Consider the following 485,769-nt stretch of genomic DNA (forward strand, 5'->3'; position numbering starts at 1 on the left):
CGAACAAGAAACGCCAGCGTCGCTTCAGAGCGACCCTGGTGAAGAGGTAAACGCCATCGACCGCATCATGTCTCCACCTGTGGAGTCCAGGTCCTCTGAAAATTTGCCTGATGGAATGGGACATTGCAGAGAGGGCCCTTCTGCTGTGCACAGAACCCCGCTGTCTCCAGAAAAAGCCCTTCTCACGAGCTGAATGGCTGCATTTCGAATGGAGCTGTTTTTACTTAAAAGATTGATATTGAACCACGGCTCTTCCGACTGCACGTCTGGCACATTTTTACAAAACCAAATAACATGAATTGCCACTCACTTCCAGGAAAACCACGGAGAGTACTTGTTGTTCAGTGACGACACGGGCCTTCGTGTGAAGCAGAATTTGACAAGACCCTGTATCTGCTTCCCGTTCTTACAGCTGTTCCCATGAGACTGTGTACGTGGTAGTTTGATGCTGTGCAATAAAACGTATCCACATTTACGAGATCTGATCCAGGCATGATGTCACAAAACACGCCCAGATAGGCCGGCGCCGCAGCTCACTAGGCTAATCCTCCGCCTAGCGGCGCCGGCACACCGGGTTCTAGTCCCGGTTGGGGCGCCGGATTCTGTCCCGGTTGCCCCTCTTCCAGGCCAGCCCTCTGCTGTGGCCAGGGAGTGCAGTGGAGGATGGCCCAGGTGCTTGGGCCCTGCACCCCATGGGAGACCAGGAAAAGCACCTGGCTCCTGGCTCCTGCCATCGGATCAGCGCGGTGCGCCGGCCGCAGCGCGCCGGCCGCGGCGGCCATTGGAGGGTGAACCAACGGCAAAGGAAGACCTTTCTCTCTGTCTCTCTCTCTCACTGTCCACTCTGCCTGTCAAAAAAAAAAAAAAAAAAAAAAAACACGCCCAGATAAAGGATCTATTCAGAGTGTAAGAAAAACCTCTGGGTTTTAACATAACAGGGGACAGAAAGGTCATTGATGTGACCATGTGTCATGATACATGGTTGTGCCACATGGTGACCTCACTTAGCAAGCAGATAAACAGAAAAATTGTTGATATCCTATGAACAAGCCACACTGTCACTGATGCTTTGGGGGCATCTGCTGTACTTTCAATTGTTGCCATTATTATAACATCTTTACATCCAACAGTGGTGTCATCCAAGCGTGCAGTGTGTGGTGGAACAGAGTGAAATTCTGTGGGGTGTGTGTTTAGCTGTTAAGGCACCCGTGTCCCTAATCAGAGTGTCTGGGTTCTGATTCCAGTTTCCTGAGGCTGCAGAGGGCGGCTCCTGGGCTCCGGCCCCAGCCACTCCTGTGGGAGCTCTGTTCTGAGTTCCCGCCTCCTGCCTTCAGTCCGCTGCACTGGGGGCATTTGTAGAGTGAACCAGCAGATGGGACTCTCGGAGTCATTCCCTCTCTCTCAAATACACTTACCAAAGAAGGGTGGGACACTGCAGCATGCTATGAAGGCCGTTAACCCACCGCTAGGATGGCAGGAGTTGAATGAGAAGCGAGCACTGTGACAGTGGAAAGTCAAAGAGAAGGAAAAGCAGCGTTTAAATTACAATATACATTGTTTTTTCCAAAAATATCTTCCTTTATTTCTAAAGGGAAATTAGGAGAAACGAATGTGACTCTAAATTTTACAAGGCCTTCAGAAAGCAAAGCCCACTCACAAAGAACTTGCTCCGTGTTGCTGTGCATGAGGTGGTGAGGGGAAATTATCCTGTGTCTGTGTGTGTGTGAGTGAAACAGAGAGCGAGAGAGGGAGAGAGAGAAGTGTTGGTGGGGGTTGGGTGTTTTCCCTCCGTCTTAGTGCTGGGTCTAGGATCACACACTGTACATTCTTGTGCGCTGTGCAGTTTTTCATTTCTCAGAGGATTAGACAGCTCCCATGTGGTTACGGGTTCTCATTTTCAGCATGTCTTCGAATTCTATTTGCATATCACAAGTTTATTTTGCTTAGACTTATTGAAAGATTTTTAGGTCATTTCCAATGCTTTGCAAATATAATCTGTGTCAGATTAAATGTTAGGATCATTTATCATTTTAAATTTTGATATAATGAAGCCTTTGGAAAGATTTTGTGTTTTATGGTCCCATCAGAATTGTATAAAAATATCTTACAAATAACTCCCAAGCTGGGCATTGTTTCTCTTTAAATATTGGCCAAGTATAAAAAGTGATATCATAATAGTTTTTTCCTATTTTTTAAAATCAAGTTTGAATTTTATTTATATAAACTTTTATTTTATTTTTTTAAAGATTGTTTTATTTATTTGAAAGTAGAGTTGCAGAGAGAGGCAGAGAGAGAGAGAGAGAGAGAGAGGTCTTCCATCTGTTGGTTCATTCCCCAATTGGATGCAACAGCTGGAGCTGCACCGATCAGGAGCCAGGAGCTTCTTCTGGGTCTCCCACACAGGTGCAGGGGCCCAAGAACTTGGGCCAACTTCTACTGCTTTCCCAGGCCATAGCAGAGAGCTGGATTGGAAGTGGAGCAGCTGGGACTCAAACCAGCACCCATATGGGATGCAGGCACTGCAGGAGGTGGCTTTACCCGCTATGCCACAGTGCTGGCCCCGGGTCGGATATTTTGAAGGTTGTCCTTTGGTGGGATTTGTCTCATGGTTTGTCAGATTAAACATGGATTACAGGTTATGGGGAGGGCTCTCCCAGTGCAGAAGTGCCCGTTACATTGCACCGTGTTACAGACACACACCAATGTGACTTATCCCTGTTTAGTAAAGAGAAACATTTCTGACAAGTATTTCCTCTCATTGTTTATTCACACCTCTAGCCTATTTTTCTAATGGAAGGGTTTGTTTTTATTTATTTTTTTCATTAGATCGCAATCTTACAGCCAGTGCTTCACTCCCAAAATGCTCACAACTGCCAGGCTGGGTCAGGCTAAATCCAGGAGCCAGGAACTCCACCCTTGTCTCCCATGTGGGTGGCAGGGACCCAAGTACTTTGGCTGTCACCTGCTGCCTCCGGGTACACATCAGCAGGGAGCTGGGTCGGAAGTGGAGGAGCCAGGACTTGAACCAGGCACTCAGATGTGGGTTGCTGGTGTCCCAAGCAGTGTCTTAACCACTGAGCCAAACACTCACTCCATGCATTGTTTTAATTCAAAGCTAGTTGCCGCTGCCACACACCGATTAGAAAGGCCAGATCCAGAGCACCGACACCACCAAATTCCGGTGAGGATACGCAGAGGCAGGAATTTTCATTCATTGATGCCGGGAGTGTGACGTGGTACAGCTATTTTGAAAGACAGTTTGGCCGGCTATTATTAAACTAAACTTTCTCATAGCACACCATCCGGCAACCATTCTATTTATCCAGAGTGGTTGGAAACTTTACGCACCCAACAGCCTGCAGACAGCTGTTTATAACCGCTTTATTTAGAAGAGCCAACGCTTGGTATAACCTGGGTATCCTGCAGCAGAATGGAAAGATAAACTGTAGTATGCCCAGGCAGTCGAATATTATGCAGCACTAAAAGGAAACGAACTGTCAAGCCATGAAGACATGCAGGAAACTTAAATGCACATTAACCTATCAAATCCCCGGTTTTCATTCTGTGACTATTTCAGCAACTTCTCTCAGAGTTACCATAAGCGGTGTATTTGTTGACCAGTCTAAGTCGTTATCGGGGACCTATATATAGGATGATAGTACAAATGGGTTCATCTGTGAAAGACACCAACCCGCACAGGCTACACACTGTATGACTCCAACCATATGAAGCAATGGAAAAGGCAGGACTATGGAGACGGCCTGGGTCTGGGAAGAAGGAGGGACAAGTAGATTGAGCACAGCGGATTTTTAGGGCAATGAGAGTGTTCTGGATGATACTGTAATGGTAGACACGCATCACTGTACATTTGTCAAAACCCATAGAATGCGCCACATGAAGAGTGAACTGTGATGTAAGCTCTGGGCTCTGGGTGCTGATAACGCACGGGGGTAGATGCTTGAGTTGTAACTCAGTTCTGCTCCAGGGTGGGTGTTGGAGGCAGGGAGGAGGGCTGTGGCCTTGTTATGGCAGAGGATATACGGGAATTCCCTGTGCTTGCTTTCTGCTTGGGTTCTACTGTGAACTTGGAATTGGTCTAAAAATTTTATGTATTTGAAAGGCAGAGAGAGAGAGAGATCTTCTATCTGTTGGTTCACACCTTAAATGGCCTCAGTGGTTGTGGTTGGGCCAGGCTGAAGCCAGTAGCCAGCAGCTTATTCTGGGTCTCCCACGTGGGTGCAGGGGCCCAAGCACTTGAGCCATCTTCTGCTGATTTCCCAGGTGCATTAGCAGGGAGCTGGATTGGAAGTGGAGCAGCCAGGACTTGAACTGGCACCTATAAGGGACAGCACTGGGCCCCTGCTCTAAAAATTTAAAAAGGGATTGGAGGGTGGGGGAAGGTGGAAATGTTGGCAACGGGATACAAACTCTCCGCTATGCGAGCTGAATATGCTCTGGAGCAGTAATGTCCAATGGGGTGGCCGTGGTTAGCAGCATGTGTGGCACACTCGACATGTGCTGAGGTTTTATGTGTTCTCGGCAGGCACACACACAAAACGGCGACTCTGTGAGGTGATGGATGGCTATGTTAACCAGCCTGTGGTGAATATTCCAAAGGCTTTTTCAATTTGTCAAACTGTACACCTTAAACAGGGACACAATTTTCATACCTGGTCACAGTCACATGCACGTTTTCCAACCTAAATCATTGTTGTCTACATGCAACTTGTCTACTAGCCGTTAATAAAACCGGGGGGTTGGGAGGTTGTGATTTAAGGTCAGGAAGCCAGTTGGAGCACATGATATTCTTATGGCCAATTTTGTAAAAAAATACCTAAGTCTGTGAACTTAGTGTTACCCAGAGCCTTTGGAAGGCGCAATCATGGGCGATAACTTGCTTGTACATATTTTCACATTTAAGTGCAGTTATCATAGATTAAAAGTTAGGTTTTTGCATTTTGGGTGAGGGTAGTGGATTCTAACTGCCAACCCGCTCTGAGAGAAACAGGCCAGGCCAAGGGGTTACACTCGGCAGCCTTCATCCCACTCTCCACACACGGCGTAGACTTTCCTGAGAGTCCCTAACGGCACAGCCCCGGAGGCTTATGGGAAATGTAGGCCGGCGGCCCGCCAGACCGCTCCCCCGGAGGAGCCTGGGAACCGCGAGCAGGCCCCGATTCTGCGCATGTGTGGCGCTGCGAGCGCGCCGGGGGCCGCCCTTCCCCCACCGCCAGCCGCGAGTGGGTGACAGGGCCCCGGTCTCTGCGCGTCTTGGCCGCTCCCCGCCGTGACCCGGCCTGGCACCGAGCCACGAGTGGAAGCCGTGCCCTTGCAGGTACGAGGGGGGCCGCCCGGCAGCACTGCGCGGCCTGGGGCTGAGGGATGGGGTCGTGCCCGGGCAGGGTGGGAACGCAAACTTGGGCGACTCGCGGGCGGGAGTGACCCTCGGGGCGGCGTCCGCGGCTGCCCGGCGCCCTCCTACGAGCGGGGTCCGCGGGGCCGGACGCCCGGGGGCGGGAGCCGCGCAGCGGGCCGCGGCTGCGACGACTCCGGTCGCTCCCTTTGTCAGCAGACGCGCCTCCGACGGGCGGCAACGGGCAGCCGGGCTCTGGGGCAGCGCCGGCGCGGGTCCGGAAGCCCCGGCGAGCGGGGGCGCGCGCGCGCACGCGTCACCGTGCCCGGCCGGCGGGGGCGGGGCCGCCGCGCCTGGCCACGCCCCGGAAGTATCCGGCGTCCCTGGGCGGCGCGCGCGGCGAGGGTGGACAGAGTGGCCGCGGGTGGCCAGTGCCCACGAGGTGCCCGGTGCTCCGGCGTGCCCTGTGACTTCCGGGGTTGCCGTCTCAGAAAGGGCGGGTGATTTACCCGAGGTCGCGCAGCCAGCTGGTACTTGACGTCTGTAGGCCCTAGATACTTTAAATTTTTTCTGGGAGAGAGACCTTCCATCAGCTGGTTCACTCCTCAGATGTCCGGGGCTGGCCAGGAGCTCCTTGCGGGTCTCTCTCGTGGATGTCAGGGGCCCCAGCACCGGCGCCACCTTTCGCTGCCTTCCAAGGGAGCGGGATGGGGAGTGGAGGAGCCAGGACTCGAACCGGCGGCCTCTTAGCCCAGGCACTGAGCCACAGTGCCGGCCCCTCCGTCTGTTATTTTGCTTTTCTCCCTGGTGGGTTGTGCACTGTGCAGGTTTTGCGTTTCTCTGTGGACGAATTTAATGAGGGCACACAGAGGCCATCCCCACTTTGGGGTCATGCAAGATTTCCCTTGGTTCTCCTACTTTACAGTCATTTTTATCTTAAAACAAAAACACTTGGTACTTATATTGTGATCCCAGTAATGGTTACATTAGGGGTAGTGGGCGTGTTTGTTATGTTGGGTGTTTCTTTTTCTTTTTTTCTGTACTCATTACCCTTTATTCCTCTCCTGTTTTGTCATCCTCAGCACTTTATAAACTTCTTTTTAGGATTTATTTGGAAGGTAGAGTTAAACAGAGGGAGAGAGAGGGAGATCTATCCACTGGTTCACTCCCCAAATGGCTGTAGTGGCCAGGGCTGGGCCAGGCCAAAGTTAGGAACCTGGAGCTGTTTCTGAGTCTCCCACATGGCTGCAGGGGCCCAAGGACTTGGGCCATCTGCTGATTTCCCAGTGCATTAGCAGGGAGCTGGGTCGGAAGTGGAGCAGCTGGGACTTGAACCAGTGCACATATGGGATGCCAGCACTGCAGGTGGTGGCTTAACTGCAGTGCCCAACGCCCAGCATCTATAATCTTTGTAAAATATTTTTTAGCAAGTTTGCTTGCTTGCCCGCCCTCCCTCCCTCCCTCCCTTCCTCCCTTCCTCCCTTCCTCCCTCCCTCCCTCCCTTCCTTCCTTCCTTCCTCCCTCCCTCCCTCCCTCCCTTCCTCCCTTCCTCCCTCCCTCCCTCCCAAGATTTATTTATTTGAAAGGCAGAGTAACAGGCAGAGAGAGAGGTCTTCCATCTGCTGGTTCACTCCCCAGATGGCTGCAATGGCTGGAGCTGTGCTGATCCCAAAGTCAGGAGCTTCTTCCGGTCTCCCATGTGGGTGCAGGGGGTCAAGCACTTGAGCCATCTTCTGCTTTCTCTGGCCATAGCAGAGAGCTGGATTGGAAGTGGAGCAGCCAGGACTCCAGTCGTTGCCCCTAAGGGGTGCCAGCACTGCAGGCGGTGGCTTTACCCACTTCACCACAGCACCAGCCCCATAAAATAATTTTATTATTGTGTAGCCTTTTACTACCCTTGAGATGTAATCATTTTTCTGTTAATTTTTCCTTGACTGATATTTTCACCTCTATATATTAGGCCTTTCTTTCCTGTTTTCTTCATTGATGTGGCTGATTGTTTTTATTGTTGAAGAATGCCTCCTTACTATCTGTAGCATCTGTAGTAATGTCTCCTGGACTGTTCTAGATATTGGTAATTTGTGTCCTCCTTTTTTCCTTGCCCAATTTTACTAGAAATTTATTAGTAGTATTGATCTCTCCAATAACCAGATTTTGGTTTCATTGTGTTTAATGTCCTTTTTTTTTTCCTGGTTTTATAGGGTGGTAGCTGAGGTCATTCATTAAAACCTTTTTTTCCCCAATGTAAATAATTTTTTTAAGATTGATTGATTTATTTGAAAGAGTAACACAGAGAAGGAAAGGCAAAGAGAGAGAGGTCTTCCATCCGCTGGTTCACTCCCCAATTGGCCGCAGTGGCTGGAGCTGCACTGATCCGAAACCAGGAGCCAGGAGCTTCTTCCAGGTCTCCCACGCGGGTGCAGGGACCCAAGAACTTGGGCCATCTTCTACTGCTTTCCCAGGCCATAGCAGAGAGCTGGATTGGAAATGGAGCAGCCAGGACTCGAACCTGTGCCTATATGGGAGGTAGTTCTAATGTTAAAAATTTCTCTCTAAATCTGTTTTAGCTGTTTCTCAATTTTTTTCAAAGCCCTTAAGACTTAAAAGTTTGTTTAAAAGGTTTTATTTTTTTTTATTTGAGAGGTAAGGTGACAGAGAGGGAGACAGAGAAAGGTCTTCCATCTGCTGGTTCGCTTCCCAAATGGTCGCAATGGCCCAAAGCTAGGCCTATCCAAAGCCAGGAGCTTCTTCCAGGTCTCCCACATGGGTGAAGGGGCCCAAGCACTTGCGCCTTCTTCTAGTGCTTTCCCAGGCCATAACAGAGAGATCAGATAGCTGGATCAGAAGAGGAGCAGCCGGGACTAGAGCTGCCACCCATATGGGATGCCGGCGCCACAGACAGAGGCTTAGTCCACTATGCTACAGTGCCAGGCCCTCAATTTTTTTCTGTAGTGTTTTCATTACAATTCAGTTCCATTTTTTAAAACTCCCTCTGTGACTTCATTTTCACTCATTACTACTTAGAAGTGTATGCAGATCTCTATTATTGATTTATACCTTAATTCTGATTTGGCCAAAGAATATTATAAATTTCTGTCTTTTAAATTTATTGTGGTCTGTTTTATAACTAAGAAGAGGGTACATCTTGGTGAATGTTTTCTGTATACTTGAATATTGTGCTGCTGATGGCAGAGTCTCTGTTAAATATTGAATGGGCCGGGGTAGTAGCTGGGGTCGCTCAGCATCTGTGGTTTTCTATCTGCCTGTTCTGTCGGATACTGAGAGAAAGTGTTCAAGGGCCCAATTATAGTTGTGCTTTTAGCTACTTTTTTTCAGTTCTACAATTTTTGATACTTGTATTTTAGAGTGATTTTGTTAGGAGCATATACCTTTAGGATTGTTATGTCTTCTTGATGATTTGACACATTGATTCATAAGTGATATTACTGGTTTTCCCCCAGAAACCTTTTGTGATGTTATTTTTTTAATCCTTGGAAATAGCCCTTCTGAAGTCAATTTTGATGTTAATCTTTCCAGCTTTCCTTCGAGGAGTATTTGCAAAATGTACCTTTTTTCATTCTTTTACTTTTAATTTAGTTATGTTTTTGTTTTTAGAACAAGCTGATTATACACAGCAGCTATTGTGGTCTTGCTTTTGTATCTAATGTGACCTCTTGTTCAATTGCTATGTTTATGCCAGTTACTGATATGATTGGATTACAATCTATCATCTTACTAGTAGTTTCCTATATGTCCTGTCTGGTCTTTGTTCCTATTTTCCTTCCTATTTTTGATGTAAGTGGATACTTTTTATGATTCCATTTTATCTCCAGTATTGACTTACTGATCATTGTGAAAATTTTTATAAAAATTTTATCAATTGTGCTAGTGTTTACAGTAAGCATCATGGATATTTATTTATATATACTTAATAACATTCTTTCAATCTCATTATTATGCTATTGTTGTCATACATATTACTTTTAAGTGTGCTGTAAACCCACAAATTGTTATTATTTTTGCTTTAGATAGTTGTTTTTTATTTTTTAGAGTGATTAGAAAGACATCTTTTTTTTTTTTTTTTTTTTTTTTTTTTTGACAGGCAGAGTGGACAGTGAGAGAGACAGAGAGAAAGGTCTTCCTTTGCCGTTGGTTCACTCTCCAATGGCCGCAGCGGCCAGCGTGCTGTGGCTGGCACACCGCGCTGATCCGAAGCCAGGAGCCAGGTGCCTCTCCTGGTCTCCCATGGGGGTACAGGGCCCAAGGACCTGAGCCATTCTCCACTGCCTTCCAGGGCCACAGCAGAGAGCTGGACTGGAAGAGGAGCAACCGGGACAGAATCTGGCGCCCCGACCGGGACTAGAACCCGGTGTGCTGGCGCCACAGGCAGAGGATTAGCCTAGTGAGCCGCGGTGCCGGCCAAAAGACATCTTTTTTACTTACCTTAATTTGACCATCCCCATAGGTCATTTTTTTAAATGTAGATCCGTGCTTCTCTCAGATTTCTTGTGGCTTTGGTCTGATAATGAATTCTGGTTTTGTTTGAAAAGGCTTTTATGTCATTTTATTGTTTTAGAAAACTCGATTGACACGTAAAATTTTACATATTTTCACATTGTGTGTGTGTGTGTGTGTGTGTGTGTGTGGAATTCTGGGTTCATGGCTTTTTGCTTTAGTTGTTTGTTTTCCTTACAGCACTTTAAATATGCCACCACCCTGTCTTCTGGCTGGCGCAGTTTGTGATGAGAAAGGGCTGCGATGCTGTATCTTGACTCCTCTTGGCTGCTTGTGGGAATTCAGCCTTGGTTTTCAGAGCTTTGGATAAGATGTGTCTATGTGTGTTTTGGTGTTTAATCCATTTGTGCAGATTTTCTGAGCTACTCTGGATGGATATCATTTTTAGAAAATTCTAGGTCTTTGTGTCTTCAAATACTACTTCTTTTGGAATTCTGATTACCTGTTTGTTGGACCATTTGATACTGTGCCACAGCCCCTTTGGTTTAGACTTTTTCCCCCTTCCATTTCTTTTTGTTCTAGTTTTAGAATTTCTTTTGACCTATATCAGATTTACTGACACTTTGCTTAGTTCTGTTGAATTTACTAATGGCCTGTTGAAGGTATTCCTTCATCTCTGTTATTATGCTTTTCTTAGAATCTCCATCTCTGCTGAAATTCCATGTGTTCATTGATGTTGCCTACCTTTTCCATTAAAATTTTTAGCATATGAATTATAGTTGCTTTAAATTCACTGTCTGATCTTTTCAGCAGGGAGGGTTCGGTTGATTGTTTTGTTCACTTGGTGGCTTTAGTCTGCCTTTTTGGGGTTCTCCTGTTTGATTGAAGGTGGATGCGGACTGTGTGATGCTTTCTCTCCTTCTGCAGAGGCCAGGGGACTCCTAGGAGGTGGGGATTCCCCAAGTGCTGTGTAGGGATTCTAAACAGGTTACTGCCGCGGTGTGAGGCAGGTCAGATCTTTAATAACAGTTCCTTCCTTTTTCCTCTATTCCAGTTCTGCCTTCCTAGTTCTCTGCCTTTACTCAAAAACTGCAGAAAATGAACAAATCCCAGGTGAGTTGTTTGTTTATTCCCCATTTTGTTTTTCAGTGCATTCCAGGATGTTTATAATGAGCTGGAAAATAAAATAAGGAAGGTATATGTGAGTTAACCTGAAGACGTAGCAAGAATAACTGGTCGGTACCAGCAGTTGGAAAGCAAACGGAGTTAAATGTCTTGCATTGATTATGAATACCAGTTCTCTGGTTCTCTACTTTAGATATGAACAGATTTTATGGATTTCACATGGATGATGTTTTGGGCTGTTGAGGACAGTATCAACAGAAACAAAAACCCAAATTAAGCAGGTTTTCTGTGGATAGTTCATGTAGAATGGGTGGGTATTTAAATTTTGTCTCTACTTTCTGTGGGTTTCATTGTCATTGCTTTCCTGAGTAGGTTTTTTTTTTGTTATTATCGGTACATATTTACACAAATATATAACAGTGTATGAGTCGTACTGCTCTATTTATTTGTGTTTTGTTTTTAATTAATAGGCTTCATTGTTTAGGGCACTTTTGGATTTACAGAAAATTGGGAAGCCAGAGAGTTCACATATGCCCCATCTCTCACCACGGCACTCAACAGGTTCCCCGATTGTTGTTTTGAACTAATCTGTCATATTTGTCACACTTGATGAGCCAATATTGATACTTTATAGGGTCCATAGTTTCCATTAGGAGTCAGTCTGTGTTGTACATTCTGTGGGCTTTGACAGAGGTATTTTGACATGTATCGTCCATTGTAGTATGTTATAGAATAGTTTCTCTGCCCCCCAAAATCCTGTGTTCCACCTGTTCTCTCCTTCTACCTAAGCCCCTGTCAACCACGAGTCTTTTTACTATCTCATGTCCCTAGTCTTGTCTTTTCTAGAATCATATGGTTAGAGACATGCAGTGGGTCACCTTGTCAAATTAGTGGTCTTAAGATAGAGGTACATGGCTTGAGAGCTAGTTTCTTTTTAAGCACTGAGTACTGTTTCATTGGGTGGATGAATGTGGTTTATCCACTCACTGTTGAAGAACGTCTTGGTTGCTTCCAAGTTTTGGCAGTTAGTAAGGCTGTCATAAATATCTGTGTGCAGGTTTTTGTGTGGCATTAATTTTCAACTCATTTGGGTAAATACCCAGGACCATGATTGCTGGATCATAGAATAAGGACATGTCTTATTCCGTAAGAGACTGCCGAGCCGTCTTCCAGGTGGCTGTGCCATCTTACATTCCTGCTGGAGCGAGTGAGCGTTCCTGACGCTCCACATCTTCCTCAGCAGTTGGTGTTGTCGTGTTCTGGGTTTTACGTCTAGCAAGTGCCTTTTAATATCGTTTTACTTGATGGTTCTCTGATGCCATGATGTTGATTGAGCATCTTTTTTCATATATTTATTTTTAAATGTTTATTTGCCATCTATCTTCTTTGGTGACATGTCTATTCACATCTTTTGCCCATTTTTAATTAGGTTAGTTTTTAATTATTTTTAAGAAAGATTGATTTATTTGAGAGGTAAAGTTATAGACAAAGACAGAGAGAAAACTCTTCGATCTGCTGGTTCACTCCCTGTATGGCTGCAACGGCCAGAGCTAGGCCAATCCGAAGCCAGGAGCCAGGAGCTTCTTCTGGGCGTCCATGTGAGTACAGGGGCCCAAGGACTTGGGCCATCTTCCACTGCTTTCCTAGGCCATTATCAGAGAGCTGGATTGGAAGAGGATTAGCCGGAACACAAACCAGTCATCCATATGGGATGCCTGGGCCACAGGCTGAGGCGTAACCTACTACACCACAGTGGTGGCCTCTCTGTAACATTCTTGAAGCCATCACAGCATAGACAATGTCCTTATTCATTTAATCTAATTTTTAAAATTAGTTTTATTTCCTTATCTAATTTTTTAAAGATTTATTTATTTATTTGAAAGAGTTAGAGAGAGAGAGAGAGAGAGAGAGGTCTTCCATCTGCTGGTTCACTCCTCAAATGGCCACAGTAGCCAGAGCTGAGCTGATCTGGAGCCAGGAGCTTCTTCAGGGTCTCTCACGTAGGTGCAGGGGTGTTGCAGTTGATTTCTCAACAATGTTGCAGTGGATTCGTTTCTGAGAGGAGGAGCATGGTGGGGGCAAGAGGCGCGGAGTCACCACACAGACCCCAGGAGTCGGGTGAAAGTGGGCTTGAGGCAAGCAGCCCACAGACTCATTTATTTCAGTTAGTACAACAGCTTATATAGCCAGGACCAGCCAATCCGGTCAAGGGGCAGTCTATGCCCCAACCAATCACAGCCTGTTGCCAGGCAGTTTCCAAAGCCATCCAATCACAGCCTGTTGCCAGGCAGGCTCCATTGCCAGGTGGGTTTCAAAGCCATTCTTGAGTAACTGACACTCGCTTGCCAGCGGCCACCTTGACATGGCCTTCTCATTCCACCACACAGGGGCCCAAGGACTTGGGCCATCTTCTACTGCTTTCCCAGGCCACAGCAGAGAGCTGGATCGGAAGTGGAGGAGCCGGGACTCAAACTGGCACCAATATGGGATGCCGGCACTACAGGTGGCGATTTTACCCGCTACAGCACTGGCCCTTCATCTATTTTTAAAGATTTATTTCTTTGAACGAGTTACAGAAGGAGAGAGATCTTCAGTCTGCTGATTTAATCCCCAGGTGGCTGCAATGACTAGAGCTGGGCAAGGCCAAAGCCATGAGCCACAAGTGTTATGTGGTTCTCCCATATGGGTGGCAGGGGCCCAAACACTTGGGCCATCTTTCATTGCTGTTCCCAGGCCATTAGCAGGGAGCTGGATGGGAAGTGGAACAGCTGGGACACTAACCGGTACCCATATGGGATGTGGTGTTGCAGGTGGCAGTTTTACCCACTAGGCTACAATGCTGGCCCCTTATTTATTTTATTTTTTAAAAGTATTTATTTATTTGAGAGGTAAAGTTACAGAGAGAGGGAGAGACAGAGAGAAAGAACATCCATCTGCTGGTCACTCTCCAAATGGCCACAATGACTGGAGCTGGGCTGATCAGAAGCCAAGAGCCAGAAGCTACCCCCAGGTCTCCTATGTGGGTGCAGGAGCTCAGGCACCTGGGTGGGCCATGTTCTGCTGCTTTACCAGGTGCATTAGCAGGGAGCTGAATCAGAAGTGGAGCAGTCGGGACTTGAACTGGTGGCTATGTGGAATGCCAGTGTTGCAGATGGTGGTTTAACTCACTATGTCTACAGATATAGTGTCTTAATGCTGTGTCCTCTTGGGGCATGGTGGAGAGGAATGCTGTGTTAAAGCAGAAGGGTGAAGAAGGGAATGAGTTTCCTCCTCCAAACCCCTTTGTGAGAGTGCCTAATGCCACTTAGGAGGGAGAGGAAACCTCACGACCCAGCCCTCTCTCAAAGGCAGCATCTCCCATTGTGTTACACTGGGGATTAGATTCCAATGTGAATTTTTGGAGAGTACAGTCATACTACCTTGCCTCCAAATCCCAGTTGTTCTGCAGACACAAATACCAATTTTTATTTATAACCTATACAGCAACGTTCATTTCTGCTTGAACGCTATTCTTTTGTGTCAGGGTAGAAAGTACTTTGGAGAGCATTATACTGGCTGTAAAATTCAAGATTGTTATTTTTTGTGGTTCTTTCAGCATCAGTGTGAATGTGGGGGCTTCCCTCATATATGAAGGTCTTCAGAAAGTTCATGGAAATGCATATATGGAAAAAATTGTACACAGATTTCAAAATTTTTATACCAAAATTTTTTTTTTTTTTTTTTTTTTTTGACAGGCAGAGTGGACAGTGAGAGAGAGAGACAGAGAGAAAGGTCTTCCTTTGCCGTTGGTTCACCCTCCAATGGCCGCCACAGCCAGCGCACTGCGGCCGGCGCACCACGCTGATCCGATGGCAGGAGCCAGGAGCCAGGTGCTTTTCCTGGTCTCCCATGGGGTGCAGGGCCCAAGCACCTGGGCCATCCTCCACTGCACTCCCTGGCCACAGCAGAGAGCTGGCCTGGAAGAGGGGCAACCGGGACAGAATCCGGCGCCCCAACCGGGACTAGAACCCGGTGTGCCGGCGCCACTAGGCGGAGGATTAGCCTAGTGAGCCGCGGCGCCGGCCTATACCAAAATTTAATTCCATTTTCCACAAACTTCTGGAGGTACCCTCATTATGTACTCCTTTTAGGAGTTTTGACCATGCACTGGTTGCTCCTAAATGCTTGTACGTGGTTGTTTTATGCATTTTATTGAGCTTTTCTAGTTTGCCCATCAGTACTTTGAAGTCAGTGCTTTTTAGTGTTGCATTCAAGAAGTTTAAGACACTCTGTCTGCTTATCGAGGTGTGACCTGTTTTGTCCTCTCTCAAAACTCGGACTTTCTTCTCTATACCTGCTGTTCTGAAACTTCTCTGATCATAGACCTTATCTTTTCCTTTTTTACAGTTGTGTGAAGTGTGCACAGAAATACAAAGGAAAGCATATCAGGATGTGCCATATGAAATTACCGTTTTTGTATGTTGAGCCAACTGAATGTCTACAAATTGAATATGGTTTGATCTAATAGTTATCAACCTCTTAAATCATCCAGTGGTCAGTAGTTAACATTTTGGCATATTACATATATTGAAGTTTTTCTTTATATTACACAGTTCATACATGAATTCTGTCTACTTCTCTTAACTCTGGCATGGTTCTGCCCCCCATAGCATGTCCTCTTTTCGGTGTTTTTTTTTTTTTTTTTTTTTTAAAGATTGATTGATTGATTGATTGATTTGAAAGACAGAGTTACAGAGGCAGGGAGGTCTTCCATCTGCTGGTTCACTCCCCAAATGGCTGCACAGGCTGGAGCTGGGCAGTCTGAAGCGAGGAGCCAGGAGCTTCTTCAGGGTCTTTCACATGGGTGCAGAGGCCCAAGGACTGGGCCATATTCCATTGCTTTCCCAGGCACATTATCAGGGAGCAGGATCGAAGTGAAAGGACTCAAACCTGTGCCCACATCTCTGTTTTATGTTATCTCACTTAATGCTAGAATTCTCCCCACCATTAAAAGAGTCTCCTAATTGTAGAGGTAACCAATATTATAAGTGTTATGTGGGTGTATTCAGTCCTCTGTTTAAAAATACACAGTATTTTTAAATTGTATAGAATTTTTGGAATTCTGTTTAAGTATTGATGCTTGTGACCAGCTTTCTATGTCATTTAAGATTTATTTATTTGAAAGGCAGAGTGACAGAGAGGTGAAGACAGAGACGTTCCATCCCTAAATGGCCACAATAGCTGGGGCTGGGCCAGGCTGAGGCCAGGAGCCTGGTACTCCATTCTGGATCTCCCACATGGATGGCTGGTGGTTGAGCCAACTTCTTTGTTTGCCAGGTCCCTTTGCAGGGAGCTGGATTGGAAGCAGAGCAGCTGGGGCTCTAAGTGGCATCCGATATGGGATGCTGGCATCTCAGGGGTTGTAGGCAGAGGGTTAACCCACTGCACCACATTGCTGGCCCCAGTCTTCGTGTGATTTGAAGTTTGCCTCTTATAAAAGTGCTGCAGTCCAGCCTTGGCAGGTCCAGGGGGTCCCGAAGGAGGGGAGGCGTTGACGAAGAAAGGAGATGGAGACGAGGAGACGAGGTTTAGGTAGCAAGGGAAGGCCTCACTCTGCCGTTCCTCCTCATCGCTGTTTTATACTCTGCTTACACATATTTTTCATTAAGCCTTCTTCCTCCTAAGCTTCTGTTCTTTCTGAGAAAGGACACATCACAAGTGATCGTCTGTGCATAACCTTTCTCTATTAATCTTGTTTTGTTTCATTTTCCTTTCATGGCCTCATTGTAGCCTTCCCATTAATTTTTCTTTATTCATAGTGGATGTGTCAGCTATATGAAACTTGCTTAACTTATCTAAAGGTGCTAGACAAAAAGTCAAAGGTTTGAAAGATTAATCGATTTATTTTATAAGGTTATAACTGTATAGAGAAAGTTCTAATGATTATATCCTATTTTTCTAAAAGTAAATCACAGCCCTAACAGCCATGTTTTTTATAGGAGCTATTCCATTGCCTAAGGTAGGAATTCCTTGTTCCTTTGTTCTACATTTCCAAGCGGGGATAACGTCCTAAGCTTTGTAAGAATGGCTGGGCTGTACTTGCACGTCAGGCCACTTGCCGTAGTATTAACCTCGTCCCACCATTCTCCTCACACTCCGTGCGAGGCAGGGGGCTCGGTGGGGCAAGCGCCGCATGTTCTTGCTGTCCGTTTTCTCATAGAGCTCCTCATTGCTCGTGGTCCTAGTAATATTTTTGGAGATTCCCCTCTTATTTCTCCAGTCACCTCCTTAAACTCATTTTTTTTTTTACAAGGAACAACAATTTCACTTAGCATTAATATGCATGATTTCCACTCCCAAACCCAATGATTACATCCTTGTTAAGCCTAATAAAAGCAACAGAGAAGATGGTTTCAATTCAGTCAGGGGCTTACTGCTTTGTGGAGTTCCCCCTCCTCCTGCTGTGGCTTTGTCATACAGCATAGAGGACATCGCCTCCACCATAAAATCATGTAATTTTTTATATTTTTTAAAAAGATTTATTTATTTATTTGAAAGTCAGAGTTACACAGAGAGAAGGAGAGGCAGAGAGAGTGAAGTCTTCCATCTGCTGGTTCACTCCCCAGTTGGCCACAATGGCTGGAGCTGTGCCGATCCAAAGCCAGGAGCCAGGAGCTTCCTCCAGGTCTCCCACGTGGGTGCAGGGGCCCAGAACTTGGGCCATCTTCTACTGCTTTCCCAGGCCATAGCAGAGCGCTGGATTGGAAATGGAGCAGCCAGGTCTCGAGCTGGTGCCCATAAGGGATGCTCCTGGCACTACAGGTGACAGCTTTACCAGCTATGACACAGCGCCGGCCCCATAATTTTTTTTTATTTTAATTATTTATTTATTTTATTTGACAGGTAGAGTTACAGACAGAGACAGAGAGAAAGGCCTTCCTTCTGTTGGTTCACTCCCCAAATGGCCACTACGGCCAGTGCTGCGCTGGCCTGAAGCCAGGTGCTTCCTCCTGGTCTCCCATGTGGTTGCAGGGCCCAAGCACTTGGGCCATCCTCCACTGCCTTCCCGGGCCACAGCAGAGAGCTGGACTGGAAGAGGAGTAACTGGGACTAGAACCCAGTGCCCATATGGGATGCTGGTGCCGCAGGCGGAGGATTAGCCTATTGAGCCACAGCACCGGCCCCAATTTTTTTTTTTTTTTTTTGACAGGCAGAGTGGACAGTGAGAGAGAGAGGCAGAGAGAAAGGTCTTCCTTTGCCGTTGGTTCACCCTCCAATGGCCGCCGCGGCCGGCACGCTGCGGCCGGCGCACCGGGCTGATCCGATGGCAGGAGCCAGGTGCTTTTCCTGGTCTCCCATGGGGTGCAGGGCCCAAGCACCTGGGCCATCCTCCACTGCACTCCCTGGCCACAGCAGAGAGCTGGCCTGGAAGAGGGGCAACCGGGACAGAATCCGGCGCCCCAACCAGGACTAGAACCCCGTGTGCCGGCACCGCTAGGCGGAGGATTAGCCTAGTGAGCCGCGGCGCCGGCCCAATTTTTTTTTAATTAATTAATTAATTAGAGAGGCAGAGAGGAAGAGGTCAGTCTTCCATCCACTGGTTTACTCCCCAGATGGCTGCAATGGCCAGAGCTATGCCATTCTGAAGCCAGGAGCTTCTTCCGGGTCTCCCACATGGATGCAGGGGCCCAAGGACTTGGGCCATCCTTTACTGCTTTCCCAGACCATAGCAGAGAGCTGGGTCGGAAGCGGAGCAGCCAGTACTTTAACTGCCACCCAAATTGGATGTTGGTACTGCAGGCGCCGGCCCCAAAAGCATGTATTTCTGAAAACTCTGAAAGTCTTAGTTTTAGCAAACATGCATCATTTATTTGCAAAACCTTTGTCTGATGAACAGTTTGCATTATTGATTTTTTACATTTGGTTTTAAATTGAAACATACTATTTATGGATAACATCTCAATGTATGTATACAACTTGGAATGATCAGGTCACATCACCTCAATCATTTCTTATTTGTGTTGGGAATAATTTAGATCCTCTTGACTAGCCATTTTTATTGTGCTGTAGAATACTAGAATTTGTTCCTCCTGTCCAACTATTCCCTGTTCCGGTTAACCATCCTCCTCTCCTGTGCACCCTTTCCAGCCTCTCACGACTATTCTGCTCTCTACTTCTATGAAACAAACTTTTCGGCTTCTACACGTTGAGTGTGAACTTGTGCTGTTTGTCTTTCTGTGCCTGCTGTATGTCAGTGCTGCGAACGACAGGTTCTTTTTTGTGACTGAATAATATTCCTTTGTGTATACCACTTTTTTGTACACGTATTCATAGATGGATGCCTATGTTGGTTTCGTATCTTGGGAAGTGATGCTATCTGTTCAGCACACTGACTTGTTTCCTTTGGGTTAATATATCTGGTAGTAGAACTGCTAAATGGTATGATAGTTTCATTTCTAGTTTTTTGAAGAACCTCTGTGTCATTTTTACAAAATAGCTGTCTGATTTACATTTCTACCAAGAGCGTACAAGAATTTTCCTTTCTCCATGTCTTTGCCACCGGTGATTTCTTTTTGATAATAGCCATTCTAGCTGGGTTGAGGTGATTTCTCTTTGTGGTTTTAATGTGCATTCCCTTTATGACTAATGTTGAGCATTTTTTCATATACTTGTTGGCTGTGTGTCTTTTTTATTTATTTATTTGAAAGAGTTGCACAGAGAGGAGAGGCAGAGAGAGAGAGAGACAAAGATCGATCTTCCATCCACTGGTTCACTCCCCAATTGGCTGCAATGGCCAGAACCGTGCCTGTTTGGAGCCAGGAGCCCAAGCAGTTGGGCCGTCTTCTGCGGCTTCCCCAGGCTGTAGAGAGCCAGATTTGAAGTGGAACAGCTGGAATAGGAACCAGCGCCCATGTGGGTGCTGGCACTGAGGGCAGGCGGTTTTACCTGCTGGGCCACAACGCCAGCCCCTGTATGTCTTTTTTTGAGACGTGTCTAATGAGATTATTGCCCATTTTAAATTTTATTAACCCTTTGTCTGATGAACAGTTTGCAGATATTTTCTCCCCTTCTGTGGGCTGCGTCTTTGTTGACTGTTTTCCTTTGCTGTGCAGAAGCTTTTTGGGTTCATGTAACAGCATCTGTCGAGTTGTGCTTTCCTTGTCCATCCTTTTTAAAAAAAAAATCCACGTCCAAACCATTATGTCATGAAGTGCTTCCATCACATTTATTGTGGTAGTTTCATAATTTTGAGTCTCCCATTTAGCTCTTTGATTCATTTTGAATTGATTTTTGGGTATGGTGAGAGAGGGGGTAGTTTCTCTTTTGTGTATATGGATACCGCATTTTCCCACTACCATTTATTCAAGAGACTGTCCTTTATCCAGTGCACATCCTTGGTGCCTTTGTTGGAAATCAGTTGGCTGTCAATGTGTGGATTTGCTTCTGTTGTGTTCCATTGGTCCATGTGTCTGGTATTATACCATTACCATGTTGTATTGGTATGAAGTACCAAACGTGTGGTTCACTGCATATTTTAGGAATATTTTTTCCAATTCTGTGAAGAACATCATTGGTATTTGATATGGATTACATTGAATGTGTAGATTTCTTTAGGTAGATTACTGATGGGTTTTTGTTTTGTTTTTTTGTTTTTTTGTTTTTTTGACAGGCAGAGTGGACAGTGAGAGAGAGAGACAGAGAGAAAGGTCTTCCTTTGCCATTGGTTCACCCTCCAATGGCCGCCGCGGCCGGCACGCTGCGGCCAGCGCACCGCGCTGATCCGATGGCAGGAGCCAGGAGCCAGGTGCTTTTCCTGGTCTCCCATGGGGTGCAGGGCCCAAGCACCTGGGCCATCCTCCACTGCACTCCCTGGCCACAGCAGAGGGCTGGCCTGGAAGAGGGGCAACCGGGACAGAATCCGGCGCCCCGACCAGGACTAGAACCCGGTGTGCCGGCGCCGCTAGGCGGAGGATTAGCCTAGTGAGCCGCGGCGCCGGCTCTGATGGTTTTTTAATTCCTATTTCCCTTCTGCTGGCCTGTCAGAATACTTGTATATTCCTATCCTAGTTTTATCTTTTTTGTTATTTACTTAAGTGTATATTTTAAATAAAGTTTAGTTGGAGTATGTTTGCCTCCTTTCTCCCTGATAGAACTCTTAAGTTGCTGGCATCCAGAAATGAGTTACAGCTTATTAATAACCATCTCAATTCATATTTGCTCATTTTAAAATGTTTTGCTTTATTTGCTACATTTTTTTTTTTTTTGCATCCCACTGAGTCTTTCTAGCTTTAATTCTATATGGAATTTTTTTTTAAAAAAGATATTTAGTTATTTGAAAGGCAGTTTCACATGGAGAGTGTCTCTGCATCTGCTGGCTCACGCCCTGTACGGCCACAGTGGTTGGAGTTGGGCCTGTCTGAAGCCAGGAACTTCTTCCAGGTCTCCCACATGGATGCACGGGCCCAAGGACTTGGGCCATTAGCAGCCAGGACTCAAAAAGGTGACCATGTAGGATGCCTGTTCTACAGGTGGCAGCTTTAACTGCTGTGCCACAGTGCTGGTCCCTGGAATTTATTTATTTATTTTTTTTGACTTCTAGTTAATAATACCTAAGTTATGACACTTAATCATAAACAAATCATTCTGGATCAGGCATTGTCAAACTGTGGCCCATTGTCCAAATAGTCTGCTGCCTTTTTTATATATGGCCGTGACCTAAGATTATGTTTTACTTTATAAAAAAAAATAGGGACCAGAGCTGTGGTATAGCGGGTAAAGCTACCACTTGCCGTGCCAGCATCCCATATGGGTGCTGGTTCGAGTCCTGGCTGCTGCACTTTAGATCCAGTTCCCTGCTGATCACCCAATTCCTTGGGCCTCTGCACACACATATGAGGCCTGGAGGAAGCTCTTGGCTCCTGGCTTCAGGTCTGCCTAGCTCCATTGCAGCCATTTGGGGAGCAAACCAATATATGGAAGATCTATCTTTCTCTAACTCTGCCTTTCAAATAAATAAGAATTTTAATATTTATTTCAAAATCAGAGTTAGGAGAGACAGATGAGCTAGGTTGAAACCAAGGGCTTCACGCAGGTCTCCCACCTGGGTGGCAGGAGCCATCGTCATTGCTTTTCCCAGGCCATTAGCAGGGAGCTGGAACACAAGCAGAACTGCAGGGACACCAGCCAGTGCCCACAGGGGATGCTGGGATCCCAAGCAGCGGCTTTACACACTGTGCCACAGCATCAGCCCTGGGTTCTACATATTTTAATGACTGGAAAAACAGTATTATGTTCTGTGAAAATTGTATGGAATTACTCAGATTTCAGTGTTAATAAATCAAGTTTTACTGTTTTTATAGATTGGCTGTGCCTGCTCTTGTGGTATGATAGCTGAATTGGTTCATTTTTTTGCCTTGAGATCTTTAGATCTTTAGATTTATTATGATGTACCTAAGTGTGGGGACTGTTTTGTATTTATTTTACTTGGAGTAAGTGGTACTTCTTGAAACTGTGGTGTGAGCTGTTTTGGAGAATTCTCATTCTCTTTAAATATCGTTATACTGCATTTTGCCATTCTTACAGCTGCAAATACATTAGACCTCTTCAGCTTGTCTCATGTGGTTTTTATGCCCTTTGATTATTTGTCCTTCGTACCTTGAGTATCTCAGCTTGCATATTTTTTTTTAGAATAACAAAAAATATTTTACTAAAACATAAGATTTACGGAAGTTTCCAGACAAGCCATACAAAATGGTCACAAGCTGTTTTGAAGGGGGGATCTACACTTGACAGCAAAGTCACAGTGTTATTAGTGAGGGCTGTGATGTTTGTTTAACGTTCCCATTTTGGCTCAAACAATCAAGCTTGTCCATCTACAGAGTCTAAATTGTTAGACTTGGCTAGAGAGCATATTCTAAAGAATTGGTTAGCTACTTTTAACCAATGCAATTAGATCACCATAAAAAGGGGGGGGGAGCCCATAAAATTAAAATAAAACGTACCTCCCCCCTCAAAAAAAATAAAATAAAATAAAAACACCCACACCCCTGCAGCTAACCCTGACAACTACCTTCTTTCACAGTGCCTTATACTTAAACCATGATAGGGGAAATGAATAAAAGCAGAGGGGCCACTGCTTTTAAACGTTTCCACAACAATCCAGATGATACTTCTAGCCTCTGTTCATGCTTTACAACAGCGAATCAGGACAAGACATAGATTTGCTAATGTGCATTTAATCACCAAAGGACTGAAGATGTCTGGGCTTTTATTCTGTAATATTTCTAAGACTGTGTCCATTAAATGCAAACAAAAAGGAAGAAGTCTTGGCAGAACAGGAGAAGTGATGCGTACTTGATGATCAGATCGACTTAAATATTATTCACGGCACATAGCCTAGTCCGTGCTCTAGCTGTTTCTATGGCTTGGGCTTCGTTGGTCTTCCACTGCTCCGCTACGTCATTTGCTAATGGATCATCTGGTTTGGGAGCACTTAACAAAGCTGGATCGATGGCAGAACTGCGGATCTGCAGTGCTGGGGACCACTTATCTTTCAAAATATCTAAACATATTCTTCCCAACTTGTCTACATTAGGATGATAAATTTTGGTCATGAAACGTACTTTAGGGGCTGCCATTGGGTATTCTTCTGGAAGGAATAGTTCAAGTTTAAAAGTCCCTCCCTCAAAGGGGGAATCCTGGGGGCCAGCAATGACCACATGAAAACAGCGGGCGTTGCTCTCATCTGGTTCTGCTTTAATGCCAGGAACTGGTTCTGCCAGCAAACGCTGGGTTTCCTTGATGATCCTGCGGGGCAGCCCGGCCATCTTGTCAGATCCCGAGTTCGGCCTCTAGTCTCGTCTCTGGCTCCACTCGCCTCACGCACGAGTGGAAGTCCCGGGCTCCACCAGCTTGCATATTTTCTGACATCTTCTAGTTCACTAATCATCTTTTCCACTGTGTCTAATTTGCTATTGAATCTTTTAAAAATATTTTCTGCTTTTATGGCTTAGATGCAGGGAGATCTGTAGTTGATGTCTTGTTTTATTGTTGGAAGTCTATTGTGTCCCTTATTTCAAAGCTTTAATGAATTCTTTATTCTTGTTTGGCTTCACAGAAATAGTGCCTCTAAGAGCTTCAGTACTACATTGTTCACATCAGGTTACCAGTCCTTATGATCCTGTCTCCCTGTACACATCTTGAGAGCAGAAACCTATCAAAAATGTAGAAGAATCTAAATAAATGTGGTAACCAGTTACATGTCGAGAGGCATGATAGTGAACAAAACGTACAGTTGGTGTAAATGTTTATGATGAATGACCATAACAACATGGTAGTAAATTTTCTATGTCAAACTGCTGATCGTTGCAGAGTAACGATGTACCATTTTAGGGATCAGTTTCATTCACGGATGTGACTGTGGACTTCACCCAGGAGGAGTGGGAACAACTGGACCCCGCTCAGAGGATCCTGTACATGGATGTGATGCTGGAGAACTACAGCAACTTGCTGTCAGTAGGTGAGAACCCCGTTCCAGTGTGCTTCCCTGTGAGGTTCTTGGCCTCGGTCTTCATGAGTTACAGCGTGCCTCCCAAGTCTGCTTCCTTTAGTTTCAGGCTTTCTGAAGGCTGAGCAGTTAGAATTATTATCGAATGAGGTGTGACCTTCAAATTGGAGAAGAAGAGTTACAGATAACACAGAATTGCAAGTTTGTCCATCTCTCCTTTCCTCTTAGAAGCCCCTAGAAATATTCCAGGGATTATAAACAGATTGGTACCTTCGAAATGCTTTTCAGGAAGTTATTTTTTTAATATTTATCTTATTTATTTGAAAAACAGAGTTAGAGAGGCAGGGATAGAGAGGTCTTCCATCTGCTGGTTCACTCCCCAGATGGCAGCAACGGCTGGAGCTGCGCCAATCTGAAGCCAGGAGCTTCCTCCGGGTCTCCCACGTGGGTACAGGGGCCCAAGGACTTAGACCATCTTCCACTGCTTTTCCCAGGCCACAGCAGAGAGCTGGATCAGAAGAGCAGCCAGGACTAGAACCGGCGGCCGTATGAGATGCCGGCGCTTCAGGCCAGGGCTTTAACCAGCTGTGCCACACACCAGCCCCCAAGAAGTTATTTTTGAAGTCTATTATTGGAGATAGTTGAGGTCAGATGACCTCAGATCTGTGAATCACACCTTGAAATATCAGTCTCTCCTTAACTTTTTTTTTTTTTTTTTTACTGTATCGGTAGGTTGCCTCTGATACTTACCTACCACATCCTACTACTCTTGCAGTAGTGTTCTTAGTTTTCCAGAATGGTGATGTTTGTATTTTAGCTCGTGAGAATTGGTACAGTGGCCTCAAGAAGGACAGATACTTGAATACCAAGCTGGTAGTGTTCTGGATCTCAAGAGTAAGGTGTAAGCAGTACTGTCTTAAGTGATTAAAGGCCTGGCTTGGTAAGTACTCGAGCCTTAAGATCCAAATAAAAGCAGGGACAGTACTGGTTTGGGAAAGAAGCTAAATGTTAAAAGAAAAAATGTTTGTGCTATGATTGGTGTTTGACAAAGCTATTAAGCTGCCACATGAGATGCCCGCTTTCCCCGTCCAAGAACTTGAGTTCGAGTCCCAGTTTCTATTTCAGCTTCCTGTTAATGTGCACATTGGGAGGCAGCAGATGGTTCAAGAAGTTGTGTTGCTGGTACTCCCATGGGAGACCCTGGATTGCTTTCCAGGCTTTGAACTGGCCTCACCCTGGTGGTTGCAGGCATTTGGGGAGTGAACCAGTGGATAGGAGCACTGTCTCGCTACCTTTCAAGTAAGTTAAATTTTTAAAGAAAATGAAGATGGGGGGACTGGCGTCATGGCTCAGTTAATTCTTGGCCTGCAGCGCTGGTATCCCATATGAGCACCGGATTCTAGTCCCGGCTGCTCCTCTTCCAGTCCAGCTCTCTGCTGTGGCCCGGGAGGGCAGTGGAGGATGGCCCAAGTGCTTGGGCCCTGCACCCGCACGGGAGACCAGGAGGAAGCACCTGGCTCCTGGCTTTGGATCGGCGCAGCGCGCTGGTGGTAGCAGCCATTTGGTAGGTGAACCAACGGAAGGAAGACCTCTCTCTCTCTCACTGTCTATAACTCTACCTGTCAAATAAACAATAAAAAAAGGAAAGAAAATGAAGATAGGATATGATGGTGAAAATATTCACTATCCAGCAACTTCAACAGGAAAGCGGTGTAACTGGAGTGGTTCTCCTGTGATGGTCTTGGATTTATTTTATGAACTGTGCCATCCTTGGCAAAAGATTCTTTGAGATTTAGAGCTGTGTGGAAGAATTGGCTCTGCAGCCCTGTGAGAAACGCTGCGTTGTAGATAGCTGTTCCATGCAGGTGAGCAGAGTAATAGAGGCAAAGGGGCTGGGAGCAAATGCTGGCCCCGCCCCAGGGATCTGGAGTCAGGGCGTCGTCCGCCAGACTTAGGTCTGCCTCGGCGCTTCCCCTGAACTTGCTCGCTTGGCCTTTGTGCTCCGTCCTCCCTGGAATTGCCAGCCTTCGTGTCTGATGCCCTTGGATTTCTTTTCTTTTTTTTTTTAAATAAAGATTTAATTACTTGAAAGACTTACACAGAGAGAGGAGAGGCGGGGCGTGGGGGTGGTTGTCCATCTGCTGGTTCACTCCCCAATTGGCTGCAGTGGCCGGAGCTGTGCCAGTCCAAAGCCAGGAGCTTCCTCTGGGTCTCCCACACGTGTGCAGGGGCCAAGGACCTGAGCCATCCTCTATACTGCCTTCCCAGGCCATAGCAGAGAGCTGGATCGGAAGTGGAGCAGCCAGGCTTCGAACCGGCGCCCACATGGGATGCTAGCACTGCAGGTGGCGGCCTGCCCTTGGTTTTTATCTCACTTTCTCCACCTACTTTAGGTCATTTTATCATGTCTGTTGTCATTTTCTGTCACAAGTTTTTACAGTTTTGTCTTTTTCTTTCAAACTTTGAGTTAAATCCCCAATGCAAATGTTTCCCATTGGAAAGGCAGGGGTACAGACAGACAGATTTTCAGTCCATTCCATTACGTTCCCCAAATGCCAACAACAGCTGGGACTGGGTCAGGCCAAAGCTGCAAACTGGCAACGCAAACTGTTGGGTTATTGCCTGCTGCCTACCAAGGTGCACGTTAGCCAGAGGCTTGGATTCAGAAGTGGAGGAAGTAGAGCTGGGACTCAAACCCCAGTCCTCTGCCATGGGAGGCTGGCATCCTAAGCAGATCTTGGCCCCTATACCAAACAGCTGCAGCCATGGAGATTTTTTGAGACTGGGTCCCAGACCGAAAAGCCCCGTCATAGAACATTTGTGGCGACTTCCCATTCAGTAACATTATAGTGAAAGAATTAACAAAGTGAATTTCATTTCCTCTACCCTAGAAGTCTGGAAGGCTGATGACCAGATGGAGGGCCACCCCCGCAGCCCCGAGGAGCAGGCAAGGCAGTTCATCATCCATAAGAGCCCAGTGGAGGAAAGAGGTAATCCCTTTGGAAAAACATTGAATCTGAGCACAGAGTTTGTTTCCTTAAGACAAGTGCCCTATAAATACGACTTATATGAGAAGACTTTGAAATATAATGCAGACTTACTTACTACTAATAAAAGCTATGCAAGAAAGAAAGCTGATGGCTACAATGGATTTGGAAAACCGCTGCTGTGTCTGAAGCAAGACAGAGCACACCCTGGCGTCGAGTGCTCTGAATTTCATCAAAGTGGAAAAGCTGTTGCTCATAAAGAAGGCCTTTTTAAACATCAAAAAATTAAAAATTTGGTCCAACCTTTTATTTGTAACTACTGTGACAAGGCTTTCTCCTTTAAGTCACTCCTTATCAGTCATAAGAGAATACATACTGGAGAAAAACCGTACGAGTGCAACGTGTGTAAGAAGACTTTCTCCCATAAGGCCAACCTCATCAAACATCAGAGGATTCATACTGGGGAGAAGCCCTTTGAATGCCCGGAGTGTGGAAAAGCCTTCACTCACCAGTCCAACCTCATTGTGCACCAGAGAGCACACATGGAGAAGAAGCCCTACGAGTGCAGTGACTGTGGGAAGACATTTGCCCAGAAATTTGAACTCACTACACACCAGAGAATCCACACAGGGGAGCGGCCCTATGAGTGCAATGAATGCGCGAAGACCTTCTTCAAGAAATCAAACCTCATTATACATCAGAAAATCCACACAGGGGAGAAGCGCTATGAGTGCAGTGAGTGCGGCAAGTCCTTCATCCAGAACTCGCAGCTCATCATCCACATGAGAACTCACACAGGGGAGAAGCCCTACGAATGTTCTGAGTGCGGCAAAACCTTCAGCCAAAGGTCGACGCTGAGGTTGCACCTGAGAATCCACACGGGCGAGAAGCCCTACGAGTGCTCCGAGTGTGGGAAGGCTTTCAGCAGGAAGTCCCGACTCAGCGTCCATCAGAGAGTTCATGGAACAGAGAAGCCCTAGCCTGCCACCAGGACGCTGCCGGTGGCGGCGACACCTCACGGAGGTATGAAGGAGCAAGGGAGCTCATGCTGACGCAGTCGACACGTGGGAACGTGCCAGAAGTCATCATACTGCGAGTTAGCGACGGCCCGCGGCTAAGTAAGCTTACCAGAAAATTTCCATTTGTAAATAGATGTACCCAGATGAATTGTGAATGAGTTTAATATTCTGGGCAGCATAAACAGTACCCTTGAAATTTAGTGGCTATATGTGGACTGTGTCACAATACAAAAATTATGTTTTAAATATTCACATCTGAATCTGTCACAAGAAGTTTAAAACTCTTGTCCTCTGGAAGAATTGGACACATCAGACAGGATTTTCCATGTAAATATCAGTTTAGTACCTTTCCAACCCAGTGTGCATTCCAAATGAGACGTCTGACGGGTGTTACCGCAGCACGTGGCCGGTGTTTTCTCCTAGTGCTTGCCAGTACATGCAGGTTGCACGGACACTGTTTTCAGTGGCCTCTTCACTGCAGACAGTACTAACCTCTGCCTGGGTCTGCTGAGGCGTCCAGAGTATTCTTACGCGCTGTGTAGAGGTGAGGTAGCGAAAGGAGGCAGCTGGGAACCGTGTCGCGTGTCGCTCAGCGCTCACCACAGAAAGCAGTGCCGTGTGCGCAGTGCCCTGCCCGGGGTGTTCACACAAGTGCATGTCTTTTACCAAAATACTGTCTAACCTGGATAGCGCCTGTGTTTCTGTGTGTTTCCCTGTTTCTCAGTATTTTATGAATTGTCTTGCAAAAAAGATTGTAGGGTGCTTATGTAGCTGACAAATGTTACGCTTCAGAGAGTTTAGAGGAAAAATAAAGAATTGTTTTATTGCTTTTTAAAATTTGTACTGCAAAATCCACTTTAGAAGTGAGTTTTTGGAGTATTGTTTGACATTTCTACTTGAGTTTCACTGCTGTCAACCTAAAACATTTTTTTACTACCTTTAACTCTTTATAATTGGGCTTCAATAGTCTCTCCATCTATTATTTGATTTTTAATGAAAAAATTGTCTTTATGTAACTCAAAGATAATGCCGTTTTAAACTGGATTTCAAGTTCACAGGTTCAGCCTTTTCCTATCAGTTATAAATCATGTATTAGCATTACAAATGGCAACGAAAATTGGGCTTATTTTTGAGGTTCACAGGTGGGCGGTGACTACATAGGAATGTTATTGACTGAATAATTTACAGTAATGTCCACAACGCAGTAAGTCTTTGTAAGTTGTGATTTACCCACTGACAACAAGGAAGCCAGGAAAAAAGCTAATTTAGCACACTGCTGTTGGAAGTGCACATTGTGACAGCCTCCGTGGGAAACATCCTGTCTTAACTTTAAAGAATACATACACTTTAACCCAGGAATCTGCTGGGAATCTAGTGAAGAAAAAAGTAAAGTGCCAGTACTTAATACTATATATTTATCAGTGTATAATGTAATATATTTTGAATAAGGGCCAGGGAAAAAGGGGGAAATCACCATCAATAAGAACATGAGTGAATAAATTATGATAAAAAATGTGCCATGGTTGAATGGCGTTCCATTGAAGAGACTGTGGAAGAGCGAACTCTTGCAGACCAAACAAAGAAATGAGTAAGGGAGAACTGATTTTTGTAAAATAAAGATCTAGAAACTTTAAATGTGTGTATATTTGCCTATGATTTTATGGGCTTGGGGAATGGAATTCCTTCAGTTACAACCTCTAACTTCATCAACTCTGTCAGTGAAGACCCCCATAAGAAACAACTAATTCTGTATTCTTCATTTGAAAGGACTGTTCACAGAGATGAGGGAATGAAGGGTTAAGGAACCAACAAGGCAAGGTGAGGCATACAAGAGGCCCATAGCGTTAAGATGTTTTTCCTCCCCCAGGGCCAAAGAACCAAAGTGGAAATTGAGCCTAGTGAGAGCGAAGGTCTTCCAAGAGCCCGCTAGGTGGGTGTTGCAGCTAGTGAGGTGGAGCTACTATGAGGCCAAGAACAGAAGCAGAGAAGGGAGCGGCCAAGAAAAGCCTTGCTTTTCTCTGCTGCTGTTTGGGCTCCTGGAGGTTTCAGTTGACTGAATTCACCGGAAACCCCAGCCATGCAGTCCTGCTGGGATACAGTGGAGAAGCGTGGAGAGCGCACTCAGGGCGCACAGCACACCCAGCAGATCCCGTGGCCTCAGCTCCTCTGGTCCAGCTGTAGTGAGGCCTTCCCAGGCGGCCTCTGCCCCACCTTTGCTCACCTCCAGTGGCAGCTCATCTCATTCCTCCAGATTTGCATTTGGAGGTAGGATGCCCCCACAAAACCCAGTTTCAAACAAAATATGAATATGGGAGTTACTGCATAGATAGCAGTTTAGGTCATAAAACTAGATGATACTGCCTAGAAAAGAGAATTTAAACAGTGAGCCCCAAGCATTCACCAAAATGTTTAGGAAAAATGGAGGAAACTGGCAGAGGGGACTGAGAAGGAGCAGCCAGGGTCAGGATGAAAACCAAGCAGGGTGGTTTCCTGGGAGCCAGGAGAAAAGGGTCTTCTCAGGTGGACAGTGACCACAGCAGCAGATACTGACGTGTGAGGCTGGGTGTGCACTGAGACTGACCAGCACTCAGGCCTCTGGTAGGAATCGTTTCAAGGAAATGGGGCAGATCTGGAAGAATTCAAGATCACATTGGAAGCAGGAAGTATGGATTATGGACAAGGGGCAAAGTTTCCAGAACTGGAGGGCCTAAGACTTTGCCCTGTGTGCAGACTAACAAGTCCACCTGCCCACCCCCAGGCTGGCGGCAGGAGACACATCGGGTGGACCTGGGAGGATGCCGGCGGTGCTTATTCCTCAGTAGCAGTGGTTAGACCACCATAGCAACATTTGCTCAGACCACTTCCCACAGGATCACGTGGTAACGCTACATGATGTAGGCTGCTATGTTTACAGGAGAGGACCTCTCAATGTAGGGAGAAACCAAGTCTCATCATGGGCTGCAAGTAGACCTACGAAGCCTTGTCCCAAAGAAAGCTCTCTCTGTTATGCTGGATGCTAAACAAACCTGCTTTCTGCTCTGGAGAGAGAGCTCTTTCCTAAGGCTGGTCACTATTCAGACATTTGAAAGGGTAGTCTGGAGCAAAGGCAATGAGTTAGCATGGGCAGAGACATGAAAAACCTATCGAGAAATTGTCTTCCAACAGAAATGGATGGGTAGCTTAAGATTAAGGGCTTTTTTCTTTTTATTAAAGATTCCTGTTTTTGAAAGGCAGAGACAAAGAAAAGAGAGCTCTTCCATCCACTGATTGACTCCCCAGATAGCATCTGGGTTTCCTAGATGGGTGGCCAGGACCTGAGTACTTGGGCTTTGCGGCTGCTTTCAGGTGCATTAGCAGGGAGCTGGATTAGAAGTGGAGCAGCCGGGACTCAGACGGCACCCATACGAGATGCAGGCATTGCAGGTGTTGGCTTAACTTGCTATGCCACAAGGCCAACCCCTTGTTTGCTTGGTTAAACACAAAACGTTACAAGCAAGAGACACTAGGGGAGGTGATGTGAGAGGTTTGGAGGGTTGGGGGTTTGTAAGTGGACTAAGGGAACGCATGGATGTATTAAAGGCTCACATGAGGTTAGTGGTCATCCATTTAACAGAATGGGGCTGGCGCCGTGGCATAGCAGGTTAAGCCTCCAGCTGTGGCATGAACATCCCATATGGGTGCCAGTTCGAGTCCCCGCTGCTCCACTTCTGCTCCAGCTCCCTACTAATGTGCCTGAGAAAGCAGTCGAAGATGGCCCAAGTGCTTGGGCCCCTGAACCCATGTGAAACACCCTGAAGAATATCCTGGCTTCAGATTGGCCCGGTTCTGGCCATTGTAGCCATCTGGGGAGTGAGCCGGTAGATCAAAGATCTCTGTATCTCCCTCTCTGTAGCTCCGCCTCTCAAATCTTTAAAACATATATATATATATATATATATTTAACAATATCAGCCTTAAAATTAGTTCTGTCTCCAGCGCAGAGGACAGGTTTGTTTATGCTCAGCATAATCAAGAGGACATCTTCAGAGCATGTGGTAAAAATACAAAATACTCCACCACATTCAACAGTTAGAGCTAGCCTGGATTGGTTGGTGTGAAGGCTGTAATAACGATGTTGATGAACCATGGAATTTAAACTGGTTGTAAGAGGCAGGACTTGAGGAGGGGAATTACCCGAGGAACACTGCAAGAGGGTGGAGTAAGACTTTGCGCCTTCAGTGTTCTACAGGAACAAGGTGAACAATTGCACATGCATGAAGACACCTTCCCGAGCTAAAACCAAGTAAGCAATCGCAGCACTTGCATACAGCACAGAGACCAGACACTGGAGTGGGACTGCAGTTCTGCAGTACTCGCCTCCCTCTAACCCCAGGCACCACAACGTGGAGGTACCCTGTACAAGGAGCAAGGAGATGGGAACGGAGCACCAGACTTGCCCACTAAAACCCATTACTGGACAGACCTTCAAAGCCCCGATTCCAGGCTGGTAACCTCGGACAGCTCCTGGGCTCACCCTGGCACCAGGCTAGGTCTCAACAGGGCCAGGGCCAGGCCAGCCCGTGGCTTGCCCCACACCCACCCGAGTCAAGACCTCCCCTGAGAAAGGTTAGCTCCCTTGGCTTTAGGCTCTAGGCCTGGGTAGTGCCAGGCCAGCCCGTGTCACAGCACATGCCAGTCCAGTCCCAGCACGCCAGCCCGTGACAGCAGACCCTGGCACTGCACCAGTCCTCCCAAACCCAGGCCCTAGCACTGCTAAGACTGGAATAAATGCCTACTTTTTCCAACTCTTCAGGCGCCAATACACATCTACAAGGATTCAAAACAGTGATGAGGATGCCACCAACACAGAACAAAATAAAGCACCAGTAACTGACCCTAAAGAAGTGGAGACTGATGATTGGCCTTAAAAAAAGATCAAGAATAATGGTTTTGGAGTTGACACTGTGGTATAGTAGGCTAAGCATCAGCCTATTGTGCTGGAATCCCATACGGGTGCCAGAGTCCCGCTGCTTAATCTGATCCCACACCCTGCTGTGGCCCGGGAAGGCAGTGGAGGATGGCCCAAGTGCTTGGGGCCTGCACCCGCATGGGAGACCAGGAGGAAGCTCCTGACTCCTGGCTTTGGATCGGCCCAACTGTGGACACCGTGACCATTTGGGGAGTGAGTTACAGGTGGAGAACCTGTCTTGCCTTCTCTATGTAATATATGCAACTCTGCCTCTCAAGTAGATACGTCTTTTTTAAAAAAAAATTAATAATGGTTTTAAGGAAGCTCAGTGAACTTCAAGAAACATTTCAATGAAAGGAGGAAAACAAAATAAATTCATAATTGACACTGAAAAAAAGTTCTTGAGTTGAAAAATAGAATGCTTCAGTAGCAGAGCTGATGAGGCAGAATAGACGCTGAATTCAAAGACGTGAAAAAGACACGATCGGGAGAAAAATGAGCAAAAAGGGATGAAGAAAATGTATGGGCTTCGGGACATCGAACGAGCAAAATGCAAGCCACGGGAGTTAGGTGAGGCAAGATAGAAACTAACCCAAGGGGCTGGCGCTGGGGTTTGGTGGGGTAAGCCGCCATCTGCCGCACTGACATCCCAAATGGGCTCCACTTCCGATCCAGCTCCCTGCTGTGGTCTGGGAAAGCAGTGGAAGATGACCCAAGTGCTTGGGCCCCTGCACCCACGAGGGAGACCTGGATAATGCTGTCTTCAGCCTGGCCAATCCCTGGCCATTTGGGAAGTGAGCAGTGGATAGCAGATCTTTCTCTCCCTCTGTCTTCTCTATCAGATAATAAATAACATAAAAAAAAAAACACTAAATATCAAAATGAAAATTTCCCAATCTGAGAAAAGTTAAGTATCCAAGTACAGGGATGTCAGAGTTCTCTAGTCAGATGCAGGCTTCACAGGAACACAGCATAACCAGCCCGAGAGGGGATCCTAGCAGCGGGAAGAGAAGCGACACGAGTTCCAGTGAGGCTGCGGCGCGTTTCTCAGTGGGGATCCTAAGGCCGCCGGGGAGTGCGATGATTTGTTCCAAGTGAAGGAAACAAACAGCCATTCAGCATACTGTCCTGCAGAAACGGAGAGGTGGAGGAGTTCTTCACCACGCCTGTCTTTTTAGAAATGCTAAAGGAAAAGAAAAATAATATTTAATAACCCTAAAACATATCAGTGGGGCAGTCACTGTGGCACAGTGGGTTAAGCTGACACAGGAGATGCCCGTATCCATATCGGAGTGCCAGTCCTGGCTACTCCACACTTCCTGCCCCCCTGCAAATCCACCTGGGAGGCAGAAGATAATGGTTTTAAGTACTTAGTATCTCTAGCCGCCGCCGTGGCCCAATAGGCTAATCCTCCACCTAGTGGCGCCGGCACACCAGGTTCTAGCCCTGGTTGGGGCGCCAGATTCTGTCCCAGTTGCTCCTCTTCGAGGCCAGCTCTCTGCTGTGGCCAGAGAGTGCAGTGGGAGACTGGGAGAAGCACCTGGCTCCTGGCTTCAGATCAGCGCCGTGTGCCAGCCGCAGCGGCCATTGGGGGGTGAACCAACGGAAAAGGAAGACCTTTCTCTCTGTCTGTCTCACTGTCCACTCTGCCTGTTTAAAAAAAAAAAAAAAAAAAAGTACTTGGTATCTTGCCACCCATGTGGGAGACCTGGGAGGAGTTCCTGCCCTGTGGCTTCAGGCTGGCCCAGCCCTAGCCATTGCAGCCATTTAGGGAGTGAACTAGTGAATGGAAGATTCTCTGTCACTGCCCTTTCAAGTAAATAAATCATTTTTTTAAATTCAAAAACATAAAATATAAAAACTCAATGGTAAAAATAAGACCAAATCTTTTCAGCTTTATTTCTGGGGCTGGCGCTGTGGCTTAACAGGTAAAGCCGCTGCCTGCAGTGCCAGCATCCCATATGGGCGCCGGTTCCTGGCTGGGCTGCTCCACGTCCGATCCAGCTCTCTGCAATGGCTTGGGAAAGCAGTAGAAGATGGCCCAAGTGCTTGGGCCCCTGCACCCAGTGGAACACCCAGAAGAAGCTCCTGGCTTCTGATTGGTGCAGCTCCGGCCATTGTGGCCATTTGGGGAATGAACAAGCGGATGGAAGACACCCCCCACCCCCGACCCCGCGCCTCTCCTTCTGTTTAACTGTAACTTTCAAGTAAAATAAATCTTAAAAAAAAAAAAAAAAAGATTTATTTATTTATTATTTGAAAGGCAAAGCTACAGACAGGCAGAGGTGGGGACAGAGAGAGAGGTCTTCCATATACTGGTTCACTCCCCAAATGGCCACAGTGGCCGAAGGTGTGCCGATACGAAGCTTCTTCCAGGTCTCCCACGTGGGTGCAGGGGCCCAAACACTTGGGCCACCTTCTACTGCTTTTCCAGGCCATAGCAGAGCTGGATCGGAAATGAGGCAGCCGGGACTCGAACCAGCACCCATATGGGATAGCAGCATTGCAGGCACCAGCTTTACCCACTACGCCAAGGTGTGGACCCCTAAGAGTGATTTGAGGGGCCCTTGCACCCACATGGGAGACTTGGAGGAAGCTCCTGGCTTCTGCCTTTGGAGCCGCTCAGCTCCGCTGTTGTGGCCATTTAGGGAGTGAACCAGTGGATCAAACGCTTCTCTCTCTCTGCCTCTGCCTCTCTGTAACTCTGCCTTTCAAATAAATAAATCCTTAATTTTTTTTTAGGAAAAGTTCATAAAAAAAAAAAAGATTTATTTGAAAGGCAGAGTTACAGATAGAGCGAGCAAGCTTCCGTTGCTGGTTCGCTCCCCAAATGCCTGCAGTAGCCAGAGCTGGGCAGTTCGAAGCCAGGAGCTTCTTCTGGGTCTCCCATGTGAGTGGCAGGAGCCCAAGGACTTGTCCATTTTTTGCTGCTTTCCCAAGCACATTATTAGGGAGCTGGATCAGAAGTGGTGCAGCCAGTACACAAACTGGCGCCCATATGGGGTTCCGGCATTGCAGGCAGCGGCTTCCCGTGCTACACTATAGCCTTCAAACTTAAAAACAGTAATAGCTACAACTGTTTGCTAAAGGATATTCAATATAAAAAGATAGAAATTATGACATTGGGGCCAAAGCGGTGGCATAGCAGGTAAAGCCGCTGCCTGCAGTGCCGGCATCCCATATGGGTGCTGGTTCGAGACCTGGCTGCTCCATTTCCAATCCAGCTCTCTGCTATGGCCTGGGAAGGCAGGGGAAGATGGTCCAAGTGCTTGGGCCCCTGCACCCGCGTGGGAGACTCGAAAGAATCTCCTGGCTCCTGGCTTCAGATCAGCTCAGCTCCGGCCATTGCAGCCAATTGGGGAGTGAACCAGCAGATTGAGGACCTCTCTCTCTCTGCCTCTCCTCCCTCTCTGTAACTCTGACTTTCAAGTAAATAAATAAATCCTTAAAAAAACTTGACATCAAAAATGAAATGTTTTACTACACTTCATCAAAGTGTAGTTTTTATACACAAAGTTAAATTGTTATCAACTTAAAATACCATGTAATAACTAGGTTTTTTTTTTTTAAGACATTTACTTGATAACACTCTGACGTCAGAATCAACCCATAAGGCTTCCTGGTTGGGCTGAAAGGCCTGCAAGAGCATCTCGGGCCTGGAAAGACAAGACTGTGGGTGGGGCGGGCGACCCTACAGGGAGGAGCTCTGCGAGACCGCAGAGGAAAGGAAGGGTCAGAGGAGGAGACACTCTGCTCTGCAGGGAGAGAACATCCTCTGTGTTTATGGCCGTGTCCGAATACTGACGGAGTCCATGGTCACGAAAGGCCTCCATAGCCCTGGCAGCCCATGACAAGAGCCTCGGATGATCACTGGCGTCATAAAAAAGGTGTTAAGTGTTAAAGGAACAGTAGTCACTGTGCACTTGCTCCCCATGTACGACCTCTGTCCCTGTTGAACTGCAATATGAGAGTCGACTGCACATTCTCTCCCCAAACTGTACTCTATATGTTGTGTGTGGGCATAGGGGCAAATTGTTGAAGTCTATGATTAGCATAGAGTTGGTCCTCTGTATATAAAGTCATATTAAAAATGATCCATGGCCGGCGCCGCGGCTCACTAGGCTAATCCTCCACCTAGCGGCACCGGCACACCGGGTTCTAGTCCCGGTCGGGGCGCCGGATTCTGTCCCGGTTGCCCCTCTTCCAGGCCAGCTCTCTGCTGTGGCCAGGGAGTGCAGTGGAGGATGGCCCAAGTGCTTGGGCCCTGCACCCCATGGGAGACCAGGAGAAGTACCTGGCTCCTGCCATCAGATCAGCGTGGTGCGCCGGCCGCGGCGGCCATTGGAGGGTAAACCAACGGCAAAAGGAAGACCTTTCTCTCCGTCTCTCTCTCTCACTGTCCACTCTGCCTGAAAAAAAAAAAAATCCATAATGAAGAAGGAGATGAGAGAGGGAATGGGAGGTGGGATGGGAGCGGGGTGGGGGGAATGGGGAAAGAACCACTGTATTCCTAAAGTTGTATCTATGTAAAAATGCATTCATTAAATAAATTTAAAAAATAGACATTTACTTGAGAGGCAGTTACAGACACAGGGAGGGACAGAGAGGTCTTCCATCCACTGGTTCACTCCCCAAATGGCTGCCTTGGGTGGAGCTGGGCCAATCTGAAGCCAGAAGCTTCTGGGTCCCCCATGCGGGTGCAAGGGCTAAGCACCTGGCCATCCTCTGCTGCCCTCCCAGGCCGTTGGCAGGGAGCTAGATAGGAAGTGGAGCAGCCAGGACTTGAACCTGCGCTCATATGGGATGCCAGCGCTGCAGACAGATGCTTAATCCACTACGCCACAGCACTGGCTCCTAGAAGATGTTTTATATAAGCCTCCTGGCAACCACAAAGGAAAAACTTATGGTAGATACGTGAAGGCTTAAAAATAAGAATTCAAAGCATACCACTAAATAAAATAATCAAGTCTCAAAGGAAGAAAGGATCAATAAAACATCCAATAAAAAGAAGAAACAATATAGCAATAGTAAGTCCTTACATATCAGTAATTACCTTGAATGTAAATGTATTAAGTTCTCCAATCCACAGATAGTGTTGGGAGGCTTTGGGGCATGGTGTGTTAAGATGCCTCTGGGGACACTCACATGTCATACTGGAGTGCCAGTTTCAAGTCCTAGCTGCTCCACTTCGGATCCAGCCCCTTGCTAATGCATCCTGAGAGGCAGTGGGTGATGGGCATACATGGGAGATTTTTTTTTTTAAGATTTATTTATTTCACTTGCAAGTCCGAGTTACACAGAGAGAGGAGAGGCAGAGAGAGAGAGAGATTTTCCATCTGCTAGTTTACTCCTCAGGTGGCTGCTGCAACTGGAGCTATGCCGAACTGAAGCCAGGAGCTTCTTCCAGATCTCCCACGTGGGTGCAGGGGCCCAAGGACCAGGGCCATCTTCTACTGCTTTCCCAGCCATAGCAGAGAGCTGGATCAGAAGAGGAGCAGCCAGGACTAGAACCAGTGCCTGGGCTTTAACCCACTATGCCACAGCACTGATTCTGTACATGGGAGATTTTGATGGAGTTTTGAGCTCCTGACTTCAGTGTGACCAAGACCCAGCTGTTGTGGACATTTAGGGAGTGAATTGGCAGATGAAAGATATCCTTTTTCTTAAAAAAAAAAAAAAATGCAGAGAGGCAGAGAGACAAAGAGAAAGTCTTCCATCAACTGGCTCACTTCCCAGATGGCTGCAATAGCCAGAGCTGAGTTGATCCAAAGCCAGGAGCTCTCCCAGGTCTCCCACGTGGGTTCAGGGGCCCAAGGACTTGGGCCATCTTCTGCTGCTTTCCCAGGCCATAGCAGAGAGCTGGATTGGAAGTGGAGCAGCCTATGTGGGTTGCCGGCACTGCAGGCAGTGGCTTTTAACGTGCTGTGCCGAGGTGCCAGAAGATACCTCTCTGTCACACTGGTCTACTAGCAGATGACATACACAAACACAAGAGTGGAGGCTGGTGATGTGGCACAGATTTAAGATGTCACTTGGCACTTAGGTCCCGTCTCAGAGTCCTGCCTCTGCTTCCCTGTCACCCGTGTGGGAGACCTGGTCAAGTTCCCAGTTCCTTGTTCTGGCCTGACCCAGGCCCTGCTACTGTAAGCAGTTAGGGAGTGAGCCAGTAGATGGATGGAACATTTTCTGCCTCTCCATTTCAAATGTGTAACAGCAACAAAAAGATTTTTAAAAAAATAAAAACTTTGTACAATAGAGTGGCTGAATGTATTTAAAAACAAAAGACATGGCCCAGTTATATGCTACCTACAGTACCACTGTCTTCACCTTCAAGCACACACACATAGATGGACCTAGGTGGACCGTCAGAGGATGGACAAAGACAACCGAGGCCAATGGAAACCAGCAGAGCAAGAGCAGGGTAGCTGTACGTGGACCAGATGCAGGAGACCGGAGCTCAACACCTGTCAAACAAAACAGCGTCCGTGTGGTGATAAAGGTGTTCGCCCATCAAGGAGATATAACAGTTGTGAACATAAATGCACCCAACATTAGGGAACCTGGACATACAGAACGGGTTTGATGGCTTTGAAGGGGACAGACTTAGATAACAGGAAGAGGCTTCAGTACCTCGCGCTCAGCAGTGGATGGGTTATCAGACAGAGAAGCAACACTGAGCTGCTGACCTGAACTACAGCTCAGGCCAGGGGGGGGCTGCAGGCTAAGGAGAACGTTGTACCCAGCCGCACAGTGCGCGCTCTTCCAGTCGCGGGCAACAGGGCGTTTGTCAGACAGAACATCTCCACCGAAAAACTGAAATCCTGGATCTTTTCCCACCATGATACAAAACAAGAAGTCAGTAACAGGAATTCTGGAAAATTCATAGGTATGTGGAAATTAAACAACATCCTTCTGAAAAATCAATGGTTCGAAGAAGAAATTAAAAGGAGAATTTTAAATTATCTTCAAACAAATGAAAATGGACAGACCCAAACTTATAGGGTACAGCAAAAGCAGTTTTAAGAGGGAAGTTTATAACAATAAACACACGTCAAAAGAAACAACAGGGGCTGGCACTGTGGCGTAGCAGGTAAACCCACTGCCTGTAGTGCCAGCACCCATATCCCCAGCTGCCCCTCTTCCCATCCAGCTCTGTGCTGTGGCCTGGGAAAGCAGTGGAGGATGGCCCAGTCCTTGGGCCCTGCACCTGCGTAGGAGACCCGGAAGAAGCTCCTGGCTTCTGATTGGCACAGCTCCAGCTGTTGTAGCCATTTGGGGAGTGAACCAGGGAATGGAAGCCCGCTCCTCTCTCTGTGTAACTCTTTCAAATAAATAAATCTTTAAAACAAACAAAAATAGTTATACCTCAAGGAACTAGGAAAAGAACAAATTAAGCCCAAAGTTAGTGGAAGGGAATAATGAGGATCAAAATGGAGACCGAGCCCAGGAAGAACCACAGAGATGATGGAGTGGGGAGTCGGCTTCTTGAAAACAAAATCATCAGAACTTAAAAAAAAAAAAAAAAAAAAAAAAAACCAAAATCAGGAATGAGAGAATTACAACTAATACCATACAAATTCAGAGGATATGAGACTATGAACAATTATACACCAAAATATAACCTAAAAGGATAAATTCTTAAATACATACAGGAAGGATTTTAAAACTTCATGGAAAGGGCTGGTGCTGCGGCTCACTAGGCTAATCCTCCGCCTGCGGTGCCAGCACACCGGGTTCTAGTCCTGGTCGGGGCGCCGGATTCTGTCCCAGTTGCCCCTCTTCCAGGCCAGCTCTCTGCTGTGGCCCGGGAGTGCAGTGGAGGATGGCCCAAGTGCTTGGGCCCTGCACCCACATGGGAGACCAGGAGAAGCACCTGGCTCCTGCCATCGGGTCAGCGTGGTGCGCTGGCCACAGTGTGCTGGCTGCAGCGGCCATTGGAGGGTGAACCAACAGCAAAACAAAGGAAGACCTTTCTCTCTCTCTCTCTCACTGTCCACTCTGCCTGTCAAAAAAAAAAAAAAAAAAAAAAAAAAAAAGAGAGAGAGAGTCCATGTTGTTGAAAACTTCATGGAAAAATGGTATTAAAAGACAAAGCAGTAGGATAATCCTCCGCCTGCGGCACTGGCATCCCATATGGGCACCAGTTGTAGTCCTGGCTGCTCCTCTTCAGATCCAGCTCTCTGCTGTGGCCCGGGAGTGCAGTGGAGGATGGCCCAAGTGCTTGGCTCCCTGTACCCACACGGGAGACCCAGAGGAAGCTCCTGGCTCCAGGTCGGTGCAGTTCCTGCCGTAGTGGCATTTGGGGAGTGAACCAACGGATGGAAGACCTTTCTCTCTGTCTCTCTCACTGTCTAACTTTACCTGTCAAATAAATAAAATCTTTAAAAAAAAAAAAAAAAGAAAGACAAAGCAATTTTTCCGTGTACTATTTTGAGAGGCAGAGATTCTTGGGGACAGAGAACTCTCTTCGGCTGGTTCTCTCTCCAAACATCTGCAACACCCGTTGCAAGGTGAAACCCGTGGGTTCAGTCCAGGGCTCCTACACGGGCAGCAGCGGCTTAGCCACTCGAGCCATCACTGCCACCTCTAAAGGGCCACATTCGCAGCAAACTGGAGCCACAGCCGGGTGCTGACCCCAAGTCATCCCTGGGGGGACACGGGTATCCTGGCCCCAACAACCGCTAGGTGAAGCACCTGCTCCCGCTACCCCCATCAGCTCTTCGAAGCACCATCGTAAACCAACACTGAATTATAAAGGAGTAGAAAGTCTAAATAAACCAATAACAAATGAGACTGTTAGTTATTAAGTTTCCCATCAAAGACAAACCCAGACTCGATAGCTTCCTGCTACATTCTAGCCGACATTTTAGAAAAAAAAACCACCAATCCTCCCCAGATTCTTCCAACAGTTTGAACAAGAGCACTTGTGAACTTTCCCAGCCAGCATCACCCTGGTACCGAAGCTAGACGAGAGAATACATTACAGCCAGTATCCCTGATGCACACAGATGTCCAAGTCCCCCACAAGACACCAGCAAACCCAATCCAACTGCACGCTGAACGGGTCGCTGACCACGCCTAAGTGGCATTTCCCCCGGGACGGGGGGTGGTTCAGCCTAACACTCGTCTATACACGAACTCCACAACTTAACAGGAGCAAGGGCCCCGCTCTGCCGTCATCTCAGCGGAGGCAGAACAAGGACTTGACAAACTTAACACCTTTTCATGATAAAACAGTCTCAGAATAGCTAGGGAAGCAGTGTACCTCCGTACACGAAGGCCACGACTAACCCAAGCTGACATACTCAGTGGTGAGAAGCTAGAAGGTTCTCGTGAGTGCAGGAACAAGATGAGACTGTCCATTCTCAGCACTGCTGTTCCACACAGCACTGGAACTCCTGCCTAGAGCACTTGGCCCAGAGAAAGAATCAAAGGACATTTAAATTGGAAAGAAGTTAAAATTGCCCATATTTGCAAGCAACATTACCTTACATATAAGAAACCCTCAAGAAGCCATGCAGAACCCATGAGAACAAATTTACTAAGTTCCAGGGTATAGAATCAACGTAACAAAGTCCAGCAGCATTTCTATGTACCGCCAGTGAGCTACCGTAAAAGGAAACACGGGCAGGCGTTTAGCATGGTGGTTAGGGCATCACTTAGGAGGCCTGCATACTCGTCCTGGGACCAGCTCCCCCCCAGTTCCAGCTGCACACCCTAGGGGGCAGCAGGTGATGGCTCAAGTGCTTGGGTCTGTGCCATCCGGGTGGCAGACGTGGACTGAGCTGCTAGCTCCTGGCTTCTGAGGGGTGAACCTGTGGATGGGAGATTGAGATCTGTCTCCCCACCCTCCCCCTCAAGCACACTCTCCCCGTTTCAAATTAATAAAAAAATAACATTTACAAGAGGAAATGAGAGCCGGCGCTGCGGCTCACTAGGCTAATCCTCCGCCTTGCGGCGCCGGCACACCGGGTTCTAGTCCCGGTCGGGGCGCCGGATTCTGTCCCGGTTGCCCCTTTTCCAGGCCAGCTCTCTGCTGTGGCCCGGGAGTGCAGTGGAGGATGGCCCAAGTGCTTGGGCCCTGCACCCCATGGGAGACCAGGAGAAGCACCTGGCTCCTGGCTTCGGATCAGCGCGGTGTGTCAGTCGCAGCACACCGGCCGCGGAGGCCATTGGAGGGTGAACCATTGGCAAAGGAAGACCTTTCTCTCTGTCTCTCTCTCTCTCTCACTGTCCACTCTGCCTGTCAAAAAAAAAAAAAAAAAGGAAATGAGGGGCCGGCACTGTGGCCTAGCGGGAAAAGCTGCCGCCTGCAGTGCCAGCATCCCCTATGGGTGCCGGTTTGGGACTCAGCCGCTCCACTTCTGATCAGCTCTCTGCTGTGGCCTGGGATAGCAGTAGAAAATGGCCCAAGTGCTTGGGCCCCTGCACCCACACGAGTGACCCAGAGGAAGCTCCTGGTTCCTGGCTTCACAATGGCGCAGCTCCAGCCATTGTGGCCAACTGGGGAGTGAACCGGTGGATGGAAGACCTCTCTCTCTCTCTCTGCCTCTCCTTCTCTGTGTAACTCTTTCAAATAAATAAAATTTTAAAAGTAATTAAAAAATAAAAAGGCAATGAGTAGCTGGTAGTATGGGACGGCTAGTTAAGCTGCTGCCTCCAACCCCGGAATCCCGTGTGGGCACTGGTTCAAATGCCAGGAGCTCCGCTTCCGACCCAGCTCCCTGCTAACGCACCTGGGAAAGCAGTGCAAGATGGCCTGGGCCCCTGGACCCATGTGGCAGACCTGGGTGAAGCCGTAGTCACTGCAGCCATTTGGGTAGTGGGTAATGAACCACCAGATGGAAGATCTCCCAATCCCCCTCTAACTCCTGGCTTCAGCCTGACCCAGCCCACACGCTGCTGGCTTTCAGGAAGTGAACCAGCAAATAAGAGCTCTCTCTGCAACTGCCCATCCGTCTTTCTCTCCACCTACTTGTGTCCCTCTGTCCATCCCCGTATCTCTCCACCTATCTGTCCTCGTGTCTCTGACCATATGTCCCTGTCCCTCGCTCCCTCCATCTGTCTGCCTTTCAAACAGATCAACTTTTTTTTTTTTTTTTTTGACAGGCAGAGTGGACATTGAGAGAGAGAGAGACAGAGAAAGGTCTTCCTTTACCGTTGGTTCACCCTCCAATGGCTGCCGTGGCTGGCGCACCGCGCCGATCCAAAGCCAGGAGCCAGTGCTTCTCCTGGTCTCCCATGGGGTGCAGGGCCCAAGCACTTGGACCATCCTCCACTGTACTCCCGGCCACAGCAGGGAGCTGGACTGGAAGAGGGGCAACCGGGACTAGAACCTGGTGTGCTGGCGCCGCAGGCGGAGGATTAGCCTAGTGAGCCATGGCGCCGGCCACAGATCAACTTTTTTTAATGGTCAAAGGACCTGAATAGACATATCACAAGTCAGCATCCAAATGGTCACATGAAAAAGAAGTGCTCCGCATCAGTAAAGATCAGGAATATGCAAATCAGAAGCCCTGTGTACCTTGGGAAAATAAACCGCTCTCTTCTGCTCTCAGCCAAATCAACACAAACGACGTCTCTGACTGCACAGCTGCCGGCGGCTTGCTTCACGCGAGGCTCCCTCCCAACGCCCGCGGCATCCACATTGGAGCTCGTCTTGTCTCCCCAGAAGTGCTCATGATCCTCATGAAAGCCAGGTCCCTTCTGGGGATTTGGCCGTCCCTCCCATCGTCCTCGGCAAGCCAGGGCCAGGGGTGCTTACCGTTGAGCAGGGCTCTAGGCCCCTAGGCCTTGTGGTTGAGCGTGGTTTGCTGCCAGCCGGCGCCTCCAGGCTCCGAGGCCACGCCCACCTGCCCTTAGCTCGTTCTATCGGTGTGTTTTCAGGCATTGCATAGTTTCACTTGTTCACCGTGGTTTATGTCTTTGAACTTCAACTCGAGCATCCGCAGGTGTGGATCTGACAGCCATCTGTGGTTGCCAAAAAGGACAACTCGGATGGGGGCTGTGGAGGGCGTCGTGGGCAGGAGGCACAGCACTGGCACAGACAGGGCAGTGAGACATTGGGGGCCCCCTCAGCGGGGGAGCCTGGGGGGCCCGCGGAGGTCTGGGCCCAGGGGTCCCTGCCTTCTCCCAGTCACACTCACCACCCTGAGCCTCAGTCCAGCCGTGACTCACAGAGCCCTGTTCTCCACCAAGCGGCAGTCAGGGCAGTCCGGGGCCTGCACCAGCCTGAGGCCTTGCTCTGCCTCGGTTTCCTGGGCTCAGCTGCCTGCTGCCTGTCCTGCCGGCAAAGCAGGATGAGACCCTCGGTGCTGGTCTCCAGCTACCGGACACGCGATCTACACCCCGGAAAGGCTCCCAGGAGCCCACCCTCCCGAGCAGCAGCCCGCAGACCCCACCGGGAGCTCTGCTCCGTCTCCGGCACCTGCCCATGCTCGCATCTCCGCCCTCCTGCCTCCCGCACACAGCCTGTCATGGCCTGTGTCGCACGCATCTGGGTACCACAGCCTCCCCCTCAGCGGCCGGCTTCCTGGGGCCGGTCGGATGCTGATACACAAAGCACAGCGCGCCTACCGAGGTCGGCAGGACTCCGGGGAGAGAAGGCGGAGCCGGGGACGCCCAGTGCAGTTACCCGAGATGAACGGGAACATCAAGGCCCCCGAGAGGGCCTGACCATGGCTGTGCTCTCATTCATTAGTTCATTCATTCATTCATTCATTCCAAAAAAGCCATCTGGGCACTGACACAGCAGTGGGCTGCCGGGCACTGTGGCGAGCGTGGTAGGAGGGTGCGAGGGCCCCATGCACGACCCGGCGGAGGCTGCGCTGTGCCGTCAGCCCGGCAGCCGTCAGGGCCTGGGCTGGGCCTGCATGAGGACCGAGTTGCAGGTAGCGCTGCACGGAGGGCGGGCGCCACCGACGCAAGGAGCGAGCAGGCTCCACGCTTGCCAGGGAGAGACCGTGGGAGAGTTGCCGGCCACAGCAAGAGGAGACCAAGGCCCGTGCGCCCGCGGGCCCCCGACTCCAGGCTTTGCGCGGAGCGTTGACAGGGGCCCGGCCTCCCCTCTGCCTCAGTGGATCAGCAGCCTCCTGTGGGAGGGGACCCCCGCCCCCGGCTTCCTCCTGCCTGCCCACAGCTGTTACCATTCCCCCTTTCCTCTCGCCTCCAATCTCCTAAGGAGACCCCTCTGCACCCCAAACCCACGCAGGCAAACCCCATTCCCTGAAACAGTTTGGTGCCCGTGCAGGTTGCCTGCGGGCGGGGCCGGTGTCGCAGCAGTCTGGTCGATGCGGCTAGGACAGAGTTCGAGGGTGGCCAGGGGAGGGCAGCGCCGAGAGTTTGGCCAGGTTACTGCACTCAGGGAAATGGGGTTTGGCATGAAGGGAGGAGGGCCAGGGCGCAGCAGAGAGCAGCAGCTGCCCCGGCACTGCAAGGGTAGGGAGCAGGGGGCCTGGGGGTCACTCTGCGCAGGACGACAGACCCTGTCCTGGGGACAATCAGCCCAGGCTTGGCCTGAGCTGCGGAGCCCAGACTGGCTGGAGGCTGCTGGCCCGGCTGTCCTGGAGTGGGCACAGGGCGGCCAGGCCTGGGTAGGATAAGGGGAGGTGGCAGGGCGCCTTGGTGAGACACTCGCCGATGGGGTAGCCACGCCGGGGCAGACAGCAGGAGGTGGAAGAACATGACCCGGACCTGGCAGGATGCTAGGGACACTCCCTGCGGTCAGCCACAGGACCAAGGGGAATCACTACGGGTGACGTCACAGCGGCCGACTGCTTGCATGATGCGCGTTATTCTACCCCAAAGCCAGAGGTCCCTGCCCCCAAGTTCCCAGACCCTGCTGTCTACACGCAGCCCCCAGGCTGCAGGTGCCCTCTTCCCCTCTTCCCCCAGAGCCGCCACTGAGAAGGAGCGGGCAGAGGTGTCCAAGAAGCCAGGCATGCATTAAAATGGAATTCGGAAGTATCTTTCATCCAAAAAACAGAGAAGGACCAAAAAGACAGACAGAAGAGTCCAGGGGTAGCGCTGAAATTCAGCCCTCTAAGTGAACGGCAGAAACTGTCAAACGATGGAGCACGAGGGAGCCACAGGCGCCGCGAGCATCGTGGTTTAAATGAGGACACAGGCCGGCGCCGCGGCTCAGTAGGCTAATCCTCCGCCTTGCGGCGCCGGCACACCGGGTTCTAGTCCCGGTCGGGGCGCCGGATTCTGTCCCGGTTGCCCCTCTTCCAGGCCAGCTCTCTGCTGTGGCCCGGGAGTGCAGTGGAGGATGGCCCAAGTGCTTGGGCCCTGCACCCCATGGGAGACCAGGAAAAGCACCTGGCTCCTGGCTCCTGCCATCGGATCAGCGCGGTGCGCCGGCCGCAGGGCGCCGGCTGCAGCGGCCATTGGAGGGTGAACCAACGGCAAAAGGAAGACCTTTCTCTCTGTCTCTCTCTCTCACTGTCCACTCTGCCTGTCAAAAAAAAAAAAAAAAAAAAAAAAAAAAAAAAAAAAGAGGACACAGACGAGCGCAGAGTAAGCGGATGGCAGAGGCCCACGCAAGCAGCCGCAGTGGTCCAGTCCGTGTCGGGGCAGGTACGGCATGGGGGGGGGGGTCAGCGCCGGAAGACAGACGCCTCTGCGTGGGAACGAAGCTCCAATACAGATGAAGCAAGCGGGCTGCACGGCCCACAGACGCAGGCGTGGCTGGAGACTTTAACACCCTCTGGGCACGGACTGGGCGAGGGGGACATCTGGTAAGGACAGAAGGTACGCAGCCCACTGCTGACCACCAGGAAGTCGACACTTGGGGAACACGCCCCCCGCATGCTCGCCTCCCGCGTGCTGCACTCCACGGCAGGCATCCACTAACTTAAGACATCTTCATGCATTCAGAAGGATGGGGGCGGATGGGGGGCTGGCGTTTGACTCGGCAGTCAAGTTGCGGCTTAGGTCACCAGCAGGCCGTGTCACAGGACCTCACCTGAGGCCCAGCAACGCCGTTTCCTATCCACCTTCCTGCCCAGGCGCACCCCTGGGAAGCAGCAGATCATGATGGGCCCCTGCCGTCTACCTGGAAGACCTGCATTGAGTTTCTGGCTCTCGGCTTCGACTCGGCCAGCCCTGGCTGTTTTGGGGCACTTGGATAGTGAACCAGTGGATTCTTTCTCTCTCTCCCTTTAAAATAAAGAAAAAAAATTCTTTAAAGAATTCAAACCGAGCCAGTGTTGGGGTGTAGTGTTTTAAGCCACTGCCTGCCACACCAGCATGCCTATGGGTGCCGGTTTGAGTCCCGGCTGCTCCACTTTCCCAATCAGCTCTCTGCTAATTCACCTGGGACAGCAGAGGAAGATGGCCGCAGTGCTTGGGCCTCTGCACCCACATGGGAGACCCGGATGAAGCTCCTGGCTTTGGCTTGACCCAGCCCCTGGCCACTGCTGCCATTTGGAGAATAAACCAGTGGATGGAAGCTCGCTCTCCCCACCCTTCTTTAACTCTGCCTTTCAAATAAGTAATTAAAAAAAAAAAAAAAAAAAAAAGACATCCAGGGTGTTTTGTGACCACCAAGGCAAAAGAACTAAATTAGACATCTTTAACAAAAATTATGTAGAAAAACAGTTTGTAAATTAAGACAATGAAGTAGCGATTCGAACGGAAATCAGAAGTGATGTTGAACTGGATGATAGTCAGTAGTCACAACACAGTCGGGGTTGGGGGGTGGCCCGGCTGTCCTGGGTGGAGAGAAGTTTATCACCTTAAACGCTTCCCTCACAAGAGTATAAAATCCATGGCCTGAGTTTCCACCTTAAGAAACCGGATAAAGAGCAGCAAAGAAATCCCCAAATATAAAATGGAATAAACAACAAGGTCAGTGCACCTGTCGGATGACAGGTGTGAGGGGCTGCGACACCCAAACGGTGGAGGTGCGCACCCAGCCCTGCCTGCCCTGACACCCAAGTCCTGTAACAAACACTGCCCTGCCCTCCACTGTGTTCCATCCTAGCGCCCCAAGTCCCACCTGCGAGCCACGGCCGGTGCACAACACTGGGGTGATTCTGCCCCCTGCTGACCACCAGGGAGATGACAGTCCTCAGCCTTTCTGTGTTTAAACATTTATTTGCAAGGCAGAGAAACAGCACGCTCGCTAGCTCTTCCATCTGCTGGTTTGCTCCAAAAGCTCGCAAAACCCGGAGCTGGGCCAGGCAGGAGCCAGAGCCAGGGAATCCATCTGGTCTCCCGCATGGAGGCAGGGACCCAATCGCTAGAGCCATCGCCTGCTGCCTCCCGTGGTGTGCATCAGCAGGAAACCGGAACTGGGCCTGGAACCAGGACTCGAACCCAGGCCCTCCGGCACGGGATGCAGGTGTCGTAACTGCAGTGCCAAACACGCAGCCTTTGCTCCTTCCCCTGACGCCCCCATCTCCTCCCCCCATCCCCCTGTCTAGGGGACTCCTTCAGTCCCAGTTCTTCATCCGTGGTTCTCAAACTTGAGCAAGCGTTAGGATCACCAGCACTGCTGCTGCGGCACCGCACTGGGCCCTGCCCCCTGCCCCTCCGGCCGCAGGTCTGCGGCCGACTCTGCTGCGCTCAAGTTCCCGGGGGCTCCTGCCAGGCTGCGAGCTCCTGCAGCTGAGACCCACAGTGCCTCCCCGCGAGGCCCACTCTGAGTTAGTGGTCAGCTAAGCGGGTGAGGCCTGCCGAGTGTGGTTAGTGTGGGGAGCGGAGAGGCGGGAGGCAGGGCGGCAGGGAGACAGGCCGGTGTGTGGCGTCACAGGGTAAGCCACTGCCTTAGTCGCCAGCAGCCCATGTGAGCGCCAGTTCGAGTCTCGGCTGCTTCACTTCCAATCCAGCTCCCTGCAAACGCGCCTGGGAAAGCAGCAGAGGAAGATGGCCGAGGTGCTTGGGCCCCTGCCACCCACCTGGGAGACCCCGAAGCAGCTCCTGGCTCTGGCCTGGCCCTGTACCAGCCATTGCGGCCAACCAGTGGGTGGAAGATTCTAACTCTGCCTGTCACATGAACTACATAGATCCTGCTCGACTTCCCCCCCTCTCTGCGCCCCAGGAGGCACCTCCGTTTCACACCTGGCTTCCTGCAGCCCATTGGTCACACTCAGCTGCTTGCTGTCTCCGAAGCCCCCCACACAGGACACCAGCTCCCTCTCGCAACCCCAGAGTTACTCTCCCCCTGTGTTTCCCACATCCCGGGGCCCGCAACACACTAGGGAATTCTCTTGTGCCAGAACACCACCCACGGGGGAGTCTCCTGTGATGCCGCTGTGACCTGGCGCCGGAGCCGTCGGTGCTGCCGTACCTGCCACACAGGGCCCCGGTGCAGCTGTGCCGCCACCAACCCAAGCCCAGAACCGCATCTGCTTTCAGGATCCAGGGCTGCGGGAAGAGCAGTGGAGGGACTTCTGGGTGCTGTGGGTGCCCCCCGAGACTGCGCCTCCCCAACCCAGGGACCCACCACTGAGGCCCTTCCGCTGAGCAACTTCCCCCAGGGGACTCAGGGTGCGGGTAGGGGGCCCGGCAGCAGCTGCAGGGGACGCCTTGTCCCCTGGTCCTGGGGCGGGTGGGCAGCGGGGTGCACACGGGCAGGCTCCTCCCTGGCCGGCTTCTTCCCCAGCGGCTTCGGCTGTTGGAGAGAAGAACCGAAGATCACCCGGGAGGGGAAGCCACACGTTGCCTCGACTGTGATTTAACCCAGAGCAAGGAAGGGGCTGGGGCTGGGCACGGACTGAGACGCACCTGGGGCTGAAGCAGGTGCGAGCCCTGACGAAGCCCACGGCTCTTCGCTTCAGGGCACTTTCCAGCACAACGCCCCGCTGCAAAGCCTGTGAGTGCACTTGGAACAGCGTGGGAACCTGACTGCCCCTGTTCCTCTGTAAATTTAAGTACAAATCCGCTCCTCTCCACGGGCACATTACACACTGGACTTCAGGCACAAAAGGACTGGAAACTATATTAACTTAAAAGCAGTGACTGGGTCTGTTTGTCTGTTTGTTTAAGGAAAATATTAAAAGTAACCTACCTGCAGCAGTCATGGGATAGCCGGTGAAGCTGCAGCGTAAGGTGCCCGTAGCCCGTATCAGTGATGGTTCAAATCCTGGCTGCACCGCTTCTGATCCAGCTCCCTGCTAATGCCCCTGGGGAGCAGCAGAGGATGGTGCCAGGGCTCGCGTCCCTGCCACCCTCGTGGGAAACCCAAGTGGAGTACCAGGCTCCCGGTTTGGCCTGGAACAGCCCAGCCACAGCCGGTGCAGGCATTGAGCCAACGGGTAGAAACTCTCCCTTTCCCTCCCTCTCTCTCTCTCCCTTTGAAATAAAATTTTTTTAAGCTTTTATTTAATGAATATAAATTTCCAAAGTACAGCTTATGGATTACAATGGCTTCTCCCCCATAACGTCCCTCCCACCCGCAACCCTCCCCTTTCCCACTCCCTCTCCCCTTCCATTCACATCAAGATTCATTTTCGTTTCTCTTTATATACAGAAGATCAGTTTAGCATACATTAAGTAAAGATTTCAACAGTTTGCTCCCACACAGAAACATAAAGTGAAAAATACTGTTTGAGTACTAGTTATAGCATTAAATCACAATGTACAGCACACTAAGGCCAAAGATCCTACATGAGGAGTAAGTGCACAGTGACTCCTGTTGTTGACTTAACAAATTGACACTCTTGTTTATGGCATCAGTAATCACCCTAGGCTCTTGTCATGAGCTGCCAAGGCTATGGAAGCCCCCTGAGTTCACTGACTCTGATAATTTTTAGACAAGGCCATGGTCAAAGTGGAAGTTCTCTCCTCCCTTCAGAGAAAGGTACCTCCTTCTTTGATGACCCATTCTTTCCACCGGGATCTCACTCGCGGAGATCTTTCATTTAGGTTTTTTTTCCCCCAGAGTATCTTGGCTTTCCATGCCTGAAATACTCTCATGGGCTTTTCAGCCGGATCCACATGCCTTAAATAAAATTTTTTAAAGAAAACCCTGGGCACCGCTAGGCAGTTCTCACAGTGGCCACCAGGCGGCAGCCTTACCCTGGGGCGGGCTGTGGGTCGAGGGGTTGACAGGTGTCTTGCTGTAAGCGAAGTGGCCACGTGTGTCTCACTGCCGCTCGGTTTTGTGTTAATCAGACCTCGCGCTCATTTGCCTGTAAACACTCGTGGGCACCATCAATGCCGGTCCCTGGCGTTCTGTGATTGAGTAGCTGAGTTGTCTTAAATGGCTGGGCTCCTAGGGACATTTGCGGTCACTTATTTCGGGTCCCCCTCCTCTGCCCAGCACCTGCCCTCCCCTCTCCCCCCACCCTGTTTCGCTCTTCCCCCTTCACATATGCAGTGGCCACCCGGAGTTGCACGGTCTGGGCTTGTTCCCTGTCCTCGCTGTGCCCCGCAGTCTGAGCATGGGCGGTCCCTGGGCTGGGGGAGTGGTGAGGGGACGCGGGGAGCCGCCCCGGGAGGGGACGCGGGAGGGCAGCACGGGGAGGGCTGGTGTGACCCGAGAGTGTGTGTTGGCGGCGGCAGGGGAAGAAGGGCGCTCACCGCTGGCCTCAGCCAGGGGTGGGGGTTCCCAGGGTGCCCCTAGCGGTGGGCTGAGCTCCAGAGGAGGCTTGGGGGGTTCGGGGTTCAATGGCGTGGGAAGAGGTCACTGCGGGTTGCTAGAGCCTGCGGCTCTCCCCCGCATCCCACTGCTGGAGCCCAAGGGACACACGGGCCAGGGGCGCCGGCCTCTCTGCCTGGGCAGGGCAGGACCAGCACACAAGCCCTGGGGGAACGTGCACTCAAGGCCAAGAGAGAGATCCAAGGCCTGGGCTGCTTCCGAAGAACTCAGGGCAGGAAGCTGCAGCATGGGAAGCCGGCGACCCGTGGGGGAGTGCCTGGTTCAGGTCTTCCCATCCAGCTTCCTGCTAATGCACAGCCCGGGGGACGGCAGCTGATGGCTCCCGCGCGGGGGTCCCAGCCACCCGCGGGAGACCCGCATAGAATTCCCAGCTCCTGGCTTCAGGTCGGCCCAGCTCTGGCTGCTAAGACATTCCAGGAGTGAACCAGGGGATGGAAGACCTCTGTCACCCTGCATTTCAATCAATAAATCAACCCAAAAATTCCACACACAGGGACTAAAGAGTCTACTGGCAAAATTATCAGGAAAAAATGTTATAGTAAGCACGCTGAACATGTTAGCAAGATTGGGGCTGGTCACTGTGGCCCAGCAGTTAAGCTACCAGATGGGGTACCTGCATTCCACATTACAGTGTTGGCTCAAGTCCCAGCTGCTCTGCTTCTGATCCAGCTCCCTGCTAACGCACCTGGGAAGACAGCAGATGATGGCCCAAGTGCCTGGGTCCCAGGCACCACATGGGAGACCCGGATGGAGATTCTGGATGCACACTGTCCCAGCCCGGGACAAACGCCCAGCAGACGGCTGGCTGCCCAGGTCACGGCGGCGGGGCGTGGGCTTCCAAAGGGCCTCGCTGAGCAGATTTAAGGAAAAGAAAGGAAAGTAGAGAACCAGAGAACCAGCAACTTTTTCTTACAGGATTAAGAGGAAATTCAGTAACAAAAAACTGTAATAACTAAAATTAACAACTTGGGGCTGGCACTGGGGCACAGCGGGTTAAGCCACTACCTGCAGCACTGGCGTCCCATATATATGGTTGCCGGTTTGAGTCCCGGCTGCTCCACTTCCAATCTCGCTCCTTGCTAATGAGCTTGGGAAAGCATCGGAAGATGGCCCTAGTGCAGGGCCCCTGCACCCATGTGGGAGACCCAGACAGAGTTCCAGACCCCTGGCTTCCTCCTGGGCCAGCCCCACCTGTTGCAGCCATCTGGAGGGTGAACCAGAGAATGCAAGATCTCGCGCGCTCTCTGCCTCTCCCTCTCTGTGTGCCTAGGAGCCGACGAGGAGGAGCTCCCGTGGTCACGGGTGGGACGACCTGAGCATCACTAAGGACCAGCACACGGCTCCAAACCCCGGATGTGTGTACAGCTGTGAGTTCAGGAGGAGTCTAAGTCAGGGAGCTGGTTGGGTCACTTTTGTGGGATGACAGGGCACAAACTCATTACCTTAAAAACAGGTCAAAGAAACAGAGCAGTTCCCATACACATTACACGCATTCCCCGGAAGCAGTGCCGCTGGGGACCTGGACAGCCTGCGGAGGCCCGCTGTGCGAGCATTCTGGGTGACACGCGGGAAGGAGCCGGCAGATGCGAGACGCCACCGTCCCACTTCCCAGAGTGCTGTCAGGTGTGGGCCCTGAGCATCCCCTGGACCAACCTCACGCAAAGAGGTCCCGCCATCCCCACCCCCCCCCACCCCGGGGACGCCCAGCTGCGACCTGGCAGGAGGAAGGAGAGTCCGCACCCCTACAGAGACCAGGAGTGGGGCAGGAACGTGGGGGGGGGGGAGAAAGGAGTGTGGTGCCAGCGTCCAGGGCCACATCGGTGAGGTGTGAGTGGGAAGGGTGGTGCTGGCGCACACATGGGGGCCCTGGGCGTGGGGGCTGGATGCATGCGGGGGCCCTGGGCGTGGGGGCTGGATGCATGCAGGGGCCCTGGGTGTGGGGGCTTCCTCAAGGTGTGGCAGGGAGAAGCCCTCGAGGCTGCCGTGGCCCCACTGCTGAGCCACCCTGCAGAGTCAGGTGGAGTCCCGGGCAGAGAGGAGGTACCGAGAGGGAGGGGTTGCTCGGCTACCTGCCCCCTGGGGACTGACAAGGACGACTCCAGGCTCCTGTCCCCTGGGCCACACAGAGAGACAAAGGCAGTGAGGGCTTCCAAACAGATGCATTTATTGGGGACTGGGGGTGGGGAGGCGGGGAGCACAGGCTCAGTTGGCCGCCAGGATCTCCTGCACCCAGGGGATGAGCTCAGTGACGCGGGTGTACACCGCGGGCGTGGAGGTGGAGCAGGTGTTGCTGCCCCAGGACACGATGCCCACCAGGGTCCAGGCTCCGTTCTTTTGGCAGACCAGGGGGCCGCCAGAGTCGCCCTGTGGGATGGAGAAGGCACTTGTCTCCAGGCCTGGAGAGGGTGCCAGGGCCCCAGGGCCCTGACCTGGCGGGGTGCACAGAAGGAGCCAGTGGCGCCTGCCTGTGCCGCCCCCCCGGCCCAGTTCTGCCATCTGCTCCCGGAGGACCCCAGGCAGGTGTCTGCCCCTCTCCGAGCTTCACTGCTGTCCAAATCGGGCGGACACATCCAGCTCAACGGCTGGTGAGGATTGAGTCCCTGTGGGCAGCACCGCACCCCCTTGGGGCATCTGTCAGCCTCAGACCCGGTGTTCCTGGGAGCACTGGACAGGGAGCAAGGTGAAGCTTAGGGGGCAGAGGAGCAGGGTCCCTGCCTGGACCCTGTCCACAAGCGCATGCGCGGCCGCACTACCTACATTGCAGGAGGACACTCCATTGGCGCCGGCGCAGATCATCACGCTGGTGATCTTGGTGCCCCAGTACTTCTGGCAGTCGGCATTGGACAGGAGCGGCAGGGCCGCCTGCTGCAGCTTCTCAGGGGTCGTGTTGGCTGTGGGGACAGAAAAGGAGCAGTGAGGGCCCCTCAGCGCCCCCTGGAGGGAGAGCCCAGAGGTTGCCCGGCCGCGCATGCCCGGTGGGGCACGGCGGGTGGCTTTGCTCCTGCTGGACACACTGGGCGTCCCGCGCCTCCCTGGGCCTCCCCCTTCTGGACTGAGAGGGTGGACGGGGAGCCCAGCAGGTGAGTCCAGGCCCAGGTGCTCTGGACGAAGATCAGGCAGAGCAGCGGGAAGCGAGCTCTTGGGCGCTGACCCAGGCCCAGCGGGCAGACCCCCTGCGAGCGGGGCCCCCAGCCTGTTCTGGCCTGGACGCCCCCCGGCCTGGTTCTCCCGCCTTTGTGCAGCAGCTACTGTCCACGCCTTTGCTAGCTCTCAGTCTCCAGTCGTGTAGACTAGGTGAAAGCATTTAAAATGCAGAAATGGCCGGCCCCGCGGCTCACTAGGCGAATCCTCCGCCTGCGGAGCCGGCACCCTGGGTTCTAGTCCCAGTTGGGGTGCCGGTTCTGTCCCGGTTGCTCCTCTTCCAGGCCAGCTCTCTGCTGTGGCCCGGGAGTGCAGTGGAGGATGGCCCAAGTGCTTGGGCCCTGCACCCCATGGGAGACCAGGATAAGCACCTGGCTCCTGCCATCGGATCAGCACAGCGCACCAGCTGCAGCGGCCATTTGGAGAGTGAACCAACGGAAGGAAGACCTTTCTCTCTCTCTCTCTCACTGTCTAACTCTGCCTGTCCAAAAAAAAAAAAAATGCAGAAATGGAAAGATCTGTGACAGTGTTGGAATTTAGGTCGGAGAGATGGGGGGAGGGGGAACCAGCGCCCGAGGCGTCCCACCTGCCACGCCGGGGTGCCCGGCCACCTCTGGCTCCCGCGGGCCTCGTCTTACCGTTGTACCGGATCTTGCCCCAGCCTGTGGTGGCGCACAGCGTCCCCGCTGGGAAGTCGTCGTCGGCGCTGGGCAGGCACACGGCCGACACGGTCTGTGAGAAGCTGGCAGGCGTGGCCAGCTTCAGCAGGGTGATGTCGTTGCGGATGGTGAAAATGTTGAACTTGGGGTTCTTGAACACCTGTGCGCGACACCAGAGCCCCAGGTGAGGATCTGCAGGCCTGGGGGCCGCCCAGGAGCGGGAGACCACGGGCCTGGGGTGAGCGCTCTGCGCCTGCCCGCCCCCGCCCCAGGCTCCAGCAGCAAGGGGCTTCCTCCTTCCGCGCGCCTCCACGCCCACCCCGCGAGACCGGGGCGTACCTTTGCGATCTTCAGCACCTGCACCTTCTCCTGGCTGGAGCCCTGGTCAAACTCCCCGGCCACGACCAAGTGGGAGGTACTGGAGAGGCCAGAGAGGGGACGGGATTCCCGCCGTGAGGAGGCGGCCAGGCGCTGGGGGCGGCGGGTGTGTGCCCGAGTAAGGGGAGTACGGCCCCCTGCCCGCCATGCACTCATGCGCGTGCGCGCTGCTGATCCTATCATTCTGGCAGGACGCATGGGCAGCTGCAACCATGAACAAGGCCGCTCACTGCCTTGTCTCCAAGGGGACCCTGGGCAGAGTGAACTTTGTATGCATTTCCCACAGGGTCTCTGAGGAGTGGAGGGGATAAAGGACTCGTCCTCAACCATGACAGCTTCCCTACCGCACCCCAAGGGCTTTCCTGGGGACCCACGGCCCTCACCTGACCCCGCAGTGGGCGGCGGTGACCACCCAGTTCTCGCTGATGAGGGAGCCCCCGCAGAAGTGGAAGCCGGTCTTGTCCTGGGGAAGGGGAGGGGGGGTCAGCAGTTCCCACCAGGCGGAGCCCCCAGCCTGACCAACGCCCCCCACCACCCGGTGCCTCCAGGCGCCCAGAGTCCCGCTCTCACCTGCAGGGACACCTGCCAGGGCCAGGACCCGGGGACGGCGTCCTCGCCATTGACGATCCTGGCCAGGCCAGTCAGCACGGGTTGGATGGCGGGGACCCCGCAGCCTGCGGGCAGGGTGCAGAAGGGCTGGACGGGAGCCACCGGGGCCGCACCTGTTTCTACCTCAGCCTGTCCAGGCCACCTCCTCTGCACATGGCCCCTGGACCCCCACCCAGCCTGCTGACCCCAGCTGGGGCCACCCAGGCTGCCCGAGGAGCAGAAATGAGGTCCGCCGTCAGGCCCCAGGCCCACGTCTGCTCTCTGCAACCCTGACCAGGCACAGCACTACTCTGAGCCTCAGTTTGCCCGTCTGTGAAACGGGGAGAACACCACTGACTTCACAGGGCCACGCTCCTCTGCTGGACTTGGGGAAGGCTGGGGCTCAGGCTCGGTGACCCCGAGTCGCGGGGAATCCTGGGTGCCGCCTCTGCACTGGGGGCTCGTGGGGAATTCTTTCCGTGACGTGTGGCAATCTCAGGAAATACTCACTCTGTGCAGTTTGGGCTTCTTGACTGTTTAATAAAATAAGACTTTGACTCCGTGCCACAAACGGACCCAGTGGAGAATAAGAAACGAATAAAATTGCGAGAAGGCAGGTGTACTCCCCATGTCCCAGGCGCGTTGCGGCGTTGGGACTGAGTGAATTCCTGCGCCTGTGCCGGGTTCCTCAGCTGGGCGCTGCGCGTGAGCAGGTGCCCGATGTAGCCCCACAGACCGGCTGTGCCAGCCGGCGCCTGCCTCTCCTGCCCTCAGCACCAGGCGCTGGACAGGCCCCTCACTGAGATTGGTGTGCGTGGAAATGCTGTGAGAATCATCTGTCTCTCTAGCAGGAAGGGATTAAATGGTGTCGGAGGGCACTGGGCGATGTGCCTGGGTTCCAGTCCCAGCTCCACCGGTTCCAGTGTCCTACGGATGTGCACCTGGAGGGAGGCAGAGCAGGTGACGACTCAACCGCCGGCTTCTGCCACCCACGTGGGAGACCTCGATGGACGCCTCCTGGAGTTGGCCCTGTCCATTTTGGACAATTGGAAATTGTAGATGTCCCCGCAGATGGTGGTACACTTCTGTGCCTTTGCCTCTCAAATAACTAAGACTTTAAAAAGAACTATCTGGGGCTGGCACTGTAGCGCAGTGGGTAAAGCCACCGCCTGCAGTGCCAGCAGCCCATATGGGTGCCGGCTGGAGTCCTGGCTGCTCCTCTTCCAGTCCAGCTCTCTGCTACGGCCTGGGGAAGTGGTGAAGATGGCCCAAGCGCTTGGGCCCCTGCACTTCCCCTCTGGGAAGACTCAGAGGAAGCTCCTGGCTTCAGATTGGCCCAGCTCCAGCCATTGCAGACATCAGGAGAGTGAACCAGTGGATGGAAGATTTTCTCTCTCTCCCTCTCTCCCTCTGCCTTTCAAATAAATTAAAAATAAATAAATAAATAAAAGGAGCTATCTCGGGACTGGCACTGTGGCAGGTGAAGCTGTCACCTGTGACGCTTCTAATCCAGCTCCCTGCTAATGGCCTGGGAAAAGCAGTGGAAGATGGCCCGAGTGCTCGGGTCCCTGCCACCCTTAGGGAAAACCCAGATGAAGCTCCCGGCTCCTGGCTTCAGCCAGGCCCAGCCCTAGCTGTTGCAGCCATCTGGGGAATGAACCAGCGGAGGGAAGACCTCTCTCTCTCTCTTCCTCTCTAACTCTGGCTTTCAAATAAATAATTATCCTTTAAAAAACATCTGAAGCAAATCTGCAAAAAGGTAAGATTCGCTCAATCTCAGCATTAGACCCAGGATGTCACATTAGTCTTTCTTTCTTCCTTACCATTCCTTTCTTTTTGAAAGAAAACACAATGCTGAGCAAGTGCCTGGTGGACCCCTAGGGAAGATTCCTGTGGCCACGCCCTGTTGCCCCCCACCCCCAGCACCTGCACTTCCGGAGCTTCAGGTCACGGCTGAGCACTCCTGGGCATGGGCAGGAGGCTCAGACAGCCCCAGCAGCCCCAGCTGTGTGTGCGAGTGCTCTAGAGCCCGGGGCAGGGAGGGGCTCAGAGCTCCTCCCAGCCAGGCCACAGGGTCCTCCCAAAACGCGGCGGCCTCCACGGGACCCTGACCGCAGGGCCCACCAGGAGCTCAGAGACTCCCCCCACCCCCACCCCCCAGGCCTGGCCAGCCGCTGAGCCCAGCACTTACTGAAGGCAGTCCCCAGGAGGGCGAAGCAGGAGAGGAGCCCAAGGAAAGCCATGGTGCCGCAGGCGGAGAGGTGTACAGCTTACCTGCCCTGGCCGCCTTTATATCCCCAAGGGTTCCCCGAGCCCCACCCAGCACCCATGGCCCTGCCCAGCCAGGGAGGCCCGAGAGCCACCCTTCGTTATCCAAGGACCTTGGGCGATAAGTGGGGCCAAGACCCCCTCGCAGCCCAGCCTGGCTCAGGTGTCTCTGGGAAAGAGTGCACCTGCTTGTCCCAGGGCCCCACCCCACAGGCCTTGGCCATGCCCATATCCCCAGGGCACTTCGAGCAAGGCCAGGGCATGGCCCAGGAGCTCAGGACGCAGGGCCGGGGGACCTGCAGGGCCCAGTGCACCAGGAGGCTTTGCAGCTCCTAATTAAGGCAATCCCACTTCAGGATTCGAGAGGCCCAGCTGGTGGGGCCGGCACCATGGTGTAGTGGGTTAAGTTGCCACCTGCAGTGTCGGCATCCCATGTGGACACCAGTTCGAGTCCTGGCTGTTCCACTTCTGATGCAGATTCCTGATAAAGTGCCTGGGAAAGCAGCAGAAGATGGCCCAAGTGCTTGGGCCTCTGCAATCGCGTGGGAGACCCGGATGACCCTCCTGGCTTCAGCCTGGCTCAGCCCTGGCCATTGCAGCCATCTGGAGAGTGATCCTGTGGATGGAGGGTCTCCGTCTCTCCCTCTCTGTGTAACTCTGACTTGCAAATAAATCTTTTAAAAAATCAGCAGAATTTCCCCAGTGCTGGGGCCCCGGGACGTGAACCTGGACTCTCGGCAGATGGCGCTGATGAAACCGACATCCAAAAGCAGAGCGCGGCCGTGGGCATCAGGCGGGGGCCACTGGTCGCCAGCCCAGCCAGGCAGCCTTCGGGTGACAAGAAGTCTCCCTGGCTGGTGACGTCCACCCCGCCACCCGATGACTCGCCACCTAGGGAACCAGTTGTGGGGTCGGCTGTTGGTTTTCCATAAAATGGAGCTTTGATTCCACGCGGCAAAATGACCCAGGAAGCGGGGGGGGGGGGGGGGGGCTTGGCAACCCGACACCACCATGGAACTTGATGCTGGTTCAAGTTTTGCTGGTGTTTCCTTTATAAATTTGGTTTTGCTTCCAGCTGTGTGTGGATCAAGGGCTCTGACTGGGGGCCCTGCCAGCGGAGAAGCTGCCTGTGGCCGCCCAGGGCTGTCCCCTCCCTGATCCGGCGCAGGCAGGCTCTGCCGAGCACACACACGTGGGTGTCCCGGCCCAGGCAGTCTGCCGAGAGCGCCGCTCCCCACCGCCCAGTCCGAGCGAGCAGCCTCGCCCCTGGTATTTTCCTCGCTTCAGGGAATTTTCCAGAACAGGAAACAGAAGCAGGCTGAAGTCCCTTCGTCTGCTGTGGGTCACAGGGGCGGGGCGGGGGCCAGGCTGGGGAGGGTTTCCCGGCCTGCGAGAGGTGATCCCGGGGAGGCCCAGGATGACCCATTCCTCTGGGTCCCCAGCCCACTGCCCCCATCCCAGCCAGGGAACAGGGGACCACTCTGTGAGGAGGAACCGCCCCGCCCTCTCGTCCACACGGTCAGCCTGGTTCTCAGGGGCAGCTCTTGAGGACAATCTAACTTCCCGCTTTCTGTGCCCTGGCACATTCTTGTGGGGGTGCAATGCTCAATACCCAGAGCTTCGGCTGCCACTTTGACACCATGAGACCCGCAAAAGCTGCAGCTCTCTCCCCCAGATCTGTTCTCAAAGAGCAGGTGCCAGTCAGCCACCAGCAGCCTCCCATTTGACCACAGAACCCTTGTGGTGGCTTCGGCCTCTGTCCCCCACAGCCACACTCCATTTCTGGCCTCCCGGAAGCTGACCGCCAGGGGCGGGACTGCACCCACAGGTCCCCTGCCCTCTCTCCCTTCCCAATGGCTTCAGCCCACGGGAGGCACCTGCAGGAGCAGCCCTGGAGTGGGGGAGGCACAGCTGTCCCCTAGTACCCACAGGGCCCAGCTCCAGGGCTCCTGGATCCCAAAACCCGCAGGTGCTCACTCCCCTCACGTGGACTGGCGTGGCCCTGCGTGGAAGCCACACACCCTCATGTGCACTTCAGGTCACCCGTGAAGGCCGTGGACATGGCTGTCGCAAGGCTGTTCCTCGGGACGAGGACTGGACATCAGCCAGTGCGCCCAGGGCAGAGGCAAATGTTTCCTTCTGTATTTGCCACCTGAGGGTGGCCGAATCCATGGGCGTAGGAGGCTCGGCTCCGGGAGCTCCGGATGCTCCCTAGGGCTGCGGTGGGCGGGCTGCATGCCTTACAGAGACCACAGGCCCTGTCCGCGGCGCCCGCCCCACAGCCCCCCTGAGTCCCTGCAGCTCCAGTGCAGCCCTGGGTGTCTCACTAGCCCTCCGCTGGCTCCCCCTAAACCCTGCCACACTGTGCACAAATTCCTGGTGTGGAAACTCACCTCAAACCCTGCCCTTGGCAGTGAACTCAGGACCCCCGGCAGTGGTGCGCAGCACCCGGCGCTCATGCGGGGAAGTCCCCGAGCACCTCATGGCGGGGATGGTGAGAGCCTGGTGTCCCACGCCGGAGAGCGGGAGGAGCCCCCACAGCCACGGCACTGAGCCCTCCACACCGAAGGGGCGGTGATCAGCGTGCCCGGGGCTTAGGAACAGCCACGCCAGCCACGGCTTCACTCCTGCCAGGAGGGCGACACAGAACACAGGGGCAGGCCTGGGGTATGCGGGGGAGCTGCTGCTTAGAGTGCATGACCCCTCGTCAAGTGTCTAAGCTCAAATCCCCGCCCACTTCTCACCCAGCTTCCTGCCAACACACACACGGGGAAGCAGCAGGCGGCGGCTCGAGGACTCGGGTTCCTGCCACTACATGGGAGAGCGGATGGAGTTCCAGGCTCCTGGCTGTTGCAGCCATGGGAAGTGAACCGACAGATGGAAGATCTCTCCTCATGCATCTGTCTCTCTGCCTTTTAAATAAAATGAAAATAAAGAAAAAATTTAAAGAAAAAAAAAACAACAACAACAACAGAAAGTGTCAGGTGTTGGTGAACCTATGAAGACCCTGGGCTCCTCCTCCACGGCTTGTGGCCTCTGGGAGAGAGAGGAAAGAGGTGGCAGGGCCAGGCAGGGCCTCAGAAAGCTAAGCACGGTGCCCCGGGACCCAGCGAGCCCACTGCGAAGGATGCAGCCCCGAAGGCAGACAGCGCCGGAACACGTACCTGCACGCCAGTGCTCACAGCAGCACCACTGCCAAAAGGTGGCAACCACACTTGGTTCACAAACACAACAACCAATTGTAGCTCCTCCATACAAGGAGATACTATTCAGCCAGGAAAGGAAGGAAGAAGTGACCCGTGCTCCAACATGGAAGAATCCTGAACACACACTAAGCGAAATGAAGCAGACACAGAAGAACAAGTATCATCTGATTCCACTTGTATAAAACACCAGTGTCGGCCGGCGCCGCAGCTCACTAGGCTAATCCTCCGCCTTGCGGTGCCGGCACACCAGGTTCTAGTCCTGGTTGGGGCGCTGGATTCTGTCCCGGTTGCCCCTCTTCCAGGCCAGCTCTCTGCTGTGGCCAGGGAGTGCAGTGGAGGATGGCCCAAGTACTTGGGCCCTGCACCCCATGGGAGACCAGGAGAAGCACCTGGCTCCTGCCATCGGATCAGCGCGGTGCGCTGGCCGCGCCGGCCATTGGAGGGTAAACCAACGGCAAAGGCAAAGGAGGACCTTTCTCTCTGTCTCTCTCTCTCTCTCACTGTCCACTCTGCCTGTCCAAAAAAAAAAAAAAAACCACACCAGTGTCACATACCAAAATCCAGGGAATCAGGGACCTTATTGTTTTAATGTTTACATATTTATTTCTACTTACTTGAAAGGCAGAGTGAGAAAGCAACACCTTCCAACTACTGGTTCTCTCCCCGAATGCCCCCAACAGCTGGGGCTAGGCAGAGGAAAGCCAGGAGCTTGGAGCTCCATCAGGTCTCCCATGTGGGCAGCAGGGACCCAAATACTCGAGCTGTTGCCTGCGCCTCCCCGGATGTATTAGCAGGAAACTGGATCAGAAGCAGACGTGAGACTTGAACCAGGGACTCTGGATAAGAGATGCAGGCAACTCAGGTGGCGTCTAACCCACTGTCCCACAATGCCAGCCCACAGCACCCACCTTCGATGGCTGGCACATGCGGTATAGAAAGTACACCCATAAAGCTGGAAAAGACTCGGCTTGTGATGCCAGCATCCCACATGGGTGCCAGTCCCAGTCCTGGCTGCTTCTCTTCCGATCCAGCTCTCTGCTATGGCCTGGGAAAGCAGTGAAGATGGCCCAAGTCCTTGGGCCCCTGCACCCACGTGGGAGACTGGAAGAAGCTCCTGGCCCCTGGCTTCGGATCAACTCAGCTCTGGCCTGTGTGGCCAATTGGGGAGTAAACCAATGGATGAAAGACCTATCCTCTCTCTACGTAACTCTGACTTTCAAATCAATCAAAAAAAAAATTTTTTTTTTTTGACAGGCAGAGTGGACAGTGAGAGAGAGAGACAGAGAGAAAGGTCTTCTTTTGCCGTTGGTTCACCCTCCAATGGCCGCCGCGGCCCGAGCGCTGCAGCCGGCGCACCGCGCTGATCCGATGGCAGGAGCCAGGAGCCAGGTGCTTTTCCTGGTCTCCCATGGGGTGCAGGGCCCAAGCACCTGGGCCATCCTCCACTGCACTCCCTGGCCACAGCAGAGAGCTGGCCTGGAAGAGGGGCAACCGGGACAGAATCCGGCGCCCCGACCGGGACTAGAACCCGGTGTGCCGGCGCCGCTAGGCGGAGGATTAGCCTAGTGAGCCGCAGCGCCGGCCCAAATCAATCAATTTTAAAAATAAAAAAAAACCTCTGCATTTGCCATGTGTACCAGCATTGTGGTACAGAGTACCACTTGGGACAGCGGCATCCCCTATTGGTGCTGGTTCAAGTCCCGGCTGCTCCACTTCCCATCCAGCTCCCTGCTGCTGCACCCGGGAAGGCAGCAGCAGATGGCCTGAGTACTGGGGCCTCTGCCACCCACGTCGGAGATGCGGATGGAGCTCCTGGCTTCAGCCTGGCCCAGCCCTAGGTGCTGCAGGCAGCACTGGATAGAAGATCTCTCTCTCTCTTTCTTCCTGTAACTCTACCTTTCAAATAAATAAACCTATTTCTCTCTCTCTCTCTCTCTCTCTCCCTGTAACTCTGCCTTTCAAATAAATAAACCTATTTTTTAAAAAAAGGTAAAAAGAAATTATACTTTGATATATTTGTTTTTAACTAAAAAAAGGGGGGCTGGGATTTGACGCCAGGGCAGGCCGTGAGGGAGCGGGCTGGCCTGTACCCCACAGGTTCTCATCTCTCGGAAGGTGCCAGGCATGGAGGTGCCCGTTCCAGAGGAACCCAGGTCTGAGGCCCCACTGGGCCCCCGAGGTGGGCAGCTGCTTGGCCGGCACAAGCCTCCCCCAAGGAGGCAGACGGCATGGACGTGGCAGGGTGGGGGCTCTCTGTCCCCAGCCACACTCTGCCCCCAAACCCAAGCTGCCCAGGACAGCCCTGGCTTCGGGACGCCCTTCTGGTACACACAGGCAGGCAGTGGGGGAGGCAGTGCGGGGTGGAGGATTCCTGAAACGGCTGCGGCCCCGCATGCTCTTGAGCTGACACCGTCCCTCGGGGAAGCGGCAGGAGCAGAGGGCATGGCGTGGCCTCCCACACGTGCACCGGTCCGCGTCCTGGCTGCTGCACTTCTCATCCGGACCCTGCTACTGGCAGGGGAAAGGCAGCAGAGGATGGCCGGGGTGTTTGGGCCCCTGCCACGCACGTGGGAGACCTGGATGAAGCTCCTGGCTCCTGGCATCAGCCTGACCCCGAGCTGACTGTTGTGGCCATCTGGGGAGTGAACCAGCAGATGCAAGCTCTCTCTGTCTCTCCTTCTCTCCTTCTCTCTCTGTCACTCTTTCAAAATCAATCTCTCTCTCTCTCTTTTTTTTTTTTTTTTTTGAAAGACAGTGACAGAGAGAGAGGCAGAGACACAGAGAGAAAGAGATACTGATGAAGGTCTTTCCATCCACTGTTCACTCCACACAAGACCACAATAGCTGGGGCTGGGCCAGGCTGAAGCCAGAGCCTGGAATTCCATCCAGGTCTCCCACATGGGTGCAGGGACCCAAGCACTCAGGCCATCTTCCACTGCTTTCCCAGGCACATTAGGGAACTGGATCAGAAATAGCATAGCCAGGACTGGAACTGGCTCTCTGGCATTTCAAGTAGAATCTACGACACCACAACACCAGCCCCTCTCTTTTTTTAAATAAAATAATAATAATAAAAAGCAACAAGTTTTAAAAAGACAGAGGGAATTTTTAAAAAAGATTTATTTATTTATTTGAAAGTTGGAGTTACAAGGAGAGGTAGAGGCAGAGAGAGAGAGAGAGAGGTCTTCCATCCAATGGTTCACTCCCCAACTGACCTCAATGGCCAGAGCTACGCCGATCTGATGCCAGGAGCCAGGAGCTTCTTTCAGTCTCCCTCGTGGGTGCAGGGGCCCAAGGACTTGGGCCATCTTCCACTGCTTTCCCAGGCCACAGCAGATATGGATCGGAAGTGGAGAAGCCAGAACTTGAACCAGCGCCCATATGGGATGCCGGCACTACAGGTGGCGGCTTTACCCGCTATGCCACAGCGACGGCCCCAGGGAGAATTTTTAAAAACCAGTGATGCTCTCTGCGATTAACTCCCAAACAGGCAAGCTCTGCACATGTGGATGCACGTAGGGATGTGTGGCAAGCTGTGGGCAGCCGAGTCCCATAGCCGGCGTGTGGGTGATCACGGGCCTGTTTGTGATTACTGTTATGAGGGTTTGGGATTTTTCAAAAATGAGTTGACACCCATTGGGAGGTGTGGGTTTTGCGGTCGCCTAAGCTGCAGGGGCATGTGGTCGGCTAAGGGCAGATATTCCCACCAGCCCCCCAGCCAGGGAAAAATCCGGGGTGGAAGAGGTTAGCCAAAGAAGCATGTGTCACACGGCTCTATCTGGGAAGCCTGGGATGGCGTCCTGGCGCTGTAGACCCAGTTGCCACGCCCTTCGGGAAATCTGATGAGGGTGATGCAGGGTGGGGGACACCCAGAATGGGGGTGGGCGCCGACTCCTTCAGTTCTGCTGTTTAAAGGTGGGCACCCGAACACCAAGACTCGGCCTCATGTGTTCACAACAGCTGTCCCCCTAACAGCCCCAGGCTAGAGAACGGGTGATGGCCAAACAGTGACAAGACACACGGCGTGATTCTGTTGCCACGCAACTCCGGAAGCCAAAGGAATCCACACGCAAGGGTGCGCACTAGTGTCAGTTGTGCAAGATGGAAAGCCAGCCTATGCAGAAAGCAATCAGAACAGCAGCTGCTTCAGGAGGTGGGACTGGGCCCAGGGCGCGAGGGGCTCTGGGGAGTGGGAGATGTCCGGCTTCTCGCTGTGGGGGACCGGGGGCGGGGCCCCAAGGCCCATGCCCTCATCGGAGGCCACCGACCCATCGGCGCTACAGTCAGCGGCGTTCAAGCAAGAGCAAAGGACCCGTGCACCTCATTTCGGAAATGAACACAGATAGCAGGTGGCACCCACGTCCCATGTGAGGGCCTGAGCTTCAGATCCCGACTTCCTGCTGGGAGGCAGCGGGTGGCTGGGGTAGTGGGGATCCCTGCCACCCACGTGGGAGATGTGGATGGAGTCCCCACATCAGATCTGCCTGTCTCTGTCTCTTTGCCTTTCAAATAAATTAAAAATAACTAAGTAAAAATATAAAAAGAACCCATGAAAGAAGAGAGCCCAGGAGGCCAGAGTCCATGGGGACCGGGACACAGGCTGCTCCCCCTCTCTGTCCCCACCCGGCTGCCCGACAGAGCCACTCAAAGCCGCCCTGGGCTCAGGCTCCCCACGGCCCCCGCAGCTGCGCCTATTCCCATGCGCTAGGCCCCCGGTGCCAGCTGCACATTTCCATGCCGGCCAAGGCCGCGTTCACAGCCACGTGTCGGCCCTCCTATCTGGCCCCTCCCCCTCCCCACGCCGGCTCCTGCCTCTGTGGCTCCTGGCTCCTCTGGACCACATGGGTTCCCTGCGACCCCCAGGCCCTGGCCCTGACCGTTCCGTGTGCCTGGACCCGGTCCCCTCCGGAGACCCGGGGTTACTCCTGCACACACAGCTGTTGCCCGTCCTAAGCGATGATGTTGATATGATGATGATGGTGACACTGCTCTCAGCGGGGCCTGATGCGCAAGAGTGTTCTACTTCTTTCACTCTTTTGCCTAAACTCTCCGACCCAGGTAAGCTTGCTAAAGGGAAGGCAGGGGTCTGTGTGCACTCCGGGAGGGGGCTGCTGTCTCTGCTGGTTGCTGGGATAAGCTGCAGGCACTCAGCACCTCTGCCAACACACGGCCTCTCGGGTGCGGAAGGGGCCTGCCAGGCCATTAGCTGAAGAGATACCGAGAAGGGGACCACAGCGTACACCTCCTGCCGACTCACGGAGAGACGGCATCAGAGAAGGTGAGGGACTCGCCCTAGGAGCCACAGCTGGCTGACGCCAAAATCCGAGCCGTGGACGCACACGTCACCGCCATCCATTCAGCGGATGTGACGACAGCCCCGAGCCACGTTGCCTGCACTCGGGGAAGCTTGCCCTGTGTCTGGCAGCCTCAAGCCCAGACTTCTCCCTCCCAGAGTCCCAGGTCCACCTCCCCTGTGCCTCCCACACGTTGAGGTCCAGCCCCGTTAGCCCTCATCGTGGGGATGAGGGATCCCCGGGGGACACAGGCCCTGTCTTGCCCCCGACCTGCCCCAGGATGCCACACACTCAATTCCAGGGTCTGGGCTGCTGGCCCCTGTGTGCGGGGGCTGGCTCAGGTGACCGGGCAGTGGGCAGCTGTGCCCTGCCCAGGCACTCTGCAGACAGGCTGGCGCTGAGACCCTGTGGCCCTGGCCTCCAAGCCTCACCCAAGCCTCTGACCTGACCCAAGCCTTCCTGAACCTCGCCCTGCTTGTGCAGGGCCCAGGGACGTTTGAACACATGTATTGTCCGAGATCCTCCAAGCCACAGGGACTCGGCTGGGACTTAAACCCCGGCCTTCCAGATTCAAGCCATGGAGGCCCGCACAAGAGGCAGAGGCCCGGAGGAGGAAGGCTCTGGCCCAGTGACCGCTTGTCCGGCCTTGTTCTGCCCTTGGCTCTGGCCCCAAGCTCGGCGGTGGGCCACAGCTGCTGCCCTCCCAGGCTCCTGCCCGGCCAGGCACACACCCAGGGAAGGGATTATCACCTCAAGGTCTGCAGATAACAGCTGGGCGGGGGCCCTGGGCTATAACAGGGAGCTGCGGGCAGGCGCCCTGGATCCGTGCACGTGGCACCATGGCCTTCCTCTGGCTGCTCTCCTGCTGGGCCCTCTTGGGCACCACCTACGGTAGGTGTCAGCAAGGCCGGGCGAGGGCAGCAAGGCCTCCTCCTTTACCCCAGGCTACAGGGTCCCTGCTCCCTGCACACAGCATGCTGAGCCCGTGCCAGCCCCTCCCACTCTGCGTGCCATCGGCCACATCTCCAGCTCGGGGACGCTGGGAGGAGCCGCCCAGATCCCCAGCTCCCTCGCAGTCTCAGTCTCAGGGCTGTTCCCTCTCCTTACGCCCATCCAGTCCGAAGCCCCCAGGGAAGGCAGCGAGCATTCCTGGGGCTGCCTTCAGGCCTCGAACCCTGGGCAGGGGTCAGGAAGACAGGTCTAGAAGGAAAGACAGTTGGGGCTGCCACACAGGCTCGGATGGTGACAGGTGAGCACTTGCAGCTTCGTCCCTTCCATTCCTGCTCTTAAAAGCTCCTGTTCACTGTGCACCTACTATGCGCCAGGCACAGAGCCAGCACTTTGCAGGCTAACTTGTCTTGCATCCTTACTCCAACCATGTAAGCCCGGCAACTGTGTGATGCCCACGTCACTGGTGTGGAGACAGAGTGGGCAGTGCTGGGCCGGGAGCAAAGGCATGGAGCCCACCTTGTACCCCGCCTGTCAGTCTGGCCAGGGTAGAGGTGGGCACCAGTCGGATTCCTCTGCTCCTGATGCCCAGTGCACGTCAGCCTGAGTGGCCCTATGGGGATTTCAGGGCCAGAGCGCAGTCAAGGCCACCTTCTCAGGGAGGGGAGGTGGGAGCCAGGCCTGGTCCCAGAGGCTGGGACAGGGGTGGAGGTGAGGAGGCGGGGCCCTGGGACCTGGGTCCAGGGTCAACCTTGCCATCCACCCTCACCCTTCCCTGCCCGCAGGCTGCGGGGTCCCCGCCATCCAACCCGTGCTGACCGGCCTGGCCAGGATCGTCAATGGTGAGAATGCCGTCCCCGGGTCCTGGCCCTGGCAGGTGTCCCTGCAGGTGAGAGCGGGACTCTGGGCGCCTGGAGGCACCGGGTGGTGGGGGGCGTTGGTCAGACTGGGGGCTCCGCCTGGTGGGAACTGCTGACCCCCCCTCCCCTTCCCCAGGACAAGACCGGCTTCCACTTCTGCGGGGGCTCCCTCATCAGCGAGAACTGGGTGGTCACCGCCGCCCACTGCGGGGTCAGGTGAGGGCCGTGGGTCCCCAGGAAAGCCCTTGGGGTGCGGTAGGGAAGCTGTCATGGTTGAGGACGAGTCCTTTATCCCCTCCACTCCTCAGAGACCTTGTCGGAAATGCGTACAAAGTTCCAGTGCTGCCTGGGCCCCCGGGAAGGGTGTGCCACTGTTTGCAATCACAGCTGTGTGAGCTGCCCTGTGGTCACGAGCACGGATACACGCACGCTGTGCACACACGCCTGCACACGGCTCCTGAGAGGCCGCCCGCCCCCTGCAGCTGGCGCCCTCCTCATGGCGGGAACCCGCTGCTCTCTGACCCTCTCCAGTACCTCCCACTTGGTCGTGGCCGGGGAGTTTGACCGGGGCTCCAGCCAGGAGAAGGTGCAGGTGCTGAAGATCGCCAAGGTATGAGGGCTACCGGGGTCCAGGTGCCACCCTGGCGGCGAGGGCCTGGGGACCCCATGGCTACTGAGGCTGGACCAAGAGCACGGAAAGACCTCCAGCCCCGGCCCTTCCTGATCACCCCAATAACCCCCGATGGCAGAGGCAGACGGGAGCAGAGCTTACAGACCGCGTCAGGGGCAGGCCTGTGACTGCTCCGTCCAGGCCCGGGCCTCGGGCTCCTGGGGGCACAGAGGATGAGGCCAACTGAGGCCACTGTCCAGGGAGGAGCACTGGGGTGTCGAGGGGAGCCACGCACCCCTCACTGTCCTTCCGGCCCCGCATCTTCTCCCTGGACTGCGGCTGGATCTTTTTGGTCCCAAACCACAGGTGTTCAAGAACCCCAAGTACAACGCGGCCACCATCAACAACGACATCACCCTGCTGAAGCTGGCCTCATCCGCCCGCTTCTCCACCACCGTGTCGGCCGTGTGCCTGCCCAGCGCCAGCGACAACTTCCCCGCGGGGACACTGTGTGCCACCACGGGCTGGGGCCTGACCAAGCACACCAGTGAGAGACCAGCCAGGCGGGCGGCGGGGGGGCAGAGGTGGCACTGTGGGCGGGGCAGGCCGCGGCTGCTGACCACCCCTTGCCCTTCTAGACGCCAACACGCCCAACAAGCTGCAGCAGGCGACCCTGCCACTCTTGTCCAACACCCAGTGCAGGAAGTACTGGGGCACCCAGATCACCGACCTGATGGTCTGCGCCGGCGCCAGCGGTGTCTCCTCCTGCATGGTACAGCCCACACCCTGGGGGGCTCTTGCTGCACCCCCTGCCCCCTGCCACCTGGGGGCAGAGAATGCCACTCCCAGCCCTGCCTCTCGCCAGGGCCCGTCCCTTTCTCCCTGTACTCATTTGCCCAAGTCGTTGGGGAGACGCACCCAGTGGACCACGGATGGCCTCAGCAGAGGGGAAGAGGGTTAGGGGCTCCGGGCTCGGAGGCGCACTGCTGTAAAATGCCACGGATGCCATGTGAGCGGAAGGCACTGGCTGGAGCGGGGCAGTGCGCAGCCTGGGCAGTGGGATACATTGGGCCGAGGACTCCAGATCAGGCAGCCCCTCCTCCCTTACAGTGGCCACATGGCCAGCCCCACCCGTGCTCTTCCTCCTCTTGGGCAAATCAGCTTTACGGAGCCCTGGGCCGGCCCAGACTTGCAGGGGCACAAACCACACAAGGAGCTCCCGATGCCTTTCCCAGCCCAGCACTAACCTCGCCGAGCACCTGCATGGAGGGCTCTGGGAACAACACCGCGGCCCCTGGACCCGGCTGCCAGAGTCACGGCCTCTGCTCTCCCCCCACTCCTGCAGGGCGACTCTGGAGGCCCCCTGGTCTGCCAGAAGAACGGAGCCTGGACCCTGGTGGGCATCGTGTCCTGGGGCAGCGACACCTGCTCCACCTCCAGCCCCGGCGTGTACGCCCGCGTCACCAAGCTTGTCTCCTGGGTGCAGGAGATCCTGGCGGCCAACTGAGCCCGCAGCCGCACCTCACCCCGGACACCACACGAGGTAAAATAAACATTGGACCCCATGCCAGCGCTGTCTGCTGCCTGTCTGGGAGCTGCCAAGGCCTCTCTCTGCCTCCAAACAGGACCCTCCTTGGTGGGACCAGGCTGCTGGTGTCCTGAGAGACCCTCCTTCGTCCCCTCCCCCACCACATGGGTCCCTACTCTCCAGACCCAAGAAGAGCACACGCAGGGAGAATGAGGGTCCCAGGTGGGCCCTGCCCACTCCAGTCTCATGCACCTGTGGTATCAGGGGGTCCAGGTCCCTTGGACCCCTGAGCCCCAGCCCAGGTGACCCAATGCATTTTCCCCTCTTCTCATCCCCTACTGCCCCTCGGCCGGCCTCCTGCCTGCCCCCAGCCCCTCTGGGCTTCCACTTGGCCCCCAGCTGTGCATGGGGCACCTGTCACCAGTAAGCACCTCCAACTCAGATGGACACGTGCAGTCCTCTCTCCCCTCCGCCTTTTCCATCTACTCGGATGGGAACCCCCAATCACTGGCCGAAGCTGGGGGAGGCCCCAGCTCTACCTGCACGCCTCCCAAGCACGTCCCCCCAGCACTCCAGGTATGGAGCAGGCTGTGACATCCCAGGCCCCTGTCCTACAACCCTGAGCTCAGAGGGGGTTGGGCACGCCCCTCAGGGTGCACAGCAGCCAGGGGCCCTGCCCTCCTCCCTTGGGGCCCCAGCTGCAAATGCCTGCATGTTGCTTCCCTCCATGGGCACCTGGGGCAGCCGAGCTCTCAGTGTCTCGGAGGCGTGGCACTGCTGTCTCAGGCCATCATCAACCCAGTGTTCCCCACAATAGAATAGTGCACCCCACCCTCCCAGAGCCAAGAGCCAGCGCCCAGGATTCCCCAGGACTCAGGGTTACTAAACCTAATCCCACAGCCACCCACCCGTGAACTTAGCACTGTTCTCCCCATTTCACAGACACGGAACTCATGGCAGACCTCATTTCTGCTCCTTCAGGCAGCCTGGGTGGCCCTGGCTGGGGTCAGCAGGCTGGGTGGGGGACCCTTCAGCCTAGAGATTTGGGGCTCAGGGGCCATCTGCAGAGGAGGTGGCCTGGACAGGCTGAGGTAGAAACAGGTGCAGCCCCGGTGGCTCCCGTCCAGCCCTTCTGCACCCTGCCCGCAGGCTGTGGGGTCCCTGCCTCCCACCCTGTGCTGACCAGCCTTCCAGGGTCATCAATGGTGTCCCTGCGGGTGAGAGCAGGATTCTGGGCGCCTGGGGACACTGTGGGGGCTGCTGACACCCAGGGCAGCACCAGCTTCCACTTCTGAGGAGGCTCCTCCATCAGCAGGACTGGGTGGTTGCCGCCGCCCACTCGGGGCTCAGGAGAGGACGCTCGTCCCCTCCCACCTGGGTCAGCAGGGCAACCCGAAGGGAGAGCAGCAGGCCAGGACGTACCCCATCCTCTGCTGGAGACCCAAGGCCGCGTCCTCAGGCCCTCCAGCCACTAGAGTTGCAGCTTGGGAGCCTGGGGCGGTGCTGTGCCTCCACTGCACCCCAGCAGGCCCCTCCCAGGTGCCCCCTGGGGCCTGAGCACCTTTGCCACCTCCCCTCTCCAGGAGGAGCCACCTGGCTCGTTGGGGCAGGGGGACCCTGTCGCTCCCCCTTTTCGTGGAGGAACGACACTAAGCCCTGCCTAGGCTTCATATCCGAGTCACGGCACCATTATGTCACTCCCCCTCTTCGTGGAGGAATGACACAGGACCCTGCGTTGTTCCTTCGTCTGCTCGGCCCTTCCCGGGTTTGCTGCTGGTTCCTCCCGGGTTGGCCACCGTCCCTTCCACCTCCGTGGAAGGGCGGCTCCCCCTAGCCGCCTTCCCCACTTCCGCGGGGGAGCGGCACACCGCCGGCCGGCTCTCTCGGGGGCTGCTCAGGTGTTCCTTCAGATAGATGTTCCCCTTAGATGTTCCTGGTGCATGTTGTCTCTCTCCTCCTTTATAGTCCTCTTCTGCCAATCCCAACTCTGCTACCCACACACCGAGCACGCTGCTCTCCTCCAATCAGGAGCAGGTCCTGCTGTTTATTGGTTGAACTGGAGGCAGCTGTGTAGAAGCTGCTTCTCCCTTCTCAGCGCCATATTGTGGGAGAGCAGATGCATAGAATAAGTCCTAATTCCAGTAACTTAGTCTAGTCCGGGTTGCTCCCCACAGGACCCGGCTGTGTGACCCCTCCTGGAGCTACTCCAGGCCTTCCGGGCCTCAGCCAGTGTCTCTCCCTACCCCAGCCCCAGGAGCCACTGGGGCCTGTGCGCAGGCCTGGGGTTCTGTGTGGGGCTGGCGGCCTCAAGCCCTTTGTACTCGGTGGCCTTCTGACCGACCATGGCCTGACTCGGGCAGCTGCTTTTCATTTTTACATTTTTATTTAAATGTAGATTATTAGTCAAATGATTGGAAAATCAATAACGAAAAATAGTTGCTTAGGGTCTTCCCCTGGTGTGGAGAGCCCGGCAAGGCTGCACCAGCCCTGTCGGGGCAGGGTCCCCGCACGCAGTGGGATCCAGCCTCGGGGTGGCCCCCCAGCTGCCCTGGGCTCCAGTCCTGAGGCAGTGCCGTCCACGGCCTGCCCTGTCATAAATACGAACACGCCCTGGACAGTCGGGGCTGCTGGACCGAGGCAGAGTGGGGAGGCCTGTCCCCATGCCTGCCGCGTGCCCCAGCCCGCTGCCCCGCCCCCGCCCCCCACTGGTCTCAGGCAGCCGCCAGCTGGCCCAGGACCCGGCGGAACTGCTGCGTGCTGTGGCCCAGCTCCTTGACCCTGTCTACCATGTCCTGGGCAGCGGAGGGGGACGGGTACTGCAGGGCGGCAGCCTTCGTGGTGGCCACGATGCCGCGCAGGAGGTCGCAGAGCAGGTTGCTGTAGTGGGTCACCTGGCTGCGCACGTCGGCGGCCTTGGCCTGCCGTGACAGCGTGTCCCCTATGAACACCAGCTTGTGGGCGCTGAGGATGACGAACTTGCTGTGGGCCACGAAGATCTTGGGTGGCTGGTTGGTGGCCACGGCAGTGAAGAACGCGTCCACGGCGTTGGTCAGAGTGGTCAGGTTGGCCTCGCACTGCTCCAGGTAGAAGAGCAGCAGCTGTCGGTCTGAGGGCCCGAGGCCGCCCGTGCGCCCTGGCGCCAGGGGCTGCGCCGGCGTCCAGCTGCTCAGGTCGTGGTCGATGGGCCGCGACACCTCCTGCTCCAGTCGCTCAAACTGCTTCAGCTGGACGGCAGGGGAAACACGAGCAAGGTTAGAGTCCTGGACGAGAACCAGAGGCTGCCCCGTCCCCGGCTGGCTGGCGAGGGCCCTCCTGGCATGGCCAGGGTCATGGGGCAGGCTCTTGTCCTAGCAGGGGTCTCAGACCCTCACTGGCCTTGCACAGTTCTCCCAATTCCTCTCCTGCTTATCTAACACTGGGAAACAAAGACAAGCAACATGGAGCACAGGTCAGTAGCATGACCCCAGGGGTGGGGAGGCCGGCGTCTGGGACTGGGGCCCACACCAGAACTTCTTAAATGGAGCCATGGGGGCAGGCACTGTGACACAGTGGGGTAAGCCATCACCTGTGACACTGGCATCCCATATGGGCACCGGTTCAAGTCCTGGCTACTCCATTTCCAATCCAGTTCCCTGCTAATGGGAAAGCAGCAGAGGGCGGCATAACTGCTTGGGCCCCTGCACCCACGTGGGAAACCTGGATAAAGCTCCTGGCTTCAGCTTGGCCCAGCCCTGGTGGCTATGGCCATTTGGGGAGTGAACCAGCTGTCTGTCTCCCTCCCTCTCTCTCTGTAACTCTGCCTTCCTAATAAATAAATAAATCTTAAAAATAACAACAAAAAGAACCACATATTAGGAAAAAGAGGGGCCGACACCATGGTGCACCAGGTTAATCCTCTGCCTGTGGCGCCGGCATCCCATATGAGCGCCGGATTCTGTCCCGGCTGCTCCTCTTCCAGGCCAGCTCTCTGCTGTGGCCCGGGAAGGCAGTGGAGGATGGCTCAGCTCCTTGGGCCCTGCACCCCATGGGAGACCAGGAGGAAGCACCTGGCTCCTGGCTTTGGATGGGCGCAGCATGCTGGCTGTAGCAGCCATTTGAGGGGTGAACCAACGGAAGAAAGACCTTTCTCTCTGTCTCTCTCACTGTCTAACTACCTGTCAAATAAATAAAATCTTAAAAAAAAAAAAAAAGAAAGAAAAAGAAAAAAGAAAAAAAAAAGAATGGTGCACTAAAGCGCTTGCAGAAGAACCGGCCTGAGGGTCTCAGCACCACCTGGGGGCGGGGCCGGGGCCACACCAGATGGGACTGGCTGTGCGCCGGGCGGCTGGAGACAGACCTGGGTGACTATTTTCTCTAATTTTAGAAATTATGAAGTTTTCCACAATAAAGATTTTAAGCAAACGAAAAGGGCATATGGCACTTGCAAAATATTCAGAAAGGAAAAAATTTACATATGCACAAAAATTGGTGGATATTAAGACATTTTCTTTCAATTAGAAAAATGGCAGCGCAGCAAATGCTTCTGTAACGGACTTTTCTCTCCTAACACCGCATGACCCATGTTCTCACGGCAGTGAGCACGCGGGAAGGAGTCTGCCCTCGGGTCCTCTCGAAGCTGCAGCCTTCATGCCCAAAACCCACCAAAGCCGCGCCCTCCCGACACCAGCGTGGGCTCGGTAAAAGCCCTCACCTCCCCACTCTCGCCCCCCGGGGAGAACACACTTGGCTTCGTTCTGTTTTAAAGTAACCTGGCGGGTGCCTCTTCTCTTCACCACTCCCCAGTGCCGTGCTGACAGTCTGCGGCGTGAACGCTCCGCTCCCCCCATTCCTGCCTCAGCTGCACGCAGACTCGTGCTCACGACAGCCCACCCCACGGCAGCAAAGGCCGCGAATAACCTAACTGCCCGGTTACAGGGGACTAGTTAAATGCTGGGACAGCACATGTCCATTTCTCCAAACAGCGGAGCGTCTACGTATGTGTGTAAACGTGCATGTGCATGTACACGTATGTGTGAACTGCTTTGTTTCTTGATTACTGACACTTGCTCCTTTCCCGAGGGTTTTCCACGTGCTGGGCACTTGCTAAGCATCTCAGCCGTGGACCTCACAGCAGCTCGGTGACACGGCCCCGCCAACCGCCCCCACCGCGTGTGGGGAGACGCCACGGCTGGGCCTCAGGGCGGTCCCAGGGGACGGGGCAGGCTCTCTCCTCCCAGCCAGGGGGAAGGTGGGGTGAGGGAACCTTAACGCGGGATACTTTTGCGTTGATTTTATACTATTTTATCAAAATAAAAGTCCCTTGCTGTTTTTGATACCCCTTTCCTGCTCTCCGAAAATAAAAGAAAGTAGGAAGAGCATTGTCTGTAGATGAACACGGCACCGCACTTGTACCGGGGGATGGGGCACAGCGAGAAGACTCAGTGTCACCTGTGACCTTCAGAAGAACCGTGCAGTGCCAAGGAAAGTGCCCGAGAGGGCCACAGTGGCTCCTGAGTGTCCCCGTGAAGAGCGCAGCCCAGCAGCCCAGCAGGCGGCCGGTGGGGAAGCCACCTGGCATCTGCTCCTGCTCTCCTGCCCGCCCTGCCTACAGCACAAACCAAACAAGGAGGTGGGGATGGTCTCGCGGGCGGGGCTAGCTGGCTGGGCCAGCTGGGGCCTGGGCGGCAGAGGCGGGGCCTGGGCGGCAGAGGCGGGGCCTTACCTGCTGGGGCTCCAGCTGGCCCTTGCCCTGCCGCACGATGCTGCCCCTTTCCAGAAGCTCCTTCTGTGTCTTCTCAAACTCCTCCTTGCCCTGGGAAAGACAAGGAGCCGGCTGAGGCACCTGCTCTGGCCCAGAAGCCCACGGGGCCCTGTGGGACTCAGCAGGAGCTCAGCGGCCACCAGGTGGCGCCGCAAGCACACGCAGGCCCGGGGAGAGGCGGCTTCCAGAGGAGGGTGCTCCTAGGCCTCTCGACAGCTCAGGAGGGTGCTGAGCACCCGCTTGACACCCACTCAAGAGGATGCAACTCCACGTGGCCATGGCCTTCTGCCCCACCCAGCTCTCACACGAACAATCAAATTCCAACTCTCCTGGTCAACCTACGAGCTTGGGGCCTGCATCCCTGGCCACTGTGCACCTCCCGGGCCGGGCTGCTGGGTACTGGCAGCTGCTGGCTCTCAGTATGGGATGTTCCTCACCTCACTAGGATTTCCTTCCGTCTGAACCCATGACCACGAAAGGGTCCTACCTCAGAGACCCCGCCCCGACCTTCCCACTACCCTGCTGTATGTCCCCCTGGCCTCAAACAATCTTGCTCCTGTTTCTTCTCTCCAAACAGAACCCTGTCGTGTCTGCTGGGGTCACTGCAGTAGCTAAGCTTGGGAGCCATTCCTGGTGGGCACTGCTAGACCCCAGGACACAGCCACACTGGCCACAGGGATGAGCAGGGGGCTTCCAGGGAGCCATCTGGCCCAGAAGGCCGAAGCGAGAGGAGGGTGCGGGGTGCGGGGTCTCCCCAGTGCCTGGGCCTCAGCTGGGGTTCATGTCTCCCTCCGACCACAAGAGCCCTGTGTGTGTGTCAGGGGCAGAGCATGGTCCCCAGGACAGGGGGGCCCGGGCAGGGCAGCACCCACCTGCAGGTGAACGTAGTCATAATCCTCCATCCAGCCCCCCTCGCTGTTCTCGTACTGCCCATCTGGTGAGTCCTGGGAAGTGAACTTGGGCGGGGAGGGCAGGGGCCGCGACTGAATGCTGCTGGCCTTGTCAGTGTGGTTGGGGTGCAGGGGGCCACCCCCATCGGGCCCTGGGGCGGGGGCCTTGGTCCGTCTGAAGAGCAGTGAGGCGTTGCCATGTAAGAAGGAAGCCAGCTGCTTAGCATCCTCGGGCACAGCCCGGGAGCAGGCCACTAGACGGTCCAGGTCTTCGGGGGTGGCGCCCAGGCCTCCCCGGCTGCTGTCGAGGGCCTGACCGTGTGCCACCAGCGTCTGGTACACATCCTCCATCTTTTGCAGTTGCCGGCTGAGCTTGGCATGCAGGGTGCGGTCAGAGGTGTGGGCGGCGTTGCCCACAGCGCTGCGGGCAAACTCCAGCAGCTCATGCACAGCCCCCTGGACGGCGGCCACCGCAGCCCGCAGGTCCTGCACTGGCGGCTCCTGGGGCTCCGGGGTGCTGCGCCAGCCCCCAGCCCCGACAGCACTGCCCGCTAGGTCCAGAAGGTGGCCCACGGTGGCGCTCACGCTGTGCTGCAGCCGAGCCAGGGCCTCCACGGCAACTTCTAGCTCCAGGGGTTCCCGGCCTGGCACCGCTGCCTCCAGGGAGGAAGCCGACTGGCTGCTGCGTGTGCTGCCCGTGCTGGAGGCCGACAGGCGCTTGGCATCCGCCGGGGCGTCTCGCTCAGCTGGGGGGGGAACGGCGTACACCCCGTCGTCAGCCACGCTGCTGTCGGCCACCTCGGGAGGTGCCCGCTCGCGGGGCAGGTCGTACAGCGTCCCAGGGCCTGGCCGCCGCAAGCCAGGGGGCACATCGTAGAGGTCAGGAGCTGGGGGCGGCACGTCATACACGTCCTCGGGGGGTGGGGAGTCCGGAGGCGGCGCGGCAAGGACCAGTGGATGGCGGGCTGGGTCAAAGGGCTTGGCCTTGGCAAAGGCAGGGGGCACATCGTAGGTCTCCTCGCGGAGCAGCGGGCCGGCAGGCACATCCTTACTCACCGAGGGAGGAACGTCGTACACCTGGAAGCCAAGAGGGGGTCAGGACTGGGCACGGCCCAGGCACACGCACTTGTGTGGTGCTCGTGTGCAGTGGTGATGGCTAAGGGCTGTCTGGAGCGGGGCCTCGGCCTCCCTCTGGCTGTCTGCTCACCTAGGAGGCAGGAGCCACACAGCACAGGGGGATCACACGTGTGTTAACACACATACCCGTGGGACACGCAGGGAAAGGCTGGCTAGCACACTGCCGCTGCCACCGCCACCACTGGGACTCTTCGCTCTGGCACGTTCCATTCCAGTCTGCCCAGGACAGGCCTAGGTTGCGCCTGAAGCCCCACATAATTACTGCCCCTCCGCTCGGTGGCGGCCTTGCCACTATCCTCTCCAGGAGGCCCAGAACAGGCCACTCCACAGGCTCAGAAGAGAGCCTGGTTCCCACATCTGCCCCACACAAATGAGGGCAGAGCTGGACGGGACCGGTTCCCACCCACAGCCGCCCACAGGTACGGCCTTGGCCTCTGCAGTCCGGGTCCTGCTGGCGGCTCACCGCGTGGTGGCTGGAAGGTGGCAGGCCCTTCTCCACACTGGGAGGCACATCGTACACGTCCAGCAACGGGTCTCGGCCGTTCGGACCCTTGACGGCCATAGGAGGGGTGTCATATACCTGGGAGCAGAAAAACACAGTCAAACAGGTGTCAGGGCCGCCTGGGTGAGATGGGAAGAGCAGAAACCCCACAGGTCCCTGGGCTGCAGACGTACAGACTCACCGCCCCTGCCTCTCCCAACCGCCCCAGCCCTCAGCACCTACCTCCTGGCCATACTGGTTGGGAAGCAGCCCCCGAACAGGAGGCACATCGTAGATGTCCTGGGGCCCAGGGGCCAGCAGGTGGCGCGGGATGTCGTACTCGTCCTGCTCCGGCTGTGAGGCCTCGTACACGTAGCCCTGCCCGGCTCGGGTGGGCACCACCACCTGGGGGCGGACAGCCCACTTCACCACTGGCTCTGGCACTGAGTCCTCAGACGGCCACCCCCGCTGTGAGGGAGCCAGGCGCACAATGGAGCTGAGGGAGGGCCCCACCAGTGGGCTTGCAGGTGCTGGTCCTCACTCCTTCTGTGACAGCCACGTGGGCTGTGAGCCCTAGGCTTCGTCTGCCGCTGCCTGGCTCGGGGACAGGGACAGAGAGCTGGGCACACGAGGAGGCTCCGCAGTGCGGGGCACATGGGCTGCTGAGGGGGCAGACAGGCAGGGCAAGAGGCCCTCGACCCTGCAGGACGACAGGCCTCAGCCGAGGTCTCCTGAGCGCTGTCTGTCCAGCACCAGCAGGGACTTACCCAATCCTGGCACCCAGCAGCCACCTCCAGACACAGAGGTGCCAAGAGCCACAGTGGCCAAGCCTGGCACTGTACAGCAGGCAGACAGAGGCCTGGGGGCGCCACCCTGGGCTGCTCACAGCCCCCACGAGGGCCATGCTGCCCTCACATGAGTCCGCAGCCTCCTCCCAGACAGGAGGCCCAGCAGGGTTCTCCCACCCGGCCTGGGTCAGCCGTCCCCGCTGAGCCTCCCCCACGGGGCTCCCTGCTCAGCTCTTTCCACAGAAAGGCCTTTGTTCCCTAATCAAAGGGGATGTCTGGGCCAGGGTTGACTCAGGCCCTCCCCACACGTCTCTCTCTCCGCAGGCTCAAGGCCCCCAGAACAACGCCAAGGCCCCATTCGAGGCCACGTGCCGGCTCTCCCAGGGGCAGCAGATGGGTCTGGTGCCCCCAGGAAGCACGGGCACCAGCAGCCCCAGGCTGGCAGAGGCTCCCCTGCCCACTTCCCGGGCAGGGCCCCGGGCTGCTGGGCTGCCGGCCTGGTGCGGTGTTCCCTGACCGGCAGTGTCTGGGACTGGAGTCAGGGCTGCCTCTCCACACTCATCTCCGTCCTGGAGCCCCAGACTTGAGTCGCCTCCAAAGCTATTTTTAGATGTTAGAACCTGCCAACACAGGGGCAGGCGGGGCAGGCGGGGCAGGCGGGGCAGGCGGGGGCTGGAGGGACGTGGCAGGTTGGCCAGTCCATGAGGCGGAGCCTGGGGCTTCTCCGGCCTCCACAGCAGCCCTAGGGGCAGGCAGGACACACCTCTCCAGGTGGAGGTGAGCCAGAGCCCAGGGCTGGGACGAGTGGGGAGCAGCCCCGCACGCAGGCCCCATCTGTGCTCATGTAGCCCTCATGCAGAGCAGGGCTGGACCCCCAGCAGCTGGGGAGGGCGAGAGTGAGCGGTAGGAGGGGCCAGCAAAGGCTTTCTGTTAGAAAAACTGAGTAAGCCGCCACCAGCAGCAAAGCTCATTAGGGAAATGGATTCCCCAGAGAAGGGAGCGCGCTAATCACAGGCCACCCTGCACGGCACCTGAGCCCCATTAGCAGGACCTGGAGGCCCCTGGGGGTTGGGGAGCAGGGCCAGAGTCTAGAAGGAGACAGACACAGAGACACTGACATGAGGCCCACCTGCTGCCTCCAGCCTTGCACACACAGAGGACCCATGCAGCGCAAGGTCCCGCCAGGGTCAGGGATGCTGACCCTTCCAACCCTCCTCCCCCACAACAGGGTCCAGGGAAGGAGTGGGTGACCTAGAAACGTGTGTCCGAACCCAGGTCAGTCCTGGGCGGCAGAGTCAACCTCCAGAGCAGAGATCAGGGCCCCTCCCTGCCCCTCGGCAGCTCGGGCTGAAGCCTCTCACTAAAACGGCCCTCACCCCTGACCTGGGCCAACTCCTAGCTACGGAGCATCCCGCCCCTCCCATCGACGACTCCCACTTTGTCCCTCTCACAGCCACAGAAGTGTCTCTGCCAAACCAGGACACATCCTACTGCCAGGGAGCACCTGACCGGGGTCACAGGCATGGTGGCCTGGGGGCCCAGCGCGGTAGCACACTTCCCCTCCCCCACTCCAAGCTCCTGGTACCTTATGGCTCAGGCAGTACAGCTGTCCCTTTAGGCGCAGCTGCAGCTCCTGACCCAGAACACGTCCACGCCCCCTCCCCACACCTCCCCTACTTCCAGAGCTCCCCTACTTCACAGATGCCTTCCCCTCTGCCGGTCCCAACTGCACACAGAGAGCCTGAAGCCCCCAAGTCCCGGGGCCCAGGCACTGGCCCTAAGCACCCAGGCCCTGCTGGCCACCCAGCCCTCCCCTCACACCAGATGGAACCTGCTCTGGAGTCTGACCCTCCTGGCCCCAGCCTTGCCGCCTGCCCTCGTGGCTTCTTGGGGCCAGGCCCTCCCACCCACCTACAGTCCTCGCCAGGGCTGACCTTAGCCCACATCCTACCCTGGGCCCAGGAGCTATCTGAGGGGAGGACCTCAGGCTCATGAAGCAGGACTTTGAAGCGCAGGCACAGATGTGCAACCCAAGATGCTTACTGCATCAAGACAAAAGCAATCAGACTGCACAGTGCCCACCTCCCACTGGGAGCCGCCACCCCAATCAGGCTTAGAGAAGTCTTACCACCAAGAAAATGGCTTTGTACCTCATGTTGATTTTACAACTTTAAAATGCAAAAGTATGTATATAAGCCTGCAAAGAGAGAGTATGTGACAAACAGGCTGAAATTCCCCAGCAATTACCTCTTGATTGGGGAATTTCTCTCTAGACTTGTGCATGCATTATGCATGTTCCAGGGTAAACAAGCATCGCAGAAACATTCCAAGCTGCCCAGGGCAAGAGCGATGGGGCTTCCTGGGGAGAGCAACCAGGTGCTGGTCCACCAGGCAGGGTAGGGCCCTCAGGACACAGGCCCAGGCAGCTCCGCAGTGGGCGCCTCCCAGTCCAGAAGCACACCCATGCCTGGGAGGGAAAGAGCAACTGACAATCAACAGCCTGCGTCCAAGGCCTGGCTGAGGTCCTTGCACTGCCGGCCCCGGCTTCCCCACTGTACCAGGACGAGCTGCGCTGCAAAGTCGGGGCAAGGGATGCCTCACTCGGGTACGTGTGGAGCATGGACATGTATGAGTGTGTGCGTATGTGTTCAAGCACATGGTATGTGCACACATGACCATACACATGGGCATGTCTGTGGACATATGGCTGTGCATGTGCATTTGTACGGGAGGTGTGCTGTGTGTGGAGAGGACAGACCATGGCCTGTCTCGAGGCTCACCAGGGTCAGGGTCCATGGACTCCTACCTGCTTCCGGCTGACTTTGTCCAGTATTGGCAACAGCAAGATCCCTAACTCAGCCAAGGCCATCTCTGAAGACAAGGCTCAGGGCCATGGGCTCCATGTCTACTTGGCCACTGACTCTCCAGACAACGGAAGCTCCAGATTGGACATGGAAACAGCACAAGACCGGGCAGCAGCTCACGGAGGCTGACTGGGCTGGCCTGGGCTGCTCCTCCTCAGGGCCAGCTGTGCCCCCTCCAGGGGGCCTCTATCCAGCACAGCCTCCCTGAGGAGCAGTGAGTGGTGGCGGGGCACTCCTTGGTGTAGGCTCGGTCTTTCGGGCCCCCTTGGGTGAGCTACACGGCAGGGCAGGCCAGGCCCGTAACGGTGGAGGGCTAGAACAGGGGACAACTCTACTTCTGGGCCCAGACACAGGCAACCAGAGGGGAAAAAGCTGTTCCCCACTGCCAGAAGCAGGGGAGGTGCTTGTTCCCTCTCCACAGACGGATCTGGGAGTGGCATGGGAGTGCACAGGGCGGCACATGGAGCTGAGGGTGCCTGGGTTCAAGGCTGCGGCCCAGAGGCCTCGTCCCCCAGGGATAGCCTGCAGGGGACTGAAGGCTGAGTCTCGCAGGGCAATCCTGCTCTAGGGACCCAGGAGCAGCACCCTCCCCACGGTCACTGCCCCAGAAGAGCCAACAGCTGGCCTTTGGGGCCAGGGCACAAACGTGCTCCACCCACACGCAGACGCTGACACACAAGCCGAGAGCAGGTGAGCCCCTGAGCACACGGCCGCTGCGCCTTTCTCAACCGAGCCCCAAGGAGCCCTCCATCCCTTCTGCCTTAGAACCCGGCCCCTGAGTGAGACGGAGCACGTGGCCACCGGGGAGAGGCGCCGTTTTCCACCTCCCTGGCAGCCGGGTGGACCACAGGCTGCAGCTCCGGCCGACAGGAAGGGCACACACAAGGTCCATCTTCCCTGCTGGGCACACCATATGCACAACAGCCACAGCCCATGCACAATCGCAAACCAGGAGACACAAGCGCACACTGAGGATGACAGAGGAGCAGGACACAGGGCAGAGCGGCTCCGGCAGTGAGGGAGGGCCCTGGCAGTCCCAGCCCGCTCACCGCCAGACCTGGCTTACGTGACAAAGAAGCAAGTGTCTCTGTTGTACCGACGCTCATGCAGATGACCACTGATCTCTACCCACAATTCTCCTAAGTGCCACCCCGAAGCTCAAGTCCTCCTCTTCTAGCATCCCCGCCCCAGTCTTGCCGCTCCAAGCTCCAGGGCGCTTGGAGGACGTCACTCTGTGGTCAGAATGACTTCAGCAAGGCTTGGAGGGGGGCACATCACTCTCACATGAAACCCCCCACCCATAGGACAGCATCCAGCTCTTCAGTGGGCACCAGGCCCCTAAAAACCGTGCCTAGCTTGCAGCTCTGGCCTCCCGTGCCACTGCAGGCACTTCCCCACATCTCAAGGCCATGCCCTCCCAGCGACACCCTGCTGAAGGCCTCCACACTCTCCGAGGCCAGCCTGCTGTGTCCCCTCTGGTGCCACAGCCTGTTCAGGACCATCTTCGCCCAACAGGAGCACAGTCTCCAAACGGTCACCTCCCACCTGGCCCCCAGACCAAATGCACAGCTACTGTGGGAGCGTGGGGACCAAGAGTGGCAGTGCCCAGTCGCCGGGTGGACTTACCTTTGCCGGTGGCTTCGTCCCCTCCCAGGGGCGGGAGTCCATGGATGGGGGGACCTGGTAGATGTCATGGCCCGTCCCAGCGGAAGGTGGCACCTGGTAAATGTCCTGAGCGGGACTTCCTGGCCCTGGCGGCACCTGGTAGAGGTCTGCGGCTGGGCTGGGAAACGGGTGATGGGATGCCTGCTTTGAGAAGGCGGACGTCTGCTTGGCTGGGGGTGACTGGAACTGCGGGCTAGGCCCAGGGGCTTGGTAGAGGCTTTGCTGAGCCTTGCTGGGAGTGGGCACCAGGTAGACACTGTCGGGCTGAGGCTGGTACGTGGCAGGGAGCATGGGGGTGTACTGGGAGGTTGGGGGCACTGTGGTGTGGACGCCCTGCGGGAGGCCGGGCTGGGGCTGGGGCTGGGGTGGGGTGGCAGGAGGGCCAGGCCCAGGCCCGGCTGGTTTCTTGTCGTACATGCCCACCAGGATCTTGAGGCGGTTCCCAGGCACGATGCCTTGGCGCCCGTGCAGCGAGCAGAGCCACCAGCCATCCAGACCCTGCGTGTCCCGCTCCAGCACCGTCATGATGTCACCCTTGCGGAAGGAGAGCTCATCTGGGGACTCAGCCACATTGTCGTAGAGGGCTTTGGCCAGCACGTTCTGGAGAAAGAGGGTGCAGATGGGCGTGAGGGCAGGAGGACACGCACAGGGACTCCCAGGCTGGCCTGCTTCCCACCCAGGCCTCCGGCTTCAGTGCCAGGAAAGGAACTCCGCTGAGTGTGGTGAGACTGCGGCACCTTTGCCCCCTGGCAGGAAGCCCCTGCTGATCCTGGCATTTTTTTCAACTGAGCCTGGACAGCACCTCAGATTCCTCTTGACGGCAGCCACCCCCAGGGTCATGACAACAGTGGCCACCAGGTTAAACAGGACAGCAAATGATTATCTATCTCACCAGATGCAAGAAAGTAATTTGACAAAATTCAGAACTCAAGATAAAAAATACTGAAAAAAAAAAAAAAGGAAATTTCCTTAACTTAATGAAGTCTATTTACTAAAAAAAAATCTATCAGAATACCAATAATTACTGGAGAAACTCCCAACACCTTCCCTTAGGGCAGGGAGAAAACAGGAACTCTCCCTGCTCAAGTCCTGCAGCCCTGGCCAGCACAGTTCAGTAAGAGGAAAGAAGGGGCAGAGTGAGAAGCGCACAGTGCGCAGGGAAGCCAGCGAGCCGCGCGGTCGCCGACATCAGTAACCGGGAGGCAGTTCGGTGCAGACGCTTAAGCCGCTGCTCGGAACGCCCTCATCCTGTATCGGAGACCCTCGTCTGAGTCCTTGCCACTCTGCTTCTGACCCAGCTTCCTGCCAACGCGACCCTGACGGGCAGCAAATGCTGGCATGAGTCCCTGGGTCCCTGCCACCATGTAGGAGACCCAGATTGAGTTCTGGGCTCCCGGCTTTGGCCTGGCCCAGCCCTGGTCACTGTGGGCATTTGGGTGACTAAGTAGCAGATGGCAGATCTCTTTTCATCTGTCTCCCTGCCTTCCAAATAAAACCAAAAGCTAAAAGTTACCCAGGAATTAATCACAGAACAACAACTGCATAGACCTCCGAGAAGAAAATGTTTAAGCTCTGTAAGGCACCTGAGGAAAAATCTGAAGAAGAAAAATCTACCAAGTTCACGGCCACATTTAACACTGTAAGACTGTAAGTTCACACGCTCAAGCTCTCTTAGCACAGTAGCTCCCCTCCCCTGCCCACTCATGGTTTCGCGTTGACCCACAGTCAACTGCAGTCGGAAAATATGAAATGGAGAATTCCACAGACAACTCATAACTCTGAACTGTGTGTGTTTCTCAGTGTCACAATGAAATCTCACACCGTTCCACTCCCTTCTAGCCTGGACACGAATCTCCCCTGTCCAGCGTATCTACGCTGGATATGCTACTCACACATTACGTCACTCAGGAGTCAGGTCAGTCACCAGATGGACTGTCCTGTCACCCTACTTCACATTAAAAAAATTATTTATCTAAAACAGTTACAGGGAGAAAGAGAGAGAGACAGAGAGAGCTATCTTCCACCTGCTGGTTCACTCCCCAAATAACTACAACAGCAGGACTGTTGCAGGGCTGGATCAGGCGGAAGCCAGGAGCCTCTTCTGGGTCTCCTACACAAGTACAAGGGCCCAAGCACTCCAGCCATCTTCCACTGCTTTCTGAGGTGCATTAGTAGAGAGCTGGATTGGAAGTGGAACAACCGGGACTCCAACTGGCACCCATATGGCATGGTGGTGTTGCAGGTGGCAGCTCTATTTGCTACACTGCAGCATGGGACCTACCCTATTGCATTTAATAACGGCCCTAAAGTGCAGGAGTAGTGACCCTGACAACTGGAATGTCAACGGGAAGCTATAAATGACTCCTTTAGGTGACACGGTCAAAGTAAAATAAGACACTGTGGGAGGAACAGAGAGACCACATGCACATAACTTTCATTATATTGATAGAATTGCTTTATTATTTTTAGGTTGTTGATTTTTTACTATGCCTAACTTATACATTAAATTTTATCACAAGGCCGGCACCATGGCTCAATAGGCTAATCCTCCGGCTTGTGGTGCTGGCACACCGGGTTCTAGTCCCGGTCGGGGCACCAGATTCTGTCCCGGTTGCCCCTCTTCCAGGCCAGCTCTCTGCTGTGGCCAGGGAAGTGCAGTGGAGGATGGCCCAAGTGCTTGGGCCCTGTACCCCATGGGAGACCAGGAGAAGCACCTGGCTCCTGCCATCGGATCAGCGCGGTGCGCCGGCCGCAGTGGCCATTGGAAGGTGAACCAACGGCAAAGGAAGACCTTTCTCTCTGTCTCTCTCTCTCACTGTCCACTCTGCCTGTCAAAAAAAAAAAATTATCACAGGTATGCATACTACATATAGTATATATGGGAAATCTTGGAATACATCTCCTGCAGTTTACATCAGACTACTGTAAACAAATTACAATTACAGTAAAAAGGCCAGCAGGATTTTATTTTTTAAAGGAATTTGAGCAAAGGGGAGAAAATCTTTCTAGAACTACATGGAGGAACAAAGGCTCATGGATTAGAAGGTTAATCTCGAAGATGAAAAGGCATCGGGGCCCTGCCCCACAAGGCAGCACATGCCACAACTCCAGGCACAGGGACCAGCGGACTGCGGCGGAACTCAAGAGAGCCCCACGCACAGACGGTGCTGCACACACCGCCCCGTGGAGACAGCTCAATTGGGACATATTTCAAACAAAGGGCAACCATAGGTCTAAATGCAAAAGGTACAACTCTAGTACAAATAACAGTGACTGCCCTAGGATTCGGAGGGATGCCTACAAATCAACAAGGAAAAGACAAGAACAAGACAGGAACACCATCAGGGAAACTCACAAAGATGAAGAGTTCACGAGAGGGGAAGGTAAATGGTCAGGGCCTACATGAAGGAGGCTGAGAGCTCGGGGAAGCCCCTCGACAGCCCCTCTGCTATGTGGCCCAGCGGCCCCACCTGACCTCGACAGCACCGAGCTCAAAGGTGCCTGTGCTTGTCCGTCACTCCCTGCACCCTGCGCGGCCCGGGACAGGCGAAGGACTCCTGAGTCAGAGCATCAGACCGGAGATCGCCGGTCTTCTTGTCAATGTTATGATCGTCTACAAAACAAGCTGATGTATTTCAAAGGCATTTATCCAGGGACAGATTCCAGACACACTGCACGAGCACAGCGGGTGCTTCTGAGAGAGGGAACCGAGGCAGAGAAGCACAGACGAGAAGCGCTGGGCAGGCAGCAGGTATTCCCAGTCCCAGGAGCTGCCACCTGCGTGCCCCAGGAGTCCTGGGCCAGGGCTCACTTTACCAGAGCTGCTCAGAAAGACCCTAGAAAGGGCCAGAGGCAGAGAGGTGGCAGTCGAGGGCGCAAGGTCCAAGGGAGGAGCCAGGCCAAGCACAGCCCAGGCAGACTCAGCGCAGCCCCAGAATGAACACCACCACGCACGAGGTGGGAACTGCTAGTTCCTACACCACCACCCACACGACCGCAACACAAGAAGGCACAGAAGTATCAATGAGGCCTCAAAAACACTGCCTGACGGGGCTGGTGCTGTGGTGTAGTGGGTAAAGCCACATCTGCAGTGCCGGCATCCCATATGGATGCTGGTTTGAGTCCTGGCTGCTTCACTTCAGATCCAGCTCCCTGCTAATGGCCTGGGAAAAGCAGTGGAAGATGGTCTAAGCGCTTGGGCCCCTGCCACCCATATGGGAGACCTGGAAGAGGTTCCTGGCTCCTGGCTTTGGCCTGGCCATCTGGGGAGTGAACCAGTGTATGGAAGATACCTCTCTCCCTCCCTTCCTCCCTCTCTCCCCTCCCAACTCTGTGTAACTCTAACTTGGAAATAAGTAAATAAATTTTAAAACAACAAAAAGCACCTGAAATTTTTAAGTGGGGAGAGGGTCTGAACAGCACTGTTCATATCTGAGACAATGGGAGATAATTTCTCTTCCTGTTTTGCCGAATTTTTCCATTTGTAGTTAATGAATATTTCTTGCTTTAAGGCTGAAAAAACTCACATCCTGAAAAAGAATAGAGTGGCCCGCCTCCTAAGCTTCGAGGGAGCACGGACAACAGTGGCTGTGCTGCGGCGACCCAGAGCAGAGCCCTGAGGAGGACCAGGCAGGGGGCTGCTGCCCTGCAGCCCACCAGGGCGCACGACGCCCGTCCCCAGGCTGCCAGCAAGGAAAGCAAATTTCCCAAATATGGTCCGCAGCCTGTCTCGGGGAATCACATCCCGTCCAGGGGCGGGACACCCGGCCCGTCCTCCCCTAGTGACCCTAGAACACAGCACAGTCTGCTGGGTCCCCCCAGCCCCTGCCCCAGTGACCACAGGAAGTGCCAGCAGAGTGAGTCACAGGAAAATCCCCTCCAGCGCGTCAGAGGGGGTGGGGTGCAGAAAGGGGACCTGCCTTTCGGAGGCCCCTCACCACTTGGGAGGGCAACTCAGGAAAGGCAGAGAGGCCCCTGCAGCAAGGCTGGCCCCCAGGGAGGCTGGAGGACTCCTGAGGCAAGGTCAGCGGGGGGGCTGGCCCAGGTGAACTACCAGGACCTCTCAGGGCAACCAGCCCCGACCCCGTCAGTCATGGTGTGAGCTCAGGACATGAGCTCACAGAGCTGAAGCCGTCCAAGGCGGCCAGCAGACTGCAACTGTATAGTCTGGGGCAGCTGGAGCCAGGCTGGGAAGCACCTCGGGGCTGGGCACGTGGCACCAGGCGCCTGGCACCAGGAGCTCCGCGCTTGCGTCAGCTGGCATGTCCCCACCCAGGGCCTCAGGCAGCCTCCCCCCGCCACCAGCTCAAGTCCCGCGCACTGTTGGTGTCCAGCCAACCAAACAGCTCCAGCTGACCGAGCATCCGCCCCTTTGGCCACTCTGCCTCCCCAGCTGCTCCCCCTGGGTCAAGCTAATCCTTTCTTCTCTCTCAAGTCATTAAGTAGCAGCCAATATCTGCACCAGGGCCCATTGCTCTGTGCCCCTGGGCAAACCCCTGCACCTCTCTGGTAAGGGGACAGTCCTAGTTTCATAGGATGGTCCCCCTGTTTAACAAAAGATTCACCTGACTCCTGATCCTGGCCAGGATCCTCCAGAGAGCAAAAGCCTAGCTCAACAAGGGCCTTGTCAGCATGCGGCTTACACTGCAGTAGGGCAGACACACCAAAGCAATAATTCGCTATGATAAGAAAAAAGTGAGCTTTCAAAAATAACATGGGACAAGGTTCTGCACTTGCACGCACACACTGCACATACAGCCATGAGCTTCTTTTTTTTTTTTTTTTTTTTTTTTGACAGGCAGAGTGGACAGTGAGAGAGAGAGACAGAGAGAAAGGTCTTCCTTTTGCCGTTGGTTCACCCTCCAATGGCCGCTGCGGCCGGCGCTGATCTGATGGCAGGAGCCAGGAGCCAGGTGCTTTTCCTGGTCTCCCATGGGGTGCAGGGCCCAAGCACCTGGGCCATCCTCCACTGCACTCCCTGGCCACAGCAGAGGGCTGGCCTGGAAGAGGGGCAACCGGGACAGAATCCAGCGCCCCGACCGGGACTAGAACCCGGTGTGCCGGCGCCGCTAGGCGGAGGATTAGCCTAGTGAGCCGCGGCGCCGGCCCAGCCATGAGCTTCTAAGAGCTCGCCGGGGCCGGCGCCGTAGCATAGAAAGTCAAGCTTCTGCCTGCAGTGCTAGCATCCCATATGGGTCTGGTTCAAGTCCTGGCTGTTCCCCTTCCGATCCACTCCCTGCTAATGCACCTAGGAAAGCAGTGGAAGGTGACCCAAGTACTTGGGTCCCCATACCCATGTGAGAGACCCGGAAGTAGCTCCTCGCTTCTGGCTTCAGCCTGGCCCAGCCCCGACTACTGTGGCCATATGGCGAATGAACCAGCAGATGGAAGATCTGTCCCTCTCTTTCTCTATATATATCTCTGCCTTTCAAATAAATAAATAAATCTTAAAAAAAAAAAAGAGCTTGCCAAAAATTCTCATTTTTCCAAATACTTAAAGCCTCCTTACAGATATGTGTTTTCTTCAAAAAGTTCATGGAAATGCATATTATGAAAATATTATACATGGATTTCAAAAATTTTTCACACCAAAATAAACTTATCTTTTTTTTTTTTTATTTGACAGACAGAGTTAGACAGTGAGAGAGAGAGAAAGAGAGAAAGGTCTTCCTTCCCTTCCTTCCGTTGTTTCACCCCCCAAATGGCTGCTACCACCAGCGCGCTGTGCCGATCCGAAGCCAGGAGCCAGGTGCTTCCTCCTGGTCTCCCATGCAGGTGCAGGGTACAAGCACTTGGGCCATCCTCCACTGCCTTCCGGGGCCACAGCAGGGAGCTGGACTGGAAGAGGGGCAACTGGGACTAGAACCTGGCGCCCGATAAACTTATCTTTTAATTCAATTTTGCATGAACTTTCCAAAGCACTCTCAGCTACAGGAGAGTCTTTCAAAAATCTATGGCTGGGGGACCAGCGCTGTGGTACAGTGGTTTAAAGCCCCAGCCTGCAGTGCCAGCATCCCATATGGGCACCAGTTTGAGTCTTGGCTGCTCTACTTCCAGCCCAGCTCTCTGCTATGACCTAGGATAGCAGTAGAAGGGGGCCCAACTCCTTGGGCCCCTGCACTCACATGGGAGACCTGGAAGAAGCTCCTGGCTCCTGGCTTTGGAGGAGCTCCACTCTGGCCGTTGTGGTCATTTGAAGAGTGAACCAGTGGATGGCAGACCTCCCTCTCCCTCTCCCTCTCTCTCTCTCTCTGCCTCTCTGTAACTCTACCTTTCAAAAAAATAATTGTTTTTTTTTTTTTTTTTAAATCTATGGCTGAGGCTGGCACAGTGGCGCAGTGGGTTAAAGCCCCAGCCTGCAGTGCCGGCATTCCATATGGGCGCCAGTTCAAGTCTTGGCTGCTTCACTTCTGATCCAGCTCTCTGCTATGGCCTGGGATAGCAGAGGAAAATGGCCCAAGTCCTTGGGCCCCTGTATTCATGGGGGAGACCTGGAAGAAGCTCCTGGCTCCTGGCTCGGATTGGCGCAGCTGTGGCAGTTGTAGTCATTTGGGGAGTGAACCAGCGGATGGAAGACCTCCCTCTCTCTCTGGCTCTACATCTCTCTGTAACTCTTTCAAATAAATTAAAAAAAAAAATCTATGGCAAAACAGAATTACAGGATAACTTGAAGAGCCAGCATTGTGGCACAGTAGGTTAAGCTACTGCCTGCAACGCCGGCATCACGTGTGAATGCTGGTTCAAGTACCAGCTACTTACTTCCAATCTGGCTCCCTGCTAACGGGCCTGGGAAAGCAGCTCAAGATGGCCCGAGTGCTTGGGCCTCTGCCACTCATGTGGGAGACCCAGATGGAATTCCAGGCTCCTGGCTTTGCCTAGTCCCAGCCATTCGGGGAATCCACCTGGGGATGGAAGATGCCTCTTCCCCCTCTCCCCCACCGCCTCCCCCAGGTTTTTCTCCCTCTCTCTGTAACCCTGCTTTTATAATACATTTTTTTTTTTTAAAAGGATAACTTGAGGGTTGGGTGTTTAGTGGTTAAGATTCTGGTTAAGCCTCCCACTTTGGAGGGTTCAGCAGCCGGCTCTGGTTCCTGACTCCAGCTTCCTCCAGACCCTGGGAGGCTACAATGATGACTGAAGTCACTGGGTTGCCGCCACCCATGCGGGAGACCTGTACCCAGTTTCAGGCTCCAGGCTTTGCTCTAGCTCAGCCTCAGCCATTCCCCACTCGGGAATTCAACCAGTGGATGTGAGCTCTCCGTGTCTCCGTCTCAACCTCTGCTTCTCAAATAACACATCTTTAATCTACCAATTCACTCCCCCAAACACCTGCATTAGCCAGGGGTAGGCCAGGCCAAAATGAGGAGCAGGGAACTCTTCCAGGTCTCCCCACATGTGTGGCAGGGGCCCCAGTACTTGGGCTACCATCCGCAGCCTTCCTAGGCACACACTGGACTGGAAGCGTGGAGTAGCCAGCACACAAACCAGGCACCCTGAGTGGGGTGCCTTCATCAGTCGCACCACAACATCCGTCTCCACTGACTTCTGGAAGCCTCCCCAAGGAGGTGACACTTTGGGTAACTCACACCAGGGAGGAGTGGAAGGGCAGAGGAAGGGCAGGAACCCGGGCGTCGGAGCAGCAGACAGGATGGAGGGGAGCCGGGCTACGAGCAGGGGCCAGCCACGCAGCTCCATGGAACGATGCGTGTGTGGCTCAATACACGCCATCACAATGGCGACTCCCCCTGACCAGACAAGGGCGAAGCCCACACCACTCCAAGCATTCCTGCTCTGGACATGGAATTCCCCCAGAACCCTGTATGTGGACGCTCACTGGACTCCCTCACAGCTGGGCAAGCCGAGCTGGGCCAATCAGTACTCATGTCCCAAGCTCACAGGGCACAACTGAGATCCTGTAGGGGTGCACTGCTAAGGAACAATTAATTGCCGGTCCAAGTGGACGCCACTGACCGCCCGTGTCCAGAGCACCAAAGGCTGCTGACTGACCTGACTAGTCTCTGGGCACCTTACACATTGTGGCCCTCTAGGAAGGCGTCTGTGTCCCTCGCAGGGTATACCTGCTGCCCCTTGCCCTCATCTCACAGTACTGACCACTGTGTGTTGTTGCCGCCCAATTCATGCCTCCTGATGCCACCGGCCTGGGGCCCTTGGGCACCCACACACCAGGGCTGGCACAGGGCACATCAGCAGCAGGTGTCTTCTCACTCATCCCAGAGGGCGGGAACAGAGAACTCCCAGCCTGATGCCAGCACTCCTCCACCAGCCCCAGCCAACAGGACTGCCCTGGGCTCTGCCCGGCCCTGAGGCTGCTCCTCACTGTGTCTCCAGGACCTGCCAGCGGGCCAGACTCCAGGCCTCAGACGTGAGCAGCAGAGGGAGACTGCACTCAGCCATTCAGTGTTCAGGTCTCCTCCTCGGCCCCACCAGCTCTTCTGGAAGTCCTGGGCAATCTGTGGGCGTCTCTAAACTTCAGCTCTGGGGGACAGTGCAAGCTGGTCGCCGGGAGTGCTAAGAGAAGGGAGGACACGCTGCGAGGCCTCCTCTCCAACCAGCCTCCCTGGCTGCCTGAGGGGAAGGCCCCCAGCAGTTCCCTAAGAGCAGGGTCATCCCAGGCCACACTGACCACAGCCCCCTCGGCCAGGCCTGGCTCTGTGTCTGTCCTACATTTATGCACTGGACAAATGTGTTCTCAGTACCCACAACCCAGCCCAAGGTGGGAGCTGGGGACGGACTGTGGAAGATCACAGGGACCCTGTGTCGTGCCCAGCTTGGAGAGAGGAGTCAGCTTCTCAGGGCCGAGAGAGAGCGTGACACAGTGGGGCCCATCAGCTCGCCCAGTCCAAGCTGGCAGGGAGGGATCCCGGGCCCCTTCAGGTCTCTTCCCTGGCTGGGGGGAGGGGAACAAGGAATGACAAAAGTGACACAACTGACAGGTTCACAAGAAACCAGAAAAGCACACAGACTGCACGCCAGAGGCAGAGCTCCCTCACGCGCGGTGATCACCTTGTTTAACCCCCAAAATGACCCTGTGATGAGCTAACTAGGATTACCTCCAACTCACGGTAGGGAACCCAGAGCATAAAACAGGTACTTTACTAGGTCAGAGGAGGATCTGGGGCCATGAGATAAAACGGAGCTGAACGTAGTGGAAATTTCGAAGACCTTGCCGAGCCCTCCACTGCCCCCCCCCCCCCCAGCCCAAGTGCAGAGCCGCAGGCAACAGGAACTCAGGAAACACTGGCTCCCTTCATACCCCAAACGATGGCAAATGTGGGCCAAGTTTACTTCTGGGGAATTCTGTTTGCTTGTCCCAAAGAGCCCCTGGTAGCCAATGAACAGAGGCCCAGGGAGCGTGCTGTATCCCCAACCCCCCCCCCCCCTTCCTGCCCCAGCCTATACCTGGAGGGGCCAGCAGCCACACACCTGCCGCTCAGGGTCCTAAGCGTCTACCTCACCCTGCCCCAAGGCTGGGTGCGGCTGGAGGAATGGCGCCTGCTCCCTGCTCTGCCCAATGTCCTGGGTGGAACACTGGGAACAGCCCACCAGGCTCAGCTGGCAGGGAACAAGGGCCTACATGAGCCACGTGGCCAGAGCCAGTTCCTACCTGCTCTCTCAGGAGTGTGAGGCTGGGGGAGAAGCAGGGACAGGGTGCGGGTCTTCCGCACTGGGCGGGGGGAAAGCCACCTGCACAAGCACAGAGCCAGAGCCTGGCCTTGGCTGCTGCAGCTACAGAGACGCCTCTGTGTCCAGGGCCAGCCACAGGCTCCCCTCCTGTCCAGGAGTCCCAGGCACTGTCCCCAAGAGGCTGGGCAGAGAAATGGCTTGGGGGGGGGGCTTCTGCTGCAAACACGGCAACGGCAGCCCCAGCACCACTCTGGACAGGGGCACAGGTGGCAGCCCCCCGCCCGGCCTGCACCCCTGCTCCCCTTCCCTGGCCTTCGGGCCCTGCTGGGAGGAATCACAAGACTCTCTTGAGCAGGCTGGCTCAAGTCCACACAGTGAGGCTGATGCTCAGGGACAGCCCCAGCCCCTAGCTTAGTTACGGAGGGGTCCTGGGCCAGAGGAAGAGGGGTCAGTGGGAACCTCACTCCCTACAACTCCATCCTGACACCTGAAGTCCCTGAAACTCTGTCACTCTCCAGAGCTAAATGATGACTCTCCACAGCCCGTAACAAAGCACCACCCACCTTACTGGAACAGAGGGGGACAAAATGCCACAAGAAGTGAGCTTTTCTAGCCTAAAAAGAAGTACCAAAATCCCAATTTTTAAAAGATTTATTAATTTCAGAGGCAGAGTTAGAGAGGGAAAGATACAGAGAGAGAGGTCTTCCATCTCTGGTTCACTCCCCAAATAGCTGCAACAGCCAGAGCTGGGCTGATCTGAAGCTAGGAGCTTCTTCTGGGTCTCCCAGGTGGGTGCAGGGGCCCAAGGACTTGGGCCACTTCTGTTCTGTTCCCAGGCCACAGCAGAGAGCTGGATCGTTAGAGGAGCAGCTGGGACAGGAACTGGTGCCCATGTGGTACACCAGCACCATGGGCAGAGGCTTAACCTACTACCTACAGCACCAGTTCCCAAATCGTAATTTTGCAACGCACTAGTACATGGAGCCCTGCCCCTCTGCCCCTGAAACTCCTTCCACCCAGGTGAAGACACCTGGGCCCACTCCTCACCTGGAGGTGGGAGGGAGTGAAGAGCTCTCCCCAGGGATCATACACCAACAAGTGCCTGACGGAGGGCGGGGCTCGGGGGGGGGGGGGACCACCTGCTGTCCACCTGGACACCGTGTCCTCTGAGGACAAGGCACTGTCCACCCGGGAGGGGACCACCTGCTGTCCACCTGGACACCGTGTCCTCTGAGGACAAGGCCCTGTTGCTCTGCGTGCCTCTGCTCCTATCCATGCCAGCCACAGATCAGGAGCGGCCACCTCCGGGGCCCTTCCTGACAGAGAGGACCCGCTAGTGGCGCTGTCCTTGTGCAGGCCTGGTGGGACGGTGCCAGCCCACAGCACTCACACTCCTGTCCAACACAAACAGCAGTGGCCAGAGGCTCCCGCCCTCCTTCACCCAACAGGAGGTGGTTTTCCTGGCATAACCTGGGGCTGCCCTGCCCGGCTCGGCTTCTCTGGGCTCCTTCCCTGGCCAGGGCAAGCAGGAGGTGGGTGCCGGTGCGGCAGCTCCTCTCCCTACAGGCCCCACCTGTGCTGCGGCCTCGGGTCTCCAGTCCCCACACCGGCTCTCCCCCGTGTGCCAGCCCTCTGCCCGCCCACCTAGCAGCGCGGGTGGGGACCCATCCCAGCAAGATGGTCACGTCCCAGGGCTGTTCTGCAAAGGTGATCAAAGCCACAGCCACGCCAGGCCCCGACCCCCACCTGTCCTCAGGTAAGGGTGCGGGGAGAGGAAATCAAGGGCTCTTCAAAGCGACACGGGGGCCTCGCGGCGGGGACAGGGACTGCCGCTGCCAGACCTACACTCGCGCCCCGCCCCTTCTCCGAATCGGCGTGGACCGTGGAGCCCGGGCTGCCCAAGCCAAAACCGACTACCCAGCTCTGAGAGCTGTCGGGCCGGCGGATCCCCAACAGGGACCCCAAGGCTCCCACGTCAGTGCTGCAACGGGACCGCTTCTGCGGGCCTGCGGGCCGGCCCGGGCGCCCGTCCCCAGCTCTTACACCCGTCTGGCAACCAGGGGAGGGAAAGGCCGAGGAGCACCCGCCCGCTCCCGGAATCCAGCGCCGGCGGGCCGGAGTGAATCATTAACCGACCCGGACGGCGCTCCAGCAGCGCCCACTTCCCGCCGACGCCGCGCACTTGCTCGCCCGGCCATCAACCCCTCGCCGGGGGCGGTGGGCAGCCCCACTCCCACAAGGGCGGACGGGCCACCACCCGGCCTGGAAGCACGGTCACCTCCAGGGACCTCGACCCCTCCTCGCAGCCGAGGACGGCGAGGCTCCAAGGCCGGCTCAGAGGCCCAAGGTCACCAGGCAGGCGGCGGCCGGCAGGGGGACAGCGGGCCTCCAGCCAGCAACTCTCCCAGAGGCAGGAACGGTCCTGCCGGCTCCCGCCGCCCGCCCGGTCCCGCCGCGGGCGCGCCCCCGCCCTCGGTTCCCAGGACCCGCAGGTCCGGCAGGAAATGCCACTTGTTTAACCCCTTCCCGCCCGCCGCGAGCGGACTCACCAGGTAGTTCATGGTGCCCCGCTGGCCGGGGGCCCGGCTCTCCGCGGGGGCGCACGCCGACCGCCGGGGCAGCGCGCTCTCCGGGCTTCGAGCGCGCCACAGCCACCCCCGCTCCGGCCCCGGCCCCGGTCCCGCCTCAGCCGCCCAGCGCCGGTCGCACCTCGCTCCGCCCGCCGCCGCGGCCCAGCCCGGCTCCCGGCATGCCCAGCCGCGCGCGCCCATTGGCCGCCGAGGCTCTCCATGCAAATGAGCCGCCGGCCCCGGGGCGCGGGAGCGCGCGGACACGCGCCCGCCCAGTGGGACTGCCTCCCACCCCGGTCCCCCCGGCTCCGGGATCCAGCGCGGTGCCGGCTTCAAGCCTACTGCGTGGGATACCCCTTTTCCTCCAAGAGCGCGGCGCCGCCGCCTTCGCCGGCAAGGCTCGCGCAAACGCCTCCTCTTCTGGGAAGACTGCCCAGATTGCTCTCTCCGCCGGCACACCGAAAGCCCTACAAACCCCCTTTCCTCTCCAGAGACCGAACTCAGGTAGACTTCCGCCTTCCACGCCCACCAGCACTGGGCATTCGCGTTTCCACTGGGTCATCCACTCAGATCTGAATCTGTAGGGAAACGGGGAGGGGGCGTGCCCCAGTCTGTAGGGAGCGTGGACTAGCCTACAGGCTAAGGTCCCCAAGGAGGCTTTTCACATACCACATCTCCACCCCCGCATTGTCCCGTGAGGCAGAAGTGTCAGGGCTCATCTGGTTCTCGCCAAAGGCCCTGGCACCAAAGAACAGGAGCTCAGAGCCTCGGCTCTCCTGAGTCCTGTCTGGCAGCTTGGCTGCAGGCTGCTGACAGTCACTCCATGCAGCAGAACCAGGGTGCTGCAGTCCCTGCACACAGTCCGGGGATGCACGGTGCTCTGCAGGGAGATCTAGGGGAACTGCTCCAGACCCGACAGCATCCCAACAGTCAACACTCCAGTGCAGCTTGGGACACCTGCGTCTCATACTGGAGTCCTGGCTGCTCTACTTCTGTTCCAGCTGGAGTTCCCAGCTCCTGGCTCCTGCCTGGCCTCGCCTGGGCTGTTGTAGCTCTTTCCAGAGTGAACCAGCAGACAGGAGCCCTCTGCCTTCCCCAAAAATAAGTACACATTTTATTTAAAAAAAAAAAAAAAGCCAACAGTCCTGGGCTCCTCCCAGTGCAGGTGAGGCAGCTGCAGCCTGCAGAGAATTCTCACACATGGCTTCTCACAAGCACACGAGCCCAGGTGCACCTACAGTGTCCACCAGGCACCTGGCGCCCAGGCTGGATGGACCAGGCCCCTGCCGGACGCCACCAACTGTAAAATGAAGACTCTGGGCCGGGGAGCCCAGATCCAGCTACTCACAGCCCCTCCAGTGCGCTTCCTAGAAATATTCCTGGGTCCCGCCCCTCTAGAAAACCCACCCATCTGCATCTCCCCAGAGCCAGGACCCCGTGGGACAAGCAGCTGGCGCCTGGCAGCCTCAGAGCAGCCCACTCCCCACTGCAGAGGCGCCAGCTCTCTGGGAGCACTGCCTGGAACACCCCTCCTGCTTGTCCCCATGGCTGTGCCCCGTCCAGTCCCTAACCCCTCAGGTCTCAGAGAGCAGGTCTGAGCCTGCAGGACCAACCCCAGGCAGAAGGCAGTCCTCCGGGCTTCTTCGGGGAGGGGTGAAACCAGGCCACTGGCAGCAGCAGGCCTGCGCAGGGAGGGGCAGGGCCACAAGATGCCTGGCCCACAGGGGGCTGGTCCCCACGGAGCCCTAGCTGGGGGCGGGAGAGGGGAGGGAGCAGAGCAGAGGCGGCGGCTGGCAGGGAATGGGAGACCCCCCTCTCCCTCCCTCTCTCTGGAGCTAGATTAAAGTGGCATCTGGGGGTGGGGCTGCTGGTGTGGGCGTGGCGGCGGGGGAGGGGAACCGGCTCAGGCAGAGGCATTTCAAAAATTTGCTGCTTTTCCACTTAAACTCCCTCCCCCCCACCCCAGCCTGTGCCTCCCAGAATGGCATTTCCGCTTTGGAAACAAGGCCCCAGGACCTACATCCCACTTTGTTGGAGGGGCTAAATGGGGGGAGATGCAGCGCACCCCACCCGCCGCGTGCTCTGCAGCCACTTGCTCATTTCACGCCCAAGCAACCCTGCAAAGTGAGTTCCAGCAGCAGCCCCATCTGACCAGCCCTTGCCTCACCACACACACTCCCCGGCACAGAACTGGCAGGGCTGGCAGCCAGGCAGGGGAGGCGCGGCTGCCAGACGGGAGCCCACCATGACTACCCTGCAGCGGGAAGGCACACTGGGGACAGCGGCACTCCCCGCTCCCGGCCAAGTCAAACACCCCATCACACTTGGGACTCAGCAAGGACGGGCAGCTGACCAGCGCTGGGGGCAGCAACACCTGCACCCACCGAAGTTACCCTGGTGATGAGGAGTGCGTACAGTAACTATTTAGAAATTGGGTGGGGTCTCCGAGGTGGCTGTGGTGGGCAGGGCTGTCCTGGGTAAGGCACTGAGGCTGCCCTCGCTTGGGGAAAGGTACACACACACACACACACACACACACACAGCAGGCCCTGCAGGAGGAGCTGGGAGGGGGATTGGGGATGGAGGGAGAAGACGGGAGCATGGCCTGGCATCAGCCCTGTCCTTGACAGCTGTCAGTCATCCCTGTTAGGCCTGGCACCTCCAGACTAAAGATGAGCTCATGGGCTACAGGGAGATGTCACCAACCCGGGGCCTGGAAGAGCCGTTAGTGCAGGGGACAGCACCCGGTGGAGCAGCACCCAGGACACTGGCTCTCCTTTGTCCACTCCAGTGTCCACTGGGCAAGAGGCTGCTGAGTGGAGAGAAGAGCCTGGGCCAGGGCCTGGCTTCAACACAGACACTGCACACAGCAGCTGCTCTCCCTGGGTGCCCAAGCACGTCCACTGTGGCGTTCAGAACAGCCAGGCACGGGGAGACACAGGCAAGTGCCCGGCTCCAGGAGACTGGCTGGACGAACCAGCCACCCAGTGGAATGCCTCGCAGCAAGGAAGACGGCCACTTCCAAAGACCAATTCAGAATCACGCGGGAAAATGCTTAGTGAGAGAACCGGCCGAAAAGGACTGGCACGGACACCGCGCGGCCACCAGCCCCGTTCCAACGTCCTGAAGTCTCAGCCTTCCCGGCAGCACCACAGGGTGGGCTGGACGGGTCAGCTGACAGCGGCCCTGGAAGCAGCAGCAGGGAAGGATTTCCTGAGGCCGGAGGCGAGGGCTGCCAGCCCCAGGGACAGGAAGAAGTGATGTCTCCGGAGGGCCACACGGAGCTGCTGCCTCTCGGCTCAGCTGGTCACTCACGGCGACCAGCTCAAAACCTGGGCCAGGGAGCGTACCCTGTGCATGGCTCAGACAAGGGGTGAGCCCAGCTGTCACACACAGGCCAGACACCCCAAATTCACTGAGTTCTTGCTGCTGCCCTGGGGACCAGGATAGAACTACCACTAGCCAGAGGCTCAGAGAGGGCAGCGCCTCCCCCAGGTCACACAGCCGGGAAGCGGCAGAGCTCACAACCCTAACCCTGCCCTGAGACTCAGGTAGGTCCCCAGCACCAGCAGCCCAGGAGCTCTCAGGGTGGGGCTGAAGCTGTCAGCCACAGCAGCCTTTCCCATTCTGGGCTCTCAAGGGCGGACTGACCAAGGGGGCTGCTCCTGTGTTGTCAAGGTAGTGACTCTGCCTGGGCTGTGTGAGGGGCTGCCAGGTGCATCCTAGATCCCAGCCCCGCCCCCCACCCCGGCTCCTCCCTTTTCCCTTCAGGGGCTTCCAAGGAACAGACCAGAGGAGTGGCCCCAGAATCCTCAGCGTGCTCACTGCTTGCCTACGGGGACAATCACTGAGCGCAGAGGCACCTGCAGGGCAGCACCAACACCCAAGGCCCAAGGCTGCAGGGGCCACAAGGTACGTGCGGAGTAGCCTGCATCTCCCACTGCCTGCGCCCTCCCCCGCCCCGCCCCATCACAGACCGCCCAGGGTGTGTGTGCTGGGGGCAGCCTGCTGGAGGCAATGGGGACTGGGGAGAAGAGGGCTGAGGGAGGAGGACACGGGCAAGGGGGATCCCGTCCTCAGGGACAAAGCCCAGCTGCTGGGCTACCAGCTCCCGTCTGCCAGCCTGGGTGGGCAGGGACAAGGGTGTGGTCAAGAGGCCTCCCCAGCCCGGCCATCTGCTCTCCCTCTGCCATGGCAACCACCCCAGCAGATCAGGCAGAGGGACAACCTCACAGCCATCTGCTGCCCGCCCTCACCGCTTCCGCCACACACAGGTGCCCACGCCCACAGACACCCACAGCCACTGCAGGAGGGGACCCTGGGCTGTGGGGTGGGAGTCGAAGAGGGTGTCCACAGAGAAGGCAGAGCTCGGGCAGCCACAGGGCCGTGGGCTCTCCCGCCTGGGCGGCTTCGGCCCGCTTGCCTAGGCTCAGCCCACAAGGACAACAGCAGACAACTTAATGACTCCGGCTGGCCGTGGCCCTGCAGCCAGAAACTGCATCTCTCAGAGCCGGTGTGTGTGCATCGGTTAAAGGAAGCCACGCCAGCAGCCCGGCCGTCCCCAGGGTGGGAGACTATGACGCTGCACCAGCACACACATCCTGCAACATCATCTGCCAGACCCACGTCACCAGGCACCTGGGGCCCCTCCCTTGGCAGGCACTACATGCGCCCCAGTAAGCCGTGCCCCGACCAAGCTCTCCCCACGCCCTGCACAGACACCCTGTCTGCAGGTGCCTGGAGTTTCCCCCTCATCTGGGACTCTGGGGCAAAAATCTGCTCCCGGAGCGCTGGTGCCCCGTCAGCAGCCCGTACTTGGTGGGGAGAAGCGGTTTCGGGCTCGGTGGCTATGCTTCATGCCTCCTCACTGGGCGTGCGATGTGAGTTCTGGGCGCTGTACTAGAACCCTGCCACGAACAGCCCCCGTCCTCGGGGGACACACACTCAGGCTGTGAGAGCCGCGGTGGGGGAGGGGGAGGGCACAGAGGGACAGGGGAGAACAGAGCAGATGGCCCGGGTGGTGGGGAAGGGCTGTTATCCTATGCGAGGTGCTTGGGGGCCGCTCTGCGGGAGCAGCGTTCGAGCAGCTGCACGAGCCTTTTGCTAAGCCCCACCATGCAGAAGAACAGAACAGTCCAGAGTTGCAGAGACACACAGGCAGCTAGTTCCTCCTGTGGGTGGGCAGCACAGGAGCCTTAGGGGCCAGGACCTGGCAGGTGGCTCCCCCAACACCCCTGCCCTGGCTTTAGTTTAGACTTCTGGGGTGGGGGACACAGTAGCCAGGCATGGCTGCCGGCGGGGTGGCTGGGTGGACGCCCAGCCGGGGCTGAGGCGGGAGGGGCACAGGCGGCTCCTCGGACTGGCTCCTTCCTTCCCAGCCAGGACCACGGTGGTGGTGGACGGGCCGGGGGATGAACACAAGATGCCTCAAAGGCCTAAGACCTTAAGGTCCCAGATCACTTGTGAGGAAGGAAGTCCACCACGAAGCCACCTGGGCGGCTGGGAACAGGGCGGGGTGTGCTGGTGCCGGGCTGAGCAAGCCCGCAACGTGCTGAGGACCAGGATCCGCACTCGGATCTGTGCAGGCCACAGGTGGACACTGGCACACGGTGTCAACGCCCGCGTGAAGCCCTGGGGCTCAGACACGCACGGCCCACACACGCTAGCGACACACATGCCCCAGCAGAGAACGTGGCAGCACGCCGTGGAGCACCACTCAACACCATGGAAAGCCCCAAATCTCCATGCTGCATGGAAGAAGCCAGATCGAGAAGAGTGCCCGCCGTCTGGTCCACTTACACAGCGCTCACGGACAGGCGAAGCCAAGCCAGGGCGACAGCAACCAGAGGGCGACGGCCAGACGTGGGAGCGGGCACCTGACTGCAAAGGGGGCTCTGAGAGCATCTGGGGTGAGGGGACACGAGCCGCCACGACTTGACTGACAGCTACACACAGGTCACGGAAATCAAGTCTGAAGTCACCCAACTGGACAGCTAGCACTGGTACATCTCACAACATATGAAATCCTCCTCAATAAGAGTTTCTACTGGTCAAAAAATAAAACAGGGGTGGGGGGTCTGGCTTGGCGGGTAAGGTGCCAGTTGGGACACCAGCACCCCACATCAGAGTGCCTGGGTTCAAGGCCCGCCTCCGCTCCATTCCCAGTTTCCTGCTAATGAAGACCCTGGGAAGCAGCAGAGGAAGTGGGTCAGTCCCTGCCCTACATGTGAGAGACCCAGGTTAGGGTCCCGGCTATCAGCCTCAGCTCTGAACCAGCGGAAGGGAGCTCTGTCCTCTCTCCAAATCTCAAATAAAATCTTAAGACAAATACAAATAAATAAATCACAGCACAGAAAACATGCAACATTCTATACCGTTTTGAAATACCAAAAGCGGCTGTTTCAAACCTAATCAACCCAACACCGTGTTACCCTTTTTGCTCTGCCTGTCAGGAAACTCAAAGTTGAATTTGTGTGCCTGGGCTTTCTGGAAGAATATTTCTTCCTTCCCCATGCATTACTTAGTATGGATCTTTTGATGATCCTAACCTATTTGTCTTCCGCTGTAATCTGCTTCAAGTCCTTGGAACTTGGCAGGGTTTAAACAATGATTTTAAATCGCCAAAGAGCCCCTTAGCCTCTAATTTCCCCCAGAGAAGAGATGAACTTTAGGGCCTCCTGCCACAGCCACCAAGGCTTCCAACACGTGCCAGCTCTTTCTCTTTCTTTTTTTAAGATTTATTTTATTTGAAAGAGTTACAGACAGAGAGTGAGAGACAGAGACTGAGAGATCTTCCATCCGCTGGTTCAGTCCCCACATGGCCGTAACAGCCGGAACTGGGCTGATCTGAAACCAGGAGCCAGGAGCTTCCTCTGGGTCTCCTATGTGGGTGAGCAGCCTAAGCACCTGGCCCATCTTCTACTGCTTTCCCAGGCCATTGGCAGGAAGCAGGATCGGAAGAGGAGCAGTGGGACTTGAACTGGCGCCCATATGGGATGCCGGTGCCCAGGCAGAGGCTTAACCTAGTGCGCCACGGCACCAGCCTCCCACTTCTCGTTCTTTTCTGAGGCCCCAGCAAACGGTGACTGGGATGAAGCCAAGGAAACAACAGGTTTGGCCCAGATGCAGCAGAAGTAAGCAGCTGTAACCAAGCCAGGTCAAAGTGTGGGAGGGGAAGGTGAGCAGAGAGGGCAGGGGGCAGGAGGGGAGGGAGGCCCAGCTGACCGCCGGGAGCACACTCATGCCTGAGCCTGAGGTCAGCAGGGGTCACCCATGCTAACGTCCACTCACAAGCTCCAGTCTCCTCCGTAAAGTCCACTCACCATAGCGTGGGGGGGCATCCTTCCTTTGAGGGCTCTGCCTGCCCTGTGGGGACCAGGCTGCTGCAGAGAGTACCCCCGAGGACAGGCCTGCCCCGCGCTAGGGGCTTCTGCTGCTATTCTTGGGGCACTAAGGACAGCGTATGCATCTGGCCTGGGACATGCAGGTGAGGCCCCAGACCTGTGCATTCAAGTCTCAAGAGGCAGGGGTCCCACAGCCCACACCAGGGCGCAGAAGGTTATCAGGGTCATCCCACCACTAAGGAACCACACCACGTGAGAAAGCCACGGAGAATCGCGAAGGGTGAGCCTGGGCCAGATCAGCGAGGCAGAGCTGCAACTCTTCCCCAGGCTGGTTGCCGCAGGAATCAGGAGGGGTCTTGAGCCATGATGCCAGCCCCCTGTGGCTGGAGAAGATGATCGCAACAGCAGTAGTCGCTAAGACTTAGCTTCATTCTAACGGCTTCAGCGCTGGAAATACCCCCAACCCACAGCTGAGGCTCAGGAGGTTTAGTAACAGCCAGCACTGTTCATTCAAGAGCCCTGGCCCCTGTCCCCCCGCCCTACAGCCCCCCTCGCAATGTACTAAGGGCCAGACTCTGCTTGGGGCCACACTCCGAGCAGGCCAGGAGCACGCCAGACCACTGAGGCAGAGATGGAGAAGACGCCAGGTGGCCATGGGTCCCGCCCTGATGAAGCCCGCAGTCTGAGCAGGGGTTTGGCAGCACCCCTCCTGGAAGTGCACACCCACAAATGGGGCTGGGAGGGCTGGGGGGGGAGGGGGGCACTGTGCTGGAGCAGGGAGAGCCAGGGGGAGCGAGCCGGTGACTGGGGCGAGGGGTCTCACCTCTGCCTGCAGAGGAACGGCAGTGGAGCAGGAGAAGGCGCTGAGCCATGCCAGCTACGCGTCCCAGGGCAGGCTCTCATGGCTCCCTGGCCAGCTCGCCCACCCTCAGCACCGGCTGGCACAGAGGCAGATACACAGGGGGCTCCAGGACGGTCGGCAGAGGTCCAACCAGATGCCGGGGAGCTCACTGAGCAGTGCTGAAGCCAGGCAGGGCTACCCCGACTCTGCTGCACAGCCCGGGCAAGCCGCTGGGCCAGGAGCCTAGAAGGACTCACAGAGACTCAGGTTTGGAAAGCCACAGGCATAGGGTCCATCTCCGCTGCAGCCGTGACCTCTGGACAGCTCACCAGGCTGCGGCCCCCTCGGCTGGAGAAGCTGTGCAGGATGATGGCCACTGTGGCTTTGGATCCCGGCAGGCTTGGTTCCCGGCCATGCCACGCTGGCAGAGCCCGGCACACAGGAGGTGCCGTGCACAGGTCAGCATCTGCACTCCTGGGAAGGGCCTCTCCCTCAGTGGGAGCACACGCGCGGCTGCAGGGACTGTGTTTCAGACGGGAAACAAGGGGCAGAAAGTGATGGCAGAGGGACTCCCCTGCCAGCTGGAAGCTGGCCCCTCACCTGACAGTGCTGGAGGGGCAGCCAGCATCCGTCCACTTGGAAACATGATCCCAAGCCGGTGCTGGCCAGGGACCGGAGGCGGGTGACAGAGCCGTTCTCAAGTGTAGCCCACCTGCCCACAGAGCAGAGATGCCAGGGTGCTGGACAGTCATGCCCAAGAGGAAGGCAGAGGCCACAGAACACCTGGCAGTGAGTGTCCAGGGACCCCCTGGGCACAGCTCTCAGCTCCAAGCAAAGAAAGGAGCACTGAGCAGGGGGCCGGGACAATGGGTGCCACTGGAGGTCACGTGACGGGGCGAGACCAGCTGATCTCGGTGCGCTCCCTGCTGGAACTCAACCTGGCCATCCTGTCACTCCCACCCCGTTCTGAGGCTGCTTGTAATTTCTGTGGGCCGAGTGCCTGCGTCAGCCTCATCCAGGAAAAGACTGCCCAAATGACTGGGTGTGCTTAAAACCCAAACGTGTCCCCGAGCACCACACAGGCACCGCTCTGGGTAACAAGGGCTGGGCTTGAGCAGGCGGCTCACTCTGGAAGCCTCCGTGGGGGCCACTGGCCCATGAAAGCAATTTTCTGAACATTTCATAGCTGCCCCGAGAACCCCTCCTCCTAGCTTCAGCATCTTACACACAGCCCAAGGTCCCGGGAGACGGGCAGGGTGTGACAGCTCAGACACTCAGGGTGAGACCCCCACCCACCCTCTGCAGAACTCCCGCAGGCGGCGGCTACAAGCAGGAGGCTGGGAAGTGACCTGAAGCTGGTTCTGGGGTGGACAGGCCCCGAAGACCTCCGCTGCGGACCCCGATGTGGGCAAGCCCCACCTGGCCTGCCCCCTTCTCTCATCACAGCTGGAGCTGCTGGGGCTGGCCGTCCAAAGTCCTATTGAGCAAGCGGTCTGAGTGTCATCCCAGACTCCACGTCCAGGGCTCGCTCTGACCATGGACAACCAAACCAAATGGGGGACTTCCCCGGCAGAGGCCCGGCCGGGCTCTGGTGTGGCCACAGTGACATTCTCTGTTCTCTCCTGCCCTGGAAACCCTGGCTCTCCAGCAGGGTCTGGGGTCGCCCTCGTTCCTCTCACTGTGCCCACAGGGGCAGGGCCGTTGGCTGCCTGTGGCCCTGGGCGAGAGAAGACTCAGGGCTTGGCAAGGCAGCAGAGCAGAAGAGAAGAAAGGTTTGGCAGGCACTTTGTGTCTTCCTTCTTCCTACAGATGAGACAATCACGCTTTGAACCAGAACAGATTTGGGGGTTGGGGTGTCACTTCAGCAGGGTCTGGAAGCCCTAATTTTTCCTCTCGGGAGGCGGCCCGGGGCTGGGATCTTTAACTCCGTAATAACAAAGCTTCCCACTGACTGACACAGTATCTCTGCTCCAGTAGTCTCCACACACTCGATGGCAGTTCAGTCTGAGGCCGCTGGTCCTGCCAGGGAGCCCCCGCTGTCTGCTTCACCCAGAGGATGGGGTCCTCCAGGGGAGGCCAGGGTGGACAGGGCCCTGGCCCCCTCCCTTCCCGCCCGAGAGAAAAGGCCCTGACTCAGCAGAGAAACAATAGCCCCAGGCCAGGCTGGAGAGCCGGTGCCAGCAGGAGGCAGGGCGCTCACACCACCTCCATCTGCCCATCTGCAAAGTGGGCCGGAGCTTCCTCCGGAGGCCTGGGAATCCTGGACAGCCCGGCGCACTTGCTAACCCTCAGGAGGCAAGACCCAGATACCCAGAGCGACCCGGCCCAAGGTGCCACCCCGGTGGCTGGGGGAGTCAGGCTGAGGGGGAGACCCCCACGTGCGGGGAGCAGGGAGTGACCCTTGCAGAGCCCTGGGGTTCCGAACCCGCCAGAAAGACTTCCACCGGCATCGGCCACTCTGGGGAGGGAGCCGGGCTGTCCCCGGGGCCAAGACAGCCTGGGGGAGGGGTGTCTCGGGGACAGACACAGCCCCTGCCCCGCCGGCCAGTCTGCTGGGGTCCCTGCAACACAACAAGGCAGCTCTCTGGGGTGGGTCCTCGGGGAAGGGCAGACCTGCCCCCTTCCCGGCCGGCGCAGCGGTCCTGGAGTGGTCTCCCGAGAGCGGGCGGGACCGCTCCCCACTAGGCCTGGCCCCCTGGTGAGGAGTCCTGGGGGACAGCACGGGCTCCCGCCTGGCCCAGCCGTGCCGGGGGCCAACAAAGACCCCTGCCCACTCCGCCGTCCTGCGGAGCTCCCGGAAGCAACGGCACGGACCGCAGCCCGACCCAGCTCTCCTGGAAAAAGACGGAGAGGCCGGCCAGGGGGAGACGCCCCCATCTTTGCCCCTCCCCCCCCAGAGAAGGCACGGGTGGGGCGACCCCGCCCGCAGCCCCCGCGTACTGGGCCCGCCCGGGCGGGGGGCGGTGAGCCGGGGTCCGGGCGGCGGGCGCTACTCACCGGCACGGACATCTTGAACGCCGCTCCGAGGGCCCGGCGGGCGGCGGGGCCTGCAGACTCGAGGCTCGCGTCTGCCCGCGCCGCTCAGAGCCCCCCGGCGCGGGGTCTCGGCTCTCGCGGCTCCGCGGCTCCCGCGGCTCCTGCGCGCTCCCGGCCGCCGGACTGTCCGGCTGCTCCAGCCCGCGGCGCGCATGCGCCGCCCGCGCGCCCCTCCCCCGCCCCTCGCGTCGGCTCTGCCGGGGGCAGCATTAAAGGCGAGGACCCCGGACCCCGGCGTTTTTCTGTCGGCCCAATTCGGCGGGGAGCCTGCTTGCCCACACCTTGCCGCTCCTTCTAGGCCGTCTCCAGGGTCTTCCAGGTCTGATCTCTGGTCTGCTTCTGGGGGCCGGAACTCCGACCCCCCCACACCCCGCCCAGGCTTGTCGCTTAGCCGGGCGGCTTTGGGTCCTTGCGTCTGGGCGTGGACGGGGAGGGGTCGGCCCAGCTGAAGGACCGCCCTGCCCTCCCCACCTGCGACCCCCAAGACCCGCACGCTGCTGCCCAGGGGCGCTCTGCTCCCACTGGCTCAACCTAGGGTGCCCAGACCTGGACTGGCTTGTCTCCCGGTGACCCCACTTATGGACTCGCCATGCGCGGGGAAAGATGGTCATTTGCTGGCCCGAGCCTTCCTGGGCCCTTGTTTCTTCAGCTGTCCCCGACTGACATGGTGCCCAGCACTGCACCTGGCCAGTTCGTCCTCACCCCAACGCCTCTGCCATTGCTGTACCCATGCTACGTCCAAGAGACTGAGGCTTTGAGATCCCTCAGCTCCACAAGGGCAAAACCCAGAGCCTGATCCCTCCGTTCTGCTCAGCACACCCAGCCTGTACCTGCTCCGTGGGGCCGTTCCTCGGCAAGGCTAGCCTAGGAGAAGTGGCTGCCACTGCCCACCCAGGGGAGGAGAGATGCAGTCACCTTGCTCACGGGAGGGTGCTGGGAGCGCTCCAGTCCCTGAGCAGATCTCCCTGTGGGTGCCCAAGGTCAGAGACAGGAGGCCCAGGATAACTGGGTGGGGGAAGCAGAGATGGGCACCTGGGTTCCCTAGAGGCCCAGGGCTGGACCCTGCTCCCCCAGCTCAAAATGTTGGGGCCGGCGCTGTGGCGAAGTGGGTTAACACCCTGGCCTGAAGCGCTGGCATCCCATATGGGCGCCGGTTCGAAATCTGGCTGCTCCACTTCCGATCCAGCTCTCTGCTATGGCCTAGGAAAGCAGTAGAAGATGGCCCAAATCCTTAGGCCCCTGTACCCACGTGGGAGACCCTGAAGAAGTTCCTGGCTCCTGGCTTTGGATCGGCGCAGCTCCGGCCATTGTGGCCAGTTGGGGAGTGAACTGTCTGATGGAAGACACCCCCCCCCCCGCCTCTCCTCCTCTCTCTTTCAAATAAAAATAAATAAATATATATATTTTAAAAAATGCCCCGCTGCAGGTGTGGAAGGCTCTTAGCCTGCCCCTAGGGTGTCTCCCCCACCCCACCCCAGGGTTCTAACAGGGCCACCGGCAATGAAGGAAATAGAGTGGGCCAGAAAGGAGGTGTGGCTTTGGGCTTGAGAAGCAGGGTGGCCCCTGCACTCCAAGAGTGGAGGTTCCCAAGTGTGCACCGCTGTGTTCCTGAGTGTGCACCTCTGTGTCCCCGAGCCCTGTGCTCAGCAAGGCCCTGCTGCAGGGGGCAGGCGGGGCCATGGCAAGCAGAGAGGGGTCTGGGCCCACAGCTGCCACCTCCTCAAAGGGCGCTCTGTGTGTGTCTGGCACGCAGCCCTGCCCGTGCCCACCCGCCCGCGACCAGCTGGCACAGGGACTCTGGAGCTGGGAGCAGCCGCTCAGCCTGGCGCCCGGGCTCTGGGCCACACGCGCCTGCGGTCTCCGGGGCCCTGCTGCCGCCCCTGCACCCAGGCTCCGCCTCTTCCCTTCGCTCCTGCTTGGTCCTCTGTTTCTGTCCAGGTCCCAGGCCAGAAAGGGATGGGCAGTGGGGTCAGCCCCGCTCCGCCTCAGGGGAGGGATCAGTTGTGGCCATGTCCTCAGAGCCGGCGAGTCTTCGCTTCCTGCCGCTTCCAGGAGAGGAGCCCCTGGCCACTTGCTGCGAGGCCGGGATCCAGGGCTTGGGTGGGGGCTTGGGAGCGGCCAGAGGGGCTGCGTCAGGCCATGAGCGCCCTCCCCTGGCGTGCGGCGGAGTAAAGGCGCTGTCTGCTCCTCCTTCGCCCACCTCAGCCGGCGGTGACTCACCCCGACCCGCGGAGAACCAGAAGCTGCAGCTGGCTGCCCGGCAGGCGCCAGTCTCGGGAGGGTCCTCGAGGGCTGCCTGGGGGCCCTCCAGCCTGAGGGCGCCGGCTCTCCCCCTGGGGGAGGCAGGATGACTGTTGCTGCTGGCGCTGGGGGGGGGGGGGGGAGGAATTTGGACAGGGCCCCAGAGTCCATGTGAGCAGACACATGCTTCACACCCAGCTCTCCAGACACCCAAGCCAGCCTTGCGTCCCCTGGGCCTGGCCACGTCGGCAGGGGGTGAGGGGGGTGCTCCTTCTCGCCTGGTCTCCTTGGTAACCCGGGACTCCTCTGGCCCAGGAAGATACAGTGCTGTCAGCTTGCAAGAGCAAGGTCCATCTGTGACAACTAAACAAGCCCTAGTGCTCACGCCGATCAACCACGTCCAAGCTGCATCTAGATTCCTTTAATTTCCCCCACTGCCCTTTCTCTGTCCCCGGAGCCTCTACAGGACCCCACATTACCTGGTCAAGTCCCCTTAGCTTCCTCTCACCCATCCGTTTCTCACACCTTCCTTTATTCGGGCCGCCTTGGCTGTTCCCAGATGCACTGGTTAGGAGTTTATAGAATGCCTCACGTTTTCTGCGTGATTAGACGGGAGTTATGCGTTTCCGGGGAGGAAGACCAGAGAGGGAGAGTACTAGTCTCATCACAACACGTCCAGGGTACGCGCTGCACACATGCCTTCTTCCTGCCAGTGTTGGCCTCCATCAACTGGCTGGGGCAGCGTCTCTCAGATTTCTCCACCACGCAGTTGCTCTTTCTCCTTCCTGTTTCCCATGCTTTATTTGCTTTTGAAATTCTTTTCTGTAACTTAAATTTTGAGAGGCAGATAGAGATCTCCCACCCTCTGGTTCACTCCCCCAAAGGCCCACAACAGACAGGACAAACCCAGGCAGAGGTTGGGAGCTGGGAACTCCATCTGCTCTCTCACTGCTGCCTCCCAGGGTGCACGGTAGCAGGAGGCTGGAATGGGGCCAGGGGAGGGACCTGGACCAAGGCTCTCAGATACAGGACGTGCGTGTCCTAACTACTATGCCAAAAGCCCACTCCTCTTCTTGGAATGAAGCCATGGGGCACAGCCCAGGCTTCAGGGGCCGTGAGTCAGTCTCTGCCTCCTTGAGGGTTAGAGTAGGTGCATAGATTACTTGGAATTCTTCTGTATAGGGATGTTTGCCTCTACCCCATTCTTTAAATGAAGGTTTATTTATTGAAAAGGCAGAATGCCAGAGAGAGGGGGCGAGACAAAGAGAAACACATCTTCCATCCGATGGTTCATTCCCCAGATGTCCATAACAGCTGGGCCGGGCCAGGCCAGAGCCAGGAGCCAGGAACTCCATCTAGGTCTCCCACATGAGCGACAGGGATCCAAGTACTGGGCCACCATCTGCTGCCATCCCAGGTGCATTAGCAGGAAACTGGATCAGAAGTGGAGAAGCGGAGACTCCAAAGCACTCCAATGTGAGATACAGGTGCTACCAGCGCCAGCTTAACCCATCGCACCCCAGCACCTGACCCTCCATCATTCGTTTGTTCATTTATTTGTATGTTAGTATGGACTTGTGGGTGTTTTATGCTTTGGATTGCACTACTTTATGGATTTTGTTGCTCAAATTGGTCCAGCTTTGTCCATGTCCACTGGCAGCTCTTTCAGGTGTGAATCAGGCTTCAGGAGAAGCCAGGGGTTCAGCCCATTTTATAGAATCTCTGGCTGGACGAGGCAGGGTAAATGCCTTCCCAGGCCAGTTCCAGGCAGCTGTGGGCTCTGCAGACTCTGCCTCTGTAACCGTGTCTCCTCCTCTGACTGCGGCCCTCCTCCCTCCCTCTTGGAAGGACCCTTGTTCTTCCACAATGCCCCCCCCCAACCCTTCATTTAATCACATCTGTGAGACATCTTCTGCCTGTGAGGTAACCCAGTCACTTATCCCAGGGATTAGGATGCACCTGCGAGAATCACACGCTGCGCTTGCTCTTACGTCTGGGAGAAGTACCGATTTCTCACGCAGGCCCCAGTCGGAGTCCCAGCTCTTCCTCTGGTGGTAGACCAGCCTTCTGCACGGCAGTGTGGGCAAGGAGACAGATCCTCTGCGGCCCGGGCAGTGGCAGGGAGACACCCCACACTCTTCCTCCACTGGGTCCCACAGCCTGGACTCAGCGTGGCTGAGCTGGCCTGCTCAGCGACTCACACAGGTCGTGGGAACAGCTTCCGATGATGTGTGGCTGCCGTCACGGTACAGACGGATGACATGAGGTCCAAAACTCTCACACGTACAGAAATTCCAGGAATTCATCCTAAAAATGCACTCACCAGTAGCCAAAGATAGACACGCAAGGATGTTACTTGTGGTTTTCCTGAGGATCCAGAAAACTTGGGAACAGCTCACTGTTCAGTAATGCTACCAGTTAGACAACTCACTGACCACTCCCAGCAGAATCCGGGCAGCCCACACAGTGGGTGACACGCCAGTGCCAGTGTCCTGGGGAGTGAGAAAGACAGGCTTCCAGATAACAGGTTTTCACAATAGCTTGCACATTTCTATTTATGTCATATAGTAGCACTGGGAAATGCATACGGGAGGATAAAGTCCAAAATAGCAGCTGTGGTCATCTTGGAGCTGGGGATGAGTTTTTCTTGCCTAATGTTTCGGGAGGGTCTCTTGTACTACGTGGCTTGTAAGTGGGCCTTTTCCCAATCTTCATGGCTGAGAATTTCAGATTTTTAAAAATTTTTGGCAGGAAGTGAAGAATTATTTTGTTTTCTAACTGTTCTCAAATTCATTTGCTGCTTGTGTGACTTTGTTTCTTTACAGTAAACACACTTTTAAAATTGTGGCAGGGCCTGGAGTTGAGATGCAGCAGGTTAAATCACGGCCTGTGATGTCAACAGCCCTTATCTGAGTACCGGTTTGAGTCCTGGCTCCCTGCTAATGTACTTGAGAGAGCTGCAGAAGATGGCCCCAAATTTAAAAATAATGAAATAGGGGCTGGCATTGTGACACAATGGGTAAAGTGGTCATTCTGTGATGCAGGCAGCCCATATGGGCAATGGTTCAAATCCTGGCTGCTCCACTTCTGATCCAGCTCCCAGCCAGTGGCTGGAAAGAGCGTCCGATGGCCCAAGTGCCTGGGCCCCTGTCACTCATGTGGGAGACCCAAAAGCTTCGGCTTTGGCTGGCTCAGCCCAGCCTGATGTGGCTACTTGGGAAGTGAACAGCAGATGGAAGATCTCTCTCTCCCTTCTCTGTAACTCTTTCAAATAAATAAATCTTAAAAAAAAATTGTGACAATAGACATGACATTGGCCATTTTTGCCTTTTCAAAGTCTGTTACGCCGTGCCGTGAGACACGTTCACGTTGGGCACCCATCACCGTGTCTGTTTCCAGAACATCGCTGTCATTCCCAATAGCAACCCTGGATCCTTAACGTGGACTGCTCACCCACTCCCTCATCCCTGGTCACCACCATCCCACTTCAGCCTCCAGGAACGTGCCTGTTCTAGGTGCCTGTGTACACAGTCATAGATTTGTCCTCCTGTGTCTGGTGTATTTCACTCGGTGTCATGTTTTCAAGTGTAACTTTAGAAGCACGTTGTGAAGGGATACTCCAGTGACCGGGTTCTAGGAGGCAAACTGCTCTGGAGAGGTGCCCTGGGCCCTCCGGGGCCTGGCAGGAGTGCCAGCGAGCGCCACGTGCAGCCCCATCCCCGGCCAGCTGGGCTGGGGCCCATCCCCACACTCCCACCTCTGCAGGCTCCCGGGGCACTGGCTGGGGGCCTCCTGGTCTCCCAGGCTCTTCGCAAGCACCCAGAGACCAGGGCCCCTTCCAGGAATACGCTCCCCTTCTCAGTGACTGTGACAAGTGGAATTCCACCCTCCACTGCAAAGGATCCCCAGGGCACTCACTGCCTTTCTGAATCCAGAGATGAAGGCGCCTGGCGCAAGAGTGCACATTTTCTGAATTATTAAAGAGCCCCAAAGAGCGGCTGCCACATTGGGGTCACCAGTGCGCGTCCCCTAGAGTCACAGTGTCCTGTTCTCAGCGAGGCCAGACCTCCAGCACCCTGTCAGCAGTCCTGTGATGTTTGCCCAAGGCCAAAGTGCTGCCCCCTGGGGTGTGCTGTGTTGGGGAGGGACAGGGCTGGGAAAATCTCACCATGCTCTGGGAAACGAGAACAAACTCACTAGGAATGAAGTCTGTGCTTTGGCACGAACCCAGGCTGTACCTTTGACCCCCAGTGGCAGGGCAGGACCGAGCGGCTGCCAGGGTTCCAGTTCAACTACGTGAACTTCAGCACGGGGATTAGCAAGGCACCGGGCGTCTGGGATGGGAGGGCACAGCGCTGCTCCACTTGGTGGAGGGTGCGCTGTGTCGGGCAGCAGTGTCCTTTTCACATCTCTTGCCCTGCAAGGACTAGGGTCTAAGGCGTGGGAGGGACAGGTGTGGCACCTGTCACGTGGTCAAACTGTTAAAAACTGGTGCTGTTGGAATTACTGTCAACCCTCACACCCTCCAGCTGCACTCCCTGGCTCAGGATTTCTGCTTCTCCTTGGACGAAGGCCCCTGTGTTGACTGACAAGGCTGAGTGGGGGTGGGAGGGGGGTGGGCTAGAGAGGAGGTTGGAGTCTGGCCACGTGCTGGGCTCTTAGATAACCTCAGGCAAGCTCTTCTGAGTTCAATGTTTGACAGCAGGAATGTCTGGCAGAGACTTCTAGAAAGGGCTGCACATTTTCCAATTGACAGACCTCCTGAGTGGGACAGCATGCTGCTTACTGAGGGGCCCCTGCCCCACTGGGGTCAATAGCCCTGTTACTCAGGTTAAGATCTAACAGAGGTCAGCGTTGAAGGCTCCTCCCTCCTGGCCTGCTTGGATTGGCAGATACTTCCTGGAGGAGGCAGCCTGGAACAGGAGCTTGAAGGATGTGTCAGAGATCAGCAGGTGGCAAAGTCCACGTGGGGAGTGGCTACCCTCCCAGAAGGCCGTTCCACCCTGGGTGACCCTTCCCTGCTCCACAGCCTTCTGTGCAATAGGGCAGATTTGCAGGGTGTAGAAGGGGTGGCGGGGGGAAGAGTCCTGCACCAGGTCCAGCTGCCTCGGGACTCACTGGTTTTCTCAGAGCCATGTGTATTTTTTCTGTCCACTTTAACAAAAGCCTCCAGGTTATTTTAGGCACCAGTAACCTCCTTCTGGATACCTCTGTCCTGGCAGGGGTCAGGGTCAGGAGCTGGGGTGAGCAGATGTCATTTTGAGGGTGGATAAATCCCAGGATCTTCGGACACTAAATCACTTTCCGAGTCCTCCAGTGTCCAAATGGCCCAGGGAGCTGCTGGCTTCTGTGCAGCGTGTGCTCCACACCCCCAGGAAATGAGAAGGGAAATGATCAGGTCAAGTCCCTCCCCCGCCGAGACCCTCCAAGAGTCTGCTCTGCCCACTCAGACAAAATCCAGAGCCCACCTGCAAGGGGTAACCTGGAAATAATCAGGGATGTAGAGATCTAAGGACAGGGTGGTTGAAAAAGCATTATTTTGAAAAATATTTGAGAGGCAGAGAGACGGAAACACAGAGCAAGATCCCATCTTCAAACGCCTGCAACAGCCAGGGCTGAGCAGACTGAAGCTGGGGGCCCGGAACTCAATCTAGGTCTCCCATGTGGGAGAGAGGGGCCCCAGGACTTGAGCTATCACCTGCTGCCTCCAGGGTGTGCATCAACAAGAAGCTGGAATCAAAAGCAAAGCTGGGATCTGGAGAGTCAACCAGCAGATAAAGCATCTCTGTTTCTCTGCATTCCTTTTTCCTTTTTTTTTCTTTTTACTTGAGAGGCAGAGTTACAGAGAGGAGGAGGAGGAGGAGAGAGAGAGAGAGAGAGAGAGAGAGAGAGAGAGAGATGTCTTCCTTCTGCTGGTTCACTTCCCCAAATGGACACAACAGCTGCAGCTAAGCCAATCTGAAGCCAGGATCCAGGAGCTTCTTCTGGGTCTTCCACGTGAGTTCAGGGGCCCAAGCACTTGGGCCATCTTCCACTGCTTTCCTAGGCCATTATCAGAGAGCTGGATCAGAAGTGGAGCAGCTGGGACATGACCCAGCGCCCATATGGGATGCTAGTACTGCAGGTGGCGGCTTAACCTGCTACACCACAGCGCCATGCCCCCACCCCTGCCCCATTTTTGAGAGGGGGAAACTTGCATGAGGTCTTCAGTGAGCCAGCCAGTGCCCCCCACCACATGACTGTGGGGCAGGATGTGGGAAGGGCACCTCCCCAGGTTCAGGGGTGCCCATCACAGCCTTTTCCAGTCTCTCTTCATTGCTCATGCTTTCCTGTGCACGGGCACGCTGACACAGGAGACTGGGGTGTGCAAGTTCAGCAGAGTCCTCCCTGGAGGCCCAAACCACAGAGCCCTTCCCTCAGGGGATCCCCTCCTAGTCTGCAGCAAGCTTCCACAGTGTGTGATCTCAGAAAGCTGATGGGAGGCACAGTCTGTGCTCCTATAAGCTAGAGGGGGAGCGTGGGAAGTTGACGTAGGGTTAGCCACACTGAGGTTGGTGCCTTGCCTCAAACATTCCTGGCTGCGTGGTCCCACCCGGTCCCTGAAATTCTTAGTCTCAGACACTGTGTTTCCAAAGGTTTCTGAGAATGACAAATAATCCCGCTCTGCCTACCTCACAACATTTTATTAAGTACACTCTCCAAGTGTTAGGCTGCTGTAATTAAATTGTGCACCTGGTTCCTCTTTCTCCAAGAAAGCCAGGCTTCTGGGAGTATAAATCTGTGCCCTCTGAAGAGCACGCTGGCGACATCTGACCAAACCAGAGCTGTCGCCGGCCGTGGCCCTGCAGCCCTCCTGACTCAGACCCAGGAAGCCCCAGCACGTGTCACGAGGGATGATCACTGGCAGTCATAAAGACCTAGAAACCACTGATAAGGAGGAAAGAATTCTCTAAGAACTGAACGGACACGATACAGATTAACAGGAGAAAAACATACAAGCTGCAGGTTTTTGTTTTGTTTACATGTCTTCTGAGGGAGTCCGCACAAGAAATATAAAGACTTGGCACTGAGGCTGCGAGTGGGTCAAGCCACCACTTGCAGTGATGGCATCCCGTACTGGAGGGCTGGTTCAAGTCCCGGCTGCTGTGCTCCTGATCCGGTTCCCTGCTAATGCCCCCGAGAAGGCAGCAGAAGACGGCCCTAGTACTTGAGCCTGTGCCACCCACGTGGGCAACACGAAAATGGAGTTCCTGGCTCCAGGCTTCAGTCAAGCCGATGTAACTGTTGTGGCCAATGGGGAAGTGAACCAGTAGACCCAAGATTGATCTCTCTCTTTCCCTGCCTCTTGTCGCTCTGTGTTTCAAATAAATAAATCTTTGAAAAAAATGAGAGAAATATGAAGACCCAAGAAAGCAGTTAGTTGAGCACTCAAATCCTACGTGAAAATACAAGACTTAAGGAGTTGGCTTAGTTAGTTGGGTAGAGAGATGACTGGGAAGGTTAGAGTTAATAGGGTTGTTTGTACAGATCTCTGTCTTGACTTCCTGTCCTTGGGGATAAAGTTGTGTCTTCTGGAAGAGGGAAGATACATTTCACAGGGGAATTTCACCTGCTTTTAAGAAAAGGAGAGGTCAGAGTTTCACTGTATCAACTGCTTTTCATGTGTTTTTACCTAAAAACAGTCAACAGGCCAGAGAGGCAAAAGAGGGGCGGCAGGTTCTGAACTCCACTACCAGTGTCTGCCAGGAGAACGATCCTCTGGGAAGTAAACACGGTGGTAATGATTCAGCAGCAAAACCAGCAAGCTACGGGGCACCTACATCAACAACGCAGCGCTGATGCCAAAGACCTAAGTACAACCCAGTAACGTAGGTTTGAAAGGTAAATACAGAGGCCAGGGTTGCTCAATACTGTGAATTCACTGCACGCCACTTAACTGTACACTTTCAGTGGTTGGGTTTATGTTCTGTGAATGTCACCTCAGCAACAAACTTCAAAGATGCAGCTTGGGACCCTGCGTCCCTCAGGAGTGCCTGGGTGCACGTCCCGACTACTTTCAACTCCAGCTAATGCACACTCCGAGAAGCAGATGACGGCCCAAGTACTTGGGTCTAACCACCCACACAGGACACTCTTGGCTTTACCCTGGCCTAACACCAGCTGCTGGGAGTAAGCAAGGCAGATGGAAGGTCTGGTTCTTTCTCTGTCTTTACAATTAAGATAAGTAACTAAAACATGGAAAAGACACTCTACGATAACACTAAGCTCAGCATGGTAGACACCTCTGTAGGACAGGGAAGTGATTAGAGAAAAATGAAAAAGGAGCTTTGCTTAAACAGACTTTGATTTTTATTTACTTGTAGAGAGAGATCTTTCTATTTCAGTGCCAAAAAATTGAAATTCATGCATAGCTTTTTTGTAATACACATTTTCCTTGTACTTTTTAAAGACTCCTTGGGAAGAAATACCTGAGTCTTACCCCCTTTTAATTCCATTCTTTTGTTTTTAATTTTTTTTTTTTTTACTTTTAAGATTTATTTATTTATTTGGAAGGCAGAGTTACAGAGGTGGAGGCGGAGGCGGGGAGAGAGGGAGAGAGAGAGAGAGAGAGAGAGAGAGAGAGAGAGAGAGAGAATGAATGAATCTTCCATCTGTTGGTTCACTCCCCAAATGGCCTCAATGGCCAGAGCTGGGCTGATCTGAAGCCAGGAGCCAGGAATCTTCTTCTGGGTCTCCTACTGGGTGCAGGGGTCCAAGAACTTGGACTACCTTCCACTGCTCTCCTGGCCATCACAGACAGCTGGATCAGGAGTGGAGTACCTGGGTCTAGAACTGGCACCCATATGGGATGTCAGCAGACAGCAGCTTTACCTGCTATGCCACAGGGCCAGCCCCCTTAATTCCATTTTTTCACAAACTTTTTCATGTGTCCTTGTAAAGATTTCTACCTATCTAAATTATTCAGTATTTCACCTTGTCTGCTTTCCACAAGTCCAAATGCAGGGCTGGAACGGTTGCCATGGTGACAAGCTCACTGGGTGTCCAACAGCTTCCCCTGCAGCCCATCCTGGCTCTCAGGCATTCCATGGTGGCTCCTGGAACATTTCTCAGGAGCTGAGCATGCCGGGTGCCCTCTACTCCCCTTTCTCCGAGAATCAGGTTCAGGGTGGCTGGGGAAACGGAGGGTCTGGGCCAGGCTGTTTGCCTCCTGCCAGCACAGCTGTATGGTGAGACTGCCCTGCCAGCCCACGGTGGGAACCTGCCGAGCCGGCCTTAACACGGCCCTGACAGATGCAGAGACAGGATGTGAACAAGCCGTATGTTACAAATGCTACAGCAGGCCTCAACTTGCTTGATGCAAAATAAATGGTCCCTGGATAAATGAGATTGAAGTTTGAAGGCACCAAAATGAATTGGGCAATGTTTGGATTTTTGGGCAGAAGGTGTGGAGCTGCCCCAAGACCCCTGGCCATGGCTGGGATTGTAGGCCGCTGTAGCTATCTGCTCAACGGAAATTATGGCCAAAGCACTCAAGAGTGGAGAAATAGCTGGGACAAGCTCCTCCCCTCCCAGGTTCCCAGTAGGGAGGCATGAGCTATCCTCTGACTGCACCTGCTAGGCTCAGGGACTGAGACCTGCCTTCTTCCACTGAGCACATTTGCATTGTAACCTGGGCCTGCCCAGAGTCTGAGGCACCCTGACTGGCAAACAGAAGACTTTTTTTTAGCACTCTGGGTGCCTAAAGGCACCTTCTGTGGCAGGGTGGTCCCTCTGTCCCAGACCCCTGTCAGATTGCCTTCTCCTTATGTTGTCTCCGATTAGGTACACAGTTCTGCTACAGATCTGCCATTGAGTGCTGTTACTGCTTCTTGGAATTTGAGTTTGGGGATGAGGATCCTGAGAAAGGAAGGGGAACCTGCTGCCTCTGCCTATCTCCCAGTCATGCCCCTTCTCCCCAGCACCCCTGACCCCACTCCCTGCCCCACCCCCTACCATCAGTGTGAGGCCTATGCCCTCGGCACCTGCTGCTGACAACTGCCTAGAAATGATGAGAACGGACTGATGACCTTATCTAATCCTAATTACCTTCCCAAGTCCCTGTTCCAAATACCATTGACAGGAACTTGAAGAGCAAGTTTCCAACATAAGAACTTTTGGGGATGTATTAAAGCCACAGCAAGGCCTAACTGCCACAGACAACTGAGAAGCAACGGAATAGAGTGGAAGACACCCACGTCAGACACCGGATTCTAATCCCAGCTCTGCTGATCAGCTCGTGGCCCCGGGCACATGGCTTGGCTCTCTGCCTCCCTCAGTCATTCTGGCATCTGTAAAATGAGGGGGTGAATTAAATAATCCCTGAGGCTTAACGCCAGGAATCTACATGTCTCCAGCCAGGCAGGTGATTTTTAGGCACTCTAACATCTGAGAACCATGGTTTATAGCCTCCCGACTTGTAAAAAGTTTAAAAGCCTCCAGCTATGCATTTAGGAAAATTACATCTTCTTTCATCCTTGCAACTTCAAATAATTCAAATTCCTGAGACTCCTGCAGCGCCAGCAAAACCGTAATGAGTCAGCCCACATTCCCTCCCTGGCCTCTGCTCAGATCACCTGCAGGAACCTTCCTGTACTTTACAGAGACTTTGGAGCCCTTACCAAGAGCTTAGCAGACTGCACCTTCAGACTGCGAATGACCTGGAAAAGCAGCCGCAGTCAGGTCTTGAAGGCAAGCATGAAATTCACACAACAAAATCCACCCAGGTCCCAGTGAGCACAGCTGACGAGGCAGCACTCGCTGCCAGGCTGGCAGCGATGGGGAGGCCCATGTGCGCACACTCGCACCACTCAGCTGTCTGTGGTGTGTCAGCGAGGCTGCACTGCAGCTTGGAGAAGACCAACGACCAGACACACGGGTCTCCTGTGCCAGACGGCTTCCCCCAGCTCCTGGGTCAGCGCAGCCAGCGCTGGGCCTTCCCTGCCTGCTGGCCTCCTCTGGCACTAGGCCTTTCTCCTCCCTACTTCCCCTTCAGATACAAGGGCTCTTCAAAAAGCTCATGGAAAATGGAATTAAAAGGTAAGTTTATTTGGTGTAAATACGTTTTTGAAATCCATGCATAGTTTTTTCATAACAGATATTTTCCATTAATTTTCTCTTCTTTTTAAAAATATTTTATTTATTTGAAAGGCACAGTTACAGAGAGAAGGAGAGACAGAGAGGTTGGTCTTCCATCCACTGGTTTACTCCCCAAATGGCCACAACAGCTGAGCTGGGCTGATCCGAAGCCAGGAGCCAGGAGCCAGGAGCCTCTTTTGGGTCTCCCATGTGGGTGCAGGGCCCAAGCACTTGGGCCACCTTTTGCTGCTTTCTCAGGTGCATTAGCAGAGAGCTGGATTGGAACTGGAGTAGCCTGTCTTGAACCGGTACCCATATGGGATGCCAGCATCTCAGGCAGCTGCTTAACTCATTAATCCACAACAGCCCCTACCATTTTTAAAGATTCCTTATATATGATATTCCTTATCATTTTTTTTTTTTTTTTTTTTTTTTTTTTGACAGGCAGAGTAGACAATGAGAGAGGGACAGAGAGAAAGGTCTTCCTTTGCCGTTGGTTCACCCTCTAATGGCCGCCGTGGCCGGTGCACCGCGTCTATCCGATGGCAGGAGCCAGGTGTTTCTCCTGCTCTCCCATGGGGTGCAGGGCCCAAGCACTTGGGCCATCCTCCACTGCACTCCCGGGCCACAGCAGAGAGCTGGCCTGGAAGAGGGGCAACCGGGACAGAATCCGGTGCCCCGACCGGGACTAGAACCCAGTGTGCTGGCGCCGCAAGGTGGAGGATTAGCTTAGTGAGCTGCGGCGCTGGCCTATCATTCTGATTATAGAATGAATCAGCTTGCTTGAGAAAAAATGTTTTACATGTTTAAAATTTTTATTTTCATTTTAGAGAAAAAAAAAATGCAGGGCTGGTGCTATGGCGTAGCAGGTAAAGCTGCCACCTGCGGTGTCGACATCCCATATGGGCGCTGGTTTGTGTCCCAGCTGCTCCACTTCTGATCTAACTCTCTGCTGTGGCCTGGAAGGAATGGAAGATGGCCCAAGTCCTTGGGCCCCTGCACCCATGTGGGAGACCCTGAGGAAGCTCCTGGCTTCGGACCGGCACAGCTCTTGGCGTTGAAGCCAATTGGGAAATGAACCAGCGGATAGAAGACCTCTCTCTCTGCCTCTCCTCTGTTTAATTCTGACTTTCAAATAAATAAATAAATCAAAAAAAAAAAAAAAAAAAAAGCCATGGGTCTTACCCAGCATGCCTGAGCAATTCCAGCTCTGGTTAAGGATTGATGGCAGAAGGCACAAGACAACACTCCCAAGAGCCCACTTTAGGTCCTTTCCATCATGCCATACCAGACCACGCCAAGCAAACCACACACGCCACACCATACATACCGGACCACACCAACCACTTCCTCTACCACATCACACATGCATCTCACACCATCAACACTGCCTCTGTGAGGCAAGCCCACCACTCAGCCTCCCTCCTCCCAGCCTGGGTACCCGAAACACCTCACTTCCCTCTGAAAGTTCGCTTCCTCCTTCTGTGGTGCCAGTCATTCAGCCAATCTTCTGTGCCACACGGTTCTCAGGAGGACAGGCCCTGGGCGAGGCGGCCACTAGGGCTCTTGGCCCAGTTCTGCCTCATTAGCTGTGACAGCTTGCAACTCGCTCAAGCCTCAGCCCCAGAGACCCCGTGCAAAGCTAATCAGAGCACTGCGTTCTTGCAGAAGTAGGCGAGCTGAGCCCAGATTTGACCTTGTACTGTTTTAGGGCAGATTTCAGTAAGAGAAGGTAACAGATACCCTGGAAATCCAACATGTTCATCTGGGACAGGGAAAAGACAAGGCACTACCGGCAACAGCAAGACCAGGAAGCTCGACTCCTGGGGAGCCTCTGGGCTTCGTAGGCCCAGCCTCTCCTGTCTCTCAGGCCACAGGGAGGGCTGAGCACTGCGGGCAGAGGCCGCCAAACTGCCCCTCAGCACTGACTCATTCTTTCCACTTCCACTTCCTGCAGACGTTTTCCTTAACTCCCGAGTAAGGGACATCATTTCCTTTGGGAGTCAGTTTTCACTAAATGTGGATATGAAGAGCTGGATAAAATATTCATTTGCTCTTAAAAACAGTGGGCTGGTAAGGGTGAGCCACGGCTCAAACAAGATGGTGATAAAATGGGGTTTCTTTTTTTTTTTAAACGATTTTATTTTTATTTATTTGAAAGGTAGAGTTACAGACAGTGAGAGGAAGAGACAGAATGGTCTTCCTTCTGTTGATTCACTCCCCAAGTGGCTGCAACAGCTGGAGCTGCGCTGATCCGAAGCCAGGAGCTAGGAGCTTCTTCTGGGTCTCCCATGTGGGTGCAGGGGCCCAAGGACTTAAGCCATCTTCCACTGTTTTCCCAGGCCACAGCAGAGAGCTGGATTGGAAGAAGAGCAGCCGGGACTAGAACCAGTGCCCATATGGGACGCCGGCACCACAGGTGGAGGATTAATCTACGGGGGTTCTTGAGTGATGATGAACACACTTAATCCAGCCCAGCACCCAGCCTGGCCTCAGTGGCCCTGAGAAGGGCCAGGCAATTGTGGTGGTGGTGCAGTTCTTGGTGGATAAGGTAGGGAGGGATCAGAACAGGTGGCAGTGCTAGCTGAGAAGGCCAGTCCCATAGGGACATGGATGGGCTCAAGGAGGAGTTCAGATGACCGAGAGGAAGGCAGGCCTCAAGTGTCCCCATAGATGTCCACCTGCTTAGTCCCTGCCTGGGTTGCTGGCTGGCACTGGGGGCACTCTTTGATCTGCAGCCACACCACTCAGTCTATTGTGGTTGGGCAGGCAGGGCTGAGCGACTGCTGGCTCTTGGCTTACAAGAACCACAAACAGCTACTCTTTTGAAGAATAAGCTACCACGCCCCAGGAGCCTCGCTCCTGGCCAAGTTCCTCTGTTCCTTGAAATTGACCCACAACAGTAAGAAGTGAACAGAAGGAGTCAGACAAGGTGCTTCAAAGATTGGGAGATGAGAGGACAGACCTGGAAACCTGTTTCCAAGCTGTCAGGATGGATGCAGGATCCTGGGAAGTAGGGAGGGCCTCCTCCTGAGGCCAGGGATCCCGAACTGCACTCCTGGCCACGGGGCTGCCCACTTTCTCCCAAACACCTCAGAACACTTCAAAGTCCCTCCTTACAGAGGTCAATTCTGCCTCTCTCATACAAACTTAAAGCATGTTCCATTACAAAATGTTCTACTATGAAAGGTTTGAATCTATAAAAGAGACAACAGCACAATGAACCTCATATATACCCCTCCCAGCTTCACAGTTACTGAGATGTGGCCTATCTTGCTTTAGCTCTAACCCCACTCACTCCTCTGGACAACTTTAAAGACCAAACGGAGAAAAGCCTAGACAGGATGTGCCAGTGGGGCCGGTGCTGTGGCATAGCTGGTACAGTGCTGGCAGCCCATATGGGTGCTGGTTTGAGTCCTGGTTGCTCCACTTCCGATCCAGCTCTCTGCTTTGGCCTAGGAAAGCAGTGGAAAATGGCCCAAGCACTTGGGTCCCCCACTCACGTGGGAGACCTGGAAGAAGCTCCTGGCTTCTGATCGGCACAGCTCCAGCCATTGCAGTCATCTGGGGAGTGAACCAGTGGATGGAAGACCTTTCTCTCTGTCTCTCTGTAACTCTGCCTTTCAAATCAATAAATAAAATCTTAAAAAAAAAAAAGGAATGTGCCAGTGTGCTGGCTGGCTGACTGATCACCTGTCCACATTTCGTTCCTCCCTGCCTGTTGCCACAGCAGAGTAGGATGCTGAACCCTCAGCTTTCCAGTGGATTTCAGTCTTCGGAATGCCACTTTTACCCAAACCCTCCCTGCCCCAACGTCAGGAGCAGGCTAACGCTTTGTTAATACGAATGGTGACCACCTCTACTTCCATCTTCACCCCAAATCTGTTTATTACCCACCTCCTTGCTGCTTCCCAGAGAACATATGACTCGAAGCAGGAACTTGGGACTTAAAGAGTATTCTCTGACAAATAAAAAATTTCAGAATTACCGAGGTAGAACACATCTGAAGTTGGTTCTTCTTTGGACGGAGGAAAAGGGCTGGTGGCAAAGCCATGACCTCAGCAACAAAATACCCTGCTTTTCAGCCCGGTGGGGAGGAGGAGGCTCAGGAGTGACACAGGGAGAAGTGCAAGGGGATGTGCACAGACGCCAGGGACACGGCGTCGTGCTCTCACTGAGAGCCTCCTCTAGGTCCCCAGAGCAAGGCCAGTTTCAGAAAGCGCCTGGTGCCCAAGACTCACATCTACGTTAGACTGGTCAGCTCTCTCACTGCGGCTGCCCAGGCCTGGGGAGGACTCCGCAGCAGAAAGGGAAGGTGGCCAGTCATCGTCTTCGGCAGCCTCTCACAGCACCACTTTTTATTGTAGCTTGTTTTTTTAAGGAGCAACTTTTCAAAGTAAAATGAATGAAATCACATGAAGTCAGGATACATACATGGAACTTCAACGTAGAAAAAGAGATCTCGCCTGGAAGCAGTGAATGAGAAACACTGGAAACATTTCACAGATGCACGAAAAGCTCACACTGGAAATAGGATTAAGCGGCTACTGATTTCCCCCAAGACATCCAGGTTTCATTTTGCTCAGCCTGAGGTCCCGCTCAATCTCGAACTGCCTGTGATCCACGCGGTCTAGAAAAGCCTTCCGTTCAATGTACCTGCAGGAAGATGAAAAAGCGCTTGTCAGCAGAGTAGAGGGGAGCATGGCCTCCCCTGCTCCATCTGGCCCCCCGGCTATCAACGGGGTGCAGTCGTCCCAAACAGATGAACACAGCTGGTGCCCAGAGCGACCACCCACAACTCTTTCAGTAACATCCAAAGCACTCATATTTCAGCTAAACAAGGTTGCTTGTGATCCAGATGTGAGTAAAAATAAAATGAAGAGAGGGGAGGGCAACACCTCATCAAAGGGAAAGAACACTAGAGGCTTGGGGCCAGGAAAACAGGGCGCTTTTGTAACAAGACTTTAGGGGAACACGAAGAAAACGACTTAGCCAAGCATAGGTCCAAACCCTAGCTTGGTCACACATAAACTGGGCAAGGACCCAATCTCTCTGAGTTCTGTCTAGCTCTACAGAAAGTACACGATGCTACATGTTCTGGGGTTAGTGGGTACTGAGCTGGGTGAGCAGAAGCTATGCCTCCCACGTATCCGAATCACAACGTGAAAAAGGTGCATCTGAAAATGGAAGACACAGCACAGTAGTAAGACCTCAGGGGCCCGCTGTGAAGAAGGCGTAAGTGTGTGGAGTGCACACTGACGCTACTTAACTGGCCTTGCTCTTTGCCTCCACTCCTACCTTGCTCCTCTCCTTTGTCTTCTCCACCAGTTTGGGTCACCTGTTAGAGTGACCCCCACCACAAGATTAGGGATCTCTGTGGCCTGCAGTCCACATGCAGGGTCCCCTTCAAAGGCTGGGGCTCTGCTCAGCAAATGAGACCTCCCCCAGTCCTCTTAAGCAGGAGGGAAGGCAGCCCAGGCTGACACAGGCAGGCGTGCTCAGTGAGACACAGCTTGCATTTTAATGCACTGTCTTGCCATGAAAGTGTGCTGCCATTTGCCTGGGGGGAGGAGATCTCTGCTGCTAATTAATCTATTGAGAGAGCAAAATTGCCATTGAAAATGGGAGACATAATTGAATCTCTGCACTAATTTTTCTTTTGTTGCACTGTGGAAAACGTGCATCTGTTGTTGCAAGGTCATTACACTTAACGGTGAGATCGTTACCAGGTTCAAGAACCTGTGTCCGCTTGCTGAGTTCAGGTCTCACTTTCCCTCCCAGCAGCCTCCTGGGAAGGGCAAGACCCGCTCACTGCCTGACAGCTATTGACCCTGCACCGACTGCGGAGGGCAGGAGCTCCGAGTCTGACTCTCACTGCCAGACTGTCACTGAGTGCAGGACCCCGTCAGGAAAAGGGAAGGCCCGTTCTTAGGTTTGCTATAAACCCTCTGACGGGGGTACCTGCTGGGGAGACAAGGTGGAGAGAAGGAGGAGTAAGTCTGTGGGCTTCAATGTTTGTGGTTTTTCCTTTCTGCTTTCCTTCAGAGAAGAGGAAGTGATACTTAGATTAGGACGCTCACTGAGCACGAATAAACCCACTGCGAGTTCCCAGAGGCTGCACTGGGTTGAGATGACCTTGAGACCACAAAGAGGGAAGTGCAGGCTGGACACTAAATGGGCAGGTATGGCGGAGTTCAGGGTTAGGGAAGGCTTCAGACAGCAATGAGCGGCAAGTGCAGGATGCAGTGAATTCTCAAGGGCATCTCACACAAAGGCCATCACAGCAGGTCTGGCAGCTTCACTCATTCACAGCCCTCTGCAGCTGCTAACAGGATCCTTGTGACAGCCTTGGTTTACTGCCAAGAGCTGACCATGAACAAAACTTCTACTGACATGGACTCTCCCACCACTAAGAGACAGAAAGGTGCTGAAGAGGACAGAAGCCCTGACATCTTACTATTTATTTGACTTCGGGCAAGACACCTAATGATTTGTGCTTTATTGTTTTCTTCTCTGTAAAACAATAGTAAAAATTAACAATATCCTGGGGCCAGCACTGTGGCATAGTGGGTAAGGTTGCCATCTGCAGTGTCCACATCACATTTGAGCACTGGTTCGAGTCCTGGCTGCTCCACTTCCAATCCAGTTCTCTGCTATGGCAGCCATTTGGGGAACCAGTGGAAGGAAGACTTTGTCTCTTTGCTGCCTTTGCCTCTCTGTAACTCTTTCAAATAAATAAATAAATAAATATTTTTTAAAAAAATCACAATATCCTTCTGAGAACACAATGACTCTGTGAGAAGCACAATAAAACAAAAAATGTCATGGGAACTGGTAGGGTGTAGGGGGTTCTTGTCCCCCATTTTTTTATGTAAGATTTAGAGATTTGAAAGGCAGTGAGAGTGAGAATGAGGGTGGAGAGGGGGAGAGGGAGGGAGAGAGAGAGTGAGCGAGCGAGCAAGAGAGAGAGCTTGATCTTCCATCTACTGGTTCATTCCCCAGAGGCCTGCAACAGCCAGGCTGGGCCAGGCTGAAGGGCCAGGCTGAAGTCAGGAGCCAGGAATTCCATCCAGGTCTCCCATGTGTGTGGCAGGAAGCCAAGTACCTGGACCACCATGAGCTGCTTCCCAGGACACACATTAGCAGGAAGCTGGATCAGAGGCAGAACAGCTTGGACTCAAACCCAGGCAATCCAATATGAGATGTGGGCATCTGCTGCGCCATGGTGCCTCCTCTTGCTTCTCTTTTCTTTTTTTTAGGCCTTATTTTATTTATTTGAAAGACAGGGTTACAGAAAGATAGAGACAGGGAGAAAGAAGTCTTCCATCTGCTGGTTCACTCCCCAAATGGCCACAATGGCCAGAGTTGAGCTGATCTGAAGCCAGGAGCTTCCTCCAGGTCTCCCAAGTGGGTGCAGGGGTCCAAGGACTTGGGCCATCCTCTGCTGCTTTCCCAGGCCATAGCAGAGAGCTGGATTGAAAGTAGAGCAGCCAGGCTTGAACCAGTGCCCATATGGGATGCCGGCACTGCAGGCTGCGGCTTTAACCTGCTGTGCCACAGGCTGGCTCCATTTTTCTTTTTCTCTTCTCTTCTTTCTCTCTCTCTCTCTCTCTTTTTTTAGATTTATTTATTTATTTGAGAGAGTTACAGAGAGACAGAGGCAGAGAAAGTGAGAAAGGTCTTCCATCCACTGGTCCACTCCCTGAAATGGCCACAATGGCCAGAGCTGGGTTGATCTGAAGCCAGGAGCCAGTAGCTTCTTCCAGGTCTCCTGTGGGGGTACAGAGTCCCAAGCACTTGGGCTATCTTCCACTTCTTCCCAGGCCATAGCAGAGAGCTGGACTGGAAGTGGAGCAGATGGAACTTGAACTGGCACCTATATGGGATGCAGGTACTACAGGCTGGGGCTTTAACCTGATGTGCCACAGCGCTGGCTCCATTTTTCTTTTTTTTAAAAATCAGGAGCTTCATCCAGGTCTCCTACATGGGTGGCAGGAGCCTAAGTACTTGGACCATCTTCTGTTGCTTTCCCAGGCACATTAGCAGGATTGGAAATGGAGCAGCTAGGACCTAAACCAGTGCTCATACGGGATGCTGGCACTGCAGGTGGCGGCTTAACCTGATGCTCCACAAAGCCAGTCCCCTGCTTTCCATTTCTGACCTGTCACTCGGTAGGAACAGAGACCAACGGGCCAATACTCCAGGAAGAGGAGTAGGAATACTCCAATATTCCAGGAAGAGGAGCAAGGCTGCTTCCAAAAGATGGCCTGAGTGCTCAGCTATCTCAACTAACCCTCAGGGAGTTTCCAAGCACTTTATGCGGGTCACAGTCCCAGAACAACATAGCCACAGACAGATGCAATGGGAATCGTAACTCTGGCTCATTTTCTGTCTTGGAGCTTTTCTGACCTGTGCCCAGCCCTCCTGGGGCCCTGGCCTGATTCAGCCCAGTCCACAGGGAAGCTGGAGGACACATCATCCTTTTCTGCTACTACTGTCTTTCGTGGCCCATTTAAAAGGCAGTCGGTCTTCACTTTCTATAATAAAACATCCCAGTAGCATCAAGAACCTAAGGGATTTTCTCTTTTTTTTTTTTTTTTTTTTTTTTCTTTTAGAACCAGGTTAGACATACCAGGCTCTGACATCTTTTACCTTTTGGACCTTCCAACCCAAATTACTTTCTTGCTACAAATCTTGCTGAGGCCCAGGCAAATAGAGAGGGAGGGAAGAAGGAAGGGGCAGAGGGTAGGAAATGCTGCCAGAGAAGATGTCAGTCACCAGCCACCATGGGGCAATCCAGCCCCCAAGAGGTCAGAGGGCTCGACGGTGGGAAGGCCCAATGGCGTGCTGACCACCCATGAGAGGCCTCCTGCAGGCTGGTCAGGACACGTATGAACACAGGGAGACGCAGGAAACCGGAAGCGGGCACATGTAACTGAGGCCATTTTCCGGCTTCATTATTCGCACACTGCTCCAAGCAGAGCCAGTGTGTGGTTCCCTAAGTGAGCATTTAGTGCAAAGCAAACACGGGATGGAAAGGGGTATGCCTGCTTCTCACACCACGTCGCAATAGGCAGTGGAACATGCCAAGGCTGGGACACAGCTCCAGGATGGATGTAATGAGATGGTCATTGCTGTCCCCCAGAAATACAACTGAAAGAAGCAATCTGCCTGATACCGCACAGGCCTACACTCCCAAGCTGGGATCTAATTTACAAACACTTCAAGGGCCAGAATGAAAGGGCAGAGATTTTAATTCCATTTATTCTCCACTGCTTTCCCTCCCATGTCACCTCAAGGATGCGCCGGTTCTGAAAGACACTTAGCGGTCATGGAGACAGATTCTTTGGAAAAAGAAAATTGTTTTCTCTGGTCTCTCCGTCATGCCTCTTTGACTCACAGAAACATCTGGTTTCCCATCATCACGCTCCATGAGCTTCAATTTGATTGGCCAGATGACAGCAGTCAAAAACACACCTGCATTTCTTTTCTTTTCCACGTGGTTCCTCCCCAGCAATGCTAGTCTCCACGCTGGCACTGCTGGAAAGCAAGGCTGCTGATGGCCACCACCAGACAGGTTACAGGGCTAGAGGGACTTGTGCTCAACAACCCAGTGCACACCGACTCTGCTCCTGGACTGCTGCGCAGGGCGTCGACGGAAGGCAGCAACCTTTGCTAGACGGATGGCTCTTTCTGGTGGCCATTTCTTTTTAGTTTTTATCTATTTGAGAGACCAATATATGCACAGAGAGAGAGAGAGAGAGAGGTAATCCTCATCTGTTGGTTCACTTCCCAAATATCCACAACAGCTGCGGTTGGACTGTGGCCAAAGCCAGGAGCTGGGAACTTGGGTCTCCCATGTCGGAGGCAGGAACCCAGTCACTTGAGCCATCATCGGTGGGGACATTTCAACCAACTCTGCTGACTGAAAGTGATGCATGGATGGAGGCATCATTCTGATGTATCATGCTCCTCTCTTCTGGGTGGTTAATGCTAGTCCTATCAGGCAACCAACCACAGCCAAGGCTACCGGCTGGCCAGTGGGATGGGCATTTAGACACTGCAATGGTGCAGTTCCTGCTCTGTGCTAGGGGCTGCTCTGGGTGTTGCTGATAGAGTAGGGAATAAGATCTTGCCATAAGTCCCCAACAGGACAACACATATCAGTCAATCAGTGTGACAGAGAAAATCAAGCAAGGTGATATGGCTAACAGTTCCTGGGATACAGCCTTCCTGGGGAGGAGAACCACAGAGGGGCAATGAGGCAGGCTGCAGCAGACATGAGGAAGAGAGGCCGGGGGGGTGGGAGACAACCTGCGAAGGGCCTGGCTGGTTGGGGGAAGGAACATAACCCTGATCTGCAGTGCTACTGGAGGGGTCAGGGCAGGGAAGGACTGAACAGTACAGGCTGAACTGTACTCTCCAAGCGCTGGCTGGACAATGGCTAGAAGGGCACAGAGGCAGAAGCATGCAGCAGAGAAGATGCCAGTGGCTGCAGCTGGGGTGGGTGGCAGTGGGGCAGGATAAGGAGGCACAGATTGAACTATTCTGTGATGGAAGCACAAACAGGACCTCAGGATGTAAATGGGGAGAGAAGAAATCGAGGCCGACACCTGGGTTTTCTTTTCACAGCGGCATGGACTGTGATGTGTCATCTTCTGAGAAGTCAGAGGAGTCTGTTTGTGGAGAGAGATCAAATGTTTGGTTTTGGACATTAAGTTTGATGTGTGGCTTGGACATTCAAGCGGACATGTGAACTGACAGCTGAATGACAGCCTGGAGCTCAGGGGAACGGGCAGGGTAGGGGAGAGTGACTTTACCAGCAGAAAATGGTAGTTAAGTCCTGGAATGAGTGAGCTTTCCTGTGGAAGAAGAGATGGCGGGGCTGGTGCTGTAGCATAGTGGGTAAAGCTGCCACCCGCAGTGCCAGCATCCCATATGGGCACCAGTTCCAAGTTCTGGCTGCTCCACTTTCGATCCAGCTGTTATGGCCTGGGAAAGCAGTAGAAGATGGCCCAATTCCCTGGGCCTCTGCACCTGTGTGGGAGGCCTAGAAGAAACTCCTAGCTCCTGACTTTGGATAAGCTTAGCTCCAGCTATTGCAGCCACTTGGGGAGTGAACCAGTGGATGGAAGACTTCTCTCTCTCTCTCGGCCTCTGCCTCTCTGTAACTCCAACAGCTCAGAGAAGGAAGAGGGACTAGAACAGATGTCCCCAGTTCCACTCCCTACCACTGTGGAAAATACTCCTGAAGAGCTGGCAGGAATGCACCAGGAATGGATTCAAGGCGGTAAAGCTTGAGCCACGTATGGTCAGTAATGGCAGGTGGGAGGAAGAAATGCAAGCAGAGGACTTGGGGGACCATTTCTCAACATATTAGGTATCTCTGCTACTTAGTTAACTCCCACAATAACCCTGAAAGGCCCACTCAAGAGGCCTCACGTTACAGATGGAGAAATGGGGGGCTAAGGCCCATAGCAGGTTGATGGCTGGGTCAAGACTGGAACTCAGCTTCAATTCAGTTTATTGTGAAACAGCATACATGAAGAATGCAAGGACAAAGCAAATGAATGATTATAAAGCAAGCACTTGTAATGGGTCCAGAAGTATAAGGCTGCTAGCCTTGACAAGGCCCCTGTGTAACTCTGACCCCAACACCAACAGCCCAGAGTGGTGTGAGCTCACCCAGGACCTGGTTACTCACTTCCTCACTTTCAAGTTTTTGTTTCCTCAACACTGAAGTTCAGTTGTATCTATTTCTTGAACTTGACATAAATAGAATGATACTACATGTACTCTTTTGTGACTTTCTTAACAAACTGACCTAATGGACTCAATGGTTTTGCCTGGTTTTGGACTGAGGGCATATACTCCTTTGTGTTATGTTCCTACAATTTCTTCGCGTGCCTTCCCATTCAGGAATAGCACCCTACTGTGTGAACATACCATGCTTCTATTTTCTATGACCCTGTAGATAGACATTTGAGGTGCTTCCAGTTTCTGGATGTTAATTTCATTTCTGTTGGAGACAAAGCTAGGAGTGGAAGTGCAGAATCACAGGAACGACTCTGTGGAGCTTCAGCAGATAATGCCCAACAGCGCACTCCAACTCAGACCACTATTTCTCAGAGAAGCTGGGTATTTTTACCACATGGAAAGACTGATTCTTTCTTTTTGGAAACAAGTTTGTCTTAAAGCTTATTTTTTTTGGGGGGGGGGGTCAGTATCTGATTGATTTATCTCCCATCTTTTAATTTTCAGTATTTTTGCATCCCATTGTTTCAGATAAATCTAAATAGCCAATAACTTGTCTTTTAAAATTCAAAATATTACTGTCTTTTAATTGGGGCTTTGATTTTGTCTATATTTCATGGAAGCATTGATAAATTTAGTCTCCAATCTCATACTATTTTGCTTTTCCTATTGGTCTAGCCTTTTCTGTTTAACTCCTATATCTTTTTTATCCCTCTATTACTTTGGAAATTATATACTGTGCTTCTAGCCTAGAAATTCCAACATGCACACTTAATTAATGCCTCTGCCCTCCTTCCAACTCTGTGGCACTCTTCCCAGTGGCATCCACTCTGCAGTTGGCTCTCTGGTTGTATGCATGCTAGAAAGGACACTGGTGTCTGGCTCTTGCCTCCAGAATTTTGATGCTATGATTTGTCTAGGATTTTTAACCCTGGCTGTGTAGCAGAATCACTTGAGGTGTGACCTACCTGTCCTAGACTTTCTGATTCAGTAGTTCTGTACAGGGGCGACCTTGTCATCTGAAATTCAGAAATGTTCCCTAAGGGAAGTTCATACTCAGGCAAGGTGAGAATCAGAGCTACAGTGCCTTCCCTGGATAGGGGTTAGACTCCTTTACTCCATCTGTAGAATCTGGGAAAGGAAAGCGAGGGGGAGGCATGGGGTGGACATAGGAGCAGGCAGGTGAGGAGGGTCAAGGCAGAGCACAGTATCATCAGGTCTGCAATGGAAAAACATAATCACCAGGCCAGCACTGTGGGTAAAGAAATCGTCTGCAGTGCCAGCAACCCGCATGGGCAATGAATGGTTTGTGTCCTGGCTGCTCTACTTCGATCCAGCTTCCTGTTAATGCGCTTGGGAAATCAGCAAAAGATGGCTCAAGTGCTTGGGCCCCTGCACCCATGTGGGAGACCTACAAGAAGTTCCTGGCTCCTGGTTTCGGCGTGGCCCAGGCCCAGCTGTTGTGGTTATCTGGGGAGCGAAACAGGGGACAGAAGATCTCTCTCTCTCTCTGTCTTTCCCTCTCCCTCTGTAACTCTGACTTGCAAATAAGTAAGTAAACCTTTAAGAAAAAAAAAAAAAAAAAGACACCATAATCTCATCTGTGAAATCTGGGGGAGGTGTATGTGCTCAGACGAAGGAAGGAAAAGCAGAGCAGCAAAGCGGCAGGTTCTGAGCTACCCTAAACCACTTAGGTGATTTTCCCTGCTTGAAAGGCCCTCACCAGGCTGCTGTCCTTCTTAATCTTGTTTTCTCTCTCAGCCTACTTTTGATTAACTCTTCCTTATCTTCGACAGCACCAACTCTTACTTTTCTAAGATCTCCATTAACTGGAACAGAGTGAATGTTGTCCAACCTGTATCATCAATACCCAAGAAAGCAATAGAGCATGGTACACACTAGCAGCTTCTCTGTTGCCCTAGATCCCTGTGCAAAAGCAGAGAAGAGGAGGGAGCTGTAAGTTAGCAGAGCTGAATCAGAGTGGAGCAGCCTGGGGCAAATGTCAGGGCTGCCCAGCCCTGTGGAGCCAACACCCACTCCTGGTGCTTCATCCTGGGCCTTCCCACATGGCTGTGGCTCCTCTGCCTCTGGCGAAGTCTGACTGTCAGGCAAGTGCACAAAGTCACTGAAACGTTTTATTGCAAAACATACCAGCTAGCTTCTAGGTTCATTCAAATAATCTTGAAGATTAATTTGGGCATATGACCACCTCTCCCAAGAAAATCCCTCCTGTCTTTCCACTGATTTAGCTTATTAATAACCCAAATGACTTGTATTTCATGTAAGCTTTTACATGACAAGTGTGCTGTATGGTGCCTTATGTACTTCACATACATGTAACATGTATATACACACTATATATGTATATAGTATGTATATATGTATATATATACACACATATATAAAATATATCTTTTCATGAAATCCTTACAACCACACGATGAGGGTGCTAGTAAAATGGTGCCATCTTATCTGGGGCACCATCTCAAGCCCCAGATGCCATCTTAGGCTCTGGCCCTGTCACCACTTTGTACAATCAGCTTTGACCCTAAACCCAGCCTGGCTTACTAAAAGTCGGGTGATCAAATGGCCCAATCACAAGCATCAGCTCCACCCCCACCCTAATGGGATTCGCTGCTCCACTTCCTTACTTCTGCAAGCTGTGCAAGACCTGTTCTAGCACAGGCTGCTGTTTTCTCTTGCACGAGGAGGCAGCTTGTTAGTGCCCCTCCCCCCCCCAACCTTCCTTACTCCAGTGTTTGCTGTGTTTTGTGGTGGCCTTTCAGAGGCCAACTTCAGTGGGGAACAGCCACCTCAGGGGTGCCCGGTGTGCTGCCTCTCAGCACTTCTTTTCACCCAGAGGGGTCGGGAAGCTGACTTGGAGCCTTCAACCCACTTCTGTAGTAACTTTGCTCCTGAACTCTTTATGAGGTCCCTAAGTACTTACTGACCCTGAAAATATTCTCTTGACATTTTTTTTAAAATCAGCAGGAAAACAAACATGAGAAGGAAGGGATCCCTTTTACCGCCAAATACATACTTGGTGGATATCTTTGTGTTCAAAATAAAGAGGAAGGAGGGCAAGCAATGGCCTGGGATGCTGTCCAAGGGGCAGTCACATCAGACAGGCTGTAGCCACCAGTGAAGTCCCACCCTGGGTCACAATGACACGAACAATAAACGAATGAACAAAAATAAAAAACTCCCATGATACTGCAACAACATCTAGGCACTCCGCTGTGTTGCTTTTGAAGCATCTGAACTAGTCTGGCTTCTCTGGAGGCCAAATGATTCGATCAGGCCAAGGCTGCTCCGAGGAGCCAGATCCGATCACGGGAACACATCAGGCGACCTACGGTTCACTGGAGCCGTGATTCAGCAAGTTCAGCTTGGCAGATGTGACTGGCCCCGAGAGCAGTGCCGCTCACACAGCCTCCTTTCCTTCGCCCGCAGCGACTTTCCCGCTCATGGGACCTGCCCCTCGCTAGGACAGCGCTTCCCTGACAAACAGAGCACTCCCGCTTTTGCCTCCCCACGGAAAGCCCCTGCTTTTTAAAATTGCACTTTGCCTCTAAGCAATCAATTGAGTTCTGAGGACTGGGAGAAGAGCAGACTCCTCCTCCTTACCCCTCTTTGCCTCGGTTATGGATGGCCAGTTCTTCACCGATCCCCTCTTCCTCCTTGAAACTCTCCCAGTCCAACTTAGATTTCTCAAGGGTGCTCATTTTCTGCTTCTTGGCTCCGATTTTCCCCAAAAGGCTGCTCATGCCACTTGATCTTTTCAACCTAAGGGGAAAAAGAACACGAAACACGTAGCATGTAAACACTGTGCACTCCTGATGAATGGCTTTTCTGATGGGCCCAGGTTTCCCTTGATTGGAGTCATTTGTCTTAATGGAAGTCATGCTCTCACCCAGGGCATTTCCCTGCGGTGTGGAGGATGCTGGGAGTGTACAGGAGTTCTGACACGCTCTTTCCGCCCAATGCCTCTGACTGCTCCACACGTTGCGAGCTCCTGTATACCTCTGTGTGCTCTTAAGGGCAGGTCCCTGCTTGCAGAAAGGGAAGAGTGGTATGGCTCAGGTGTGGTTTTGGAAACATATGGCCAGGTTCAAATTCCAGTTCTGCCTGTGTGACTCGAGGCTACTTACTTAAGTACATGTGCCTCTGCTCCCTAATCTAGAAAGTGAATGCTTACTCACAGGCTGTAGCATATTTTCTGTGTAAAAGTTAAAGCAGCACCAGGCCTGGGGTCAAAGGCCTGGCTTCTTTAGTAACTGCCATCATTTGTGCTTGGAAGCCCCAGGGGATTCAGTTCCCAGCACCGTAAAAGGGCCCCAAGGACACTTTCCTTTCAACTACTGAGTTTCTCTGGGGAGGTGGAGAACATTCCTGTCCTGTAAGCAGGGAACGTACAGTGACGCCTGACCTGCTGGTGACGCTATCAGGAGCTGTGGGAGAAACTCCATGTGCCCAAACTCAAAGTCTTGGCAGATCAAATGTTTCCAGTCAATGTTAAATATGCGAGATAAAGCAAGAAAAACAGTAGGCAGTCAGTTTGTTAAAGGTGGTACAAGGGGAAGGATCTATCGAGGGGTATGGCTTTTGGTTTCTTTATGAAACTAAAACAAGTCATCAACCAGAAGGTCGGATGTGGAGGTGGTTCTCTGCCTCACAGAGATTTGTATGTTAAACATCTGGAAACTACAAACAATGCACAGCCTGCCAAAAACACTGCGCCCTGGCCTAGAGTGCTTGTTCTCCAAGTGCTTCCATAGTCGCTTTCTCCTTCTTCTTTTTATTTAAAGATTTTATTTATTTATTTATTTGAGATGCAGAGTTACACAGAGAGGGAGAGACAGAGAAAGGTCTTCCATCCACTGGTTCACTCCCCAAATGACCTTGCCGCCTGGAGCTAGGCCATTCCGAAGCCAGGAATCAGGAGCTTCTTCTGAGTCCTCTATGCAGGTGCAAGGGCCCAAGCACCTGGGTCATCCTCTACTGCTTTCCCAGGCCACAAGCAGAGAGCTGGATCTGCAGGGGAGTAGATGGCACAGGAACCAGCGCCCATATGGGATGCTGGCGCCACAGACGGAGACTACCTACTATGCCACAGCATCAGCCCCTCCTCAGTCACTCTCTCAACAGCTTCTTAGAGGCCATAGGGTTTCTGAGTGGGAAGGGGGTCATCTTCAAGACAGGCTAGTATCACTCCAGCCCTTTCTGAAGCCTGCCCTCCACCTGGGGTGAGTCAGCAGGCCAGTGTCCACACGAACACGAGGCTCTTGGGGCCAAGTTACTGTACACATTCTCTTCCCCTGATCACTGGTCCACAGTGATCACGTCCCTGTCATGGCACACCCCACTGCATGCCAAGCCTAGTAAGTTCAGTGCACAAAAGGCTAGGTAGGTGTCATCATCCTTGTGCTGAATTGACCAAATAAACAAAGTTCGGTGAGGCTAAATGACACAATGAAAGTCAAACCAACAGGACACAGCTCTGGGACAGGCAGACATCTCTGGGGAATCTCGGTGGGAAGCACTCTGTGGCCTTGCCTCTAGGATGAGGCAGCCCTTGAGATTTTCTGACATCAGTTTTACTTCCCAATTTGTTTAAGATGTTTTTGAACAGCTCTTTCATGAAATTTTAAATGAACTTTCCATTCACATCAAGTCCTACAACAATCTAAGTATGTGCGCACACATACACACATACAGAATTTAGCCAGGAGCAGACTGGAGATATGAAAACGGAATGTGTCTTACTTTCATCACTGATACTGCTCTAATAACATTTTTCCATTTCCTCACCTGCGTAATTAAAAAAAAAATTTTTTTTTTGACAGAGTGGACAGTGAGAGAGAGAGAGAAACAGAGAGAAAGGGTCTTCCTTTGCCAGTTGGTTCACCCTCCAATGGCTGCCGCGGCCAGCGCACTGCAGCCAGCGCACTGCGCCGATCCGAAGGCAGGAGCCAGGTGCTTCTCCTGGTCTCCCATGGGGTGCAGGGCCCAAGCACTTGGGCCATCCTCCACTGCCTTCCCTGGCCACAGCAGAGAGCTGGACTGGAAGAGGGGCAACCGGGACAGAATCCGGCGCCCCGACAGGGACTAGAACCTGGTGTGCTGGTGCCGCAAGGCGGAGGATTAGCCTAGTGAGCTGCGGCGCCGGCTCAATAGTTTCTTAACATGTCTCTCGGACTTCTTTTATCCTGCCCCTCACTCATTGGCCCTATCATAGCATCTACTGACATAATCTGATTACACTAAATTTTCTACAACACAAACTGATCGTATCTTCCTGCTTACATGGCTCTTCCCTGACCCTTACTGCCCTCCTGGTAATCAATGCCCAATCACACAGTTCTGAACTTGCACTTCACCTCTACCTGCCTCCTTCCCTTTCATCTTGTTGTGCCTCAGCTTAGAAACCACTTCCTCTAGGAACACCACCTTTATCTCTGGGTCAGGTGACTGCTCCCCTGTTCTCTCTCTGTGGAAGCACCAGTTTCTTCCAGAGCGGCTGTAGGCGCAGTGGACAGTTCTGGGCAAGCTCAGACCCAGTGCAGCCGGCATTCTACCAAAGGCACACACCTGGGGCTTTCCATCCCTGCCTGGATATCATAGGCACTGCAGGGACACACGGTGCAGTTCTTGCCACTGGGGCCACCTTCCCACGTGACAGGAGCTGGTGGTAAGTGTTTGCCATCCCGTACTCAGTCAACTGCAGGAGCTGCTCTGACTGCTCCTCATGCGTTCTCACGGCACCAAGCCCTAATGCCTTAAAAACGCGCTCATGTATTGGCTTTTCCTTCTTCCTTATCCAACTCTATCCACACCTCACTCTTGCTGTGTGGAATCTTTCCCCAAACAAATTCTTGCAACCCCAAATCCTGTCTTGGGTTCTGCTTTTTGTTTTGAGGGTGCAGTTTATAACTAAGATGTTTAAGAGAAGAATTGTCATCCTAATGTAATCTCCTAATATTTAAAAATTTTTATTCATTTGAAAGGGAGAGAAAGAGGAACAGAAAGGCAAAGAGAAATCTATTTTCTGCTCACTGACTCCTCCAACACCTGCAACAAGAAGAGCCAGGCCGGCTGAAGCTGAAAGCCCAGAACTCAATCTGAGTCTTTCACATGGGTGGCAGCGACCTAAGTGCTAGAATCATCACCTGCAGTACCCCAGGGTGTGCATGAGCAGCAGGCTGGAAGGGAAGTGGAGCCAGGCCTCCAATCCAGGTACTCAGATATGGAAGTGGGCGTCTCCAACAGTTGTCTTAACCACTATGCCAATGACCTGCTCCTTCTTTATGTAATTTCTATCTCTCTGTGAATATTTGATTTCCTGTAATCCTTTCTTTATCACATGAACATAGTTCTGCAAATACAGGGTGTTCCATGCAGTCAACAATGCCAACTGGATCACAGAACCAATTAGCAGAAGAGAAGCAGATCTTTGTAGACACATGGTATTCAGGGCACTTCTAGACTCGAGGGTTCTAAGGAGAGTAATTTCTACTTTTATTCTCCCACCAGTCTGGGGTTTCTCATTTTGTCGGGGCAGCACAGAGGCTATGCTCGCCATTTTACCCCTAAGCCTGGCTCTGATGGTCTTCCTAGATAGTCCATCTTTTGGACAAAGCACTTTGAGAAGTCTAGGAGAATGTTTTTTTTTTTTAACTGCAAAGCAGTCAGGCAAGGTTCCAGAAAAAAGGAAAAAAACCCATAAACTTCCTTTGCCTTATTTGCCATTAAACATCAGTGAAATGTCACCTGTGCTATTATGCTTTTGGGGAAAGCTTTCAGCTCTGCCTTCACTGGGTCATTAGCATGCTTTATGATGTCCTAATCTGATAGTCTCTAGAGCAAAACAACTTGCCTTTTATTAGAGGCTAAATCAAAGTGAATGACACATAGACGGACGGCAGCAGCAAACACATATGGGAGGCTCATCCTAGCAGACCTGCAGCTTCTTCCTAGAGCCTGGTGTGTGGGTCTCTGCAGGCTGCTGAGAACTCTCGCTCTCTTTCTACCTGAACATGCAGTTTTGGCGGCATCACAGTCTTGTCATTCCACGACAGCTTCCAGGAAGGCAGATGCACCATGACCTTAGTACCATCTCTGCCAGCAGGGTACATCAATCAAGCCTTCAGAAGGCGAGGCAGGCTAGGGGGCTGCCTCTGGGCAGGGGCTGTAGGCTCTGCTGTGAAAGAACATCAGAGAGAGCCCACGGCTGCCTTTCAAAAATTTTTAAAATTTATTTTGAAAAGAGGCGGAAAGGAGGAAGGGAATATCACTGTATTCTTAGCATTTTATCCATTAAATATATTGATTCTGTTAAAAACAAAATAAAAATAAAAAATTTCTTAAATGCTTAAAATACAAAGATTAATCATGTCCAAGGAGCATGGTCTTTTCTCTACCTGCCCAGCTTCTACACCATGCCATGAGAGGGCACAGCTGGCCAACGCTGTGGCTCACTTGGTTAATCCTCCACCTGTGGCGCCGGCATCTGTCCCGGTTGCTCCTCGTCCAGTCCAGCTCTCTGCTGTGGCCCAGGAGGGCAGTGGAGGATGGCCCAAGTGCTTGGGCCCCTGAACCCACATGGGAGACCAGGAAGATGCTCCTGGCTCCTGGCTCCGGATTGGCATAGTACTAGCTATAGCAGCCTTTTGGGGAGTGAACCGATGGAAGGAAGACCTTTCTCTCTCACTGTCTATAACTCTGTCAAATAATTAAAAAAAAAAAAAAAGAAAGAAAGAAAGAAAGAGAGAGAGGGCCCAGCTGAATGCAGTTTCCTGATGAGAAGACCCTTGTTTTTAAAAATTTATTTGCTTGAAAGGTAGTTACAGTGAGAGAGAGGAGAGGGGGAGGGAGACAGAAAGAAAAAGAGGGAGAGAGAAGAGAGATTGATCTTCCATCCACTAGTTCACTCCCCAAATGGCTGTAACAGCTGGAACTGGGCCAGGCCAGGAACTCCATTTGGGTCTCCCATATGGGTGGCAGGGGCCCAAGTAGTTGGGCCATCTTCTGCTGTTTTCCCAGGTGATTAGCAGGGAGGTGGGTCAGAAGCTGAACAGCATGGCAGGCAGCAGTTTAATCCACTGTGCCACAACACTAGCCCCAAGAAGAGACACTTGGGCTGATTTTCTTTGTTGGGTATTTTGTCTCTATCCGTCAATCATTCGGCAGTTGCCTTACACTTTCTTCCCACTGAACTTAGTCCTAGGACCATCCTGATACCAGACATCAACTATGCATAAAAAAGACTCAGAAACTCAGCAAAGTAAAAAAGAGACAAAGAAGCCAAAATGACAAGTCATTTTTTCCTTTCTGGGCTCAGAGTTTACAATGACAATTTGCTAGAATTTACTCTGTGTCTCTTTAGTCCAAGAAATAGAATATTAACAAATTCCACTGTAACTAGATGATAAACTCCATCCTGCCGCCTCTGTCATAAAGATATCATGGTAACTTGTTTACTTTGTTCCATGCTCATTAGCACGAACTCTGATTCATCCAACTGATTTGTTTTGCAGCCAGAGGGCTGCCCCGTCTGATCGCACTCAGCAATCCCCTGACTGCTGTTTACTGACAAGAGGTCCTGGGAAGGAGTGGGGGAGGTGGCTTTTTAAGTGGAAAAGCTGAAAGGTTCACCAACTGGTTGTGATGGAGGGTGGGAAGAACCATCAGTTCCTGCAACTGGTCTTAAAAATCAGCTCCGGCACCTGGCGGCCTCCCGGCATAGAATTTTAAGGTTTGGGAAGAATGTAGTCATTCATTGTTCTCATCCTATAGAGATCACTGAGAACTCACTGTCTACCACTCACTGAGCTAGAAACTGGGGACACAAAACCACACAAGGTATAATCTTTGGCTTCAGGGAGAAACCTAGAGGAGGAGAGAGCAACACACAAACTATGATCACAGACTATGACGGCAGAAGAGCAAGCAGCTGAGGCTTTTGGTTCCAACCTCCAAGTCTTACAGAAGAGGTGCTAAAAAACACCAAAAAGGGTGAGAAATCTGCCCAAGTGCACAGTGGGAGACTTGAGATCAACACTCAGTGCTTCTGAAGCCTACTATCTTCACTGTGCCTAAAGGCTTGTGATGGGGGACAGAGAACCTCAGATATCTCTCCACACTCCAATTTCTTTTTTTAAAATTTATTTGACAGGTAAGAGTTATAGACAGTGAGAGAGAGAGAGAAAGAGAGAGAGATAGAGAGAGAAAGGTCTTCCTTTCGTTGGTTCACGCCTCAAAAGGCCACTACGGCTGGTGCTGTGTCAATCTGAAGCCAGGAGCTAGGAGCTTCTTCCTGGTCTCCTATGCGGGTTCAGGGGCCCAAGCACTTGGGCCATCCTCCACTGCCCTCCCGGGCCACAGCAGAGAGCTGGACTGGAAGAGGAGCAACCGGGACTAGAACCCAGTGCCCATATGGGATGCCGGCGCCACAGGCGGAGGATTAACCAAGTGAGCCACAGTGCCGGCCCATCCACACTCCAATTTCTAACACTGTTCATTTTGGGGTGGATATTCTTAAGTTCCCTGTTGTCCTGGGGCATGTCTTATTTTTTCTTGACTCATCCACTGCAAAGCACAAAGCCTTGTCCCTGGTACACAATTACTATGCTTTTCATGAATGAAAACTCCACGATGTGACAACGGACTTATGGAAATGACTTTTCTTTTCATAACAAAAAGATTCAGTGCTGCACTTGAACAGACCAGAAAGGTCAGTTCCAAAAGTGGTTATGGAGGCACTACTGACCTTTACTCAGAACCTCAGCATACAGGGCCTGGCTGGAGACTGTGCCCTGCATCTCAACACTTGCATGATCCCTAAAATCCACATGTCTAGAACAGAGTCTTGGGCAGAGACCCAGTTTCCTTAGTATCTGCCCTCTGTTTAAAAGGCAGCAGTGGGTCTTCTGTAGCTCACACACACACTATTTCCTAGAGCCACAGAAGGGGCTGACACTGGCAAGGTTCTCTCTGCGAAATGAGAAGGCGGCTTACTGGTAATTCCTGCTAGAGCACTACTGTTCCCTTCAGATCTCCTCTGGGTTTAGATGAAATCCCTAAGAATGAAAAGTAAAATCCAAATCTCTGGGCCAATTTCATTATCCACCTGTGTAAATCTCTAAGCAATCTCCCCAAACCCTAAGATCAGACCACTCAAAGGAACAGATTGGAAGCCAGTAGTACCTAGGGGTGACAGCTTTAATCACATTCACTTCCCAACACTGTACTGACAGCATCCTACATGACAGCATCCTACATGTGCTCAGGGGAGCAGAGAGCCAGAGTAAGACAGGAAGTTCCAATGATGAGAAACGACCTGTGACTTGAAAAATCGTCAGCACTCTTCAATCTGGTACTGAAGTTGGTACAGTATCAGCAAAACAAGTGGCATCTATCAGCAAAAGGTGAAAATAAGAGCTGGCAAACAGCAGCAGTTTCACAGTTTTTATACAAATAGTGACTTTCTACTCAGTGCAATTGCTCTTGTTCCAATCTAAGTAAAGGGAACTTAAGTTTGAGTGATTTGATTTCAGCTGCTCAACACCTTACTAGCATGTGGGTGAACATACCTGATAATTCTGGCCACAGAAGTCCTGAATTCTGATCTCTTCTGCAACAACATTACAGGAAGCCCTCTGCAACTGTGCCCTCTACATGTTGGTAAGCACAGAGGTCTGTTCTGCCTTGCTCTGGCTTCTCAGCTGACCATGTAGGAGGACTTTGGGTCTATTTAAATGAAGACATCTTCCTATGTAAGATATCATGTATTTGTCATTAACATGACAATAACCATTTACCCAAAGCAACAGAGGTACTCTGGCCATAGTCTCCTGCTCTCTGCTATGGTCAAAGGCAATCATTTCTGGGGCAGTTAACTGAGGTTAGGGACTTTATCTCTTGACAAGCTGCGTGCCTCACTGGGCAGTCTCACTAGCAGCATCACACTCCAAGACAAAGTTATGGCCCTGTCTTCTGTGAAGAACACTCCACTAAGGGTCTCATGGTCTGCGGAAACCAACCCATTCAGCGGGTTTAAATCCCTTGCCACACAGGGAATTGCTGTTTGTGTTCACTAGTCTACCTAGTTCAGATGTTTCCAAGAGGGTCTAACTTTGGTAAGTATTAGGAAAGAATGGGCTCCTTTCCATAGGGTGCACATTAGTGCTTGGTTCTCAGACAGTCGTCGAGTGCAGAGGGAAATGCTGTGTGAACATGCAAACGGACTTGTATTACAAGTTAGCCATGGGAGGGGGAGGGGAAGAGGGGGAGGGGGGGGACAAAAGAGATCTTTCATCTACTGGTTAACTACAAATGCCTCCGACAGCTAAGACCAGGCCATGGGAGAGCCAAGAGCCCAGAACTCAATCTGGGTTTCATACATGAGTGGCAGGAACTCAAGTACTTGAGTCATCACCTGCCATCTCCCAGGAGGTACAAGCAGGAAGCTAGCTGAATTGGAAGTAGAGATAGACGTGAACCCACAAGGGATGCAGGCACCCTGAGAAATGTCTTAACCTCAGTGTCAAATCTCTGCCCCACTAAAAGGCATTTAATTGCAGATTTTAAATGGGTGAATTATATAGTATGAGAATTATATCTCAATAAAGCTATTTGGAAAAAAGATAAGTGACCACTCTTTGTCTTGGCATTGAATTTATGTGCCCAGTTTATCTTTTATCATTCAGGAGCTTCTTCCGGGTTTTCCATGTGGGTGTAGGGGCTCAAGAATTTGGGCCACCTTCCACTGTTTTCCCAGGTGCATTATCAGGTAGCTGAATCAGAAGTGGAGCAGCTGGGACTCAAATCAGTACCCACATGGGATACTGGCGCTGCAGGCAGAGGCTTCACCTGCTACACGACAATGCTGGCCCCCACAGTGTTGTGATATATATAATATGTATAAAATGTGCATTTTCATGAAAAATTTGAAGACCTCTCAATGCAGATTCCAAAGTATTTCTGCATAAAAATAAACTTACCTCTTAATTCTATTGTCCATAAACTTTTCAAAGTGTGGACGACTGGGTGGACTGGGGACGCTAAGTGTGGACCCAGGGTAAGGGAGGCTACTGCCAGAGGTCTCACTTGTAAGACACATTTCCCCCTCTATAACTGATGTGTGCTATGTGGGACAAGACTTCTAGGAGGCTAGTAAGTTATGGCTGTTGCTTATTTCTAGCATCTTACTTTATAATGCCCTGGCCATGTCTGTGGACAGACTGCAGTGAATGAAAAGTAAAGGAATCTATTTGGAAAATAAACATTCAGAAAATCCCCAAAGGATAATACAGCTCTAGCTCTAAAAAGGGTTTTAAAGAGTGAAAGAGCAGTATCGAGAGACAAGGCAGAGAGCTTTGGGATCATCAGCAGGGTCTCAGACCAGACAGAACAGCCGCAGTCAGGGGCCCTGGCCCACACAGAAGCCTTTACCTAGCTGCGTGGATACTCAAGGGCCGGGAGCCTGGGAGGCGTGGGGGTTAAGTGACACAAACTCTGTGGCAAAGAAAAAGCCTGTGACCCACCCCCAGCCCTTTAGGAAATACTTGCGTTTCCCTTCCTCTCTGTCCCACCAGAACACGGTTTCATCAAATTCCCTGGGAAAGAGACAATGCTGTGGCCCTTCCTGCCCCTGCTCCAGCCATTTCCTTCCTTGAGTCATTCCCAGGATGAGGGACTCATGGCAGACAGGGGAGGGCACGCATGGCAGTGGGGGAGTGAAGGAGGTGGGGGGGCTTTCCTAGCAGGAATTCCAGATGAACAGGAACCAGGACTTGCCTGGGGGCGGGGCCCTGCTTGCCACCCCCCCCCCAACTGCTGCTGCTTTAATTTGTGTGATTAGACTCAGCTGCAGGGGATAATTTATTGACCAATACAAACAGGCTATTTACATTTCTGAGACAATTTTAAGGGAATTATTAGATACAGCTTCTAACAAAGCCCACACTGACATTCTTCTTTATGCAGAACCCTGGGAGCTCAATGGAGGGAGACACAGCTCATTTTCCAGATGCTGGTTCCATATGGGCTCCCAACCAATCACAACCACAGAGCCCAAGAAGAGCTGAGGCAGGCTCAGGACTTGACGTGTAAAAGCAACGACCTTTCTTCTCAAGGAGGACACTGCCTGGCTTTCTGCTGCAACCATCCCACTGCCAGGGCAGGTCTGTGCAGGTCTAGGGTCCCAGCCACACACCCTCACACACACCAGGAAAATATGGTTGGGTAAGGAGCACATCTCTCCAAGTAGCGAAGTCGAGAAGCAGAGCATAGGGCAAAGAAGAGCCATGTGCCTCAAGGACAGGCTGGTGGGCTAACTTGTGGTTAGGGATTTGGCATGCTTCCTTAAACCTCAGCATTCCGCCTTTGCTTTGACTTTGAGCTTGCTTTGTCTTCCCAGGAAAGTCTCTGCCTCTTCATTAAGAAAACAAAACAACTAAGGATGTCTTACACAGAAATTCTTGGGTACCTCTCATGTTGAGGCCAGGTTAAAATTTCAGCATATGTGTCTTTTAGTTTTACATCACAGAGACCTCATTTAAAATGGGTCTCATCTGCCCCTTTCTAGAAATGAGTCGGCACACTAACCACATGCTTTCAATGAACTCACAGGAGCTGGTGAGCACACATTTCGCAACATTATTCCTCCTCCTTCCCAAATGTCTCACTGCTACTAAACAAGCATGCAAAATTCCAAATGAGAAGCTGTGGTTCCAGACACCTTGAGCTATGTCTGGTGCTGGTATCAGATGCGGCTAAGTGGCGAGGGAGGCCATTTTTCAGCAGGCAGTGCTCCTGCTGTGGTCCCCAAATCCGTTTCTTGGCAGCATCTGCTAACACTGCTTATTTGCTCAGTTGACAGGGAAGCATCAGACAGGCCACCATCCTGCTAACTGAAACGGGCCACTTCCCCTCCATAGGCAGCTCTCACCCCTCCTCCAAGGTGTGGCTGCACCATCAGCAGCACCAGTTTCTCTTGTCAGGTCACCCCTTGCGACTCGGGATCTAAGGAGCCCTTGGGAAGCACAGGACGATCACAAGGAGGGTTATTTAAGCAAGAGACCATGATGCCACTTTGCTATGGCACCACAATGGGTTGCAACCAAGAAATATTTGTTCCCACGAAGGACGAGTACCAAAAGCAGGAAACTTTCTTTTAACCACACACAGGAAATGGTTTCATACATGCTAACCGCAGCTGGGGCATCTGTAAACCACAGCATCGTTTCTCTTTAATAAATGAAGATTTTTACCGACTGCATCACTGACCACCACAAAGAATCCCCATCTCTTCAGCAGGAGAAAATGCTAAGTAGTCTCTAATCTGGCAGCCAGGAGTTGCTTAAGCAGCCTTTTCTTGCTTCCGTTCTTCTTGTTAAAGACTGATTTATTCATTTGAAACAAAGAGCTAGAGAGAGAGAAGGGGGGGGGGGATCATCCATCTGCTAGTTCACTCCCCAAACAGCTGCCAGGAGCTTCTCTGGGTCTCCCTTGTGGGTATAGGGGTCCAAGCACCTGGGTTATCCTCTGCTGCTCTCCCAGGTGCATTAGCAGGGAGCTGGATCGGAAATGGAGCAGCTGGGACTCAAACTGGTGTTCACATGGGATGCCCACACCACAGGCAGTGGCTTTACCTGCTATGTAACAGCGCCAGCCCCTAAAGCAGCCTTTTCATTCAGAAATGTACAATTGCTTTCTAAGGTTCCTGCCTGGCATTTTGACCAGTGAGTAATGCACGACTCCTTGCACAAATCCAGTTTCTTTGTACTCTGGAACCCTCTCAGGGCATGCCTTTTGTGACCAATGCTCACAGTGGGTCATGGCCAAAGAGTGAAAAAGGTGCTTTAGCAGTCACTGGCTGGTAGATGAAGTCTGATAAAACATAGCTGGCTGGCCCTGCTGGGCACAGACCGAGGGAAGACACTTAAAAACATCCAAATGCATCAACTAACCGTCAGCTACAGGAGGGCACGCAGCCTGCTCTGTGATGTGTCCTCGTAGATCAGACAGTTGCCTGGAGAGTCGGCATCACTCTCTCCCATCCTTGACCGGCAGGGCAGCCTGTCAGGGTCTGGGACTACCACCCTCTCTGGGCACCAGTGGCAACTCCGTAACAATTGTGTGAGTGGGTGTATCCTCCTCATTGCCAGAAGAAGGAATCAGGATGATGTAGCAAAAAAGGGAGACACTGACACCCAAGAAGACAGAATCAAACAGGACCTCAGTCACACTGAGGAAGTTTTCCTCTAACAGTGAAGAAAATGGAAACCAGCTAAGTAAGTATAAGCTACTAAAGTTATTGATATTCTGAGTGAATGCTGGAAAGTCTGATGTTCAATCATTTCCTATTTTCAGCTAATACTTTTTTTAAAAAAATTTATTTATCACTTGAAAGACAGAGTTACAGAGAAAGGTAGAGACAGAGAGAGAGGTCTTCCATCCACTGGCTCACTCCCCAAATGGCTGCAACAGCCGGAGTTGAGCTGATACAAAGCCAGGAGTCAGGAACTTCTTTTGGGTCTCCCACATGGGTGTAGGGACCCAAAAGACTTGGGCCAGCATCCACTGCTTTCCCAGGTGTATTAGCAGGGAGATGGATCAGAAGTGGAGCAGCTGGGATTCGAACTGGCACTCGTATGGGATGCTAGTGCTGCAGGCCAGGGCTTTAACCCGCTGCACCACAGCGCTGGCCCCTCAACTAATACTTTTCAAAAACAGCTTAATGAAACAAAATTCACATACTGAAGAATTAACCCACTTGGAGTGCATACTTCAATGATTTTTAATATATTCATCCCATTTTAGAACATTTATTACCCCACCAAAACCCCCTCATATCCAATAGCAATCACTTTGTATTCCCTCTAGTTCTAGGAACCAACCATTAACTGACTTGTGCCTCTGCAGATCTGCCTGTCAGTTAACATTTTATTTTGAAAATCAGGATGACCAGAGACAACCACAAAGACACAGGAGACAAAGACAGAAGACAGATCTTCCACACATGGTTTATTACCCAGACAACCCCAACAGCTGAGGCTGGGCCAGGCTGAAGTCAGGAGCCCAGAACCCCATCCAGGTCTCCCACATGGGTGGCAAGGACCCAACTATTTGAGTAATCATATGCAGCCTCCCAGGATGTGCAACAGCAGGAAGCTAGATGGGAAGTGGAGCTGGGACTCGAACCCAGTCACTCTGATATGGGAAGCAGGCGTCTTAAGTGCTAAGCCAAATGCCAGCTCCGAGGTAACACTTTTAAATCAGAAGTTTTATGTTGCACCTAAGCATTCACACGCAACCGTCTCTCAGCCATTGTCCACTACAGCCTCAACTAGGAAGCACTTTTAAACGTTTCTAATTTGTTCTCTATGGTCGTATATAAATCCCACAAGGGCCAGAATTACAAATCTAGACTTCTTTTAAAAAAATGTACTTGAAAGGCAGAGTTGAAATTTTAAATATGTATTCCAAATAGAGAGGGGGAGAATGCGGGGTGGGAGAGATAGATTTTCCATCTGGTTCACTCCCCATATGGTCACAATGGTTAGGGCTGGACAAGGCTGGTACCAGGAACCAGAAACTTCATCCCGGTCTCCTACCTGGGTCCAGGGGTCAAAACACTTGGGCCATTCTCCACTGCTTTTCCCAGGCCAATAGCAGTGAGCTGGATAGGAAGTGGAGTAACCAGAACACGAACCAGTACCCTTGTGGGATGCCAGCATAGCAGGCAGCGGCTTTACCTGATATACCACAACGCCAGCCCCTAAGCTTATCTTTTAATTCCATTTTTCCAAACACTTCTCAAAGTACCCTCATACATGTCCTGAAACAGCACATAGTTTCTCATTAATATATGCATTTTTAGCATGTCAATTAAAAAATAAAAGATTATGAGATGGGCATTTGGTGCCGTGGTAAGACTCTGCATCTCATATTGGAGTGCCTTGGTTGGAGCCCTGGCTATACTCCCAATTCCGACTCCCTGCTAATATGCACCCAGGAGGCAACAGCTGATGTTAACATAAGGTGGGTCACTGACACCCACATCAGAGAACCAGGCCGAGTTGCTTGTTCCTTGCTTTGGCCTGGCCCAGCCCTGATGTGGTGGGCACTTGGTGACTGAACCAGCAGATGAAAATCTGTCTGCATTTGTGTCTCTGTATCTTTGAAATTAATTAATTAAAAGGTAAAAAATTGCCGGCGCCGCGGCTCACTAGGCTAATCCTCCACCTTGCGGCGCCGGTACACCAGGTTCTAGTCCCGGTCGGAGCGCCGGATTCTTTCCCGGTTGCCCCTCTTCCAGGCCAGCTCTCTGCTGTGGCCCGGGAGTGCAGTGGAGGATGGCCCAAGTGCTTGGGCCCTGCACCCCATGGGAGACCAGGAGAAGCACCTGGCTCCTGGCTCCTGCCTTCGGATCAGCGCGGTGCGCTGGCCGCAGTGCGCCAGCTGTGGCGGCCATTGGAGGGTGAACCAACGGCAAAGGAAGACCTTTCTCTCTCTCTCTCACTATCCACTCCACCTGTCAAAAAAAAAGAAAAAAAAAAAGGTAAAAAAATTAAAAAGCAACCAGGTATAGTTGCTTTGTAGTCAGTGCAGAAACCAGTCCCTGCTACTAAATCAAGTTTTATTTATTTATTTTTACTCTGAGCAAGTTAATTTCTGTGTCTCAAGTAACCAATTAGTCAAAAGAGGATACTAACTATCTAGAAGGGTGATGATGAAATGAAACAGTCACTCACTCAGCCCGTAACTGCCGAGAGTCCTCAGTGTGCCAGACCCTTGGTTGGCAGAGACAGACACAGATTTCTTACCCTCACTGAATTCAGTCGCCAGAAACAGACACACAAACCAGCTATTATATGATGTACCCACATGGGAGACCCGGAAGAAGCTCCTGGCTCCTGGCTTCGGTTCAGCACAGCTCCAGCTGCTGTAGCCATCAGGGGAGTGAACCAGAGGAGGAAGACCTCTCTCTCTGTCTCTACCTCTCTCTAACTCTGTCTTTCAAACAAAAATAAAATAAATCTTAAAAAAAAATTTGGCTTATTTTCTCAGTTTTTATTTTGAGAAATTTCAAGCCAAGAAAAGTTCATTCCTTTAATCAGGACCAGTTCCCCCACCTGTAGAGCAGTCCACAACTTGGACTTGACGGACTGTTGATTTCAGATTCTGTGAAGGCACCTGGAAGTCTCCAGCATGCGACCCTTGGACTTGACTTACTCTCCACTGCCTCTGCATGGGCTCATCCAATCCTGAGGCTTAAACAGTATATGCTTAAGGGCCCAAAATGTCTTTTTCAGCCCTCACCTTCCTCTGGCTCCAGCCTTATGTACCCAACTGTCCACTGGACATTTCCACTTGGCTGCCCCTCAGAACTGCCCCACCTGTGGTCTTCTGAATCCTAGTGGAAGGCAACAATATCTGGTTGGTACTTACCTCTCAGATGCCTCTCCTGTCACCTCACTCCTTCCACCTTAGCCATGTGTCTACCTTACAGGCCTTGATTCAAGCCACACCTTTCTGCCCAGAGCAGTCTATGCCTTGTTTTACTTTTCAACTTTTAGAGTCTTTACTCAAATTTCAATTTCTCAGTGTACTTACCCTGTCCCCTTCTATTTAAACTATAACCTTCAATATTACCCCATACCACTGATGCTGTTACCCTTCTCAAACTTTTTTTTTTTAAAGTTTTATTAATTTTAAAGAGTTACAGAGAGAAAGAGGAGAGGTAGACAAAGATCTTCCATCTGCTGGCTCACATCCCAGATGCGCCTAGGCCAGGCTGAAGCCTAGAATCAGAAACTCCATCCAGGGATAACAAGCGCCCAAGTACTTTAGCCATGACCTGCTGCCTCCCAGGCACATTAGAAAGCAACACTGGAAACAGGAGGTAGGATTTTAAGCCCAGGCACTTTGATATGGGATGCGGACATCCCAAGTGGCAGCTTACCAAACTGTGCCACAACGCCTTCCTCAGATTTCTCTTTTTCATCACACTTAGCATTTTTTTTTTTTTTTTGACAGAGTGGACGGTGAGAGAGAGAGACAGAGAGAAAGGTCTTCCTTTGCTGTTGGTTCACCCTCCAATGGCCGCCACAGCTGGCGCACTGTGGCTGGCGCACCACACTGATCCGAAGGCAGGAGCCAGGTGCTTCTCCTGGTCTCCCATGGGGTGCAGGGCCCAAGCACTTGGGCCATCCTCCACTGCACTCCCGGGCCACAGCAGAGAGCTGGCCTGGAAGAGGAGCAACCGGGACAGAATCCGGTGCTCCGACCGGGACTAGAACCCGGTGTGCTGGTGCCACAGGTGGAGGATTAGCCTAGTAAGCCGGGGCGCCGGCCTACACTTAGCATTTTCTAACATGTCATGATTTACTTATGTTTATTCTTTACTGTCTGTCTCCCTGTTGGAATGGAAACTATAGAAGGGTTGAAAACAAGGTCTGTTTTGTTCAGATACAATCCAAGAACCTGGCACAGTGCTTGACGTCCGCTAGGTACTCAATAAATATTTGTTAAAAAGGAGGGTTGGTGTTGTGGTGCAATGGATTAAGTTGCTACTTCCATCACTCGCATACCATTTTGGAGCACTGGTTGGTGTCCTGGCTACTCTGCTAGTAATATAGTATCTTGCTAATGTGCCTGGGAAGGCAGTGGAAGATGGATCAAGTATTTGGGCTCCTACCACTCACGTGGGAGACCCAGATAGAGTTCCTGGCTCCTTGCTTTGGCCTGGCCTAGTCCCAACTGTTGTGGCCATTTGGGGAATGATTTCTCTTTGTCTTTACCTGTGGCTCTTTCAACTAAATAAAAATAAGTATTTTAAAAACAAACAAAAAAGTGCTACTAGTATTCATTTTACATGAAAGTGGAATTCTAGGGGCCGGTACTGTGGCACAGCGGGTTAACGCCCTGGCCTGAAGTGCCAGCATCCTATATGGGCGCCGGTTCGAGTCCCAGCTGCTCCACTCCTGATCCAGCGCTCTGCTATGGCCTGGGAAAGCAGAAGATGGCCGAAGTCCTTGGGCCCCTGCACCCGTATGGGATACCTGGAAGAAGCTCCTGGATCCTGGCTTCAGATCAGCGCGGCTCCTGCCAATGCAGCCAGTTGGGGAGTGAACCATTGGATAGAAGACCTTTCTCTCTCTCTCTCTCTCTCTGTGTGTGTGTGTGTCTGTCTCTGTTTAACTCTGACTTTCAAATAAATAAATAAATCTTAAAAAAAAAAAAAAAGTGGAATTCTGTTACCCAGATCAGGATACTGACTTTCCTGTGTGTGGCAAGTGAGTACTCCAACCTCTGCCTGCTGTCACTGCCTGTTTTGATTGCTTCTGGTGTGTGTGTGTAGGGGAGTTTGATTTTTCATAAAAGTTTTTTAGAGACTGATTGCCTGGAGAGGCAGGCAGACAGAACTCTCATGTACTGTCACTCCCTAAATGCCAGCAATGGCCACGGTCAAAGCCAGGAGCTGTGAATGCAATCCAGGATTGGGGGAATAGTTTTGAAGTCATATCCTCTACTATGTTAGGAGCCAGAAGCAATGCCTGGATCCAGTCTGGAAGATAAACACCAACACTAGATGTATGTAATTGGAACAATTAGCTCACTCAATACTCAGCCAAGTGAATAATTTCTTGCCAGAATCTGCCAGAAAGAATTATTCGGCTGTACATATTTGCTATAGGCAGTAGGTTCAGCTGCAGAAAAGAAACACCCCGCCTCCAGTGGTCACATTCTGCCAGGAAAAGGCACAACAACGATGTGGAGAGTAACTAGCTCTCCTGTGCAGTGGGAATCTGAGCCAGGATGGAAGATCTCTCTCTCCTCTCTCTCTGTGCGCAGTGGATTAGGGACAGCGCTAACAGCAGCTCAACAAAGGGTGGGGAACTCAGCGCTTGTCACTGCTGATTTCAGTGCCTAGTGAGGACCCCAGGGATAAAAAGAGGATCCTAAAATCTTGCAAAGACAGAGGGAAGGAGATGAAGTCATAAACAGACTTCCAAACAGCTCCAGACTTCTCAACAGCAACACTGAGTCAGAAGCCTGATGGTGGAGCAACGTCCTCCCAATTTGGAAGGAAAGTCATTTTCCACCTGTAATGCTACATGCAGCCAAACCACTGTTAAAATGCAACAGTGGAGTAAACTTGTTTTCAGACGTGAAATTAACACTTTACTCTCTTTAAATTTACTCTGAGGAAGCTGCTGGGGCATGAGCTCTACCAAAACGGGAATAAACCTAGAAAGAGACCTGGGATCCAAGAAACAGGAGAACTCCACAGGGATAAAAGGCAGTCTCGGAACAACGGCTGTTTAGAGAGCCAGGACAAAAGAGAGTTCAGACCGCAGTGGGAGCCTGGGAGAGCAGAACTGACGGAGTACAGAATGCAGAGGAATAGGGAATAGAGTAGAAAACAAAGTACAGTAGAAAAAAGTACTCAGAGGGATTTGGGGAATTTAGAAAAATATTTTTGATAGGAACACAGAAAACCACACAGACAACCAAATATATATATTTATACACAAGCAGGGAAATACGATGCTAGTCTATACCCCGGCTCAGTGGTGAACACTAACAGTGACAGTAAGGTGTAGACAAATATGAATGTAATTGGGGCTGGTACTGTGGCACAGTGGTTAGCTCCCCCTAGTCCCAGCTGCTCAGCTTCTGATCCAGCTCTCTGCTGATGTGCCTGGGAAAGTGGTAGAGAATGACCCAAGTCCTTGGGCCCCTGCACTCCTAGGGGGGACCTGGATGAAGTTCCTGGCTCCAGGCTTAGGTCCAGCTCAGCTCTGGCCATTGCAACCATTTGTGGGGTGAACCAGCAGATGGAAGATCTATCTCTCCTCTCTCTCTGTAACTCTTTCAAATAAATAAACAAATCTTCAAAAAATACATGAATAATTAAATTGGAGGAGCAGAAAGAACACTGGAAGACGGAGGGGCATGGAGTGGAATGAGAACATTGGAACTTCCTCTTCTAAAACAAGAATTTGTTAACTTAAAACTTAACAAAAGTCTAAAAGTGATAAATCAAGAAATACCATTATACTGAGATTATTATTATTATTTTTTTTTTGGACAGGCAGAGTTAGACAGTGAGAGAGAGAGAGACAGAGAGAAAGGTCTTCCTTTTCCGTTGGTTCACCCCCCAGATGGCCGCTACAGTTGGCAGCGTGACGCGCTGTGCCGATCCGAAGCTAGGAGCCAGGTGCTTTTTCCTGGTTTCCCATGTGGGTGCAGGGCCCAAGCACTTGAACCATCCTCCACTGCACTCCCGGGCCACAGCAGAGAGCTGGACTGGAAGAGGAGCAACCGGGACAGAATCTGGCACCCGAACCGGGACCAGAACCTGGGATTCCAGAGCCACATGCAGAGGATTAGCCAAGTGAGCCATGGCGTCAGCCCTGAGCAGATTATTTTTAAATATGGACAAGAATGGCTATGAGTTTTAAGTGACTGCCTCTGGGAAGGACTCAGGACTGAATTAGGCAAGCACAGAGTACACCGTGACTTTTCAAACTATGCACCTGAATGACCTTCACTTAAAAAAATCATTGGTAGTGGAGTGGGCATTTAGCACAGCACTTAAGGCAACTGCATCCATATCAGAGAAAGGGGTTCAGTTCCTGGCTCTGGCTCTTGACTCCAGCTTCCTGTCAGTGGTAACCCTGGGAGGCAGCAGTGATTACTCAAGCAATCAGGTTCCATCCAGGTGGGAGACCTACATTTAGCTCTGGCACCTGGCTCCAGACAGAGCCACTGTGGGCATTTGGGGAAGGAACCAGTGGATGGGAGCACTCTCTTGCTCACTCTCTCTTCTTTTCCCTCAGTTTCTCTGCCTCTCACAAGTAAGTAATTAAGTAAACAAATAAACAAACACTCACTGATAACTAGTCCGGCTTAGTAAATCTTACTTAGGTTTCCTTTGCCAGAAAAATGATGGAAAGGATTCTATTGTGACAGTCTCCTGCCCTTCTTAAGTTTGAACATATCTTGTTTTATTTGTTGTTGTCATTTAACATGTTTCTGATTGCTCATTTTTTGGAGATAACATTTTTAACTTATATTATAGCCAATGGTTTCACATAAGGGCTCATTCTTTTTTTTTTTTTTTTTTTTTTTACCATTTTTAATATATATTATCTTGGCAGATGTGGGAATATGTTTCAGGGGCTGCTTCTTGGTCTTTTTGCCAACTGCTAAATATGTTCATTTTGATTACACATCTGGAACCTGGAAAATGACCTGAAAGTGAGCTCTGGATCCACTGTGAGACACATCTGGATCAGTACTGATTATCTGACCCCATATTTCTTAATGAGAGTGGGGCTGGCAGTATTATGAGTACAGGCACTGAGGTGATGCTTTGGGTCCCTTGAGTATCAGTGGCAACTCAGGATCCTATCTCTGTTTCCTCACTCGAAATATGGCTATTCTTCTTTCTCCACTGTAGGATTAAAAGAGTAAAACGTTCTCTTTAAATTGATGTCTTGTGAGGCTGGCATGGTAATACAGCATGTTAAGCCACGACCTGCAACATGAGCATACCATATGAGCACTGGTAGTGTCCATTCTTAATAAAGATGCCCTCTATGTGTCATCCTTCCCATAACATGAAAGTATATGAACGGAGGGGTCTGTGGTAGTGGTCTATGTACAGATATAGGACATTTGTTCAGCAGTCTTAATTCACTTACTCAGAAGGTCTCGCAACCCCACTCTGTGCAAGCAGCCACGCTGATGCCAGCAATAAGAGGAAGTCTGGTTACTGCGTTTGAGGAACTAGGGCTCCTAGAGTGCCTGGTACATACCAACAAGGAAGTCCTCTTTCTTGCTTCTCCCTCAGAGAGCATTTCTAGTATTTTCTGTTTCTCAGTTTTCTTATTGCTATCTAAGAACCTCTTGCTTTAGAATCCCCTGAGCTATTAAACATGCAAGCTCCAGGGGCAGGCATTGTGGAGCAGCAGTTATCAGAGTTTCCTTGTTCAACTCCCAACTACTCTGCTTCTGATCCAGCTTCCTACAGGTGTGCATCCTGGAAGGGAGCTGATGAAGCCTCAAGTACTTGGGTTCCTGCCACCCACAGGGGAGACCTGTGGGTGGAGTCCAGGTTCTTGGCTTTGGTCTGGCCCAGCCCTGACTGTTGCAGGCATTCAGGGGAATGAACCAGAAGATAGGAGATTTTAAAAACTTAGATAATTTTTTTAAAAGCACACTCTAGCATCCCTTTCCTGACAGCTGGAATTAGACCACCTGGGGCCCCAAGGCTGGTATGCTACTAAGGGCACACTAAGATACGAAGGCCATTTTATGGCAGGTTCCTGATGCTTCCCACTGAAGCACATTACCAATTAAGTAATGACCCAAACACTGTGGCATAGAGATAAACGGAAGGAGCTACCTGAGAATTCAGGCCAAACTCTGTGCTCAGTCTTTAACCAGCAGGAAGCTTGTTTTCAAAATTAATAATGAGTATACAGATTCAGGATAGCTGTGACGCCAGGGTGCTGGTCTGTCTGCTGTTCTGGCTTTGAACTCCTCATGAACCAAAATCACTCAACGCATTGTTTTTTTCTGTTGGAAAAGCTGATGAAATGATCTGTTCCCCAGTGAGCACACTGCTGAAATGATGAAAACTAGAACTTTCTTCCACAGAAGAAAACATAACAGAACAGGTTTTACAGATTTGCACTTATTTCTCAGTTCATTCTGTATGCTATCAACTGGAATATGAGGAGTTCATTACCCTTTTTTTTTAAGATTTATTTATTTATTTGAAAGGTAGTTACAGGGAATCAGAGGCAGAGAGAAGAGAGGAAGAGAGAGGAAGAGAGAGAAAGAGAGAGAGAGAGAGGTCTTTCATCTGCTGGTTCACTCCCCAGATGTCTGTGATGGCAGGAGCTGTGTCCATCCAAAGCCAGGAGCCAGCAGCTTCTTCTGGGTCTCCCACATGGGTGCAGGGGCCCAAGGAGTTGGGCTACCTTCTACTGCTTTCTCAGGCCATAGCAGAGAGCTGGATTGGAAATGGAGCAGCCAGGACTAGATCCGGCGCCCATGTGGGATGCTGGCCCTGCAGGCAGCAGCTTTACCTGCTACACCACTAAAGGTACTGATTACCTTCTGTCAGTTTTAGCAAATGCATACTCCCACGTGACTCATTCTGGTGGTCAAACATAGAGCAGCTGCACCACCCTGGAAAGTTCCCTTCTCAGTTTCCCATACCCAGAAACAACTATCTTGACTCCCACCACCAGATCAGTTTTGCTTGTTGTCAACTTTAGATGGAGCACTATGGCATTCGTCTGGTTTTGTCGCTCCCTGTCTTCGTGGAGGAACGACACAGGACCCTGCGCTGTTCTTTCGTCTGCTCGGCCCTCCCCGGGTTTGCTGCTGGTTCTTCCCGGGTTGGCTACTATCCCTTCCACCTCCGTGGAAGGGCAGTTCCCCCTGGCCACATTCCCCACTTCCGCAGGGGAGCGGCACACCGCCGGCCGGCTTTCTCGGGGGCTGCACGGGTGTTCCTTCAGATGTTCCCCTTAGATGTTCCTGGTGCATGCCGTCTCTCTCCTCCTTTATAGTCCTCCTCCGCCAATCCCAACTCGGCTGCCCACACGCCGAGTACGCTGCTCTCCTCCAATCAGGAGCAAGTCCTACAGTTTATTGGTTGAACTGGAGGCAGCTGTGCAGAAGCTGTTTACTTCTCTCCCAGCGCCATATTGTGGGAGAGCAGATGCATAGAATAAGTCTTAATTCCAGTAACTCAGTCTAGTCCGGATTGCTCCCCACAGATCCCCCTTTCTTTTTATTTTTTGGCGTTGATACGCGCCTGTCTTCGGTGTCCCGCGGCACACACTCTGCTCTACTTGCTAGAGTTGCCACAGGTTCTTACAAGTCCTATCAATCAGGCAAACCGAATCCGGGTCCTCTCTTCGCCATGTTGTGAGGAGGTTTTTAGGCGCTGATGTGTGCCTGTATTCGGTGCCCTGCAGCGCATGCTCTGCTCTGCCTGCAGGGGCTTACAAGCCCTAACAATCAGGCAAACCGAATCCAAGCCTTCTCATTGCCGTATTGTGGGGGAGACTTATTAGTGTTGGTTCGTGCCTATCTTCGGTGACCTGCAGCTCATACTCTGGTCGAGCTGCTTGCTGGTGCTTACCGCCTTAATCAGGCAGACCGAATCCAAGCCTCCTAATTGCTGTATTGTGGGGAGGCCTTACTGATGTTAATTCGTGCCTGTCTTCGGTGACCTGCGGCGCATAAGCTGCTAGCCGCCCGCAGGTGCTCATCGCCTCACTTAATCAGGCAGACCGAATCCAAGCTCTCACATTGCAGTGTTGTGGGGAGGCCTTTCTATTTCTCTACTTCTCTATCTCCGGGCATTCCTATTTCTCCCATTTTACTTCTGTCTGCCAACATTCCTATTTCTCTCATTTTACCTCTAAACTTCTGTTTCTCATATCCCTGTGGCTTCCCGGCGGCGCTCGCCCTGAGGCTGCTTCTCGGCACCTCGCCCCGCGGCAGCTTCACGGCTCTGCGCGGCTTCCCGGCGCCTCGCCCCGCCGGCGGGCTCCCGGCTCTGCGCGGCTCGGCTTCGCGCGCACACTCCACGGTCTCCACGCCCCTTCGCGTCTGAACCACGGCCTCGCGCCAGCCCCGCGTTCCCTATCTATTCACGCCCCGTGCTCTCTCTGCACGCGGCGGCTTCCGCGAATGTTTCCGCCACCACCGGCATTCAGTCCAAGTTCCCCGGACTAACCTGGCTAATTTCAACCTGGCGGCCCACGTCTCTGCCTCTGGTTCCAAATCTTCGCCTCTTGCTCCCCGGGGTGACTTGAAGAATTCCAAGGTGGCTTATGTTTCCGCCTTGGCCTGCACTCGCGGCTTCATCCTCCCTAACATTTTTCTCTACCCGGTATGTTTCCTTAAATTTTCTTCCAACAATATTCCTCTCCTTTCTCCTGGCTTCTCCCCACAGTCCGTATCCGAGTCCAAGCCTCCTCCAGGTTTCACTTTCGCTTTCAATCTCCTAGCTTCCCCGCCATAGTCCGCATCTGAGTCTTTGAAAGCTTTCACTTTCACTTTCAATCCTAACTTCTTTCCCACAGTCCATATCCGAGTCTATGCCTAGGCTTTCAATAGCTTCTTCCGGCACCTTTTCCGTCCAGCTTTTCCCTAGGCTGTTTGCTAGTCTCTCTCTCCGGTATTTTCCCATTTCTTTCCTCCTAAATTTCCTATCCGAGTCACGGCACCATTATGTCGCTCCCCCTCTTCGTGGAGGAACGACACTAAACCCTGCCTAGGCTTCATATCCGAGTCATGGCACCATTATGTCGCTCCCCGTCTTCGTGGAGGAACGACACAGGACCCTGCGCTGTTCTTTCGTCTGCTCGGCCCTCCCCGGGTTTGCTGCTGGTTCTTCCCGGGTTGGCTACTATCCCTTCCACCTCCGTGGAAGGGCAGTTCCCCCTGGCCACATTCCCCACTTCCGCAGGGGAGCGGCACACCGCCGGCCGGCTTTCTCGGGGGCTGCACGGGTGTTCCCCTTAGATGTTCCCCTTAGATGTTCCTGGTGCATGCCGTCTCTCTCCTCCTTTATAGTCCTCCTCCGCCAATCCCAACTCGGCTGCCCACACGCCGAGTACGCTGCTCTCCTCCAATCAGGAGCAAGTCCTACAGTTTATTGGTTGAACTGGAGGCAGCTGTGCAGAAGCTGTTTACTTCTCTCCCAGCGCCATATTGTGGGAGAGCAGATGCATAGAATAAGTCTTAATTCCAGTAACTCAGTCTAGTCCGGATTGCTCCCCACAGGTTTCTTTTTTCTTTGACAGGTAGAGTTATAGACAGTGAGAGAGAGAGACAGAGAGAAAGGTCCTCCTTCCATTGGTTCGCTCCCCAAATGGCCACTACAGTTGGCACTGCGCCGATCCAAAGCCAGGAGCCAGGTGCTTCTCCTGGTCTTCCATGAGGGTACATGGGCCCAAGCACCTGGGCCATCCTCCACTGCCTTCCTGGGCCACAGCAGAGAGCTGGACTGGAAAAGGAGCAACCGGGACTAGAACCCGGCGCCCATATGGGATGCCAGCGCTGCAGGTGGAGGATTAACCAAGTGAGCCATGGCGCTGGCCCCTGTCTGGTTTCTTTAGTGAAGCACAGTGTCTCTGAGGTTCACCCATGTGGTACCTGCCAGTGGCTTGTTGCTTATAACTGCCATATTTGTTTACTCATTCTCCCACTGACTGATAGCTGAGCTGTTTCCAGTTTACAAACATGAGTAAAAATCTTGCATAAAGTTATTTTGTAGACACATGAGCATTTAGAAATAAACAGAGTAGGCATAGGCTTAACTTTATAAAAAAAATGCCAAACTGCTTTACTCCAAAGCTAGAAACCATAGTGTACATGCATACCAGCAATGCATCAGTCTCTGGCTGCTCCACATCCTCACCAACTGCTGCAAGTTTTCCAGGGGTAAGGACTGAAATCTGCTGTGCTTTTAATTTGTATCCCCTAATGTCTGATGACGTCTGATGATTATTCCCATGCATTTATGTGCATATCTTCTGTTGTGAAATGTCTTATTTTTTAACTGCGTAAAAAATAGGTATGCTGTCTTTTTATTATTCAGTCATAATTCTTTTCATATATACACATATTTAGATGTATTTTACATACAACATATATGTTATGCAAATATTTCCTTTCCATCTATGGCATGCCTATTCATTTCCTTTTTACAAATTTTAAATTTTACTTGAAAGTCAACGTGACAGGGAGAGAGAGAGACAGACCGATCTTCTATCTGCCAGTTCATTCCCCAAACTGCCACCAATAGCCAGGGCTGGGTCAGGCAGGAGCCAGGAGCCAGGAGCTCCAACCTGGTCTACCATGCGGGTTGCAGGTCCATTATCTGCTAACTCCCAGCTGCATCAGCAGGAAACTGGAATGGAAGCACACACTCTGCTGCAAGCTACTGACTCTGCAAGTGGCAGCTTAACCCACTGCCCAGCAATACCAGCTCCTATTTTTTTTTTTAATTAATTTATTTTAAAGGTAGAGTTAGAGAAGGAGAGGCAGAGGGATATTTTCCATCCATTGACTCACTCTCTAAATGGCTGCAATATCCAGGGCTGAGTCTGGAGGAAGCCAGGTGCATCAGCAGGGTCTCCCAGATGGGTACAGGGGCTCAAGCATTTGGGTCATCCTCCACTGCCTTCCGAGGCACATTAACAGGGAGCTGGATCAAAAGTGGAGCAGTGGGACTCGAACTGGCACACATACGGATGCTGGCAATGTAGGCAGAAGCTTAACCTGCTACACCACAATGCTGGTCCCCCCATTCATGTTTTAAAGGATATCTTTTGATGATCAGAAGGAGGAGTATGTGTGTATGGCTACTCGGTCAACATAAAAGGGGAAAAACAGTAATGTTCCAGATTTAAAGAAACAAAATGATCAGCATTTTTTTTTAAAACCATTTGCTATTAGAAGCTAATTCTGTGTGTTATCAAACACAGGACCATCATACTCATCCCACTGCTCAAGCACAAAGTAAATTTTATTATTTTTCTTTCTTAAAAATTATTATTTAGAGGCCAGTGTTATGGTGCAATGGGTCAAGACACTGCCTGTGACACCAGCATTCCATATGAGATGAGTTCGAGTCTCAGCTGCTCCACTTTTTTTTTTTTTTTTTTAAAGATCTATTTATTTATTTGAAAGTTAGAGTTACTGGGGGCGGGGAGGGGGCGCCTTCCATCGGATAGTTCACTCTCCAGTTGGCCGCAACAGCTGGAGCTGTGCTGATCCGAAGCCAGGAGTCAGGAGCTTCCTCTGGGTCTCTCATGTGGGTGCAGGGGCCTAAGGACTTGGGCCATCTTCTATTGCTCTCTCAGGCCACAACATAGAGCCGGCTTGGAAGTGGAGCAGCTGGATCGCAAACTGGCGCCCATATGGGATGCTGGCGTTTTGGGCCAGGGCATTAACCTGCTGTGCCACAGTGCCGGCCCCAAGCTGCTCCACTTCAAATTCAGCTCCTTGCTACTAGGAAAGCAGTAGAAGATGGTTCAAGTGCTTAGGCCCCTGCCAGTGATGTGGGAGACCCAGATGGAGTTCCCGGCTTTGGCTTGGCCCAGATCTGGTTGTTGCGGCCATTTGGGGGGATGAACCAGTGGATGAAAGAACTTTCTCCTCTATTTCTCCCTCTCTCTCTAACTTTGCCTTTCAACAACATAAAATAAATACTTAAAAATAATATTTGAGAGGGGGAGAGAGAGAGAGATGGAATATGACAGAGAGAGAGAGAGAGACAGAGCTCCCATCTACTAGTTCACTCCCCAAAAGCCCACAAGGGTCAGGCCAAACCCGGAAGCCAGAACTCAATCCACATGTCCCACGTGAGTGGTAGGGACCCAACAACCTGACATTGCCTGCTAGCTCTTAGGGTATGCAATGTCAGGAAGCTGGAATAAGAGTGGGAGACACGTATCAAATCCAGGCATAGTGATATGGGTATGGTTTTTTTTCTTTTAAAGATTTATTCATTTGAAGCCGGCGCCGCGGCTCACTAGGCTAATCCTCCGCCTAGCGGCGCCGGCACACCGGGTTCTAGTCCCGGTCGGGGCGCCGGATTCTGTCCCGGTTGCCCCTCTTCCAGGCCAGCCCTCTGCTGTGGCCAGGGAGTGCAGTGGAGGATGGCCCAGGTGCTTGGGCCCTGCACCCCATGGGAGACCAGGAAAAGCACCTGGCTCCTGGCTCCTGCCATCGGATCAGCGCAGTGCGCCGGCCGCGGCGGCCATTGGAGGGTGAACCAACGGCAAAGGAAGACCTTTCTCTCTGTCTCTCTCTCACACTGTCCACTCTGCCTGTCAAAAAAAAAAAAAAAAAAAAAAAAAAAAAAAAAAAAAGATTTATTCATTTGAAAGGCGGAATTATAGAAACAAAGAGAGAGAGAGAGAGAAAGACTGTCTGCTGATTCACTTCCCAAATGGCTGCAATAGCCAGGGCTGGGCCAGGTCAAAGCCAGGAGCCAGGAGCCAGGAGCTTCTTCCAGGTTTCCCACATGGGAACAGGGGCCCAAGGACTTGGGCCATCCTCCACTGCTTTCTCAGGCACATTAGCAGGGAGCTGAATCAGAAGTGGAGCAGCTGGGACTCAATCTAGCACCCATATGGGATCCCAGTTTTGCCCACTAGATGTGAGTGTCTTAACCAGTGCTTTTATAGCTGGGCCAAATGTCTACCCTACCCATTACATTTTTTAAAAAGATTTATTTTTTATTTAACTGAAAGGCAGAGGTACAGAGAGAGGAAGAGACAGAATGAGGGATATTTGACCTGCTGGTTCACTTCCCAAATGGCGCCAAAGGCCAGGGCTGGACTAGGCTAAAGCTAGGAGCCTGAAGCTTCTTCTGGGTCTCCTACATGGGTGGCAGGGGCCCAAGGACTGGGCCGTCTTCCGTTGCTTTCCCAAGCACATTAGCAGGGAGCTAGATCAGAAGTGGAGCAGACAGGACTCAAACCGGCGCCCATATGGGATGACGGACGACGGCATGGCAGGCAGAGGCTTAACCTGCTATGCCACAATGCCAGCCCCAACAAATTAAATTTTTAAAGGCCAGTAATCTTCAGTGGTTGTCCTTTTCAGATACATGCTCTGCTGTGCAGCCAAAGTAAATCACAGGAAATGCTTATGACGGGACAGCTGAGAAGGGAAGTCCTGAAATGCCTCTGAGATGACCATGAAACCAGAAAGCTGTGCTTCGCTTTTTTTTTTTTAACAAGTGGAGGGAAGTAAAAAATTAAAAAAGGAAGTCTTTGAAACCTCTCATACCACATTCGGGTTATTAATGCCGCCCATTCCTTCTTCAGTTCTCTCTGTAAGCTGATTCAGAAATGAGGAAGGAAGTTACGGTGGTGAGAGCAAGGTTTAAGGTGCCCAGACTTCTGGGCTGTGCTTCTAACTCATGCTGTGGGCTGGCCGCCTCCCCCCGCATAAATCACCCTTCCCATCTTCTGCTTCAGTGCCTGAGACACAGAGGCCAGTTTAATTTGGTGAGAGGCCATGAGCTTCATTAACCATTAATGCTCTGCAGGCCTCTGTGGCCCAGAGGCCTGGGCTGTCAGCAATCTCAGCGTCACTGGAACAGCCCACCATCACCCCGCCCACGCACATGTACCCAAGAATCCCCTCCTCCTTACAACACTGCAGCCATTGCAGATTCACCAGTATTTGCTTTCTTGCTCCCTGGATCCCAATAAAACCCCTTAAGATAACTGAAATGAGTAAAAAGGACACAGGACACTAATGAGGATAAAATAATGCTGCAGCAGTGCCCTGCTGGCCAATCCTGCCAGCCCCGGCTGCTCTAGAGAACATACGCACTTTCCAGGGATGCAGCCCCACAAAGGGCTGCCAGCACTCATCAGTGGATGCAGTGTGTGAGCAGGGGAGGTTTCCACAGCGTGAAGGAGAGGGGAAGGCAGAAAAGGTCACTGAAGTCACAATTCAGCATCTTCCCCCTTATCCCATTCCTGCTAAACTGTCAAAACATTCAACACAAAGGAAAAGGCAGAACCCACCAGCACAATCTAAACCCTACCAAATCAAAAAGTCTGCAAAGCAAAGCCTTCACTTAGCAGATCAACTGATGGACTAACAGCAGGTGTGTGCAGGCTGCAAAACGGTTCTGTCTCCTTAAAATCAGTCTCGGGCAGGTTACGGGGTTAGGGGCTGCGCACCCATGGCTTCTGTGATCACTCCAGAGCCAGGTGTACATCTGTCTGGGCTCTGCCCGCTCATAACTGGGGTGAGCTGTCCCACTCAGGCTTCAGATGCCCTCGGGTCTTGATTTACAAGTAAACCTTCAGGCGACCAGAGCACCAAAGTAGAGTAGGTCAGATGTCTTATCAGCATCTCACTGCCCTTAGGAGAGAAAAATAATTTAGACCTTTATTTGGTTTATGCTCATGTCAAAATGGAAAATGAACAAAAAGGGACCCAGTGAAAAATAATTTTCTGCTTGTCCCCCCAGCCCCTGCCCCAGGGGTCTTTTTCTCCGAGGCAACCACTGAAACCAATTTCTTATGTGTGTGTCCAAGACTCTGCAAATACCATCGCTATCAGTTCAGGAGCTGCCTCCTTCCCCTGCAGTAGTGCATTCCTTCCCTCCTCTATAAGCATCTGTGACTAATCTCCATATACACAGTCTTGATTTGAATCGGGAAACAGAGTTCTGCCAACAGGAGCTTAAAAAAAAAAGCCAAGGACATAACCAGGGCTGAGCTAACAGAGAGAGACAACTGGCTCCAAAATGATCACCGCATTAAGGGGAAGACAAAAGGAGGTAAAAGATCATTCAAGCGAAATGAACAAACGCTTCCCCAATCAGTCAGACCCAAGCTGCTATTCTTCTTTCTTGCCACCCCTTAGGAGTCAGCTTCACTTGGAATTTTAGTTGTCCCTGAGTCAACACTGAGCACTTTCTCTGATCCAGACTCTGATACCAGAGCTGGAATACAGCAGAGAGCAAGACACTCCTCGCCCTCAAGGAGCCGACACCTCGGGTACAGATGGCATCACAGACACCAGAGTGAAGATGCCAGGCTCCAGCAGGAACATGGGGCCAGAGCGGGTGCCAGACTGGGGGGGAGGGCAATACGGGTGCAGTCGCCTGAGTGCTGGGAGGCCTTTCTGAGGAGAGCTTGAAATTAAGAGCTCAGTGAGAAGTAGGGGCAAAGTAAAGTCAGAGGGAATGTTCTCGACAGTATAGGCTGTTCTCCTGAGCTCAGTGTGGTTCGAGAAGTCTGGCTTGAGCAGGCTCACAAGAAGGCCGTCCAGTTCTGCCTGTCAGGGCTATTTCACGCATATTCAATGTGTTATTTACGTATACTGGCCCCTGCCCGCCCACAAATACAAACAGTTCTATGTCCCTGCACTGTCTGCTCCTGGTTTTTTCGCTGGTGTACCATGTGTTACAGAGATTCCCCCACCAGTACATAAAGGACATCCTTATTCTGTCTACACTTCATGGGATTCTACTGTAACACAGCCACACTTTTGTCAAAGCCGTCATCCAACATTACGATTTCTACCAATCTGGTGAAATGGCATCTCCTTGTCATTTAGAAGCTGGAGCCAGAGACAGACAGGAAACTCGGGTATTCCAATACAGGACTTAGGTGTCTTAACCACTACGACAAATGCCCAGGCCTGAAATGAGCCTTCTTGTTGTATTCACTTCTCTATCACCCTCTTTTTATCAATTTACCTTCCAGGAAAATTATCTGGCTCTTTCCTCCTGCTAATAACACTCTTTATTTGTATCCATTCTGCCTTTTGGCCTCTTTAACAGAAATTCTAGAAGAACAATCATGTTTTACTTCTATTATCTAGGAAATAAAATCTATTCTCAGCCTGAAAAGTCTGTTCTTATTTCATGAGTGCACTATTCTCTTTTTATCCCTTTCAAGATATAATTATGCTCCTTTATGTTCCATATCTGGATCCTCCAGTGTTAGCTTTCCAACGTTTGCTTTTCCCTAATGTGTGACAACTCTTAGTGCTTGCTCACATAACATTTCAGATCCACTGTGTGTAAATGCCACCTCTACTCACCACAGCGTCTCCACTGGTTACAGGAGATGGGTAAGAAGGGCAGGGAAGCTGGCGCCGCGGCTCACTAGGCTAATCCTCCGCCTTGCAGCGCCGGCACACCAGGTTCTAGTCCCGGTCAGGGCGCCGGATTCTGTCCCGGTTGCCCCTCTTCCAGGCCAGCTCTCTGCTGTGGCCCGGGAGTGCAGTGGAGGATGGCCCAAGTGCTTGGGCCCTGCACCCCATGGGAGACCAGGAGAAGCACCTGGCTCCTGCCTTTGGATCAGCGTGGTGCGCCGGCCACAGCGCGCTGGCCGCGGCGGCCATTGGAGGGTGAACCAACGGCAAAGGAAGACCTTTCTCTGTCTCTCTCACTGTCCACTCTGTCAAAAAATTTAAAAAAAAGAAAAAAAAAAAAAAAAAAGGGCAGGGCTTCTGGACTGACCCACCTTTAATCTGATCCATCTGTCTCTCCCTCTGCCCTTCAGAAATTCCTCAGATTTCTAGACTAACCAGGACACTTTTTTTTTTTTTTTTTAATATGATGGGTAGAGTTACAGACAGTGAGAGAGACAGAGAGAAAGGTCTTCCTTCCAGTGGTTCACTCTCCAAATGGCCACAACAGCCGGAACTGCGCCGATCTGAAGCCAGGAGCCAGGAGCCAGGTGCTTCCTCCTGGTCTCCCATGCAGGTGCAGGGCCCAAGCACTTGGGCCATCTTCTGCTATCCCAGGCCACAGCAGAGAGCTGGACTGGAAGAGGAGCAAATGGGACTAGAACCGGTGCCCATATGGGATGCAGGCGCCACAGGCGGAGGATTAATAACCTAGTGTGCCAGGGCGCCGGCTCCCAGGACACCACTTCTTTTCTTCTAGCATTGTTAAGCTCGTGTATCTTTGACACATTTAAGGATTTGGGGCACAAATATGGTTGAATGTGCTGTTTGTCACCTTGAACCATCTTACCAAGGGCCATACAGCCCTGTCCAGATAGAATGTTCTAGGCATAAATCATTAACACCACGTACCCGAGAGATACACATCATATAGTGGACGACAAAGATGCCTTAAGAAATCTCCTAATGGCATCTTAAGATGATGGATCCATTTTTTTTGCTTTGCTTCCCCAACAAAGCATCCTGTTCCTTTAAATGATTTTTTAGGCACTGGTAGCAAGAAGCCTAATAGGACAAACTCCTCCAGTGACTGAAAGGGTAACTGTCAGTAAATACACAAGCATTTGGGTTTTATTAAAAAAAAAAAAAAAAAAGTTTGGGGCCAGCATCGTGGCTCACTTGGTTAATCCTCTGCCTGTGGCACCAGCATCCCATATGGGCGCCGGGTTCTAGTCCCGGTTGCTCCTCTTCCAGTCCAGCTCTCTGCTGTGGCCCGGGAGTGCAGTGGAGGATGGCTCAAGTTCTTGGGCCCCTGCACCCACATGGGAGACCAGGAAGAAGCACCTGGCTCCTGGCTTCGGATCGGCGTAGCTCCGGCCACAGCGGCCATTTGGGGAGTGAACCAACGAAAGGAAGACCTTTGTCTCTGTCTCTCTCTCTCACTTTCTAACTGTCAAAAAAAAAAAAAGTTTATATCAGACTTATCACTGTCATGAATCAAGTCATCAGAATCTGTGCAATAAAATCACATTCTAGAATTGCAAATTTGAGAAATAACCCTGTAACAGACACAAATTCTGGTTACTTAAACACAATCTGATTTAAAGGAGACTGTTGTTTCTCTAGTAAGCCAGACAGGCTCCGTCTCTTCTAATAACATGCCTGATTTCTAATGTTTCTTACAGAAGTATACATTTCTTTTTTTTTTTTTAAATTATTTGACAGGTAGAGTTACAGACAGAGAGACAGAGAAAGGTCTTCCTTCTGTTGGTTCACCCCCAAAATGGCCGCTACAGCTGGCGCTGTGCCAATCTGAAGCCAGGAGCCAGGTGCTTCTTCCTGGTCTCCCATGCGGGTGCAGGGGCCCAAGCACTTGGGCCATCCTCCACTGCCGTCCCGGGTCACAGCAGAGAGCTGGACTGGAAGAGGAGCAGCCGGGACTAGAACCCAGGGCCCACATGAGATGCCAGTGCCGAAGGCGGAGGATTAACCTAGTGAGCCTCGCCTGCACCCAGAAGCATACATTTCTTCCCCTCCCCCCTTACATTGAAATATTTACATAAAGCTCAAACTACTTAGGCTGCTCCATTCAATGCAGTTATGAGTAGGCACATCCTTCAATAAAATGTCATTGCCTTGGGGTAAAGGAAACAAAATTAAAGAAGTTTTTTTAAAGTTCTGAAGTAAGAGGAAAACATCATTGCGAATACAAATGCTTTCTGGAATCGAAGTTTAGGAAACAGACAATGCTTGGTATTCTCCCATTCTTAACCACACACTTTTTGTGCCTCTTTTTCATTTGATGAGTAGGAAAGAGTTAACTCATAAATTACAGCAATGTGGTTTTAGCTCTACAGAAAGCTTTTAAGGGTAGGGTCAGTGCAAGGACTAGATTCTTTATTAACTCATTAACAAGACAGGTCACTGTGGCCTCAGGGTTCATTTATCAGCAGGAAAACCTCAGCTGGTAATGGCTGGTTGTTTCCTGCCCATCTCAGAATCCAGAGTGGAGGGGCAGCCGCCATTGTGAGCCTACTTCCTGACTGGAAGGAAAGAAAATACTTTCAGGATGACTATTCTTTTCTGGGGCTGGTGTTACCTTTGGCCCACAGGCATAATGGGGGAGCACATGACTTCTACTCCCAGAGTACTTTCTAATGCTTTTTGTTCTCCAGTTAATTATGTTCTAATGATGCTATGTGTACCTCATTGGGTTTTAGTGACAACACTGGAGTTTTTAAATGAATCTTTATGTAAATGTTAATAGCTGTAAATTAGGGAAGGTTTAGCAGTAATTGCTTGCCCATCCACCTGCACCACATACCATCCATTCTCCTGGCCTTGCTGTTCTCCACTGGGAGCTATTGCTGCCAGCCCAAAGTGGAATTTAAGGCTATTAGTAACCTATGGAAACCCAAATGGTTTTGCTACAATGTTCAGAAAGGCTTTCTTTTGTAATGCTGACTCCTGCATCTACCTTGAGGAGGAAAACCATGAAAGATGGGGCAATTGCTAGCAAGGAAAAACTGGTGTTTCTCTTTAAAATCAGAGATTGGCTGGATCAGCAGGCAGCTTAAAGCAAATGCTGAGGTAAGACCCTCAGTAGCGGATTAGTAGCGCTGCTGTGGTTTTGGCTTTGCTCTGGCAATTACGGCCTGGGAGGCCTTCTTTGGCTTTTTCACAAATAGCAGAGGGCTCAGCAAGGTAAAAGGGGATAAAAAAAGAGACCTGGTCCAGCAAAGCTGACACTGTCACAGATCCAAGCACAGAATTTCTGGAGGTGGGCGAGCTGTTTTTCCTTCTTGTTTTTGTGTTTGTCACCCATCTCTCTCACTCACTTCCTGTGCGCCCTTACCTGCTCTTGTCAGTCAGTCAGGTGAGCAGGCCGTGCAGCTCCAGGGGCAGTAACTGGTCTCTGACTCTGCTCCGGTGCTTCTCTGAGCTTCATCTCCCCCGGGGACTCTCTCACTGCTAAAGCCCCACGGGCATGTTATGAGTCCCTTCTAGTTGTACAGAGCAGTCTAGTCAAGCACTTCAAAGATGCACATCACAGGCCACCACGGATGTTTCCAACTGCTAGCACACAGCAAATCCACTGCTAGGACCAATTCAAGGTGTTTGCAATGCTACAGTTTGATAATCCCGCAGTTAAAATCAGTTTATTTTGGGGGTTGGCGCTGTGGTGCAGTAGGTTAATCCTCTGCTTGCAGCGCTGGCATCCCATAGGTGTGCTGGCTCTAGTCCTGGCTGCTCTTCTGATCCAGCTCTCTGCTATGGCCTGGGGAAACAGTGGAAGATGGTTCAAGTGCTTGGGCCCCTGCACATGTGTAGGAGACCTGGAAGAAACTCCTGGCTCCTGGCTTCAGATGGGTACAGTTCCAGCCGTTGTGGCCATCTGAAGAGTGAACCAGCGGATGGAAGACCTTTCTCTCTGTCTCTTCCTCTCACTGTCTGCAACTCTACCTCTCAAATAAATAAATAAAATCTTTTTTAAAAAATCAGCTTATTTTTACTGCAAGATGTAGAGAACATGGGCTGGTGTTGTGGCACAGTGGGTTAAGCTGTAGTCTGCAACACTGGCATCCCTTATGGGTGTCAGTTTGCATTCTGGTTGTACCACTACTGATCCAGCTATCCAGCTCTCAGCTAATGTACCTGGGAAGGCAATGGAAGATGGCTTGATGGCCCCTGCACTCATGTGGGAGAGATGGATGGAGTTCTAGGTTTCGGCCTGCCCCAGCCCCAACTGTTGGGGCCATCTGGGGAGTGAACCAGCAGATGGAGGATCTCTCTTTTGTCTCTCCCTCTTTCTCTGTAGCTCTTTTAAATTAATTAATTAATTAAGTCTAAAAAAATCTAGAAAACAGGAGCAAGCATTTAGCACCGAAGTTAAGTTGTCTGGTTCGAGTCCTGGCTACTCTGCTTCCAATCCAGCTTCCTGTTGATGCATACCTGGAAGGCAGCAGGTGATGGCCCAAGTACTTGAATTCCTACCACCCATATGGGGGACCTGGGCTCCTGACTTCAACCTGGTCCAGCCCTGGTTGTTGCAGGAATCTGGGGAGTGAACCACATGATAGATGGCATGTCTCTATGTTTCTCTGCCTTTCAAATCAATGTGAAAATAAATAAAATGTATATCTCTCAGATCTACTTGAGACCTTCCTTTTTAAAAAAAAATTGATGTAGAGCTCAGTGATACTTTCTAATCATTATTGGGAAAAACCTAGGATGTACTATTTTGAAAAAACTGTTACTTACTGTAGCCAAAACTCTTGTTGATGGTTTTATCTGCACTGGTATCTTTCCCTGTTAGGGGAAAAGTGAGTAAAACAGTAACTGATGTGTCTCAAACTCTGCAATGTCTCAGCTGCATAACATGCACTGCCCCCCACCCAAAAAAAGTGTACCAGCTGATTCATTAGCAGAAAAACTGTGAAAGTCTATTTAAATGGAACAAGAGGGGCAGGTGGTAAGGAGGTCAGTGCTGGCTCTTCACCTCTCCTTCCCCGTTGGCGGCCAAAGCCAAATGCAGAGCTTCAGTACTGCCTGGCCCTGTATATCGCCACCAGTACACGAGATCAGACCAGGCATCCTTTCTTCAGATTCTTACTTTAAAAAAGAAGAAAAAATATTCTGAGGTTAGGTGGCTTGGTTACAAGTCAGGAACCTCCATCTTGCCTTTGAGAAAGCGTAAGGCAGCGATCCTGAACCTTGGGTGACTTGGCACTATCTGGAAAAATTTCTGGTGGTCACAACTTGGTTAGGGGAGAGGTATGGCAGGCATTTATCTAGTGGGTAGAAACTAGGATTCTGCCAAACATTCTGTAATGTACAGAACAAAACTAACCAGCCCTAATGTTAGAGAGGCCAAGGTTGGGGAGCGCTGCCCTTTGGGAAATGTACCTGCTCTTAGCAATGGGGGTAACTCTGCAGATTTACTGTGAAGAGGACAAGAGTCTCCCAGGCAAAGTCCTCTGAGCACCTTGGAAAAAAATCAGATTTAAGGTCAGGGCCATCAGTGAATCACACCTAATACCAACTTCTAACTGTTTTTGGAGAGATGGGCTTGCTTAGTCTTTGGAAAAGGTCTCTGGGCTACAATGAAAGGCTACTGCATGACAACTAACACATAAAGACTCCACTCAGCAGGAACCCCTTCCCCTTCTGCTGACTGGCGCCAGACAGCCAGGTACCTGCATGCACCTGTGCTTTTTTTTTTTTTTTTTTTAAGATTTTATTTCATTTATTTGAGAGGTACAGTCAGAGACAGGGAGAGACAGAGAGAAACATCTTCCATCCACTGGTTCACTTCCCAAATGGCCACAACAGCCAGAGCTGAGCACATCTGAAGCCAGGAGCCAGAAGCTTCTTTCATGGTCTCCCATTCGGGTGCAGGGCCCAAGGACTTGGGCATCTTCCACTGCTTCCCCAGGCCACAGCAGAGAGCTGATCGGAAGAGCAGCAGCCTGGACTCAAAGCGGCACCCAGACGGGATTCTGGAGGCGCATGTAGAGCTCGGCCCACTATGCCACAGCGCCAGCCCTGCTCTCCTGCTTATTAACAGCACTTCCTTTTGGAGGGATTCTGCCTTCAAGCAGACCTTGCAGGGTCTCAGAACAGCCTGGCTGTGGTTCCCTCATACTACACATCTCAACTCCAGTATTCCCTACCAAAGCAGGACCTGCTCCACATCTCAGCGCTGAGGAACAAGTGCTAATCGAACTGTCCCAAGATGGAAAGGGATTTTAAAGAAATACATGTATATGACAAAACAGAAAGGACAGTCCTCGTAGACATGGAGAGGCACAAGGATCCAGAGTACTCGGGGAAATCTGGGAGGGAATTTATGACTTTATCTCTAGCTCAAGTATTTTAAATTTCAACCCAGACACTAAGCAACAAGTTTTAAAAATGCTGTAGCTAGAAAACAAAATCTAACACTCAAAAGGCAGTCTGATGAACCAGAAATGGGCAACTAGGGCTGCTCAGAGGTCAAGACCTCCACAAAGGAACTGCTGCTGAATGAGAGGTCTGTGCAGAGAGACCTGGCCACCCAGTGGAACCAGCATTTGGTTCTCGAATGGAATTTTCAATGTTTGGTGTCATGCAGTGGTCCTTTAGTTTAGCCCAGGGACTTTTCTCATTTCTCTAAGGACCAAGCAAATATTTTTAAAGGTGTATTTTATTTATTTGAAAGGCAGAGTTACAGCAAGAGAGGAAGAGACAGAGACAGGAGAGAGTTCTTCTATCTGCCTGTTCACTCCCTAAATGGCTGCAGCAGTGAGGGTTGGGCCAGACTGAAGCCAGGAGCCAGAAGGTAGGAGTTTCTTCCAGGTCTTCCACATTAGGACAGGGGCCCAAGGACTTGGGCTATCTTCTGCTGCTTGCCCAGGCATATTAGTAGGGTGCTGGACTGGAAGTAGAGCAGCCACGAGGCAAACTGGCATCCATGTGGGATGCTGGCACTGCAGGCACCTGATTTATCTGCTACATCACAATGCTGTTCTCCCACCCCACCCCAAGCAAATCTCTGATTTCCCCAAGAACAACTAGAAACTGGTACATATGAGCTACGGTTCACTGATGATCCTAACATCGACTAAGCAATGCCAGTATAGATTATTCAGTATAAGATCAGTTCACACAAGACAAAGAACAGCAGATAATTCAGTGGATAATTTTAGTTGAGTCGATCGGACTGCAACATGCGTAAACTTAAATAGGCATTTCTTTAATTATGATATTTTAAGAATCTCTTACAAGAAAGTTTCTCCTTACCTCCAAATTAAATCAGCATAAACAACTTTTTTTTTTTTAAAGATTTATTTATTTGGGGGCGGGCGCTGTGGTGCAGCGGGTTAAAGCCCTGGCCTGAGGCACCAGGAGTAAACCAGCGGATGGAAGACCTCTCTGTAACTGTCTTTCAAATAAATAAAATGAATCTTCAAAAATAAAAAAAAGATTTATTTATTTGAAAGGCAGACATCGAGAGAGGGAGAGAAGGAGAGAGATAGAGAGAGAAAGTTGAAGCCAGGAGCCAGGAACTCCATCCCTGTCTGCTATGTTGGGGGCAAGGCCCAAATACTTGTGCCAGTGTCTGCTACCTTCCCAGACACAGTAGCAATAAGTTGGATTGGAAGCACGTTCTGGAGCAATTAAAGTGGTTTAACTACTTATATTTACCTTCTCCTGTAGCTTTTACATCAAAATTCAGGATATGGTCTCACCACCTTTGTTACTGCAATGGATATGTACTGACTCTAAGTGAAGTTCTTGTATTGTGAGGATCGGAAGCATGGGACTCAAACAGGCACTATGATGGAAGACCCAGTGTCACAAGCAGCGACCTAACACGCTGTGCCACAACTCTGGTCCCTTTTTTTGTTTGCTTACTGCCACACGCAAATATTAAAATGAATCACAGTTATGGCTCCACAACACTGTGAATTTACTAAATGACACTGCATTGTATAACTTTAGAATATTATGTGTATTTCACCACATTGAGAAAACAAAAAAATAAGGAGTTAAACCACTTTAATTGCTCCAAAAAATCATAGTATGTATGCCCATTAGAAAAACATCTATATAATAATGGTACAATTCATGACTCAACAACCATATTACACCTCATGTTAAGATGCTTTATAACACGTTTATTCACGCAACAAGAAAGAGAAAGAAGGAAACAAGGAAGGTAGGTTGGATAAAAGGCCATTTAAAGTAAATGTCTAGAAACACAGCATTGACCCTTAAGAAAAGCCCAGAAGCAACAACGTGCATAAAGAACATTCAGAAAACTGTGAGATGGTTTGGTAACAGGAGAACAAGACCGTTTGTTTGTTGTGACTGCTTTGCAGTAGACCAACATGGAAGCTGGATTATAAGGAATGTACCTGAGTAAACTTTAAAATCTTGAAAAATGTTATCTTTTCAAGGCTTTCGTTATTTGCTTCCAAGTTGATGTCCAGCTGCTTCCAGTTGGTCATGCGTCAGTGAATGGACTGAGACTGCCCCAAGGGAATAATAATGAAGCTCTTCTACAGATGAGGTCTGAAGGACTGAAATTCGGAGGGGTCATTATAGTGGCACAGTGGGCAGGGCAGTAACCTGTCTTGGAGTGCTGCTTCAGGTCTTGGCTGCTCAGCTTCTGATCCAGCTCCCTGTGAGTGCACCTGGTTCCCTACCACCCACTTGTGAGACCGAGACGGAGTTCCAGGTTCCTGGCTTCTGCCTGGCCCTGCCTAATCTCTGTTGGCCAACTTGGGAATGGAACCAGTGGATGGAAAATCTGTCTTTATTTCTCCCTCCCCCGACCGCCTTTCAAATAAATAAAACAAGTCTTAGAGAAGAAAAAAAGAAACTGGAATGTCCATTAAGTGACAAGTAACAGAACTATACAGTGGCAACATGGAGCAATCACTCAAATGTAAATGTGCTTACACTACAATGACTTCACTTTGCTTCAAGTCAGTGCCTATGAAACATAATCAATTATAAAGAATCCATATACAGGCCGGCGCCACGGCTCACTAGGCTAATCCTCCACCTTGCGGCGCTGGCACACCGGGTTCTAGTCCCGGTTGCACCTCTTCCAGGCCAGCTCTCTGCTGTGGCCCGGGAGGGCAGTGGAGGATGGCCCAAGTGCTTGGGCCCTGCACCCCATGGGAGACCAGGAGAAGCACCTGGCTCCTGCCATCGGATCAGCCCGGTGCGCCAGCCGCAGAGCGCCGGCCGCGGCGGCCATTGGAGGGTGAACCAACGGCAAAGGAAGACCTCTGTCTCTGTCTCTTTCTCTCACTGTCCACTCTGGAAAAGAAAAAAAAAAAAGGGAAAGGAAAGGCATGAGTGACATCCTTGTCTTGGTCGTGTCTTTCATGATTAAGTATGATGCTAGTTATGCGTTCTTCATACATGCGCTTCATCAGGTTAAGAAAGTTCCCTTCTATTCTGAGTTTGCTCAGTGTACTTCATTCCGGTTTATGGTTGAATAATATACTAAGTAGACATATGACATGCTGTTTATACCACTGGATTGTCTTATTTTTGGCGGCTGTGAACATATGTGCGTAAGTTTGTGTGAACACGTTTTCCGTTTTCATTTTCCAACTACCTAACAGTGGAATTGTTGACTCATATGGTAACTCTACCTCAATTCCTTGAGGAACTGCCAAATTCTTTTCCAAAGCAGCTATACCATTTCCCCAGCAATGATGGGGAGGGTTTCAATTTCCCCACTTACTTGCCAAAACCATTTTTGGTTGAAGCCACCCTATAGAATATAAAGTGGCATCTCACTGTGCTCTGATTTGTACTTTCCTAATGAATAATTATGTACTTCAAGCTCTTTTTACTTATACTTATTTTAAAATTATCACAAAGTTAGAGGACAGCCTTAAATCACACTGAAATCCTTCCCAGAAACCACAGAAGCAGAGATACAAGACTATTCATTGCAGGACTCTCTTTAAACATAAAGACTAGAAACCACTCAAATGTTTACCATTGAAAACTAATTATTAAACAAACTCAAGTCTCAAGTAATTCATACAATGAAATGCCTTACATCTGGGAAAAAAAAAAAAGAGGAAACTCTTTAAGTTACCTCCAGAATATGTCAAGTAAAAGGCAAAATACAGGAAACTTTACAGTAGTCTAAAAGAAGAAAAAATAAAATAAAATTTAAATGAAACAAAAGTAATCCCTAAAAATAAAATAAATGAAATTAACATGCAACCAACTACTAGCATTATTACAAACAATTTTAGAACACAGTAACTTAACTATAGCTTTCTAGTGAAATATACCCTGAAGACAAAAAACTGCAAAAACAGAACAGGGTCCAGAATTGTGGCGTAAGCGGTTAAGCCACAGCCTGTGATGCTGGCATCCCATGTCACAGTGCCAATTTGAGTCCCAGTTGTTCTACTTCCAACCCAGCTTCCTACTAATGTGCCTGGATAGTCAGTGGATGGTGGCTTAAGTGCTTGGACCTCTGTCACCTGTGTATGTGTGACCTGGAATGGAATTCCTGGCTCCTAGCTTAGCCCTGTCTGTTACAGTCATTTGGGGAGTGAACCAGTAGATAGATGGAAGATGTCGCTATCTTTTTCTCTGACACTTTGCGTGTCAAACAAACAAGTAAATCTTTAAAAGAGAGTATGTGTGTGTCTGTGTCTGTGTGTGTGTGTGTGCGCATATACAACTACCAATTTATGGGAAATACAGAGGACAGAGAACCATGCCAAATCCTATATGAGGAAGTAGTCAGCAAAATCCAGGCTGTGGGAAGCCATTAAACGAACAATCCAATTTCTTCAACACATTTGAAGTAAAAATAAATGAACAAAAGAGAAGAAAGGAAACTAGGGATTAAATGGGAACAGCCAACTGCCTTAAAGGACCTTTCTAGAGCCAAGCAAACATAAAACAAATAGTGGGGCTGGTGCCATGGCGCAGTAGGTTAATCCTCCACCTGTGACGCTTGCTGGCATCCCAAATGGGTGCCCAGTCTAGTCTCGGCTGCTCCTCTTCCAATCCAGCTCTCTGCTGTGGCCTGGGAAAGCAGTAGAAGATGGCCCAAGTCCTTAGGCCCCTGCACCCGCATGGGAGACCCAGAAGAGGCTCCTGGCTCCTGGCTTCTGATCAGCTCAGCTCTGGCCGTTGCGGCCATCTGGGGAGTGAACCAGCAGATGGAAAACTTCTCTCTCTCTCTGCCTCTCCTTCTCTCTGTGTGTAACTCTGACTTTAAAGTAAATAAATAAATCTTAAAAAAAAAAAAAAAAAAAAGAATACTGTCAAATTACTGCCAACATCATCCATCTTAAGTGTGGCAGAATGTCTAACAGAGCTGGGAAAAGGAGATATTGGCCCATGAATATTGAATTATATGTCTTTAAGATCCACTTCTGTGTAAAGAGTAACATGTCAGACCTTGTGGCGAATTGTGATGTGTAATAAAGAGTACAGGATGTAGGGTTGGTGTTGTGGTGTAGTGGGTTCAGCCACCATGTGTGACACAGGCATCCCTATGTGCTGATTTGAGTCCTGGCTGCTCTTCTTCCTATCCAGCTCCCTGATAATGCGCCTAGGAAAGCAGTGGAAGATGGCCCAAGTACTTGGCCCCTGTACCCATGTGAGACACCTGGATGGAGTTCCTGGTTCCTAGCTTCAACTTGGCTCAGCCTTGGCCATTGCAGCCATTTGAGGAGTGAACCAGAGGATGGAAGATCTCTCCCTCTATAATTTTTCTTTTTAAGATTTATTTTATTTACTTGGAAGGCAGAGCTACAAAGAGAGGTAAAGACAGGGAGAGGTCTTCCATCTGGTGGTTCATTCCCCAAATGGCCGCAATGAGTGGGGCTGGGCCAGGATGAAGCCAGGAGCCAGGAGCCAGGAGCCTCCTCCAGGTCTCCCATGTTGGAGCAGGCGATCAATGACTTGGGCCATCCTCCGCTGCTTTCCCAGGTGTACCAGCAGGGAGCTGGATCAGAAGTGGAGCAGCCAAGACTCGAACCAGCACCTGTATGGAATGCCAGTGCTGCAGGCTGGGGGTTTTAACCTGCTATGCCATAGCACCAGATCCTGACTTTGAAATACTTGTTTTTAAATGGTGAAGTTTGGTTAATATCACTGTCTTGCCCTTAGTCTCTTAATTCTCATAAAGATACCACAATCATATAAGATGTTAACATTAGAGGAAGCTCGGTGAAGTGTATGAGAAGTTTCTATCATTTTAGAAACTTCTGAAATAATCGATTCAGATCATTTAATAGAAAATTATTCTACAATAAAAGCTTTATTAAAACAAAATTGTTAAATAAAATAAATGTTATATAAACTCACAGTATGGTTTTAATTGTATGAACCATAATCTTATATAAGGGGATTAATTTATTAAATCCTGATTCCTAAAGATATATTGTTTAAGAAGTTTTTATGAAAATGAGAAGTAATCATAAACTACTTCTGCCAAGCAGTAGTCTTAAGAAAAGGCATTTGTGCAATTGAGTTGAAGACTAAATTATCTACTTTTCCCCCACGAAACACCTTTTTACTTGAAAGAAGGATTGGCAGAAAAACTGTGATTATTCATAGTTGGGCTTTTGGCAGGCATTTTCTCATTTCTCAAACGAAGTCTGTCACTTCAAGTAAAACAACTGACAGTATTTGCTGCCAATGATAAGATTTCGAACTTCAAATTTTTGGAAAACTTGCTATCTATCACTATGAGCTGGATAGCTCCCCAGTTCTTAGACTTCTGATAAGATTGGTGGTGATTTCAATGAATCTGACTTGTTACTAACCATCTAATGAAATCAGCCAACATTAGAAGGTCCAGTGAACCAGTATTTTCCAAATAACTTATGCATGGTGTTACAAATCATGCACAATTGTAAAAAATTAATTAAAAGTGCTAGAGAGACCAAAGAATTTTAATATACAGTACAAAAAAGTTTACTGATTTGGTTTAGATTACATATTGCAATTAAAACTTCACAAAACTACTATTCTCACATTTTGGTGTGGTATCACAGAATAATAATTCAAAATTATTGAAATAGCTATTAAAATAACTCCTTTCCCATCTGAACTTCATATAATTAACCAAACAACCTATTAAAACAAACTGAATGAAGAAGTAAACCTGGGACTGTGCTATTTTCTATTAAGCGAGACATGACAAAGTTTTTTTTTTTTTTTTTTAATAAAAGACTTATCTATATATTCTGAAAGTCAGGCTGATACAGAGAGAGGAAGAGACACACAGAGAAATATCTATCTGTTGACTTACTCCTTAAACATCTGCAATGGCTGGGACTGGGTCAAGCAGAAACCAGCAGTCAGGAGCTTCTTCTGGATCTCCCATGCAGGTGCAGGGGCCCAAGCACTTGGGCCATCCTCAGCTGCTTCCCTAGGCACATTAGCAGGGTGCTGGATTGTAAGAGGAGCATAGCTGGGTATCGAACTGGCACCAAGATGGGATGCTGGCATCTCTGTTGGGGTGGGGCTGTAACTGCTATGCCACAATGCTGGACCCAACAGAGATTTTTATTTTAAAGACATTTTATTTACTTTAAGGGCAGAGTGACAGAGATAGGGAGATATACAAAGAAAGTGCGAGAGAGATCTGCCATCTGCTGGTTCATCTCCCGGATGGCTGCAATGGCTAGGGACGGCTGGGGCCTGGAACTCCAGCCTGAACTCCATTTGGTGGCAGGGACCCAAGCAATGGAGCCATCTTCTGCGCTTTCCCATGCTCATTAGCAGGCATCTGGATTGGAGGCAGAGCAGCTGGGACTCAAAACAGAACTCACACAGGATGCTAGAGGGGAGCAGCTTAAACTGCTGCACCACAACTCCGGCCCTGACAGAGTCACAAAACCACAATGCTACTATTCTCACTGCTGTTAATATACTCATTTATATTAACATAAAATGGATTTACACTATTTGAAAATTAGCTATTTCAAATTTTTCTCAATTTTAATTTTTTAATACTATAAACAACAATAGTTCCAATCTACTAGATAATTTAAGAATGCAAAGAGATCCTGAAAATAACAAGATTGAGAACTGCCAATTTTGGGTAATATACACACAACTTCTTTTCTCCAATAGGAAAAAAAGCAGCAGCAGCAGCAGCAGCAGCAGCGGAAGCCTGACTCTTATTAACAGAGAATAATTCACACCACTGGTTCCAAACAACAAAGCTCAAGGCTAGCACACTGTGAAGTGGATCAAATGGTAAATTTTTAGTCTGTGCACTGATTTGCCCCCCACACTCTTAAAGTGTAAAATCATGAAAATCTGATGCCTTGCATTTGCCAAATTATTATGCCAACCTTTCTGAGACTCCAGTGCAACTCCAGGGTAACAGTACTAAGCAAATTTGGAGACATATTCGGGATCATTAAAAATAATTGGTTTTGAACTCAGAACAAAATGGTAACAGCCTCTGGCCCAACAGGGACGTGTTTCTCTGGGTCCCTGATGAAAGCCCATTTTTCTGAGTGTCAGCCATTCGATAAGTACCATCTACAGTTTTCAATGTTTTGTTTACTGTGCTATCAAACCTCACATTTGACTTCCTAACAGCTACCCTCCAACACAGGCTAAAAATGATCTGTTGAGACATAACACTTTTGTCTCCGGATGAATCACATGTACTTTCTTCCTTTTAAAATGCTGGATCTCCTGACAGAACTTGAAATGATCTGTTCTGTAACTTTTCCACATATCCCTCTTTAAAAAAAAGATTTATTTATTTAAAAGACAGAGTTACAGAGAGAGGTAGGGACAGAAAGAGGTCTTCCATCCAATGGTTCATTCTCCAGTTGACCGCAACGGCTGGAGCTGTGCCGATCTGAAGCCAGGAGCCAGGTGCTTCCTCCCGGTCTCCCACGTGGCGGGGAAGGGGCCCAAGGACTTGGGCTATCCTCCACTGCTCTCCCAGGCCACAGCAAAGAGCTAGATCGGAAGTGGAGCAGCCGCGACTAGAACCGGCGCTTACATGGATGCCGGTGCTTCAGGCCAGGGCTTTACCCTGCTGATCAACAGTGCCGGCCCCTCCACATATCCCTCTTATCAAACAGGGTGACAGTTTCTGGAAGGAGGTCATCTCATAAAGAAAACACCACGAGTCCTTGTATTATGATACAGCTTTATTTCAGCCTGTGGACTCTGGGGAGGAAGGCAAGCTGGAGGTGTCTCAGAGGTGAGTAATCCATGCAGTAAGTCTCAAGCTCTGAATTGGGGTGTTGACTCGAATGGCTGCTTAGTATGTAAAGCTCCTGGGAGGCAACATAGTGGGACAGATTCTAAGTCTTGGGATTGCATGAATAAAAGAAGCTCTAAGGGAAACAGAGCTGACGAATTTTTGTGGCATTAGCTGATAAATCAAGCACATACCAATTCTCTTTAAAGATCAATTTACACATGTAAAATCATACCCAATCATCAGCTGTATCAGAGGCATGAACAAATCACGTTGTGTTTACCTGTAAACCTTCTCAGAAACTAAGGCATCAGTAAGGTCTCACGGCTACCAGATCACCCCGCCAAAAATTTATAAAACTGGTTCAATCTATCATTTCACATACATGGAAAACATGTACCTATCTACAGGATGCCCAAAAGGACTAAAGTGGGTTTTTGTAGATGGGAAGGATAAGCGCTCTTCTTCCACCTCAATATCCCCCAAAAAGAGCAAGTAAAGATTAAAAACAGCAGATACAGTAATAACGTCTCTGTGGCTGATTAAAACCACCCTTCCTAGTTTTCCTGCTAAAAAAATCAAGGTAACTGGGATTTGCCACAAGTTTATCTCCTAACCAGACAGGATTCAGTTCTAGGTTAAGAAGTTTAAAGTGTTTTAAAAGAGTAAGTCACATAAGATATTAATTCATGTTTAATAATAACATTAATTTTCAATAAACAAATTAAATAAGTGACGATGAGACAACCCTCAAGAATGTTACAGGTTTAAAACAGGCTGGGGCTTGAACTCGCTGTGCCAGTGCTGGCTCCTGCTTCTCTTCTGGTTCAGCTTTCTGCTAATGCACCTGAGACAGTGGGAGATGGCCCAATTGCTTGGGATCCTGCTACCCATGTGAGATACCTAAGTGAGTTCCTGATTCCTGGCTTTGGCCTGGCCCAGCCATGGCTGTTGTGCCAGTTAGAGTCCTGGCTGCTCCACTTCCGATCCAGCTCTCTGTTATGGCCTGGGAAAGCAATGAAAGATGGCCCAAATCCTTGGGACTCTGCACTCGTGTGGGAGACCAGGAAGAAGCTCCTGACTCCTGGCTTTGGATCAGTGCAGCTCCGGCCATTGTGGCCAATTGGTGAGTGACCCAGTGGATGGAAGACCTCTCTCTCTCTCTCTCTCTGCCTCTCCTTCTCTCTCTGTGTAACTCTGACTTTCAAATAAATAAATAAATCTTTTTTTTTAAAAAAGATGCACTTTGGCTATTCTTTCAGGGATAGCACCCAATCTTCTTCTGATAAGTGCATTTGCTAATTCAACAAATATTTACTGAGAGCCTATTTTTAACATCAGCCCTTCTAGGTGCTGCTGACAGGTAAGCAAACAAAGCAGGCTGGGTTCCTACTGTCCAGGTGCTTGCTATCTCATTATATAAACACAGTGCTGCACACACTGACAACATCTGACCACTGCTCAGTAATGGTAGCTTTCACAGGTGAATTTTCTGGGGTGAAGTCACAGATTCAGGTTCCTAGGAAAGCCTCCCAGATACTAATATCAGAATACTGCTACAAATGTCACAAAGTCAATGCCCTGGGACAAGAGATCCAGCAGGAGCTGTAAATCTCACTTTAAAACAGAATGTGAACTCAGCTACCACAGAAGTGTAGGAAAGGCAAAACATTTAAAGAGCTCAGGGATTAAAAAAAAAAACCACCCTGTTTATTTTACAATACACAATAGAACTGCCAAAGCACCTGTACCCTCCATAAATATACTGTGTAAAATAACAGCAAATGAAACATGTTCTCTATGTGTCTGGTTTCTTTTGGAACTTTTCAATGTCTTGTTTCCTCTTTGGTTCCCCTGGTTTCCTTGTATTTGTTTTCAGAACTTGTTATTTCTTTGCTCTCTTCCTTCTCTTTTCTGGTTTGTCACTATGAAATTGGCATGAAGTGTGGTCTAAGAAAAACAAGCAAAAGAGCCTATCTTGACTGTATTTCCCATAGCTACAGGAAGTCATTTGTACAAGATCAAGAAACAGGGAAAAACCCAAGAACCATTGAAGTTATCCATGCTCTGAGGTCTTAGTAGTTCTTTTTTTTTTTTTTTTTTAAAGATTTATTTATTTTTATTTGAAAGTCAGAGTTACACAGAGAGAGAGGAGAGGCAGAGAGAGAGAGGCAGAGAGAGAGAGAGAGGCAGAGAGAGAGAGAGAGAGAGAGAGATCTTCCTTCCAATGGTTCACTCCCCCAGATGGCAGCAACGGCCGGAGCTTCACCAATCCGAAGTCAGGAGCCAGGAGCTTCCTGCAGGTCTCTCACGTGGGCGCAGGGTCCCAAGGATTTGGGCCATCTTCCACTGCTTTCCCAGGCTACTGCAGAGAGCTGGGTCAGAAGTGGAGCAGCCGGGACTAGAACCGTTGCCCATATGGGATGTCAGCGCTTCAGGCCAGGGTGTTAACCCACTGCGCCACAGCACCGGCCCCACTTAGTAGTCCTGACATCTACACTCAAAGTAGGAGAGGTTAGTGGCAGACTGTCCTTGGTCAGGATGGTCATCACCTGCCGCCACTGTCTGTCCTACAGCCTTCAAGGTGAGGCAAAAACACCCTCATACTAAAAAACAAGTCTCAAGGCCGGCAACGTGGCTCAGCAGGTAAGGGCCATCTGCGGGGCCGGCATCCCATATGGGCGCCGGTTTGAGACCTGGCTGCTCCACTTCCAATCCAGCTCTGGGAAAGCAGCAGAAGATGGCCCAAGTGCTTGCACCCTGCACCCGTGTGGGAGAACAGGAAGAAGCTCCTGGCTTTGGATCAACCCAGCTCCATCCGCTGTGGCCATCTGGGGAGAGAACCAGTGGATGAGGATATCTCTCTGTCTCTGCCTCTCTGTAAATCTTTCAAATAAATCTTAAAAAAAAAAAAAAAAAGTCTCCGTACAGACAATGGTTCTGCCTAGAGTCCATGGTGTAGCATCCTACCCCAGGGCCAGGTAGGGCCAGGCTACAGTTCAAGCAGTGTTAATATCAACAGTGTACTGAAGACTCAATCTCCTGTCTTCCCAGCAAGACAACCTTACATTCTGGATTTTCCTGGATAGTTCCAAATGTTTTACTCCTAAAGAGATAATTACATTTTTAATGTTTGCTTGTTTTTTTTTTTTTTTTAAGATTTATTTATTTATTTGAAAGGCAGAGTTACAGAGAGGCTGAAGCAGAGAGTTACCTTCCATCCACTGGTTCTTTCCCCAAATGGCTGCAATGGCCTGAGCTGGGCTGACAGGAAGCCAGGAGCCTCTTCCAGGTCTCCCACGCAGGTGCAGGGGCCCAAGGACTTGGGAAATCTTCTACTGCTTTCCCAAGCCATAGCAGAGAGCTGGATCAGAAGTGAAGCAGAGGGGACTCGAACTGGTGCCTATATGGTATTCTGGCACTGCAGGTGGCAACTTTACTGGCCATACCACAGCACCAGCCCCCTGGTTTTGTTTTTATGCCATTTAAACACCCTTCTGATTAATAAATCCATAAATAAAATATATATACACAGTCACAGCAATTGTGCTGACTTCTGGTTTGGAAAAAATGCTCACCACACCTTAAGAAAACATGCACACAGTCATGAAGCCAATCTCAACCTACAATACAAGCTGAGTTGAGGTACCTGCCAGAGATGACTCTCCGATCTTCCCTCCTTCATTTTACAAGCAAACCTAAGTTACAGTTCTGTTTTGTAAAAGTGAAGAGAATTACTTTACTCTAATGCTGTAGTTAACTGCGGGCCCTCCTACTTATGACTGGGTGTTTTGTACAGAACAAGTGCTAATTCACTGTATAACAATGATACGACACAGAGCCAGACGCAGGGCACTGAGGCCTCTGAATGGACCTCAGTGGCTGCAGCAGGAGTTCCAGCTGAGGCTTTGTTACCACGGCAGTGGCGGATCCTGAGGCAACAGAGGCCCTTGGAGTTGACGGATAGATAAGCAAACTGCTGGCTCTGAAATGCAGCCACTTGCATTCTGTCCACCCAGTGGCAAAGTGAGCTGAGAACACTGAAAGAACTGCAGAAGGAAACAGACGCGAGCATGCGGCCAATTTCATGGAGGTGTAAGCAAGCGTTTAGTATGCCCTTCTATTCTGGCACTGCAGTCAAGTTGGATGGATTTAAATGAGGTATTTAAAAAACATTATTTCAGGGTTGGCATTGTGACACAGTGAGTAAAGCTGCCAACTGCAACACTAGTAGCACATATCAGTGTCTGTTCACATCCCGGCTGCTCCACTTCCAATCTAACTCCTTCCTACTAGGCTGGAAAAAGCAGCAAAAGATGGCCCAAGTACTTGGGACCCTGCTACCCACATGGGAGACCTGGATGAAGTTCCTGGCTTTGGTCTGGTCCAACCATAGCCATTACAGCTATCTGGGGAGTAAACTAGTGGACAGAAGATCTCTCTCTCTCTCTCTGCCTCCTCCTCTTCCCCTGTAATTCTACCTTTGAAATAAATCTTAAATGGGGAGGGGGGCAGCACTGTGGTGTAGCAGGTAAAGCTGCCGTCTGCAATGCTGGCATCCCATATGGGTGCCAGTTCGAGTCCTGGCTGCTCTACTTCCCATCCAGCTCTCTGCTATGGCCTGGGAAAGCAATAGAAGATGGCTAAGTCCTTGGGTCCCTAGACCCACGTGGGAGACTGGGAAGAAGCTCCTGGCTCCTGCTGTTAGCTGTTGTGGCCATTGGGAGAGTGAACCAGCAGATGGAAGACCTCTCTCTCTCTGCCTCTCTGTAACTCTGCTTTTCAAATAAATAAATAAATAAATAAGCCTTAAAAAATGCTTGTTAGAAAAAAAAATTACTGAACCAAAGAATGAGAAGGGAATCTTTAAAACAGCAAAAAGACTTCATGTCTGAAAGTCTAAGCACCATTTGGTGGTCCTGTCTTCTGATATTCACATCCTAAATTTTTTATTAATACTCCTCAATATAAGAGGAATTAGAAGAAATGCAGGAAGCATTTCACCCATACATAAAAGGTGCCTGGGCAAGACGTCTCCCTCTTTTTTGAAGATTTTATTTATTTATTTGAGAGTCAGAGTTATAGAGAGAGGGAGAGACACAGAGAGAAAGGTCTTCGATCTACTGGTTCACAAATGGCCACAATGGCTGGAGCTGGGCCGATCCAAAGCTGGGAGCCAGGAGCTTCTTTCTGTTCTCCCACATGGGTGTAGGGGCACAAGCACTTGAGCCATCTTCCACTGCTTTCCCAGGCACATCAGCAGGGAGCTGGATCAGAACTAAAGCATCCAGGATTGAACGGGCACCTATATAGAATGCAAGCAAAGCAGGTGGAGGTTTAACCTACTACACCACAGCGCTGGCCCCAAGACATCTCTCTTGTGATGACTTTTTAGAACTGTTCAGCACTAACAAATGTAAAACTGATATGAGTTCCTCAAAGCTCCCCATTCATTTAATCAGTATATATGTACTAACAAACCATCAGGAACCAAGTAGTGAATTGAGAACAGTGAAAAGATATGATTTATACCTTCAAGAAGCTAACAGTCTGGCAAGGAAGAAAATAGGTGTTCAAAACATGTTAACAGGGGCCAGCGCTGTGGTACAGTGGGTGAAAGCCTGGCCTGCAGTGCCGGCATCCCATATGGGAGCCGGTTCTAGTCCCGGCTGCTCCTCTTTCGATCCAGCTCTCTGCTGTGGCCTGGGAAAGCAGTGGAAGATGGCCCAAGTGCTTGGGCCCCTGCACCCACGTGGGAAACGTGGAGGAGGCTCCTGGCTCCTGATCGGTGCAGCTTCAGCTGTTGCGGTCATCTGGGGAGAGGACCAGCAGATGAAAGACCTCTCTCTGTGTCTCTACCTCTCTCTGTAACTCTTTCAAACAAATAAAATTAAATTTAAAAAAATGTAAGCAGAAAAAAAAATCACACAATTACAAACTGAAGAAAATTATAAATAGAAGAAAATAAATATGGGGTATCAGAGTTAATGACAGTGAGGATGTAATTTAGACTGGAGAGGTGTCTCCTGAGGTTCTTCTCATTTCTAAATTCATGTGTCTAAAATAAAAAAAAATCTGAATTTTTTTGAAAGTTCCCTTTGATTTTTAAAATGTTTACTTTACCTGAAAGGCAGATTGAGATTGAGATTGAGATTGAGATTGAGAGAGAGAGAGAGAGAGAGGGAAGAGGGAAGAGGGAAGAGGAGGGGAAGACACCGATGGGTCGATCTTCCACCCACTGGTTTACTTGCTAAATGTTAGTAACAGCTGACGCCAGGCCAGATCAAAGCTAGGGGCACAGAATGCCACCCAAACCCCCTATATGGGTTGCAGTGGCCTAGGCACTCGAGTCCTCAACCACTGCCTCCCAGGACGCATTAGCAGGAAGCTGGATGAGAAGGGGATGGCAGCACGGCTCTGACAGCTAAAGGAATTTGTGAAAGCAGACATGAGAGCTGCTGATCTGCTGTTAAGACAAATTTGTGGGGCTGGCGCTGTGGTGTAGCTGGTAAAGCCGCTGCCTGCAGTGCTGGCATCCCATATGGGCACCCGTTTGAGACCCAGCTGCTCCACTTTCGATCCAGCTCTCTGCTATGGCCTGGGAAAGCAGTAGAAAATGGCCCAAGTCTTTAGGCCCCTGCACTCGTGTGGGAGACCCGGAAGAAGCTCCTGGTTCCTGGTTTCAGACTGGCACAGCTCCGCCTGTTGTGGTCATCTAGGGAATGGACCAGCGGATGGAAGACCAACCTCTCTCTTTGTAACTCTGCCTTTCAAATAATAAACAAATAAATTTAAAAAAAGAGAGAGATTTGTAAAAATATATACAATGCTACTCTTTCCCAGGCCATCAGCAGGGAGTTGGACTGGAAATACAACTGCCGGGACATGAACTGGAGCCTCTATGGGATGCCTGCATTGCAGGCAGCGACTTAACACACTATGCCACAACACCAGCCCCTCAGTACTTTTAAAATTTTTTTAAATTATTTTTTTATTTGTATGTATTGCATAAATACAACATTAGGAACACAGTAATTCTTCCTACCATGCCTACCCTCAAACCAACTCTCTCACCCCTCTTCCTCGTCCCTCTCCTATTTAGTCTGAGAAAGAAAAAAAAAAAAAAGAAGAAGAAAAAGAAAAAAATAAAATAAAATAAAATAAAATAAACAACGAAGAAAACTGTTCCTCAACAGTGTAGACAAGGGCTGTTCAACACTGCTTCTTGAAGGTGATTTTTTTTCTTTTCCCCTTCCTCTTTTCCCTTTCTTCCTCCCCCTTATTTCCTTTTAGAAACTTAAATGTCTTTAAAAGAGAACTCCCCTGGGCTTTTCAGACAGACCAGAATGCCTTATGGGCTGATTCTGCAGTTGGAGTGCTACTTAAAGTGATTGTCATTCTATAAGTCTGCTGTATGGACTTCACACCGGAGCCTTCACTCCTTTTTACTTCTATTATTATTTCCAAACACTTAGTCCTATTTATGTGCTCACTTTAACACTTGATCTTGTCTATATGGTGACTTTACCACTTAATCCTATCCATTTGATCGCTATATCATTTAAGTTGATATTTTTACTAGACAGCTTAAGGGAAATTTGGGGTCCCATGACAAGTTGTTAAGGTGTACCCTTAGAGGTAAGTCCGTAGGAATGTATGCAGGACTATACTGCTTTGCAGTTACAAACTTCATACATTTCACAATTACAACTTCTGTATCTTGGTAATTCTTCCCACCGTGCTTGCCCTCCAACCCATACTTCCACCCTTTTCTTCTTCCCTTTCTTATTCTCACTCTTATTGTTTACTAAGATCTATTTTCAGTTAACTTTATACATATATGATTAACTATGTTAAGTAAAGAGTTCAAAGATTAGTATGCAAGAAAAAAGATAAGGAAAATATTATAAAGGAAAAGAAAAGAAAATCAAAAAATATAGAATAAAAACCTGTTCCTCAACAGTCAAGAGAAGCAGCCCCTCAGTTTCAACTTTTAATATGGCAAATTGCAATACATCTAAAAATTTCTTTGGTTCATTAATAATTTATATGGATAGAACAGAGTCCTACAACCAAACAGCTTGAGAACCACTAACAAAGCATTTATAAATGTATGTCAATCACTTTTTACCCTGCTGAACACTGATCATCTATTACATCATTTTGGTGAATGCTTCTGAGTGTTTTAATAGAAGGGTGCTGAGAAGGAAACAAAATTGCCTCTTCGTGGCTACAATGTTGTAGACTTTGTGGCCATCAACAAAACACACATTTCGCCATGGTGACCGGTTAGCTGTTGTTCCGCATCATCTTAAACACTTGGTGCTTTAATATGTGGACTTATGCTACGCCTAGAAAGAGCTTACAAATCAGAATGTAATTGCAACTTACATCTAATATCTGAAGTTGAAAGAAAAGGTTAAATACATATCTGTGTTGGGAGGGTAAAAACAGAAGCTGTTATTAAATGGAACAACATGATAACGGTGTAGCTCTTTTGGACAAACCCTTCCTGAGACAAGTAACAAGAATAACCTCTGGCCAAACACAAAAAAACAGCCCAGAAGAAGCCAACCAAAACCAGTAACAACAACCATAGCCAGCATTGTGGCACTGTGGGTTGAGCTGCCACCAGCAATGCTGGCATCATATGAGCACTGGTTTGTGTCCCAGCTATTCCACTTCTGATCCAGCTTCCTGCTAATGGCCTGGGAAAGCAGAGAAGATGGCCCAACTACTTGGGCTCCTACACCCACGTGGAAGACCCAGGTGAGGCTCCTGGCTCCTGGCTTTGGCCTGGCCCAACCCTGGCCATTGCATCATTTGGGAAATGAACCAACAGGTGGAAGATCTGTCTCTTCTCTTTCTGTAACTATGCCTTTCAAATAAATAAATAAATAAAGATAAATAAATCTTAAAACAATAAAAGTAGCCTAAAGCACACAGTGCTAAAAGAATTTTAGTTAGATATGGGCTGCCTCTGTTCTAATTCCTACACATTTAATGGCTAATAGCTTTGCAGTGGGTAGTCTATTTATTCTGCAATAATCTAAACAAAGTTTACTGCTTGCTAGACACATATTCTCATACTTGTTTCTTCTGAAGAAACTGGAAAAGTAATATTGCAAATCTGTCTGCTGGATCCAAAGGGGAAGGAGAGAGAAAAAGAATGGTATTAAATGTATTCTCTTTTATTAATCATTGACTTGAAAGGCAGAGAGACAAACATATCTTCCATCCACTGGTTCACTCCCAAAATGCCCTCAATAGCCGGGGCTGGGCCATGCCAAAACCAGGAGCCCAACACTCAACCTGAGTCTCCCATACATATGTGGCAAGGACCCAAGTACTTGAGCCATTACCGCTGCCTCCCAGTGTGCTCATTAACAGGAGGCTAGATTGGAAGTGGAGTAGCTGGGAATCAAATTAGACATCTTAGGCAGTACCTTAATTGTTGTGCCAAATATCTGTCTCAAGTCAAGGCAAGTCTATTCTCTATTGCTCAGAGTCTTAAAACAGGTTAAAGAACCAGATCAATTTCCAAACGGAAATGTTTTGGTCTCACAGTAAAAAAAAAAAAAAAAAAAATCACACAAATTTAAGATCTCCAATGTCTCTGGAAAAACCAGGGGGTGAAAGCTGTAGTGCAGTGAGTTAAGCTGCCTGCTGGGACACTGTCTTGGCTACTTTGCTTCCAGTCTAGCTTCATGCCAATGCTCCTGGGAGGCAGCAGGTGATGGTTCAAATACTTCAGTCCCTGCTACCCACACAGGAGTTCCAGATGGAGTTTCTGGCTCCTGGCTTCAGCCTGGTGCCATCCTAGCTGCTGTGGGCATCATGAATCAGCGAATGGAAATGCACATACTCTTTGTGGTACTGTATCTTTCAAATAACTAAAAATGAAAAAACACTTAACTATAAAATCTGACCAAGTTTCCATATGGCCGTAACTGGTAAACACTGGAGTCTGGGACCCCTGTCCTCAGGCTGAAATAGAGACAAAACAAATGTTCCCTGCCTTCGTGACAGACAGATTTAATTCAATCATGGGGGGTGGGGCGGGGTGTGAGTAAGAGACAGAGACGGAGACGGAGACAGAGAGATATTTATTGGTTTCTCAACTTTTTATCTCCTTGTAATGTTATATTTTCTGGAATGTAAATGTAGTAATGTAGTCCTTTTTTTTTTTTTTTTTGCTTCATCATGTAGCATATGCACCACCAATATAACACTCATATCAATCCCTTCATTTATATTTCTTAGGAATCTTTAATTTTAATTGGCATGAGGATACTAACAAATGGTACACTGATTTTTTTTTTTTTTTATTTGACAGGTAGAGTTATAGACAGAGAGAGAGACAGAGAGAAAGGTCTTCCTTCCGTTGGTTCACCCCCAAAATGGCCGCTACAGCCGGCGCTGTGCCGATCCGAAGCCAGGAGCCAGGTGCTTCTTTCTGGTCTCCCATGAGGGTGCAGGGCCCAAGCACTTGGGCCATCCTCCACTGGCCTCCCAGGCCACAGCAGAGAGCTGGCCTGGAAGAGGAACAGCCAGGACTAGAACCCGGTGCCCATATGGGATGCCGGAGCTGCAGGCAGAGGATTAACCAAGTGAGCCACAGTGCCGGCCCCAGTACACTAATTTCACCAAACAAAATTAAAGATCAGTTTGTAGAAATCTCATTTGAGGCCGGTGCTGTGGCTTGTTGGGTTAAGCTGCCATCTGCTGTGCTGGCATCCCATCTGGACGCTGGTTTGAGTCCCTGCTACTCTATTTCCAATCCAGCTCCCTGTTAATGTGCCTGGGAGAGCAGCAGAACACGGTCCAAGTCCTTGGGCCCCTGCACCCATGTTGGATACCTGGCGGAAGCTCCTCCTGGCTGCTGACTTCGCATCGGCCCAGCTCCAGCTGCTGTGCTCCTTTGGAGAGTGAACCAGTAGACAGAGATCTCTCTTCCTCTGTCTCTCCCTCTCTCTGTAACTCTGCCTTTCAAATAAATAAATAAATTAAAAAAAAAGTCAACTCATTTGTAAAAGGATCAGACCATTACAAAATGCAAGCTAGCACCTAAGTTACTTTGTTATTTTATTCATATCTGAAATTGTTCTGTCAAAGCATAAACTGTGCCAAGGGCAGAAACAGGCCAATTCCAGAATGATAAAAACAAATTACTAAATGTCCACACAGGCCTCACCGAGTACTTACAGAGCTTCTCAAACTGGGCGTTACTGACATTTTGAACAGGGCCATTCTTAGTGGTGAGAAGCTGTCCTCTGTACCGTAGGATGTTCAGCAGCATCCCAAACTCTTACTCACTACAAGCAGGTGCATCCCCTGCCCTGCCCGTGTTGTAACAACCAGGAATGTCCTCAGACACTGCAAATGTCTCCCAGGACACGACACAAATGAAAACATTTTAAGTAAATGTCAGCAGGACAATACACAATTCCATAATAAGTGATTTCTTTCTCTCACATATATTTCTTTCTCTCAAATGATCAAATCTTTCAGTCCTATGATGAAGCTTCCTCTGTAGTCAAAAAATTCTTATCTGTGTAACTCAGACTTTCTGAATACACATTTAAACATTCTAATATATAAAAACATTAACACGGCCTAACGATCAGGGGAGATTCTCCATTTCCAAGTCTTCCCTCTCGGGCAGTACATTATGTATTAAAATGAGCTGAAGAATTTGTTGTTGTTTACAGATTTATCTGTTTATTTGAAAGGCAGAGTTACAGAGAGGCAGAGGCAGTGGCAGTGGCAGTGAGAGAGATCCTCCATCCTCTGGTTCACTCCCCAGATGGCTGCAATGGCCACAGCTGGGCTGATCCGAAGCCAAGAACCAGAATCTCCTGGGTCTCCCACGGGGGTGCAGGGGTCCAAGGACCTGGCCCATCTTCCACTGCTTTCCTAGGCCACAGCAAAGAGCTGGATTGGAAATGGAGCAGCCTGGATTCGAACCAGTGCCCATCTGGGATGCTGGCACTACAAGCGAAGGCTTTACCTGCTATGTCACAGCACCAGGCTCAGGTTTTAAATACTTTTAAATTTTGGGGGTAGGCGGTGCAGTGCAGCAATTTAAGCCATCACTTGGAATGCCCACATACCATACTGGGATCGAGTCCCATCTCTGCTTCTGATCCAACTTCCTGTTAACACACCTGAGAGGCAGCATAAAATGGCCCACCCACAGGGAGATCTGGCCTAGCCCTGGCTGTTATGGACATTTGAGGAGTGAATCTGAGAATGGAAGATCTCATACCTCTCTGTCTCTCTGTGTCTATCACACTGCCTTCATAAATCTTTAAAAAAATACTTTTAAGTATCATTTATTTGTTATCTCTGCTCCCTATTTCCCTTATTTCATAGTTTCTTTGTCCTAATATAAGCTAATAAGATCAACCTTGTTATTTAATAAGGGGAAAATTAATTTTTATTAAGCTCTTCTGTGCTAGGCACTGTATTAAGATAACCTTACCTTATTTCATTTCAAAACAGCTCTATTAAGTAGGAATTATGATACCTCTTTCGCAGTTCAAAGCATTAAGAAAAATTAGTATTTGAACCAAGTCAGTGTGTCCAAGTCAAAGACATATATAATCATAAGCTACCCATTTCTAAAGAAGGGGCCAGAAATATTCATGGCAACATTCTCTACCATGTACTATAAAATACATATGGCTCAAAATCACAGCTATAAGAAGGCTTTTAATCTAAATGGTCTGACAAGAGCTAAGAATCCCCAAACAATCAAAAAGAAAAATTTAACTCTAACTAGCAGTTATAAAATTCAGACATGTATGATTTTCATATCTGTTGATGAATAACTCACAACTGGGCAGCAGGAACATACACAAAATTTCAAGACTTCTGTCAGAAGTGCCTCACTGAAATGTCAGCTTGTTATGAAAGAATCCATCAGGAGAACTTTCTAGTTTTCTAGAGAAGCAATAAATAGTTACCTTCAGTCAGAACTAGAAATTAAAAACAAAAAACAAGACCAGTCTCAGGGCATCAAATACCTTCTTCATGAAAATCTAAGCCAGGTATTTTAGTCACATGTGCCTCAGCCCAGGGTTAAGGGTCTATCAACCTAGTTTCTCATTTGCTTGCTTGCCAGTATGTTCAAATTTTTCTTCTCGGTTTTATTTCATGGAAGAAAAATAAAATTATCACCTTTTTTTTTTTTTTTTTTACAGGCAGAGTGGACAGTGAGAGAGAGAGACAGAGAAAGGTCTTCCTTTGCCGTTGGTTCACCCTCCAATGGCCGCCGCTGCAGCCGGCGCACCGCGCTGATCTGATGGCAGGAGCCAGGATCCAGGTGCTTTTTTTTTCCTGGTCTCCCATGGGGTGCAGGGCCCAAGCACCTGGGCCATCCTCCACTGCACTCCCTGGCCATAGCAGAGAGCTGGCCTGGAAGAGGGGTAACCGGGACAGAATCCGGCGCCCCGACCGGGACTAGAACCCGGTGTGCCGGCGCCGCAAGGTGGAGGATTAGCCTATTGAGCCACGGCGCCGGCCAAAATTATCACCTTTTGACAAGAGGGAGTAAGCTTTTTCTCCTGTCATCTATGACACCCACTCACGTTAACACACAGACACACACACCCCTCTGAATGTCTGAATCTTAAATAAACCAGCACACATGTGCCAAGGAGGGGGGAAACAGAAACCTCAGCAAGGAACATTGTAGTTCTAAAGGCAAATCTTTAGCTGAAAAGGGAACTTAACTTTACCAACTTTAAGAGAAAGAATAAAAGCTCATGACTTTGTTGTTGTGGAGGAGTTCCTAGGCCCGGAATCAGACCAGAGACTGAGTTTCAAGTGCAGGAACTGCAACAGTCCAGCCTGGAGATCCAACGGTAATGATGTCCTCCACACACCTCTCCTGGAGCAGCTGTCTGCATCTGTCCACTTTCTCTCCTTGCGCTAAAAGCTCCTTCAAGGTCTGGGCTTATCCAGTTACATGTACTAGCTGAAAACAAGGCACATTTCCCAGGCCACATTATGGAAATAACATGATGACCATTTTAACACTTTCACAAACAAATGTTAAATTGGTCAAAGTATATTTAAATAAATAATCTCAACTCATTCATTCTTACTAATGCTTACAGATTAATTTTCTTATGGCCTTTCACCCCATAGAATGACTGCCCTTACACTAAGTTTTATAAATATTAGAAAGGCTGTTTTGCACTAAAACAAGCAAACAAAAAACAGTTGGAGAAGAGAGCTTTTCAAAAGCATATTTAGATGAAGGGCATTCTAAATGTTCCTCAGCTAAAAGAGAGAACACAGGTTCTTTTCCTCTGTGAACCACCCCCCCACACACACACACCTACACTCACTGTGCAAGTTATCACGGACAAAAGGAAGACACAGCCTGAACTCCAGAGGGGGAATACACTACGTGCAGAGGGCCTGCTCTGCATATGGTGCTCACTGCAGATAGAAAGCTACTTTGTTCTTTAAAAGGGAAGCCTTGACTTCCTCTTTGCAACTCCCCAACCCTAGTTGAGAAACTATTTGTGAAGAAATCTTTCTAAGTAAGAGTTATAGCATCTTTCTAAATAGGAAACATTCTCTAGAAACACATCATTTTTTAATTTATTCATGTATTTGGAAGGCAGAGTTATAGACAGAGGGAAAGAGAGAGAGAAAGGCAGGTCTTCAATCTACTGGTTCACTCCCAAAATGAGTCAGGAGCCAGGAGCTTCTTCCCACTCTCCCACTTGGTTGCTGGGGCCCAAGCACTTGGGCCATCTTCTTTTGCTTTTCCAGGCACATTGGCAGGGAGCTGGATTGGAATGGAGAAGCCGCAACTCAAACATCGCTCATCTGGGATGCTGGTGACCCAGGCAGCGGCTTTACTGGCTATGTCACAATGCAGGCCCCACAAACACATCACTTACCAGAGAGAAAAGGATAAGTAATATAAATGTGCCTACAGGGAAATCATTTCATAAATTAGAGAGCATTCCAAATAGAATACTACTATGTAGCCATTAACAAGAATCAGATAATCCATATGAAATACCTAAGTGTATTCTTGTCTTTTTAGAGCAATTAAAACTAAAACCCATGGGAGATACCATTTCACATTTACTAACAACAACTGACAACATCAAATGTGAGCATGCACACAGACCAAGTGGAGCAAACCCTCTTACACCATGGGCAGGAAAACTAAAGTGGCACAAACATCTTGGAGAACTGTTTGGCAGTTTGTGGTAACATTAATTACATATACATTCTCTGACCTAGCGATTCCATTCCCAGGTATGTATTCATCCAGGACAAATAAAAAAAAAAGTTTTCAAAAAGATTTGGGAACAACCCACAAGCCCACCAACAGGATGGATGGATAAAATGGATATTCACACAATGGAAATACAAAAAAATGATACACGTGGCAACATGAATGAGTCTCAAAAACATTATGTTGAATAGAAAAGGCCAGGCACAATGTATGATCTGATTTACATGAAGTTCTGAACTATCCAAATGCATTCTATCACAATAAAAATCCCTAGTATCCATAGCAGCATGGGCAGAAGGAGCAGGGCAGAACAACTGAAAGGGGCACAAGGCGCTTTCTTGGGTGATGTAATCATACCATCCTCTATTTTGGGTGATGGCTACATGGCTATATGCAACTGACAAAACTAACTGAACATTTAAGACTCTTGGGATAACTAATCTGATTCCTGTCATGAAAGTCAATGTTACGGGAACCAAAATGCATTTCTTTTTTTTTGACAGGCAGAGTGGACAGTGAGAGAGAGAGACTGAGAGAGAGAAACAGAGAGAAAGGTCTTCCTTTGCTGGTGGTTCACCCTCCAATGGCCACCGCGGCCGGCGTGCTGCGGCCGGCTCCCCATGCTGATCCAAAGGCAGGAGCCAGGTACTTCTCCTGGTCTCCCATGGGGTACAGGGCCCAAGCACTTGGGCCATCCTCTACTGCCCTCCCGGGCCACAGCAGAGAGCTGGCCTGGAAGAGGGGCAACCGGGACAGAATCTGGCGCCCCGACCGGGACTAGAACCCGGTGAGCTGGCGCCGCAAGGCGGAGGATTAGCCTGTTGAGGCACGGCGCTGGCCTAAAATGCATTTCTTAAAGGATACTGTTAGATACATGATGAATAAATTAACAGACAAAGACTGAGAAAATAATAAAAGCTGGAGAGGCAGTCATTGTGGCACAGTGGTTTAAGCTACCATCTGTGATGAAGGTATCACACATAAACACTGGTTAGAATCCCGGCTGCTCTACTTCCAAGCCAGCTCCCTGATCAGCCTGAGAAGGCAGTGGAGGATGGTCTAAGTAATTGGGTCCCTGCCACCCATGTGGGAGATCTAGATGGAGTTCTAGGTTCCTGGTTTCAGCCTGGCTTAGCCTTGCCTGTTGTGCCTATTTGGGGAGTGAACCAGCAGATGGAAGATCTCTTACTCTATCTTTCAAAAAAAATAAATCTTTAAAAAAGAATAAAGGTTGGATGTGACAAACTATCAGGAAAATGTTCTCCATTCTTCTTCTTCTTCTTTTTTTTTTAAGATTTATTTGTTTACTTGAAAGTCAGAGTTACACACAGAGAGAAAGAGAGGCAGAGAGGCAGAGAGAGAGAAAGAGAGAGAGAGAGAGGTCTTCCATCTTCTAGTTCACTCCCCGAGATGGCTGCAACGGCCAGAGCTGCATCAATCTGAAGCCAGGAACCAGGAGCCAGGAGCTTCTTCTGGGTCTTCCAAACAGGGGCAGGGGCCCATGGGCTCTCTTCTACTGCTTTCCCAGGCCATAGCAGAGAGCTAGATTGGAAGTGGAGCAGCCAGGTTTCCAACCGGCACCCATATGGGATGCCAACACTGCAGGCGGTGGTTTTACCTGCTATGCCACAGCACCGGTCCCATGTCCATTATTCTTCTACCACTATACTGATTTGTGTCCACACAAATCTCTTCAATTTATTTTGCTATAATTTGTCATTTATAAATGAGACAAAGAAACAGTAACAACGAAGATGAATGACATTCTGCCTTTCTGAAATATTGCTTGATCATCTCTTTCTTGAATATTTGCAATGAATGTTCACATAACAAGCCTTCCAGCTGAGGGGCCGGTGCTGTGGCGCAGAGGGTTAACGCGCTGGCCTGAAGCACCGGCATCCCATATGGGAGCCAGTTCTAGTCCCGGCTGCTCCTCTTCCGATTCAGCTCTCTGCTATGGCCTGGGAAAGCAGTAGAAAATGGCCCAAGTCCTTGGGCCCCTGCACCCACATGGGAGAAAAAGAAGCAGCTCCTGGCTCCTGGCTTCGGATCAGCGCAGCTCTGGCCATTGCGGCCAATTGGAGAGTGAACCATTAGATGGAAGACCTCTCTCTCTCTGCCTCTCCTCTCTGTGTAACTCTGATTTTCGAATAAATAAAATTAAAAAAAAAAAAAAAGGAATATCGCTTAAAAAAAAAAAGTCTTTCAGCTAAAGTAACAAAGTTCTATAGTTTTTCACAGGCAGTAAAAAGTCTATGAAAATTTCCGAAAGGAACATCCTGGTAGTCACCCCAAACTGTTTTAGCACTGATACCATACCAAGTGGCAAAACAGCTCTGCCATGTCTGCTACATCTATACTAGCATCTACTTCTAGCAACTCTGCTAGTGGTCAGCAGCCATGGCCTGAACACTTACTTTATACATCAAAATCTCCTGGATACATTTTAACCTGGCACCTATGCTAAATGGTAGCAAACCACTGAAGCGGCTTCCTGTTACCCACAGGTAACCCAAAGTTCAGTGCAGCAAAGGCCAGGGAGTGTCACGCAACTGCAGGCATACAGCACAGCACTTGTGCGCTCTGATGAGGAGTCACTGCGGAAGGTACTGCCGTGGAAACACTTCTACAAGAGGACAAGTCAACTTGAAAGAAAGGAAATAGCAGAAATTGCAAAATAGGTCTGGTGGAATGAGTAAGGCACACATGTCTATGCTTGAACTCTAGCATGATTAAGCTGAAAAAGAATGTCATTCCAACCATAACAGACATCAGACCATTTCTGGGGTCAGCTGCTTACGGAACACAAGCTGTGGAACCGAAATCTTTCTGCTTTTAAGACTAAAACTGGTAGCAGAATACACTGGGTACCTAACCAAAAGGGTAAGAACTAAATCTCTGCAGGTCAACACTTACCATGACATCTAAAAAATGGTGACCACTAATACAAGTTATTCATTTATTCATTTGTTTGAAGATTTATAAATTGTTTGCCATATACCAGGCTGAACACACAAAGACAAAATTTATGCCCTAAAGTTCAGTATAGGATAGAGACCAAAATGTGAACTGACAATTCTAATAGAACTAGTAGAATTAGGTTTATAGATATAAGACACAGGTACTGGCTGATTTTGACAGAAAAGGATTTCCTTTTATAAGTACTGGGAAATTTTCATCTATCTATCTATCTATCTATCTATCTATCTATCTATCAACAGAGAGAGCGTGAAAGCACACATGTATGCACGCATGTGGGCTTTGCAAGTGCCCACAGAACCTATAACAACATAAGGCCACACGGTGGCCCATACAACTAATGTCAGCAAATTTAAAAGTGTTAAAATCATTAAGAGTGTATTCCCTAACAGTAATGTAATGAAATTAGAAAGAAAACAGAAAAACTTTTGAATACTTGCTAATGAAACAATATACTTTTAAATAATTCATGGGCCAAGGAGGAAGTCTCGAGGTAAATAAAAACAAATCTAAAGGACAGAATGAAAATGAGAATACACAAATCAACATGGGGGGAGGGACATCTAGCATAGCAGAAGCTGCCACCTGGGATGCCCACATTCCCTATTAGAGTACTTGGATCTGAGTCCCAGCTATGCTCTCCATTCCAGTGTCCTGCTAATGTACACCCTGGAAGGCAACAGTGACAGCTTGCATCCCTGACAAACACATGGGACACCTGGACTGAGTTCCTGCCTCCTGACTTCAGCCTGACCCAGCTGTGACTGCTGCCAGTATTTGGGGAGTAAACCAGTAGATGGGATATCTTTCTCTCTCTCTCTCTGTCTCTGTCTCTCTCTCTCTCAAATAAATAAATAAATAAATAAATAGTTAAAAACTGTTAGTGGCACACAGCTAAAGTAATACAAGAGGGAAATTTATAGCACTAAATAAATATACTGTAAACTCGCAAATCCACAGTCTAGGCTTTCACCTCAAGAACCAGGGAAGGGAGCCAGTGCTGTGGTATAGAGGGTAAAGCTGCCGGCATCTCATATGGATGCCAGTTTGAGTCCCAGCTGCTCCACTTCCGATCCACCTCTCTGCTATGGCCTAGGAAAGCAGCAGAAGACAGCCCAAGTCCTTAGGCCCCTGCACCTGCATGGGAGACCTGGAAGAAACTCCTGGCTCCAGGCTTCAGATTGGCACAGCTCCAGCCTTTGCAGCCATCTAGGGAGTGAACCAATGGATGGAAGACCTCTCTCTCTCCCTCTCTCTCTCTAACTCTGCCTTTCAAGTAAATAAATGAATCTTAAAAAAAAAAAAAAAAAAAAAAAAAAAAAAGAAGAAGAAGAACCAAGGAAGAATAATACACCTACAAAGCAAACAGAAATAAGGAGTTAACAATGACTGGAAGCCAATGAAACTAAAAAAACACATCAGAAAAAAGTAAACAAAATAAAGAACTGGTTCTTTGAAAAGTTCAGTAAAATTGACAAATCTTGAGTCAAGACTGACAAAATGGTAGACACAAACTACCAACATGAGAAATGAAGATGGGTAGTACTAGACATCAAAATGGCAGGGGGTGGTGCAGGCATCCTGGGGCAGTGGGCTAAACCCACTACTGTGACACCAATACCTCCGATCGGAGAGCGAGTTTGAGTTCCAGTTGCTCTGCTTCTGACCATTCCGAGGTACATGGGAAAGCACTGGAAGACGATTCAAGTACCTGGGCCCCTATTACCCATGTGGGAGAAACCAGGAGGGAGTTTTGGGCTACGGGCCAGACCTGGCTATTGTGGCCATTTGGGGAGTGAACCAGTGGATGGAAGATAGATCTCTCTCTCTCTCTCTGTTGCTTTAAAAATATATATAATTAGCTTATTGTTAATCTAGTCATTCACAAAGGCTGGATCCCAGAAGCTGGAAACCCAATCTAGGTCTCCCATGTGGGTGTCAGAGACCCAATTCTTTCAGCCTGCCGCCTCCCAGGGTGTGCATTAGCAGGCATGCCGAAATCAGGATCCAGAACTGGGAACTGAATCCAGGCACTCAGATGTGGGATGTGGGCGTCTTTTTAAGATTTTGAGAGAGAGAGGACAGAGAGAGAGATCTTCCATCCACTGGTTTGCTTCCCAGAAGGCCACAACAGCCAGGGCTGGGCCAAGCTGAAGCCAGGAACAAGGAGTTTCTTCTAGGTCTCCCAAGTGGGTGCAGGGGCCCAAGCACTTGGGCCACTCCCTGCTACTTTCTCACATGCAGCAGCAGAGAACTGGATTGGAAATGGAATAGACAGCACTCAAACCAGCACCCATATGGGATGTACCGGCTTCACCTGCTGTGCCACAGCACCGGCCCTCTGTGCTGCCTTTCAAATGGACATGTAAGACTTCTGACCTAGCTCTTAAGATGTCTATGTTCCATCCTGGTTCCCCTCCATATTCCAACTCCAGCTTCTTGCTAATGTGACCCTGGGAGGCAGCAGGTGACAGCTCAAGAAGTTGGGAAATTAGATTCAATTTCTGGCTCCTAGCTCTGGTGCAGGTCCATCTAGCCATTGTGGGCTTTTGGGTAGTAAATCAGTGGTTCAACTCTGTCTCTCTCTCTCTCTGAAATGAATGAATAAACAAATAAATAAAGTAAATCCCTTGAGACTTTGGAAAAATAAAGGATATAAGAGAATGCTATGAAAAACTCTATTTACATACATTTGACAACACAATGGGCAAATTCTTCAAAAAAGAATACAACACATCCAATATGAAATAAAAAATTTGAAGAGCTCTATAAATATCAAGGAAACAGAATTTGTCAATAAAAAGCTCCCAAAAGAAAAATCTCTAGATCAGTATTGCCAGAGGCTGAGTGAGGAAGGTGAGGTAGGAAGAAAGTGGTTGTATCAAAGAGCAACATGAAGGAGAGAGGCAGAGAGACAGAGACAGAGTCTTCCATCCACGGCTTCACTCCCCAAATGGTCTCAAAGGCAGGGGCTGGGCCAGACCAATGCCTGGAGCCAGGAGCTTCATCCAGGTCTCCCACGTGGGTGCAAGGGCTCAAATACTTGGGTCATCTTCCACTGCTTTTCCCAAGCCATTAGCAGGGAGTAGATCACAGGTAGAGTAGCTGGGACAAACCGATTCCCATATGGGACACCGGCACTGCAGGTGGAGGCTTTCCCCACTGCACCTCAAGGCTGTCACCTTTTGAAAATTTCTAAGAGATCAGATACCAGACTTACAAAATTAAGTCCATGAAAATGTGTGCAAAGATTTTCAGAAAAGACATGAAAATGGAATCAAAATGGGTTACATGAGGCCAGTATTCGGTAAGTCACACTGGCATCCGTTGGAGCACTGGTTCATGTCTTCGCTGCTCTGCTTCTGATCCAGCTCCCTGCTGATGTACCCAGAAAAGCAGTGGATAATGGCTCAAGTACCTATGTCTCTATCACCCACAGTGGAGATCTACATGGAGTTTCTAGCTTCAGCCTGGCAAAGCTCTGCCTGTTGCAGCCATTTGGGGAGTGAATAGGCAGACAGAAGATCTCCTTTGCCGGCGCCGCGGCTCACTAGGCTAATCCTCCGCCTAGCGGCGCCGGCACACCGGGTTCTAGTCCCGGTTGGGGCGCCGGATTCTGTCCCGGTTGCCCCTCTTCCAGGCCAGCTCTCTGCTGTGGCCAGGGAGTGCAGTGGAGGATGGCCCAGGTGCTTGGGCCCTGCACCCCATGGGAGACCAGGAAAAGCACCTGCCTCCTGCCATCAGATCAGTGTGGTGCGCCGGCCGCGGCGGCCATTGGAGGGTGAACCAACGGCAAAGGAAGACCTTTCTCTCTGTCTCTCTCTCTCATTGTCCACTCTGCCTGTCAAAAAATTAAAAAAAAAAAAAAGATCTCCTTTTCTGTCTGTTGCTCTGCCATTAAAATAAATAAATACAAATATTTAAAAGATGGGTTACAAGTAGAGTGATACAGATCTGAGGGAGTTTCACGTAAGAAAATCCATGCTGTCTTTTTTTTTTCTTTTTGACAGGCAGAGTTAGTGAGAGAGAGAGAGACAGAGAGAAAGGTCTTCCTTTGCCGTTGGTTCACCCCCCAAATGGCTGCTACGGCTGGCACACTGCGCTGATCCAAAGCCAGGAGCCAGGTGTTTCCTCTGGGTCTCCCATGCAGGTGCAGGGCCCAAGGACCTGGGCCATCCTCCACTGCTTTCCCGGGCCACAGCAGAGAGCTGGACTGGAAGAGGAGCAACTGGGACAGAATCCGGTGCCCTGACCGGGACTAGAACCTGGGGTGTCGGCGCCGCAGGCGGAGGATTAGCCTAGTGAGCCACGGTGCCAGCCCAGGAAAATCCATGCTGTCTTAAGAGATCATACAGGGCTGGCCGGCGCCACGGCTCACTAGGCTAATCCTCCGCCTTGCGGCGCCGGCACACCGGTTCTAGTCCGGGTCAGGGTGCCAGATTCTGTCCCGGTTGCCCCTCTTCCAGGCCAGCTCTCTGCTGTGACCAGGGAGTGCAGTACTGCACCCCATGGGAGACCAGGAGAAGTACCTGGCTCCTGCTATCGGATCAGCGCAGTGCGCCGGCCCCAGCGCGCCAGCCGTGGCGGCCACTGGAGGGTGAACCAACGGCAAAAGGAAGACCTTTCTCTCTGTCTCTCTCTTTCACTGTCCACTCTGCCTGTCAAAAAAAAAAAAAAAAAAAAGAAAAGAAAAGAAAAGATCATACAGGGGTTGGTGCTGTGGCCCACTGGGCTAACCCTCCGCAGGTGGTGCTAGCACCTCAAATGGGCGCTGGTTCTAGTCCAGCAGGCTGTTTCTCTTCCAATCTAGCTCTCTGCTATGGCCTGGGGTAGCAGTAGAAGATGACCCAAGTGCTTGGGCTCCTCCACCCATGTGGGAGACCTGGAAGAAGCTCCTGGCTCCTGGTTTCAGATCAGCCCAGCTCTGGAAGTCACAGCCATTTGGGGAGTGAACCAGCAGATGGAGTATCTCTCTCCTCCTCTCTCTCTCTCTAACTCCATTTCTTAAATAAATAAACCTTAAAAAAAAAAAAAGAGAGAGAGAGAGACCATATACAAAACATTCCTAGATATTTCTCTCTAAAAAGAAAAAACCAACAGAGAGAACAATGTAAACAGCTCAAAAGGGAGAAAAACATCAGAAATTTGGAGCTGGCACTGTTATGCACTGGGTTAAGCAGCTGTCTGTGATGCTGGCAGCCGATGGGTGCCGGTTACAGTTCTAGCTGCTCCACTTGGATCGAACATCCTGCTACTGCGTCTGGTAAAGCAGCAAAGGTGGTCCCAGTGCTTGGTTCCCTGCCAATCCTGTGAGAGACCTGGATGGAGTTCCAGGCTCCTAGCTTCAGCCTGATCCAGTATGGCCACAGTGGCCATGGGAGGAGGGAACCAGTCGCTGGAAGAACTATGCCCCTGCCTCTCTCTGTAACTTTTTCAAATAAATAAATAAAATTTTTTAAAAAAAGAAATTTAAGATACGAAGAGGCAGCCTTTGTGTGCTATGAATGATAAGCAGTCAAAAGTTCAGCCGGCGCTGTGGTACAGCGGGTTAACGCCCTGGCCTGAAGCGCCAGCATTCCATATGGGTGCTAGCTCAAGACCCACTTAGGAAGAAGCTCCTGATTCCTGGCTTTGGATCGGCGCAGCTCTGGCTGTTGTAGTCAATTGGGGAGTGAACCATCAGAAGGAAGACCTTTCTTTCTCCGTATGCAACTCTTTCAAATAAATAAATAAATCTTTAAAAAAAAAAAGCTGTCAAAAGTAAATAAAAAGGAAAATCAAGTAGTCACTCCCATGCTCAGAATGGTTGCAAAGAATTATGTTTCCTTTTTCTTTTTAATTTATTTATTTGAGAAGCAGAGTTAGAGATGGGAAAGACAAAGAAGTCTTCTATCTGCTGGTTCACTCCCCAAATAGAAGTGGAGCAGCCAGGTCACGAACCAGTGCCCACATGTATGCCAGCACCATAGGCGAAGGCTTAACCTACTATGCCACAGCGCCAGCCCCAAATTATGCTCGCTTTTAGTACTAGTTGCTGGAAAACAGCGATACTGGGTATGCACCCTCAAGGATTTCACCATGAATTTTCGTTTCAGGTAAGACGGATATTTAATATAATCCAAACATTTTCCAAAGACCTAGAAACACTAGATAAATTGTACAAAAATTTATTTTAAATGTATAGCTAAACTTGGCCGGTGCCACGGCTCACTAGGCTAATCCTCCACCCGCAGTGCCAGCACTCCAGGTTCTAGTCCCTGTTGGGGCACCAGTTCTGTTCCGGTTGCTCCTCTCCTAGTCAAACCCTCTGCTGTGGCCTGGGAAGGCAGTGGAGGATGGCCCAAGTGCTTGGGCCCTGCACCCACATGGAAGGCCAGGAGGAAGTACCTGGCTCCTGGCTTCAGATTGGCACAGCGTGCCAGCCGTAGCAGCCATTTGGGGGGTGAGCCAATGGAAAAAGGAAGACCTTTCTCTCTGTCTCTCTCTCTTACTAACTCTGCCTGTCAAAAAAAAAAAAAAAAAAAAAAAAAAAAAGTATAGCTAAACTCAAAAGGAAGAAAGGGAAACCCCTGGGTGCTAAGACTGAAAAAGGAACTGAAAGCCACAGCAGCAGCTAATGCCCTGTTGTAGGGGCTGGGGCGTGGGAGGCAGTTTCAATAACTTCTGGGCTTGGCTTTGTTAGCCAAGTGTTAACAGTCTGGTCTTGGGCTTACAGAATGCAGAGAACTAGAACTAAGACCCTGACGGAAGCACACACTCTACGCCTCCTCAGTGAAAGGATGAACTAGGAGAAGTCACCTCTAGCCCCGGGAGCAGATGAGAAAGCTATGCTTTGCCTCAGTCATGGGGGTAAGGACAAAAAGTCTTTCCTGACAATGAGAACCCTAAGCCTGCAACTCACATGGATATGGAGTTCAAAACTGTGATTTCTAGTGTAATACCTGAACATTCGAGGAACTTCAAACCATGTATTAACATGAATACCAGCTCACGCCATGGCCTCTACAAGTAAATTCATCCCATTTCAGAGAAACACCATGTAGCCCAGGCCTTCTAAGTTCACCCCACAGATAAAACCTCTCTAAAGAGTAATGAACTGCTAAACACACCAGGAAACAATTTACAAGACAGCTCGTGTTGTCTTCGTGCAGTGGAGGATGGCCCAAGTGCTTGGGCCCTGCACCCGCATGGGAGACGAGGAGAAGCACCTGGCTCCTGCCATCGGATCAGCGCAGTGCGCCGGCCGCAGCAGCCATTGGAGGGTGAACCAACAGAAAAAGGAAGACCTTTCTCTCTGTCTCTCTCTCTCACTGTCCACTCTGCCTGTCAATATAAATAAATAAATAAATAAATAAATAAATAAATAAATAAATAAATAAATAAATAAAGCAGCAGGAGTGGGGACTGTCAGGTACATAAAAAGCAGCGGTTTGTGGATTTTGGGTAAACCTGGAATACATATAAAAAGGTAGCAGTAGAAGTTAAAAATCATACCAGTCTTATCAGGAAGGGGTACACTGAGATAGTGTGTCATAATTATAATGTATTACATTCAGAAAAAAGGAAAATAAAAACTGTCACCATCTCACCATCTACGATGCCTTGAAATCACTGATCCTTTGCTTTCATTATGTTAACAAAAATCCTACTTTCAAATTCTTCAAGAATTTTTAGGGGCTGGAAGCTGGCATCCCTGATGGGCACTGGTCTCCTGCTGCTTCACTTTCAATCCAGCTCAATGTTAATGAACCTGGGAAACCCACAGAAGATGCTCAACTACCTAGGCCTCTATACCCACAAAGGAGACCTGGGTGAAGCTCCTGGCTCTTGGCTTTGGCCTGGCCCAGAACAGGATGTTACAACCATTTGGGGAGTGAACCAGCAGATGGAAGATCTCTCTCACTCTCTGTAACTCTGCCTTTTAAATAAATAAATAAATGAGTTTTTAAAAAGTATTCTAACTTGCCAGCACCACGGCTTGCTAGGCTAATCCTCCGCCTGTAGTGCTGGCACACTGGGTTCTAGTCCTGGTTGCTCCTCCTTCCAGTCCAGCTCTCTGCTGCGGCTGGGGAGGGCAGTGGAGGATGGCCCAGGTCCTTGGGCCCTGCACCCGCATGGGAGACCCGGAGGAAACACCTGGCTCCTGGCTTTGGATCAGCGCAGCACGCCGGCCATAGCAGCCACTTTGGGGGTGAACCAACGGAAAAAGGAAGACCTTTCTCTCTGTCTCTCTCTGTGTCAAAAAAAAAAAAAAAAAAAGTATTCTAACTTTTAAAGGCAGATACTTCATAATCAAAGCCTCCAAACAGGGGCCGGTGCTGTGGTGCAGTGGGTTAATGCCCTGGCCTGAAGCTCCGGCATCCCATATGGGCTCCGGTTCAAGACCAGGCTGCTCCACTTCTGATCCAGCTCTCTGTTATGGCCTGGGAAAGCAGTAGAAGATGGCCCAAGTCTTGAGAACCCTGCACCCGTGTGAGAGACCCAGAAGAAGCTCCTGCCTCCTGGCTTCGGATCGGCACAGCTCTAGCCATTGCAGCCATCTGGGGAGTAAACCAGCAGATGGATGACCTCTCTGTCTGCTCCTCCTCTCTCTGTGTAACTCTGACTTTCAAATAAATAAATAAATCTTAAAAAAAAAAAAAAAAGCCTCCAGACAGTTGAAATTTTGCCTGGCTAAGGCCTACCTAGTACTGTAAAAAACACAGCAACCCAAATAGGCTCAACAGGAAAGCTGGCTTCCCACATCAAGAAACTGAAATCCAGACAAGCCCAACAGGCTGAATCAGAATGAATGAATGAATGGTATCCAGACCGTGGATTTAGTTAATGCATGGTACAACACAAACACTGCTGAGAAGCAGACATGATGCTTTGATCACTGCTTGAAATCAAAATTTTCCTTAAATCTTTGCTTTGAAGCTAGTTACACTAGACAAGAGACCAAGATGAAGAGAGTTTAGTACACAGTATTCCTTGGATCTTTTTTTTTCTTCTTCTTTTTTTGACAGGCAGAGTGGACAGTGACAGAGAGAAAGGTCTTCCTTTTGCCGTTGGTTCACCCTCCAATGGCCGCCGGTGGCGCACCGCGGCTGGCGCACCGCGCTGATCCGATGGCAGGAGCCAGGTACTTCTCCTGGTCTCCCATGGGGTGCAGGGCCCAAGCACTTGGGCCATCCTCCACTGCACTCCCTGGCCACAGCAGAGAGCTGGCCTGGAAGAGGGGCAACCGGGACAGAATCTGGAGCCCCGACCGGGACTAGAACCCGGCGCACCGGCGCTGCAACGTGGAGGATTAGCCTATTGAGCTGCGGCGCCGGCCCATCCTTGGATCTTCTTAATTCTCGCTTTTGATCCAAGCAAGTCACATCCTACACACACGATCTATCTGCCCCCACTCCTACAAATGCATCATTCTCACAGGAAGCTGGAAGTACAGGACCTCAGCACAAAGCAGAAGCCAGTGCAAAGCATGGGTTTTTTTCCTGCTCATCCTCAAATTAGCAACTACAAAATCATGCCACATTTCAAATTCAAGGAAAGGCTAATAATCAAAGCACTCTGAATTGTTTTTACAGTCTTAAGCATCCAGATTCACTCCATCTACAGATAAAAGCTTGGTTAGAACATGTCATGTCCTAAATGATATGGAAATGCAGCCTATTTTTAAAGGTCTGAAATTATTTCATCTCAAATTTATCATAGACCCACTTGCGTAACAGGGTTTTGGCAAGAATCCAGAGCTAAGTAACTGAATATAGTAAATGCTGGACTTTAGATCAGGCTAATTTTCAATCTCTAGCCAAAATAATTAGGGCACAGCTGCTTAGCCTCTCCCATATGAAAAATCCCCCCAATCTAAATTTAAATATTTACCTGCTATGATTCTTTCTGTATCATCACAGCCCCTGTGAAATGGCATCGAGGTTCCCTTACTGGGTGCTTGATCAGAACAGAAGCAGCAGTGATTGCTGCGCTCAGGATGAATGACATTCCTCCCTGACGTTAAAACATTTAGGACAAGTAGCTTCCAACACAAACGACCTGAGAGAGAATACCATACTACATTTCAAAGGATCAATAATACACAATCCCTAAACTGGCAGGTTTACAACTGATACTTTTTTCAACCTGAGCTCTTGAATGGCTGAGAATTAACTTAGATAAACTAACATAGTATAAAAACTCTCTGTAGTATCCAAAGCTTCATTTATTCAATCCATAACATTTGACAAACACACAACAATGTATTGTTAATTTAATTTTTAGAAAAAAAATACCTGTTTTTGGTAAAGGTTTGCAAAGGAAGAAAAATTTTAACTCACAATTCAGACCAGTGGGTTATGAAAATTCAGTTAACATAAGGATTGTGGAGAAAACCCTGATAGACACTGGTAACAGTGTGCAGTGGAAGATGACACAAGTGCTTGGGCCCCTGCAACCACATGGGAGACTTGAAGAAGTTCCTGGCCCGGCTATGGCTGCTGCAGTCATTTGGGAGAGTGAATCAGCAAACAGAAGATTTCTCCCTCTCTCTCTCTCTCTCTCTTCTAACTCGGCCTTTCAAATAAAAAAAAAATTTTTTTTGAGTTTCTATAAAGATTTATTTTTTTATTTGAAAGGCAAAGTTAAAGGAGAGAGGGGGGAAAGGAGGGGAGAGGAGAGAAGAGAAAACAAAGATAGTCAATCCACAGGCTCACTTCCCAAATGGCCAGAATGACCAAGGCTGGGTCAGGAGCCCAGGTTGCAGGGAGCTATACTGCAAGCAAGGCTACCAGGACTGGAACCAGTGCCCACATGGAATGCGGGCGCTGCACATGGCAGCTTAACTTGCTGTTACACAGCATTGGCCCCTAAATAAATAAACCTTAAAAAAAGATGCCTGGCTGGCGCTGTGGCATAGTGAGTAAGGCTGCCACCTACAGTGCCAGCATCCCATATGGGTGCCAATTCAAGACCCAGTTTCTCCACTTCTGATCCAGCTCTCTGCTATGGCCTGGGAAAGCAGATTACTCAAGTCATTGGGCCCCGGTACCTGTGTGGGAAACCAGGAAAAAGCTCCTGGCTCTTGGCTTGGGGAATGAACCAGCAGATGGAATACCTCTCTCTTCTCTTTCTCTCTCTGCCTCTCTGTGTAACTCTGACTTTCAAATAAATAAATCTTAAAAAAAAAAAAAAAAAAAGATGCTTGCATCCCATACTGAAGTGCCTGAATTCGAGTTCTTGCTCTGCTCCAAATTCCAGCTTGCTGCTAATGCACACCCTGGGAGGTAGCAGGTAATGGATCAAGTACTTAGATTACTAACACCACTGTGGGAGACCTGGATTGAGTTCTTGGCTTTGGTGACCTGGCTGGGCCATCTGGGAAGTAAAGCAACAGGAGTGCCTGCTCTCTCTTGCTTGAAGAAATAAACACCTGCTTCTATCTTTCACTTTTAAATCACAATGGTAGAATTAAAAACAAAACACATTCCAAAGAAAGAATGTTAATTACTCAGTACACAGAAATCCCATACCAACAGACTATAGTAATTAGGCAAAAAAAATGTAGTGGTCAGCTCTGTGGTGTAATGAGTAAGCCACTGCCTGCAAGGCTGGCATCCCATATGGGTGCCAGTATGAGTTTTGGCTGCTCCTCTTCCAATCCAGCCTTCTGCTATGACCTGGGAAAGCAGTAGAAGATGGCCCAAGTCCTTGGGACCCTGTACTTGTCTGGGAGACCTGGAAGAAGCTCCTGGGTCTGGATCAGCCCAGCTCCAGCTGCTGTGGCCATCTGGGGAGTGAACTAGCGGATGGAAGACCTCTCTCTGCCTCTGCCTCTCTGTAACTCTGCCTTTCAAACATACAAAGAAAAAACAAAAATGTACAGTACTTATATATCCAATCTTAGTAATGGTTCAAGTTCCAGAGATTTTGCTAAAATCAACCTATCTTTCAAGGGGGAATTTTGCCCTCTAGTGTACACTACAAGAAGTTAAACCCATGATGGAATTACATCAATAAACTACTGTTACAGTTAGCCAAAATACTTTTTCACTTCAATCCTTGGGCATCACAAATCTCTCCTTTAATAGAGATATTCCATGGCTGGTGCTGTGGAATAGCCGGTAAAGCTACCTCCTACAGCGCTGGCATCCCATATGGGTGCCAGTTTGAGTCCCAGGTGCTCAATTTCCGATCCAGCTCTCTGCTATGGCCTGAGAAAGTAGCAGAAGATGGCCCAAGTCCTTGAGCCTCTGTACCCACCTGGAAGACCTGGAAGAAGCTCCTGGCTTCGGACTGGCTCAGCTCCAGCCGTTGTGGCCACCTGGGGAGTGAACCAGTGGATGCAAGACCTCTCTGTCTCTGCCTTTCAAATAAATAAATAAAACTTAAAAAAAAAAAAAAAAAAGATATTCCTTGTTCCCAAATCAATTTCCACTATCATATTGAGTGATTTTCTTATTGTCATTACTTCAAGTACTTATTCTATTCTTTCCAACATACCCAAGAAGTACCTAAAGCACTTAACACATTTACCACACCAAGAGAAATTCAGTACAACCGAGGATATAGGAATTCAGCAAAATAAAGTTGTTTTATTACAATTTTAAAATGTTATAATACAGATACCTGGCTCTTAGAGTTGTAAATTTTGCATTTGTTTTTTTGAGAGGCAGAGAGAGAGAAGAGCAGGCTCTATCTGCTGGCTCACTTCTTACATGCCCCCAACAGCCAGGGCTGGGCTGGGGCTGGAGCCAGGAGCTGAGAAGACAATCCAGGTCTCTCGCAGGGGTGGCAAGAACCCAATTACTGAAGCCATTACTGCTGTTTCCCACAGTCTGCATTAGCAAAAAGCTCAAGTCAAGAGCCAGAGCTGGGAATCAAATCCAGGTACTCCAACACGAGACACAGGAGACTTCAAACTGCTAGGCAAAATGCCTGCTCTCAAAGACAGGTTTTTAAAAATCTGTTTGCACTGTAAGCCAAAGCAAAAAGCAAAGGAAAAAAACTGTTGTGTGACAAAATTCACCTCTTCACAGGATTTTCTAAGAACACTAGAATTTGTTCAACTATGGGCAACTCTGAAAATCACCAGGGACAGCTGGTGCCGTGGCTCACTAGGATAATCCTCCGCCTGTGGCGCCGGCACCCTGGGTTCTAGTTCCGGTCGGGGCGCCGGATTCTGTCCTGGTTGCTCCTCTTCCAGGCCAGCTCTCTGCTGTGGCCCGAGAGGGCAGTGGAGGATGGCCCAAGTGCTTGGGCCCTGCACCCGCATGGGAAACCAGAAGAAGCACCTGGCTTCTGGCTTTGGATCAGGGTGGTGTGCTGGCCACAGCGGCCATTGGGGGGTGAACCAATGGAAAAGGAAGACCTTTCTCTCTGTCTCTCACTGTCCACTCTGCCTATCAAAAACAAAACAAAACAAAAAGAAAATCACCAGGGACGAATACGTCCTAGGTTCGCAGTGATTGCTGTGGGCATTCAATCCAAAATGACAGAGGTTCCCCATCCTGGTGACTATGAATGAAAGAAGTTTTTGCTTTGAAAGCTTTTCTATGTGTGGAATCTCATTTGGATGCTTACATTGGCAGAGATTTCATTTCCTGATCCAAATGTCAAATATCACTTCCCCCACACCACCCAAGGAACATCACAGGCCTCTCCACTCCTGCTTCTCAGTTACTAGCTTGGCTTGGAACAACATCTCCAACTCAGGAATGTTAATGAGGGGGAGGCATTGTGGCATAGCTGGTTAAGCTGCTGCTTGCAGTACCAGCACCCCATATGGGCACCGATTTGAGACCCAGCTGCTCCATTGCTGATACGGCTCCCTGCTAATGCACCCGGATAAGCAGTGGAAGATGGCCCAGGTCCTGGCCACTGCAGCCATTTGGGGAGTGAACCAGCAGATGTAAGATCTCCTCTCTCTCTCTATTTCTCCCTTCCTCTCTCCATAACTATGCCTTTCAAATAAATAAAATAAATTTTTAAAAAGTTAATGGCATCACCTTTAATAAACTCAAAATATTCCAACCATTCATAGGGAAACAGTCAAATAATTATTTTCCTTATACAAGTTCAAATCTATTCTTGTACCTGAAACCTGAAGTACATTTTTAAGCACCTGATGATAGATTAAAACCCAACTGGGTAGTCGCCACCCCTGAAGAACATGAAGGTCCAAGTCAGGCAGGCCTTTTTGGTCCAATCCAAAGCACCTGCTTCTGGAGCTGGCAAGCAGTAACAGCAGGACTACCCTGCCTATCACACCAAACATTTCTATCATCACAGGAGCTACTGCAAGACGCTCTAACAACCATCCCCATCTAGCACTATCCTGGAATAAAAGTTTCCTGAAGAAATGCACTTAACACAAGTTGGGCAAAGATACCTCCTTTCTGGCTCCCCCAGCAGCACCCTCACATACACTGGCCACAACATATGATTCAGCAGGAATTGGTTACTATACGGACACAGTACTGGTCATTACTCCCCAGCTGAATGAACACACCTTATCTATGGCTTCTCTGTTGACAGCTGTCAACGAACAAACCAACCTAGAGACTGAAAGTTTCTACCCAGTGGTTCTCTCCCCAAATGCCTGCAATAGCAGAGGCCAGGCTGGAGCCAGGAGCTGGTAACACAATCCAGGTTTCCCAAGTGGGTGACAGGAACCCAACCACTTGAGCCATCACCACAGCCTTCCAAGCTGGGATCAGAGGCTTGAGCTAGGAATCCAAAGCAGGCACTCCAATGTGGGATGCAGGCATCCTAACTACTAAGCTAAACAGCTGCTCCCTGGAACTGAAAATTACTTTGTTTTATTTACCTATCTATTTCCACTATTTAAGAGGCAGAGGGACCAGGTAAACCAGCTGGTTCACTCCCCAAACACAGACGAAAACCCCAAACTGGAGTTGAAGCCAGGAACCAGGAATTTAAGTTAGGTCTCCTATATCAGTGACAGGACACTAAATCACTTCAGCCATTGCCAGTGCCTCCCAGGGTCTGCAGCTCCTAGCTGGAGCCAGGAGCTAGAAACAGGGCCTGGATTTCAAACCCAGTTATACCAATATGGGATGCAGGCATATATTAATATAATGTTCACTCTGGAACTCATCTGAAAAAAATCTACTGGGACCAGCGCTGTGGAACACTGGCACCAGTTTGAGTCCCAGCTGCTCCTCTTCCAATCCAGCTCTCTATTATGGCCTGGGGAAGCAGCAGAACATGGCACAAGCCCTTGGACTCCTACACCAATGTGAGAGACCCAGAAGAAGCCCCTGGCTCCTGGTTTCGTATGGGTGCAGCTCTGGCTATTGTGGCCATTTGAGGAGTAAACCAGCAGATGGAAGACCTCTCTATCTCTGCCTCTCTGTAACTCTAACTTTCAAATAAATAAATATTTAAAATATAAATACTTCAAAGATTCCCATTAGGAGTAAAGTTGAAGAGACTCTTGTCACAAAAAAAGACCAATCTGGGGAGGAGCTGTATGGCACAGTGGCTGAGAGCTAGCTTCAGTCTCAAATAGCTCTGCATGGAATCCTGGCTCTACCAACTGTCGATGATGCAACCTCAATGAATTAGCAGTATCTCTTTAAGCCTCAAATACAATTTCTGTCAAATTGATCTGTCAAATGGGAAGAAAATTAGTTCCTACCCTTTAAAATGTTAAAGTGGGGAGCCAGCACTGTGGTGCAGCAGGTAAAGCTGCCGCCTGCAGTGCCAGCATCCCATACAGCTGCCGGTTTGAGTCCTGGCTGCTCTGCTTCTATCCAGCTCTCTGCTATGGCCTGGGAAAGCAGAGGAAGATGCCCAAGCCCTTGGGCCCTTGCACCTGCGTGGGAGACCTGGAAGAGGCTCCTGGCTCCTGGCTTTGGATCGGCCTAGCTTCAGCTATTAAGGCCATTTGGGAAATGAACCAGCGGATGGAAGATCTCTATCCCTCCCTCTCTCTGCCTTTCAAATAAATAAAATAAATAAATAAAATGTTAAAGTAGAATAAATAACACATAAAAAACTTGACATTATGCCTTAAATTTAGTTAAGTAGTCAACAAATAGGAACTATCTACTCTTTTAAAAAGGGTAACCAAATACTTAACTTAGAATCTGAGAAGAAAGTATATCTGAAAAAACAAATTCTTTCCAAAATGAAACTGATATGGTGATTGAAAGGAAACTTTACCACAGAATGGGAGAAGCACCTGCCTTCAAAAGCCAAGCAGACATCATAATGACGGACGGACGGACGGACGGACGGATGGAAGGAAGGACCAGGAAAGGGCAAACCCCTTCCACTCTGCCTGCCCCTCACCGCTGTAGAGGGAGAGCAGTGCTGGAACTTTTCATTTCTCAAGAAAAACCAGTGGGGCCGTCGCTGTGGCATAAGTGGGCAAAGCCTCCGCCTGCAGTGCCAGCATCCCATATGTTGGGCTGAAAGTACCAGGGGCTGCCACTGCAGCATTCCATACGGATCCAGCTGGATTCCCAGCTGCTCTATTTACGATCCAGCTCCCTGCTGATGTACCTGAGAAAGCAGTGAAAGATGGCCCAAGTGCTTGGGCCCCTGTACTCACACGGGAGACCTAGGAGAAGCGCCTGGCTCCTGGCTTTGGATTGGCTCAGCTCCGGCCCTTGCAGCCATTTGGGGAGTGAACCAATAGATGGAAGATCTTTCTCTGTCTATTCCTCTCTCTCTGTAATTTTGCCTTTCAAATAAATAAATCTTTAAAAAACAAACAAACAAACAAGAAGAAAGGGTTGAAGACTGACTAGCCAGATCCCAGCAAATAATGATAGAAGCTGGATGCAAGCAGCTAACAGTGTTCATAGTGAGGTTTGTGGGGGCAGGAAAGCAGTACATTATGAGCTCAGGATGAACCATGAGGATCCAGATACCTTAAGTTAAGTAAGCACTGGTTTTCCGCTAACAAATGGAGAGAGCATTTCTGGTAGTTTGATTCTTGCCTCTAATTAAAAGTGGGCTTACTCCATTCCCAAAGTATAAACTCTGGCTTTTTATAGTCTAAGCAGTGTGCTATTTTAAACATGTGGAGGAAATGCATTTTCAGTTACAAACATTTGCTCCTCTGAATCTGTTCTTGTTAGCAAAAGATGTGGGACAGGATGTTTTACTCTCTTCCTCTGGTTTTCCTGTATTGCTTAAATCTGTTTAGAGAAAAGGAAAATAAACAAATAAAGCATTTCTGCTAAACCATTTCTATAAACTGAAATTGCTTCCAAAATGAAAAGAAGTTCATGGAACCTATCCTACTGAATTAACTTCCTCTAATGTAGATCGCTCCTGCATATTCTTCCCTTGAAAAGACTTTGTGGGCCCTGCCCTTGGAGCCTGCAGCAGACCTGAAGGTTGGCATCCACTCAGCTACATTAGCTTGGTTCCTCTTGGCCCTCACTTCCTAAGCACAAGGAGGACTGTAAAAGCTTTCTGAGATCCGTTTCAGAAAAACGATCACACTGATCTTGAAGGTCATCCTGGGTGTGCTCAGAAACTCCAGGCATACTGTATCATAATTAAAGGCATCCCCATTTTTATATACAACTCCGAAGACTTAACTCAGGCACTCAGCCACTCTGCAATCTGTTATGTTCCAATATGGCTTTCAAAGAGAGTGATCCTGTCAAATTTCACTTTACCCCCTTCAGAAGGAAGTCAGCAGTTCATTAATCTACTCACAACATTTCAGTTGAGGTGGTCGCCGGTGCCGCGGCTCAATAGGCTAATCCAACATTTCAGTTGAGGAGCTCCTGGAAACAGGTCCTGGAGCCCTCCAGATTCCCTCTGCCTCAGGAGCTTTCCTGTATGCACAGCCCAGCAAAGACAGCCTCCGTAACCAAACTTTACTCAGACCCCTCGGAGCCCGCTTCTTGACTAAGCCCGGACCACTCCCTGTCCTTGCCGGGCCTGCATAGGCCAGGTTTTTGGGTTTTTTTTTTTTTTTTTTTTTTTTTTTTTTTTTTTTTTTTGACAGGCAGAGTTAGACAGTGAGAGAGAGAGAGAGACAGAGAGAAAGGTCTTCCTTCCATTGGTTCACCCCTCAAATGGCTGCTACGGCCGGTGCACCGCGCTGATCTGAAGCCAGGAGCCAGGTGCTTCCTCCTGGTCTGCCATGCAGGTGCAGGGCCCAAGCACTTGGGCCATCCTCCACTGCCTTCCCGGGCCACAGCAGAGAGCTGGACTGGAAGAGGAGCAACTGGGACAGAATCTGGTGCCCCAACTGGGACTACAACCTCGTGTGCCAGCACCGCAGGCGGAGGATTAGCCAAGTGAGCTGCAGCGCCGGCCTGCATAGGCTAGTTTTAACAAGAATCCTTCTGAGTCAGTTAAGAGAGAATCCCCTACCCTTGATGTCTGATGCCCTTAGCCTGCCTTCAGTAAGAATCTTGATAAGGTGATTTAGCAAGACTCTCCCCACCCTGACATCTCTTCTTAGTAATTTTCCATTCATGGATTCTCCCACCCCCCAATTTTTAAAACTTTTTTTTTTTTAAGATTTATTTATTTACTTGAAAGTCAAAGTTACACAGAGAGAGAAGAAGAGGCAGAGAGAGAGGTTTTCCATTAGCTGGTTCACTTCCCAGCTGGCTGCAATGGCTGGAGCTGTACATATTTGAAGCCAGGAGCCAGGAGCTACTTCCGGGTCTCCAACATGGGTGCAGGGGCCCAAGGACTTGGGCTATCTTCTACTACTTTCTCTGGGTTGGAAGTGGAGCAGCCAGGACCCAAACTGGTGCCCATATGGGATGCCAGCACTGGAGGTGGCGGCTTTACCCTCCACACCACAGGGCCGGCCCTGGCTCCCTTACTGCTTACAAAGTCTCAGTGGGCAATGGAGTCACTGAGAAGAGACTGGAGGGGTGAAAGGGCGATCTGGGCAGCTCGTTCCCTTGGTGTCTCCCTAGGAAGTCGACTGATCACAGGAAGGTCTCAGCTCCTGTCCGGAGGCCCAGGCCACATCACCTTGCCTTCCACTGTCACCAGCAGTTCCCCTCTTGCCCTTCAGGCCATTATGACCAGCCTCCGGAGCGTCACCCTGTCCCCGAGGTTTTCTATCACTGTATGAAATAGTAAACTCTCCTCATGGGACCCCAATTTGAGGATGCCATGTTCCCTGCTGGGTTTCCCTGAAACAGACCCTGTCTTGTGCACTGCTTCTTCTAGGAGGCCGTCAGCTTTTTCTAGGGCAGGCAGGCACAGATATAGAAAGCACTGGAATTTCCCTGAGTGGCTTAGTCACTTAAACAAGCTGCCTTTCTAAGCTGCCACTGTTCTCTGCTCCAGTAAGTTCTATAATTCTAGTGACAGAGTATCTTCTGAAACATGTACTTCCCAACGAGAATCCTAAGAATCAGTGGGAATCATCTTAGGAAGAAATATCCAAGATAAAAGTCAAAACTGTGTTGACATAACAGTTGACATAACTGACAAAACAGTTGACATAGTTGAAATAACTATGCTAGAAACCCTAGGTCAAAGAACTTCACTGTCTTTCTTTCTATCTGGTATTTATGACTGGAGATTACTTCTACTGTAATGCTTTTAAAAAATACGAGGAACACTATTTAATAATACCAGATACAGAGGCGGGTGTTTGGCACAGTGGCTTAAGTTGGCACTTAGGACATAAGCATTCCACATCAGAGCATCTGATTCAAGTCCCAGCTACTCCACGACCAATCCTGCTGTCTGCTAACGTGCACCCTGGGAGGCAGCAGACAATGATTCAGTACTTGGGTTCCTGCCACCCGGGCGGGAGACCCAGATAATGCTCCTGACTCCTGACTTAGGCCTGGCCCAGTCCTGGCTATTGTGGCCATCTGGGGAGTGAACCAGCATATGGAAGATCTGTCTCTCCTAGCCTCTTTCTGTGACTGTACCTTTCCATTAATTAACTAAAAAAGCAGTAGGGGCTGGTGCTGTGGTGCAGCAGGTTGAAGTCCCAGCCTGCAGCACCAGCATCCCATAAGGGCGCCGGTTAAGAGTCCCAGCTGCTCCACTTCTGATCCAGCTCCCTGCTAATGCACCTGAAAAAGCAGTGGAGGATGGTCCAAGTCTTTGGGCCCCTGCACCCATGTGGGAGACTGAAAGAAGCTCCTGGTTTTGGATCAGCTCAGCTCTGGCCATTGCAGCCATTTAGGGAATGAACTCGTGGGTGAAAGACCTCTCTCTCTTCCTGTCTATATCTCCCTCTGTAACTCTGCCTTTCAAATAAATAAAATAAATCTTTCTAAAAAAAAGTACTACATACAAACACGGTAAGTCACAGAACAGCCCGTTCAAGGCTAATTACATTTGAATCCAGCACAGCGTATGTCAGATTCAATTTGTAGGGGCAGGTGTTGTAGCATAGGAGATTAAGCCACTGCGTGGAATGCCCACACCCTGAATTAAGAGTGCCTAAAATCAAGTCCTTTTTGCACGTCTGGTCTACCTTCCTGCCAATGTGCACTCTGAGAGGCATTAGCTCTTGGGTCCCTGACACCCACACGGGAGACCCAAATGGAGTTCCTGGCTTTTGGATTCTGCCTGGCCCAGTCCCCGCTGTTGCAGGTATTTGGGGAGTGAACCACTAAATAGAGGATCTCTGCCTTTCAAATAAACAAACTTTAAAAAATTCAGTTTACACTACATTGTGAAATCAGTTCAATGAGTCACAACAATTTTTTTTTTTAAATATTTATTTATTTGAAAGGCAGAGTTACAGGGAGAGACAGAGATCTTCCATCCACTGGTTCATGCCCCAAATGGCCACAAGGTCAGGAATGAGCCAGTACTTGGGCTAGCATCCATCACCTCACAAGGGCATTAGCAGAAAGCTGGACTGGAAGTGCAGAACAGCCAGTACTAAAACCAGTCACTCCGACATGGGACACAAGCCCGAGAAGCAGTTTAACCCACTGCACAATACCTGCCTCCTAAAATCAGACCTTGATGAAACCATATTTACCCTTACTACATGTGATATACTCTGATATTTTCCTTTAACTGATGACTATAAACTACAACTAGCAAAGTACAAGGCCAGACCTAGAGAATTCTGTTCACAGAACCACAAAGCTGTTCTTCCAGTCACCTTCCCCTGCTGTTATGTCATTCCCACTAGGGCAGCAAGCACACAAACCCTTTTCCTTCGGAGGCTGCTGTGTAACCACTACATGACTTCTTCCACCTGGCAGCTCCAGCGGGAGACGACTTGGCGCAGGAAGCATGTAGCAGATGCAGACACAGCCATGCACAGCTCTTCACATCCATGGCCATCACACAAGCTGAGGGCGGCATGTGAGCAAGCGCCTGCCACGCGCAGCCGGAGGACTGAGGACAGACATCGTGCGGAAGCAGCTATCAGGTGGAGACTGCACTTAGTCTCCTCGCCTGCCTCTGGCTGTGTTCTTCACAATCGTCCAGGTTCCTCGGCAGGACTGGGGGCCAGGCACCACCAGCAGTAACCTGACTGAGAATACACTCTTCACCTTTCTCCTGCCTTTCTTCATTCCATCTCCTGAACCAGGGCCTCCTGGAATCACCTCTCACCCAGACTCTAGCCCCAGTCTGCTTCAGGGTACATGCATCCTAACAGAGCACACCAGCATAACACAGTGCTGTTCAGAGCGACGGCTGCAAAGATGAGAAAGGCCTGGCCTAGAAAAGCTCACAATCTGGCAGGAAGATGTACATGGGAGGAGGGAAGGGAAAGGTGACAATCTCTGACCGAATGGCCGGTAAAGCCAATTCAGGAGTCTTGCCCGGCTCAAACAGCAGGGCTCCAGACACAGAAATGCCAGAGTCAGCTGGTGGTGAGGGCACCCAGGGACTACGGACTGTGTTCACCTCCCTGTGGGTCATGGCCTCAGGCTCTCTCCTTTACTGTGATGCTTTACTTTTCTTACATGTAGGTTAAAAGAGTGTTTTTCTTTGAAAAAGGAAGAAATCCAGTTTTCAGCTAAAAATAACTCAAGTAACAAAGAAAATATGGAAGGATAAAAATTACTAAGTTCCTGACCACATGTTAAAAGAACCATGTATAAATCACCTTTGACCTTTTGTGTTCCTTTGAGGTCAGGGGGATGGAAGTTGAGTACTCAACCCAAATTCTTATTAAGACTTCTGATGAACTGCTATTTTCATCAAAAATTATTATTCTGAAACGCAGAATTTCCATGTTCAGCTCTGTGGTCCATGCTACAAATCAGGACTTCTTTCTGGCTGGAATCAAATGAGAAACAATAGCTAATTTCCCTTTGCATCTTCAATTTGCTAAATATTTCACCAAAGGCAGAGCTGCAGCACAATTCCATCGCTCAGGAAAGGATCCACAAGGGCGGCGGACAGGGCAGTCCTGCCACCGAGACACTTCTGCCCTACACCGAGAACACCTGGAACTGAGACACGGCACTCACCCAGATCCCGCAGCGAGTGACAGCGCGGCTGACGGGGCATTAGCCTGGGGCTTTTCTTTCTCATTTAGCTTCAAGAAGGACTTGGCTTCTTTAGATGTAGCATCCACTTCCTTAGTCACCCTGTGGCAACAAACGAGGCATTAAGTTTGCAAAATGAATACAGAGAGAAACAAAATCTAAGGAAAGAGAATAAATGACAATAAGGAAAATATATACCAAGTTTTTAATAAATTCCGGCTGCTGAGCTTTCTCGAGACAGTTTACTACAACAATCCAAGACAAATGCATGTTCCTGACTAAATTAACAAACCACAATGTTGTTTCTCCCTCCCTAAAACCTCCTGCTAGCATCTGCCAGCATGAAGCACACTGCACCTCAGCTAGTCCTCAGGCCTCAAGTCAGTGAAGGCTGAGATGGGGAAATCGCATTATTTCAAGGAGAGCAACACAAAAACAACTGGAAATGCTCTTCAGAAGGCTCTTGTTCTACAATCCAAAAAAAAAAAAAAAACCCTCTGAAGATCGAAATAAATTTTCTTAAAACTAACTAACTGGCACTGGTTTCTGATTGTTAGAAATCAACACAACTGGGGCCAGCACTGTGGTACAGCGGTAAGGCCGCCACTGGCAGTGCCAGCATCCCACATCCAATCCAGCTCTCTGCTATGGCCTGGGAAAGCAGTAAACGATGGCCCAAGTCCTTGGGCCCCTGCACCCACATGGGAGACCTGGAGGAAGCTCCTGGCTCTTGGCTTCGGATTGGCACAGCTCCGGCTGTTGCAGTCATCTGGGGAGTGAACCAGTGGATGGAAGACTCTCTCTCTCTCTCTCTCTGCCTCAGCATCTGTTTTAACTCTGCCTTTCAAATAAATAAATAAATCTGGAAGAGAAAGGGAAAAGAGAAAAGGGAAGGAAGGAAGAAAGGAAGAAATCAACACAACTAAGGCAGAGTTGCAAAGACAGGGCAAGACACAGAGAGATCTTCCATCTGCTGCTTCATGCCCCAAATGGATGCAATGATCAAGGCTGGGCCAGGCTGAAGCCAGGAGCCAGGAACTTAAGATGTCCACATGGGCTGTTTTCCCAGGGACATTAACAAGGAACTGGATCAGAAGTGGAGCAGCTGGGACCTGAACCTGTGCCAGTATGGGATGCAGCACTGCAGGCAGGGGCTTAACCTGCTGTGCCACAGTGCTACTCTCACTCTTTTATTTTTTAAAGAAGGTATGATTTAAAATCTCTTTGTTACAAAGGAAGATTTATTTATTTATTTATTTGAAAGGCAGAGTTACAAAGAAAGAGAGACAGACAGAGACAGGGAGATATATTTCACCTGCTGGTTCACTCCCCAAATGGTCTCAATGGCCAGGACGAAACCAGGAGCCAGAGCTTCATCCAGGTTTCCCATGTGGGTGGTAAGGACTTGGGCCGTCCTCCGCTGCTTTCCCAGAACACTAGCAGGAAGCTGGGTCAGAAGTAAAGCAGCCTGGACTTGAACCAGGGCCCATACAGGATGCTGGCACTGCAGGCAGCAGCTTAACCCACTGCACCACAGTGCTGGTCCCAGGAATCTCTCTCTCTCTCTCTCTTTTTTTTTTTTTTTTGACAGAGTTAGAGAGAGAGAGAAAGGTCTTCCTTCCATTGGTTCACCCCGCAATGGCCGTTGCAGCCAGAACACCGCGCTGATCCAAAGCCAGGAGCCAGGTGCTTCTCCTGGTCTCCCATGGGGTGCAGGGCCCAAGCACCTGGGCCATCCTCCACTGCACTCCCGGGCCACAGCAGAGAGCTGGACTGGAAGAGGAGCAACGAGGACAGAACTGGCGCCCCAACCGGGACTAGAACCCAGGGTGCCAGCGCTGCAGGCGGAGGATTAGCCTAGTGAGCCACAGCGCCAGCCAGGAATCTCTCTTAATTTCAGTCTAACTCACATTTCTCTTATGAACTTTGGTAATTGATGTAAAGTAGTATTAGCGTATTACCCTTCATTGACAGTATGCCTAGAGGAACTTCCTTTAAACAAGCAGTAAGAGACTCAGCTATCGAAAAATCTTCGAGCAGAACAGCTGTATTACAGACCACCTCTAATACACGAGCAGGAACCCTGATGGGAAAAGACCTATTATTAGTAATAGTTAATTCAAGTATTCTCAGTGGAAATTCTATTTTAACTTCATTTTCACTTACTCAGAACTTCATGAAAGTCTTTATTTGGACAGAAACTTTCTATGACTAGTCTCTCCCAAAAGGTGAATCATTTAGGAAAATCTGAGCTAAGTGGCTCAGCTGGTTATGTGATAGGAAGGATAAAAATTACTATTTGTTGGCCGGCGCCACGGCTCACTAGGCTAATCCTCCGCCTTGCAGCGCCGGCACACCGGGTTCTAGTCCTGGTCAGGGTGCCAGATTCTGTCCCGGTTGCCCCTCTTCCAGGCCAGCTCTCTGCTGTGGCCAGGGAATGCAGTGGAGGATGGCCCAAGTGCTTGGGCCCTGCACCCCATGGGAGACCAGGAGAAGCACCTGGCTCCTGCCATCGGATCAGCGCGGTGCACCGGCCCCAGCGCGCCAGCCGCAGCAGCCACTGGAGGGTGAACCAATGGCAAAGGAAGACCTTTCTCTCTGTCTCTCTCTCTCATTGTCCACTCTGCCTGTCAAAAAAAAAAAAAAAAAAAAGTTACTATTTGTCCCTCATTCCCCAAAGTTAATAAGATATACATTTTTTCAAGTGTGCCTGTGTGCTGGGGGGAGGAGACAAAACAAACCAGCAAAAATCTAGAATTGAACAAGTGAAATGTAGTTAGAAAAACAGAAAGACTAGCTATGTACTATCACTACCTTATGCTATACTTCAATTCTTGCCAGTCATGACTAACTCCCACATTGCTTAAAGATGAAGTAATGTGCTGAATTTGATACAAAGGCAAAACGATGACATCAAGAGTACAAAAAAAATCCATACACTTAAATTTGTTATCTGGCTGCCAAGTGCAATTAAAATCTACCAAGGTCCCTCCAGAGGGTTCCTTATAACACCTAAATTGAAATGTAAATAATTTAGGTTACAGAAAAATTCTTGCCCCTAGGCAAACTACTAACAGGGTTTTGTTTTCTTGAGGGGGCCAGAGTTAGAACTTTTTCATGTCATGTTACACATTTCTGTAACATACAATCTTTTAAAGTAATGAACATGAATTACTTTTGAAATATGAAATATGTCCGTGAGAACATGTAATTTAAGGGGAAAACCGCTTCTACACCCTTTCTTCCTCTTTACAGAGAAGTGGTGCTGCCCTCTTCTGTCAACTGATGGAAAGAGCTGACTCCTTGAACACCCAATCCAGTATTTGAAATCACCGTTGATTTACTTTCAAAAGTGAAGAAATTTATGGCAGATAACTATAATAATATCCACAAACCAGCCCATAAAATTTAATTAAATAAGAAATTTAGTAATTTCTCATAGCACCAGTATTCACTGGATTTCTGTACAGTCTACACAGGCCATAGGTAAAGTTATAAATCAATCGTCCTTAGATGCTTTACACAACACACAGTAAATAACCCAAGCTAAGAAAGACTTAACTTGGGGGCCGGCACTGTGGCATAGTGAGTAAACCCACCATCTGCAGTGCCAGCATCCCATATGGGCACCAGTTCAAGAACCGGCTGCTCCACTTCCGATCCAGCTCGCTGCTACGGCCTGGGAAACAATACAAGATAGCTCAAGTCCTTGGGTCCCTGCACCTGTATCGGAGACCTGGAAGAAGCTCCTGGCTCCTGGCTTTGGATCAGCGCAGCTCCGGCCATTGCAACCATCTGGGGAGTGAACCAGCGGATGGAAGACCTCTCTCTCTGTCTCTACCTCTCTGTGTACTCTGTCTTTCAAATAAATAAAATAAGTCTTTAAAAAAAGAAAAGAAAGTTGTTATTTGCTCTTTTTATTCCTAATTTACTGCTGGTAACAGAAAGCTTCACTGGATGTTTCTGTAAGGAAAGCACACACCTTTTCTGAAGGCAGCAGGAGCAGTAACACACAGGACAGCAAAAGTGACTCCAAACCCTGAAGACCAACTAACATACTAGTTTTACTCTATGACCCTTTAGATTTTCAGGTTTTTAGTTTGTTTGTTTAAGATGTACTTATTGGGGCCAGCGCTGTGGCGTAGTGGGTTAATGCCCTGGCCTGAAGCGCCTAGTCCCAGCTGCTCCTCTTCTGATCCAGCTCTCTGCTGTGGCCTGGGAAAGCAGAAGAAGATGGCCCAGGTCCTTGGGCCCCTGCACCCACGTGGGAGACCCAGAAGAAGCTCCTGGCTCCTGGCTTTGGATCGGCACACCTCCGGCCGTTGCTGCCATCTGGGGGAGTGAACCATCGGATGGAAGATCTCTCTCTCTCTACCTCTCCAATCTCTGTGTAACTCTTTCAAATAAATAAATCTCTAAAAAAAAAAAAAAAAAAAAAAAAAAAAGATTTACTTATTTACTTGTAAGGCAGAGTTACAGAGAGGCAGAGAGAGAGAGACTCTTGCACCAGATGGTTCACTCCCCAGAGGGCTGCGAAGCCAGGAGCCGGGACAGTCTGAAGCAGGAGCTTTTTCTGTGTCTTCCACCTGGATGCACTTCCTCCGCTGCTTTCTCAGGCACGTTCGCAGCGAGTGGACAGGAAGTAGAACATCTAGGACTGAGACGGGTGCCCATATGGGATGTCAGCACCACAGGAGGCGCCTTTACCTACTATAGCACACTGCCAGTCCCCAGTTTGGTTTTTGATCATGCACGAGTTTTTTGCAGATGTTTTAGCTAATGAAGCAATGAATCCATCGAAACTTCAGCAACATTTACACACAAAAAACAAGTAAGCTCAAAACCAAAGAATTCTTTAAAAGAATAAAAATCAATGTTAGAAGTATGAAGAATAGTTTCTACAAACTAACATATTTCATAAGTGTTTTAAAGTGTATTTTCTATCAACATAATACCCATGCACAGGAAATTCATGCAATAAGATTTTCCTTTCTCCTATTAAAATGTAAATTTAATCATTACTTGAGGGGATGAATTATTGGAACTGGCTAATCATGAAGTATTACAGATAAACTCTGAAAATACAGAATGACTAGCTTCACAATGAATAAAAGTAAAAATGCAAATCATAAATCTAGCGAAGTTGCTTTAGAATTCATTTTTTGTTGCTATGAAAAATCTTCCTCTGAGATGGGCTTCTTTATATGCGTTATTTTTTTTGAAAAAAAGGAAACAAACACAGGAACTGGCGTTGTGGTGATGCCAGCGCCTCACATGGGCGCTGGTTTGTGTCCCGGCCACACCATTTCTGGTCCAGCTCCCTGTTAATGGCCTGGGAAAAGCAGTATAAGATGGCTCAAGTGTTTAGGTCCCTGCCGCGCAAATGGGAGACACAGATGAAGCTCCTGGCTTCAACTGGACCCAGCCATGGCCATCACAGCATCTGGGCAGTGAATCAGTGGATGGAAGATTTCTGTCTCTGTCTTTAACTCTTTAAAAAAAATCTTAAAAAGGGCAGGGGGGGACGGCACTGTGGCGTAGCGGGTAAAGCTGCCACCTGCAGTGCCAGCATGCCATATGGGCGCTGGTTCAAGCCCGGCTGCTCCACTTCCAATCTCACTCTCTGCTGTGGCTAATTGGGGAATGAACCCAGGGATGGAAGACCTCTCTCTCTCTCTCTGCCTCTCCTTCTCTGAGTAACTCTTTCAAATAAAGAAATAAATAAATCTTTAAAAGAAAACAGTAATAATTTATGTATACATTATCCCCAGTAGTGGTCTAGTCAATCTAAGATTAAATTAACAAAAAAGAAATAAGCTGTTATCACAAAAACACCTAAATATTTATGTAGTTTATTCAAAGTGTATATTTGATTGTTTAAAACTGAGAAATAGCATTTTACTCTTAGCTATTTGTTTCAAAAACAGCATAAAAAGAAATAACAGTGATTCCTGTATAAATCATCTATACTCGGGGCCAGCACTGTAGCGCAGCAGGTTAACACCCTGGCCTGAAACGCCGACACCCCATATGGATGCCGGTTCGAGACCCGGCTGCTCCTCTTCCGATTCAGCTCTCTACTATGGCCTGGGAAAGCAGTAGAAGATAGCCCAAGCCCGTAGGGCCCTGAGCCCACGTGGGAGAACTGGAGGAAGCTCCTGGCTCCTGGCTTCAGATCGACGCAGCTCCAGCTGTTGCGGACAATTGGGGAGTGAACCAGTGGATGGAAGATCTCTCTCTCTCTCTTGCTCTCTCTCTCAAATAAATAAATAAATAAATATTTAATAATAAATAAATAAATCCTTATACTCACACTTTTAATCAATCAACAGCCTGTAATTTGGTTCAACTATATTGGAATATAATTTTATGCCTGTTGAATATTATTAAAAATTTGGGCTTGCGTTTTATGTTTTTTCTTTTTGAAGATTTTATTTATTTGAAAGGCACAGATAGAGAGAAGGCAAGACTAAGACAGCGAGAGATCTCCCATCCATTGGTTTATTTCCAAGTGGACTTAACAATGGGTTAGGCTAGGTAGAAGCCAGGAACAGAAATTCCATGTGGGTCTAGTACTTGAGGTATCTCTTGGTGCTTTCCCAGGCACACTAGCAGGGAGCTGTACTGGAAGTGGAGCAGCTGGGACTCAAATTTGTATGTGATGCCAGTGCTGCACCAGAACACGAGCCCCCATTTATTTTCCATTGATTCTTTTTATTTTACAAAAGTCCTTGTCTGCAATGACAAGTGTTAAATCACAGACAGCAGTCTGGTCTAACATTAAATACACTGGTGTAATAGTTATATCCTTGTTTTTAGGATACATGTGCCAAAGCATTTAACAATGTAGTGTGACAATGTCTGTAAGTAATTCTCAAATGGCTCAGCCAAAACAAAACAAAATATAGATACACATCGTGAAAGGGGCAAATGTTACGTGGAGTTTCTAATCTGAATTACAAATGGGAATCTGTTGTAATACTATTCTTTTTTTTTTCTTTCTTTTTTTTCTTTTTGACAGGCAGAGTGGACAGTGAGAGAGAGAGACAGAGAGAAAGGTCTTCCTTTGCCGTTGGTTCACCCTCCAATGGCCGCCGCGGCCGGCGCATCGCGCTGATCCGAAGCCAGGAGCCAGGTACTTCTCCTGGTCTCCCATGGGGTGCAGGGCCCAAGCACTTGGGCCATCCTCCACTGCACTCCCTGGCCACAGCAGAGAGCTGTCCTGGAAGAGGGGCAACCGGGACAGAATCCGGCGCCCCGACCGGGACTAGAACCCAGTAGTGCCGGCACTGCAAGGTGGAGGATTAGCCTAGTGAGCCACAGCGCCAGCTAGTTCTAATACTATTCTTACCAGGCCAGCGTTGTGGTCTAACATGTTAAGTCTGCCTGCGATGCAAACTTCCCACGCAGGAGCTGACTGGAGTCCTAGCTGCTCCACTGCTAACCCATCTCCCTGCTAATGATCCGAGAAAGCACTGGAGGATAACCCACGTCCTTGAGCACCTGCACCAATGCGGCAGACCTGGATAAGCCCCTGGTTCCTGCTTTGGCCTGGCCTGGCCCTGCCCTGCCTGTTGAGGTCATCTGGGGAGTCAACCAGCAGATAGAAGATTCTCTAGCTCCCAACCTCTCTATGTAACTCTGCCTTTCAAAAATAAAAAACTTTTAAAAAATTATTAAAAATACTGTTCTTGAAACAGTATGTCGGCGCCACCCAACAGATCTCATTTCTAAACGCACCACTTTTGAGGCAGGCCTTGTGGCGCAGGAGGTTAAACCAACACATGTGAGGTTAGCAACCTACATGGGAGCACCGGTTCAAGTACCGGCTGCTTCACTTCCTTGTCTTCTTTTTTTTTTTTTTTAAAGATTTATTTATTAATTTGAAAGGCAGAGTTACTAAGAGGCAGAGAAAGAAAAAGAGAGAAATCTATTTTCCATCTTCTGGTTTACTCTCCAAATGGCTGCAATGGCCAGAGGTGGACTGATCCGAAGCCAGGAGCCAGGAGCTTCTTCCGGGTCTCCCAGGAGGGTGTAGGGGCCCAAAGACTTGAACCATTTTCTACTGCATTCCCAGGCTGCTCCATTTCTGATCCAGCTCCCTGCTAATGCACCTGGGAAAGCAGAAGATGGCCCAAGTACTTGGGCCCCTGTCATCCACCTGGGAGACCCAAATGGGTTTCTGGGCTCCTGGTTTCGGCCTGGCCTAGATCTGGTTACTATGGCCATTTGGGAAAGAACCAGTGGACAGAAAATCTCTCTTTGCCACTCCCTCATTCTACCTGTCAAATAATAAAATAAATCTAAAAGCAGCAGTTTCAAAGTTTGTGGCAGTCTTCTTACCTCACTTCTTCACCAGCAAAATCAAACACCTTGGTGATTTTAACCTTTTCCGTTTCTTTAGGTTTCTCAAGCTCTTCTGTTTTCACCAACAATTTACTTGAACTCATCTCTTCAGTCTCCTCTCCTTTCTATAAGAAAAGCAAGAAATGTCATCAGTTTCATCAAATGATAAAATGCAAATGAACCATATAAGTATGTTGCTCATGGCTGTTCTTAAATGTTTCCCCTTTAACCAGCTGAAGACTTACTGGAAATGTATTTCATCAGAAAGGTGTAGCTTCCTAGACAGAGAATTACTTGGCATCTAGTCCGCTTTCTGCAATAAGCTTCAGATCTGTTTGCAATAATGAAACAACATAGGGTGTTTCTAGAAGGGCATGCATCCCATTAACCTCTCACCTACCTGCACTTGCGTACTTGGGGGGGCTTTTGGTTTGGGCCCCACGTCACTGAGGAAGCTGGCCCAGAGTTCATCCTCCTTCTTTTTCCTTGCAGCCTCTGACCCAGTGCCTTTCTCCTGCTCAGCTGCTTCATCCTCCTCCTCACTGCTACTTCCTCCAGATTCTGCTTTGGCATCCTCCTCTTCCTCTTCTTCTAACAAGAGACCACCTTGCTTTCTCTTCCTAATAACCATCAGTTACAAAGATAAGGAAAGACAAGACAAGGCAAAAGGATTTCAGTTACCCTTTCCTTAATTCCACATACAATGTTGCAAATCTGAGCAAATTCTGAAGTCTGGGACTACTGTAAACACAGTGCCAGGAGCAGGGGAGGGAAACCGAGATTTTTATAAAATAACTGAGAACTGGGCTCTTACTGTGAACATTTTCCCCGATCACTTAGAATCCAAATAGTGCTCTAATCCCAAGTTGGACCAGTTATTTTCACAAAGACAACATTCAAAATCACTTGGCAGAATGTATCTGTCTAGACAGAGTGTTCTAAGGACATAATTTTTTTCCTTTTTAACGCTACTCCATTTGGAGAACAAATTCTATCAAGAAGAGCCTCAAATTTATTCATTCTATTTCTTCTAAGAATTTTTGGGGTGGGAGAAGCTCAATATTTCTTCCAACTTTCCAAATAAACGAAAGCTGGAATACAAAAAAAAAAAAAAAAACTTAAAAAAATCAGACCCAAGACTTACAAAAGTGAATTGCTTTTCATACTGTTTTGATTTTAGGTGTATCATTTAATACCTAAATGCTTTTTTTCCCTTTCATGAACAATAATTTGCTTTTTGCTTCAATGCCCAGAAAGACAGAAACACCAAAGTGAAGTACAAGATTTTTATGGAAAATGCCCTAACCTGAGTTATACAACCTGTCAGAATTCTCTTCACTTTTGGTGGGACATAATTCAGTACCAAGTCTGTGGAACATAATTTGTTAAAATCATAATTCAGTACCAAGTCTGTGGAAGGTAATTTGTTAAAATCTACTAGAAAACAAAAAAAAACAAAAATTAACTGTATATAACTTTAGAATTAACAATTCTAAATCTACAAATATGACCTGAAGACCTATTTGTACATGCACACAAAGACACATATGGAGAATGTTCACCACAGTGTTGTTCGTGGTGGTCAAGACTAGGTGCAACCTAAATGTTACGCAGTGCTTCAAAAGAATGAGGTATACAAAAATGGACTGCCTTGGTACCATCTTCAAGACGTGAAATAAGAAAGAAATGATACGCACAGTATGCTACCATTTGTAGTTTTACCAAAAAGAGGGTAAGATATATGTACAAGAAACCTTCCAAAAATTCATGAAAAATTCTTATAATTCCACTTTTGCACAAACTTTGCGGAGTCCCCATCCACACGTGCTTGCACAGCCCAGTGTCTCTAGTGGCACAGTTCTTCAGAGGCAAAGCAACAAGGGCTAGGAACAGAGTACACATTTTTGCAGGAACTGTGCTTTTGTTTCAGTCATATGTACCTATTACCTATTAAATGTATTTAGTACTAAAATATCAACAAATGTTTCCCTCAGAGAGGAAGGAGTTAGAAACACTGGCAGTGAGAAATCTATCATCAGACCAATCTCAGCAATGAAGATGGTAGACAATAGCCCCTGGCTTCTAAGAAGGGCCTTGAGGGCAGCATCACCTGGCTGGAATGCTCTGAGCTTTTCTCTTTTTCCCTTTGGTTTTCTGTGTCTGCTCTTCACCATCCACTTCATCTTCCTTCACTAATTCATTTACATCATCTTCACTATACTCTCCACCTGAAATCACATAACAGGGTGGTAAGACAAATAGGAATAAAGGTTTCCACATCAAGATGAGACATTTTAATTAAGAAAACAAGTCTAGTACTTTGCTCCTCACTCTTGGTCTAACAAACACATCATTTCCTTAGGGAAGACTCGGCTAAGGTCTCCTATGCTGGCCACCAGCGCAGGCACATTTCCCTTCCTGAACTCAGCCCCTGGGTTTTCCCGTCTGCAGTCTCTGCGATGCTCTCCCTTCCGTGAGGACACGGGCTCCTGACGCCTTACTTTAGAAGGACTGGCTGAATAAACGAATGAATGAACCAACGGCAACTCCAGTTCTACTAATGCACAACTCAAAGACGACACTGCAACCCCCACCTCATCTTGGCATCTTTCAAAAAGTAATCCAAAGATATCTTGTTTCATCACTAAATATGGTCTAGAAATAAATCTGAAGTCTTTCAGTTAAACATGGCAGAAAGAACAAAAACATCTACGTCCACCTTCAGACACTGACATTCAGGGTCCCCAAGGAAGCACGGGTGCCTGCATAAACCAACCCTGCACACAGAAAGGTTCAACTGGCTTCTCTAGTATTTCAATAGGAATGTCCATTGAGTAGTGGAAGTACGTGTACGGAAAAGCACACAAATCTAACATACATCTCAATGAAAGGAAACAGTGAACCAGGATCTAGCACAAGGAACAGACCACAACCAGCATCCCAGGAAGCCTACTGAACCCCTGTCCAGTCACTAGTCATTGGCCCCACCCAAAGGTAACCACTGTCCTGACTTCCAACCCCCCCGATTTAGTTGTGCTGGTTAGGAATTTTAAAGAGAAGTCTGCAGCATGCACTCTTCTGTGTCTGGCTCCTTTCACTCAACAGTATGTTTCTGAGAGTCATCCACACTGTTGTATGTAGCAATCGTTTATTCACTCTCATTTCTAAATAATATTTTGTCATAAGACTATACCACAATTTACATTTACTCACCCATTCTACTGTTACTGTTTCCAGTTTGTGTCTATTACAAATGGTGCTACTGGGAGGGCATCTGTTACAGTGGTTAATTTACCACACGGGATGCCTGCATCTCATATCAAGTCCAGAGCCCAGTACAAATCCAGGCTTTTTTGCTTCTGATACAGGTTCCTGCGAATGTGTACTCAAGGAGGCATTAGATGATCACTCAAATACTTGGGTCCCTGCCACCCATGAGGGAGTCCTGTACGGAATTCTTGGCTCCTGGCTTCGGCCTGGCCCAGCCCTGGCTTTGTGGCTTTTGGATAATGAACCAGCAGATACTATCTCTCTCTCTTTTAAATAAAATGAAAATAAATTTTAAAACAACCTTCTCTTTTAAGATTATTTATTTGAGGGTAGCATTACAGAGAGAGAGAGAGAGAGAGAGAGAGAGAATAAGTCTTCCATCAGCTGGTTCACTCCCCAAATGGCCACAACAGCCAGGGCTGGGCCAGGCCAAAGCCGGGAGCCAGGAGCTTCAACTGGATCTCCTATGTGAGTACAGGGGCCCAAGCACTTGGGCCATCTTCTGCTGCTTTCCAGGCACATCAGCAGGGAGCTGGACAGGAAGTAGAGCAGCTGGGACAAGAACCGGAGCCCATATGGGATGCCAGTGTCAAAAGCAGCGGCTTGGGGGCTTGCGTTGTGGCATACATAGTAGGTTAAGCATCCACCTGTGGTGCCGGTATCCCATACGGGCGCTGGTTCAAGTCCTGGCTGCTCCATTTCTAGTTCCTTACTGATGGCCTTGGAAAGCAGTAGAGGATGGTCCCAGTGCTTGGGCCCCTGCACCTGCGTGGGAGACCTGGAAGATGTTCCTGGCTTCAGATCTGCACAGCTCCAGGTGTTGCAGTCATTTGGGAAGTGAATCAGTGCATGAGAGACCTCTCTGTCTCTCCCTTTCTCTGTCTGTAACTATGCCTCTCATTAAGTAAATAAATAAATCTTTAAAAGAAAAAAAAAAAGGCAGAGCCTTCTCCCACTATGCCACAGCACTGGCCCCTCTCCCACTTTCTAAAGATTAATTTATTTGAAAAGCAGAGTTAGAAAGAGACAGACAGACCCATCTTCCATCCCCTGATTTATTCCCCACGTGGCCACAACAGCCAAGCCACAGCCAGGATCTTGGAATTCCTTCCAGGTCTCTGATGCAGGTGGCAGGAACCCACGCCTTTTGGCCTTCTTCCGCTGCTTTCCCAAGTGCATCAGCAGGGAGCTGGACTGAGGCAGAGCAGCCGGGACTCCAGCTGGTGCTCCTGTGGGATGCCAGCATTACAGGAGGCAACTTAACCCCCTGTGCCACAACACCAGCACTACTCTTCTACATAAATATTTCACATTTGCACAAATATGAGAAAAGCCAGGTACAAAATACTATAAAAGTCACTGCTGTGCAAAGGCAGCAACCACCATACTCACTTATCTGTAATTTTGATAGATACAGCTAAATTCTGGCAATTTTTAAAAAAGATTTATTTATTTGAAAGGTAAAGTTACAGAGAGATAGAGAGAAAGAGAGAGATCCATCTGCTGATTCACTCCCCAAATGGCCGCAGCAGCCAGGGCTGGGCCAGGCAGAAGCTAGGAGCTTCCTCCAGGTCTCCCACATTGGTGCAGGGACCCAGGGACTTGGGCCATATTCTGCTGCTTTCCCAGCCACATTCGCAGAGAGCTAGATGGGAAGTGGAGCAGCTAGGACCTAAACTGGTGCCCACATAGGATGCTGGCACTGCACACCACGGCTCAACCTGCTGCACTACAGCAATGGCCTCTAGCAAAATGTTATGCAAGAGAATTTAGTCATATATATTTTTAAAGATTTATTTATTTATTTGAAAGTCAGTTTTACAAGAGAGAGGGACAGATCTTGGATCTGTTGTTTCACTCCCTAGATGACTGCAATGGCCAGCATGGAGCCTTGGCAGAAGCCAGTAGCTTCTTCCAGGTCTCCCATATAGGTGGCAGGAGCAAATATTTGGGCCGTCTTCTGCTGCTTTCCCAGGCCATCAGCAGGGAGCTGGATGGGAAGTGGGGCAGCAGGAACATGAACTGGCACCCACATGGGATAACGGCTTCGCGGGTGGCAGCTCTGCCTGCCATGCCGCAGCTCCAGCCCCAGGCCATATCTAATAAAATTACCGATGCATTCACCCTCCAGTCCAAGAATCTCACTCCTAGGTTTCCATCCAAGAACATCTAACAGGTTATTATTCACTCCAAAGCTGTTTGGAAAAATAAAAGACTGAAAATAGTCCAAAGAATCCAGTTTAAGTGACTGGCATTTATTGGATATCTAAATAATGGAATACTACACAGACAATAAAAAGCAACGTGTAGAATTTTTAAGTATTTACCTGCAAGGTACACTATTAGATTAGAGAACAAAGGGAAGAAGGGAAAAACAACGGTATATGGAACATACAGAACTCTGATGAAACAAAAGGAAAACCTAAGAATCGTTAAAATGTATTTGTTTATATGTACAGAGAGCAACACTAGAAGGATAAAGACACTAATGAAAGGAGCTCCCTATAAGATCTGAGCACCACAGAGTGGGCAGGGGAGAGTTTTCTAGATTGGTATTTCTATAAAACTTCAAAAAAATCTGTTAACTTAAAAAGTCTGAGCAAGTGAAACCAAAAAACAACAACCACATAAAGGAATGATTTATTCCATGGATTCTGAAAACACCGCATACATCTTTAAAGATGCAAGCTAAAGATGAAAATGCTTCTATTTGTTGTAGCAACATCAAACTGGCATTTGGGGGTGCGAATTTAGCCCACCAGTTAAGATGCTCATGTCTGACACTGCAGTGCCTGGGTTCAACTCCCAGCTCTGGCTCCTGACTCCAGCTCCCTAATGTAGACCCTAGGAGGCAGCAGTGAAGGCAAGAGTAGGTTCCTGCTACCCACATGAGAGATATGGACTGAATTCCAGGTTCTTGGCTTCAGCTCCTTCTACACTGTGCTCATTTTGGGGAGTGTACCAATAAATAGCTCTCTGCCTTTCAAATAAGTTTTTTTAAAAATTGGTATTTTGCAACTATTTCCTATAGTTATAGGTTTAAGCACTAAGTTAATCACATTAGGAAGGCAGATCTTCAAAACCAGAGAAATGAACACAATTATAGAATCAAAGGAGGGGCCGGTGCTGTGGCGTAGTGTGTAAAGCCGCCGCCTGCAGTGCCAGCATCCCATTTGGGTGCCAGTTCAAAACCTGGCTGCTCCACCTCCAATCCAGCTCTCTGCTATGGCCTGGGAAAGCAGAAGCAGCTTCTGGATCCTGGCTTCGGATCAATGCAACTCCAGCTGTTGTGGCCAACTAGGGAATGAACCAGCGGGTGGAAGACCTCTCTCTCTCTCTCTCTCTCTCTCTCTCTCTCTCTCTCTCTCTCTCCTTCTCCCTCTGTATAACTCTTTAAAATAAACAAACAAATCTTTAAAAAAAATCAAAGGAATTAAATGAAAACAGAAATGCTACTATTGAACTTAAAATATCAGTATAAACTATAACCCTTTTGATATTTTCCAGTTCTATCTGCAGGACAGAAGCTATGTCACTGTAGTACAAGCAACGAGGCCAAAGGCGTTGTGGGCCAGCAGGTTGAGCAGCAGCTTCGGATGCCAGCATTCTTTACCAGAGTGTTGGTTTAAGCCCAGGCTCCTCCACTTCTCATCAGCTCCCTGGTAATGTACCTGGGAAGGCAGTGGATGATGGCCCAACAGCTTAGGTTCCTGCCATTCACGTGGGAGTGCAGAGGAGCACACCTAAGAACTTTGCCTAACCCAAGATCACAAAAACATTCTATCCTGCATCTCTGTGGTGCCTCCAACAGACTGCCACTTCTACTTCCGATTCAGTCTCCTGCCAATGCACCTGAGAGGCAGTGGATAAGGGCCCAGATACTTGGATTACTGTCACCCACGTGGTAGAACCAGATGGAGTTGTTAGCTTCGACCTGGCAGAGCCCTGGCTGTTGCAGACATTTGGAGAGTGAACCAGCAAACTGAAGATCTCTCTCCCTATTTGTCACTCTGCCTTACAAAAAGACAAAACACCTATTTTTAAAGATTTATTGATTTCAAAGACAGAGTTACAGGGGGTGGGGTGAGGTGGAGGAGGGGCAGACGCAGAGAGAGAAATCATCCATTTACTGGTTCACTACCCAAATGGCTACAACAGTTAGGGCTGGCCAGGCTGCAGTAAGGAGCTAGGAGCTTCATCCAGGTCTCCCATGTGGATACAAGGGCCCAAGACTTAGAGTTATCTTCTGTCACTTTCCTAGGCGCATCAGCAGGGAGCTGGATTAGAAGTGGAGTAGCCAGGACTGGAACCAGCATCCATAAGAGATGCCAGCACTGCAGGTGGCAGCTAAACTCACTATTCCACAATGCTGGCCCTAAAATATATTTTTTAAAAATTCAAGCTGTATTCTGTCATATTATTTACCACAAAAGGGCTCCCCAAAAAAAGCCCAGCTAATTTCAAGTATAAGTAAAGGAATTCCCAAAGCGAAATCAGGGTATTTTGCTATGCCACAAAGCCAGAAAGTTATTTAATAGGTCACATTTAAAAGATGGAAGGTCTAGCCTGAAGTAGCTCCTAATAATCAAAGCAGTAGGCTGGCACCGCGGCTCACTAGGCTAATCCTCTGCCTGTGGCGGCGGCCACTGGAGGGTGAACCAACGGCAAAAGGAAGACCTTTCTCACTATCTCTCTCTCTCACTGTCCACTCTGCCTATCAAAAAAAAAAAAAAAAGGAAGACCTTTCTCCCTGTCTCTCTCACTGTCCACTCTGCCTGTCAAAAAATAATAATAATAATAACAATAATAATCTAAGCAGTAATAAATGACTTGGGCACTAAAATAAATTTAATCAACAAAATCTGTGAGCCCTTTATGATAAATTATTTTAAAAGAATAAAAAAGTTCCATTTTAAGCTATTAAAACTACTTTCTCTGGCAGGCGCCGCAGCTCACTAGGCTAATCCTCCACCTGCAGCGCTGGCACACCGGCTTCTAGTCCTGGTGGGGGCGCCGGATTCTGTTCCGTTGCTCCTCTTCCAGGCCAGCTCTCTGCTGTAGCCCGGGAGTGCAGTGGAGGATGGCCCAAGTGCTTGGGCCCTGCACCCGCATGGGAGACCAGGAGGAAGCATCTGGCTCCTGGCTTCGGATCGGCACAGCGCGCTGGCTGTAGTGGCCATTTGTGGGGTGAACCAACGGAAGGAAGACCTTTCTCTCTCTCTCTCTCTCTCTCTCTCTCTCTCTCTCTCTCACTGTCTAACTCTGCCTGTCAAAAAAAAAAATTAAAAAACAAAAAAAAAAAACACAAAAAAAAAACACAAAAAACTACTTTCTCTGGACCAGTGTTGTGGCATGGTGGGTAAAGCTGCCACCTGAGACACTGGCATCCCATAAAGGCACTAGTTACTGTCCTGGCTGCTCCACTTCCGATCCAGTTCCCTGCTAATGGCCTGAGAAAAGCCGCGGAGGATGGTCCAAGTGTTTGGGCCCCTGCCACCCACATGGGAGACCCAGATGAAACTACTAGCTTCAGCCTGGTCTAGTGCTGGCCACTGCGGCCATCTGGGGAGTGAGCTAGGAGATCTGCACACTCTTTTAAAGTAAACCTTTAACAACAACAACAAAATTAGACTTCACTGATGTTACAAAAAACTTGCTCTGCATATAACACTGTAAAGAATATAAAAAGATCTGCAAAAACTGAGATATAATTCTGCAAAACATGTATCTGACAGAGAATTGTATCCAATGTTCATAAAGAACTCTTAAAATGAACAGCAAGAAAAACCAATTTTTAAAAAGATTTCAATATACATCAACAAATAAGATATGGATGGCAAGTAGGCACATGAAAAGTCAACATCATCAGTGAAATATAAATTAAACAAGTAAACTGGCTAATACTGAAACAGAAATCAATATGACAATTCCAGGTGCTGATGAGAATAAGCGGTAACTGGAACTCTCACATGCTGCCAATAGGAAAGTCATTAGGGAAAAGTCAGGCAGTTTCTTGGAAAGATAACAGACACATGCAAGAAAGTCCAGCAGTTCTATTCCACTCCTAGGTGTTTACCCAAATAAAATGCTCAAACAAAATTAAAAATAAAATGGGAGCTAGAGATGTGTCACAATGGGTTAAGCTGCTGCCTGTGATGCCAGCATCCCTTATGGGTGCTGGTTCAAGTCCCAGCTGCCCTATTTCCAATCCAGTCGCCTGCCAGTGTGCCTGGGAAAGCAGCATAAGATGGTCCAAGTGCTTGGAACTCTGCACTGTACATGGGAGACCTAGATGGAGTTCCAGGCTCCTGGCTTTCACCTGGTCCAGCCCTGGCCACTGCGACCACTCCGAGTGAGCCAGCAGATGGAAGCTTGTGCATGCTCTCTCATGCGCTTTAACTCTGCCTTTCAAATAAATAAACAAACCCTTAGAAAAATAAAATAATTTTAAAAAATACAAAGGGGAAAAAAGTCAATGGGATAGGAAGATGGGTGGGGCCTTTGGAGGAATGGTTAAGACACCACATGGGACACCCACATCCCAAATCAGAGTGATTACATTCCAGTACCACATCTGCTTCTGATTTTAGTTTCCTGCTAATGCACATCCTGGGAGATAGCAGGTAATGGCTCACGTACTTGGGTTCCTGTCACCCACTTGGGAAACCTAGATTGCGTTTTCAGCTCCTGGCTTCAGCCTGGCCTAACCTGGTTTTGCAGGCATTTTGGGGAGCAAACCAGTGGATGGAAGAGCTTTCTCTATCATAGAAAACAAAAATAAGTTCAAATTTTAAGGAAGAGAAAGATAGGGAGATAAAGTATTAGAAATTTCCCATAAGACAGGAGAAAAAGCAAAGGGGTGGAAAAAACAAAGAGATCAGAAATTAGAAGACTAGTCCAGAAAGCCTAACATAAGGATCAGTGTGTGCATAAGAAGGTTCTAGAAAAATAAGGTGTGGGGGGAATCATCAAAAAAGTTTTCTGGGAAAAATAAAAAGTTCCCAGAATGTCGGGCATGAAGTCTGAGAACGGACTCATGGCAAGGTGTGGTAAAGTAACACAGTAGAAAATGGGAACAGAGGGAAGGCTCTATCAGCTTCCAGAGACTAAGAGCTCTTTTAAAAAAAGTAAAAAACAGCAACAAAAAAAGACTACTTAACAACTACATTGGAATCTAGAGTAATGAAGCAACACCTTTAAAATTCTGATGGAAAATTACTTCCAACCTAGAATTCTGGGTCAATCAAGTCAGAGGGTAGCATATTTATTTAGACATAAAAGACTTAACAAAAATGTTCCTGTCATGCATCCTTCCTCAATAAGTTACTGCATTTCCTCTCATTTTGGTGGGATATTCAGAAAGAAGGTAACATGGGATCCAAGAATCAGAATTAAGAGGGAAACAAAGGGAATGCTTAGAGTACTGGGGATGATGGACAATCCTAGGTTTAAAACCAAATTGGTGGCCGGTGCTGCGGCTCACTAGGCTAATCCTCCGCCTTGCGGCACCGGCACACTGCATTCTAGTCCCGGTCGGGGCGCCGGATTCTGTCCCGGTGGCCCCTCTTCCAGGCCAGCTCTCTGCTGTGGCCAGGGAGTGCAGTGGAGGATGGCCCAAGTGCTTGGGCCCTGCACCCCATGGGAGACCAGGAAAAGCACCTGGCTCCTGGCTTCGGATCAGCGCGGTGCGCCGGCTGCAGTGCACCAGCCGCGGTGGCCATTGGAGGGTGAACCAATGGCAAAGGAAGACCTTTCTGTCTGTCTCTCTCTCTCATTGTCCACTCTGCCTGTCAAAAATAAATAAATAAATAATAATTTAAAAAAGAAGACAAGGAGCATCTCAGAGGGACAGGCAGGACCCCGGCAGGAAGCCCCTGCTGACACTCAAGTACCAGGTCATCCGGGTGGCAGACTAGACACCACAGCCTGAAAGACGCTGGATGTGTGACGCGGGAGGTTTCATACCATTCCGCTGCTCACTAGGCTAATCCTCTGCCTTGCGGCGCCGGCACACCGGGTTCTAGTCCCAGTCGGGGTGCCGGATTCTGTCCCGGTTGCCCCTCTTGCAGGCCAGCTCTCTGCTGGGGCCCGGGAGTGCAGTGGAGGATGGCCCAAGTGCTTGGGCCCTGCACCCCATGGGAGACCAGGAAAAGCACCTGGCTCCTGCCATCGGATCAGCGCGATGCGCCGGCCACAGCGGCCATTGGAGGGTGAACCAACGGCAAAGGAAGAGCTTTCTCTCTGTCTCTCTCTCTCTCACTGTCCACTCTGCCTGTCAAAAAATAAAAATAAATTTAAAAAATAAACCAAACTGGGGGGTGGAGGGGAGGCCGGCACTGTGGTGCAACAGGTAAAGCCAGTGCTTGGAGTGGGCGCTGGTTCGAGTCCTGGCTGCTCCACATCTGATCCAGCTCCGTGCTACAGCCTAGCAAAGCAGTGGAGGATGGCCCCAAATCCTCGGGCCCCTGCACCCACGTGAGGGACCCGGAATAAGTTCCTGGCTCCTGGCTTTTTAGACTGGCTCAGCTCCAGCCATTGTGGCCATTTAGGAAGTGAACCAGCAGATGGAAGCCCTCTCTCTCTCTCTCTCGTGGTATTCTGCCTTTCAAATAAAATAAATAAATCATTAAAAAAAAAACACACACACACACAGGGGCCAGCACTGTGGCACAGCGGGTTAAGCCACTGCCTGCAACGCGGCATCCGGAACGGGAGCAGGCTTACAAACCTTCAAGCTCCCTGAGAACGCACAGCCCAAGCGTCTGGCTCCCACCCTCAGTCCCGCCCAGCCCCGGCCTTTGCGATCACGTGGGGAGGGAACCAACGGATGGAAGACCGTCTGCCTCTCTCTGTGCCTTTCAGATACGTGAAATAAATCTTCAAACACAAAACAAGACACTGCAAGAGTCAAAGAGGACAACCAAGCCAAACCAGGGCAGGTGAGAAGACAAACATTTCGGAAGGTGAAAGTGAAAACCCAAAGAATCAACGCGGTTAGGGGGATGAGCAAGGCAAGCCTGAAAGTTCAGAGTCAAATTAGCAGTGAGCACACGGACAGCGAGGCGCTAACAGAACGTGGCAATGAACGCCAAAAGCAGGCAGGAAGGCGATCGGCCCACCACCCAACGCAGCGGTGAATGGTGTCGCCGCTCCAAAACGCAATCCGGCCAAAACGAGACGCAGGTGCACGAACGGCAGGAGGAGGAGGAGGGCCGGCGGAGGAACGGCGGGTGGAGGGTGGGGGCGGCGTGCAAAAGCCTCCCCTCGGAGAGCACCAAGCAGGGGCGCGGGGTGACGGCAAAGGCGTTTGCAAACCGAGCCTTTCAGAAACTCGACTGCGCCGAAGCACGCGCGGCCCCATTAGAACGGAAGCCAGCGTGCCGCGCCCACACGGGCGGGGAACCGATGGCGAGAGCAGCCAGCAGGTTGTGCAGGGGCCCCCGAGACGGCGTGGGGGCTCCGAGCCCGGCCGGGGGCGAGGGGCCAGGGGGCACTCGCCCCACACCACAGCCGCGACCGCCCGCTTCGGTGACGGCCCCGGGGCACCGATTCCGGGCGGAGCGCCCGCGACCCCCTGAGCCTCCCGCCAGCCAGACCCCTCGTGAGGCTGGACGGCCGCACGCGCATCTCGCGCGCGCCCGGAGCCAGCCATTGCCTCGGGCCAGCGGGGCCAACAGCGTCGACGTCCGCCTTCCAGAAGCTTCCGAAGCGGCGGGCGGCGTCCACGTGCCCGTTCCCGCGCTCCGCTAGGGGCGGCGGCCGAACCCCGCCCGCCCGCCCGCCGGGGGCCGCTGCTCGGGACGCCCCCGCGCACAGGCCTCGCGCCGGCCCCCGGCGGGCGGGCGGGCGGCCGGTCGCGGCGGACCCGCTGGACGCCGGGAGCCCCGGGCACCGCAGGGCGCGCCGAGCGGATGCCCGCGAGCGCCAGGCGCGCTTCACGTGAGGCGGGGGGCGGGGCAGTCAGCCTCTCGCCTCGGGCGGAATCGCTCACCCGACGGCACGTAGTCCTCGTCCTCCTCCGAGGTGGAGAAGTCTTCGGAATCGAATTCCTCCATGGTGCTGCAGGTCGGGGCCAGCCAATCCACAAGACCGCAAGAGCAGCAGCCGCCCCCCAACAGCAAACCTCTAGGGAGAGACCATAGAGCTGCGGCGGCGGCGGCGGCTAGGGCGGCCCGGGCTGGGTATGCACATGCGCAGAAAGTGCTACGTGGTGGAAACACACTTCCGGTCACTGCCTCCGGGCTGACGCTCTCGTGCGGCAAGCGAGGCGGCGCGGGCCCGCCCCGAAGCGGTGCATGCTGGAACTTGTAGTCTTGGTGAAATGCGGCGCTACACTTAAGTTGCTCATCTATGGGATTAGAGCTGGCTCTCGTTATTCGTGGGTTTGCCTGATGGAGAAAATACGGGTGTTAGACAAGCTCCGCTCAGGCGTGAGTTACAGCGCGGCTGGCCGCGAGTTCAAGGTGAATGAGTCGACCAGCCGGTACCTCAAGAAAACGAGCAGGAAATCCGCCGATGTGTGCGTGAGGTGGCCCCGGGGAGTACTCGCGTCTCAGCGATAGTGCGAGGTGAGGCGATGGATTCACGAGATGCCGGCCGACCGAACAGCGTCGTGGGCAGCCTTGTTGTGAGACTGAAAGCCGGAGGGATTCACGGCCCCGTCCCCCGGGGCAGGGACGGGCGAAGCCCCTCTCGGCCAGCGCCGGCGCTGCGGCCTGAGGACCGGGAAGCTGGCGGGCGAGGCCGGCCCTGCAGATGGATGTAAGACACCTGCTGAGTGTTACACAGAAGAGCTGCGTGGACGCGCCGGCTTCCAGTGCCGATGACACTGGCCTGTTTTACAAGGATGTTGAAGACGAACCTATGTAACTCGTGTGGCCTCCGAAGCCCTGGACTTTAAACCATCCCGAGACCATGCAGCCTTGCTGCTGTGCGCCAGTGCCAAGGGCGACTTCAAGTGCAAACCTTCGTGGTGTACGGAGCCCAACTGAAAGGCAAAAATGTCAACCGCATGCCAGTCCACAGGAGGTGGAACAAGAAGGCTCGGGTGATGGCTGACTGGTTGAACTCTATCTCCAGAGCAGACACCTTGCCTTCAAGGTTTTTTTTTTTTATTATTAATTTTGGATAATGCCCCAGCCCACTGCCGGGAAGAACTTGAAAATGCACACCCCAGGTCGGCGCTGTGGCGCAGCGGATTAAAGCCGCAGCCTGAAGCACCAGCATCCCATGTGGCCGCCGGTTCTAGTCCTGGCTGCTCCACTTCCAATCCAGCTGTCTGCTGTGGCCTGGGAAAGCAGTAGAAGATGGCCCAAGTGCTTGGGCCCCTGCACCAGTGGGAGACCCAGAAGAAGCTCCTGGCTTCGGATCAGCTCAGCTCTGGCGTTGCAGCCATTTGGGGAGTGAACCAGCGGATGGAAGACCTCTCTCTCTCTCTCTCTGGCTCTACCTTGCTCTGTAACTCTTTCAAATAAATAAAATTAATCTTAAGAAAAATGCGCACCCCAACGTAGAGGTTCTTTTTATGCCCCCAAACACCACGTCTCTCAGCCAACCCCTCCATCGGGGTATAATAAAAGCTTCAAGGCACACTATAGGAGGAGCTTTACAGCAAGGCCTGGGAAACACTCAAGGCCCACGAGGAAACCACCGTGATGCACTACTGGAAGTTGATCACCATCCACAACGTGGTCGATTACGATGGCACCGCCTGGGACAACCTCAAGCGGGCGATTATCAATACCTGCTGGAGAAGTGTTTGGCCAGACTCTGTGGAAGATTACGAAGGCTTTGAAGGTGTTGCAGAAAGCGGAGCAGTGTGGGAAACATAAAGCAGTTCACATGCGAATACATGGAGAGGGCTTGGGCGACATGCAGGAGGAAGACGTGAGGAGGGTCTGGCGGAGAAGGCTGCAGGGCCCACCAATGAAGACCTGGATGAGAGGGCAAAACAAGGCAAGGATGGGGAGGGGATCAGCCTGAGACTCCAGGAGCCGTCCCTCTCACGCTGGCCGAAGTATCGGAATGGAATTTGGCCATGGGTAGAAATTTTTGTGACATGGAAGAGCGTGGCCCTACGCTTGATTGCAGCCTCAAATTCAAGTGCCTCACTTCCACTCGTTTGCCCCTTACACCGACATCCTCAAGGGTCTGAAGCAGAAAGCCAAGCAGGCCAGGCTTACCCAAGTGTTCAAGCCAGGCTGGGCGGGCAAACTGCCGACTTCCTCATCAGGTAGTGAGAGTCAAACTACCAAGGTAGACCGGCCACGCCTCTGCCTCTGCGGCAGTCTAAATTCTACCCACTGCTCCCTTGGTTTACATGAGGTGAGCCCAGAGGTTTAGAGGTTTAGGCACACCGTGTGCTGCCCTGCCACACCCTGCAGCTCCACTAACAGTAAGAGTTAATGGTTTTGTGGGGGCCAGTGCCATGGCGCAGTAGGTTAATCCTTGGCCTGTGGCGCCTGCATCCCATATGGGCAGCAGTTCTAGTCCCGGCTGCTCCTCTTGCAATCCAGCTCTCTGCTGTGGTTCGGGAGGGCAGTGGAGGATGGCCCAGATCCTTGGGCTCCTGCATCCACACGGGAGACTGGGAAGAAGCACCTGGTTCCTGGCTCCGGATCCTCGAAGCTCCAGCCGTTGCAGCCATTTGGGGAATGAACCAATGGAAGGAAGACCTCTCTGTCTCTCCCTCTCACTGTCGGTGACTCTACCTCTCAAATAAATAAATAAAATCTTTAATGGTTTTGTGAAACTGTTAAGTAATTAATCTTTTTTTCAGGACTTTATTGGTACAACTCTACTGTACACTATGTGTTCACGGTACTGAGTGTGTTTACTTTGAGTCCTGGATAGGAAAGGGACATTGTTTGTGGACAATGTGCATTATGAACAACTGCATGAAACTAAAAAAAATTTGCATCATTTTTATGGAAAATAGAATTAAGTTTACTTTTATGTAAAAAAATGAAATCCATGCATACCTATATAGATAACTAATTACAATTGTGAAAAACTAGGGCAGTCTTAGCAGACTGTACCAAAATTCTGTAATTGAAATTTTGTTGTATTATAAATACTGCATATAATTATGGTAAGAAATATGTACTAAATAAGGTGTCGCTGATCAGAAACACACATAAAACAGTTATGCATTGATCAACTGATGAGAGCGTTGTGACCAGACGCTCACAGGAACCAACTCCCATATTTTCTCTCTAGGCTGTGGCTCTGGATTTGCTAATTCAGTGCTGACGATGACTTTGTAGACCTAAGCACTGTAACAAGAATTACGTATGACCCAGAACGCACACCTCATCCACTTGAATCATTGCTTCAGTTAATCCGTGTGCAAGTATTATCATGTATAATCTTTACCATTTTTTTTTTCAGATTAACATTCTAATTATAATCTAATTACTGGAAGCAATTATCAGAAGCTTATGATGGGGCTGGCATTGTGGTTTAATGGATTAAGCTGCCACCTGCGATGCCAGCATCCCATACGGACACCGGTTCAAGTCCTTGATGCTCCACTTCCAATCCAACTCTCTTCTATGGCCTGGGAAAGCAACAGAAAATGGGCCAAATCCTTGGGCAGCTGCACCCATGTGGGAGACTCGGATAAAGCTCCTGGCTCTTGGCTTCGGCCTGGCCCAGCACCAGCCATGGTGGCCATTTGGGGATTTAACCAGGGGATGGAAGACCTCTTTCTCTGTCTCTCCCTCTCTCTCTCTCTATAACTCTTGCCTTTCAAATAAATAAAATAAGTCAAAAAAAAAAAAAAAAAGCAGCAGCAAGTGTACTGGAGACACTAAAGACTACCTTGCTTGTTCCATGCAGACACGTGTTCTCTTTCAGTTAAAAACCGGTTTTCATTGGGTCTGTCATCCAGTCTTAGATTTACCTAATCAAGGAATAGATGAGAAAGGTCTGTGATTAAAAGGATATTATAATACTTACCTGGCAGGGGAGACACCATGATCAAGCAGGTGGTTTTCCCAGGGCGAGGCTCTCTCATTGCACTGAGGGAGTGCTGACCCCTGTGATTTTCCCACATGTGGGAAACTCGACTGCAGAATTTGTGGTAGTGGGGGACTGCGTGTGCACTCTCCCCTGAAAAACATTAAAAAAAGAAAAGGACATTATAGGGGCCGGTGCCGTGGCTCACTTGGTTAATCCTCCGCCTGCAGTGCTGGCATCCCATGTGGGCACCGGGTTCTAGTCCCGATTGCTCCTCTTCCAGGCCAGCTCTCTGCTGTGGCCCAGGAAGGCAGTGGAGGATGGCCCAAGTGCTTGGGCCCTGCACCCACATGGGAGACCAGGAGGAAGCACCTGGCTCCTGGCTTCGGATCAGCGCAGCGTGCTGGCTGTAGCGGCCATTTGAGGGGTGAGCCAATGGAGGGAAGCTCTTTCTCTCTGTCTCTCTCTAACTCTGCCTGTCCAAAAAAAAAAAAAAAAAAAAAAAAAGACATTATAATGGCTCTCTAGCAGCAAACTTTTAAAAACACTCTTCTCGAGATACACTTCAAACACCATTAAAATCTATCCATTTGGAGTGCACAGTTCAGTAGTTTGCTCTGTTCACTGAGTTGTGCAATCATTACCAAATCAATTTTAGAATATTTTTCACCACTGGGGCTGGCACTGTGGCATAGTGGGTGAAGTCACTGCCTGCGGTGTTGGCATCCTATATGGGTGCTGGTTCAAGACCCGGCTGCTCCACTTCCGATCCAGCCCTCTGCTGTGGCCTGGGAAAGCAGTGGAAGATGGCCCAAGTGCTTGGGCCCCTGCAACCACATGGGAGACCAGGAAGAAACACCAGACTCCTGGCTTCGGATTGGCACAGCTCTAGCCGTTGTGGCCAATTGGGGAGTGAATCAGCGGATGGAAGACCTCTCTCTCTCTCTCTCTGCCTCTCCTTCTCTCTCTGTGTAACTGTGACTTTCAAATAAATAAATAAATCTTAAAAAAAAAAAAAAGAATATTTCACCACACTGGAAGGAAACTCCTGTCCACTGATAGTCATCCCCACTTCTGCTCAATCCCTAGCCTCCACAGGTTCATCTGCAGTGGGCATTTCATGGCCATAGAATTGTATGATGCAGGGTCTTTTGCAACTGGCTTCTTTCACTTAGTGTGACATTTTAAGAATTAATTTCTTTTAGGTATATCTTAGAAGTAGTTCTTACCAGGTTTGTATGAAGCTTTGTTTCTCCACACTCTCCAATTCTGTTTTTATTACAGCCATCTTCATGAGTGTGAAGTGGCATCTGTCATTTAGATTTCATTTTTTTGACATTATTAGGCATCTCTTCATGTCTTTATTGGCCATTTCATATGGTCTCTGTAGAAGTATCTTCAGATCCTTTGCCTATTTTTAAATTGGGTTGTCTTTTTTATTGTTGGTTTATAAATTCTTTTTTATTTTTTATTTTTATTTTATTTATTTATTTTTTGACAGGCAGAGTGGACAGTGAGAGAGAGAGACAGAGAGAAAGGTCTTCCTTTTGCCGTTGGTTCACCCTCCAATGGCCGCCGCGGCCGGCGTGCTGTGGCCGGCGCACCGCGCTGATCCGATGGCAGGAGCCAGGAGCCAGGTGCTTTTCCTGGTCTCCCATGGGGTGCAGGGCTCAAGCACCTGGGCCATCCTCCACTGCACTCCTTGGCCACAGCAGAGAGCTGGCCTGGAAGAGGGGCAACCGGGAAAGAATCCGGCGCCCCAACCAGGACTAGAACCCGGTGTGCCGGTGCCGCTAGGTGGAGGATTAGCCTAGTGAGCCACGGCGCCGGCCAGTTTATAAATTCTTAGTATCAATACTTAATAAAATATGACTTGAAAGCATTTCTCATATTTCATAAGTTCTGCACCTTTGTTGAAGTGTAAGGTTTTTTTTTTTTTTAATTTATTTGACAGGTAGTTATAGACAATGGGAGATAGAGACAGAGAGAAAGATCTTTCCTCTGTTGGTTTACCCCCAAATGGCCATTACGGCCAGCGCTGCACCGATCCGAAGCCAGGAGCCAGGTGCTTCTTCCTGGTCTCCCAGGTGGGTGCAGGGGCTCAAGCACCTGGGCCATTCTCCACTGTCTTCCTGGGCCACAGCAGAGAGCTGGACTGGAAGAGGAGCAACAGGGACTAGAACCTGGCACCAATATGGGATGCTAGCGCTGCAGGCGGAAGATTAACCAAGTGAGCCACGGCGCCGGCCCCAAAGTGTAAGTTTTTAAATTCTATGTCTCTTTATCCTTGGGCTGTTGGGGTTGTAGCTCAGAAAGCTTTACCGGAGCCAAGATAACAATATTAACTATTTTCTTCCAACAGTTTCATAGTTTTAATTTTTTAAAAGATATTTTTATTTATTTGAGAGGTAGAGTTATAGACAGTGAGAGGGAGAGCCAGAGAGAGAGGTCTTCCTTCCATTGGTTCACTCCCCAAATGGCCGCTACAGCCGGTGCTGCACCGATCCAAAGCCAGGAGCCAGGTGATTCTTCCTGGTCTCCCAAGTGGGTGCAGGGGCCCAAGCACTTGGGCCATCCTCCACTGCCCTCCTGGGGCCACAGCAGAGAGCTGGCCTGGAAGAGGAGCAACCGGGACCGAATCCGGCACCCACATGGGATGCCAGCGCCATAGGTGGAGGATTAACCAAGTGAGCCATGGCACCGGCCCAAAATGATGTTTTAAAAACATGATTTAAAATGTATTATTTTTATTTTTGAGAGGTAGAGTTACAGTGAGAGGGAGAGACAAAGAGAGAGGTCTTCCTTCCATTGGTTCACTCCCCAAATGGCTGCAACAGCCAGAGCTGCGCCGATCCGAAGCCAGAAGCCAGGTGTAGAAGGCCGGATGTACAGGCCACCATCTTCTGCTGCCTTCCCAGGCCACAGCAGAGAGCTGGACTGGAAGAGGAGCAGCCAGGACCAGAACCGGCGCCCAAGTGGGATGCCGGCGCCACAGGCGGAGGATTAACCTACTGCAGCACGGAGCCAACCCCATATAGTTTTAATTCTTATACTTAGGTCTGTGATCCATTCAAACAGACTTTTCTTATGGAGAGTAATTAGACAGATGTGAGGGGCAGATGTTTGGCAGAGCAGTTAGGTTGAGGCTGGGTCACCTGTACCACACATCAGAGGGCCTCATTCTTGTTCTGGCTACCCTGCTTCCAATCCAGCTTCCTGCCCGGAGGAAGTAGATGATGGCTGAAGGCCATAGGTCCCTGCCACTTAAGTGGGAGACCCAGATGGAATTCTGAGCTCCTGGCTTTGGCTTGACCCAGCCCCAGTTATTGCAGGTATTTGGGGAGTCATAAAAATGATGGAAGCTTGCTCTCTCCTCCCTGCCACCCAGCTGTCTGCTTTCAAATAAAAAATGAATATAAATTTTTAGAGATGTGAAATTTTGACCCAATACTGTATTCAGGAGTCTACCGTTCTTGGCTTCCTGGATGGTGTATACGGTCCCTGACAAACGGGGAAGTAGCCTTCCGTGTCCTCCCTAGGGGTGAGTCTGGGAAAAAGGATGTGCTGGTGCTGTCTAGTAGCCTCTCCCCGAGCTGATCTCTGCACTCCTCATAGCTGTTCAGATTCGCAACTACCCATCCCGACCACCTTAGGGGTAACCAGAGTGGAAACCGTTTTCTATTGTGTCAGATAGTGGAGATTAAAAAAAAAAAAAGTGATGCTTTGCAAGCCGAATCCAACTCAAAAACATAGTCCACATATGCAAGGGGTCTTTAAAAAGTTCACAATGTATACTGTGAAGATACTACATGGATTTCACAACTTTTTGCTCTATATTCATCTTTTAATTCCATTTCTCCACAAACTTTTTGAAGCATCCTATTAGATTTAAAAGTGTTTTATGTGAATTTTAGCTGCCAGTACTTAAGCAACTGAGAGATTTAAAACAACCTAGATTTCCAGCTTCCCTTGAGAAACTGGAAAATCCAGCAAGACTGCACTCAATCCCAAAAAGCAGGTTGGAACCAAGCAACAGCTGGCCCTGGTACTAATCTCCCTGCTGCACATAAAGGCTCCTCGTTCACTGTAACTCTGTTGTTCTGGCAATAAATTAGGGGCCTTCCATAGCCGCCTTCTACCCTGGATTATCGCCTCTTTGGAAACTCTAAGTTCCTCCCCTGTTGAGCCTGTATCCATCCACTCTCGAGGTCTTCTGGCTGTGTTGTGCACATCCAGGTACCCTGCTCTGCACCCACCTGGAGGGCCGGAAGCACTGCCTCTTTTTTTTTAAATTTTTTATTTTTTTGATAGGCAGAGTGGACAGTGAGAGAGAGAGAGAGAGAGAGAGAGAGAGGGAGAAAGGTCTTCCTTTGCCGTTGGTTCACCCTCCAATGGCCGCCACGGCCGGTGCACGGCCGCCGGCGCACTGCACTGATCCGATGGCAGGAGCCAGGTGCTTCTCCTGGTCTCCCATGGGGTGCAGGGCCCAAGCACTTGGGCCATCCTCCACTGCACTCCCGGGCCACAGCAGAGAGCTGGCCTGGAAGAGGGGCAACCGGGACAGAATCCGGCGCCCCGACCGGGACTAGAACCCGGTGTGCTGGCGCCGCTAGGTGGAGGATTAGCCTAGTGAGCCGCGGCCCCGGCCCTAGCACTGCCTCTTGATCTGTGTGGGAGTCACCCAAGCCTACACGTTGTACAGGTCTGCAACGCCTGGCACTGCAGCAGTCATCTCGTGAACATGAGATTAAACTGCCCAGATTGGACACTGCAACTTGCTGAAAATGGCAGAACAGGAAGAGATTTATAATGTCACTGAGGGTATTAAATAAAGCACACGTGGGTGGACTTCAGGTGGACTCACTAGAAATAAATACACTGTTCACACACGACGTCAGTCTTCAGCCACCCCAGTAGCATCATACAGAAGCTTCTTGATCACAATGTGGCCCAGAAGAGAGTCAAGTTCGCAGGTAACTACACTTTAATCACATCTTTGAACAAGAAGTTTACCATAAACTAGTTAAGGATTTGAACATAAAAGATATACAGTTAGCCATACATATTAAATACTAAGTTATTTTTAAAAAATCCAAAGTCATCTGTAACTGTATTACAAAAGACTAAACCCACCGGCCACTGAACAAGAAACACAATTCCAACTCCAGGATTCAAAGTAATTCTTTATTGATAAACATTTACACTAGAATTAGAAATGTCAGTAGAAAAATAAAATTTAAATAATTTTCTATTGTACAAAGATTTGATCGTTTTGACTCTAGCAGTTTGTGAAATAACCGAATACAAAAAGTAAGGCCAATTTTAGTCACAACCAGCCTTACAGAGTGCACAGAAGAGACTCCAAGTTCACAACACTTTGTGTGTGTGGGCTGCGGATGGCACGAGGGCTTCACATTCCAGGAAAAGCCTCCTCAGGGGAGGTGGTGTGTGCTGCACTGTGATTAAGCACTGAATTTGGATCAGAACATTCGGAAAAGACACTGGAATCAAAAGCCAACATATAATTTAAAAACTTAAAAAGAAAACAAAAACCTAAGGAAGAATGCAATTATTCGCAGGCGCTTTCCCTCAGTAGTTTGAACATCTCGTAAGTAGCGTCCTGCTGCAGAGTTGTTATGCTTCTCTTACAACATGCACTACTCTTTTTTTTTTTTTTTTTTTTTTTTTTTTTGACAGGCAGAGTTAGACAGTGAGAGAGAGAAAGGTCTTCCTTCCGTTGGTTCACCCCTCAAATGGCCGCTACATCCGGCGCGCTGTGCCGATCTGAAGCCAGGAGCCAGGTGCTTCCTCCTGGTCTCCCATGGGGTGCAGGGCCCAAGGACCTGGGCCATCCTCCACTGCACTCTCGGGCCACAGCAGAGAGCTGGACTGGAAGAGGAGCAACCGGGACAGAATCCAGCACCCCAACCGGGACTAGAACCTGGTGTGCCAGCACCGCAGGCGGAGGATTAGCCTAGTGAGCCGCGGCGCCAGCCATCACTACTCTTTTGTGTATGGAGTTTTCCCAAAATGCTTTTCCCCTTAAGCCCCAGATTAAAGAATCAAGAGGTCAGCTTTTACACTTATGGGCTGCCGCCCTTCTCCTCACAAAAACCAAACCAAACCAAACAAACAAAAAAACAAACAAGAAGAAGGAAAAGTGGAAGCAAAGCTGAGAGAATGGCAGCTACATTTGTCTTAAAGAAAACTGGCTGGCAAAAACTCCCAGAAAGCGAAAGAAAGTAAAATAAAATGTTTAACTTAACTGCCAACATTCTTCAATCTGAGCAATCACTCCCAAGTATGTGAGACCAAAAAAAAGGACATTCTTTATCGTTCAATTAGTTTCTCTCTGAAAACCTTTCGCTAAGGAAAGTCTATATACAATTATTCACAGGCAAGCGCTTCACATACAGTGATGGATGAAATATTCAACAGTTTGAAGATAACATTTTATATCTGAAGTTTTAAGAAACAGTATATAGTATAACAAGAAAAAGATGGAACAAAGACATGTTTCAAAATTCCTTAATTTTGTGTCTTGGTTCTAAAGAAAAATAACCTAACATTTTAATCATGGGTCATTATGTTTAAAAGTCAGTTTTCAGGGGGAGGGGCCCTGTGAAACTGGATCTGAAAGAAACGCTCAGCTGAGAGCTCTCACAGGAAGCATCCTTCTCCAAAGACCGTAGAAACCATTTCCCATAACGAAAGTGCAAAACTGCCCCCTATTACTTACACTCGAAGGATAATTTCCAAAATCACAACTCCTTGCATTGAAAACTGGAATCTTTAAAACTCTGCTTGGAAGAAAATTTTGAGTTTCTTGTTGGGGAAACTGGAAAGGACATGTGGCTTCATTCCAATTCTACTTTTAACTTTCCGCCCTGGGTATCTGTTACCATAATTTGTGATAAGTGGTCTAATTAGTCAGGAGAAAATATCCAGTTAATTTTTCTGATCCCTTTGTCAGTTTTCTCTATGACTGTCCCTCCAAACTTGGTCTTCCTGGGTATTCTTATCAGAAGCCAGAGTATACACTGCTTGAAATGCAACAGATATGTTCTTGTGCATATGACTTCGAGAGCTGTGAGACTTGACTGCACAACGAAAACTCACCTTTAAAAAATGTCAGATTTAGTTACCTGAAACCTATTTTGAAAACAGACAACAACAACAGTTATTTCATACAAAACTGTTTAGGTGGTAAGGATCAAGTTGGGTAATTAATTTTTATAATCCTTTCCCTTTTAAAGGTCACAGTTTTCAGGCCTTTTGATAAAAAACAAAGTTAAGGAGCAGAAACTCAGTTTTTTTTTTTAAATTCATCTATTTAATTCTCTTGAATAAAAACGTAAAGGGCAGGGAGGGAGCTAATTGGAAATGAAACTTCAGGCACTTTATGGGAGCTGACACCCAATACTGTAAGGGGGTCGAGGAGTCCCCCCAGGTAAACACAGTAAGACTAAGAGATCAACAACCACCACCTCTAGTTTCAGCTGCACTTCTGGTTTCTTAAAAGCCATCAGTAAACAAACTACTAAGAAAAAATGTAACAGAATGTTCATGAAGTATCTTACTTGTGTCTCTGTCTAATGAGTATTCTAACCAATCTGGCTTAAAATTGTCAATTCAACCCATTTAACAGGGAATGTTTTCAATTAAGCTAAATAAAATTAATAGAACTAAAAGTGATAGGAAAAGGCAATATAAAAATTCTAAAGGTCTCCATTAGCTAGCTTATTTGAGAAAATCTACTAGACAACAAATTCAGATCTCTTAAAATATATTAAATAATCCGAGGTCAAGATAGGTATCTATAAAATGTCACATTATTCAATAGTTATCTACTTTGTCTTCTAACATTGGAACCAAAGCCACTACTTGAGTTATACTTTGATTTTTTTTGCCCGTTACATTTCATCAAACTTGTTCTCAAAGCCATTCTCAACCAAAACCTAATTGGCATTTACTGTCATGAAGATTTAACAAAAGCAAAGTTTGCCAAATTTTAATCAAGATTAGATCAACTAGGATTGTAGTACAGCATACCCTGCTCATTTAAAAGAAACTGTGTGAAATATGCAACACTTCATTTTGTCACAGAATATTGTAAATGTCAGTGCAAATGACCTTGACCCAGAGGCATGGCTGGCCTGCCTTGGGTGAAGGTGTAATGTGTTAAGCTACTTAAATTCAGTATCTATGAAAAAGAAAGTCAAGAAAGTTGTTTTGTTTTGGTGGAAAACGCCAAGAGTCCACAAAGAGCTCAATTGTTGGAGCATCAAACCGAAGACAGGGGTGGGATGTTGGTTTTCGCACTCATGTCCATTCAAGTGGCTTCTGTGTGAAACACTGCACTCCGTGTTTTCTTTCTGAAGGCTCTATAAAACTCAGGGTGGATATCACAGCAGAGGGGGTATGCTAGAGAGTTGCTAAAATCCGCAGAAAGGAGACCAGCACCACGCAGAAGGTCTGTCCCGTGCCCAGGGTGAGGGCTTCAAAGGGTATCATTTCCTTCCCTGCCGCTCGGTAAACTCCAGCAATTGCTGCACCTGATTAAAAATAGCAGGGGAGTTGAGAAAAAAAGGGGAAAAAAAATAAGGTTAACCAAAACATGAAAATATAGCACTTTAATAAAATTCTACTCCAAGTGGACTGTTCTAGATTTTTTAGATTAAAACTGAAATATATAAATATTTTGTTTTTCCTATTCTTTCTGCTGACTACTCTAGTTTTAAAGTACTCCTTAAATAATCTGCAAGTCACTGAAATGCGCTTTTAAATGTAGACTCCCTGAAATGAGTCTTATGGATTTACTCAATAAAATAATCTAGATTAATAAAATTTTTTAAAAAAAGACCATTCCCAAATGACCTGACTGTGAACTCAAAAACATCTCTTTATCCCCATGCCAATTATCCCCTTGCCAATTATCCCCATGCCTAGCACTTAACTGGTGTCTATAAATTCTTGGCATTAAATGGCAAATCTCTTCTGAGTGAGAGTGAGCAAAAAATCTTCCAGACTGCAGGGAACCCCTGCTCTACCTCCTATGGTGCTCAAAGTTCCTTTCTAGAAACGGATAGAGGAAGAAGGAAGGGGTGGGAAAAGGCAGAGGTGAGGCTCTAAAACATAACACTGTTATTAATTCAAAGGGAAGAGGAGAGAAACAGATTCCTTTCTGTTTCCCATATCATTGTTTTCCTTATGTTAGGGTAACTTTCTAGAAACTGACAAAACAAAATAAAAACCATCTACTCAGATACCCATCTGAGTTGCTATAACAACTCAGCACCATACCAAGAAAGTCAAAATTTCATTAGTTCAAAAAGACAAATCCAGATTTCTCAGATGCCCCCCGGTATACATCACTCACACACGCACTCACACACACAGTTTGTTCCAAACAAAACCCTTCTTGGTCACGGAGTGTCTATTCATGTAAGTATGTATTTATGGAATACTTCTGTTTTTTAGTGTGTAATCCCTAGCCTCCAGATGCTCAGAATCTAGCGAGGGACATCAGATTAAAATTAATTTTCATTAATGCAAGATAATACCAGCATGGCAATCAAATGTCCATGCATTTTACCAGTGTGATAAGAGACAGTAACATTTTAACAAGAATAAGGAACAACAGTAATCTGAGGTTGGTTGCCTTGAATACTGACGACTTCAAAATGCCCTCCCTCCTCCAGTGTCAATGCATACATTCCGGTCAGTAACATCTGAAAGGCACATGTTTCACTGGGCCCCTCCGTTACTCAGCTCTTCAAAAACAGTGAGTTCTGCAGAAAGAAACTTGAGGAACTTGAACTTGGCCCTAAAATGGGATCTGGAGGGAAAAAGGGAAGAAAGAAAAAAGCCTACCAGAGGCAGCAGCAAAGCCAGAAGGGAACAGTCTACCTGCTAAAGACTGGCACCTACTGCACACCTACCAGGTGTGAGGGTGGTCGTACTGCTGCTATTTTACTTAAGAGGAAACTGAGATGAGTCCAAGAGACAAGGTCACTTTGTCCCACAAAAGCACTTGTCAAGGAGGCAGATGGAGATTTCTGCTTGAAGCTCCAAGTTTAAAATCACAGTGAAAAAAAATAGTTACAAATTAGATTTTAAGAATATATTTATGTTTGCATGTACATTTACAACAACAGAATAACACCAAAATGCAACCATGGTCTTAACTGTGAGATGGGATAATGGAGACTTGGAATTTTGCTTACTTATAATTTTTAATTCATACAAAATGCACAGGTTTGTACTTAAAAATGAACTTAAAAATGATTTAAAGTTATTCCTGTTATTGTGGCCTGTGACATGGGGAAAAGCCAAAAACAAACAAAAATATAACACACACAAAACAAGCCCGGTAACAGGAAACAATTCCTAACATCAGGGTTATTCCGAGTCTCGTTCAGTAAGTCTTGAAGGGAGAAAATAAGCAGGACACATCTCAGGTGCTTTTCTCAACAAGGATTCTGTCATTGGCATGACCCTTCCATCCTTACAAGAAGCCACAGCTGGCCGAGGAGAAGTGACTGGTCAGCCTGCAATGCCACCAGTCACAGGGCAGCTGATCAGAAAGGAGCAGCAGCTTCCAGACAGGCCGGTGACCTGTCTCACAAGATGGACCTCACAAAACTTAACACGGCTTCCCTGAAGCCAGGGAACAAAATCTGAAGGCAAAGAGGCAGGCCCAATGACCAGGGTCTGGGTGTGAGAAAAAAACCAACACATGAAAAGACACTCCTTTTTTTCTTCAAACCACGCAGATGATGTTTCTAAAATGGGGCCTGAAAGGAACTGGCTAATCATATTAAATGTTTCAACTAGTATTTAATGTCTAACATACTTGTCAAGATTCCAGCAGTAATTGGTCCCACGATGCCCATCAACAGGATGCTTACAGACATGAACCTACCATATTTGTGATGTCTGAGGGTGAAGAGGGCCAGTAATCCAGCAGGGACATGAAAGAAGAGAGATGACACCAGTGCCCACAGGAACACCCCGTACCACATCTCTGTGAGGGAAGACAAAGAAGGGCTGCATGTCACCAACTTTCCAGACACGACCACAGGAAAAGGGTGCCCATCACACCCGCTTACTTTCAGAAGCACCCACTTGGGGAGGAGGCATTTAGCCTGGCGGTTAAGATGCTGGAGTTTGGTTCCTGGCTCCAGCTCCTGACTCCAGCTTCCCACCAAATCGGACCCTGGAGGCAGCAGTGATGGCTCCTGACACCCACATGGGAGACACAGATTACATTCCTGGCTCCTGGCTCTGGCCCAGGCCCCAGCAGGCACTAGGAGAAAGAACCAGTGGATGGGAGTTCTTTCTGTCTCTATCTTTCAAATAAATAAAAATTAAAACAGCTGCAACACAGTTTCAGTTTTAAATTATCTTCCACAGACTACCACCTGTTTTTGTAAGAAAAGACATTTTTTTGGTGCGAGGGCATTTGGTACAGTAGCTAACGCTACCACTTAGGATGCCTGCATCCCAGTACAGAGTGCTTGGTTCAAGTCCTGGCTACTGTACTTCTGACCCAGCTTAATGCACATTTTGGAAGGCAGCAAATGAAGGCTTGCATACTCCCACATGGAGGAACCAGATGGAGGGAGTTCCACATCCTGTTTTCAGCTTGGCCCAGCCCTGGCTGTTGCAGGCATTAGGGGACTGGTCCAGCAAGTGAACAATCTCTCTCACTCACTCACTCAGCCTTTCAAATAAAATGAAAATGAAGACTTTTTTGAACCCATGCCCATTTATTTACATATTGTCTATGGCTGCTTTCCAAAGATGCTAACAGTGGCAGAAACCATATGGCTTACAAAGCCCGAAATATTTACAGGCTAGTCCTTGACAGAAAAAGCTGAACAACCTCTGAGAAGAAACCTCTACCCTCAAACTAAAAAATGCTTCAACTTCAATGCAAATTGATCTAAGTAACTTCCCTCCCATGCAAAGCACAAGCATAAGGCACCAACTGCTAGGGTATTATGATGATCTTGCCTGCCTTTTGATCATTCAGTCCTCTAACATGGAAAAGGTCCACAATGACATTTATTCAAGAGTCATTTTAAAGACAGTGCAACGTCAAACTAACCCTCCTTTTAGGACATCAAATCCTTTAAGATGCGAAATAAATACTAGAAAAAACAGAAGTACGTAGCTTAAAGACAAATGGCAGGTCAGTGACACAGGATGGAAGAGTAGTTTCCTACTTAGACTTGTAACTCAGGCAACAGTAAAATATTTTATCCCCAGCTATGCATAACAACCTACACATGAGGTGCCTTAAAAAAAACAAAGACAAAACCACTACCATCCTGCCTTCAAGAAACTTCATGATTTGGCAAACGATAGACACCTTGTCATTGCCCCATGAACCCAAGGCGAGACTGCAGAATTCTCCAGAGTGCTCTGGCTACTCACGTGGAGAGAATGAAGGGGCTACAGCACGAAAAACCCACTGTCCACCAGGCAGCAGCAGGCAGTTTTGGAGATCAGCAAACAGCTCAATCTGCAGGAGTTCTCGACTTCCATGCTGCTGACACTCAAACTCTAATTCTTCCCTGTGAGGGCTGCCTGTGTATTGCTGGAAACACAGCAGCATCCCTGGCCAGAAGCACTCTCTTCCCAGCTGTATTAACCAGAAATATCTCCAGGCACTGCCAAGTGTCATTAGGGTGGGAAAAACAGCCTGATTAAAAATCACTGGCTTGGGGCCGGCCTGTAACACTGGCATCCCATATAGGAGACCCGGAAGAAGCTCCTGGCTCCTGGCTTTGTATTGGCTCAGCACCGGCAGTTGTGGCCATTTGGGGAGTGAACCAGTTGGTGGAAGACCTCTCTCTCTGTGTAACTCTTACAAATAAATAAAATCAACCTTTTTCATAAAAATATTTATTTATTTGAAAGTCAGAGTTACACAGAGAGAGGAGAAGCAGAGAGAGAGAGGTCTTCCATCCGTTGGTTCACTCCCCAACTGGCCGCAACGGCTGGAGCTGCACTGATCCGAAGCCAGAAGCCAGGAGCTTCTTCCAGGTGTCCCACACAGGTGCAGGGGCCCAAGGATTTGGGCCATCTTCGACTGCTTCCCAGGCCATAGCAGAGAGCTGGATCAGAAGAGGAGCAACCGGGACTAGAACTGGTGCCCATATGGGATGCCGGCACTTCAGGCCAGAGCGTTAACCCTCTGCGCCACAGCGCCAGCCCCAATAAAAAAAAATCTTAAAAAAAAATAAATAAATAAAATCATTGGCTTGACTAAAACAGTTTATAAGAGCAACAATATGGGGGCTGGGGTTGTGGTGCACTGGGTATAGCCGCAGCCTGCAATGCTGGCATGAGTTCATGTCTTGGCTGCCCCATTTCTGAACCAACTCCTTGCTAATGCACCTGGGAAAGCAGCGAGGATGGGCAAGGAAGTATCTGGACCCCTGCCATGCACATAGGAGACCTGGGACGAAGCTCCTGGCTTCAGCTTGGCCTGGCACTGGCCATGGCAGCCATGTGGGAGTGAACCAGCTGGTAGAAGATCTCCCCATCTGTCTTTCCCTCCCTCTCTGTAATTCTTTAAAAATAAATAAATAAATTTTAAAAAGGGAAGGAGGTGGGGCCAACATTGTGGTGTGGCAGGTGAAGCCACCAAGTAGGACGGCAACATCCCATATGGATGCTATTTCAAGTCCTGGTTGTTCCACTTCCTTTTTTTTTTTTTTAAGGTTTTTTTTTTTTTTTTTTTAAGATTTATTTATTTATTTATTTGAAAGAGTTACAGAGAGAGAGAAGAGGCAGAGACAGAGGTCTTCCATCTGATGGTTCACTCCCAGATAGCTGCAACGGCCGGTGCTGTGCTGATCTGAAGCCAGGAGCCAGGAGCTTCTTCAAGGTCTCCCACACGGGTGCAGGGGCCCAAGGACTTGGGCCATCTTCTACTGCTTTCCTAGGCCATAGCAGAGAGCTGGATCAGAAGTGGAGCAGCCAGGTCTCAAACCAGCGCCCATATGGGATGCCGGCGCTTCAGACCAGGGCTTTCACCCGCTGCGCCACAGCGCCAGCCCCATGGGGTGTTCCACTTCTAATGCATCAGCTCCCTGCTAGGCCTGAGAAAAGCAGTGGAAGGTGGCCAAAGTAATGGGCCTCTGCACCCACATGGTACACCTGAACGAAGCTCTAGGTTTTGGCCTGGTCCAGCCCTGGCCGATGTAGCCAACTAGGCAGTGAATCAGCAAATGAAAAATCTCTCCATGTCTGGCTGCTGTCTGTATACCTCTGCTGTCTGTGTAACGCTAACTTTCCAATACATAAATAAATCTTTAAAGAACAACAAAAAGAGCAACAGAAGTTAAAGCTACAAAGAGAGATGGGGTGGGGAGAGTCACTATGGGAAGCTTGGAACCCAGACTAAGGACTTCACAGGGAAGCTCTGGAAGGGCCGCCGCAGGTTCTGGGCAGTGAAGAGCTTCAGCACATCACGCTGTGCGCCTCGCCAGATGCACCCAGTTGGAATATAAACCAGAAAACTATCTTTTCAGAGAGTAATTTGGAAGTGAAATGTGTATAACCTTTGCTACAACGACTTTATTTCCAGAACACATTCTACAGGAATGCGCACCCAGGACAGGAGGCTCCCAGCAGGGTTGCCACTGATGGTAAGAACTGGCTTGGGAAACACGAGTGCATCCACACGGTGGAGCTCCGCAGTCACTAACAGCATGACACGAGGTAGTCATTTTGCCTTGCAGTTAGGATGCCTCCATCTCACCTCACAACAGACACCCACTCCAGCTTCCAACTCCTGCTTTCTGCTAACACAGACCCTCAAGCAGTTGGGTCCCTGCCAAAGCCTGAATTTCATTCCTGGCTCTAATGTTTGGGAAGTGAACCAGCAAATGCAAGTTTTCTGTCACTAACATAAATAAACTAAAAATTCTAAAAATATTTGATAAAGACAGAGTGATGTGTTAAGATGCCTGAGCTATACTGCTAACAGAAAAAAAGCATGTTGCGAAGTTATGTAGAATACGATCTGTTTCTCAAAGAACAAAATATATGTGTGTAAATGCTTCTACATATTCAGAGAAAACACTGAACATGCTGATTTAATAAATATTTACTCTGCACACAGGTGCTGCTCCCATGCTTTACAAACACTAACTCACGCCGTCTCAGAACAGCTCTGAAGTGCCTACTATCTGCAGCAGAGGGAGGTTAAGACACTAGTCAACGGGAGCAGATGCTTAGCAGTTAGGATGCTCGCGTCCCATACTGGAGTGCCTGGGTTTGATACACAGTTCTAGCTCTGGACTCCAGCTTGCCACCAATGCAGACCCTGGGAGGCAGCAGTGATGTCCTGTCACCCACGTGGGAGATCTGGACTGAATTCCTGCTTTTGTGCCCCCTACACACATTGTGGGCATCTGGAGAGTGAACCAGCAAATGAGAGGTCCCCCTATATGTCTCTCTGCCTCTCAAATGTAAAAAAATTAAATTAAAAATATAAACATATAAAAAACTAATATATGACACACTAATATTTCCATAAATATATGAGTATATATAAATATTCACATACATACATATATACACATATTCGTAAGTACTACCCATTCTGCACCAAAGGAAAAACCAGGTTTCTAGCCAACAGTGCCAACCGAAACTGATCCTCAGCAGTCAGTGCCCACCTCTCTGGAAACACACTCCACTCCACTCCAGCCTCTTCTCCAGCCAGCAGTCAGGCTAGAAGGCTTCCTGGCCTCACTGCGGGGAGACTCACCCTCTCTCGTTAGCAGCAGCTCCGAGGCTGCAGTGCCTGGATCTGAGTACTGCCCCTTCCTCCCAAATGCACACCTGCAAGAGCTCTGGCACTCACAGACCCCTCCTGCCTAGATGCACTCTGGCTCAGTCGGAGCAGCCTGGCCTCCCAGGTAAGGCCCCTGCTGCACCACCCATGGCCAACTCATCCCTAAGGCACAGCCAAGCATCATGCAATTCCCTTCCAAAGCAAAAACACCATCTTCAACCCCAGCGTCCTCACCAGCCCCTCCCCACATCTCTCTGAGACCATGACCACCCTAACAGCTGGTTTGCAGAAGGTTCCATGATGGCACCAGGAACACCACTGCCCTACAGGAGACAAATGAGATGTAAGCCTGCCTCCAAGAACTTGGCTGCTGGCTGCCACCACTGAGTGGAGACCACCTTTGCGAGCCCTTGTGTTTCAGAGGTAAGCACTGCTTTCTGAGGTAACCTGAGGCACCACTGGAGCACGGTTCTCGACCGAAAAGTTTAGTCTGGGAGCCGGCGAGGTAAAGCTGCCGCCTGCAGTGCCAGCATCCTGTATGGGCATCGATCCAAGTCCCAGCTGCTCCAATTCCTATCCAGCTCTCTGCTGTGGCCTGGGAAAGCAGTAAAGGATAGCCTAAGACCTTGGGTCCCTACACACACAAAGAGAGCCGGAAGAAGCTCCTGGCTTCTGGCTTCGGATGGGCCTGGCTCTGGCCATTGCAGCCATGTGGGGAGTGAACCAGTGAATGGAAAACCCCTCTCTGCCTCTCTTTCTCTTTCTGTGTAACTGACTTTCAAAGAAATAAATAAATTAAAAAAAAAAAAAAAAAAAAAGTTCAGTCTGGGGCGAGGGTTTGGTCTTGTGGTTGTAACACCACTTGGGATGCCCACATGCCACATCACAGTGCCCGGTTCAAGTCCCATCTCTGCTCCCGATTCCAGCTTCCTCTAACATGCTGAAAATAATGGCTCCAGAAGTTGAGTCCCTACCACTCACATGGGAGACCTGGAGTGAGTTCCAGCCCTGGCCACTGTGGACATTTGGGGAGTGAAACAGCAAATTAGAGTTTGTTCCTCACCTCTCAAATAAATAAAAATAAAACATCCTTTATAGCCTGCTTTAAAAAAAAAAAAAAACTATAAAGGAAAAAGGTGAGTCTGGATATAGCTTACAGTGAGTGAAGGTTAGGGTTAGGCCTCGTATGGGCTCAGTTATGTACCCCCAAACTCAGGTTAAAAATGGTAAGAATGTGGCCTTCCAAAAGGAAAAGATCTCAGTCTCTTGGTCTCTCTCTACGCCACGGGAGGCACACTGACAAGGGAGTCGCCTGAGAGCAAGGACGAGGCCCCTCACCTGACCATACCGGCAGCTTGATCTCCAAACCTGAATAGTGTCTGTTGTTGAAGTCACTCAGCCTGCAGTATCATTATGGCAGCCCCAGCTAAGACGACACTCACCCCATTTACTTCCCCAGGTCTCAGCACCTGACCAAGAAGGCAACCCATATCTCAACTGTCGTAAAAGCTTAAAGCCTTTCGTAAACAGGATCTGCCCTGCAGGTTCCCTGGTTTTCTGAGAGGGGAAGCACGCTGCAACCCCAAGCCCTACGCCATACCCACTAGTGACCTCAGCGCCTGCGCATTTCCTAAGGTATCACTTCAGTCACTTGCAGCAGGAAAAAAGTGTATCACAGATGACACTTCCCAGACGGTGGACTTTTACAGGACTCTAATGGCAAAGGCAAACCCAAATCTATAAAATGCTTCTTAAAAAAAACTAAGTGATTTCCCTTTAATCTACTGCACTTTAATTTGCCATCTACTTAATAGCTACGTATGGATCATCATAGAGTGTTCCTCATTTTCCTGGCTCCACACACCGTCAAGAATATTTGTCTACGTATCTTACAGGATCTTCTTGTTCACTGCTTCAAATCAAGTGCATTATCGTCAGCTATGTTTACCTTGGCAGCTGGACACAGGTCAGTCTATTTGTGCTGCTCTAACAGAGATCTATTTGGCTCAGTCTTAGAAGCCCAAGATCAAGGGGCCACATCAAGTGAGGGCCTTCAGCTGTAATCCAGTGGAAAGCACTACACAGGCAAGAGAGAAAATGAGACTGCAAGAGGGGACTGCACTTGCTTTCACAACAAACTCACTCCTGCAATAATGACATCGATGCAAATCTCCTTTTAAAAGTCCTACCTCTCTTGAACTCTTTACTTAACAGAGTTAATCATATGTGTATAAAGTCTATTGAAAATAGAGTTCAGTAAAAAATAAGAGTGGGAATAAGAGAGGGCGGAGGAAGTTTTTTAACTGTAAAGCTGTATAGTTCTGCATACATTCCTGTGGACTTACTTCTAAGGGTACAGTTTAAAAATTTGTCTTGGGGGCCGGTGCCGCGGCTCACTAGGCTAATCCTCCGCCTTGCGGCGCCAGCACACCGGGTTCTAGTCCCGGTCGGGGCGCCGGATTCTGTCCCGGTTGCCCCTCTTCCAGGCCAGCTCTCTGCTGTGGCCAGGGAGTGCAGTGGAGGATGGCCCAAGTCCTTGGGCCCTGCACCCCATGGGAGCCCAGGATAAGTACCTGGCTCCTGGCTCCTGCCATCGGATCAGCACGGTGCGCCGGTCACAGCGTGCCAACCGCAGTGGCCATTGGAGGGTGAACCAACGGCAAAGGAAGACCTTTCTCTCTCTCTCTCTCTCTCTCTCTCACTGTCCACTCTGCCTGTCAACAACAACAACAACAACAAAAAACAAACAAAACAAAAACAAAAAACCTTGTCATGGGACTCCAAATCCCATTAAACTTGGTGGTAAAAATGCCATCTTAATTGTTAAAGTGATCATATTAAGTGTTAAAGTGAACAACAGATAGGATTAAGTGTTAAAGTGATCATATAAATAGGATCAAGTGCCTGGTAATAATAACAGAATTAAAAAGGAGAGACTGTTCCAACATGGGAAGCTGTCCACACAGCAGACTCATAATGACAATCGCTTTAAGTAACACTCTGACCTCAGAATCAGCTCTTAAGGCTTCCTGGTCTGGAGGAAAAGCCCATGAGAGCATTTCAGGCATGGAAAGCCAAGACACTGTGGCAAAACATGTTCTACATGAAGGATCTCTGTGAGTGAGATCCCAGCAGAAAGAAGTGGCCATCAAAGAAGGATATACTTTTCTCTAAAGGGAGGAGAGAACTTCTACTTTGCTTATGGCCTTATCCAAATACTGACATACTTTGTGAACTCAAAAGGACTCCACGAGCCTAAAAAGTTCATGTCAAGAGCCTTGGCAGTCACTGACATCATACATAAGGGTGTCAATTGTGGGGCTGGCGCTGTGGCATAGCAGGTAAAGCCCCTCCTGCAGTGCCAACATTCCATACAGCTGCCAGTTCGAGTCCTGGCTGCTCCACTTCCAATGCAGCTCTCTGCTATGGCCTAGGAAAGCAGTTGAAAATGGCCCATGTCGGGCCGGCGCCGCGGCTCACTAGGCTAATCCTCCGCCTTGCAGCGCCGGCACACCGGGTTCTAGTCCCGGTTGGGGCGCCGGATTCTGTCCCGGTTGCCCCTCTTCCAGGCCAGCCCTCTGCTGTGGCCAGGGAGTGCAGTGGAGGATGGCCCAGGTGCTTGGGCCCTGCACCCCATGGGAGACCAGGAAAAGCACCTGGCTCCTGGCTCCTGCCATCGGATCAGCGCGGTGCGCCAGCCGCGGCGGCCATTGGAGGGTGAACCAACGGCAAAGGAAGACCTTTCTCTCTGTCTCTCTCTCTCACTGTCCACTCTGCCTGTCAAAAAAAAAAAAAAAAAAAAAAGAAAATGGCCCATGTCTTTGGGCCCCTGCACCTGCGTGGGAGACCTAGAGGAAGCTCCTGGCTCCTGGCTTTGGATTAGCGTGGGAGACCTAGAGGAAGCTCCTGGCTCCTGGCTTTGGATTAGTACAGCTCCGGTTGTTGCAGCCATCTGGGGAGTGAACCAGCAGATACAAGACCTCTCTCTCTCTCTGTCTCTGCCTCTTTTTAACTCTGCCTTCCAGGTGCTTTTTCCTGGTCTCCCATGGGGTGCAGGGCCCGAGCACGTGGGCCATCCTCCACTGCACTCCCTGGCCACAGCAGAGAGCTGGCCTGGAAGAGGGGCAACCGGGACAGAATCCGGCGCCCTGACCGGGACTAGAACCCGGCGTGCCGGCGCCGCAAGGTGGAGGATTAGCCTATTGAGCCACGGCGCCGGCTCAACTCTGCCTTCCAAATAAATAAGTAAATCTTTTTTTTTTTTTTTTTAAGAGTGTTAATTGTTAAATTAACAACAGGGGTCACTGTGTGCTAACTCCCTATGCAGGACCTCTGTCCTCAATGACTTGTATTATGAAGGTTAACTGTAAAACTAGTTCTTAAACAGTTTGTGTGTGTGTGTGTAAATTTTTGAAATCCTTACTTAGCATACAGTTGGTCTTTTGTGTGCAAAGCTAACTGAAAATAAAACTTAATGGAGAATGGGACTAGCACAGGGAGAGGGAGGAGGAGGTGGGGTGGGAGTGTGGGTGGGAGGGCAGGTATGGTGGGAAGAATAACCATATTCCTAAATTTGTACTTAGGAAATTTGTATTCCTCAAAAAATAAATTAAAAAAAGTCACACCTCTCAAGGCTATGACACTGGGGATTCAGCGTCCAGTGAACCCTGGGGGACACGCTCAAACCACAGCAGTAGCTAAAGGCACATCAGTTCACTCCTGTGAAGTGCAAGTGAGGCAATTGTTCTGTAATAAAAGACTACCAGGAGAAATGAATCAAGATCAAGCATTGTGGCTGAATGGGCCCCCCGAAGATGTTAACATCCTCGTCCCCCAAACCTGAGCTGTTACCTTACCTGGCAAAAGTGGCTTTGCAGTTGTGTCTAAATTAAGGATCCTGCAAAGGGAGATTAACCTGGGTTTTCCAGGCTGACCTAATGTAGTCACAAGTGTCCTCAAAAGAGGGAGACAGGAGGTCAGAGTCAGAGAGGTTCAAAGATGCTCTATGCTGCTGGCTTTGGAGAACAGGAAGGACCACGAGCGGAGGCGTGCAGGTGGCCTGTAAAGCTGGGAAAGGCAGGAAACAATCTTGAGAGCCTCCACAGGAATGCAGGCTGCCAGTGAGCCTCACCGTGGACTTCTGACCTCTAGAATTACAGACGCTGCTGTTGTTTTTGTGTGTAATTCAGATTTATGTATTTGAAAGGCAGAGGAACAGAGAGACAGAGAACTGTCCATCTGCTTGTTCACTGTCCAAATGGCTACCAACAGCCGGGCCTGGGCCAGGCTGAACCCAGGAGCCAGGAACTCCAACCAGGTCTCTTACATGGGTGGCAGGGTCCTAAATACTTAGGCCATTTTCCACTACCTTCCCAACTGGACTCACAGAGAACTGGATCAGAAGTGGAGTAGCCAGTTCTCAGACTGGCACTCTGATATGGCATCTTAATTGATATGGGATTCAGCAGCTTAACCCACTGCACAACAATGCTGGCCCATTTTGCTGTTTTAAGCTGCTGACTTTGTGCCTGTTAATCAAATATTTATTGAGTACATTCTATATGCCAGGTATATCAGTGCAAAATAAAACAACACAAGGATCCCTGCCTGCCCTCACAGAGCTCATCACAGGGCTAGCACTGTGCTGCAGCGGGTTACAGCCCTGGCCAGTAGTGCTGACATCCTATGTGGGCACTTCTGATCCAGGTCCTTGCTAACGTGCCTGGGAAAGCAGCAGAGGATGGCCCAAGGCCTTGGGCCCCTGTATCTACATGAGAGACCCAGAAGTTCCTGGCTCCTGGCATCAGATTGGCTCAGCTCTGGCAATTGTAGCCATTTGAGGAGTGAACCAGCAGATGGAAGACCACTCTCCCTCCCTCTCTGTCTCTAAATCTCTCAGTAACTTTTTTTTTTGACAGGCAGAGTTAGACAGTGAGAGAGACAGAGAAAGGTCTTGCTTCTGTTGGTTCACCTCCCAAATGGCCGCTATGGCCAGCACACTACACCGATCCAAAGCCAGGAGCCAGGTGCTTCCTCCTGGTCTCCCATGCGGGTGCAGGGCCCAAGCACTTGGGCCATCCTCCACTGCCTTCCTGGGCCACAGCAGAGAGCTGGCCTGGAAGAGGAGCAACCGGGACAGAATCTGGCGCCCCAACCAGGACTAGAACCTGGGGTACTGGCGCCACAGGTGGAGGATTAGCCTGGTGAGCCACAGCGCCGGCCCCCTTTCTCAGTAACTTTTTTTTTTTTTTTGACAGACAGAGTGGACAGTGAGAGAGAGAGACAGAGAGAAAGGTCTTCCTTTTGCCGTTGGTTCACCCTCCAATGGCTGCCGCGGCCGGCGCGCTGCGGCCGGCGCACCGCGCTGATCTGATGGCAGGAGCCAGGTGCTTCTCCTGGTCTCCCATGGGGTGCAGGGCCCAAGCACCCGGGCCATCCTCCACTGCACTCCCTGGCCACAGCAGAGAGCTGGCCTGGAAGAGGGGCAACCGGGACAGAATCTGGTGCCCCGACCGGGACTAGAACTTGGTGTGCCGGTGCCGCTAGGCGGAGGATTAGCCTAGTGAGCCGCGGTGCCGGCCTCTCAGTAACTCTTACAAATAAATAAATTAAAAACAAAAAAGAGCTCATAACCTTCATAATATATTCATAGGGTGGGTGCTGTGTTGCAGCAGGTTAAGATGCGCCTTGGGACACCCACATCCCATAGGGGAGTGCCTGAGACAGAGTCCTGCTTCTGCTTCTTCAGGTCCAGCTTCCAGCTAAGGTACATCCTGGGAGACAGCAGATGATGGCTCAAGCAGTTGGATTCTTGCCACCCATATGGGAGACCTGGATGGCGTTCCAAGCTCCTGGCTTTGGCCTGGCCCCACTCTGGTTGTTGCAGATATCTGGTGAGTTAACCAGTGGATAGAAGACCTCTGTTTCTTTCTCTTTCAAATAAAAAAAACTTTAAAAAAATCTATTTTTAAATGGACATTCCAGGGAAAGAAAAGCCAGGGAGAGCACAATCCTTTAGGCGATTCTGGATTAACCAAAGGGGTTTATCCTTGATGGCTCCTTGGCAATAGCTGAGGCACCTCATTTCTCAGCTAGGCCTCAGACCACCTGCCCTGGCCCCAGTCAGCGGGAAAGGAAAGCTAAGCCAAGTGGGCAGTGTGAAGTTCAGCATTCAGACAGTGTTGCAGCTGGTCCCACTGTGACCTTATGCTGCAGGTGAACACGGCCAACTCCTCCAAAGCCAGAGTCCTACACAGACCACGTCAGTCCTCCTGGGTCCTGTGACTCCATGCTGGGGCTGGACTGGCAGGACGCTAATCCCCCCCAGCCTGCATCTCCACACTGGCCACTGGGAGATACTTCTCCTGCCAAATCCCACCCAATCCCCTAATCCCCCACCTCAGTAGATCCTTCTGTCCCCCGACTCCTCAACAACCATGACTTGCTGTCAGGACGACCGGTTCTGTCTGCTGCCCGTCTCCTGAAACTCCTACTGTCTATGCTTCCACCGCTACTCTTGGAACGTGCCCCTGAGGCCTGCACACTCCTGGTCTCTTGGTCCTAGCCAGGCCAACCCGTGCCTGCTTAATCCAGCCTTCCACCTTCTCTCCACATAAAGCCAGTAATTAATGCAACTGGGCACAGGGTATGCCACTGAGGTGACAGAAATACTCTCCAGCCAATTTTTTTTTTTTTTTGACAGGCAGAGTTAGAGAGAGAGAGAGAGAGAGAGAGAGAAAGGTCTTCCTTTTCCGTTGGTTCACCCCCCAAATGGCCGCTACAGCCAACGCACTGTGCCGATCTGAAGCCAGGAGCTAGGTGCTTCCTCCTAGTCTCCCATGCGGGTGCAGGGCACAAGCACTTGGGCCATCCTCCACTGCACTCCCAGGCCACAGCAGAGAGCTGGACTGGAAGAGGGGCAACTGGGACAGAATCTGGCACCCAACCAGGACTAGAACCCGGTGTGCCTGCGCCGCAGGCAGAGGATTAGCCTAGTGAGCCGCGGCCCCGGCCCTCTCCAGCCAATTGTAATGATGGTCATACAATCCTGTAACCATGCTGAAAATCTCTAGGTTGTACACTTAAAAAAAAGTGGGGGTGGGGGTGGGGGTGATGGGTGTTCGTTCTACTGGTTGCTGCTGCTAGGGAAACCCACATTAGGTACTGAAGCAATTGGCCCCAAGTTCCGGCTCTGCTTCAGTCCAGATTCCTGCGAATGTGCATCCCAGGAAGCCCAGTCTGAGTACCTGCCTCCCAGCCTCAGCCTCCACCAGCCCCAGCTGTTGCAGGCATTTGGGGAGTGGACCAGTGGATGGGAGATTTCTCTTTGTCTCAAAAAAACTTTTTTAAAGTCAACCCATCCCTCCTCTGCCCACAACCCTCTCCCACGGCCCTCCAGGATCTGAGCTCACTGCCTCCCTGCTCCTTGCCACATCTCCCAGCCAGGCGCACTGCCTCCTGGGTGTTACTCAAGCTCCGGTGGGGGCCTCTGAGACTGCTGCTTCCTCACTGAGCATGTTCTTCCTCCAGGAGCCGCAGGGCTCCTTCCACACTTCCTTCAGCTCTCTGCTCTGAAGTCACCATCACCGGGCTTCCCTCTGTGAAATCACGCTCCAGCCTGGACACGTGCGCTCTGCCACTTCCTGTGCTCCTACCCTGTCTCACAGTCACCATCAGCGGCTGCATGCCACACTTGCGCTTCTTCGCTGTTTTCTTATTAGGAGGAAAGCTCCATATGGGACCAGTCTTTGTTTTGTTCATTAGGGTTTCTTGGTGCCTAGAAAACAATCAGCACTCAACAGACAAGGAAATGTTGGGTGAATGGATGACCAGTCCAAGTGTGAACTGTTCTTGATTCCAGGAAGGGCACAACTGACGCGCTAATGCATTTTTGTTTAATTACCACAGGATACACTCTGACAGAGAATTAACGAAATCCACGTCATCAGAAAATCAATGTTATTCTTCACACACACACACACACACACACACACAAAGCTGGTCTTGTCTTGGTATTCTGAAATATTGAGAGAAAGAAACAAAGAAAGAAAAAAATCTGAACAACTTGGAAAAAGGAAGGTTAGGTATAACCTAAATGGCTAGATTGGAAATGCAGGTAAAATGATCCAATTCAAAGCTTCCTTGTAAAGATACACTACAGAAATTTCCCAAGCAATGATTCTGCCATAATGAGTTGGCATAAACTCAAGTAACCTCTTTTGTCAGACGAAAATAGAAACCATACCAGATTCAGGAAGAATGAAATTCATATTAAGTAAGTTGCAGTGTCTGAAACAGGATCAAACTTCACGCACCTATGACACCATCAGTCTAGCTGAAGATCAGACACGGCGGGGAGGCTGTTCCCCACCCTACTGCGGTCAGCCTGAGCTTGAGGCTGGGGCCCACACATGGTTACGCCCCCAGCCCAGAGCCTGCATTTGGCTGCATGTGTGTGTTGATGGATGAATGAATGACAGCCGGTATGGACGTCTTCAATGCCCACGCCCACACGCTATGGTGTGAATACGGCCTGAGCGACCCCGAGGGCGCGTGTGAGCAAATATAATCCCCACTGAGAAAGAGGTGCTGTCAGAGCAGAAACTTAATCAGACTCTGCCATTCAGCAGTGGGGCCTCTGGGAGCAGATGAGGATTAAGGCCATCAGGGCAGAGCCTCCACCAGTACCGGCAGCTTACGAAGAGGCAGTGAGACACAAGAAAGCTCCTGTCCCTGGCCATGTCAGGCCCAGTGCCACCCTGGGATTCTGCCAGCAAGGTCATCATCACCAGACGTGGGTCTGCAACCACAGATCCCCAAGACTGCACGCCCCAAAAGACCTCTCTATAAATACCCAGTCCCAGTTACTTCATCACCAAATCAGACTAAGCTACCACAGGGGTCATCATAAATCCAACTACTAGTTGTAGTTCAGTATTTTCAGAACAAATTGTGAAAGCAAGCCTTTCCCACAGCTATAGAGTCTACTATGACATTAAACCATCATCCTGAATCCACATACCTTTTCTAAAAAAAAAAAAAAAGAAAAAAGGGAATGAAAGATAAACAAAGCAGAATATTCAGTTCCAAAGTGTCCCCTGACATGTGACTTTGACTTATGAAAGGATTCATGTGCCCATACAAAGCAGAGATCTGATAGACACCAAATGATCAGTCAGCATTACCAGAAAAGGTGACTGACTCCAAAAAAATTGGCCTGGACTCTTCAAGCTCAAGAAAGTGAAAGCAAAAATGGAGGAACTGTTCTAGGCTAAATGAGACTAAAGAGACAAGATGGCTCAGTGGGATCCTTGATTACATCCTGCAAATTCACACACTCGCCACAGGAAAGCTCTTTGGACAACTAGGGGAAAGTAAATAAGACCTACACATTGGACAACATTCTATCATTGCTAGAGTTCTTGAGTGATGACGGCTTTGTGGCTAGGGTAGAAAATGTCCTCCTTTGAGAAGACTACATGCTGAAGTCCCAGGCGGCAAGAGCTGGGACTTCCACAACTTCCTGTCAAACATTTCTGCAGAAAGTTCAAGTATGGTGTGCATGCATAGGACCACGCACAAGCAGGTGACTGTAGTCACCAGCTGCCTACCACAGTGCGGCCAACGGCCAGGGCAGGTGTATGGGCTCCCTGGCGAAGCTGTAGCTGTCTGCCTGTCCGAGTAGACTCCATGGTGTTTCTACCAGATGAATCACTTGGGCACGTCTCAGAGCACACCCCACGTTAAGTGACATAGGACTGTATCTGGACAATCACAACATTAGTGAACCTCAGAAAAGGGCACACGGGTATCTGTCGTACTGTTCTTCCAAAGCACAAACAAGATGGAACCTAATCTCACGCGGGGTGGGGGTGGGGCGTGGCTCCTCCACACTCAACGCTTCACTGTTCACCAGGATCTCCAGCATGCCAGGTACTTGCGCTCTGCCTGTCGCCTGCGATCCTGGGGCCGCTGGAACCGACCCTGAGCTGCCAGGTTCTCCGTTTAGGCGAGGTCACATCTGCATCTGACCCCACACCGCTCATTATGGTACCAACCACTTCACAAACCTGCCCGGGGACATCATCAGGCAGGTAACACTCAGCAGGTCCCAGGTGTCCACTGCACGGCGCCTGGCAGTCCCTGCCCATCCTCCTTCCCGGGGCACGGGCTCGCGGCCCGGTCTCCTGGGTCTCCCGCTGTTTACCGAGCCAGGACCGCTCCGCTGCGATGCAGGGCCCGGGTCTCGGCTTCCATCACCACCACCGAGTGCTTCCCGCGGCGCCCTGCCCTCGAGGCCTCCGTTCATCCTCCCAGGGGAGGGAATTTCTCCTCCACCTGCTCCCCCCCCTCCTGAGAGCCCCAAGTGCTACCGTGCACGACAGCTTCCAAAATCCCTTCGGCCGGGCCCAGCAGAAGCTGCGGCGCGGGCGTGCAGAGTTGAACGCAAGCCCGTCAAAGCCCCCGACCGCGTGGGTGGGAAAGGCAACAGGTGCCAGTTCCTAGAAAGAGCAAACGGCAGAAAACTCCCGCGGCGGAGACGCAGGGGGACCGCCGCGGCCCAGGTCCCACGCGCAGGCGGCCAGGCGCTAGCCCACGCCCCACACCCCACGCAAGGCGGGCTCGGCCCGGGGCCACGCTGGGCCCCGCGAGGTCCGGAGACTCCAGAGGGCCACACTGGCCCGGTTCCTGGGTCCCCCTGCGGCCGCGCCTCCGACCCGCCCTCAGCGAGAGCCGGGGGAAGGGGCTCTCGAGTGCGGAAGCGGCACCCTCCTTCCCGGAGACGAGCAGCGCCCATCCGGCCGGCGGGGCTGCTCGCCCGGCCTGGACTCGGGGGTCGCCCCCCTCGAGCCGGCGGCGGCGGCGGCGGCGGCGGGAGCGCAGCGCGCAGGCGCGGGCCGGGGCGGGGCCGTACCTGGGAAGGAGCACAGCGAAGTGGAGTTGGGGCACAGGGTCCCGTTGCCCACCCGCGGCACGAGCTTCAGGCTGAGGATCTGCTGCAGGAGCCCGGCCGAGCCCCCGCTGCTGCCGCCGCTCCCCTCGCGCTCCATCCCGCCGCCATTCACCACACACACAGGCGGGGAGGGCGCCCGAAGTGCCGCGGAGGTTCGCTCCCGCACCTCCGTCGCCTCAGCGTCACCTTCGGCCGCGGCCTTTTCCTTCCTCCCACCCCCAACGGCGCGGCCAAAGGATAGTTCCTCCCTCCAATCACAGGGCGCCGCAGATGTGAGGGGCGGGGCGAGGGTTGTTCCCGCCTCTGACGTTGCGTGTGACTGAGGCTACGCCCCCTAATGGAGAAGTCTTTTCTGTTCAAGTAGGGAGAACTCTGCTGTGCGCTTCTCTGCGGCGCCCCCTGTCAGAAAGCGAAGGGATTGCATATGCGCCACCATACCAGAGATGTAGCTTTAAAACCGGGCGGCCACAGATCGCAACAGATTTGTAACGTTGTTGTAGCTAACCAGGACTGGACACCAGTATTTATGAAAGGCTTGTGAACAGATCATTAAAGCTGAGAGTAGTCAGGCTGCAGTTGTGACTCAGTGAGGCATCTCATATAGGAGTGCCCTTCCAGTCTCCCCTGCTCAGCTTGTGATCCAGCTTCCTGCTAATGCACCCGGGACAACAGCAGATGAAGACCCGGGTGCCTCGACCTGCCACTGCCAGGGCCGACCAGGGTGGAGTTTCTGGCCTCTGGCTTCAGTCTGGCCCAGATCTGGCTGCTGCGTCCGTGTGGGGAGTGAAAGAGCAGATGGAAGATCTCTCTGTTTCCCTGTAGCTCTGTCTCTCTGCCTTTCAAATAAATATAAATAAAATTTTTTTTTTAAATAAAGCCGACTGTAGAGAGATTATATTCAAATGCAGGCATGGCACTTGGCTGGGAGATTGCACTCCTGTATATTTGTCCCTATACAATGCCAAGAGAAAAAAGCTAGGCGTTAATGACCAAATATTGTATGTTCCCATTTGTCTGAAAAGTCTAGAAAAGACACAGATCTTCAGAAACAGAAGGAAGACCAGACTTTGCCCAGGGCTGGCAGAGGGAATGAGAAGCGACTAACAATGCATAGGGATCCTTTTTGGAATGATGGAAGTCTCCTAAAACTAGATTGTGCTGATGGTTGCACAATTCTGAAAATTTACTAAAAATCATTTCATTGTACACTTAAATGAATGTTATGCTACATCCACTCAGCCTTCTAGAAACTTTCTTAAAAAAATGACCAGTAGCCTACTCAAATTTCTGTTTGAGTTATTTGGGGCATCCAGAATGTCACTTTAATAACTATAACAGTCATCTTGGCTTTCTACCCTTAAACATAAATTTCAAATCTTTTTTTTTTTTTTTTTTTTACTTAAGAGGGAAAAAGAACACAAGACTTGAAAACTGGCCCAGGGACTTAGTAAGTCATTAATTAAAGCCAAAACTTTCCATCATTTGAGTTGAAATTAAAAGATCCCCATGATTTTCAGATATTTTCCAGTGCAGCCAGACTTCCTGTCGGCGTCTCAGGCTCTGGAAGGCTCCCTGGGCACGTGGTGGAGTGATTTCGTGCTGACAGTCTTTTTCCATTAACTACCCTGTATCTAAGGCCAGGCACACCCTGGAAATAAACGCTGTTACTCAACTTAAAGAAAAAAGACAAAAGAGAAGAAAGTATCAAGAAAAAGAACCACAAACACCTTCAGAGAGAAGCTATTGGTCACCAACAAGGCAAGGACCATCAGACAGTTTGACTGCAAGTAAAGGAGCTTGGAAGACAATGGACCAATACCTTCGATATTTGGAGGGAAAGTGACTTTTTTGAAAGCCAAATTTATTTTAAAATTAAAAATCATTGTGGGGCCAGCGCTGTGGCATAGTCGGTTAAGCCTCTACCTGCAGCACTGGTTGGAGTCCCATCTGCCCCACTTCCAATCCAGCTCTCTGCTAATGGCCTGGGAAAGCAGTAGAAGATGGCCCAAGTGCTTGGAGCCCTGCACCCATGCAGGAGACCCGGAAGAAATTCCTGGCCCAGATGGGTCCAACTCTGGCTTCAGATGGGCCCAACTCTGCTGTTGCGGCCATTTGGAGAGTGAACCAGTGGATGCAAGACCTCTCTCTTGGTCTCTCTCTCTCTGTCTGTAACTCTGCCTCTCAAATGAACAAATAAATCTTTAAAAAATAAAAAATAAGCATACAAAAAACAGTAGCTTTTTTAAAAAAAGCATTATGTACAAAATACATAATTAGAGCTCCCTTCTGAAGGTTTCATTTAAGAAAATTCTAATGCCAGTTCCCTCAACCCTATAACCAAGAAACTTACTAGAATAGAAATGCTAAGTAGAAAAAAGGTTAGGAAATATTTAACAGTGATGTCTTTTCAATACATTGGCCAGACTGGCAGAGTCTTAGAAATGGAAGAAAGCAATTATAATACTCGATAGTGAGTCACATGTGGAAATTTATTTTAAACTGAGAATCCCATCCTCTGTCAAATTATGAACTGAGAGGTTAAAAGAAGGACACTTAGACCTGCAGGACTCTGAAAATGTAGTTTCATATGCCCTTTTTAAGAAGCTGAGGATGGGGCCGGTGCTGTGACATAGTGGGTAAAGCCACCACCTGCAGTGCTGGTAGCACCCCCCTCCATGGGCGCCGGTTAGAGTCCAGGCTGCTCCACTTCCAGTCCAGCTCCCTGCTAATGGCCTGGGAAAGCAGCAGAAGATGATGGCCCAAGTGCTTAGACTCCCTCGTCCCTGTGCCCACATGGGAGACCGAGAGGAAGCTCCTAGCTCCTGGCTTCTTGTGGCCATTTGGGAAGTGAACTAGCGGATGGAAGATATCACTGTCTCTGTCTCTGCCTCTCTGTAACTCTACCTTTCAAATAAATAAATAAATCTGAAAAAAAAAAAAAAAGAATAGCTGAGAATGCAGATGCTTCAAAAACTTTTTGGAAAACCGGAATTAAAAGCATGAATTTGGGGCTGGCACTGTGGCGCAGCATGTTAACGCCCTGGCCATAAGCGCTGGCATCCCATATGGGCGCCAGTTCGAGTCCCGGCTGCTCCTCTTCCAATCCAGCTCTCTGCTGTGGCCTGGGAAAGCAGTGGAAGATGGCCCAAGTGCTTGGGCCACTGTACTCACATGGATTGGCGCAGCTCCAGCCTTTGTGGCCATCTGGGGAGTGAATCAGCAGATGAAAGACCTCTCTCTCTCTGTCTCTACCTCTCTCTGTAACTGTCTTACTTTTTTTTTTTTTTGACAGGCAGAATGGATAGTGAGAGAGAGAGAGACAGAGAGAAAGGTCTTCCTTTTTGCCGTTGGTTCACCCTCCAATGGCCACCATGGCTAGCGCGCTGCAGCCGGCACACCGCGCTGATCCGAAGGAGGAGCCAGGTGCTTCTTCTGGTCCCCCATGCGGGTGCAGGGCCCAAGCACCTGGGCCATCCTCCACTGCACTCCCTGGCCACAGCAGAGAGCTGGCCTGGAAGAGGGGCAACCGGGACAGAATCCGACACCCCGACCTGGACTAGAACCCGGTGTGCCGGCGCTGCTAGGTGGAGGATTAGCCTATTGAGCCGCGGCGCCGGCCAACTGTCTTTCAATAAATAAAATAAATCTTAAAAAAAAGCATGAATTTATTTCAGTGCCATTTTTAAAAAATCCATGCTTAGTTTCTTCACAATACATGTTTTTCATGTATCATGAAGAAAAATTTTTGCACTAGAAAGTGTTTTGGGGGCAGCACCGTGGCTCAGCAAGTTGAGCTGCGGCCTGGAACGCTGACATCCGTACATAAAGTGCTGCTTTGAGTCCTGGGTGCTTCGCTTGCAGTCCAGCTCCCTGCTGATGTGCCTGGGAAGGTGGCAGAAGTTGGTGGGAGTGCTTGGGCCCTGCCACCCACGTGGGAGACCTAGATGGAGTTCCAGGCTCCTGGTCCAACTCCAGGCATCACAGCCATTTGGGGAGTGTAACCAACAGATGGAAGTGTGAGCTTGCACGCACGTGTGAACACACACACACTCTCTCCCCCTTTCAAATAAATAAATAAATCTTTAAAAAATGTTTTCACAGGGGCCAGCGCTGTGGTGTAGCAGATAATAGCTGCCACCTGAAGCGCTGGCATCCCGTATGGGCGCCGGGTCGAGTCCCGGCTGCTCTACTTCTGATCCAGCTCTCTGCTATGGCCTTGGAAAGCAGTAGAAGATGGCCCAAGTCCTTGGGCCCCTGCACCCACGTGGGAGACCCGGAAGAAGCTCCTGGCTCCTGGCTTCAGATCGGCCCAGCTCCAGTTATTGCGGTCAGTTAGGGAGTGAACCAGCAGATGGAAGACCTCTCTCTCTCTCTTTCTCTCTCTCTCTCTGCCTCTCCTCTCTCTGTGTAACTCTGACTTTCAAATAAATAAATACATCTTAAAAAAAGAAAAAGAGTAGTGACCAAGAAAGAGAAAGATATGTGGGACAAGACATGGTGCAGAAAAAGAAAGAAATGTGCGAGGAGCCAGGGTGTCAGACTGACTTCTGCAATGGGCCTAGCAGCCACCAATTCGGATTATGACAGAAGGAAGCACAATGAAATTCTTTCAAGCTACAGACAAAACAGTTAGGAAGTTCAACCTTACAATGACAGAAGGCGAAGATACTTCTTTCTTCTCAAAAATGGGAAAACTCCGCCTAGCAGCGCCGGCACACCGGGTTCTAGTCCCGGTCGGGGCGCCGGATTCTGTCCCGGTTGCCCCTCTTCCAGGCCAGCTCTCTGCTGTGGCCAGGGAGTGCAGTGGAGGATGGCCCAGGTGCTTGGGCCCTGCACCCCATGGGAGACCAGGAGAAGCACCTGGCTCCTGGCTTCTGCCACCGGATCAGTGCGGTGCGCCGGCCGCAGCGCACCGGCCGCAGCGGCCATTGGAGGGTGAACCAACGGCAAAAGGAAGACCTTTCTCTCTGTCTCTCTCTCACACTGTCCACTCTGCCTGTCAAAAAAAAAAAAAGGGGGGGGGGGAATAAAAGGCAACACAGACTCCAAGGAAAGCACAAAGCTGTAAGGAGTGCACAGAACAAACGATGAAGCACAACCTGGTGTGCTTTGTTCTAGAAACCGTTCCCCAGCCTCACTTACTTCACTTATAGGGAGATGCAGGAGTAAAAAATGTTCAGAATGCAGTGCAGACCATGTTGATGATCTCTGGATGGTGTAGCTAGGAACTGAGAGGTTAAAAGAAAGACACTCACACCTGCAGCACTTAACTAGATCCAAAAGGCACAGCAGGAAAGGCTTAATAAATTTAACTTCCTTAAATAGATAACTGACATCACCACCCTGGGATGCCATTGAAGGAAGCTGCTGGGGTAAACGTCCTCACGCATCCGTACCAGGAGGGGCACCCAGATCGCTCCTTGTACCACTGTCACAGCCAGGAGCTCAGAACACACAGCGTCCTTCAAGGGAGAAGGAACCAGTAAAAGCCTGCTGCAACTTTCCCCGGAATACCACCATACAATGCATAAATGAACCAAAGCTGACCGGCAGTCAAATGAGCCCCGGAATGCCACGTTGAGGGGGAAGCTAAGTTTAGGAGGCCGGAGAATGCATCCACGTGAGTCAAGCCCCAAACCTGGCAAAATTCACAAGATACCCGCTCAGGATATTCACACATGCAGTAACATTGTAACGAGGTCTGTAAATGGGCACTTTTCTATTAATTTGTTTAAAGATTTATTTATTTATTTAGAGAGAAAGAGTTACAGGGGGAGAGACGGAGAGAACCCATCAGCTGGGTCACTCTCCAAACGTCTGCAACAGCATGTGCTTGTCTAAGATATTCTATTTATGAGTATTTATTCAACTAAGGGACAGCAGAGGATGAGTGGCCTTGGACACCTTCCAGCTCACTCCAAGGCCTCCGAAGCCTTCCATACCTGCTGACCTAACACTGTGTGTGGCCCATGGCTCCACTGGCCCCTTGGTGTTCTCCCAGAGAATTCCTGTATTGACTGCTTCCTTCTCCTGGCCTCACTGCCCAGAGTTCCCCTTCATTAACTCCTTCACCTCCTTGGAGACTTTGTGCGAACATTGCTTTCTGAATGAACCCTGGCCTGACGACATATACCCCGGATAAACCTACCCCTACACGTACAAAGCCTCTATCCCTGCGGCCCTTCTCTACCGCTCTCACTAGCACTAACACTCCATACACTTGACCTAGTTATTAAATTCATTACTCACTGGCTGTCTCCACACCCTCAGAAGGGCAAGAGTTTTCCTCTTCTATCAGTCTCATTAGCTATTCTATTTCCCACACCTATAGGAACCTGATGCCTGGTTGGTACTGAATCCCTAACGTGGGGTGACTGAATGAGCGCAGTTCTTAAAGACTGGGATTAGAATAACACGGAAACTGCAAAGCCAGCTTCTTCAGTCTTACCTGAAAGAAAACACTGGATGGACTCAAAGGACTTGGCAGCCTGGGGAAACGTGCAATTGGTTAATCCCTCCCATTTCAGCAGGACACCCAGCCTAGCAAGGCGCTTCCTCTCGTTGTTGATCTGAATAGAGTGATTGACAGAATGCAGACTCACCCTGTGAAGGGCTATTTGTGTGGTGGAACAATCTGGTGGGAGAAGGTGGTGTTTAAGTCCAAACAAATTAACTTGCGAAGGTAGGGGAGATAACGCATTCAACTTGAGCAGAGAGATCATGACCTAGGACTTGAAGACACGGCCCAGCTGAGCCCCTGCTGTGGGACAGTCACGCGGGGCTGAGTGTGATGAATGTGATGATTCAGTCGAGGGCACTAGGGCAGCCTAGTACCTGCAAAGACGAGGGCGATCAATGCAGCCTCTGCCCAGTCAGCAGTCCTGATTTCTTTGACCACAGATCCGCACGCAAGAACGCCAAGCTACTAAGGTACTGGAAGCAAATGCGAAGGCTGTTTTACCATCTCGAGGAGGACGAATTCTTCCAACAAGACACAAACTCCAGAAGCCAGAAGGAAATAATTCACATTTAATGCATTTAATGCTATAATAATTAGGGCAAAACCTTTGGGGATGATTGTGTGACCCGATTTTACAGGTGTATGCATATACCCAAATGAATTAAATTCTACACACTAAATATATGTGGATATCATCTATCAGTTACATTTCAATAAATACAATTTTTTTAAAAAAGAAGTTTTACAGAGAAAACACCCTACAGTGGGTTCAAAAACAAATGAGAGTAGAGAAACTAAAATAGTAAAGCATAATCAAAAAAGGGATCAGTAACTGAACAGAAAAATGGCCAATGTCCTTGAATAAAGAGAAAGGAATGCAGGTGATTAATAAACATGAAAAGATGCCCAACTGCCCTAGGAATTGAATAAATGCAAATTTAGGAACAGGAAAATACCACTCTTCACTCATAAGCTAAGTAAAAATGAAAGCCATCGATTTAGCCACGTGCAGGTGGTGTTGGCTGGGGGAGCATTTGGCAAGAGCGGGTGAACAGCATTCCTGACCCTGTCCCAGAGAGTTCTCTTGCTTTGAGAGTGCTTTGGCAGATTCCTATCTGGAACATGGAGACTCTTCAGCCCAGCAATTCTACTTTTAGGAATTTTACAGACACAACTGGGCCACCTCCTCGGGTCTTTTTCTAACACATGAGCCTGGACTCCCAGGATCAAGTCTCTTGCTTTGCCAAGAAACCTTTCTGTTCTAAAGGAGAGTGCAGGCTTCCTGCGTCAAGACCCCGTTCGTGCTGTTGTTCTCTGCCTCTGCCTCTTTGTCCTGCGCTTGATTAACTCCCGTTCATCGTCATTTGTTCAAACCAATGGTTTCCCTGCAGAGAGAGCTTGCTTGCCTCCCCGTTCTACAGTGCGTTGCCCTCCGCCATCACCCCTGTTTTCTGAAGGCACAATCAACACTTATCAAGTGCATGCTTATCTGTGGGATGATTGATGCAGGGTCTCCCACAGCAGCCATGTCCCCGATTGTGTCCCTGGGGCCTGGCACTGGGCTGACACATGGAAACTCGCAACTGATCTCTTAAATCGGGAGGAACAATTCTTCCCTGAGCTGTGGCAAGATTCTCATGGATCCATGCACAAGAAACAGACGCGGAGAAGTGGTCAATGTTATCTGAATGTCGGTAACCGAGAGAGAAGACAAGTTCTGCCCACGCAGCACGTGCTCTGGGCTATGTGATGGGAAGTCTCTATGTCTGACTTTCTTCTCACATAGGCTAAAGGCTGAGAGTGGCTCGGAATTTGAAGGCATAGAAGCAATCGCACAGGCAAACTTCTGTGGGTTCTTTGTGCTTCCAAAGTGTGGAGACATGAAGTGGAGTGCTCCTCTCCAGTAGTCCACTCTAGTGAGATTTGGATATAGAAATATCCTAAGGCAAGGAGGGTTTAAAAATGCAATGACAGGGGGCGAGCATTTGGCCCAGCAGTTAAGTTATGTACGTCCCACACCAGAGTGTCGGATGCGACTCCAGGCTCTAGTTCCTAACCCCAGCTTCCTGGAGCTGCTAGTGCAGACTCTGGGGTGCTGCAGGTGATGACTCAATAACCCGGCTCCTGCCACCCACATGAAAGACCCAGATTGAGTTTCTGGCTCCTGGCTTGGGGCTCAGCTAGGGTCCATCGTGGGCATTTGGGGAGTCATCAGAGGATGGGAACTCTGTATGTGTGTCTCTGTCTCTCTGCCTCTTAAATAAACAAATAAAAATGTTTTAAGAAAGGAACAAGAATGGAGTGTCAACCCTGCACTGTCCAATACAGTCACCAGCCACTTGTGGCCACTGAGTGCCAGAAATAAGGCTGGTCTGAATGGAGACCTGCTGTCAGTGTGGCACACTCACTGGATTTTGAAGACTAAGATGTATCATTAATTTTTATATTGATTACATGTTAAAATCATAGTATAGAGGTAAGCAGAATATTATGGCTAAAATGATTTTTAGTTGTTGCTTTTTTGTTTGTTTTTTTAAAAGATTTATTTATTTATTTTAAAGGCAGAGCTACAGAGAGCCAGCAAGAGGCAGAGAGAGAGAGAGAGAGAGAGAGAGGTCGGTCTTCCATCCACTGGTTCACTCCCCAGTGCAACGGCCAGAGCTGTGCCGATCTGAAGCCAGGAGTTTCTTCCATGTCTCATGTGGGAGCAGGGGCCCAAGGACTTGGGTCATCTTCCACTGCTTTCCCAGGCCATAGCAGAGAGCTAGATCCGAAGTGGAGCAGCTGGAACTCAAACTGGCGCCCATATGGGATGCCAGCACTGAAGGCGGTGGCTTTACCCACTACGCCACAGCACTGGTCCCTACCTGTTTCTTTTAATTTCGTTTTTAAAATTCTACTGATATATTATGTTCTGGGAGTTAAGAAACACATTACTTTTTTGTCTTAAAATATGTGTTATTCATGAGACTTACTTGTCTTTCTAGGTATGGTATTGGTTGATTTAAATATTAGGTAGTTATGTCAGTGGAGGCTGGAACATCTATCCTCTACAAAGCTGAAACTCGAAGTCTGTGGAAGAACGGACAACAAAATAAAACACATGAAGCAGAGTTGATTCTTTCGAAAAACAAAGCACTGCACCTCCTCTCAAGAGCTGGAGGCCATTTCTCCATCTGAGTCCGGGCCGGCCCTGTGACTTGCTCTGGCCAGGAGAACGTGGCAGAGTGGCAGGTGCCCATTGGTCTCCGGGCTGGTGAGAGGCTGGCTGCTCGGGGTCAGCCTGGAGGGGACAGCTCGATGAAACAGCTGCTGTGTTTGTTTCCCTGTCACAGGCAGGGGTCCCAAGAGATGGGCAAGCATGCAGCCTCTCTTGAGGTTGAAGGAAATCAGGTTGTGTCACCCCAAAATGGGCCTCTTTGACATAAACATCATGTTCCACCGAAGGCGATTAAGAAGTCGCCAACGCCAGGAAAGCTGTCTCCGCCCTCCCCCTCGTCTGTCTAGAGGTAGGATATAAATTCTCCTTTGCTGCAGGCATCGCTAAATCTCATCAGCCCCAGAGAGGACCCCAGGGGAATCTGCAGACAAGCTTTTCTCCGCTAATGTCCTCTCATAGATTCACCTTGCACGGCTTCCCACCCTTAAAAGCCTAAAACCACTTTGCTCCGCCCGCTCCTTTCTCTGTAAACGTATTGTTCTCCTCAAAGATGCTGTGTAAGCTGGCGGGCAAAGCCACGGCTTTGAGTTACTTGTCACTGCCACTTCCCAGGATTTCTTACTGCTGGCATCGCCAGCTTACTTTCTCTGGCCATCTGGTTAAAGAGCACAGGTTGAAACCCTAAGGTGGGTACAAAGAGACTGTTGCCTTCCCTACAAGACCTAGCCCAGAGAAGCTGCCACACTGGCCCCTGAGCTATGTTCTCCGGGCCAAAGCAAGTCATAAAGTCCAGCCCAGATCCAGAGGTGGGGACACAGCCTCCACTGCTGATGGCTGCAGCTGGGGTCAACAGCAAAGGGTGGCTACAGAGAGCCATCAGTTGTGGCCATCAACACAGCCATGCTCGCTCCAACCTAGAAAGTTCTGCCCCTACCAGGACCGAGCAGTGGTCAGCGACATGGCCTTTGTGTCATGACTGCGGCCTTGCACAGCCACAAGGCCCGTGTCTTGTATCTGCCTCCCCCGAGCTCTACCTTGACTTTGTGGTTTCCAGTCAGCCAGGCCAGCCTCTGTCTGTCCTGAACCTGATCGGAGTCCTACCTCAAGGATCCCTGGAGTCCAGTGTGCCAGGAGACTCATCCTGAGGCTTGCCCCAGGTGCTGGATGTGAGGCAGAGCCGCCTGGGTTCCCCAAGGCTTGCCTGTAGTGTCCGAGGTGCACAGAGCCCAGGGCTGCCCCAAATTAAGGGGCCAGTCAAGACTGCCTGGCATGGTGGGAGTCACAGAGCAAAAGACGTAGACAGAGAAGCCACTCATTGTGGTCAATCTGTGACCTGAGTAGGAGCAAGTGAAACCTGTGAGATGCCCCTCCCAGGCTCTGAGCCCTCATCAAAGCTCCCACCAGGGAGCAGCACCCCCGATCCTAGCCTCTGGCATCATGAACCACTTGCTCATCCTTCTTTGGCTAAATGTGCTGCATGGACTGGGACCCTTGGCTGATACTTGCACTTGACCGTCAACGCCTTCCAGGAGCGGCCAGTAGGTTGCTTGCTTTTATCCCTGGTGGCCACCACAGAGTAGGCTGGGGAGGGGCATGCAGGCAAGAAAGTGCAAGCAGCAGGGGTCCAAATGCCCCAGTAAGTGGCCGCCATGTCCCTTCACATCTGGTTCTTGAGGTGTTCACAGCCAAATGCCAGGTTGACTCTATGGTCCCTTGCAACCCGTGTCATTGTCAGGGGCAAGTGATCCAGTGTGGCCCGTCGCTGTGGCGCATCTGCATCCCCAGTGTGGTTCACGTGTAGGGACCATTAGCGTTGCAGTCAACGATGTGAGTTTGAATCCTAGTGCGTGTATTAAACTGGGTGACTTGAGCCTTTCTGCTATGGTCTAAATGTCTGTCTCTAGAAAATTTGGATGTTGAAATCCTAACTCCACAAGGTTGATGGTATTAGGGGGTGAGGGCTTTGGGACTAATTAGATGCATCCACAGAGTGAGGCCCTCGTGCTGTGGGGTCAGTGCTCTTGTAAAACCGGCCCGGAGGGCTGGCGCTGCGGCTCACTAGGCTAATCCTCCGCCTAGCGGCACCAGCACACCAGGTTCTAGTCCTGGTCGGGGCGCCGGATTCTGTCCCGGTTGCCCCTCTTCCAGGCCAGCCCTCTGCTGTGGCCAGGGAGTGCAGTGGAGGATGGCCCAGGTGCTTGGGCCCTGCACCCCATGGGAGACCAGGAGAAGCACCTGGCTCCTGCCATTGGATCAGCGCGGTGCGCCAAAGGAAGACCTTTCTCTCTGTCTCTCTCTCACTGTCCACTCTGCCTGTCAAAAAAAAAAAAAAAAAAAAAACTGGCCCGGAGAGCTGCCCTTGGTGAGGGCAGAGCTCGCAGGCACCGTCTATGAGGAAGCAGCTTCTCACCAGACACTGCTGGGGCCTTGGTCTTGGATCCCCCAGCCTCCAGAAGTGTGAGAAATCAATTTCATCAATTTCCATTGCTTATGATTTATGCAGTCTAAGGTGTTTTGTTAGAGCAGTCCGAACAGATAAAGGCCATTTCTAAGCCACAGAGTTCCCATTAATAAATTTGGAGCTCTAAATACCTGCACAAGCTGCTGTCAGCAGGGACAGACCCAGCTTCTCGAACCCCAAGGTCGTCAAGGGAGGCGCCCCGAAGCTTTGGCTTCAAGGACACTGTACCTCCGTCCCCTCCAAGGAAAGAAGAAAATGCCACATCCTCCTTGCCCCGGAAACCTAAAGCCACGTCCACGCTGAGGTCTCCATCCAGGTCTCTGCCAGCCTGATACGCCTTCTCCCCACGGCAGCCCCACAGCAAAATCCCTCTTCCTCCTCCTCCGTCCCACGGTGTGACCCTGGACAAGCCCCTTCACTCTGGAGTTTGGCTGGCTAAACTTGCCACTCTGGAGCAGGTGTTTGGCCTTGGGGTTAAGAAGCCCCCATCCCCTATCAGAGGACCTGGGTTTGAGTCCCAGCTCTGCCCCTGATTCCAGCTTCCTGCTGGTGGGACGCAGCAGTGATGGCTCAAGTAGTTGGGTCCCTGCCAACCATGTGGGAGACTTGCATTGCCTTCTCCTGTCCTGGATTTGGTCCACAGGCCACTGGAGATATTTGGGGGAGTGAGCTAATGGAACAAAATTCTCCCTCCTCTGTCTTTCTGTCTCTCAAATAGAGAGACATTGTGCACAGCAGGCCAAGCCTCTGCCTGGAATGCTGGCATCCCATATAGGCACTGGTGGGAGACGCTGCTGCTCCACTGGCGATCCAGCTCCCTGTTAATGTGCCTGGGAAAGCAGTGGAAGGCGGGCAAGTGCGTGGGCCCCTGCACTCTTCTGGGAGACCCAGAAGAAGCTCTGGGCCCCTGGCTTCGGCCATTGCAGTCATTTGGGGGAGTGAACCAGTGAATGGAAGATTCATATTCTCTGTCTCTGTCTCTCCTCTCTCTACAACTCTGCCTTTTAAATAAAATAAATCTGAAAAAATTACACAAAGAAAACTTTACAGTGTGTATACTGTGATTTGTACTGCTCAGGTTAGTCATTACCTTTTATTTTTAGAGTTAGGCTCTTTCCAGTCAGGACAACTCGAAGGTTCACTTTCCCCGGGCAGGATGATGAGGGTGAGTGGGAACCTAGGAGGGGAGGCAGAGAGAGGCCGATGGGAGACCACCAGCCACTAAGCATCGTGTCTGGTGTCTCGCTGAGGACACAGCCTTGATGGAGTGTGGTGCCGGGGGGACAGAGTCCAGGGTGTGTACAGGTGTGACCTACAAACTTCAGAAGCCAGCACTCCACAGCGCCCCTCAGCTCCCCACCAGGGCTGGACCCCTCCTTCCCAGGGTGGAGTCTACGGGAAATGAGGCGACTGAGCAGGTGCCGATATACTCTCCCGTTCGCTTTCCGTGAGGAGCTCACCTGCCGGCCCCCCAGCTCCGACACAGTCTGAAAGCCACGCCAAACACCGGCGGGAGAAAGTTGGCGTGTGGGGACTCGGAACTTCCTACTACAGGAGAGACCCCTGTGCTCCGTCCTGGCCCCTGCCAGCTGGCTGCTTCCCTGCGTTCCGACCTCCTCTCCCTCTGACCCTGGCCTCCCAGCCCTTCCACTACGGCCCCGGGCGTGCCGCGGTGGACGACGCCCAGCTGAAGCTGTGCGGGCCGCGCGGCAGCACCAGGTCCAGGGTGAGGTCTCGCTGCTCCTCCTCGGAGAACACGGGCCGGTAGCCCAGCAGCTGCAGGGCGCCGGCGCACAGCTCCTGCACGCGCCGGATCTTGGCGAAGGGAAGTGCGTGGCGCCAGGCCTGCGAGACGTTGAGCGCGTCCCTGGACGTGGTCTTGAAGGCCTCGCGGCGCGCGCCGGGGCCCGACCCGTGCGTGATGTTGTGGATCCAGGCCTCGAGCTGCGGCGTGAGCCTCAGGCCGGTGAAGGCGTAGAGCGCGCGGATCTCCGCCAGCGGCTCCCGCGCCAGGTCCTCGAAGCGCACCAGGCGGTAGCGGCCGCGCAGGAAGGGCGGCGGCTTGCGCGTGGCGGCCTCGGCGATGCGCACGTGGCTGCGGCACACCTCGCGCACCACGCGCAGGCCCGGGTCGGCCTCCACCCACGTGCCATTGGTGCCCAGCACGATGCCGTTGTCCCGGGCCAGCGCCTTGGCCGTCTGCTCCCGGGAGCGCAGCACGGCGCGCGGGTCGCGCACCAGGTGCACGATGTGCAGGTTGAGCGCGGGGTCGCTGAGCAGCGGGTAGAGTACCTGCAGGTTGAAGAAGCGCACCTCCTTGAGCACCACGTGGCTGTAGGAGCGGCAGGCCTCCTGCGCCAGACTGAAGGGCCGCCGCGCGCACAGCGGCTTGCACACCGCCTCGCTGCTGATGGCGCCGCGCGGGAAAGCGCTGCAGGCGGGCGGCGAGCACAGCGCGCGGCTCACCGCCCACTGGAAGAGGTCCGACAGGTTGCGGCGCCAGGGCAGGTAGGCGTCAAACACGTCCATGTCGCACAGGAAGACGGAGCGCACCAGGTCGCGCACGGCCATGTGCAGCGCCGGCGCGCTGCCCTGCGACAGGGCGGCCCACACGTGCCACGCGGGCTCCATCAGGTAGAAGACGTCGGGGTGCTGGCTGAAGAGCTGGCCCACGAAGGACGAGCCCGAGCGCCACGAGGACAGCACTAGCACGTGCACGCGCTCCTCGCCCCCTGCCGCCGGCCGCTGCCCCGGGGGTCGCGAGACCAGGAAGAGCAGGAGGAAGGTCTGCGCCAGCAGCAGAGCCGTGACGGCCGTGCTGGAGACGCGCGGCAGCCACATGCCGCTGGCCGGGGGCCTGCGGGAAGAGAGCACAGGTCAGGGGCGCCGACCACTGCCCGGGGCTGGGACACCGGGCCCGACGGGGCCTCAGCCGGGGGCTTTCCCGGGCACGCGGCGTGAACACAGGAGCCGTGGCCCACACGCGGAATGGCGCGGGAAGTCAGTGTCTTCAGCCACCTGCCTACTTGCTCTGTCTGAAGACGGAGCTGCTACTCTGAGAATTCCGCCTTCTGTTTGAGGATCTCTGAGGGAGACGCTTCCAGGTCGCTGAGCCAAAGGGCTCGATGGTGATTTGGCGCATGTCACAGTAACACCTGGCCCCCTCAGATGTGGATCCTGGCTCTGCCGCTTCCTCCGTTGTGATCTTGGACCAAACAGTGAATCTCTGTGACTCAGTTTACCTGTCCGTGAAAGGGGGATGATGCCGGTACCTGGCTCACGGGATCTGGGAGCACGCACTAACTTACGTAACTGAGGACTTGACCTTCTACACAGTGTGCTCCTGCACCGCATGGTTATTTTATTTATTTACTTATTTATTATAACTGCTTATTTATTTTAAAGATGGAGAGAGAGGGAGCTCTTCCATCCACTGGTTCACTTCCCAGATACCCACAACAGCCCAGACGGGGCCCAGCAGAAGTCTCCTATGTGGGTGGCAGCGATCAGAGCACTTGCGATGCGGGCTGTGCCTCCCAGGGTGCACACTGGAAGGAAGGTAGGACTGGAAGTGCCGGAGCTGGGACTGGAGTGAGGCGATCTTGAACACGATGTGGGTGTTCCCTGGGGTGCTCGAAACCTCTGTACCAAATGCCTCCCCTGTGTGATTTTTTTTAAACAAGCAGCTATGACTTTGTTATTAAAAATTAGCAAAGAGGGGTGAGTGTCTGGTGCAGCAGTCAAGACACTGCTTGCGACGCCCACATGCCATCACGGAGCGCTTGCCCACATGCCATCATGAGCGCTTGGTTCCAGCCCTGGCCCCTCCTCTTCTGAGCCAGCTGCCGGGCAATGCACACCCTGGAAGGCAGCAGATGTGGCTCAATGGCTGGGTCCCTGCCACCTGTGTGGGAGACCCAGATGGGATTCTGAGCTCCTGGCTTCAGTCTGGCCCAGCCCTGGCTCTTGTGGACATCTTGGGAGTGAACCAGCAGATGGAAGATGCTTCTATCTCTGTCTCTGTTTCAGATAAAGTAAAATTAAATAAAAATGAAAAAAAAAAAAAAAGACAAAGAGACCAACTGTTACCATCACTCTTGGGAAGTGTTATGGGTTGAGGATTTGTCTCTCCAAAACCGATGCAGCTGTTTAAACTCTGGAATAATAGTGATAAGGATTGACGGATCAAGGGCAGAGGTGGGGCTGGATGGGGGTCTGTGGGTCATTGCCGCCATGCCCTGCGGGGGGTGGCTCTTGAGAGAAGCGGCGGCAGAGATGCTCTCTCCCTCCTGTGTCACGGCGTGATCACTGCCACCGTACCCACCGTAACCAGCCATCACCAGATGCCAGGCTGTGGGGTCGCCTGAGCCTGTAGCCTCAAACTGTAAGACGAAACAAGCTCCCCCCCCCCCAAAGAAACTCCTTTCAGGCATTTTAGTTAAGGTCATGAAAAGCAGGCTGATACAGGATACAGGGCGTGCAGAGCTGAGGGCAGGACAGACTCAGGAGTATCCTCCTGGGGCTGGCGCACTTGACCCAAGAGACCAGGTGAGGGGGCGCGGGGGGCCAAAGCAGCACAGAGGTGAGAGCGGAGAGAAAGCACCCTGGCGGCTGCCGGACCCTCCCCTCCAGGACACTCACCACTGTCCAGTGCTGCTGGGCGAGCGACGCTGGTCACAAACCCATGGGGGATGCCTGGAGGGTCCACCGAGTCTGAGGAGGCAGGAGAGAGACTGGATCAGAGCCCCGAGGGGAAACAGTGCTGTAAACAGCAATGTCCCCGGGACAGGCGCACAGCAGCCCTGTCCTGAGCTGGGCGGACTTGCAAAAGCCTGTGAGCTGAGGGGCTCCGCTGCCGGATGGAGGAGACAGGGCTAAGAGCCAGCGCAGCCACGTAAGAGCCAGGAGGCCCGGGGCAAGGACCTGACCTGTCCAGGTCTGCACGTCCTTCTGTACGGAATGGGGAAGGCAGCATTTAACCCCTTTCAGGTTGTGGTGAGGATGATGCTGCAGACGCCGATAGGGAGTGGCTCAGGGCTCAGGGAAGCAGCACACACAGGCCCCACATCACTGTTGCCTTTTTAGGGTTGAGCTTTGTCAGTACAGTGGGGCACTCCTCCCCCTGAGAGGTGTCTGCCCATGAGAACACTGAGGTCACCTACTCTAGGAATCCCAGCATCTCCCAGGCCTACCTCCAGCCCTGGAAAATCCCTACGCCCCTTAGTGGATCTTAAGAAGATCAAACATGGGGCCGATCAAGTGGCGTAGAAGGCTAAGCCTCTGCCTGCTGCGCTGGGATCCCATATGGGCGCCAATTCGAGTCCTGGCTGCTCCACTTCAGATGCGGCCCCCCCCCCTTTTTTTTTTTTTTTTTTTTGACAGGCAGAGTGGACAGTGAGAGAGAGAGACAGAGAGAAAGGTCTTCCTTTGCCGCTGGTTCACCCTCCAATGGCCGCTGCAGCCGGTGTGCTGCGGCCAGTGCACTGCGCTGATCCGAAGCCAGGAGCCAGGTACTTATCCTGGTCTCCCATGGGGTGCAGGGCCCAAGCACTTGGGCCATCCTCCACTGCACTCCCGGGCCACAGCAGAGAACTGGCCTGGAAGAGGGGCAACCTGAAAGAGGGGCAACCGGGACAGAATCCGGCGCCCCGACCGGGACTAGAACCCGGTGTGCCGACGCCGCAAGGCGGAGGATTAGCCTAGCGAGCTGCAGCGCCGGCCAGATGCAGCCCCTTTCTAAAGCGCCTGGGAAGGCAGTAGAAGATGCCCCAAGTGCTTGGGCCCCTGCACCCACATGGGAGAGACCCTGAAGAAGCTCCTGGCTTTGGATTAGCCCGGCTCTGCTTGTTGTGGCCGTTTGGGGAGTGAACCAGCAGATGAAATATTCATATTCTCTTTCTCTTTCTCTCTTTCTGCCCTTAAAATAAGTAATCTTAAAGGGCCAGCGCCGTGGCTCAATAGGCTAATCCTCCGCCTTGTGGCGCCGGCACACCGGGTTCTAGTCCCGGTTGGGGTGCCGGATTCTGTCCCAGTTGCCCCTCTTCCAGGCCAGCTCTCTGCTGTGGCCCAGGGGTGCAGTGGAGGATGGCCCAGGTCCTTGGGCCCTGCACCCCATGGGAGACCAGGAGAAGCACCTGGCTCCTGACATCGGATCAGCGCGATGCGCCGGCTGCAGCGCGCCAGCTGTGGCGGCCATTGGAGGGTGAACCAACGGAAAAAGGAAGACCTTTCTCTCTGTCTCTCTCTATCCACTCTGCCTGTCCAATAAATAAATAAATAAATAATCTTAACAAAATTTACTTGTCCTGTATGGTGGAGGGAACACTCAGCCCAGCGCCCATGCCTGAGGTCCCAGAATCCCCTGCTCTGTGCACCTGCTGCCCTCGCAGTGCTCTCAAGGCTGGATAACTTCAAAGGGAGGGGCCTAGATGCTTCCTTCTTGCTTCTGCAGCACTCTCACCCCACCTGCCCCATCCCCTGCTCGCGTCACCACCGAGAGAAGCTGCGGTTGTGACTGTGAGCAGATCCCACCCCTGTTCTCCCCCCTCATCTAGGAGCTGCACAACTGGGTGGAGGATGCCCAACAGCTCTGCCACCTGCTGGCCCCAGAGCTGCCCCCTGGGTCCCACATCCACTCCTGGAAGACTTGGGAGACAGGGAGAGTGCTCACCTAACTACCCTGCGCCTGTTCTCAACACTCCTCCCATGGGTGGCGGGCTCCGCTGAGAACAGCGCACCAAAGAGGAAGCCCAGCTCATACTCGCAGACACAAATCACACAAGTGCCAGATGCTTTGTGCCCTCCCTATGGGGGGTTTATGATCTCAGTGTTTGGGGTGAAGGACTCGGGACTTGCGGAGATAACAGGGAAGCTGCGACCAAGTCCAGGACTCCTGGCCCCAAGCTCCTGGCACCTCTGATGGCAGGCTGTGGCCTCTCCCGTCCAAGCACTCTGTACAGCCAGAAGGACCCCGCCACTTTGGCCCTTACACAGCTGCTCTGGGGAGCACAGCCTTCGTCCAGGAGGCGAGGATCTCGGGCCCGGGCCGAGGTGTTTGTCCCCGTGTTCCAGGAAAGGCAGAGGTTGTCTTGCGTGACTCACGCGCTACACGGTCTGTCCTTTGATCCTGTTATCAGAACTCAAGAACTAGGAAGGAGACTGAAACATCCTTTGCCGTGCAGGTCCTGGCTGAGGGTCCCTGATAAGAAGCCCAGAGTTTGCCTGAGACTTCAAAGGAAGAACATGTAAGAGAGGCGGTGCAACATGCACTTTTATCTTTATGGTCGAATTTAATTTTTCCAGTATCCCTAGGCCATAGACATCATCCCTGGATGTTTTCCCTGAAGCAAAGCAGCTCAGAGACATGAATCTCCAGCTAGCACAGGCCAGGGCAGGAGTTTAAATCAAAGGGCCAGACCCCCTGGGTCAGGGGCTGGGGTAAGTCTCATGCCTAAGCCTTTGGCCAGGAAGAAGTCTCCCATCCTGGCAGCCCATCCCCTCCCCCACACATTCTTTCTTTTTTGGAGGTACAGATAGGTTTAATTTTTGGAAAGGGAAATATATACAGATCACAGGCAGGTAAGGATATGGTGGACTTGAGAGGGAGCCCCACCCTCTGGGCCGATGAAGCCCCACACCAGAACTCAAGGACCAATCAGGAAAAAGGAAGTGATGTCCCCCTGTCCTGAAGACCCTCCCCAGACCCTCCCCAGAGGCAGTCATGCCTCCACTTTCCACCAAGTCTCTGACAGCGATAATACTAGTGATGAAAATAATCATATAAACATTAACAAATAAATTTAAAAGAAAATAATCCTATATTCTGGGTAAGGAGAGAGGGTCTGAAGGCCAAGAGGCCAAAGATGAAATTGAAATTTCTCTTGGGGCAGCACTGTGGTGTGGCAGGTAAGCTGCCACCTGCAGCGCTGGCATCCCATATGGACACCGGTTCGAGTCCCAGCTGCTTCATTTCCGATCCAGCTCCCTGCTAGTGGGCCTGGGAAAGCAGCAGAAGATGGCCCAAGTGCTTGGGCCCCTGCACTCACATGGAAGACATGGAAGAAGCTCCAGGTTCCCGGCTTCAGATTGGCCCAGCTCCAGCTGTTGCAGTCATTTGGTGAGGGAACCAGTGGATGGAAGACCTCTCTGGCTGTGTCTCTCCCTGTCTCTCTATAACTCTGCCTTTCATACAAATAAATAAATCTCTCTTTTTTTAAAGTTTACCAGGTAATCTTTTTCTTTACTCAGGTCATCTTAAAAAAAAGTGATAGTGCTGATTTCCCCTGAACAGAGAAGGAGTCGGATATCAACATTTCATGATAGGCCCTTCCTTGCACCTTTTGAATTTTGACTCATTACTCATTTAAAAAATAAAAACAAAGAGGCCAGCGCCGCGGCTCACTAGGCTAATCCTCCGCCTAGTGGCGCCGGCACACCGGGTTCTAGTCCCAGTTGGGGCGCCGGATTCTGTCCCGGTTGCCCCTCTTCCAGGCCAGCTCTCTGCTGTGGCCAGGGAGTGCAGTGGAGGGTGGCCCAGGTGCTTGGGCCCTGCACCCCATGGGAGACCAGGAGAAGCACCTGGCTCCTGCCTTCGGATCAGCACGGTGCGCTGGCTGCAGCGCGCTGGCCGCGGCGGCCATTGGAGGGTGAACCAACGGCAAAGGAAGACCTTTCTCTCTGTCTCTCTCTCTCACTGTCCACTCTGCCTGTCAAAAAATAAAAAAAAATAATAATAAAAATAAAAACAAAGAATATATAAATGCAGGAAATTCAAAAGGTCAAACAGTTTCCGGAAGTCATCTTCCTGCTCCGGAATCCTGCTCCCCAGGAGCAACTACTCTCGAATCCATGAGCAGTTTCTCCTGTTAATTACCTTTCTATTTCCAGGGGAGGCTAAGGCTTAGCTTATCACTGTAACAATATATGGTATTTGCCTAGTGATATCCTACAGTAAAAGATAAGGACTAATCCTCCCTACACACACACACACACACACACACAGGTCCTTATACACTTTCTTCTCAAATGATACCTCATATGATTTTTATAAAATAGCTCAGAGCCAAAGTACGTGATGAACTAAAAGCATATATTTAATTTGACAGGTAGAGTTATAGACAGTGAGAGAAAGAGACAGAGAGAAAGGTCTTCCTTCCGTTGGTTCATTCCCCAAATGGCTACTACGGCCAGAGCTACGCCGATCCGAAGCCAGGAGCCAGGTGCTTCTCCTGGTCTCCCATGCGGGTGCAGGGCCCAAGCACTTGGGCCATCCTCCACTGCCCTCCCGGGCCACAGCAGAGAGCTGGACTGGAAGAGGAGCAATTGGGACTAGAACCTGGAGCCCGTATGGGATGCTGGCGCCGCAGGTGGAAGATTAACCAAGTGAGCCATGGCACCGGCCCAATCACCTTAGATATTAAAATCATAATAAAAGGTTGAAAGATAAAATTGAGGGGCTGGTGCTGTGGTGCAGTGGGTTAATGCACTGGCTTGAAACGCCGGCATCCCATATGGGTGCCGGTTCTAGTCCCAGCTGCTCCTCTCCTGATCCAGCTCTCTGCTATGGCCTGGGAAAGCAGTAGAAGATGGCCGAAGTCCTTGGGTCCCTGCACCCACATGGGAGACCTGGAAGAAGCTCCTGGCTCCAGGCTTTGGATCAGCGCAGCTCTAGCCATTGTGACCAATTGTGGAGTGAACCATCTCTGCCTCTCCTCTCTAACTTTCAAATAAATAAATAAATCTTTAAAAACAAAAGCAAAAAATAAACAAAACGAAAGATAAAATTGAGATTACATAGAAAGCAGAACAAAGGAGGATAAACAATGGAAAATCAGGGACAGATAAGAGAGTGGATGACCTATGCCAAAGCCCTTAACCTGGTGGGGCTTACAACCTAGCTGGGGGCGTTGAAGACACAGTCATGAGAAGGGCCTGGGGCCAGATGGACATCCGGGCACAGAGGGTTATGCTGGACCTGGCATGCACACTCCTCTCCTGGATTCTGGCAAAATCCCACAATGCGCCTCCTTCCAACCTGCCTTGCACCAGAGCTGCTGAAACCACAAGTCTGACCATGCCATCCTCCTTCCGGCTTCCCAGCCGGAATTCCCATCTAGCGGTCCATGCTTCCCATGAGCAGGAATGCTTCAACGCTGTTGATCGAACAAGCTCCCGGCTCCCCTCCTCTGCTGGGAGGGCCCAGCCCTGACTCCCAGCAGGGACCATTCCAGCTTTCCCTCCAGGTGCCTCATTTGTGTCTCTCTCGGCATCCGGTGTGGGGCTCGGCACTGCACAGGTGCTCTGTTCAGGGTTATTTATGTCCACTCAGTACCGGTCCTCCCCCCTTCCAAAAATGGCCTCCAGATTTTTCCCCTGGGGAAATATCCCTCCCTCACTCAAAGCAGATCCATTGCCCCCTGGTTGTCCAAAGAGTGGCTCATCTGCAGATTTCCTTTTTTTTTTTTTTTTAAATGATTTATTTGAAAGGCAGAGTTAACAGAGAGGGAGACAGAGAGAGAATCTTTCATCCATTGGTTCATTCCCCAAATAGTCCCAATGGCCAAGGCTGAGCCAAGCCAAATCCAGGAGTCAGGAGCTTCCTCCAGGTCTCCCACGTGGGTGCAGGGACACAAAAACTTGGGTTGTCCTCTGCCAGCCCCCATATTCCCATTCTTCCCCCAGTCTTCCTCCAGCACCCAAGGTACAGAGCTACTGGCTTAGAAATGGGACATGTGGGCTAGCGCCGTGGCTCAATAGGCTAATCCTCCACCTTGCGGCGCCGGCACACCAGGTTCTAGTCCCAGTCGGGGTGCTGGATTCTTTCCCGGTTACCCCTCTTCCAGGCCAGCTCTCTGCTGTGGCCCTGGAAGGCAGTGGAGGATGGTCCAAGTGCTTGGGCCCTGCACCCTATGGGAGACCAGGAGAAGCACCTGGCTCCTGCCTTAGGATCAGCACCGTGCACCGGCCGCAGCATGCCAGCCGCGGCGGCCATTGGAGGGTGAACCAACGGCAAAAGGAAGACCTTTCTCTCTGTCTCTCTCTCTCACTGTCCACTCTGCCTGTCAAATAAAAAAAAAAATGGGACATGTGGGGCTAGTGCTGTGGCGTAGCAGGTAAAGCTGCCACCTGCAGTACCAGCATCCCATATCGGCCCCAGTTCAAGTCTGGGTTGCTCTACTTCTGATCCAGCTCTCTGCTGTGGCCTGGGAAAGCAGTTGGGCCCCTGAACTCTGGTGGGAGACCCAGAAGAAGCTCCCGGCTCCTGGCTTCAGATCAGCACAGCTCCATCCATTGTGGCCATCTGGGGAGTGAACCAGCAGGTGGAAGACCTCTCTCTCTCCCTCCCTCTCTCTCTCTCTCTCTCTCTTTTTCTCTCTCCCTCTCTCTGCCTCTACCTCTCTGTAATCCTGCCTTTCAAATAAATAAATGAATGAATAAATCTTTTTAAAAAAAGAAGAAATGAGACATGTGACCAACTGCAATCCCAGATTTTTGGAGCAGCAAGAGAAGAAAACTGAGAATAAAGCCAGCTCAGAAGAGAAGCTAGAAGAGTTGAGAATACAGAGCATCGTCTGAGTATTTGACCCCAGCTGTGCAGGATTTACCCATCAACTCCCAGCTGGCGAAAGCATTCCATTCTGCACCAGCCAGTGCAGGTCGAGTTTCTGCCACTTATAACCAAGAGCTCTGAATGGACAGTGTATACCCTACTGGTGAGTGGGTAGAACCAGAAAGGAACATAGGCAAAGCATCAGAGGGGTTGGTTGTGCTGTGAATTGACGAAGGTGTTAACTGCATTAATCGTAATCAGTTAGTGAAAAGCCATCAAGCTATGTAACTGTATGATTTGTGCTCTTTCTGATGTGCGCTATACCTCAGGGTAACTGTCCCATATCCTGTATCATAGTATCTCAGTCCATCTCCCAATTCCAGCTTCCTGCTAATGTAGATCCTGGGTGGCACCAATGATTACTCAGCTAGTTGGGTCCCTCCCACCCAAATGGGGGACCTGGGTTGAGTTCTTGACTCTGAGCTTTGGCCTGGCCCAGCCACAGCTGTTGTGGGCACTTAGGGAGTGAATCACTGGGTGGGAGTGCTTGGTCTTTTAAATAATGATTAAAAAAAAAAAGTGGAACATGGGTGCATTCCTTTTTTAAATAAAAAAGAACCTTGACTGAATAGGACAGTACATAGCACATCAGGAAATAGCCTGAAGACCAAAGGAGGAGATGACATTAATACATATTAGCTAGGGACAGGGCAATTGCCCAGCGGCTAAGGCCGCTGGAGATGTCCACCTGCCGTTATCAGAGTGCCTGGGTTTGAATCCTGGTTTCACTTTCAATTTCAGTTTCCTGCTAATGTGCACCCTGGGAGGCAGCTCAAGTCCTTGGGTCCCTGCCACCCATGTGGGAGACCCAGAATGAGTTCCAGGCTCCTGGCTTTGACCTGGTTCAGCCCTGGCTGTTGCGGGCATATGCGGAAATGAACCAGCAGATGGGAGATTTCTCTCTCTGCCTGTCTCAGTCTCTCTGCCTTTCCAATTGAAATCAGATACTCGATGATCCAAATCCAAGGGCGAATAACCCCCTTATTGCCCGTTTCTTTCTTCTGAGTGTGTCTTTGGAGCATTCCTTACCACGTTTTGGCCCAAGAGCGACAGGAAGGAGTGATTGCTCTACCTGATGTTCAGGCGGGAGGAGCAAGACCAGGGCAAAGGATGGTTTGCTGTAGCTGCAGCTCAGAAAGCCCGTTCTGCAGGCGGCACTCGCTCTCTGTCCAGCCTGACTTGGCAGTGCCCCTGTTGCCAGCCCAGCCCAGCCCAGCCCTGCAGTGAAATGCAATCACAAGTACAGATCCCAGCTCTGATTTCTCTGTTTGGTGTCATCTGGAGGCCATCCCTGTTCAGGAATCCCGGACAGGCAATCAGTGGACTCCGGGCATAAAGGCCTCCAGTGTGCAAACCGGCTCTGATGGAGCCCAGGGCATTCCACAGAGAGAATGCTGAAAAGGAGGCGAGGAAAGAGGAGAGAAGAGGAGGAAGGGAAGAGAAAAGGAAAATGGGAAAAAATAAAAGCAAGGAGGAAGAAAAGAGGAAGATGAGAGTTTCTGGTGGGTCAGGACCAAGGAGCCCCGGAGCCAATACCATACACTGAGGGCGTCCTACGCACCAAGCCTTTTCCTGCCACTTTCAGAGTTGATCCTCGCAGCAGCCATCTGAAGGGGACCTGATGATGACCTCTGTTATACAGATGAGGAGCCTGAGAGCTGCAAAGGTTAAGGACTCGCCTCAGGGATGCACACAAGCAGGTGGATCTGAGTTTGAATCCGGCAGTTAACTTTAGAGTTTTAACTGCACAGGGACAAGTGGAAAAAGAGAAGTAACAAAACTTGCAGAAAAATGCGTGTATGGTATCATACCAATCGTGTTAAACATACACAGACACCAAAGGACACCTACAGATGAGAAAATAGTTGCAAATCATATATGTGGAAAGGGACTTGTGTCTTGAATATGTAAAGAGCTCTTATAACTCAATAATAGGGGCCGGCTCTGTGGCATAGTGGGTAAAGCTGTCACCTGCAGTGCTGGCATCCCATATGAGCACCGGTTGGAGACCCAGCTGCTCCTCTTCTGATCCAGCTATCTGCCATGGCCTGGGAAAGCAGTAGAAGTGGCCCTACCCCTTGGGCCCCTGCACCCATGTGGGAAGACCCAGAGGAAGCTCCTGGCTCCTGGCTTCAGATCGGCACAGCTCCAGCTGTTGTGGCCAATTGGGGAGTGAACCAGCAGATGGAAGATTTCTCTCTCTCTCTCTGCCTCTCCTCTCTCTCTGTAACTCTGACTTTCAAATAAATAAACAAATCTTTAAAAAAAAACCTCAACAATAAACAATCACATTTGTAAGAAGGGCAAAGGACTTGAGCAGACATTTCTCCAAAAGAAACAGCCCATGAGTACTCAAAAGGACTATGATGTTTTGTACTCACTAGGGAAATGCAAGCTGAAATCACAGTAACACGTTATTTCCCATCTACTAGAATGACTGTAATAAAAATGATAGGAAATAAAAAAATTAAAAACAAATACTACTGAGAAAGCAGAGAAACTGGAGCCATCACACACTGCTGGTGGGAACGTGAGGTGGGGCAGTTGCTGTGGAAAGCAGCTGGGCCGTCCCTCCAAAGATTCGGCCTAACAGACCACGTGACCGCAGTCTCACTGCTAGGTATACATTCCAGAGAACTGGGAATGTACAGCCACATGGAAATCTGTTTGCCATTCCCACAGCACCTTCCATCTCAGAAGTCAACAAGCAGAAACACTCCAAATACCTAGGAATTCACGAAAACGGATAAACACAACAGAGTATCCCCACACAGTATAATGTTTTCCAGCAACAAGAATGGCTGAAGTAGTGATATACACAATGTTCAAGATAGATGCGGCCGCTGTTGTGGCACAGCAGGTAAAGCCACTACCTGCCACACCAGCATCCCACGTGGGCACTGGTTCAAGACTGGCCACTCCGCTTCTGATCCAGCTCCTTGCCAATGAGCCTGGGAAAGCAGTGGAAGATGGTCCAAGTGCTTGGGCCTCTGCACCCATGTGGGAGACCCGGATGAAGCTCCTGGCTCCAGGCTTCAGCCTGACACAGCTTTGGCCCTTGTGGCCATTTGGGTTGTGAACTAGCAGATGGAAGATCTGTCTCGTTCTGTCTGTCTGTCTCTAACTCTGCCTTTCAAATAAATAAAAAATAAATCTTAAAAAAAAAAGGTTCAAGATGTGTGAACCTGATGGTGACTGACATACAACATTGACTATACCACAGCCACTGCATTGTACAGTTTTAAAAGTATGAACTTTAAGGTTTATGAATTATATCTCAATCAATCTGTTACTAAAAAGCACACGCAAGGACATGGACAAAGAAGTGTGAAAGTTTGCACACTGACAATGGATGCTTATATTCCTATGGCCATGTTCCAGGAAATCTTTTTTCTTAGCACTTTGCTGGATTTTCCAGATGGTCTACAATAGACTTGTATTATTTTGATAATCATAATGTCGGTTCTTTTCAGCTAGTGAAAGGAGGCATAGATGGAGTATGCCTGCCCTCAGTTTTCACCGCAGGGAGACAGGTGCCTGCAAACCCATCTCCCAGCTGAGCGAAATACCCATGGGGCCAGAGAAGGCCCCGGGCAGGGGATAGATAACCAGCTCCCAGACAGCAAAACACGTCAAGGCCCCCAGCCCACCCTCCACCCCACACCTGTGGTCATGGCCTGATGTGGCCGAAGACGTGGCAGGCCCCCAAGCCTTGGCCACATCTGCTGTCACCCTGCCAGTCCTGTGCTGCAGCTGCGTGGCATCCACAGCCCAGATGCTGCTGGAGGAGACACATCTGCCTTCAAGAATTCATCGGGAAATGAACTCAAATGAGTTTGGGAAAGACACCTCGGGGCTCCCTGGCTCAGGGCCACCCTGGGGCATTTCAGAACAGATGAGCGGAGGCCTGCAACACCAGCATCCCCTGTGGGCGCTGGTTTGAGTCCTGGCTGTTCCACTTCTGATCTAGCTCACTGCTAATGGCCTTGGAAGGCTGTGGAAGATGTCCCAAATCCTTGGGACCCCTGCACCCATGTGGGAGACCCAGATGAAGCTCCTGGTGCTTGGCTTTGGCATGGCCCAGTCCTGGCTGATGTAGCCATTTGGGGAGTGAACCAGTGAATGGGAGATCTCTCTCTGTGTGTGTGTGTGTGTCTCTCCTCTTCCTCTCTCTCTCTGTAACTCAAATGAATAAAACAAATCTTAAAAAAAAAAAAAAAAAAAAAGAGGACAGAGGAGCAGCTATGAAGGTGTGAGCCGCTTTTCCAGGTCTTGAGTGTTGGGGGTGCTCAAAGTGCACTGCTCAGCATGCAGCCTGCTGAAAGTCACAAAACCAGAGCTGCAGGGCTGCGGTGTGCGGGGTTCCCTGCTCTTCTCGGAGGCAATACACTCAGGCCGGGAGGCCGGGATCACGCAATCCACACGTCCCCCTTGGTTGCCCCAGACATGGACAGGGTCCTCTTACTACAGGGATAATCCAGAATGTTCTCTGGTTTCCTTTCATTAATACTTTAATTTAATTATTCTCAATGAGTAAACTATTCTTACCAAGTCAATGACATAAAAAGAAAAAGGTAGGGATTATTTTGGAAAAAAATACCTCACAAACACTGAAGCAGTCAAAGGCAACACGTGGACTTCATTTGGATGCCAGTGAGAACCAATCAACTGCAAGAAGCTATCCTAGGTACCAGCGCTGTGGCGCAGCGGGTTAAAGCCCCAGGCTGCAGCTCTGGCATCCCATATTGGGTGCCTGTTCGTGTCCCGGCTGCTCCACTTCCAATCCAGCTCTCTGCTATGGCCTGGGAAAGCAATGAAAGATGGCCTAAGTCCTTAGGCCCCCGCACCTGCGTGGGAGACTCAGAAGAAGCTCCTGGCTTCGGATCAGCTCAGCTCTGGCCGTTGTGGCCATATGGGGGAGTGAATCAGTGGATGGAAGACCTCTCTCGCTTTCTGGGTCTACCTCTCTCTGTAACTCTTTCAAATAAATAAAATTTAAAAAAATAAAAATAAAAAAAGAAGCTATCCTAGAGGTAACCAGACATTTCAATAAAGACTGAACATTAGGTGCTATTGAGAAGTTATTGTTAATGCTATTATCATGACCCAGAAAACTCTGGTTCTGCACCTCTCTTGAGCTACATGACAAGAAGCAGAATTGAGTCTGTCGCACTGAAGAGAGTAGGTAGAGAGCCTACTATTTGGTTTGAAGGAGTCCTGGGTGGAGCTGGCCTCACTCAGCTTGCACTGCAGGAGAGAGGTGCCTGCAAATCCATCTCCCAGCTGAACTAAGTACCCACTCAAGAGTATGAACCCCAGGGCCAGTGCTGTGGCACAGTGAGTTAGGCCACTGTCTGCAGTGCCAGCAACCCTTATGGGCGCTGGTTTGAGTCCTGACTTCTCCACTTCCAATCCAGCTCTCTGTGATGGCCCTGGGAAAGCAGTAGAAGATGGCTCAAGTGCTTGGGCCCCTGCACCTGTGTGGGAGACCCAGAAGAAGCTCCTGGCTCCTGGCTTTGGATCAGCTCAGCTCTGGCCATTGTGGCCATTTGGGTAGTGAACCAGCAGATGGAAGACCTCTCTCTGTCTCTCCCTCACTCTATGTAACTCTCCTTTCAAATAAATAAAATCTTAAACCAAAAAAAGTATGAATCCCACATGGTCATTTACTGAAAAGTTACTCAATCTGTTTGTCCCTGCTTTTTTTTTTTTTTTCTGTTTTAAATCTACAAAGTAGAGGAAATAATACAACCCAAAGCATGGGCTTGATTCGAAAATTGAACAAATTACTATTTGTAAGGCATCTAGAACAATGCCTGGCACACACAGTGCACTTACAAGCATTCGTTTGTTCAGGAACCTTCCAAATCTTAGCAATTACATTTTATGACTCCAAGGGAAAATCTTTTCACAGAGAAAACCCAAGGACAATAGTCCTGCCAAGTTCAGGTGGCCCCCATGCCCCAGCACCAGCAGAGACAGCACAGGCACACAGGACGGGAGAGCCACCAACAAGGGCTGGAAGTCTGGCTTCTGAGGCCAGGCTGGGTTCAAGTCCTGCCCCGGCTTCAGCTTCCAGACCTGTGGTGACATGAGCCACTCTCACCCCTCTGGCTGACCCCTGCCTACAAGGAGGCTGTAAAAGCTGGGAGCCTGGATGGGGGCACAGCCAGGGCTCCCCACGGCACCAGTTGGGAGCCCCAAGTTGGACTCGCTCACTCAGCGTCAGGACAGCCAAGTCCCTCCTGCTCCTTAGCCACAGCCTGCCCGTTGTCATAAATGGGACTCCAGAGGCTCCCGGCTCCGGGGTACGGGAGGGAAGAGAGAGGAGCGCCAGCATTTGCTGGCCACCGGCTGGGAGACCAAGAGGGGCCTCTCCCTGTTGCCCCAGGGGGTGGCGGTGGGGTCTTGTCCCCAACTCACTCGTTAGCCTTCTGTTCCTCCACCGTGGTGTGCAGAGAGCCCCCGGAGAGCCCCTCAGAGCCCTGTCCTTTGAGACTCAAGGCTGGCGAGATAAAGGGTCTCCCAGCCGTGACCGTGACCGGGGCGACACTTTTCAGCCCAGCGCGGGGACTGCGATGATGCCCGCGGTTCCACCTTGTCCGCGGGACAGCGGCCCCCGGAGCTGCCCGCCCATCCCGAAACCCGCTGCTGTGCTGCAGGGCCCCGGGGCCCAGGCCCAGGCCCGCCCGTGGCGTGGGGACACCCGCGTGGACAACAGGAGAGCCAACCTACCCCGGACCTTGGCGTCTCCGCGGGACCCGGCGCGGCGGGGCTCAGCCGAGCGTCCTGCTCCACGTTCCACCCCACGCCCAGTTCCTCTTCTTGAGTCGGCAGGGGCAGAACCGTTCCTTAGGGTCCCAAGCGGGCACCCGGCGACACCGGGGAGGGGCCTCTCAGAGGCGCGCTCGGGAGTCCAGAGATTTGGTAGGCGCCTGGAGTTCCGCTGCCGGAAAGAGCGCAGGAGCCGCAGTAAGACGGAGAGGGGGGTCGTACGCAGGGGATGGAGGGGGTAGGGGTGACTAGGGGCCACGGCAGGGAAGTGAGGCGGACCCTCCCACCCAGCGCGGGGCGCCCCCTCCGGTGCCGGGCTCTGCGCGCCCCGCGCCCGCCCGGTTCTACCTGCGCTGCCCGCCCGGGGCGCACACAATGAGCGGCTTTGAGACGTGGCTGCGGTCCCCGGCCGGCCCGCGGGAGCCTGAGCGGGAGGGAAGGAGGAAGGAGCCGGTTGGCCCCACCGACTCCCGCTACCCTCCCCGCTGCCCAGCGAGGGGCCACGCCTCGGGGGAGGGGCGGCTGGCCGAGGGCGGGCGCGGGAGGGGCGCGGGAGGTCGGGGTCGGTCAGGTGGGCTGGGCTGCTTGGCCGCGGGCGTCCGAGGGCACTGGCGGCGTCACTCTATGTAGCGAGCGACAAAGTTGTCTCCCCCTGCGCTCCGCAGGGCAGAGAGGCTCCCGGGGGACAAAAGGCCCTTGTGGAAGAAACTGAATCTGAAGCTCGCGGGCATCCTCGCAGCCGCCCGCGGCCCCGGCCCTAAGCCGACACCCGGACTCCTCGATGTCGGGGTCCTACGCGCCCGGGAGGGCTCTCCGGAGCTGGGCGCGCAGCTGTCCCTCTCCTGTCCGCTCCCTGCTCCAGCCCCAACCCGGGAGGCACACGCGGGCAGGATGGCAGGTCCGGATAAACACAGGATCCATTTCAACAAACAGACCAGTCCCCTAACAAATAGCAGGGCAGAGCCCAGGCATCTGAGAAGGATAAGGCATTCCGAGGTCTTGTAATCGGCGGTGGGATCTAAAACAAGAAGCCTGTGCTGCCGGGAGTATCAATTAGTGCGGCTCCTCCTGCGTGTGGCTTGGCCCGGACGGATTACCACCGTATCCGTGGCTATAGCTTGCTTTCCGGGTTCCTCATTTCTTTCTAGGATCCCTCTGAAGGAAATAAACTGGCCCCAAGGAACTGTACACAAGGTTTGTAGAATGTTGCTCAGGATAACGAGAACACAAAGGATTAGAGAAGCACATGCCAGCGTGCCAAGCACTGTAGCTTCCGGGCAGCCAGGTCAATTATTTCCCGTAAGAGCTCAACGTTTATGCAATTTACCTGTTTTCCTGAACCCTAACAGGCATTCCAGATAAGACAGACAGGGAGAGAACTGCTCTATTTAACCTTATATCATGGGACCTAAGGACACCATTAGGATCCTTACCTGATTCAAACAGGGACTGGCCTCATCCCCTGGCGCTCTGTCCCCCCCCCCCCCCCAGCCCGACTATTAACCACCCCACAGCTTGACTTAGCCCTGGGTTGTAGCTCAATTGATAAAACCCGTAGACCTCTCACCTTCCTCTCTGCCGCCACCAGGCTGTGTGGGACGGTTTGGAAGCCCGGTGACATCTGACCAGTAAACAATTTCATACTGGCCAGTCACAGTTGTAACTTTCCAGCCTGTGGCTTCTTCCACAGGCCATGTGGATTCCACCAGAAGCTCACATTTACTTGGGGTTAGACCAGGCGCTTTTGCCGAAGAGCCAACAAAAGCTCCAAGGTCTTTGGGCAGAGCCTTGGCAAAGCAAGGCAGCTGTGAGTAACCGGGAGAAGCGCGCACAACCCCTGGGCTCCCCACCCTTCCCCCACCTCGCCTTTCCCCCCTAAAAGGCCACATGCAACCTTCCATTTGAAACATTTTAATTAGAAAGTTATAAAACATCAAGTCTTTTGTACACATTTTGCATTAGAATAACAAACACAAAGCAATGTATATACACATTTTTAGCCATCTCTCCACATCTTGTTACATTTTTGTAATTTAAACTGGAAAACATTTTCATTTGAATCTCAGGGGAAAAATTGTAGGCACATAAATAGCCCTAAATATTACAAGAAAAGAAAGAAGAACCAGTGATGGGGGCGTTTTTTCTGCTTGAATACTTCAAAAGAGCTTTGTTTCCAAATCTCTTGATTAGCCTGAAAAAAATAAGACGCTTTGGAAATAGGACCTGAAGCTCCAAGGTAAACCGAGGCACGTGGCATTTGTGGGTGGGCATGAATCGTGGATCACAGGGAGGCGTGTCCTTCCAGCGCCAATGACCGGCTCAGGACCGAGAAGCAGAGCCGCCGTCCTCTGGGGAGCTGAGCAGTCTCTGCTTGCACTACAGGCCATGAGAGCCAGGAGTCGCCTCTCCTGCTTTTCCCTCAGCCCTGCAGGTACCCTGGCTGCACTGGACTGCGGGGGTTGGCACCCTCCTCACTCCCTCACTGCTCCTGTGTCCTCCCCCAAGCTGCCCACTGGGATGGGCACCCTACTCTCTTGTCAAGGAACTGTGCTTCCCGCTAGCCCTCCAAATAAACCCTGCTGTTGCCAGGCAGCGGGAGCCAAGACCAACAAGAACTCCTCTGTCACCCAGGTCCTTTGCAGGAAGGGGGGGGGGCTGTCAGGGAGGAAGAGTGGCAAGTGTCCAGGCCCTTGGGTGAGGGCCAGGGAGAAAGAACCTGTTGTTACCATCCCAACCTCCCCCTCGCCTGCAGACGGGTCTGTGAATGGAACTCAGCCTGCCGCTGCGGGGCACAGACAGAGGGCAAAAGGCAGGGCCAAGAGCCAGGGGATAAAGGCTGCTCAGCTGAGCCCACGACAGACGGCTGTCTGTTAGACTGAGGGCAGGTGGATGGTCCTGGTGTCCTGGGGTCAGCCCCTCTCCGCCCCCGGGCCTGACCCCTCCTTTCTCCAGCTAGAGGCCTCTGTTCTGGCAATCAAAGCTCTGAATGGGAACTGTAGATGCCCAGGAGTGGAAAGTGCTAGTGATTTGCATTTGTCATGAGAGCTCCGACAAGAGTGAAAAACAGTGGTTTACAATGGAGGGAAGAAATGCTTAGTGTTTCTGAGTGCAAGAGAGGAAAAGTCTTTGCTGGACTACAGATGGGACTCTTTCCAAGTTGTCTGAACTGACTGCAGTTTCCCCCTGAAATGTAAGCATAAGGCAGAAGCAGAAAAGAAACAGAGAATGCTAGCCTCAGGGAAGCCTCTGAGCTCTGTACAAACCAGGTCCCTGACCTGTTCTGGAAGGAGCTGTTCTTTGTCCCTGGGGGGAACCACACACAAGCCCGCATGTATTCAGGGTCCTCTGCCGAGACGTGCCTGGCTATCGCGAGGCGGGCTTAGGACAGGTGCTCCTTGCGCGGATCTGCCCAGGGTGTTGCTGTCACGGGGATTGTGGTCACCACCTGATTTTGAAACACAAATACTTTGATTCTCTCAAACACCCAGAGGAAGACAAGCAGGATGCTGACATACTGGATCCAGGCAAACTTGATCATCTCCCAGAAGCCGGGCTGGTAGGTGGGGAGGGTTAAGGAGTAGCAAAGGACAAGCCGGGAGGAGGAGCTACACCAAGGTTTGGGTCTGGCAGGAAATAGCAAGAATGTTTCAAATGCCCTTAAGACAAAAGGGATCATAAATGCTCATTAAATCATCAATATGGATACTGACCTCAAAGAGTCTCAGCAAGAAATATCAACAGGAAATGAGTTTGTTTTCCTGTACCAAAGGCAGGCAGGCAGTCACTTGTGCGGGGCTGTGGCCATTTCCAGCCCAGGGCTTCCCACATGTGAGCCCAGGCGGGGACAGCGAAGGGGCTTTCCTTCCCTCTGCAGCCTGAGCCCTACAGGCCTCCAACAGAAAGGATATGAAATGACTTCCACAGGGTATCGGATGACAGCGTTAATCACGAAGGGAGCCTCCGCGGCCCTGCCCACCAGCCAGATGGGGTGGGGGTCACTCAGGACAGTGGTGACTGCAACAGAATCACTGATCTTTAATCCAGGACGGACCCCCTTGCCAAAAGGTGACAAGGGCTATAAACATCCCCCCCCCCCCCCCCCCGTACGTACCTGAAGGGATGACCCTGCACTTTTATAACGCGAATGAAAAATTCTAAAAGAAAGAGGACTTGTGTGGGCAGACACTCCCTTGTTATCTGCAAAAATACCTCTGTTAAAACCATGTCAAAAGCGCAGAAACCAGTCTGCATTCTTGTGCGGCTGCGGCATGGCTACCCGAGGGATGTCATGCTGCCACTCGGAACAGTGCAGCAGTGTGGGGGAAATACTGATATTTCATTGTTAAATAAATTAAGAGAAAAAAAAAAGCTAATGTGGATCCCAAAGCTAAATGTGGATCCCTTCCACACTGTAACAGTTAAATACTCAAATATATATTTTGTAAAAACCCATATATGGATCAAAAGTGAATGGGATAATGTAGTGTGTTTTGGTTCTGTCTTAATGCGTCCTGTGTTGTTGGAATGCTGCTGACTCTGTACGACCTAAACATAGTGAGAAACCCTGGAACCGAACTCCTTCCACCTGCGCATGACTGAGCGTGGTACCCACGACGTCTGGTTGCCAAGCAGCAGGTTAGAGTCCTCTGGAGACAACCTCAGGCCCGTGAGCAGCACTCTGGGGCTCTGCGGGCAGTGCCAGGGCCCCACCTGCCAGTCAGGACCGCAGGGGGCTGCTGGCACGCGCTGAGCTGCCAACACGCTCGGTTTCTTCTGAAAACAAGACCGCAATCGCCCCTCATCTCCCACAGGTGTGGTATGAGCAACACCTTAATTAACCTTTTTTTTTTTTTTTTTAAGGAAATCACCAAGCCAGTGATGGCATAAGCATAGCAATTAATCATTAACGGACCAGAGGGGTGGGGGGGGGGGTCTGAAGACACAAAAGGACCACTGTGGTCGCAGGGTTCCAAGCCTGTTCTCCCGCGACCCCCACCAGGCTGGAAGGCGCTGGAGCGGGGCTGAGGGCGGGCTCCCCCACACTCACCGTTCCTTTCCTGGTAGGCAGCGGCAATGCGGGTGAGGTCGTAGTCTCGGGCGAAAGGGCTGGTGCTGTTGATCACAGACACCTGGGGCACAGTGGGAGGCCGTGGGTGAGTCCTCTCCCTCTCCCCGCTCCCCACCTGCCCACCCAGCCGGGTCCCAGACACCACCGTCTCGCTCTCAATGGCCTATTCCAGTAGCAACAGCTTTTTCTTCAAAGATAAGTCAAGTCTGCTTACTCTCAGTCCTTCCTGTTGTGGGTCAGCATCCATCATTTAGGGGTTTAAAAGCTATGTGTAAAATTCCCCTTTCTGGTGGACTTTCATGCTCACGGCTAACATGCCCCTGTCAGGGAGGCCTGAGTTAGATGCCTGGCTCCAGCTTCTGACTTTGGCTCCCCGACAATGCAGACCCTGGGAGGCAGCAGTGACGCTTCGAGTACTCGGGTCCCTGCCACCCACGTGGGAGACCTGGACTGAGTTCCCAGCTCTCAGCTCTGACCCTGTGGCCATCGTGGGCATTTGGAGAGCTGTCAGCCTCTCAAGTACATTTTTTAAAGAAGAAAAGTAACATGTCGCTGGTTATTACAGACATAAACAAAGGCTGTTCCGGGCAAACTGGGTTTCTGGTCACCCTAGCTATAATCAGTGTGAATAAGGGGGCAAGACTGAAAAGCAGCAACTTAACCCGGACTTTGTATCTGAAGATTTATATACCAAATTATACCAAATAAAATTAGGAGTTGGAAAATCATTTCCTGCTTCAAAGGATTATATGCTTACTATTTGCTCTGTATCCACTTCCATCTCCACATTAAAAAGATAAAAGACAGCATTCAGAGAAGAGCAAAGAAAAAGGTAAAGCAGCTAGAAATGTGGTCCATTTAAAAAAGTTAAAGGAGTTTTTTTCCTCATTGGAATGGTACTGGTATTTCCAACTTTTATTTCTTTTTTTTCTTTCTTTTTTTTTTTTTACAGGCAGAGTGGACAGTGAGAGAGAGAGACAGAGAGAAAGGTCTTCCTTTTACCATTGGTTCACCCTCCAATGGCCGCCACGGCCAGCGCGCTGCAGCCTGAGCACTGCGCTGATCCGATGGCAGGAGCCAGGCACTTCTCCTGGTCTCCCATGCGGGTGCAGGGCCCAAGCACTTGGGCCATCCTCCACTGCACTCCCTGGCCACAGCAGAGAGCTGGCCTGGAAGAGGGGCAACCGGGACAGAATCCGGCGCCCCGACCGGGACTAGAACCCGGTGTGCCGGCGCCGCAAGGCGGAGGATTAGCCTAGTGAGCCGCGGCGCCGGCCCAACTTTCACTTCTAAGAACTGTATACACAGTAACATACATGAGGTTTGGCAGAAAATGCCTATTCCGGAGAAACTACACAGATTTCAAAGACTTTTTTGCACCACAATAAACTTCTCTTTGCATTCCACCCCCCACGGCCTTCCTGAAGTGCCTGCGCGGGAGCCCGCCTTACGTTGTACCGGACGTCAAGGCCGCCGGCGGGGAGCGGCTGCCTCTGCTGCAGCCTCAGGTCTCCGTTCACGTACAGCTGGGACCCGGGGACGGCGAACGAGGACTGCAGGAACGCCATGCTCTGCATCGCGAACGTCGCCATCCTCTGAAAGCGCGAGAAGCAGCGAGCAGGTCCGAGCGGCTCTGGGTTCCCAGAGTCACCCGTCCACGGCGACTCCCATACCCTCGGCCGGGCAGGAAGCACTCTGCCCCAGCCCCCGACTCCCTCACAGCACTGTAAACTAGTGACCCCAAGGGAAGAATTCTTAGCTGCCTCGGTCAAACCACCACCTTCATCCGGGAAAGAGCCTTCTGCTGTGCTAATCCTACAGGGCGCTGGTCCGTTGCAGGACGGGAGGGAGAGGTGGGCCTCCCTAAGCACCGACTCACGTGCAGCTGGTAGGAGAACGTCAGGATGAGCTGCACGCCGAGAACGTGCTCCGTGGGCTGCAGGGGAAGCTCCAGGCTGAAATGCAGCACGTCCATTTTCCCATCTTGGTTGCGGTCTTCTTCTCTAGTCTGGGAAAGCCACAGGGGGCCGCCCACTAAGTCTGGGAAGCAGCCACTTCACTGCTGCACAAACACAATGGCACAGGGTCCCGCTGAACCCAGGCGCCAGCTCCCTCCCCGCGACCAAGAAAGAAAAACAAACAGTCCCGGGGGAAGAGACACAGTGGACGTGGTCCTGAACTCCACTTGGGCTCTGCAGATGCTCGGGGCTGAACTGGATGGTCGCTTGCAGGGGCCAGAACAGCCGCCGGCAGCCGCACAGCCTGCGTCTCCTCTGATCGGCTCATTTTGTCTGGTTTGGTTTCGTTACTTGAGTTTTCCTTTTTCATAAATATGCCTGAGTTAGTATCGAAAGTTTAAGTAGCACCTCAAAACTGCTACTTCTCCAGAAGCCAATTTTCTAAAGCAGGAAAAAAAAAAAAAACCAACCAACCACCACCCCAATCCTAACTGGGATGTGTTCTCCAAGCCAATGGCAGATCACCAGGCATCCCGCCATTCATGTTAGACTTTCTTTTTTTTCTTTAAAGATTTATTTATTTATTTATTTGAAAGTCAGAGTTACACAGAGAGAAGGAGAGGCAGACAGAGAGGTCTTCCATTTTCCATTCGCTGGTTCACTCCCAGTTGCCCACAACGGCTGGAGATGCGCCAATCAGGAACCAGGAGCCAGGAACTTCCTCTGGGTCTCCCCCATGAGTGCAGGGGCCCAAGGACTTAGGATATCTTCTATTGCTATCCCAGGCTATAGCAGAGAGCTGGATTGGAAGTGGAGCAGCCAAGATTCAAACTGGTGCCCATATGGGATGCCAGCGTTTCAGGCCAGGGCTTTAACTTGCTGTGCCACAGTGCCAGCCCCTCATGGTAGAATTTCAAGCTGGGTGCATCCTCCAGTGCCAATCAACAAAATGAAAATAGAAGCTACGTACAATCAGCAGGACATTAATACCACAGATTCTCTACATCTCAGACATGCAGGTGAGAAAAACAGACGTCGGTGTGGGGGCTTCAGTTTGGAGCTCACAGTTCACATGGACGCAGGGGATGGAAACTGTTCTTCAGCCCCTCTTCCGGCTTTGCCCGATGGAGATCCCGATACGCCGGGTACCGAGATGTGATCATGGCCAGCATCATTCGTCGGCACAGCTTGGAGCTGGTGGCCACGGTGTTCCTTTGTCCCTGCAGGTTCCCAGAGGATTCTCCCAGGCCACCCGGCACTCCCACCTGAGGCCTCTGTCCCGTCTCACGCTGCTTTCCAGCACTGCCATTCCGAGAGGAAGAGATTCTTGTTCTTCAGGCTAATAAGGCCATTGGAGATGAGGATGTCGTCACTAGTTTCCAGAACTTGTCAGTCATCCCCTTCCTGCTGGCCAATACGGTGCTCGTCCTGGGCCCTGTGACAGAGAGACCACTCCTCCTTCCTCTGTTGGGTACTACTCACTCGTGCTGTTCCGTCAGCTTCACAGGTGCACGGGTGATTGACAGCAGGATGGACAAGAGGCCGCCTTGTCTTGCCGCGACTTTTCTTTAGCTGGTATTGGGAAGATTCAGCAGGCAACGTGGGGTTAACTCTCCATAATGGACCCATGCCCCTGGAGCTATCAGTTGGACTGGAAGACAGGAGATCAAGTTTCTCAACTCCCAGGAGAGGCGAGTTGGCAGGAGAAAAAATGCCAGAAGAATCCAGATTCCGGCCAGTGCCGCGGCTCACTAGGCTAATCCTCTGCCTATGGCGCTGGCACACTGGGTTCTAGTCCTGGTCGGGGCGCTGGATTCTGTCCTGGTTGCCCCTCTTCCAGGCCAGCTCTCTGCTGTGGCCAGGGAGTGCAGTGGAGGATGGCCCAAGTGCTTGGGCCCTGTACCCCATGGGAGACCAGGATAAGCACCTGGCTCCTGGCTTCGGATCAGCGCGCTGCACCGGCCGCGGTGGCCATTGGAGGGTAAATCAATGGCAGAAGGAAGACCTTTCTCTCTGTCTCTGTCTCTCTCACTGTCCACTCTGCCTGTCAAAAAAAAAAAAAAAAAAAAAAAAAAAAAAAAAAAAAAAAAGAATCCAGATTCCAAGATAGTGTGGTGAGAAAGGAACTTGCTTCATTTGACCTTTACAATATGTATCACGCCTAAGGGAGGGGGAGCGGGCATTATCCCCGCTGTGCAGAGGAGACAATCAAGGCTCAGGGAAGCTGCAGGATGTATCAAGAGGTACACTTAGTAATACTAAAGGTGGGGTTTGAGATCAGGTCTTTGACATCACATCTAGCCCTCCTTCCCTGGATTAACGTGTCTAGACTTAAAAAAAAAAAGAGACAGAGTGTATTGGGATCTCCGATTGGAGATCTCCCATTTCATCCCAGATGGGGTGAAATCAACTATTTAATTCCAACTCAAAGGGAGCTTAACATACATGCCACAGCCATAAAGGCAGGCACTCAGAGAGCTACAGATTCTGTGTCAGAATCTAAAATCCAATGGGTGCGTTTTGCTAAGAGGAGTCACAAACCACACCAGCGTTTTTATTTGGGGAGGGACATGTACGATTTGGAACAGTTTTTAGGCCCACTGCGCCATGCCCCAGCAGAGCTGTAGGTACGAGCGTGCCTCGTGCTGCTCACAGGCTGAGGCTGAGAGACTGGGATCTGGGTGTGCTGACTCCTGAATCAGTGCTCCCTCTCTGACAGCTCACAAGAACTCTGGTTTCAGAGACTGCTGCTGGCTAAAGGAGCACAAGCATTTACATACGCGGGATGAAACCAGTGCTAATGTTCCAGAAAGAAAAACGCGCATCAGTCTACCTGTGTCAATCAGCAAGCAGAAATGAACACAGTTCCTCTAACAGGGAGTTAGGGACAGGAGTTTGGTGTACTGTTAAGACAGCTCTTGTGGGGAGGGTGCTGTGGTACACGGGGCTGGGCTGACACTCCGGATGCCAGCATAATGCAGGGCCAGTTGGAGTTCTGGCAACTCCACTTCTGATCCAGCTTCCTGCTAGTAAATCCTATTGTCGCTCAAGTACTTGGGCCCCTGCCATCCACGTAGGAGACCCGGATGGAGTTCCGGGCTTGTGGCTTTGGCCTGGTGCAGCCCTGGCTGTTGCGGGCATGTGGGAAGCAAACAGAGAAGATACCTCTACCTCACTGTCTTTCTGCCTTTCAAATAAGATGTACAAATAAAAAAAAAAATTAAAAATACACAGGGAGGGGCCAGTGCTGTGGTACAGTGGGTTAATGCCCTGGCCTGAAGTGCCAGCATGCCACATGGGCACCGGTTTGAGATCTGCTGCTCTACTTCTGATCCAGCTCTCTGCTATGGCCTGGAAAAGCAGTAGAAGACAGACCAAGCCCTTGGGCCCCTGCACCCATGTGGAGACCTGGAGGAAGCTCCTGGCTCCTGGTTTCGGATCGGCTCAGCTCCGGCCGTTGTCACCATCTGTGGAGTGAACCGGCAGATGGAAGACCTCTCTCTCTCTCGGCCGGCGCCGTGGCTCAAAAGGCTAATCTTCTGCCTGTGGCACCGGCATCCCGGGTTCTAGTCCCAGTCGGGGCGCCAGATTCTGTCCCAGTTGCCCCTCTTCCAGGCCAGCTCTCTGCTGTGGCCCGGGAGTGCAGTGGAGGATGGTCCAAGTGCTTGGGCCCTGCACCCCATGGGAGACCAGGAAAAGCACCTGGCTCCTGGCTTCAGATCAGCGCGGTGCGCCGGCCACAATGCGCCGGCCGCGGCAGCCATTGGAGGGTGAACCAACGGCAAAAGGAGGACCTTCTTCTCTGTCTCTCTCTCACTGTCCACTCTGCCTGTCAAAAAAAACCTCTCTCTCCCTCTCTGCCTCTCCTCTCTCTGTGTAACTCTGAATTTCAAATAAATCTTTAAAAAATATATACAGGGAAAAATAGAAACATAAATATTAGAGGACTAAAGAGGCCAAAAGGGAATATGGGTTATATATAGAAATGACAACCCCAGGGAGCAGCTCCCAAGGCAAGAGCCTGGAGTTATCAGATCCCAGAGGCTTGACGCAGCAGCCTCGGGGAGCTGGGACTTGGACCTCAAGAAGGGAGTGCTGCCAGCTGGTGCCGGTGCCTTCAGAGCCAGGGGGAGAACGCGGGGAGGGGACCTGTAAGGTGGCAGGAGAGAGTAGTGTCTTAGTCCTGCCTCTGTTTGCTCGCTGTCCCTGTCTGCGTCACCCCAGCAACTGTTCACCCTGGCTGTGGTTTTCCCACTCCTAGCACAAGGCTCATTGTGCCTCCTACTGGCAGAGCGGGAAAGGGCCACTTGGCTGCAGGAGATGCCGCGAACTGCACAATGCGATTGGCGAGTGGGCGTGTGCCATGCCTGCATCCCATGCCGGGAGTTCCAGGTTCCTGGCTTTGGTCTGGTCCAGCTCTGGCTGTTTCAGATACTGGGGGCATGAATCAGCGATGGAAGATTTCTCTGTCTCTGTGTCTTTCAAATAAAACAAAAATAAATAATTTTTTTTTAAAAAAAGCTCAGATGTTTCTAGTCAAATCAGTCTTGACTTGTTACATCTTGACCCATCCAGGATTTTGCAGTATCTGATGGTTTGTTGGAATTTTGTGTGGTATCTATTCATTCCTGGTTTATGAAAAGCTAGTTTCCTAGTTTACTCCAATGTCCACTTCACAATATATGATGATACTTCCAAATGTCCGTGGAAAAATGGAATTAAGGGGCTGGGGCAGTGGGTTAATCAGCCTCCTGTGACATCGGCATCCCATATGAGCACTAGTTTGAGTCCTGGCTGTTCCACTTCAGATCCAGCTCCCTGCTAATGTGCCTGGGAACACAGTGGAGACGGCCCAAGCACTTGGGTCCCTGCACCCATGTGGGAGACCAGGAAGAAGCTCTTGACTCCTGGCTTCAGAGTGGCCCAACGCAGGCTGCTGCAGCCATCCAAGGAGTGAACCAGCAGTTGGAAGATCTCTCTTCTCCTCTCTCTGTAACTCTGCCTTTCAAATAAATACAACCAACAAATAATCAAAAAGAAAAATGCAGTTAAGAGATAAATCTATTGGGGCACAAAAAAACTGCACAAGCCCCGCATGGTTGTTTTCGCCATGTGCACTCTCTGAATTTTTTAGACTCCGCCCTCATACTTGTTACCCCTTGGTGTTTTTGGTCCCCTTTTAGACTGGAGATTCTCCTGGTATCAGTCTTTGAGTCTCCAGCAAAGCAGGGACACTGCTTCGTGGTTCCTAGAGTCATCAAATCCTTGCTACCTGGTTTTCAAGGAATCTGACACCTCAATTACAAAATGCACCATTCTTCTTCTTCTTCTTTTTTTAAAGAGTTAGTGAGAGAGAGAGAGAGAGACAGAGAGAAAGGTCTTCCTTCTGTTGGTTCACCCCCCAAATGGCTGGCACGGCCGGAGCTTCGCCGATCCAAAGCCAGGAGCCAGGTGCTTCTGGTCTCCCATGCGGGTGCAGGGCCCAAGCACTTGGGCCATCCTCCACTGCCTTCCCGGGCCACAGCAGAGAGCTGGACTGGAAGAGGAGCACCTGGGACCGGAACCTGGCACCCATATGGGATGCTGGCACCACAGGCGGAGGATTAACCAAGTGAGCCACGGCGCCGGCCCCAAAATGAGCCATTATTCTGTCTGCCAGTAAGAAAGGAAGAACACTTCCAATTAAACTATGACCCCGCACTTTCCAATCACTTCGAGTAGTTTACACCTGATGAGATGGATGCTGGATTTACACATATTTATACCACATACCACAGTCACCATGACTCAGTCAATGACCTCCATACTTTTCCACACATTCTGTCCTGTCACTGAATATGCTGATGACATGACATTTCACATTTATTTACTTTCATTTTATTTGAAAGGCAGAGAGACAGAGAGGTAGTGACAGAGATCTCTGGCCTGCTTGTCCACTCCTTAAATGCCTGCAACAGCCAGGGCTGGACCAGGCCAAAACCGGGAGCCCAGGACTCACTCCAGGTCTCCCATGTGGGTGGCAGGACCCAACCGCGTGAGCCCTCAGTGCTGCCTCCCAGGGGGCATGTTAGGCGCACGCTGGTGCTGGAAGCGGAGCCAGGACTCGAATCCAGGCACAAGCATATGGGATGCAGGCCTCTTAACCCCAGGGCACCACGCGTCCACCGGGTGATCCCACTGAAAAAGCAATTCACAAAGTGAACTACAACGCATTGTTCTGGGCAGTGCAGCAGGCTCCCCGGTCATTTGGACCCGGTGCATTGTAAAACGCTGCTTGGGAGAGGCTGGGATACCCTTTGCTGCTGCCCTGGGGCTTTCTTTCCAGCAGCTCCTGCATCTCCTGCAAGCTGTGAAGCTGCCCAGTGGCTGTGTGCAGCGGGAGGCAACGAGGACTCTGCAGAGCCTGCGTCCTGGCCAGCAGCAGGCGTCAGACACCGCGGGCAGGAAGACGCCGTGGTTTCGGAGGCACAGACACGCGGCAACCCCTCTTACCCCCAGCATCCTCTCTGAGCCCGCAGCACTTAACTTCTCTGGGCCCCCACACGGACCCGTCAGACCCATTAAGGGGAAAGGTCACCTGCTTTGTTCTTCTCACCCTCAACACGGCAACAAACAACAGCTGGACTTTGAAGGCACCAAAGGCAAGGTGTGGGGTGAGTGCTGCAGCTTTCCTTTTATTTGAAAGGCAGAGAGACAGAGAGGTAGTGACAGAGATCTCTGACCGGCTTGTCCACTCCTTAAGTGCCTGCTTGGGACACCCACTTCCCCAACTGCAGAGCCAGCGACTTGGAGCCCTGGCTGCTCCAGGACCCAGCTCCCTGCTAACGCATCCTGGGAGGCAGCAGGTGGTGGCTCACACGTTTGGAACCCTGAGACACGGAACTCTGGCTCCTGGCTTCCGTCTGGTGCAGCCCTGGCTGCTGCAGGCACCTGGAGAGTGAATCGGTGGGTGAAAAACTCTCCCCTCGCTCCCCAGGTCATTTTGCCTTTCAAACAGATGAAAATAAACACTTTAAAAGGTATCTTATAGGCCAGCGCCGCGGCTCACTAGGCTAATCCTCTGCCTTGCGGCGCCGGCACACCGGGTTCTAGTCCCGGTCCGGGGGCCAGATTCTGTCCCGGTTGCCCCTCTTCCAGGCCAGCTCTCTGCTGTGGCCCGGGAGTGTAGTGGAGGATGGCCCAAGTGCTTGGGCCCTGCACCCCATGGGAGACCATGAGAAGCACCTGGCTCCTGCCATTGGATCAGCGCGGTGCGCCGGCCGCAGCACGCCAGCCGTGGCGGCCATTGGAGGGTGAACCAACGGCAAAAAAAAAAAAGAAGACCTTTCTCTCTGTCTCTCTCTCTCACTATCCACTCTGCCTGTCAAAAAAAAAAAAAAAAGGTATCTTATATCTTATAAAATAATATTAATCAAAGAGACTTTAGAGATGCTGTCCAAGGTGAGCTGACCAAAGCAGAACCCAGGCTGTTTGTGACTTCCGAGGCATTTTCCCAAATTAGCAGTCACCAAGATGCCTCCCCGCACTTGGTCCAACCTTGACTGAGGACCGCTGTTTCTGTAGCTTCCTAGACAGTTTCGCAGACAGCTTGAAGCCAGTCGGGCTTTATGTTCAGAGTCAGAAAATAAAAGTATTTTGCTGTAACAAAGGTTGAGAGTCTAGGGGCCAGTGCTGCGGCATAGCAGGTAAAGCTACCGTCTGCAGGGTCGGCATCCCAGGTGCTGGTTCGAGTCCCAGTTGCTCCACTTCCAATCCAGCTCTCTGCGGTGGCCTGGGAAAGCAGTAGAAGATGGCCCAAGTCCTTGGGCCCCTGCACCTGTGTGGCAGACCTGGCAGAAGCTCCTGGCTCCTGGCTTTGGACTGGTGCAGCTCTCACTGTCGTGCCCAATTGAGGAAGGAACCAGCGATGGAAGACCTCTCTCTCTCTCTGCCTTTCCTTTTCTCTCTGTGTAACTCTGACTTTCAAATAAATAAATAAATCTAAAAAAAAAAAAAAAAAAAAAAAGAATTAAGAACCAGGGCTAGCATTGTGGCGCACTGGCTGTAGGGGGTAGGGGAAGAAAATATTCCATTTGGTGGTACACTCCCCAAATGGCACGATGGCCAGGGCTCGGACATGCTGAAGCCAGGAACATTCCAGGTCTCCCACATGGATACAGGGCCGCAAGCACCAGGCCATCCTCCACTGCTTTCCCAGGCACATTAGCAGGGAGCTGGATCGGAAGTGGGGCAGCCAGGATTCGAACCAGTGACCATATGGAATGCCAGGGCTTTAACCTGCTGTACCACAGTGCCAGCCCCAAAATCACCCAGTATGAAAGTGATCTCATGGTGTGGATACCATAAACATTAAGAGTTAGTTTTGGGGCCTGCGCCATGGCTCACTAGGCTAATCCTCCGCCTAGCGGCGCCGGCACACCGGGTTCTAGTCCCAGTTGGGGCGCCGGATTCTGTCCCGGTTGCCCCTCTTCCAGGCCAGCTCTCTGCTGTGGCCAGGGAGTGCAGTGGAGGATGGCCCAAGTGCTTGGGCCCTGCACCCCATGGGAGACCAGGAGAAGCACCTGGCTCCTGGCTCCTGCCATCGGATCAGTGCGGTGCGCCGGCTGCAGCGTGCCAGCCGCGGCGGCCATTGGAGGGTGAACCAACAGCAAAGGAAGACCTTTCTCTCTGTCTCTCTCTCTCACTGTCCACTCTGCCTGTCAAAAAAAAAAAAAAAAAAAAAAAAAAAGAGTTAGTTTTGGCTTCTCATTAAAATTGGAACTGCACGCCAGATGCAAGGGGGGACCAGGGCAGTGCACTGAAGGGAGTGGTTGGTTTCTGGTTGCAGAGCTAAGAGGCCAACAGCAGCTGTGTTGCACGAACCCGTAAGAACAATGAATGAATGAAACTTAATGGTTTATCCTTGTCTTCACAATTATCTCAAGCCTGCATGGTATTTCTTAGACTCAAATGACCAGAAGCACATGATAGAGAGGAATATAAACATGTGGAGAAAAAACCTGGGGCTAGTGCTGTGGCACAGTGGGTTTGACCTCTGCCTGCAGCGCCAGCATCCCCTATGGGCACCAGTTCAAATCTTGGCGGCTCCACTTCCAATCCTGCTCCCTGCCACTGGTCCTGGGAAAGCAGCAGAAGATGGCCCAAATACCTGGGCCCCTGACACTGACGTGGGAAACTGGGTACTCTCCTAATTAAAATAAGTCAATAGGGGCTGGCACTGTGGCGCAGCGGGTTAACGCCCTGGCCTGAAGCACCGGTATCCCTTATGGGTGCAGGTTTGAGACCCGGCTGCTCCACTTCCTATCCAGCTTTCTGCGGTGGCCTGGGAAAGCAGTAGAAGATGGTCCAAGTGCTTGGGCCCCTGCACCCACTTGGGAGACCTGGAAGAACCTCCTGGCTCCTGGCTTTGGATCGGTGCAGCTCTGGCCGTTGCGGCCAACTGGGGAGTGAACCATCAGGAAGACCTCTCTCTCTCTCGCTTTGCCTCTCCTTTCTCTGTGCAACTCTCATTTTCAAATACATAATAAATCTTAAAAAAAAAAGCCAATAAATTTCAGAAGTAACCAGAGAAAAATTATCTGTAACAAACTTTCTAGTTATTCATACGACCTATCATCTTTTTGCTGGGAACATTTTTTACACGAGTTTGTCTTGTAGGCCACTCACCTCAAGGACGTGGAAGAAGGAAAACTAGAAGTTTCGGCCCTTTTAAAGAAAAAGTCTCAATTTTACCCCGGACAGGTGCACGCTGGAGCAGCCTCTGAGATCACGTGGGGCAGGCTCCCTCCGCCGGGGCCCTGCCGGGGAACAGGTGCGGGGCGCCCGGTCTCCGAGGGTCAGTCCTGCCCGGAGACGCCCGCCCCCGACCCCCAGCTTCCGCCGCGCCGCGTGAACGCGGCGACACCGCGGGACCCCGAGCGCGCACCGTGCCCGGCCCGGGTCAGCACGCAGCGCTGCCCGGGTACCTGGGCGTCTGGGGGAAGCGGAATTCCAGGCGGGAGCCACGCACCGAGACGAGCGGGACGCGCAGGCGATCCCCCTGCAGCCGGTTGAAGGCGGGGAAGGTGCTCCAGGCCAGGAAGCCGTCGCGCTCCGGTCCCAGCAGGGCCACGAGCAGTACCTGGTGTTGGAAGCGCACGGTCGGCTGCTCCTCGTAGCTGCTTCGCTTCAGCCAAAACCCTGAGAGAAGAAGGGCGTGGGGGGGAGAGGGGGACAGGTCAGGCAGGCCGTCCCGAGCGGAGGCGGGGGCGCGCACCGGCCTAGCAAGCTCACCGTGGCTCCGGAAGGCCACCAGCAGCGGCGGGATGTAGGTGAGCGCGGCGGCCAGGAGCAGGAACAGCGCGGCCTTGGAGCAGAGCCCCGCGCGGTAGCCGCGCTCGGCCGGGTGGGAGTAGAGCTGGTACAGCGCCATGGACGGCGCACGCCAAGACCCCTACGCAAACCGAGAAGGGACGACCAAGTTTGGCTGTTCCCGGCTGCCATCGTCGTGGTCTCCACGGCAACCGGCGGCGCCGGGAGGAGGACCAATAGTAGCGGCGCGGGCCTCTAGAAGGGGCGGAGCTACCTGGAGAGGGGCGTGGTCAGCCAGTGGACGGGCCACCGAGAGGGGGGCGTTGCGTGTTTTGCTTCGGGACGGCTGAGGACGGCTGAGTGGTCCACGCTGATGCCCGCAGGTCGCACACGCGTGGCCTCGCTCCTCGACCTGGTCCTGGACGAAGGCCAAGGCCGGGTTGCTCCGCCTCTGTGTTCTGTGGCTCCGGAAGCAGGACAGCGCACAGGACCCAAACCCTCGGCTCTGGGGCAGGCAGGGTCATTACTACGTACATTGTTACCTGTATTGGGTGCAGGTTCGGCTGCCGGTTTCAGAGGGAGCTACTAAACAAGATACATTTCTTTTTAAAAATATTTATTTGAAAGAGTGACAGAGGGAGGCAGAGATCTTTCAACTGCTGGTTCGCTCCCCCAAATGGCCCGAGGAGCCAGGAACTCCCTCTGGGTTTCCCACTTAAGGGCAGGGGCCTGAATATCTGGGCCATCATCATCTGCCTCCCAGGATGCCCGAGCAGGAAGCTGGAGTGGAAGCCGACCAGCTGGGACTTGGCACTCCCCTCTGACGTGTTGTGCAGTGGGTTAAGCCTTTTTTTTTTTTTTTTTTTTAAGGTTTAATAATTTATTTGAAAGAGTTACAGGGAGAAGGGGAGAGAGATCGTCCATCCGCTGGTTCACTCCCCAAATGGCCGCAGCAGCCAGGACTGGGCCAGGCCAAAAACAGGAGCCAGGAGCTTCAACTGGGTCTCCCACTGGGGTGCAGGGGCCCAAGCACTTGGCCCCTCCTCTGCTGCTCTCCCAGGTGGAAAGTGGATTGGAAGTGGAGCAGCCAGGACTCAGTTGGCACCCACAAGGGATGCTGGCCCTGCAGATGGGCTTAACCCGCTGCACCACAGTGCTGCCTCAGTGGGTTAAGTCGTACTTCCCAAAGATAACATTGGTTTATTGCTAATTGATTGCCCACCGCCTTCTCTGCCAAGCCAGTATTTTGAACAGGGTGGAAGGATTTTTAAAACCTATGATCCAAAAGAAAGGAAAAGAAAAAAAAAAGTAAGCAAACAACAACAAAAAAGAAAAATAAATAATAAAACCAATGGTCCACAGCCAAGTTCTCCATCCAAAGGCCCTGAAGACTCCAGTTGCAGGATCAGGAGTCAGTGTGGGGGCCGGTGCTGTGGTGTAGTGGGTAAAGCCACCGCCTGCAGGGCCAGCACCCCATATGGGTGCCAGTTCGATTTCTGACTGCTCTGCTTCGGTTCCAGCTCTCTGCTATGGCCTGGGAAGGCACTGGAGGATGGCCCAGGCCCTTGGGCCCCTGCACCCACATAGGAGACCCGGAGGAGGCTCCTGGCTTCACACTGAGGCAGCTCTAGCTGTTGTAGCCATCTGGGGAGTGGACCTGTGGATGGAGGACCTCTCTCTCTTTCTGCTTCTACCTTTCTGTAACTCTGCCTTTCAAATAAATAAAATAAATCTTAAAAAAAAATCAGTGTGAAGGTTTGTGCTTAGCAGCAGTAGTTGATGCCCTATTTTGAAAGCAGCCTAGAAGTGGCTTTCCCAGAAAGAGAACAGCTTAGAGGCTGCCAGCAGAGGCCAACAGAAAGGGGTCGAGCCCTGCCCAGTGAGGACAACCATTCCAGGGTCCTCACTGCAGTCCAAGCTGATAATTAATGTCATGAGTCATAATAATGATAGACCAACCCTCTCCTCACCATTGCTTGAAAGCTTTAGTGGGAAAGGGGTGCTCATATAGTTCTTTTTTTTTTTTTTTAAGGTTTTTTTATTTATTTATCTGACAGAGTTACAGACCATGAGAGAGAGAGACGGAGAGAAAGGTCTTCCCTCTGTTGGTTCACTCCCCAAATGGCCGCTATGGCCGGCGCTGCGCCAATCTGAAGGCAGGAGCCAGGTGCTTCTCCTGGTCTCCCATGCGGGCGCAGGGCCCAAGCACTTGGGCCATCCTCCACTGCCCTCCTGGGCCACAGCAGAGAGCTGGACTGGAAGAGGGGCACCCGGGACCAGAATCTGGCGCCCATATGGGATGCCGGCGCCGCAGGCAGAGAATTAACCAAGTGAGCCATGGCGCCGGCCCCTGCTCATATAGTTCTTAGATGCAGCACCTCTTAGATCTGTGGCATGGTTCTTCCGTATCTGTGCGTTAAGTGGACAACTTGCACCTACTTAAATAAGCACTCAATGGAGGTCTTGTGGAACAGATGGGCCTACAGACTTCTGAGGGTAAGAAGGACGCCTGTGCTTCCAGGGTTTCTTCTTCCGACAGAAGGAACACACACCGCGGTAAGTCACTGCTGAGACAGGAGGAGAGCACACTGTATGAAATGCTTGAGTCTCCCACGAGATGTCACAAAGCTTGCAAAAGTAAATATAGCAGTGGACAATAATGCAGCATCCTGGCTTCCATGATTTAAAGCAGCTAGTGTTTGTGACTTTATTTCAATTCTTTGAGACAGAATATTACATTTTAAAATGCCATTTGTGTGTTTCATGCCATTTTCACACAGTTAAGGCTGAGAACTGACTTTGCAGTTTCCATCTCCATACTGTTCTTCATGTTTCATACAGTTTACCTCCAAGAACAGTCATTCTCTTCAAGCTGCATGTCTTGATCACGTTCCTCTCCTTTACAGGAGCTTCTACTCCGGGTCTCCGGAGTCAGCTTTGGAGTCCTCAGCACTGGCTTCCAGGCGTTCCAACACTTCTTTCACCTTTCATCTCTCTGCAGCTCCTCTTCCACTGGTGGCCTTTGTTTGTGTCTGGAAAGAAAAATGTACCCGTTCCTCTGCATCCTCAGATCCACAGCCCCTGCGAAGTCCTTCTCCCTACGCCTCACCTGGCTTTGTGTTGGCCCCATCCCTCGCCCTGGCCGTACCTCGGGTATCCGTGCGTGCGCATCTCTCCAGCATTTTAACAACTCATCCTGCACGTCCTATAGGTTGTTAACGTGGAATTGCACGGATTCATTATCCTTCTCCTCCTGACCCCTCCTCAACTAACCACCCCCTCAAGGACAGATCCAGTGTCCTTGGAGCATTCTGTGGGCTCATTACAATGAGCCGAGAAGGTGATGGATGCCTCTCATCAAGGCAGCTCAGAGAAGCCATTTCAAAAAATGAACAGGGGCTGGCGCCGCGGCTCAGTAGGCTAATCCTCTGCCTTGCGGCGCCGGCACACCGGGTTCTAGTCCCAGTTGGTCGGGGCGCCGGATTCTGTCCTGGCTGCCCCTCTTCCAGGCCAGCTCTCTGCTGTGGACCGGGAGTGCAGTGGAGGATGGCCCAAGTACTTGGGCCCTGCACCCGCATGGGAGACCAGGAAAAGCACCTGGATCCTGGCTCCTGGCTTTGGATCAGTGCGGTGCGCCAGCCGCGGCGGCCATTGGAGGGTGAACCAACGGCAAAGAAAGACCTTTCTCTCTGTCTCTCTCACTGTCCACTCTGCCTGTCAAAAAATAAAAATAAATAAATAAATAAATAAATAAACAAACAGGAAAAACACAGCAGGAAAGTAGTAAGCATGGAAGACAGAAAGACAATGCAGGTCATCACTGGGACCATCGGGGACATGCCTATTAGCTGATGAGCAGCGACCTTGCCCCTAAAAGGGTACTAGGCACCTCCACAGGGGACATGATAAACACATCTCTGGGACTGTGGCACAAATCCAACTAGGTAAAGGCAAACAGAGGTCTTGAGTCCAACTTCTAACTCCTCCACTGATTTACTGACTTCAGTGTTCAATTTTTTATCTGCAAAATAGCTACTTTCATTCATGTAGCTAATTTCATCCAGTTCAGTAGCTTTAGATACTTCTTTCCTAGGGCCATTCACCCATTCTTCAGCTTCACTTGGATGTGTCTCTTGGGTTTCTCATATTTAATACATCTAAAACCAAACTTTTGGGGCTGGCATTGTGACATAGTGGGAAAAGCCACCGCCTGTGATGCTGGCATCCGTAGGGGTTTGGTTTGATTCCTGACTGCTCCAGTTCTGATCCAGGTCCCTGCTAATGGCCTGGGAAAAGAAGCCAAAGATGGCCCAAATTTTTGGGCCCCTGCCACCTATGTGGGAGACTGGAAGAAGCTCCTGGCTCCTGGCTTCTGATCAGCGCAGCTCTGGTGGTTGCAGCCATCTGGAAGACCTCTCTCTGTCTCTCTCTGTCTCTGTCTCTCTGTCTCTCTCTGCCTCTGTAACTCTGCCTTTCAAATAAATAAATTAATCTTTAAAAAAAAAAAGAAATAAAACCAAACTCTTGATTCTAATCCTGCATGCTAGCTCCACCCTATTTCGGTAAATGGCCATTCCATCCTTGAAAAAACCTTGACTTTAACTTGTCCCTCACATCTCACAACCAATCTGTCAGAAAATTTGTCAGCTCTACCTTCAACATATATCCAGAGCACAAGTGCTTCCCAGCATGTCCCCAGATACCATCTTGGTTTAATCCAACATGATCTTTCACCTGGATTTTCACAATAGCCTCTTAACTATTTCCCTGCTTCCACCTTTACGCCCCCATAGTCCACTGTTAACACAGAAGCTAGCCTGGTCATTGAAAAAGGGAGATTGTATTATGCCTGTACTTAAAATCCTCCACTGCTCATCTAAATGTATATAAAATCCAAAGTTCTTTGCAAGAAATTCAAAGTTCAACAGTTTTGTTCTAGATGACTTTGATCCCATCTCCTAATACAATCCTCATTGTTTACTTACTTTCAGTGGCAGGGTTTTTAGGGGCCCACATAGCCCTCCATTGCTTTCCCAGGTACATTAGCAGGGAGATGGATTAGAAGTGTAGCAGCTGGGACTCGAACCGGCAACCATATGGGATGCCGGCACAGCAGGCCAGGGCTTTAACTCCTGTGTCACAGAGCCTGCCTTGCGGCAGGGTTTTTAGTCAGCACTCTATCCCACCATCACCGTCTAGTCATCTACTTCATTTTGTTCTTCTAACCAGCACTTATTAGCATATCACATATTTATTTTTGGCCTTGTCTCATGGGAATGCAGCCTCCATGGGAGCAGTGGTGTTGTCTGTTCACCGCTCTGTCCCTTGCGCCGGGGGCAGTGAGTGTGCTTGTGTACCACAACACCAGTTTCTTTCTTTCTTTTCTTTTCTTTTTTTTTTTTTTTTTTTTTTTTTTTTTTTTTTTTTTTTTTTTTTTTGACAGGCAGAGTGGATAGAGAGAGAGACAGAAAGAAAAGAAAGAAAGGTCTTCCTTTGCCGTTGGTTCACCCTCCAATGGCCGCCGCGGCCGGCGTGCTGCGACCGGCGCACCGCGCTGATCTGATGGCAGGAGCCAGGTGCTTCTCCTGGTCTCCCATGGGGTGCAGGGCCCAAGCACTTGGGCCATCCTCCACTGCACTCCCTGGCCACAGCAGAGAGCTGGCCTGGAAGAGGGGCAACCGGGACAGAATCTGGCGCCCCGACTGGGACTAGAACCCGGTGTGCCAGCACCGCTAGGTGGAGGATTAGCCTATTGAGCTGCAGCGGCAGCACCAGTTTCTAAGTATGAAACTCAAAGGATTTTCCACTTCGTTAACAAACCCTCTTCTGGCTGTTGAGACACGCAACCGTAAATGCACAGAAATACTTGTAGACTGAACCCTGCATTCCACAGCATCCGTGGGGAATTCGATCTGTAGGAAGTGATGGATGACATTATTCAAACACACAGGCCTTTTGGATGCAGCAGAATCACAAGCATGTAGCAGGGGTCATGTGCCCAATTAGATGAATGTTCCGGTCACATGTTCACCAGCTAATAAACAGATGGTGACCCAGGACACCCTGCCCTGGTGACTCTGCTTGGAAGAAAGGAATCACATCGCTGAGTGGAGAACCTCAAGGCTACGTGCAGGCAGGTGACACAGAGGGCCCGGCTGTGCCTGCTAAGCCACTCCCACTGCCCAACAAGGAAACCTGCCCCGTGACCAGCACTCAGAGGAATTCCGGCCTGGCAGTCACCTCTAACTTCCCTGCTGGGTGAAGGTTAAGGGATCGCTGTGTGGCCGCTGATGTCACACAAGCATTTGTGACACCCTCCATATGCATCCACACGTATATTCGTGGATCAAGGAAGGAAATGGGATTCCTGTATGATTTCTGGATTCAAGGTAACCTAGCATGGCTGACCTCAGTGCAAGACCCCCCTGGACGTCATCAGCTCCCCTCCCCACACACAGCCCTCAAACTGCCAACACTCCCCTATGCTGAGCCCCCCACCCCTCACCGCTGCAAATACCCCCCAAACTGTCAACGCCCTAACAAGAGACCAGTCCTCTGTCATTCATATTCCTAAATACCCTTCTGGTCAGCACCGTCCCAGACTTCCCCTATGAACAACCCTAAGAGCCCTAGCCTCTCAGCCACGCCCCCCAAAAGTCTTCCGTATCAGTCACCAACGCCCTGGCGCCCCACCCCCGTCACAGGTCCTCCAGCAGTCCTCCCCCGACCCAGTAGCCAGTAGCCCTCAAGACACCCCTGCCACCAGCGCCACAGCCCGATCGCCCCCTGCGCCCCTAGTGCGGCCCCGCCCCCTGGAGCGGCGACCCTGCGGGCGGCGCCGGAAGCCCCGCCCCTGCCAGTTGCTAGGCTCCGGCAGCCGGAAGTCCCGCCTGCCGTGTAGTCGCTGCCGTCGTTGTTGTTGTGGTCGGTTCGCTGAACTCCGCGGCTCCCGAGAGCCGGCTGCGTCCCCTCGCTGCCGCCGCCATGAAGTGGATGTTCAAGGAGGACCACTCGCTCGGTAAGCTCTCGGCCGCCGGCCGGCCGGCCCGCGGGGAGTGGGGGCGGCGGGTGGGCCCCCTCCCCCACTCGGGCCGCCCTGGGCCGGGTCGGGCGGGGCGGATGCTGCGCTCCGGGCTCGGGTCGCCGAGGGCCCGGGCCGTCGTGGGCAGCCGCCCCCTGGCCCGGTGCGGCCCTCTGCGGCCCCTCCTCCGGGAGCCCGGGGGCAGAGGGCCGCGGTCGCGGAGACACCGGACGAGGGCCGGGGCTTGCGCAGGTCGCCGGGGGAGGAGGACCGCGAGGGCCTGGGGCCCGGCACCGGCCCGGCGGGCAGGCGCCGCCGTCAGCCCGGTGTGTTTCTCTCTCAGAACACAGATGCGTGGAATCCGCGAAGATCCGAGCGAAATACCCCGACCGGGTTCCGGTGAGTGTGGGACTCCCCGCCCCCTCGCCCTGCTGGCTCCCCTGTCCCCTGCCCGGGAGCGGCGACGGGGCCCAGCCGTGCGACACTGGGTGAGCTGAGGTTCCGGACCCCGCTTGGCGTGGCCGGCGGTCCCCCGGCCGGGGTCGAGGGGCTGGGGCTGGTGCTGTTCAGGTGCCTCAGTGCTGAATCTCCCGATCTGGGCCAGCGAGCTGTCTACAGCCCCAGGGCTCCCTGGCCAATTACGTAAGGAACGATGTTCTAGGACAGGGCAACAGGTCACTGCCACTTTTGGGAACGGTGGCGGAGCGACTCACCGTGGTCCTGGAAGCGGCCCTTCGGTTTCGGGACGTGCAGTCTTTCACTCTGCGTGTCGGGCTCGCGGACTTCTCGTTCCTCTTGTGCACGGGGACCATGTCGTCTTGCCTGACCGAGGACGCTGCAGAGCTGCGGGGAGTCCCTTCTCCCGGGTCTCCTTTTAGTCAGTGATGCATTCGCGCCTGTAGTTTGTGGTCCGTGTTGGTTTGGAGAGGTTCCCCTGGGGAGGGCACAGACCCGAAAGCTGTTCAGAGAAGCGACAGGCCACCCGAGGAGCCTGCCAGGCAGCCCAGCGGCCCGCCCGTGCTTGCCGGCTGTGTCCGTGGGCCCTCAGTTCTGCAGCGTGGAGGTGGGTCCACTCTGGGGTCCTGGAGGAAGCGGCTGTACAGGAAACACCCACCAGGCATTCTCAGATCTGCCCAGATGAGATGTTGAAAGCCTTGGTAGCTGATTCTTCGGCATGCCGCGATCAGGACGAGAGGCTTAATTGACCACAGAGAAGCACTTACTGTTTCTCCGTAATAGATGTGTAGCAGTTCCTGACGTCCAGATCGTGTGGCTGCTGGAGCCGGCGGGGTCTGGCCATGCTCGGCTGTTTCCCACCCAGCTCCTTGCCCACACTCTGCCCATCAGTGCCCCACCAGTGTGGGGGAAGAGCCTCACGGGAAGAGACCCAGTCTTGACTTCTCTTTGCTTTCCCAGGTGATTGTGGAAAAAGTCTCAGGCTCCCAGATTGTCGACATTGACAAACGGAAGTACCTGGTTCCATCTGACATTACTGTGGCTCAGTTCATGTGGATCATCAGGAAGAGGATCCAGCTCCCTTCTGAAAAGGCGATCTTCCTGTTCGTGGATAAGACAGTCCCACAGTCCAGGTGAGGTGCTGCCACACAGACCTCCGAGGGGGACGTCTGCCCGGCTGCTTAACACCACCAGACCCTTGGGAGGCCTCGGGATCTGCCTGGAATCTGGGTTTTATGGTCCCTGACACCAGGAGCGCCAGGAAAACAAGAAAGGGCTGCCATAAATGGGAGTGCACTTTGGATTAAGAAAATAGAACGAAGCCTAGACGGAAGAAAAAGAAAAACCCAGGCTCAGCCACCCAAGAATACTGGGAAATAGTCGAGCACGCAGGTCGGCCTAAGCCGTAGGTAGAACAAGGTATCAGACGAGGTTTCTCACGGGACCGTGAGGTCGCCCCTGCTGCTCTGTCAGGAGCTCCGGGCCTCCTGGGGCTCAGCTTCAGTTGATCACCTGCTTGCTTCTCCTCACTTCCGTCAGCTCTTTGCCTTGGTGAGACGAGCGCCCAGCCCCCAGCACTTGGGGCCCCAGTTCACTTGATGCAGCCACTTGCTCAGTTGAGGCTATTCTTACAAGTGTGTTTATAAACACGAGGCATGTGACGTGCCTGAGGAAACGGCTGCTGCTCAGGATAGGCTCTGAGGGCTCTCTGCGCACTTTTACCGGCCTCGGCACCTCCTGCTTTGACTGCCACAGTGCTGTGCTGCCTGGAAGCCGCCTTTGGGATTCAGTTGTGACTTGGGGCCTGAATCTAGGCAGGGCTGTCACAGTTCCCCTCTTTGGTATAACTGACAGGCCAGCCTTAGTCCTCTTGGAATGGGGCACAGGGACTGGCTCAGTCTAAACTCCTGGTCACTCCATTGCCTTTACTGATTGGGCACTTCTAGGCCTGGAGCCAGATTCTGGACCCACCTTTTTGCTGAATGTGAATTCCTGGCCACATCTTCCCTTAGTGACCCAAACAAGGTTTCATTTGATGTCCTGTACAGTAGTAATTGTAAAAACTGAAGCTTTGAGATGCCCTAAGAACTAGACCAGTGTCGCTGAAATGCTTTCCTTTTTAAAAATCTGAAATACCCAGAAGAGGCCTAAGCCAAATTCCAGACCTTACTTCTGCTACAGGTGGAAAGCTTGGCTTTGGCCTTACTTCCTCCTTCCTGATCTCCACTTACTCTGCTTCCTAGTGTTGGTAGCGAGGCAAGCAGGGAAGAAACGGAGGCCTCTATGCTCAGGCCGACATCCAGCTTGAGGAGACGCTGGGCACCTCTGCTCTGCTACGTGAGGGACCTTACCACTGTCGGTTCTTCCTTGCGGGCCTCAGCACTGTGTTCCTGGGGGTGCTCTTCCTCGGGGGAGAAAGCCTTGGGCAACCGTGGTCACTCTTAGCTTCCCTTAAGGCAGCGGTGGAGGCCAGTCTTCCTAGAACCCCTGCGACTTCTGCAGTCTGGCTGACCCTGTGCTGCCTCCTCGCGGGAGGTGGCAGCTTAGTGGGGGAAGTGGGAGCCTGGCTGCGACAGCCGATTTTCCTGATTCTGGGTCTCGAGTACCTGAAGGAAAGCAGCAGGCTGCTGGAGACGTGAAGCGTACTCCGGGGGCGCCACAGAAGTCTAGCAATTAAAATGGCTACGAGTCTTACCAACTGCTCCTCCCCCAGTATCCCTGAGGTATAAATAGAATTGGAAATGAAAAATGTTTCTCAGGGCTGCTTCACGGCCAGTTTTTGACCCCATTTGCCTTTCTGATCTGCGGAGAACCCACCCTGAAACTGAATGCGGTAGACTCCTGTCAGGATTTTAGGACAAACCTACCAGGAGCCCAGATCCTACCCTGCGGAGTTAAGGGTGTTGGAGCCACCGCCCTTCTGCCCAGCCCCTCAGCACTTCTGCCCCAGTAATGACTTCTCACCCCACACCGATGCAGCCACTTGTTCATGTGAGGATTTTATTCTTACAAATTTGTTTATAAACAAAAGAGGCATGTGACGTCATCAGGCTATATGCAAATATAATTACCCCTTAGCAACACAGGGTACCAGGGTCCCCTTCAAGTGTGACTCAGCTCCTCCTCCTCCTCCTCCTCCTCCTCCTCCTCCTCCTCCTCCTCCTCTCCCTCGCCACCCCAGGCAGTCCTCAGCCCCTTCCTCAGCTCTTCCAGCCGTCCTTAGTGGAGAGAGGAGCGTCCTTCAACCTCCTCCCAGTGCTGGTCGTCTGCAAAGAGCGTGGGGAAGGTCAGAGGAGAGAAGGGTGTGTCCAGACCTGTGGAGCCCATCCCTCCCCTCACTGGCAGGTCTGCACGGGGACCACTTACGCCTGAGCCAGAGGCAGTGACTTCGGGTATTTCTGCTACAGAGAGGGACGCAGGTGCTCACCACGTAAATGTCACGTTACTGTGAAGGTAGTATGAAATGTTGATTCTCAAAACAGAGGCCGAGGCAAATCCCTGTTTCACTTCCTTGATTCAGAGTTCTTGTTTTGCTATAACTGTGGGGAATCACAGCTGCCTTTCCCCTTCAGCATTGCAAAGCTGAATTCTCTGCCTAGATTCCCGCATCAGAATCAGGTGAAAACCAGAAGGGAACTGTGCCTTGGTACAGACGGAACTTGAGAAAGAACACCAGGGTACAAGGATCCCAGCTGTGGCCTTACAGGGAACCCAGACCTGGCTCTTTGGTCTTTCGTTTAGAATGCAGATAAGAGTCCTGTTGCTCCCTTGTTTAGAAAATAAACTGTAGTATATTACTAAAACAAAATCTCTAGGATGTTATAATTTGACATGAGGAAACCTGTGATGGTTAAGGTTGTGATGTTTAGCTGCTTCTAAATCTTAAGACTTTTTTTTTTTTTAATTTATTTATTTATATGAAAGTCAGAGTTACAGAGAGAAGGAGAGGCAGAGAGAGAGAGGTCTTCCATCCGCTGGTTCACTCCCCAGTTGGCTGCAATGGCCAAAGCTATGCCGATCCGAAGCCAGGAGCCAGGAGCTTCTTCCAGGTGTCCCAAGCAGGTGCAGAGGCCCAAGGACTTGGACATCTTCTACTGCTTTCCCAGGTCACAGCAGAGAGCTGGATTGGAAGAGGAGCAGCTGAGACTTGAACCGGCGCCCATATGGGATGCCGGCACTGCAGGTGGCAGCTTTACTCGCTATGCCACAGTGCTGGCCCCAAGACTTCAGTATTAAATATGGCCTTGTGTTTGGGTGCAGCAGGTTAAGCTGTGGCTTGTGATGCTGGCATATGTGCAGGTTCAAGTCCTAGTTACTCTGCTTCCAATCCAGCTTCCTGCTAATGCTCCTGGGAAGGCAGCAGAATATGGCCCAAATGCTTGGGCCCCTTTCCCCCATGTGAGAGACCAGGATGGGGTTCCTGACTTTTGGCTTTGGCCTGGCCCAGATCTGGCTGGTGAGGCAGTGTGGGGAGAAAACCAGTGAATGAAGGATGTCATATATTATAGTCCATCTTTTATATTTAGAAATGTGCTGGCCGGCACCGCGGCTCACTAGGCTAATCCTTTGCCTGCGGCGCCGGCACACCGGGTTCTAGTCCCGGTTGGGGCACTGGATTCTGTCCCGGTTGCCCCTCTTCCAGGCCAGCTCTCTGCTGTGGCCAGGGAGTGCAGTGGAGCATGGCCCAAGTGCTTGGGCCCTGCACCCCATGGGAGACCAGGAGAAGCACCTGGCTCCTGCCATTGGATCAGCGCAGTGCGCCGGCCGCGGTGGCCATTGGAGGGTGAACCAACGGTAAAGGAAGACCTTTCTCTCTGTCTCTCTCTCTCACTGTCCACTCTGCCTGTCAAAAAAAAAAAAAAAAAAAAAAAAAGCTTAAATCAGCACTTTTGAAAATTTATAGGTAAATACCTTTTCAATAAGTTTATATTTAAAAAATCTGGTAAAAAAAAAAAACCAACCAATAGTTAATCTTTATATTTTACAATCTTTAGGGCCACATTCACTTTTACTTTGTGGCTAGTGCCTTCCCAGGATCCGTGGTAGTGGTCATTGGTCTCTTCCTCACCTAGCCCCTCTTGCTCTGCTGGCAGAGAGAAGTCCAGGTTGAGAGGAAACCTATCAGCTCCTCAGCAGACGGCTGGCCAGATGTGCTCCTCAGTGCCGCCAGCTCAGCAGGCAGGCAGGGCGCAGCTTCCATGACTTGTCCTTGGTCAGAGCCAGGGGCAGGTGCCATGTGATCAACCGCTCATAATTCACAGAATTTTGAGTAGCAGAAAGCTAGTGTTTGCACTGAGCAACGTGGTCATTCCTGGAGATGGTGCCTACTTACATTTGTGTTTTTTGTTGGTTAGTTTCCCCACTGGAGACATGGGTTTTCCTGGATCATGTTACCTTGAATGGAGTAGGGGAGAGTAAGGTTTTAGGGGGCAATTTAGGTTCACCTCACTTGATACTTCAAGGGCCTATCTCACTTCAGATAGGCTGCATGGTTTAAACCTGCCATTGGCTTTTTCCCCTTTCTTTCATTAGACCAGAGTTTGGAAGGAGGCAGTGTTTGCAAGAGTCCTTGGTGTCACAGTGTGGAGTGGGCATTAGTACGGGGGTCAGAGGCCGTTTTTCTGTCTTCTCCAGCCACGTCCTGGTAACACAGAGCTGCCTCTGCCTCAGGCCCTGAGGCATTCCAGCAGTGCTCTGTGACCTGCCCGGTGCCGTGTGGCTCAGGCCTTGGGATTCTGAGGGACACTCATCTTCCCCGAGGTTTGTAGAATGTGTCTTAGGCTGACACACCAGCTGCCTGCTGACTAGGGTCACATCTTGGTGGCCCCCCTCCACGCCTACATGCACACTTGAGTATGTGGCCCAGCCCCTTCTGGCTCCAGGCCAAGTCAGTCTGACTGCATGTATGTGGTCCAATCCCTTAAGTGCTAATTTCAAACCAGTACACTGTAGACTGTTTCATGGCGGTCAGTGAAACCTGAGTCTGGCAGGTGTTCACCACTGCCCAGGGATATCCCTAAAGTAAGGACACAGTGCTGCTGTCAGCTAAGTGAGGTTTCCACGTGAGGTCGAGGACAGAAAAGAAGGGTTTGGGGCTCTCTAAGTCATTAGGCACACCATCTGGTAGTTGAGTTACAGGATCTGAAGGAAAGCGCTAGGACCGTGCTGTCCAGCCGCTGCTGCAGTGGCTGGCAGCAGTGACCTTAGCTGGGAGCTGGACAGCTGGGTGACTGTGTACACATTTGTATGCCCGGGAAGCGCTGTTCTCAGGAAGACCTCTGCAGGAGGTACAAGGACTCCACTGACGCTGGGTCAGTAGAACACAGTGGGAGGTAGCACAGCTCGGTGGTTAGGTCTCCTGGTCTTGTAACCTGGGGTGAATTATTTAATTTATTTATGCCTTAGTTTTCTCATCTGTGAACTCTGGATTACAATAGTGCCTACCTTGTAAGACTTTTGCAAGGATAAAGTTAATATATACAACACACTTACAGCAATGCATGGCAGCTAAGTGTTTGCTATTGTAATTAGGATTTTTATTATTAGCTTCTCTAGCTGCCAAGGTACTGCTTAAACAAGCTGATACACTCAATTTTTTAAATGTTAGTCTCATTGAGTTTTTTTGTTTTGTTTTGTTTTTTGATTTATTTATCTGAAAGGCAGAGTTACAGAGAGGAAGAGGCAGAGAGAGAGAGAGAGAGACTCTCTTCCACCCGCTGGTTCACTCTGAAATGGCCACAGCAGCTGGGGCTGGGCACACCAGAAGCCAGGAGCTCCTTCTGGGTCTCCCACATGAATACCGAGGCCCATGGACTTGGGCCATCTTCTGCTGCATTACCAGGCCAAAGCAGAGAGCTGGATCGGAAGTGGAGCAGCTGAGTCTCAAACTTGCACCCATACGGGATACCGGCACTGCAGGCAGCTGCAGCTGCCTTACCCAGTACACCACAGCACCAGCCCCTCAACTTTTTCTTAAAAGACAGTGGAATCTAAAGGTGCAGAGGCATGAAGGCCACATGATATGTGTCCTCTTGTCCTGCCAAGGATCAGGGCTCAGAGTCTCAGCCTGCCTTAGTATCATCCCAGCTAGGGAGTCTGGGACAGGCCCTGGTGTTTATGAAGTCCTTTAAGGATGTCTGCGTTAGCAGTGGGACTTGAGTCATTGCCCTGGGGCTTCCAACTTGTCAGGAAAAGAACAGAAACTTAGGGGCCGGCACTATGGCGTAGCATGTTAATGTCCTGGCCTGAGGCAGCAGCATCCCATATGGGTGCCGGTTCTAGTCCCAGCTGCTCCTCTTCTGATCTGGCTCTCCGCTATGGCCTGGGAAAACAGTAGAAGATGGCCCAAATCCTTGGGCCCCTGCACCCGTGTGGGAGACCTGGAGAAAGCTCCTGGCTGTTGGCTTCAGATCGGCACAGCTCTGTTGCAGCCATCTGGGGAGTGAACCAGTGGATGGAAGACCTCTGTTTCTACCTCTCTTTGTAACTCCTGTCTTTCAAATAAATAAAATCTTAAAAACAAAACAAAACAAAACAGAAACTTAGTCAAATGGAACCAGACTTATCACAAGCACACAATGTCTTCTGCTAATTGCTACTCAATTGATAATAGTAGAGGTGAGGTATTAAGTTAGCTGTCATTGGGGCCGGCGCTGTAGCTCACTTGGTTAATCCTCACCTGCGGAGCCAGCATCCCATGTGGGCACCAGGTTCTAGTCCCGGTTGCTCCTCTTCCAGTCCAGCTTTCTGCTCTGGCCCGGGAGGGCAATGGAGGATGACCCAAGTGCTTGGGCCCTGTACCCACATGGGAGACCAGGAGGAAGCGCCTGGCTCCTGGCTTCGGATTGGCACAGCGCCGGCTGTAGCGGTCATTTGGGGGGTGAACCAGCGGAAGGAAGACCTTTCTCTCCGTCTCTCTCACTGTCTGTCAAGTAAAAAAAAAAAAAAAAAGCTGTCATTAAGGTCATCCTGGACACTTAGTCTAAGTGGGATAGAGTGGGGGCAGCAGCTGTAGCTGTTTTCCCATTAGCCTTTTTTTTTTCTTTCTTTTTTCGACAGGCAGAGTGGACAGTGAGAGAGAGAGACAGAGAGAAAGGTCTTCCTTTTACCGTTGGTTCACCCTCCAATGGCCGCCATGGCCGGCGCGCTGCGGCCAGCGCACCGCACTGATCCAATGGCAGGAGCCAGGTACTTCTCCTGGTCTCCCATGGGGTGCAGGGCCCAAGCACTTGGGCCATCCTCCACTGCACTCCCTGGCCACAGCAGAGAGCTGGCCTGGAAGAGGGGCCACCGGGACTAGTACCCGGTGTGCCGGTGCCGCAAGGCGGAGGATTAGCCTAGTGAGCCGCGGCCCCCATTAGCCTTATTCCTAGGAACGGAGGCATTCCCAAACTCCATGTAGGAATCTTGAAAGCCTCAGCTGCTTGTTCACACTTTTCTGCTAGTTGCTGGCATTTCCCCACTTCCTGGCTTGTGCCCCTACTTCCTACTCATGTAAAAGCAGGTATCAGGCATCTTTTTCTACCTGCTTGCACACAGACTCAGCTGGGCACTTAGAAGCACACTGATGCCTGGGTTTTGCCTCCAGAGATGGTGATTTGATTGGTCCAGGGTGGAGCTCAGGCATGATGTTAAAGCTCTCCAGTGACTGAAGTGCGATGGTTGAATCCACCGGTCTAGCTCTCATGAGCACGGGCTTCTCCCTCCACATGTAACTTCAACATCTAGTAGCTACATTAAAAAAGTAAAACTGGGTAAAATTAGTAAATTTTACTTAACCAAAATTTTGTCATTTCAGCATGTAACCAGCTGAGCTATTTTGAAACCGTGTGTGTGATTCACAAAGCACATCCAGCTCATATGAGCCCATTTCAAGTCTGACTGTAGCTGGCAGCTGCTGAGCTGGACCGTGATGCCACAGGACATTTCTACCAACAGACGCTTCTTTTAGATGGTGCTGTTCCAGGGAGTCGATATCTCACAAATTCTAGGTTAGGAAATCCTCGCAGGGAGCACTCTGTTTCTCGCAGAGGATGCCGAGGGCAGGCCATTTTGTATTCACACCCCCACGTTGTTACTTAATAATTCATCTGCCCACACAGCCATCCAAGAAAGGAGGCAGGGAGAATAGGAACGGAAAAGCTCCCCCTTTCTAAACGTGACCTGAGCGCCTGTTCACATGTTGGTCCCACCCCCAGCCCGCCAGGAGTAAAGCAGCACGGTGGGGCAGTCATCACCAAGCTCCTGACCCCTCTGATCCTCCCTGGCCTTGGTTTACTGAGTCCTGGATGTTAGCATCAGTCGTCTGGGCTGGTGACTCCAGACATACTGAGCCAGCTCTCGGACTGGACCTCTCACTGCTACTTCTGGTTCACCTCACCACTCATGGTCACGCTAACATTTGCCACATGCTCATTCCAAGTAGTATAATCACGTGGCCAGGGCTCGCACGGGCTTCCCAGTGTTACTAGTCTCACTCTGGATCACTCAGTTTCGTGGCAGAGAGCTCAGTTGGGTCTCCGCTGCAGTCTGTTTCAGTTAGGGAAAGCCAGCTTCCACACCCACACATGTGTAGCTGTGCGTGTCTATTTCTGGAGGGTTCTTTGGATCTCAGATAAAATGGAATTTTTTTTTGCATGATATGTGAAGGAATTAACTTTTCTTTGGTGATGCTGATACATACTTCTGAGGGTGCAGGGGTTGGGCCCAGGAGATTCCACAAGAGTGAACCCACTACTGCCTGTCATATTAAGGACAGATTGAGAATGTTCAGTGAAATCGGCTGAAGGAGAAGACCGCTCAGTATTCTTCCTTACCAGGATTCTTCGCCCACACAGGAATGGCCTCTTGGGCTCTTCGTTATGCTTAGTTTTTTTTTTTTTTTTTCTTCCCTATGTCCTTGTCATTTAAAAGGCAGTCAGGAGAGGTGGCCATTGTGGTGTACCTGCTGCAGAGCTGCCGCTTGGGATGGCTGCAGCCTGTACTGGAGTACCTGGGGTTGAGTTCTGGCTGCTCCATTCCCGATTCAGCTTCCTGCTAATGCACTTGGGAGGCAGCAGGTGTGGTCTCTCATGTGGAGCTCCTGGCTCTCAGCTTTGGTCTGGCCCCAGACCAAGCTGTTGCAGGCATTTGGGGTGTGAACCAGCAGATGGAAGATCTCTGTCTATCCTCTGTCACTCTGCTTTTCAAATATGTAAATAAAAGGCATTCAGGAGGAGGCATTTGGCTTAATTGTTGAGGCATTTGGCTTAATTGTTGAGACATCTGTGTCCCGTATCAAAGTGCATGGGTTCCATTCCTGACTCCAGCTTTCTGTCAGTGCAGACTCTGGGAGGCAGTGGTGATGGCTCAGTAACTGGGTTTCTGCCACTCACGTGAGAGACCTTAATTTTGTTCCTAGCTTTGGCAATGGCCCAGGTCAGGACATCGCAGGCATCTGGGGAGTGAACTAGTAGATAGGAGCTCTCTTTATCTCTCTGCCTCACAAAAAAGAAAAAAAAAAATTTAGGCGCTAACCAGAACCTGCCTACTGCTGGCTTTAAAGGATTTGCTTAATGTTAGGGTGAGTGGAATGGTCCTGCTTCTGGGCTGGAAGATAGAAACTTTGATCCTGGCGTCACCTGTGGGTTCCTAATGTATCCCCAGGCTCTACAGGGCTCTACTTCTCTTTGGTAAAACAGGATTATGGGCCACATTCCTTTTACTACCTAGCAGTGAAGATCAAATTCCTTATCCCTGACACCTGGACCCCGATTTTCAATGATATTTTCTGTTTTTTTTCTCTTTCAAGCCTAACCATGGGACAGCTTTATGAGAAGGAAAAAGATGAAGATGGATTCTTGTATGTGGCCTACAGCGGAGAGAATACTTTTGGCTTCTGAGGGCCAGTGCTGGGCTAGGTGCACCGTTCCTGCTTGTGTATCTTGTAAATAGCCGGCCGTTTTCAGTTAAACCAGACCTCTTCACATAGACCTATTAGTGCATTTGTAACTGGATTTATTTCTTAATATATTGGAAGGTTTTGTTTCCTTAGATTAGTAAATTATCATACAGAGTTTTATTTTGAGTTTTTCTTTTTGTGCACTGTCCTCATGGCTATACTGTCCAGGGAACGTGTTCCTCTGGGCATCATATTTAATGAAGATATTTCCATACTGAAATGAGGTAGGTGCTGTATTAAAGTGAAAGGGAAGGAGATGATGCATTTACTCTGGATTATGTTTGAAGTGTTAGATGGCTAAGTATTACAAGCATCCAAATTAAATCCTTAGCAATCAGAACACTTGCTTCACTAGATTTTTGCCAACTGCCAATCATGTTGGACTGAGCTAAACCTGTTCCTCTTTCTGAAACTATTAAGGTAAATAATTAACAATAAAATTTCCTCTTATAAAGGCAATGCTGTGTGACCATGTCCTTTATTCACCTTCATTGGCAGGGGTGGGAGAGGTGGCTTCTGCGGCTGCCAGGCCAGGAGGAGGGCTTGGGGGTGCCTTGGACAGGAAGCAGTGCGTGATGAGTACATCGTACAGGTCACAGGATGCCCTTTCCACTGTTTTCCTACCACCTCTGCCCATTGTGGGAAACTACTTTTACTGGCTTCTTGTTTCTCATCAGTATTTTTTAGAAATACAATTAAATATGAATATATAATCATTTTCTTACATAAAACATATTCATTGCTGTTTTGCATTTAACATTATAATCGACCATATCCTGAATGATCTTTCCATGTCAGTTTTATACATGCACCCTTTTATATGTACCCACACTCTTGAGGGTGCTGCTCTCCTTCTTCCCAAGAGTCAGAATGAGATTCTTCCAGGCCAACCAGTTTCATAATTTCTCACAAATTACTGTAGATGTGTAGTTGCCAGGACACAAAAGCATCTGAGAGAAGTGCCTACTTACTTGAGTCTACTCTGCTGGTCTCTGTAGGGCTCTACAGTAAAGAAACCAGGTTAATCTAAGTACAGGTTGTTAAAAGGACTCCCTTGGGGCTGGTGCTATGGCACAGCAGGTTAAAGCCCTGGCCTGTCGTACCAGCATCCCATGTGGGTGCCAGTTCGAGACCCAGCTGCTCCACTTCTGATCCTGCTCTCTGCTATGGCCTGGGAAAGCAGTAGAAGATGGTCCAAGCCCTTGGGCCCCTGCACCTCCGTGGGAGACCCGAAAGAAGCTCCTGGCTTAAGATCGGCTCAGCTCTGGCTGCTGCAGCCCTTTGAAAGTGAACCAGCAGATGGAAGACTTCCCTCCTTCTCTGGCTCTACATTCTCTGTAACTCTGACTTTCAAATAAACAAATCTTAAAAATAAAAAAAAAGACTGTCTTACTTAGAGTTTCTATTGGAAAGAGGGCTGGTTTGTGGCTTCATGCTTAGTTTCTTCCCTTTTCTTCACTGTTCCAAAAAATCTGGGATTCGAGTTGGATACATGTCCCATTTCTAAGCCAGTGGTTCTGTGGCTTGGGGGCTGGAAGGAAAATGGGGAATATGGGGCTGGCACTGTGGTGCAGTGGGCTAAGCTGCTTCCTGCAGCACTGGCATCCATATGGGTGCCAGTTCAAGTCCTGGCTGCTCCACTTCCAATTCTGCAAATGCACCTGGGAAAGCAGCGGAGGGTGGCCTAAGTGCTTGGGCCTATGCACCCACGTGGGAGACCTGGAAGAAGCTCTCGGTTTCTGGCTTTGGTCTGGCCTAGCCCTGGCCATTGTGGCCATTTGAGGAGTGAACCAGTGGATCTCTTAACTCTGTCTTTTAAAAAGATATCTTTTTAAAAAATATTTATTTGAAAGGCAGCATTACAGAGAGGCAGAGGCAGAGAAAGAGAGAGGTCTTCCATCTGCTGATTCACTCCCCAAATGGCCTCCATGGCCAGAGCTGTGCCGAACTGAAGCCAGGAGATAGGAGCTGCTTCCAGGTCTCCCACGTGGGTGCAGGGGCCCAAGGATTTAGGACATCTTCTACTGCTGCCCAGGCCACAGCAGAGAGCTGAATTATAAGTGGAGCAGCTGGAACTTGAACTGGCGCCCATATGGGATGCTGGCACGGCAGGTGGTGGCTTTACTTACTATGCCACAGTGCCAGCCCCTAATTAAATCTTAAAAAAATTTTTTTTCTATTGGAAAAAAACAAAGCTCTTCAGTTTCATCTTAACCAAATTCTATAAGCAGTTCATCAAAAGTCTCTAATGATGTCAACTTCCCAGTTGGTATTAGAAGAAATATTCTTACCATAAACACCTTGGTCTTTAACTTGAATCAGTAATGTTTTATATTTATTTTTGCTGGAAGTTTGAAACCCGAAGCTGACAGAAACTGACCTAAGAGTGAGCAAGGTAACAGGAAGGAACAAACTAAGCTCTCTGTTACTAGAAATCTTGTCTGACATGCCTTCAACTCAACCTGGCCCAAGCAATAAAGAGAGAATTTATTATTACAGGTGTCACAGGGATGGTTCACTGGCTTCAGGCACAGCACCGTGCATCAGTTGATAACATCAAACCTCTCCATTTCTTGGTTTTGTTTTCCTGTGTGCTGAGTTGAGTTCATTCTCAGGCAGATTCCCTCCATGGCAAAGATGAACCCATCAGCTTAGCAAGTCTACTAAGGATGAACAGCGCCTCTTCGGGAAGCACTAACACAAAGTCCCTTGGAGGACTCTGGTCTTGCTTCAGCTACCAAACAGCCCTGCTTGGGGCAGGAATTTGTAGGAAAGAATGGTGAACCTCTCTAACCATGTGAACATTACAGAATGATACAGAATCCTACAGCATACAGGAGCTACAGAACTACACCAGGCTGGACACTGGCACACAAATATGGATACAGTATTACTCCATCCTCCAGAAGCTTATAACCAACATAAACGCGTAATTGCGAAGCAATGTTTTAAGTACAAAAGTAGAAAGTATTAGAATAGAGGAGGGAGTAGCTATTAGCTACAAACCAACCACTGGACAGCAGCCTTATTTGGAGTATCAGTACAAGCACAAGGATTTGTCAATCTTGCCTTTAAAATGTAGCAAATGAATAAAGACTGTATTGTATTTTATTACTTTTCAAATATTTATTTGAAAGAGTTACAGGAGAGAGAGCTACCATCACTGGTTCACTCCTCAAATGGTTTCAACGGCTAGGGCTGGACCAGGATGAAGCCAGGTGCCAGGAACTTCACCTGGGTCTCCCACATGGGTGCAGGTGCCCAAGCACTTGGGACATCTTTCGCTGCATTCCCAGGAACATTAGCAGGGAGCTGAATCCAGAGCAAAACAACTAGGACACAAACTTGCGTCTACATGGAATGGTGGCGAGGCAGTCAGTGGGTACCATGGGTTCATGTCCCAGCTTTTCTATTTCTGACCCAGCTTCCTGCTAATGGCCTGAGAAAAGCAGAAGATGGCTCAACTGTTTGGGCTCCTGCCACCCACATGGGAGACTCAGGTGAAGCTTTTGGCTCTGGTCTGGGCCAGTGTGGCTATCTAGGGAATGAACCAGTAGACAGAAGCTCTCCCTCTCTTTGTAAGTCTGACTTCCAAATAAATAAATAACTCTTTTTAAAAAAGCATCCAAGTCTCCTTCCAACTTAAGACTATATAAGATTTGGCCAGCGCCACGGCTCACTAGGCTAATCCTCCGCCTTGCGGCGCCGGCACACCGGGTACTAGTCCCGGTCAGCGCGCCGGATTCTGTCCCGGTTGCCCCTCTTCCAGGCCAGCTCTCTGCTGTGGCCCGGGAGTGCAGTGGAGGATGGCCCAAGTGCTTGGGCCCTGCACCCCATGGGAGACCAGGAGAAGCACCTGGCTCCTGCCATCGGATCAGCGCAGTGCGCCGGCCGCAGCGTGCCAGCCGCGGCAGATATTGGAGGGTGAACCAACAGTAAAGGACGACCTTTCTCTCTGTCTCTCTCTCTCACTGTCCACTCTGCCTGTCAAAAAATAAAAAATAAAAAATAAAAAAATACAGATATCTACTGAAAACTCATTCACAAATAAAACTTTTGACAATTTAAGAATAAAAGTTTATTTTAATTTGATAAAGAGAATCAGCGGGAAATCTAAAGCAGAAATGTGTATTATTACATGAGCTTAAAGCTACAATAATCTAGTATGATAACAACATTGGGACAAAAACCATGAATTGAACACGACTCAGCAGATCCATGTATGAAACATGTCATAAGTGGCATGAAAAATGGGTAGGGAAATCAACTAGTCAACAAATATAAATGGTATTATGACAACTGGCTACTTATATTTCACAAAACTCTAAAGGCAGTCTCATTAAAAACAGGAAATTAACATAGATATGTAAGACCTTCATGGAGAAAATGATAAAATATTATTGAAGAACACACAAGAAGACCTAAATAAAGGAGATATAACAACATACCCTATTCAAAGATGAGAATACCTAGCATTATAAAGATTAAAAAAATCCTTTTTTAAAGAATAATTTTTATATCCATATAGAAAAAACAAAGAACCAATAACCAAGAGAGTGTTAACAAAACCAATCTAGGGAGCCTTGTCTTAGCAGACAGTATGATATTACTAGGAATTAATAGCAATTTAGGTGGTGGGTGTCACGTGATCCAGAGAGAGACAAAACTGGAACACAACAGAAAGAGATCCATGTTCAAAGGGTAACAGCAATGGCGTGAAAAAGGAGAAATGGTAATGTCGTTGATCCATGATTCTGTAATTCTCATATTGGTATCATGGATAAATTCAAGGTAAATTAAAGATCGTAATGTACAAAAAGCGAAACCTAAGCAATATTTAGGACAAAAATTAGTGTCTCTCTGTGGAATAGGGAGGGAGTTCTCAGGTATGAAATTAAAACAGGGGCTGGCGCTGTAGCGTAGTGAGTTAAGCCCCTATGAGCACCAGTTGGAGTCCCAGCTGCTCCAATTCCAATCCAGCTCCCTGCTAATGTGTCTCGGGAAGCAGTAGAAGATGGCCAAAGTCCTTGGGCCCCTGAACTCACGTGGGAGACCTGGAAGAAGCTCCTGGCCCCTGGCTTCGGACTAGCCCAGCTCCAGCCGTCGCAGCCATTTGGGGAGTAAACCAGCAGATGGAAGACCTCTCTCTCTCTCTCTCTCCCTCTCTCCCTCCCTCCCTCTCCCTCTCTGTAACTCTACCTTTTGAGTAAAATAAATAAATCTTAAAAAAAAAAATTATAAAGGAAAAGACTGACACACTTAAGTACATTAAAAAGAAAACTTCCATACAAAAATGGCACTATAAACAAAAATACAAGTTACAGATGGGGTAAAAATGAAACATAATCAATTATAAAGAATCCATATACAGGCCGGCGCAGCGGCTCAATAGGCTAATACTCCGCTTTGCGGCGCCAGCACACCAGGTTCTAGTCCCGGTTGGGATGCCGGATTCTGTCCCGGTTGCCCCTCTTCCAGGCCAGCTCTCTGCTGTGGCTTGGGAGTGCAGTGGAGGATGGCCCAAGTGCTTGGGCCCTGCACCCCATGGGAGACCAGGAGAAGCACCTGGCTCCTGCCTTCAGATCAGCGCGGTGCGCCGGCCGCGGCGGCCATTGGAGGGTGAACCAACGGCAAAGGAAGACCTTTCTCTCTGTCTCTCTCTCTCACTGTCCACTCTGCCTGTCAAAAAAAAAAAAAAAAATCCATATACAGAGTAACGACTGTGATCAGTAAGACAGACAACGCTTGTGGCCAGCGCTGTGGCATAGCAGGTAAAGCCGCTGCCTGCAGTGCTGGCATCCCATATGGGTACCGGTTCAAGTCCTGGCTGCTCCATTTCTGATCCAGCTCTCTGCTCTGGCCTAGGAAAACACTAGAAGATAGCCTAAGTCCTTGGGCCTCTGCACCTGTGTGGGAGACCTGGAGGAAGCTCCTGGCTCCTGGCTTCGGATTAGGGCAGCTCTGGCCATTGTGGCCATCTGGGGAGTGAACCAGTGATGGAAGACCTCTCTGTCTCTGTCTCTGTCTCTGCCTCTCTGTAACTCTGCATTTCAAATAAATAAATGTTTAAAAAAATAAAAACAACCTAGCAGAAAAATAACCAAAATGTAACAGGTAAACCTACAAAAGGGAAACCTAAAAGGTCAGTAAGAGGGGCCAGTGCTGTGGCACAGCATGTTAGACTGTGGCCTGCAGCACCAGGATCCTATGTGGGCATTGGTTTGAGTCCTGGCTGCTTCAATTCCTATCCAGCTCCCTGCTAATGTGCCTGGAAACACAGCAGAGGATGGCCCAAGTGCTTGGGCCCCTGCACCCACGTGGGAGACCAGATGAATCTCCTGGCTCTTGGCTTTAGCTTTGCTAGGCCCTGGCTATTGTCATTTGGGGAGTGAACCAGTGGATGGAAAAATCTCATTGTCTCTTCCTCTCTCTGTAACTCTGCCTTTCAAATAAATAAACAAGCAAAAAAAACAAATAAATAATTAAAATCAATAAAAAAAAAAAGTCCTTCACTTCACTCACGGCCACTGTGTGTTGTATATTACACCAGCTCAAGAGTGTGTCACTCACAAAATCAGCAGACTCCACTTCTAGATATGTATTCTTATAAGAAATATGTGTAAGAATGATCACCACAACCTTGTTTATATGAGCAAAAAAAAAAAAAAAGAAAAACAACTGTCCATCAACAGGAAAATGTAGAGAAAGTGGTAAGTTCACACAGAATACTATACAGCAGTTAAAATGAACAAACTAAAGTTACAGGTATCAAATCAGTAAAAGCAATGGTCTCTGAGAAAAAGCAAGATGCAGAATATACTCATCACATCCTTTTTTATAAGATTTTATTTATTTATTTGAAAGTCAGAGTTACACAGAGAAAGGAGAGGCAGGCAGAGAGAGAGAGAGAGAGAGAGAGAGAAAGAGGCCTTCCATCCGATTGTTCACTCCCCAAGTGGCCACAACAGCCAGAGCTGCACCAATCCGAAGCCAGGAGCCTCCTCCAGGTCTCCCATGCGGATGCAGGGGCTCGAGGACTTGGGCCATCCTCTACTGCTTTCCCAGACCATAGCAGAGAGCTGGATTGGAAGAGGAGCAGCCAGGCCTCAAACTGGCGCCCATATGGGATGCCGGCACTTCAGGCGAGCGCGTTAACCCACAGTGCCGGCCCCCCACATCGTTTTTTTTTAAATGATTCAGTTTTTTATTTGGAAGTTAGAGTTACAGAGAGAGGGAAAGACAAAGATATCTTCCATCTGCTGGCTCACTCCCCAGATGGCCACAACAGCCAGGCTAAAGCAGAGCAGGCTAAAGCCAAGAGCCACCAGCTTCATCCGGGTCTCTCATGTGGGTAGCAGGGGTCCAAGCATTTGGGCCACCTTCCGCTGCTTTCCCAGACCACTAGCAGGAAGCTGGATCAGAAGTGGAGCAGCAGGAACTCGAATCGATGTCCATATGAGATGTGGCATTGCAGGCAGTGGCTTTACCCCATACGCCACAATGTCCACCCACAATACCATTTCTATAATGTTTAAAAACACCAATATATCATATATTGCTTGCAGATAACAAACTTATATCATGAAGGGAGGGGAATGGGATCAAGGAGGGATAAATGTGGGATTTCCCTGATCCCTCCCCAACTACCCCCAGGCACCCAGCTAGTCCCTCCAGACATCCACCCTAGGCCCTTCTCCAACATCAAGGAAACCTCAGCTCCGGCACTGAGCTCCTCCCGTCTGTATCTCCTGCCCTCCTCCCAGTTCAGCTCCATTCCCTGGATCCCCTTTGCTGACACAGAGCCCCACATTCCATGCTGGCACCCACACAGTATCCTGGGAGCCACTCAGTTGCTCCCTCACCCTCACCCTCACCCTCACCCACTGGCTGGCCCCCACCTCATTGCTTCAGTGCACCTGTGTCCCCCCTACGGCTCCCTGAAGCGCTTGTCTGGGCCTCCTTTCTCTACAGATGCCCACAGTAATCTGTAACCTCCCCTTCACTGCCCCTTCCCCAAACCCTGAAGGGCCGTCACCAGGATGAAACCATTCTGCTTCCCAGCACAAAGTCCCCCCTGCTGTGACCCAAGTGCCTCAGTCAGCTGCACCTCTGGCCTCCCCAGTCCTCCAGCCCAGCCCAGACGCGCCACACTCATCTCTGGCCTTTGCACTGACCTTTCTCTTCACTTCAGAGCTCTGCTCCTGGGGCCTACACGTGGTGCAGCAGTCAGTTATGCCACGGCTTTCAATCCTAGTATCCGTTAGTGGAGCTCCGGTTCCAGTGCCAGCGGCTGGGCTTCAGATCCAGCTCCCTGCTGATGCACTTGGGAAGGCAGTGCAGGATGAGCAAAGTATCTGGGCCCCTGCCACCCATGTGGAAGACCTGGAAGAAGCTCCGGGTTCCAGGCTTTGGCCCGGCCCAGCATCGGCTGTTGTGGCTATTGGGATGAACCAATGGATGGCAGATCTCTCTCTGCCTCTCACATAACTAAATAAAACTCTTTCCTCAAAACTGCCCCCATCTGCACCACCACTTCTTCTTGCTTGTCAACCCCTGATGCTTTCCTTAACCATTCTGCCCCTCAGGACCCTGTGTTCTTCTCCAGGTTGGGTATTAGGCCCCTGTCTCGGTCATGCTCCCTCCTCCCTGTCAGTCAAGGGGCAAGAGGCCACCCCTCACCTTGTGCCTCGGGGCGGGGGGGCAGCACAATGCCTGGCACAACAGTGGTGCTGGAGGCACGCGGGGTGACTGAGCTTACCTGGAGCCGAGCACACGCCAGTGAGCGTGAATGCAGCCTCATTTTCTATCTGTGGCTAAAACACACTGGTCGCACGAAGGGCAAGGGTAGGCTTGTGTGCCAGGGTTTAGCAGTTTCAAAGGTGAACTGAGAGTCTCTTTCAAGGAGAATTTGGAAGGAGATAAGATAAATGTTATTATTCTCAAAAGACTCACTCTTCCTTAAACTGAGTGGCAGAATGCTTTCAAAAGCACAATTCCCCTTTCATCCTTATTTCCTTGGGAGAAAAACACAACAGAGGTGGCTGACAACAAAGAATGCCAGCCACAAGTTAGGTAGGAGGATCTATCCAGTCCTCTGTGATCAACAGCTTTGCTCCCTGACTTCCGAGAGACGAGCTGTGGTTTCCAGACGTGGGACGGAGCAGGGCACGCAAGCAAATGCGCAAGCACCCACCGGGCAGCAAGAGCTCCACTAACACTTGCCCAGTGAGTTCTCCCTGACAACAATCTCCTACAGTTTTTAGCAAAAGCACTGGAAGTCTGGAATAGCAAACTGGGGAAAATAACTTTTAAAATTAATTAATTTGGGGCCGGCGCTGTGGCGCAGCAGGTAAATGCCCTGGCCTGAAGTGCCGGCATTCCATATGGGCGCTGGTTCGAGTCCCGGCTGCTCCTCTTCCAATCCAGCTCTCTGCTATGGCCTGGGAAAGCAGTAGAAGACGACCCAAGTGCTGCACCCAAATGGGAGACCAGGGAGAAGCTCCTGGCTCCTGGCTTCGGATCAGTGCAGCTCTGTCATTGAGGCCATTTGGGAAGTGAACCAAAGGAAGGAAGACCTTTCTCTGTCTCTCCCTCTCACTGTCTATAACTCTACCTCTCAAATAAATAAATAAAATCTTTAAAAAAAATTAAAAAAGAAAGAAAGGCAGAATGATAGAGAAGGAGAGACAGGTTTTCCATTTGCTGGTTCACTCTCAAATTGCCACAACAGCTGAGGCATGGTCAGGCTGAAGCCAGGAGCCAGGAACTCCATCTGGGTTTCCCATGCGGGTGGCAGGGACTCAGGTAGTTGAGCTTCCCAGGTGCATTAGCAAGGAGCTGGAACAGCAGCAGAGTAGCAGGGACTTGAACCACCATTCCAGTTTGGATGCGGGTATCCTGCTGTGCCATGACGCCTGCCCTTGGAGAGTCACTTCTGAGCTGCAGTCCTGCAGGCAAAGCAGCCTAGAGTCCTATGTGGTTGTCACTGTACAAGTGGCAGCGCCCTCCTCGCACCTGAGCTGTACACTGTCCCGTTTCCAAGTCACAGCCCCACTGCCAAAGGTGAGGACACGGACATGCTGAGAATGTAGTTACCTCCCGAGACCACACAGCCAGTGCATCCTGAAGCCACAGTTCCAACTCAGGTCCACAGCCAAAATCCCTTCTTGTTCTAGACCAGCCAGCCAGCACTAAAGGCCAGTCTGTGAATGTGACTCACAGATACACACAAAGACCCAATTTTCTTGCTTCTCCTGAAAAAATTCTTAAGATTCAGCACTAACCAGCTGGGACAAAAAGTGGCTCCTCTCTGGACAAGGCGTACATTTTCCAGTTTACTTTGCCTGCTTTCATGGCTTAAGTGTCTTCTCCTGAAAATATTTTGCTTCGTGACCATTTAACCATGGATTCCGCACTACCACTTAAACTCAGAACAGAATTTCCCCAAAGTCAATGTAAGCAAAATACCCATGTTGGCCCTTGTCTGAGTCTGTTTGGGCTGCTGCAACAAAATCCTGTAACCTAATAAACACAGGATTTACTTCTCACAGTTTTGGAGGTTGGGAAATCCAAGATCAAAGTGCCAGCAGCTCTGGTAGCTGGTGAGGGTCTGATTCCTGGTTCATAGCCATCGTCTCGCTGTATCTGCACAGGCCCAGCAGGATGAGGAATCTTTCTGGAGTCTCCTTTTTTTTTTGAAGATTTATTTGAAAGTCAGAGTTACACAGAAAGAGGAGAGGCAGATACAGAGAGAGAGAGAGAGGTCTTCCATCTGATGGTTCACTCCCCAGTTGGCCACAACAGCCGGAGCTGTGCTGATCCGAAGCCAGGAGGCAGGAGCTTCTTCCGAGTCTCCCATGTGGGAGACTGTGCCTGCATGGATTCTCCCATGCAGGCCAAGGAGTTGGGACATCTTTGAACACTTTCCAAGGCCATAGCAGAGAGCTGGATTGGAAGTGGAACAGCCCGGTCTTGAACTGGTGCCCATATGGGATGCCAGAGCTTCTGGCCAGGATGTTAACAGCACTGGCCCCTGGAGTCTCCTTTCTAAGAGCCATCAATCCCCTTCCTGAGGGCTCTGCTTCAAGGCCCAATTCCCTGCTAAAGCCACCACACTAGGAGTTCATGCTAATTCAACATAGGAATCTAGGAGGCACACGAACGTTCAGACCCTAGCAGCTCTCGTTTTCTCGAGTGGGTCAGAGATCTTGGCTGCACTGTCTGCCTGCTTCAGCACGGGTCCCCGCTGCTTTAGGCCATGCCCTCAGCCCATGACGCCTTCTTCCATGGCCAGCTGGTTTCTCAGCCCTGCAGTTACTGACGTGGAGCACGGGATGTTCCCAGTGGCCCTGGGTAAGCTGAGGAGCACAGCACAGCATGGACCACCAGCGGAACAGGCACTCAACAGAGGTCGCAAGAGTGCCCAGCCGTTGAGGAAATCTTGGGAGGAGGACGTGTTCACACACACATGGGGGTGGGGGTGGGGAGGAAGGGGCGGTCCTGCAACTGACACCAAGCAGAGCTCTTTGATTTTCTCAATGAACCAAATCATATTCAAGGCAAACAGAGGCAAACGCCACTGAGTATGTGTGTCCACTGCGGGGTGAAGCTTGGGCTGCCCACAGCGCTGCTCAGATTGCCTGAGAGGCAGCAGAGGGAGGTCTTGTTGAACAGAAGCAAGATGCTGGGAATGGGCTCTGTGATCCCGCCCTGCGTCAGGTTGGTTTCGCCACCAAGGGACCCAGTGTATCTCTCCTGCTGAGACACGGCCCGGTTTCAATGCGCTTTTCATTCTCTTGGCTGCTGGAGCAAAGGGCCAGCACTGTTCTATTGTGAGCTCTTCCCCTTCGGGAACGGAGCCCAAACGAGGGAACACATGCTGGAGGCCAGCATTTGGCAGCCTGGGTCCCTGCCTGGAGTGATCCTCTGCCTCTGCCTCTTCTCCCACAGACTCCTCCCTGCACGTGTTACTGAGAAGCCATGTCGCGTGGGCTCAGTTCTAAGAGCGCACCCTAACCTGGCTGGCTCACCTGGATGAGGAGCAAAACCTTCAAACCCAACTCAGAGCCCAGCTTGAGATTAAGACAGAAGCTGAGCCGGCGCCGCGGCTCACTAGGCTAATCCTCCGCCTTGCGGCGCCGGCACACCGGGTTCTAGTCCCGGTCGGGGCGCCGGATTCTTTCCCAGTTGCCCCTCTTCCAGGCCAACTCTCTGCTGTGGCCCGGGAGTGCAGTGGAGGATGGCCCAAGTACTTGGGCCCTGCACCCATGGGAGACCAGAAGCACCTGGCTCCTGGCTTTGGATCAGCGCAATGCGCTGGCCGTGGCGGCCATTGGAGGGTGAACCAACGGCAAAAAAAAAAAAAAAAAAAAAAGGAAGACCTTTCTCTCTGTCTCTCTCTCTCACTGTCCACTCTGCCTGTCAAAAAACAAAACAAAACAAAACAAAACAAAAAAAAAACAAAAAAAAACCAGAAGCTGTTTCCACCTCTTTCTTGTCCCCACATGCCAGAAGCCATATGTCTCTCACAGCACGAGTGGAGAAAATGTTTCTCTGCATGGTGTATCTAGCCAAGAGTTTTTATGAAAAATCCTATCTTACAGTTGACAAAGAGAGCAACTTCATAGCTGGGAGCTCATTTATCAGGAAAGATGAGAGGTAGACAGCCTGGGTGACTCTCCCCTCATCCACAAAGGAAGTCAGTGGTCAAGTTGGTACCCGAACACAATTACTCAGACACAGGTTTATTCTACTACACCAAGTAACTGATAAGGACTGTGGTTTTTTACATTTTAAATGGAAGTAGAGGGGCAGCGTTGTGGTGCAGTAGATTGAGTGAGTCCCAGCTGCTTCATTTCTGACCCAGCTCCCTGCTAACGTACATGGAAAAGCAAAAGAGGATGGCCCAGGTGCTTGGGCCCTGCTCCCATGTGGGAGACTTGGATGAAGCACCTGACTCCAACCATGGCCGTTGTGGCCATTTGGGGAGTGAACTAGTGGATGGAAGACATCTCTCTCTCTCTCTGTGTCTCCCTCTCTGTAACTCTGCCTTTCAAATAAATAAATCTTTTAAAAAGGAAGTATAAATACATGTAATAAAGTACATAATCTTAAGTGTATACCTTAATAAATTCTGACAAATGTTCACACACGTGATCAATATTCTGGTCAAAACATAGAATGCTTCAGCAGAGTTCTCTTGTACTTCTTTCCACTTCTACTCCCTCCCACCCTTCTCCCTTTTTTTTTTTTCTTTTTTTGACAGAGTTAGATAGTGAGAGAGAGAGGAGAGAGAGAAAGGTCTTCCTTTTTCCATTGGTTCACCCCCCAAGTGGCCGCTACAGCAGGCGCGTTGCGACCGGCGCGCTACGCTGATGCGAAGCCAGGAGCCAGGTGCTTCCTCCTGGTCTCCCATGCGGGTGCAGGGCCCAAGCACTTGGGCCATCCTCCACTGCACTCCCGGGCCACAGCAGAGAGCTGGCCTGGAAGAGGGGCAACCGGGACAGAATCTGGTGCCCCAACCGGGACTAGAAGCCAGGGTGCCGGTGCCACAGGCGGAGAGGATTAGCCTGGCGAGCTGTGGTGCTGGCCCCCTACTCCCTCTTGACACAGCCACCACTGCTCTGATTTCTATTCACTTTTGATTTGTTTTGGGGCTCCAGGTTGAAGGAATAAAAATTGAACTCACACGAATGGCCAAAGCCCTGCTATGACTCTGCACAGTCCTCCCCTCACTGTCGGACCACAGGTATACTTCAGATTTGTTTTGGATCCATCTGGACAGCCTGACAGGACGTCAGTCAGCCCCAGGATAGACACATTGAGGTTCAGAGGGATTCATACAGGATGCAAAGCTAACTGTGATTCCTCCATCTGAGGTATAAAGAACCCTTCTTCCTGGGAAATAAAGATGCTCCCAAACCTCCACCTCCTTGGCTCTTTCTGCAGCCAACCATTCCTGCAGGGAGCTGCCTCTGTTTCCATGGAAAGAGCTGTCTGAGCCCTTGGAAGTGAGCACACGTACGTCATCTTTCTACTGGGCAGCCGTTTCCTGGTTTCCAGAACTTTTCTGCTCCACTGGGACTCATCCTAACAGCTCATCTGGATTTCCCAGACATCAACCATCACAGGAGGGCAGTGGCAGTTGAAATGATAACACTGTCCCAAGCCATTTAACTAGCCAGGAAGGGAACTGGGTTTTAGGAACTGGAAAACTTTGGCTAAGATTTGCCAGGAACATCATCTTAAAGCAACAAATGTTGTCAAGGGCAGGCAGTTTTCCACCAGCCACAGACACAACTTAATCAGACAGGGCCTGCGTTTCTTCCAACTAGCGGCCCAGGCAGCCAGCGTGGGTCACTTTCTCCACGGCAGCTTCATTTACCCAGACACTGAGCTCATGCTTGGCACTGGTACACTCCATAAAACAAGGCATTTAACCCCATGCTCTGAAGTAGGAAGGAAATACACACATGAATTAAATCAAGCTGTTTTAAAGATTCTAATAAAATTGTGCACACACACAGTCACTACATTAGAACCTACTTATGGACAAAGAACAAAGTAGCAGCCATTTTCCAAATGCAAACTTCCCTGAAAGAGTCAAATTCCAGAAAGCACTTTGTTAGTAGAGAGACAATTGTGCAGAATTGAGATTGGGCTGCCTACAGAACGTTGTGAGATTCCCTCTTCCCTAAATACAAACACTAATTCTGAATGGTTTCTGTATCTCCATGGTTTATAGGAGAGAAACTTGGGGTAGGGGTTTGGTTTAGCAATTAAGATGCTGGTTGAGACACACCCACTCCATAGCCTGGGTCTGAGACCTGCCTCTGCTCTTGATTCCAGCTTCCTGCTAATGTGCACTTAGTGATGACCCAAGTACCTGGGCCCCTGCCACCCATGTGAGTGACCTAGACTGAGCTCTTGGCTCCTGGAAACGGGAGTGAACTAGTGTATGGGAGTTCTGTATGTCTCTCTCTCTCAAATTTAAATAAATACACCACACACACACAGACAGAACCATTTTCTAGTCCACTCCACTTTCTACTCACACACACACACACACACAAGAAAAATCTTTTCACATTACTTTTTATTTTATTATTTAATTTTGAAAACAGGTATTAGATAAGGACTGGTATTGTGGTGCAATGAATTAAGCTGTCGCTTTTGATGCCAGCATCTCCTGTGAGTACCAGTTCAAGTCCCAGGTGCTCTACTTCCAATCCAGCTCCCAGCTAATACAACTGGGAAAGCAGGGAAAGATAGCTCAAGTATTTGTGCCCTTGCCATCCATGTGGGAGACCCAGATGGAGTTTAGGCTTTTGTTGCAACCATTTGGGAAGTGAACCACTGGACGGAAGATGTCTCTCCCTCTCACTCTGTTGCTCTACCTTTCAAATAAAATAAGACCTCTAAAAGACTTAAGTTAGAAAAAATCAAAATGTATCTGAAAATTAGAGGTCAAATATGGGTTAAGAAACAGTAAAAATATATGATCTAATTAAATGTATGAAATTAGAGAAATGCCAATATTGCAGAGATGTGATTATAAGGCACAGATGAAATTATAAACTTGGGGTTTTACTTTCTTAAGAAAAGATTTATTTGAAAGGCAGAGTGACACACAGAGAGGGAGGGAAGGAGATGTTCCACCCACTGTTCACTCTCCAAATGGCCATGACGACTGTGGTTAGGCCAGAGCAAAGCCAGGAACTCATCTGGGTCTCTCGTGTGGGTGTAGGAGCCCAAATACTTGAGCCATCTTGCACTACATTTCCCGGCACATCAGCAGGGAGCTGAAGCAGAAGTAGAGCAGCTGGGACCTGAACCAGTGCTCCAACTGGGGCTCTGGTGTCACAGGTGGCAGCTTAATCTGTAGTGGCACAATACTGGCCCTAAACTTGGGTTTCAAAATAATGAAATACAATACAGGATGTTGGGTGCTTAAGAACCACTGTCAGCCCTTGACACAGCAACCCAGGGTGAAGTTGCCTCCGGTTGTTCACCTTCACGATTTTTCCAGTTTCTATACTGAAATCTATATTCAGAGATGGTTCTTACATTTAGGGGTTTTTGAAGTGAAAATATGACAAACTTAGCATAAAATTTAGAAATAAAAAGACATTACTCTTTACATTCTAATATAAGTATTTATCCTGTAAAATAATATCTTAGGGCCGGAGCTGTGGCATAGCAGGTAAAGCTGCCTGCAGTGCCAGCATCCCATATGGTGCCAGTTCGAGTCTTGGCTGCTCTACTCTGATCCAGCTCTCTGCTATGGCCTGGGAAAGCAGAAGATGGCCCAAGTCCTTAGGTCCCTGCACCCCTGTGGGAGACCCAGAAGTTCCTGGGTCCTGGCTTCAGACCGGCCCAGCTCTGGCTGTTGTGAATATTTGAGGAATGAGTCAGTGGATGGAAGATTTCTTTTTCTCTCTTTCTGTCTCTGCCTCTTTGTAGCTCTGCCTTTCAAATAAATAAATAGATACATACATGTATTTATAAAAATTTAAAAATATATTTAAGAATGTACTTATGTAAAAAAATAAAATCTCATAGAGAGAGATGCATTGTCCTCTTTAGAAAAACTCTTGTGCCAGTCCAGGGATCCTAACTTAAGAGTCTGGCAAAAGAAACGGTTTGCTTAAAGTAGAATACAGGAAGGCCTGACCTGTACGTAGTGATGGTTTTGCCTTTCTTTCCTGATATCTAAAGGGATTTCTTATGAAAAAAAAAAAATCAAGGCTAATTTAGGATAAACATGAACAAGGAACCTTCAAATAGTTCAGGGAAAATGTGTAATATGAAAAACAAACTTGCAAGGATATAAAAATTCTTTTGCACCAAAATAAACATTTTTTATAACATGTCTAAACACGATCTAGTCTGAGGTGCTAAGAAGGATAAAGTATCAGTTTGAAAAGACCCCTTTTCAGAGCAACATGAATTCAGCTAAAACTGAAGAACAAACATCGAACTTACGGCGAAACTTGATCAAACAATGGTGAAACCACTGATGCTTTATGAACATTTATGGGGACAATATCTCAAAGAAATAGTTTACCAACTGACAACTCTTTAAATTAAAAAAATGTTTTTAAAGGTTTATTTATTTTGCCGGTGCCGCGGCTCAATAGGCTAATCCTCCACCTTGCGGCACCGGCACACTGGGTTCTAGTCCCGGTCGGGGCACCGGTTCTGTCCTGGTTGTCCCTCTTCCAGGCCAGCTCCCTGCTGTGGCCCAGGAAGGCAGTGGAGGATGGCCCAAGTGCTTGGGCCCTGCACCCCATGGGAAACCAGGAGAAGCACCTGGCTCCTGCCATTGGATCAGCGTGGTGCACTGGACGCAGCGCGCTAGCCGTGGCGGCCATTGGAGGGTGAACCAACGGCAAAAAGGAAGACCTTTCTCTCTGTCTCTCTCTCTCACTATCCACTCTGTCAAAAAAAAAAAAAAAAAAAAAGTTTTATTTATTTTATCCAGAAGATAGAATAAGAGAGAGAGAGAAAGAGAGGCGGTGAGGTTGGGGGAAGGGGTGGGAAATTTCCATCTGCTGGTTGATTTTCCAAACAGCCACAGTGGCAGGGGCTTGGTCAGGCAGAGCCGGGTGTCAGGAACTCGACAGGGTCTCCCATGTGAGTGGCAGGAACCCGAGTACTCGGGCCATCATCTGCTGCTTTCTCAAGCAGTGGCTTAACCCACTGCACCATAATACTGGCACCTGGATAACTTTTTTTTTTTTTTAAGATCTATTTATTTATTTAAAGTCCAAGTTTCAGAGACAGATCCTGCATCTGCTGGTTTACTTCCCACATGGCTGCAATGGCCAGGGCTGTGCCAGGTGGGTGCAGGGGCCCAAATACTTGGGCTGTCTTCTGCTGCTTTCCCAGGCACATTAGCAGGGAGTTGGATCAGACGTTGAATAGCTGGAACATGAACTGGTACCCATATGGGATGCCAGTGTCACAGGCAGACACTTTACCCTTGATAATTCTTTTTTTTTTTTTTTAATTTATTTTAATTATTTGACAGAGCTACAGAGAGAGGTAGACACAGAGAGGTCTTCCATCTGCTGATTTGCTCCCCTAAATGGCCTCAATGGCCAGAGATGAGCTGAATGAGGCCAGGAGCCAGGAGCTTCCTCCAGATCTCCCATGTGGGTCCAGGAGTTCATGGACTTGGGCCATCCTCCCCTGCTTCCCCAGGAGCATTAGCAGGGAGCGGGATCAGAAGTAAGGCAGCTGGGACTCGAACCAACGCCCATGAGGGATGCCGGTGCGACAGGCCGGGGCTTCAATCCACTGTGCAACAGCGCTGGCCCTTGGATAACTCTTTTTAAAATGAGTGAGATGCTACTGAAGATGAAGCCTGCCGTGGCAGACTACCCAAATCAATTTGTGAGGAATCGTTACTCTTGGCTTATGTCTTAGTTGAAAAGGACTGATGATTGACTGCAGACATACAACGGCTAACACCACAGACATTGGTTTAACTTCTACAATTCTGATTGAAAAATTAAAGTGCAGCAAACTTTTCAGATAACAGGCTGCCAAAACTGCTGCACCCAGATCAACTTCAGACAAGAGCAGACCTTCCAATAGAAATTTTAAATAAGTGGGACGAGGATTCCGAAGCATTTCCTCTGAGAAATATAAAAGGATATGAAACTCGCTCTTACAGGTTAAGTAGGAGTTGTCTTCCCAAAACTGTGCAAAACATTTTTAAAACTCTGATGCTTTACTGTTAATGGTTGATGGAATTAGGATGGAGATGCCAATTATGGCATCTGAGAAGTGGTTCTTGGTGGGAGGTGTTTAGGTCACTGGCTCTTACAAGAGAGTTGGTTATTTTGAGTACAAGTTTGGTCTAGCTTCTACCTCTGCTTCCTGGCTAACCGTGTGATAGTTCCTATGTGCCCACCGTGATCTGCTGCCACCAGACATGGGGCTACGGGGCTGCCGGATGCTGAACTGCAACCTCCAAACTGTAAGCTGAAATAAACCTTTTCTTTCCCAAGAAGCACCTCCTGGGTATTGAGTTAAAGTAGCAAAAAGTGGACTACTACTTTACTAGTGTGATCCTGAAGAAAAAACACCGTCAGAGCAATGGCTCTCAAGAGGCAGAAGTAGTTCAGTCAGAGTGAAAGTTACACAACAGGTTTTTGGGATGCTCAAGACATTTTGACTGCTGACTTTCTGGAGGGCCAAAGAATGATAACAACACTTGTCAGGAGAGTGTTTCGATAGACTGAGCCACAGCTTTAGTAGACAAATGCCAGGAAAGCTTCATCATAGAGTCTTTTCCACTACCACAATGCTTCTGTTTGTGGCTCTCATTTTGCAAGGGTTCCCATAGGAAATTATTAGGCATCTGCTTTACAGTCCTGATTTGGCTCATGACTTCTTTTGCTTATTAATATTTTTTAAAGATTTATTTTATTTATTTGAAAGACACAGTTACACAGAGAGGTAGAGACAGAGAGAGAGATCTTCCATCCACTGGTTCACTCCCCAGATGGTTGCAATGGCCAGAGCTGCGCCGATCCAAAGCCAGGAACCAGGAGCTTCTTCCGGATCCCCCACGCGGGTGCAGGGGCCCAAGGACTTTTGCCATCTTCTACTGCTTTCCCAGGCCACGGCAGAGAACTGGATCAGAAGAGGAGCAGCTGGGACTCGAACCAGCACCCATATGGGATGTCAGGGCTTCAGGCCAGAGCTTTAACCCACTGCACCACAGCGCCAGCCCATATTAATCTTAAAAAAAATCTTTGAAGGGCACATATTATTTTCAGTTACTATAGCAAAGACTGTATTGACAGGGTTAAATTTCCAGGACACTCAGTTTTTTTAGGGATGAACTAAATGGTTGATATCATCACTTGCAGAAACATCTTGAACTTAATGGAGCGTATGTTGAGAAATAAAGTTTATATTTATAATTTTTACCTTAATACCATTTCCATGAACTTGTTAGAGTCCCCTCATACTACTTGGGTAATTTTAAAAAATTTAAGAGGTGGGCATTTTGGCACAGCAAGTTAAGTCACTGTTTGTGATGCCCACATCCCATACAGGAGTGGCAGTTTTGGGCTCCAGTTGCTCCACTTCTGACGCAGCTTCCTGCTAATGCATCCCGGGAGGCAGCAGAAGATGGTTCAAGTGGTTGGACCCCTGCCACCCATGTGGGAGACCTGGATGGAGTTCTGGGCTCCTGACTTCATCGTGGCAGTCCTGGCTGTTGCAGACATCTGGGGAGATTTCACAAAAGATCTCGATCTCTCTCTCTCTCTCTGCTTTTCAGGTAGATGAAAATAAATAACACTTAAAAAATTTAAGAATACAGATTCACAACAAAATTCCACATGAACGTTCAAAGTAGCACTTGTCACAAAAGCCAAAAAGTAGAAGCACTCCATCAACTGATGACTACACACAAAAAACACAGCATATTCATACAAGTGAATATTATTTTTATCTCATAAAAAGAAAAAGAAAGCACTAATTCATGCTACAAGATGATAAAATTGAAAACATTATGTTAAGTAAAAGGAAGCCAGTGATAAAAGATCACATAATCTATGATTCCATTTACACAGCATATTAGAAAAGGCAAGTCCAAAAAGACAGAAAGTCAATTACTGGTTGATGAGAATAGGAGAGTGGATGCTAATGGGTACTGGACTGAGTTGAATAGTTTCCTTCAAAATTTCAGGTCCACCTGGAACCTCAGAATGTGACCTTTTTTTGGAAAAAAGGTCTTTGAAGATATAGTTATGATGTGATCAGACCAGATTAGCAGAGGACCTAAATCCAATGACTGTGGTCCTCCTAAGAAGGCCATGTGAAGACAGAGACACACTCAGGCAAGAAGGTCCGGTGTGGAAAGAGGCAGGGACTGAAGTGATGCAGCTATACGCCAAGGAGAACTAAGGACTGACAGGATCCACTAGGGGATGAGGAATGGTGACAAGGAAGGATTAGTCTCTAAAACTTTTCCAAGAAGCGTTAAGTTCCACTGACAACTTGATTTTGGACTTCTGGCTTTCAGAACTGAGAATGATTTTCTGTTGTTTTAAGCCATCCAGTTTATGGTACTTTGTTAAGATAGCCCTAAAAAAAAAAAAAAAAAAAGATAGCCCTAGGAAACTAATACAGGCACAAAGTTTCGTTTTGGGTTGATGAAAATATCCTAAAGCTGATGACTGTACAACTCTGTGAATACATGAAAAACCACTATATTGTATATTTTAAGTGGGTGAATATTATGGTATATAAATTATACCTCAAAACAGTTAATAAAAAACAGTTAAAGCTGTAAAAATTGCTAACCTTAAATAACCCAAACTTCCATTTTCAGTCAATCACTCCAGATCTGAAGAACCTGAGAGTTAAGTATTAGTTGTTAAACAAACTGGTTGCTGGGTCTGTTGCTGATTTGCTGTAGAAGCTTGGGGCCTTCTGACAGAATTCTTTCAGCTGAAAGTCACAAACCAATTCAAACAGCCTAAATCAACACAATAGTAGGAATTTGTCTCACATAACTGAAGTCCACGCTGGGCAATGGCTGCAGGTATCCAAACAGTGTCACTTGAGCTTTGGCTCTCTTGGCTGGTTCCTTCTTTGCCATCTTCATTCTCAGCTAGCTGTCTCTATGTGGTAGGAAAAGATGGTTGTGGGCAGTTACAAGATCATGTGCCTCTTACAGCTCCACACAAAAAGGATCTTTCCTGACAGCTCTGAGAATAACTTCAGGATTGTCCCGGACTTGTTCCTGAGCCAGAGTGAGACTGGCTTCAGCCATGTCTAGTGGACAGAGCAGGATCACTGAGGACTGGGACAATGATGGCTCCCCATAAGAAGAAAGGCTGGGGACACAATACATGTTCACTATGCCAGGCAAAGCTGAAAGGCTCGTGGAGTCAAACATCACCTCAGTTCCAAAAATTCTGGTTGAATCAATGTAGGAAAACATAAAACACAGCTGCCGCAGACTACTTTTAAGGAGTGTTATGTTCCAAATTCTCATTTTACATTTCAGAGAAGACATAAAACACAACTTGAAGTCAGATGCTAAAGTCACCTGTGCATTAGTGAGATGCCATTTTAAGCTGAGAGTTACATCAATCGAGTACAGACTGCTTCATGTCCTGGGTTTCATCTGTATTACACTTACGAGGTACAGTGCTCTGGGAGAAGGTTCTTTCTTCCTTTTTTCTTCTTCTTTCCTGATTTAGCCACCAGAAAAGCCAGGGCTCGTCCAGCATAAAGGAAGGAGGCTGCTCCCAGCAAGCATTTTAAAAACCTTTCCTTCTCACTTAAACTGGTGATAGTCCGGTGGGTTTCTGATCCAGGGTCCAAATGCCTGCTTTCGGAGTGTGCGCCAGGCTTCCTGGTAAGCAGCAGCGGCCTCCTTGTGCTCCTGGTAGGTCTCCAGCTTCCGCGCCCTAGTGCACACATACCATCAAGCACACAGGTGCTCACTGGACAGCTCACCCTGGGGCCAAGAAGACACCCAGACAAACCTCTGGACAGATTTATAACAAGAAACTTCAGAACAGAAGGATTTACTATGCTTTCCTAGAGCACCTCTGACTCCACTGTAAGGAATTCACTAGAAAGCAACATGGATTAAAACAATAATGAACAGAATGCTGGTTTTCTTAGGTCCTGGTAGAACCACATTCAACAGGATTAACTACTTTTTTGGTTTAATGTTTTCTTTTTTTTTTTTACCTTTATTTTTATTTATTTATTTATTTTTTGACAGGCAGAGTGGACAGTGAGAGAGAGAGACAGAAAGAAAGGTCTTCCTTTTGCCATTGGTTCACCCTCCAATGGTCACCACAGCTGGCCCGCTGCGGCCGGCGCATCACACTGATCTGAAGCCAGGAGCCAGGTGCTTCTCCTGGTCTCCCATGGGGTGCAGGGCCCAAGCACTTGGGCCATCCTCCACTGCACTCCCGGGCCACAGCAGAGAGCTGGCCTGGAAGAGGGGCAACCGGGACAGAACCGGTGCCCCGACCGGGACTAGAACCCGGTGTGCCGGCACTGCAGGCAGAGGATTAGCCTAGTGAGCCACGGCGCCGGCCTGGTTTAATGTTTTCTAAGGGTCTACAATTTCTACCACGATCTAGATTAGAAACTTCCTGTCGGCCGGCTGAAGGGACAGCACAAGATGTGATCAGTAACAGTGCCCATCAGCTCGCTGAACCATCATCCTGCCAAAGCTTCCTGTCACTCATAAGCCGACTCAGAAGGCTTCCCAAATGTGAAAAACCCAGTGTCAACAGTGTCACCTGAGGGAGTCTGGCCACTTGTCCTCTGCCATGCTGCTGAGAAGCTTCTGGAAGGATCTAAAGAGCTCCACCTTGCTGATTCGGGATCTGTTTGGAAAAAGAAGGCAGCGATGATTTACTGGACATGTACTACGTATCAGGCCTTACCAAAGACACCAGGCTTCACTCGGTGTTCAGGTTTGACAGTGCCAGGGCCCCTGTTTCACCTGTACTCGGCAAGAGGAAAATCTGGACCTGGGGATGCCCAAGCAGGTTGAGGTAGAAAAACGAATCTCCTCTGAAGAATGTCATCAGCAGTGCGGTCATTAACGTGACGAGCTCACATGCGGCACGCCCAGTGCAATTGCTAAATTCTGGCCCCCAGGTCTCTATGAGACTCTCCCAGCTACTTTCTTTTAAGGTAACAATGGGTAACAATGCTTACAAGCAATGGAAAGCACCACCCAGTTATGAAGGCAGAGGGCTGGGTGTGTTCAAAATTTGGTCTCAGCCATAATCCACTGACAAGGCCAAAGACGACGCAGCTGCTGGAGGTGTAATGGAGGTGAACGCTGCTCCAACAAAGTGCTGAGGACTGCCCTCCTCCATGAGGGCCTGAGGCGAATCTGTGAAGTTACCAAAGCCTATTAGGACAAACTCAAGCCATCCTTCTGTGCTTGTGTCCAGCTGTGATGAGTCAATGTAGGCTTAGTTGGTGGAGATCTTTTGGCTGAACACCACATCAATTAAGGATGATGACAACAAGAAGCTGGGAAAATGGAGTGTCTATGTAAAAGTGACAGAGCAAAAACAGTGGGTGGATAGTGCTGTGTAGTGGTTGAGGACTACAGAAAAAAAATCTCAGGCCCAGAGTACTTCAAATGCAACAAATGAACAAAGAAGCAAATTGGCTGAAATTTGGCACTGTGGCACAGTGGGTTAAGCTGTGTTCTGCAATGGTGGGATCCCATATGAACCCCAGTTTGAGTCCTGACTGCTCCACTTCTGATCTTTGCTACTGTGCCTGAGAAAGCAGAAGATGGTTTGAGTACTTGGGCTTCTGTCACGCATGTGGGAGACCTAGATGGAGTTTGTGGCTCATGGCTTCAACTTAGGCAGCCCTGGCCATTGCAGCCATTTGAGGGGTGAACCAGTGGATACAAGGATTTTCTCTGTCTCTGTCTCCTCTCCCTCTCTCTCTGTAACTTTTTTTTTTTTTTTTTGACAGGCAGAGTTAGAGAGAGAGAGAGAGAGAGAGAGAGAGAGAGAGAGAGAGAGAAAGGTCTTCCTCTTTCCATTGCTTCACCCCTCAAGTGGCTGCCATGGCTGGCGCGCTGCGCTGATCCGAAGCCAGGAGCCAGGTGCTTCCTCCTGGTCTCCCGAGCGGGTACAGGGCCCAAGGACCTGAGCCATCCTCCACTGCCTTCCCGGGCCACAGCAGAGAGCTGGACTGGAAGAGGAGCAACTGGGACAGAACCAGTGCCTCAACCGGGACAAGAACCCGGGGTGCCGGCGCCACAGGCGGAGGATTAGCCTAGTGAGCCGTGGCGCCGGCCAACCCTTTCAAATAAATCTTTTTTCATTTTGTTTTTAAAGAAACAAAAAACTGTTTCAGAGACTTGAGTGCTGTTCCCAGTGTGAAGTGCAACTGCGAAGTCTGTCTGAGGCCAAATCTCCAGACTCCCCGACACGGGCATCCTGAGCGTCCAGAGGCCAGGCTCTGCTTGGAAACCACAAACTTCTGGAGAGCAGCCACGGTCCGGGATTCGTCAGGAAGTGAGTGCTGATTCTCATGAGCCCCCTTACACCTTCTTGGTTTTTGTCTATTCAGTTCAGACGTGGCCTTAACTGTATGGATGAATATGTGTTACCTCCCTTCCCTCATATACAAATTCATAAGACACCTCTAGAAGATGGGAAATGCTGTGTGTGTCAGTAACGTGCAGTCTTGTCTTTTAAATACCATAGCCCACATTACTCAGCAAACCATCCACCCTCAGCTTGACCGAGTGACCATACCTGGAACATGAAATGCAAAAAAAAAAAAAAAAAAAAAAAAAAAAAAAAAAAAAAAGAGGCAGTGCAGACCTGTAAGGCTGTACCTGGCTGGGGTCCGGCCTATTGCAGGAAGTGTGGCTGAAAGGGGAACCCTGAGCCTGCAGGTGCTATGCTCCCTAGGCTTGAACCGTGCTGGAACGGCTGCGGGGCCTCAGAGACGCATGGCTGTCTTAGCAAAAACTAATGGAACGCCCTTCAACACATCAGAGAAGGAAATAACACAAGTCTGAGGAAAATACATGCTGAAAAGTGTGTGTTAGAATTCAACATCCACTCAATTATTTAAAAACTTTTAGCAAACTAGGGCTTGACAATACTTAAATTCATAAAGAATATCTCTTATAAAGCCCTACAGCATATACATATCCTTAAAAATCACAAATAAGACAAGTATACTTGCTATCAATGTTCTTATTCAGCATCACATAGAAGATTCTGGTCAGCAAGACAAGAAAAAAGAAATAAAGAAATAAAAATAAGAATTGGAAAATGAAAATCAAGTGGTTATTTGCAGATGCCTGTGATAGTGTCAGCTCTAGTCAACACAGCAAGACAAGAAAAAGAAACAAAAGGAATGGAGGATTGGAAAGGAAGAAACACTATTTGTAGAAGACTGTCTGTATCGAGAAGCTCTGAAAGAATTCCCAAACAAAATAAGAAGAGTTGATAAGGTTTCTGGATACAAACATTAATTGCCAAAAAGAAGAACAGAAAAATTGCAACAATAGTAACCAGAAAATGAGATAAAAGGACCTACTTAAAATGGCATATATGGGGACCAACACTGTGGCACAGTGGGTTAAAGCTTTGGCCTGCATCGTTGGCATCCCATATGGGTGCCGGTTCAAGTTCTGGCTGCTTCACTTCTGATCCAGCTCCCTGCTAATGTGCCTGGGAAAGCAGTGGAGGATGGCCCGAGTCCTTGGGCCCCTGCACCCACGTGGGAGACCTGGAAGAAGCTCCTGGCTTCTTCATCCTCCCTCTGCCATTCCTTCTCTCTCTGTGTAACTCTGACTTTCAAATAAATAAATAAATCTTAAAAAAAAAAAAAAAAAAGACAGAAAATCTCCCAGTAAAAGTAAAGAGGAAATGCAAAGTAAACAATAGAAATATTTATGGAAAAATGGCAGAGCCAAGTTGTTGCTTATACTCAGTCACCTTGAGTGTAAATGACCTCAACTTTCCAGTTAAGACACAAACTGGCTGAATGGGAAAAAAAAAACAAAACCCATCTAATTGCTGCCTACAAGAAACACATCTCACCAACAAAGATATACACAGACTAAAAGTGAAAGGATGGGAAAGATAGTCCATGCTAACAGAAACCAAAAAAGAGCTGGTGCAGCCATCCTAATATTAGACAAAAAAGACTCCAACATAAAAACTGTTAAAAGAGACAAAGAAGAGCACTGTGCAATGATTAAGGGGTCAATTCACAGGATGTGACTATAATAAATGTATACACACATAATTACGGGGCACCTGGCTTTTTTTTTTTTTTTTTTTTTTTTTTTTGACAGAGTGGACAGTGAGAGAGAGAGACAGAGACAAAGGTCTTCCTTTGCCGTTGGTTCAGCCACCAATGGCCGCCGCGGCCAGCGCGCTGCGGCTGGCGCACCGCACTGATCCGATGGCAGGAGCCAGGAGCCAGGTGCTTTTCCTGGTCTCCCATGGGGTGCAGGGCCCAAGCACCTGGGCCATCCTCCACTGCACTCCCTGGCCACAGCAGAGGGCTGGCCTGGAAGAGGGGCAACTGGGACAGAATCTGGCGCCCCGACCGGGACTAGAACCCGGTGTGCCGGCCCCGCTAGGCGGAGGATTAGCCTAGTGAGCCGCGGCGCCGGCCAGGGGCACCTGGCTATTTAAAATAAATGTTGATAGATCTAAAGGGAGACGCAGACTCCCATACAATAGTAATGGGGGACTTTAATACTCCACTTTCTGCAATGGACAGATCAACCAGACAGAAAATCACAAGAAAACAACAGTTAATGCTACAGACCAAATGGACCTAATGGATATCAACAAAACATTTCATCCTACAGTTGCAGAATATACATTCTTCTGACCAGTGCATGGAACCTTCTCTAGGATAGACCACAGGTCAGGGCAAGGCCATAAAGCAAGTCTCAGCAAATTCAAATGAATCAAAATCATACCTTATATATCTTCTTTGACCACAACAGAATGAAGCTGGAGATGAAAAACTTGAGAGTTCTAGAACATATGCAAGCACACAGAAGCTGAAGAGTACAATCCTGAATGAACAGTGGGTCATAAAAGAAATCAAAAGAGAAATTGGGGCTGGCACTGTGGCTTAGGGGTTAAAGCCCTAGCCTGAAGTGCTGGCATCCCATATGGGTGCTGGTTTGAGTCCCAGCTGCTCATCTTCCAATCCAGCTTCCCACTGATGTGCCTGGAAAAACAGTGGAGGATGGCCCAAATCCTTGGGACCCTGCACCCATGTGAGAGACCCGGAAGATGCTCCCAGCTCCTGACTTTGGATTGGCTCAGCTCTGGCTATTGCAACCATTTGGGGAGTGAACCAGTGGATGGAAGACACCCCCCACCCCGTAACTCTATCTTTCAAATAAATAAAATGAATCTTAAAAAGAAAAAAGAGAGAGAGAGAGAGAAATCAACAAACTGTTCAGGAACAGTTTTTTTTTTTTTCATACTATTTGTTGCAATCTTTATTAGTATAGTTATCTTCTGTGTATAAAGTTAATTGAAAATAGATCTTAGTAAAAAATAAGAATGGGAATAGGAGAGGAAGGAGGAAGGAAGGTAAGAGTGGGGGTTGGAGAGTGGGTATGGTGGGAAGAGTCACTATCACTGTGTTCCTAAAGTTGTATTTAAGAAATGCATGAAGTTTGTGTACCTTAAACAAAAGGTTTCTGGGGAGAAAAAATATCCATGGGAGTAGCCAATTAATTGTTGAGAGAAGTGACCCTCTATAATAATCTATTCAAACTGAAAAATAAATCTATATTGAATCCAGCTAAATACTATTAAGACAGACTTTGAACAGATTTGCTAAAATATGGAGTAATTCTACTTCTCACAAAATTTTTCATTTGAAAATATTAACATGTAATGTGTTAACTGTTATTTAATGTATTAATAAATGCTTTTAAATTTCAAAAAGTGCAAGATTTTACATAAAGTAGAATGATAAAACTCTATTGTAATATATATGGAAGACTTAAACTAGTGAACACTCACAACTATCACTTGTAAATCTGAGGCATGACACCAACTGGCACCAGTGTTACAGACAGATATACCAGGTTCCTGATTTGTAAGATACTGAAAAGATGTAAACTCTCCTCAAACTGATCTTTACATTTAAAATCCAAGAATAGCCAAGATACTCCTGAAGGCACTGCAGGGGGAACTGCCCTAATAGGCTAAGAGTGTGGTTCTAGTACTGGGATAAACAGAACAAAGGGAAAAAATAGATGGCCTAGAAACTCACACATAAGTATGATTCCTAGATTCAACACAAGTGTTCACTTAAAAACATGCAGACTGCAATAAAATGAATATAGTTTTCATTTTTTCAAAGATTAGAAAATAAAATAAGCTTGTCTGTCAGGAAGTTTGCATTGCATACAGAAGTCTTTACATATCATCATGCATTGGGTCATTACAGGTACACCAGAAAGATAAGAGACATACACATATATAATTCTTAAAAATTTAAAAATATCATATTGATATTTTCAAGTTTTCCATGTCTTTACTAACATGTAGACACTTTTAGATTTTTTTTAAATCCCTCACCCTTTTCATTTATATTTCAATGAGCGTTTGTTTTTTTTTTAAGATTTATTTTATGATTTGAAAGACAGAGTTACAGAGAGAGGTAGAGACAGAGAGAAAGGTCTTCCATCCACTGGTTCACCCCCAAGATGGTTGCAATGGCCAGAGCTGCGCTGATCCAAAACCAGGAGCCAGGAGCTTCTTCCAGGTCTCCCACGTGGGTGCAGGGGCCCAAGGACTTGGGTCATCTTCTACTGCTTTCCCAGGCCACAGAACCATAGAACCAGTGCCCATATGGGATGCTGACACTGCAGGCGGTGGCCCCACCTGCTACACCACAGTGCCGGCCCCCATCAATGAGCCTTGTAATGGTCTATCCAGCATACTGTAAGAACTTGACTGACATGGGAAGAGGATTTGTCTCTTCAGGTAAAAGACAGTTTCCTCACTAGGCTAATTCTCCGCCTAGCGGCGCCGGCACACCGGGTTCTAGTCCCGGTTGGGGCGCCGGATTCTGTCCCAGTTGCCCCTCTTCCAGGCCAGCCCTCTGCTGTGGCCAGGGAGTGCAGTGGAGGATGGCCCAGGTGCTTGGGCCCTGCACCCCATGGGAGACCAGGAAAAGCACCTGGCTCCTGGCTCCTGCCATCGGATCAGCGCGGTGCGCCGGCCGCAGCGCGCTGGCCGCGGCGGCCATTGGAGGGTGAACCAACGGCAATGGAAGACCTTTCTCTCTGTCTCTCTCTCTCTCTCACTGTCCACTCTGTCAAAAAAAAAAAAAAAAAAAAAAAAGAGGGAGAGTAAAATAAAGTATCGTACAAATAAGGGTCCTTTCACCAGTTCTTGTTACTACCTCTGTTTATTTAAAAAAAGAAGTCTGGGGCCAGTGCTGTAGTATAGAAGGCTAAGCCTTCACCAGAGATGCCGACATCCCATATGGGCACCAGTTCATGTCCTGGCTGCTCCTCTTCTGATCTAGTTCTCTGCTTGTGGCCTGGGAAAGCAGTGGAAGATGGCCCAACTGCTTGGACCTCTGCATCCATGTGGGAGACCCAGAAGTTCCTGGCCCTGGCTTAGGATCTGCTTAGTTCCAGCTGCTGTGACCATTTGGGGAGTAAACCAGAGAATGGAAGACTTTACTCTGTCTCCCTCAGTCTGTCTGAAATTACACCTCTCAAAGAAATAAATAAAAATCTTAAAAAAAAAGTCTTAGAATATGTCCCTATGATGCCAGCATTCAAGGATGAGCAGTGAGGGAGAAAATCTATTTTCCCTCCAGCAGCTGTTGGTCTTAGAATAAGAGTAACTCTGATTCCTTCACACGTAAAGGAGCTTAATTTGATAACTGAAAGGGAAATCAGTCTTAATGGGATGTCTCTTTCACGCCGTGCACCATGCTAGGTGCACCATGTATATTGCTCAGTTCTCAAAATGTGACCATGTGCTAGATATTGTCAGTCACCCTTACTCTATAGTTGAGGAAACAGAAACTCATAAAAGTTGAGTAATTTGCTCAAGTTCATGTGATGGGGAGAAAAGCAGCCAGGATAAACAGTGATCCCTTTAACCCCAAAGCTTCTGCTCTTCCCACAACACACTTCCTCCTGGTAGGAAATGTGCTCTCTAAATGGAGAGAAAGCCATGTGTCAATGACCGCAGGTCATCAACTCAAGGATCTGTCTGGGAGACAGAGCCAGGGCTAGAACATGGGCACTTCTAATCATACAGATAACACAGATATACTGGAACAGGCCAGAGAACAGCTTTGGGAATATAGATGATCACTTTGAGCCACAGGCAGTTGAAGTTGAAGCAGTTTTAAGAGGGTATGCACTCAGCAGAGAAGAGCAGCTCAGTTCTGAGCAAAGCAGCAAACTGAAGGCACAGTCGGTTGGGCAGGGGCACAGAAGAAGCGGCAAGGCTGTCACCGCCGAAAGGCAGAACTCAGCAGGAAACATGGGACCTGCTCTGCTCGTTCACTGTGGTCTGTGGCTGAGGGCTGGTCTCCTGAAAAGTAAAAAGCGGTGAACACTAGCTAGACCCTTGAGAGAAAGCATGCAAAAATCCCTACACCCAACAATGTAGTACATAGTTCTCAATTCAACAGCCTGGCTGCCAGGATGCTGGCAGGCTTTAGTGTCTAGCCTACCTGAGCCCCAGCACTCAGCAGGTGAGAAGAAAACCTTTAGAAAAAAAAAAAAAAGGCTGAAGACATCTAAATTGAATTTTTTTCTTGTTTTGAGACAGGCCAAAGAGCATGTCAATAAGAAACAAAAACAAATCCATCTGTAAGATTTAATTATAAAATATATTTGTATAAGCGCACGGAAAAGAAAGAGTAGAGAATGCTAGTGTAAAGAGGACCAGCTGTAAACGTGGAGCAAAACCCAAGAAAGAATTCTTCTCAAAATCTCCCCAGGGTAAACAACAGTCTTTCCAAAAAATGTTGCTCAAACAATGGACTATCCATACATCAAAGAAAGAGTGAAGATGAATCTCTACCTCACACCACACAGAAAGATTAACTCAAAATGGATCAAAGTCTGGGGCCAGCATTGTGGCACAATGGGTTAATGCCCTGGCCTGAAGCGCCAGCATCCCATATGGGCGCCAGTTCAAGACACGGCTGCTCCACTTCCCTTCCAGCTCTCTGCCACTGCCTAGGAAAGCAGTGGAAGATGGCCCAAGTCTTTGGGCCTCTGCACCCACATGGGAGACTGGGAAGAAGCTCCTGGCTCCTGGCTTTGGATCTGTGCAGCTCCGGCTGCTGTGGCCAATTGGGGAGTGAACCAATGGAGAGAAGACCTCTCTCTATGCCTCTCTTCTCTCTGTGTAACTCTGATTTTCAAATAAATAAATAAATCTTTTAAAAAAAAATGGATCACAGTCCTAAAAATAAGAGCTAAAACTAGAAAACTGTTAGAGGAAAACAGAATAAATCTTTGTGATTTTGGATTAGGCTATGGTTTCTTTAAAAAGACACCAAAAGCACAAGTATCAAGAGGAAAAACAATCATAAATTTGACTATCAAGATTTAAAACTTTTGTGCTTTAAAAGATACTATCAAAAAATTACCCACAGTGACCAGCTCTGTGGTGTAATGGGTGAAGCTGCCACCTGCAGTGCCAGCATCCCAAATGGGTGCCAATTCGAGTCCCGAATGCTCCTCTTCTGATCTAGCTCTCTGCTATGGCCTGGGGAAGCAGTGGAAGATGGCTCAAGTGCTTGGGCCCCTGTTCTAGTGTGGGAGACCCAGAGGAAACTCCTGGCTCCTGTCTTTGGTTTGGCACAGCTCCAGCTGTTGCAGCCATCTGAGGAGTGAACAAGCGGAGGAAAACCTCTCTTTTTCTCTCTCTGCCTCTGTGTAATTCTTTCAAATAAAATAAGTAAATCTGTAAAATAAAAGTACATAAGAAGATGCCCAACACTATTAGTCATTAGGCAAATGCAAATCAAAACCAGCATCACATACCACTTCACACTTCACATCAATCAGAAGAACTGCAATAAAAAAGATGATAACAAATGCTGCAAAGGATGCAGGGTAACAAACTCATACATGGAACTCTCATTCTCCCAGACATGTAAAATGGTACAGCTGCTACGGAAAACAGTTCTACATTTCCTTACGAAGTTAAACACATGGTTACCATATGACCTAGCAATTCCACTCCCAGATACACAGTACCCCAGAGGAATGAAACCTCCATAAATGTCAAGATGCTGCATGGGTGCTTCTCAGGGGGACTCACCCTGGAATTGGAGGCACGGCTGCAGTTTCCAGCGCCGGGCACACTCGCCCCAAAGGAATGTGGCAGCGGGAGCAGCAGGGGGCTAATGGACATGTCTAGGTACGGTACCTCGAGTGTTTTCAGGAATTTGTAAATTTGCATCTAAATGGGCCTGTCTCCGAAGATTTACAATGCAGCTCTAATCCCTTTGTTAGACCACCAGACCAAGGTCCTTTTCCCAAATCCTTAAGTTGATGTAAACCTTGCCTGCTAACTTATAGACTTGCTAGTACCCTCTAAATAAAAGTGGGAATGCAAAGCTATCCAGTGGCGCACTCTTAGAATGGATATTCCCATGTCCTGTCTCCTCATTTGAAAAACCTCACACACCCACACAAAAACTTGTCCAAAATGTTCATAATAGTATTATTCATAATAGCCAAAATGTGTGAGATGCCCATCAGTGAATGAGTGGACAAAGTGTAATATATACATACAATGCAATACTACTATTCAGTCATAAAGGAACAAAGTACTAGTCCATCCTGCAACACGAATGAACAATGAAAACATGCTAAGTGAATGAAGCCAGACACAAGTGGCCACACTTGATATGACTGCATTTATGTGAACTGCCCAGAACAGACAAATCCATGGAGGTAGAAAGTAAATTCCAGCTTTTCAGGAGACTGTGAGGAGAAAGGAGTGGGCAGTGACTGCTATCCATTTTTCTTCCGGGGTGAAAATGTTCTGGGATTAGATAGTGGTAAAGTGCAAGTGCACAGCCACCACCCCTTCTGCCCTAATCAGCTGTACCTGGCTTGAAGGCTTCCAATTCTCTTCTTTGTGGTTCCCTGTGGGAAGCCATTGGCAGTAACATCCAATGGCTGCTCAGGAACTGCGCTCCAGCTGATGGCTACAAAAAGATAAGATTCCGGGATTAAAACTGTTCAGTTTCCTTGAGGGCCATCAGTATTTTAAAAAAACTTGTTTTCTCTGATTCTGCAGGCCTATGAGAGCTGGATACGACATCATAGATAGCGACTGCTTCTTTGGCACTTGGCCTCCAGTGTACAATATAAAAAGGTTCATGATTCACTACCATCATTATAGCACCTACCAATCACTGAGCTGTAGTATATGCTGGACACAGAGTAAATGCACTAAATAGAATTTCTTAAACTTCACAATAACCCCAATCAGAAATATTCTTCTAATCTGAAGAGAAACTGAGGCTGCAAGAGGATGACATGCTGAGCACCCTCAAAGCCCACACTATGGAGCACTTGCGTGGTAAACTGCCTTCCTGGGCTGGGAGGATGCAAATCCTCCTGGGCCTCTCTTGGTCAGAGAAGTTGCTCCAGGGTAAGTCTAACGGGATCCTTTACCTGCCCCACAAGGAACAAGTCGGCCTGGGTTGTCAGTCGTCCTTGCCTGCACTGCGTAGCGGCTCTGTTCAAACAGTAAATCTGACTGCTGTATTTTCAGTTCTTGAACACCAAAGCCTTTGGGTAGAGCTGAAACATTCTGACACCTAAATGTGAAAGAAAATTTATTCAGTTTAGGCACACTCCCAGAGAAAAGGAACATCTAGGACTGTGGACCACATCATCATCCCTGAGTCTGAGTGGGAGCCAGAGGCCTTGGGAGATGTATGGATCTACTTAAGTATTAAGGCCAGGACAAGACTGTGTCAGAATAGAATTTAGATCATTAGAACTGTTTGGAGGGGCCAGCACCATGGCTAAGTGGGTTAAGCTGCCAACTGTGGGGCCAGCATCACATATAGCACCAGTTCCCATCCCAGCTGCTACACTTCTTATCCAGCTCCCTGATAATGCTCTTGGGAAAGCGGTGGAAGATGGCCCAAGTCCTTGGGCCCCTGCACCCATGTGGGAGACCTGGAGGAAGCTCCTGGCTCCTGGCTTTGGATCAGCCCATCTCCAGCCATTGTGGCCATTTGGGAGTGAACCAGTGGATGGAAGACCTCTCTCTGTCTCTATCTCTCTCTATAACTCTGCCTTTCAAGTAAATAAATGAATCTTTAAAAAAATAATAAAAAAGAACCTTACAGATAGAGGAAGATCATTCTCCATTACTCTGAAGGGACAATCAATCCCCTTCAGTGACATCACTAACATCCAACTACATTTCTGATAGAGGCACTGAGATCACTGAAAATCTGAATCAGAAATATAAACTTGTTGGCACCTATTTCCTAGGGAATCCTTCAAATACAGCAGAAAACAAAATTATCCTATAATACAAAAGGTTCGTTTTTTTCTCTCTGTATCTTACACACAAACTAGATAGCAACATGATGTGGGTTCAGAACTCAGTAGATATCAACTTCTATTCCCAGAGTAGGAAAAACACAGAAAATGTCCTGGGCATGATGGTAGTGTTTTTTTTGTGTGTGTGTTTCTAGTATAGATTTATCCATTTATTTGAAAGTCAGAGTTACACAGAAGGAGAGGCAGAGAGCGGTCCTCCATCCGCCGGTTCACTCCCCAATTGGCCAAAATGGCCAGAGCTGCAACGATATAAAGCCAGGAGCCAGGAGCCTCCTCCGTGTCTCTCACGTGAGTGTAGGGGCCCAAGGACTTGGGCCATCGTTTACTGCTTTCCCAGGCCATAGCAGAGAGCTGGATTAGAAGTGGAACAGCCAGGACCGAACTGGTGCCCACAGGGGATGCTGGCACTGCAGGTGGTGGCCCCACCCACCACACCACAGCAACAGCCCCCTGGGCATAGTAAGGGTTGTCTTTTAAAAAACAAACACATGGGTTGGTGCTGTGGCCCAGTAGGTTAACACCCTGGCCTGAAGCGCTGGTTCGGCACTGGTTCGAGACCCGGCTGCTCCACTTTCCATCCAGCTCTCTGCTATGACCTGGGAAAATGGTAGAAGATGGCCCAAGTCCTTGGGCCCCTGCACCCACATAGGAGGCCAGAAAGAAGCTCCTGCCTCCTGGCTCCGGATTGGCGCAGCTCTGGCTTTTGCGGCAAGCTGGGGAGTGAATCATCGGATGAAGACCTCTCTCTCTCTCTGCCTCTCCTTTCTCTGTGTAACTCTGACTTTCAAATAAATAAATAAATCTAAAACAAAACAAAACAAAACAAAAACACATACAAACAGGAGCTGGGCCGATCTGAAGCCAGAAACCAGTAGTTTCCACCGGGTCTCCCATGTGGGTGGCAGATTCCCAGGTACTTGGGTCATCTTCCTCTGCTTTCCCAGGCCATTATCAGGGAGCTAGATTCGAAGTGGAACAGCCAGCACACGAACCAGCAGGCACTATGAGAATCTGAGGTCACAGGCAGAGGCTTTACATGCTTCGTCACAAAGCTGGCCCCTAGCACCAATTGTTAAAGTTCACTCATGTGACAGTGTGTATCAATACTTCAGTTCTTTTTATAATTGAATATTTTATTGTCTGGATATACTACATTCTGTTTATCCATTCTTCTAGTAATGGACATTTGGGTCAGTTTACTTCTTGGCTATGTGAGTAATGCTGCTATTAACATCTGTGTACAAGTTTTTGTGTGGCTGTGTGTTTTCATTTCTCTTGGCTATGTACCTGGGCATGGAACTGCTGAGTCATAGTCTAGGGCTGTTTACTGGAGTCTGCTTCAGAGGCAGTATGTTGGCCGCGGCCCCACATGCTTCCCCTGGCCATGGCCTTGCCTGTCCCTCATTTATCACAGCCATAACAGATTTGGCTCCCTCCTCTAAGAAGACTCTACTTGAACAGTCATAAGTGTGGTCATCCTTAGTTTTTTTATCTTTTTTAAAAGTTAAAACTAATACTTGGAGATTTTTATAATTTAAATGTAATTTAATGGTCATAAAAGTACACTGAAGAAAAATCAGAAAATATAGTATCAAAGAAAAACTGCCCATAATATCACACCTTAGAGATAAATCATTATAAATATTGTGATGCACATCCTGCTGTTTTCTTTGTACATATATACTTTCAGATCCGAATGAGCTCATTTTTTATCTTCTAAGTCATTCCTGAAACATTATGGATGTCTTTCCACATTAAAAAGTTCATCAATAAGATTTAAAAAAAACGAAATCACTTAATTTCCTGCTGCCAGGTATTTCAAGCTTCATTTTTCATTTTTTAACATTATTTTTGTACAAACCTAAATATCTGAGTACCTTCTTTTCTTTGCGATGGACTCCTAGAAGCTGAACTGGATCAGAATACTGAAGACTTTTAAGACTCTTTGGAGCCCCTCTCAGACCACTTGCTAGACTGCCTCCAGCTGAGCCCTCCCCCCTTGCCCTCTTACCTCCCGAGCAGTGCTCTCTGCATGGCTTCCTGGCTGTATGGGCACTTCCCAATGACCACAGCTGACAGGTAGATGGGCTCTTCCAGGAAGTGCATCAACAGCGCACCTTGACAACCCAGGACATTCCATCGGGCGACCTTGTCACTGCAGGACATGGAGCATGTCCTGTCTCCACGGCCTGGCTTCACTCGGAGCAGCCCCACCTGGTGATAGGCAGCACCAGGCTGCCCCGAGTCCCCAGCTTCTCCAGGCACACACTTGGCTCCAGTTCTGTAAACGTCCACCACTTTGGCGCCCCTATGGTCCATTCCGGTGACAGTGGCTGATCTCTCTGCAGTGCGATTAGAACTGCTAACACCTGGTGGGAATGAGCTACTTTCCTGCTTGCCACAGGGAGCTGTACCATTGGCTGCCTCCCTAATGGGAGCTCCAGGTTCGAGCCTCATCTTTTTAGATACAGGACTGTCAGGACTGTCACATCTCCTTTTATTTTCTGGAGACTCTGGGTTAACACTGGCTTCTAATGATGAGTTGTTGGCCCAATCTCTGCTGATAGGACAACAAGGCTGTTCTTCAAACTCAAGCATTGGAATAATGGATGCATCACCACCTGCAGGAGAAAGAACTCCTTAAACCAGTGGTTCTCAAAGTGAGGTCCCTAGAGCAGCCCTATCAGCAACCCTTGGGAACCTGTTAGACATACACATTTTTGAGATCCACAACAGACCACTGAACTAGAAAGTGTGGAGGTGAGGCCCAGTCATGTGTTTTAACAAGCTGTCCGAGAGATTCTGATGTAAGCTCAAGTTTGAGAATCGCTGTAAATGAAGTTCCATCTATTCTCTCAGCAGACCCAAGATGAGTTAAGAGGGCACACACATTTCTCTAGTAACGATCTTCTGGGACACTTGCTGCAGATTCTTTCCTGGACCCAGAACGCTGGAATTTCTAGAGAAGAGAGGTCTAAAAAATTGAATATTTAAACAAAGATTTCAAGTCATTCTTTTTTTTTTTTTTTTTTTTTTTTTGACAGGCAGAGTTAGACAGTGAGAGAGAGAGAGACAGAGAGAAAAGTCTTCCTTCCATTGGTTCATCTCCCAAATGGCCACTACAGTTGGCGCACCGCGCCAATCTGAAGGCAGGAGCCAGGTGCTTCCTCCTGGTCTCCCATGTGGGTGCAGGGCCAAGCACTTGGGCCATCCTCCACTGCCCTCCCGGGCCACAGCAGAGAGCTGGACTGGAAGAGGAGCAACCAGGACAGAACCGGCGCCCCAACCGGGACTAGAACCCGGAGTACTGGCAGGATTAGCCTAGTGAGCTGCGGCGCCGGCCTCGTCATTCTTATTACACAGAAGTTTAGGAGACACTGGATTAGACAGGTTTTTTGACAATTTGGGTCACATAATTCTTTGCTGTGGAGCTCGTGTGTACATCATAGGACATTTAGCAGCCTCCTGGTCTCTAACGGGAGATACCAAGAGCATTCCCAAGTCTGATAAACAAAAATACTTTCAGATGTGTCACATGTCCCCACAGGAACAGAACTGTCTCTAGCTGAGAATCACTGATTAAGAAGCAAGGTTTTCCCAAGTGCATTTTGTGGAATCCTATCCAACAAGATGCCTTGGAAAACACAAGCGCACGGTTTATTTCTTGGTTAAATTTGGCGAACACTGTGTTCAAATATCCCCATCTTAGAGATTTTAAGATGTATATCCTCACAGAAAAGACTCTGCAGTAAAGTATACAACCTGGTCTAAACCAGTGTTTCTAAAACGTCCAGTGTCTCCCTGTGCTGGTATAGACTTCCAATCCACTCTGTGCTTATAGTGAGCCAAGGAAACGCAGACAATAGTGTGAAGCACAATCCTCCCTTGAGAAGCGAGCTGTTTCTTCACAAACTAACTTAAGATGTGGTACTTTTTTTTTTTTTATCTTTTATTTAATGAATATAAATTTCCAAAGTACGACTCATGGGTTACAATGGCTTCCCCCCCCATACTGTCCCTCCCACCCACAACCCTCCCCTTTCCCACTCCCTCTCCCCTTCCATTCAAGGATGTGGTACTTTTAAAAGCATGTAAATAATACATCTCTAGTCCTTATAACCTCCGAGTGGGAAGGGCAAGAGATGAAGAGGGAGTGTTGCCAGGAGACTGGCTGGCTGGCTTCCAGAGACCTCACAGAGTGACAGTGACTTCTGAGAGTTTGCTGGTGCTCACCTCCCACTTCACAGGTTGGAGATCAGATCTTGACAGAGTGCCTGAATCCAAGAGGCTGACTCACACCAATAAAACTCACAAGTGGGAGTCTGATGTAGCTAATCAAGGCATCAAATTATTAATTAGTAATGAAAAGTAAATTCTAAGGGAACAGAAAATCAAATTCTCTAGTTAGCATGCTTTTTTCCACAGGGACAGCCTAAATTAAAAGATTCCTCAAGGGAGCTACATCAGTGGTTTCAGATTTTGGTTTCATGGACCACCAAAATTTCCAGAAGTTTTTAAGACCAAGAGAAGGCTGCCAATTTTTTATTATATCAAGTTGAGATTTTCAAAAGTCCCATTAGGGACCAGTATTATGGTGCAGCCAGTTAAGCCATTACTTGCAATGCCAGCATCTACTGGAGTGCTGGCTCAAGTCCCAGCACCTCCGCTTCCTGTTCAGCTCCCTGCTAATGCACCTAGAAATCCAGCAAAAGATAGTCCAACTTGGGCCCCTGACACCCACGTGGGAGACCCAGATGAGTTCCAGACTCCGGCTTTGGCCTGGCTCAGACCTGGTTATTGTGGCCATCTAGGGAGTGAACCAGTAGATGGAAGATCTTGTTCTTTTTCTGTCTCTCCCTCTTTCTCTCTCTGCCTTTCAAATAAATAAATATTTTTTCAAAAGTACCAACTAGGCTGGCACCACGGCTCACTAGGCTAATCCTCCGCCTGCGGTGCCAGCACACCGGGTTCTAGTCCTGGTCGGGGCGCCGGATTCTGTCCCGGTTGCTCCTCTTCCATTCTAGCTCTCTGCTGTGACCAGGGAGTGCAGTGGAGGATGGCCCAAGTGCTTGGGCCCTGCACCTGCAAGGGAGACCAGGAGAAACACCTGGCTCCTGGCTACGGATCAGTGGGGTGCACCGGCCACAGCGGCCATTGGGGGGTGAAACAACGGAAAAAGGAAGACCTTTGTCTCTGTCTCTCTCACTGTCCACTCTGCCTGTCAAAAAAATAAAATAAATAAATAAAAGTACTAATTAATCCCATTTGAAAAAGAAAAATTTCATAACCTTTAAAGTAAAGGAAATTAATGTTGAAAAACTTACTACGTAGTCTTGATTTTTCTTGTTTTACCAGGAACTTCCTCAGATCAGCAGGTCCGTGGGCAGCTACTTTTAGTCTACTTAGGCCATCAGGCTGTGATCCCAGATGCACTAAATCCACAAGATGATGCTGACCTGTGGGACTACCTGGCTATGCAAAGTGTGGCCCACAGACCAACATCACTGAAAACACCTGGAAGTTGGTTAGAAATGCGTAACCTGAGGCCTCACTCAAGACTCACTGAATCTGAGTCTGCATTGTAACAAGACCCCAGTGTGATCTGTGCATTTCACAGTTTCAGAAGCACTGACTAGGAAGCATCCATCTGTTTGGAGCAGGGCACCCACTACTAGGAATGGGGCAAGGAAGAGCCCTGTCTACCTCCATCATTCTTCTGGCCTTCAACTCTGAACCAATTCTTTCTCATATTTCTTCTTTCTTAAGCTATGATATTATTTTCAATTTTAGTTACCATCAAATCTTGACAGTTATTCTCTTTAAGAATTATTTATTTATTTTCAAAGGTAGAATTCTAGAGAGGGAGAGACAGAGACAGAGAGAAATTCCATCCACTGGTTCACTTCCCAAATGGCCACAAAGGCCAGGGTGGGCTGATCTGAAGCCAGGAGCCAGAAGCTTCTTCTGGGTCTCCCACATGGGTCTAGAGACCCAAGTACTTGGGCCATCCTCTGCTACTTTCTTAAGTGCCTTAGCAGAGAGCTGTATATAAGTGGAGCAGCCAAGACTCGAACTGGCCCCAATATGGGATGCCTGCACTGCAGCGGCAGCTTTACTCACTAAGCCACAGTACTAGCCCCTATTCTCTTTCTTTATAGTGAATATTTATCTCTGTTCTAATTACATGTATTAGTTTTAAAGTTTAATATAATCTTATATCCTTATTTCAAAGTTTTTAAGTGAGGAAATATTACAGCCATTCCTGAGTTGTTATCTGTAAAAGGTGGGGATTATTTTCAATTTTCAAGAAAGGAAAACAGGGAACAGAACTGAAAAACAGGATAGAATTGATCCTCTTGAGTAGATCTGACTCTCTTGCCTTAAACAACTGTAATACCATCCTCTTATAACTCATCAGAATTAACTTTGTGGCTATCCACATTCCCTAAAAGTCTCTATAAAGGTAAGCAATGTGCTAGTCTCATTCACTGCTATATATCCAGTATGTCATATTGCACCTGACAAGTAGTAGAAAATTATTTTTTAATGAGTGAGTGAGTAAGTTTCAGGGCAAGTCACTATAATAGGATTCTGGAATGAGATGCCTTGCTCTTGGCTTCACATACTGCCAGGTTTCAGCCTTAGACTTCCCAGTCCTGACTGTGAGAACTGAGTAACAGCATCAAGAAGACTCTGCACCCTCTGCGTTGCCCTGTGCCTTCCCTTCAGTGGAGAAGCGATTAGGTACACTGGCTACGTCCCCAAAAAGGCCCTGTCACTAGCTGCAGCTACACTTCAGCCAGAGTGGTTTTTCTTTTCTTTGAGAAATGCATCTATGGATAAGACAAATATAAAAAATAGATGGCGCAATATTAATCCAAAGGCCTGATTATACTTACAGGGCGTATGGCTGGAGAAAAACACAAAAGAGAGGTCTGGTCTGAGTTTCCACAGTCCTCTCTGCGCTCCTGGGACAAAGATACTCCCCTCTTCCATTGCGGCTGCCATGTGCAGCTGATAGAGAAGATACCTGAAGTTGCACGACAGATGAAAATGAAGAACTGATGACTGAGTGACTGCAGGTCAATGGGACAGGCAGTGATCTGAAGCTATGAGCATGATTTAGACCAATGATTCTCAAAGTGTGGGCCCTCTACCTGCAGCATCAGCGTCACCTGGGAGTTTGGCAGAAATGCAATTTCTCGGGCTCCACCCTGGATCTGCTGACTCAGAATCCATGGAAATGGACCCAGAAATCTGCAGTGTAAAGGACCTGCCAGGTGATTCTGTGATACACTCAAGTTCGAGAAGCACTAGCCAAAGCCACAGCACTATTAGAAGTGAAGTTCACAGAGTACTTAATCTGTACTCCCTGGGTACTTATTAGCAATGCAGGTTTTGTGGCCTCACCCAAGACATGCTGAACTGGATTCTCACGGGATGCGGCTTTACCTCTGGAAACTCCTTTTGGCTATGATTTCCGCATGGCTATCATTGAGGATGTCTCCTGGGGCAAAGACAAGACACACGGTGAAGACAAGTGGGACCTGGACAGGCCCTGTTTCTAGACGCACAACAAAACAGGCCTCCCAGCACCCACGATGGCCAGATAGCTACCAGAGGCCTCGGCCAGAAAGTGTAGCGATCATCACTGGCACTGAGTCTACAGCAGGGTGTAACTCAGCCCTGAAGATATTTTAGGACAGAATGTTCTTCGTTGTGGGGTCTATTCCATGTGTTTCAGGACACTGAACAGCATTGCTGGCCTCTACACATGAGATGCCAACAGTACTTCCCTCCCCCCAACTTGTGACAAAAATGTTTCTAGACATTCCAAAACATCTCATGGTGTGCTGACTTATTTTCAGTTGAGAACCACTGATTTACAGAAAGATCTGAAAGAGTGAAGTCCAGATCGTTTGTACCCTGGTAGCAACTCCTGCTCATGGGGATAAAATTCCATTTAATTCAGGCTACCGTGTTCTTGAAACAGCTCCCTCATATACAGGAGACAAGGCTAAGGGAAATGAAGGAAGCTGACAACAGGAAGCAGAGTCAAGATCCAGGATCCCTAAGAAATTTCCACATTCTTGTTGGTGCCCAAAGCTCCATTTAATTTCAGATTCCCTTCCTTTCTGGGGTTTTGAATTCACTCAATTTGCATCCTCTACTTGCTATAGATCCTAAAGTCTTCCAGACCCAACACAGCTAGCTTCAGTTCATTCAGGAGGCCTGTTCCTAGAGCTCTTTGCTTTGCTGGTGGAGTTTCATTCTGGAAATGAGTACTGTCATTCCAATTGGAAAAACAGTCAGTAGGAAATGCAATGTCAGTCACCCTAACCAATAGGGCCCCTTTTCCCAAAGTGAAAAGGTTAACCTGGACACTGGTTTCTAAGGCTCCCAGAGAGACAGTGTTTGCTTAGATCCCCTCCTGTGCTTACCGCTCTTTCTCATTTTGGACTGGCCTATGCACTTCGTTCCTGTTCCCATTGAGACAACTTCCTTTGTCACTGAAGGAAAAAAAAAACAAAACAAAAAACAAATCATTAAGTGAGCTCTCGGAGGCTAAATATTCCCCAGCATTCAGCTTATGTCTACATATTCCTCCGGTAGACACAACAGGGCTGCAGTTCCAGCATGGTGGTCCCGGGGCACCTGGCAGACAGCAGGGAAACGGTCCTAATGTTGTAATCAACATCCTGCCCACAACTGTTCCTGTACAGCAGTGCATAATTCTACCATCACTGAAAGACAGACGGAGAGGTCCAAGGAGAACAGATCTCACCTTGTGCTGGTTTACCAGGGGTGTCACAGGCCTGGCCAGCTGCAGACTGTATCTTCACTATGGCTGCCAACAACGTCCACTCGCGATTTGGCTCAGGTTTCCCCTGCTTGGGCAGCCTGACCCCATAGTGCTCATAGCATAGCTGAGCAATCTCGTCAGCGGTCCACATGGTCAGAGTTGGTACTGAGGCCTTGATCAGGAGTCACAACCATCAGAAGTACTGAAAGGGGAACCAGTGGAAGATGCTGCTCTCACACCAGGGCTTCGACAGTCTTTCAAATGCAGCCCGACTGTTCTGATTGAGTGTCCTCTACCTTCACCTCCATGGAATCATTTTCCACTACCTTCCTGTCACCTTTCCATCTTTAATGAAAAAGCAAAGAAGCCCTAAATCCCATCAACCCCAGGAGGCACCTTATTTTTTCAAGATTTTTAAAAATGTTAGATAGCTGACAAATCTGTAACAAATCTGAATCTTACTCTACACAAGGGCATGAGAAGGAAGCACCCCCACGCTTGGGAAAGAGCAAACAGAGTTGCAGACTTCAGCTTGCTTCAGATAGACCCTCACCATCCAAGGTTTTTCTTCACGAATAGTTGTCCTTTTCTACCCTCCTTTTGAGGCACTTTCTCTCCTTTCCCTATGGAAAAGTGGTTTTCTCTGTCTCCCTCTAATAAATTCCAACCAAGAAGTTCCTTACAGGTCAAGTGTTCTCCTTTTCACAGGAGTCATGCTTAAGGGTATGGGCTTTCGAGTCACCCTTCTGGGGCCTAATTCTAGTTCTGCCACTAATTAACCCTATGTGACATTGATTACCAACTACTCTACATCTGTTTAAATATGGCTGGGGTGGGCGTCCAGTCTAGCAGTTAGCCTGACAGGATGCCCACTTCCCAAAATGGAGAACCTGGATTTGGGTTCTGGCTCCTGACTCCAGCTCCTGCTAACGCAGACCTGGAAGGCAGTGGTGATGACTGAAGTAGTTAGGTCTTGCCACCTACACGGGAGACCAGGATTGAGTTCTCAACTCCCAGCTTCAGCCCAGCCTATGCCCAGCCTTTGTGGGCATTTAAAATGAACCAGTATACAGAAGCTCTGTCTCTCAAAAAAAATAATAATCTAATAGTAATAATATCTAATCTATTGGAGTTCTTGTGAAGATTAAAAAATAACAGCAAATTCTATGATGTTGAGTAATTAACATCAACTGTGATTAACATGACAAAAATAACATTTAATTTACTTTGAGGTACTTGGTGGTGGTGGGAGGGCAGAGCAAAAGGACTACAACTGGCAAATTAGAAACATGAATTAAAAAAAAAAAACCAAATTAGGCAGATCAGACCTTAAAGAGGCTTAGGACACTTTACTGGAAACTCTCCCACTCCTGGCTCTGTATCACCACTCACTAGACTCATCCTAACCTCATGTGGTCTCAATTATATCCAAAGCCTCTTGGTAGAAGATGAGATCATGTGGCAATGGGCAGAGCTAAGCACTGTAACCAAAAAAAAAAAGTTTGCAGACCTCAATGCACGTCACTTTTGAAAGACCCTTCCACACTGAGACCCGTGCATTACAATGTGCAGGCCTGAAACTGCAGTAAACGGTAATACTAAGACCATGGGGATTTAAAACAAAAATCTGGCAGGAACTGACAGAAACTGTGACTTCAAAATCAGAGAACCGGAAGTCGTCTTGCATCTCTTAGAACAAACAAAAAACATTCTGGGAGGCACCCCCAAGCGGTGAATTTTAACGAGGGCAGGTATCCGGCCACCAACCTGACACTAAACCAGAGAAGCACCACGCACGCTATCAACTAGCAGCCCAGCAAGGCCGACTCTCCCAGGAGAAAGGACTCCCTGCCACGAAGCAGCCCGAAGCAGTCATCTCGTTCAGGCAGTCGACTGAAGGAGGATGCAGCTGTTGCCATGAACGAATCCTGTTTCTGCCATCCCGAGTCCATCAGAACCCAAGCCTGCGCTCCCGCCTAGATCCTGAGGGACTTCTCCAGAGAAAGCACCGCACCTGTCGGCCCACAGGACCGCAGTGCCAACAGCCCTGACCAGAAAAGTCAAGTCAGCGGCCAGGCGGAACCGCGGCTTTAGCGGGGCTCCCCGAGCCACAGCCCTCTTGGCCACTCGCGAGCCCGGGGCGGGCCCTCCAAAGAAGGAGAAAAGCCAGACGGGGCACTAAGGGAGCGGGCTGGGGACAACGTGAGCGCCCGACTCACGGGGTCCCGCGGCAAGCGCTGGCCGCCAGAGCTCTCCACGCACGCGGCGGCTGCCGGCACTTCCGGGGACGGAGGGAACTTTCCCATGAGACACGCGTCCGGGAAAGTCCTGACATCATTTTCCCACATGAAATGGGCTCGGCAAAGTCATACTACAGGTTCCTGACTCGGGGCCGGGACCCGCTACCCCAACACCCAAAACACCCTCCCACCTCCACGCCGAGGGAACCAGCCTAACACCGGGGTCGCGGAGACGTGACGTACAAAGAGGCCGTCCCTTCCGGGCGCGCGCAGTGCAAGCCGGCCCTTGTAGTCTTCGGTGGGGGCGGAGCCAAGGCCGCGGTACTGGATCCGAGTCTGGGATCCTCTTGGTGATGTATTTTGCGATGCTCACAACAGGCTGAGGGGCCGCCTGTCGGGTTAGAGGTAGTTTCAAATGGAATGATGTATCTAGTAACACTACTCTGAACTTTCGAAACAGTGCCGCGCAATAGAAATAATAAGTCATTTTGTAATTTAAAAATTTCTGGTAACCCAAAAGATGTTCAAAAGAAATACATGAAATTAATTTTGCTCATTTATTTTACTTAGATATATATATATATATATATATATATATATATAAATCTCATTTCAACGTATAACCAGTGTTTTAAGAAATACTGAGGTATTTTACATTGTTTTTTTCTATCCTGTGTTTAAGACATCTGGTGTATATTTTACATCTGGATTCAGATCAGCCACATTTCAAGCCGTCAATAGCCACATGTAGCTACTGTGGCAGAAGCACAGGAGTAACGCCTTCAGATTTCCAGGAATGGGTGGTATAGCACTCTGGGATAGTTCTGGAAACTCCACTCATCAGCAGTTGTTCACCTCAATTGCTAAAGAAGAGACAGCTCAGTTTTCTTATTATCTCCCAAAAGTTAAGAGGAGACAGAGTAAAGTTCTTAACTCCATCCTTCTCGTTATTACAGAGGAAAAGGGCCGTGGCCCTACTCCAAGGTTCAAGATCTGCTTGCTCCTCATTCCTGGTCCTCCCAAGTCTGTCTCTGAAAAGGCAGAACAGATTTTCCACGTGCTGGTTCACTCCCCAAATGCCCACAACAGCCAGAGCTTGGTTAGCCTGAAGCCAGGAGCCAGCAGCTCCATCCAGGTCTCCCACATGGGTGGCAGGAACCCAGGTACTGAGACGTCTCCTGCTCCCTAGGGTGCCCATTGCAGGAAGCCGGGTTGGAAGCAGGACTCTGTCCTAGGCAGGAATCCCAAGCAGTGCTTTAACCCACTGTTAAGGATTAGCATCCTCCATCCACAACAGAATCCCTCCTCGGTGCTAACACTGATCCTGGTGACGTGGGCATGAGGGTATGATGGTCCAGGGTTCCTTATCTCAGGACTGGTTCTACTATCAATCCATGTCATTTCCCATCCCTAACCCTCACACCACCACTCATTACCAAGTCCTGTATGTTTTACTTCCCATCTCTTGAACCCATCTACTCCTATGGCAGCTAGCTAATTCAAGCCACTTTGACCCATGTTGAACTGATTGCTACTTTCATCTTTTCTTTCCTAACTCCACTTCCTCTCACAGCAGACTTGTTTTTTCTAAAAGATTTATTTATTTGAAAGGCAGAGAGTTACAGGGATGCAGAGGCAGAGAAAGAGTCAGTCTTCTGTCTGGTATTCACTCCCCAGAAGGAAGTGGAGCAGCCAGGACTCGAACCAGTGTCCACATGGGATGCCGGCACTGCAGGCAGTAGCTTTACCTGTTAGGACACAGCATCAGCCCCAGACAGCAATTTTCAAATGACAAGATAATCCGTCCGCTTAAATTCAAGGGCTTCCCAGCACTTTTCTCTGCAAGCTTGGTAACATGTCTGATTCCGTTCATTCCAGTAGAGCAGCTGGCAAATTATGAGCCTTCAATATTTTGAGGAAATAATGAGGACTTTATCATCCTTCCTTCTAACTTTTTTTTTTTTTTTGACAGGCAGAGTTAGATAGTGAGAGAGAGACAGAGAGACAAAGGTCTTCCATTGGTTCTCCCAAATGGCTGCCATGGCTGGCGCGCTGCGCTGATCCGAAGCCAGGAGCCAGGTGCTTCCTCCTGGTCTCCCATGCGGGTGCAGGACCCAAGCACTTGGGCCATCTTCCACTGCACTCCCGGGCCACAGCAGAGAGCTGGCCTGGAAGAGGGGCAACCAGGACAGAATCTGGCGCCCTGACCGGGACTAGAACCCGGTGTGCCGGCGCCGCAGGCAGATGATTACCCAAGTGAGCCGTGGGGCCAGCCCTTCTTTCATTCTACTTTCATTCCTTTTTCTTGCCAAACCCGGCATAGAGGTTGTAAATGCAGTTCCTCGATCCCCAACCTACTTAAGGAGAAATAGCTGCCTTTTCTCTCTGGCCTCCTACTCAACAGATCTTCAGATCATGTGTGACCCCATCCATTTCCACTTTCCCAGTGGTCTCCACTGACATTACTGCCTGAAGTCCAGGCCCTCATCTGGTCTTGACCTTCTACCCTTTCCTTTGGGGAGATGATTCCTCCACCTTAGTCACCGCTACCTTGCAGAAGTGTGCTATATGAAGTGTTTCTTCATCTCCTGATTAATACCAGGCTCAGTCCGTGTCCCACCCGCCCCCTCACCACCATCAAGTAGCTCCCAGTTAGGTGACTCAGCAGGTTCAGATCATTTTGCGTTACAGAAGTGGAAGCCTGTTGTGTGAGAGGTGGCAACTCCCACACGGGGTGCTTGCAGAGGTTTGGCAGAGGTGCAAAGGGTAAGTTCTTTGTTGTGACTCATTTGAATAAAAGTCCCCCCCCCCCCCCGCCTGAGTCTGGAAATAGGGGCTCCATTACAACAGGACCTCAGCCGCAACCTGTCACACTCTGAGCCCTGTTCAACTGAGGTGCAATATCATGAGAAAACTTGACTTACCACTCCATATTCTATTGTACATTATTATTTCCACCTGGATGTCTCAACAAGCATGGGAAGTATGTCCAAAACCAAATTCTCAGCCTTTCCTCTCAAATATATTGTTTTTCCATCAGTAAATGGCACCTCTGGCTTTCCAGCTGCACAGGTCCAAAACCTTGGAATCATCCCCCACCCCCGCCCAACTCCTATTCCATCACCAAATTCTGGTGCCCTTAGGGACATAGGCAATCCAACCACTTACAACCACTTCCACCGCTACCGCCCCAGCCAAGCCATCTCCCCAGCCCACCTGGTCTCCAGTTTCACTCCTGTCCTCCACGTACTAACTAGAATAATTACTTTAAACAAAAACAAAATCACTTCTTCTGCTTAAAATCCTCCAGTGGCTTCACTCACTGTCAAACACCCCTCTGTGTGAGCCCAGTCCATCACTCACTTGGCTTCAGTCATCCCAACCCTTTATTGTTCCTCCTTTATTGTTAAATGTGGTCCTCTACTTGGGTCACCCTTTTCCCACACACTCCCTGGCTGTCTCCAGTCTGCTACTTAAATGTCCCCTCACAGAGGTCTTCCCACTACTGCAGTTACACCAGCGCTTGTCCCATCCACCCTGGCCCCAGACCTGGCTCTACTTTTCTTAGAATACCAACAGAGTATGTACTGACTTGTTTCTTTTCTTCACCTCCCTACTCAACTCCAAAGAAAGAATGTGCATCGCATGAAAGCAGTGACTTGGGTTTTTGTTCTCTGCTGTGTCCCCCACTTCTTAGAACATCTGCACAAAGCAGATATTAATAGGCTAGCAATCAGGGAAAAAGCGGATATTCCAAAGGTAAACAGAAGAGACAAACGGTTTATTTGGTAACAAGGAGTAAAAAGGAATTCTGAATTCCTCTCTCTCTTCTGGTGCCAGCTGAACTGTGGTACGATGGATGGCAGCGCACAGGAATTCCTTGCTGTTTTGCAGAAATGCAAAGATGCCTGAGTTGTTCTGTTTGTAGTTTATTATTTTCTAGACAGATGTACCAACTGGGCTGCTTTCTAGGGTATCAGTGGCTGCTACACTCTCCTTCTTGTCTTCAGGTTTCATGGCAGGAAACAGAAGCACTTCCTACGGAGATAAGAATGCATCTGTAGCGAAGTACTCAGCACATTTTCATAGCAACCCACCCATTGCTTTTGCCTCTGTTGTTACCACCCAAACCCATAGTCTGTACATCCTGGCTGTAAAGGCAGCTGTGTTCTTTCATTTCGACTTAGTCCCTTCCCAGGTATAGAGGGTGGAAAAGAACAGCACACAGTGGTGTCTGGGGCACTGTATTAAAACAATGAATAACCCTTGCTCCACTGAAACTGGATGTCCTGACTCATAAAAATGGGGTAACGAGTTGCCACACCTGATGGGGCTGACTTAAGCTAAGGAAGATAATGCATGTGGAAAGTTTAGCACTTCCTAGATCCTCAAGAAATGCAATCAGTTCATAGTCTCCAAGCCTAGGTAGGAGTCAGACACCACACCAACGCTTGTCCTGTGAGGTGGTGTGTTACTCCTGTGCCCATTCCTCTGCAAGCCCAAAGCCCTTTATTTGCCAGGCTGCGAATGCCCCACCTCCAGCACAGCGCAACTTCAGGGTGGTGTGCACTGTGGGGGGCTGCTGTGTACCTTGATGTTATTGGAGTCTGTCAGAAACATGGTGAGGCGGTCGATGCCCATGCCCCAGCCAGCAGTGGGGGGCAGTCCGTACTCCAGGGCAGTGCAGAAGTTTTCATCTATGAACATGGCCTCATCGTCACCGGCAGCCTTGGCCTAAAAGAGGAAAGAGAAGCAAAGCATTCTTCCAGGACATCCATGTCCAAGAGAACACACTGAGTGCTCATTATCCCAGGGAGCCTGACACTTGGCACTTGCTGAGACAGGCCATCTCTTTCAGAGACATGCAAAGTCAGGACTGATAAAAACTATCTCAGAACACACACAAATTTCTAACACCTTCGACGTAGGGGTCTGGGACCCCAGTTAGCCTGATTTTCAGAGACTCTATGCCAATTCCCAAGAGTTTCTCTCCCCTTCCCTCAAAGCAATCATCATGGCAGTGATAGTGTAGGTCTCATGTGGACTTTGTTGTCTTCATTTATCTTTTTTTTTTTTGACAGGCAGAGTGGACAGTGAGAGAGACAGACAGAGAGAAAGGTCTTCCTTTGCCGTTGGTTCACCCTCCAATGGCCGGCGTGCTGTGGCCGGCGCACCGCGCTGATCCAATGGCAGGAGCCAGGAGCCAGGTGCTTCTCCTGGTCTCCCATGGGGTGCAGGGCCCAAGCACTTGGGCCATCCTCCACTGCACTCCCTGGCCACAGCAGAGAGCTGGCCTGGAAGAGGGGCAACCGGGACAGAATCCGGCGCCCCAACCGGGACTAGAACCTGGTGTGCCGGTGCCGCTAGGCGGAGGATTAGCCTAGTGAGCCGCGGCGCCGGCCGTCTTCATTTATCTTTATCTGCCTCTCATCCTCAAGCCACCTCGATAACGAAACATCTATGAAAAACAATAGGCAAATGTACTTTCAAGGCAGAGCCGTGTCCCCCATGCAGATAATTATAACTAAGCTCTCTTGTACTGTATGGTCAAAACCAGTCAAGACCTTCATCCTGAAATGTGATGTTCTCCAGCAAAGCCTATGGCTTTATCTTTTACTCCCATGGACATCACAAGAATGTGCAGGTGACAGAGACCAGAGTTAAGGCTGGCATTTCCTGGTGAGCAGGTACAGGGATTAAATCCACGCTTTGGCTCTCTGCCCTTCCCTACCTTGGCCTGTTCCTCAAAAAGCTGCCGCTGCCGCATAGGGTCATTCAGTTCAGTGTAGGCATTGCATACTTCCTTTTTCATGACAAACAGCTCAAAGCGCTCAGTCAGACCCTCCTTAGAGCGGTGCCTACAGGAAACACAAGAGGAGGCCGATTATACAGGCCCCTGATATCTAACATCTGGTATAAGGACTCCTGAATGCGAATGGACTCAGAAGTTTTACAGACTGCAACCTGAAGCCAGCATGCACTGTAAGCACCAAATCCTCTGATGTTATATTGAGGAAACAGACAAGAGACCAGACACACACCAGGAGGACTCAATTATTTTCCCAACAAGCAGTGTGGTAGACCATTACATTGAGCCACACTTCACTCCTCTCACACGGCCTCTAGGCTGGCCAAATGACATAGTATGGCCAATGGGATACAACTGGAGGCTTTCTAAGTGTTGTGCACTGAGGCTAGGTCTTTTGAGAGCTTTCTCTGGGAACCCAACCGCCATGCTGAAAGGAATCCCAGGCTATGCTGCCAGAGCCGCTTTGTGAAGAGGCCTTAGGACACAAGACCTCATGTGAAGAGGATCAAAGCACTCCAGCAGAGCTCCCAGTTGACAAGAGCCACCTGAATTACCCCAGGCAGCACCACAGGAAGCACAAAGGTTACTCTTCTCAAACAGAAGCTGTTTTAAACCACTAAGTTTTGGGGTAACTGAGACACCATGCTTTATCTTACCATTTAGCCAGAGGGCTCATGATCTGCGGGTGATCACAGATGAATGTGGGATTGATGCACGTCACTTCCAGGAATTCCCCGACAAGCTTAATGAAAAGGCACAGCAGAGGCAGGCATCAGCTTCCACCCAGATGGATGGATCACAGCCTTTCAAAGCTGGAAAGGCTTAACTGAGACAGTGTACTTGAAAGGTTTGTCAGGGTTTACTATGACGTTCAAAGTTTGTTCACTGCTTTGTTCCTCTTTAGCGTTTCCTATGAAACTGCAGAAACAACTGCTCCCGAGTGGGGTCCATTTTCCTAGGGGGTAGGGGACTGGTGAGCACTGCATGAGGACATGCATGTTAAGGGCACAGCCTCTCACCTTATCAAGGAGCCTGGCTGTGGTCCGAGGCGGAGGGCACTCAACAGCTTTTGCCACACAGATATCATCAAGAATTTTGCGAGTTTCTGCAATACAAAAGTACAAGTTAGGACTTAAACATCACACTAGCTCAGTAAAATGTACATAAAGAGAATAGTTTCCATGAACTCTAGCTCTGACCCAAATTTGAAAACCGTGATGGCGGGGACTTGTCACACTACCTTCTGTTTCATAGAGGTGAGTTTCTGGCAGCTTCATCCCCAGGGCTTTCTCGAGCTCCTCTATCATGCTGATTCTCCGGAAGGGTGGGGTGAAGTCAATCTCATAGGCTTGGCCTTCTGGGCCATCTGGGTGGTAGGTGACTGTGTACCCACCTGTGACATGCTTCACCATCCCTGGGAGACAACCAGCGTTTAATGGACACAGAGCACAGGAAATTCTCTGAAAGCCGCACACGAGTCCTCCAGACAAGCGTGAAAGACCAAGAAAGGAAGTCACCTGAAATCATCTTCTCCGTGATCTCCATGAGGTCATGGTAGTCTGCGTAGGCCATGTAGAACTCACAGGTGGTGAACTCAGGATTGTGAGTCAAATCAATCCCTTCATTCCGGAACTGGCGCCCAATTTCATAAACCCGGTCAATGCCACCGACCACCAGCATCTAACGACAACAGATGGTGATGGCTATGGTTATGGCAGCTAGTCTTACCAGCTCTGGGACATTTCTGTCCAGATGCCCTAAATAAGTTTTCACAGTTCAGGCATGCTTTCAGGTCAGCTCAGAGTGGTTCTCTGTCTCCCTTTCCTGGCTGCCCAGGACTTCTGAATGCTCTTAGTAAGTCTTGGGTGTTCCCCACCTTCTAAATCTCAGAGCTCTGAGACTTCAACTGGGAAGTTACTGAGAGACTTAAGTACTGCATTGGATTTGTTCTGGCAAAGGAGGACAGCATTATGTGGCCTTTTAGAGGTAGTTGTTGCAAATATCCCACTAGCAGTGACCTGTCCATAGAGCCAGGATTAAGAGCTGTGCTGCTTAATGGAAAAGATACTGGAATCTCCACAAAAACAGTCCAGTGATACGACTCAGAATCCTTTCTATTTGTGTAGTCTCCAAGCCCAACACACTGCTTACTCTGGTTTGGATGTCATGTGCGGGATGCCTAGTCCCCAGGGTGACAACACTGGGAGGTGGTGGGACCTTTAAAGTGGAGCCTGCTGGAGCAAGGTAATTTCATCAATGGCAGTGCTACCTTCAGAAAAGATTCACCATGGACGACAGTTAGTTCCAGCAAGAGGGCAAGACTGAAGAAAAGGGCAAGACGGGCCTCTTCCTGCTTTCTGGCTTCCAGTCTTGCATGTGATTTTTCTCTCAAGTGCTCTCACCATGATGTCATCTGCTATGATGCAATGCAGCAGACTGAACAAATGGAGCCACCTGATCTTGGATTATCAGCCTCCCAAATGGGGAGGTAAATAAACCTCTTTTCTTTTAAAGATCCCAACCTCAAGTATTTTATTTCAGCAATGGAAAATGATCTAACACTTTGGTTCTCCAGAAATTGAGAGCTTCCTCATGTAGCTGGATAAATGTTTGCTTAAACAAGTTATAACCAGTTCTGTTGTCTGCAACTAAGAATCTTGAATGACAGTCTTCACGATATTTACTTTGGTGATTTGAAGATACGCCTTCACAGTGATTTGATCTGATACGTAGATACTTATTTTGAACTTTCAGAGAGGTAAGTTCTTTCTTTTACAAAAGACTAAAATCAGATGTAATCCAAATTGAGGAGTTCTAGCAGAACTAAGTTACGAGTACCTCTATACCCGAGAAAGGTAACCCCTTGCCCTCTGCCCTGCAATGTTCTATTGGTCTTGCGGAGAAATTCTGTGTTAACACTCACAAACCTGAAGAATCAGAATACTCTTGGCTATTTTACTCTCACTGCTATTTCTTGCTGCACCTGTCTAGCCAGTGGTTTTCCAGCCTTCTGCTTTTTTAAAGGAACAGGTGTCCTATTATTGATTACCTTGTGGTAGAGTTCTGGAGCAATTCTCATATACAAGTTCATGTCCAGCTCATTGTGGTAAGTGATGAAAGGCTTGGCCACAGCTCCCCCTGGGATGATGTTCATCATGGGAGTTTCAATCTAAAAAGGACAGGGAGAAATGTTTAGTCCTTAGACAAGCAAAGACTTTGGGGACACCTGTCAAGCTTTACAGGTAACACAGTCCAAGCTTGTTACATCCTTAAGTAAAACGAAGTTCAATGATAATGTGAAAGTACCCGACTAAAACAGACTGCTTCTGTGAACACCAAACACCCCTAACATGCTACCATACTCTCACAAGCTGACAATGGGATGACTCCAAATGGATACAGCTTTCTTTTGGGTATAATTTATTGTAATATTTATTAAAAGCTCAAATGATTCTATATTTTGACTTAGTTTTTAAATTTTTAAAGATTTATCTTATTTATTTTAAGGCAAAATGACAGAAAATGGGAAAGACTGAGAGAAAGAGATCTTCCATCTGATGGTTTAATCCACAAATGGCTGTAATGGCCTGGAGTAGGCCAGCCTGAAGCCAGGAGCCAGGAACTCTGTTTTGGTCTCCCACAAGGATAGCAGCAGCCCAAGTATTGGGCCATCACTCGCTGCTTTTCCAGGCACATTAGACAGGAGCTGGATTAAAAGCAAATCAAATGGAACTCAAACCAGTGCTCTGATATGGGATGCCTGTATCACAAACTGCAACTTAACCCACTATGCTACAAAGTCGGTCCCAGGTTTTGTACTTCTAGAAGATGTTTGCTGGAACACTATCATAGAAAAAAAACAGCAACAAATAGAACTATCATTAGGGGAAACAAATCATGCAGCATTAAGAAGCCAAAACATGTATACACATGTACTCCACGTGGAACATAAGCATGCACATATGCACAGTAGGATGCAAAGAAGGACACACATCAAACTTGACTCTGGGAAGGGAAGTTAGGTGGCAGAAGTGAAAGGGTATTTTCAGTTTTGCTTTTACTTATTTCTTTAATGTTTGATTTTCTTTCAAATAAATAAATAAATCTTTAAAAATATACATTTAAAATTTAAAGACTTATTTATTTGAAAGTCAGAGCTATGGAGAAAGAGACACATACAGAGAGAGATTCTGTCTACTGGTGAACTCCCTAAATGGCTGCAACAGCCAAGGCTGAGCCAGGCTGAAGCAAGGAGCCAGGAGCTTCTTCCAGGTCTCCCACATGGGTGCAGGGGCCCAAACACTTGGACAATCTTCTGCTGCTTTTTCCCAGGCCATCAGCACGGAGCTGGGTGGGAAGTGGAGCAGCCGGGACACATAAATCAGCACTGATATGGGATGTCAGCATCACAGGTGGTGGCTTTACCCACTATGCCATGACGTCAGCCCCTAAAGATATTTTTTAATGCTACAAAAATAAGCAAAATAATTTGATGATACATTGAATGTGGCATCATCGGCGTGTAGATGGCCCCATACCTTGTATATTACAGTGAAGTCAGGGTCTGATATTTTAATCAGTGCCCTAATAAAGACATTGGCAAGAAAGAGGACAGTCTCAGGAGGGAAACAGACACAAGATATGTCTCAGAAAACGAAGGGAAGGGACAGTAAGCAAAGCAGAGCAGGGCAGCTAGTAATGCCAAGGAAGGAATTCTCCGTCACCTCCAGGAACCCCAGTTCATCCAAGAAACTTCTTATATATGTGATGATCTTCGAGCGGATGATAAATTTCTGCCTCACAAAGTCATTCAGGATCAGGTCCAAGTATCTCTGACGATACCGTGTTTCCTAAACCAAAAGCAGAAGGGAGAGATCACTGCTATGTTTGATTCAACGGTGTGACAAAAACAAAGGGGCTGCATCCTGGTGCCTCAGCGAGGAGGCCATGAGTGCTTACCTTGTCTTTGAGGCCGAAATGAAGATGAGGTAACATATGCAAGCAAGGAGAAAGCAGTGTGATCTCGTGGGGGATGATGCTCAGCTCGCCCTTCTTGGTTTTCCCTGGATTTCCCTGGACTCCAATTATGTCTCCTCGACGCAGTTTGTTATTGATACGAGTAAATTCTTCTTCTGACTTATAATTCCTGAAAAGACAGGATGTTCCATATAAAACAGTTCCAGTTAATAATGATCACCAATTTTCTCTGGAACCCTCAATCAACTACTACTACCTAGTTAATGTGACCCTGAGAAGACTCTCACATTCAGGGGCAACTGTTAGAAGGATCATCTTTCAATTTTTATTTTCTTTACTACCATACAATTTAGAACAGTCATTACTTTCTAGGTAAGAGATGGCCTTTTCGTCATCCTCTCAGCCGGACTCAACCATGTTCCCCTCCTTCTTATCCTAACCTGCAAACACCAGTGGGAAAATAAGACAACATCAGCCTCTGTCCCCAGCTGTGTAACTGGGTATTGTTCTACAAACCTGGAATTGGCCATGACTTGCAACTTGACCCCCTCTCCTCGAAGGTCATAGAAGATGAGTTTTCCCCCAGATGCTCTTTTGGCATGGATCCTACCTATCAAAAGAACAGCAAAAATACTGACTGACAAGCAGTATTTTTTTCTTTTTTTTTGGTCAGTGTAGAAAATAAAACAGAATAATCTAACTGTTGCCTGGCGTGTAAGTCTTGCCTTTTTCTTCACGGCAATGATCCTCACTCAAACCACCTTTTAAAATTTTTTTGTTAAGATTTATTTATTTGAAAGAGTTACAGAGAGAGGGAGAGATGGGTGCGGGCAAGTATTTTCCATCTGCTGGTTCACTCCCCAAATGGCCCCAAGAGCCAAGCCGAAGCCAGGAGCCGGGAGCTTCTTCCAGGTCTCCCACATGGGTGTAGAGGCCCCAGCACTTGGGCCATAGCAGGGAGCTGGACCAGAGGTGTGGCAGCCTAGACTTGAACTGGCCGTGCCACAGTGCTGGCCCCTTAAATCAGTTAAAGATGTGCAGGAAGATCTGGCTTTAACGATGTTCACTGGATTCCCGAGGATGACTATGCTGATGGTGGCACCACTTTTGAATCCATGAATCCTCACATGATAAACAGATAGTACAACTGGATAGGCAAAGTAAAAACTGACAAATTTACATGGACAAAATTCACAGCGAAATTATGTGGGAAGACATTCCCAAGAACCGTCAAATGTAATGCTGAGGCAATCCCCCAAGAGCCACACGAGTTCCACATGGGGAAGAAGCAGGGGGAACGAGGCAGGAGGAGGATGGAGGGTAGCAGCTGGAACTGGGAGGGAATGCACCGTTTCTATGTAGGGCACGGTTGTATCAGTGAATACATAGGATGCAGCAGTGTGCTCACAACACTCTCCAACCTTAACAGCCAGGTTCCCTTTTAGGGCCAGGCTCTGCAAAATTGAACACCACAAGGAAAACAGAGACAAGGGAAAGAAGAGGCCCAATAAAAGGGAAGGGAAAGAGTCAGGAAACTTCAGAAAGCAAGTGGCTCCACCTGAACACTTTACAAAAACAAAAGAGGAAACTCAGTGAGGTTGGAAAAGCTATCTAAATCATGCTTCTTTTCAACATAAAGAAAAGCTAATTTTGTATAAAAACAAGCAACATAAAAGCACTGCAATCAAGTACCATAGCAAGTTATTATTTAAAAAAAAAAGAAATAAAAATCACATCCCCACTATCAAAATGAATACACGTAAGAAAGACTGGCTCACAAAAACAAAACGAAAGTCTTGCTGTCGCAAGGGGCTGAAAGATATGAGCAACAGGAGCATGCATTTGGGGTGGTGGTTAGGACACAGCTAGGGATGCCAACATCCCATACTGAAGTCCCTGAGTTTGAGTCCCAGTTAATCCTACTCTACTTCTGATCCAGGGTCTTGCTAATAAGCACCCAGGTGATGGCTACAAGTACCTAGGTCTCTGCTACCTACATGAAAAACCCAGATTGAGTTCTGGGGTCCTGGTTTCAGTCTGGCCAGTCCTGGCTATTGTGGGCATTTGGGGAGTGAACCCACCGGTAGGAGATAAAAAAAGATTCAACATATGGATAATGAGTCCTCAAAGAAATGCAAAATAAGAAAACAAGTGTGGGGCCAGTGTTGTGGTACCAGCAGGTTAACACACCCCCCTGGCATCCCATATGGGCAGTGGTTTGTGTCCTAGCTGTTCCATTTTTGAACCATTTCCCTGCTAATGTTCCTGGGAAAGGAGCAGAAGGCCCAAGGTATGAGGCCCTACACCCATGTGGGAGACCCAGATGGAGTTTCAGGCTTCTGCTTTCGGCCTGGTCCAGCCCTAGCCTTTGTAGCCATCTGGGGAATGAACTAGCAGATGGAAGATTTCTCTCTATATCTCCTCTCTCTGCAGTTCTCTCTTTCAAATAAATAAAAATTAAAAAGCAAGGAAAGAAGGAAGGAAGCAAGGAAGAAAAGAGATTAAAAAAAAAAAAAAAGAACCACAAAACTCTGTTTGTGAAAAATTTTCCAAAATAGGAAAAATTTATGGGGTGGGAGTCATGGTGCCATGGTCACACTGCTGCTTGAGATGCCTGAGTCCTGTACTGGAGCGCTGGTTCAACTCCCCAGTACTCTGCTTCTGGATCCAGCTTCCAGCCGTGAACACTGCCCAAGTACTTGGGTCCCTGACACCCACTTGGGAGATCTCAGAGGAAGTTCTGCACTCCTGGCTTGAGCCTGGCCCAGCCCTGGCTATTGCTGGCATTTGAAGAGTGAACCAGCATATGGAAGATCTCTCTCTCTCTCTCTGTACATCACTCTTTCAAGTAAGAAATAAATCTTTATAAGATTCAAAAATATTTAAAGGGCACACCATGTATCTGAGATAATGAACTAGAATGACTAACATAAGATGTATTTTACTAAGACTAATGGACTTTAAAAAGAAGGAACTCTGGGTATTCAGATGTTGGCAGAGGTCATAGGATTATGGAGAACTAAACTGTTTCTTTGAATGTTCTAAATTTCCTACTACTGATTGATTTAGTATTATTGGGATGAGGAGATAGGAAAAAGATGTAGCTTTTTTAATTAAGGAAAAGAAGAACCCACACAAGATACTGTAACTCCAAAACAATCACGTTCCAGAAACAGTCTCAGTGCAAAGCATTCCTACACCAGGGACTAGAATTCCCAGGAGTCTGAGGCCATGGTTCCTACCGAGGAGGAGAAGTCCTCATAAACCGTGAACGGGCAGCAGCTGCCCTCGGAGTGCCCCGATCCAGCTGCCTTCCTCTGGAATGTGATCCCACGCCTCAGGGTGGCTCTACTTCCTTCTGTGAATACAACCTTCCTTACGCTGCTCAAGAGGCCCGACCGCTGAAAGAACTCAACAAACTGCCAGGGACGAGTCCTACCTGCCACCTTTAAGGTGATGTCAGTCAGATGGTCTCCAGGCTGCAGGTGACTGTATTCTTCGATGAAGTGAGTGAGCGAGATGTCTACATGGAACTTGTGTGGGTATGGGTCTTCCCCGTTGACCTTCAGCTGGTGAACCGCCTGACTGCGGATCTTGTAGTATTGCTGTTCAAGAAAGAAGCCATGAGAAGCTGAATCTGGTGAGACCCACAGCCCATCTGGCAGAGTGCGGTCTTCCTCCTCAGAGCATGCCACCGATGCACTCAACTATCCTTTAACCAACCACTCTGCACGGCTGAAATCACTGGATTGAATATGGAGAAGTGGGCTTAAAATATGCAGGGTGGCCACATCTGCAGCAGGAAATGAAGGTTAAAATTCCAAAATGCAAGATTCAACAAAAATTAAAAAAAGAGCTCTGCCTAAACATAAGTTTAATTGGTCTCAGCTTCCATTTCTGGAGATCTTATCTGCATGGTGAGTCACTTATCTCCTTTTACCCCTGGCCACATATCAGACTTTTCAACAATGCAGACCCATGGAGGAGGTAATAGGGAATATTCTACAGAAGGGATCGGCAAACATTTTCCGATGCAACTTCTCAACAGAAGGGTGGGATGAAGCAAGAGGGAGAGGCAAAAGTGGACCTGGCCTATGGAAATTTTATTTTATCGACTAAAGTAAACCAAGTCCATCTTTAGGGCAACTCTTGGACTTTCTCTGGGGTCACTACAAAAAAGATTAACTAGTCACTTGGGGGTAATGGATTCTCCCAGATGCCCCAAGTGGAAGGCCCTCTCTTACCATGGCAATGCCCAGGACCTGGAGCCCGTTCCAGCTCCTATTTACTTTCTTAATCACCGGTCCCTCCTACCGTATGGTTCCAAGGAATCGGCCATGGCCTCATCAAAAGCTTTGCTTACATCCAGCCACGCCATGGCCCAGAGGACTCACGTTTGGGTCCAGGCTCTCCTCCTCGGCACCCACACCATTGTCAGTGGCGTGGTTGGCGACAGCAGCAGTGGCCTGGCTTAGCTGTTTCTCACTGAGCTCTTTCTGCTTGGCCTCCTTCTCCGCCACTTTCTTCTCAGCTTTGAGGCGTCGCTTTAGCTCACTGTTGGGGAGATGAAAGCAGTGAATGCCACAGCTACCTGAGGTCACGTCTCAAACCACCAACACCTGAGGGAAACGCTCAGCCTCACACTTGACCTCCCCACCCCCACTCCATCTCTTAACCACTCGACTCTACATGAGGGAGACAATGGGAAAAACAACTTTAGAACAAAGATGCCGAAGCACATTCTCATTCTTCTGCTTTCCAGTCTCAGGTTCTGGCAACTAACTAAGGCAAAAATGCAACAAGGCAAAGGAAATCCCACACGGTCGTTTACAGGTTTTCTAGAAAACCAGGAAGGTAAGCTTTCCGTGGCTAGGGAGTTCCTTGAGGGCAGGGATTAAATCTGAGTTGTCTGGCACCCCCTGCAGAAGACAGTCCCTATGGTACCAGAGCAACATGTGGTAACATAATATCCCTAGCTCTATCTGCCACCTCTCTGCATCTTGGAGGAATGAGTGGGGGAACAGGGAGGAGCTGGCTCTTCAGGGCTTTGGGATCCAATCCAACAGCAATCTCTCCAAGAATGACTCTCAGCATTGGCCTCATTTTGTCCCCATGAGCCTGACTCTGGCAAGAGTAGCACACTCATGGGCACCAGTTCAAGACCCAGCTGCTCTACTTCCAATCCAGCTCTCTGCTATGGCTAGGAAAGCAGAAGATGGCCCAAGTACTTGGGCCCCTGCAACCATGTGAGAGATTGAGGAAGCTCCTGGCTTCAGGTCAGCTCAGTTCTGGCTGTCATGGCCATTTTGGGAGTGAATCAGCAAAGCAAGACCTCTCTGTCTCTCTGCCTTTCAAATAAATAAATAAATCTTAAAAAAAAAAAAAAGAGTAGCATACTCAAAGCAGCATAATATGGGGACAGTGTTCTGCCTTTATACTCATAGTGCCTGGGACTAAATTCTGACACACCTAACAATTATGTGAACTTGGGGAAGTAACTTAACCTCTTAGCACCTGTAAAACAGAAAGAAATAGACACACCCACCAGCTGCTGCTGTGTGGACCGAGATTATGCTTGTAAGGGTTGACCCTGACCTAGCATTACTTAGCACTCAAATGTGTGCTGTCCTAGGTCTCTCTATCTTACCACTTCACTCTCTGCCCCAGGACAGAAACCACAGTTTTGGACACATTTCTGGTCAAATCCCTCATGATACAAATTCTAGATACTAGTCACCTGAGACTCAAAAACCAAAGCACTTGGAGGCCGATGCTGTGGTGTAGCAGGTTAAGGCACCACCTGTAGTGCCAGTATCCCATACAGGTGCCGGTTTGGGTCCTGGCTACTGCACTTCTGATCCGGCTCCCTGCTAATCCACCTGGGAAAGCAGCAGGGAGCAGTCCAAGCGGTTAGGCCCTTGCACCCACATGGGAGACCTGGAGAAAGCTTCTGGTTTCAGCCTGGCCCCGCCCTGGTTATTGTAGCCATTTGGGGAATGAATCAGAAGATGGAAGGCTTCTCTCTCTCTGTCTCTCCCTTTCTCTTGTAAGTCTTTCAAATAAATAAATCTTAAAACAAAACAAAACAAAACACTTTGAACAGTGTGGTATTTCTCTTAGGATCTGAACTTGCTATCTGAACCTAGAAACAAGAAGAGACTAGGGACAGCTGGACACCCTTATTATTCAAGGAGAATGCACTGATCATCCTTCCAAACCTACAATGGTAACACAATAGTCCCTAACAGTGCACCATGGTAAAAAAGTTTAAGTCATGCTTGCATGCTGCCTGGCTTTTGTAAACAACCTTCATTTTCAAGATGGGTTCAAAATAACTAAAATAACAATAACAAGGATTTGCACAGATCATTTTTAAATAAGAAAAACTGATTCTGATGGCTTCAATATATAATCTGTTTTGTCACAGTTCTAAAGTCAATCTTTCCAAAACCAGTGTGGTAGCCTATTATGCCGTAATTCAGCTAAGTGGGCACATAAGGCTGTCTAGGATTAAGCTAAACCTGTTTTCCAACCAGTTAAGGTGTTAGCACTTATCTCCAATCAATCCCAAAGGTAATCCGAAAAGATTTTAGCGATAGCAGCAAGCCTAGAAACCAAATTAACCTCAACAGCCAACAAAACCCTAACAAGACACAAAAAGGAAAACAGGATTAGAAATTCCTTATTCAGACAAGGGTTCTGTTCTCAGTACTGTCCCGGAATAACATCCTCAAGTCATCTCAAGACTCTGGAGAGACAATACGAATTCCTTAAAAAGAAAACGGAAAGGACCTGCAGTAGTGGAGCTTTGTTTCCTTAACAAGCCCGAAGACTCAGCCATGTCTTAACAGATACTGAAGCAAGCACAGGTAGGTTTTTGCTCTTAGAGCATGAAAGAAGGTAACAGGCACCAACCTTCTTTTATCAGAAAGTGGCTTGTCCTTGTGAAGCGCTGAGAACCGAGCAAGTTGACACAGTTGCGGTTCCCTCTGACCCCACTGTGCCCAGGTGTGGCGCAGGGAACCCCTAACAAGCCTTACAGCAGCTTGCGTCAACATGGCAGAACACCCCGGAACTAATGATCACCACCACCTGGCGGAAAACACAGAGACGTGGTGTCAGATCCAGCACTTACAGGTTAGGGGAGGGAGGCCTTGCCTGCACTACCTTTTAGTGTCCTATTTAACTCAAGACCTTTTTACTGACAGCAACCTTATAAACACTCGCTGTGCTGCAAATGTTACCTGACAAGGTACCCATTCTTGGCTAGGGAAGAGATGCATAACCAGGGTCATATGTCAACAACTTACAAGCAGAAATGATCTCAACACTGTGGAATATGGTTCTGAAGCCCCAGAAGTGTGTGATTTCTCTCTAGGAGATGAACTACCTGGCCACAAGATGGCAATGGGAAAGCATGTAAGACAAGAGGAAAATGTCACTATTAAATGCAAACTCTAGTGGAAGCTAAAAGCTGCCTACACAAACACACCTGTGAATCGAAGACAAGACTGGAGATCAAGGACGAGGAGGAAAGGAAGACTTCAGACAGAAGCTACACTCCTTGTGTGTACGCACCACGGACAGCAGAAGGCAACCAAATTACCGAGACCCACCTTTCCACAGTGTTCTAGTGAATTGGGGGGGGGGGTAACTTTTCATTGGGGAATGTGCCATTTGGATAAGCAGCTGATACACTTTTAATCTTGGGGACAATACCCAGTATAAAATCATGCTCACTACAGATTTCAGATCAAGCGAAGTTCCAAGAACAGTTAAGAAACAGACGGAAATGTTAATCATAAAAAGTTATTTCGGAATGTCAACAGCAGATTCTCCGAGATACCGTGAGGCGGTACAGAGTGGTCAGTACCTACGGCGCGGGCCGCAGTTACAGATGACTTTAGATCTGCATCAGCGCTACACTCCACTTCAGCCATGCCTTTATTCACCCAGAGCCTCAGTTTAGTAATTGGAAAAGCAGACACCAACATTTCTCGTACAAGGTAATCAGTAAGATTACTTAGAAATGTTGTATAGATCTAGTACATAAAACTTCCTCAAAAAGCGGAGGGGGTTTATAATCTACAAAACAATTTACCTTAAAACTGCACTCCCAAATGGAAACCACGCTTTCAAGGCACAGTGTTAAAATTCAGTTATCGGGGCTTGTGTTTTGGCACAGCAGGTTCTCTGCTGCCTGCAACTTCGGCATCTCACATCAGAGCAGCTCCCTGCTGAGGTGCCCAGGCAGGCAGCGGAAGATGGCCCTGGTCCAACTGCCTGGGCCTCTGCCACCCACCTGAGAGACCTGGAGGCGTTCTGGGCTCCTTGCTTCTAAGTGGCCCAGCCTTGGCTACGGTGGTGATCTGAGGAGTGAGCCAGCAAATGGAAGATCTCTTTCTGTCTTTTGAATAAATAAATCAATCCTTAGAAATAAGCTAAATTTGGTACTGATGAATCAGACCACTCTGGCGAACCTCGTAGTAGACTGCTACCAAACTACAAACCTGGACACTTCTCTAAACTATCTGCAACATAAACACAGGTACACATAAGGAATCCTTTATAAATTCTTATCCAAGGAACCGCTACAGCGATTCCCAAGCAGACTATGCCGCGAGGCCCCAACCCACTAAGGCAGCCGGGATACCTAATAACTTAATTTCTCGCCTCCGCCCCTGGAAAGGTATTGATTATGGATCATCCTTCCGAGCACAGAGAAGCCACTGCAGGTCATCTTGATTTTGTCACGTTCTCTTGGGCTGGTGAAAAGCGACACACCCAGCAGCGCTAGGGCCGACCTGGCGTCTGCGGCTGAGCAGTCAATCAGACATCGATTATTCGCTCGATAATCACTAATGCCCTGCAGAACCCATGTGGGCAGACGCCCGACGCCGTTTTAGAGTTAACCCCTCTCTGAACGCGCAGGGTTCAGAACGCCCTTGGTGAGGCCAAGGCAATGATGAAAAGCTAGGCTACGTAACACCTCTCTAGACCTGCTCAGTAATAAAAGACTGCCTTTCTCGGAAAGCAGGAGGGAACGAACGCCAAGCCCTAAGTTTCACTTCCCGGTCACCTCCCGGTTCTCCCGCTAGCTTCTCCTCCGCATTCTCTCGCTCCGGCAGAACCGAGGCTGGGGACCCGCCGGTGTCGGCCCCGGCTCCGCGGCCCCAGGGCATCCCGGGCCATGTAGTTTCCAGCGCGCAGCCACTGCGCCCCAGCATGTGCGCACCCACGAGAGCCCGCGGGACGGCTCCCGGCGCGGTCTCCCGGACAAAAACCTCGAGACCCATCCCAGCCCGCACTCTCCGACCACAAAGGCCTTAGCAACCCGCAGCAATACTTACTTCTTGCTCAGTTTGGGCTCGCCATCCACTTTCACCTCTGCCGCCTGCACCGCGGCCATCTTCCCAGAGGGCCAGACCCCAAAGTGCCGAGCAGAGTGGCGGCGCGACAACTTCCGGGTCAGGGCTCGAGGCCCCGCCCCTTCCGGAGAGAGGGGCGGGGCGCTCTCGGCGCGCGGAGGCGGCTCCTGGCGCAGGCGCGCTTCGAGGCTCCGCGGTCGCGGGGTCTGTGGCGGCTGCTTTCTGTCAGCTGTGCTGCGCGTACGGCGCCGCGGTTCTTTAGAGGGCCGCTCCTCTGGTGCCTGTTGTTGTCAGACATGGCGGAAGCGATGGATTTGGGCAAAGACCCCAACGGGCCTACCCATTCCTCGACTCTGTTCGTGAGGGAGGACGGCAGCTCCATGTCGTTCTACGTGCGGCCCAGTCCGGCCAAGCGCCGGCTGTCGACGCTCATCCTGCACGGCGGCGGCTCCGTGTGCCGAGTGCAGGAGCCTGGGGCCGTGCTGCTGGCCCAGCCCGGGGAGGCGCTGGCTGAGGCTTCGGGCGACTTCATCTCCACGCAGTACATCCTGGACTGCGTGGAGCGCAACGAGCGGCTCGAGCTGGAGGCCTATCGGCTGGGCCTGGCCTCAGGCGCCGGCCCAGCCCCGGACGCGAAGTCCGGCGCGTCCTCGGCCGAGGGCGCCGCGGAGCCCGAGCCGCAGCCGCCGGCGGGCCGGATCTCCTTCTCGGACGCGGACGACGTGGCCATCCTGACCTACGTGAAGGAGAACGCGCGCTCGCCCAGCTCCGTGACCGGCAATGCGCTGTGGAAGGCGATGGAGAAGAGCGCGCTCACGCCGCACTCGTGGCAGGCGCTGAAGGACCGCTACCTGAAGCACCTGCGGGGCCAGGAGCATAAGTACCTGCTGGGGGACGCCCCGGTGAGCCCCTCCTCCCAGACGCTCAAGCGGAAGGCCGAGCAGGACCCGGAGGCCGCGGACAGCGGGGGTGAGGTCTGCGGCGGCGCGGGGTGTCCGACGGCCGTGTTGGCGCTTTGGGTAGCACCCCTCTCTGACATCCGGGTGATTGTGCACCATTTCCCCCCGCCCCGCTCCCCCGTTTTAATGTCCTTTGCGCGGAGCTAGTGTTTTGGCATGGCCGTTTACAGGGAAATCGCCCCCTTGCCACCCCACCAGCTATCCGTTTTCTCCTCCAACCGGCTTCTTGGGCGCCTTGGCAGAACTTTCAGAGGCTCACTTTAAAAAAAATTAAAAAAAGGTCTCTCCTGCTTTGTGGTCGAGTCCGTGGAGGCCGTTTTGAAAGCATGCCAGACCCGTTTATTTCCATGCTTTGGCTGAACTGAGTGCGCACTCACCTAAGAGGCTACGGTCGGATTTGGAAGGTCCCTTCCTGGCTTGCTTGCCTCGAGTGAGATTTTGAACTCGCAGTTGAAGTTCAAGTTGAGAGGCAGGTGTGATTGGACACAGTGCAAAACTGTAGGGATGGAACTGGTGCCACCAGCTTGTGACAGACCTTTCTGTTCACAGAGGCATGCTGCCCCCAGCTCCTTCGCTTTTCCCGATTCCTTTCAACGCTGTGAGTCCTGGGGAGGTGAAATCGGTTTCTCCTGTCCGGCATGCACAGTAGGAACCTTGTTTTTGATAAAAGTGACATTTGAGATTCATTCATTCAACAGATATTTGAGTGTCAGATACTGTTTTCCTTTTGGGATGTGACAGTAAGTAAGAGGCCCCGCGGTCATGGAGCTTAGCATGCTAGCTGGGCGGTTCGGTAAGTGCTATAGAGCAAAAGACATCAGAGTAAGTGTTGGGGAGGAGGTCGATTTCTATAGGATGGGAAGGGAAGGGCACTGTAATAAATTGTTTTTAAACAGAAAGTAAAGGTCACGAAAGGCTAACCTGGATGGTTATCTGGGGAAGAGTGTTCCAGATAGAGGGAATAAAAAGGAAAAGGCCCCGAGATGGGAGTATGGTTGGTGTGTTCTGTCCAAGGACAACAGTGCTTAGATAGGAGGAAGCCAGAGGGAGAGTTCTAGCGATGAGGTCAGGGCTGGGGTATGGGTGAAGGAGGTCATCAGGTAGGGAGGGCCTTGCTGTTAAGTCAGTGATGTTGGGACTGCCGGCAAGCTGTTTGGAACTTCGGATAGAATTTAGCTGGGTTCAACCTATCTATCAAAATGATATTTTAAAATGTACACACTTTTATTTTAAAAGCTATATGCACAGTTTTATCAATTTAATGTTTTAATTTTTAAGATATTATAGTCAAAGGCTTAATGGCTCTACTACATAAAGAGTTCAACGGCCGGCTCTGCGGCTCACTAGGCTAATCCTCCGCCTAGCGACGCCGGCACACCGGGTTCTAGTCCCGGTCAGGGCGCCGGATTCTGTCCCAGTTGCCCCTCTTCCAGGCCAGCTCCAGCTCTCTGCCGTGGCCAGGGAGTGCAGTGGAGGATGGCCCAGGAGCTTGGGCCCTGCACCCCATGGGAGACCAGGAAAAAGCACCTGGCTCTTGGCTCCTGCCATCGGATCAGCGCGGTGCGGCGGCCATTGGAGGGTGAACCAATGGCAAAGGAAGACCTTTCTCTCTGTCTCTCTCTCTCTCTCACTGTCCACTCTGCCTGTCAAAAAAAAAAAAAAAATAAAAAAAAATAAAGAGTTCAACAAATAAAAAGTAGAAAAGACCATAGTCCAGCAAGAAAGTATAAGGACAGTGGATAATAATTAAATGAAAAGATGTTCATCTTCACTCATATAAAGTAAAAAAAACTTAAAACTATAGTGTGTAAAGTTTATATTAATATGTTTGAAAAAGATTTAAAACAAAGTTTGACAAAACACTGTTCAAAATAATGCTTTTGGGGCCAGCACTGTGGCACAGTTAGTTAAAGCCCCAGTACCATTTTCCCATATGGGCGCTGGTTCGAGTCCTGGCTGCTCCACTTCCCATTTATCTGGGAAGTTAAAGCCCCAGTACCATTTTCCCATATGGGCGCTGGTTCGAGTCCTGGCTGCTCCACTTCCCATTTATCTGGGAAGGCAGTGGAAGATGGCCCAGCTCCTTGGGCCCCTGCACCCACGTGGGAGACCTGGAAGAAGCTCCTAGCTCCTGGCTCCTGGCTTCAGATGAGCTCAGCTCTGGCCATTGCTATCATTTGGGGAATGAACCAGCGGAATGGAAGACTTTCTCTCTCTCTGACACTACATCTCTCTGTAACTCTTTCTTTCAAATAAATGAAAATAAATCTTTTAAAAAATAATGCTTTCATCAGATTTATTTTTAAGATATATTTTTTATTTATTTGAAAGGCACATTTATAGAGAGAGAGAGATCCTCCATGTACTGGTTCACTCCCCAAATGGCTGCAGCGGCTGAGGCTGGGTCAGGCCAAAGCTAGGAGTCAGGAGTTTTCTCCTGGTCTACCTGAGTGGTAAGGGCCCGAGCACCTGGGCCATCCTCTGCTGCTTTTCCCAGGTGCATTAGCAGGGAGCTGGATCGAAAGTGGAGCACCCCGGATTTGAACCACCACCCATACAGGATGATTTTTAAAAACTTACTTTTTCTCTTTCTCTCTGTCTCCTGATATTTCTCCCTCGATCTATCTCTTGCTCTCTCTCTCTTAGGCTCTCCTTTTTTTTTTTTTTTTTTTTAAAGATTATTTATTTTACTTGAAAGTCACAGTTACACACACATACACACACACACACAGTGAGAGAGAGGTCTTCCATTTGCTGGTTCAGTCCCCAATTGGCCGCAACGGCTATAGCTGTGCTGATCAGGAGCCAGGAGCTTCTTTCAGGTCTCCCATGTGGGTGCAGGGGCCCAAGGACTTGGGCCATCTTCCACTGCTTTCCCAGACCATAGCAGAGAGCTGGATCGGAAGTGGAGCAGCTGTGTCTCGAACTGGCGCCCATATGGGATGCTAGCACTGCAGGCGGCAGCCTCACCCAGTACACCACTGCACCGGCCCCACGCTCTCCTTCTCTCTCTTTTCCTTCTTTGCTCCTTCCCTCCAGTCTGTTGGATTTCCCCCAATAAACGCTTTCCCTTACTCTGGTGTTTGGTGTGTTTTGTGGTGGCCTTACATTGGTGCTGTGACTCGGATCCAGGCTCTGCCAGTGACTTTGCTCTCCCTTTGGGGATCTCTGAGCTGCCTTGGGGTCCTGGAGTTCTAGTCACAAAACACACCCCTGGAACTAATAATAATAATAAAAAAAGACTTATTTATTTATTTGAAAGAGTGACAGAAAAAGAGATGGTCTATCCTCTGGTTCACTTCTCAAATGGCCACAATGGCTGGAGCCAGGAGCTTGCTTTATCTGGGTCTCCAATGTGAGTGGCAGGGATCCAAGCACTTGGGCCATCTCTTCTCCTGCTTTCCCAGACACATTAGCAGGGAGCTGGATCTGAAGTGGAGCAGCCAGCGCTGGAACCAGTGCTTGTATCGTGCTAGTATCGGAGATGGTGGCTTATCCCACTGTGCTACAGTGCTAACCCCTAAAGTTAGCTTTTGATTTTCACAAATTTTTTGAAGTACCCTCAGATATTTGTTTTTTTTTTTTTTTTCACTTAATATTTCCAAGGTTCATCTATATTTTGTGTCAGAATTTCCTTTCGTTTTAAGGCTGAATAATATCACATTGTATATATCACATTTTCATTATCTTTTATCCATTAGTAGACAATTATTTTCATTGTTTGTTATAAATAATGCTGCTGTTTGGGACCCTACTTTCAGCTTTTTTGGTGGATACTCAGAAGTGTACACATTTTGTGTTTAATCAAGTCATTTTATGTTTAACCTTTAAATTTTTTTTTTTTAATTTATTTGAAAGGCAGAGGAACAGAGAAAGGGAGTTTTGAGGAACTATCATACTCTGTTTCATTTACGTGTGTGTGCGTGTGTTTTAAAGCCCAAACCTGAAGCCAAGAGCCTGAAATTCCATCTGGGTCTCCCACGTGGGTGCAGGAATCCAAGCACTGGGCCATCTTCCACTGCTTTCTCACTTTGTTACCAGGGAGCTGGGTCAGAGTTGGTATTTAAAAAAAAAAAAAAAAAAGAAGAAAAACTGATATAGCTGGTACTTACCTTATGCCCATATGGGGTGCTGGCATTTTAGGCCAGAGGTGAACATGCTATACAACTCTGGTCCCCCATTTACTTGTGTTTTAACACATACAGATTTGTGTAACCACCACCACAATGAAGGAACAGTTCTGTCACAAGAAAACTTGTTACTTTTTAGTAAATTTTAGTAAGTGGAACATAACATAGTTAAATCCTGAGGCAACAATGTGTAAAGAGGAAACAAGAGGATCCTATTTTGTAAATGCTGTGATGCAGTACCCAGATCTACTTTAAGCTTCTAGGAGAGATGACTTGCCCAAAGTCCCGTTCTAGGTTTACCAGCATCCAGTGACTGAGCAATGCAGAGGAATGAAGTCTCTGCCTCTTTGCTCCAGCGCAGTCAACTCTGAAGGAGCTTCCTAGCTTGTTGCAACTCCTTCACAACTCCTCTCTGCCCACGCCGCTTTCCTTCTCTTCCATAGTGTTTTCCTAAGAGCACTTGCTAATAATAAACTCCATTTTCCTTCTCAGAGAACCAGTTTATGACACATTTTTGTTAATTTGCAAAATCTGTAAATACAAAGCAAAAAACGAATTAAGCTCAAGGAGTATTTTCATGTGTGAGAGCCTGGCATTTGTATCCCCATTTGGGTAGTACAGCTTTTTGGAAGCAAGCATAGAAATTGTTAAACATGCATGTTGTATGCTTTTCTTATCCTTCCGAATCAAAAATATGTCTTCTGAAAAAAGAAAAGTACAGGCTCACTTCTCATCCAGATCTCATACAGCATGCATTGTATTTTTGATTTATGCAAAAGTGTTAATTTATGCTATTCTTTTCTTCAATAGAACCACAGAATAAGAGAACTCCAGACTTGCCTGAAGGAGAATATGTGAAAAAAGAGATGAAAGAGAATGAAGAAGCAGTCAAAAAGATGTTTATGGAGGCCACCCGGGAGTTTGAGGAGGTTGTGGTATGTTGAATACGATTTATTTATGTGTCTTTTCTTTGCTTCCATTATTTGAAACTGGATTTTCCATCTACCTTTGTCACCATCTAAGGCCAAGGAAGGTAAGAGAAATTCAAGATAGGAAGAGAAAATGGAAAGTGGGACTGTTCTGGGCTTATGGTGTGTTTTGAAGCTTTGCTACACAAGGTTTTGGTTTTGGTCAGGACAATTTGAAGGGTCAAAGAATAGGGGTGGTTATAAAGTTTACTTATTTTTATGTGTTTTTTTTTTTTTTTTTTTTTTTTTTCCAAAAGGCAGACAGATCTTTCCATCCACTCTTCACTTCCCATGTTCCTACAGCAGCCAGGGCTGGGTAATGCTGAATTTGGGCTCTTGGAACTGAGTCTGAGATTCTCACATGAGTGGTAGGACCCAAGTAGTTGAGCCATCATCTGCTACTTCCCGAAGTATGCATTAGCAGGAAGCTGGATTAGAAGCAGAGTAGCTAGGACTCAAATTTAGAAGCAGAGTAGCTAGGACTCAAATGCCTGAGCTCTTTGATATGGGATGCAAATGTCCCAAGCTATGATGTAACCACTGCACCAAATACCTGCCCTTAATTCCATTTTTCCATGGAAGTACCATCCATTTTTCCATTTGGAAGTGCCATCGTGTGTATGTATATGCATAATACATACATACATACATATATATGTGTGCATATATACACACACACACATTCACAAATATATCTTCCATATTTGATGTAATATCTAATATTCTGTTGGAATACTATAGTCAGTTATACAAATATATACAAACAGTTGTGTATTTACCACTTACATACTGACACATCCAGCACATACTTGATCTTAGCCAAAAGGCTGAGAAGCGATATCCAGCACAAATAAAAGTAAGAAGGAATGTAGCGTATTAGAGCAATTGAAGGAAGTCCCATGTGTTTGGAGAAAGGGCAAGAGAATGGGAGTTAAGAGACACCAGGTATTGCAAGAGCTCAGAACATGGTAGTTAGTAACTAGTCTTACTCATCGTTTTCTCTAGGTGGAGGAGAGCCCTGATTTTGAAATACACATCACAATGTGTGATGATGCGCCATCTACACCTGAGGAAGACTCAGAAGCACAGCCTGAGGAGGAAGAGGAAGAAGAAAAAGTTTCTGCACCAGAGGTGGGAGCTGCCGTTAAGATCATCCGGCAGTTAATGGAAAAGTTTAACTTAGATCTGTCAACAGTTACACAGGCCTTTCTGAAAAACAGTGGTGAGTTGGAGGCTACTTCCTCCTTTTTAGAGTCTGGTCAGAGAGCTGATGGATACCCAATTTGGTCCCGACAGGATGACATAGATTTGCAGAAAGATGATGAGGATACCAGGAATGCATTGGTTAAAAAATTTGGTGCTCAGAATGTAGCTCGGAGGATTGAATTCCGAAAAAAATAATTGGCAATATAATGGGAAAGAAAAATGATGTGGCAGATGGGACTATTAAAAATTGTGACCATTGAAATTTAGAGAGCTCTTGCATTGACACTTACCTTCTGACCAATGCTGCCATTGCTCTGTGAATTACAGGTTGTAACAAGCAGAGTTGTGTAGAAGGATAAAAAGTCAAAGCAGTTGGTATGTGTATTTATAATTGTCCCTGGCAAGTATCAGTGTTTATGAAAGGAAAATCTAACCCAGTGAGGGATTGGTTTACACAATAGTAGTTCTTTGTGGAATTGGGACCCCTGCTGCCTTGGTGACAGGCTAGTGACAAAGTCAGAGGAGGAAATTGGGAGGCATACATCTTTTAGGTAGCATGTATGAAGAACCTCCCCGTTCCTTTTGCAGAAGCTCCTCTAGGTTGTGATAGATTCCAAATCAATAATCTAGAAATATGGGAAGATCTAATCACAAAGTCTTAAACATGAAATATCCCAAATCCTTGTATTCTCCCAATGAGCTCTGATTTTAGACTGCTTTGAAAATCCTATATTTGCTTTGCTGTCCTTTCCTTCAATCCTTTCTCAGTCAGGTCTCCAGGATGTTTCTTTACATACCACTCGGTTTTGTTTAACACTTACACAGAACTCTCAAGAGTCTTGAAGAACAGTCTTACTCTGTTAATAGTAATGTGTTTTTATTTATTGAGAATAGTTTTGTGCTAAAGACTGTGCTAGACTTAAAAATTAGTGGATCACTTCCACTTTGTTGTGTTGCTTTTGTTATTGAAAATAAATATAACTTTGTATTTGAATCTTGTCAACCAGTGTTTCTTTGATTATGTACACAAAACCTTTTAGGTATCAAAACTACTAAGTAACTAATGTTTTTAGCTGTTGTTAATTACAACTAGTTAAGTGCCATTTTAAAACTAGTTGGCCCTTAGAAAGAGGCTAGTTCCCCTGGATGGAGCAAAGAGAAGATCTTCATCAAGGATTAGGAGAAACAGTAAAATATGGTGAAGTACTGAGAGAAGATAGTCAGGAACCAGCAGGTGTTGCAGCAGGTGTCAGTGCTGTGACACCAGTATCCCTCGGGCAGTCACCATCCCAGCACATGCCATCAACAGGAGTCCTCTGTAAACAACTACTTGACGCTTTCCTCCTCCTTCAAGTGCTGTGGGGTTAATGCCCATGGGAATGAAGGGTGAGTAGGAATTAGAGGATGCTAATTCTGTACCTCCTTCTGTTGGCCCCCCACCACCACCTCATTTCTTAATAGTAAATCTTGGAATCATCAGTTGTACTCAGATTCTTTCCTTCGAGTTCACTGCTAGTGGAACTCAGCCTAAGTCAAAGTTTAAACTTTCCTTCTCCTCAGTGTTTTGGAGGCATATCACTCATGCTCAGTAGTTGCCTTTTGTTTAAATGTATTTTGCATTTCATAGGAGATGAGGTTGTTTAAAAATCATTGCTTTAGATATGAATTGGAGATGACACCTAGGATGTCCATACCTTAGTAAGATCACTGTAGCCTGTTGGTTTTACAGGGCCAGATATTCCAGTTTTGTCAAATAATGTGCAAAGGGGCCTGATTTATTGGACTTATTAGCCTCTCAAAACATTTTTAAACCAAAATGCACACCAATTTATGATGCTCTTATAAACCAGTAGCTTTCAAATACAATTTGGTTGTATGATATCCTTGGTTATTTTAGCTGTCCTGCTTGGGAGAAATGTGTGAGAAGACAAAATTTCAAGGGTTTGGGAGCACAGATATAAATGAGGGAAAAGAGTCGCATCTTAGTGCTGATAGCTTTGAGCTATGACTGCATCTGTTCCACAGACCAGTGTTTTAAGTCTTGAAGTCAGGATTCCTTTCCCTTGAAAAGCCAGATTCTTGTTTAGCTTTTCCATTTCTAGACTTCATGAATCAGCTGCTCGTTTTCTAATTGTATCCTGCTTCCTCTGCCAGGAAATGAGTTCCAACCCTCCCACCAGAAACAAAGACAGGTCTTTATCCTAGGCTTACAGTCTGGGTACCTACAATATGCCCAGTTCCCCATTATGTTAGTTTTCTAGGTCTGCCCTAACCAAAAACCCACAGGCTTAAACAGTAGAAATTCATTTTCTTACAGTTGTGGAGGCCAGAAGTCCAAGATCAAGATGTGTGCAAGTTTGGTCTCTCCTAAGGCCTTGTGCCTTAGCCTGCACATTGCAGCCTTCCAACTGTGTCCTCACATCCGTGATATCTGATATGTTCTTGTTTCCTCTTAGGATGCCAGTTGATTGGAGTAGGGACCTGACTCTTTTCAAAGTCTCTATTTTCAAGTATAGTCATAACTGGAGGTACTGGGAACTGAGACTTCAATTTTTAATCTGTGGCATCTTGGTTGGGTTGAGGAGGGAGGAGCATAATTCTGCTTAAAGAACTAAATTCTGATTTTGCCTGCTAGAGTAAAGACCCCCGTTGAGCCTGCTAAAGCTTCAAGGCCCACCTTAATGCTGATGACTAACAACCCACATGACCAGGACCAATCTGGTACCCCACCCTTGATGTTTCCCATCTGTGGCTCCGAGGCACTAGACATCTAGGAGGATGCAACTGGAAATTGCTGGGTGGGTTTGTCAGTCTTTACTACCGAGTAGAGGGATGTTTTTGGACAGGAACCTGGACTAAACCGAACTGTGCTAAACTGAATTATGACTCTGCCATAAACCAGCCTGCAGCAGTTCTTGGCTTAGCTTTCACTTTTGGGAGGCTGAGTCTAAGAGCTCCAGGAATCACTTGTGCAGTGACAGGGCCTACTGAGACTGCTCAGGTGCCTTTTTGGAAGCTCTCCATGAGTGGGAAAAAGTGGGCACCTACTGGCGGGTGCATGGTCACTGAGTGTCCTTTGCAGTGCCCTGGAACCCAGCCTTACAGGATTTCTGGCTGGCAGCACCTCCTCCTGCTCCAGCAAGCCCCTTGTTCATGGAGCCTTAAGGCTGCCATGTTACTCACGTTTTTGCCACAAATACTGGTTCTTTGAAAAGACAAATGTCTGGCATGCAAATCAAGAAAAAAAATTACAAATATAAACATGAAAGACACTGTTATATATGCTCTAGGATTGGTAAAAGAATATTTGAAAACAATTTTATGACAGATTTAAAAATGTAGATGACCATCTACTTAGAAAAATATTATTTCCCTAGACTGATAAAAAGAGAAATGATTGTACTATCATCATTTAAAGTATGGAAACAGTAGTCATCACTCTTACTATAAAGAGATCTTCATACCCAGAGTTGCTTCGAATTTCAAACATTTAATAAATGAGGTCAGTGTCGCTCATGAACACAGATGCCAAAATCTTATACTGGCGACTCTAATCCAGAACCATATAAAAAGGATATATCAAGATCATATTTTTTTTTCTAAAAATCATACTTTTTAAAAATGAAAAGTCAATTTAAATCACCATATGAACAGATTAACAGAAACCAGTGAGATGGGGGGTGTCCCAAGCAGCATTCTAAACATTTTGTCAAATGCCTGCCCATGCAATAGCAGCCTTTAGACTTCTGTTCAAAATAGTTACTGTGGGGCCGGCACCGTGGCTCACTTGGTTAATCCTCTGCCTACGGCGCCAGCATCCCATATGGGTGCCAGGTTCTAGTCCCGGTTGCTCCTCTTCCAGTCCAGCTCTCTGCTGTGGGGGATGGCCCAAGTGCTTTGGCCCCTGCACCTACATGGGAGACCGGGAAGAAGCACCTGGCTCCTGGCTTTGGATCGGCACAGCGCCGGCCATGGCGGCCATTTGGGGAGTGAACCAATGGAAGAAAGACCTTTCTCTCTGTCTCTCTCTATAATTCTACCTGTCAAAGTAAAAAACAAAATAGCTACTGTGGTTCCTTAGTACTCTTGCACTTCTTAATAGGTGTCTTGTCTCCGAGGGGAACAGCGTCTGGTACACAGGCTGAGGAGGAACCTGCTGAAGGAGAAATGGCTTTAGTTTATTGGACGTGCTGTTGTTCAGGGGCTGCTCTCGTACCTTTGGATTGGTTGCTTTTGTACTCTGAGCTCTGTATCAGGCTTTTCCAGGATACCATAAAGTAAGGCCAGGGGCTATACCACATGGATGCTGCTGCTCACCCAGAAGGGACCGGTATCTCATGGAGCCTTCCTGATATTTTGGTTTTTGTTGTGGAGGCTTCTGGAGAGGGCTTTGTCCAGGGCTTCTGTGGGTGACCGTGGGCTGGCCTGTTGAGTGCTGTGTCCTGGGGCTGTGTTTACTGGTCCCTGAGCTGGACCTTTGTAGATCCCTCATCCCAGAACTGTTCTGTTTGAGCCTTGGATTTCTCTGAAACCCTTGCCTCCTATCTTGCCCAGGAAGTGGTCGTGGTGAGCTGGCAACTAATTGGGGAGGCACCGACTGCAGCTGGGAGGACAAGGGGTTTCCATGAGTTAGAGGAAACGGCCCCTGCAGTTACATCTGAGGGAGAGCAACTGCTGTTCTAGCTCCCTGTGACTCTGCCCCGTTGGCAGCTGCTCCTGGAATTATGATGCTTTCTTGATAATTCTGAGGCTGTGGATGCTGTTGCAGATGACCTCGTCAGAAATCATAATTCTATCCTTGCAGCAGTGAGCAAAGCCAAGTGTCTTTCTTTGGCTCCTCCTGCTGCTGCCTCGCTCTCTACTCTCTGTGAGCAAAATGGAAAAGGAAGGGACTTGCACATAGGCTTTCTCTGGTCTCATTTTGTCTGTGTCAAATCTCTGCCCAGAAGATGTTGGTGGATGAAGGCCTATTTGTGAGCTGGAGCTGGGAAAAGTACAAGTAGGAGAATTCTTGCTTCCTGTGTTACCTCGGTACTGCCTGCTAGAGTACTGCAAATCAGAGCCTGGTTGCTTTTGAGACACAGAGTAGCTGGAGCCCACATGCTAAATGGCAGTTCGTTCTTTGTCCAGAGAAGAGCAACCAGCTCTGTCCTGGGCACAGGAGAAACTATGCTCTATGTAGCTGGGAGATACAGTGTAGGTGTCCTGATGGTTTAAAAGTGGATGGCCTTGGACTAGGAAGTTTTGTTTCCAAGTAGCAAACATTCTTTGTTTCTCTTCAGGTAGAAGTGTGACTCTGATTTTGGAAACATTTCTAAAGGGAAAAGATATTTTTAACGGGCTTACTTATCTGATTATGTTCTTCCATGTGTTTCCTTGATGTAGGAGGATTTTTCTGCTTAAGCCTCTATTCAGCAGGGTCCCTAACTACATTCTGATGCTAAGTATGTGAAATATAAAGAAATCTTCCCCAGGACTGCAGGTTGTGCATTGTACATTTCTAGAACCATAACCTCCCTGACTGGAGACACTGAACCTGTGGTTTACATTCAAACCATAGCTGTTCTGAATCTCGTTCTGAACTGTTAGTGACACATCTATGGTCTCTCCCACTTTATGCTATAGGAAGCTCCCAGCTGTCTCATCAAAAATACATTCTTCCCACAACTCTATGATTTTACTCAAATTACTCCACTAAGGTGCAATAATGAAATACTTTCAGATATCCTACACTCTGTTTGTTATTCATAATTCCTAAATACATTGGATTCAAAGTCAAGTGAGTCATTTAAGTCAATTGAGTCATTGTGTGGTCATATATGTGTTGTATGACCTTAACCATTCCATTTAACTTCTTTAATCGTCACTTTTTTCCCTCTCAAAGGAGGGTGATATATGTCTTCCAGATTTCCAGGGCTTTGAGTCAGGCAGAGATGAGGAAATGCTTCTGTATATCCACACTATCCCAATAAGCTATGGTTTGAATGAAAGAGGATTCTTGTAGTTAGGGCAATGGAATCAGTTAGTTGCATAAAATGATTTCAGGAAACTCTTGTTTTTGTATTTCCATTTCCGTGCCACTGCATTCAGCATTGCTTGGCCATCAATAGCACTGAAACTACAAGGATATTAATCTACACCAATATGATTTTTTATGTGTGACTGCACAATAAGCTAGGAGCCTCCGAACACATTCTTCTCACAGTGACTATAACATTGAGAATTATACCTGTTTTAGAGAAAGCTGAGGTGTAGGAGTGATTGGTTCATACAGCAATTTGTTACAAGGCACCTGTCACTCTGTAAGGGCCTATGCCAGATACTGGGGCACCAGCAATGCTCTCAAATTGAATCTCGAATTGTATCCTGTGGCACCAGTATCTCATATGGGCAGTGTTTCATGTCCCAGCTGCTCCTCTTCTGATCCAGCTCTGTGCTTAAGGCCTGGGAAAGCAGTGGAAGATGACTCAAGTGCTTGGGCCCCTGCACCGGTGTGGGAGACATTGAAGAAGCTCCTGGTTTCGGATTGGCCCAGCTCTGGCCATTGTGGCCATTTGGAGAGTAAACCAACGAATGGAAGACCTCTGTCTCTCCCTCTCTCTGTCTGTATGGTTTAAAAGTGGGTGTCTGTAACTCTACCTCTCAAAGAAATAAATAAAATCTTTAAAAACTAATTGTGTCTCCAGCCAAATGTTCAACTGTGCACTTAATATCTCCGCTTGAATGCTTATCTGGCATTTAAAACTTCATATGTCCAAAGAATACCTTCCAGTTTCTCTGGTACACTCTTCACTAATTGTGTTATCTCCATACTATAGTCTTAGGTGCTCCTCCTTAGTAAAAGGTAACTCCCACTTTCCATACACTCAAGTCAAAACACTGAAGTCGTCTGTGAGTCCACCTTCTCTTTTTCTGCATATCCAATACAGTAAACTGTCACCTCCATCTCTAAAATATTCTAAGAGTCTCATTAGTCCTGTGGACCTGCACAGCCAACTGGCCCACAGCAGTCTCCATCACAGACTGCAATAGCTGCTTAGCCACTGCCTCAAGTTTGCCTCACTGAAGACTAGTTTTGCAGCGCCCTTTTACAACCATGTTCCACATGAGCAGCAGGGACCCAAGCACTACGCTGCCTTCCCCTGTTTTCGCAGGTGCACTAGCAGAAAGTTGGAATGGAAGCGGTGTGGCTGGGACTTGAACCAGCACTCTACACAGGATACCAGCATGGGAAGCCGCAGCTTAGCCCACTGTGTCACAACACCAGCCCTTGTGCATTAATGTGTTTTGATAGGTTACTTCCATCTCTTTGAGCTCCATGCTTTCCTGTCCACCCTCACAGTTCGTGCCTTCATTGGTACCTGTTGCCTTTAACTTTGTAAGAAACATACATATGAGGTCTGGAACTTACTTAATTACATACATATGACAGTGGAATATTTTGGCCAGTTTTTCTCTGGTTATAAAATCAGGGTAAGTGTTCGGTGTAACCAACTTATGAAGCTTGCACAATTCTTCCTTAGTAAATTTATATGTCAGTCTTTTATTTTTCTTCTTCTTTTCTTTGTTTCTCTAATGTTGTCATGATCATCCTCTTTAGCTGGGAAACCTGACAAAAATATAAGTAGGGAGACCGCTGGAGAATGTTGGTAATAACTAGACCAAAGAAAAGACTTCAAAAAAGTGTTAGTGCAAGTGACTACCCATCCAATAGAATCTAGGCCTGAGCTCATAGCGACAATTCATTTACAAAGAGAAGCAAGATTAGCAAGCTAAGGGTCTATGGGCCATATCTAAGCAGTAGATATACTTTTATGGGAACTCCAGCCATGTCCGTTCATTTATGTATCATTTATGGCTCTTTCAAGATACAGTGGCAGAATTAAGTAGCTGAGGTTTGAGTTTGTCCATGGTCCACACAGCCTAAAATATTTACTATTTAGATTGGAGAATTAATCTTTAAAGCTACAAGTAATTGTAGGAAAATATTTTACAAATATATTATTGTTACTGTCATGTATCACTTAATGGAGATAAGTTCTGAAAAATGCATTGTTAGGTGATTTCATTGTGTGAAACATTGTAGACTGGCCTTATAGAAAACTAGATGGTGTAAAAGCCTACTATATACCAAGACTCTTTGGTTTAGCCTATTGTTCCTAGTCTACAAACATGTACAGCATATTCCTGTACTAAATACTGTAAGCAATGGTAATAAAGATTTGTACATGTAAGCATAGTGAAATACAGACAAAAAATACAGTAAAAATGTGGTATAAAAGAAGAAATGGTACATCTGTACACTTACTATGGATGGAGTTTGAATGGAGTTGCAGGACTAAAAGTTGGTTTGGGTGAGTCAGCTAGTGAGTAAATGAATGTGAAGGCCTGGAGATGTTGTATGCTACTGTAGACTGTAAGCACTGGATACTTAGGTTACACTGAATTTATTTATTCATTTATTTTTTATTTTTTTGACAGGCAGAGTTAGACAGAGAGAGACAGAGAGAAAGGTCTTCCTTTTTCCGTTGGTTCACCCCCCAACTGGCTGCTATGGCCGGCGCACTGCACCAATCCGAAGCCAGGTGCTTCCTCCTGGTTTCCCATGGAGGTGCAGGGCCCAAGCACTTGGGCCATCCTCCGCTGCCTTCCCGGGCCACAGCAGAGAGCTGGACTGGAAGAGGAGTAACTGGGACAGAATCCAGCACCCTGACCGGAACTAGAACCCGGGGTGCCAGCGCCACAGGTGGAGGATTAGCCTAGTGAGCCGCAGCGCCGGCCATACTGAATTTATTTTAAAAATTCTAATTTTGGGCCGGCGCCGTGGCTCACTAGGCTAATCCTCCGCCTAGCGGCGCCAGCACACCGGGTTCTAGTCCCGGTCGGGGCGCCGGATTCTGTCCCGGTTGCCCCTCTTCCAGGCCAGCCCTCTGCTGTGGCCAGGGAGTGCAGTGGAGGATGGCCCAAGTGCTTGGGCCCTGCACCCCATGGGAGACCAGGAGAAGCACCTGGCTCCTGGCTCCTGCCATCGGATCAGCGCGGTGCGCCGGCCGCGCCGGCCATTGGAGGGTGAACCAACGGCAAAAGGAAGACCTTTCTCTCTGTCTCTCTCTCTCACTGTCCACTCTGCCTGTCAAAAAAAAAAAAAAAAAATTCTTCTTTGATAATAAATTAGCCTTAGCTTATGTCACTGTCTTCCACCTTCACATCTTATCCCACTGGAAGGTCTTCAGGGGCGACATCACACATAACTCTCATCTCCTATAACCACAATGCCTTCCTCAGGGCCCCTCCTGAAGGGTCTGCCTGGGGCAGTTTACAGCTATTTTTTTTAAATATATTAAATATGTACACCAGTAACATGGTGGCATATTATCATGGTCAAGTGTTTCATACTGTACATAGTTGTATGTGCTATACTTTTATACAACTGGCAGCAAAGCAGGATTTTTTACATTAGCATCACCGCAAACATGTGAATGACATTGCATTAAGATGTCACAGCAAGGCCGGCGCCGCAGCTCACTAGGCTAATCCTCCGCCTTGCGGCGCCTGCACACTAGGTTCTAGTCCCGGTCGGGGCGCCGGATTCTGTCCCGGTTGCCCCTCTTCCAGGCCAGCTCTCTGCTGTGGCCAGGGAGTGCAGTGGAGGATGGCCCAAGTGCTTGGGCCCTGCAACCCATGGGAGACCAGGAGAAGTACCTGGCTCCTGCCATCGGATTAGCGTGGTGCGCCGGCCGCGGCGGCCATTGGAGGGTGAACCAACGGCAAAAGGAAGACCTTTCTCTCTGTCTCTCTCTCTCTCTCACTGTCCACTCTGCCTGTCAAAAAAAAAAAAAATACAAAGCTGCAGTAATAAGTAATACAGTATGGCATAAGAAGGATATACATGTAGGTCAATGGACTAGAACCAAGAGTCAAGAAATAAAGTGTCACTCTCCAGTCAGTGGATTTTTGACAAGAGCGAGAGTCTTTTCAACAAATTGTGTTGGGAAACTGAATTTTCCAGAGAGGAAAGAAACGAAAATTCATAGGAGAAGACAACATCTTTGGAAGTCTTGTCCTAGAGAATCAAATGGTGTCATTCACTGAGGCTCCCTGCAGACCACACTTCAAGTTCTGGGGCTGGAGCTGGAGGCCGTTTTGGAAGCTTTCTGGGGGATCCAAAGTCCCTATGGTAGGAATGCCTGTGAGGCTAAGAGCTCTTTGCTCTAGATTTTGCCACCAATACAAGTATCATGGTGGGGTTTGTGGCCTCCATTAGTCTTCTGTAGCCTAAGAACAGCTCTTAACTTACTCAGCTATTACTAAGAGGAACCAGATGTAAAAAATTTGAAATATAGGATGAGCTAAACATAAAATGTGGCCCTTCTCATATCACCCAGAGTTCATCAATTTCATTGAAGTCTGATGCTTTAAGATTTTGGGGAGGGGCCAGCGCTGTGACGTAGCAGTACTGGAATCCAATATGGAAGCTGTTTCTAGTCCCGGCTGCTCCTCTTCTGGTCCAGCTCTCTGCTGTGGCCTAGGAAAGCAGCAGAAGATGGCCCAAGTGCTTAGGCCCTTGCACCACATGTGAAAAAGTTCCTGGCTCCTGGCTTTGGATTGGCTCAGCTCTAGCCAATGTGGCCATTTGGGGAATGAACCAGCGGATGGAAGATCTGTCTCTCCCCTTCCGTAACTGCCTTCCAAATAAATAAATAAATCTAGAGTTGGCATTATGGTATAGTGGGTAAAGCCGCTGCCTACAGAGCCAGCATCCTAGATGGGCACCTGTCGGAGTCCCGGCTGCTCCACTTCCAATCCAGCTCCCTGCCAGTAAGGCTGGGAAAGCAGTGGAAGGTGGCCCAAGTGCTTGGGCCTCTGCACCCATGTGGGAGGCGGGGAAGAAGCTCCTCACTCCTGGCTTTGGCTTTGCCCAACCTTGGTCTTTGCGACTATCTGGGGAGTAAACCAGTGGATGGAAGATGTCACTCTTTCTCCTTCTGCTTTCAAATAAATAAATCTTTAAAAAAGACTGTGAGCAGGATGGGGAGAGGTTACAAGCAGGAGGAGTAAGTTCTTGTTAACAGTAATATTTTGTATATCAAAACAGGTAGAAGAGATGTTTCTGATCTTCCCACAAAGAAATTATGAATGTATGAGGTGGTAGATATGCTAATTATTCCACTTCAGTCATTACACAATGTATACATGTATCAAAGCATTATATTGTACCCCATAATTATTTAAATTTTTTGAAATAAAGAAGACTTATTTTTCAAGGAAAGAGTGATGAGCCTCTTGCACACTTCAGATCTGAGTTTCCACAATATTTCTAAACAAATCACAGAATATTAAATAGCCACATTTGTGAACTAGGAAAAAAAATACTCAGGCCATTTATATGTCTAATAAAATCTTCAAGATGCCTGACAATTTTTTTTAAGATTTATTTTATTCATTTGAAAGGCAGTTACAAGGCCGGCACTGTGGCTCACTAGGCTAATCCTCCGCCTTGTGGCGCCAGCACACCGGGTTCTAGTCCCGGTCGGGGCGCCGGATTCTGTCTTGGTTGCCCTCTTCCAGGCCAGCTCTCTGCTGTGGCCAGGGAGTACAGTGGAGGATAGCCCAAGTCCTTGGGCCCTGCACCCCATGGGAGACCAGGAGAAGCACCTGGCTCCTGCCATCGGATCAGCGCGGTGCGCTGGCCGCGGCGGCCATTGGAGGGTGAACCAACGGCAAAGGAAGACCTTTCTCTCTGTCTCTCTCTCTCACTGTCCACTCTGCCTGTCAAAAAAAAAAAAAAAAAAAAAAAAAAAAAAAAAAGGGCAGTTACAGACAAGCGGCCGAGAGAGAGAGAGAGAGAGAGAGAGAGAGAGAGGTCTTTCATCCACTGATTGCCTCCCTAGATGGCCAAAACAGCTAGAGCTGTGCTGATGCGAAGCCAAGAGCCAGGAGATTCCTCCAGGTCTCCCACACAGGCTCAGGAGCCCAAGGACTTGGGCCATCTTCTACTATTTTCATAGGCCATAGCCTGAGAACTGGATTGGAAATGGAGTAGCCATGGGATGCTTGCACTGCAGGCAGCAATTTTACTTGCTACACCACAGTACTGGCCCTGACAATTCTTTTTGAAAGAATTTTTGAAAGCCGGTGTTGCGGCTCAATAGGCTAATCTTCCACCTGCGGCACCGGCACCCCGGGTTCTAGTCCCGGTCGGGGCGCTGGATTCTTTCCCGGTTGCCCCTCTTTCAGGCCAGCTCTCTGCTGTGGCCAGGGAGTGCAGTGGAGGATGGCCCAAGTCCTTGGGCTGTGCACCCCATGGGAGACCAGGATAAGCACCTGGCTCCTGCCTTCAAATCAGTGCGGTACGCCGGCCACAGCGCACCGGCTGCGGCGGCCATTGTAGGGTGAACCAACAGCAAAGGAAGACCTTTCTCTCTGTCTCTCTCACTGTCCACTCTGCCTGTCAAAAAAAAAAAAGATTGACTTGAAAGGCACAGTTACACAGAGACAGACAGACAGAGAGATCTTCCATCTGCTGGTCCACTCAAATGGCTGCAATGTTTGAGACTGATCCAGGTTGAAGGCAGGAACCTGGAATTCCATCTGCATCTTCCACGTGGGTGGCAGGGGTCCAAGAACTTGAGCCATCTTCTGCTGCTTTCCCAGGCCCATTAGCAGGGAGCTGCATTGAACGTGGAGGAGCCGGGACTTAAACATTGCCCATAGGGAATACTGGCTTTGCAGGCGGTGGTTTTTACCAGCTACGCCACATCACCTGTCCTGGCACAAAAAGTTCTGAAATCCATGCATGAAACATCTTTAAAAGGTTTGTGGGAAATGTGTATTATGAGAAAACTATGCATGATTTCAGTTTTTTTTCTCACCAAAATAAACATCTTCTATTTCAATTTCTACAAGCTTTTGAAGTACCTTTCAAAAACCAAAATGGAATTGTACATTGAAACTAATGTTTCAGTTACTCTTTCTGTCTGTCTAAAAGATAAGGATTTCGTAAACAGCGAACATAATTGAGTTCAATTTAAAAAATTCAATTTAAAAAATTCGTAGTCTCATCTGAAAGCTCCAGTGCCCAATTCCAACCCCAGGGAATAACACCAGTGGAATAGCCTGGCCACAGCCCTCACTATTAAAAGACAAAACATTTGCCCTGACAAAACCTTAATATTGAGGGAATCTGTCGTCTTGCAAAAAAACACACTAGAGCTTCCCACCAAAGGCACTTACTGCTGGAAACCGCGTAGGACCTCTTCTCCATGACCTTTTGAAGTGGTCAGGTAAACCCTGAAGCTCCTATAAGACCTCAGAGTGTGTTAGATTTTGCTTTTTTTGGATTTTGGAGTATTTGCTTATACAATATTTGGGGATGGGGCAAAAGTCTAAACACAAAGTTCACTTGTGTTTGTTTCATAAACACTTTATCCCTGTAGCTTGAAGATAATTACATGCAACATATTTAGTGTTCCTGCATTTTGACTGTGACTTGTCACACAAAGTTAGGGACTTTCCATTTGTCACATCATGTTGATACAAAGTTTCAGGTTTGGGCTTTTTGAATTAGGAATGTTCAACTTCTACAATGTTTTGTCCCTATTTTATAACTCAGGACCTTTGAGGACCAAAGGTTCAGCACCTAGAGTTGGCTCTCTGACCCTGCAGACTGACGGCCAGTCCCAGGCCCCTCATCACACACTATTACATTGATTCTGTACACTACTGGAGGACTGGGCATCTGTAATGGTCACAGCTGGTTCTGAGTGTTCGCTCTATCAGTGACTAAAACCTGTATTTTGAACAGAATAAAGTTGAAAGTCCATCATAATAATGTATAGGTCTAAAAAAGAATCCCTCCAAAATTACATTTTCTACCTAAAAAAAAAAAAAAAAAAAAAAAAAAAAACAAAAAAAAAAAACCAGCAAATGAAACCCACAGTAGTCGGCGCCGCGGCTCCATAGGCTAATCCTCTGCATGCGGCTCCGGGTTCTAGTCTTGGTCGGGGCGCCCGATTCTGTCCCAGCTGTTCCTCTTCCAGTCCAGCTCTCTGCTGTGGCCCAGCAGTGCAGCGGAGGATGGCCCAAGTGCTTGGGCCCTGCACCCGCATGGGAGACCAGGATAAGCGCCTGGCTCCTGGTTTTGGATCAGCATGGTGCGTCAGCCACAGTGTGCCAGCAGTAGCTGGAAGGAAGACCTTTCTCTCTGTCTCTCTCTCTCTCTCACTGTCCACTCTGCCTGTCAAAAAACAAAAAAACAAAAAAAAACCACAGTAAACAGAAAAAGGAAAATAAAAAGATCAAAGAAGAAATGGAAAATGGAAAAACACTAGAGAAAATGTAAAAGTTAAACAAATTAGGGGGCTGATGCTGTGGCATAGCAGGTAAAGCCAGTGCCTGCATCTCGACTCCGGTTGCTCCACTTCCTATCCAGCTCTCTGCTATGGCCTGGGAAAGCAGTAGAAGATGGCTCAAGTCCTTGGGCCCCTGCACCCACGTGGGAGACCCAGAAGAAGCTCTGGATCCTGGCTTCGGATCAGCCCTTCTCCGACCATTGTGGCCATTTGGGGAGTGAGCCAGCAGATGGAAGACCTTTCTCTCTCTCTCTCTCTGCTTCTTTGTAACTCTGCCTTTCAAATAAATAAATCTTTTTTTAAAAATTAAATTATTTGAAAGAGAGAGAGAGAGAAAGAGAGATTGATTCAGTCTTACTCCCCAATGCCTGTAACAGCTGAGGCTGAGCTGGGCTGAAACCAGAAGATAGGAATTCAGTCCAGGTCTTATGCGGGTGACAGGGACCCATCATTTGAGCCGTTACTTGCTGTCTCTCAGAATGCACATTAGCAGGAAGATGGAATAAAGAGCAGAGCTGGGACTCAAACCCAGCCACTCAGATGCGGGATGTGAGTGTCCCAAGTGGTATCTTAACTGCTATGTCAACCCCCCCACCCCGCCAAAGCTGGATTTTTAAGATCAGTGGAATTGGTAAATCTCTGACCAGAATGATCATGGTGTAAGAAGAGAAGACACAAACTATCAACAGTAGGGATAAGAAAACCAGCATCACCATAAATTCTACAAATATTTAAAGAACAGTTAAGGAATATTCTATACAACTTTGTGGCAGTAAATTCTGTAACTTGAATGAAGCTAGATTTTAGTTGAATCCATCCTCCTGTAGCTTTCCCTCTTCTGTTGTATCGGCCCTCCAACCTTCCCTTTCCATTTGTAGTATCTGAAACACAGGCTGTGACCAGCAAAGCTATAGGAGTGGAGATTCCCAAGCCACTGGGAGTCTAGCCCCTAACGCAATGTGTCCAGGATGCTGGATGTGAAACTTTGGGATTTAATGTTGTCCTGCTGGCTTCAGTCTGGCTTTGGTCTGTATAATCTTCTATTTCTCTGTTGCCCCTGTTTGAATGGAAATGCATATCCGAGCCTCTCCTATCACTATGTCTTGGAATTATGTAACTTGTGGGACTGGCATTGTGGGACAGCAGGAAAAGCTGCTGCCATGAGGCCGGCATTCCATATGGGTGCTGGTTTGAGTCCCCACTGTTCCATTTCTGATTCAGTTCCCTGCTAATGTGCCTGGGAAAGCAGCAGAAGATGGCCCAAGTGCTTGGGCCCCTGTACCCATGTGGGAGACCCAGAAGAAGCTCCTGGCTCCTGGTTTTGGCCTGGTCCAGTCCTGGTTGTTGTGGCCATTTGGGGAGTGAACCAGTGGATGGATGATCTCTCTTGCTCTCTGTCCTTCTCTCTGTAAGTCTGCCTTTTAAATAAATAAATAAATAAATAAAATCTTAATGAAAAAAAACTATGCAGAAATTTAAAAAAAAATTAAGATTTATTTGTTTATTTGAAAGGCCGAGTTACAGAAAGACAAAGACAGAGGGATCTCTTCCATCTACTAGTTCTCTCCCCAAATGGGTGTATCTGCCAGAGCTGGGCTGATCTGAAGTCAAGAAAAAGGAGCTTCTTCCAGGTCTCCTATGTGGCTGCAGGGTCCCAAGGACTTGGGCCATCTTCTGCTGCTTTCTCAGGCCATAGCAGGGAGCTGGATCAGAAGTGGAGCAGCCAAGACTTGAACTCTCACCCATATGGGATTCTAGCACTGCAAGAGGCAGCTTTAACAGCTATGCCACAGCACAGGCCCCTCCAAATTTTTTTTTAGAGTACTTAACTTGTTTTTTATTATATAGTTTCACAGCTAGTAGAGTTTGTCTTGAGTCTCAGATGAAACTTTTAGATGTATTTTATTTAATTGAAAGGCAGAATGACAGAGAGAGACGGACAGAGAAAGAGATTTTCCATCTGCTGGTTCACTCCCCATATGGCCACAGTAGCCAGCTCTGGGCCAGGTCAAAGCCAGGAGCCAGGAACTTCTGGGACTCCCACATGAGTGTCAAGGGCCCAAGTACTTGGGCAACATCTTCTGCTTTCTAGGCACATTAGCAGGTACCTGGATCAGAAGCAGAGCAGCTGGGACTCAAACCAATGCTCTGGTAGGGGATGTGGGTATCACAGGAAGCAGTTTAACACATTGTGCCACAATGCTGGCTCCAACAGTGGACTTTTAAATTAATGTTGGACTGAGCTGAGACTTGGGGAATAGAAGTGATTGCATGTTGTTTGTGAGATGGACATGAGTTTGGGAGAGCCAGGGGCGGGATATTGTATATTGAGAGGATTTATATCCCCAAGACTCTGATATGTTGACGTTAATGGTTGATGGATTAAGGGTGGAGATTTGATTGATTATAATATCCATGAGGTGGGACAGGTGGGAGGTGTTTAGGTCATTGTGGCCGTGCCCTTGAAGGGTGGTTCTCTTGAGACAGTTGGCCATTGTGAGTTTGAGTTCTCCCTCCATGCTTCCTGGCTCATGCCATGGTTATTCCTCTGCACCCATCCTGACCAGCCTCCACAGATGCTGCGCTATCATGTGGGCACCTGGTCCTGAACTGTAACCTCCAAACTGTGAGCTGAAGTCAAACCGCTTTCCCCAGAAGCTCCTCTCAGGTATTTTTGTTAAAGTAACAAAAAGAAGACTAATACATAGTCTGTGAGTCTGCAGTATGCTACTTCCATTTATTCACTTTACAAAAGTATTTATTTTTGGGGGTGGCATAGTGGGTAGAGCTGCTGCCTGCAGTGCCAGCGTCCCATCTGGGCACCAGTTCAAGTCCTGGCTGCTCCACTTCTGATCCAGCTCTCTGCTATGGCCTGGGAAAGCAGTAGAAGATGGATGGCCCCAGTCCTTGGGCCCCTGCACCCACGTGGGAGACCCAGAAGAAGCTCCTGGCTTGTGGCTTCAGATCGGCACAGCTCCAGCTGTTGCGGCCAACTGGGGAGTGAGCCAGCGGATGGAAGACCTTGCTCTCTCTCTTTCTGCCTCTCCTCTCTCTGTGTAACTCTGACTTTCAAATAAATAAATAAATCTTTTAAAAAAATGATTTGTTTTCATCCGCTTGAAAGGCAGAACACACACACACACGATTTTCTATCCACTGGTTCATGCCTCAAATACCCACAATAGCCTGTTCCAGGTCTAAGCCGGGAGCCCGGAACTCCATCTAGGTCTCCCAGAAGGGTGTCAAGCCCAAGCACTAGGGCCATCTTCTCCTGCCTCTCGGGATGCCTTAGCAGGGAGCTGGATTGGAAATGGAGTAGCCAGGACTCGAGTTGGATATAGACGTCCCAAGCTGTGCTTAACCTGCTTGTGCCACAAAGCCCATCCCAAGTCACTTTTATTTTGAGCAGTAGTCAGTGAGGTAAGGCACACAGCTTAAAAAACATGTATGTGTGTATGTATATATGTGTGTGTGTGTATGTGTATATATATATACACACACACATATATATGTGTATACACACACATATATGCACACATATATTTATTATGTACAGATTGTTTGTATAAGTACAAATGATTTCTTAAACAAAAATGCCCAGAAGGAACCTGGTTTTACACACAGTAAAGGTATTATTTACAGAACATTGCTTGTTCATCCTCACCACTCCCTCTTATCTCTGTATGCATTCCTATAATGATATAAAATGCCACTCAGAAGAGCAGCATTTGGCCTAGTAGTTAAGATACCAGTTGAGAGGCCAGCACTGTGGTACAGTGGGTTAAGCCACTGCTGGTGAATTCAACATCCTATATTGGAGTGCTGATTCAGTCCTAATTTCTCTGCTTCCGATCCAGCTTCCTGCTAATGTGCCTGGGAAAACAGCAAAAGATGGCCCAGGTGCTTGGGCCCCTGCCACACAATGGGAGACTCGATGGAGTTCCAGGCTCCTGGCTTCAGCCTGGCCCAGCCCAGGCAGTGGCAGCCATTTGGGTAATAAACCAGTGAATAGATTTCTCACTCTCTGTCTCTCTGCCCTTCTTCTCTGTCGTTCTGCTTTTCAAATAAAAAATAAGGGGCCAGTGCTGTGGCACAGTGGGTTAACGCCCTGGCCTGAAGAGCCGGCATCCCATATGGGCACTGGTTTGAGACCTGGCTGCTCCTCTTCCTGCACAGCTCTCTGCTATGGCCCAGGAAAGCAGTAGAAGATGGTCCAAGTCCTTGGGCCCCTGCACCCATGTGGGAGACCCAGAAAAAGCTCCTGTCTCCTCTCCTGGCTTCGAATCAGCACAGCTCTGGCTGTTGCGACAATCTGGGGAGTGAACCATTGGATGGAAGACCTCTCTCTCTCTCTCTCTCTGCCTCTCCTCTCTCTGTGTAACTCTGATTTTCAAATAAATAAATAATCTTAAAAAAAAAAAAAAAAAACAGGGAACAAAGCAACAAGAACAACCTTCTAATTACTGGCATCTTTGCAAGATGTGTGCTGGTACAACACAAACTGCTTCTGTCAGAGACAGCCAGTCTAGTGTCCAAATGTCATGCACAGCGTGTCCAGGCCTACTGTGCTCTGCTTGCATGTGTGTGCATGACATTCAGAGCACCCAGGGAATGTGAGTAGTATTGGGAGTGGGGAAAGAGGAAGCAGTGTGAGCGTATGGCTAGAGGAGGTCAGATGAAGTTGTGCAGGCTGAGCCTGAATGTATCATTGGTGCAGACCCAAGCATTGCTGTTGTTCTGTAGTGGGGACATCTGGTAGACCCTGCACTGAGGCATCCGTGGGCCTGGAGCTGGGCCACAGCACACTGAGGATGCCGCTGCTGGAGTGGCTGACGGTTCTACACTGTATGTTGTGCTGGAGTTTCTGGAAGGGAAGGCCACGCAGCCTCTCCACAAAGGCAGCTTTTCCATGAACTGCTGTCTGTTGCATGATGTGTGTCAGTCACGCCTCAGCGGGCTCTGTCATTCTCAAATAACTGATCAATGAAGCTGGATCCCATCTGCTGTCAGTGCTCTCAATGTTATCTGGCCTTGTGAGACTCAAGAGGCTGGTACAATGGCTGCTGAAAAGGTATAGTTTTAAGTAAAGCAGCTCTGACAAATCATAATTTAATTTTTCTCTAAATATTTATGCCCAAGGATCAAACATGAGATATGTGGATTGCAGTACGAATCCAGAAATAGTCAAAGCTTTTATTAGTCACTAAAAATTATGGTAAGAATACAGTTTAGTGCTCAGAAAGCAAAATACAGAATTGCCATATGGCTCCAGACTTGGACTTCTGTCATATACACCAGATAATTGAAAATACATGTTTATGCAAAAACATGTGCACAGATGTTCACAGTAACATTATTTACAATAGCCCAAAGTGAAAACAACCCAAATGTTGAATGAATAAACAAAAATAAATAAATAAAAAGGAATGAAGAATTGACAAATGCTATAATATGGATTGGCTTTGCAAACATTCTTTTTTTAAAAGATTTTTATTTATTTGAAAGTCAGAGTTACAGAGAAGAGAGAGAGAGAGAGAGAGAGAGAGAGAGAGAAAGGGTCTTCCATCCAATGGTTCACTCCCCAATTGGCTGCAACGGCCGGAGCTGTTCTGATCGGAAGCCAGGAGCCAGGAGCTTCTTCCAGGTCTCCCACATGGGAGCAGGGGCCCAAGGACTGGGGCCATCTTCTACTGCTTTCCCAGGCCATAGCAGAGAGCTGGATCCGAAGTGGAGCAGCCAGGACTAGAACCGGCGCCCATGTGGGATGCCGGCACTTCAGGCCAGGGTGTTAACCCACTGTGCCACAGCGCTGGCCCCCGGCTTTACAAACATTCTAAGTGAAGCCAGACACAAATGGCCCAAGGTTGTTACTTCATGTATGTAAAATGGAAAGAACTGGCAAATCTGTAGGGACAGAAAGAAGATTAGGGGTTGCCAGGTTTGTAGGGCAGAGTTAGGGAGCTCAGAGTGACTGCTAAGGGACCTGGGATATATTTTTGCAATGATGACCATGTTTTGGTGATAGTTGCATAACCTTGTGAAATTATGATTGTTGAAAAGTAGAACTAAAAGATAAGCTTACTTTGGGACAAAAATTTAGCTATCTGTTCATACATGGTCTTCAAAAAGCACACGGAAATGCATATATTCTGTGCTGTGACATAGTGGGTAAGCTGCTGCCTGCAGTGCCGGCATCCCATATGGGCACCGGTTTGAGACCTGGCTGCTCCACTTGATCCAGCTCTCTGCTATGGCGTGGGAATGCAGTAGAAGATGGCCCCAGTCCTTGGGCCCCTGCATGCGTGTGGGAGTCCCAGAAGAAGCTCCTGACTTCTGGCTTCAGATCATCTCAGCTCCGGCCGTTGCAGCCATCTGGGGAGTGAACCAGTGGACGGAAGACCTCTCTCTCTCTCTGCCTCTGCCTTTCTGTAACTTTGCCTTTCAAATAAATAAATAAATTTTTAAAAAAACTTACTGAATTTTACATTTTCAAATGATGAATACTATGGTATATGAATTGTAGCTCAAGAGAAAAAATAATCCAACGAAGGCCACTAAGCAACTAAATCTACAACTCCCCCCTCCAGAGGCTAAATGCCAACTGAGGACTGATGTTTCTGAGGGTGTCATCCTCACTTTGATTGGCACGGGACCCTTGCAACCTGTACCAGGACTCACTTGTAAGATGTGTGACCTCTGACCGGCGCCACGGCTCACTAGGCTAATCCTCCGCCTTGTGGCGCCGGCACACCGGGTTCTAGTCCCGGTCGGGGCGCCGGATTCTGTCCCGGCTGCCCCTCTTCCAGGCCAGCTCTCTGCTGTGGCCCGGGAGTGCAGTGGAGGATGGCCCAAGTGCTTGGGCCCTGCACCCCATGGGAGACCAGGAGAAGCACCTGGCTCCTGCCATTGGATCAGCGCAGTGTGCCGGCAGCAGCGTGCCTGCCGCAGCGACCATTGGAGGGTGAACCAACGGTAAAAGGAAGACCTTTGTCTCTGTCTCTCTCTCTCACTGTCCACTCTGCCTGTCAAAAAAAAAAAAAAAAAAAAAAAAAAAAGTGTGACCTCCTCCATAGCCCTTCTTACCCATGAGTTTTGACCCAGGAGGCCAGAGAGCAAAGGGACCTGGAAGAGCTTATTCCCTGGAACCTCAGGGGTCCTCTGGGGACAGGTGATCTGATGTCCTGAGCCATAGCATCTATCGGACCAGGGTTCCATGTGACTCGCTGCCTTGGACCCAAATTCCAGAGGCACTTGGACTCTCAGGTCTGCATTCACCCTGTGGAGGCCTTATCCACAGCAACCGTTAAGGCCCGGATGGCACCATCTCCTCAATGCCACAATGAAACAACAGGGGGCACCTAACTCTTCCTGCAGTGCCGGCCCTGCTGAGCCTTGCAGCATAAAAATCTTCCTCACTAAAGGGTGGTTGAGATCAGTGAGGGTCCACTTTCTAAAGATCAGGATTCACAAAAGGTTGTACCTTGTACTGAAAAGTCTGTGGATGGCAGCAGTTGATCTGAACGCTTGAAGTTTCTGCAGATTGCTGGTGTGGTTGGCAGAGTGGATGGCATGGCTGTCCCAGCTGACTGTGCCTGCTGCTACCACAAGTCTGTCTTAGCATGTCCCTTCCAAAGGTCGCCATTCTGCAATCAGAGCCTGGCAGCTTTCTTCCCAATGCTGCAGAACGTACGCTAAGTCAGCCTGAGCCTGAGTGTGCGCTAAGTCAGCCTGAGAGTGTTGTTCCTGGAGCTCAGGCTGAGGCAAGTAGGACAGCGGTAGTCCTGTGCCAGCATGTTCTTTGTGATCTGGGCATTCTTCCAGAGTGAAAGGAACCTGAGTGTCTGAGAAGTCCTCCTCCAGAGGCAGCAGGACCGGCAAGTGATTGGGGAGAGTCACGGTGGGGTCAGAGTTCTGTCCCTGCCCAGCCTGGGTCACCTGTGTGGTCACAACACTTGACCTTTGGCTCACACAGACACTGAAGGGATCCCAAGGGGCAAAGGGCATAAGGACAGGAAGAACTGTTTGGGTGCTGCTGAAAAAACCAGAGGAAGGAAAATGATGAGTCCCATCTGGGAGTGTGGACAGGCGGCTAGGGCTGTGCTGGACAATCAAGGCTGGCTGCCCATTTGCCTCGCTTTCTGGGAAGTTCATGAGTTCTCTTCTGTTCTGCAGAGAGCACAGAGCTCTTTCTTTCTGAAACCACATCTAAGTGAGAAAAAGGGAGACGTTATGAAACATAAGCCATTCCAGCTCTGCTTCTCATGCTCTGAAAATCAAGGGCTTTCAACTCAAGGCCTAACAGCAGGCTTTCATGTATGTGAAAGTCATGTGTTTTAGATACAGCCCAATCTTGGATCAAGGATTAGCACACACAAAGAAATGTTTTTGAGAATTCCCTTGCTGTAAGTTTGTGGATGTGCCTCCTGAGTCATGGCACACGACAGAGGCCACTTCACTCTCCCATGACTCAGGTAGGAGGAGGCACTCAGTGGGGGCAATTTTGTCTCTCAAATGGAGGACATTTAACAATGTCTGTAAATGTTTTTGGTTGTCACATATAGGGAGAGCGAAGAGAAGAAGGCAGTTTACTTGTATCTGGTTGGTAGAGGACTGGAATGCTGAAAAATATGCACAGGGCACCCCCACATCAAAAAGAGTAAGCACCACGGGCGGTGCTATGGCATAGTGGGTAAAGCTGCCACCTGCAGTGCCAGCATTCCATATGGGCACTGGTTCAAGTCCCGGCTGCTCCTCTTCCGATCCAGCTCTCTGTTATGGACTGGGAAAGCAGCAGAAGATGGCCCAAGTCCTTGGGTCCCTGCACCTGCGTGGGAGACCCAGAAGAAGCTCCTGGCTCCTGGCTTTGGATCGGCGCAGCTCTGGCCGTGTGGCCAACTGGGGAGTGAACCAGCCGATGGAAGACCTCTCTCTCTCTCTCTGCCTCTCCTTCTCTCCATAATTCTTTCATATAATAAATATTAAAAAAAAAAAAAAAAAAACTCATCCCAAAGAATAAATCTGACAAGGTTGTAGAAAATCTCCCCGAACTATCTCAGAATAGGTATCACCTTTCCTGTGTTTACTGTGGGTGATTCTAAACGGAAGCTTCAGGATCTGGTCTGCCAATATTTCCTTTTCAGGAATGCGACTTGCACTGCCAGGGGTTTCCCCCAACCTTTGTCCTTGATGACTCTGATAACCTAAGAAGGCCCCAAGTTTCCAGCGACCAGGGAAGACACACCCAGAACTTACTTGAATTCTTGATGCCCGAATGCCCACTCGCTTGGCCAGTTTCTTCATGGTATTAATGTCAGGGAATCGGTCCCTCTCAAAGGCTTGCGCTAGGATCCTTCTTTGAGCTTCTGTGATGGGGAACTGATCTTCCCTGGCTTTTTTGAGTAAGCATTCTGAAGGAGAATACAGGAACAAATGAGGGCTTTGAGGCCAGTTTTCATATTCAAACAGGAAACACAGATGACACTGACCATGCTGTTTTCTCTGAATCCCCCTGAAGAGACAGAAGAGCAGGCTGTGGTGGATCTCAGGAGAAGCAAAAGGTCAAAAGCCTTGCTAGCTAAGAACCTTACTCAGCTGACTGTGAGACAGGATTTGTGTTCTGCAGCCAGCGTACCCAGACGAGCTGTGAGCAGCTCGTGAGCTAAGGCAGCTCTATGAAGAATCTGAGCACATTATGCAGTTATTGCCACACAACGGGACCCACTGAGGGACAGAATCTGGGCTAGTGGATTCTTACCCTGACTCCCCTGGATTTGATCTTCTCCTTGGGAGCATTGATTCTCCAGTTGCTTCTGTTTCCTTCTTTGGTTTTTAAACCAAGTCTAAGACGAAAAACAAGATGTGAACGTCATATAACTCATTTTATTTTATGGCATTCCAAATGCCAATCAATTAAACGAAAATGGATTTGGTCATTTGCTCTTAGAATCCTATTCATAACTGAAAGACAATGTATCAGGTGCTTTAAAAAGTTCATGTAGAGGCCAGCGTTGTGGCATAACAGGTTAAACTGCCACCTACAATACCGGTGTCCCATATGGGCAGCGGTTTGAGTCCCAGCTGCTCCATTGTTGATCCAGTTCCCTGCTAATAATCTGGGAAAGCAATGGAGGAAGGCCCACGTCTTTGGGCCCCTGTGCCCACGTGGGAGACCGAGAAGAAGCTCCTGGATCCCGGCTTTGGCCCGGCCCGGCCCCAGTTGTTGTGACCGTTTGGGAAGTAAACCAGCGGATGGAAGATCTCTTTCCTCTCTTGCTCTCTCTCTCTGATGCTATAACTCTTACAAATAAATAACTAAATTAAATAAAATGTGGTATAAGGATATGTTTTTTTTTTCTGGTGCAATTTAAAAAAAAAAATCCATGCATAGTGGTGGACACGTACATCAGCCTCAGCCATTTTAAGTTCTTGCCTGTAAGTAGACAGAATGCCATTTTACCCCTTGCTCCTGCCTTTCTTTCAAGAGACCAGCTCAGTCTCACACCCTGTGTTGTTCCCCATTCCACGCCCTGCATTCTTCTCCAGGTTTGAAAGCCTTTGAAAAACTTGAGGAAACTGTATGGAGAAGCTTACCTCTGCCTACTGCCCTCCATCCACCTAAGATATAAAAAGGCCCAGCCTACTAGGGTTTGGGCCCTCTGCCACATTTTCTGTGTGCACACTGGTGGTTGGTCGAATTCAGCAAGTTTATTTTCTTTGAATAAATTCAGTCTCACTGTGAGTTCATACCCTGTCTCCTCTCTGTTCTACACCCTTCTCTCTCTCTCCCTCTCTCTTTCTCCTTTCTTTCTCTCTTTTACAGCTAGAGTTATAGACAGTGAGAAAGAGAGACAGAGAAAGGTCTTCCTTCTGTGAGTTCACTCCCCAAATGGGCGCCACGGCCGGAGCTGCTCCAATCTGAAGCCAGGAGCCAGGTGATTCTTCCCAGTTTCCCATGCGGGTACAGCAGTCCAAGCAGTTGGGCCATCCTCCACTGCTTACCCAGGCCACAGTACTATAGAGAGCTGCACTGGAAGAGGAGCAGCTGGGACTAGAACTGGTGCCCATATGGGATGCCGGCGCCACAGGTGGAGGATTAACCAAGTGAGCCCCTGCGCTTGCCCCCGCCCTTTTCTTTACACATAATTTTTTTGGGGGCCAGTGCTGTGGTGTTGTAGGTTAAGCTTCTGCCTACAGTGCCGGCACCTCATGGACACTGGTTCAAGTTCTGAATGCTCTATTTCCAATCCAGCTCCCTGCTAATGCACCTGGGAGAGCAGTGGAAGATGGCCCACGTGCTTGGACCCCTGCACCTAAGTGGGAGACCTTGGATGAAGTTCCTGGCTCTTGGCTTCAGATGGGCCCAGCTCTGGTCCTTGCATCCATTTAGGGAGTGAACCTGCAGATGTATGACCTTTGTCTCTCTCCCTCTCTCTGTAACTCTGCCTCCCAAATAAATAAATAAATAATACACCTTTTATTATGTAAATTTCTTTTCTTCTTACTTTGGGTTGACTTTTTTTCTTTTATAAGTTTCTTAAGGTGGATATCTAGGTCAATCTTTTAAAAAAATATTTATTTTATTTATCTCTTTGAGAGGTAGAGTTACAGAGAGAGGGAGAGACAAAGGTCTTCCATCTGCTGATTCACTCCTCAAATGGTTGCAATGGCCAGAGCTGGGCTGGTCTGAAGTCAAGAGTCAAGAGCTTCTTTGGGGTCTCCTACATGGTTGCAGGGGCCCAAGAACTTGGACCACCTTCTATTGCTTTCCCAGGCCATAACAGAGAGCTGGATCAGAAGAGCAGCTGGGATATGAACCTGTGCCCATATGGGATGCATGCGCCACAGGCAGAGGCTTAGCCCACTAAGCCGCAGTGATGGCCCTGATAAATAAATCTTAAAAAAAAAAAAATCCATGCTTAATTTTTTCATAATATGCATTTCTATGAACTTGTTGAAGATCCCTTGTATTAATACTATGAATGAATGATACTGCTGTTTGCATATAACTGAGGACCACACATGAATCTGTACCAAATTCAAATGAACATTTTTTAATGGTCATCCTCATGGTATCTGAAGTAAATTTCCCCAATTTCAGAGACCCTGTTTGGCTTTTCACAGAAAATCTTTCTCACCAACCCTTCAATACCTGAATATCTTTTTCTTGGTTCCCATTATTTCTTCATGGGAAGCTGATCATAGAAGAGTTTTTTCTAGGACTGGCATTATGGCATAGTGAGTAAAGCTACTGCCTACAATTGCCAGCATCCCATTTGGGCGCCGGTTCACAACCTGGCTGCTCCACTTCTGATCCAGCTCTCTGCTATGGCCTGGGAAAGCAGTAGAAGATGGCCCAAGTGCTTGGGCCCCTGCACCCATGTGGGAGACCAGGAAGAATCTCCTGGCTTTCAGATTAGCTCAGCTCCAGGTTGCGGCTATTTATAGGGTAGTGAACCAGCAGATGGAAGAACTTTCTCTCTGTAACTCTGTTTTTCAAATAAATACAATAAATCTTAAAAAAAAAAAAAGTTTTTCTTTAGTGTGGCAGAATTAGCGATGGTAAAGAGCTGGTCTACATTCACTTCTGTTTTCCTTTGCTCATTTCATCTGAGTCAGCAGTATTTTATACTGCTGGTATATACTAGGGGATTCCTAGGGACTGGAACACCTCCCTTAGTTACTCAGGCCATCCACTGAACTCTTTGCTTTTGTGCTTGTTACTGGAGTCAGAATCGCAACATACTTTCTAATTACTTCAGAGTGTTGTATCTTGGTCTTGAGAAGATTTTTGAGATTCTGGCTCTTAACGATAACCAGTAACTGAGTAACCACTCTTGTATTGTAGGCATTGTTCTCAAAGGTTACTGCTCTTCTGTAAATGAATCAAGCAAAGTATTTTCAGATAGGAAGTCTTAAACACAGGTGGAAACTGGAAATGAGTGAATTTGCCCAATGGAGGGCCATTACCTTTTTCAAAGCCAATCACCAGCTATTCCTATAAGATACACGTTATCACTATGATTTGAGTAAACTCTTGTCTCTTATACCCAGTACAAACACACAAAGAGGTAAGTACAATTTCTTCTTTCTATTATTCCCTTGGACCAAGGCTCTTGTAGACAATGGTTTATTGGAGATTCTGCCTTTGATATAAAACCCAAAATTCATTATTTTCCTCTAGAAATACATTTACATCAGGAGATCTATTCAAAATAATTCAATATAGGATTTTATTTCAAACATTTTGTGTTTGTGCATCATATTTGAGACATCAAATTTAAAAAAGAAGGAAAAAAAACTAGCCTGAGAATGGGGAATTCACATGCATTATTCCTCCAAGGTTCCTGGTGATTACATATGCATAATTTCCCTGTGGTATACTTTCCAAGGCTTGAGGAAGTGACATCATCATCATGGTGACCCAATTTCCTGTGTTCTCAAAAATCTCTGAATACAATTCAGGTAGCTCCTACTCAGAGCCTGAGACAAAGAACTGTGCTCCTCCCATCAGTGAAGACATACACATGGTATTTATGCCTTTTGTAAAGGGGACGGACAGAGTTCTTGTTTCTCTTTTGTTCATAATGACAGGAGTAACCTTTTTTGCAAAACACCTGACATGAGAAAATTGCCCTGAAGTTCTGAGCCCAGCTTTACTTCTCTACCTGACTGACAAATAATAAAATAGAAATCTAATGCCTACTTGAATTTTAGATGCTGGAATGCCAATTTCTTTGGCGAGTAGTTCCCTGGAAGCTTTGTTAGGATTGGGGTTCTGCTCAAACCATGCTAAGAGTATGCCCTTCTGGTTCTCGGTGTAAGCAATCCTGCCTTGAAAGGCTTCTTTCTGTGGCGTGCCTGAGAAAGAGAAAAGAAGGAGAGGAGGATAAGGAGACATTGACGGGTTAAAAACTGTGTTATGAGAGTATGTCTTATAATTATTCCAAGTAGAAAGCCTGGCATTGCAGGCTTTAGGCATGCAGCTGAAGTTGTGCTAAATTAGACACAGAAGGGTTAAATATACATATTAGAAAACGAAAATCAGAAATCCAGGATTGGGGCCTGGCCCTGTGTCCTAGTGGGTAAAGCTGCTGCCTGCAGTGCCGGAATCCCATATGGGCACTGGTTTGAGTCCTGGCTGCTCCTCTTCCAATCCAGCTCTCTGCTATGGACTGGGAAAGCAGAAGAAGGTGGTCCAAGTGCTTGGGCCCCTGCACCCATGTGGGAGACCCAGATGAAGCTCCTGGCTTCGGTTTGGCACAGCTCCGGCCATTGTGACCAATTGGGGAGTGAACCAGCAGATAGAAGAGTTCTCTCTCTCTCTCTCTGCCTCTCCTTCTCTCTCTGTATAACTTAGACTTTCAAATAAATAAATAAATTTTTTTTTTTTTTTTGGACAGGCAGAGTGGACAGTGAGAGAGACAGACAGAGAGAAAGGTCTTCCTTTTGCCATCGGTTCACCTTCCAATGGCCGCCACGGCGGGAGCATCGCGCTGATCCGATGGCAGGAGCCAGGTACTTATCCTGGTCTCCCATGGGGTGCAGGGCCCAAGTACTTGGGCCATCCTCCACTGCACTCCCTGGCCACAGCAGAGAGCTGGCCTGGAAGAGGGGCAACCGGGACAGAATCTGGCGCCCCAACAGGGACTAGAACCCGGTGTGTCGGCGCCGCAAGGCAGAGCATTAGCCTAGTGAGCCGTGGCACCGGCCCATAAATAAATAAATCTTAAAAAAAAAAAAATCCAGGATTTCAGAGAAATAACTTACAGAAAATATACAAAATTACAATGAAAATAGGAAACAGTAGAAAGAAGGAAAATAAATGAAGCAAAGTAAAACTAATGAAAAAAGAGAAGGTTAGATACAAATACACAAAACTGGTACTTTGTAATAAACATGAAAATTTAACAAAATATGGGGCTAGCACTGTGACATAGAATGCCAAGCCTCCTCCTGATGCGCCGGCGTCCCATATGGATGCTGGTTCCTGTCCTGGCTGTTACTCTTTGGATCCAGCTCTCTGCTATGGCTGGAAAAGCAGTATTAGGTGGTCCAACTCTTTGTACCCCTAAACTCATGTAGGAGACCCGGAAGAAACTCCTGGCTCCTGGCTTTGGATTGGCCCAGCTCTGGCCATTACAGCCATTTGAGGAGTGAGCCAGCAGATGGAAGACCTTTCTCTCTGTCTGAAATTCTACCTTTCAAAAAAATTTAATAAAATTATATATAAAACATTACATATTATTTAAAAATATAATATTAGCTATTTAATAAAATATATATTTTTTTCTTCACTTAAAGTGTTAACTTTAAAACTTTAGGCAGATGACCTAGCTACATGGGATTCGCAGTCACATTTGAAAATCAATCCAGGGACCGGTGCCATGGCTTAGTGGGTAAAGCTGCCGCCTGCAGTGCTGGCATTCCATATGGGCACCAGTTCGAGTCCCGGCTGCTCCATTTCCAATCCAGCTCTCTGCTGTGGCCTGGGAAAGCAATGGAAGACGGCCCAAGTCCTTGGGCTCCTACACCCGAGACTGGAGACCTGGAGGAAGCTCCTGGTTCCTGTCTTCGGATCGGTGCAGCTCCAGCTGTTGCGGCCACGGAGGGAGTGAACCAGCGGATGGAAGACCTCTCTCTGTCTCTGCCTCTCCTTTCTCTGTGTAACTCTGACTTTCAAGTAAAATAAATAAATCTTAAAAAAAAAAAAAAAAGAAAGAAAGAAAATCAATCCAGCTTCACAGCATCCATCAATACCCTGAAACCATTCATCACTGAAAAACAACAGTCTGTCTCTCTAATCATGCGCATACTTTAAATGTCCAGAAACTCTAAAAAAATAAGGCATGTGGTGTCATCAAAGAGCAGAGCCGAGTGGATCGAAACTCACCGCTTATGGTACTGTTTAAGTCCATTTGGGAAAGAGGACCCAGATTCCACAGAGACCAGGGAGCAACTGAGTCAGTCCTCCAGGAAGAAACAAGATGTGGCTGATCAGGAGGCCCCACCCCTTCCTTAAATACCCTTCCACTTAATTACTTCATTAAATACTTAGCAGCTGTAGAAAGAAACTTGAACAAGTAATCACACTGGCAGATTCTCCTGGGTGATTTTATATCTTTCCCAAGTATCTCTCCAAAGATGACTTTGATTCTGTGATCATATTGTTACCAGAATTCCGAGTCAGAACTCAAGGAAGAACTACGACCGAGGCAATAAAGGGGGTGGGGGTGGGGAGGGAGAGCAAAGCAAGTGGAAGTAGATTTTACTGGGAAGCAGAGACTTTTGTTTGCCAGCAGTGGTCTCCAAGGGAGGGGCCGTCAAGGCGTCCTAGATAGAGGCTGTATTGGTTCCAATAAAGGCTTTTATTATGCAAACAGAGAACCACAAGTTTCTATTCACACAACACACTGGGTTAAACCAACCACCCAAGTTTCCCAAAGTACCTCCGGTACTCCTCACTAGGTGTCCTAGCTGAAGAGGGCGGATTCTCCAGGCGTCCGCATGTGTGGTACCTCTGGGCCTAGGAAGGCAGGTCTGGAAGGGCCAGTGGAGTCCTGGCATCGGGCGAGTGCAGGGCTGGCTGCGAGGGAAGTCTGAGTGCTGCTGGTCAACCCGGAGGATACGGGGAAGAGCCTTTGCTCTGTTGCTCTCTGGAGAGTCTTGTTGAACCCTGTTTGCTTGTGGTTTATATTTGCTTCAGTGTGGCCTTATCGGTGGTGTGCAGTTCTTGTTGATGGGTAGTGGATGGTAGCTTTGGGATACGCATGGAGGAAAGGCCTACACTTCCGGGAATGGAAAGTTCCTACCTGTACTTCCCCGGAAGAAAAGTCCTTGTCAAGGTCCCTGCAGGTGCCTAAAGGTCAACCAGTGAGGACCAGACCCACCTCAACCTTTAACCCCCATGCCCTGAATCTATAAAAGTCCCTGCTCTGTTGCTCTGTTGGGACCGGGGAACCTCGCCTGGGAGTGGAACCCCAATAAAAGCTTGTGAATTAATTGATTCGTCTGCCTGGGAAGATTTGTTACGCGCCGGACACCTTGCAGTGTAGTCATGGGTGGTGTGGTTTGTCGTATCTATTGGAGAAGGTCAAGTCCTGTATGCTCCTTATACAAGGTCAGGGTATTGGGAGCTTATATAGGGAGTGCATATGGATTGGTCAGTTCTTCTACCTGAGTTTCAGTACCTCAGGGGTCTGCTTTGTTTTTTCTATGTCTCTTGTGTTCCTGACCAGTTAATAAACATTAGCTTGTTGACCACTTGGGAGAGGTGACAGTTGGGAAATATTGTTGACCTGAATGATTAAGGCAGGCTATACCTATCTGATCACTTGCTGGCACCTGAGACAATCTGCTCTGTGGTGTGTTCTGGCGTAATTCCAGAGCTTAGGTTCTCCTTCGGTTACCTGTGGGTAGGGACGATTGTGTCCCCTATTAATCCTTTCATCTTCTTGGGGCAATGTCTTTTGTGTTGTCAGTGGATGGCAGGTTTCACCATCATTAAGGAACATCCTGTTCTTTATTCCCAAAGGGGCTTTTCCAGGGCAGGGGCTGTGGTGTAGCAGGTAACGCTGGGCTTGCCGTGCCAGCATCCCCTGTGAACACCAGTTTGACAGTGTCCTGGTTGCTCCACTTCTGATGCAGCTCTCTGTTATGGCCTGGGAAAGCAGTGGAAAATGGCCCAAGTCCTTGGACCCCTGCACCTGCCTGGGAGACCTGGAGGAAGCTCCTGGCTCCTGCCTTTGGATCGGCACAGCTCTGGCTGTTGCGGCCTTCTGGGGAGTGAACCATCAGGATGGAAGACCTCTCTCTCTCTCTCTCTCTCTGCCTCTCTGTGACTCTTCCTTTCAGATAAATAAATAAATTAAAAAAAAAAAAAAGACCAATGGGAGGCAGTTTTAGAAGTCTGGTAAATGGTTATTCCAGGACACTGAATGGCTCTGGGGGACAGAAATTGACTTATGATTGTCCTCAGAATCTGAATGAGCCAGAAAAACAGATATTAGCTTTGACAAAGTCTAACCAGGTGTAGTAGCTGTTTCTCAGTCTTCTTTTCACTTCATTTTAAAAAATGTTTATTTATTTGAAAGGCATAGAGACAAAGACAAAGATAAGAATTCTATACACTGTTTCATTCCCCAAATTCCTTCAAGAGCCAGGGCTGGGTCAAGCTGAAGCCAGGAGGTTGGAAGTCAATTTGTGTCTCCCATGTGGGTTCCAGGAACACAAGAGACACAGACCCTGAGCTGTCTGACTCCCTTGCAGTGGAGATTGACAAGAAGCACCCGGATGAAGTTTCCTGGGGGTTATCCTGAACACAGGGAGACTGCACAGTGGGAAGAGCTTCTGCCAAGTGCTCAGTGAGGGAAGCCGGGCAGGGTTTTTAATCAGATGGGAAGGTGTGGTACTTCCCCCTGAGCACATGGCATTTTGATCTACATCTGGCTTGGAGTTCTGGCTTGTCCCCTTGATCCATGACACTTCAGTTTGCACCTGGCTTTGATGTAGGCAAGCAGATAGGATAAAGTCCATTAGGTTTGTGATTTGGAAGATTATGCCCCCTGTGTAACCTCATGCCCCTACCTGACCCCACCTGTACGCCCACCTCCAATCACTATGTAACCACTCCCCTTTGGAAGTGGATAAAAGGCCTGGAAGCCGGTGGGGGTGGGGACGCATGGTCTGTCTATTGTCCTGCTATCTCTGCTTTTGCTTCTCTACTCGTGCTAAGCTGCCTATGGCTGCTTATAACCACATGCTTGCTCCACGTGGCTCACTCCTGGCTTGCTCTCTGCTTGGTATGGACCCAACTTAGTTTCTAGACTTCTCTTTTTCCCCTAAAGTCCTCACTCTCCTGCACATTTCTCTCACTGGATAAAATCCTTAAAAACTTACCATTATTGTCTGGTCTATTTGAGCCAGTATTCAGAATTCTCTGAATATGTGGCAAAAGCCCACAGGTGGCCAGCGCTGCAGCTCAATAGGCTAATCCTCTGCCTGCGGCGCCGGCACCCCGGGTTCTAGTCCCGGTTGGGGTGCTGGATTCTGTCCCAGTTGCTCTTCTTCCAGTCCAGCTCTCTGCTGTGGCCCAGTTGTGCAGAGGAGGATGGCCCAAGTCCTTGGGCCCTGCACCCGCATGGGAGTCCGGGAGAAGCACCTGGCTCCTGGCTTCGGATCAGCGCGGTGTGCTGGCTGCAGCGGCCATTGGAGGATGAACCAACGGAAAAAGGAAGAGCTTTCTCTCTGTCTCTCTCACTGTCCACTCTGCCTGTCCCCCCCCCCCCCCAAAAGAGCCCACAGGCTTATTTATATATTGAAAATTATTAATAAGCAGCCCGATATCAGCTTTGTGTTCTGTAAAAGTGCTATTTTTGTTGTATTTTATTTATTTATTTGCATAAACACACTTAAGATGACAGTGTTGTTCACTATCGCTGAAGTGGTGTACCTGGGTAGCCAGTTTAGGTCTGAGTGCAGTGAATCCTTCCTGCAAGCCTCCATGTGTAGTTTTTTTTTTTTTTTTAATTTTATTTAATGAACAAAAATTTCCAAAGTACAGTTTATGGATTACAATAGCTTCCCCCGCATAACTTCCCTCCCACCCACAACGCTCCCCTCTCCCACTCCCTCTCCCCTTCCATTCACATCAAGATTAATTTTCAATTATCTTTATTTACAGAAGATCAATTTAGCATATATTAAGTAAAGATTTCCACAGTTTGCACCCACACAGAAACACAAAGTGTAAAATACTATTTGAGTACTAGTTATAGCATTGATTAAACACCTAAGAGTAACTGTGTATTAATTACAAAGTTCAACCAATAGTTTTAAGTAGAACATAAAAAATTACTAAAAGGGTAAAGTATTAAGTTCTTTTTTTTCTTTTTTTCTTTTTTTTGTTTGTTATATAGTTTTTTTTATTTAATAAATGTGAATTTACAAAGTGCAACTTTTGCATTGTTGTGGCTTCCCCCCACCAACCTCCCTCCCTCCCATGGCCCTCCCCTCTCCCACTCCCTCTCCCATCCCGCCCTTCATCAAGTTTCATTTTCAATTACCTTCATATACTGAAGATCAACTTAGTATATACTAAGCCAGGATTTCAACAGGCTGCACTCACACAACCGAACCAGGTATAGGGTATTGTTCGACTAGTAGTGTTGTTTTTGAGTTTCATAGTTAAACCCATGTGTAGTTCTGTACTATTGTCAATCAAAATACCCCTTTCCTGGGATGTGCCTGCCTTATCCAGGATCTAAGGAGAGGAACAGGGTGAAAATATGGATATTAAGCTCCACATGGAACTTGTGGAGGTACCATGTAATTCCCAGATGTCTTCGTGCCTGTAGAGGGATGACCCCCTACCCCCATCTCATAAAAGAGCTCTGGAGGTGCTACACAAATATTATATCTGCTCTCTTATCCCTCCTCCAGATATGGGATAAGGCAGGTAGCTAGATTAAGGTCACACCTGGAATCCACACCTCCCTCACCCTATTTAATCCTATCTGCCCACCTATAAATCACATGACCCCTTCCCCAGGACGTACTTCCCCTCACCTGGGACTTGGGGGCGGTACCATGTAACCACTCCCCTTTCCTACCTCATAAGAGGCCAACATCGAGGTGGGGTTCTGTCTCTCCATAGGCTCAGAGGATGTAATGTACTAAAACACCTTTCTCTCTGTCTCTGTCTCTCTCTCATCTTTCCTTCCTGGCCCTGTATTCCTGAACAATGCCCACATGTGTGTTTTCTTCGCCTTTTAAAAAACTTTATCACTTTGTACATTGTTTTTTTGTGTCTGTAATTAGAATGCTTCTCTAGTTAGGAGACAAGAGCCTGGAATAGGGATGTTAGGCTGCACCTGGCCCACAACACTCCCTTCATGTAATCCTCTGGCCCACTGCCCACTCCTGACCTGTATTTCTCCATGTGGGGCAACCCATGCTGATATGTGTATGTGTGTTCACTTTGTCACCTCTTGAAAAAATTTTGTACCACTTTGTGCACCTTATATGTATCTGCACTTGGAATGCTCATCTTTGTGGGAGATAAGAGTTTGGAGTAAAAATTAATATTCGGTAGCCTGCATCATACTGGCGAGCCAGGCAGGAGTTTGAGAACGTTCAACTATGGCCCTAGAAATGGCTGCAGGTGAGTGAATTTGATTCTCTCAGCTACAAGTGATGCTTAGCTGCTTGTTACAAAAAATTCTAAACTGTCTCCCCCTCTCACTGTCTTAGGAGTTTCAGGTAGGCATTCTGAAGTGCAAATCTGGGTGCTTTTGTTCTTATAGTAGATGGAGGTCAGCCATGACAGGCTGTTACCATTAAGAGAATTCTGACCATACCACAGGGAGAGAGAAGGCTGGTTCCTGGCCATCTGCTTGTAGTTTATGGTTGCCCACAATCTGTCTACAGTATGTTTCTGGAGTTAGTGTCTCAGCTCTTAGCACTAGGCCATCACAGATGGACTCCACATGCCTGATCCAGTTTTCATTTCAAGTTCTGACTCAAATCAGTGTGTGGCTTGTTTACTCTATCCCTTTGTATGGAGGGAGGGGGTAGGAGGACAAACTGGCTCTGTTTCTTTTTTTTTTTTCTTTCTTTTTTTTCTTTCGGGTTTTAAGATCGATTTATCTGAACGGCAGGGAGATGGATCTGCTGGTTCTTGCCATAAATGGCCGGGCTTCAGCCAGGAGCTCCACCCCGGCCTCCCACGGGGGTGGCAGGATCCCAGCCCTTGGGCCATCGTCACCCGCTGCCTCCGCGGGTGCATCGGCCGGAGCTGGCGCGGCAGCACGGCGGCCAGGACCGCGCGGATGCGGGAGCCCCAGCCAGTGGCTGAACCCGCACCAAAGGCGCACAGGACGCGAACCCGGGGGCCGCCCTTGGCTCTGCCGGCGGGGCCCCGCCCGCCCCAGTGTCCAGGGCTCCCAGCCCCTGAGGGCGGGCCCCGCAGCACCCAGGAGGCCGCGGCGGATGTCCCCGAGCTCAGGGGCAAGCACGGCAGGCTCGTGCCGGCGCCACGGTGCGGCTGCGTGGGTGGCCCTCGGAAGGCGCCTCCAGGCGCTCGCCGGCGGCCGGGTGGGGTCTCCGCCGTCGCACCTGCGCCCAAGCCCCGCCCCCAGGCCGGCCCTCGGAGGTCCTGACGCTCCCGCAGGCGGCTCACCGGAACCCGAGTCACAGTCCTCAGCGCAGCGGCCGGGCGCCTGACTCCCGCCATCCGGGCCATCCCGGTCAATCAGACCACGCAGCCCAGCCGGCTCTGTTTCTTAGTTACCACACCCGGCCCCAGGAAGCGAGACCTTCACCTATGGCAGGAGTTCCCCATGCAGCCATGGAGGGTGGGACATCCTCTTTTGATGGAAGTTGGATGGATAGTTCCCCCCATATCATGCCTGATCAACAAATGTGGTGCTTTCTTTGTCTTTTTTTTTTTTTTTTTCTTTCAGCTCAATGCTGGTATCACTCTGGAGCATGATTCCAAGCATGAAGTTCAATGTTTATTAGATGTCAAGGGCTTTAGTTGCAGAGTGCAAACCCTGGAAAATGTTTGGGGCACAGCTTCAGTGTTCCAGCTGAGCTCTGATTCCTTGCTTAAGATTCAAACACATTTTATAGGCTGATGTCATCCTGGAGCATAGACTCCAGGCATGGGGTTCAATCCCCCGTAGAGATGAAATGCCCTAGGTGTGGTAGTTCAGGTTCTCAAAAATATTTGGGGTGCCAGCAAAAGTCCAGAGTAAAGCATCTTAGGCATGGGTCAAATGTCTCCTCTGGTTTACTGGGACCTTTGGGGTGGCACAAGACACACTTAGGAAAGACTAGATGCCCTGGGTGAAGTCGTAAAGGGTCCCCAAAATATTTGGGGTGCTGGGCAGTTGTTTCAGGTCTAGGAGAAAGCCTCGGATCTAGTACCAACCTGCAGGATGTCCCGAGATGGGCTGGACTAATAAATCCCACATTGGGGTGCAAAGAGATATTGGGATGCCTGGGGGATTCAGGTCACCTGTGTAAGCATAACTGGGCCTGCAGACAGCCATGTTTACTTTTGTCTTCCCAGGTTCTACAGAGACTTTTCATCTGTGGGTGGCTCTGCAGGCATTCCTATAGACTCACTCCTAAGGGTACAGTTGAGAAACTGCCATGGGACCCTAAAGTTCCATTAGTCAAATGGTAGAAACAGCATTTTTAAGTGTGTAGTCGTAGATGAGGGAGGGGTGAGAGGAAAGGGTACTGCAGCGTGGGAAGCTCATATAATGGCAGCGACTGTAACTAACACTCAGCAACCTCAGAATCAGCCCAAGATGCACTCTGGTCTGGCTGAAAAGCCCACAGGAGGGTACCTCTGGTGTGGAAAACTGAGGCACTGGCTCAAGGACTGGCCCTCCATGAAGGACTTGTTGTGGTCCATGCCCTAGTACAAGTGAAGCGGTCACTAGAAGAGGGACTGTCCCCTCTTCTGATGGGAGGAGAAGACTCCCACTTCGTTCGTGGCCTTGTCTGGAGACTGATGGCGTCTGAGGATGCAGGAGGCTTGCAGGGCATAGGCATCTCATGTCAAGAGATCCAGGTGATGGCTCATGTCATGGGTGAGAGTGTTAATTTGTTACATTGACACAGGAGTCTCTGTACTAGCTTCCCACGCAGGACCCCATCTTCAGAAAGTTGTGCAGTTACGAGAGTTGGTCGTAAACCTTGCTCTCAAGGACCTTAAAATTAGGAAAAGTTCCAAGAGTTGATATTTACACAGACTCCAAGTATGCCTTCCTTCTGTTACACGCACATACAGCAGTCTGGGGAGGAAGAGCCCTAGTGACTGCAAAGAACGCTCCCATTACACATCGGAAAGAGACAGTAGATCTCCTTCAGGCAGTGCTGACACCTCTGGAAGTAGCTGGAGTAAACTGCAGGGGACACCAGAGGGAAGACAGCCAAGTCAGCAAAGGAAACGCATTAGCAGATAAGGCAGCAGAAGACCTGCTGCACAGTAGATTTAGAATTGGCTCTAATACCTCAGTCTGTAGAGCCAACTGAAAATCGTCACTGCACAGTGACTGAGAGCATGGGCTCAGCAAGGAGATTGCACTAAAGATGCCAATAGGTGGTGGACTTAGATCACAGGGTCATGCTCCCAGTGGCCTCTCAGTGGAATATTATTAAGGATAGGCATGATGCTACCCATCTGGGAAGAGGAGTTTCAGTGCAAGTAGTTTCTTGGCTCTTTTGAGGGAAGGGACTGGATGCTGTCACAAGGGGAGTGTCTCGGTCTAATTCCCTCTGCTTACAAGAGAACTCTAGTGGTTACTTCGCATCACCCTTCATGCTGCTGTACAAAGGAGTGGAACAAGGCCCAGTGGAGACTGGCAAACAGACTTCACCAACATGCCCTCAGCAGATAATCACAGATATCCGTTAGTCTTTATTTACTTTTCACAGGGTAGATGGAAGTTTTTCAGCTGGAACAGAAAAGGCATAAGAGGTGTCTAGAACCTTGCAAAAAGAAATCATCCCTCCCTTTCTCCCAGAGTCACTCCAAAGTGACAGTAGATCCCCTTCTATGTCAAAGTAACTCAGCAGTTAGCCACTGCTCTAGGGATCTCATCTCTGTGCCTTTTGGAGACTTCAGCCATCAGGTAAAGTCAAAAAAGCTAATCAGAGTCTTAAAAGAATTCTGGCTAAGCTTTGCCAAGGAACCTTGGAATCATGGCTTACGTTATTGCCTGTTGCTCTCCTCAGGTTGAGAATGGCACCTAAGGCTGCTTTAAAACTTGGTCTGTTTGAAACGATGCATTGAAGACCCTTCCTCACCTCTGACATCCTCTTTGATTCAAAAACTCAGGATCAGATAAAGTATATTTTCAATCAAGTCAGGTACAAGAGGTTCTGATGGAGTATGGTAACAATGTTCTGCAAATGCCAGATCCCAAAAGTAATGAACAACCTATCTCGCCAGGAGAACTTGGAGAGAAGGCTCTCCCTCTGACCAATTACCAGCTAAATGGAAGGGGCCCTACTGATTCTACTGAGTACTACCACTGCAATTAAATTACAGGGCATTCAAATTTGTCAAGAATTAAACTAACGGCCGGCGCCACGGCTCACTAGGCTAGTCCTCTGCCTGTGGCGCCGGCACACCGGGTTCTAGTCCCGGTTGGGGCACTGGATTCTGTCCCGGTTGCCCCTCTTCCAGTCAGGCTCTCTGCTGTGGCCCGGGAGTGCAGTGGAGGATGGCCCAGGTGCACCTGCATGGGAGACCAGGAGGAAGCACCTGGCTCCTGGCTTCAGATTGGCGCAGCGTGCCGGCCGTACTGTCCATTTGGGGGGTAAACCAATGGAAAAGGAAGACCTTTTTCTCTGTCTCTCTCTCTCACTGTCTAACTCTGCCTGTCAAAAAAAATAATAAAATAAAAAAAAGAATTAAACTTACCTCTTGAGTCTTCACACGTGCATGTGCAGGATAAGTCTGTCTACTCTTGTGAGCCAATTGAAGACCTCAAATATCTCTTTAAAAATCACAAAATAAGTAATGTCTTTTCTTTTGTCATGTTAAGGTGGTTGTACTTTACAGCAAGCATGTTTTACCTGCCTCTTTCCGATTCTCTCAGAAAGCTTATTGGCATGAAAACTCCATAGGCAGTTCTTCCATCATAATAGGAGAAAATCCTGCTATGCCTCATGAAACCACTTTAAAAAAGTGCCTATTGCCCAGGGCAACCTACAGCACACTTCAGGCCAGCTTTTATAGCAAGAACTCAAAGACTATAGATGCTCTAGCTAAGGTAGTCACGGACAACCAACTAGTCTTCGAGTATCTACTGATGGAACATGTGCAGTTATTAATGAAACATGTCACATTTACTATAACAGCAATACGTCCACTGAAAAAGACATCACAAATCTTCATACCCAGGCTACAGGGTTTTATAATCTGGGCAGAGAAAGTCTATTAGCTCCCACTGTATGGGAAACAAGAGAATATGTTTTTCCTTTCCTAAGAGGGATCCCACCTACGATTTCTCTGTTCCCAATTATGCTCATTCCAATTGACAAATTTGTTTCCTTTAGAATTTGACAGAGACTCAAAGTAATAACAGTGTGGGGGCCACAACTGTTGTCAGTAACTAATAAATATCTTCCAGTTCATGAGATGGATCCATGAGATAGATAGAGGTTTTCAGATCTGGGATAGGCTGGGCCCATGACCCAGATCAGAAGGAAGTAGATATAGAAAATAGAATGCACCCCTCAGCACACCCCTAAGATTAAGGGTCATAAATCTCTGAGCGGTGGGAGAATGATGTGGTGTGGCTGGATATCTAGCTTAGGTCTCAGTGAGCTGGGAGTCTGCTGCAAGCCCCCATTTGGAATTTTGTCTCCTCGTTGTCAATCAAAACGCCCTCTTTCCAAGGGAGAAGCCCCCAGTCTAAGGGAGGCTGTCTTGAACACTTGGATATTAAGCTTCACTGGGAACTTGTGGAGGTGCATATAATTCTCAGGTGGTTTCGTGCCTGTGGAGGCACCAACCCCTACCCTCTACTTCATAAAAGAGCTAGGATTGGTGGAAACACTCCCTTCCTTTGCTGGGGACCATGGCTGGAGGTGCTGCACAGGTGCCATATCTACTCTCCCACACCTCCTTTCCTTCAATAATCCTCTGGTTCACTGCCCACTCATAATGGGTATTCCTCTGTGGGGACAATCTTTCTCACTTCTTGAACAAATTTTGTTACCATTTTGTGCACCTTATATGTGTCTGCACTTAGAATGCTTGTCTTTGTGTGAGACAAGAGCCTGGAGTAAAAATTAATACTCCCTAGCCCACGTCACCACCACCCCAGCAAGATCACCCATCTGTTGTGTTGGGCTGTTGTGGGGGGTGTGAGCATACCAGGGAAATCTCTAACAAGGCAGTAGGGAGTCTTTATGGTTGTGGTATGGACACTTCTTGCTCCTGTTTGGTTTGGAGCTAGAGATGGAGCCCTAGTTAGGCCAGGAGAAGGATACATGTGAGATTGGGAAAGGCTTGACTTAGCAAGTCCTGTTTCTATCTTGTCTCACCTCCAGGAGTATTCTGCTACCTCCAGGAGACAAATCCGATACAGAGCCAGAACTCAAACTCGGGAACTCCAACATGAGTGTGGGGTTCCCACGCCATGTCTTAACTACTGTGCCAAAAGCCCACACCCTCAGTCTTCTGATCTTAGGTAGATAATGAGATCACAGGGAGCATATGGAAGGAATTGTCTTCTCTTTGGTGGGTCCAGTCTGAAGGCAGATCCCAAGAAGGGATTCCAAGAAGAGCCCCTTCCTGTGTTCAGAGTGAGAAACAAGACAACATTAGAGGGATCTTGATTCTGAGTCAGCTTCTGAGGTTTCTTATCTTGTCAAAGCACCAATCTTTGGGGTTTCCTGGGTCCTGACACTATTTAAGGAGCATCAAAAAGAGAAGGATGCACATCACCCAGGGATGTTGTATCCTGTTTTGGGTAAAGGGTTAGCATCTTTCTGGTTGTAGGCAGGATCATGTCAGGCAGAAGTATCACTTTGTTATTGTCTTTATTTAGAAATTATTTATGGTTTCAGATATTTATAGTTTATAGGTTGACAAAGTGTGCACAGATATAGTCAACTTGGCTGGCTACAGACCCCAGTTAATTTTTTTAATAGGATTATTTTTAAAAAGATTTATTTATTTATTTGAAAGAGTTACACAGAGAGAGAAGGAGAGGCAGAGAGAGAGGGCTTCCATCTGCTGGTTCACTCCCCAGTTGACCACAATGGCCGGAGCTGTGCCGATCTGAAGCCAAGAGCCAGGAGCTTCTTCTGGGTCTCCCACATGGGTGCAGGGGCCCAAGCACTTGGGCTATCTTCTACTGCTTTCCCAGTCCATAACAGAGAGCTGGATTGGAAGAGGAGTAGCCGGGTCTTGAACTGGTGCCCATATGGGATGCTGGCACTGCAGGCAGTGGCTTTACCTTCTATGACACTGCACTGGTCCCTCCAGTTAATTATTTTTAAAATTTTTTTGTTCATTTTATTTCCCTGAAAAGCAGAGAGATAGATGTAGAGATAGATAAATGATAGATAAGGAACTCCTATTTGGGGTTCATGCCCCAAATGCACAATACACCTGGAGCTGGTCCAGGCTGAAGTCAGGAGCCCAGAACTCAGTCTGAGTTTCCTATATGGGTATCAAAGACACAACCACTTGAGCCATCACTAACTGCTTCCTAGGGTGCACATCAGCAGAGAACTTGAACTGGGAGCAGAGCTTGGACTCAAACCCAGCACTCTGATATGAGGTGCAGGCTTCCCAACCAATAGCTTAACTGTGGTACCAAGTGCTGGCCCACAGACCTAAGGTTTTTTTTTTTTTTTTTAAAGATTTAAAAAATTTATTTGAAAGGCAGAGAGGCAGGGGGAGAGAGAGAGAGAGACAGAGAAAGACAGAGAGACAGAGAATGAATATCCTCCATCCGCTGGTTCCCTTCCCAAATGGCTGCCGTGGAGCTGGGCAAATCCAAAGCCAAGAGCCAAGAGCTTCTTTCACGTCTCCCATGCGGGTGCAGGGGCCCAAGGACTAGGGGCATCTTCTATTGCTATCCCAGCAGAACATTAGGATTTGTCAAAAGGACACAGGAGCCTGGCTGTTGTCCACATTGCTCTGGTTCTGTGGTTATGTGGACACCAAAAATCTAGATGTTTCTGTGATGTAATTTTGTAGGTGTGTCTAATGTCATAGATGAGTTGACTTTAAGACTTTACTTCTAGTCAACTGATAATCTGGGTGGGCTATAGCCCATCATTTGAAAGGCGAAACTGGCTGTGGCTGTGGGGAAGAAATTCTTCAGGATTTGGCCTGATGGTTTCCCTCGAGGGATTGGATTTGGGACTTACCCAGCCAACTTCCATCATCACATAACCCATACAGCAATAAAGTACTCTGCATAGAAGTAAAAAAGCCAGGAGTAGATGCTTTTAATCAATGTCTACACATAAATACATTTATATGAGAGAGGTCTTGGAAAAGTTCATGAAAAGTTTGCAGTATGAAAGAGGCTTCCATGGATTTCAACAATGTTTTACACCAGAATAAACTTATCTTTTAATTCCACTTTGCACAGATTCTGAGGTTCCGTCTTATTACATACATACATGAGTGATGGAAAAACATTGTTTCAGAACACTGTGTGGTGTAAGATGAGTGATAGGAGAGGAGTCACTGTTTTGCTCTCTACTGAGGGACAAACAATGGCTCAGCAAACAGAGCTTTAATTTAAACACCAGCGGCAGTGGGACATGAACATCATGGGCTTCCTGCTGGGATGCTCTGAGAAGGACCCAACTGAGAACACACACCCTGAGCCTCATCATAGGGTGCCCTGAGAACACACACCCTGAGCCTCATCACAGGGAATTGGGCGGAAAAAGCCACTTGTGGGAAATTCCAGGAAATGAGTGATAAGTACTCTACGAAAAGGGCAATGTCATGAAGACAAAGGCAGGATCTGTTCTAGAAAACAGGACACTAAGCAAGAACCGACAACTAAACTCAACACATGGTCCTGGCTGGATTCCAGAGAGTGAGAACTGTGATGGTAACTCAACTGGCACATTCTGAATAGAGTGCATATTAATGCATCTATTACATGCTTTATACTTAAACATTTGTTAAAAAATATGTTCATTTTGTTTAAAAGGCAAAGAGACAGAAAGATCTTCCATCTTCTGGTTCACTACCCAAAAGCCTGTAACAGCCAGAGTTGGTCCAGACCGAATCCAGGACTCTGGAGCTCAGTCCAGGTTTGCCATGTGGGTGGCAGGGACTCAAGTACAAGTCATCATTTGCTGTCTCCTGGTGTGTGCATTAGTGGAAAGGTAGATTGGGAGTGGAGGGGCTGGGATGCAGATCCAGCACTCTGACATGGTATGCGGTGTCCTGGGGGTGATTTAGCTGCTGCACCAAATACTTTTTATTTTGTTTATGTTTAAGAAAACAGTTTCTTGGATTTGGCAATTCTTTTGTGGTCAGGTACAAAGTACGTTTGTCTTGGGATGGAAGAAGTCAGAGAGAACAAAAAGAGGACCAGGGAAGTGGACCAGAGAAGACAAGGGCCCCACAAAGGGGAAAAGAGCCCTGGGATGGGGAGAGCACGGAAGGCTATGAGCAAGGCAGGGGATCGGGGCTCCACGGGAGTCAGCTGGCCTGACACCACAGCTGCTGAAGCTCAATGGCAGGCACCCCGGGCAAGGCTGGGTTGGACTCAGAGTCCATGCCAGGGTGAGCACTCCCCTGCACTCCCCATATTGCCATGGCCCGTCCCAGGCCCCTAGAAGAGTTCTTTGATTTGGGGAATTTTTGATGACTTGTCACAGTTTAAAAGACCTGTCTAAGCATGCTTAATGCCACCAAGGGCTGCAGAAGGGGCCTTGGATGAGAGGTGCTGCGGTTGGAATGCATCCCCCGAAGTTCGTGTGTTGGAACTTAATCCTCATGGTGACAGTGTGGAGAGACGGGGCCTTACAGAGGGGGTTAGGCCATGTGAATTCCGCTCTGGTGAATGGATTAACTCAGTGTGAGTGTGGATTCTTTATAAAACGATGAGTGTGGCCCCAGCTCTTCCTCTAGGGTGCCTGTAGCCTTGCCCATCTGCCTTCTGCTGTGGGATAACGCAGCAAGAAGGCCCTCACCGAATGCAGCTCTTCATTCTTGGACTTCCCTCTTCCTAGTTGTGAGCCAAATACTTTCCTTTTCTTTATAAATCACCTAATTTCTGGTGTTCTATTAGAGCAGCGCACAGTGGACTAAGATTGGGGTTTGGGGGATGCTTACCGGAAACTTCAGTGGTGGAGAAGAGACAGAGGAGGTGAGGGTGGGAGACAGGTATCGGGGTCAGAGAGGTGAGAGAGGTAGCAAAGAAACAGGGAATGAGGGACAAATAGGAAGAGAAGGTGTAAATAAGAGACAGGGATGTGAGTGGATATCCAGAGATGGCTGTGGCAGCCCAAAACAGGATGCCCTTTGTGGTCTGAGTTAGGGGAGCTGAGGGTGGGGCAGGTGTTTCGTCCAGCAGTGAAGTCATTGTTTGGGGTACCCACACCCCATATCAGGGTGCTTGGGCTTGAGTCCTGGCTCTGCTTCCTATCTAACTTCCTGCTAACGTGCACTCTAGGAGGCAGCAGATGGTGGCCCAAGTACCTGGGTCTCTGTCACCCATGTGGGAGGCCTTGATGAAGTTTTAGGATGTTGCAGGAATTTGGGGATTGAACCAGCGGGTGGAAAATCTCTGCCTTTCTCAGTCTGCCTCCGTTTCTCTGCCTTTCAAGTGAAATAAAAGTATACAAATTAGAATTTTTAAAAAGAAGAGCTGATGGAGGCCTCTGCTCCTTCTCCCTAGCCCCTATGTTTACCTGATGGCATTTTGGGGGCAGACAGTAGAAGTTCTGCTTCTTCCCAGGAATCAGAGGTCCTTAACTTTGCCCATGAAATGGATTTCAGACATGAGACAGGGTAGCAGGAAGCATGCTAGTGAGGTTCAATGAAGAGAATGCACCTGACAGACCCAGGGGTCATCCTGGCAAAGAACTGAGCACCTCCACAGGTATTTAAATTGCTTGTCTACCCAGGGGCTGCAGGATCTGAACAGAACAGGGGTCAGAGGAGCAGGAGTCGCAGCACCCAGAAGCCCAACCAGGTGGAAAATGGCAGTAGGGAACCTGTCCTTGGTTGTGCGGGCCTGCTGCACCAGTCGAACAGAACCTGAAGGAGGGAGTGGGAATGAAAAGAGGGACAAGGGTGCAGAGAATGGAGCCAAGACAAAGGGCTGATCGAGGCTCGTTTATTCCAGTGTCTCAGCGATATTTATGCATAACCAGCTGCAGCTCAAAGAAGCACAAAAGATAACAACATACGCAAGCAGCTTATCGGGCCTCCTGTAACACAGATAATTTTAGCAGAGTGTTCTTGATCAACATCCTCCTTCAACATGGGAGTACATGACTTTCTTATCCCAGGAATTCCACAAGCCAAGATTGGCCTTGACCTGTCCATAGGCTGCCTACACTCGGTGTGCTGGTTGAGAATTGCATGAGGCCCATGGGAGCTTCCTGTGTGCACACAGCACACTGGGGCAGTTACAGATCCAGTACTGCCCTGCTCAAGTTCAACTGCAACCTCACCATCTGGGGCTTGAGCCAAATGCACCACAGTTCACGGTTCTCACTGAACACCCCTGTCTTCAGACTTCCAGTCCCACGGCAAGGTGGGTATCTGTTTCACCTCAATGTAGAGACAAGTCACACTGAATGAATACAGCCGTGCCTGAGAGAGACAGCAGTGACGGCAGACTCAGAAACGCTCACAGGAGAGGAACCTCTGCAGCTGTGCAGGGGGCTAGCAGCTCAGGGGGCCCAGCCTGCTTCTGACTCTCCAAACACTGACCACCACCTATCAGCCCAGTGCTCGCTAAGAGCCTGTGAGATGTGAGGTCAGAGCCAAGAGTCCATCCCCTTGTCCATGTCTACACTGCTTTTTTTTTTTTTTTTTTTTCTGACAGGCAGAGTAGTCAGTGAGAGAGAGAGAGAGACAGAGAGAAAGGTCTTACTTTACCATTGATTCACCCCCCAATGGCCGCTGCTGCCGGCGCATCGCGCTGATCCGAAGCCAGGAGCCAGGTGCTTCTCCTGGTCTCCCATGTGGGTGCAGGGCCCAAGCACCTGGGCCATCCTCCACTGCACTCTCTGGCCACAGCAGAGAGCTGGCCTGGAAGAGGGGCAACCGGGACAGAATCCGGCGCCCCAACCGGGACTAGAACCCGGGGTGCTGGTGCCGCAGGCGGAGGATTAGCCTAGTGAGCCGCGGCACTGGCTAAAATAAGACATATTTTAATAAAATAAATCTATAGTGTTATTTTAGTAATGGAAGTAATAAACCAGTGTCTCCAGTCTGAAGTGCTATTATGCAAGATGTAGCTTTTTTTTTTTAAGATTTATTTATTTATTTGAAAGACAGAGTTACAGAGAGAAGTAGAGAGAGAGAGAGAGAGAGAGAGAGAGGTCTTCCATCTGCTGGTGCACTCCCCAGATGGCCGCAATGGCTGGAGCTGCGCTGATCTGAAGCCAGGAGCCAGGAGCTTCTTCTGGGTCTCCCACGTGGGTTCAGGGGTCCAAGGACTTGGGCCATCTTCCACTGCTTTCCCAGGCCACAGCAGAGAGCTGGATTGGAAGTGGAGCAGCCAGGACTAGTTAAGCTCCCAAATAGGATGTTGCCACAGGCCACACAGTGCTAGCCCCCAGGATTTAAAAAAAAATCAATTAATTATTTTTAAGGAATAAAAATTTCCTAAGTACAACTTTAGGAATATAGTTATTCTTACCTCCATACCAGCACTCCCACCTACATTCCCACCCCTCCTTCTCCCTCTCCACTTCCAAGTCCCAGCATGCTTTTTGCAGAGAGACATTTCTCTATTTTATTCGTTTTATTTCCTCTTCAGAATATCCTCAAACATTCCCCAGGGCAGCAGCCTGTGCCAGACTGTGCGGCCCCTGCTCAGCCCTGTCTGCTTCTCTGCCCTCTGCTAGGAGGCATCTGGCAGTAAGGGAGTCTCAACGTGTCCCGGCTCTGAAGGCTGAGGGATGGGAATTGAAGCAGCTGTTGGGTCCGAGCTGGTTGATGTGGAAGTGGGAGAAGACAGCAATGGGTGGAGGAGAGAGGGGCAGAAGGAAGGCAAGTGACACCTGTTGTTGAAGGAGAGGAGGGTCAGGCAGGCAGCAGAAGACACTGAGGATGAAGTGGCCCCAGGGAGATGGCCAGGGCTCTGTGATTGTCTGGACACTGCTTCCTCCCTCTGTCTACTTGGCCCCCTCAGGTTCTCCGTGGTTCCCCTGTTTTCCCACAGGTTCCATTTCCTTTTTCTTTTGCCCTACACTCAGGTTTAAGAGCTGACACCACTGTACCCCTGAAGATTGGCTTTCTATTCTCTATTTCATGTACGGAGGAGTCCAACTAATAAGTCTGAATTGTCTGTCTCTTCAATTCTGTCCAATTTCTTCATGTATTTTGGGGTTGTTTTGCGAGGAGCATACATATTTACAATCTATTTATCTTCTTCATTAACTGGTGCTTCATAATTATAAAATATCCTTTTTTTGTCCATTATAGTTTTTGTCCTAAAAGGTTTTGTTAGGGCCAGCATTGTGGTGTAGTGGGTTAAGCCGTTGCTTGTATTTCTGGCAACCCATATCAGACCACTGGCTCAGTTCCCAGCTGCTCTACTTCTGATGCAGCTGCCAGCTAATGCACCTGGGAAGGCAATGGAAGATGGCCCAAGTCTTTGGGCCTTTGCCATCCATGTGGGAGACCCAGATGTAATTCCTGCTTCTGGCTTCAGCTTGGCCCGGACTGGGCTTTTGGCAGCCATATGGGGAATAAACCAGTGTGTGGAAGATTTCACTCTTGCTCTATCTGCCTCTCTCTTTGTCACTCTGCCTTTCAAATAAATCTTTTTAAAAAATTATTTTATTTATTTGAAAGAGTGAGAGAGAGAGAGAGAGAGAGAGACAGACAGACAGACAGACAGAAAGAGAGATCTTCCATCTGGTGGTTCACTCCTCAAATGGCTGCAATGGCCAGGGCTGTGCCAGGCCAAAGCCAGGAGCCAGGAGCTTCTTTCAGGTCTCCTACATGGGTGCAAGGGCCCAAGTACCTGGGCCATCTTCCGCTGCTTTCCCAGGTGCATTAGCAGGGAGATGGATTAGGGTGGAGCAACCAGGCCTGGAAATGGCACCTTATCTGCTGCGCCTCAGTAATGGCCCCTAAATCAATCAACCTTAAAAAAAGGTTTTGTCTGGTATTAGTACAGGCACTCTTGTTGTTTTGGTTACTGCTCACATGGAGTATATGTTTTTTTCTCACCCTTTTATGCTCTACCTGTTGGTGTCTTTGAATCTGAAATGGTCTCTTGCAAACAGCTGAGGAGATCCAGCTTGGCATGATTGCTGCCATCTTGCTCTCTAGGTGTCCCCGGAGGTCATCCCGAGCCCTGTGGGTATACGGAATTGATAAGATAACCTGTTTTCCTTATCTGGTGTCTTTTTAAAAAAGATTTTATTTATTTGAGAGGTAGAGTTAGAGAGAGAGGGAGAGAGACAGAGAAGGAGAGAGGAAGAGAGACAGAGAGGGAGAGAGACGTTCGGTTCACTCATCAAATGCCCGCCGTGGCTGGAGCTGAGCTGATCCAAAGGCAGGAGCCAGGAACTTCTTCTGGGCCTCCCATGCAGGTGCAGAGACCCACACTCTTGGCCCATCTTCTACTGCTTTCTCAGGCCATAGCAGAGAGATGGATTGGAAGTGGAGCAGCTGGGACTTGAGCCAGCATTCCCATGTGGGATCCAGTATTTCCAATGGCAGCTTAACCTGGTGCACCACAACACTGGCCACCTGAAGCCTGTTGCTCTGTCATTTCTTGCTGATGTTACCACCACCAAGAGCTTGAGCAGGGTCAGCAAACATTTCCTGGAAAGGGACCAATAGCAAAGATTTTAGGCTTTGTGCTTGAGATTGTGTCCATCAACTGTTCAACACTGCTGCTGTAACACAATCACAGCCATCATTGTGGGGAGCAACTCGGACTAGACTAAGTTACTGGAATTAAGACTTATTCTATGCATCTGCTTTCCCACAATATGGCGCTGAGAGAAAGAGACCAAACAACCTCTACGCAGCTGCCTCATCAGTTCCACAAGCTGCAGGAGCTGATCCTGCTCCTGATTGCAGGAGAGCAGCGTACTCGGCGTGTGGGTAGCAGAGTTGGGATTGGTGGAAGAGGACTGTAAAGGAGGAGAGAGACACCATGCACCAGGAACATCTGAAGGAACACCTGTGCAGCCCCCGAGAGAGCCGGCCGGCGGTGTGCCGCTCCTCTGCGGAAGCAGGGAAAGTGGCAGGGGGAGCCGCCCCTCCACGGAGGTGGAGGGGTCGGCAGCCAACCTGGGAAGGACCAGCAGCAAACCCGGGAAGGGCCGAGCAGACAAAAGAACAGTGCAGGGTCTAGTGTTGTTCCTCCGCGAAGATGGGGGAGCGACAATCATATTTAAGCAAATGACATAGATATAAAAATGTCAAAGATTGGACTTAATGCATGAGCCACATTTTGCTAATTTATCTTCTTGAAGTGAAAAATAACTTCATAATAATTCCAGATCATTTCTTGATGTAGTCATCTTCCATTCCACGTAGAAATTATTTTTCTGGGGTTGGCATGGCACAAAAGGTTAAGCCACCGCTTGTGATGCAGCACCCCGTATGGGCATTGGTTTGAGTCCTATCGCTCCACTTCTGGTCCAGCTCCCTGCTAATGAGGCTGGGAAACCTGCTCAAGTATTTGTGTCCCTGCACCCGCATGTGAGACCCAGATGGAGCTTCTGGTTCTTGGCCTCAGCCTGGCCCAGCCTCAGCTACTGTGGCCAATTGGGGGAGTGAACCAGCAGATGAAAGATCTCTCTGTTGGTCTCTTCTTACTTTGTAATTCTTCCTTTCAAATAAACAAGCAAATCTTAAAAAAAGAGATTATTTTTCTTTCAACTGTGCTGTAGTAAGATGTTTAAACAGCTAAGAAATATTCAATTCTGCACCTTTTTACTATCATTTGTGAAATTTATTTTCTATTGCTTCCAATTTATATTTACCCTTTTTCCTGAATTCATTTTACTACTTTAACCAGAGAACCTCATCAGAATAAATGGATTCATTGCCATCTAGGATACAGACTGTATATTATTAGGTTTCAGAAGAAGCAGAATAGCTTAAAATATATCAACTCAGTGTTAATCTATTTTTAAATTTTTTTTTAGAATGTAGAACCTAGTCTTATTTATATAAGCTTCACAGTAGTAAAAACAAACAAACCAAACATAAAAGAGGAAAACAAAGAAAATAGGGTGCTGATCATAAAGTAGAGAGTGAGTAGGTGTGTTAACGTGGTAGAGAGAAAGCTTACATTAAAGAATACATTTGATAGGGAGCTATGATGGGAGATCACTGTAGACTGAACACTTTTTTTCACTCCCATCCCACCTCCTACTCCCTCTCCCATGCAATTATTCCTTAAGATTCATTTTTAATTATCTTTATATACAGAAGACCAGCTCTATACTAAGTAAATATTTCAACAGTTTGCACCCACACAGACACACAAAGTATAAAGTATTGTTTGAAGCTGGCGCCGCGGCTCACTAGGCTAATCCTCTGCCTTGCGGTGCCAGCACACTGGGTTCTAGTCCCGGTTGGGGCGCCGGATTCTGTCCCAGTTGCCCCTCTTCCAGGCCAGCTCTCTGCTGTGGCCAGGGAGTGCAGTGGAGGATGGCCCACGTGCTTGGGCCCTGCACCCCATGGGAGACCAGGATAAGTACCTGGCTCCTGCCATCGGATCAGCACGGTGCGCTGGCCGCAGCGTGCTGGCCGGGGTGGCCATTGGAGGGTGAACCAACGGCAAAAAGGAAGACCTTTTTCTCTGTCTCTCTCTCTCACTGTCCACTCTTCCTGTCAAAAAATTAAAAAAAAAAGTATTGTTTGAAGACAAGTTTTACCATTAATTCTCATAGTACAACTCATTAAGGACAGAGGTCCTACATGGGGAGCAAGGGCACAGTGACTCCTGTTGTTGATTTAACAATTGATATTCTTATTTATGATGTCAGTGATCACCTGAGGCTCTTGTCATGAGCTGCCAAGAAATGGAAGCCTCCTGAGTCCACAAACTCTGTCAGTACTTAAGGCCATAAACAAAGAGGAAATTCTCTCCTCCAATCAGAGAAAAGTACCTCCTTCTTTGACGGTCCTTATTTCCACTGGGATCTCACTCACAGAGATCCTTCATGTAGGTCATTTTTTGCCACACTGTCTTGGCTTTCCATGCCGGAAATGCTCTCATGGGCTTTTTAGCCAGATCCAAATGCTTTAATGGCTGATTCTGAGGCTTGAGTGCTGTTTAGGGTGTTTGCCATTCTATGAGTCTGCTGTGTGGCCTGCTTCCCATGTTGGATCATTCTCTCCTTTTTAATTCTATCTACTGTTAATTAGCAGACATTTGGTCTTATTTATGTGATGCCCTTGACACTTATTGCTATCTATAGAATCACACTTAAAATGATCACTTTAACTAGTAAGATGGCATTAGTACCACCTAGCTTAATGGGATTTGGAGTCCCATGGCAAGTTTTGGGCTTTACCCTTACCCCCCCCCCCCCTTTTTTTTTGACAGGCAGAGTTAGATAGAGAGAGAAAGAGAGAAAGTTCTTCCTTCCGTTGGTTCACCCCCCAGATGGTCACTACAGCCGGCGTGCTACGCTGATCCAAAGCCAGAAGCCAGGTGCTTTCTCCTGGTCTCCCATGCGGGTACAGGGCCCAGGCATTCGGGCCATCCTTCACTGCCTTCCTGGGCCACAGCAGAGAGCTGGACTGGAAGAGGAACAACTGGGACTAGTACCCGGTGCCCCAACTGGGACTAGAACCCAGGGTGCCGGCACCGCAGGCAGAGGATTAGCCAAGTGAGCCATGGCGCTGGCCTAGGCTTTACCCTTAGGAGTACGTCTGTGGGAACATGTGCTGAACTGTATACATCTCCTCCTTCTCTTATTCCCACTCTTATTTCTTACTGGGATCAGTTTATAATTGGATTTAAACACCTATGGATAATTCTGTGTTGTTAAGAGTTCAACCAAAGGTATTAAGTAGAAAAAGAAAATAGTAAAAAAAAAAACAATAAGCTGTTCCTCAACAGTCAGGACAAGGGCTGATCAAGTCATTGCTTTTCATAGTGTCAATTTCATTTCTACAGGTTTCCTTTAGGTGCTTATTTGTCACAGATCAGGGAGAACATATGATAATTGTCCCTTTGGGACTGGCTTGTTTCACTAAGTATGATGTTTTCCAGATTCATCCATTTTGTTGCAAATGACCAAATTTCATTTTTTTTACCACTGTGTAGTCTTCCATATAGTACATATACCATAATTTCTTTATCCAGTCTTTCATTGATGGGCATTTAGGTTGATTCCATGTCTTAGCTATTGTGAATTGAGCTGCAACAAACATGGAGGTGCAGATAGCTCTTTTATTTGCCTATTTTATTTCCCTTGGGTAAATTCCGAGGATTGGAATGGCTGGGTTGTATGCTAGGTCTATATTCAGATTTCTGAGGTATCTCCAAACTATCTTCGATAGTGGCTTTACCAGTTTGCATTCCTACCAACAGTGGATTGGGGTACCTTTCTCCCCACATCCTCGCCAGCATTTGTTGTTTGTTGATTTCTGTATGAAAGCCATTTTAACCTGGGTGAGGTGAAACCTCATATTTTTTTTTTTTTGACAGGCAGAGTGGACAGTGAGAGAGAGACAGAGAGAAAGGTCTTCCTTTGCCGTTGGTTCACCCTCCAATGGCCGCCGCGGCTGGTGTGCTGCGGCCGTTGCACCGCGCTGATCCGATGGCAGGAGCCAGGTACTTACCCTGGTCTCCCATGGGGTGCAGGGCCCAAGCACTTGGGCCATCCTCCACTGCACTCCTTGGCCACAGCAGAGAGCTGGCCTGGAAGAGGGGCAACCGGGACAGAATCCGGCGCCCTGACCGGGACTAGAACCCGGTGTGCCGGCGCCACAAGGCGGAAGATCAGCCTAGTGAGCTGCGGCACCAGCCATCATTGTGGTTTTGATTTGCATTTCCCCGACAGCTAGTGATTCTGAACATTTTCTCACTTGTCTGTTGGCCATTTGGCTTTCCTCTTGAAAAATATCTGTTTAAGTCCTTGACCCATCTCTTAACTGGATTGTTTTGTTTTTGTGGAGTTTATTGATCTCTTTGTAAATTCTGGTTATTAATCCTTTATCAGTTGAATAGGTTACAAATAATTTCTCCCATTCTGTCAGTTGCCTCTTCACTTTCCTGACTGTTTCTTTTGCTGTATAGAAACTTCTCAATTTGATGTAATCCCAGTTGTTAATTTTGGCTTTGGCTACCTGTGCCTCTGGGGTCTTTTCCAAGAAGTCTTTGCTGTGCCAATATTTAGTAGGGTTTCTCTGATGTTCTCTAATAATTTGATGGTGTCAGGTCATAGCTTTAGATTTTTTAAAAATTTTTATTTATTTGACAGATAGAGTTAGACAGTGAGAGAGAGAGAGAGAGAGAGAGAAAGGTCTTCCTTCCATTGGTTCACCCCCCAAATGGCTGCTACAGCCAGAACTGCGCCCATCCGAAGCCAGGAGCCAGGTGCTTCCTCCTGGTCTCCCATGCGGGTGCAGGGGCTCAAGTACTTGGGCCATCCTCCACTGCACTCCCAGGCCACAGCAGAGAGCTGGCCTGGAAGATGAGCAACCGGGACTAGAACCCGGTGCCCATATGGGATGCCGGCACCACAGGTGAGGATTAACCAAGTAAGCCATGGTGCTGGCTAGATTTTGAATCCATGTTGAGTGGACTTTTGTGTAAGGTGCAAGGCAGGGGTCTTGCTTCAATAGTTCTGCACGAGGAAATCCAGTTTTCCAAGCACCATTTGTTGAAGAGACCGTCTTTGCTCCAGGGATTGGTTTTAGCTCCTTGGTCAATAAAAGGGAAAACCACCAGGTTCACAAGTATATGTAGAACTCAGGTAATTTCTATATCATGGATGTAATAGTAGGATATTATATAATTTTAATATAGATGAAATGCATGGTGAAAAATGAACTATGTTCAAGAGAATCCCTCCTAACTTTAAGTTAGGAGGTATCTTATCTATTAGTAGGTGGTTGCCTACCAGGTATTTTGATGAGTATGAGTATTAAGAAAGACCTGAAGATGTTCTTTTCCTATAGTTCTTCTTGTGGTTAAAAAAAAAAAAAAACTATTTCTGGGGCTGGTGCTGTGGCACAGTGGGTTAAAGCCCTAGCCCGCAGTGCCAGCATCCCATATAGGCGCTGGTTTGAGTTCCAGCTGCTTCACTTCCATGCCAGCTCTCTGCTGTGGCCTGGGAAAGCAGTGGAAGGTGGCCCAAATGCTTGAGCTCCTGCATCCACGTGGGAGACCTGAAAGAAGCTCCATAGCCGGCGCCGCGGCTCACTAGGCTAATTCTCCGCCTTGTGGCGCAGGCACACCAGGTTCTAGTCCCGGTCGGGGCGCTGGATTCTGTCCCGGTTGCCCCTCTTCCAGGCCAGCTCTCTGTTGTGGCCAGGGAGTGCAGTGGAGGATGGCCCAAGTGCTTGGGCCCTGCACCCCATGGGAGACCAGGAGAAGCACCTGGCTCCTGCCTTCAGATCAGCGCGGTGCGCCGTCCGCAGCAGCCATTGGAGGGTGAACCAACGGCAAAGGAAGACCTTTCTCTCTGTCTCTCTGTCTCTCTCTCTCACTGTCCACTCTGCCTGTCAAAAAAAAAAAAAAAAAAAAAAAAAAAAAAAAAAAAACACAAAAACAAGAACAAAACAAAACTCCTGGCTCCTGATTTTGGATCAGCTCAGCTGTGGCCATTGTGGTCATTTGGGGAGTGAACCAGCAGATGGAAGACCTCTGTCTCTCTCTGGCTTTACCTCTCTCTGTAACTCTTTCAAATAAGTAAAATAAATCTTAAAAAAAAAAATCTACTTCTTTTGTAAGCCTTTCCCCTGTTACCTAAATTTATGCAATACAAATACAGTGTTTTGGTGTCTGTCTTCCCTTTCCTGGTTCTTAGTTTGAACAGATCTTCCCAGAAGTTTCTAGAAGTTAGGATATACAAGACGACATGGCAGTATTGGTTCCTACAGGAAGAAAGTGGTAGAAAAAGGAAAGTAAAATGACACCAGAAGAAAACAATTCCAATTCATGATTTTACCTGTTGATCTTCTCTTAGTAGTTGAACTTCTGTATTCCTAGGATTTGTATTTGTCTTCATTATGGTTCTTTTCTTTCTTTCTTTTTTAAACATTTATTTTATTTGTTTGAAAGGCAGAGTTACAGACAGAGAAGGTGAGACAGAGAGAAAGAGAGAGATCTTTCATCTGCTGGTTCACTCCCCAAACGGCCACAATAGCCAGGGTTGGGCTAGTTGGAAGCCAGGAACTTCTGGGTCTCCCACGTGGCTGCAGGGACCCAAACACTTGGCCCATCTTCCAGTGCTTTCCCAAGCAATTAGCAGGGAGCTGGATCAGAAGTGGAGCACCTGCAACTCAAACCAGCATCCATATGGGATGCTGGCAGCACAGGTGGCAACTTTACTCACTATGCCACAATGCCAACCCCTCCTCCTCCTCCTTATTCTTCTTCCTCCTTCTCCCCCTCTCCCTCCTCCCTCCTCTCCCTTTTAATAAGGGAAAGAAAGCAGTAAGGCTGAGAAGTGTCATAGCAATTCTTTTACTGAGAGCAACAATAAAAGAAGGATGAACTATAAAATGTTTTTGATGGGGGCTGGCGCTGTGGTGTAGTAGGTCAAGCATCTGCCTGCAACATCGGCATCCCATATGGATGCAGGTTTGAGTCCCGGCTGCTCCACTTCAGATCCAGCTCCCTATTAATGTGTGGGAAAACAGTAGAAGTTGGTCCAAATTGTTGGGCCCCTGCACCCATGTGGGAGACTAGGAAGAATCTCTTGGCTTCTGCCTTTGGATTGTCCCAGCTGACCATTGCAGCTATTTGGGGAGTGAACCAGTGGATGGAAGATTTCTCTGTCTGTCTCTGTCCCCTCTCTCTGTGTAACTCTGCCTTTCAAGTAAATAAATAAATATATCTTAAAAAAAAGTTTTTGATGAGACGGAAGAGCTACCAAGAGCAGCAAGGATGTACTGGGACCAGTTCTTGGGAAGAAAGCATTCCTCAGGCTTTAAGCCAATAGTTGGCACAATTTATATACTCAGGGCATTGGTTACTGGGAAAGCAGAGGTGGAAGGGCTGAGTTCCTGAGCCGAAAGTGGTAGCGAGGGCCCAAGAGGAGCATTTGCCAACCTCCCAGAACTAGAAAGACAGGGACTGGGGTTCAGAGATAGATGAGGACTCCCACATACTAGGACTTATTTGTTTGAGAAATTAAATGATTGAATGGAACATTTAAGCAGAAATTGTGTTTTTTATCCCAGTCATTGGAATTTTTGTTCAATTCAATAAAAAGGATTGAATACAAAGCCTGGAACTGAAATACACCATAAGTGAGCATTAAAAATTCAACAGATGAATTTAACAACAGATTAGATAGAGCAGAAATGAGCAAATTAGCAATTTGGAAGACAGAGCCAAGAATGATACCCTCAGAAGAATGAAGAGACAACATAGTGAAAGGTAAAAGAGCAAAGCGACAGTAAAAGGTCTAACATATGCCCATGTCTAGTCACTGAAAAAGAAGAGAGAAACTGTGAAAAATGAAAGAAATCTTGCATCTGAAAATGTGTTGTTAGTATAAAATTATGTTTGCAAGTATAACATTCCTAAGATTTACAGAACTTAGCTCCACTGTTACAGTACTTTTCAATATCTAGAAATATATTTAAAGATTCATTTATTTATTCAGAGTTATAGAAAGAGAGAGAGAGAGAGAGAGAGCAAATGAGCACTTCCACCTGCTGGTTCACTCCCCATATGGCCGCAACAGCTAGTGCAGGGCCAGGCTGGAACCAGGAGCTTTATCCGTGTCTCCCATATGGGTGCAGGGCCCAAGGACTTGGATCATCTTCCACTGCTTTTCCAAGGCCATAGCAGAGAGCTGGAATGGAAGTGGAGCTGCTGGGACATGAACTGGCTCCCTATGGGAAGCTGGCTTCACAGGTGGCAGTGTTACCTGCTATGGCACAATGCCAGCCTCTATATTTTAAAATTAGGAAGATTCTTTCTTTTTTTTAAATTATTTACAGAGGGTTAAAACAATTGCATAGTGGAAATGTGTTGTTTCACGTTGAGAAGTCATGGACAAATACAATTGTAAATTAAACACCAAAATGTTTAAACTGCTAAAGTCTGTAAATAAAATTCTGCTAATTTTGTGTCTGAGCACATAGTTTTGTTGGTGTTGATAGTGTGCAGTTAACAATCACACAAAACCTATCACTTATAAGATTATCAGCTATATAATTATTGGACAAAATACAGTATTCCACTCCATAATGAATAATTCATGAGTGCTTAAAGGAATTACTGTCGAATATCAACAGAGGTTCTTGCTGAAATACGGGGAGTAGGAAACAGCTCCCCATTAAGTGCTGTCATTTTCCCTTATCAGTTCCAAATATTAGTAAAGAAAACACAGAGTAGATTACAGTTCAGCACATAATGGCATAATGACAGCTGTTAAGTAAAGAAACCACATGTAATTATCAAATTTTACATGAGCCAGTTGTCTTGCCTCTCACCAGAGCCAAAACAAAAGTGTTTTAAACCTCGCTCATCCTCGCCTTCCGACCCTGAAATGAGCTGATTTCCTCAGCAAGGAGGTTTCCCCCAGATGGCCCTAAATGGAGGCAAGAAGGACAAAGAGAAGGCAAACACACAGATATGTAGCAAACAGCCTTTACAGGACGTGAAATAAATAGCAAGCAACGTCCCCTCGGCTGGCAGTGCGTTCACAGAACACCATCCACCAGACTGAAGCCAGGAGCCAGCAGTTTCATCCGACCTCCCAAGTGGCTGCTGTGGCCCAACCACTTGGGCCATCCTCTTCTGCTTTTCCAGAGACATTAGCAGGGAGCTGGATCAGAAGTGGAGCAGCAGGGACATGAACCGGTGCCCATGTGGGATGCCAACTCTGCTGGAAGCAGCTTAACCCCCTGCGCCACAGCAATGGCCCCCTATTTTTACCTTTAGAAACATTTTCTTTGCACATAGAAGCCCAGGCTGACAAAAATTTCTTGCAGTACTGAAGAAGGTTGCCCCACTGTCTTACAGCTTCTTTTAGTTCCAATGACAAATGTGTTGTCATTGCATTGTAACTTATTCCTCTGGCTGCTTTTAAAACATTCTCTTTCTTTTTTTTTTTTAACAAAAAATTATAAAGTTTATTTGGGATAAATTCATAGAGTGTAGAATTTTTTAAAATCTAAGAATGTGACTTTTTAAAAAAGATGCCTTACATACTAACACATTACCTTCCCCAAAATGGTAGTAATTAACTCTCTCTTTTTTTTAAATTTTTTATTTAGTAAATATAAATTTTCAAAGTATAGTTAATGGATTGCAATGGCTTCCCCCCCATAATTTCCCTCCCACTCACACCCCTCCCATCTCCCGCTCCCTCTGCCATTCCATTCACATCAAGATTCATTTTCAATTATCTTTATATACAGAAGATCAATTCAGTATATATTAAGTAAAGATTTCATCAGTTTGCACCCACACAGAAACACAAAGTGTAAAATACTGTTTCAGTATTAGTTATAGCATTACTTCACATTGAACAACACACTAAGGACAGATCCCACATGAGAAGTAAGTACACAGTGACTCCTGTTGTTGACTTAACAATTTGACACTCTTGTTTATGGTGTCAGTAATCTCCCTAGGCTCTAGTCATGAGTTGCCAAGGCTATGGAAGCCTTTTGAGTTCGCCGACTTCGATCTTATTCCGACAGGGTCATAGTCAAAGTGGAAGTTCTCTCCTCCCTTCAGAGAAAGGTACCTCCTTCTTTGATGGCCCCATTCTTTCCACTGGGATCTCACTTGCAGAGATCTTCCATTTAGGTCTTCCTCCCCCCCCCCCCCCCCGAGTGTCTTGGCTTTCCATGCCTAAAATACTCTCATGGGCTCTTCAGGCATATCTGAATGCCTTAAGGGCTGATTCTGAGGCCAGAGTGCTATTTAGGACATCTGCCATTCTATGAGTTTACTGTGTATCCCGCTTCCCATGATGGATTGTCCTCTCCCTTTTTGATTCTATCAGCTAGTGTTAGCAGACACTAGACTTGTTTGTGTGATCCCTTTGACTCTTAGACCTATCAGTGTGATCAATTGTGAACTGAAATTGATCACTTGGACTAGTGAGATGGCATTGGTACATGCCACCTTGATGGGATTGTATTGGGATCCCCTGGTGTGATTCTAACTCCACCATTTGGGGCAAGTCCGATTGAGCATGTCCCAAATTGTACATCTCCTCCCTCTCTTATTCCCACTCTTATATTTAACAGGGATCACTTTTCAGTTAAAATTTAAACACCTAAGAATAATTGTGTGTTAATCATAGAGTTCAACCAATAGTACTAGAACAAAACAAAGGCAGAGTGGACAGTGAGAGACAGAGAGAAAGGTTTTCCTTTGCTGTTGGTTTACCCTTTAATGGCCGCCGCGGCTGGCGCGCTGCGGCCGGTGTGCTGCGGCCGGTGCACTGCGCTGATCCCATGGCAGGAGCCAGGTACTTATCCTGGTCTCTCATGGGGTGCAGGGCCCAAGGACTTGGGCCATCCTCCACTGCACTCCCAGGCCACAGCAGAGAGCTGGCCTGGAAGAGGGGCAACCGGGACAGAATCTGGCGCCCCGACCGGAACTAGAACCCGGTGTGCTGGTGCCGCAAGGCGGAGGATTAGCCTAGTGAGCTGCTGTGCCGGCTTAAAACATTCTCTTTCATATCCTGGCCGCACCACTTCCAGTCCAGCTCCCTGCTAATGTGCCTGGGAGAGCAGCAGATGATGGCCTGTGTCTTTGGGCCCCTGCACCCATGTGAGAGACTCAGATGGAGTTCTGGGCTCCTAGTTTCAGCCTGGCCCAGCCCTGGTAGTTGTGGCCATTTGGGGGGCAAACCAGCTGATGAAAGAGCTCTGTCTCTGTCTCTACCTCTCTCTCTGAAACTGTGCCTTTATTGAAAGTCAGAGTTACACAAAGAGAGAAGGAGTGGCGGGGGGGTGTGCCTTTCATCTGCTGGTTCACTCCATAATTCATAATTGGCTACAACGGCTGAAGCTGCACTAATCTGAAGCCAGGAGCCATGAGCTTCTTCTGGGTCTCCCATGTGGGCACAGGGGCCCAAGGACTTGGGCCATCTTCTACTGCTTTCCCAGGCCATAGCAGAGAGCTGGTTCAGAAGTGGAGCAGCTGGGACTTCAACTAGCACCCATATGGGGTGACGGCACTGCAGGCGGTGGTTTTACCCACTATGCCACAGCCCCAGCACCTAAATAAATCTTTAAAATTAAGATGCTTTCTTTGACACTGGTTCTGAGCAATATAATCACCATGTATCTTGGTGTAGTTTTCTTCATGTTTATTGTGTTAAGGTTTTGTTGAGCATTTTGGATCTGACGATTTATAGTTTTCATAATAATTGGAAACATCTCAGCTATTTTTTAAAAGATTTATTTTATTTATTTGAAATACAGAGTTACAGAGAGAGGTAGAGACAGAGAGAGGTCTTCCATCTGCTGGTTCACTCCCCAGATGGCTGCAATGGCCGGAGCTGGGCTGATCCGAAGCCAGGAGCTTCTTCCAGGTCTCCCATGAAGGTGCAGGGGCCCAAGGACTTGGGCCATCTTCTACTGCTTCCCAGGCCATAGCAGAGAGCTGGATCGGAAGTAGAGCAGCCAGGACTAGAACCGGCACCCAAATGGGATGCTGGCGCCTCATGCCAGGGCTTTGATCCACGGCGGCACAGCACTGGCCCCTCAGCTACTTTTTTTTCTTTCAGTATTTTTCTGCCACCCTTATCCTCTTTGGGGATTCCAATTACATGCATACCAGGCCATACAAGATCATTTTATAGCTCATTGATGCTGTATTCATTAAAAATTTTGCTTCATTTTTTGTGGTTTCAATTGTCATCTTTAAATTCATCAACCCCTCTCTTCTTTAACATCTCACTTACAGTTAATCCCATCTTGGGCATTTTTTAAAATGATTCATTTGAAAGGCAACGTTACTGAGAGAGAAAGGAGAAGAAGGGGAGAAGGAGATCTATCTGCTGGTTCACTCTCCAAATGGCAGCAACAGCGGAGACCGAGCCAGGTGGAAGCCAGGAGCCAGGAGCTTCATCTGGGTGTCCCACATGTGTGGCAGGGGCCCAGGTACTTGGGTCATCCTCTGCTGCTTTCCCAGGCACATCAGTGGGGAGCTGTCACGGGCAGTGACTTAGCCTACCGAGCGACAACAATGCACCCCGAGTGTGTTCTTTTTCATACCTTGTAGTTTTCATTTCTACAAGTTTAACTTTTTTTTTTTTTTTTTTTTTTTTTTTTAGTTCTTCTATGTCTCTGCTTAACTTCGAATGGTTGGGATAGTTCTAAAATTTGTTTTGTTTTCCTCCTTTGCTAATTACACCATCTTAGTTTATCGTGAGTAAATTTTGCTTGCTTGATTATTCTGTGACTCTGTTTTTCTGCTACTTTGAGTTTTGGTAAATTTTGATCAGATGCCAAACACCGAGCTCTAGTATCTTTGTTGATATTGGGTATTTTGGTGTTCCCATAGATCCTCTTTGCTCTGGGCTGCAGTTGAGTTTCTCTGAAACAGTTGAAATCATTTTGATTCTTGCTTTGGTCCTGGCTGTTTGTCAGGCAGGACTGAAGACGGGCTCCGTTCTCATTAAGGATCTCTTCCCTCTGGCGTGGGATGGTCCCGGGCACGTTCCCTGATGTCTTACAGGTCTTGAGGTTGCCACTGTGGCTTGGGGGGGGGTGGTGCAAGCCCTGCCCCTGCCCGTGTGAGCCCCAGCACCGCCTCACATCCTTGGAGGTGGCTCCTTCCCTGGCCTGAGGGGTTTGCTCACTCGCATTGCAGCATTGCAGTCGATCGTATCCAGATGAGCAGGGGAGGGAGCCCCGTGCACACCACGTCTTCCTCTCTGTGCAGCTCTCTGTTCTTGGACCCTGTCCTGTGTGCTTCACCCCCGGTGTCTCTCTGGCTGATCAGTCCTGTCTTCTGACTCCTCCTGGGTTCTTTCTCAGCACTGTGGCCTGGGATCTCTCTCAAGGCAGTGATCTGGGAATAATGATCTGGCTTAACCTTATTTGTTTCCTGTTCACAGGATCACTGTCCTTTGATTGCCTGATTCTACCGTGTTGAAAACCACTGTGTCATATATTTTTTCTGGCTTTTGATTTTTTCTGGTAAAATGGATATCTGGTCCTTGTTGCTGTATCACGGCCAGAAGTTCAAGTCCTGTCTCCTTTCAGAGAGTGAAGTCAGGAACATTTTGATACTGTGTTTTGAAGTCTACCACAAGGTGGCAGTGTGACACAGCTGAAATTCTTCCTAGATCCAGAACAGTGCCCGGAATTTCTGGGTTCTTTTAAGAAAGACATAAAATTACATTTTCTGGTATTGGTTTGGGTATACCAGTCTGTTTCATTGAGCTATATTTTATTATATGTCAGAGCAATTTTTACTTCAGTGTAAAATTTATAAAGATATTTTGCCAAAATAGTACACGTTATGGATGAAAATGACTTGTGACGTGCTTCTCACTAGACTTTAGTAGCAAAAATAATACAGTTGCTAGGGCAATTTCCCACTTCTGCAGATATTTAAATATGTTCACAAGGGCCTTGGTTAACATTCGTTTGTGTCTGGTATGCAAACCCAGCACTGAGAAGAATGCTAAGATGGGTTCCCCGGCCTCACAGGGGATTCCTGTCCTGTGGGGAGAGACACGCACGCACTCACAGGGACAACACCAGCTGAATGTCCCATCCAGCTCCGCCTCAGGAGTCTGGAAGCTGCACAGAACGGATGACCACTGAGCAGCATGTGAAAGGAAGTTTCCACTTGAGAAAGGGGCAGGGAACAGTCCATGCCCAACCATGGGAATATCATACAGGAGACAGACTTAAAGTCTAACAAGAACAGGGCAGGATGAGTGAGTCCTCAGGGTGAGCAGGAGTGAAGAGAGAGGCAGGAAATAAGGACAGGAAGGTGGATGAGGTGACCTTGTGAAGGGCTTGAGGTCGCACTGTGCCGTGTAGCCAACCGTCAGGCAGTGACAATTCACCCCAGTGATGAGTCTGATTAGAGTCTCTGTACTATTTTGACTGAACATCCTTTATAAATAAAACCTTGTCTAAGTATATACCCAATATACTCACATCTATTTAAGGACAGATGATCTTTATGTAGTACTCTGCAAACATATTATGCAGATTACAAAATATATAAAATATATTATGTAGATTACAAAATATATAAAATATATTATGTAGATTACAAAATATATAAAAACAGTGAGCCTTGTGGTAATCATGAAGTAGTGGTGACAATTTTGAATTTTTGTACAGATTAGATGTCAGGTCTGATTAGATCACCGTTCATGATCTAATGGAGCTTATCATGGAGCAGGATACATTTAGTTTTGTTCTGTTCGCTTCAAGAAATGTGAACATGTCAGTGAGCGTCCACTCTTCCAGGATGCCTGGCGTACTGTATGTGCTGCCCAACTACTTCGTAATACACTCTAACACTTACAGCGTTGACCTCAGAAGGGAATATTGGTTTAATTTCTTATTTATTTATTTAAGACCGTGTTCCCATTCTTGGGCCACTCTGCAAACGCCTGCAATAACTGAAGTTGGTCCAGGACTGAACCTGGTGGCTGTGAGCTCTGTCCAGGTCCTCAGTGTGGTTGGAGGGAACCCACTTAAGCCATCACTGCTGTCTCCCAGAATCTGCATCAGCAGGAAGCTGGAGACAGGACCTGGGGCTGGGCCTCGAACCCAGGTCCTCTTGTGTGGGAGGGATGCTGGCGTCTTAACCCACATCTCACCCACTGGGCTAAATGCCCACTCCCTCTCTATTTATCCACGATAAAAACGAATGCCATTCAAAGATACACTATGTTATTCTCACCTGACGATCGCCCTGTGTGTGTAGGGCAGGTGGATCTTCTTGGAGACCTGGTGTTGGATGACTCTGAGGGCAGTCTGAGGAGCCTGCTGGAGTCAAACACGTTGAGGGCAGATTTGAGGCTCTTGTCTTTGATAAAGGCTCAGAGGAGTGAGGTGAACAACTCTGTCAAGCTGAAAAAAATAAAGCAGATTTCATGTCAACCTCTTGTATCTTCACCAAACAAAGAAATCAAACCAACAATTATGCTCTGAAAAGCTCTGTAGCCATAAGTGAACTTTGGTTAGAATTATCTCAAGAAGATAACTTTGCAACTGATTATTTTTTAAAAATTTATTTAATCGTTTACTTGAGAGGCATAGTTACAAA

At 49.6% G+C, this 485,769-nt stretch overlaps 13 protein-coding genes, 3 long non-coding RNA genes, 1 other non-coding gene and 1 pseudogene across 62 annotated transcripts; 6 read left to right on the forward strand and 12 right to left on the reverse strand.

Moving 5' to 3' along the window:
* Positions 1–5,155: 5,155 nt before the first annotated feature.
* ZFP1 (ZFP1 zinc finger protein) lies at positions 5,156–30,060 on the forward strand. 4 transcript variants are annotated; one of them, XM_008257619.5, is made up of 4 exons: positions 5,156–5,335; positions 10,863–10,921; positions 24,305–24,431; positions 27,311–30,060. In XM_008257619.5, exons 2-4 carry the CDS (start codon positions 10,907–10,909, stop codon positions 28,384–28,386), a joined length of 1,218 nt encoding a protein of 405 aa, XP_008255841.1. In that variant the 5' UTR covers positions 5,156–5,335; positions 10,863–10,906; the 3' UTR covers positions 28,387–30,060. The 4 variants fall into 4 exon arrangements, with proteins under 4 accessions (XP_008255841.1, XP_069919683.1, XP_069919684.1 ...); XM_070063582.2 differs by having other exon boundaries at positions 5,176–5,335; positions 24,284–24,431; XM_070063583.2 differs by lacking the exon at positions 10,863–10,921 and having other exon boundaries at positions 5,184–5,335.
* Positions 23,129–23,855, reverse strand: LOC100341684 (ubiquitin-conjugating enzyme E2 N pseudogene; annotated as a pseudogene). Its single transcript, XR_016225425.1, has one exon. The product of XR_016225425.1 is annotated as a ubiquitin-conjugating enzyme E2 N pseudogene (transcript).
* Positions 30,061–55,126: 25,066 nt separating the features above from the next.
* On the reverse strand, positions 55,127–60,011 carry CTRB2 (chymotrypsinogen B2). Its single transcript, XM_017342364.4, has 7 exons — positions 59,937–60,011; positions 57,728–57,831; positions 57,541–57,620; positions 57,119–57,197; positions 56,759–56,939; positions 55,737–55,870; positions 55,127–55,343 (listed from the first exon to the last, which is right to left on the reverse strand). Exons 1-7 carry the CDS (start codon positions 59,986–59,988, stop codon positions 55,182–55,184), a joined length of 792 nt encoding a protein of 263 aa, XP_017197853.4. The 5' UTR covers positions 59,989–60,011; the 3' UTR covers positions 55,127–55,181.
* A 9,322-nt stretch (positions 60,012–69,333) lies between these two features.
* Positions 69,334–72,501, forward strand: LOC100342191 (chymotrypsinogen 2). Its single transcript, XM_051847300.3, has 7 exons — positions 69,334–69,404; positions 70,247–70,350; positions 70,458–70,537; positions 70,853–70,931; positions 71,298–71,478; positions 71,570–71,703; positions 72,277–72,501. Exons 1-7 carry the CDS (start codon positions 69,353–69,355, stop codon positions 72,436–72,438), a joined length of 792 nt encoding a protein of 263 aa, XP_051703260.1. The 5' UTR covers positions 69,334–69,352; the 3' UTR covers positions 72,439–72,501.
* Positions 72,502–74,820: 2,319 nt separating this feature from the next.
* BCAR1 (BCAR1 scaffold protein, Cas family member) lies at positions 74,821–110,588 on the reverse strand. 6 transcript variants are annotated; one of them, XM_070062734.2, is made up of 8 exons: positions 110,420–110,588; positions 86,440–86,624; positions 85,986–86,142; positions 80,951–81,112; positions 80,690–80,806; positions 79,072–80,166; positions 78,161–78,250; positions 74,821–75,683 (listed from the first exon to the last, which is right to left on the reverse strand). In XM_070062734.2, exons 1-8 carry the CDS (start codon positions 110,429–110,431, stop codon positions 75,171–75,173), a joined length of 2,331 nt encoding a protein of 776 aa, XP_069918835.1. In that variant the 5' UTR covers positions 110,432–110,588; the 3' UTR covers positions 74,821–75,170. The 6 variants fall into 6 exon arrangements, with proteins under 6 accessions (XP_069918835.1, XP_051703246.2, XP_089176608.1 ...); XM_051847286.3 differs by having other exon boundaries at positions 86,448–86,624; positions 110,420–110,587; XM_089320482.1 differs by lacking the exon at positions 110,420–110,588 and adding an exon at positions 99,218–99,465.
* A 17,552-nt stretch (positions 110,589–128,140) lies between these two features.
* CFDP1 (chromatin remodeling protein CFDP1) lies at positions 128,141–248,975 on the reverse strand. Of its 6 annotated transcripts, XM_002711685.6 has the most exons (7): positions 248,788–248,975; positions 237,637–237,754; positions 235,927–236,146; positions 235,524–235,651; positions 227,163–227,282; positions 139,196–139,354; positions 128,141–128,470 (listed from the first exon to the last, which is right to left on the reverse strand). In XM_002711685.6, the coding sequence occupies exons 1-7, from the start codon at positions 248,849–248,851 to the stop codon at positions 128,359–128,361; spliced, it is 921 nt and encodes a 306-aa protein (XP_002711731.1). In that variant the 5' UTR covers positions 248,852–248,975; the 3' UTR covers positions 128,141–128,358. The 6 variants fall into 6 exon arrangements, with proteins under 6 accessions (XP_002711731.1, XP_089176614.1, XP_017197855.1 ...); XM_089320488.1 differs by lacking the exon at positions 237,637–237,754; XM_017342366.4 differs by lacking the exon at positions 139,196–139,354.
* A 3,772-nt stretch (positions 248,976–252,747) lies between these two features.
* On the forward strand, positions 252,748–252,911 carry LOC149121017 (U1 spliceosomal RNA). The gene has a single exon (XR_016225559.1). It is a non-coding gene; the product is annotated as a U1 spliceosomal RNA (small nuclear RNA).
* A 5,007-nt stretch (positions 252,912–257,918) lies between these two features.
* On the reverse strand, positions 257,919–285,776 carry TMEM170A (transmembrane protein 170A). 10 transcript variants are annotated; one of them, XM_089320501.1, is made up of 3 exons: positions 285,665–285,776; positions 263,611–263,781; positions 257,919–261,310 (listed from the first exon to the last, which is right to left on the reverse strand). In XM_089320501.1, the coding sequence occupies exons 2-3, from the start codon at positions 263,777–263,779 to the stop codon at positions 261,180–261,182; spliced, it is 300 nt and encodes a 99-aa protein (XP_089176627.1). In that variant the 5' UTR covers positions 263,780–263,781; positions 285,665–285,776; the 3' UTR covers positions 257,919–261,179. The 10 variants fall into 10 exon arrangements, with proteins under 10 accessions (XP_089176627.1, XP_008255849.1, XP_008255848.1 ...); XM_008257627.5 differs by lacking the exon at positions 285,665–285,776 and adding an exon at positions 280,484–280,718 and having other exon boundaries at positions 263,680–263,781; XM_008257626.5 differs by lacking the exon at positions 285,665–285,776 and adding an exon at positions 280,484–280,718.
* A 108-nt stretch (positions 285,777–285,884) lies between these two features.
* On the forward strand, positions 285,885–289,597 carry LOC149121018 (uncharacterized). Of its 2 annotated transcripts, none has more exons than XR_016225437.1 (2): positions 285,885–286,221; positions 286,854–289,597. It is a non-coding gene; the product is annotated as an uncharacterized LOC149121018 (long non-coding RNA). The 2 variants fall into 2 exon arrangements; XR_016225436.1 differs by having other exon boundaries at positions 285,885–286,142.
* On the reverse strand, positions 287,531–312,380 carry LOC100351319 (carbohydrate sulfotransferase 6). Its single transcript, XM_051847297.3, has 4 exons — positions 311,334–312,380; positions 310,947–311,157; positions 297,245–297,316; positions 287,531–295,460 (listed from the first exon to the last, which is right to left on the reverse strand). The coding sequence occupies exon 4, from the start codon at positions 295,442–295,444 to the stop codon at positions 294,254–294,256; it is 1,191 nt and encodes a 396-aa protein (XP_051703257.2). The 5' UTR covers positions 295,445–295,460; positions 297,245–297,316; positions 310,947–311,157; positions 311,334–312,380; the 3' UTR covers positions 287,531–294,253.
* Positions 312,381–312,880: 500 nt separating this feature from the next.
* Positions 312,881–328,546, reverse strand: TMEM231 (transmembrane protein 231). 9 transcript variants are annotated; one of them, XM_089320492.1, is made up of 7 exons: positions 328,284–328,531; positions 328,021–328,190; positions 317,834–318,061; positions 317,505–317,648; positions 316,033–316,114; positions 314,894–314,999; positions 312,881–314,545 (listed from the first exon to the last, which is right to left on the reverse strand). In XM_089320492.1, the coding sequence occupies exons 1-7, from the start codon at positions 328,420–328,422 to the stop codon at positions 314,365–314,367; spliced, it is 1,050 nt and encodes a 349-aa protein (XP_089176618.1). In that variant the 5' UTR covers positions 328,423–328,531; the 3' UTR covers positions 312,881–314,364. The 9 variants fall into 9 exon arrangements, with proteins under 9 accessions (XP_089176618.1, XP_051703261.1, XP_089176619.1 ...); XM_051847301.3 differs by having other exon boundaries at positions 317,933–318,061; positions 328,284–328,528; XM_089320493.1 differs by lacking the exon at positions 314,894–314,999 and having other exon boundaries at positions 312,881–314,430; positions 328,284–328,535.
* A 2,429-nt stretch (positions 328,547–330,975) lies between these two features.
* Positions 330,976–333,651, reverse strand: LOC149121019 (uncharacterized). The gene is made up of 2 exons (XR_016225438.1): positions 333,287–333,651; positions 330,976–331,333 (listed from the first exon to the last, which is right to left on the reverse strand). It is a non-coding gene; the product is annotated as an uncharacterized LOC149121019 (long non-coding RNA).
* A 1,545-nt stretch (positions 333,652–335,196) lies between these two features.
* On the forward strand, positions 335,197–347,176 carry GABARAPL2 (GABA type A receptor associated protein like 2). The gene is made up of 4 exons (XM_002711728.6): positions 335,197–335,319; positions 335,666–335,721; positions 336,739–336,911; positions 346,568–347,176. The coding sequence occupies exons 1-4, from the start codon at positions 335,286–335,288 to the stop codon at positions 346,656–346,658; spliced, it is 354 nt and encodes a 117-aa protein (XP_002711774.1). The 5' UTR covers positions 335,197–335,285; the 3' UTR covers positions 346,659–347,176.
* On the reverse strand, positions 338,759–339,273 carry LOC149121020 (uncharacterized). Its single transcript, XR_016225439.1, has 2 exons — positions 339,145–339,273; positions 338,759–339,044 (listed from the first exon to the last, which is right to left on the reverse strand). It is a non-coding gene; the product is annotated as an uncharacterized LOC149121020 (long non-coding RNA).
* An 18,958-nt stretch (positions 347,177–366,134) lies between the features above and the next one.
* ADAT1 (adenosine deaminase tRNA specific 1) lies at positions 366,135–393,211 on the reverse strand. Of its 6 annotated transcripts, none has more exons than XM_089320513.1 (10): positions 393,123–393,211; positions 390,622–390,841; positions 390,278–390,346; positions 389,289–389,343; positions 388,736–388,866; positions 383,848–384,457; positions 380,931–381,076; positions 380,359–380,458; positions 370,012–370,098; positions 366,135–369,159 (listed from the first exon to the last, which is right to left on the reverse strand). In XM_089320513.1, the coding sequence occupies exons 2-10, from the start codon at positions 390,788–390,790 to the stop codon at positions 369,027–369,029; spliced, it is 1,500 nt and encodes a 499-aa protein (XP_089176639.1). In that variant the 5' UTR covers positions 390,791–390,841; positions 393,123–393,211; the 3' UTR covers positions 366,135–369,026. The 6 variants fall into 6 exon arrangements, with proteins under 6 accessions (XP_089176639.1, XP_089176635.1, XP_089176636.1 ...); XM_089320509.1 differs by having other exon boundaries at positions 393,071–393,176; XM_089320510.1 differs by having other exon boundaries at positions 392,407–393,140.
* Positions 393,212–396,639: 3,428 nt separating this feature from the next.
* Positions 396,640–413,085, reverse strand: KARS1 (lysyl-tRNA synthetase 1). Of its 8 annotated transcripts, none has more exons than XM_089320503.1 (16): positions 412,319–412,832; positions 411,968–412,072; positions 410,581–410,757; positions 408,060–408,219; positions 407,105–407,270; positions 404,182–404,275; positions 403,648–403,834; positions 403,413–403,538; positions 401,738–401,857; positions 400,206–400,368; positions 399,929–400,102; positions 399,708–399,793; positions 399,345–399,430; positions 398,611–398,737; positions 397,470–397,613; positions 396,640–396,917 (listed from the first exon to the last, which is right to left on the reverse strand). In XM_089320503.1, the coding sequence occupies exons 3-16, from the start codon at positions 410,721–410,723 to the stop codon at positions 396,819–396,821; spliced, it is 1,875 nt and encodes a 624-aa protein (XP_089176629.1). In that variant the 5' UTR covers positions 410,724–410,757; positions 411,968–412,072; positions 412,319–412,832; the 3' UTR covers positions 396,640–396,818. The 8 variants fall into 8 exon arrangements, with proteins under 8 accessions (XP_089176629.1, XP_089176631.1, XP_089176630.1 ...); XM_089320505.1 differs by having other exon boundaries at positions 411,968–412,068; positions 412,745–412,827; XM_089320504.1 differs by having other exon boundaries at positions 412,745–412,816.
* A 133-nt stretch (positions 413,086–413,218) lies between these two features.
* On the forward strand, positions 413,219–421,290 carry TERF2IP (TERF2 interacting protein). Its single transcript, XM_002711734.6, has 3 exons — positions 413,219–414,002; positions 418,933–419,057; positions 420,096–421,290. Exons 1-3 carry the CDS (start codon positions 413,330–413,332, stop codon positions 420,489–420,491), a joined length of 1,194 nt encoding a protein of 397 aa, XP_002711780.1. The 5' UTR covers positions 413,219–413,329; the 3' UTR covers positions 420,492–421,290.
* Positions 421,291–440,121: 18,831 nt separating this feature from the next.
* On the reverse strand, positions 440,122–450,726 carry DUXB (double homeobox B). Of its 2 annotated transcripts, XM_089320515.1 has the most exons (5): positions 450,537–450,688; positions 448,350–448,504; positions 444,402–444,486; positions 443,900–444,054; positions 440,122–442,852 (listed from the first exon to the last, which is right to left on the reverse strand). In XM_089320515.1, the coding sequence occupies exons 1-5, from the start codon at positions 450,559–450,561 to the stop codon at positions 442,262–442,264; spliced, it is 1,011 nt and encodes a 336-aa protein (XP_089176641.1). In that variant the 5' UTR covers positions 450,562–450,688; the 3' UTR covers positions 440,122–442,261. The 2 variants fall into 2 exon arrangements, with proteins under 2 accessions (XP_089176641.1, XP_089176642.1); XM_089320516.1 differs by lacking the exon at positions 448,350–448,504 and having other exon boundaries at positions 450,537–450,726.
* Between the last annotated feature and the right edge of the window lie 35,043 nt (positions 450,727–485,769).

The sequence above is a fragment of the Oryctolagus cuniculus genome, chromosome 18 (assembly GCF_051225735.1).
Source record: "Oryctolagus cuniculus isolate XC-2025 breed Fujian yellow rabbit chromosome 18, ASM5122573v1, whole genome shotgun sequence".
Taxonomy (NCBI): domain Eukaryota; kingdom Metazoa; phylum Chordata; class Mammalia; order Lagomorpha; family Leporidae; genus Oryctolagus; species Oryctolagus cuniculus.

Coding starts and splice junctions, on each gene's coding strand:
- KARS1 (XM_008257634.5), bottom strand. CDS start 410,723: ATGTTGACGCAAGCTGCTGTAAGGCTTGTTAGGGGTTCCCTGCGCCAC. Junction 408,220..410,580: donor CCACTTTCTGATAAAAGAAG/GTTGGTGCCTGT, acceptor TCTCCCCAACAG/TGAGCTAAAGCGACGCCTCA. Junction 397,614..398,610: donor TTTTTGAGGAACAGGCCAAG/GTAGGGAAGGGC, acceptor TTCCTCTTTTAG/GCCAAGGCTGCCGGTGACGA.
- LOC100342191 (XM_051847300.3), top strand. CDS start 69,353: ATGGCCTTCCTCTGGCTGCTCTCCTGCTGGGCCCTCTTGGGCACCACC. Junction 69,405..70,246: donor CCTCTTGGGCACCACCTACG/GTAGGTGTCAGC, acceptor CCCTGCCCGCAG/GCTGCGGGGTCCCCGCCATC. Junction 71,479..71,569: donor GGGCCTGACCAAGCACACCA/GTGAGAGACCAG, acceptor TTGCCCTTCTAG/ACGCCAACACGCCCAACAAG.
- ZFP1 (XM_008257619.5), top strand. Junction 24,432..27,310: donor CAGCAACTTGCTGTCAGTAG/GTGAGAACCCCG, acceptor CCTCTACCCTAG/AAGTCTGGAAGGCTGATGAC.
- TMEM170A (XM_089320499.1), bottom strand. CDS start 265,509: ATGCCAGTGTTACAGGCCGGCCCCAAGCCAGTGATTTTTAATCAGGCT. Junction 263,782..265,196: donor AGCCCCTTCATTCTCTCCAC/GTGAGTAGCCAG, acceptor CTTCCCTCACAG/AGATGTGGTACGGGGTGTTC. Junction 261,311..263,610: donor TACTGCTGGAATCTTGACAA/GTATGTTAGACA, acceptor ATTTTTAATCAG/GTGCAGCAATTGCTGGAGTT.
- CTRB2 (XM_017342364.4), bottom strand. CDS start 59,988: ATGGCTTTCCTTGGGCTCCTCTCCTGCTTCGCCCTCCTGGGGACTGCC. Junction 56,940..57,118: donor AGGTGCTGAAGATCGCAAAG/GTACGCCCCGGT, acceptor TGTCGCGCACAG/GTGTTCAAGAACCCCAAGTT. Junction 55,344..55,736: donor ATGGAGTGTCCTCCTGCAAT/GTAGGTAGTGCG, acceptor TCCATCCCACAG/GGCGACTCTGGCGGCCCCCT.
- BCAR1 (XM_008257620.5), bottom strand. CDS start 99,439: ATGGGCGCGCGCGGCTGGGCATGCCGGGAGCCGGGCTGGGCCGCGGCG. Junction 81,113..85,985: donor GGACGAAGCCACCGGCAAAG/GTAAGTCCACCC, acceptor GTCCGCCCCCAG/GTGGTGGTGCCCACCCGAGC. Junction 78,251..79,071: donor ATGACTACGTTCACCTGCAG/GTGGGTGCTGCC, acceptor TGTCTTTCCCAG/GGCAAGGAGGAGTTTGAGAA.
- DUXB (XM_089320515.1), bottom strand. CDS start 450,561: ATGGACTTAAACAGTACCATAAGCG. Junction 448,505..450,536: donor CTTAAACAGTACCATAAGCG/GTGAGTTTCGAT, acceptor TCTCTTTCTCAG/GCACGCCACAGAAAGAAGCC. Junction 444,487..448,349: donor TTCCAGCATCTAAAATTCAA/GTAGGCATTAGA, acceptor TTTTCGTCTTAG/ACTTGGTTTAAAAACCAAAG.
- GABARAPL2 (XM_002711728.6), top strand. CDS start 335,286: ATGAAGTGGATGTTCAAGGAGGACCACTCGCTCG. Junction 335,320..335,665: donor CAAGGAGGACCACTCGCTCG/GTAAGCTCTCGG, acceptor TTTCTCTCTCAG/AACACAGATGCGTGGAATCC. Junction 336,912..346,567: donor AAGACAGTCCCACAGTCCAG/GTGAGGTGCTGC, acceptor TTCTCTTTCAAG/CCTAACCATGGGACAGCTTT.
- LOC100351319 (XM_051847297.3), bottom strand. CDS start 295,444: ATGTGGCTGCCGCGCGTCTCCAGCACGGCCGTCACGGCTCTGCTGCTG.
- CFDP1 (XM_002711685.6), bottom strand. CDS start 248,851: ATGGAGGAATTCGATTCCGAAGACTTCTCCACCTCGGAGGAGGACGAG. Junction 237,755..248,787: donor CGAGGACTACGTGCCGTCGG/GTGAGCGATTCC, acceptor ATGTGATTTCAG/GTGGAGAGTATAGTGAAGAT. Junction 236,147..237,636: donor GCTCAGAGCATTCCAGCCAG/GTGATGCTGCCC, acceptor GATGGTTATTAG/GAAGAGAAAGCAAGGTGGTC.
- ADAT1 (XM_089320513.1), bottom strand. CDS start 390,790: ATGTGGACCGCTGACGAGATTGCTCAGCTATGCTATGAGCACTATGGG. Junction 390,347..390,621: donor CCCTGGTAAACCAGCACAAG/GTGAGATCTGTT, acceptor TTTTTCCTTCAG/TGACAAAGGAAGTTGTCTCA. Junction 384,458..388,735: donor TTTCTCCAGCCATACGCCCT/GTAAGTATAATC, acceptor TTTCTCCTGCAG/GTGGTGATGCATCCATTATT.
- TMEM231 (XM_089320492.1), bottom strand. CDS start 328,422: ATGGCGCTGTACCAGCTCTACTCCCACCCGGCCGAGCGCGGCTACCGC. Junction 328,191..328,283: donor GGTGGCCTTCCGGAGCCACG/GTGAGCTTGCTA, acceptor TTCTTCTCTCAG/GGTTTTGGCTGAAGCGAAGC. Junction 316,115..317,504: donor GCCTTGACGTCCGGTACAAC/GTAAGGCGGGCT, acceptor ACTGTGCCCCAG/GTGTCTGTGATCAACAGCAC.
- TERF2IP (XM_002711734.6), top strand. CDS start 413,330: ATGGCGGAAGCGATGGATTTGGGCAAAGACCCCAACGGGCCTACCCAT. Junction 414,003..418,932: donor GGAGGCCGCGGACAGCGGGG/GTGAGGTCTGCG, acceptor TTTCTTCAATAG/AACCACAGAATAAGAGAACT. Junction 419,058..420,095: donor GGGAGTTTGAGGAGGTTGTG/GTATGTTGAATA, acceptor CGTTTTCTCTAG/GTGGAGGAGAGCCCTGATTT.